The 551,513-nt window shown below is 41.9% G+C and overlaps 3 protein-coding genes, 1 non-coding gene and 1 pseudogene across 16 annotated transcripts; 2 read left to right on the forward strand and 3 right to left on the reverse strand.

The window, feature by feature from the left end:
* Nucleotides 1–11,327: 11,327 nt before the first annotated feature.
* LOC140913948 (U5 spliceosomal RNA) lies at nucleotides 11,328–11,438 on the reverse strand. Its single transcript, XR_012159711.1, has one exon. It is a non-coding gene; the product is annotated as a U5 spliceosomal RNA (small nuclear RNA).
* A 29,347-nt stretch (nucleotides 11,439–40,785) lies between these two features.
* RRAS2 (RAS related 2) lies at nucleotides 40,786–119,110 on the forward strand. The gene is made up of 6 exons (XM_073347461.1): nucleotides 40,786–41,101; nucleotides 92,327–92,414; nucleotides 93,300–93,402; nucleotides 95,183–95,291; nucleotides 114,373–114,491; nucleotides 117,663–119,110. The coding sequence occupies exons 1-6, from the start codon at nucleotides 40,997–40,999 to the stop codon at nucleotides 117,748–117,750; spliced, it is 612 nt and encodes a 203-aa protein (XP_073203562.1). The 5' UTR covers nucleotides 40,786–40,996; the 3' UTR covers nucleotides 117,751–119,110.
* A 4,532-nt stretch (nucleotides 119,111–123,642) lies between these two features.
* Nucleotides 123,643–124,187, reverse strand: LOC140913828 (triosephosphate isomerase pseudogene; annotated as a pseudogene).
* Nucleotides 124,188–169,138: 44,951 nt separating this feature from the next.
* TUB (TUB bipartite transcription factor) lies at nucleotides 169,139–458,843 on the forward strand. 10 transcript variants are annotated; one of them, XR_012159343.1, is made up of 14 exons: nucleotides 169,139–169,352; nucleotides 361,117–361,168; nucleotides 364,780–364,942; nucleotides 375,721–375,858; nucleotides 389,984–390,145; nucleotides 395,358–395,429; nucleotides 396,889–397,007; nucleotides 397,997–398,188; nucleotides 398,710–398,822; nucleotides 401,293–401,407; nucleotides 407,649–407,747; nucleotides 408,155–408,326; nucleotides 409,621–409,861; nucleotides 458,722–458,843. XR_012159343.1 is itself a non-coding variant. In XM_073347462.1 (13 exons), exons 1-13 carry the CDS (start codon nucleotides 169,297–169,299, stop codon nucleotides 409,752–409,754), a joined length of 1,587 nt encoding a protein of 528 aa, XP_073203563.1. In that variant the 5' UTR covers nucleotides 169,139–169,296; the 3' UTR covers nucleotides 409,755–417,612. The 10 variants fall into 10 exon arrangements, 8 of the variants coding, with proteins under 8 accessions (XP_073203563.1, XP_073203564.1, XP_073203565.1 ...); XR_012159344.1 differs by lacking the exon at nucleotides 458,722–458,843 and adding an exon at nucleotides 454,922–454,959; XM_073347462.1 differs by lacking the exon at nucleotides 458,722–458,843 and having other exon boundaries at nucleotides 409,621–417,612.
* RIC3 (RIC3 acetylcholine receptor chaperone) lies at nucleotides 431,055–463,917 on the reverse strand. Of its 4 annotated transcripts, none has more exons than XM_073347471.1 (6): nucleotides 463,572–463,912; nucleotides 447,858–448,066; nucleotides 446,199–446,277; nucleotides 443,026–443,119; nucleotides 434,643–434,788; nucleotides 431,055–433,410 (listed from the first exon to the last, which is right to left on the reverse strand). In XM_073347471.1, the coding sequence occupies exons 1-6, from the start codon at nucleotides 463,819–463,821 to the stop codon at nucleotides 432,917–432,919; spliced, it is 1,272 nt and encodes a 423-aa protein (XP_073203572.1). In that variant the 5' UTR covers nucleotides 463,822–463,912; the 3' UTR covers nucleotides 431,055–432,916. The 4 variants fall into 4 exon arrangements, 3 of the variants coding, with proteins under 3 accessions (XP_073203572.1, XP_073203571.1, XP_073203573.1); XM_073347470.1 differs by having other exon boundaries at nucleotides 434,643–434,791; XM_073347472.1 differs by having other exon boundaries at nucleotides 431,055–433,224; nucleotides 434,643–434,791; nucleotides 463,572–463,910.
* Between the last annotated feature and the right edge of the window lie 87,596 nt (nucleotides 463,918–551,513).

Genomic DNA, 551,513 nt, shown 5'->3' on the forward strand with positions numbered 1-551,513 from the left:
TGTTAGTCTTGCTGAAAAAGAGCTGAAACAGAAGTTTACTCACTTACACTTCAACTGAATTGTTTGCTTATTTATTCATGGTTTTAATGTTGACAGCATCCTAGATTCCTAACAATGGTACATTAGAAAATAAACCTATAAAATCAACTATGGCAGGCCTTGATTCCTCATTATGTCAGAGCTACATTCCGACACTGTGGAAAGGGGGGCTACTGGCAGACAGCTGCATCTCCTTGAATCAGCCCTGGTGCAAGTTAGAGCAAGAGGGTGTCTCCTCTAATTACGTTGCGGGGATAAGGTCCTTACCCCAGTGCGGGATTGAGTCTGGTGGAGCTCAGCTCAGCCATACCCTTGCCACATACATCCCCAGCCTGCCCTGACATATCCTAGGATGGCTGGCATAGGAGCTGGCTAAGCTGCCTCCACCAGCTCCACAGTAGTGAAGATTCTCCTTACACAGAGAGGATTCTTTCCTGCAGCTCTCTGGCTGGTTTAAGGCCATTTTACACTGTACATTAGTGCCAAGTGTCCTTAGAGGGAGGGATAATCTGAGCCATAGATAGCCTAACTGAAAAATGTAAAATATAGTCCTTAACAAAAAAAAGTTTGTCAGAATCCTACATTATAGACACTTCAGTGTGCTAATAGTTACCAACATCCTCACTCTAAACCATTGCACGGTGCTGCAGATAGCAATGCCTTCTTGCCTTAGTGAAATTCCATACCACACTGCCTGGAAAAATTCATCTTGACAACTGTCATTCTATATAAAAAACACAGGAAAGACCCAAACTCTGCTTCTCTGCTGAAGAGAGCATGATGCAAAGCCCATCTATTTAAGTGAGCATTGATGGGAGGCTGAGGCAGTTGAAGGTGGGATTTTGGTTTAGTCTAGAGGGGATGGGGATTTATTCAGTTAAGCACATGCTTAATTTAAAGCATAAGTTTAAAGTAGACTTTAATGTGATGAAGTTGACATAAGCTTAAAATTGACCACAGTGGGTCGTCTTAAGTGGACTCTTCAAAGGGGTCTCTTTTTAGAATACACAGAGAAGCTCCAAATTTTTGGTTGTTTCCATTTTCTTCCAAAGGACAATATTTGGCCCAGAATTATCTTGAATAATCTTACTTGAATAAAATATTTGCCTTATCCTTAAGAAGGCACATATAATTATTTCCCTCATTAGCTAGGATATATTTGTATAGATATTTGGTTATATCCTTTGTGGAGAAGATTAATTAAATTATCTAACAAGGTGGTGGTTTCTCTTTATTCATTGTGGTGTCTTTCTGCACAGGATTGAAATGTATAGTACACTGATACAGATTGCACTGTTTCAACCAAGTACACAAAGTCCTATTTATTTTCACTATTAATTGTGTTTATGTGAAGCACTTGTAATGGTGAATGATATTATTTATTATAGAAATCATAGACAAGCAGACCAGAAAGGGACTGGATAGGTCATCTAGTCCAGTCCAACGCACTGAGACAAGATTAAGTATTATCTAGACCATCCCTGACAGGTGTATGTCGAACCTGTTCTTAAACACTTCCAATGATGGAGATTCCACAACCTCCCTAAGTAATTTGTTCCAGTGCTTAACTGCCCTGACAGGAAGTTTTTCTTAATGTCTAACCTTTATCTCCCTTGTTGCAATTTAAGTCCAATACTACTTGTCCTGTCCACAGTGGTTAGGGAAAACAATTTATCACTCTCCTCTTTATAACAACCTTTTACCTATCATGGCCCCCCTCAGTCTTCTCTCCTTCAGACTAAACAAACCCAGTTTTTTCAATCTTACCTCAGTCATTCTCAATCTTTCTAGACCTTTAATCATTTTTGTTGCTCTCCTCTGGACTTTCTCCAATTTGTCCATAGTTGTCCACCAGAACTGGACACAATATCTAGTTGAGGCCTTATCAGTGCTGAATAGAGCAGAAGAATTACTTCTCATATTTTGCATACAACACTCCTGCTAATGCATCCCGGAATGATGTTTGCTCTTTTGAAACAGGGTCACATCATTGACTTTTATTTAGTTTGTGAGCCACTATAACCCCAGATCTTTTTCTGCAGTACTCCTTCCTAGGCAGTCATTTCCCATTTTGTATTTGTGCAGTTGATTATTCCTTCCTAAGTGGAGTACTTTGCATTTGTCCTTATTGAATTTCATCCTATTTATTTCAGACCATTTCTTCAGTTTGTCAAGATCATTTTGAATTCTAATCCTGTTCTTCAAAACACTTGCAACCCCACCTGCTTGGTATCATCCGCAGACTTTATAAGTGTACTCTTTATGCCATTATCCAAATCATTTTTGAAGATGTTAAATAGAACTGGACACAGGACAGATCCCTGTGGGACCCCACTTGATAGACCCTTCCAGCTTGACTGTTTGCCATCATTGACTCTCATTACTTTGTGATCCACTATAACCCTTGTTTTTTATCCCTTTTATCCTTACTCAGAGACTTTCAACAGGTCTGCCTCCCACTTCTATCTCAACCTGAGTGTAAGTGTATGCATCTTTGATCTACAAGACAACAACACCTCCCTTTTTTCCCTGCCTGTCCTTCCTTATTAAGCTGTATATTTCTATACCAATATTCCAGTTGTGTGAATTATCCCATCAAGTCTGTGTGATGCCAATTATGTTGTCATTGTGATTATTCATTAGTATTTCTAGACCTTCCTGTTTAAGATGTTTAAGGTTATGGCTACACTAGAGCTGTAAGCAAGCTCTCTAATGTAGCTGCTCTAAGCCGACAGGAGAGAGCATGCTGATTTCATTAATCCACCCCCAACAAGTGGTGATATCTATGGGAGAAGTTCTCCCGCTGACATAGTGCTGTCCACACCAGCACTTAGGTCAATGTAACTTATGTCACTCAGAGGGGTGTGAATAAACCACCCCTCTGAGTGACATAAGTTATACTGACATAAGTGGTAGTGTAGACGTAGTCTAAGATGTTGTTTGATTTCCCCTCTATATTATGACATCTTTGCTATTGCTGCAGTATTTAGTCTTTGTCCTGATGGAGTATTTTGCATGTCAATGACTATTTGACTTGATACTTGCTTCACTAACAAGGTGTGACAAAGTCACACTGGACAACTGTAAGAAAGCGGTGGAAGGCAGGTACATCAGCCCGAGAATGGTAACGACCCTTTTTCCCATCAGCAGAAAAGAGGTTACCTCCGGTTAACTAGGGACATGTAAGTCCAATTAAGGTCTGCCTGGGATCTTTAAATACTCTTTTGCAGTAAGGGAGAGGAGAGATGGGAGGTAAGCTGCAGCAGGGAGAAAAGGCTTTTCCTGGGTGGAAGGCTGCTCTCCCCTCTAACATGGTAACAGACTGTTTGGGGAGGGACTGGCCGAGAGGCTAGCACCATGAGGCAACACTCGAGAGAGGGCACAGGCAGGGAGAAGTATTCCCTTTTTGTGTTAACTTTTTTTGTTTGCCTGAAAAGTGCTCCTGGGACCTACCCTGAGGCCCACCTTGTAAATATTGAAGAATAAAAACTCTCCAGAATGGGACCGATTTACTCTAGCTCCTACCGCCAGAGGAAGAAGCACTGAACCCGGTGAGGCAAAGAAGGTGCCTTGCCACAAAGCAGATGGCTATATTTTGTTTGCATCTAATTTTATCACCTTCCTAAGTAGATAAAATGGGCAGAACTGGTTGAAGTATATGTGTGTAGACATGGTTATTTAATTGCATAATTAGCAATAGTTATTAGCATTTTATTTTTAATTGATGCCCCAAATTCAGGAAATTCCTACTCCCTAAGCACATGCTTAAGACCCTTGGAAATCAATTAATCAATCTGCACAGACCTAGTTTGTCTGTTAGGTGAGAAGATTTTGCAAATTTATGTGATCCTTTTTGCACCATGGCATCTTCAGATGAAGAAAGTCCATGGGATGATACTAGGGGAATAATGCAGCTGAAAGCATCAATACTATATCTAGGTCAAACTGCTGGGAGAATTTAGAATGTAATTATTCAAGGTGGAATTTGGCCAGGGTACCGGGAAATTCTATTAATATGAAAGGTTTCAGAGTAACAGCCGTGTTCGTCTGTGTTCGCAAAAAGAAAAGGAGTACTTGTGGCACCTTAGAGACTAACCAATTTATTTGAGCATAAGCTTTTGTGAGCTACAGCTCACTTCATCGGATGCATACTGTGGAAAGTGGTCCTTACCCATAACTATTTTACATTTGGGGACAATGTATACCTTCAAATGAGCGGCACTGCTATGGATACCCGCATGGCCCCACAGTATGCCAACATTTTTATGGCTGACTTAGAACAACGCTTCCTCAGCTCTTGTCCCTTAACGCCCCTACTCTACTTGCGCTATATTGATGACATCTTCATCATCTGGACCCATGGAAAAGAAGCCCTTGAGGAATTCCACCATGATTTCAACAATTTCCATCCCACCATCAACCTCAGCCTGGTCCAGTCCACACAAGAGATCCACTTCCTGGACACTACAGTGCTAATAAGCGATGGTCACATAAACACCACCCTAAACCGGAAACCTACTGACCGCTGTTCCTACCTACATGCCTCCAGCTTTCACCCTGACAACACCACACGATCCATCGTCTACAGCCAAGCTCTGCGATACAACTGCATTTGCTCCAACTCCTCAGACAGAGACAAACACCTACAAGATCTCTATCAAGCATTCTTACAACTACAATCCCCACCTGCGGAAGTGAAGAAACAGACTGACAGAGCCAGAAGAGTTCCCAGAAGTCACCTACTACAGGACAGGCCTAACAAAGAAAATAACAGAACGCCACTAGCCGTCACCTTCAGCCCCCAACTAAAACCCCTCCAACGCATTATTAAGGATCTACAACCTATCCTGAAGGATGACCCAACACTCTCACAAATCTTGGGAGACAGGCCAGTCCTTGCCTACAGACAGCCCCCCAACCTGAAGCAAATACTCACCAGCAGCCACATACCACACAACAGAACCACTAACCCAGGAACCTATCCTTGCAACAAAGCCCATTGCCAACTGTGCCCACATCTCTATTCAGGGGACACCATCACAGGGCCTAATAACATCAGCCACACTATCAGAGGCTCGTTCACCTGCACATCCACCAATGTGATATATGCCGTCATGTGCCAGCAATGCCCCTCTGCCATGTACATTGATCAAACTGGACAGTCTCTACGTAAAAGAATAAATGGACACAAATCAGATGTCAAGAATTATAACATTCATAAACCAGTCGGAGAACACTTCAATCTCTCTGGTCACGCGATTACAGACATGAAAGTTGCTATATTACAACAAAAAAACTTCAAATCCAGACTCCAGCGAGAAACTGTTGAATTGGAATTCATTTGCAAATTGGATACAATTAACTTAGGCTTGAATAGAGACTGGGAGTGACTAAGTCATTATGCAAGGTAACCTATTTCCCCTTGTTTTTTCCTATCCCCCCTCCCCCGTCAGACGTTCTTGTTAAACCCTGGATATGTGCTGGAAATGGCCCACCTTGATTATCATACGCATTGTAAGGAGAGTGGTCACTTTAGATAAGCTATTACCAGCAGGAGAGTGTGTTTGTGTGTGGGGGGAGGGGGTGAGAAAACCTGGATTTGTGCTGGAAATGGCCCAACTTGATTATCATATACATTGTAAGGAGAGTGATCACTTTAGATAAGCTATTACCAGCAGGAGAGTGGGGTGGGGGGAGGTATTTTTTCATGCTTTGTGTGTATAAAAAGATCTTCTACACTTTCCACAGTATGCATCCGATGAAGTGAGCTGTAGCTCACGAAAGCTTATGCTCAGATAAATTGGTTAGTCTCTAAGGTGCCACAAGTACTCCTTTTTTTATTAATATGAAAAGTGCTTTGGAATCTTTAATGAGTACAAATCACTAGGTCTTCGGTTTATTGTCTCATGTAAAGCATAGCAACTTCATCAAAGTGACCCTTTCCAAGCCTCATTCTCAAGTATTCTCTCAGTCCTGACTCAGAGGTAAGAGTCATTGTCATCGACTGCATCATCAACGCCATCCTGCTTTCAGCACGTATTTCTTGGTGGTCTTCCATTCCCAATATTGACCCAGTTGAACCAAAGCATGTGGCAACATTGCTGCAGGCTGTTACAAATCATTACAACTTAAATCAAATCCTTCACTTACCTGCAAAGAGCTGTGGTTAGGATTCTATGTATTCCTCAGCCCAACAGCTGATGCTGTCACTAATTATACCTAAAGGAGTCCAACTCCTTTGATACATGTCAGCTGTTGGAGAGAAACACCCAGCTGGTGTCTATAGTTTATATTCCCTTGGTTTGTGTTACCCTTCTTTCTAACACATTAGAAGTACTTGTGTCTTATATGTTTACCATATGGGGCAGGGCACACTAGAAATTCTTAGACATCTAGATTAAAACCTTTACTGCCTTCGTTAATGAAGCTGCTTGCTCAGCTCAGTGGGTGGAGGCCTGTGTTGAGTCACAGGTCATGATTCTCTGGATGCACTGAATCAGACATTAAGGATGCAAATGGTCTATTAGATCACCTAGACCATCCCTTTGTTAACTGTCTCTTATAAGATGTATGTTTGTTTTTCTTGGTACCACCTAAAAAAAAAAAATTAAGATAAAGGGAAGTAGAATTACAGTCTTTGCAAGCTAGGAGTTATACAGTATTCTAATTCATGTGTATTCCTGGGGAGTTTTTGACTTTCATAGACTCAGTAGATCAGAACATTTTCTTTTAGACTCGTGTGTGTATTGAAAGGTCAAAGTCAAGATAAAAATGGCAGAACAGAAGATCAATTTTAGAATTCCGTTTTGTAAGTGACTTTAAGATTTATGCCACTTGCCTTTTGCTTGTCACTCTAACAAATCCAGTACACTGGACCTTTTCCTTCATTTTTAGTTATCTTTCCATTTCTCCTACACTAGCAAGTACAGTTATTAATTACCAGGATACATGCACAGTGAGAGACTGTCCCCTTCCAGAAGAATTTACAATGTAAGTAGACAAGACAAAGTTACCTTTACAGAAGCACAGAGACTTGAAGTGACTTCATGTAAGGCAGGGGGAAACCCACATCTTTTAAGTCCCATTCTGATACCCTCCTCTCTGGACCACACCATCTCCTCATATAAACCCTCTAGATCCTAATCTAAAGCCTGTTGAGATCAGTGGCTTGAGTCCCATTAGCTTGAATGGGCTTTGGAATCAGCCCAATAATGCAGGATTTTCAGTGTAATAAGTGGTCACATTTCAGTTCATTTTATGCTGACAAAGTAATTAAAAATAGAAAGAATGTTTATCAAAAGCAAACATGGGGTCCTGTTTTAATGGTAGTGGGAGCTCTTGTCCATTCTGTGGGGCTGTAGCCTGCAACTCCCAAAGACCTATGTGAAAGGCTTATTTACATACACTCAGGTTTTACAAGACTGGATGTGTGATGCTGTATGGAATATGGGAGAAACTTTGATATTGTTGATACCAATATTATAAAATTGCAATGAGTCTGACCATATATGCCATATAAGGTGTCTATGCAAATGTTATAATTTGCCAAGTATGATGATCTTGTTTATATGTTTGTATCACCTTTGTATTGTAAGTTATAGATACGTATGGTATAGCTGTATTTCCAAACTTGTGCTATGTTTGACACCCCCAGACAGATTGGCATCAGCACTGCCTAGCCTGCTTGATGGCCCATGAACCCATTGAAAAAGCCAGAGACTACACCTTACGAGTCCACAAGACTTGTAGGGGCATGCCTATGGACAGAACTCTAAATTTTCCATGCCACATGCTGTGAACCTTGTGTTTGGGACACAGGAAGTATAAGCCACATGGCAAGAGGAATATAAAGGGCAGCTGCATCGTCTCCAACTCCATTTTGTCTTCTTTCCTGCTTCTTACCTCTGGAGTAACTTTTCTACAAACGAAGTTCTGAACAAAGGACTGAATGACCCATCCAAGCTATGGATGTGAAACCCAGGGAAGGGAGCGGATATCCCTTGCCTGCTGCCAAGCTCTGCGCCAGAGACCAAGCTCTACAATGCCAAGGACCCAGAGAAGGTGCCGGGACTGCCAACTGACCAATACCCAGAGGAGCTACTGGGACTGCTGCTGGCCGTGTGCCCCAGGGAGACCGAGGAACCTCAGGAGATGGAGGAACACTCAGAAGGGGTAGTAGGAAATAGCCCAGAGACACCAGACATTAGTCAGGTTGTGTTGCCAGAGTCAAGGTCAGCGGGTTTCAGTGACGGATCCCTGCTGATCCAGTGACAGAACCCTCCACCACTGTCAGGTCCCTGGGCTCGGACCTAGTGGAGTAGGGTGGGACAGGGTCCCCCTAGCCCCTGCTGTCAGCCCCAACCCTGGGGTGGCAGCCTACTCACCTTAGGCTGGATGGTCTGCATTTGCCTACTGTCTGCCCCAGCCAGAGAGCTAGGCCATAGACTGCTTATTGCTCTGCCCTGCCCAGAGGGCCAGAGACGTTAGTCTGCCAATTCCCCTGTTGAGCATTACACTTGTAGGTACAATGTAGTGAGGGGATGTGGCCTCCCTCTGAGACTGACAGTGCGGGATGGCCACAGACCACTACACATGGTGGAGAATGCAGGCAGTGTCCCACCCCTGAGAAGAGAGGCTTTGTTGCACTACCAACTTGCCACCAGCCCAATCTGCTAGAATGGAGGTGGTCAAGCTGATGAAGTGGTGGGCAGAAAGCCAGCAGCAGCAGCTGTCCACCCAGCTCCAGCAGCAGCTGGTGCAACAATTAGAAGCCCAGTAGCAGCAGCTGATCCAGGAGGCGGGGCCCAACGTCAAGAACAGCAGTGGCAGTGCTTCCAGCAGCTGGCTGCCCCCCATCCCCCCGGCTCCAATCCTGGAGGAGCAATGACCGGGCAGCTCACAAAGATGGGGCCCGAGGATGACCTGGAAGCTTTCTTGGTGGCTTTCAAATGGGTCGCCTCAATGGCCAGGTAACAGCCAGACCAATGGGCCACCTTCTTGGCCCCATACCTGATGAGGACAGCTCAGGCTGCCTATCGCGAGTTACCAAATGATGAGGCCCGAGACTATGGGCAAGTAAAGGTGTCCATACTCAATGCCTTGGACATTACCCCCGAGGCCTTTCAACTCCAGTTTCTGGTGAAGATGTACCTGTCGGGGGGCCTGATCTCGGGTCATGGCTCAAGAACTTAGATACCTGCTGCTGGTGGCTCCAGCCTGAGCGGCACGCCACGACAGACATGGCTGAGCAAGTCACCCTTGAGCAGTTTGTCCACATGCCTCCGCCCCAAGGAGGGCCTGGGTTCTTCGACATCGACCTGCCATCTTGAGGGTGGCAGTGGGCTTGATGGAATACTTTCTGGCGGTGGAGGCCCTGGGGGCTGAAGCTATGACACCAGCCAGGAACCCCCTAGGCTTGCTGAGGACCCCCCAGCCCTAATGCCGATTCTCGATCCAACCCAAACTGTGATGAGGGTCATACCAGCAGCCATCTTCTGTGGACTGTCCTGGCATCCTGGGTAGTGGCAGGGGAGGGAGGGCTGTGAATCTGAGCCCACCGGATCATCCATGGAACCCTGAAACCTGGCCCAGCCCTTCAGAGGTTGGGCCTGGTTTCACCTGTAGCCACTTCGACCACCTTCAGCGACAATGCCAGGCAATGGACTACACCTTTGGCAAGATCTGCACGGGGGAGTCCCGTGTCTGTCAACATCCTGCTGCCAAGTTGACCATCGCAGTGGGCCTAGGCGAGAAACAGGTCTCCGCCCTGGTGGACTCGGGCTGCTGTCATGTATGCCATGGGCTGTTCCCTCCAACTGACCTTTGGCTGGGCAAGATCCAACTCCTGTGTATCCACAGTGATGTGAAGTCCTACCCCAGTGCTTGGGTCTCAGTGACCATGAACAGAGTGACCAGGGTTAATGATGGTGGGTCTAGCCCCAAAGTTGCCCTACCCAGTCATTCTCAGGCAGGACTGGCCAGGGTTCACTGGAATCCTGCAGGATGCGAGGCTCCAAGGCCTGCATGCCCAGACGGTCCTCAAGGGAGACCCAGGAGGGCCAAGCTGGGGGACCCGCTAGCCCAATCCTGGGGCCTATTTGTGCCAGAGAGAGACGCTACGCACATGCTGCCCATAGAAGAAGCACCCTTAGACAAAGTTGGGACCAAAGAGAGGACCCCACCCTCAGCCAGGCCTGTGAACAGTTGGCCTATGTCAATGGGGAAGTGACTGAACCTCAATGAGCAGCCCGATGGCCACGGTTTGAACTGACCAGGGTCCGCCTCTCTTGGGTTGACCAAGACCACCAAACCCAAATATCCGACTGTGAAACATATGCCAAGAGAGTGAACTACATCATTTTTTCTCTTAACATATCACCTTTTAACTGTATAATATGGAGCTATGCATTTTAACTTGGAGTATGGGACCAGGTGGAAATTTAATTTTTTTTTTAAGCTTACATTGTTTGACCTAGGTTTTCTGTTGCTTGTGGCTTATGTTATTACCCTGTTATATTGTTTCCTCATCTTCCCCTTTTTCAATTAGGCATCTAGGAAACTTTGATGGCAAAAAGTTAGGCTCCCAGAGAGTTTCGGTAACTACAGGACCGGGGCAGCTGAAATTTTGTGAACTGCAGTGGTGCCACAGATGGGTTTAGGCACCTAAATCTCTTCTGGATCCTGTCTTTTGTTCCTAGCAGGGCAGGCTCCAATAGGAGACTGGGAGTTCCCTACAGACAACCAAACTGGGACCATCATTCCCTCTCAAAATCATGAGAACAATATCTACTTGGAGCCCTAATCCCATTAGAGGTCCCAGGAAGTTAGGATCTCCATGCACATTCAGGGTCCACAGTTGTCTAAGGGCAGTGGCATGCCCTTCTCTATAGCCTCTTTATGGTTGGAGATCTCTGTATATTTAGTGATGACTGAAAACATCCTGTAGTTAAAAGCAGTACCTCCATTTTTATTAATAAAGGGAACAAATTATCAAATGATTTATCAGTCTGTTCAGTGGAACTGGTACTTGTCTGGTAAGTGAATGGTAATATTTATACTAATGACCATTCTCTTCTATTCTATGCTAGAGCATCTCAAAGCCTCACAGCACTTATCAGGCAGTAATGGATGCAGAGGGATTACTTAATCCCCTGTAGGGCTGGTTTAGCTGACATGAGCAGGCCAAAGTTAAACAAGACATGCCTGGACAAGTAATTGCTGAAATAACTAACTGTTGTGAATATGTTTGTAATAAATAAGGGAAGCAGAAATTAACTCAACTAACTATTGTGGGTATGTATATAGTAAACAAAAAAATTGGGTAGAAACTCGGAAATGTTCCTCTCCACGGAAATCTTTAGTAAAAGGCGAAAGATTTATATGATTTGAAGGCAGAAACACCCTGAAGAGATAAGCTTGCCTTATCCAATCTGCAAAGCAATTGGTCTTTACTTGCAAAACCACAAAGGTCAGTAGCTAGGAAAGATGTAACTGTGTGGTGTATGACATGAACTGGAATTGTGGTATCACCCCGTACCTAAGCCACGTGTGTCTGGGCCTGGCGAGCATGGGAAAAGAACTGTTACATGCCTAATAAAGTAACCTGAGTGACAAGACTGAGTGTTTTGGGATCTCGGAGAACCGGGTGCAATTTTCTCCCAGAACTGGACAAGGTAATCTGGATAAGTGGACTGGAAAAGTTCTCGGACGGAATCCCACCACTCCCTGCTAAAATGCAGTCACCTTTGAAAGAGAGTGCTGCTGCACTCTTTTAAACCAGTGCTCAGTCACACTACACAGCTATAAAATAGGAATACTGTATCCATTCCCTACTGCAGGTGGGATTTAGGCTGGTAACATATAACTACCTGAGTTGGAATTTAGGCAGGCCATTGGGTTTGTGACCCTTTCTCTTACAAAAATTGTCACAAATTCCTTCTGATTCTCTAAGCACTCCCACATCTCACCTGACCATGACTCAGAGATCAGGCTATAAAATGGAGTCTGTTTTATGAGGTGAGGTTTTCAATATCAACCTTAACAACGTTAGGTATTGTTTATACAGATTCTGACTCATGGGACGAGTTTACTGATTAAAAAAGAGGACAAGCAATCTACCAGAGAATGAGAAAAATTGATTATGAAGCAGTAATGGTTGATACTAATAAAGGAGAGATGATGGATTTATAGGCAAATTGGTTTGGGATCTCATAGGAAGATATTAACTTGAAATAATTGCAAAAAACAGATAGACCTCCTACAGTGATAGCACTGAATACTGCTTTTTTATGATGATTTACGTATTAGACAAGTTTAATATTAAAAGATCAGATGCACTTTTAGCCAGATGTGTAAAATGAAGACTTTCTTCTTCTCAGTGACCTCTTCAAACAAAGACAAGAGGGAAGGGTTCTCCAGTTTTCCAGTTTAGCTACACATCCTTGTATATTAAATGAGGTTCAGAAATCAGAAAGCCTCTTTCACACTCTCAAGTATCATCAACAAAGTCTGGCTGCTGAACGCCTCCCTTGAGTGAGTGTAGACAATGAGTAAGGCTGTGAGTTTGTCATGGAGGCCATGGAAGTCACTGATTCGGTGACTTTCCAGATCCTCTGTGACTTCTGTAGCAGCCGGTACGGCTGGCCCATGGCCACCTGAGAAGCAGCAGGAGTTTGGGGTTGGAGGGGGCTCAGGTCTGCAAGGTGGGGCACGGGAGGGGATGAGGGCTCCGGGCGGCACTTACTTTGGGGGGCTCCCTGGCAGTGGTGGCATGTCTCTCCCTCTCTCAGCTCCTAGCTCCACATGCTGCCTCCACCCACAGGCACCGCCCCCACAGCTCCCATTGGCCGTGGTTCTCAGCCAATGGGAGCTGCGGAGCTGGTGTTTAGAGTGGGGTAAATATGCAGAGCTAGGAGCTGAGGGAGGGACATGTTGCTTCCCAGGAGCTGCAAGGAGCCAGATAGGGAGCCTGCCAGCTTCGCCAATGTCCCATCTCCCGCCCCCAGCACAAGCTGGGGCCCCAGGCCGCATGCCCCCTGCTCCAGCACCTGCAGCGCCTCACCAGGCTTCTCCCTCCCTCCCGCCCCTGGCACCCACGGCACTCCCAGGATTTAGTCGGGTATATAGTACGAGTCACGGACAGGTCATGGGCCGTGAATTTTTGTGTACTGATTCATAGATTCATAGATTCATAGATATTTAGGTCAGAAGGGACCATTATGATCATCTAGTCTGACCTCCTGCACAATGCAGGCCACAGAATTTCACCCACCACTCCTAAAAAAGACCTCACACCTATCTCTGTGCTATTGAAGTCCTCAAATTGTAGTTTGAAGACCTCAAGGAGCAGAGAATCCTCCAGCAAGTGACCCGTGCCCCATGCTACAGAGGAAGGCGAAAAACCTCCAGGGCCTTCCAATCTGCCCTGGAGGAAAATTCCTTCCCAACCCCAAATATGGCGATCAGCTAAACCCTGAGCATATGGGCAAGATTCATCAGCCAGATACTACAGAAAATTCTTTCCCGGGTAACTTGGATCTTACCTCATCTAAAAACCCATCACAGGCCATTGGGCCTATTTACCATGAATATTTAATTACCAAAACCATGTTATCCCATCATACCATCTCCTCCATAAACTTATCGAGTTTAATCTTAAAGCAAGATAGATCTTTTGCCCCCACTACTTCCCTCGGAAGGCTATTCCAAAACTTCACTCCTCTGATGGTTAGAAACCTTCGTCTAATTTCTAATCTAAATTTCCTAGTGGCCAGTTTATATCCATTTGTTCTTGTGTCCACATTGGTACTGAGTTTAAATAATTCCTCTCCCTCTCTGGTATTTATCCCTCTGATATATTTATAGAGAGCAATCATATCTCCCCTCAACCTTCTTTTAGTTAGGCTAAACAAGCCAAGCTCCCTGAGTCTCCTTTCATAAGACAAGTTTTCCATTCCTCGGATCATCCTAGTAGCCCTTCTCTGTACCTGTTCCAGTTTGAATTCATCCTTCTTAAACATGGGAGACCAGAACTGCACACAGTATTCCAGGTGAGGTCTCACCAGTGCCTTATATAACGGTACTAAAACCTCCTTATCCCTGTTATTACTGCCTGTGACCTGTCCATGACTTCTACTAAAAATACGCATGACTAAAACATAGCCTTAACAATGATAAACAAATGCCCCGTGGCATATTGTACAACACGGTCCATTACCATGGCCTGTCACACCCTCATGTTAAAGGCATTGGTTAGGCAAATGATGAGATGTGACTTCTGCTTTCCTTCTAAATTCTGTTTATTTTCTCATCACCTTGTCTTCTCATCCACCCACATCCTAGTTGCCTGTTTTGTCCACCTCTTGCATCCTGTCTGACACCTAGTCTGTGAGCTTTCTGGGGAAGGCAATGACTTCTTTGTGTCTACAGCACTGATCTAGTCTTGATTGGGATTCCTAGGTGCTGCCTTAATTCAAATAATAATCTTAAACAGGGAGAGGAAAGAGAAGTTTTTATTAAGATGGAAGTACATCAGCTGGTGTTAGAAATGCCAAGTGCACAATTGACAAGAGCTTTTAGTTCCAAATATTTTTATAGTGTGAATTTGCCACAAATTATTTTCAAGTGACCCTAAGGTTGTTGGGTTTTTTTATCATCTGTAGCAGTGTGCTTTTCAGGCAGCAGAACTTACATCTCTGTTACATTCTGTGAAGTTATTTGATCCCTCTTCCACTATTACCTTTCTGGATGTAAATTGGTTATCCTTCCCTCTTTACTCATTTGGGTCTAGATTGTGCCTAACTCCTGTGCCAGTGTGCAATGGAGGGGAGGAGAAACAAGGATTCCATCCCTGCCCTGCAGAAGTGGAGCAGAATGAGAGTCCTTGTGGTCAGGTCGTGCAAGGGACTATGCTGGCTAGTGCTGCTGTCAGTGGCTGGCCTTTCCAAGAATGAGTGATGACGGAAATCATCCAATGGGCCAATTTGCTCCAGACCGCAGAGTTCACTGTTAGAGTTAGAGCTGGCTGAAACATTTTTGATGGAACAGGTTTCTGTTGGATAACGCCATTTCATCAATTTTAATTACATTTTCCATGATTTTTCCATGGTAACATTTTGAAACAATTCTAAACCAAAATGCAGTGTTTTGTTTTGACTTTGACTTTCTGGTTTTGTTTTTTCCCCCAACTTTCTTGTTTTGTTTGATTTATATTATATTTTAAAATGAAAGCCCAGCATTATTTAAGGTTGCCTGTCTACATGGTGCTTTACCTTGCACTAAAGGGGGTCTGAATTCTAGTGTACATTAGTGTGTCACACGCTAACTGGCCGGCATGGACCCTGCTGGCATGTACTAAAGGTTCCCTAGTGTGTGTTAATGTGGTCCCATTTCAAACAGCACTACATTTATGCACAGTAGGGAACTTTTAGTATGCACCAACAGGTCCACACTGGCCAATTAGTGCGTGACATGCTACGCTAGAATTCACACCCCCTCTGGTGCGGAATAAAGCACCATGTAGACAAGCCCCCAAAGGAAATATTTTGCCTTTAACATGAGGGTGTGACAGGCCATGATAAGGTTGTTTCATTTGCATATTTGTCCAATGTCGTCATGAGAGCAGTGGTTTCATACTATTCAGTGTTTTGGTTCTATTCATTTATGTTTTAGCTGCTGTAGGGGTTTCGTTATTTGTATTGTTGATGTTTATTAAACATATTTAAAGAAGAGCAAAATCCAAGATCACTGGTAACTAATGCAGACAGGAGCCTCTGGGCAGCTGCTGGCTGTAACTGAAAGATTCCAGAGGGCTTGCCCATAATGAAGTATGGACTCAGTCTGGCTCCATTTGCTGGTCCATGCAACAATTCCTGTATAAATCACAACATCCAGAGGGGACTGCATGACAAAAAAAGAAAGAAACAATAAAGAAAATAAACCGAAATAAATTCTAACTTAATATGGGGGTTTGGACCATTAGAGGGAGGTATCCCATCTGGGATAGTTAGTATCCAATACATCTTTAACACACATGACCCACAATGTTTTCCCTTCCTTTGTTCCTGGTAAGGGAGTTTGGGAATCTACTATTGAAGTTTATACACTTTTCACAAAGTGATCATTCTATATCTGACCTCATCCTCAAAGGAAACCAGTGGTGCAAGTATGGTCTGATACGCCATACCAGTAAGATATTTATAGCCAGTATGGCATAGTGGATAGACACAGGAGGAGCCCGCCCCTAGCCCTGCCATACAGCTGCGTCTCCTGAGTCCTCCTGCCTAGGGTCTGTTCAGCAGCCCTGCCGGAGGACAGGGCCGGGGGAAGGAGTCAGGGCAGTACAGCTGCACTGGAGGAGCTGCACATTCCACTCCTTTCCCTGCTGCAGTTCCAGGGATAGGCCTGTGGTTCAGGGCTCTCCCAAGAATCACAGCAGGGAAAGGAGCAGAACATGGGGCTGCCGGCAGCTCCTCCGGCACAGTTGCTGTATTGCCCCCAGCCCTGTTCTCTGACAAGACTGCTGTACAGACCCCGGCAGGAGGACTCAGGAGACGCAGCTGCGTGGAAGGGCTGGGGCCATCTCCGGTGTCTTTCCAGTATGCCATACCAGCTATAAATATCTTACTGGTACAGTGTACCAGACCGTACCACCGTTCTTGCACCAGTGGTTTCCTTTGAGGACATTATGTGAATACTGTAATTCAAATTGACGTAGCTTAGGACTACTTATTGCAGGGGGCACACTATGTGACCTCAACGGGAGACGCTCCTCCATCAACTCCCCTTGCTCTTCTTGATCAGGTGGAGTACAGGAGTCAATGGGAGAGCAATCGGCGGTCGATTTAGCAGGTCTTCACTAGACCCACTAAATCGACTGCTGATGCATCAATCCTCCAGTAAGTGTAGACAAGCCCTCAGGCAGTAGCTATGTTGGTGGAAGAAGCTCTCCCTACACTGCAGATTAGGTCAGTATAACTATGTTGTTCAAGGGTGTTGATTTTTCACACCCATGAGTGACTGAGTTATACCAATATAGATCTGTAGTGTAGACCAGGCATAAGAAGAAGAATTGTGTGTGTAAACTAGAGCTGGTCAAAAAAAATTCCCTTTTATTGCAATGGAAATTGGAATGAAAAAACATCCATTTTAGTGAGAGAATTTCAGGTTTTCTTTAAAAACACCATAAAAGACCTTTTTCTTTAAAAAAATATAATTTTTTTTGAAAAAAAAAATGCTGTCTGGATTTTTTTTGAAAAAAAAAATGTGACCATTTCTGTAAAAATTTATTAAATTTTTTTTTTAAATAAAATACATTTCCCAACCAGCTCTGGAGTAAATTGTTATTATCTAGAGATTCTAGAGCCATATTTTGGCTGTGAATATGGAGTCAGAGCATGGTATACATGTCTGAAGTCAGGATATGGTCAATGATATTCAAGTTTATGTTAATCACTTGCATTTTGCTTTCTTCTCATGCATCCATATTTACCACTGACTATTTTGCCATTAGAGGGACAAACTCTGTTAATTTGTTGCAAACAACTGCAAAGTATGAATATCATTTCCAAAGATCCACACAGCTTCCATCAAGATCAGGGAAAATCCCATCGTATCTCTAGCAGTGTAGATTTCACACAACACAATATGGTTAAGGGAAGGCTTGCCAGGGAACTCTGAGTGGATTTGAGTGGTCTCGGGGGAGCCTCGTTATTTTGTGCGTGGTCTGTGGTCTTCCCTACCAAAGTAAAATTGAAGGCTACCTTGAGCTAAAGGGCAAATTGGAATTGCATTTGTATGTGTTTTCTGTTTATTAAACAGTTCCTAATGCTACTTTAGTTGCACTGTATTTCAAAAACAGAAAATGTATGTCACATTTCTTCCTCTCTCCTCCTATCACTGGAATTGCAAAAGCCTGTTATTTCTAGCAATGGTTTATTATTACTTATGTTCCTATTGAACTCCTGTTCCTATTGAACTCAGCACTAAAATTCCCTCCTCACCTCCCAGGAGTTGGATGAGTCGCTTATCACCAAATGGGTGCACAACAGCACTTCGAGGATGATTTGTTGAGCATTTTTGCTTCCTCCTTCTGACATTTTCTTCCCCCTTCTTTATTTACCAGGCTCACTGTTGGTGCCCTGAGAGCATATGGGTTGGTTAAACAGTGATTTAGGATCAAATTCTACTCACTTTATGGTCAGCATAGCAGTCCATTGAATGATGTAAATAAACCAACCATTCAGTGAGACTGATGTATTGAAACATACAAACATGCTTTGGTTTTACTCTTATTTCTGTTTCTAATACACAGTTTGTATTTCCATGTATCTGTCTGGGACACTGTAATTTAAATGAGAGAAAACTCATTGGATAGCTTGTTAGATGTCACAAGCTAAAAAGCATGCCTGGTAATTATATTCCTATGCATGCACATGTATTTCTTAATAAATAACTCTGGAGCTCAGATCTATTTTAAGTACCTTTAAATGAGGTAATTGCTAAACTACCCATTCATACCTTGTTGCTAACAAGAAAGCCAAACTGCCACATAAAAGCTGTTTACATGGTGAATGCACTGAAATATTACAGGTACAGATTCTAGAAACATCTTTAAATACTCAGAGCCCGCCATTACAGATGGCTGCTAATCTGGCAGTGTTAAAATGAGAAGTATCCAGTGGCATGTCTGGGGAGATGACAGTGCTGAGTCTGGTGGGGAAACAGTGAATTATGAGGAAAGCATTGTTTGAGATTTTTCTTGTGTAATTTCCATGAAATTATCAATACAGGACATTAAAAAGCTTTTTTATGCGGGCAACCCAGATTTTTCAAGATATAAGATTGTGATAATATCAGAACAGATTAAAAAAATTAATTGGAACAAAACTGGGACATTCTCATGGATGGCATATTGCCTTGGTTAATCATCTGGCCCGATAAAGGGAAGACTCTTAAAATGTCTGAAAAGGTTTGATATGAAGGAAAAGACCATACTGAATCCAAGTGGCATTTCAACTTATTTCTTCTTTTAAATTTGTTTGTCTATTTCTGTGTAAAAGGACCAGTTATTAGAAAGTCACTTCTAGTTGAACACCACTTAGCATTGGCTTAATGTATTGCCAGCAAGCAGTAATTTTGTACAAGAAAACTTCATTAAAATGGAAACCAAACATGTTTGTGAGGTGGGTCACTGTTGTCATCCCCATTTCAGGGCGGCTTAACTCCCAGGACTGTGAAGGGACAGGTGCAGAAATTGTCCCTAAGTTTGACGCTAATGAGAGCTTGAGACTCCCAGGAAACAGAAGCACTTTCTTAAAGCTGCTGATTAAAACACCATGTGAAGAACAGGAATGATTGTCTGCTTGACTCTATTTTCCCAACAGCAGTGTCTCCACGTGCGCCTTTTCCCCATAGGCTTTGCCCCTCAGCGAGCCCCGCTACCCCATGGCTCCAGGTTCCCAGTGTTCTCTTCTTACCTCTAGCCCCACCTCCTTTTCCTTCTTATGTTTAACAAAGATTGAACAAAATGGCATGTCTGATGTGACTGATGATGGCTTAGCTGTCTGGACACTGCAGAGTGTACTGTATTTCCCTGAACATTGTGGGTCTTGTTATGCGTCTGATGAAGATGAGCTCTATAGGTAAATTTCACCAGGGTGCTTAAGGGACTAGAGCTGAAGTCAGACACGTTCCCACAGAAGAAGAGAAATCATCCATTTAAAACAATTAAACTAACAAATGCCACTTATTGCTGTTTCTGCAGTATTATGAATCATGACACACTCTGCCATTTGTGTGGGAGAGATTTAAAATGAAATGCAAGATGAATTATTTTGTGATAGACTTTATTTTTTACTGGAGAGACCTCATTGTGCATTGCTATGAACCATCATAGGCAGCTCCTGTCTACCCATAATAAATCATTGTATTCAGTGTGGTTGTAGCCGTGTTGGTCCCAGGATATTAGAGAGACAAGGTGGGTGAGGTAATATCTTTTATTGGACCAACTTCTCTTGGGGAGGGAGACACGCTTGAACAGAGCTTTTTCTTCAGGTCTGGGAAATGTACTTAGTGTCACAGCTAAATACAAGGTGGAACATTGCTTAGCACAAGTAGCTAACAGGTATTTCAAGGGACCATTCAAGGAGAAGCAGCCTGTTAATATTTCTCTAGTTGTAGTGGGGAATGGAAGGGAGAGAGAGAAAAAAAGGCACTGGGGGGCAGTGTTGGTGTTAGAGGGTTATAGCTTGTTGGACTAAGCCAGAGGTTGGCAACCTTTCAGAAGTGGTGTGCCAAGTCTTTACGTATTCACTCTAATTTAAGGTTTTGCATGCCAGTAATACATTTTAACGTCTTTCTATAAGTCTGTAGTATATAACTAAACTATTGTCGTATGTAAAGTAAATAAGGTTTTTAAAATGTTCAAGAAGCTTCATTTAAAATGAAATTAAAATGCAGAGCCCCCGGACCGGTGGCCAGGACCCAGGCAATGCGAGTGCCACTGAAAATCAGCTCGCGTGCTGCCTTTGGCACGCGTGCCGCAGGTTGCCTACCCCTAGACTAAGCCATAAATCCAGTATCCATGATTTTTAGTGTCAAGCAACGGTATGAATTTAACTCCCAGGCTCATCTTTAGAAAGCGTTGTGCAGATTTCCTTTGAGAATGAGGACTGAGAGGTCAAATATAGAGTGATTGTTTTGTGAAAAATGTTCACCCACAGGTGATATGGTGTTTCTGTCTTTTATCATTTTCCTGTGTGAACTCATTCGAGAGAGTGGTGATTGTCTGGTTTCACCCACATAGTTGTTGTTGGGGCATTTACTGCACTGAATGAGATACACCACATGTTGTGATAGGCATGTATAGGATCTTGAAAGGTGTGTTATGGGGGAGTGTTGATCATTGTAGCAGTGGAGATATGTCTGCAGATTTTGCATCTGTTGTTATGGCAGGGTCTGGTGCTGCTTTGAGTTGGTGTGTCCTGGTCTGTGGGGAGCTTGCTTCTGATGATGAGTTTGGAGAGGCTGGGGGTGAAGGCCAGAAGAGGGAGTTTGGGAAAGATTTATTTCAGGATGTGGTCCCCATCAAGTATGGGTTATTTAATAATACCCCATTTGGGTTCCAGTGTGGGGTCATAGGTGACAACCACGGGTGTGTGGTCGGAAGGCGGTTTATTTTTGTGCTGAAGCAGGTTTTCTTGCGGCATTTGGGTGGCCCATTCCGTGATGCGATCTACTTCTCTGGTGGAGTGTCCTTGTTTGTTGAAGGCGGTTTTAAGTGTGTTATGGTGAGTATCCTGCACTTTCTCTTGGGAGCATAGTAGATAGTTGCTTGGTAGACTGCGGCAGCCATACAACCCTGTTTGGTTTAAATGTGGCTGTGCACAGGTGCTGCAGTCTGCCTGGGCACTATCAGTTGCAAGATCAGAGCCACAGTTTTAATACTAAGAATATTTAAGTAGGGTCAAAAACACAACAGTGATAGGTGCTCATCCTATGCCCTGGTCACCTATCCCATAGGTTAAAACACACCAAATGCTACAGGAGGGTTTCTTCCTCCTCAACAGCTTGACAAAAGATTGGTGTCACAGGATGGCTGGCCCTTTAAGGGGAGGTGGGCCTTAATCCACCTGTGACAAGCTTAACTCACCTCTACAGATGGGGGAAATGAAGGTCATGTGACCAGTAAATCAGGTGACCTTATCAAGTTTCTTATAAGGCAGAAGGACAACAGAAAGCAGAGAATAAAGTAAATGGGATCCTGCTCTGAGAAGGAGGGCTAGGAACTCCCTAGCTAAGTGGGAGAGGAGGAGAGATTGAACTGGGGTTGGATCTTGGATGGGCAAACTCCTGACTGGAGTGGGAGAGATTAAACTGTAACCCTGTTCTAGAAAGGAGGTTTGGGAAGAGGTACACTGAACTGGGATAGAGGCCTAGAGGGCCAGTGTGTATAATTACTAAACAAATTGGAGTGTTTTCATTACCTTTTGGACTGTGATGTGGAGTTCTTGAGGAGTCCAAAAAGGGAAACTGAGGCAGAGTGCTGTAGCATAATCTCTGGCGGGGGGAGGTGTGTGCTTGGGTGGTGTTCTCTCTCTGACAATGGGCTTTACAGTGTGCCTGGAAGGTTAACAAATCCAGACTCTGACAAACCAAAGGGTGGGGTTAGGGGTGATTTCCAATCCCAAATATGGTTATCACAATGCAACCTTAACAATGTAACAAAATGTTAGAGGCCACATTCAATATTAATTTTATTTCTGATAGAATTTTTTCCCCAAAAAAGATGATTAAACACATCATTGCTCCATTATCTAGAAAGGGTGATTTAACAGGAAGAGGGTTGTCAAGGAAGAAAAGGTTGGAAACATGTAGATACAACAATTTTATTTTTATTTTTCCTGATAACTGGGCTAGGAACTGATGTTTATTTTTCCAAGAGACCATATATTATAAAGAAAGTTGATTGAACACATGGCATGAAATTGATAGTGCCCAAACCATGATTTCCAACAAACCAGGCAGTATGTTTAGGAACCACTGAGTGTAAGAAGCCTAGTGTCAATGTTAGCAGGAAAATATAGTCCAAAAAGGCTGTATCATCATCAGATAAGTAAAAACAACAAACCCAATTCCTCAGCTTCACTGTCTAATGGACTCTGGGGATGTGGGTCCAATGCTGTATACCCCTTTATACATAACAGTGGGACACAGTACCACTCAGAGCTCTGCAGAGCAGGGGGAACACCACTGCTGAACTATTTGTGATGAGGGTGCAGTATATACTCCCAGTTCTCTGCTAACCAGCACTTCTGTGCTTAAACTTATTCTTTTAATTCATGGAGAACCAAGAGTTCACTAGGTTGGTTCTCTGGCTTGTAAGTCATTACTGACAAGGTGCAAATCTGATGTGCTAATGTTGGTGCTGAAACCTCTGCTTTCCAACTAGCTGAGCTGCAAGTCACTGATCATGCTTCACTATATTCAAGACTATTATGATGTGCAAAAATTGTTAGAATCCTGTGGGAGACCTGCCCCTACCGGCAAAGATGTGGTGGCTTCAGGGGAGATCTCTTACAAACACTCTTGTTGGAATTTAATTTCACACTTAATATTGTGTCTGCTGGTTTTCTCTTCCACTACTTTACTAGGCCGCAATCCTGGAAACATTTATGCATGTCCACACAAGTAGTTCCCCTGAAGGCAAAGGGGCTATGCTAGGGTTGCCAACTTTCTAATCACATAAAACTGAACACCCTTGACCCGCTCCCTGCCCCACCCCCCCGGCCCGCTCCTTTTAAGGCCCTACTCCCTGCTCACTCCATCTCCCCTCCCTCCCTCCGTGCTCGCTCTCCCACACTCACACTCACTTTCACTGGACTGGGGCAGGGGGTTGGGATGCGGGAGAGGGCTCAGGACTGGGCAGGGGATTTGGGTGCAGGAGGAGGTGTGGTCTCCAGGAGGGAGTTTGGGTGCAGGAGGGGGCTCAGGGCTAATGGTAGGTGGTTTTTATTTGTTTGGCACTTATTTGGTTGCTTAGCAGGAGTCATAGAGTTTAAGGCCAGAAGGGATCACCAGATCATCCAGTCTGACCTCCTGTATCTCAGAGGCCACCAACACCACCCAGCACCTGCTCATTAAACCCAATAACTAAAATTAGACCAAAGTATTACAGCTCATAGGAGACTAAATTATTTTGTGCCACAGGCAGAGAATAGGAGGAACTGAGGTGCACCAGTGCCCAAGGACCCTGCAATGGCAAGGAATAGATTGAGTGAGATATCCCAGCATGTGACCCATACCTGCATGCTGCAGAGGAAGGCAAAACCCCTCCAAGTTCACCGCCAGCCTGAGCTGGGAGAAAATTTCTTTCCAAGCCGACATAGGGCAATCAGTTAGACCCTGAGCATGTAAACAAAAACCATGTAGCCAAGCACCTGAGAGAGAGAATGCTGGTGTCACCTCCGACCACTGGCTCACCTGTACAGTGTCCCATCTCCAGACAGGGCCATCCCTGATGCTTCAGAGGAAGGAGACAAAAAACAAAATCCAACAACCTCAGAACACACTTGGGTTGGGGGGAGAATCCCTTTCTGAGTCCTGCAAGCAGTTGGCTGAAGTATTAGCTTTTAGGGACATAAGACATAACCTGGAAGTGAGCCCCAGGACTGCTGAGCCCTGCCCCTCCGCCCCCAACATCACAAGCAAGCTTGTCATACAATCACACTCATACATTTGTCCAGCTCTCTCTTAAAAAGAATGAAGTTGGTTGGCCACCCTCCGATTGGGAGCCTGTTCCAGACCCTCGCTCGTCTGATAGTTGGGAACCTTCTTCTAATTTCCAGCCTGAATTTGTTTATACCCTTTTGTTCTTGTGACAACATTGTCCTTTAGCTTAAATAGCTCTTTGCCCTCCCTAGTGTTTACTCCACAATGTGTTTATAAAGAGCTATCATATCCCTTCACACTTCTTTTTGCTAAACTAAACAAACCAAGCTCTTCCAGTCTCCTCTCATAAAACAGGCCCTCCATCCCCCTGATCATCCTAGTAGCTCTTCTCTGCACCTGTTCCAGTGTGAATTCACCTTTCTTGAACATGGGTGTCCAGTATTCCAGATGAGGTCTTGCCAGTGACTTGTATAATGGCATTAATATTTGCCTAATACATCCTAAGATGTCATTTGCCTTTTTCACAGCTGCATCACACTGGTGACTGATAGTCATCCTATGATCAACTAACACACCCAGGTGAGCCCTAGCTTGTATCAGAAATTCTTATTATTAGATACTATGTGTGTGACTTTATACTTTGCACTATTTAATGTAATGCCATTTCTTTGATTCCAGTCTTCAAGAGCATCCAGATCTTCCTGTATAATATTCTGATCCTTCTCTACATTGTCAATGCCTCCCAAATTTGTAACATCAGCAAATTTCATTAGCACATTCCTAGTTTTTGTGCTAAGGTCATTAATAAAAATACTGAATAAGATTGGTCCCAAGACTGATGCTTCAGGAACTCCACTAGTTACCTCCTTCCATTCTGATAGTTCACCTTTCAGCATAACCCATGGCCTTCTCCCCTTTAGCTACTTCCTTATCTGCTTTATAATTATTGTACTTATACCCTTCTCTAGTTTAACTAATAATTTTCCATGTGTTACTGTTTCAAATGCTTTACTAAAGTCCAAGTATATTAGGTCTACTGCATTTCCCGTATCTAAAAATTCAGTTATTTTCTCAAAGAAGGAAATTAGGTTAATCTGGCGTCATCTACTTTTGGAAACCCCACGTTGTGTTACATCCCTTTTCCATTTACCTCCATGAATTTAATCACTCTTTCCTTTACAACTTGTTCCAAAATCTCTCATACTACTGAGGTTAGACTAACAGGTCTGTAATTACCCAGGTCAGATTTTTTCCCTTTCTTAAATATAGGTCTGACATTAGCTATTCTACAGTCATATGGAATTACTCCTAAATAGACTGATTGATTAAAAATCTTTGCTACTGCACCAGCACTCTTATGTGCCAGTTCTTTCAGTATTCTGGGATGAGAATTATCTGATTCCCCCTTTCCCCTGATTTGAGCACATCAAATTCTTTGAGCTTTTTTTCCACCTCAGATGTGGTAATTTCCATTTCGTTACACGCATTTCCATCAGCTGTCCTGCCTTTATGCCGATGTTCCATATTAGCATCCTTATTGAAAACTGAAGCAATGGATTAATTTAACTTTTGGGCCATACTTACGTTATCTTAAATCTCCCCCTGCCCCCATCCACACTGCATAGCACCCCAATCTCATCCTTCCTTATTCTTTTTATTTTCCTTAGTCTCTCTTTATTTTTGATTGATTGTTCTGTCTTTTTCCTCTCCCTCCTGCAAACTAAGGATTTGAGACTGAGACACAATTATCTTTTAAAATATAAATTTTTACTTTGCAAATTTTTTTTAATGAGAGACTAAGTTGATAACTACAGAAAATGTTATGTACATGTTTCTTCAATTTCTGTGTAGGAAGTTCCTTAACAGGTTTAACATTTATCTTACACTACACTTACCAGATAAGACAGAATTTTAAAAAAAGTATGTTAAAAACAGTGTTGGATTACATACAAGATGTTCTGCCAGATATTAAGAAGACAGCACCAGAAGGTATTGCATTTAAAGCGACAATGACACGTCACGGAAAAATTTGAAAAGCATTCTTTTTAGAAATATCTCTGCCTGTTTATAAGGAATTGCTACCATGTTTGTTTTTTCTGGTTTCCTCACTTTTCAGTGTCTGAGTACAGCTGCTTTTTTAAAACAGAATCTTTGTTTTTCAGCTGTTGGGGAATGGACAAGTGCAATAAGAGCATAATATTTTGTGCCAATTAATTTCTACTGCAATTATATTGATTTTGGTGGAGTTAAACCAAAAATGACTTTGGTTCCTTGTTTCCATGTAAATATCCCTGCTAAAAAAAAATCAAGGGAAATGCACTTCTACTGTTGCCTCCACTGTGGAGCTGCACTGGTGATGAATTAAGGGCTTGATTTCAACAGTGTAACAAGGCCATAGAGGGCTATGGGAGAAGAAGGTTGGTTTTGTGATTAGATCACTAGACTGGGGCTCAAGACCTGGGTTCCGTTCCCAGCTCTGTTACAGGCTTCTTGTGACATCACTTTCTCAGTTTTCTGCCTGTAAAATGGGGATAATAATATTTCCTTTGTCTTGTTTATTTAGACTGCAAGCTCCATGGGACAGGGACTAGAGCTGTGTGAATAACTAATTTTTGGGTTCACTGGACGTTCTGAAGAAGTCAAAAAATGTTTTGGGTCAAATGAAATATTTTGTTAGGTTCAAAACAAAACATTCTCTTTTGAGCATTTTTTAACTTTTTAATTTAAAAAAAAATAAAGGAAATTTTAAAACCAAAATGTTTGTTTGAATCAAAAAATCAGAACATTTACACGTTTTCAGAATTATTTGTGCTTTTTATAAAGTGACCAATTCAGCACAAATTAGTGAAATGTTTTGATGTCACGGATCTTTATTTTTCACCGCAAAAAGTTTCTGTTGAAAAATTTTGCCCAGCCATAGCAGGGACTGTTTTTTACTATGTGTTTGTGCAGTGCCTAGAGAATGGGTCCGTATCTCAGTTGGCTAAGTTGATAGGCAAACTAATTTGGACAAAAAACATAAGAGCTGCATTAGACCTCAGCTGAAATCTCAACCTGAACCCAAACCTTTTGATAGGTTTGAACAAGCAGCTTCCTTCCCCTCCTCAGTAGGCCTCATTGGCTGAAAGCTATCTTAGAGCCTCAGGATGTCTGACAGTCTCTCCCACTGTTACCTTTAAAACCACATGAGTTCCAAGGATCACTCTGGGCAAGGGGTAAAGGATGGTATATTCTGAGGCATCTCTGACATCTATCCCTTAAGAATGCAAGATTTGAGAAGACCAGTTTTTCAGAGCTTAGCAGAGATGGTGCCACACTTGATAATGGACTGACACAGTGTTTTATGGGCATGGGGGGAGGCTGGTTGGATGTCAGGAGGAAGTGGGGCTTCAGGTGCCTGTTGAAATTGGGGAAGGCATTGTGGGCAGGGCCTCAAGTGCCTTTTGAAGTTCGATGGATGGAACTGAACTTGGGAAGTCCTTATGGATAGGGCCTATATGGGGTCAGATTGTGGAAGCTAGGTCTGTGTACCTGTTGGGAGAATGCTTCTTGGAGGATCAGAAGGAGGCCTGCTGGGGCGGGCTCAATGGACTGGGAAATTACTGGGGAACACAATGGTAGGGGAAAGATACAAAGAACTGGCTGGTAGGAGAAAAGGACACAGGAAATGTCACAAGATATTAGCATCTGAATTTTTGCATCTTTATTCAAACCAAACAAGCGGCTCAGCTTTTCATGTTCATCTTTCACTAATGTTTACACAGTTAAATGAGATTGCTGAAGCAAAACATCACAGGCTGAGAAAACTGAGTTTCAGTGAGCAACAATGAAGGCTAATTCTGGCAGGCTATGGCATTTGGAAACATAAGCTTGACTTTTGGTAGTAACAAACATTCACTGTTATGTTTAGGAAGTAGTCATGGCCTGTGGCTAAAGCAGACCAAAATAGGAGGGAGAGCTCCTCCAGTCAAGGGGGCCATCATCATAGATCTTGATGTTATATAGAGATGTGGCATTACATCCTCTTCTAATGTTACGATGCATAAAGACGACAATGAAGACAAGACAAAACTGTATCTGAAAGGGTCCAGGTCCTCAAGAGGGTCCATAGTCAGCCAAATGAAAAGTACATGTGTATGTGGAGCTGTGTAGAGGTACAATCTTGCTACACTCCAACCCTACTGTTATTATCTGGACTTGACCAGAGTGGAGGATCTCTGCTGCTGTAAAATCAAATAATAATGGGAGGTTCTTCCCCCCCCCCCCCCGAAAATTTGGAAATAAATACTCAGTGAAATTGTCTGCATTTCAAAAGCCTTTAAGACATTTTAGAAGAGAGACTTTGCATAAAATCACATCTATTAGGCATTATTTATCTGTTTCTGTTCCCCCTCAGCCCTTATCACCCCCACCCTTAGGGGAAGACATCTGGAATTTCCTTCTTTGTCTACTCCTTGGAGCTGGCAGGGGAATTGTGGTGGGATATAAACCCCACCCTGGCCCTAAAAGGGGTTCTGGAGTTAGAGAGCTCAATTAAGGCATCTGATGGTTCGTGGAAGATGAGTTAGGCCAAACTGTAGAGAAAGCCCAGCTGGGGGAGCAGATGAGTGGTGAGCATCAAGGGAGGAACCCTAGATGAGAAGGAGGCTATAGAGAGAGGAACTCTGCAGTGCCTCTGGTTGCTAGGGAGTGGAGGAAAGGCCTAGAGTGAGCAGACAGATACACAACCCAGGGAGGGGCTCTGAAAAAGGGTCTGAAGGAAAACCAAGGTTGGAAGAAGTCCAGAGAGGTAGTGAGTGTGAGGAAGCAGACCGTAGCTGTTTGCTACAGGATCCCTGGACTGGAACCCAGAATGGCCTGGATTCTCCTTTCAGCCACTGGAAGAAGGTGGTGTGGAAATACCCTAGTGCAAGGGGGAGAAGGACTATAGGGTCTTGGCCTCCAGGGGCAAAGTGTTGAGAGGTGTTGCTCCACAGAAGAAGAGGAGGACAATCCCCCAGAGCCCAGGATGGGGGTGAAGAGTCTGTGGAGGAGTCTGGATAGGAGTGAAATGCGATATTTGAGTTTATTGGACTCTTTTCCCTTACTCTACAAGGGATGGGACTAAATGTGACCCGGCTGCTTGACTGCATAAGGAGATGAGGCAGGCCTCTTCAGGGACTGGAGTGATAATTGGCAGGAGGGACAAGATGAAGATAGTCTGCTATGCCCAGCTGTGAAGGGGTGTGACTATGGTAAAGTTCTCCTTTCTACAGGGACGGATCTTTCTGCAGAGGAGAGGGCTAAGAACACTCATTTTCCCCTACCCCATCAACTGCTGCTACTACTCCACCTAGTAACAGGAAACATTGGGAGACCCAGAAACTCCTCAGCCAGGCACTAGCTTTCCTCTTGCTCCCACTTCATAGTCCCCTGCCTGATGAGTCATTGGGGAGAGGGAGAGAGTGAGCTCCAGAGGTGGGAGGAAGAATCTGTGCTCTCCTTACTCTAATGCTCCTCATGAGTCATATTTGTTCGGAGAAAAGGCACAGAACCTTTATTAATTGCACAAGTACTCAATTCAGATTGAGACTGCTAAGGTGTGTGGAAACCTCTAGTACAAGAGTTCTCTGCTAAGGAGTCACAGGTGTCAGGGGGCTGTGACTATCATGCTATTCCCATATTGTTAAATAGGAGGGAGATCCTAGCTAGACTGGGGCTAGGGGAATGCAAGTACCCATGTACATGTCCTGATATGATTGAGAACCACTGGTCTAGTTCACACTGGGTATGCTCAGAAATTTAACACAACTCGTGGCATAATCACACCCATGTTACTATCATGAGATCTACCCTTACATGCATAACATAGAAACAAACATCCCACCCCCAAAACTGCAGTACATGAATAACAGCTAAGTGAACAGGAACAAATTAAAATCAGTGGTCTTCTGTTTGGGTATTTTGTTTTGGGTATGTATTTTAGAGCTAGTATCTGATTTTTCAGGGCAAATTTATGGATTTGTTTGTAGTATGTCCTATTTTAGCACTGAATCTTTCAAAGGGCATATGTCTAGCTTTTTGTTTATGTGAATTCTGTTCTGAATCTGTTTTATGTGAATTTTTACTTCTTCAAATCTTCTCTGGTTATTCCAGCCATTTGCTTGTAGGATCTACCAGGAAATCTGAACAAAGTGTATTAGAGTATCAAGCCCAAATACCTTTTAAAACAGTCAATGGTGACAGGTCTGTTGTTATTAGAAACCTGTTTTAAAAGATTCAGGGTGACTTCCAGGGCCCATTGAAGTCAAAGGGAATGTCAAGATTACAATATTACAGCTAAGCGTTCCTAGTGTATTATGTTCCGGCAAGATGGTTTAGTGTGTTCATGTTAACTAGCCTGCTTTCTGTACACAGTCCACACCCACCACTCCCTCCAACTGTTTCTACACCTGCAAAAAGGTCACATGGTACGAAGCACAGCTCACAGGAATGGTGCAAAAATTTCAGTATTTTACGTGTGATATTTGTGTATAACGTATATAATCTGCCTAAATATTCAAATGGATCCAAACATTTTGGATACTTTGGAGGTTCTGGGGGGGGTTCAACCTGAAACACCTACAGCCTGATTATCAGAAGTGCTCAGCACCCGCAACTAAAGGCAGTGAGAGGTGCAGATGTTTAGCATGTTTGAAAATTGGGTCACAGGTGCCAGTGCAACCTTAATTCAGCGTCCTTGTGTACATGTATTATGATAAAGTTTTTAATTACATAGTCATGTGCTGTTTTTCCACAGGGTCCCACCTCATTCTATGCACCAAAGGAACAGTGTTCACCTACTGAGGAGCTATTCAGTATTTTATTTTCTCCTCATTCAGTGGGGGGGCCTTATGCCATATTTCCTGCACACTATTCAAACCCTACTCTGAAGACAGAATTATTAATTTTCTCATGAGAAATATCTTTTATTGGACCAACTTCTGGTTCTGTGGTGCTGTCACGGTAGCATCGGAGTGCTTCATAAAGGTTAACGATTTTATTTTCACAACACACTGTCAGATTAGAGAGTATTATTCCCATTTATCAGATAGGGAATGAGGCACAGAGTGACTAAGGTCAAAAGTAGCCACTCATTTTGGGGGCCCAATTGGAGATGTCTAGGACCTGATTTTTCAGAGTATGTAGCAACAGATCGTATTTTATATGTTCAAAGCACAGCTTCCAAGTTGGGTGGGGTTGCAGGTGTTTTGGAGGATAGGATTAAAATTCAAAATGATCTGGACAAACTGGAGAGATGGTCTGAAATAAATAGGATAAAATTCAATAAGGACAAATGCAAAATACTCCCCTGAGGAAGGAACAATTAGTGGCACACATACAAAATGGGAAATGACTGCCTAGGAAAGAGTACTGTGGAAAGGGATCTGGGGGTCATAGGGGATCACGAGCGAAATATGAGTCAACTCTGTAACACTGTTGCACAAACAGCGACCATCATTCTAGGATGTATTAGCAGGAGTGTTGTAAACAAAACATAAGAAGTAATTATTCCGATCTACTCTGTGTTGATAAGTCTCAGCTGGAGTATTGTCTGCAGTTCTGGCTTCCACATTTCAGGAAAGATGTGGACAAGTTTGAGAAAGTCCAGAGGAGAGCAACAAAAATGGCTAAAGGTCTAGAAAACATGACCTGTGAGGAAAGATTGAAAAAACTGGGTTTGTTTAGTCTGGAGCAGAGAAGCCTGAGAGGGGGACATCACAGTTTTCAAATACATAAAACGTTGTTAAAAGGAGGAGGGAGAAAAATTGTTCTTGTTAACCTTTGAGGCTAGGACAAGAAGCAATGGACTTAAATTGCAGCAAGGGAGGTTTAAGTTGGACATTAGGAAAAACTTCCTGTCAGGGTAGTTAAGCACTGAAACAAATTGCCTAGCTAGGTTGTGCAATCTCCATCGCTGGAAGTTTTTAAGATCAGATTAGACAAACACCTGTCAGGGATGGTTTTCTATGTTTACTTAGTCCTGCTTTGAGTGCAGGGGACTCGACTACATGATCTATTGAGGTCCCTTCCAGTCCTACTCTTCTGTGATACCATTGACTTCAGTTGCAGCTGTGAGTGCTCCGCACTCCTACAAATCAGACCTGATCGTCTCAAGTCAGGCACCCAAAAAATGAGGCATGCACAATTAGTGACCACTTGTGAAAATTTTAGTTTAAGTGACTTGACTAGTGTTACTCAGGACCTCAGTAGCAGAGGCAAGGATAGAATCCATTTTTCCAGGATGGCATTCAACTATCATAATCACAAGACAATCCTACAGTCCCCTATCTCATTCACAGCATACCTTCCAACTTCTGTAACAAACAAAGCAGGGGTCATACAGAAAATACTCCTGGGGAAATTCTGTGCCACTGTGCATGTGCAGAATTTATGTACCCTGCAAATTTCTTTGCTTCCCCACAGAAAAATGACTTTCTGACAGGAAAGCAAAGGGAAGCCACAAGAGCAGTCCTATGACCCTCCTCAGCAGTATGTTTCGGGTGCCCTGGGACTCCAGCAGAGAAGTAAATCACTTGGATGCAGCAGGCGGGACTGGGAAAGACCCGGCTGGTGGCTCCTACCCTGCACCGGACCCAGCTGCTAGTCCCAGCTGGGCTGGGGAGGATATGATGTCCTCTTCCCCTGCATGGTATCTGGGCCGGGTCACATGCCTATCCCCAGCTTTCTCCCCTGGCTGCAGGAAGCTCCGCAAACTACCCTCCCACCACGCTTCCTGCACCCACTGCTCCTCAGCTGCCGGGAGAGGGATCGCTGTACAGGGAGCTGCTCCCCCATCTGCCCAACCCCCGTGCATCCAGACCCCCTCATACCCAGACCCTCCCACTGCGTCTTGCCCCCCATACTCAGAACCCACTCCCCTTGCCTCTAGACCACCCCGACGAGCCATCTGCACCCAGATCCCCACCCCACCGACCCCTAACAAGCTGCACTTGGATCCCCACCCCCTAAGCCCCACTCCCCCAGCATCTGGACTTCCCACACCCAGAGCCCCATGCCGAGCTCTATGCCCCCCACAGCCAGACCCCACCCCTCCACTGAGCCCCAACCACCTGCACCTGGACCCCCTTGCAGAGTCCCATTACTGTTGCACCCAGAATCCCACAACAAGCCCCTCTGCATCCAGATCCCCCCTGCATCCAGATTCCTCCACTGAGCTGCCCGCACCCAGATTGCCCTACACAGAACCCTCTTAACACACACCTGGATCCCCCCCATACTAAGCCCCTCCACACTTGGATCCTGCCTTGCTGAGCATGCCTGCTCACACGTGGTCCACCTGGCATGGAGGGGCAGGGCCCTGGGGTGTTTCTGGGGCAGGCTCGGTCCTTGCGCTGTGTCAGGGTTGGGTGCAGCCTTACTGCTGAGTACATGTCCCGAGGGGAGCTGCACAGTGATCTCCCACCTCTGTGCAGCTAGTGGTCTGTGCTCCCCAATGCTATGCTGGAGCCACCGCATTTATTTGACAAATAAAATTTGCAGAATTTTGTAGAATTTTAAAATATAGTGTGCAGGGTTTTTATTTTTTGGCACAGAATTTTTAATTATTTGGTGCAGAATGCCCTCAGGAATAAGACAAGTGTCCTTCACTACACAATCCTGATTAACTCCGTCTATATAATTTAATTATCTGAGGTTTTTGGTGGCCTTTGGTTTAACTTATTATAAATTAAAAAAAAAAATGTAAGGGTCTTTTTGGACCATGGGTGACCTAGAGATAAACATGGGCATAATGGCCTTGATCCTTTGGGACATCTTTCCCACCCCAGCAGGGTCCTGCACAATCTATCCAGACCAATCTCAGGCTGCTCTAACGAGTGCTTGCTGATAATGGACTCCAATGGAACAGTATTTTTTTTAACCCTTGAAATATTAGGAATTCAAGTCTGGCTTCCTGGAGGATTGCTTGGATGTCTTGGAGCACATGCAAGATCTCTCACCCTAGCTGAATGTGTGAGATGTAAAATTCTGTATCAAGAAGTCTTTTTCTCCAAATGTTCATTAGTTATTGACGTTATGTTGGTGTTAACAAAAAATAAACACCCAAAGAGTTTTAAACAGTCTTGTCTAAAATTTCTTTCCCAGCTTAAGTGCTTGGCTAAGCTTTCACTCTTTTCTTTTGTGATATCATCATTTCTCTAGTTCTGTAGTTGCCATTGAGTCTTTCAGAACAGATACAACCTGAATTTCTCATGTAAACAACTAGTAGAAATTTAAAAACAAAACATAATAGTCAAGCTCCATTTATTTATACATTATAAAGAAAGCAAAAAAGGGTACAAGCTCATTTTTTCCCCCTTGCAGGTCACCTGTACTTTTAAGAAAAAGATATATTTTGTGTGATTTAGAGCAATATTGTTTTTTCCCCCTTAGTAATGTGTATGTATATATTATGGACTACTTTACTTGAACAGGTAGATGGTCACCAAAATACAGAAAAGTGATCGGTATCAAAGTTTATAAATAGCGATACCTGGGAGCATAAGAATAGCTTTGCTGCTTCTATACAAAAGCAAATGTAACTAGGCTATGCTCATCACAGTACTTGAATACAAACTGCTAAGTGCATCTGAGGAGTAATGGCCTGCCTTTCATTTCTAAAGCTTGTGGATTCTTATTATGACTGTAACAAATAATTCAGAATTCTGATGCAGAGCAAAGCCAACTGTCCATTTCATTTTGATTTAGAATTTACTTTCTGATTTCTAAGGAAACTCAAATTGTTATAAAAAATCTTTCTCTTTATTATACAAATTTGAAAGGGTTTGTTTTATAACTCTGAGTTTAGCTTGGCTGCATTCCATCATCTTATGATCAGCAGGAGAAACCTGGATAGGAAGCTCATCGTTTAGAATTCTTTATAAGGTCACAACATTCACTTTTGGGAGTGTTCCACAAGGCCCTGATTCATCAAGATAAAGAAGCATGTGCCTAGCTATAAGCCCGTAAGTAGCCCAAAGTCAATGGGACTACTCATGTACTTCATGTATGATCTGTGAAGGGACTTAAGTGTTGATATGCTGAACATCACGGCCTGTAAAATTTAGGTTTCTAGAAAATCACAGGAACAACATGCCAATCCACAAATCTGGATTTGGTGCCTAGGTTCCCTATACAATGAATGGGGAGAGACAGGCGCCTAAGAATGTGATTCTCAAAGCCAGCACACCAGGTGGGGAGCTGCCTGAGCTAGCTCATGATAGATGTTGATCGAAGGGATATATGCTAAGCCCTGCCCCACTCTCAGAGACAGGTACCTAAGTCTGGGCTGCCTAAGCACTACTCCCATTCCCCCACAACTCAACACCCCCTTACAGGGTGTACCTAACCCACAACACAGTGAATGGGGATGGAGCTTGAAGTACCCTTTCATTGCTTCTGGTGCTTCAATACTAAGGAGATAGGCATGTTGTAAATACCTTAACAGCTGCTCAGTCCCTCTCTGCAGTATATGGTTAAGCTAAAGACAAGGGAGGTTGATCTGCCACTACCCATATTATACCTGCTGTGGGGGTAGAGAGGACCTCAGTCCTTAGATCTGACAAACTAGTACTTTTTATGAGAGCTACATTCGCTTAATGAAATAAAAAATATATCAATGGATTGTGCATGGCTGTGTGTGGCTCCAGTGTGACCTTGCTCATTACTTCCAATATTAGTTATTTCTACTGAAACAGTTGATGCTTTTTATGGTCACTCTACCACTGTCTTGAACTTCTTTGGTCTCAAATAATGACACACAAGCCAGGTGGTTGGTGTCGTGGATTCATCTAGTCCGTGTACAGTGTGATTTCCCCGCCCCCAACTATATTGCTTAAAACTTTTGTTTCCAAGCACCAACACTAATAGGTACCTTTTAACTGCAGCAGATGTAGTCAGATTCCTAGTTTGGTATAAATATCTGCAACAGGGCTTGGATTCAGCCAACATACAGTGGAATGGTGTACGGGACTCTTTCATGCTGCTTTCTTGTTGCCCAGAATCTCAGCTTGCATTCTTTTAACAAAAAATAAGTCTTTAGCTGTTATGATTGCTGAGATACACTTGGGCCACATCTGTGAGGTTAACTGTATTTACAGAATCTGAAACAATAGTCCTGAGAAGTGAAAACTGTTCCATTCATCTCCATAGATGCTAACTCCGAGGCCAATGACTACATTTTAAATGTCAACATTAACTTCTTGCTCCACAAAGAATATAAGAGAGGCTGGATCATATTATGAAGATCTACACAGTTTAATGTGCATGACAACTCATGTTGGAATTTCCAGAGAGTGGGCTTGGGGGAGTACTTCCATCTTCCCCCCCCGCCCCAGCTTTCCCTAGTCAAGAAGGAGCTTTGCCTAAGATGCCTAGCAGAGCTCAGTGGGACAGCTGAGTCCCCTCTATGATGTGCCAAGCTTAAGGCTAGGTCCACACTTAAAACACATCCTAGCAACATAGACATACTGACAAATACCCCAGTGTAGATGCAGCTAGGCTGATGGAAGAGTGCTGCTGTCGGCATAGCTAATGTTGCTCAGGCAAATGGTGTTCCTACACCACCAGAAAAACTCCTACTGGTGTATGTTGTGCCTACACGAGAGGGCTACATGGGGCATATGAGCCTCACAGAGGGGATGCCAGTACCACTATCTTTCCCCGCCCCAGACCTCTGCCCCCAGTCTGTAGTACAAACATGCTCAAGACTTGGGGTACTCTCTTTTAAATAAACACTATCTTTGATCGGCCATATCTTAACCATTTCAACATTTGCCAACAATTATTTCAGATTAGACATTTTGGGTTAAATCCTTGCCCCACTGAGGTCAACGGCAAAACGCTCACTGATTTTGAGGGAACTAGGATTTCACCCATTTTCCAATAGGAAAATAAATGTTGTATTATGATTATCACAGAGCTCCTAAAATTCCAGCATAGCTTAACAACTTTGGAATACCTGAATATTACTTCAGCTGAACAGGAATTTAGTCACTGCTATGTGTTCTGGAGCATGGATCACTGAGAAAAGATCAGGAGTGGCCAACCTGTGGCTACGGAGCCACATGCAGCTCTTCAGAAGCTAATATGCGGCTCCTAGTATAAGCATCGACTCCAGGGCTGGAGCTACAGGGGCCAACTTTCCAAAGGGCCAGGGGATGTTCACAACTCAACCCCTGGCCAGGGCTGTCCCTAGGTATTCTGGGGGCCTGCCTTGGGGGGCTGCTACTGGAGGCAGGAAGTGCAGCAAAATGAGTACAGTGAAGTGAGTACAGGCCCAGCCTTGCTGCAGTCCTAGTAGGAGTGGGGATGGGGCTGGGTGGAGCAGGGTGGGGGCTTTGGGAAAGGGGTGGAGTGGGGGCAGGGGTCATGGGGAAGAGGCGGGGCAGGGGCTGGAGCAGCATGCAGCTGCGCAGGGTGACCCAAATTTCCTGGTGCCCTACGCAGCTGCGAACTTTGCATATGGGTAGGGATGGCCCTGCTCCCGGCTCGGCCACAGGCCCTGCCCCCACTCTACCCCTTCCCACCCCTTCCTCTGAGCCTGCCATGCCCTCACTCTTCCCCCTCTCTCCAGAGCCTCCTGCATACCCCGAAACAGCTGATCAGGAGGTGTGGGGAGGGTGGGGGAGGTGCTGATTGGCGGGGCTTCTGACGTATTACTGTGGCTCTTTGGCAATGTATATTGGTAAATTCTGACTCCTTCTCAGGCTCAGGTTGGCTACCCCTGCTCCAGATATTTAAAGTATATTGTTTCAGCATGTTCTCCAGGGTCCTGGGTCAATGACTGTAAGAGTGACATGGCCTGTATAATGAAATTACTAGCAATCTTCTACCAGCTGGATGAAGAAACATCTAAATGTAGAACTCTGATCTGACTGTTCTCCTAGGGGTATCTTCCAGACAATATACATATTGTGACTGGTCACAATACACATCTCTGTTACTCTTAATTTTGGGATGTGTCTATATTTAAAAGCTCTTTATAGTGGCTTTTATGCTGCTGGAGAATGGACTTATCTATATAGCCCCATAAATTTCAGCCAGTGCTTGGTCTGTCACTTGGTATAATATTTATCTTTTCAGTATGAAAAAGCAAATGTAAACAGGTTTCAGAGTAACAGCCGTGTTAGTCTGTATTCGCAAAAAGAAAAGGAGGACTTGTGGCACCTTAGAGACTAACCAATTTATTAGAGCATAAGCTTTCGTGAGCTACAGCTCACTTCATCAGATGCATATTGTGGAAACTGCAGCAGACTTTATATATACACAGAGAATAAAGAGTTGTCACTTTGGATGGGCTATCACCAGCAGGAGAGTGAATTTGTGGGGGGGGTGGTGGAGGGTGAGAAAACCTGGATTTGTGCTGGAAATGGCCCACCTGATGATCACTTTAGATAAGCTATTACCAGCAGGACAGTGGGGTGGGAGGAGGTATTGGTTCATATTCTCTGTGTATATATAAAGTCTGCTGCAGTTTCCACGATATGCATCTGATGAAGTGAGCTGTAGCTCACGAAAGCTTATGCTCTAATAAATTGGTTAGTCTCTAAGGTGCCACAAGTACTCCTTTTCTTTTTGCAAATGTAAACAGTTTTCTTTTTCAGTGAAAGGACTCATACGAGTGTTCAGATGAAGTAATTTGAAAAAGGGATAATAGAGTCACTGAAGGGTGGTTTGGTGAGATCCTGCCCTATTGTGGAGAGAGCTAGTAGCAATCTCTATACATAGTAAAAAGAAAAGGAGTACTTGTGGCACCTTAGAGACTAACAAATCTATTTGAGCTTAAGCTTTCATGAGCTACAGCTCATTTCATTGGATGCACCATACATAGTGTTTCCATTGTAAGATCCTGGTTTCAGATGCTGATAATTTTGTCAAACTTGGATATGGTGGTGTTGGTGTTTGTACTTTTTGGCATGCCTCCAGTTTTAAGCTTCTGAATAAAACCAGCATGCATGTGTTAAATTTTCTGAAAATTCCATTTGTACTGGGCATGCTCCAGTGAAGGGCTCCAGGGGTTAAATAGAACTTTTTCTGCAATTTCTCCTCCTAGCAGCCAAACAGCCTGGGCTGTATGGTGCCAAGAACAGAAACTGAGAGCAGGGAAACTCTGTCCTGTGTTCCTACTGCTCCAACTGCAGTTAATTGGAAGAATGAGAAAGATAAATGACTGGAATGCAGTGGGGTGGGCAGAGGCAAGCTGTGGCAGTGGGAGGACATGCTGCAGAGACAGACTGTGTGGATACACAGGGCAAAGGGAGTAGAGTCAGGCTGGCAGGATACATGATAGGGGAAGAGAGGACCTGTGGAAGGATAGTGAAAGAAGTGTCTGACACCGTTACCAAACGCTGGAATAGAACCCAGGATTCCTGAGTCTCAATATTCCTCTCCTCACAAATAGCGGTGAAACAGTAACAAAGTGTCCCTTTCCCTCTTGTGGCTGGTCTACCCAGTGGATAATAGCCTGCTACTGCTAGCAATTACTCCATTAGTCCCAACGATAGTGGTTTGTGTCATTAATGGAAAGGTTCCAACCCTGTTGATGCCCCTGTCTTGAACATATAGTGTGGTAAAAATGCTAAGTACTCTGAAACTTGGACTTTAGGTACCTCAAATTGGATTCCTGAAATTGATACACAATGATAATTTTGGCTCTAATCTCTTTGTTCCTCAATTCCCCACCTGTAATATAGACATAAGGAAGCATCACTGTATAAGAGGTTTGTGTGAAGATAAATTCATTCATGTTTGCGAGGCACTCAGCTAGCACAGTGCCCAGTGCTACCAAAAAGCCCACAAGGGAATTAACTCTGTATTCAGCACTTGCGGAACGCCATGCAGTAAACATGGCAGTGGGGGCCACACATGGAACCAGGTGAATAAAATTAAACACTGCAGAGTCAGCAAGTACCTGCCATGCTGGCTAGTGAAGGCGGCAGGAGCCATAGGTGCTGGAACTAGGGATGCTGCCGCACCCCCTGGCTTGAAGTGGTTTGCATTATATACAGGGGTTACAGTTTGGTTCAATGGCTCTCAGCACCCCCACTATATAAATTGTTCCAGTGCCCCTAGCAAGACCCCTGTGGGGAAAAGTCAACGGGATCATGTAAGTGAAGACTAGCATAATTTAGTAGCACCCAGAGGCTGAACTAGGGTGCCACACACAGGCCATCTGAGTGCCTGACTTCGCCCCCCCCCCCCCCCCGGGTTGGCCGGGAACGCAGCTCGCCGGGTGCAACAAGTATCCTGCCTGCAGCCGCGGGGCTGGGCGGCCGGCGTCTTTGCGGCCCGAGGCAGGCAGCTCGCAGTGGGGTCGCCTGTTGCTTTCCGGGACTGGGAGAGGACGGGGTGGCTATCGCAGCCCCCACCCCCGGGCGGACCTTGCACCTGGAGCTGGCGCGGCGCCAAGCCCGCCCGGTGCCACCCCCCACGCCTCGGCACTGTCTTGCCCCCCCCCCCGCCCCCCTCGTGAATATTCGTTGCAATTAGCATAAGGAGGAGGACGGCCCCGCCCCCCGACGGCCATTTGTGTAGCCGCGCGAGGGCCGCTCCTACTCTCACTTGGCCCGTGGCCGCCGCGGTGAGCAGGCGGCTGGGTTGGGGCCAGCAGCGCGGATCTGCTCCGGCTCCGCGGGGCTCCGGGCGCCGCTCCCACCCCACCCCACCCCACCGAGCAGGAGCGCGGCCTGCGGCTTTCAGCCCGGCCGGAGGCAGCGGCGCAGGGAGGGACCCGGCGGCGCGGCGCGGCTCGGCTCGGCGCGGCTCCCCGATGGCTGCGGGCTGCAGGGACGGGCCGGGGCAGGAGAAGTATCGGCTGGTGGTGGTGGGCGGCGGCGGCGTGGGCAAGTCGGCGCTCACCATCCAGTTCATCCAGGTGAGGCGCGCCGCGCGGAGCCTGCGGTCCCGGCTCCGGGCTGGAGCATCCCCAGCGCCCGCCCGGCCGTCCCCGGCAGCCGGGGGGTGGAGGAGAGGCCGCGCTCTGCCTTGTCCCCCGGGGCGCCGTGGCCTGGACACTGTCCTGCCTGCGGTGCCGGGGGCGGGCCCGGCCCTGCCCAGCTCCCCCGGCACTGGGCGGGGGGGGGATCTGGCCTTGCCCAGCTCCCCCGGCACTGGGCGGTGGGGATTTGGCCTTGCCCTGCTCCCCGGGCGGGGGCGGGGGGGGGTCTGGCCTTGCCCTGCTCCCCCGGCACTGGGCGGGGGGGGGGTCTGGCCTTGCCCTGCTCCCCCGGCACTGGGCGGGGGGGGGGTCTGGCCTTGCCCAGCTCCCCCGGCACTGGGCGGGGGGGGGGGGTCTGGCCTTGCCCAGCTCCCCCGGCACTGGGCGGGGGGGGGGTCTGGCCTTGCCCAGCTCCCCCGGCACTGGGCGGGGGGGGGGTCTGGCCTTGCCCAGCTCCCCCGGCACTGGGCGGGGGGGGGGTCTGGCCTTGCCCAGCTCCCCCGGCACTGGGCGGGGGGGGGGTCTGGCCTTGCCCAGCTCCCCCGGCACTGGGCGGGGGGGGGGTCTGGCCTTGCCCAGCTCCCCCGGCACTGGGCGGGGGCGGGGGTCTGGCCTTGCCCTGCTCCCCGGGCGGGGGCGGGGGCGGGGGGGGGTCTGGCCTTGCCCTGCTCCCCGGGCGGGGGCGGGGGCGGGGGGGGGTCTGGCCTTGCCCTGCTCCCCGGGCGGGGGCGGGGGCGGGGGGGGGGTCTGGCCTTGCCCTGCTCCCCGGGCGGGGGCGGGGGCGGGGGGGGGGTCTGGCCTTGCCCTGCTCCCCGGGCGGGGGCGGGGGCGGGGGGGGGGGTCTGGCCTTGCCCTGCTCCCCGGGCGGGGGCGGGGGCGGGGGGGGGGTCTGGCCTTGCCCTGCTCCCCGGGCGGGGGCGGGGGCGGGGGGGGGGTCTGGCCTTGCCCTGCTCCCCGGGTGGGGGCGGGGGCGGGGGGGGGGTCTGGCCTTGCCCTGCTCCCCGGGTGGGGGCGGGGGCGGGGGGGGGTCTGGCCTTGCCCTGCTCCCCGGGCACGGGGGGGGGCGGCGGGGGGGGGAGGGTCTGGCCTTTCTTCAGGGCGGGACCTACCCTATTTTGTGGACACTGGTGCAGGGTGGTGGCTTTGACCGGGATGGGGGCAACTGCCATGTTCCCATGGTCTGAGGTGGGAGGGGCTGGCAGAGCTCAAGGGTGGGGGTGCTGATGTGTGGAACTGGCTGAGGCTGCGAGAACTAGTGCATTGGGGTTTGCAGAAGAACCAGGTTATAGACCAGCGACTTTCAGTATGACCTTGAGCAAGTGCCTTGGCCTCTTGTTGCCTCAGTTGTCCTCATCTGTGCAACAGTGTGAAAGTTGCTTTTCTAAGATACTTTGTAGATGCGTTGTCAACTTTAGATCTAGGTGGAAAGCAAACACCAGGGAAGCTTCTGGAGTGAGTGTGTTGCCCCATGCCATTCCACCTAGTTGGATGTTTTCATAGAGCTCGGTTTGAAACTAGCGTTTCTTTTCCAAGCCCACTGGTTGGACATGCATCGTATTTTGTTATATCTGATGTCCCTTTTTTGGGGGGCAGAAGTGTTCCCATTGATGTTTGCATAGTACCTGAGGGTAGGCTCCCTTCCTACCAATTGCAATATTTTTAATGCTTTCCCATTAGAATTTGCTGCTTGCAGCATTGTCTGTTGTTTCACTGGCTATCTAATGGCTTTCCCCAACTAAAAAGGCTACAATAGCGAACGAATGCTCTCTATACAACTGGGGAGAAATATCAAAGGGTGTCACTTATATGTCAGAAGCTGTTACCTGCTGGACTGTAGTTACTAAAGATAACTGGTTGTGGAAAATGAAGAGACCTGTTAGAACTTGTTAACAGGAAATTATATACTTGGAAATGAGCAATGAGATGACTGGATTTATGAGGGCAATGTAGATTTAAGGAGAGAGGGGTGTGTGTGTGGTGGCTGGGGGGGGCACGCATAGCAAAATGAAGGAGAATGTTGGTATTCTTGCCTCTGTCCAGCTTAATGTTTTTATTAAGATTAGGGACTTATCTAATGATGATGACATAATAAATTGTTCAGCTGCAGTGTTGCCACATTCAGAATGGGGTGGGTTTATGCCTCTCAGTTGTTGTTTCTGTCTATAGATACCCTAAGCATATCAGGATCAAATTTGGAAGGCTTTTTTGTGTGTGTAACAATGTAGGTTAAAAAGAGAGCATTCTGCAAGAACTGATGGACTTGTTGGAGAAGTACTGACCTGCTGTACAGCTGTTGACTGGCTCAAGTCAACCCTGTTTGAGGCTATGTCTTAGCTAGAAATGCTGCAGCTGGGCTGCTATAACCCTTCACTGTCACACGCACTATAGGCATGGGAGAACTCCTCCCATCACTGAAGTCTATCTACCTCTCTGAGAGGCGGTAACTAAGAATGCTTCAGTCAGCCTAGTGCTGTCTACACCAGGGCATAGGTTGTCAGAACTACTCTGCTCAGGCGTGCGTATTTTTCACACCCCTGAGGGATGTAACTGGGTTGAGCTAATTTTTTAGTGTAGACTTGGCCTGAAGCACATCTAAATTGGTTGGTTTTGCTTTGCTGTTGCACCTCAGAGAGATGTGCTGAAACTCCTGATCATTAGAGCCACTATTCTGTTACTTTCTTGCTTCAGGAAAAGCAACAGAACAGGTAATAGGGTTATGTATCTCAGTCCGATTAGAAATGTCCCCTTTTCTGTTTTGTCTTTTTCTTGACCCATATCTCATTTCATTTTTCTCATTCCTCTTCTCTGTTTCATTGCTTTTGACATTTGTAGTACTGATTTGAAGGCATTTAAAAAAACAACTCTGTAGCTGTTCACATCATATTTGGGTCCTTTTAATTTTATTCTTTGTGCTGGTGTGGATGACAGCAGAACATCATCTTGTGGGAGGGGAAGGAGTATGGGATGGATTTTCAGTACCCTTTTTTCCTCTCCTAGATAGGAGTATGACAGCAGTATAGAAAGTGCTACCTTGGAATCCTAATGTGCACATGTATCACCTTTGCACATGCTCATTTAGCCATATTAAATAACGTTCTAATGGGGTAGTAGAATCTGCAGCGTGAGCCAAATGGAGTTTTCTGTACAAGTATTTTCCAAAGCTGGGAAGATGCATTGGGTATATGATTGCCTAGAAAAGGTAGTGTTCTGCAAGGTGTTATAATTGGTCTTTTAAAAGCTACTTATAGTCTTAATAACGATTGATATCCTTGTTGGACAGTTGAATTGTACATTGAGGGCTATTTGGATGAAGCATTTTAAGCCGAATGGAGAAACTGGGAAATAGAAACTGAAAGCAGTCATTAAGTGAGCCATAAGTATCTATTATATGATGTAGCTGCCTTTATTTTATGGACATACCATTTTTGGCTAGCTGCCAAATTTAATTTTTGGCTATTAGTTTGGAGCGCTGCAAATTTTTGTGTGTAAGTGTTGCAGGAGAGTAATCCACTCAGAGGTGGTAAGGTTAGAATAATTGTAAACCGTTGGCTAAATCCTTCCTTGCTTGTAGATGCAGATAATTAGTTTATCCCTGGATGAGTGACGCTAATGTTTAGATTACCAGTCAGATTCAAATTTGGTGCTGTTGCCTTAGATGGTATTGCGTGTGCAGCTTTGCCTGCGCGCGTGCACACACCATGAAGTGGGCAGCGTGTGTCAGCCATGGGTACCGCGGCACTAGTGCTAAACGAGGCTTAACTGCAAGTGTGGCTCTCAGGATATCAGTGTGTGACCCAATGGCCTGGTTTTTGTTCATGCTTTCTTGGACTTGATCCCTGTGCAGTGCCCTTAGTACTACAGGGTACTGCAGGTGCTGCTTGTGACCTGTAGAGGATGAGAGGGGGCTGTCATCTTTATAAGGTTCCTTACAGGAGAGTTTCTCTTAAGGTGTATCTACACTTGGAGCTGGGGGTGTGATTCCAAGCTCCAGGAGACATACTTCCACTAGCTTTCATTAAGCTAGTGTGCTTAAAAAGGTAGCCTCTGTGGGATGAGTTCGCTACCCCAAGTATGTGTCTGGGGTCTCTGATGGCCGGCAAGTACCTTGGGGTGGCTAGCCCAGTGTTTCTCAAATGCAGCCACCAGAGGCTTTTCTCCTGGGTGGTGAATGGGGGAGGGGGCAGTGGGATGCAAAGCAGCGGCCCTTTTTCCCCAGGGCAGCCAGCAGGGGTTGGGCCTTTCACCCTCTGGGGAGACACATATTGGAGGAGCAGGCAGCCAGTGAGTCGTGGAGTCAGGCTTCCACCCTGGGGTGGTGAGTGGCAAGCTCCAGCTGCGTGGCTTCAGGCTCTATCTCTGTCCCCTGGGTTTTGGGCTCTGTCCCGCAGCCATGCAGAGGTGGGCTCCAGCCCTGGGTTCCCTCCCCCACATTGCCCCAGGCCCTGCTGCCTCCCTACCACATCCCCATCTAGGGCTTAATTTGTCCCCCAGCTTGCTGGGGCAGGGTAAGTCTCTTGTGGAAAGTGATATTTGTACGTTAATACAGATTTTCACAGCAGACTTAGTAGCTAGTTGGGAGGCTGTGGAAAGTGATATTAACATATAAGCAAGCATTGCTTTTCACAGCTTACTAGCCAGCAACTTGTTTTATTTAAAAAAAAAAAATAAAGAGAAGCAATAACAAAAGAAAAACCTTATTTGTGTTTCTCTTCCTTTTAGGTCCAGTAAAGAATAGAGACAACTGTACATTATTTTTATTATTCAGTCTGCAAAAAAAAAAAAATCCCATCATAAATAAATTAGACTGATTTGGACATGCAGCAGAGAGTCCTGTGGCACCTTATAGACTAACAGACGTATTGGAGCATAAGCTCCTGTGGGTAAATACCCACTTCGTCGGATGCTTGGACATGTATATGTAGATATTTATTTGTTTTTTCCTAAAATTAATTTTAGGCAAAATTGTCAGTGGCCACCAGTAAGAATTGGAGGCCAACAAAAAAGTTGTTGAGAACCCCTAGCCCTTCCCCCTGCTTGCACTTCAGCAGCTACCTTCTACTTTTAGTATGCTAGCTGGATGAGAGCCAGCAAGAGTATATTTCCTTGAGCTGGAAATGACACCTACTGCTCCAAGTGTAGACATACCCGTAGAATTTAAAGCATTTTTAAAGTTGGTTCTTCAGTACTTGCTGTATGATTCTAGAGACAGCAAAAGATGCTGTTTAATAGGTCCCTCCTGTCACATGACTAGAGATTAGAGGCTAGGAAGGCCTTATGTCTACAGTGTTACAAAGGCAGTTGTCTTGTAGCATAAGGATTCATTCTTTTGCTGCTTTTCTGTAACAAATCAAGTATTTTTTTTAAATGGTTGCTAAATAAATCTCTCCTTTAAGAACTGTATAAAAACTACAGTCATACTGTTTTTTGGGTTTTTTTAAAAACAAGTTGCACAGTTCACTTCAGAACTTCATAGGATTGAGTAAACTCAGTTGAGCATTGCATTACCGAATACCAAATAAAAAGGTTCTGTTCCCACTACACGTGTTAACTGGGCTATAACCAACATTATGTTGCTGGATCTAAACATGGCTTTTGTTTGCACTGCATGGGATTAAACTCTTAGTAACATGGGCAGTATTTCACCCCTGTCAGAGGGCTAATTTGGCACTGTTCCTGTAACCAGTTTTGCAGGCTGTTTTTGCAGTCCAGACAGGACCGCCTAACTATGTTTGTGTAACTGGTCAAGTTGGTGGAGTTTCCTGCCAGCAATATGTGGTAGAACGTCCAAAGTATGTTGCCTCACATGATTCTCTGTGTGTATTGTTCGGACACTGTCCCTGCTGAGGCACTGTGGGCCAGCTGCCCAGACTTTCCCAGAATGCACTAATATATACTTAGGGTGGTAGGTACAAATGGACAGACACTGTTGTGATGACAGGCTACCATGTGGAGACAAACTGCTGTAAACAAGGTGGGATTTTTATCGGTTACGAAATCGTGGTTGAAAGTTGTAATATGGACAAAGCATTAATGTTATCACTTAACTGTGCCATAGCTTGTAAACCGACTGAAGACTTTTTGTCCAGTAAAAAGGCTTTTGGAAGTTGTTGTATTCTAAAATGCATGCGAAGTACACCTTTTAGTTGAGTACTAAATCAATGTCCCTCCTTAAAGACCTGAGTATGCTGTTACCATTACCAAGTAAACTAATCCCAGTCTTTTTTCTCTTGGAGTAAGAATTATGGGGTGGGAGGTCAATGGTAGAGGAAGGAAGCTGAGCTGTTGCTTTATCTCTAGCAAGAAAGAGCACAATCAGTTTCTATTATGAAGCTAGTGTTCAAAATATGATATTCTGTTGGACAAGATGTGGTCTCACCTACTAATTAACAGTGCAGTGATCTGCAGTATAAATGTAATTAATTGGCCCCAAATGTCAGAAGGCCTAGTTCACTTCAGCATTCCAAAGCTGCTTTGACTTCTGACAATAGATCCCAGACACTGATTTTCCTTTGGCCCACCTGTTCTTACTAGTTTTTTGTATTGTGGTAGTGCCGAAATGTCACCATCAGGGTTTGGGGCTGCGTTATCCTAGGCACTGTACGTACAGAACAAAAAGACTGTCCTTGCCAAAAAGACTCTTCCTGCCCCAAAGACCTTACAATCTCATCTCTACCAAAGATCTGTGATAGGTCACTCTCCCCTAAAAGAAATGACAGCTGTTCAGTTAGTTGGAGTGCAGTCATAAGGATCTCATGTCTATTATCAAGTTTAAAAACTAATTATATTTTCATGGTAGCAAAAAATTAAGGAAAAGCATCAAATTATAGTCTAAGCAAGAACAGGTGTCAGAGTAGCAGCCGTGTGCATGCATCCGATGAAGTGAGCTGTAGCTCATGAAAGCTTATGCTCAAATTTGTTAGTCTCTAAGGTGCCACAAGTTCTCCTTTTCTTTAAGCTAGAAGTTTCCCTTTATTTTAACTTCTAAAATAGTTGATTGTCATAAAATTACACAGAATCTGTTTACAGTCTGATTGAATAGGTCTAATAGTGTTATAGGCCTAATAGGAATCTTTTGAGCAGTCAGATGACCAGTGCGCCATCCCTAGAAATTCTTGGGGTGAAATCCTGGTTCCATGGAATTCCATGGGAGCTTTGCTGTTGATGACAAAATGGTGCCAGGATTTTATTTATTACTATTGTTGTAGTGCGTAGAAGCCCTAATCGGTTTCATCCTGGAAGTAATAGCCACTTCATCTATTTCTAGGATTCAGTTGTTTTTTTAACACTGCTCAGCAACATAACAGTTTAGGGCAGGAAGTGAGGAAGAGTAGTATATCCAAATGAAATTATAGAAAGAATGTAGTCAAGTTGGAATTTGTCCAAAACATCATAACTTTAATGTGAATACTTGCAGATCCTGAAATATCGTAGTAAACCATGCTATTAAATGAAATGAAGAGCTTAATTTTTTTATGCTAGTAACTTAGTTTATATTAAAGCCCTATTACCCCCAATCTCATACTTTGCATAAAATTATAAATTTCCTCAGGCAAATGCCTTTAAGTATTTTTTTTTAATTCTCTAGCTCAGGGGTTCTCAACCTTTTCCTTTCTGAGTCTATAAAACTCCAGCCCAAGCAGGGTGGGCTTGGGGCTCTGGTCTTCAGCTGCCAGGTGGGGTGGGGGCCCTCAGACATAGGCGTAGACTGACTTCTAATTTCAGGGGACAGGGCCTGGTGGAGCTTGGGCCAGCTCTGCATGGCGGGGCCCGGGGAGGGAGCACCACCTCCACCCCCCAACTCACCTCAGTAGGCCACCTAGCCTCTCTGGGTTGTGGGGGAGGGGAGCAACCAAAAATTATAACTCAAAGGGGGGGTGGGGGCAGCTGAGTTCAAAAAGTTTAAAAACCAAAGGGGGGTGGGGAGAGGCATAGCTAGAGGTTGTGTATCATGAGGGGTGTAACTTAGGGTGCAGGGAGAAGGGTAGCAAGGGGCTGTGTGCTGGGAGAGCCCCCTCTCAGTTTGCTGCTTCCTGAGGGCTCTGCTGGCTCCAGCCCTGGAGCGGGGTCCACTCGCCCAGGCAGTTCTTACCGCTGCATGAGCAGTCAAAGGGGATGGGGAGCTGAAGAGCAGCTGCAGCCTTGGGTGGCACCAGCAGCAGGAGACGACGACAGGAGAGTGCTGGGGCTGCCCACTCCATGGCACCAGCCAGAGCAGCAGCTGCCTCACTGGCCAGCTCTGTCCTCCTGTCTGTGATCTGACCAGAGGGCGGGCCCTTAGTGGGGGGAGGGGGGGCGGGTGCATGGAACTGCCCTAGGGACTGCCCTGCTCTGTGTAAATCTCTGCAGTTTGGGAGGGCAATGCTCCCCAGAGACACCCTCGAACTCTGTCCTTGGGCTCGGGGCTTCTGCCCCGTGGTGTGCTGGGACTCATGGAACCTCTGAAACATGGACCTCCAGGGGCCTGCGGACAGCGGTTGAGAAGCACTTCCCTAGCTTTTAAGTAATGGTGGTGCACTAAAGTGAAGTTGGAGTACTTGTGGCACCTTAGACTAACCAATTTATTTGAGCATAAGCTTTCGTGAGCTACAGCTCACTTCATCGGATGCATTCGATGAAGTGAGCTGTAGCTCACGAAAGCTTACGCTCAAATAAATTGGTTAGTCTCTAAGGTGCCACAAGTCCTCCTTTTCTTTTTGCGAATACAGACTAACACAGCTGCTACTCTGAAACCTGTAAATTGAAGTTATGATTGTTCTGACTTTTTTCCTCTCAGAAATACAGTAAATGGCTGATCACATTCAGATCCAAAAGTCAGCAGGCAGATTACATTTAAAATAAAGAGGGCAGTTTAACAGGTTGCGGTTTAGTGGACTAAAAATAGCTGGAAATTAGTGACTTTATTTTGTGGGGATAGGGGGGTGCTGTGCAGCACACACAGCTGTTGCCACAATAGCTTTTCTTCAGCTGTCATGCACTGGCCTGTCACAAAATACCCCACATTCCCTTCTTACTCAACCTTCTGTAACATTCCATGTTTCCTTGCTCAAAGAAATGGATCCTAGTGAATACTTAACTATTCTTTCTACTTTTTTTATTTTACAATCTTGTAGTTTTTAATGCCTAAATTGAGCAATCTGTATTATAAACAATGTACTGATGTTGTGTTGATGCCACTAAGGCTTTACTAGGAACACTTCAAGATACTCTACAAAACAATGGGGGTATTTAATCTTAAATATTACAAGTTTAGACAACACGTCTACAATACTAGCAATTGTAACAGAATCCTCAAAGTCATCCACACAATTGTTTCTCTCACAGAATTTCTTCTGTCACAAAAGTAACATAATCTGGCATGTTGAGTATACTGCAGTGATTTACAAGAATTTACTCATTTGTAAATGTCACTTAAACCTTGATATGGCATTGATTGGATGTAACTCAGTACAGGTCAGCTGAGTTTTTAGTTCAACACTATTCAGTTTTAAAACATGTTAATGCAACAATATGCTAAAGGAGGCTGAATGTGTAAGAATACTTCAGAATAAATTTAATTTAGTAAAATCAGTGAGGACAAATGAATGTAAAAATGACTTTGCATCCTGTGTAATTTCATTGTCGTCTTTACCAATTTGGCTCAATTTACAAGTGAGAGATTATTGTAACCACCATAGCTACAAATCAAGCTGTGTTCTTTCCGTTGCTTACATAATCACCAGTAATAGAGATTCTGAAATTGGAACTGAGTTCGCCATTTTGTTGATGCATTATGTCAGTAGAATGATTTGGATGTAGTCATCCACAGCTTTATTGGCTCTGCAGTACTAAAAGTAGTAAACATTTGTCAGTGAAGGAAGAATATGACTTGCATACACGTGGTGAACAGGTGTTAAGGGGTCACTTTTATGCTGCCATTTTTCTGAGAATAAGTGTACCTGAATTTTAATTCTTATTGAGTGGAACCAAACTAAGACTTTTTAAAGTAAGTTATCTAAGAGCTGATTGGATCTCAGCGTTGACTGTTGTACCAAAAAAATAACAAAAACAAAAACTGAATCTGTGGTGAGGTTCTATGCTGAAGCTGAGAAGGGGGGAGGCAGTTGTTAGTTTTCAATCTGAAAATTCTCGTCGACTTTAGAGTACTTACTAAATGTTTTGACAGTCCCCGATGGCTAATGCTTTGTGCAACTTCAGCATGGTATATTCAGTAGTTTTGTAGAGGCTTTTATACAATTTCTGGCCTCTTAGTAAGCTTTGCTACCCACCCAGGAACACATCCTTCAAATAAGTCATCAAAATCCAGATGGATGAGATGCCATAGATTCTTAGGCTATGACTATGTGTGCAGTATGCCAGCTCTGGTATATTCCTTACTTTGATACACAGAATGAAAAATTTTATTCTGTATAATAGCACAGTCCAAAGGGCTTTCACGTCTAATACAAAAGGGGAGACAAGAAGAAAGGACAAAGATTATTAGGACCTGCCAAATTCATGGCCATGAAAAATATGTCACAGACCGTGAAATCTGGTCTTTTGTGCTCTTTCACCCTATACTGTACAGATTTCACAGGGGAGACCAGCATTTCTCAAATTGAGGGGCATGACCCAAAAGGGAGTTTCAGGGGGAGGGGGTCACAAGGTTATTTTAGGGGGGAGGTCACAGTATTGCCACCCGTCTGCGCTGCCTTCAGATCTGGGCAGCTGGAGAGCAGTGGCAGTTAACCAGGCACCCAGATTTGATAGTGGCACCCTGCAAGCTGCAGCACAGAAGTAAGGGTGGCAGTACCATACCATGCCATCCTCACTTCTGCATCCTCAGACTTCTAAACTGCTGACATACACAAACACAAGCAGCGTCTACAGTTCACTCTCAATATTCTCAACAAAAAACTTTAGGAACCTTTCAGAAGCATTCCTAGACAAAGCAACATGTTCTTACTGTATAATCTTGAGGGCCCTATCAAATTCGCGGTCCATTTTGATCAATTTCAGGGTGGTAAGATTGAAATTGTAAATGTCACGGTGTTGTAATTTTAGGGGTCCTATCCAAAAAGGAATTGAAGGGGGGTTGCAAGGTTACTGTAAGGGGGGGAGGGGGGGCTTGCAGTACTGCTACCTTTATTTCTGCACTTCTGCTGGTGACGCGCTGCCTTCAGAATTGGGCTCCTGGCCAGCAGCCGCAGCTGTCCAGCTGCCCAGCTCTGAAGACAGCGCCACTGCTGGCAGCTCAGAAGTAAAGGTAGCAGTACTGCAACCTCCCTCCCCCCCTTACAGTAACCTTGCAGCGCCCCCACAACTCCTCTTTGGATCAGGATCCCTAAAATTACAACACCGTGACATTTACAATTTCAATCTTACCACCCTGAAATTGATCAAAATGGACCGTGAATTTGATAGATTATAATACGCCCTCAAGATTATATAGTAAGAACATGTGGTTGCTTTGTCTAGGAATGCTTCTGAAAGGTTCCTAAAGCTTTTTGTTGAGAATATTGAGAGTGAGCTGTAGAGGCTGCTTGTGTTTATGTATGTCAGCAGTTCAAAAGTCTGAGGATGTGAAACTAATTGACCTTGAAAGCTGAAGTCATACCTGTTCTGCTTGTGGGCTACTTTTTATTTCTATTAAATGTAGCAATGTGCCCTGGTGTCCTTCAACAAAATCTCTTTGCCCCAACCACCCTGGTGTACTCTCAGTAGTCTGCCCATATTCTTCCTGCCACCTCTATGGTTGCAGTTTAGTGTTGGTGCAGGAATAGTTGTAAAATGCTGTGAGATGGCAAATCTCATAAATGTGGGAGCATTTCTTTGTCCTTTCTATTGTTTAAGAACTCTTAGTAGAGAGCAAATATAGAGATATTTACTTAAGCTGGACTGGTTCTCTTGACTTTCTCTGCTCTCTACACTTCATGTCATTCTTGTGTATTTAGACTAGTCACGTAATCACATGCAGAAATAAAATGTCTTTATGCACTTCAGAAAGGGTCTTTGCAAACTTGGACAGCTAAGTATGGTCTATGTTACTGTTTTTAATACCTTACTGAAAGCTTCTTCTAAAAAACATTATACTTCAGTGTTTACTAGTTCACTTTTTAAGTGACTAATATAATTCATGTTTAATGCTTCAGGCTACACAGACTGCCTAGAAGAACTACATTCAGACTCTAAACATGTTTAAACATTTTGTATAATGTAAATATTGGAAATCTTCAGAGGAGGAGCCAAGTGGTAGTGTAGCAGCATGTTGTGCTATCTATCCCTCACGAAGTAGCTGTGATGAGTATTTAGCCTATGGCGTACTCAGCCTGGGGTCATAGCCTCCTCTTGCTTCAGTGGAAGAGCCAAAATGGAAATGCCCTTGTACCACTCTCAAGGCAGCTCAGTGAGGCATGGGAGCAGAGTGGAGATGAGTAAAAGAGGTGAGGTGAAGAAGAAATAGATTTTAATGCCCTTCATCTTCCTTCCCTAGCCATGTGCAAGGAGAACAAACTGTAGACCTCAGCATTGATGAAAAGGATTAATATATCACAAAATCACCACATATACTAGTTTTGTATTACTGTAGTGCCCAGGAACTGTAGTTTTGGACCAGGACACCACTGTTCTATATGTACTGTACAGACAGAAATAGATTGTAAGCTCTTTAGAGCAGGAATCATAAGTATAAGATGAGACAACAGTTTCGCACAGACTGGAGTACAAGAAAACAGAGACAAAGTTGATTAGCATGATAGGCCACTGGTGTGCCAAGACCGTTGCCTTACCATAGTTGTGGAAAGAAAAAAAAATTTTTTTTGTAGGCATCACAGCAAAGGAGAGCTCCTTCAGAGAGGTTTTAAAGAAGGATAATGCTGTAGCTTTGTAGGTGTTTATAGAGAGCTCTTTCCAAGCATGAAGGGCATCCTGGGAGAAAGCATGGGAGGTGCTTGTTTGAGAACTTAAGAGGTAAATAATGGAGGCTGGTATTATGGGCCAATCAGAGGCAAAAGTTGACATCTCAATAATGGATGAGTGATGATGGGTGGGGATAGGCTATGAAAGGCCTTGAAAGTGAAGACAAATAGTTTGTTTCCTGTGATAGAGAAGAGGGAGACAGTTGAGGGTTGCAGAGTAACAGCCGTTTTAGTCTGTATTCGCAAAAAGAAAAGGAGTACTTGTGGCATCTTAGAGACTAACCAATTTATTTGAGCATAAGCTTTCGTGAGCTACAGCATCTGATGAAGTGAGCTGTAGCTCACGAAAGCTTATGTTCAAATAAATTGGTTAGTCTCTAAGGTGCCACAAGTACTCCGTTTCTAGTTGAGGGTTGGAAAGTGTGCGGTGATATGCTCAAAGCCATGCGCTGGGACAGTGATCTTCGTAGCAGCCTTCTGAATGGATATGAGTAGGGCAAGTTTGCATTTAAGATCCAAAAATAATATTGCAGTAATTGAGATGCGAGTCTGGAAAAGATTTTCAGCTTTATAGATGGATAGGAAAAGCTGTCTATTAGAAATGTCACATAGAAAGACTTTACAATCTCTTTATAAAAGTCTCAGTCATGTAATAAGTACTAAAGGCTAACTGGATGCCGGAGGCAGACCAGTGGCGGCATCCTCTTTTGACATAGCAATTGGGAAGGACTCTACTATAAGCTGAATGTATGAACACTGTAGTTTTGTGAAAAGCCATATGCAGGAGACAGCTGTGAGACCGTTTCAGTTATTGAGAATCAAAGCTCAGGTATTAATGACTCTATTTAATATGGTCACATGATCTCTGGGGTTCACATTTGTTACTGAAAGCACTATAATCACAGCTGGTAAAATGATACTTCATTCAGGAGCTTCCTTTAGATGTGTAAGAAAATCCTTGCATTATTGCATGGTGTATTACGAAAAACTTGTTATCTTGCAATTGCAATACAGTAACTCAAAATACTGAAATCTAAGGTTAACTTCAGGTTTTTCTAGTAAACTTCTCTCTCTTTGGTATGAACTGAGCATTACATATTTTGTAGATAATCAAAATTAAACCTGGCGGCTGTATTTGCTTTATTTCATCCATCAGAATAAAAGGTGAAAAAGTAGACCCGTGGTAACTATAGGAAATCCTACATATGCAGATCAAGGCAGTAGTGGTTATTAAATATCTTTTGGCAAAATTGTTTTCACAATATAAGGAAAATAAGGATTGCAACAAGATCTATGGTTGGAAGTGGTTATTCCTGTTACACTTTTTTTTTTTTTTAGGAGAGCCCCTTCACTTGTTTTGTGAACATGAAATGCCTTTTATGGTAGGCTTATGTATGTGCTACCACCTAAAGTGCTGCAGATGATAGAATCTTTGTTGGGATTAGTCAATTAAGATGTAGAAGGGCTTTCATTCAGTAGTTCACACCTGCACTTGTTTGGGCCCCATAAGGAGACAGCAAGAACTGATCTATCCTTTTTTTGGTATAAAGTGACATGTGACTTAAAGGTGAACTGGTGAATGCAGGATAATACTAGCAGCACAGTTGTTTACTGGAACACTGGCAATAGGAGTGCATTTGCTCTTTAGTACAGAGGTCTAGACCAGTTGTTCTCAGCTGGGGGTCCGTGGACCCCTAGGGTCCACGAGCCCTTTCAGGGGGTCTGTGGGTCCCAGCACTGAAACCCATTGGCCACCTCATCTTGCCCCTGTGGGGCTGAAACCTTGAGCCCATGGGCAGTGTTGAAGAGGCACAAGGGTGTTGCCCTCCCAAACTGAAATGCTTTACTGAGTGTGGGGCATTCCTGAGGACAGCTTCATCTCCCACCTCCTCCTTTCCTTCAGCCCCCCCTTAAGTGCTGCCCTCTGGCCAGGTCCTAGGTGGGAAGTGGGAGCCAGGTAGTATGGGGCAGCTGCTCCTTTGGCTGGTAGTACCATGGAGTGGGCAGCCGTGGCGTTCCCTGTCTATTGCTGGTGCCTGGGGTTGCAGCTGCTCCTCAACTCTCGGCCTCCTTTTACTGCTTTACTGTAGAGTCCCTGGGGAGCAGGCACCAGCATACAGCCCCAGACAGGTGGGTGGCTTGCTGAGGTGAGTCGGTGGTAGAGGTGCCCCCCCCCCCGACCCTGCTGTGCAGAGTTGGCCTGAGCCATGCTGGCTCTTGCCTCCCCCCCCCCCCCCCAAATAGAAGTCCAAACTACACCTATACCCAAGGATCCCACCCCTGTCCCAGAGCCACAAGTCTCCTCCCTTCTCCCCCCCCCCCCAACCACGCTGGGCCCTGGAGTTTTTTTTTCTAGCATGTTGAGGGGGACCTCAGAAAGAAAGAGGCTGACAAACCCTGGTCTAGACTAGTTTCTTACATAGAGTAGCCTTCTGAATGGCCAAGTCTTCCCTTGATTCCACCATGGATGGAAATCCTTACTGGTTTCTTATATTGATCACGCACTTTCCAGCTATTATTAGTAATGACTAGTGGTGACCCCTATTTAATGTGTGCCTCCCTCAAAGCATGCTGTTATAGGTCAGTTTAGCCAATGGATTAACACTGGGTATTTTGTCCCAGTGATGCAGCCATCCTATGGAAACCTTAATCTGTAAATAGGATCCTTGAAAGGTCAATTCTGTGCTATTTGTCAGGTACACACAATGTCCAAATAACTGAAGTGTTGAACGGTCTCAGTTTTGTTTCCTTAGACACTAACTAATTAGGCCTATGTGTGAGCAAAAGATCTATTCCAGTATTGGTTGTTACCACGCATTCCTCTACTATTGTTTAGTAGGATTATCACTTGAGCACAATGACCAGGCTTATGCAGTTTGTCAGTGATGATAGCAGCTGTTGGGTTAGTCAGAAAACACTAGGTTTTTGCAAAGTAGCTACTATAATTGTAGTTATTACATATTTAATTTTTGTATTTGTAGAATAGATACCTAATCGCTTTTTTAAATCTGAAGAAATAAGCTAAAATGCATAGTACAAAATAAAAAATAACTGCATATAACACCTTTTTAGCGTTCCCTGAAATTTAGCAGTCTGAGCTGTGGATTGCTCAGCTTCACACATGGAAAGCAATATGTGGATTGTCCAGGGAGAAAACAAAGCCAGACACCTGAAGAATGAGGTGAGAGACACTCTTCTAGTCTTGGAACATTGGGGTCTGTCAATCAAGGCAACGTATATCCAAGGCAAAAACAACAAACAACGTGTTTAGTGGAGGCAAGGGAGTGAGAATTAAATCAAATGATCTTAAAATTTAAGTTAAGAGAGTTATGATAACTCTCTTCCTCCTCCCCCTCCTTTCAGGGTAGACCTCTCCTCTGTTTGCATGTTGGATCAGGTCCTGAAGAGATGGAACTTATTTTATTGGTCACCCAGGCAGGGAGAGTAGATGCACTATTTTAGGTTTTTTGGCTTACTTTTTCTCTTACTGGATTAGCCTACAAGATAAATTGGGGCCCAGTAACAATATTTATTATCCCATAGGGGTCCAGATGCCTGTGGTTCCATAGGGTTCTTCAAATGATTGTTCATCACCTTGGACCCTCTCTGTCTCTCAAGATCTATTTTTCCCCTCTTGTGAATTTTTTTTTAAAATCTCAAACTTAATATTGCACTGACAATACTTAATACAGGCTAACAGTGGCACATATTCCAAGGCCTGTTTTCTTAGAGTTCTTATTTTTTATATACTAACCATCCACATCATTATTTCAGGTTGTGTGACATACATACACTATTAAACTGCCAAAGGCTTTGGTCACAGTGAAGTTATGGATGTGTCAGCCTGTGTCTGTGTCAATGGTGAGCTTTAAATAAAGCTGTTCTGTGGCTGCATCAGTGCAGTTGACCATTGCATTCTTCTGCAATTAAACATAACTAGAAAGGATTTCAAAATTTCACATGCTTAAAAAGCTATCGAGTTTGTCTTACTGTTCGATGTATTTCGCAGCTGCCCTCTCTAGATCAGTGCAATACCACATCTCTTCCCAATATTGTTGATAAACCTTTTAATTATATTACATGTTTGAAGGAGAGTAGTATCTCATCTGGAGAGCCCACTGTAGCAGAAGATGGCATCAATATGGAGCAGTTTAAAAGCAGCCTCACCATTATCTGACCTATTTGAGGCCCATGGCAGCTTTAGTACAAGTGCTGATGAGTTTTCTAAACAGTCTAATTTTGATGCGCAGGGAATTTACTACAAAACTCCCTTTCAGTTTTCATTAGCATTAAATACATAAATGCCTCCCTTTCTATTCTCTTCTACCTGCCATCTTTTGTTGTGACAAGATAATCTAAGCTTTGCCTGTTGGGTATGAATAACAGGACTGCCTGAGACAGAACTTGTATGATCTTAATCAGGGCCTGTAAAACTTACTCAACTTCTTCTAGCCTCTGGATTAAGTCTAGGAGTCATACTACAAAAATACTTCTAATTTTAAATAGATAAAACAGCTGTGTATTACTTACTGTGTGCTGTATCTAATTAAGTTGGTTGATACCTTTCCCCCCCAAAATGTGCCTTGCCATATTACTTGCCTTTGTTTATAATTGTTCTCTTACTGGCTTCACTGTTTTCTGCAGTTCATCTTTCCTGTCTTACACTGTTGTAGCGCTCCTCCCTTATATCTTTTTTGTCTCTTGGCTTTCCCCACTGCTCCTCCACACACTCCTCTGAATTACCACATCAATCTCTCTCCTCATACACTGGTCTTAGAAATATAGCTAGAAACTGAACATAACTACCCTAGTATTGATACAGAAAGTGGAGGGAATCCATACGTGAGAAGCTGGAATTCCTCCAAGAGAACGGACCCTGGACCTTGCACAGGGGAAGGGTTTCCATCTTTTGTATTGACTCTGGCAATTAGTTGTCTGATAAATTTTAAACCCACTACTCCAACCTTCTTTGGCTTCAGGAAAGAAAAAAGTATTCTTTTCCATGACACAGACTTCACAGTGCTGTAGGCCTTGTGTAACCAGTTTCATGGTCATGGAACCATTTTTGAGCAAAATATGACAGCTAAGGGTATGCACAATTCTCTGGATCCTAATGTTCCATAGACTCAGGGTAGTGGTAGCTTCAGCTTTTCTGTGACTTTGGGGAGCTCTCACTTTCTATCCTGACAGCTGACATAATACAGAACACAGAAGTGGGCTGCCTTATCTGCCACCTTCCCAACAGGTTGCATTCCATACATTTCCTAACAGCTGTCCCATATCCCCTGCTGCTTTGACTTGTGGTGGGGGAGTGTTTGAAGACTGATATTTTGACGTTGAATAGTTATCGGTTTCCCTTCCTGATAAATAAATGTGATAGCAAATGTTCGTTTGTCTTTGTATGACTGTATAATAAATACCCTTCTTGTGTGCAAGTTATTGGCAGTAGCTGGGGAGGTAAATATGGTAGGGAGGTGAACATGTTGAGCAATCTAAACCTGCAAGAGTAGGGCAAGGTATTAATTTAATCTAACCTTGATCTGAAAAACACCCGTAATGAAAGCAATGAATCTCAGTAGTGTTTCCGGACTTCATAAAACCTTTCTCTTTTTTTAAAAAAAGATTTAGCTGAAGAGCATTTGTACACCAACAACTAGTCTTACGGTTAATGTTTTCCTAACCGGGAGAGGGTAAGTAAGGGTTAGTATGGGGTCTGCCTAGTTAAGTCGAGGCCCCACTGTTTGATCTCTAGCTAATAGAGGGTTTGTATGTATTATGATGGATTTTTGATTTTTTTGTCTGAGCCTTAACAGGGTTGTGAGGCTTTTATTAAGATTTCCTTTTCTACTAGATGAAAAATTCCTAACATTTTGTCCTACTTAATTCTAAATTTCTCTACCATGTATAATGTTGAGATGGACAAGCCTCCTATCGTTCAAAAGAAATTATAGTCTTCTACCAACAGAGATCCTGGCTCCCCATACCTGCTGAGAGACTTGGAGACTTCAGAAAAATAGCCCTATAACATGCTACCCTATCTCCCATGCCATTGGGTGTGTTTGAGTATGGGGAGGAGGCAGCTGCCTATAAATTAGAAGGGGAAATGCAATTGCTTGCCTTCTCGCACCTCTCCAGCCCCTTTGCCACCTGGGTTTCTGTTTGTCTCCTTGTCCTCTTTTTGGAGGAGAAGGGGCTGCAGCTGCTCCAAGGCCTGAAAGGTGGTGGTAGGTTGAGTGAGGCTGCTTTCTCGTCTCATCTGTCTGCTCTGGCAGAGGTGAGAAGCTGTCACACTCAGCAGGAGGGGCAGCGAAAACTAGAGCCAGAAAACTGCCACAAATCTTGTTTTTGCTTTTCTCCCCCCTCCAAATTGTTCGTGTCAGGCATATCGAATTGTCCAGGTCCAGCACTGGCACACAACAGAAAATTTGGGACTATCCCAAGCAAATGGGGACTGTTCAGAGTGGTAGGACTGTCTCATTAAGCCAGTGTCAGAAAATATGTACCTGCAGTTTTGAAACCTGAGTTACTAAGTCTGTGGCACTGGAGAAAACAATAAATGGGCGCTCGCCATATATATATATATATAGAGAGAGAGAGAGAGAGAGAGAGAGAGAGAGAGAGAGAGAGATGAATATTAGCCTTGTTAGCACTAGCTATGCAGATGTTACAAATGGAAAGAAGGGATGATATTGACGCTTCGAGGGTCACTCGTCACATGAATTTATTTCCTGCAGCCAGAAGAGTTTAAGAAACTGTAGTCCAATATAAACGTCTTTGCAGGATGGACAAATAAGGTATAAAGGACTCATAAAATGAGTTTACTTTTGTTGACTTGAATGTCCTTCTCATGTATGATCTTGTATCTCAAATGAATACCTGCCACCTGTTGCCAGCCTGTGTAAGGAGTAGACTCAGCTGATGGAAGATACAAATGTATTCGTTGTTCTCATTGCAGTTGTGCTTGTGTCAGTGGAGGCACATGGTAAGTACATAAATTGATCTGCTGCAAAGGAGAGAACACAACTGTAGGAAAAACATCTTTGGTCATGGCAGAATAGACACTTATTGTAAGAAAGTATTGGGCTTGTCCACGTAAAAGGGTTAAATCTTTTTCTACACATGTAGGGACTTACTGTTTGTTCTGAGCTCTGTGTGTGTGTAATAGATGGGGCTGGTACCCCAGCTTTAAGGTTGTCTGACAGCATACCTTAGGCTCAGTTTTCAGTTGCATCTAACTTTGAAAATTTCAGCCCAAATGGTTAAAGCTTAGTAATGTTGGGGGTGTGCCTCAGGCTGCTGCTGCTTTTTTTTTTTTTTTTTTTTTTGTGGGAAGCTTCAGCCAAAACGGTTCAGCCATTTTCCAGAGCAAGGTTAGGGGAAAACGTTGATCTTGCAATTTAAAAAAACAAAAACACCCAGAACCTCTTGGCATCTTTCCCATTGGAAAAAAATCTAGTTCCTCTGTGCTTTGGAGTTATGATCTGGGATGTGCCTTTTGTTGCTCCTGTAAAATTCTGCTCAAATTTGGAAAAGATATGAGCCTTTGGGGGGAAAAAATCTGTTTGCAAATGCTCATTAGAGACTTAGTTTGGCAACTAAAATATTCAAAGATTGAATCCGCATTTGAGCATGTTCCATCCCCCAGAGCAGCTGAGCATGCTCAATACTAACTTTTCCTGTAGTTGTGGCTTTTGGTTGCTGGGTTGGGTACTGAGCAGGGAGACTCTTGTGCTCTGTTACCATGCTGCTGGTGCCCAGGCAGTGTGGAGAAGGAAACCACCTGAACTGAATATAATGAGAGTAAAAGCTGGACTGAGGAGGGGAGGGAAGTTAGAGTGGGACAAGGAGCCTGGTGAGATTGGGCTTTGAGGTGGTGGTGGGGAGGGGAAGAGAGACTGACTGGACATTGGGAATAATGGGGAAATGGACTGAGGTTGGTTGGGAAAGAAGAATGGGACTGAGAGCTAGGGGAAGGGGAGGCTGAGACTGGCTGTGCAACAAGACCTCAAACCTGTGAGGGTTGTGTAGTGAAGGAGGGTAGTGTTTCTAGGAGTCCTGCCTCATTTTTTTTTGGCACAGGTTTTAAAATGCATAGTGAATGAGGCAGAAGGTTGCAGGAAGAGAAGGGATGGTCTCATGATTAAAACAGTTGAATGCTATCTTGAAGAATTGGATTCTGTCCCTCAGACTGTAGTAGTTACGAATTTCCTAGTTTACAATCTCTAGAATCACTGTGAATGTTACGAGTCATTTGGGGTTGTTCTTTTATACACTAGTATTTTATCACAAGATACTTTAGATGTCGACATGGAAATAATAATACATATCTTTCTGGTCATCTTAGTTGTTTTGCATTTATGGTTATTTTGTTAATGAGTTATGCATCTAGTTTGAGGTAAGTTGGTCATATGAACCACTACTGGTAACTTACTACTTAAACGCTTGTATTCAATTTCATTAAATATCTTTTAATAAAACTAACTTACTATTCTGTTGGTATAGTTTCCGTGTGCTTACACAGCAAAGGTACAAGTTACGCTTTTTTAATAACTGCTGAGTTTACTCCGTGTCTAGATTGTTTTGCTCTCAGTATGGATCTTTAAGGCAGTATGTACTGATGACAGCCTGAATATTTTGAATAATAGAATAGCCTGTCTAATGTGTAGAATGGCACTGAGTATTAGAGAAGGAAATGTGGTGTCCATATAAAGCATAAGCAGTATAATCCTTAAGAACTTTCGTATGTTCTAACAGGGTTATTAAACCTTAGCATTACTGTCCAAGCAAAATTTAACTTCTAATTTGGTGTTCAATTTGCTAGGTATATGCAATATGTAACTGCAGAGTTTTTAAAAAACAAAACAAAAACAAAACAACTTTACCTGACACTTATTAGTTTGAGGATTAAGCCTACCAGTCAGGGTTAAAATACCTAAGGTGCAATTTAAAGGAATAAAACATTTTAATTTTTAAAGCAACTTTATACTATGCTGGTCAAACAGCAAAAAATATCTGAACATAATTGCATGATTTCACCAGCATTAAACCACACAAACATAGCTGACATAGTATTTGGTCAGCTAAAGAGTTAGCTGAGCACCTCAGTGTATGTCAATTTTATTTTACTAATACAGTGAAAATTATTTAATACAATTGCTGAATACCTGTCAGCCAGTGATATTTACTACATCATCTCTTGCTTTTGTTGTACCTTGTTTCCTTTCTTGTCTTCACATCACTTTTTCCTGTCTACACGTCACCATGGCATATCCTTTTTACTACTAGTCGACCCACCACTTGCGGCCCGCCGCTTCCCATAGCTCCCATTGGCCAGGAATGGTAAACCGTAGCCACTGGGAGCTGCGGGGGACCATGCCTGCTGATGGTCAACATCAGCAAAATGTTTCACGGCCCGCAATCAGATTATCTTGATGGGTCACATGCGGGCTGCAGGTTGCCCACCACTGAGTTAGAGCCATCTGTCTGAAGAGGTAGGAAACTACTACAGGGTTTCATTTTTGGAGGATGTTTTATTCAGTGATAAGGACTAGAAATTCATTTTTCTTTTACATGTAAATTTATATTCTGCACAAATTACTGAAGAATGTTCCTTGTCCTAGAGAATAAAATTTTTCAAGCCCTGTGTAACTGTATTTAACATGACAAAATCCAGACTTTCAAAAGTGCTCCCCATCTCAGAGCTCCTGTTTTCAATTAGAGCTGCTTGGTGCAAAGCACTTTTGAAAATCTGACCATATAATTTGAGTGAATAAACACATTTTATTTGGAGTCCATGGGATAGATTTTCAAAAGTACAAGTGGCAGTTAAGGGCCTAAAACATTGAAAATCTACCCCCATAGCATAAATAAGCTTCTGTCCTTAACAGTCAGCTGGGTCATCAGTCAGTTCTGGTCATCTTTTTGAGAAATTTTGTGCAATGACAACACCACATATGCTGCAGTTCTGTAGTGGTAGCACTGGGGTGTGTGGGGCTGTCACGGGGCAGACATTTATACCACTCTCTTCCAGACTCACTCTGGAAGTACTTGACCTGTGCTTGCTGGTAATCAGCATAATACTGAATAGATGGCCATTCTAGGCATGCTGTAGTTGAACGTGTTGCTAATCTCTAAAAATATGAGAATTTAACTTGCTCTACTGTGGTTTTAAGCACCCAAGTCTGGTTGCTCGTATATTCCACACTCTGTCTTCTGTTCACTGAACGCCTTCACCACAGATCACTACTTCACAGGCATATGTGAACGGAAATAGCAATAGGCAAAAAACCTCAAATGTATATTTAAACAGCTCATTCTACAGAAGGTAAACAAACTGAAGAAAAGTTTTGTACTTTGCAGACTTATAAATTTCACACATTTAGGGGGCAAGTTCACATGCTGAATGTGTTTTGCTTCTTGTTCATGCCTTTGAATAGAATATGTATGGTTTTATCCTCTGCTGGAGGAACTGGTTAAATAATACTTACTATATTTAAACAAAGTATTAGTTTACTTCATAATGGGTTAGTTACACATGTTGGGGGGACACTATACGTAACATACTCTTTTAGAAATGGAATTTGGGTAGCTCCTTTCAGTTCTTAATAACTTAACATTAATGGAAACTGAAATGCAAACCTCCCCTGTCCTCCCCCTATCCACATTAAGCTATTCCTTTCTATTTCGCTTCTTTTTAAAATTCTCTTCACCCTACTTCCTCCACACACCTTGTTTCTATGTATCTGTTCCCTCCCTTGTTACTGCATTTCTCCCTTCAATCTTTTTCAGTGTCGTCTTTTCCATGTTTTCCCTTCCTTTTTCTCTTCTGCCCCTCTTTAATTACTTCATGTCATGGAAATCATTCCTTGGGATGAGCAAAACCCCATGCTGCACATTGGAGCCAATAAATGCTTCTGCGCCATCAGTTCCTTGAGGGTTCCTTCTCCTTGCTGGGTGGGGATTGCATACTCTAGTATTCTGCTTCCATTTCTTTCCAAGACTGATCACCGTATGCAATAGCATCTGGTCATGCCTGTAATCTTGCCTGCGTTTGATACCCAGTGTTGCCATTAGGTGAGAGCATTACTTAGTAGACTGACCTATTCTTGTTGTATCACTGTGCTTCAGTCTGGTACTACTTGGGTAATAGGTGGTCCAGGGTAAACATGAGATTACTGCTATCCCATGTAGAACTTAAAAATTCAAGAAGATTGTTTTTTAAGGCTAACTGGGTTTTCATATGGAAAGAAATCTGAGAAATACAGCAATCTGGGTACTGTCTTACTGATGGACACATGCTAATTTCCCTCTCCTTGTCCTGATTGCTGTCTGGTTTGGGTTAGAGACTAATCAGTACAAGATAGAAAAGTAGCTCTGAGAGATCTTGAAATATAACTTTTCATAAATGTCTTATGAGCAGAAAACCAACTAAATTCCTACTCTTACAGTAGTTGTCCACAAAATCTAATTTTATAAATGAGGTAGATTTTTAATTACTGTCTGGTTAACAAAGCTAATGTGAAGCTTCAAGAAACTGAGGAAGTAACCTGTAACTCAGGGGCAGGCAACCTGCGGCAAGCACCCCAAAGGCGGCACGCGAGCTGATTTTCAGTGGCACTCGTACTGCTCAGGTTCTGGCCACCAGTCCGGGGGCTCTGCATTTTAATTTAATTTTAAATGAAGCTTCTTAAACATTTTAAAAACTTGTACTTTACATACAACAGTAGTTTAGTTATATACTATAGACTTATAGAAAGAGACCTTCTAAAAATGTTAAAATGTATTACTGGCATGCAAAACCTTAAATTACAGTGAATAAATGAAGACTCAGCACACCACTTCTGAAAGGTGGTTGACTCCTGCTGTAACCCCTTGTGGCCAGTCAGGGCATAACTTATCATGGCTGGTTCCTGATGGTCAGGTGGTGTTGGCTGTCTTAGCCCTTCGGCTAAAAAGCTCTGGAGTCCTACCCCTTCCAGGGTTTTAAACGCCAAAACAAAGAGAAACAGTGAATGTAAATCAGGGTAGCTTGAGGATTTGTTGGCAGGACCCTGCCTATCTGTTCTGGGCTTGTTTCCATATGGCTAGTCCTTTCTTGTCTGTCTTTGTGGGCTTAATTATTCCACGCACAAATGGCAAGTAGCAAGTTGCCTTAGGCTGTTGTCAAGGAAGTAGTAGTTTTGCTCTGCTTTCTGGATGGCCTTCAGCTGGGCTAGATCTGTTCAGTTTAACTCCCCTCCATTGGCCTACCATTGGCCACAGGTATAGCAGAGCAGAGTCAACTGTGTCCATAGGTTCTCCTTAGATCCTACGCTGGCAGTGTGACAAGATTATTAGTCACAGGAACAATAGAAGTCTTATAACTCCAGGTCTACTGATGGCTACAAAGTTTTCTTGATCATGCTAGCCATGCACTTTTCACATTAGATTTAAAAAAAAAACAAAAACAAAAACAAAAAAAGGTTTCAGAGTAACAGCCATGTTAGTCTGTATTTGCAAAAAGAAAAGGAGTACTTGTGGCACCTTAGAGACTAACCAATTTATTTGAGCATAAGCTTTCATGAGCTACAGCATCCGATGAAGTGAGCTGTAGCTCACGAAAGCTTATGCTCGAATAAATTGGTTAGTCTCTAAGGTGCCACAAGTACTCCTTTTCTTAAAACAAAAAAAAACCCCTGCATATTTTTCAATAAAATACTTAAACTCTTGTCCATCTTCACTCTATCATGAATGCTTGGTACATTTTTATGGCATAGCTAATTTGTATATTGAGGTTTAGTAAGTGGGTAGTTTAAGTATTTCAGAATTGCTTATCACAGTATGCTTGGCCCAGTGTGTTTCCCAGATATTTATGCTTCTCCCTTCAATTGACTTTCTGCTAAAAGGAATTTTACAAGAAGAGGTCCTAATCTCATGGCCTCAAATGCACATTCAGTAAGAGTTTCTGTTGTAAGCCAGTGCTATGCAGGCTGATCACTGCTTGCAAGTTTAGAAAACAGGTTTATTTCAGAATTTACTCTATGTAAATTATGATACGAAATGAGAACAGATTAGGAACAGAAATGAACAAGGGGGAAAGCACCTTACTGGAAACCCCCTGCATTAGTTGTCTGAAGATACTTGTAGCACTACTGTACTGAAAAGTGTGATTTTAGAGTTTTTAGCTAGATTCCAGAGTTTTATAGCTTGCACAGAGCCTGGAATGGGTTTTAAACAAATGTTTGGAAGGAGAAAAACTATTCAGCTGATTTCTAGTCTAGTAGCACAAAATGTTTCCTGGATTTTTCATTGCTTGGTGGGTTGGGTTTTTTAACTTCTAGCTGTATTTTTTTTATCTTTGCAAATGTTTGAAAGCAGTTGGTTTGCCATGTGGACAATGCACACCTGGAATCTTTTACTGAAGTCTGAAAATGCTTTTACTGCAGTTAGTGCAGATAATTTCTCCTAACTAACAGAAGATAAGACTATCAGTGGTAAGCTTATCTTGAGGATCTGTCAGTGCTTCAAAGCACCAGGTCCAGATATGAGTCGTTATACTGTGCTTAGGCATGCCTCCAAAGTTCCTCTGTTTTGTTAGTGTTTATCTCCATTGAAGACTGAGGTAAACAGCATATAAATCATGAGTAACTTGTGGACATAATTTGGGATTAGAGGGATTTGCCAAGAGCAGAAATACATAGGGGTCCAGGGAGGTTAGTTGTCATGAGCAGGACTTAACAAAGGGCTTGTCTACACTGACAATTAACAGCGCTGCAACTTTCTCACTCGGGGTGTGGAAAATCACATCCCTGAGCGCAGCAAGTTACCCTGGCGCTTTACAGCGCTGAAAATAGTGCCCCAGAACTGGGAACTATGCCCCTCGTTGAGGTGCAACCACACAAGGCACGTTAAAGCGCTGCCAGTGTAGACTAGCTCAAAGTAATATTCAGCTGATTAGTGTGCCTTTATCCAAGGGGTGTGTGTGTGTGTGTTGAAACAGCAATACAAAAAAGGCAGGGTGAGAGGAGACGCTTAGAAAGTGCTAATGCTGAAAGACTGAGCTGATATTCTCTGTATCTCTCATGATATCTGTACCATGCTTTGAAGATTTAACTCCACTAGTGAGAGAGGATCCCCAAGTTAGAGGTGTACAAATCAGGGGGTAGGTTAGGTGAGTATAACTGGATGTAAAGAGAAGTATGGATAATCTTTCCTAATTCTTAAGACAAATTTTGCTGCTGAGGTGTACTGGATTATAGAATGCCTCTTAATGGAACTGGTGGGGGCATTATCACTGAGATTTAAAATTAGACTTAATGATGCTCTAGAAAATATACTGGAGAGAACAATCCTTCGTTGGCAGGAGGATGAATTAGACATAAAAACAAGTTAAAGATGGAGAAACCTCTTTGAAATATCTGCAGAGGTCAATGGCACAGACAGCTGCCTGGGAATGCCTTTTTAAAAGGCTCTTTATCGTTAAAGTAGTAGTTTAAAAAAATTCTCATCAAGCTCACGTAACAAGAAAGAAGAAATGTAAAAGTTGAGGCTAAAACTATAGACATAGTCTTATTTGTGTATCCCAAGGACCTCCTAACAGTGGGTTCTATACAATCAATTATACTGCAACACTTTAACCAACTAGGGGAATTAAGGAGATGGCTTTTTGCCAACACTAACATTTTTTTCAGGTGTATTTTAGAACTTGAGACTATGTGATCAGAAAGTATTGTAATTCTAGCTCAGAATGAATGTTGCAGTATGAGGGAATTTGGGTGTGGTATTTTAAGGCAAATTTGTTTTTTCAGTTATTACTTGAAATTAGCTGCTCTTGTTTAAAAGAAATATTGCTAAAACTAAAACTGTAGCAATTTTACTTCTGACATCTTTACTTCTACCATAAATGGCAATACTGTAAAAGCATTGGTTAAGAGCTTCTGGTGTGTGACTATATAGAGCCTTAGCTGGATGTTTACTTGCAGTTTCTTCATGTGGTTCACTATAGATGTGGCTTTCTGTAGTAGAAAAGTAGGCATTTTCACATAAAGCAACAGTGTAATTTTTGGTGTAGTATGGTGTGAAGAGGATATTAAACACCAAGAATACAGGTGCTATCTGACTCTGTGTAACATAATAGCATAGGTTTTTCTTGTCAATCGGATGCAAGGGGTAGGGCCTTTGATAGAATACAAACTGTCTCAAATTCATACCCTTCAAGTTATTTTTCTGGCTCAATGGTAGTAGTATCAGGACATCCAGATAATTACAGTAAACTAATGCATGAGATCAGAATTAGGTTTGTTGGTTAGGGGAAAGGAGTCGAACAGCTGAAGGTGACAAGACAGCATTGCTAGCTAACTGCTTAGGTCCACTAATGGAAAAGAATTTAGAGGCAACACTGATTTAAAATGGGCAGATTTTGTTAAAACTGTTGCTACATTAACTGACTTAATGGCATTAATATTGATACCCCTGACAGACACCCCCAAATAACCCCAGACAAAACCCCCTCAAAACTCTCAACCCTTGCTTTAATAACTAAACAGAAAACGAAAACCTTTCTTTTGTGCTCCCCCATCCCCCTTTTTTCCCCTTTCTTCTTCACCCAGTTTCCCATAGAATATCAGGGTTGTAAAGGACCTCAGGAGATCATCTAGTCCAACCCCCTGCTCAAAGCAGGACCAATCAGTCCTTCCTTGTAGTCTGCAGTGATGGTGACTAAGAGCAGTGCTAAGCTACCTGCAGGTGCAGAAATGAAGGGGAAGAAGTATTGTGGGTTGATTTTAGTATAAACAAATATTTGCTGTTAAGGCTGCCTTTTTTTTCCAAAGGTGGAAAGTGGAGCTTATTTAAGTGTATAGATCAGTTGAAACCCAAGACCACAATTAGTTTATTACTCAGGGGCGGACACCATTTAGAAAGTGGCCAAAAGGTTTCAGCTTTATTGAACTGAATTCCTAAACAAAACTTCTGTGGCTAAGGGTTATGGGTGGTAGTTGCAAGGGAGATGAGGTCACAGTAGACCTTAGCCATCTTTGTTTCTCCTTCCTATATTGCAGGAAGAGCCTGAAGAGACCATCTGCTTTTTATGAGCAGTGCCATGCTGCCCATCAAAAAACCCTGCTATGAATGGTACTGGTATTGATCATTTGCATCGATTACTACAAGGTGCATATGCAGTTGGCTCCTGGAGCCATAGTTTCGAGTAGGGAGAGTTGTTCTCCTTCCCCTTTCCAGCAACCTGAGGTAGGGTGTTCTGGCCAGTGACATGTCAGTCATTAGCATGAGATTGCACCTACATTTTAAAAGTAGTTCATGGACAGAGGGCTCTGTTCAATTTGACAGTTTCCCAGTTAGATAAATGTAGGGAGGTGAAAAGGAGAATGCATTGGTTAAAAGGGGTATTTAGGTACTTCATAATGGTTTGAAATACTGATTCTAACCTCCTGCTTTGCATTTTTTTTTTTTATTTTGAAAAAGTTTTCACGTCTATGCAATACTAGCTTATCTAAAAGGTCACAAAAATACTATGTGGTTAAAATTCATTCCAGGCAGAGGTCCCACAAACAACTTTGTGCTGCTTTAAACACTGGGGCTTAAGTATATGCCCTCTGGTGTGAATAAGTGTTTTGTTTTTTTTAACCCTGGGGTTTTCCTAAAATCTCCTACCAATGTTGCCACTGATGATGGCAATGGAGAGCTCCCTAGTACAAGGTTGGTTGTGGCTTTTGGTAGCTGAAGTCTCCGGGACTAGTGTAGGGGATTTCTAGCGAAGGCCCCTTATCTTTGCAATGTGCTCCTCTGGCTGCCAGAGCCTAAGACCAGATGTCCCGTTTTTAAAGGGACAGTCGTGTTTTTAAGCCCTCCTACAGGTGTCCTGACATTTTCTTTAAAACAGGCAAATTGTCCCATATTCTGTGTCCGTCTTTCTCTTCTCCCCCCCCTCCCCCCCCCCCGTACTGGTGGGTCCTACTGCTAGCCAGATCCCTGCTCGCTAGCTGCCTGCCCATGAGCAGGGAATGGACAGGTCCAGTGGCTGATGATGGGGGTGGGTGTGCAAGGCTGGTGGCAGAACAAAGCTGCAGCTCAGGGAGCCAGCCACTCCCCTGCCTGTCCACAGTCCTTGCTGTGTGCTGGCTCTCAGCAAGCAGGGCCCCATCCTGTTTCTGGCCGGTACTGGCTGCGTGCTGTGAGCTGCAGTGGCTAATGAGTATGGACAGGCGCCAGGTGGCGGCCGGTTACATGTCACCTCAGCTGCTCATCGGTCCCTTTACGTGCTCCTTCTCTTGCTGTCCTCTCCCTGCTTTGCCCCTTCTCTCTCTCCCCCACTCTTCTCCTCCTTCTCCCCCGCCCCAAGCAGAGCACGTTCTGCTCCCAGCGCTGTATGGAGAACCAGCCCCTGGTCGGAGCGCTCAGCTCAGCAACAGCCTGGCTGGCAGGCTCCTTCCTTCCCCCACTGCCTCTGGCTGGGCCGGCGCTCTGGGGTGCTGGCCAGGTGATGCCGAGCCCTGCCCAGCACCGGCACAAGGAAGCCTCTCCATCCATCAGCTAAGCTCTGGAGTGGCAGTGGAGGGGGGAATGATTTCCAGCATGTTCACACCCTGAACCTTCAGGCTCTATAGCAGCCCCATGGGTAGGGGCTTAGCACTCACTTCCCTCCTCTTCCTCCCTCTCCAACCTCCCCAACTTCTGGGTCCTGCCACCAGGGAGCACAGGGCTGCTCCGTCCCCTAGGCACCCTCCCTTGCCACAGGCGGAGAGTTCTATGGGTCTGTGGTGCCTGGGCACCAGGAATATTCTTGTCCCAGGGGCCCAGCTCCAGCAAAGTTTTCCCCCCCCCTCAGCCCCCCTGCTTCCCCCAGCCCCACCTGCTGCCCCTCGGAGATTTAAAACAGCCCAGGGGCTCCTGTTCCCAGCAGGTCCTTGCAGCCTGTATGAGGGGGTTGTGCTGCTGTGTGCTGCCCCTGCCCCAAACACCCCTGTGGCCAATGGGAAGCTGCAGGGGCGGTGCCTGGAGACAGCAATGTGAGGAGACTTCCCCACCCCCCCAGGCCTGCCCCGCCTAGGAGCTGCTGCCAGAGGGGGTGCCCCAGGTAAACATCAAACCCCCATCTGCTTCCAGAGCCTGCACCCACCCCCGAACTCCCTCTTGCACTCCCACCCCTCCCCTGCACCTACCTTTTTTGTCCTCAAACTGCCTCCCAGAGCCTGCACTCCAGACCCCCCTCCCCCACCCAAATTCCCTCCCAGAGCCTGACCTCTCACCCCTTCTGCACCCACATTCCCTTCCAAAGCCTGCACCCTGTACCCCTCCTGCACTCCAATCCCCTGCCCCAGCCCAGATTCTGCAGCCCAGACCCTGACCCTCAAACCCCCTGCACCCAAACTCCCAGAGCCTGACCTTTCACCTCTTCTTCACCCAAACTCCCTCTCAGAACCTGCATCCCCACCCCAATCGCCTGAAGCCCAGACCCCCCACTCCCTCCGAGAGCCTTAGGAAGAGGTGTGTGTGGAGTTTGTGTGTGTGTGTTCTGGGGGCCACCAAAATTTCTACAAACCTGCTGCCCATGTCCCTTGCTGAGCATCTCTCTGGCCTGGTTTTTTGAAGCCCCTGCAGCCAGGTTCCCTGGGCCCTGGTGCACAGTGCATCCTTAGGGCTTAACCCCTTCCTGCCCATACTGTAGCTGGGAGACAGGAGCTGGCTGGGTTATGTCGGTCAGCAGTCTGGAGGTGTTAGCTGCCTTTCAACACTGTGCGGGCAGGAAGGGACAAGCTGCTTCCAGCCATGGCGGGGCGGGGTGTTTGAACTATAGTTTCAGAAGCATAGGTAGTGGGTTTTTTTTTAAACATCTATATTGGCTTTTACGAATATGTTCCTTGGTTATGTTTTGTATGTCTACAGTGCTAGAGTAATGGGACCAGTTATGTTTTTCTTTTTAAAATTTATTTTAAAATGTAAACATTTTATCCTGAGTGTCCTATTCCCCCCCCACTATAAGAAAGATATGTTTAGAGATCTGGTACCTTTCAATTTTAGGGGTTACTTGCTTGACAGACTGCAAAGGTATAGAAGGTATTATTGTAACTGGTAGCTTTCTGTGTGGTTTTTTTAGAAGACTCCTAGATTTCACAAACAGGCTTAATTCCTTTCCTAAAGATGCTGCCTAGAATATATCACTTGATACACACTTCAGCCCAAACCCAAATTAAAGGTCCAGGGATGTTACCCGCACAAAATTCTCTATTACTTACACGCTCTAGAGGTTCCCACCCTTACTTGTTCCTAGGGCTCAAGGTGTAACTGTCTTAATTTAGGCACCCAACCATACCCCCATTCCTAAGGCTCAGATGTAACCTTCAACTCTAGGCACCCCTATTACCCTGTTCCTAGGGCTCAGCAGAACCCTATTAATTTAGAGACTAACAAATTTATTTGAGCATAAGCTTTCGTGAGCTACAGCTCAGTTGTAGCTCACGAAAGCTTATGCTCAAATAAATTTGTTAGTCTCTAAGGTGCCACAAGTACTCCTTTTCTTTTTGTGAATACAGAAACATGGCTGCTACTCTGAAACCTATTAATTTAGGTACCCACCCTTACTCTTGGGCCTCAGACATAACCTTACACTCTAAAGCACCCTGTTCCTAAGGCTCAGGAGTAACCCTGTTAATTTAGGCACCCACCCTCACCATTATGTAGGCTCAGGGTGTAATCGTACACTCTGCGGGTTTGCGGGGTTTTTTGCTAGTGAAAGAGCCTTACACGGTAATATCCTACTTAACCTCTATTTATTAACAATTACCCAAACAGAATGCACACACTAAACATACAATGTTCACCACTCCCAATAAGGCAGATGAACTTTCCCTGCTGGCCAGTCAGGATCAGGTCATCTGGGGGACTCCAGCTTCTGCACGATGTGATTGGCAGGGTGTTGAGGTCTGGCAGCTCTGATCTTGGGGCTGTGTCCCAAGAACTTCCTTTTGGACCCCAGTTTATATAGTGAAACTTGAGTCGTGCTCAGTTATACCATAACACATCATTTTGCTAAAATGTTACTAACTAATCCAAACATTGTAACAAAATTCTCTAAACAATCATATCCCACCACCTTAATTAATTTACACCTAGCAAAATTAATTATGTAACAGACAGAAACAATCAAAGAACCAGACAGAGATCATACAGGCAAACAATAGAGAAGTGGGGATCATAAAGACAAGCTTCTATAAACATCTGTACTTAACTGGACACTAAAAGTTGCTTTTAAAATAGTACAGTAAGAACAGGACCTAAACCATTAGTATGGTTGGTGGATTTGATAAATGGGGAGAAACTTTATTGTCTAGTAGCTAAATTACTATGCATATTAACTCTTAATGCTACTAAAATTGATGCTTTTTTTTATACCTTGCATGTAGAATCAATAACTTTGGCTTTTATTAAAAACAAGCGAAACCCCATATTTGTCTGATGTGTAGTCCCACTTGAGATGTTACAGTAACAGGTGGGTTGGGAATTTCCACGGCTAGTGCCAACACAAAATGTATTAACAATATTGCTCTTAAAAAAAATAAATTAAAAAAAAATCCAGTGCTCAAGCATAGCAAGGACCATAATTTTATAACCGTACAGGGAAACTGACACAAATTTGATCATTAGTAGTGCTTCTCATAACTTTCTCCAGTTTAGATGACTCTGACATGCTGCTCTAAAACTAAAAAAACCTGGCTTATTGTTTGTGTAACGTTCTTGTGATGGGTTGGGTCACAGAGGCCCCCTAGGGACTGTCACCTGATGTGCTGAGACTACCTCCGAGCCCATTTTCTCTACCAGTTTGGGCCTCCAGAACCCTGCCTTGTTGAGCCAGAAACACCAGTCTGCTCCACCACAGACCCAGGGTCTGAACCACATACACCAAAGCTGCAGACTTAATTGAAAACAGCTTAAGAAGTGTTCCTGTCTCTAGCACCCAGACACCCAGCTCCCAATGGGATCCAAACCCCAAATAAATGCGTTTTACTCTGTATAAAGCTTATACAGGGTAAACTCATAAACTGTCCGCTCTCTAACACTGATAGAGATATGCACAGCTGTTTGCTCCCTCAGGTGTTGGTGACTAACTGAGTTCAATAATAAGCAAATATGATTTTATTAAATATAAAAAGTAGGATTTAAGTGGTTCCAAGTAATAAGACAGAACAAAGTAAGTTACTAAGCAAAATAAAACACACACACACACACAAGTCTAAGCCTAATACATTAAGAAACTGATTACAGGTAAATCTCACCCTCAGAGATGTTCCAATAAGATTTTCAGACTAGAGTCCTTTCTAGTCTGGGCCCAATCCTTTCCCTGATACAGTCCTTGTTCCAGTTCAGTGGTAGCTAGGGGATTTCTCATGACTGCAGTCCCCTTCGTTCTGTTCCACCCCATTTATATAGTTTTGGCACAAGGCGGGAATCTTTAGTCTCTCTGGGTCCCTGGCCCTCTTTCTAAATGGAAAAGCACCAGGTTTAAGATGGATTCCAGTACCAGGTGACATGGTCACATGTCCTGTGAGACCCCCCAAGCCTTTTTTCTTCTTGGCCTGACTCACAAGAAGGCTTGCAAGTAAACAGAGCCATTTACAACCAATTGCCATAGCTGATGGGAGCCATCAAGATTCCAAACCACCATTAATGGCCCACACTTTGCATAATTACAATAGGACCTCAGTTATATTTCATATTTCTAGTTTCAGATACAAGAATGATGTTTATACAAATAGTAGATTATAAACTTTGTAATGATACCTTACAAGAGACCTTTTGCATGAAGCATATTCCAGTTACATTATATTCAGTCATATGGAGTGCAATGTCACAATTATAGTCATAGTCATTGGGGGGGGTAATGTCACAATTCTTTCTTTGAAAAATTATACTGGTGAGAAGTGCTGAAATGACTACCTTGAAAACTGAAGTCCCATAACTGTCTCCAGAGCAGATAATTACGACTGCCATTTGTCTTCCAAAGTTTTAGTCCACTTCTGCAATTTCTTTAATAGTAAATATTCCTTCAACCCTATTTACTCCTTGGCACCTCTGCAGAGGCAGCCAATGAGTGCTGAAAGAAGTGGTTTTGTAAGTGGACACTTGCACACTAAGAACTGGACTGTGACTGCCAAGTAGCTTCCAAAAGCTATCGCTATCTGATGGCTATCAACTTAAATCAGACTGGAACTGAAGGACTAGGGTGATAGGCTTTGTCCTGTTGTTAGTTGTTAGTCATTTAGTTCAGTAACTAGGTATTCATCAACTGAATTTAACATGGAATTAGCACCTTTGTTTAAGATGAACATTTAAAATTCTTAGCTGGTGCTGTATCTCCTGCATGAGAGCATCCAGAGTCTCATGTCACAGTGAAACAAAAAGTAGAACAGATGACTTGCTTTTAAAGTCCAGTGTGTCTGGTTCTCATTTCCCTCTCTCTACGCTCATTTAACTTTTTCTTGCTTAGAGTGAATTTTCTTGGGTTTTCTTAATGCCATTTCTATCCTATGCAGTTGTCTTTTTTCTCAGATGAAAAGTGATTATTTTGCTGGTTGAAGTTTTAATAGCCATCTTCATCTAACCAATAAGATTCAAATAGCTGCCACTTGAGTTGTGAAAGGAAAATAGCATCTCAAGTGTTTGACCATCTCATGTTGTAAACAGAATACATGATCCTGATACAATAACACTCTGGTAATTTACCATTCACATGCACTTGATCTTCGTTCAGGAAATATCTCTGAATAATTGTGCTGAACCTACTATGTCAAACGTGAAGAAGTCATTATCTTGATCTGTAAATCTGTTGCCATAGCAATAAAAATAAAACACACTAAGAAGGCATTTTGTGAGGGAGGGAAGGGTTTCATGTCATTGCAACCATTGTACGCTGAAGAACAAGGCATTTCTTTTTGTTATGGCAACTGAGCTGAAATTTGATGGGTGTCCCCCTCCCTCCCCCTCTCAGGGAATTGCCAAAGGGTTCAGTTAAGATTTATGGGCCTTTATTATGCATTTCTGTGCTGTTTGAGTTTCTGGGTTCCTTTAATTCTGAATTTCTTGTATTTCTAATGTTTGTGTTTTGATGAATACCATACTACCTAAATTCTACTATTGTATACAACTGGGGCTTTAGCTTGAAATGCTGATTGTGACATCGGGTGTCCTCCTTAGGTGGCACTCTGAAAATCAGTTCTCTACCAATCCTCTACCAGTTTCATACGTTTTGTCACTGTTACAGAGCTAGCTGTATTTCTGATCCCCTTCTGGCCTCTCTGTATGCTGCCCCTCAGATCTTGTGTTTACACTTACCCTGGGGTGGAATTCTCCAGTTCTCCCAAAGCTATCCTATCCTGTATTTTAGCTGCTCTTACTCATTAGGTCCAACTGAAATCAGGCACCTGCAGTGATTTGCTTCAGGAGTCTGTGACCAGTGGTATACAATGATCAGACAGCCTTCTTAAAACAAAAGTAGTATTTGTTTTAGCAGTGGGAACAAAGCTTTTAGAGGTAAAAGGGTTAAACTGATCTGCACATGTCTTACCTAAAGGATTACTGTCCTATCGAACACCCCAGTGGAGTGTTCTCTCATTTTCATGTCTCCCAAACTGTGACCTTTTCCTCTCTTCAGTGTTCCTTTTTAAACCTGCCAGAGTTGTTTTCATCCCCTGTATTAACTGACCTTTTCCCTCTCCTGGTTCAAAGTAGTTTTGTAGGTTAGCCATCGAGAGGAGGCACAACTGTCAAAGCTAATGATCCTGGCATTGTCCTTAACTCTCAAGTGCTTGTGCAGAGATCGTTTATCTAGAGCCATTCTTTGTCAGGAAGGAAAACAGTCTCCTCCTGTATTAAACCAATAATAGTCCTACAGAAAACACTCTGATAACCAGGCCCAGATACAGTGTTTATAAATTATTACAGAGCAGCTCCACATCAGTCACATCTTTATTCCCAGTCTCCTCCCACCTTTACCTTTTTGTGAACCTTCTAACATTCCCAGGGCCTGTTGCAGTCTCTAGGATGTCAAGAAAAAACATGGGCCTATTGTTGACACTGCCAAGGTCTATAATAACTTTCTTTGTTCTCTTAAAGTCAAAGGCAAACTGGAAATTGGGAGTAGAAATTAGGTATAGAACCTGGGAAAGTGTAAGGGATAGAGGACTTGGGGCACCTAGATTGGAAGCCAGAGCATTTTAGAATCTGATGGGGGGTGGGGGGGAGACCAGGGGAAGTCAGTGGAAGGAACATGCACATGTGTTCACTGCCAAAAAAGTGGGGGGTTTTTCAATGTAAAATCCTAGTGGAGACAAGGTGCCTGTAGTTTTTGACCTCTAGACAGCTAGTCAAGATGAACCCTGGGTTGAGGATACGCTGTTGATCTCAAATAGCTACACTGAGGCAAAAACTTACTGCCATGTTTCCACTACAGCTGTACATTGAGATAGCTATCTTGATGTAAAAAAGCCACACTTTTTTTTTGTTTTGTTGACAGTGTGAAGGCATCATGTTAGTAGCATAACAGGACTGCAGGAGATATTTGGTGTAAGGCAGGCTGCATTGGGCTCATGGCTTTGCCCCTCATTATTCACTCCCTGCACGTGGGAGCATGCTAAATGCCCTGATCTTAACTTTTTGTAATTGTTTTCACAGACACAACCGATTATACAACACCGTTTTTAATGAGCTTTGTAAACTTCAGTCTTTTACATTTTGCTTGGTCAGGTCAGAGAGAGATGCTATTACCATGGGCCAGATGCAGTCAAATGTCTGTTCTGTGGCTATGTGCTGATTCTCCCACCATCTTTCCTCTGAACATGTGGGAACATACAAAGATTCCAGTGCCATTAGTCTGCACCATGCAGGATACTGAAGATGGTACACTACATGCCTTTTGTTTTGTAGGTGGTTTTTTAAGTTACTGCTATTTCAGTGGCAGAATCTGTGCCCTGCTGCCTATGAAGGGACTTACACTGAGATGAAAACTTCTGCTAAGATAATAAGGCCTTGTACTGCAAGGCCCAACGGACATGGAGGTGGGGAATACTTTTCCTCTCTGCTCCGTTTCCAGTGGTGGTGAGTCATTTCCTGAAGCTGTCTTAGCACTAGCAATCCTTCAGGAAACATCCTGTCTTCTCTCTCCGCACCCTCCATTTTTATCACTCCCCTTAGTGCTGCAGACAACTCAGCTTCCAAGAGAGAAGGGTACTGACAGATTTCCCTGGTTGTATTGTTCGCATAGTTGGTATCGGGCAACAGAACACCTGATGATGGTGTCTAGAAATGATTATAAGAAATCTCCCTAGCATCATTATTCTGTCAACTACCTTTGCAAGGGAAAAGGGCAAGAATGAGCTCTAAAAAAGAGTTTGCATCGCCAATGCTTATTTGGCACTCTTCTGAAGTCAGCGGACTAGTCTGATGAATGACTGAATAACAGTGACTGATGTCCCAAGTAAGCCTTCTTAATTCTCATAGTTGGTCCTGTGGACTAGACTTGTAAAATCTTTCAGTTAAGTATCACTTGACATTTTCTAAGGCAGATTTTTTTGTTTTTGTTTTTGAGACCAGATATAGCAAATGATTCAGAACTTTCAAAACCTGTAACTTTTGAAATCTGTCTTTCCAAAACAGCTAGTATAAACCCTCAGATTTGAGAGAGAATTCATTACCTAGCCCCAAACCTCTGGCATGTTTGTGGAAATGACTTTCTGTGGATTTGGTGATTAGGGAGACAAAAATAGGTTTAGTACAGAAAGCATGTTTTGGCTTACACTGGGGAATGGTTACAACCTCTCAATCTATTTTAGTATAAAAATACAAAATGAACTTAGTGCTGGAGAAAGATCTGGAATGACTGCTTTAGCAATTGAAGTAATGTGTCCAGAGAACAAGTGTAGCATGAGACTCTCATACACTTTTAATTATAGATGAACTATAAATTTAATGCAGACTAGCTGGTTCATGAAACTTACATGCTGTGGTGATGCTTAATTAGCCATGTCAGATTTTTTCCCCTCAGAAGTGAAGGAAATCTTGGAAATTAAAAGCAATATTGTATTAGCAAAAGACTTTAAGGTGGCATAGTTACATTGCTGCGGTGCAGCCTTAACTCTTGCTTTTAACTCAGCACATAGGTGCAACACAATTCAGCTGTTTGTTGTTTTTTCTTAACTGTGTAATTTGCAATTGCAATAAGAAGTATACTACTTGTTATAGACACTTGTACCATTACAAGATGTGCAGTGGTGCTCATAGAATCTGAACTCCTGCATTTCCTGAATTTGCTTTTGTCTTTGCAGTTCGAGCCCTTTTATGTGTTTAACTGTATAAAACAGACTTCTGTAAGTGTTTTGATGTAATCAGGAATGCTACTCAGTTGTTTGCTACTCAGTTTTTATGGCAGCCTGCCCTTTTAAAGACCTTTGCTACTTCAGGTAAGCAACTACAGCAGTTGCATCCTCTTCCCCTTCAAAACAAATAGAAAATGTCACATTGCATTGAAGTTAAATCAGCTGATTTATCTGGAAGGCTAGTGGGCAAAAATGTTGTTTAACCCATTGTGTCTTGAAGACTGTTTCCTCGGCTACAGAACTCCCATATGCTAGATGGATTTCTCAGGGACACGTACTTCTGTACTCTCCAGTCATTTTACCTTTGCTGAAAATTCAGACAATATTATGCCTTGCTCAGATTCTTTATCCCAGTTAGTGTCTTGCCTGTACCTTTAAAAACTAAGGTGTCAGGATAAAGGTCTGGGTTACATGTCAAGAGTTCGCCATGTTTACAGCCACTTGAGGTCAGTTCAGATGCTGGAGCACAAAGGTGGCCAGAAGCTATGAACTTCCAGCCCTAGCCACCCAGAGGGCACATTAGTCATATGCATACTGATATATTGCAACAAGGTATGCAGTTTAATTTTATTCTCTGGAACAAACTATGGTATGCATCAAAGTTTAAAATTTGAATGACTTAGCCAGATACATTCCTCCAGCACCTCAAACCCACTTCCAGGCCTCCTCTGCTTGTCATAAGGAGACCTGAAACAGCTTGGGAGAGGATGTCTGAGACAAGCATGAAACCTGAAACCAGCCTTGAAAATTTGCCTGTGCTATTCCCCCATGCCTACCACATTTTATTGAGCAGCAGGCATGGAGCAAGGACTGGCTTGCTCTGGGTCGACCCTGAGGTTCCAGCACAGTCAACATATGTAGTTGAGGTCCAAGTCTCACTGGCAGGTGCTGACATCATGGAACCCTCAATTCAATGCCCAGAATCCCAAGTCTCTCCAGGTTGATAGAATTTGGTATGATCCCAATGTACTGGAGGTTGACCTTGTTCGTTGCTGAGTTTTTAACACTGATAGCATTTTGTGGAAGCCTAGTGGATTTTTGTTAAAGCTGGAGGTTTTTAACCAAATATTCAGGACCATGAATTCTGCCAGGCTGCGTGGGTTGTGATTCAGTTTCTACCCTCACAGCCTTGGGAGCAACAGTCCCCATTCACCTTGCAATACCATAGTTTTGGAAAGGATTGCTCCATGTGCCAGTAGCGTTACTTCAGGCAACTGCTTTGCTGGATTTCTTCATGGAATCTGGATTTGATTATGTTGCAGGTCCAGAGAGTTGACATACTCATTTATCTGCCCAGAGGTATTTCATAGAGTTCATATATCATTAAAAAAAATTTTTTTTTTTAAATTTGGTTTGGAGTCTTTTTCCCAAGGCTCTTGACCTCTTGGAGTCTGCTTGTGGTGATCACCTGTACCATACACCTGAGAAGAGGACATTTCCCATAGCAGTAACTACAGCCCATGGAGTTGGTGAGCTACAGATCAGATGTCCAGTCCTCTCTAAACTATAGTTCATATGGGAAATGTGATTGGGTCAGTCATTGCCCTCAGATACTCATTTTCAGTTTCAAGTAATCTGTTTCCATTTCCTGTTTCCATTTCAAAGAGCCCTGTAACCTGCTTGTATTTTCCCCAGTCTCTTGTATACCCTTCAGATTTGCCAGATGTTCATTTGCCTGGATATTAAAAGTATTCAGCTAATTTGAAGACTACATCCATTGGTGGCTATTTATCTTTTTCATGGAACCTGCAAAGTTGTTGCTTGAAGCTTTATATGTATTTTGCAATGAGATGTGGGAGGATATTATGGTTGCTTCCAATATACTCTTGACCTGCAGTCTATAGTCGATACTTGTTTTGGGTGGTTTTGCAGTCCTTGTTCACTAGAAGACATACCATTTTCCTGTGGTATGCTAATCTTTTACAAGTGTGAATATGCAGAGGCCACTCAGAAGCTTTACCAATAGCTATTGTTCTTAGCAAGTTAAATCTACATAGTCACACTCCCTGCCTACTTTCTCCTTTGCAGTCTTGGGTAAAGAATTCCAAAATTAGGAGTGGCCCCCCTCAGGTCCATCCCCCTTTCTATAACTCCCAAATCCACTGTGGGCAGGGAAAGTGGCCCCATGGGACACTCCTCACTAGAAAAATTCCACTACTTGATGCCGGGGTCTTATGTTCCACAAGTGTGAATATTCAGAGGCAATGCTATAGAGGAACTAACATGTTAAGCAACCTCTTTTCTCCCTCAGCAACCTCTTTTCTCCCTCTGAATAGGGAACAGCCAGGTTCACAGGATCATGAGGCAGCATTGATTGTCTTTTATATACAGTAACTCCTCGCTTAATGTTGCAGTTACATTCCTGAAAAACGTGACTTTAAGCGAAACGATGTTAAGCAAATCCAGTTTCCCCATAAGAATTAATGTAAATAGTGGGGTTAGGTTCCAGGGAAATTTTTTTCACCAGACAAAAGACTTTATACATATCTATCTTTATAATCATGTGTACAGTCACACACAGTATAAGTTTTAAACAAACAATTTAATACTGGTACACAGCGATGATGATTGTGAAGCCTGGTTGAGGTGGTGAAGTCAGAGGGTGGGATATTTCCCAGGGAATGCCTTACTGCTAAATGATGAACTAGCAATCAGCTGAGCCCTCAAGGGTTAACCCATTGTTGTTAATACAGCCTCACACTCTACAAAGCAGTAGGCAGGGCTATCCCTCCCCATACGCAAAGTACGCAGCTGTGCAGGGCACCAGGAAATTTGGGGCACCACATTTCTTGGTACCCTGCCCAGTTGCCAACTTTGCGTATGGGGAAGGACAGCCCTGCATCTTCCCTATGGCCCCTGCCCCTGCTGTGCCCCAGCCCCGTCCCCACTCTACCCCTTCCCAAAAGCCCCCTACCCTGCTCTGCCCCACTCCCCTGAGGACTGCAGCAGGGCCGGGCCTGCACTCACTGGTGGCAGGAAGTGCAGCAACCTGGTCCCAGCAGTGCTACTGGTGAGTGCTGGGGGGTGGTTACCTGCCTGCCCGCAGAGGCCTAGCTAGCTCCAACAGGTTGCTCTCCAGCAAACAGTGGACAAAGGAGGCAGCTGCCAAATGACACAAGGGAGCATTGCGCAACTTTAAACGAGCATGTTCCCTAATCGATCAGCAACATAACCAAACAACGTTAACTGGGACAACTTTAAGTGAGGAGTTACTGTAGTGAAATTGTTCTTTCTGGTTCATGAAAACTTTGCATTACTAGTGTGTGTTACTCAGTTTGGAAAAATTTTGTTTCAGAAGAACTGTTTTGCGGGAACCTTCCCGGACCTTGGCTTCCCCCTCTGTTTTATAAAAAAACACTTCCATAGTTGCCCTGTCAGCAGTCCTGGCACCCACAGCACTTTAAGAAGTCCCGAGATTTTCATGGTAGTCCTTGAAGGCTGAGAGAGTAGCCCAAATATCTGAGATTTCAGGCCAAAAGGCTGAAGGTAAGCAGGTGTGCTCCCCATCCCAAAAGAAAGCAATAGGAATAGTAGCTAGGATTCAACCTTTTCTCTGACATGATTGTTAGTCACATTGCTATGTAAGATTTTTTTTAGAAGTACTGTTTCACAGCTTTCAAACATTTAGTTTCTAAGGTTCAGGCATTAAATTTTGGCAAATGGCAGAAAGTATAAAAATATATTCTAGAATATGCAGAGGAAACCTACTTAATCCAACGCTTTCACATTGGGTTGCGTCCAAACTGGTGTTTAAAAATTCCACAGGGATTAACTACTATACTCCCAATAAAAATTACTGGACAAGAGCTAGTATATTGTGACTTATGACTACAAGGCCATGAGATCATTATGTAGATAAGGTGTCTTGCTGACTGTAATTGGGTAATCTTAGCTTTTAATTCCATAGCTGTGAGCAGTCCTGTCACTGAAATGGGATTGGATTTTTTGTACTTAATTTTAAACAAATGGATAGGTATAGAAACTAATTGAAAAATCTTATGCCTTTGGTTCACCTTTTGTGTAGCTTAGAGAGAGAGTACAAAATCTAAATACATGCTGTTCTTTAAAAAGCCTCTTGACAACCAGGGTGAAATCCTGGCCACCATTGAAGTCAGTTGGAGTTTTGCTGTTGAGTTCAATAGGGTCAGAACTTCACCCTTGATGTATTATGCTGGAAAAAAAATTCTTACATTTTTGACTTAATTGGTGTCTGCAAAAGATTGAGTCCTAAAATGTTCAAGCACTGTATTTTAGATAGCTTGTCTCTTTGGGTGCCTGAGTCTGCCCTTGTAGGGTGATAAATAGTTGAAAATCTTGATTTGACTTGTTTGCAACCAGTTGCTAATTACTTAAAATGGCTGGTGACCACTCAAAATAATACTGTAAAGGGGAACTTATGATCTGCTATACATCCGTAGGTTTCCAAGATCAGGGTTCTTTCTATCATCCAGCACTTGACTTGCACCTTTCTGAAGTGTGGTGAGATTAACCATTCTCTCAGCCACTGACCTCCCTCAAGTTGAGGTGCAGCACTTCTGAGTAGTGCAGCTGGAAAGAGCCATTCTGGCCAATGCCTGTTCACATGGGGTGCAGTGGTGGTGGGAGGGAAGATCTAAGGGCTTGTCCATGCTGTTTTGTACCAATTAATGTGTGTTCAGAAACCAACATCTGTTTAAATCTTTGCAGCCCCTAGTATGACTGGTTATCCCAAACTGGTTAAGTTCTTATAGTGGTATTGCTTATTTTGGTAAGTTTACTCCTTCTTGATAGTATGCTTAGAGGGAGAGGATTTTAGTGGCTGTTGCCTTTCAGGGAAGGGGAGTGGGAGCTGGCATTGTGGTGCTTCCCGGAGATACCCAGCATTGTGAGGTGCCTTGCTACCACTTGCTCTTAGTGTGAGGACTTGTCCGTACCTGCCACAGGCCAGTTCCCTGACTCCATTGGTCATGAGCAACATAAGCACTTCTTTCTAGGCCTGGGCAGGTCCTGTGCGTTTGCTGTCGTTAGCAGTGGGCAGAGTCCAACCACCCAGAATCTCCCTGGGGTATCTAGCCCCTATTCCACCGGACATTTGCAGTATTCACAGATTCGCTGCTTCCAAAGAAGCAGTATACCACAGCTGACCAGTTTCATCTCAGACCACTTTTGACACACCGTACTTAACTATGTTTACAGTGAAAACAAGAGAAAGTTTAACAGAGATTCAAGTGACTGCATGTAGAAATATTGCAAACAAATGGTCAGTAATAAAATAAAATAGTAAGATACATTCTAGAACCAAGATTTGTCACTAGATACTTTCTTGTCTACAGAGCAGTGCTTACCCAAAGTCCTTCTGTCGTTTTACAGTCAGGCTTGACTGTGACCCCTCTGTTCATGACCAGTCACGATGTCAGCTTGCCTCTTCAGTAAATGATCCCAGGTGTCTGTTTTCACCCCCAGATATATCAGGACAATTCTTTTTCTTTATTCATAAACAAAATGTCCCCTGCTGGTGGTTTTTTCCTGTATATTCCTTTTTGTAGATTTCACAATCTCTTTAATCAGTATCTGGCTCAGTATACAAATAGACATACATTGTGTGAGACAGACAAGCATCTGTTATCTCCTGCCTGAAACAAACCTGTCCAAGACATGTCATCACCTCGTTATCTGCCTAAAGAACATAATTTTCAGTACAGATACAACTCCTTAATATTATCTGAACATGCATTTTGCAGTGATTATGACGACTCGTGGACTATTGACTCTCGGTAGATACTTCACGTCTCCCTTCAGTGAAGTATTATGCATTTATCGGATCCACCGGATCCCTATAAAACCCGGTACACCCCCCGTGCCCACTGCCAGTAGGCACAAGGGCACCCTGGGTCACAGGCTCTTGTGCTCTTCTCCATCAACCTTTTTCGCAAATAAAAGGCACTTCATAAAGTGTTTGTTCATTAGGGGTCATCTTGATACCGTTAAACCAGAGGATGCTGTTCAAATCCTCTCCCCAAAACATCTTGTGAGAATGAGTTTGTGGCAGTTCCTAGATGCTGAAAAGGCACTCAAGATCTCTCTAAATAGGAGGATAAAGACTTTTTTTGTTAGAGAAAGCAAAAAGAGCAGAAGCAAGCAAACTTAGATCTGGTTGGTGACTTTTTGTTCTGTGTTGCATCCCTGAAATGAATGAGCTCACAATTCTTTAGAGTTTCCTCCAGTATGGTTCACAGATGTATCTTGAATAAAGAGCTGAGGGAATATTGTCCCCTTACATGGGGCCTTGGAGCTGTCTACTATTACCTTTTACTTTTTGTATCTGTAATTGCCAGATACTCAGTTCTTAGTTTCTAAGACCAGAGGGGACCACTGTGATCTAGTTTTGTGCATAAAACAGGCCATAAAACTTCCCTGAAATAATTCCGGTTTCAACTAAAATTCGGTAGTCCCTGAATGCCACCTTTTTATTTAAGAGAACTTACGACTTGTGAGATTCCTTATAGGTTGTGGGGCCTCAGGGTGCAGAAAAAACCTATTGTGTAGTATCCCTGCTTCTCTGGTTCATAAATTCAGAATCTCATACATTTTTGTTCCTATTCCCACATGTTGGAGAGGGTTTTAAATAATGTCAACTGTATTTATGGAGGCGAAATTTGTGGTTCCTTCAGTGGCTTGTATTCCTTCATATTTCTTTACAAGCTTCAAGTGAAAAATGGAGGGGTAGGTGGTGTTCATGAGCTGTAAAATTGTTTCTGTTGCATCAATAAAAGCTTGAATAGCACACTGGTAGTCCTGAATTAATTTTAATTGTGGAAATAGTTAAGAACAGAAGAGCTATTAGGTAATTACTAATTTTCTGTAATTATTGTAAACCATACTCTTGGCCTTTAGTTATATTTTGAACTTACCTAGAGTTCTTGATTTTAATTTCTAATGGTTAACTAGAATGAAGCTATCTATTTATGGCTACCTCCTTTTCTTCCTGATTGAAATCTAAAATTGCCTTTTGTGAAGGTAGCGGTGGGTATGCTTTTTTAGCAACTGAATTGCAGTATAGGCTGTCATGATTTTGTGCAAAACAGTCACAGATTCAACTGCTTTGTCTGTAACACTAATACATCAGTGTCAGTTCCTTTCACTTTTCTAACACTAAAATATATGAGCCTTTACTGTATAGTCCATTATAGGCATCTGTACCGAAGAATCTTAAAGAAAAATCGATTTAGAGAATCTCCTACTGAGACTTGAAACAGTTTTTCCACAAAAAACAATTTGTTCTTACCTCTATCTTTGTCGAATATAGTATTAATAAGAGCTTTCTTCTAAACTCACCTTTCTCATTCTGCTTGATTTTTACAATGAAGTTATCCAATAGCTTGTTGCCTTGGAACATATTTATCATAAATACATCACTGTACTTAACTGTAAGATAAAGAGATGAGGGGTTGCAATGAAAGAAACTCTTAACCTGAATAATGACAGGTTTCAGAGTAGCAGCTCTCCTTACAGTGTGTATAACACCCATTTTTTCATGTTCTGTGTGTATATAAATCCCCTCACTGTATTTTCCACTGAATGCATCCAGTGAAGTGAGCTGTAGCTCATGAAAGCTTATGCTCAAATATATGTTGATAGCGCTGTGATGCATCTTTTCAGGGAATTAGCAGCTCCTATTTTAAATTTTACTGCTAAAAAGAGTGCCTCTTAAGGGAAAGCAAGGCCTTGCCTAGATTAGGGAAATGTACACTATTAAACTACTGTATATTGATATAGCTATACATGTGCAAACTTCCATAGTCTAGACAAAATATAGTTTGGAGACATCCCAATTTACAGGTAAGCTAACCTAGTATTTGCATGTGCTTTTACTACTTTGAGCTCAGTACTGAACAATATGGTATTTAAGATGCTGACTTGAATTGCAAACTCTTGTGAGCTTCTATTCAAATGTCAAGCTTCTGTTTCAGAATTTGACAGGCATCTAATGGTATAATAACTACAAACTCTGATCTTTTTTGAGCTGTGTATGGGGAGGGGGGAGACTTGCCTCCTGAAAGAGGGAAGAAAATACTTATTAATATTTAGAGGATTTGGTATTATCTTTTCTGTCTTTAGAAACTCTGTTGGAAGCTCTTTTCAGATTTGACTCTGATTTGAATAGTTTTTTTCTATTTAACTCTTTAGAATATTTCTTTTGCCCTGCTTTATGGATATAAATTGTAATACTTGCTTTAAATTACACTATGATATGTTGGAGGTGTTCATTTTTATATTGTATTTGACTAAATGATAAGCCAGTAATTTGATTTATTTACATAGTAAAGTTGCATCTAAAAATGTGTATTTAAAAAAAATAAAAATCTTTCCCTTTTTCTTTTCTCTTAAAATTTATTTCCCAGTATGTAGTCCAGCTAGACTTTTCTCACTGTCATAGTCCTAAAATTGAATATCCACTTCTTTAAACTTGCCTGGCTTTTGCAAAGTACAAAGCTGAGACAGCTTTGGTACTATCTTATTTTTGTGGCCTTACATGAATTTGTGGTATGGAAACTATAGATGTGGCAGACTTGATTATATAGGTGATGTTTCTGTCGAATGCTCTAAATATCTTGACATCCATGACAGTGCTCAAAACCAGGAACATTTTAATGTATGCAAAGTAAAAATACCAAATCCTTCAATTCTTGCAGATTTCTGATATAATTATGTTGTGACTTTATTTTGAAACGACCCATGAATCTGTTACTTTGTTTGAAATGTGTTTATTTCATTTGTTCAGGAAGGATATAACATACTTTTTGCTTAATTTGACAGCTTAGATTTGAGAGATTGCATAGTTTTTTTTGCAAGAGCTCTGGTTGTTTTTGTGTGTTTAGTGTTGTGTTAATGACCACTAATATTCATGACTTTACGAAGTAGTTTAGCAGGTGCAGAATGTATTTAACTTTATAATGATCCACTAGTTTCAAAGGAATTCGAAGTGCATATAATCAGACACACATCAAATAACACTAAACAAGTGGCTTGATACAAACATATTGCGCAAGATGCTTTTGCCAGGCTGCTGGTTTTAAAGGAAACTAGTACTTGTTCAGCATATCATCCAACACTTATCTCAACTGAGTCAGTTGACTTTGGGGGTAGAAACTACTCCAAATATACACGAGAGATTGTATAGTGGTGAATACAGTTGGTGACATGCTACAATGCTGTAATTATAGGTGGAACTGAAGGTGGTGCCTACAGTTAAGGTTGACTAATGGCCATGTTATAAGACCCAGTTTTCAATTGGCTCGTAGTTATGTCAAACTTTAACAATTATGGCTGAAATTTTCCTTGCTGGGCGTCTGCCTGAGACTTGACTTATTTTAAAATTTCAGTCAAAACTGAGGTTATGGGGAAATGAGTATCAGTTTGCTTGTGTTAAAAATTCTTACCACCATTTTGCCAACAAGCTCTAATAACTCCAGGATTCTGGTCAGGGGCTCAAAATTTGGGAAGGGGCTGTGTTTATGTCAGATGTACCTTTTGCTGTCTCCTTAGAAGTACCAAAATTTGACAGTTATGGCTCTCCAAAAGTTTTGTTTGCATGTACTGACAGCCTGTTTCAAAGTTTATAAACCTCTGAAAATGACCCACTCAAATGAAAAAGCTTGGGCAACCACAACCCTAAGTGGAGCATATAGGAAGGCTGATAAATACTTCTGCTAAGTACTGTATTATAAAACGGAGTTAGTGGTAGCTGGTAAATATGTTAACGGTCTTTTTTATGGGTGTATGTAAATCTTGCATTGGTCACTCATGGTTACCGCTGGAGCGAAGTCCAAAATGGACATACCATTACACAACGTGATGTAGTTGTAGCTTCTGAGGGACATAGCCAAGTACAGGGTAACAATCTGATCTGAAGTCTTTTGGCAGATCAACAAGGAAACTAGCACAGTAAACTCTTCATGCATTTTGAATCTGGCAGTCTGTTTCCATATCTCTTTGTATGCATGTGCACCCGCCCCTCTCTAGTTAACCTCCTTAAATGAATATCCTTTTTGTACACTGTTAATAACTCATAAGATATTGAATATTTGGATATGCCAGTCTGATTTTTCTGTATGCTCATGAGGCACTAGTAGTGACATGGCTTGATACTTTGTCCCCGGGGGTGGGAGAAGAGGGGGAAATTGCTAATATTCAGTACAGAGGGATGAGAGGAGATGGAGCTAGAAACTTGAGTGGTTGTGGGAGATGTGTATTGCAATGTTTTGGAAATGTATGTAAGTTGCTCAACCGACAACTTAAACATAATTTGTAATTCCAAGTTTAGTAAATTGTTTTCCCTGCCCTGAAGAGATTGCATTATTTTATGTTGTGAAATCTAGACACAGCCCAATAATTTGGAATGGAAGGGTAATGAGATTTGTTGGAGGAGGAAGAAAGAAGGGATGATTTATTGTTGGATGAATGGAAAATTTTATTCCAAACCCCAAGTGCCTTAAGTTCCATTGACTTTCGATAGACATGGTTTCCGAAGTGATGTAAGTGCTTTTGACTGTTTCTCCATAAGGAGGAGAGAACAAAGGTGCTTATTGGAGATGGCTTGAATTGTATAGAGCAGCATGACAAAAGGAACAAAGTGAAAATGGGAGAGAAACTAAAGTAGTAATGTGAAAGGATTGGGAAGAAATGAGAAGATGATGGGGAGGCAAAACTACATGAGACCTTAAAGCAGAGCAGAATGAATTTGATAACTTCCTTAAATTTAAGGGATTAAAAAAGGGATATATGCATGTGGAAGGGAGTTCAATAGTTTTATTGTACTCGTTAGGAGGCAGTTCCACTTGGAATTACTTTATTGCCCTTGTTCAGAATGTGGAGGGAACAGAACTGTGGTGGATGTATTTCAATGGATAGTTGATATCTACAGCAAAAAGTGATTAAATTACAATGCATACACTGATCTCTGGGCAGTTAAAACCATTTTCTTGTATGTTTCTGATTTCCTTACTTTTACGATAAAGCATCAGACAATTGTAGCAGGGGTTGCAAATTAAATATATCTGACTTTCTCTAGGGTCCATGATAAGATTGCTTTTATACATTAGAACAGCGGGAAGTACTATAAACTGAGGAAGTGGCTGTGATTGCATAGCAACACTGAGTCTGCCTTGAATTAGAGCTTCAGAAGAATGGAAAGAATGGCTTTACTGTTACTACTGCAAAGGAAAATTATATTCTTTAGGGATTTATGTGAATGTGGGATGACAATTGGACTACAGTATACAACACTCAAAACAAGAAATTCTGGTTTCTAACTGCAATTTAAATGTTATAATTGGCTGGTAAGATGCCAAGTCAAAACAATTTTAATGGCTTTCTTTCAGTAGCTGTCCTTCCATGGTACAATCCTTTGTTTTTGCAGATTCTGTGATCTTTGTTAGCGACTGATGCTTGTAATTCTAGTGCTTAAGATGTCTTCTCTTCTCATCTCCTCCTTTTCGTATTCCCTATAACCACATGGGATGTCTGGGCTTACTTCTCTTGGCAACACCCACAGCACTTACTTCAAACCCTTCCCCCTAAGCAGGTTTCCGAGCCTAGGTTCAAGCCTGAGTGGGAACATTTACACTGCTTTGGTTTAGCCCCATAGAGCTAATTGACACAGGCTTGCACTACCGTTTTTTTTTTCTTTTTTTGCGCAATATAGATGTACATACCCATAATGAAATTAGGCAAGAAATGTGTTTCAGAATTTTGGTGTGTGCAGATTCTGTGATGTGGAGTCTGATTTGGATGACATACTTCTGAGTTTTTTTTCGTTTGTTGAGTGCAGAAAACAGTTTGATAGACTGCAAAATATTTAACTGACTGCATTAAACAGTGTATTGTATGTATGTGTCTCGTGCACATGCATAAATTCTGTTTTTCTATAGTCCTACTTTGTCACGGATTATGATCCGACAATTGAGGACTCCTACACCAAACAGTGTGTGATAGACGAGAAAGCAGCACGGTTGGACAGTAAGTTTGTTTTGTTTTTAAAAAGCATAATTAAATATTGATGGTCTGTAACTGTTATTTATTTGAACTTGAATTTTAAGAGGGTGGTACTGGATCAAATTGTATTGTGCTAAGTATTTTGATGATGCTTTCATGATTACCTGATTAAAAACTTCTACTCTAGTCTTAATTGCATATTCATTGACTATCAAAGAGCTAATCAAACTTAAAGCTTCCTTTAAATTGACACTAAGCCTAAATGCCTAATGTTAATGTGTCTGCAACTAAATAAATAGCTTCTCCGTTTTTGAGCACCTGCAGCTTCTATTCTCTAAAGATACCCTCTGCATTAGGAGCCTTATTCTTGGGCCTTACTTTCTTAGTACAAGACTACCAGAACTTCCTTAACTCTTATGAGCAGTGGTTCTGGGATACAATGTACTGGCTGCCATGTTTGCCACCCATGCAGAGTATAAATGCTGCCCTCCAAATATTCGAGTGAGATCCCTCTTGTTAACATTGATTTAAGACTCCCATCTAGGTATGCTCAACAGCTATTTTTACCTGGCGAACTGGTCAAAGGGAGACGAGTGTTTTTGTTTCTTCAGGTCTGGTTCATGCCAGACTTAATGCTTATGATTGGGCCACTGCCCTGAAGAGTCAAAAAACCTTGAGTTAGGAATCCCACCAGCATCTTGCTAAGTTCCAGGAGTAAGATTCTTGCAATATGTCTTCACTGGAAGAAAAACTACAGAAGTAATTTTCCATATGCCGGGGAAGGTCATAGTTTATAAAATAACATCCCTTTTAAAAATGAAGCTGTTGTGCTCCAACTGTTTAAGGAGGAAAAGTTTCACAAACTAGGAGCATAAAGTATAGTAATTAGTTTTTCCTACTTCTGTTCAGTTCTGGATACAGCAGGACAAGAAGAATTTGGAGCTATGCGAGAACAGTATATGAGGACTGGGGAGGGCTTTCTTCTGGTCTTCTCAGTCACTGATAGAGGAAGGTAAGCCTGAAATCAACTATGAAAGCATGGGCTAGTACTCCATCTGATAAGTTTCTGTTTGCTGTGTCAGTTTCTACTAGAATAACCACCTGTGGTACTTGTTGCAAGCACAAACTTTTGCCATTGCTTCTTGGGTTTAAGTGGCTAATTAATATTCTCTCAAATTGTAGTAAAGAGGGAGTGGGGGTAATATGGCTAGACAAAATTAAACTGTTAATTGTCTACATCAGTGGTTCTCAACCTTTCCAGACTACTGTATCCCTTTCAGGAGGCTGATTTGTCTTGTGTACCCCAAACTTCACCTAACTTAAAAACTACTTGCTTACGAAAACAGACCTAAAAATACAAAAGTGTCACAGCTAATGCTGTTACTGAAAAATTGCTTGCTTTCTCAGTTTTACCATATGATTTTAAAATAAATCACGACCCCTAAGTTGAGAAACATTTGACATAGAGCAGTATAAACAAGTCACTGTAAGAAATTTAAGTGTTTGTACTGACTTTTAGTGCTTTTCATGTAGCCTCTAGTAAAGTTAGGCAAATATGTAGATTTGGTGTGCCCCCTGGAAGACCTCTGTGTACCCTCAAAGGTACACGTACCCTTGGTTAAGAACCACTGATCTACACTGTATTTCAGTTTCATTAAAGCACCTACCCTATGCTATAAGTGACTTTAAACTATAAATAGGAAAACAAGAGCGGGGGTTGGGGGGAAGGGAACCAAATGCTGCATCAAGACCAAAATACCTCCCCCAAATATTAACTGGAACTTCTAAAGCTGGCTTAGCATGTCATGCCAGGCTTATTGAGCAGTTCTTGGTAAGGGCATGTGACATCCATGCTTGGTGTCCTTCACTGATTGCACTGGTAGCTTTTTGTTTTGGTCTGCTCTTTCTCCTTTCCTTTTCCCTGAAGCAGCTCTGTTCTCTTTGCTTTGCTCCTCAGCCCCTCTGGGCACACTTCACCCTGCCAGCTCAGTGTTGCTGTGCCTGGTGGTACTATGCTTGCTGCTCTTTCCTAGCAGACAGCAAACCCAACAATTAATTTACTTGGATAGCACTTCCACTTTTCTTCTATTTCTGGGCAATAGGATTATCCCCAATTTGATGGGTTTTTATAATTTAAATGTAAAGGTTTAAAATGTTAAAAATAGCTGTAGAGGCTTTGTTGGGAAGACCAGTTGGCTTTCTTGGATGCTATCTGAAAGTTTGGCCTCAATAGTCATGTATGGAATGGATACAGTGTATTTTTGGCTAGCAATTTCAAACTTCGGTGCCTAGAATTAAGAGCCTAAATCATATTTGAAATTTATTTAAAAAATATTGTCCTACATGCTTTGAGTGCGAGAATAAAATCTGTATCCTTCCTAGCTATCTGGAAACTAGCAAAAGGTTCTTGCTGCCTAAACACAACCTTCTTCTGTCTTAAGTGGGAGTGCCTTTTCCAATTTATGTATACGCATAGCTGATATTAATATTGAGTTGCTGTTCAGTGAAGAAAATAGACACCTGTAAAGTTGCATCAACCCTACCCTTAGGCTAAGCAGGGCATGCTCCATTACAACTCTCTAAAAGATCAGAATAGGTCCTATAGATTACACAGTCCTGACCTGTGTTACGAATCCTTGTAAGTGTATGAACTAGCTCAGTGGTTCCCTAATCATAGAGCCATGGTGACCCAGGATGAAACAGTATTTTATTTTAGGACAATTTTTCATGATACCATAGATGAAGAACCCATGAACTAGTACATGCAAATCTTCCTTACTTTTCTTTTTCAGTTTTGAAGAAATCTACAAATTTCAAAGGCAGATACTTAGAGTGAAAGACCGTGATGAGTTTCCTATGATTCTAGTTGGGAACAAAGCAGATCTGGATCATCAAAGACAGGTAAAATCTTGGCATTATTGTATATCAAGAATCCTAATTCTTTGTTTATAGTTTTTATAGAAATTGTTGTCCAGAAGGTTAACTTCAAATTAATAATTGGAGCAAATGACTTTTTCACGAAATATTTGTTATTAATCATAATGGAAGAGAAATACAGGAAATTTGACAATAGCTATAGTTGAGGTTTTTAATGTTTCTCTTTAGGGAGAACTGTTTCTGGATCAAAATAAACTTTTTTTTGATACAGCAGCTTCTCTTATTGACTCTTGGAAGTGAGGCTGAGGCTAAATTTATTGAGAGATCTTAGGCATAAGTATGTCTAATTCTCCTGCTCTTAAAATTTTCCGTAATATTATTCATCAAATTGGCTTGTACCAAGCAGAAAATTCTGTCACTAAAAGGTATGGTGGTTACTCTAAAAGTTTTACTCGGAGTGCATTCCTTATTGTCAAAGCAACAGTCATTTTGTGTATAACTGAATTATATACATATGAAGCAGATTATGCAGCCAATGGTATGTTTTAAAGTCTGGAGGTACGCAACAGAATTAGTGTAGCCCATATTAAATGGATTGAAAACTGTCTAACTGCTAAATTGTGAAAAAGTAATTGGGAGCAGTTATCAGATACTTTCTAGTGGGGTCATGGAGGTATCTATTCTTGGCCCAGTGCTATTCAATATCTTACTATTGGTGTGGAAGAATATATAAAATCATTGCTGGTAAAATTTGCAGATGACGCTAAAAATTAATGGAAGGGTAAATAACAGGGACAGGTTAACTGTATGCAGACCAAACTGGATCACTTGCTAAGAGGTTTATGCATTGGGACAGCATGCGTTTTAATACAGCCAAATGCAAGGTCATACATTTAGGACCTTAGAATGAACATAATACAATATGGGGGACAATATCTTGGAATGTAGTGACACTGAAAAGGACTTAAGGTAATGGTAGATAATCAGTTGAACATGCACTCGCTATGCAATTCTTTAAGTGAGAGAGTGAATGCAATCCTTGGATATATAAGCAGAGAAATATCAAGTAGGAGTCAGGGGAGGAGGTGGTATTTTTGTGTATATGTTGGCGAGACCATTACTAGAATACTATGTCCAGTTCTGGTGTTGATGTTTTAAAAAAGATGTAGAAAAATCTGGAAAGGGCTCAAGAATGTCTTTGGGTTTGGAAAACATGCCTTAAAATGAGACTAAAGAAGCTCAATCTACTTAGTTTATCAAAGAGAAGTTTAGGAGGTGACTTGATCAGTGTCTATGAGCACCTATGTGGGGAAGGGATTTCTGATAGACCGCTCTTCAATCTAGCAGAAAAATGTACCAGAAATTTTCCACGGTTTGGACTGAAGCAAGACAAATTCAGGCTAGAAATGAGGTGCAACTTATAGCAAAAAAGCTAAAGCTAGATCATAAAGCTAGATCATAGTCCCTTCTAGCTGCAAAAATCTATGAAACTATAAACTTTTCTATCACTGTGAGTGCTTTAGAGGTTTGAAAGTACTTCTATAAACCTTCAAAATGTCACTTCTAACTTGGTTTTGGTGGCAGAGAATTCCTAATCTCATGTCTGTAAGCACTTTATGCTATTTTATATTTGGCGCTTTAGCTACAGCTGAACACTTTGTGGTTCACATAAAATGTGTAACAATGTTGATATTTAAGAGTAACACCATTGGTATCTGAGGTAGTATCTATTCAGGTGAAAGGGCACTTCATGCATCACAGACATACTATTTCGTGTTCTCTGCGCTCAGGCAGACATCAGCGCCTCAGCTGTTCTGTTTACATTTCCAAAGTAGTCTTTGCCATCATAACTTTCTGGTTCACATAAAATAGTTTGATTATGTTAATTGATTGTAGATAGTAGTGTGGACCCTTGCCACTTCCAGCATTGTGTATTTGATAATATCCTTATTCATTTTAGCCTCAGTATCTTTGGCTTTTGGCTTACACAATCAGGCTTTCCTGTTCTACTCAGCTTTGCTTTGGTACTATCAATACTTCAAGGTCTTAAAATAAACTCATTAGCTTTGATTGTGCTTATTTTTCCTGCATCTTCATACAGTGGGTACTATTGAAATGCTATGCAGAGACAGTTTTGAGAATCTAATGACAGTTCTGTAAGAGAACACAAAATTTAACTTTTTAGGTGCTGTTCCATAATCCGTTGGTGAAATCAAGACCACAGTGTGTGTGTGTGTTTAATTGATGGAGAGGGTATGAGGGTACGTTACCAAGCCCTGTAACATATTGACTTCCTGGGCAGTGCAATGGAGTTAAACACTGTGGGCACTTGCCACAGGTCTGTAGTGTGGTGTGATTTACAAATATAATGTCCACATTGGCTGCATGTTGAAGGAAAAAAATACTATGAGTTACAAAGGGATATACAAACATAAACCACAAAATGCCCCGTGAGGTAAGTAATGAGATTTCAGGAGTATTACTGGATCCTTCTATAGTTTTGGGGGTTCCAAGGCAGCCTTATATATGCTTAATTATATTCCTGGCCCTCTTGTCATTATTTCTAGGCATTTGGATTTAAGAGGATGTTTTGCAGCCTATACTAAACACCAAGTCCTCAGACTGCTACTACAGCCAGTCACAGCGTGGTAAAAAGGACCTTCAGTTTGGCACACAAGACTTGGTGAACACTGTATCCTCAGCCGCTTGCTTTTTATAAAGGCATTCTGTATAGTAGTTTCTCATAAAGCATTGTTGCAGTGTAACTTAAATAACATTGATTCCCTTTAAAAAGGAGGAGAGCTGAACAAGGCACTTGATGTTTCAGCAGCTTTTTCCAGTAACATGATAAAGGCAGCCTTATCAGCTAATCACAAACTAAATGGGGTCAGGCCTTCATTGGCCCCTGGATGGAAGGCTTTCAAGGAAGATCTGAGGTGCTGCAGGGAAGTGGTTTGTGGTTTAGTAGGTGATAGTTTTCCTCTGAGTCAGTACTTAACTAATGCACTAGCACAGCACTGTTGCCAGAAGTGTTATCTTTGGAGTGAGACTTAAAACCGAGGTCCTTGTGATTCAATTTAGGTAACACAATTCTGCCTGTCTAAATTCCCACTCCAGTTTAACAATGGTATTGGTTACTTTTTCTTGTAAACTTTTTTGTGTACTACTCTCGTTTGTTAAACAGCGTAGCTCATGGAAGCTTATGCTCAAATTTGTTAGTCTCTCTAAGGTGTCACAAGTACTCCTTTTCTTATTCCACCAAAAGGTAGCTGTAGTTTATTAGGGGACAAAGTGATTGCAATTATGGAAGAACATGCACTTATGTGCGAGTTTTGACTTCTGTGGATTAAGTAGCTTGCAATACAATCCTTTTAGATTTGTTTTTAGCCTACTTTGGAAAATGGACCTCCAGTCAATAGCAGAACTCCATTCTTTTCATATAAATTTTTTAAAAGCTTATGTAGCATTAGATATATTGGGAATTCTGTATGAACTCTAGTCCTGATGCTTCCTTGTAAGGAAGGGAAGATTATTCCGGTTTTGTTTTGTATTTTTAAGATGAAGAAACTTAAGCAGATCACATGACTTGTCCAAGAGCACACAGTCAATGGAGGACTAAAATTTGGGTTGTGTACAAAGCTGAGAAGCAGATACTCCCATCAGGCCATACAGTAATGTTTGAATACTGTAGGACCACACTAGGTTTGAGTGCTTACCTCAGCACAGCATAACAAGCATTTGTCATCTTCTGTTTGAGTATTGAGCTCTGAAAGAGAACATATGCCAGATAGAATAATTTATTATTGTAAGATTTTTTCCTGTAATGGGCTAATCCAGAGCTAATGAAAAGATTGGCTAAAGCTCCAGGGCAAGGTCTGCAGATGACGGCTCTGCTCCTCAGGCATGCTGGAGCTGGCCACAGCAAGGGTAAAACTCTTTTGCGCTGGAGATTGAGCTTTCTTGTTGCTGGTCTAAGACCGTGAATGAATTCCCACAGGAGTTCAGTGCCCCAGACCACCTCATCTGCTGCTCCAAATAAGATGAACTACTCTGGCCTTGCTTTTGTTAAATACTTACTACAGTGTATGTAGAACTTACTAAACTATTTGAACTAAACTACCAAAAAGAGCCACCCCCAAAGTAAGTTGTGTTGGGGACGAGAGAAAAAAATCTACAAGTGGCAGACTAGACAATCCGAATGGCTCCTGCTGCCCCTCTGAAAATACTGGCACTTAATGCATGACTTAGATGATCACATATTCTTCTTTGAGTGATTGCTCATGTGTATTCCACAATAGGTGTGCGTGCTCGCCATGTGCACCAGTGCTGGAAGTTTTCCCCCTAGCAGTACCTGTAGGGGGGAGCGCCCCCCCGGCACGGTATAAGGAGGGCTGCGCTCCCCCCACCCTCAGTTCCTTCTTGCTGCCAGAGAAGGTGCATTGGAACTGCTCAGCTCCAGCTTTGCTGCAGCTCGCCTCCAGAACTCTTCGTTTGTTCAGTAGTACCTGTAGTTAATTAGCTAATTCAGTTTAGTCATTGAGCCCGGGCCGGGGCATGCCCCGTGCCCCAGGCTTTACGTGGAGCCGCTCTTGTAGGCACTCTGTGCCAAGGAGCAACCTGCATGCGGATTGTCTGCACTGCTTGGGAGAAACCCATATCAGCAAAAGATGCAAGTTCTGCAAGTCTTTCAAGCCCTAAACTAAAAAAGAAAGGGACATTAGGCTCCCGACCATCCTGATGGAGTCAGCGCTGGCCCCGACCGTGGCATGCTGCTCCAAATTGGTACCTGGCACCGCGGTGTTGGTACATGGAGCCCCGCCAGTAACATCATGCGGTCGGCACCGTTCCCCGTCCACGGGGCATGCCAAGAGAACCGGAAAGACTCCCTCTTCGCAGTGGCACCGAGGGAAGTCTGGGACAGAGACTATGCCTATGTCGGGTAGTCCTCGATCCCCATCGGGCCCTAGGCCTCCGACTTACGTTGAGTGGAGTAGCCCGGCCCCTTCGGAGCAGGCCTCTCCAGATGTCTGGATGCCGTCTACACCCGAAGCCCTCCAGGCAGCCAGGGGTGTCATGTCCATGCCGGTGCCTGGAGCTCCGCTGATGTCCGCTCCATGCTCCAGAGGCCAGTTGCCACTGGCCCAGTACCGGTCCCAGTCGAGGGAACGTTTCCGACCTGCTTACTGCCTAACGACCGTTCAGGGCTCAGTCCAGGTGGATCACCCTCGACACTAGCCGGACTGTCTGGATGAGTGCCATCCGACTGGGGCTGCTGGCACTGCTTGTCTTCATCTCCATGTCTAGTTGGCAGCCAGTATCAAGAGGAGTGCCCCAAGGGTTGGTCCTGGGGCCGGTTTTGTTCAATATCTTCATTAATGATCTGGAGGATGGTGTGGATTGCACCCTCAGCAAGTTTGCAGATGACACTAAACTGGAAGGAGTGGTAGATACGCTGGAGGGCAGGGATAGGATACAGAGGGACTAGACAAACTGGAGGATTGGGCCAAAAGAAATCTGATGAGGTTCAACAAGGACAAGCGCAGAGTCCTGCACTTAGGATGGAAGAATCCAATGCACCACTACAGACTCAGGACCGAATGGCTAGGCAGCAGTTCTGCAGAAGAGGACCTAGGGGTTACAGTGGACGAGAAGCTGTATATGAGTCAACAGTGTGGCGTTGTTGCCAAGAAGGCCAATGGCATTTTGGGATGTATAAGTAGGGGCATTGCCGGCAGATCGAGGGACGTGATCGCTCCCCTCGACATTGGTGAGGCCTCATCTGGAGTACTGTGTCCAGTTTTGGGCCCCACGCTACAAGAAGGATATGGAAAAATTGGAGAGAGTCCAGCGGAGGGCAACAAAAATGATTAGGGGACTGGAACACATGACTTATGAGGAGAGGCTGAGGGAACTGGGATTGTTTAGTCTGCGGAAGAGAAGAATGAGGGGGGGATTTGATAGCTGCTTTCAACTACCTGAAAGGTGGTTCCAAAGAGGATGGATCTAGACTATTCTCAGTGGTAACGGATGACAGAACAAGGAGTAATGGTCTCAAGTTGCAGTGGGGAAGATTTAGGTTGGATATTAGAAAAAACTTTTTCACTAGGAGGGTGGTGAAACACTCGAATGTGTTACCTAGGGAGGTGGTAGGATCTCCTTCCTTAGAAGTTTTTAAGGTCAGGCTTGACAAAGCGCTGGCTGGGATGATTTAATTGGGGAGCGGTCCTGCTTTGAGCTGGGGGTTGGACTAGATGACCACCTGAGGTCCCTTCCAATCCTGATATTCTATGATTCTAGGACCATGGCAGACGTCGCCAATGGTCCTCATCTCACAGGAGATACCGCAGTCGGTCACGGCATGATCGTAGACGCCGTTCCCACTCAGACTCCTGTTCCAGGTCTCTGCCAAGGTATCATAGCCCCAGGCATCGATTGCCGGTGTCTCACTGACATGGGTCCGCCCATTGGCCATTCACGGATCAGCTACTACTGTCAGTGCCGCTCCTCCGCATCGAGATCGTGGTCCTGTGGCCGACGTAGGTCCCAGCACCGCTGATACTCCCGGTCCAGAGGCAACAGCGGATCATATTCCAGCCCGGCCTCCCCTCACAGCTGCTCGTCTACAGGCCAAGCTAACTAGCCTGAACAGCTGGCTCCACCGGTGCCATAGCAAGAGCAGTGGCACCAAGCGTCATGGCTGGCCCAGTGGTACCAGTGGGCACTGTGGCCTCCGGCACAGCCCCCTGTGGGGGCTCACTCGGTGGCTGGAGCCTCGGAAGCACCGTCGGTATCCATCTGTAGACGGCTAGAAAAAAGGTCGGTGGGACCTGTGTCCTCTGTACCGTGCCCGGAGTCCGACCAGGTGGCGGATCCTCCGGTGCCAGACGACACGCAAAGCACCGCACCAGCTTTGCCCCATCCAGAGGAGCTGATTTGCGGGGGGCCCCCCCGTCCCGGAGGAAGACTACCGGGCTCCCCAAGACCTCCTAAAAAGGGTGGCAGTGAGCCTCCACCTCCAGGCTGAGGAGAGGGAAGGGCCCTCAGACTCCCTGTTTACTATGCTGTTCCCTTCAGCACAGGGCAGGGTGGCCTTGCTGCTCCATGAAGGGGTGGCAAGAATTTCAAATGCCCTGTGGCAAACACCAGCCTCGTTGGCTCCCATCTCTATAAAAAGGCAGAGCGCAAGTACTTTGTACCCATGAAGGGACATGAGTCTCTGTATACCCACCCGGCACCCAACTCGGTGGTGGTCGAGTCGGTCAACCACAGGGAACAGCAGGGGCAACCAGCCTCGACCCCCAAGAACAAAGACGCTCAGAGGCTGGATACTTTCAGGAGGAAAGTTTATTCGTCATCAAGCTTTCAGTAAACCATCAAACCCTCTTGGGTTGCTATGAGTTTAATCTCTGGCAATCCCTCCCCAAGTTTGAGGACTCCCTCTGGGAGTGCAATAAGAAGGAGTTTAAGGTGCTTGTGGAGGAAGGGACGGTGGCTGCAAGGGCATCCCTGCAGGCTGTTTCAGATGCAGCGGACACGGCTGTATGGTCCATGGCCTCAGCGGTGTACATGAGATGGGCATCATGGCTTCCACTCTCTGGGCTCTCCAGTGAAGCGCAGTCGTCAATGCAGGATCTCCCTTTCGATGGGAAGGCTGTTTGCTGAGGAAACAGACACAAGGCTGCCTGGCATGAAAGACTCCCGCACGACCCTCCAGACTTTGGGCCTCTATGTCCCTCCTCCAGCAAAACCCAAGTCCAAGCTGCAGCAGGCTCCTGCCCAGGCTGCCCTCCTGAAGTACGAGGCTGCCTACAAAAAGCAGTGGGACTATAGAAAGCGCCCACAACTGCAATCCCGGCTTGCCCCTAGCCTAGGTCTTCTAAGGGCAAGCAGGCAGGCAAAAGGCATTTTTGAAGGGACGCTCAGAGGTACCCTGCCAGTTCTCAGCAGGGACCTACCCCCAATAAAGCTCCTTTTTCTCCAGTCGGTTGTGTGCTTTCCTCCCAGAATAGTCACGACTCACCTTGGACCGATGGGTCCACAACACCATCTCCTGAGGTTTCACCCTTCAGTTTACCTCCTCCCCATCCAACCGCCCTCCACTCCCATCCCTTCTGGGGAACCCCTCTCATGAGGCCCTGCTTGAGCAGGAGGTGGGGTGGCTCCTGGACCTAGGAGTGTTAGAGACGGTGCCCAAGGAGTTCCTGGGCAGGGGGTATTACTCCCAATATTTCCTTATCCTGAAGGCCAAAGGGGGCTCAGGCTCATCATGGACCTGTGAGGTCTGAACCACTACATGGTGAAACTCAAGTTCCACATGGTTTCCCTGGCCTCCATCATCCCCTCCCTGGATCCCGGGGACTGGTATGCTGCCCTCGATCTACAGGATGCGTACTTCCACATCCACACATTGGAGGGGCACAGATGCTTCCTCCATTTCGTGGTGGGACAGAGTCACTATCAATTCAAGGTCCTACCGTTTGGTCTGTCCACTGCCTCCAGGGTCTTTACAAAGTGTATGGCAGTGGTAGCGGCCTACCTCAGACGCCAGGGGTCCAAATATTCCCATATCTGGACGACTGGCTAGTCAAAGGCACCTCCCGGTCGCAGGTGAGGGATCATGTGGTGCTCCTCCTGTCCGCATGTACTGCCCTTGGCCTGCTGATAAACAACGCCAAGTCCACGTTAGTCCCAGTCCAACACATAGAGCTTATCAGGGCGCTATTGGACGCAACGTAGGCCACCAGACAGGTTCAAGACCCTGAAAGGGCTCATCGACTCGATCACAAGTTTCCCAGTGACGACAAGCAGGGTTTGACTGCAACTGCTGGGTCACGTGTCTGCGTGCACATATATGGTCCGTCACGCCAGACTCAGAATGAGGCCCCTCCAGCTCTGGCTGGCCTCGCAGTTCTCCCAGGCCACGGACAGAATGGACAAAGTCCTCACCATGCCGAACTCGGTGATCACCTCCCTGCGGTGGTGTTCTGTCCCAAACATGCTCCAAGGGGTCCTGTTCAGGGACAGGGCCCCGTCGTTGGAGCTGGTGTCCGACACATCGGACCTGGGTTGGGGGGGCCCATGTGGGGAACTTTCAGACCCAAGGCCTGTGGTCTCTACAAGACCTACCCATTCATATTAAGGTCAAGGAACTCAGGGCGGTGCAACTGGCATGTATGGCCTTCCGCTCGGACCTGGAGGGTAAGGTAGTCAGGGTCCTCCCGGACAACGCGGCCTTGATGTTCTAAATCAACAGGCAAGGCGGGGCCCGATCCTCTGCCACAAAGCCCTCAGTCTGTGGGACTTCTGTACAGCCCATGACATCTACCTGAAAGCCTTCCACCTGCCAGGTGCCTGGAATGTGAGGGCGGATTGCCTGAGCAGGGATTTTTCCTCTCAGCACACCCAGAAGTGGCTCACCAGCTCTTCCAAAGGTGGGGTACTCCCCAGGTGGACCTATTTGCGACCTGGCAGAACCGACGATGCTCCGGTTCTGCTCCGGGGGGGGGTCTCAGGAGGGGTGCTATCTCCGATGCCTTACCCTGTCCTGGTCAGGCCAGCTCCTCTACGCCTTTCCCCGGTTCCCTCTGATAGCAGGGCCCTGGAGAAAATAAAGATGGACAAGGCCAGGGTTCTCCTCTTTGCCCTGGCATGGCCAAGGCAGCACTGGTATGGGAACCTCTTGGGGCTCGCGGCAGCTCCGCCATGGCAGTTGCCATTCCGCCCGGACCTGCTCTCTCAGGACCAGGGCTACCTCCTCCATCCCAACCTAGCAACGCTTCACCTCATGGTGTGGCTACTCAGTGGCTAGGTGGCGAGGAAAGGACATGCTTGGAACAGGTTCAGCACATCCTCCTTGAAAGTAGACGGCCTTCCACTCAACACTCCTGTGTGGCGCAATAGTCTCAGTTTTCGAGGTGGGCAGCAGGCCAGGGTGTTTCCCTGGAGGCTGCCATGATCCAGCTTATCCTTGATTACTTCCTCCACCTGAGGGCCCAGGGACTGGTGCCCTCATCAGTCAGGGTACACTTGGCAGCCTGTATTAGTATTTTCCTTTCTGGAGGTTATATTGGATTTTATCTGAAAGAAATTAACTCTCATACTGTTCAGCAGTATGTAACAATGGCATCTAAATACTGAACAAGGAATTTCTTTAGAAAAAAGAAAACAGTAGCGTCCCAGATGTTACTCATTTTTGTGTACTCTAAAACTTTAGTAAAAGGAGGCGAGAAACAGATCTCTCATCCTTCTTGTATACAGCTGCAGCTTCTGTTAGAAGAAATTTAACACTTCTGGCAAACCTGTAAATGTTTGTGGTTGAGAGTAGATTTTCCTGTAAACAAAGGTCTTAAGTTACCTAGAGTCTGCTGAAATGTTTTGAAAAAGATCAGTTTTGTCTGTTGCAAGTACAAAAATTAACTATTTAAAGAAAAAAAATCTAATTCACCTTTCACTACTGACATCCTGCTGACGTGTCGGACACCAGCTCCAACGACGGGGCACTGTCCCTGAACGGGACCCCTTGGAGCATGTTGTTTGGGATGGACCACCACCGCAGAGAGGTGATCAGAGTTCGGCACAGTGAGGACTTTGTATTTTACTCAATTTGGACAAAGAAAATAAATTGGTCAGTTTCATATTTCTGGTGGTCCTACATTAGCACATTTTTTTCAGCATTTATAAACTCTGCAGGGAAGGTATAAACCCAAAGAAGTTTTACTTTATTTCTTGTGAATTTTTAATATTGAAGCGACTTGACAGTGCTCTTTTTTAAAATTGGTCTAGAAGCAAAGCACTACAAGGATTATTTGGGGATTAAGCAATTACTGTACATTCATCTGCTGTTGCAAAATATATGAAGTACAATAAATACTCTAGTATTGCTTTATCAGACTTAAACATGCAATTTTTATAGGTTTAAAAAAGTAAAAGCAGGTTATTGTGGAAGCATAATTTTAGATCTATACTTTTTTTGGTGATGCGTTCATACTACTGATTGTGTGTCTTATCCTTGTACGATCTCACTGAGGTACAAGATGTTTAAGTGTTTTGTGCAAATTTTAGCCTTTTAATTAAATTTAATTAAATATGCAGGATATTTTTAATGTCATCTTATTATATCCCCTAGAGCAAACTTAGTCACCATCTTCTTGGTATACTTTTCCTTTTTCATTAAGATTTTACATTTCTTAATTTTCTACAGGCTTTTCTGCCCTGTCTTTCATAATTATTTCAGGTACTTTCACCCCATCAATTCACTCGTTGTATTGCAGATTTAAATTTTAACATCTTCCCAGGATTGTTAGCAATTTGAGTTACAATGGAGGAAAATAGAGTATTGTAGGTATATCTGCAAAAGCTCAGGATGAGAGCCTCACGCTGTTTCATCCTTTTTATATCCAAGGGGAATAGAGGGCAGAGGAGTGTTTATAAAAGGCATACATTGAGGCATACATTGGAAGTGGTTTTTGCTATTAAATATATTTTTATGAATTGTTCGGAAGAAAATATAAAGTCACTGCTGATTAAAAAAGAAAAAATGTGAAGAAGACCGAAACTGGTAGAATGGTAAAAGACTGCTCAGAGTGGTCAAGATTGCTTGGTAAACTGCGCTGCTTTAAACATTTTTTTTTTTTTTAAACCATGCCTTGGCTGTATTTATATTTAGTAACAAAGAATGTAGGTTACATTTACAGGATGGAGTGACTCTGGAAAGGACTTGGAGGTCATGGTGTATAACCCACTAAACATGCGCTCCCAATGTGATAAAGTGACAAAGAGAACTTACATGAGCCTTGGGTGTAGAAATGGGCCGGTTGACTAAAGTAGGGAGGTTGTGCCATAAACAGAGATAATAGCAAGACTTGCTGAGATAGCGTTCAGTCCTATTGTCAATACTTCAAAAAAGGATGTGGAAAAACTGGAAATGAGCTACAAGAATAGTTGATGATACCCTCTGTAAGACAGTTTTTCTGTATGTCTACACTACGAAATTAGGTCGAATTTATAGAATTTGGTTTTTTAGAAATCGGTTTTATATATTCAAGTGTGTGTCCCCACAGAAAATGCTCAAGTGCATTAACTTGGCGGAGTGCTTCCACAGTACCGAGGCTAGAGTCGACTTCCAGACCCATTGCGCTGTGGGTTGCTATCCCACAGTTCCCGCAGTCTCCGCTGCCCATTGGAATTCTGGGTTGAGATCCCAATGCCTGATGGGGCTAAAACATTGTCGCAGGTGGTTCTGGGTACATATAGTCAGGCCCCCGTTCCCTCCCTCCCTCTGTGAAAGCAAGGGCAGACAATCGTGTCGTGCCTTTTTTCCTGAGTTACCTGTGTAGACGCCATACCACGGCAAGCATGGAGCCCGCTCAGCTCACTGTTACTGTATGTCTCCTGGGTGCTGGCAGACGCAGTACTGCATTGCTACACAGCAGCAGTAACCCATTGCCTTGTGGCAGCAGACGGTGCAATAGGACTGGTAGCCGTCATCGTCATGTCTGAGGATCTAGCCCATGTATCAATCAGAGGCTAGACCAACCTGCTTGTTCCAATAAGAACAATTACTTAGGTGCACCATTTCTTATTGGAACCCTCTGTGAAGTCCTGCCTGAAATACTCATTGATGTAAAGCCATCCCCTTTGTTGATTTTAATTCCCTGTAAGCCAGCCCTGTAAGCCATGTTGTCAGTCACCATTCCCTCCGTCAGAGCAATGGCAGACAATCGTTCCGTGCCTTTTTTCTGTATGGACGCCATACCAAGGCAAGCATGGAAGCCACTCAGCTCACTTTGGCAATTAGGAGCATATTAAACACCACACGCATTATCCAGCAGTATATGCAGCACCAGAACCTGGCAAAGCGATACCGGGCGAGGAGGCGACATCAGCGCGGTCACGTGAGTGATCAGGACATGGACACAGATTTCTCTGAAAGCATGGGCCCTGCCAATGCATGTATCATGGTGCTAATGGGGCAGGTTCGTGCTGTGGAACGCCGATTCTGGGCTCGGGAAACAAGCACAGACTGGTGGGACCGCATAGTGTTGCAGGTCTGGGACAATTCCCAGTGGCTGCGAAACTTTCGCATGCGTAAGGGCACATTCATGGAACTTTGTGACTTGCTTTCCCCTGCCCTGAAGTGCATGAATACCAAGATGAGAGCAGCCCTCACAGTTGAGAAGCGAGTGGCGATAGCCCTGTGGAAGCTTGCAACGCCAGACAGCTACCGATCAGTTGGGAATCAATTTGGAGTAGGCAAATCTACTGTGGGGGCTGCTGTGATGCAAGTAGCCCACGCAATCAAAGATCTGCTGATATCAAGGGTAGTGACCCTGGGAAATGTGCAGGTCATAGTGGATGGCTTTGCTGCAATGGGATTCCCTAACTGGTGGGGCCATAGACGGAACCCATATCCCTATCTTGGCACCGGAGCACCAAGCCACCGAGTACATAAACCGCAAGGGGTACTTTTCAATAGTGCTGCAAGCTCTGGTGGATCACAAGGGACGTTTCACCAACATCAACGTGGGATGGCCGGGAAAGGTACATGACGCTCGCATCTTCAGGAACTCTGGTCTGTTTCAAAAGCTGCAGGAAGGGACTTTATTCCCAGACCAGAAAATAACTGTTGGGGGTGTTGAAATGCCTATCGTTATCCTTGGGGACCCAGCCTACCCCTTAATGCCATGGCTCATGAAGCCATACACAGGCAGCCTGGACAGTAGCTCAGCCTGTAGTTGAACAGCTCCTGACAAGTGCAGAATGGTGGTAGAATGTGCATTTGGACGTTCAAAGGCACGCTGGCACAGTTTACTGACTCTCTTAGACCTCAGCGAAACCAATATTCCCACTGTTATTACTGCTTGCTGTGCACTCCACAATATCTGTGAGAGTAAGGGGGAGACGTTTATGGCGGGTGGGAGGTTGATGCAAATCGCCTGGCTGCTGGTTATGCGCAGCCAGACACCAGGGCGGTTAGAAGAGCACAGGAGGGCGCGGTACGTATCAGAGAAGCTTTGAAAACCAGTTTCATGACTGGCCAGGCTACGGTGTGAAAGTTCTTTGTTTCTCCTTGACGAAACCCCCCGCCCCTTGGTTCACTCTACTTCCCTGTAAGCTAACCACCCTCCCCTTCTCCCTTCGATCACCACTTGCAGAGGCAATAGTCATCGTTGCTTCACAGTCATGCATTCTTTATTCATTCATCACACAAATAGGGGGATGACTACCAAGGTAGCCCAGGAGGGGTGGTGGAGGAGGGAAGGAAAATGCTACACAGCACTTAAAAAGTTTACAACTTTAAAATTTATTGAATGCCTTCTTTTTTTGGGCAATCCTCTGTGGTGGAGTGGCTGGTTGGCCGGTGGCCCCCCCCACCACATTCTTGGGTGTCTGGGTGTGGAGGCTATGGAACTTGGGGAGGAGGGCGGTTGGTTACACAGGGGCTGTAGTGGCAGTTTGTGCTCCAGCTGCCTTTGCTGCAGCTCAACCATACACTGGAGCATACTGGTTTGGTCCTCCAGCAGCCTCCGCATTGAATCTTGCCTCCTCTCATCACGCTGCCACCACATTTGAACTTCAGCCCTGTCTTCAGCCCGCCACCTCTCCTCCCAGTCATTCTGTGCTTTCCTGCACTCAGACATTATTTGCCTCCACGCATTCGTTTGTGCTCTGTCAGTGTGGGAGGACAGCATGAGCTCAGAGAACATTTCATCACGAGTGCGTTTTTTTTCTTCGCTAGCCTCTGGGAAGAAGATCCTGTGATCATTGAAACACATGCAGCTGGTGGAGGAAAAAAGGGACAGCGGTATTTAAAAAGACACATTTTATAAAACAGTGGCTACAGTCTTTCAGGGTAAACCTTGCTGTTAACATTACATACATACCTTGTAACGAAAGCACGTGCTCACATTTTGCCTCCCCCCACCGCGTGGCTACCCCCTCAACCCTCCCCTGTCCCCGTGGCTAACAGCGGGGAACATTTCTGTTCAGCCGCAGGCAAACAGCCCAGCAGGAACGGGCTCCTCTGAGTGTCCCCTGAAGAAAAGCACCCTATTTCAACCAGGTGACCATGAATGATATCTCACTCTCCTGAGGATAACACAGAGATAAAGAACGGATGTTGTTTGAATGCCAGCAAACATACACTGCAATGCTTTGTTGTACAATGATTCCCGAGTACGTGTTATTGGCCTGAAGTGGTAAAGTGTCCTACCATGAAGGACGCAATAAGGCTGCCCTCCCCAGAAACCTTTTGCAAAGGCTGTGAGAGTACATCCAGGAGAGCCGCAAATGCCAGGGCAAAGTAATCCTTTTACATGCTTGCTTTTAAACCATGTATAGTATTTTAAAAGGTACACTCACCTGAGGTCCCTTCTCCGCCTGCCGGGTCCAGGAGGCAGCCTTGGGTGGGTTCGGGGGGTACTGGCTCCAGGTCCAGGGTGAGAAACAGTTCCTGGCTGTCGGGAAAACCGGTTTCTCCGCTTGCTTGTTGTGAGCTATCTACAACCTCATCATCATCTTCTTCGTCCCCAAAACCTGTTTCCGTGTTGTCTCCATCTCCATTGAAGGAGTCAAACAAACACGGCTGGGGTTGTGGTGGCTGAACCCCCTAAAATGGCATGCAGCTCATCATAGAAGCGGCATGTTTGGGGCTCTGACACGGAGCGGCCGTTAGCCTCTCTGGTTTTCTGGTAGGCTTGCCTCAGCTCCTTAAGTTTCACGCGGCACTGCTTCGGGTCCCTGTTATGGCCTCTGTCCTTCATGCCCTGGGAGATTTTGACAAAGGTTTTGGCATTTCAAAAACTGGAACAGAGTTCTGATAGCATGGATTCCTCTCCCCATACAGCGATCAGATCCCATACCTCCCGTCCGGTCCATGCTGGAGCTCTTTTGCGTTTCTGGGACTCCATCATGGTCACCTCTGCTGATGAGCTCTGCATGGTCACCTGCAGCTTGCCATGCTGGCCAAACAGTAAATGAGATTCAAAAGTTCGCAGTTCTTTTCCTGTCTACCTGGCCAGTGCATCTGAGTTGAGAGCGCTGTCCAGAGCGGTCACAATGGAGCACTCTGGGATAGCTCCCGGAGGCCAATACCGTCGAACTGCGTCTACAGTACCCCAAATTCGACCCGGCAAGGCCGATTTAAGCGCTAATCCACTTGTCAGGGGTGGAGTAAGGAAATCTATTTTAAGAGCCCTTTAAGTCGAAATAAAGGGCTTCATCGTGTGGACGGGTGCAGGTTTACATCGATTTAACGCTGCTAAATTCGACCTAAAGTCCTAGTGCAGACCAGGGCAGAGAGAGACTTGAGAATTGCAATCTATTTAACGTATCCAAATGAAGGATAAGGGTTGACTTGGTTGTCTATAAATGCCTACATAAGGAAAAGGATCTGCTAATAAGGATCTGTTTACTTTAGCAGACAAAGGCATAACAAGATCCAATGGCTGGAAGCTGAAGCTAGACATATTAACTCTCTAGAAATAAGGTGCACATTTTTAACACTGATGGTAATTAACCAAGGGATGTGGTAGATTCTCCATCACTTGAAATCTATAAATCCAGATTAGGTCTTTCTAAAAGATACACTGAGCTACAGTGTATCTTTTAGAAAGAATCTTTTAGAATCTGTCTTTTAGAGCTACAATCAGAAGTATAGGTTCAGTGCAGGAATTACTGGTAGGAACTCTGCCTGTTATACAGCAGGTCAGAAAGGCCTTAAAATCTATAAAAAGCATCTCCCCTTTCCTATTCCAGCCTCTGAACTCCTTGGTACCTCTCTTCACATTAACTGATATAACTTACGTAAGAAGTATTTTTATTCTTAATTTGTGTCATACTATCTGCTGACCACCCACAAGTCTACCTCTTTATCCCTGCCCTTCCCCTCCTCTGTCTAGTGTCTTATCTCTGTCTGCCTCTTTGAGATTGCAGCTGGACATCCAATAAAATCTCTCCTAAACTACACTTATCTTTTCCCTCGACCTCTGTCCTCTTGCACCTCTCTTGTCATTGACACCGGTTATTCTTCCAGTCAGACCAAGGTGTAATCTTTGACTCTTCCTTTGTAGCCAGTGTTTTGCCAAGATCTGTTTCTTCTTTGTCTTTACCACTAAAAATCTGCTCTTTTCTCCCTATGTGGCCATCCAGCATCTTGGCAGATGAAAGGAGATGTGACAAAGTCAGTCCATCAAAGGGGCTTAGCAATGGTATGGGAAAAGAGCCTGATGCAAGTGGCAAACCTTCCCACAGTGGCCACAAGTCCCCTCACCAGATAGAATTTGAAGCATACTCTACTTCCTGACTTGCCTGCTGAGCTCTCTGATGGCTCTTTTTAACCCAGCTTCTCCAAACGGAATGATTTTGGGCAGGATTTTCCTAGTTGTCAGTGGAAATGCTGAATATCTTGAGGCCTTGGTTCATTCACCTTGTTGCTGTATTAGACCTTTGGCCTTCCTTTGTGTTGTGGGCAGTTCTTAGGTTGGCCATAAACCACAGCCTGCAGCACATTACCTTGAGGCATGCGTTCCTCGTGTCCCAAGCAGCGAAGCCCGCAAATATCCAGCGTAGTCTGCATGGAGTGTAGGCTGGTTCTCTCAATGATATCATTATTGGTGATCCGTTGGTCCAAGTAACTCCAAGGATTTTTCTAAGACAGCAGAGGTGGAAACTGTTCAATCTCCACTCCTGCTTGGGTTATGTAACCCAGCTTTCACAACTGTATAGGAGGGTACTAAGGACACAAGCCTGAATAAACAGACACCTTTGGCAAACTTACCTCACATATTTGCTAACCCTGAACACAAAGGTAACAGAAGCTTTGCTGATTCTAGCATCAAGTTCCCTATCAAGATTAAGTGAGCTAGTAAGAATTGAGCTGAGATAGAAGTGATCTGTGTTGTCCAGAGCCTTTGACAGTTAGCAGGAATGGCATCTGTAAGATCCTGTTGAAAACTGACTGTCCACAAAAAGTGCTCTTCCTATTCAAGGAGTTCCATGAGGGAATGAAGGCAGCCATCCAGTATTGAAATGAGGTCATCTGAGTTTTAGTATTGATACTGGTATGAAGGAAGGCTGCGTCTTGGCACCCACTGGCTTTGTCATCTTCTCTGTTATGTATTCCTTTAAAAATTATCAATATGGTGTATTAATTGAATCAGTGATGGATGGCAGCTTGTTTAGCATCAAATGATTCCAGCGCAGAAGGCATGTCAGCCAGCTTACTATTCAGGGTCTGCTTGTCACAGATGAGCACTTCAGGCTGCGTTGTGTATTGCTGTTAGAATATTTTTTCACTGGAACTTGTACCATCGTATCGGGGCAAAGCTACTCAATGGTCTTATAGGTATTTCTGTAGCACTGTGTACCCACCTCTCATTGTCTCCTAGAGTTCAAGCTATATTTCTAAGCAGCCGTGCCGTAATATCTTGCACACTTGGTTCTTATCTAGCAGCAGCTATTTGACTTTTGAGTCTTCGTAGTTTTGGTTCGTAGCAAACTTCATTATTTATTTTGCTTTACTACCGCAAAACCTAAGTGATGCTAATGTACTGTTCAGGTTTGGCTGGGCTGGGGAAAAGAATGGGTTTTACCAGAATTGACAGCATGGTGGATACTACTGGGTTATCCAGAAGATTGTAATTGTTCGTCTGAGCAGGGATCATTGTACTCAGGCTTTCCTATTTAAGGAGGAAAACCTGGTCATATGAGCAGTTACACAGAATTTGAAAAGCATTTAATATAATGGGAAATGGTTTGAAGACGGCATATGGACAGAGCTTTCTGACTCTTTTGAATGCTCTTCTCTACATTTAAAAAAAATGTTAACTTGCATTTTAAATTCTTACAATTTTGTATTTTTGGTGGGTAGCTTTATTTTTTTAAATACCATGCTAGAGAAGTTATACTCAACACATGTTTGACTTTATCCCTGAGGGATTCAGTAGTTGAATATATCTAGCAGTTAAAGTGATTCATATGCAATATTTAGGGAAACAGCTATGTATTTTTTCATAGACACAGTGCTCACTGTGTAGTGTGTACACAAATCAGGCTATGTCCAGTGGAATGCTTGGAGCTTATTCTTAATGATTGCTTTTGATTTCAGGTAACACAAGAGGAAGGCCAGCAATTAGCACGACAGCTTAAAGTAACGTATATGGAAGCCTCAGCAAAAATACGATTGAATGTAGACCAAGCCTTTCATGAACTCGTCAGAGTCATAAGGTAGGTCAACAGTGTTCTGAGGAAACTTAAAGAACTCGTGAGCTTTAACAGATAACAAACTGCTGTCTGGGAGAGAAAATACAATAAGGGATAATCGGGGCAAATTCTGCTTGCACAACTGCATTGCAAATGTTGACTGACTCTCTGCTGACCATGTGGGAAATCTGCATGTTAGGAAAGCAGAATATTTGAATGGGTATCAGCCACATGGGTTTGAGAGGAGAACTTTTTCCCTTAATCCCTCAAGATTTCTGGTGCTAGGTATTGAACATACAGTCAATGAAATCTGCTCATGCTTAAACAGTGTAGCCGGTATTCAGCAACTAAATATTGGCTTTGTGTAAAAAGCATACAACAAAACAAACCAACAGACTAAGGATTATGTAGTTATTCCTCCTTCACCTAGAGAACTGCCTTGTAAAACTCCCTTATTTGCTGCTCCTGTCTGGCAGGTGAATCCTATAGTGTTAGCACCTCTTTAACACAGCAAGAAGTCCAAAAAGAAAGTGCATACCTAGAAACTGGGTATGTACTTATCCAACAAGTTCTAATCTCATGTATAAAAAATAGCTTAATCAATGGTAAAACTAAATGCCTCTTGGAAGTTGTTGAACTTCCTTGGTAAAATATCTCCCTTTTTCTCCCATTCAAAAGACTGAGTGGATAGTCAAATTACATAATCCTTGAACAGAGCCTGTTAGACCAATATGAGGGGTTTTACTGAACACTTTTCCTTCCACTTTGTAGGTTTTTCAGATATAGAGACTGATGGCAAAAACGATCTTGCTGGCTTCTGTTAGTGTCACCACGGTGGGGGGGGGGGGCGCGAGTTGGATGTACCAGGAGGGAGAATTTTCTGTGTATGGAGAAAGGCAAATTGGGGAAGAGGCAGGGTAGTTGGAAAAGACTGGCCCTAAGCAAACTTCAGAGCGTGTATGCACATGCTTTTCATAAATGTTGCTTCATTACCGCACACATGCAGCTTCCTTTCCTTCCCCTGTTGACCACATGAGAGCTTTTGCTTTGAGTCAGATATTCACTTTCTACCTTTCCTCCCGGTCTCATCAGGCTTTCTCGCTCTCCTGTCATCCCCTTCACTCTCCCTACTGTAGCCTCCAACCTTTAACTCCCGGTGATTGCTGGTGCCCTTCAGCATAGCAGTGAGGAATACATTACAGGGGAGGAGGAGGAATCACTGCTGATTCCAGTACCACAGGAGATGGCTAACACCAATAGGACTTCGGAAGAGGAGACTGAGAGTGGTTTGGTCTAAAGAAAGAATTGAGGAAGAAGCAGCTGCAGGGTGTCATGTTTTAGGGAAAGGAGGGGAGGGGAAGCTGTGCATTTTAAACTCCATTAGGGCAGGCAAAGTTGCGGGTGTTTGTGGGGCAGGAGCATTCTCTTTTTCCTTCCCTGCGGTTGTGCCTATGGGCCTAAATAAAAAACAGTACCTGGAATAACAACCAGAAGTGACTAGGAAGGCAGTGAAACCCTGGACCACATACCTGTTTCCTATGGCCAAAGCTGGTAAGCAAGCAAAAAGTCCCCACCTTAGCTTTCTGAAGCTTTAGAGTATCAAAGAAAGCTCCATGTAGAGTGCAATGCAGTGATTCCAATAGGACGTCACAAAAGCATGGATAACTATGGTGAGTGTTATGTAATGTCCTCCTATAAGTACATGGAAAAAGATGGCTCAGGTTCGTAGTGTCTTCTGTCAGCATAGAGAGGAGTTCTGGAAAAGGGTTTAAAATTTCAATTGAAGGAAATTGCTTCCTTTGATGGCATCCTGCCTTCCAGAATCTGTCAATAACTGACCCAATTCTTCCCTAGTAGATTTTTTTAGTAGCTATCACTGACATGGGTCTCAGTAGTAAATTGAAGCTCCCATTGCACTTGCACTTACCCTCTGGGTGAAACTGGAAAAATAAATGTTATATTCACGATAGAAATACTGCTTTGGCACTTCAGGAAGTGCCTACCTGTTCTACCGAAAATCCCATAGCCTAGCCAAAGGGTGCTAACTTTTTTCCCAGCGGACATATTCTTCTTGTCTTATTAGTCATGAGGGTGATACAGTTTTGGTTTTGAGGCAAAGCCCCATCAGAGTAGGATCTTGCTGTAGTTATTCAGGTAGCATAAACACCATTTTTAAAAATCTGGTTTATAGGGTGGTCATAGGCCAGAGACAAGTTATATATTTTCAAGAGCTATCACAGATTATCCTTTCCTTTTTGGCAGAAAAGAGTAAAATTATAGAGCCTTCATTCATCCTCTACCATCAGGATTTTCCTCTTTATTCCTTAAATTATAATTCAAATTTGATTTCAATTTTAAATAGACATCTTTGTTTTCAAGTACCATTTCACTGCTCCAAAGAGGGTGAGTTATGTCATCACTTGGATGTTGAATAACTTCAGAACTAAACTTGTTGCTATATCAGTCAAGCTGGCTGTAAGTAACCCATTTTGAACCATTTAAATTGCATCACAGCAACTTACTCTGTTTCATGGAATTTCCCTTTTGGTTAAAGGAAAGCCCATGTTATTAGAAGCATTGTAAGAAGAGCTAACTAAGAAGTTTGATTTTTAATACTTGTTGATGTAGCTTCTAGAACCAGGCATGAATTATGATTATGTTGATCAGCTATTATGAAAAATATTATTGCTTATGCCCCTGGAAAGAACAGGGTTTGGGGGAATGTCTGTAAGATATGGTTTGCAGAGTGACAACATCTTAAAGCTTTATCCACAATAAATGGTTATTTAAGCTGTTAACATTGAGGTACAAATATAGGCCCATTGTAGTTGGTTACGGGCACAACACCCATTTTTACCTCTGAGCATGCCCAGAAGGGTAGCAGTATAACCTTACCTGAAAACCTTGCTGGGTCTGACATGAACTGATATAGTAAGTATGCCTAATAGTATTTACCAGCCGTATTTGTAATATCTCTGGACAGGGATTCTTATTTTATGTTTGTACAGTACCTAGCACACAGTCTCTAGGTGCTGCGGCAGTACAAATAATCTGAAAATCCTGGAACTTGTCTAGTCAACATAGGTAATGGTGGTTAAGACTAATTTTGCCAGAGGAAAAGCATCATAAATAAACATGCTAAAATATAGCGGATTTGAGTTAGAAATATATGAACTGAACTTTCATTTTTTTTAGAAAATTTCAAGAACAAGAGTGCCCTCCTTCACCAGAACCAACACGGAAAGAGAAAGACAAGAAAGGCTGTCATTGTGTCATTTTCTAAGAATCCCATGAATCAAGCTATCAACTGCCAGATTAATTTTTCTTTCCACCATTTTGCATCACTTTGGGTATGTCTAGCCTTTTGTGCCATGTCCTATAAATGGCCACCAAAATAGCCTTAGTCCTAGAGGCTGGCTGAATACAGTCCTAGAAGACGACTCAGTCATCTCAGGGCAGACTTCAAAGCAAAACACTAAGGCTGCTTCTTTAAGATCAGTTTCTATTTTTTCCTCCCTTTAAGAGTGTGCACCTTGAGGTGATGAAACAAAACCTTAGAGGACAAGGTGTTCAAGTGAAGCATAAAAGTTGTCTTATGTTAATTAATTTATTTTTCACTTCTGACATTTCATTAGCTACTATTAAGGAGACCTGCAATCAAAGTGTAAAGTGTATTTAATAAAAACGTGTATTGGCTTTTTGCCCTTCAGTTAAATTAGAGTTCAGCTAGCCTTAAGAAATCAACACTGAATTTCTTTGTCAGCAAAAATGTTTCAGCTCTTGTTTATGCTTCAGCTTTTTTTTCCAGTGGCCAAAAAGTCTACTTACTGTATTTATTTCACGGATCCAGAGTAGCTACAGGATTATTACTACTATTATAATGTGGTCAAATACCTGGGCTCATTCTGGACTAGCCATTTCAGTTTATTAGAAAAATTTCACATCATTGTTGGGGGGAAAAATTCATGTCTTCCTTTGATGTATTTCTGGGTAAGGGATTCAAGAAAACTAAAATTGTAGCTGTTTTTGTTTCATGTAATATAAAAAGATGGATTTGATCTTTCCAATGTCAGATGATTAAATGTTTTTGCTATATACTTTTATACATTATTTTCTTATCAAACTAGTTAACAAGTATTTTTATATGTTTGTAAGCAAATATGCTTTCACAGCATAACTTGTGTATATGTAAAGATGAATATTTAATTCTCACGGTTCACGTTTAACTGTCAAAATAATGCGAGATATGCTGAACTGTGGTAGAACTTCTCCTTACTGTTCTGTTTGTACCCAGCAATGGCCAATCATGTGCCTGCCCGACTTTCCTATAAAAAGTAAAGTTTGGCATGCTTTCAAGTAATGTTTAGTATCCCTTATAAAAGACTGACCATTATGTGAACTATATTAAACTGTAAGACTTTTAAATGACTGTTTAGTTTAACTGTGGATGGTTTTTGAATTTTGAGTTCTGTGGATTGTGTTTAAACAATTCAAGAGTATATTCCCTGATTCTGAAATACTGAGTGGTATTGCACAGTTGTCACCTTATTGAATGTGTCCAACAGTTCTATGAAGTTTGGTTATTAAGCATACCTTTGTATAACTTGAGGTGCTAGAATTAAAGATGATCTAACCATTATCAAGAGGTAAGCACATTGCACCTTTGTTTCTTTTAAAAACTGAATCTCTCCTTCGGTTGAAGGGTTAACAATAGCTGGAAGGGGGATAGGACAATACAGGCAAACTTTTAAATATTTTCAGCCTGAAATTTGGCCTATAATGTGAATGGACTTCAAGGATCTAAGTGGAAATGGCTTCCTGATTCAACTGACGCTGTGACCAGAGGCTGACACCAGAGGACTACAGAATGATAGTTCATAAAATAGATCACTCAAAATAAACTTCTTGTACTTGGCTATGTTTTGGCATATGCTAATTGTTGATTGCTCTGCCAATAAAAAAAATTCTATAATTCTGCTCTGGTAATAGAATCTTGAAGACAACTAGGTTTTGTGTAACAAGCCAGGTTAATACTAGGAGTGATGCTAGGAAACGTTTATAGTAGAGGAAATTAAGTTGCAGTAGGAAGCTTAAGTTGGCTCACTGACTCTGCATGCACACCATGGTTATTTTTCTGAGAAATGACTTAACATATTTTACATGATGTCTGTAAAACGTTATCAGTGGGCACTCAGTCATTATTTGAGTAACATATAGAAAATTTGAAATAAAAACTCTGTGGAATGTTTGGCAGATGTATTACATTCTCCAAGTCTAAGAAATGATGGCCTTTAGCAAAGACTGTGGGTTTTTATTTCTCAGATGTGTAAAGCACTTGGGATTAGGGGAAGGCCTTAAATGTAAGGTATTGCATTATGTTCATAAGCAGGCCTGCTGACAGAAATTCCGGGCCCCAGGGCCAGGGCTGTCCGTAGGGGGGGCAGGGCCCAGGGCAGAAGTGAAAAATTAGTCACAGGACCGCGGGGGCCCCCCAAAGCATGGGGCCCAGAGTGGTCTTGTGCACCTAGTTGCCCTGCGGCTTGCCTGGGCAATTTAAAAGAGACTGGGGCTCCCTGGCCACTGCTGCTACCATGGCCGTGGTGGCAGCCAGGGTCCCCTGGGCCCTTTTAAATCACCTGGGCCCCTGGGCAATTGTGCCGCCCCCCTCCCCAATGGCAGTCCTGTTTATAAGCTTCAAATTAAGTTCTCTGGAAACTTTCAACTTAGTGTGACTAAGTAGCCAGACTTGTGCACAATTTTTAAAAAGTTAAAGCTGCATGATTCTTCTTTTTTAATCACTTTTTTGAGATGTGAGGTCTTCACTATTTGGTAAATTAACCTCTAAAGTAAAGAGAAGATGCTCTTTCAGATCGGGCTGTTTTTAGCATGCCTGTCAGAGAGAGAGAGAGCATAAGAACTCTATGCTATTTCTTTCACACACACAGAGCCTTCTTTTTTTGCCACCGTTGAATGGAGCCTGGTAACCTGTTGAGTCTGTTACAGCATAGTAGTTATGTTTCAACTCAGCTGTAATAAGGTGAACACTGCTGGGGCTCCCAGAATCTTCTATGGCGGCACACTCTGTACCACAGTACCTAGACCAACATTCAAGCTTCAGAATGTAAGCCATCCACTACCTACAGGGAGGAGGATGGGGAAGTGAAATCTTCCTATATGCATGTTACTGCATAATTTAGTATTGAGAAGGGTTCACATATTCCACTGAAGGAGCCAGGATGTAGGACTTCTGTACTTCATCTAACAGTTTAATTCATAATGGCAGTTTCTGTCCACTTGTTCGCAAGCACAGTGCCCAACGAGCCTTTATCTGTTCATACAAGTAATGCGGTGGCAGAGAAATGGAGCAGCTTTTGTGCTGCTGTTCAGCAAGAAAAGCAAGTTGGTTACCTGGGGCCAAAGAGGTGTGGAATCGCTGCTCGTGTTGTGTAGACTTACCATAGGGCAGAAGGGACTGTGCCTTAAATACACCAGTGACTGGTTCATCATCTTGCACTATCTATTTCATAATCCCCGGTGTGATACCAAGAGTTCAAATGTAAATGATTTTCAAATAGAAAGTAATTGTCTAATAAAGTGATGCATAAAGTATATAAAAAGTCGACTGGCAGTGACCAAATTATCCAGGGATAAGTGGCCACCTCCTGGGTTTCTCTCTAGAATTCAATGTAGTTGATAATGGAATAATGCTACACTTCCCAACCTAGGGGATGGTGAGCTCAAGGAAAGGCTTTCTAAAATGGTTTGAACCCTTCCTTGTGGTTGACTTCACGAATTCAAATGTCATTAATATACAGGTATGTTGTTCACAGCTGATAACCACTGTTGCCCACTTTTTCTAGCATTTGGCTGAGATCAGGACATAAATGAGGTAGAGCATCCTGAAATTAAACTCCAGCAAGGCAGAAGTGGACAGAGGGAAACACTTCAAAAAGTTTGCTTTTTCTATCTCGGTCCCCTCTATTCCAGGAGACATACTCACAGATTATCAAGCCAGTCCATGATTTGGGAGTTTTGCTGGGCCATCTGAATAATTTTATTCTTTCTCCATCCTTGTTAAACTCAAGGTCTGGTTTCTTCTTTTCAAAGCACTGAATGGCCTGTCCTTAGGATACTGCCTCTCCCTTTAGGAGCTCAACCTCTGTGAAGTCATTGCTTTTCTAGAACACTGGAATGCTGGAGCAATGGGAAGCATTGTGGAATTTTTACCACAAGGGCAAAGCTTGTCTGCATAGGGAGTGGTGCTTTCTCTGAGGCGTGCCTGAAACTGTGGAGCGTTGCTCTCCCACAGGAACTCATACATACCCCAAACCTCAGTATGCTGTGGTCCGAATGTGAAATGCACTTTTTACCTTGCCTTGCTTAAGAACTACAGACACCAGTTTTTGTGCTAATAATAATCTACAGGTGTGGTGTTTTTTCTCCTCGGGTAGGGGGTGCATGGTGAAGAAACCCTGTCTGAGAAATGTTGGCCACCTTCTTTAACTCGATTCTGCAAGGTGCTCATATTATAGTATGGGGCATGATATGAAAAGTTAAGTAGAACCAACTGTTATGGATTTCTGTGAACTTGCCCACACAGGAGGGAGTTGCTGTGGTGGTTTGTATTTTTTAGATCTTCCTTAAGGACTATATCCCCCACAGTGTGTTGGCAGCTGGCTGTGCTCTGGATCCTAGCTCTGCAGCAAGCTAACCTTTCTGCTCTAAAAATAACACACTGTGATGAGGCGTTGCAGAGCTGTGCAAAGGAATGGAATGGATGTTCTTTCCTCTGCCTTTTCAATCTATCACTCTTGCCCCCTAAGAACAGAGCTGTACTAAGACCCTGCATGGAGCCTTGGTGGACTAGCTGTAGCCTAGATTAAGGTGTCAATTTAAAGGATAGGCCAAAAATAAATCTGTGACTGAGGAATTTTGTCAGGCTACTCCTTTCCTTGATTGCCATTTTAACTGGGGTGGTTCCTTTTGGACTAATGGTTCTTGCTTCTGCCTTCCTATGCTTCAGAATACTGGTTCTGCTATTCAAGGAGATTCAGTCCTTGCAGCTTGACCTTTGCTTAAGTTTCCCCTGGTTTCATTGCCAGTCTCCCAAGACAATGAGAGGGGCACCCTAAGCAACTACATAAGTGCACCCCGCTGACTATCCTCTTGAGATTAGTTGCCATAAAATGCCTGTCAGCAGCATTAAATGGCGGATATGCTGCAGGAAGGAGTATGCACCTATGAACTGCTGCATAGCTTCCCTGGGTTAGATGGACTGATTTAGTCTGGATTGGATCTAAAACATACCCACTTTAATGATTAGTCTTCTGCCATCATTTTTCCACGTGGCTGCATTCGAAGATTTATAAAGCTTTAGTCACAATTTACTATAACAAGATTCCTTCTCCCTTATGTGGAGCAATTAAAGCTTTTTAGAAATCCTGGTTTGTTTCCATGTTGAAATAAGCACATGAGGTAAACTACTGTCCGTAAAAGAGCTCTACTGCAGCAGTTGTCTGCATTTCTTACTGCTCTTTAGCAGGAATGTTGGTTGAAAAGATTCAGAAACCTGCCTTATATTCAACCTAACCTTTACCTTAACAGGGGGAAGGTTGTCCCCCCCCGCCCCCCCGTGCCACGTTTATTTCTATTCACTGTTGGTTAAGGGACACGGAAAAGCTACAATGTCTCACAGGGATGTCTGCTGCCAGGCACTCCCTCCCAGCTGGTCAAACCAGAGGCTGCCTGGTGCAAGAGGCAGCCTTTCCTCCTCTCTTCTCCCCAGCCCAAGTGACCGCCTTATTGCAGCACTGCAGAGGAAGATGGGTGGGAGGGAGGGAGAGACATGCTGTGGACTCTGATTGGTCTACCAGGCACATGGGCACAGCCAGCCAGACCCACCCACAAGCCTACCCTGAGTTTTGCCCACTTAAGAGAGAGGGAGGGCAGGCAAGAGGTGGAGACTAATAAAACCCTGTTTCTGGGAAAAGGTGCTCTGCCGATCAGAATCCAGCAGGGTGACAGCAGTTAGCAAGACTAACAGTTATGGTGAATGGGGGGAGAGGAGTCATGGGTGAGGGGGCAAGGGGTGAGCTTCCTTATAGTTTCTTCTCCTTCTTTCACCTCCATGATGGTTTTCCCTTTTGGGCTCTATGGATCGGTTCAGTGTTTTGCGTTGATGTCCAGGAATTCAGGCTTGAGGGAGGCGCTGCCAACGAGGAAGCAGTCTGTTACGCTGGGAGGCCAGTTCCTTGCAGGTGCCACCAGTGACTGAACCTCCATAGATGAACCGAGTGACAGTTTCAGACACATGCCTTTGTAGCCATCCCCTCAGCTTCTCATGACCCTCTGGAGCCTGCTGGGGAGTTGCAGTTTTACCAGTTCCAATAGCCCAAACTGGCTCATAGGCAAGAACCATCTTGCTCCAGTCCTTCATGTTATCGGCAATCACTTTGGTCTGTTCAAAAACCACCTTCTCTGTGATGCCAGCTTCTCTCTCATCCAGTTTCTCTCCAATGCAGGTGATGACACCAAGATCTTCAGCCAGGGCATGGGCCACCTTCTGCCCAATCAGCTCATCAGACTCCCCAAAAACATGTCTTCGCTCTGAGTGGCCCAGGATCACCCAGGTGGCTCTTATGTCCTTTATCATTGCTGGGCTGATCTCTCGTGTGAAAGCTCCCTTTGGCACCTTATAACAGTTTTGTGCTGCAACCGCAATCTTTGCATCAAGCTTCTGAAGGGTCTAAGAGGCAATTTGATCAGTCTAAGTACCTAGATGGAGAAAATTTCTCATAGTAAAAGGCTCTTTACTTTAGCAGACAAAAGCATAACCAGATCCAATAGCTGGAAGCTGAAGTTAGACAAATTCAGACTAGAAACTGGGTTCTATCTTAGTTCTATGATTTGTGCTAGGTTGGAACAGGGATCATAATTGTCCCTTCTGGTGTTAAAATCATGAGCAAGCTTTAGTATGACCTTTCATTAGGGCTCCTGCAGTGAGAATAACTAGCCAGTAGATCCTCCTGCCCCCCCCTCTGAATATTTTCAGATCAGCCGATTTTTGAAATGATAGACTCCAAGCAGGAACATGCTTGGGGAGCGGGTAGGTGTGAAGTGAATTCAGAAAAGGGAAGAGTTCGCAGTAAGTGGGGGGAAAACTGGAAGAGATAATAAAGGGAAAAAGTGAGAGGAAGGAGCAGCAGGATGGAGGAGAAATCAGGACCCATTCCTATTCCCAATATGAGTGACAGTGAGGCCTAGTCAGATTGGGGAAATGGAGGAGGGCATGGCTGTTTTAGACGGAGAAAGGGAGAAACTAAACTAAAACTGAACGGGTAGCCATGGAATAGGAGCCGTGGAGTAAATTAAGGAAAGAGGAAGAACATAAAGTTTGGGAGGAACAGTAAGCAAACACAACATTTCTATTGCACAGAAAGTCTGGTGCCAGAACGTTATGATAAAATACTTTAGTGTTTGATTCAGATCTCATGGATGCAGTTGTTTGCTACTCCACAGACAGGCCTGCCCAATATGTGCAGAAGTCTCGAGGTCTTGCATATAGAGGAGAGGATGCAGCTATTCCCTTCAACAATATTCCATGTCAGAGAGTTCACTGCAGAACTAAATGAATCTCTCCCTTTGTTAGGGGAAGGGAGCGTGTTACCAGCCAGATACCTCAAAGGTGAGGGGCTAATTCCAAGCCTTAGATCATCTGGGAAGTAGGTATCTAGTAATTTTATAACCATTGATAATTGTACTAAGTACTTTCCCTCAAAGCACTTTACAAACAACTTACCTAATTCTCAAAACACCTCCGGAGAAGATGATTTCAGATGAAGAAATTTAAAGCAGAGATCTTAATTTACCCAACACTTCAAAGTAAGTCAGTGGCAGAGCCACGATAGAATGGGAATTTGTCTCCTAATCTTTTTGCATAGCTCTCTACGGGAACAAGAGAAGAAGCTTTTATCTTGCTAAAATGCAGTTACGGTCTATAAATAGAAAAATGGTCTGGTACAAAAACACCAACTTTGAATACATACACTACACGGAAGTGCTCAAAATAGATTTACTTGTTTCAATGCTGTTAAATTTTCTTGTAATACTTTTAGCAGGACGATTCCTTTATCAGACCGACTTAGTCTTGTGATTTTCACTTAGACAATGCATGAGAACTGATTTAATTCATGTCCTAATAGTAGGTATTGTATTGCAATATCCTGAAATACTGAATATGCTTGTGACTGTTATATTGACAACCACTGGATGTCACTATTGCTAGGCATACAAAGATGTTTAAAGCATCTCTGAAGTCATTTGTGTTTACTTTCTTTACCCTTTATCTTGAGACCCTTTTACAAAACTAAATATTTTCCTTCGGTTTCTTCCCCTTGTTTAGGCAAATATATGGAAAATTCACAAAGCAATCTAGCTGCTAATTATAGCCCTCGTCAAAGGGCAACTGTGTCAATAGCATTCTAAGCCATTTTGGGCTGTGATCCTGTCAGATGTCATAAACTAAGTAATAAGGCCCGGATGGGAAACCACCAGGGAAAATCCGACCTCTGTAAGAAGTCATGGTGGTAGTTTCAGCACGTGATATGCCTCTCTGCTTCTTAGAGTGTGATATTTGAGGGCATTTTGTTGCTAGACAAACTGAGAACTTAAAGGATTTTACTATTTGGGGGGGAGGAAGGGTCAGATTATCCATTTCACTTTTTTTTCCAAAAGAGCAGATGAGTTAACTTCGGTGTCCCGAACAAATTTGACCTGGGATACTAGGTTTCAGCCCACCTAAGTGTACCCTGTAGTTTTAACTGGGCGAGTATTCTTCACTTCCAGTCTGAAACTGCCGTATGGAGGGTTTGGGTGCGCGCGCACTGTTAAACAGCTGCTGTGCTGTGCCACGGGTGGGTGAAGTGATTTCTGTCTGTAGGGGCTGACCAATGGCCTTTTGTCAACTTCCATGGAAGTCTGTGGGGCTACTTTTGAGTTAAGTTTCAGAGTAGCGGCCGTGTTAGTCTGTATTCGCAAAAAGAAAAGGAGGACTTGTGGCACCTTAGAGACTAACCAATTTATCTGAGCATGAGCTTTCGTGAGCTACGGCTCACTTCATCGGATGCATGCAGTGAGTGCATCCAATGAAGTGAGCTGTAGCTCACGAAAGCTTACGCTCAAATTTGTTAGTCTCTAAGGTGGCACTAGTACTCCTTTTCTTTTTTTGAGTTAAGGTTTCTCGTTTGGACACGAAGGCCCCATTCCTCCAAACCCTTAGGCACTGGTGTAACTTCAACCATTTAGGTTGTCCTGTTGACTTCAACAGAACTACTCAAATGCTTAAAGTTACACACCTGCTTTAATGTTTTCAAGATCAAGTTAGTTTCTAAATCTAATTAAGTGATTTTTTTTTTTTTGGATCCTGCATAAAAGGTGCTACGTAAATATAAGTTTTATCACTGATGTAAGAACAGCTGGAAATAGTGTTTGATAAACTGCTGCAGAAGCAGAACAACCTTTTTTATAAACAAGAACAGTTAGATGGGAATTGGAAAGTACTGAACGTTGGAAATCAAAAGCAAAAAGGATTACCCCAGGGCTTAAAAATGATGTGCCTTAAAACAATAGGTCATGGAGAGAACAATTTAACCCTCATATTGATGACTTCTGAATTCAGATGTGATCTTGAAGTTCCAAGTAAAGATTTATAATTCCAGTTAGCACCTTATGGATATGAGATGTTTGAAATAAGTGCATTAGGAAAGAAGCTCCCAGGTTTGGATAGCTCTTTCACTAGCAAATTTGAATAACACTAACATTTGGAGTGATTAGCAAATGAAGTAGTGACAGTATAATACTGAGAAATTGAGACACTATAGCCAAATCTTTCAAAGGTTGCTGGTGAGAGATGTCTCAAGTTATGGGTGTTCAGCTTGGGGCTCAAAGAGCCTAATGTTTAGAGGTGCTAAGCTTGTATGACTCCAGTTAGTCTTGGGAATTGTGCATGCTCCACTCATATGAAAATCAGCAGCTTGATGTTTTAAGTTGGTCAAAAAATAAGGCACCCAATTGACAACTGTTTCTGAAAAAACATCTGAACTGTATTTCCAACAAGGGTTGTCATAAATGCCTCTGTCTAGCTATTTCAATGCAAACGTAAATCAGAGATTAACTGCATTATTTAACTGAAAACTAACTAGTTTTCTATTGAATAATGTCTTTACAAGCTTATGTTTCTTCCTTGAATAGCTAGGCTGATCAATAGGTGCTGTGATTTTAAGATTGCTCGACAAATTCTGAAGTTAGTCTTGGTGTGCATCTGTATTATCGGAGAAATCATTGAGATGGCAACATGGCATCCTTTTGTTCTCAAATGGTTCCATTTTCGCTTAAAGAATATAGCCTCTAACAATGACTTTTTCTGCCAAATGATTTATCTGACAGACTAATAGGTCTATTAAAAAAAAAATCCATGTGAACAGCAGTCATCTATGTACCCCAGGATGCTCAATGGAAGCTTACAATCTACAATAAAAACTGCAAATTAAGATATGTTCTAAAAAGGTAAGTGCTTTTCTTTCTTTTTTTTTAAAGTGAAATACTTTCCCAGTTGCTTTTCAGGTTGCTAAATGTTTAGGAGGTTTCCCTGCACTTTGCCAGAAGGCTTGTGGCATCCAAAGTGAATACTTTTATGGTGGTACATAACAACTACTAGTAGTTTTATAAACACTAAAGACAGTCCCTATCCCAATGAATGTATAACCTAGCTCCGGTGCAATAGAAATGCCGATACAGTAGATGCCCATGTAAATCATCATTGAGAGATTAGCTAAGTTTTATTGAGGGGATTTGCATTCTTTTCACTTGATGTGATCATATTTGCCTCAGGGTCACAGATAATATTGTCCTAGTGGGGGGGGGGGGAGGGGAAAGATCTCTGTTTTGTGTTTACCACTGTTTGATGAAAGGATCCTATTTATTTTGAACAAGGAATAAAATTCAGTTCTCAACCAGTTTCTTAGAGTTTCTGCTCCTTAATGTAACTCTTGCTGCTACGTTTAAAACAAAAGTGAATGGCATGTGCTGCTAGTATGTCATAAGATCTTTTCAATGTTTTAAATTTTAAATTTAAAGAATTGCTCCTTTTTAAAATGCCAAACATGGTGTATCCTTAGCGCTTTCCTCCATTCCGATCTGCTTGCTTGCTCGCTCACTCAGAACTGTACTATTCCCTTGCTCCTGAGGTTCACTTTTGCTACCTTTATACAAAGCTTTCAAATATCTTGGACTTGACAGCTCATCCCACTCTGAGAGAATGACCTACCAAAAGGAAATAATAGTGAAATAAAACCTTTCCAACCCTCAAACTACTCCATCCCCAAATCCAAGGGCAGGAGGAATTGCGGAGGGGAAATGAGTTTTGCAACACAGAGAATCTGAAGGACCAAGTCAGGAGTGACTTCCAAAGCTGGGGACTCTATGAGAACGATGTGCCAGTAGCTTTCTTGCCTTTTAAATGAAGGGGAGCTCCAGTGTGAGCACCTCCGATAATCTCATCTGCTCCAGTGTTGCCTACGGATAGAGTAGGTCACTTCAAGTACCCAGTCTCAAACTGTTTAGAGCTTCATAGGTTAAAACCAGCACCTTGAATTCTGCATGTCCTGGCTGCCAATGTGAATACCAGAGTGATGGTATAATGTGATCCTGGTGTGAAACTGCTTAATAGATGAGCATCTGTATGCTGCGTTTAGTTTCTAAATGATTGCAATGAGGGTATCCCCATGTCAAGTGCATTCCTGTAATCAAATGTTGAGGTGACGAGACAGGCATGAAGAATTGTGGCACTCAAAGTAACACTTCTTCCCAGATTTTTTTTCCAATTCTCCTAGTCATCCAGAAGGAACCCAGGAACTGATGCACCTCAGTTGTGCACTTGTTTCACAAATAAGTCATGTTCATTCCATTGGAGTGCCGGAATAACTTTTACCAACTCTTTTGACTGTTTTCCCTCAGTCCATCAACCTTGTCTGTTTTATCTAGGTTAAGTCACAGCCAGGTTGAATATCATCCAAGCCCACAACTCATATAGACCATGTGACATTTGGGTAAACTTTCCTCTCTGCAGAATGAAAATGCACTGCTGTTAATATTCCAGCTGCTATAATGAGAAACCAACCAATGGCAAAGCCAGGTCACTGGGTTGTTACAACTGTGGACATGTTTCATTAACTGTCCCCTTCATCTTGCTGCTGTGATCATGTTACTGACACATACTATGGCCTCAGACAACTTGTCTGCTTTCAAGAACTCAGCAAAAGGAAAGGATGTGAGAGTTTTGGCTCTCCTGACCTCCCAGGAGGAATTACTGAAGTATAGGGGGGAGGGCGGTGGCTTGCCTACCTGGAACTCTTAGATTTTAATAGTCTGATGCCCTTGTCGGGAGCTGAAAAACTCTCTTCTCTAGTGGGGCTGCCATTAAATTCTCTGAAGTTTTTCTTAATCTTTTTGTTTGCAAACCTTAGCATTATCTCTCCCTACGTTGTGCAAGTCTTTGCTCTGGTCGGTTCCTTGGATGATGACAGTGATGCCCTGGTAAAGCATAAGAATACTGAGCTGATCAGAGCATGCAGTGGAAATGTCTCACTGTACCATCGTATTAAAAATCCAAGAATAACATCTAGACTGTTGTGAGAAGAGTCTCTGATCAAGCAATAGACTGTGTTATGGTACAGTTCCCTATAGTACACTTGCATTCAGATTTTAATACTGCAGTCCCAGAAAGACTTGAGTAGATGGGGACTCATAGGCATAAACTGGATTCTTGGACAGGGTCAGGGGGATGGAATATTCAGTTTCTGAAGGTTTTGGAAGAAGAAAATACTCAGAAATAAAATACCATCCCCGGCTTTCTCTTCTCCAATAATTTTAAGCACTTAGAGATCTATGCTGTAATCAGTGTTAACTACAGTCACATGCCCTCCATTATCATAAACACACGTTTTATTTGGTTGTGGTGGGAGCAGACATGATGTGGGGATTCCTCTTTTGCCCTGGATAGACTCCCTTTGCCTCTTAAAGTACAATAAAATGATGGATGATGTCACAGGGCAGGGCTTCTTCCAAGCATACAGTGCCAGGCCTAGTCTCCTTTAGGAAGGTTTATTATCCAAACAGCAGTGAATAAAACACACAGTGCCTTAGCTCACCCTTTGTCCTAGGGTTTCACAGCCTCCCCTCCTAGGGGTGTCTGGTGATCCTGCTTCTTGCAGCTTCTCCATTTCAGTCAGCACTGCTCCCTTTCTGGAACACCAGCCCCAGGACTGCTTTCCTAGGTACCTTGCTCCAGGCACTCACTCCAGGAATTATCTCTACTCCCCAGGCAAGGCCTGTCCTAGTAACTCCTCCTCCTTCTTGCCTTATGACAGACCTTTATAGCCCCATATGCAACCCTGCCTCTTTTAATTAGCACCACTGGACCCACCTGCTCTGACAGAAGGGAACTGGGTCTGGTCTACCCACCGGGACTAGCTATCCTGTGACAGATATGATTTTAGGATCACTGGTGTTGCAGACAAAAGTCTAACATTAGATCACTGAGTTATTCCCTTGCCCTGCCATGATGGTATTCAGATGAAGGCTACATCATATCAGTGTGGTGGTATCTGTGATCTTAACCAAAGGGCAAGGAGCGAAGTTTACAAATCTGTATTATGCAAACTTCCTCTCCATTCTTTTTCTGTCCTGTTTGCCCCCTTGTTTCATTGTCTGTCTTTCTTTCCCACATTACATGCTCTTCTCCCTTGTTTACCTTTGGACTTCGTTGCTTCTTCCTTGAGCGTCCTACTTCTTTCTTTGGCTTTTTCTCACTTTGCCTCCTCTCCGTCCACTTCTCCAATATGGCTGCTGCTGAGGACGTTGAGATATCCCTTCTGCATCTATATACCAGCACTTTCAACCTGAGGGCAAGCCTACACTACAAAATTAAGTCAACCTAAGTTACATCGACGTTCCGACACTGCAGAAATTAAATCACTTTTACATGGCTACACTACGCTCCTTGTGTTGGAGCACTTGCACTGATTTAACTATCAGTGTGGGGCATTGTGGGATGGCTTCTGAAAGGCAGCAACAGTCAATGGAAGCAATGCAGTGTCCACATTGACACTGCGTCGCCCTAACTACATTGACCTAAGTGCTATGCCTCTCATGGAGGTGGAGTTAATAGATCGGTGTAGCAGGAGACTTACATCAGTGGGAGCAACATTGTAGTGTAGATGCTTACAGAGTTAGGTTGATGTAAGATGCCTTACATTGACCTAACTGTAGTGTAGACCAGGCCTGAGTAAGCCGCTCTATGGAGTGTTTCCCCTCACTTGGTGCCCTTAGGCTACATTGGCAGCTCCGAGGATTCGTCTGTACAACTTCAGGCAGCTGGTGGTTGTGAGGAGAACCTGAAATGACAGGAGCACAACTGCTAAAGGATTTGATCGCCACTCCAAGGACGGGGCCAGGGGTCTATTCCTGAATCACCTCAGGAACTCACCAGGACAGACGTCCAACCATAGTGATTATTTCCACAGTGAAAAGGACTGGGAACTTCTTAAAAATGAAAAGCTAATATTGCAGGGGTCCCAGATATCAGGAAGTATGTAACTATGCTACTGACCTTGTGGACCTCAAAGGCTGGTGCTGCTACTTGCTAACTACTCATGTCACAGACTTCAATGAGAATGGGGCTAGCATACGAGAACATTGCATGTGCACTGGAAATGGTGCCCACATCCTAAAGCCTAGACATTCATGGAAAATTTGTTCTGTAAGCCACTTACTTAGTTTTACTAAGTCTTTGAGCTGACTGCCAGCATCCCTGGTGAAAGAACTGAGTGTACAAGTGGCTTAATGAACTTCATTAAAACCACACTGTGAAACAGATGGATTATCCAAAATTTGTCATATCTCAGGATTATTTCTAAGTATTGGGCCAGACAGCAATCTGTTCACCTTTTGATGTAAATCAGTTGTGAAAAGAACCAGGAAAACAAACCAGATGAATGTTGATGCAAGGTTAAAAAGCAGTGCTGGTAACATTTGCCTGCCCATTGTGGGGCAAATTGGGTCAGATAAGCTTTTTCTTTTTGGAAGAGGGAAACTGCTGCCATTTCCTGCACCCCTGCTAAAACCACTGTCTGGCTTCCTTTCCTGACAAACCAATCTGTGTGGGGAACTGGATCCAGTGCTAGGGTCTGAGGTTTAAGACCCACAGCATCGGTCAGGAGCAGCCATGTTTTTAAAGAGGCCCAAGGCCCATGTGCAAACATGCATATGCTTTTGTACTCTATTTTTGCATGCAAATAGATAGTTAAGTATCTACTTTCATATGCAAATGGCGGTGCACAGGCGTTATGCATTCTGGAATATTAATCACAGCTCTCCCTTTAAACATGCAACATTAACATCTCCTCCTCCATCCTCATCCACCATTCCACTGAAAACTATCCCTTCCTCACGAGGTACAACTCATGCAGATCCACCTGCAGGAATGCCCATACTCCCTTCCCTGCATCAATCTTGCAATATCTTGGCATACTCAGTGTGATCCTTTCAAAGGGGGGCAACTCTTCAAACCAGCTGAGATCTACAATATTAAGTTGGCAGAGACCTCTTCCTCCTGCCAGAGCTGCGGCTGCAGTGAAGCTTAAAACTCCTGCTGGTCTATGCATCTCAAATCATACCTGAATCTGCTCCATGGGCCCAATCCGTCTTCAGTGGGGTTGGCTCTAGCTTCATGTTGGGCCACAGCATGCCCACCAGTCTGTTCCCTAGTGGCTGTTCCCTAAATATGTGGCTGCTAACTTTCTTAAACTAAACATTATCAAGATTGAAACATTAACTTTGTGACTCTGCTTTGCATTAACCTGTCTTCTATCCTCTTACACTCATCTGAAATGAAAGTGAAGCTTTATAAATGCAGAGATGTTTGTCCTTAGGTAACACCTTTCCAAACATGAATTAAGTCTTAACACTCATGTGTAATTATCCACTTTGTAGATGGGGAAACTGAGGTGCACAGGTGAAGTGACTGTTCAGAGTCTCAAAGTAAGCCGGTACCAGCACTGAATATATGATTAAGGAGTCCCAGTTCATTGCTTCCACTCTAATCACTTTTGCACACTCCTGCTATGTGACTGAACAAAGTTATTCAGCAAAAATGCCATATAAAATGAAACAGTCCTATTTAAACATCAGCCTACTGTTATGTTTCCTTAACTACTGTATTTCTTAAAATAATTTGATAGTAACCAATTTAAGAAGTTTGGCATGTCATTTAGTTTAATGTAAGGTGTTTAGGCTGCTGATCCTTTGACCCTTTTAATTTTGATTTTTTTTTAGGGGGTTTCAACAATCTGCTTCAGATACAAAACATCTAGCAATATGTAGCTATGCTTGGCTTGCAGACAGCAATCTTGGTTTGCTAGAGCCCATCTCTGATTTTGAGCCACAATACTGCTAAATTATAAATGTTTCAGGAATTAATGTAAGTTAGTCTAAACTGAGACAGAACCAGAGTGTGTGTGATAGTATTTAATAGCTTTTGAACTCAGTGGATAAAAATCATGGTGTTTTGAAGCAGGCATGCCTTTAGTGAGTGCACAGTAGCTTCTTGGACTTGGGAGCAAAGTAAGGGAAAAACCCCACAAGAATGATTTCATTACCCAAGAGGCACGACAGTGAAAATAATAAAGGTATGTGTCAGGTACCATGAATGTACACACCCGAACATTGGCTCTTCTGCAATTCGAAGTATTTAGCTGTGCTCTTGAGCACCACTGTAGTTAAGTCAGTTATGTTCAGAGGCTTAGATTGTGCGCCTTTTAGGTTAAATTGGTCTGCTGGCTGGGAAGAGGGGCTTTTGAATTAGAGTATAGTAATTGTTAACCTACCACAGGCTCTGTTTTTAAAAATCCTCACTGATCTATTGGTAAATTTGAAGAATGTGGACATCTCAATAAAGCTAAGGAGTTAACGAATGGATGGTTTCACTTTCTTGACATTTGTATGAAACAATTAGGATGCCAGGTTTGAGTAGCAGCCGTGTTAGTCTGTATCCGCAAAAAAGAACAGAAGTACTTGTGGCACCTTAGAGACAAACAACTTTTACTAGAGCATAAGCTTTTGTGAGCTACAGCCCACTTCATCGGATGCATAGAATGGAACATATAGTAAGATACACACATACAGCTAATTTGGAAGTTACCATACAAACTATGAGAGGCTAATTAGTTAAGATGAGCTATTGTCAGCAGGAGAAAAACTTTTGTAGTGATAATCAAGATGGCCCATTTAGACAGTTGACAAGAAGGTGCTGAGGATACTTAGCTTAAGAAAATATATTCAATATGTGTAATGACCCAGCCACTCCCAGTCTCTGTTCAAACCCAAGTTTAGTGCTTTCTAGTTTGCATATTAATTCAAGTTCAGCAGTTTCTTGTTGGGATCTGTTTTTGAAGCTTTTCTGTTGCAAAATTGCCACCCTTAAATCTTTTACTGAGTGGCCAGAGAGGTTGAAGTGTTCTCCTACCAGTTTTTCAATGTTATGATTCCTGATGTCAGATTTGTGTCCATTTATTCTTTTGCATAGAGACTGTCCAGTTTGGCCAATGTACAGGTCAGAGGGACATTGCTGGCAACTGTCTAAATGGGCCATCTTGATTATCACTACAAAAGTTTTTTTTCTCCTGCTGATAATAGCTCATCTTAACTAATTAGCCTCTCACAGTTTGTATGGTAACGTCCAACTTATCTCTCTCTCTGTGTGTGTGTGTGTGTGTGTGTATATATATATATTACTATATTTTCCATTCTATGCATCCGATGAAGTGAGCTGTAGCTCACGAAAGCTTATGCTCTAATAAATTTGTTAGTCTCTAAGGTGCCACAAGTACTCCTTTTCTTTTTACAATTAGGATGCTAGTTGATAGAGTGTAATATGACAACCAGCCAGCAGATGGACTCTGGTAATAAACTTAAGAGGACATGGCACTGGTATAAGGACCATCTGACTGACCCACTCACGTTGCTTTGCTGCCTTTCTCAAACAGGTGGAGGCGGTTCTGGCTAAGTCCTAGTTTTTAATTGTTTTGGTTCCTGCATCAGTGGTATATACCTCTTTTATAGTTTTGTATTTCTGGCTGCTATAACTACTTATATTTTCCTGCATCCCAATTCTCCTTTCAAAATATTTTTTTAAAAAAGGAAAATATAAACCATCCTGTTTTTTTACCAGGAGCAAACAAGAGGTCCTGAGAGCTCCCATGTGCCCTGGCATGTAACAGGCTAGCCCAGCACAGCAGCACTTACAGGCTGGGGGAGCTGCAATCTGTACATGTTCCTGGCCTGTGAGGGCATGGGGGAAAAAAAAGTGGGAATAGCTGGCAATTGCTTAAGAACATTTTACTAATGTCCAAAAATCACAATCAAGGTTTAACAAAATGGCCTGGTTTAGAGGGAAAGTGAATGCAGCTATAATATACAACACAAATGGAAGAAAGGGAAAGTTAACAGTAATAAATATAAATCAGAAGCTAGGAATGATAGAAAATTGATAAGGAAAGTGAAAGGACACAAGGAGAAATCTATGGCAAGCAGACTTAAGGACACCAAGGAATTTTTTAAGTATATTGGGGACAAAAAAGTGTCCTAACAATAGTATTGGTCCATTACCAGGTGGAATAGGTAGAATTACCAATAATAATGCAGAAAAGGCAGAAGTGGTCAGTATATTTTTTACTTGGGGGAAAAATGTTTTCATAGCCTATGATTATTAAATACTTTCTACTACAGCAGTAGCTAAAGATCATGTTAAACAGCAGCTACTAAAGTTAGACACTTATAAATTAGCAGGTTCAGATAACCTGCACCCAAGAGTTTTAAAAGAGCTGGCAGAGGAGCTTGCTGGACCATTGTTAATTTTCAGTAAGTCTTGGAAGTTCCAGAAGACTGGAAGAAAGCTAGTGTGACAATGTTTAAGAAGGGCAAATGAGATCTGGATAATTATAGGACTGTCAGTCTGACACTGATCTTAGGAAAGATAATGGAGTGGCTGATATGGGACTTAGGAGGAATAAGATAATATAGGGTAATATAACTAATGCCAATTAACATGGGTTCATGGATCCTGTCAAACGAACTTTATTTTTTGATATTACAAGTTTGGTTGATAAATGTAACAGTGCTGATGTAATATACTTACTTCTGAGAGATATTTGACTTAGTACCACACAGCATTTTGATTTTAAAAAAACAAAACTAGAACAATAGAAACATGACACATTACATGGATTAAAACCTGGCTAACTGATAAGTCTCAATTTAATTGTAAGTGGGGAATCATCAAGCAGGTAGGTTTCTAGTGGAGTCTCACAGAGATCAGCTTATGGCCTTGTATTTGACATTTTTATCAATGACCTGGAAGAAAGTATGAAATCACTGATAGTTTTCAGATGACACACAACTTGGAGTGATAAATAATGAAGAGGACAGATCACTGAGAGAGCAATCTGGATTGCTTGGTAAGCGGTGCTCAAGCAAACTATATGCATTTTAATACATTAAATGTATGTATCTAGGAACAAAGAATGCAGGCCATGGTTACAGGATTAGCAATGCTATCCTGGAAAGCAGTGACTCTGAAAAAGATTTGGGGATTGTGGTGAATAATCAGTTGAACATGAGCACCTAGTGTGATGCTATGGTCAAAAGGGCTAATGCCATCCTTGGATGCATAAAAAGGGAAATCTTGAGTAGAACTAAAGAGGTTATTTTTACCACTGTTTGGCATTGGGGCAACAGCTGCTGGAGTACTGTCTAATTCTGGTGTCCACAATTCAATAAGGATGTTGATAAATTGAGAGAGGGTCCAGAGAAGAGACATGCAAATGCTTAAAGTTTTAGAAAACCTGCCATAGGGTAATACTCAAGGAGCTCAATTTATTTAATTTTAACAAAGAAAAGGTTGTGATTTTATCAGTTTATAAGCACCTACATGGGGAGGAAATATTTGATATAGGTTCTTCAATCTAGCAGAGAAAAGGATAATTAAGGTGACCAGATGCCCTGTGTTTAAGGGGACAGTCCTGTATTTAAGCCCTCCTGCAGTCGTCCTGACTTTATTAAAAATGGGCAAATTGTCCCGTATTTCCTGTGTCCGTCCCCAAACCCCCCCGTGCCACCTGTACTGTCAGATTCTGCTGCTGGCCGGATCCCTGCCCACCAGCAGTGAGGAGGGGTCCAGTGGCTGACAAGGGGGGTGGCTGTGCAAGGCTGGTGGCGAGGCAAAGCTGCAGCACATGGTGCACTGGGAAAGCCCACGACCCTCCGGCCCAGGGCACAGCGCTGGCATAGGGAAGCCTCTCCGCTCCTCAGCTAAGCTCTGGAGTGGGGAGAGGGGAAGCGATTTCCAGCCTGTTCATGCCCTGACCCTGAAGGCTCCACAGGAACCCCATGGGTAGGGGCTTAGCCCCTCTTCACCCGCACTCTTCCCCCCGCCCCCATCCCACTCTGGGTTCTTCCCCCAAGGAGCATGGGGCTGCTCTGTCCCCTACACACCCTCCCCTGGGCCCTGGTACACAGTGCATCCGTAGGGCTTAACCCCTTCCTGCCCGCGCTGTAGCCAGGGAACAGGCGACGGCTGGGTTATGTCAGTGGCCAGCCGCAACCTGGAGGGGTTAGCTGCCTTTCAACACTGTACAGGAGGGAAAGGACAGGAGCTGCTTCAAGCCACAGGAGAGCAGGGGTGGGAAAAGAGATGAACTCTATAAAGACAAAAAGAAAAGGAGGACTTGTGGCACCTTAGAGACTAACAAATTTACTTGGGCGTAAGCTTCCATGAGCTACAGCTCATTTCATCAGATGCATTCAGTGGAAAATACAGTGGGGAGATTTTATATACACAGAACATGAAACAATGGGTGTTACCATACACACTGTAACGAGAGTGATCAGGTAAGATGAGCTATTACCAGCAGGAGAGAGAAAAATCCAGGATCTACAACCTATCCTGAAGGATGACCCATCACTCTCACAGATCTTGGGAGACAGGCCAGTCCTTGCCTACAGACAGCCCCACAACCTGAAGCAAATACTCATCAGCAACTACACAACAGAACCACTAACCCAGGAACCTATCCTTGCAACAAAGCCCATTGCCAGCTGTGTCCCACATATTCAGGGGACACCATCATAGGGCCTAATCAGATCAGCCACACCATCAGAGGCTCGTTCACCTGCGCATCTACCAATGTGATATATGCCATCATGTGCCAGCAATGCCCCCTGCCATGTACATTGGCCAAACTGGACAGTCTCTACGTAAAAGAATAAATGGACACAAATCAGACGTCAAGAATTAGAACATTCAAAAACCAGTTGGAGAACACTTCAATCTCTCTGGTCACTCGATTACAGACCTAAGTGTCAATTCTTCAACAAAAAAACTTCAAAACCAGTCTCCAATGAGAGATTGCTGAATTGGAATTAATTTGCACACTGGACACCATTAAATTAGGCTTGAATAAAGACTGGGAGTGGATGTGTCATTACACAAAGTAAAACTATTTCCCAATGTTTATTTCCCCCTACCCCCACCCACTGTTCCTCACATGTACTTGTCTCCTTCTGGAAATGGCTCACCTTACCTGATCACTCTTGTTACAGTGTGTATGGTAACACCCATTGTTTCATGTTCTCTGTGTATATAAAATCTCCCCACTGTATTTTCCACTGAATGCATCTGATGAATTGAGCTGTAGCTCATGGAACCTTATGCTCAAATTTGTTAGTCTCTCTAAGGTGCCACAAGTACTCCTTTTTCTTTTTGCGGATACAGACTAACTATGGCTGCTCCTCTGAAATCTATAAAGACACAGGCCGGGTCATCCCTTCTCTCTCCCCTGCCCCCCACCGCCCTCCCCTGCAGCTGGAAGCAGCTCCTGTCCCTTCTCTCCTGCACAGTGCTGAAAGGCTGCTGCTGGCCGCATTCTGGTGTGAACCCTGGCAGAAATCTGGGGAGGGGGGACGTGTTGCTTTGGGAAGATGCAGCACCAGTACCAGGAGAGGCGGGTCTGTCCCAGGGCCCAGCTAGGCATAGAGGGGTCGGTCGGTCCCACACGTCCCCTCCCACTGTGTGAGAGGTTTATGGGAGTGTGTATGTCACCTCTCCCCATGTGAGCCCTAAAGCCTTAAAGATAAGAACATAAATAAAAAGAATCCAACTACACAGATTTTCTTTTTAACAGGCTCAGTCGTCATCATCATGTTCCCATTACGCCTCTGGCATTTAGGGCAGTGACGAAGTTCCTCCACTCCTGTTGGTTTCTGTCAAGTTTTTCAATGGTTCCCCAGCTGTGCCCCAGGTTTTTCAGCTCGGCTTCCTCAGCTCTTCGCCATGTTGTTTTCCGATGGCCTTGTTTTCGCTTGCCTTCAGGTGTCCATCTTATTGCTACCCTGGTGATGGAATCAGTTTCCATCTGAAGCACATGACTGATCCATCTCTAATGCCTCCTGGCAATGATGGTGCTCAGATCCTCTTGGCTGCACTGTGTCAATAGATCTTGGTTTGAGATTGTTTGGGGCCAAAAGATACGGACAATTTCTGAGGCAGGTTGTATGGAATGACGTCCTACTTGCTCATTCCGCAACATTCTGCACTATAAAGTAGTGTTGAAAGTACGCAGCTCTGATTAAATCTTGTGTGGTTTTGCTGTTGTATTTTGATGATTTCCAGACTGTATTTAAGCTCCTGAAGATATTCCTGGCTTTATTGATTTTGTTCAGGATGTCCTGGCTTATTTCACTGTCCTGCCTGATGGTGCTGCCCAAGTATGTGAATGTTTCTACATTGGTGAGAACATAATCCTCTATTTGTACTGGTGATGGTGAGGCAATATTAAAGGTCATGAGATGGGTCTTATTGTGGTTGATTTTCAGTCAAATTTGCTGGCTGAATGCATTGAGTTGAGGGGCTCAGTCAACTTGATGTTAATTTGAATGTTTGTACTGCATAGTTCTGACTGCCATTGAACTCACTTGAATACAAGTAATTTTACCAGATGTCCCATATTCAACAGAGGGAAAATGGTCACCCTAAGGATAATACAATCCAATGGCTGGAAGTTGAAGCTAAACAATTGTACATTTTGAACAGTGAGAGTAATTAACCACTGAACAATTTACCAAGAGTTGTGGTGGATTCTCCATCAGTGGCAATTTTTAAATAAAGGTGGGATTTTTTTTCTAAAAGATGTGCCTTAGGAATTATTGTAGGAAGTTCTATGGCCTGTGTTGTACAGGAGGTTAGACCAGATGATCACAATGGTCCCTACTTGGCCTTTGAATCTATGAATCTATAAACAATGGCCCTGCATTCCATGCAGAGAAGTTCATTGGTAGCCCTGTCCAATTTCGAATGTAATTGTTTGCAGAAGCATTAATTAAATTGCATGTTGTTTATTTGCTGCTTATAGCAAATCAGTACTTTGTGCAGATCACTGTAATGCACCATCAACAGAGTCTGGTATTTGAGGTACTAGATATCCTGAAAACTTAGGAAACTGGTAATCAGTACTGACGTTTAGTATAGTTTGAAAGCAGTTAATCAGCTACTGAGAGATCAATGTAATAATTAGGATGTTACACATGAAAAAAAATCACTGTTTCTCTCCTGAATGTGCTCTGTGGGAAATGCACAGTCTTATAGGAAAACATATCAGATAAACATCTATATTGCTCTGAATTGTCTCTGTGGATTTGGTAATTGTAGTAACTTCTACCAATTTAAAATAAATAAATAAATTACCTGAGAGTGCTGAGCCAGTCAGATTGCCTAGCAATAACGTCTCTGTTAGCGGATCCAAACTGTATAGTTGCTAAGCAGAGGTTAAATTCGTTTGTGGGGAGAATATACTGGCAGCTAGCAAATCAAAGTAACCCACACTTGAAGTTTGCCAGCTCCTAGATCTCTGGATGGAGCCTCTAGGGGATCCTATCCTATGGACTACAATAATCATGGTCACTAGAGCCCTCTAAAACCATTTCCTGGGGTTGCGGACAGAAGGGACTAGAAAATTCCACTGAGGCAATAGGGGTGCATGGGGTGATGTGGACAAGCAATTTTCTGGGAGGGGGAACAGCCTGACTCAGAGACTAGTTTTTAGTTTCAGTTGAAGGCTTTGAATTTGGGTTGGGAGCTGAGAGAAGCAGAATAGCTCAGGGAGCCTCTGATTAACTCCTACTCCCCACAAAGGGAATCTTTGAACTGCTACGGGATCTAGTGCATGGGTTGGACAGTTCCAGCTCTGCAGAGATCAGGGTCTGCAGTGGCAGAGATGTAACCTGGTGCTGGCTCCTGACAGCCTGTTGAGATCTCCACAGCACTCCAGCCAAGGGAGCCAGGAGAGGACCCTGCCCAACTCAGGAGCAAAGATACTGTGTTTAAGTTGACCAACATTCAATAAAGCTGCAGCTCTTGCCTCTGGACTCCTCCTCAGCCTACCTTCCACTTGGGAGGGAGCTGGGGGTTGGACAGAGTTTTGAGTGTTGGGAAGTGAGGAATTGGTTTGTTAATGGTTAGTACCTATTAGGCTCTGGAGAAAGAAAGGATCAGGGTTAACTGTTTTCCTGGTCCCAGTAAAGTTCCCCTTCGCTATATTTTTGTTTTTGGAGTCATCTATATATTTTTGCTGGGGTTCATGATACCTCACTTTTTTGTGTGCATTGTGTTATATACTCATTGCCAGCAGTAGTAGCTGTCAAGGTTCCTTTCCCCACTCTGAACTCTAGGGCACAGATGTGGAGACCTGCATGAAAACCCCCTAAGCTTATTTTTACCAGCTTAGGCTAAAACTTCCCCAAGGTACAAACTTTTACCTTTTGCCCTTGGACTTTATTGCTGCCACCACCAAGCGTCTAACAAATCTATAACAGGGAAAGAGCCCGCTTGGAAATGTCTTTCCTCCCCAAGCCCTACACCCCCTTTCCTGGGGAAGGCTTGATAAAAATCCTCACCAATTTGCATAGGTGAACACGGATCCAAACCCTTGGATCTTAAGAACAATGAAAAAGCAATCAGGTTCTTGAAAAAAGAATTTTAATTGAAGAAAAAAAGTAAGACTCACCTCTGTAAAATCAGGATGATAAATACCTACAGGGTAATCAGATTCAAAACATAGAGAATCCCTCTAGGCAAAACCTTAAGTTACAAAAAGACACAAAAACAGAAATATACATTCCATTCAGCACAACTTATTTTATCAGCCGTTTAAACAAAACAGAATCTAACGCATATCTAGCTAGATTACTTACTAAGTTCTAAGACTCCATTCCTTTTCTGTTCCTGGCAAAAACCTCACACAGACAGAGAGAACCTTTGTTTCCCTCCCCCCCGCCAGCTTTGAAAGTATCTTGTCTCCTCATTGGTCATTTTGGTCAGGTGCCAGAGAGGTTATCCTAGCTTCTTAACCCTTTACAGGTGAAAGGATTTTTTCCTCTGGCCAGGAAGGATTTCAAGGTGTTTACCCTTCCCTTTATTTTTATGACAGGAGCATTAATCGTTTTCCCAAAGGACAGCACCCCTTGTGTCCCAGGCACACTGAAGAGTCGCCCTGGGAGGTGACAGGCATCACACAAAAAAGAATCTAGAACCCAACCCATGTGAGGAGAGGGGAGAAACCACTCCAAGCAGCAGGCACCAGGGAAGAGGCTTGAATAGGGTGGCCAGGTGTCCAGTTTTCGACCAGACCACCTGGTCGAAAAGGGATCCTGGCAGCTCCGGTCAGCAGCACTGACTGGGCCATCGACTGACCGGTTGGTGGCACAGCGCAGTGGGGCTGGCAGGCTCCCTGCTAGCCTCCACACCATGCAGCTCCCAGGAAACAGCCGGCATGTTCCTCCTCCAGCTTGTATGTGTGGGGGCATCCAAGGGGCTCTGCATGCTGCCCCTGCCCCAAGCACCGCCCCACAGCTCCCATTGGCTGGGAACCGCTGCCAACGGGAGCTATGGGTTTGGTGCCTGCAGATGGGGCAGAGTGCGGAGCTGCCTAGCTGTGCCTCTGTGTAGGAGCTGGAGTGGGGGACATGCTGCTGCTGCTGCTGCTGCTGCCAGGAGCTGTTTGAGGTAAGCAGCGCCTGGAGCCTGCACTCCTGACCCCCTTCTGTGCCCCAGCCCAGAGCCCCCTCCTGCACCCTGAACCCCTCGATCCCAGCTGCACCCCCCAGCCAGAGCCCTCACCCCCTCTTGCATCCCAACCCCATCAGTCTGGAGCCCCCTCTCGCACTCTGAACTCATTTCTGGCCGCAACCCTAGCCCCTGAGCCAGCCCGGTGAAAATGAGCGAGTGTGTGAGGGTGGGGAGAGCGAGCGATGGAGTGAGCGGGGCCAGGGCCTCAGTGAAGGGGCGGGGCATGGGCGGAGTTTAAGAGGGGTGCGGGGTAGAGGGCAGGGCAAGGGTGTTCGGTTTTGTGCGAGTAGGAAGTTGGCAACCCGAGGCTTGAGCTTCACCTTGCGGGTAGGGCTACACAAAGGTTTGTGGCACTCAGTAGTAGTGTTCCAGGGGACGGGATGGCTCCTAAGGTTGTGTTATAAATCATTTCACCTCTAGGTCACAGATTTGAATCTGGCCAAGGTGCAAAAGTTACTATCTAATCTGATACTGTTCCTGGCCTACGTGGAAAGAGTAAATTTCACTTCACTTCTCCTCAATGGACTTGTCTACATCACACAAGATACCACATTTTGCACGAGGCTGTGTTAGACTTATTGGTAGTCTTACCTGCGAGAACAAGGACTGAACAGGCATTGAGACTAACCTCTTGCCAGGTGAGAAAAGGTTCCCTTGGAGATGTTAGGAACCTTGCATTCATGCTGTCCTGTCCCTGATCTTTGGTTATCCACAGGACTTTAGTCTGCCTGACATCCAATTGGGAATCTCTTCTGAGCACTAGAAAAAGTGTAACGTTTTTCTGGTGCACAGTATCTAACTAACTCCCAAAGCATAGCCTGCATTATGTTTGTAGCTAACTCTCCTATTCTGTATTCTAAATCCGTACCAACTTCTGCAGGATAAGTGTCCAATATTTTGTATTCCCATCATTGCACTTCTGTCTATGTAACTTAAAGTACCTATTACTGTGAGAACTGAAGTTAGTGCTTTGATATTAGCATGCAGTGTAATTTACTGGGTACAAATCACTATAGGAATAAACAATACTTTATTCAACCCCCTATCTGAGTCATTGTCTCTGTGGCCCAGCCATCCCCCATGCAAAGTTCAATCCAAATCTCAAACACAGTCAGAAAAAACCCCAAACATTGACTCTACCCATGAAGTTGTGGTAGGAGATCTGGCTTTTTCACAAGAATTAATTGAGCCTACATTCCAAATGTCTGGGCCTTGTAGGTAGTTTGTCAAAGATGGTGTGACGTAACCCCTGCCCAAAGACACAAACGTCCCCTTCACCGCACAAACAAAAAAGCACACAATTATCCCATTTCCCATTCCTGCAACTAGAAGGGGGTTCAAGCAAACACTGGCTGCGCTACCTGCAGCTCAGAGGCAACGTTCTTAAACGTGGCCGTTAACAAAGGCCCATGACCCATGCCTCCTGCTGATACTAAGACCGATGTAGGCTAAAAGGAGGCAGTGTGGCCTAGTGGGGAAAGCATTGGACTAGGACTCCAGAGGCCCAGGTCTATTCCTGGTCCACTGGATGAGTTTGGGCCAAGTTATTTCCCCTTCCTGAGCCTGAATTTCCTATTTTGTATTAAGTGGCGAATGAGGCTGACCTCCTTTTTGGAATAAACCTTTAGAGCTATGGATGAAATCTATTAGTCATGGATTTTATAACCGCAGCGTACAAAATTCTCGTGAACCTGATTTGCAGGAACTTTGTAGGCACTACCACCCTTTGGAATTATTTAAACACAGAAATCGGACAAATACAGTGGTTGACAACTATTAAAACCTATACCTTATTGGCAAAAATACTGTACATAAAGTGCAAAGCTTTATGATCCACATAAGCTTCATTTTTCCAGGATCGTATGTAATAGGATGCTTGCTTTTTGTAGATACTTTCTCTTTTCCCCCCATCATATTGCATTTGATTATTCAAGAATTTTTTTAAGAGGCTTGGTTTGTTCTGTTAATAGCTAGCGTGGATCCCAGGTTGCATGGAATCTGTCTTTATCTAATTTTTATGCAATGTGAGATTGCTTTTAAATATGGCTAGACACACTTCAGTAGCATGGACCTTCGTGTGCTACCCATTTTTAGCTGGATGGGTTTTAGTACATGATGTGCCCTGCAGCTTGTCTGTCTCTAATGTCTCACTTTTTGCGAGATTAAATGTGCTTAGCATCGTTTCAGTCTTCCTCAGATGCTTTTAATGTATAAAAAGCAGCCTTTGGGATGAGGAGGTTTATTATCTTTAAAAAACAAGTATCACGTGGCACATCATGGTGTAATCACGTTATTGCAATACTGCAGGAACAGTACATTATGCACAAAGGAGCTTGCTTCTACCAGGCAGAGCTGGCAACTCCTAAACTTGCTGGACTTTAAATTAGAGTACTGGCAAAAGGTACTAGTAAGTCTAGGACTGCACTGATTTGCATTATGCCCCCAATACAGCAAGATGCTTAAAAGCCTGCCTACCCTTCAGCGTGTGAGTAGTCTCACTGCGTCGGTGGGACCACTCATGTTTACACTTAGATACGGGTTTAAGTACTGAATCTCAGCCTAGAGTCCTGAGTCTGCCACTGGAAACATATTGGTGCATTTGCCGGGGTGATATAAGACTGGTAATGAGGAAAAGTGCGGCTCAGGGAGAAGATTTCAGTTTGGCTTGTTTATATATTTTTACGCAACACATCAAAATGTAGTGCCTGAACAAGATTTGGTGTCATTCGATTATCGTGAATGATTATTTCTTAGACATAGGAGTAGACACTTATTTTCCCTAGGGATACTGCTTAAATGGAGTTGTTTTGATGCAATAACCTCATGCTGTTATCTCATAAGGTTTACTTTGTGATATTATCTCAAACCATCATGGAGTGATGCAATGTGATCAGTCAAAACAAGTCAACCCTTCCATAGGGTGGTGATTACCAGGCCTGCAATACTTGCATCCGATGAAGTGAGCTGTAGCTCACGAAAGCTCATGCTCAAATAAATTTGTTAGTCTCTAAGGTGCCACAAGTCCTCCTTTTCTTTTTGCAAATACAGACTAACACGGCTGTTACTCTGAAACTTGATCCTGCATGTTCCTTTTAAAGGTGCTTTTTTTTATTACTGTTTTCCCTTTTTCGTCCTTAGCATGCTATTTTCTCCTTTGCATACAATACATTACTCCTATTTCATGGACTATTTTACATTTTTTCCTTTGGAACTTTTCTCTGAAACACAAAAGATCTCCCAGTGAATAAGGACTTGTCTACACGGTCTGTTAGTGTGCAGCAAGTTTGGAGTGCAAACCCACAGCGCTCTAGCCTGCAGCACCCTCACTGGCCATGTGGACCCGCTACCGCATACTAAATGTTCTACAGTGTGCTGGGACATGAGGTCCACACGGCGACTTAGTGGATGGCAGGCTAGAGTGATGTAGATTCATACCCTGACTTGTTGCATACTAACGGACTGGGTAGACGTGCCCTAAGCCAAGTAATTAGCCTGTTGATAGTATTTTACACTTGTGTTTATACAATGGAAGCTATTCAAAATCTCTTTACCACTGATTCCAGGTCCAGTCCTGTGAAGCACTCAGTGCTCTCGAATGTCCATTGACATCAGTGAGAGCTGAGGGTGCTCAGTGCATTCCGGGACTAGGGCCAAAGTTTTTCATGCCTGTTAGAATTGCCCATTCCCTCCTCGTTGTCCTTCCGTCCAGAATGTAAGTATTCCCCCTTTATGGGTTTGACTTTCCCCCCTGCTTTCTCATTTCCATGCCACTTTCCTGTAATTGATTACCTTTCAGTGGCAGATCAAACAATGAAGAAGCTGACAGTTTTTGTAAGAATTATGGTACCCGGTTCATTTTCTGCTGCTTACAGCCCTGCTTATATAGTCTTTGGCAGCTGTGACATTAATTTGCATTATGGCCACCCCATCTAATTTAGGTGCATAAAAAGTGAATCCAGTATCTGTAGGAACTAGGGCTGTTGCATTTTTTAAAAAAAGTAATTCTGTGATTAAACAATAATAGAATAGCATTTATTTAAATATTTTTGGATGTTTTCTACATTTTCAAATATATTGATTTCAATTACACCACAATACAAAGTGTACACTGCTCACTTTATATTTATTTTTGATTACAAGTATTTGCACTGTAAAAAAACACCCCCCCCAAAGAAATAGTATTTTTCAATTCATCTAATACAAGTACTTCAGTGCAATCTCTTCATCATGAAAGTTGACCTTACAAATGTAGAATTATGTAAAAAAAAAAAAAAAAGAAAAGAAAAAGAAAAGAAAAACTGCATTCAAAAATAAAACAATCTAAAATTTTAGAGTCTGCAAGTCTACTCAGTCTTCCTACTTGTTCAGCCAATCACGAAGACAAACAAGTTTGTTACATTTGCAGGAGATAATGCTGCCTGCTTCTTGTTTACAGTGTCATGTGAAAGTGAGAACAGGCATTCTCATGGCATTGTTGTAGCCAGCGTTGCAAGATATTTACGTGCCGGATGTGCTAAACATTCATTCTGTCCCTTCATGTTTCAACCACCATTAGGGAATATGTGCCCATGCTGATGAGTTCTGCTCGATAACAATTCAAAGTGGTGAGGACCGACATGTTCATTTTCATTATCGAAGTCAGATGCCACTAGCAGAAGGTTAATTTTCTTTTTTGATGGTTCAGGTTCTGTAGTTTCCTCCTCAGAGTGTTGCTCTTTTAAGACTTCTGAAAGCACACTCCACACCTTGTCCATCTCGGATTTTGGAAGGCACTTCAGATTCTTAAACCTTGGGTTGAGTGCTCTAGCTATCTTTAGAAATCTCACACTGGTGCCTTCTTTGCGTTTTGTCAAATCTGCAGTGAAAGTGTTCTTTATCTGAGACTATTATAACATGAAATATACGGCAGAAGGCAGGTAAAACAGAGCAGGGCACAAACAATTCTCCCCCAAGGAGTTCAGTCACAAATTTAATTAATGCATTATTTTTTTAACGAGCATCATCCGCATGGAAGCATGTCCTCTGGAATGGTGGCTGAAGCATGAAGGGGCATATGAATATTTATTTAGCATATCTGGCATGTAAATATCTTGCAAGTCTGGCTACAAAAGTGCCTGGTAAATGCCTGTTCTCACTTTCTGGTGACATTGTAAATAAAAAGAGGGCAGCATTATCTCCTGTAAATGTAAACAAACTTGTTTGCCTTAGCAATTGGCTGAACAAGAGTGGACTTGTAGGCTCTGACATTTTACATTGTTTTGTTTTTGAGTGCATTTATGTAACCAAAAAATCTAGGTTTGCAAGTTACACTTTCACAACAGAGATCACACTGCAGTACTTGAATTAGGTGAATTGAAAAATACTATTTTTATCATTTTTACAGTACAAATATTTGCAATAAAAATATACACTTTGATTTCAATTACAACACAATACAATATATATGAAAATGCAGAAGAACATTCAAAATATTTCATAAATTTCACTTGGTATTCTATTGTTTAACAGTGAGATTAAAACTGCAATGAATCGCAATTATTTTTTTCGTTAATTGCGTGAGTTTACTGCAATTAATCGACAGCCTTAGTAGGAACCCAATATTTCACTGTCTTGTACAGCTCTGTATTTTCAGTGAAGGCTCATATCTATTCCACAACAGGCAATTAGGATACAAGCAAAATACAGTGTGTTCATGCCTCTCAGAGTGAATATTCTGCTGGGATTAAAGCAGGCTTTAAAAATATGTCAAAATACAAGTTAGCTGTGTATCGAATACTGAATGTATAATACAATTAGCTCTTAGTAGGTGTTCCAAATGGTTACTGTTGAGCATTTCTGCAGAGTATCTCATCGTTGGGGCACCCCTGGCTTGGCCTCACCTCTCTAGTCCCTGGAAATGTTACTATGTTTATCTACCATGAATGAGGTTTTCTGACCTTTTTCTTTATTAAGCTTGTTTTGTTGATTATCTGAGAACTCATGAGCACTAATGAACTTGAGCATAGTAACTCTGATGTGAGAAAAAATCCATAGTCTGTGTATCTATTCAATACCTTGATTTGGGCTCTACTACTGCATCTGATAAGCCATTACTCTGTTTTTAGAGGGAATTTTTTAAAAAGTTGGTTATGCTATGTGTGGATAGTGATGGAGAGTCACAGGTTCTTAGGTCTAAGGCACATATTATGAGAGGACTATTTCCCAGCTGCAGAGCTTGAGTTACATGAGATGGACAACCTGGGCAAGGTCGAGTCTCATTGTGCCCATCAGAAGTAACGTAATGATCAATCCCACTCCCTCCTCCCCCATCCTTTTATCAGTCTGAGACCGTGAACTCCACCTCTTTTCATCTGCAACCCACCATCTTACATTATCCTTTCTGGTGCCAAAGGATTGTGGGATTTGAGGTATTTTTCTGCCATTTTTGGAGTGCAGGGATATGGCTCGATGGGGTGGGGGAACTGATGCTACTGGATGGGAACTAATGGTGGAGGTACATCCTGCATCCCTTCCCTCCTCTGTTGTCCAACCCAAGGGGCTGAGACGCTTGCTCTAGAGCCTTTTGAAGTGCCACTTCCCTTACTGTGAAGCTGATGGGAGGAATTGAGCAATGTGCGTGTGAGGACCAAAACAGCAGGTGATGGTGGAAGAGAAGGAAACATGAGCTGCATGTTCCCTTCTCTTGTCTGGCGTCCTGCTAGGTCCTAAAAAGGAAAGGAGGACTTGTGGCACCTTAGAGGCTAACAAATTTATTTGAGCATCAGCTTTCGTGAGCTACAGCTCACTTCATCGGGTGCGCTCACGAAAGCTTATGCTCAAATAAATTTGTTAGCCTCTAAGGTGCCACAAGTCCTCCTTTCCTTGTTGCGGATACAGACTAACACGGCTGCTACTCTGAAACCTGCTAGGTCCTAATGACTCATGAATTTTATTTTCTCTCTCAGCTGATAGGTTGTGACCTAATGGATGTTTCTTTTTTGCCCCATTGCCAGTGAATCAGCTTTAATATAAAAAACTGTCACACCAAACTCATGACCATTTCCTCAATGCTTTATGGTAATAGTGCAGAAAACACTGACCACCTGTGAATATGCTGGATAAAATTACGCCCAGCTTTATTTCGATTAGAGCCTCATGAATGTATTTCTTTAATATTTAAAAGTTATAATTCAATAGGACACTCCTTAAGTGGGTGTAGGGGTGTGTGTGCATATTAAAAGCTCCAGCCTGCCCCAAAACCAAGCCTGGTCTGCTTTTCAGGCACTAATATGTATTTGTAAATGAGTGATCAGAACTCAGATGGAGTAGAGCTGCCAGAGACACGAGGTTCCATGTAAGCTACTATATTATACACCCACATCATGTACTTACATAACCGTTCTCTTCCAGGAGATTTAACACATGGATATTTACTGGTACCCTGACAGCTAAAGCCATTAAACTGGAAATGTCAGGGGTAACATCAACCACTCTAAATATAATCAAGCCTATATTCGGTGACATAACAGGGCAAATATGTAGCATACGTGCCCTTTTTAGTTGCATTTGTTCTGTAGAGAGGAATGGTTGGTTTTTTTTTGTTTAGAAATATCAGAAATGCTCTTCTCTGGTAATGCTGGAGGATATACATGAGGTGCTTGGCTGTATCTGGGCTTTATTTGAAGAGGGGGCGATGTGTCTCCCAAGTATTTCTATGGCATTTGAATTAAGCGTTTTTTCTAACCAAGAAACAAATGGTTTAAACAGTCTAAATAAAAATGACTTTCCCTTGCATGCGCTCAGGGTTCACTTGGGTGGTCTCTGTTACACTGCCAGCTCTCAAGTAATCTATAGTCGCCTTAGGGAAACATGGCAGGCAAAGCTGAAATTTCTAGTGTAAATAAAGGAGATGGGAGTAGTCGCCTGCCTCTCCTGTCTCCCCCTTCCAGGTTTTCTGTATTATGTAGAGGGCACAACTTCCTTGTATCTTGTCAGTTTTAACAGATTGTACCACAGTGCCTGAGCCTATGATCCATTGTGTGTAGGGGTCATTTCTTAAACAAAAGAGAGAAGGAATGTGAGCCACCTCCATTGTGAGCCATCTCCATTCCCGACTTTCTTCTTCCTAAAGGCAGGGCTGAAGTGGCAGCAGCGATGCTATCTGAATGAGGGTCAGGTGGGGTAGTAGCTGTAATGTATCCTTGTGGCAGAGGAGAGAGAAGGTGGGTTGTAGTGAACAAAGGGAACTTACTCAGGATGCTGAACCCACACATGCCCCTCGTTTCTCGTCTGCAGCCTGAGGAACACAACCTCTACCACACAATGTTACTGTAAGTACTGGCCTGGACGAAGCACCCCAGGAATGACTGTTGCCCATCCTACAGTAACTGCATGACGGTGAACATGCTGGCATATCGTCTGAGCATGGTGACCTGACACATTGAAGGGTACAAAAGCATGCAAGGGAAGTGGTGAACTTGAGAAAACAATCGATATCTGGAAAATTAAACTGGGTTAAACAGATCTTTAACTGGATAGGTGTCCACATAAAAAAACAGCAAGCACAATAATCAGCTTGGCCTGGCACCCTGGTTAGCCTTTTCCATACAATAGGCATAGGGACACAACTATCCTTTCTCTAGTTTGTCCCACCAATTCAGGATTGCGCTACAGTGATCGGCAGCAGGCCTATGTTGCTGCCGACTGAGGTGCATCTAGTCTGCAGATAAGTAGAAGACTTCATTCTCCGAGGATGGCGTTCCGTTCATCTGAACTAACTTAGTGGGTGTGTGGGGGAGAGAGATTTAAACTCATGCCACTGCATGAATACATGCAACCCAAGAACTGACTTGTCTTTCCCCTTCCCCTCTTTACTGCTATCAAGCATCGAACAGATGGTTCAGGTGCATTATCCACACTCCACTGACTCTGAATCATTTTTCTATGTGTGTGCTGTACAGTATACACTGCTGTGGAAATGCAGAGAAATTGTTCACTGCTTCATCTTGTCTGCCAGTTTAATTATCTCCAGGACTTAGATAAGTCAAGCTAATTTTCAGGGAAGAGAGACAGACTAAATTTCAAAATGATGGATAACTCTGACCTGTTTCAGTATTCAGTACAGTGCTTGCCCCACAGCTGAAGATGACTGGTGTAGGGCACTATACAAACTTTATAATGTAGAAAGGGAATCAGGATTTTCCAGTGCTGAAATGCAACAAGGCTTTTGACCAAAAAATGCAACCCCTCTCTGCTTCCCCAAAATTTTACCTAGCCATTTGGAGAACTCTGACACAGAGAATATCACTGTTTATACAATGCCTAACATTAAGGAACCCCAGTATAATTAATCAAGGTCTCCCAATACTATCAAAGCAAATAAGTTCTAAATGAATTGAGGATGATCAATGTAATTATAAGTAATTTAAGTTCTCACACCTGAAGGAAAATAAATCCAGTAACATTTTCCCCTAGTAACGTCCAACAGTGACTAGAATTTCTGCACCAGAAAAAACTCCAGGTCTGAAATGCATGTGTTTGTCAGTTTAAACTCTCTTGATATCAGCACTTGAGAGCTATCTCACTATTTGAACAGAATGGCCCAAATTTTCAAAAATTATCTTTCAAAAGTCCACTGGAAATATGAAGGTAGCACTTGCAGGGGCTACCTGATTGGTGTCTGCAAATGTTGTATGTATGCAAATTCCTATTTCAAGATCAGCAAGATATTTAGTTTGGAAAATCTGGCTGTAGTAGCATATTTGCTGCTCCTGCTCCTTGGTTGAGCCTAAATTAAGAGCCTGATTCTGAACACACAAAATGCCAAAAAGTGCACAGAGGGAATTTTGTGTGAGTGAGTTGAGCAGGGTTTGGCCCAAAATGCATTTAAAAAATATCTTTGTTCATGCCAAGCTGTGATGAAGATTTCTAAGCTGTGGTGGTTTGCATTGTTCTCAGTGAAAAGAGAAATGTTTTAAGTTTTTCTGCACCCAAAGTGGGATTCCCAGTATATTTTCTCTTATTACAACATGTGGTGAGGTACGTAATTGAGCTGAGGTGTGTATTATCCGTTTACTAAATGGATGGTATTTAAGGCAACTTTAGGATATAAGAAAAAGCCATGTGCAAAAGAAGAAAATATTTTTCTTCTTGTATTCCTTCAAACATGTATTTTCCTTGCTGTCTCAACAAGTTCAATTAATTCACAATGGAAAGTCAAAAACTTGAGCCTTTCCTTCCATTTGACTTTAAGAAATTAAGATAACCTAGTTTAACCTTCTCCCCAAGGTTCGCTGCTGCTAGGGTTATCTACCTCAGGACCTAGGTCTTCTCTTCCCTGAGAGCCATTACCACCTCCCTTAAATGTGAATGGGGTAATGAGTCACATGCCCCAGTGAGTCAGAAGAACCCATTTAATGATTTTCCAGCAGGGTCAACATCTGCTAACCGTGGAATTACAGGCAAATGATGCCAGCCTATTTACAATCCCTTAAAAATATTTGTTTGCTGGATCTACATCATCTTTGCGGTCATCCTGTCAGATCTTAGAACCCAGACGCGATGGGGCCTCTTGAATATGGTTGGAATTATTAACCTTCATATGCTTGGCCCAGATCCACAGCAGGACTTTGAGCATCACTGTGCCCAGGCCGCAGCGCCTGACTTTTAAGCACCTACCACATCACAGGAGCATCCCTGCAATCCACAACGTCTGTGCGCAGTGCCTTTGCTCTCAGCACAACGAATGAGCAGAGACAGGCGCCATGCAATGGCTTCAGAAAAGGCAGGATATGAGGCGGCTTCTGGGCTGAGCTAGCCAATGAGAGGTGCTGACAAGAGGTGGGTGTGGTAAGGTTCCTATCTCTGCTGGCGATCCAAACGGGAGCCCACCGCCTGGAATCAAGCACCGGAGGCTTTTCTTGTGACCGTGTGTTAGGCTCCTGTCGTGCTCCACACACAATGGCTGGGGGAGAAGAAAGTGGTGGTGCTGATGGCTGCAGCCCAGGGCTTACAGCGTGCACATGGGTTGTGGGAGACTCAGGTCCAGTTGCCCCCCTCTGCCTGAGGAGGAGAGAGGAGTTGAACAGAGTTCTACCACTGAGCTATGGGATATTTTGTGCGACTCCCTCAGTCTCTCCTGTTCAAGCTGTTACACTCTAGATAAATATTTAAATGCTCATATTCTCTTTTGTCCAATGACTGAGACTCCGTAGTCTGGTGGTTTGGACACCTGTTTGTCAGACCCAGGATTTAGTCCCCCTTCTCCAATCACTTGTCATTATTTATCACCGGTGGAACAGCTTCACCAGGAAAGGCTGAGGGAGCCCTGCATTGGAATATCTCAGGGGTTAGGGCATGCTTCAGAGAGGTAGGAGACCCCTGTTCAGATTCTTTCTTCCCCTCTGCCAAAAAGGGAAAATTGACCCACAAGGTCGCCACAACCCAGGTGAGTGCTATTACCACTGGGCTAAAAGTTGTAAGGTGGGCAGTGGCATCACTGCCTCTGGACAGATTTTGAATGGGACACTATCTGGTAGGCGTGCTCAAAAGCTACCTACCAGATTGACTCCCACATGTGATTTAGGCAGCCAAATGCTTATCTTCCCCTGGTTTGTGGATTGCTCTGGGATTAAGGTGGGAGATTGATGTAGGGCTGTATAGAGTGAGGCAGCAGTGCTCATGCTCAGAGGCAGAAATGTAGGTGCCAAATGAGTTCTGGCACCTACAGGGTTTGGCAGGAACTGTATGGATTGTGGTTGAGCCAAAACTGGGACTTAGATGCTTAAACCCAAGACTGAGGTGCCTAAATGTGGGGTTTAGGCATCTAACTACATTTGTGGATCTGGGCCCTGCCTCATTCTACCTCTCTGAGCTTCCACAAATTGTACCAGAAATTCTTTCCCTTAGCCACTTGATTTGTACTGTTACTTAACAGAGGTGCGTCTTGTAACTGCAGTCAGTTGGGAACATCCTTAACGTTCAGCTTTCCTCCTGGCTGAGTACAATGCGACTCAGCTCTGTGAGGTGGACCACATACCTGGTACAGTACAGACTTACTAAAGGTTTATTTTAATCTGTGGTTTATCTAATTTGTAACTTAATTTAAGAATTTTTTTTAAAGAGGAACATTTATAAAACCCATATTGCCACATTTTGCAACTTTCTTTGTTAAATCTGGAAATCTTCCAGATTACAGCCAAAATAGCGTGTGAAGAAACATGACGGTGGTAAGGGCTCTTAGAGCTAGACAAATAATGGAAAAAGTTTCTGTGAACATTTCTTTGAGTTCAACAGTGAATTTCATTTTGATGGAGTTCACTTTCTGCACCAGTTCAAGTACTCAGGCTCCACCAGCGAGGATCCTTGGAAATTTCAAATGATATATCCAATTGTGAAACTTGGACTTCTTACTCTGAGTTATGCTAGTCATCCAGTCAGGGAGCAGAAACAATGCCATACAATTTACATAACAAACCAGCATGCACTGCAAATATTCATGGAGTATTTGCCAATGATTATTCATTTAAAAACATTCAGACATTTATTTTGGATAACTAATACATGTGAGAATTTTACAATTTATCAGGGTCAATTTGTAAACTGAAACAGCTCGTATAAATTATTTGTTGCAAATGGTTCACTTGCCTGTTGTGGCTAGACTGTAATGCAGTCATCCCAAGATGTAATTGTGCCTCCTGTTTCAGTTGTTTTACCGATCTTTAAGCAAACGGCATCTTTTTAATAAAATAAGAGATCATAAGAATGGCCAGACTGGGTCAGACCAAAGGTCCATCTAACTCAGTATCCTGTCTTCCAACAGTGGCCAATGCCAGGTGCCAGAGAGAATGAGCAGAACAGGTGTAATCATCAAGTGATCCATCCCCTGTCGCCCATTCCCAGCAAACAGAGGCTAGGGACACCATCCCTGCCCATCCTGGGTAATAGCCATTGGTGGCTTTATCCTTCATGAATTTATCTAGTTCTTTTTAGAACCCTGTTACAGTATTGGCCTTCACAACATCCTCTGGCAAGGAGTTCCACAGGTTGACTGTGCGTTATGTGAAAAAATACTTCCTTTTGTTTGTTTTAAACCTGCTGCCTATTAATTTCATTTGGTGGCCCCTAGTTCTTGTGTTATGATGAGGAGTGAATAACACCAAGTTGAAAAGTCCCAATTTTCTTAATCCCTCCTCATATTGAAGCTGTTCCACAACCCTAATAATTTTTGTTGCCCTTTTCTGTACCTTTTCCAATTCCAAAATATCTTTTTTGAGATGGAGTGACCAGATCTGCATTCAGTATTCAAGATGTGGGTGTACCATAGATTTATATAGAGACAATATGATATTTTCTGTCTTATTATTTAGCCCTTTCTTAATGATTCCCAACATTCTGTTAGCTTTTTTGACTGCCGCTGCACATTGAGTGGAACTGTTTTCAGAGAACTATCTACAATGACGCCAAGATCTTTCTTGAGTGGTAACAGCTAATTTAGACCCCCATCATTTTATATTTATAGATGGGATTATGTTTTCCAGTGTGCATTACTTTGCATTTATTAACGTTGAATTTCATGTGCCATTTTGTTGCAGTTTTGAGAGATCCCTTTGTAACTCTTTGCAGTCTGCTTTGAATATAACTGTCTTGAGCAGTTTTGTATCATCGGCAAATTTTGCCACCTCATTGTTTACCCCTTTTTCCAGATCATTTATGAATATGTTGAATATTACTTCTATGAGGACAGATCCCTGGGGGACACCACTATTTACCTCTCTCCATTCTGAAAAATGACTATTTATTCCTACCGTTTGTTCCCTATCTTTAAACCAGTTATGGATCAATGAGAGGACCTTCCCTCTTTTCCAATGACAGCTTACTTTGCTTAAGAGCCTTTGGTGAGGGACTTTGTCAAATGGTTTCTGAATATCTAAATAAACTATATCCCCTAGATCACTCTTGTCCACATGCTTGTTGACCCCCTCAAAGAATTCTAGTAGATTGGTGAGGCATGATTTCCCTTTACAAAAACCATGTTGACTATTCCCCAACAAATTATATTCATCTATGTGTCTGACAATCTGTGTCTGAACTTTGTTCTTGACTATAGTTTCAACCAGTTTGCCCGGTACTGAAGTCAGGCTTACCGGCCTGTAATTGCTGGGGTCTCCTCTGGAGCCCTTTTTATAAATTTGGCATCACATTAGCTATCCTCCAGTCATTTGGTACAGAAGCTGATTTAAATGATAGGTTCAGTCTTTGACCCTTAGTTCTTTGTTTAGACTGCTAATAAGGGTTATCAGTTAATAGAGTTTATATAACAATCTCTGTAATAGGAATTGGAGCATGAGCCCCAAACTCATTTTACACAGGTCACCAAATAGCCATTATGTGATATTAATTTTATATGAATGTTCATTCACACATAGGCCATTATCACCTTGTAACATGTTCTGACCAGTGAACTAGGTGTGGAAGATTCCATAGCTCATTACTAATACTGTGAGCCATACAGCCTGTTGGTTAAATACAATGTCAACTAATTCCATTTTAGGAATCCTAGAAGGCTGTGTTAGACATCACATTTATGAAGGAAAAAAACACCCCACCCATCACTGGCTCAAATAACTATATCCAGGATAGGTAGAAGAAGAGGGAGCTGCATAAAATGAGTGGGATTAAAAATGAGTTTTGATGGTGATTTTTTAAGTAAATTACATTTTTAAAATTGTGTGATTTTTCTAATATTCTGAATTAAAAATCTGAGTGTATTTTTAATAGCTGGCTGAGAAACATTACTTTTAAAAACTGGCCTAACTTGATTTATGAGTTTTACATTAAAGCAGAATTCGAGTTGTATTCTGAACTGTCAGAAAAAATCCTTACATCATCCTATACGCTCCTTTATGGTTCTAAGCATACCAAGAATGTTCTGGTGAATTGGATTAGTTGACCCAACACAGCATTTCGATCTCTAATTTCTATACTAATTCACATCCATCTTTGCAACACAGCTGGAAGTTTTAAAATAGTAACTTTTCTGAAGTGCAGGAATGAGGAAATTGGACTGATCCTTTATGTTATAAAAAGAAATGTGTGGCTAAATGTATGTCTTTGTCTTTATTGAAGGTGTTCTAAAATCAACATAGTAAATAAAGAAATTTGTTCATATGCTAATTGGAGTATAAATTCAAATCATCTATGGGAACAGAGAGGTAGCTAAAATAAAGCAAAACTCAGTCATTTGAAAAGTCTTTAATTTGCAGTCAAAAAAAGTAGTCATTCCATAAATCCATAATCTCTAGATCCAAAGAGTACTCTGGCATTATGATACTAGGCAAAGCCAACCTTTTCCTCAAAGTAAAATACTGCTTTCTTAATTCTCTTGCCTCTCCATGACACAGTGGTCACCGTCCCACATCAACTCCTGCCAGTGATCTACACATGCTTTGCTTCTTTAACTACATGAATTGGAGAAGGGAACGGGAGCAACGGGAAAACTGGCTGCATCTCACGGAGGTCCCTTTCAGGATCTCTTCCCTGTATAGCTGGGTATGCACTGCAGGGATTTCCCTAGATCCCCCTCCCCCGGGGGGGGGGAACCCCCTTGAATTTTCCCAAACCCCTCCCCCCCCACACCCCCAGTTTCATGCAGTGTTGCCAATTTAGTTGTTGGTTGGAAATTTGAATTGAAATTCAAACATTAATACACACTTTAAAAGCATACACAGCATATGAGAAAATACTTGTACCTGAGAAAGTATAATGGGTTTGAAAAGTGTGAACAAAGACTAACTTCGTCATACAGCTGTTATTTATGACAACGTTGGCACATTTGTTTTGGCAATGTTGGCCTACTTATAATTTTAAATTATGATTTGTAAGCAAGGTCTGAATGAGCTCTCCCCTGACAGTTAGTGATGAGCAAGGAGAGAGGAGAGGCTTCAAGACCAGACTGATTTTACATGAACACACCTACCTTGCCTAGGTATCCAGCAGACAGAGCTGTGCTGCCCAAGTGATCAATTTTGGCTGGTGTTGGGTTACAAATCACTGAAGTATTAAATGTGGGAGTTATGAAATGTTATCCTTATTGTATGAGGAAAGGGCAGCAGAATTGTCCTTAGCCTGAATGAGGGGGTCTCCTCCAGTGCTTAATTTGTGCTAGGGTTTGCCAGGGCTGAGCCATGGCACCTCTAAGGCTTGGCAGTTCATAGCCCTGGGACCTCTGGGCCTGACAGTTCAGAGCCCCGCCACCTCTGGGCTTACCACATCAGTTATGAAAGTAACAAACTTGCTTGAGCTCCAGCACCTCTTTCATTACAAATTAAGCACTGGTCACCCTCAACTGAACTGCACTCCCTAAGAAGGAGGTTTGGATGCCAGATCCTGGTGGAGAGAGAGGGTGGGGCACAGGTGTTTTGCTTGGTGGCATGGGCTCTGCCTAAGAGTCACAGGCACTATTTGACCTGTCTCTCTTTGCTGTTTAGAGAGAGAGCTGATTAGGCTTAAGTGACCACAAAAGCTGAAATAACTGATAATCAGGACTAAGTGCTTAGATCTGTTGCAGGACAGTGTTTCTGTGGAAGAGACAGCCCAGTCTGCACCTGCTGTGAGGTTCCCCCACTGAGAGTTGAAATCCTTGAGAGCTGGGTGGAACCTTGAGAGACTGACTTGCAGAGGTGGCAGCAGAAGGTGATCGTGCAGGGACATTGGGGTGGAGCAATAGAGTGAACAGTGACAGGACAAACAACGGCGGCTAGAGCATTGGACGATGTTTTAGTGACTTCGCTCCAGAATGCTAGATTTGTGACTGGGAAACTTTATAAATATACATTTCCTAGTAGGCCAAGATTTTAAAAATGCATTATTTGCCAAGGTCATTATCTCACATAGTCGCTATCTCAAGAGGTCATTATCTTGGGGAGTTTCTGTACTAAACACTTTGATTATTATAATTTTTCATGTAAGAATGGCATATTGGGTCAGACCCATGGTCCATCTATCCCAGTATCCTGTCTTCATACAGTGACTATTCCAGGTGCTTCAGAGGGAGTGAACAGAATAGGGAATCATCGAGGGATCCATCCCCTGTCATCCACTCCCAGCTTCTGGCGAACAGAGGCTAGGGACGCTCAGAGCATGGTGTTGCATCCCTGCCCATCCTGGCTAATAGCCATTGATGGACCTAACCTCCATGAACTTCTCTAGTTCTTTTTTGAACCCTGTTATAATGTTGGCCTTCACAACATCCCTGGCAAAAAGTTCCATGGGTGACTGTGCATTATGTGAAGAAATACTTTTCCTTTTGTTTGTGTTAAACTTGCTGCCTATTAATTTCATTGGGTGACCCCTAGTTCTTGTGTTTAAGTGAAGCGGTAAATAACACTTCCTTATTTTCTCCACACCAGTCAGATTTTATAAGCTTCTATCATATCCCCTCTTAATCGTCTTTTTTCAAAGCTGAAAAGACTTTTTAATCTCTCCTCGTACGGAATCTGTTCCATAGCCCTCATCACTTTTGTTGCCCTTCTCTGAACCTTTTCCAATTCCAATATATCTTTTTTGAGCTGGGGTGACCAGAACTGCATGCAGTATTCAAGATGTGGGCATATCATAGATTTATATAGTAAAAGTGGAGGAGCTTGGTTTGCCAGACTGATCAGCTAAGCCAATACTGACCACCTATATGAAAAGGCTGCAAAACACCATGCATTTGGACTGCGTCAACATACAGAAAGCCTTATAAGACATTCACTGTCAAAGCCAAATTTAGAAGAACTTAATGAGGTTGTTAAGAATGCTGGAGACACAACTAAATTTATGTGAACCAATATGGCTGTTGCACCATACTTGCTATTTAAGCAAGAGATACCACACACTACAAACTGGAGGCCAATGTTAAGTGCATTGTCACTTGTTAATTCTGAAGTTGGACACTGGTTTCGAACAAGACTGGCCAATACTCGCTATCTTTCTGAAAAAACTCGGCTATCTCTCTAGAAGCATGCGGTGCACTCAGCAGTTGAAAAAGTGAAGAACTCTCACCATATTCAAATTATGTGCATACATGGCTGACGAATGCACCAATGCAAATAGGCATCAGGTATTAAGTCATTGCATATGTTATCCTGATGTCTGTTGTAGACCAGGAGATGCATTCTAGATGTTCAGGTTATAGAAGACACATCAGCTGCACCTGTGACATCTTAGAAGAGTTAAATGCTTGTAAATTGAACCCCAAACAAATGGCTGCTTGTGCATTTGATGGAACTACAAACTTCTCTGGAAGACATAGCGGAGTTAAAGCTTTGCTCAGAGAAAAGAGTAACACTAATCTCTCCTATACACACTCTGCAGAGGCCATCTACTCCAGCTAACACTAGTACAAGCTGCAGAATCTTCAAAAGACATTAAAAAGCCACAAATGTAATGGTTTTTTTATACTCTTTTTTTTCCCAGCAAGAGTCCAAAAGGACTGAACGTCTTGGAAACAAATAGAAGATACACGGGGATTGAAGTTCAAATTAGTCCAACCTGGGAAAACCTGTTGGCTTTCTCATGAGCGATTCTTGGCTGTTGTCTTAAAATTACTGCAGATGTTATTACTGGCTTTGGAAAGTATCCCCCAAGATAGGACAGATCTAAGTAGTGAGGCTGGTGGACTACTTTTATTACTAAGTTGAGAGAAGACTATTGCCATTCTCTCTCTTGTAAGTCTACTGTTGAAACCACTTAGGTCATTAATCAATGTCATCCAGGCATCTGCTACAACAGTAGTAGATCTTTATCCAGCAATAGAAGCTACACTTGGATCTATCTGACATATCCATTGAAAATGTACTGGAAGAAGCAAAGGCTTCAGTCTAGAAGTTGACTAATGAAGATCCTTAAGTGATGAGGACAAGAAGTGTTTAAGCCAGTTGAAAAAGTACACAGACTTGATTCTTACAAATCTACAATAGCAATTTCTGGATTCTACTCAACCTCCATGTAGCTTTTACAGATGCCTGTCTTATAAAACACGTATAAGTGAGGCACTACCAGCAATAGGGCTGTTATGTGATCAGGACAGAATAGAAAATTTTGAACACAGAGTGGAATAGCATATGATAAATTAATGAAGATTTAACTTCAACTTCTTTATCATCACTAGTGTTTTGACCTAATCTTTTTTCCCGGGTTGAAAGAAGTAGGAATTCATCTCTTGCTACTCCCAGTCACAACAGCTACAGTTGAGCGTTCTTTTTCCTCATTGAACAGAATTTTGTGTTCTGAAAGAAGTTATCTTCTTCTGCCTGATCATGAAGTACTGGAAGTACCGGACGCACAAGGAGACACCAAAGTGCAAAATTACAACAAGAAACCAAGAAGGATGTAGTTATAGTGCTTCATAGTAGGCTTAAGTAGCCAACTTTTAATTTGTGTGATTTTAAAATATGAGTTAAATCTAATAAAATGGACATGAAACATTTTTCAGTTTTTACTCTGGTGCCATACAGCCCAGCTTCACCCTCAGTCTCCACCCTCGTCAGCCCTCACACACCCACCCCGAATATTCCAACATCCCTTTCTTGCCCCCCAATTTCAATTCCTGGGGGAAACACTGGCTTGCACTCATCTCAGTAGAGCTAGTTGGAAATTTTCTGTCTGAATTATGCAAGAGAAAAGGCACTTTTTGCAAATCAAAATTTCCAAAACTTTTCTATTTTTTATTCTGATTTTTGAGTAATGTCCCCAAAGTGAACTGAAACATTTCAATTTCAGGAATATCAAAACGTTTTGATTGGAAAATGTGTCAAAATAAAACCTTTAGATGTCTTTGAGTTACCTTTTGGAATTTCTGTTCCACTGAAAAATTTTAAAATTTTGTCTTTTCATCCTGATGTGGGATGAGAACAAATTTTGAAAGTCAAAATTTTCCACAGAATGGTAATTGTTTTCCAGCCAGCTCTAATTCTCAGTATCCTAAGGGAAGATGAAAAGAAAAAGAGAAGCAACCCACTAGTTAAACAGGAGAAAACATTGTGGAACACTGCAACAAATGATAAATTCATAGGAGTGGAGAGAGAGAGGAACAGGAAATAATAATGCCAGCTTCAACCTCCTCAGGCCCTACTACTCAAAGGCACCAATACTCCTATCAACTCTCTCAGGCCCGGAATCCATTTAGCAGTGGTTTGCATTACATGACATCTGTTATGCGAGGGACAGACCATAAGGTGACCTTAATGGTATGGATCTGCTTGCAGGACAGAATCATTTGCAGCATCCATTGAAATCAAGTAGGTACAAAATAGTGGACTTGATTTTCATGTACACTAAGGCCCCTTTTGTAACCTTCCGGCATGGTAAGAGGTCCTTAAAGTGGGGTAAATTTTAGGGAACAGACCTACCCTGAGACCCCTTTGCAGTGCTAGAGCAATGTAAGCCTTAGTCTTAAAAAGACTAAGACCTGGCTTATGGGCTGATGCTGTGGGGCTAAAAATAGCAGGGTAGATGTTCAGGCTCAGACTGGATCCTGGACTCTGGGATTCTCCCCACTAGATGGGTTTCAGAGCCCCAGCTCCAGCCCAAGTGGGAACCATCTATAGGGCTATTTTTACCCCTGCAGTGTGAGCCCCACCAGCCTGAGTGAGTTGGCCTGGGCTTTCAGACCTGTGTCTGGGGTGCTTTTTGCAACTTTTTTAGACACTATGTGTTTGCTCCTGGAAAGATCCATGAGCTCTGATAAATTAAACAATCTACAGGCCTAGCAATGGAGGTGAGAAATGCTGTGTGTGGATATGATGCAGGGTGACTGGCTTGGATTCACTGTTGCAATCTGCAATAGTGTGATGGAACCAGTACAAAATACAGCAGTGCTCCTAACTAAAGTAGATGAGGCTGTATTATAACTTTCTATCTAGAGGAGTTCTTGGTTACCATATCTTCCTTCGCCCTGTGTTTCTTTTCACCCCTTCATGTCCTCATTGTATGTGTTCTATCCTCTACTAAATGCCATCATTTGCTATCTCATTACTCCATGTCTGAACATTCCTTGTTTACTGTAGCATAAACAATTTAAAGGGCATCATGGACCATTCACCACAAGCATGAGGATCAGTGATCCAATAGTCAATGCTATGTCTATCCCAGCAAAGTGAGCAGCTTTGCATCTCAGCACTGAAATCCATGGCATTCTTGAGGGAGAGAGGAGATGCACAGACTATTAAAGGGTTTTCAAGACTTGTAACAAGAAATTACTGTATGGTTGGCCAACAGTTCTGGGTATGGCCTATTGATAGCTTAGTTTTAAAACTCCGCAGTGAAATGTGGTGTGCAAGTTCTGTTCTTTCTCCTGAAGGAAATCCATGTCGGAAGCAAATTTGCAATTGCTATGGTTTTTTTTTTGAGGAGGTCAAAAAATATTTAGGCTGCATTTACTTTTCTTTTCTTTCCCTCCACTCATAACCAAAATAATCAAAGTGTTGCAGTCTCTAGCTCATAATAAGGACTGGACTATAAAGATTATATTACCAAATAAAAATCAATGGTAAATATTTTTAACTCCTATTAGTGCAGTAGAGCTAACACTTCACTGGGAGAGTTAATTGGCTTCTGTGCTGGCCTGGGGATCAAAAATGTTCACTAAGTTCCAACTACAGGATGGCATTGCACATGTGACTGAGAAGAATGTTTGACTTGCAGAATCTTTATTATCGGTGGTGATGGATGGGCCAGGAAGGACCCAGTTTGACTTTCAGATTCAAAGATAATCTTCAGAGTTGGCATTCAGAAAACAATTGTGCTTGTAAACTAACAGATTTGATGTGGAAGCCATGACAAGCATTAAGCATAGGAACCCCATAGTACCGTTTTTATAGTCAGTTTTCAAAGTAGACCTGCAAAGTAATTTATTTTGCTCTTTCCTCTACCTACAGAAGAACAAAATCGCATACTCCTCTTCACCATCATGAAATCACTATGCGTAGCGCTGGCCTGAGAATTCTGGCAGAGGTTAGTCAGGTGATCCTTTGGGAACTACCAAAAGGGTGAGTTGGAGTGGAAGCAGGGGTAAGAAGAAATCTTCAGGTTCCAGCCAGCCCCATTGCAGCAGAAGCTACGTACAGCTGTTTGTGCTGTGATCAGTGCATGCCTGCCCATGTTCCGTTTCTGGCAAGGATCAATTGGCCTAACAATTAGGATCTGGGAGCTGTTAGGCCTCCAGCCATTGGGCACATGTGACTGCATTCTGGTGAAAAATTATTATGGGCCTAGAGCCCTGCAAATCTGTGGATAGCCACTTTATATGCACAGACCATTTTTGCGTACCATGGATGGATGTGGATCCAAATTTTATATCTAGAGCCCTGCGAATCTACGGATATTCACTTTATACCTGTGGACCGTTTTTGTGGATCACAGTTTGGATCAGGATATAAATTTTGTATCTGTGCAGGGCTCTGCATAGACCCTAATATCCTAATTTTACAGATGGGGAAACAAAGGAAGAAAGGCTGGGTGATGTGACTGGGCCCTGGGAACTCCTCACTGTAAACTGGCAGGGGGTACATCATACTGTGTGTCAGGCCTGATGTGAGTTACTTATTGCCCCAACACACTGTTAGCATGATATTCATTTACAAGATGACTTTTAATATAGCATCTGAAAACTATTAACATGCTGGTCATTAATATCACTGAAACATATAACAGTGGGTGTGAAATTATGGGTACTTGCTGATATTATGTTTTGTAGTCTGTAAACAAACAGAAGGAAACCAGGCTTTTCAACATAAGAACGGCCATACTGGGTCAGACCAAAGGTCCATCTAGCCCAGTGTCCTGTCTTCAGACAGTGGTCAGTGCCAGGTGCTTCAGAGGGAATGAACAGAAAAGGTAATCCTCAAGTGATTCATTCTCTGTCGCCCATTCCTATGTGTATTTACTTGTCTGACCCAGTTTGAGAGCAGAGGACAATGAAAAATAAATGTACATACAAGGTAAACAAAGCCATCAAGCTAGCAAGTGGGGGGAGGGAGAATGACTGCTTTAAAATCATGATGAGGGGTGCAATATGCAGCCCAGGAAGCCTTCCTGGCTCTTGAAACAGAGACTATGAACATTGGTGCAATATAAGGGGGGAAAAGAGACATTCAAGTCAAGGGAACAAAGAAACCAGCACTTTGATTCTGTGAGGGCTGGATCCTGGCTGCAACAACCAGTCATGCCGGAGATTGCTAACAACTTGATGTGCCTAAGAAACTGTTAGACAAAGCTATAACTTGCTAGAATTAAATTTTACACTAGAAAACATGTTTTTTTGTTTTGTTTGTAGCCCTTCCATATCCCTTTCATTCTAAATCACTTAAATCTATGTTTTGTTAATAAAAATTATTTATAATATTATTGTTTTACTACGAATCCTCACAGTGCTGCGTATTAAGATGGAGGGTAAAACCCCAGCTGAGCTAACAAGCTGTTGTGTGTACTGGCTCTTTGGAGGCAGCAAACTTGGTGCTACCTCTGTGAGTATCCAGTAAGAGGGACTGGACACTGCGAGAGAGACTGTTTTGAGGAGACTCAGGACCAGACAGGCTGTTGCAATCACCCAGCAAGGAAAACCTGGGCTGGTGGAAGACCGGGTGAGGCCATTTGTGCTGGGAGCAGGCTGCTGGTGTCAGGGATCTGAGCCAAAGCTGCACAGCCCAGAGGCAACCAGGGTGACAGGGCAGGCAGTGACACAACTCCTTACTGGTCTGGGTGAACCCCCAAAGTGTCACATTTCCAGAGGAAGTCAGAACTGGAATGCAAGAAGTCTTTCTTCCAGCCCATGCTTAGTCCACAGACAATGTTGGCCCCTCCTAAATCGTGGCTACAAACCATGCTAACTGCTTAGCAGAGGAGCCGGCTTAGTGGGGAGGAAACTTGCAGTGGCCTAGCCCCACTTGCCCTTCAGTTATCATTGGTGATCTGGGTGGCACTGCTACCCACAGCTGTGAAACAGCCTGCGGTTCTTCTAAAATCAAGAGACTTTTGGCCATACATTTCATGGGTCCCACAGGCCAGCTCTGGACACTGTGAATATCCCACGATCTTCAGAAAGATTCACAGACGAACTTTCCTAGCAATAAGTTTGTTTCTGAGGCTTTCCCCGTAGGAAACGACTACAGACTGTCTGCTGTTGGTATGGAAACTTGGAACATCCCTGCCATTTCCAGGGCCCTAAAACCTTGGGGTGGAGGAAGTTGATTTCATCGGTTTTGCAGGCCTCATAGGCTGCCTCTACTCAGAGCTGAATGACATTTTAAGACGTTCGTTGCAAATTCATTTCTGTCACTGAAATCCAGCTTTATGAATAGCGTCATTAATGTTGGCACTACAAACTATACTGAAGGGGTGGGAAGAAATGCTCTTTCTGCTTGGAAAAGCCATCCAGAGGGTTCATTTTTAAACAGTTACTCCTGATGTGTGAGCTACGCCAGCCCGATCTCAGCCCCTTGCAATGACTTAGTGTTAGTCAGCAAGCCGGTGGGGGGAGTGAGACACCCCTAAATAACAGAGCTCACTTTCAGAAGTGACGCCTTCCTGAAGCAAATGACTGCTTTCTGAGACTGGGGACTTCAGCTCCCACATTGTAATTTTATACGTTTGTAAAGTGGAATCTCATGGTGGCATGGAATCTTTTCCTGTCCTGAGGCAGTCGTGGCAGACTGCTACAAATGTGCTGACTGTCCTGTAGGAAACATGGGAAGATCTGCCTTCTCCCTAGTATGCTTACACTGTATGAAACCAGTGATGGAAGTGTAACATGCCACACATTTTGAAGAATTTCCACTATAATCCCAGAATGAGGAGAGCTGATGCATGCTGAGCAAGGGCCTGATCCCTTTGACCTCAATGGACTTTGGATCAGGACCCTATAAACTGGCTCTTTTCCTCTGAAACAGATCAGACGGTCGTGCTTAGGTATGTTTTTAAGTGGGATCTTCCTGCGAGGGAGGAGTGGTCATCTTAGCAAAGCTGTCACAGGGAATGATGACTGAGGTTTGAGGTCTGTAGTTCTGTACATAGAGGATTTGATTATTGCCTGTTTGAAGGATAATGTTTGAAAGACCCAGGGATTAGGCTATTGGACAGGGGAAGGGTGATGTCAGAAAGATGGAGCTGTATCTGTGGAAACAAGAATAAATAAAAAAGAAATTTTGCTGTAGCAGGAGGTACATGAACCACTTCTATTCATCCCCGTTTACAGAATATCTTTAAAGCAGCTGAGCACTATTACATTGCTTTCACCTGAACACAGCTGTGCCGAACAACCTGCTGAAAGCATCCTCCTGGTGTTTGCACAGAACATAAACTAAAGCCTGAGAGCAATCCTCACCTCCTGAAAAGACAATGGTACATTCCTTAGATTGCGAGTCCCAACTGAATCAGTGGCTGTGCATTTAATTCTGGTCCCACCTTGCATGGCTGTAGGTATCATTCAGCATCCTTGCCGTCGGTTGGTTTTCAGAGGCAGGTGTCTTCTTTTTAAAACAACCTTCTTGTCCATCCCTCTCATTAATTCTCACAGACAATCAGTGGCTGTGTGCAGGAAAAGCAAGAGATAACAGAAGTGCAGCAGCTGACACCCAGAGAATGGATGGTGTCAGTAGCAACAGGACAATGTCATACAGTAGATGGAGTTATGACAGGTATTGTATGTCTTAATTTTTTACCTTGCTTCTTTTTGCTATTGATAACCAAGGCAAAGCAAGTAGAAACTGAATCTGAGATCCCCTATTTTTGCCTTTAAAATCTGAATGATACTTTTGGAATATAGGTCTTCTAATTATATAGGCATGGCTTTTTCTGTTAGACTGGATGTTGCTTTGAAAATTAGAATGTTTGTTTCATCTATCTATTGTCGCAGAAAGTGGATTTATTTTCACCCGGGTAGCACAAGATAATTATTTTATTATTTGATGTGGGGAGAATCATTAGCTATTTGCATACAGATATTTCCTGGACTTTTTCAGCAAACACTTTGATCATTAGTTTGAAATACAATGACGAATGAGACAATTGTTCATACAGACCTATGAAAAGAGGCATTTGCTTGTCGATTCCATTCAGAGTTGATACCTGGGAATTAAATAATTTTAAATGCTGGAGCCTGAGATGTGCAGGTTTTCAGGACTTCAGGTGTTTGTGGTTGTGGTGGAATAGTGATACTTTCAGACAAGAAATCTGAAAAATTCTATATAACAAATGTGCAACATAGAGCTGGAAAATGCTGGTTTAGGTGTCCCAATGAGGCAGTTATAAATTAGACTGTATTTTGTGTCAAGATGCAACTATTTACATGCTTTTATTCCTCCACCACAGAATGTGTAATGGTAAAATTTTGTCCCATTAATTTTCTTTTCATGTGGCTACAAGGTAACTTGCACAAGTAGAATTGAGCACGATTCATGATTATGACTGGATAGGTCTTTTAATAAAATACCCCCACACTTATAAAAACAATCTTTAAATCTGTAAATTGTACACTTGGGACTGGATTTATGTGCTAATAGGGCTGTCACTACAGTGAGTCAGTGTGACAAAAACAATCATCAGAAATAATCCTTGAAAGGTTTATGAACTGAAAAAACAATGCATTGAATGGCACCCACATTGCCTGTGTGTGTAAGGTCACATGGTTTATACACACATACACGGTGTGTGCTCATTAACTTTGTGACTGAAAATCCTATATACATCAATAGAAGATATATGAATATCATTTTGTGTGTCACAAAATGTATTCCAGATCATGTGGAGGAGAGTGGAAATGTGTGTATATGTATGTGTGTATATATAGGTATATTTATGCAAACACACATACGAAAGGATGAGTTATACAACATGTTGTGTTTGTATGCATATATTCCTGTCCCCTCCCCATAGAAAGCAGACACTTTCTTGTCTCTTATGCCATGTCCTAAGTAAAAGCATCACAGCACCATGATATACTTGATTCTATTCCATGTATGCCAAGTTTTGCAGCTGTTATACCTTAATCCTATAGTGTATGTAACAGAAATTTCAAGAGAATTAGTCTTAGATGTGTTTTCTTTGTGTCAGTGTGTTTGCTTTAACCACATTTACAGCTTGAGTCAGTTATCCAGTTCACTGTCACAGAAATGAAAACTGAAAAGTCTCTCTTGCTATTTATTAGCATTGCATTCAGTATGTGTGCTTTGCTCATTTCTGCCTCGTTTCTTTGCTCTCTGAATTATATTTTGGGGAAGAAATGCAATAATTCCATGTCTCAATTGCACAGCTTCCAGATAGTTATGAAAAATTTCAGAAACACAAGGTATATGAGCCAATGCCTGTGTAATTTTATTCTCTCCCAGTTGCTAATGCTGGAAGGTTGAGGAATGAATTGCTGCTTTTTCAACCATATCTCCTTGCTGAAAAATGGTGCACAGTTGTTTTTGTACATTGAAACTGTCTTCCTACATTTATCTACAAGAAGATGCCCAGTACAATTATAAAAAAGATTACTCCTCTCTAATATAAGAAACCTCATTGTGCTGTTTGTATTTGAGGCACTGTACATGATCCATTTTTGTTGATCTCATTGAATGCAAAAAAAAAAGCTGTCGGGAGGAGATTACTTATTTCTGTTAGCATAAAAACATCTCAAGGAATAAGCAGGTTCTAGTCATGCTAATATAGTGTCCTTTGTTCCTGTGGCTATTTTGGGTTGCTTGTTACATTTATACAAATGACCAACCAGGCTGGAAGTTAATGAGGAATTGCTCAACATAGGTCTGTGCTGTTTCTCCTCTTGTGAGAAATGCACCAAACATAAGTATACAGTGTGTTCCAAATGTACTCTTTTTATAGACTTTCCCCAACTCCCCCATTTTTACATCTATCTTACATTTTCCTTCAGTTGTGCATCTTGGAATTTCTACCCCAAGCATTCAAAAATCATGAGTCAGGTCCCCCCAAAAGCAAGAGACTGTCGTAAAGATCATTACACTTAAAAACCACGGGAAGTATTTTTTTAATTTGCCTTTTGAATACTTAGGGTGCAGTCAGGTCATATTGTCAAGCTTTTCTCTGCAACCAAGAGGGCGAGAAAATTACTTTAAAAAAACTCCAAAAGCTGTGATTCTCCTTTAATCACTTGCCAACAGGAACTGGGGCTTTGAGAAACAAACTAAATATGTGAGACTCATGATGAAATCATGAGAGTTGGACACCTGGTGTAGGGGGAAGTTAAAGTTCTTCTAGTCCTGATAACTAACGTATAACTTATTTCTACTCTGGGGAGGCAGCGTGACCTTGGGCAAGTCACCTCACCACTCTCTGCCTTGGTTTCCCCATCTGTAAAATGGAGATACTGATTTAATTTGTAAAGCACTTTGAAATCTGCCGATGAATAGCACTATACAACCCTTAGGTATTATTATTGCTCCTTCCAAAACTATCAAAAAGTAAAATAAACTCCACAATATATTTCAGAGAGGAGAGGAAAGAGAAGAGATCTGTTACTAAACTACTGCCAATTATCATGAAACATTATGACTGGCTATCCTGGTAACTTCTTGTTCCCAAGATAAGTGGACCACCGTACCTCAAAAATATAAAGGCTCTTTTAAAAAACAAACATATGCAACAAACCTTATGCGATTGACTCTAGGTCTTTGCTATTCTGTAAGAAACATTTTATGGTAAATAATGTGTATGAAAAGTCAGTCTAGTGATCTGAGCAGAGTCAAGCCAGGAACTCCTGAGTTCCAATCTCAGTTTGGACACTGTCTCCTGTGACCTTGTGATCCTGGGTCAGGGTATGCCTGAACTGCAATCACAGAACATAATTGCAGCACATGTAGACATACCTGAGCTAGCTTTAATTTAGCTAGCTTGGGTACTGAAGTAGTGAAGCCACAGCTGCATAGGCTAGCGGCCTGCGTAATTACCCAGGGTTCTGGGGAGAATTGTATAGCCCACATGAAAGCCTGGGCTGCTGCAGCTTCACTGTTCCAGTACCTGAGCGAAGTACATTAAAGCTAGCTTGGGTATGTCTACACGAACTGTCAGCACACTCGGACTTCAGTGTAAACATTCTTTCTGTTTCCCCATCTGTAAAATGGGATAACAATACTTATCTCCCTCCTAAGGAGGTTAGGAAGATTAGTTAATGTTTGAGGAGCTCTGTAGGTGATAGTTATTGTGACATTTCTCATTCTTTTTACTCTGGATTTTGCTATGCTCTGTGCTCTTTTATATTTTATTTTAAGTTAGCAAGCTTAAAGAGTGATTTCAGAGAGAGAATAAGAAGGGTCTTCAGAGGTAGTACTAGAGCAATAATCAACCTTAATAGGTTTCCTTCCCACGTCTACTTAATCATAGGGGTTTTCCCTGCTGTGAATTTTGGTTAGGTCTCATGGCGCATGCAATAGCTTTGCAGATAGGGGACTCCTTTTGAAGTTAGCTGTGATGTGATTTCAGAGAGCTTTTAGGAGATATTAAAATTATATAGGTTCCAGCTAGAATGTCTGAGATGGGAGATTCCCAGTAGCAGTGGGGTTGGCAGCAGTAAGGCAGGGATAGGCATATCGATCTCCCCAAATCACATGATTTGGGATTAGAATGCAAGATCCAGCTCTGCCATTGACTCACTGAGGGACCTCACACAAGGCACTTCTTCTTTAAGTCTCAGTTTCCCTATATGTAAAACAAGGCTTTTCATACTTACTCTCCTCACAGGGGTGTTGTTGGGATGAGTTAATATTTGCACAGTACTCTGAACAATCAGTGCTGAGTATTGCTATTATCACATTTAAATATCATCATTTGTTTTCTGTTGGGGATAAACAGTAAGTATTTTGATCATCAAAAGCTGCTGTACATACTTTAATGATGGGACAACTTAATTCTTATTGTGGGTATTCATCTGCAAATTTTTAGTCAGAGTTTTCAAATTTAGTCATTGGAATTACAATTTACAAACTCCTTACCCACTACTTTGAAGAATTACTCCATAGAAACAGTACTGCTAATTCCTGTGTGTGCCCTATGGACTAGCTCCCAACTGTTCCTCCTTTAGGAAAGATGTCATTTTAGTGGCAAACCTATCTCTGTTCCACATCCATCTTGTGGTAACCTCACATTACTGTAAATTAACTTTGTAATACCAAGATATAGACCAGGGTGGACAAAAATTGATGATTGAAAAAAAAAAAAAGATGTAAAAAAAATTTTGTATTTTTTAAATTTAAACGCATTTTTCATTTAAAAAAATAAGCCTGTTTAAAATTCAAATTCAAATAAACAATTTGTGTTTAAGGGCTAAAATCATTTAAATTAATGAATTAAATAAAAAAATAATATTAAGCGGGGCATGTTTGCTGATGAAGTTTTAAAGGAAGTCAAACCACTGTACTAATCCAAGCCACAGGCTAAGCACCTGAATCCACAATTTGTTGAAGTGCTAAACCAGCTTCCGACAGCAATAGCAGGTATTTTCTTCTTTTCAGTTTATTCAACAAGTTCAGTTCAATTACTAGTTCATTCAAAGATAAGGAACTAATTGGAAATTGGGGAAAAAAGGAAAGCTTGTTTCTAGTCACCATGTCCTTCAAGATTTTAGAACTAGTAGACCCCATCCTCTCAAACCTCATTTTTATTCATAGAATGGGAGAGGAAAACAATCAGTTCATTAACTACAGATGATGATAGTTGTTTTTATTATTTATTTTGTATTATTGTAGCACCTAAGAACCTAATCATGGCCAGGATATACTACTTCCTTTTTTTAATAATCAATTTTAAATGCAAAACATGGTTTAATAATTTTTTTCTTAAGTATACAGAACATTTAAGGTAGCTTCATTTAACTAATAACAATTTTAAAAAGTGGGTTCGGTGCATTTTTAATTGAATTTCAATTTTCATTTAAAGGGAGCTTGATACAAACCCCAAGCAAAAAATTAATAATCTAGTAACTAAAAAATGCATAATTCAACACTTTTTGTGGCATTAAAAATTTAAATATTAAGAATCTGAATAAATGTATGTTAAACTATAGAATAGCTTAAATAAATGTGTATAGATAAATGTATCCTCCTCATCAGCGAAAAGAAGTTACATGTTTAGTGTAATGGCTATATTTAGTTGCAAGTCAACGTGTTAATAGTTACCAACCAGTGAGAATCAACCTTTATTTTGGAAAATAACTAGAGTGTACAAATGCAAAACAACATTAAAATGGATACTTTAAATCAAGGTTTCCTGCTTATTCATTTAAATCATGGTTAAAATCGGTGATTTAAATTGCTGTAATTTAAATTAATCCACCCTGTTATAGACCATGGTTTTTGCTAAAAGAAATTAATCCCAGATTGTCTAAAATTTCTTGTACCAATCATTTAATGTCCTTCAGTTCAGATGTTGTCCCAAATCATTGTACTAGATGACGTGTGTGCGTGTGTGAGAGAGAGAGAGATTCAATTAAGGACTTGATTCAGGAAGGAAAGTTGTGTGTAGTATCACAAGCATACAACATCAAAGACGTTTTTCTCCATGGATCTTTCTTTAATTACAGATTGTAAAGAGCCTGATGCTGCAGTATTTGGAAATCTAAAACACGAATGGAGGTCTGGGTCCAAAATATGCAGTTCCCATAGGGTCTGGAGCAATTAATTTAAAGAGGCACTCCAAGTATTTACATATTAGCTATCAATTTTTGAGCACATTAAAAAGAGGAGGGGAGGAACCATAACACCAAGCTAGCAGTCATCTGCACTGGTTACTGAAAATGTACAGGTTTATACCCATTCACTGCCATCTGCAATTAAATAAAAACTTGCTATAAAAGAATCAGAGCGGCTGCTCAGAGAAATAAAGCACAACTCCATTTGTCATGTGGTACACAAACTATTTTAAATAAAATACAAGTGTCCATGTTTCCAGGAACTTGGAGGAGAGTTTGGCATTTCTGAAGTGGGCTGATTACTTGTTAGGAGAGAAGAAGTACAGTCTTACCCACAGGACACTCATTCTTAGAATGACTTACTCACAATATGCACTGAGTTCTGATTCTACCTGAACTAGGCTGTCAGCCTGTTTCCCAAGCTTTCACATTTCTGTTGCATATAAAAACCCTGGTCCCAGGTCAAAGCTAAACCTATTCTACCATCAGCTCTCCTTCAGTTCTCCATGCTGAGCATGCTTTTGGCCAAGACTATCTTTGGTTCTAAACAATTTTGCTTCCCTCTCCTTGCCAATCTGTCTAGGATTGTCTTTCTAATAGAAGATCAGATTTTGCCCGCATCACTGACACGATGTGGTTCTTTTCTCTGCAAGAAGTTGCCGCTGAAACCAGTGGGACTAGTTACACAGTAAGGCCTTAAAATGTACACTGGTTTAAATAAATCAGTATTAAAATCTAGTTAAACTGGGGCAAGCCTCTGTTGTAGACTCCAATTGGTTTTACCTTTGATTATATCAAATCAATTTAAATCTGTAAATTAATTTACCAGTGCAAGCTAAATCAATATCAGCAAGGGCTAAACTGCTTCATGTATGTATATATTTGGGGATTGCACTCTTAACTAGATAGAATTTGAAATTGATTTAGTTAAACTGATGCATTTTTCCATTAGACAAGGCCCAAGTTACCACTAATTGTGGTTTAAAAAAAAAAAAAAAGTGGTGAAAGGAGCCATTTCATTAGATTACGGTTTGAAAGAGTCTTCTCCTTTTTGCCACAAAAGGTGCGCCAGTGTTGAGCTATTAATTTGGTTAACTCCAACACGGTCAGGACACACCGAACTTCTCCCAGTGACCTTTGTTTAACCCTTTCATGGCACATTTATTATTCATGCAATACTGCATTTCTTTAACCCCCATCTGCCACATGAATATTTTATTTATGCATTTACATTTAAAACAATAAAAAATATGCCTGTCCAAGGCCCTAGGTGCCCGCACACAACTTTAACAATGTAATAAATACAGTGAATTCCCAGCAGCATTAAACTAATCCACTCAATAGCAACTCAGCCAGCCAGACACATACCCTGTATGTCTGCACAGCAATTTTTAGCCACTCAGCCCAAACCCTGCAAGCCTGAGTCAACTGATCCAGGCTCTGAGACTATGTGCTGTGGAATGTTTGTTGCAATGTATATGTGCCCATTGAAACTCCTTTCCACTCCTTCATTGCTGTGGGAAGCACATCCTCAGCCCTCTCAAAAAACCTGATTGAACAGGAGTCTTTTGCAGCTTGCTCAGAAAGTCACCAGATTCGGGCTCTTTTTGTTGGAGTAGGGAGTTCCTGAAGCCCTTGCAGAGATTGTCCTGAAAGCAGCCCTCTCTTTATAGTGAGGGGGATCCAGCTCAGACACCCCTGCTGATGGCAGCTATGTCGGTATGGCATGGGGAACGAGGCAGTTCCTCAAGTAGGGCTTTATAGGTCATAACTAACCATCAAATTCAAAGACAACCAATATTGCTGTATCGGAAAACAAACATTTTTCCAGGTTTTACTTTATAATATTTTCTTGCTGTAATTTGAGAAAAAGAATATAGTTATATATGTCAGTTTGTTTTTAAAAATTAGCAGAGTCAAGAAATTGTTACAGAAATATTTTTGAAGTGGAGCTTCACGGTTCCACCAATTAATCTGAGGAAGGTGGCAGTTTAGCAGTTTCCCCCTCCCTCTGCATTTAAAAACCAGGTTTCTAGGTAAACCTTTTTCCCTTCGGTCTGTGGATTTCTGCCATGCTGGGTCAGCTATTCGAATCATAGCATTTTGGAATGAGTTAATTGGTTTAGGAGAGTTGTCTCTTCTACCAACTGGCGATTGTGATTTGTGCTGCAACTAAGAAACGGGTCATTAGCCCTTTGTATCTCTCTCATACAGCATCGATTATTTTTTGGAAAATTAAACACTGATGGATTATCTGAACTCCCTGACCTCTTTCCAAAATGTCCTAATTTTTGGACAAGTCCTCCATATGTAACACAATCTGCACGTTTCATTACAATTTGGGATTTAAACGTAATGCTTTTAGGGTACGCTTTAGAAACTGCAGGTTCACTTGATCACAAGCCTTTTCCATATCTAATAGAAATAGATTAGTTAGGTTGATGAAACTGGTTGAATCATTTCCCCCCCCCCCCCCCCAAAAAAAAAAAAAGAAAACAATCAGGTCCAGAACTCTGTGAACGTAGTCTGGTAACTGCCTATTTAACACACAACCTATTTTATCTCTGAAAATCTATCTAGGCAGTATTTTTCAGTCTATTTGAGAAGACTGAAGTGTGATGCTTAGTGTGTTGATTTAACAAAGAGATCACAGTTGGATAGGTCTCTTCCAAGTTGCGATAGTGCTACTATTTGGCCCCTCTCAGGTACTGAGGATCGCGTACTCTTTTCACTTCTCATTAAAGATCTCTGACAGTTGTGCTCTGAACTCTGGGGGAAACCATCCAGGCTTGTAGATTTACTGTATTAAGTGATTTAATGATCATTGTCAGGTATAAATGCTCCTGGTCTATCTGATCTATCTTATGGAGCTTTGCATTAATTCTATAATCTTTTATTTGTTTGGGATGTGCTGGCATAAAGCCTGCTGTAGAAATTTGTAAATGCCTCACGTATATCCTTTGGCCTTGAAAATGATGGTGGTTAATGATTTGGTTTCTTCCAGACTGGAGGTCTGGTTTTTATTAGCTTGTATATTTTTTTAGTCCATTAGCAAGTAGCCTATCACTTTTGTTGCTTTTTTCATAATACTGTTGTTGTTTTGTAAATCTGATAGCCTTTTCAGTTTATAGCAGGTTTAATTTACCTCTAGCTTCAATTAGGCTCTGGTACAAGCTCTGGGATTGATTTGTCTGATGTATTATTAAGTCTTTCTGCTTTCAAGAGGTTCTGGTGTCTTCTTTTCTAACCTTAATATTTTAGGATTAATCGCTTAATAAGTTACTTCTGAGTTCCAGAGAGGATTCTTTTTAACCAGGCTCACGTTCTTTTTTTCTGAAGTGTAATTTCTTCTCTAATGTTATGGATTCTCTCCTGAGCACATAAGAAAGAAATGTTTAATCTCCATATGTTTTAGGTGTGCCCTCAGTTTCTAATGAGAAGCCAGTTGACACATGATCAGACCAGCACATACACTCTAGTTTAGCCACAATAGTGTTATTAAACATTGATTTGGAAATTAATAGCATATCAATTCATGTTTGTATTTGCTGTGGAATTGAATAAAAGGAATAGCCTTTTTCATTTGCAGTGAGGCATCTTCAGGAGTCACACCAATCATGTGTACCTACTAGTAGGTTTAGCTCCTTGCCTGACTGTTTCTCTTGCTGTTTTGGTGTCTGATCTGTCTACCTTTAGGATCCGGGCACAGCTATGACCCCACCCACTGTCACAATATCCCCTTCTCCAAATTCTTCCAAGAGTTGGGAGAATTTTTTTTTGAAAAAGAGCAATTGACCTCTGCTGCAAGGGATAGATGCTTCCTAAAGTTAGTATTTTGATTCCAATTGCACCTTTAATCAACAAGCATTTACCATCTTAGCCTATGGTTATTATTATGAATAATAGTGTTTACTGTTGTGGTGCCTAAGGGCCAGCCAAGAACGGGTCTCTACTCTGCTAGGTGCTGTACAAGTACAGACTTGGTCTACACTTAAGTTAGGTCAACATAGCTATGATGATTGGGGTGTGGGGAAACACCCCCCCCCCACACACACACTGTTGCAGGAACGCCTCAAATCAAGTTAGCTACAAAGTTCAAAGCCCCCTTCCGTCAATACAGCTGCTTAGGGGGTTATGTTGGTGGAGTTATATTGGTCAAAGGTGTGGGGGTTTTTTCAGATCCCTGACCAACATAACTCCTAGAGCAGATACAGCTGTGTTGATGGAAGAGGGTTTCAGCTGTCCTCTACCTGTGCCCAGCTCCTACTCCCCACAGAGGGCTCTGCTGTCCAGGTGGCACTGCTACCTGGGTCCCGATGTTGCCTGGCTCCAGGTCTGGCCTGGGCTCCGAGAGGCTCCAGCCCCGGCACTCCACTGAGTGATCCTGGCTGCAGAGTCCTCAGAGTCCTCAAGTGCTGACCCAATGCCAAGCGCTTTCCTCCTGGGACCAGCACTAACACCTGCCAGCTCAGAGGACACTTTGCAGCCAGGGAGGGAAAGGAGTTGCCTGGCCTGGGACTGGCAGAAGTACCAGAAATGTGGAAGAAGCATCTTTATGTTAGGGCAGATGTCTTCAGCAAACTGCAACCTAGCAGCTGAACTGTTATGGTGCTGCCAAGAACAAGCCTGTGTTCAGGCTCATTCACTTTGACAGCTGGTCTTGTGCTCATTTAGAATTGCAGTGTTGATGAACAAGTGCAGGCGGGCTTCATTTGAAGGTTTGTCTGGACTGAGACTAAGTGATGGAAGAAGATATGACAGGATAGTGGCAATACGAAAAGACATTCACCAAGGAGTAGTTCCCATCTGAGATTAAGAAAGGGGACTGCCATCAATAACAGATTATTACTAGCATTAGCCTTATTTATTATTTATATCAAGGTAGCAGCTAGGAGCTCCAGTGAGGGATTGGGGCCCCATGGTGCTAGTCACTGTGCAAACATATATGAAAGACAGTCCTTGTCCAAAGAGCTTACAATCTAACTGTAAGACAGGAGACAACAATTGGATACAGATAAATGGACAAAAGAGCACAAGGAAATCATGTAACAATGCTGGTCAGCATGCAAGGCAATGGTCTCAGCTCACCAGCAGCCTAGCCATTGTCAAGTGTTTTGTAGGCATCACGACAGAGGAGAGATTTACAAGGGACTTGACAGAGGACAATGAGGAGGTTTTGCAGATATTTATGAGAAGCTCCTCCCATGCGTAAGGGGAAATGTTGAAGAAAACATGAAGATGTTTGTAACAAGGGGGTGCTGGTGATGTCTGGTGTTAATGGCAGGGCAGATGCAGGAGCCAACGTCTTGGTTGCGTAAGAGAGAGATTGGGCTGGATGGGATAGGTGAAAGTGCAAACAAGTAGTTTGTGTTTGTGATGGAGGACAGGGAGGAAGGATAGAGTGTACTAGTTACAAGATTTGTCCAGAAAGAGGTAATTAGAGATTTTGGCAAGAATGGTTTCAGTGGAGTGTGAGAAGCGGAAGCTGTATTGGAGCTGGGCCTAGGTAGGATGGAATTGGAGAAGCGGAACTCCAGACAACAATTGTAGAAAGAGTGTTCAATGAAATTAAAAATGAGAGGGAGAAGGCAGATGAGGCCTTAGTGGAAGAGGCAAGTGGGGTCAGTGTGGGGTGGTTAAGATGAGAGGCTGAGGAGATGAGAGGGGACGTGAGGGAGATGGGATGGGGTTATTGGGTAAAGTGGCGGGATTAGAAGAGGAGAGCAGATGGAAAAACTTCTGCATCTATGGCAGGGAAGAAGGAGGAAGAAGTTGGAGGAGGAGAAGAGAAGATGGGTAGGGTGGCAGTGGTCACATAAGTTTGTAATTTTTTTCCTTTGAAGAAATCAGTCCAACTTTTGCAGAGGGAAGTGGAGGGGTGTGTGTGTGTGAGTGAGAGAGAGAGAAAGGTTTGAGGAAGGAGTAAAATCTGGCCTGAAGGCAGTTGGTATTATGAATATGAGATTCAGTTAGGTGAAGAAGTAGAATTGCTTGTTAGGAAGACAGTAGAACTGAAAAAGAGAACAAATTTGTAATGGAGGAAGTCAGCCTGATCATGAGATTTCCCCCGGCGATGCTGCACAGTGTGAGAGCAGGAGCAGAGGAAGCAGATGTTGGGAGTGAGTTGGGTTGGCAGGGTGAAGACATTGCAATGCGAGAGAAGGGTAAAGGAGTCAAGGGGGAGGAGAGTTCAGAGCATAGAGAATCAACTACCTATTAAGGGAAGAGAGGGCAGAGAGCTGAAGAGGACCGAAGAGAAATGTTGCTATAGCTCTCTAAATATATTTTCCATTATATTTGTCTTTATCACAAATATTCTTATCAGGATGGGAGAATGTATTAGTAATTAAATCTTGTGCTTAATAACGTAGGTGGTAACAATTCTGCATCCTGCTTATAACATTTTTACTCAAAACCTTGTTAAAAATAAATCTATAGTGGTAGAAGATCCATCCTCAGTCATTATTGACACTCCTGTTTGAAACAGTCTCAGTACTTTAAAACATCTCCCTGTATTCTTGCAAGTAAATTCCACTGGATAAGACAGAATTCCTGTAAAAATACTGCCTTTCTTCCAGGCAGGAGGAATTTTAAAGGCCCAGCAGTGAATATAAAATGTTTTTTTGTTTTTTTTAAAAGCAAGTGTATTACCCTTACAATAAATTGAAACAAGCTATAAGACCATATAGCAAAGTCCATTAAAGTGAGTGAAAAGATTCCCATTGTCCTTTATCAATTTTGGATGAGTCCCTTAGCCTGAAAGTTGTGGGTTGAAATCTATTTTTCCGGATTCTTATGAATTTAGAGTTTTTCATCCGGACAAAGATACTGTGGAGCATAGACACTCTAGATTTTAATGCTGGGTTTGTAGTAGGAAATATAGTTTGTTTGGTTACAATCTAAAACAGAAGTAGTAGCATTCCATTTAAAAGTTAGCTTATACTATTTAAATATTTACTGAGCCAAAAGCAGAAAAGTTAACAGATTAATTCTAACCCCTGAGAAACTTTACATTTGACAATATGTTGGTTGAGTAGGCAATTTGGGGATTGTGCAAGAAGAGTTAAGGAATTCTATGCCAAGATAGAGCTGAGAGACTTGTATAGCTAGCTTCCCTCATATTCTTGGAGAATCTGCTACAGTGATTTTCTTTATGGTTCATAGCAAAAATCTGTTGGAGGTCTCAAAGTCCTTCTTTCAAATGAATTTTAACACAAGTATTTGCATGAGTTAGATGGGGCAATAGGTAGTGCACCAGCTTGTTATCTCAGCAGAAAACCTGGATTTAAACTAAATGAACCCAAAAAGTTCTCATTGAAATGGAAAATATTTGACACACTTTTTTGGCATTAATCTTTTTGAAAACTCTGCCAAATGTCAAACTTCCACCCTCGCAACTGGAAAACTGACTTATTGTTTAACAAAGAAGCCTCAATTTTCATCCAAAGGTGGCACAGTGGTCACCATTATAAAAGCAACATTTACCAGCTGCTACCAGGCTACAGCATCCAAGATCCCAAAGCTATTTCCTAGTCTAAGCATAGAGAAATACCACCATATCTTAGACAAGGAGGACTTGTGGCACCTTAGAGACTAACAAATTTATTTGAGCATAAGCTTTCGTGAGCTACAGCTCACTTCATCGGATGCATTTAGGGGAAATTTCAACTGAATACATCCAATGAAGTGAGCTGTAGCTCACGAAAGCTTATGCTCAAATAAATTTGTTAGTCTTTAAGGTGCCACAAGTTCACCTTTTCTTTTTGCGAATACAGACTGCTACTCTGAAACCTGTCACCATATCTTAGTGGCTAGTATGGTAACTGTTGAATTTCCAGCAGTGACCACTGTAACTATTTAGCTGAATTTTGCAACTCAGCAAAATGTCAAGGAGTTAAAATTACCTAGCATGAAAGGGGAAAAATATTTGTTTAAATTTCATGGGAAAATGCAACTATTTTTGATCATTTTCATGGACGTTCACATCTGGAAGGAAAATGATTCAAGGTTTTAGTTGGAAAACAAGCAGAATGTTAGGGTAGTTACAGATTCTCATGAAATGTACAGCATGAATAGTTTTGTGCTGGATTATATATGTTTTGTGCTGGATTCTCATGAAATGTACAGCATGAATAGTTTTGTCTGGATTATATTTACTTTCTGCATTTCTCTCTGAATTCCTGTTCACCATAAATACCACTCTAGTACCCCTGTTACTGAGCAGGGTAACTGCAAGCTGGCACCAATCCCCAAAGATCTAACTATTAATACTAGTTCTTTTTTATCCGTTCCATTGGCATATATAACAGTTAAGGGTGATCTGTTTTTATGCCTGATATATAATACATGGGTAATGCCTAATTTGTGTCACTTAATATTAAGTTGACAATTATTTTTCCTTGGGCTGAATATGATTCAACATCATGATTCAACATCACTGAATATGATTCAACATTGATTGCAACCTTCAGACTTCAGATGTTTGGCCATTATTACGCTTCTACTCACTCATCAAGGGCTTCTCAGTTTTTGCCTACCCCAATACTGCTAGATTCCAAGGGCTTACACAGTTGGTTTCATGCTATATGGCCCTCAGCCTCTCAGTGGGACCTCAGTTTGGTTCTCAGTGCCCTGAGAAAACCCAACGGCTACCTGTTCTCTCCTTCACCTTTCCCTCAAGACTTTGTTTCTTATGGCCATCACTTCAGTTAGATCAATGGGACAGCTCAGTACTCTTCTGGCTGACCTACCATTTACTGTATTCAGTAGAGATAAGGTTATATTGTGTTTTCCATCCTTGCTTCTCCCTAAGGTCTCTATGGAATACCATATTAATCAAGAGATCCGCCTACCAGTGTTTTACCCAAAGCCTCCAGAGAGACCAGCCTACATACACTTGATGTCAGAAGGGCTCTTACCTTCTACTATAACAGGACTAAAACCTTTCAGGCCTCTCCTAGTTTATTTGTACCATTTACAGAGAGGATGAAGGGACACCCTATTTTCACTCAAACTGTCAAAGTAGGTTTTGGGCTGCATTTTAACCTGTTATGACTCTGCTGGGATGCATCTCCCTGACAGAGTGACCGCACGCTCACAAGAGGTCATACCACATGTAGAGTTCTACTGAAAGACCTTCCCATAACAGAAATCTGTAGGACTGCAGCTAGGTCTTCCCTCCATGCCTTTGCCAAATCCTATGCCATTTTACTAGATGATACTATCTCTGAACTGTCTTGGACTTGCCTTCACAGCGCCCTCCTCGTCGTTGATTTATTGCTTGGGAGTCTCCTGCGGTGGAGCATCCATAAGGGTGTGTACTCAAAGAAAAAGGAGAGGTTACTTAACTTACAGTAACTTGAGTTCTTCAAAATTTTGTCCCTGTGGGTGCTCCACCTCCTTCCCTTCTGCTTTTCAGTCAAGAAAGAACTAAGGGGCAGCGGGCCTGCACCTCCTTATATGCACTTGTTTAGAGGCACAGGGTGCTTCTCTGTGCAGGCCCATGGATGGTGCTCTTGCTCTGCATTCTACAGTTGAGAGCCCACCATGCACACATCCTATGGTGAAGCACCCACTGGGACAAAACATCTCAAACTCAAGTTATTGTAAGACAAGTAACCTCTCCTTCCCCCGAGGGCTGTACCAAGTGAGGTGAGTTTGGGGCTCTATAGAAACTCTGTTAACTGAAGTGATAAGCTGAACGTGTGTCACCTTTGTGCCCTGGCCCCATACAACCGCTGATGAAGGCCTTTCACGTTCGAGGCAGTATTGTTTGGCTGCAGAATGCTTAATTTATTTTTTAACCTTAATATTATATTAAGACTAGGGTTTTTATATTTATTTTGCAAGAAATATGACTGAAATACAGCTGCAGAGACCTTTCCAGGGTGCAGCGTTTTTTAAAGCTGCCTTGAGACAGTTCATGTACCAAACTGTGGTGCAGAATAAATGAGGCACATTATTTTCAAATGACTTGGCTTCTTGATGTTGTTTCAATTTGGTTAGAGCTGGGATTCAATAAGATGTAGGATTTGTAATTGGGTCCAGTTTCTGAAAATGATTTCAGAAGAGAGTCATCCAGTACCTGTAACACTGTGTCAGATCTAGGCGAGTTTACTGGAAAGGTGCAGTCAGAGTGAGTTCAAAGAGAAACGAATGTGAACCAGGGCCTGGAGGGACTGATTAATAGAGAAATATGAAAGCACTAGCTAGGTATAGCTCAGCTAAGCAACGCCTTTGGGGAGAGCATAAATCTGCAAATAGTTGTGGGGTAAAATAAAGAGGGAGATGAGTTATTTAGGATGACAGAGAACTACAATTAATGGAATGAAAATCTGAAAAGGAATAGGCTAAAATCAGGAAAAACGTCTTGATAGTGAAATGTGTGATAGAAAAACCTTGCTGGGAAGTTTGTGGAAGTCACATCCCTGGATACATTGAAAATGGTATTGGACAAAATACATCCATCCTGAATGACCCAATAGGTCTCAATTTCTAATTTCTGTGATGCTATGAAGATTTTTAAAAACTCTCAAATTAATTGACTGATAATTTAATAGTCAGACATGTGAGTTGGAGCAGGAGGGAGGAATATTTAGAAATTAGTTTACTTCCAAAGAAACATCAGCTGACAAAGTTGTGTAACTGCCAATAAATAGGGTAACAACCTTCTGTTTAAAAAAAAAAAAAAGGTCATCATGTGGCTTCACGGTGAACAGAGGGCCCAAAGCAGACAGGGCTGAGCAATTTTACTGACTGAAAGTTGCTGTAATACAGAATTATAGAAATACCTTAATTGACCTTTCCAGCCTCATCTAACACAAGAGGAGAGATTCTCCAGTGTTTTATTGAGTCCAGAGTTTACTCAAGTGATGAGGCTTCCACCACTTCCTTTGAGAGGCTGTTCCAGAATCCCAAAGTCCTTAGTGTTCCACAATGCATTGCGGTCTCTCAATGCTTAGTTTACATTTCTTCAGACAATTTGTAATCATAGTATGCTTCACTTCCCATCTTAAATTATTCAGTGGTGAGGCTGCCATTCCCTGTTACACAGATGCTGTATTCCACCCTAGAAGTGGCTGAAATTCCAAGGTGGGTGAACTGGTTTATATGTATGCAAATTGCTTCCCCCTTGCCTGGAAGTTATTCAGTTGGTTAATGGGCTTGATTTGGTTTTCAGTTATCTCCAAATATGTCTCAAAAGGAAGGTGTCCTGTATGATTCGGAGTTCCAAACAAAATGAAACCTATCATGAATAAATAAGTGACAGCCCTTTTCTTTTAGTTAGTGGAAAACTACTGGCGGTATATAGATTAGGACTGAAGTAAGAATTTATCACTGGGTGTAATCAGGCCAGACCTGTTGCAATTTAGGGTTTCTTGCAGTTAAGAATGTAAGAATGGCTAAACTGTGTCAGACAAATGGACCATCTAGCCCAGTATCCTGTCTTCCACCAGTGGCTGATGCCAGATGCTTCAGAGGGAATGAATAGAACAGGGCAAATTATCAAGTGATCTATCCCCTGTCATCCAGTCCCAGCTTCTGGCCATCAGAGGGTTAGGGACACCTGGAGCATGGGGTTGTGTCCTTGACTATCTTGGCAAATAGCCATTGATGGACGTGTCCTCCATGAACGATTTTAATTCTTTTTTGAAACCCGTTATACTTTTGGCCTTCACAACATCTCCTGGCAACAAGTTCCATAGGTTAACTGTGCATTGTGTGAAGAAGTACTTCATTTTGTTTGTTTTAAATCTGCTTCCTATTAATTTCATCGGGTGACCCCTAGTTCTTGTGTTATGTGAAGGGGTAAATAACAATTTTCTATTCACTTTGTCCACACCATTCATAATTTTATGGTAATTTTATAGCCTTCTCCACTTAGTCATCTCTTTTCTAAGCTGACAGTCCGTCTTTTTAATCTCTCCTCACATGTTCCATACCCGTAATAATTTTTGTTGCCTTTCTCTGTAGAATCATAGAATATCAGGGTTGGAAGGGACCCCAGAAGGTCATCTAGTCCAACCCCCTGCTCGAAGCAGGACCAATTCCCAGTTAAATCATCCCAGCCAGGGCTTTGTCAAGCCTGACATTAAAAACCTCTAAGGAAGGAGATTCTACCACCTCCCTAGGTAACGCATTCCAGTGTTTCACCACCCTCTTAGTGAAAAAGTTTTTCCTAATATCCAATCTAAACCTCCCCCACTGCAACTTGAGACCATTACTCCTCGTTCTGTCATCTGCTACCATTGAGAACAGTCTAGAGCCATCCTCTTTAGAACCCCCTTTCAGGTAGTTGAAAGCAGCTATCAAATCCCCCCTCATTCTTCTCTTCTGCAGGCTAAACAATCCCAGCTCCCTCAGCCTCTCCTCATAAGTCATGTGTTCCAGTCCCCTAATCATTTTTGTTGCCCTTCGCTGGACTCTCTCCAATTTATCCACATCCTTCTTGAAGTGTGGGGCCCAAAACTGGACACAGTACTCCAGATGAGGCCTCACCAATGTCGAATAGAGGGGAACGATCACGTCCCTCGATCTGCTCGCTATGCCCCTACTTATACATCCCAAAATGCCATTGGCCTTCTTGGCAACAAGGGCACGCTGCTGACTCATATCCAGCTTCTCGTCCACTGTCACCCCTAGGTCCTTTTCTGCAGAACTGCTGCCTAGCCATTCGGTCCCTAGTCTGTAGCTGTGCATTGGGTTCTTCCGTCCTAAGTGCAGGACCCTGCACTTATCCTTGTTGAACCTCATCAGATTTCTTTTGGCCCAATCCTCCAATTTGTCTAGGTCCTTCTGTATCCTATCCCTCCCCTCCAGCGTATCTACCACTCCTCGCAGTTTAGTATCATCCGCAAATTTGCTGAGAGTGCAATCCACACCATCCTCCAGATCATTTATGAAGATATTGAACAAAACCGGCCCCAGGACCGACCCCTGGGGCACTCCACTTGACACTGGCTGCCAACTAGACATGGAGCCATTGATCACTACCCGTTGAGCCCGACAATCTAGCCAGCTTTCTACCCACCTTATAGTGCATTCATCCAGCCCATACTTCCTTAACTTGCTGACAAGAATACTGTGGGAGACCGTGTCAAAAGCTTTGCTAAAGTCAAGAAACAATACATCCACTGCTTTCCCTTCATCCACAGAACCAGTAATCTCATCATAAAAGGCGATTAGATTAGTCAGACATGACCTTCCCTTGGTGAATCCATGCTGGCTGTTCCTGATCACTTTCCTCTCATGCAAGTGCTTCAGGATTGATTCTTTGAGGACCTGCTCCATGATTTTTCCAGGGACTGAGGTGAGGCTGACTGGCCTGTAGTTCCCAGGATCCTCCTTCTTCCCTTTTTTAAAGATTGGCACTACATTAGCCTTTTTCCAGTCATCCGGGACTTCCCCGGTTCGCCACGAGTTTTCAAAGATAATGGCCAATGGCTCTGCAATCACAGCCGCCAATTCCTTCAGCACTCTCGGATGCAACTCGTCCGGCCCCATGGACTTGTGCACGTCCAGCTTTTCTAAATAGTCCCTAACCACCTCTATCTCCACAGAGGGCTGGCCATCTCTTCCCCATTTTGTGATGCCCAGCGCAGCAGTCTGGGAGCTGACCTTGTTAGTGAAAACAGAGGCAAAAAAAGCATTGAGTACATTAGCTTTTTCCACATCCTCTGTCACTAGGTTGCCTCCCTCATTCAGTAAGGGGCTCACACATTCCTTGGCTTTCTTCTTGTTGCCAACATACCTGAAGAAACCCTTCTTGTTACTCTTGACATCTCTGGCTAGCTGCAGCTCCAGGTGCGATTTGGCCCTCCTGATATCATTCCTACATGCCCGAGCAATATTTTTATACTCTTCCCTGGTCATATGTCCAACCTTCCACTTCTTGTAAGCTTCTTTTTTATGTTTAAGATCCGCTAGGATTTCACCATTAAGCCAAGCTGTACCTTTTTCATTTTTAATATATCTTTTTTGAGATGGGATGACCAGAACTGCACTCGGTTTTCAACGTGTGGGTGTGTAATGATGCTGGTTCTGGTGGGAACCAACTGAGAGTATCAATTTAGGACAAATTGCTTAAAGCAGGGCAGTTACAGCCCAAGTCTGAGGTTTCTATGCACACCAAGGCAAACCAAACCGCCAGACAGAGAGGACTTCTGTTTTACCTCACTGGCTAACCGCAAGTCACAAAAGCAATTTCCTTAGACACTCCAGTTTCCCAGTATCACCACCAGTGCCACTCGTTATGGGGACAAATGGTTATGAAAACGAATACCCCAGTAAAAGAAAAAAGATTCTCTCAATCCCAAAGGATGAAGCCCCAGACGCAGGTCAATATACGAATCAGATCTTACCCACAAATCACGCTGTTGCCAATCCTTTAGAATCTAAAGGTTTATTCATAAAAGGAAAAAGATATAGATGAGAGCTAGAATTGGTTAAATGGAATCAATTACATAGAGTAATGACAAAGTTCTTGGTTCAGGCTTGTAGTAGTGAGGGAATAAACTGCAGGTTCAAATCAAGTCTCTGGAGTACATCCACAGCTGGGATGGGTCATCAGTCCTTTGTGTAGAGCTTCAATTTGTAGCAAAGTCCCTCCAGAAATATGAATCAGGATTGAAGACAAGATGGAGATGAGGCATTAGCCTTTTATAATCTTTTCCAGGTGTAAGAACATCTTTGTTCTTACTGTAGAAAATTACAGCAAAATGGAGTTTGGAGTCACATGGGCAAGTCCCTGCATACTTTGCTAAGTCACAAGGCGTATCTGCCGTCTCTCAATGGGTCAATTGTATAGCTGATGGTCCTTAATGGGCCATCAAGCAGGCTAGGCAGAGCTGACACCAACTTGTCTGGGGTGTCACCCAGAAGCATAGCATAAGTTTGAAATACAGACAGTATAGAGCCAATATTTATAACTTCAACTACAAAAATGATACACACATACAGACAGCATAATCATAACCAGCAAACCATCACCTCTCCATAGACCCCTTACACGACAACCTTTATACGATATTTCCTGCAAATAAATAAGTGGTTGCAACAGTGATCTATACAGTTACAGATTATGTCAATAATGTCACAGGGTGTACCATGAATTTATACCAAGTATTTTGTCTTACTATGTATACCTTTCCTAATGGTTCCTACTGTTCTGTTAGCTTTTTTGCCTGCCACTGCACTTTGAGTGAATGTTGTCAGAGAACTATCCACAATGACTCCAAGATCTCTTTGTGTGGGAACAGCTCATTTAGACCCATCATTTTCTAAGTATAGTAGGGATTATGTTTGCCAATGTACATAACTTTGCACTTATCAACATTGATTTGCATCTGCCATTTTGTTGCCAAGTCACCCAGTCCTGAAAGATCCCTTTGTACCTCTATGCAGTCAGCTTTGGACTTAACTATCTTGAGTAATTTGGTACCATCTACAAATTTTGCTACCTCACTGTTTGCCCTCTTTTCTAGATAATTTATGAATATGTTGAAAAGCACTCGTTCCAGAATAGATCCTTGGGGCACCGCATTAGTTACTTCTCTCCATTCTGAAAACTGAGCATTTATTCCTACCTTTGTTTTCTGTCACTGAACCAATTACTGATCCATAAGAAGACCTTTCCTGCTTAGTTTGCTTTGGTGAGGGACCTTGTCAAAGGCTTTCTGAAGGCTACTGTGAAATTAGATTGGTATTGGTTGTGATGCTGATAAACTGACCCTAGTGTCAGCTTGAAGATGAATTAGGATCTAAATGTAACCTACATTTGTGAAATGACACTACTCTAGGACTTAGTGACCATGTGTATGATAGAGTGGATTAAAGACATGTACAACCCTATTATATAAACAAAATGCATCCTTTGGGAAAATTTGTCTTCCTAATTCAAAATATGGATTTTCACTTGCATATTCTCCCCTCATTCTGGGTGCCGTAATGCCAGTGGGAGCTCCACAAGTGCAGAATATGCACTAGAGATACATAATGAAAATCCCAGAGGAGATTTCTGCCTTTGATTGGAATTCATGCAGCCTTCTCTGACGCAATGAGATTTTGGGTGAATTAGCTCACTGATTGCCATCCCTAGTTCTGCCTGGAGCCTCCCTTCTCTCTTCCATCCCCAACCCCAGTCCATCAAACTGCATGATCTTCTCCATGGTTTTTAAAATACAGAAATCTGTTGGTCTTCAGAATGCTTTTGGAACACTGGAAAGAGCATGTGCCATGGTGGTGTTTGTGAAACCCTTTTTTTCAATGGTTTCAGTGAATTTTGAAGCCTAAACCTTAGAACTGTAAGAAAATTTTTTTTCTTGCAAATTGTCCCTTTTCCCTTTGTCAGTCTGTCACTAACACTGACGTCAATTGTCAGGCATAGTGAGATATATATTAAATTTGACAGCATCAAATAGTTTGTCTGTAAAACTTTAACAGGGGCATGGATACCTCTAGGTGCATTTGCAGACCTAGTGCCTCTTTATCAGATATTTCGTTTACCAAATCATTCAAGTTTACCTTCACATTTGCTGTCCGTTCGCATCTCAAACTTGATACTACTGAATATAATTTTTGAACATATCTATGGCATAAGAAGAGTAATGTTGCAGTATATTTTAGTGTTATATTTAGAGTATATGACACAGATTTTTTGAATGGGAAATGGGAGTTTATAATCTTTAAAGAAGGTGTTATGCTGAACTTTGTGGGGGTGGTTATAAAATTAGGGTAGCATGGCTGCTGTGAATCCAGCAAGGAGTGATGGTAGTCGTTAAGGGTTATTTGACTATGTGGAACAGGCTGGACTCCTTAACTGTTCATTTGCAGTGCTTTTTGTGTTTGGGTTTATTTGAATATGAAACTGAAAGGGCCTATTCAGTAGCCCAGACCTATAAGCCCATAGAAGTCCATACAGCTGGAAGGGACCTCGAGAAGTCATCAGGTCCAACCTTCTGCGCTGTGGCAGGACCAAGTAAACCTAGTCCATCCCTGACAGGTGTTTGGCCAACATGTTTTTAAAAACCTCCAATGATGGGGATTCTACAACATCCCTTGGAAGCCTATTCCAGAGCTTAGATAGAAAGTTTTTCCTAATATCTAACCTAAATCTCCCTTGCGGCAGATTAAGTACATTACTTCTTGTCCTACCTTCAGTGGATGTGGAGAACAATTGCTCACTGTGCTCTTTGTAGCAGCCCTTAACATATTTGAAGACTGTTATCAGGTCCACACTCAGTTTTCTTCAGTTAAACATGCCCAGTGTTTTAACCTTTCCTCATAGGTCAAGTTTTCTAAACCTTTTATCATCTTTGTTTCTCTCCACTGGACTCTCTCCAATTTGTCCACATCTTTCCTTAAGTGTGGCACTCAGAATGGACATAGTACTCCCGCTAAAGCCTCACTAGTGCTGAGTGGAGTGGGACAATTACCTCCCATGTCTTGCATACATCACTCCTATTAATATACCCAGAATAATAGCCCTTTTTGCAGCTGCCTCACATGACTGACTCATATTCAATTTATGATCCACTATAACCCTCAAGTACTTTTCAATAGTACTACCAACAACTAGTTTTTCCCCATTTTGTAGTTATACATACAATTTTTTTTTTACTTCCTGTGTGAAGTACTTTGCACTTACCTTTATTGAATTTCATCATTGATTTCAGAACAATTCTCCAATTTGTCAGGGACATTTTGGATTCTATTCCTGTCCTCCAAAGAGTTTACAACCCGTCCAAGCTTCGTGACATCCACAGTTGTATAAGCATACTCTCTCATCCATTATCCAAATCATTAATGAAAATTTTGAATAGTACCAGAACTGGGACTGTCCCCACTAGATACATCCTCTTAGTTTGACAGTGAACCATTGATAACTACTCTTTGAGCCTGGTCTGTCAACCAGTTGAGCAGTCACTTCATAATTCAATCTAGACCACATTTCCCTAGTTTGCTTATGAGAATGTCATATGGAATTGTGTCAAAACCTTAGTAAAATCAGGTGTATCACATTTGCTGCTCCCCCCCATAGCCACTGGGCCAGTAACCCTGTTAAGAAGGAAGTTGGTCTGGCACAGATTGTTCTTGACAAATCCATGTTGGCATTCCTTATAACCATATTACCCTCCAGGTGCTTACAAACTGATTGTTTAATAATTTGTTCCAGTATCTTTACAAGTATCAAAGTTAGTTTGGTCTATAATTCTCCTGTTCCTCTTTGTTCCCCTTTTTAAAGATAGGTATTATATTTGCCCTTCTCCAGTCATCTGGCACTTCACCCATCCTCTAAGCATTCGCAAAGATAAATGCCAACATTTCCAAGATAGCTTCAGGTAGGTCCTTAAGCACCCTAGTATGAATTTCATCAGGCTTGACTGCATCTAACTTATCTAAATATTCTTTAACTTGATCTTTCCCTGTTTTGGCTTGCATTCCATTTCCTCTTGTTGTTAATATTAATTGTGTTGAGTATCTGGTCACCATTCCCTTTTTTAGTGATGACTGAAGCAAAATAGGTATTAAACACCTCAGCTTTCTTGATGTCATCAGTTATTAGCTCTCCTTCCCCAGTAAGCAAAGAACCTATACTTCCTTCATCTTACTTTTGCTCCTAATGTATTTAAGAACCTCTTATTGTCTTTTATGACATTTGCTAGGCGTAACTCAATTTGTGCTTTAGCCTTTCTGATTTTGTCCCTATATGCTTATGCTATTCTTTGTACTCATACTTAGAAATTTGTCCGTGTTTCCACTTTTTGCAGGATTTCTTTTTGATTTTCCAGTTATTAAAGAGCTCCTGATGGAGCCATATTAGCCTCATACATTCTTCCTAACTTTCCTTTACATCAGGATAATTTGTAGTTGTGCTTTTAATATTGTCTCCTTGAGATACTGCCAACTCTCCTGAACTCCATTATCCCTTGGATTTTCTTCCCATGGGACTTTCACTACCAGTTCTCAGAGTTATTTAATATCTGATTTTTAAGTTCATTATCCTTATTCTGCAGCTAACTGTTTCCTTTTGTTAGAATAATGAAATCATCATTTCATGATGACTTTCACCCAAATTTCCTTCCTCTTTCAGATTTGTTACCTGTTCCTCCCTATTTGTCAAAATCAAGCTTAAAATGGCCATCCCTCTTGGTTACTTCATCCAATTTCTGGAACAAAAAGTTGTCCCCAATACATTCCAAGCTCTAATTGGAAATTTTGTGTTTTGCCATATTGCTTTTCCAACAAATGTCTGGGTTGTTAAAGTCCCCCATTACTATAGGTCCTGTTTTGGATATTTATTTGTTTTAGAAATGCCACATCCACTTCCTCTTCCTGATTTGGTGGTCTATAGTAAACTCCTACTATGATATCACCCCTATTTTTTTTTTTTTTTTACTGCTTTTCTCTTTACCCAGAGACTCCCAACTGCTCTAATCGCCTTCTGGACCGCTGAACAAGTGTATATGTTCTTAATGTATAATGCTACTGCTTCACCCTTTTTACCCTGTCTTTCCTGAACAAGCCATACCCCTCTATATCAATAATCCAGTCATGAGACTTATCCCACCAAGCCTCTTTGATGCCTATTAAGTCATAATTCAGCTTATGTGCAAATACTTCCAGCTCTTCCTGGTTATCCCCCATACTCCTTGCATTTATGTATAGATATCTAAGAGGTTGAGCAGACTCCTGCACTGATTTCTCTCTTGTTGCTCGTATGACCCTACTGTAATTTTCCATGTCCCTCAACCCCAACATCTAACCCTCTGTTCAGGTCATTCTTTTTATATTTACCTGTGGGCTTTTGTCTTCTCCCTTTGAATCCAGTTTAAAGCCCTCCTCACAAGGTTGGCAAGTCGGTGCATGAAGATGCTCTTCCCCTTCTTGGTTAGGTGGACTCCATCTCTTACCAGCAGACCATCTTCATGGAACAGCATCCCATGGTTGAAGATTCCAAAGCCCAGCCATGCATTCATCTCCTGGATGCACATATCCCCGCTAGTCCTGATCCTCAACAGAGAGGATGGACAACAACTTAAATGCTTGTTTGACCAGAGGCCAAAATTTGGATCAAGGTTTGGGTTCAGATTTCAACCACTCCATAAAGTCAATGTGAGTTCAGATTTGGGGTTCCAGTATGGTCCATTAACGGCCTTACATGCAAAATTTGGATGAGGGTTTGCGGGTGAATTTTGAAAACAGCCTCCCCGCCCCCAAGTTTAGATTAGAAATTCTGTCTCCAGTATTAACTATATGGTTATCCCAGTGGGTGTACTGCAACTGAAAGAGAAGGGGAGTCCTCCTTACTTTGGGTGAGAAATTTCTGGCAATACTGGTATCCTTAGTGACTTTTTCTGCAGTAAAAGCTGACAGTTATATTCATATTTTATATTTGTGTGCAAGAGAGCGGCTAGTAAAAAAGATACCCAAGGGGAAAATAATCTTACTGTAGCTGAACTGATTTTTTTCTTAAAATTGGTTAAAAAAAATTCAGAGACGAACCCAACTCCATTCTTGTGCCTTCACATGTCAAATGTGCTCGAGTGTTCACAGCTAGCTTATGCAGAGCAAAAGCCCTGTTTATGAAAGCATTTAGTATGTGCCTAAGACCATCCCTAAGCATTTTCTTAGGTGCTGGTTTGAATAGAGAGACTTTCTTGAGCCGGGTCCAGAAAGAGGCGTTTTCAATGGATCACTGACATAACCATTAGGGAAGAGATTTACAGAAAATTATAACTTTTCCACAGGTTTTTGAGCCCTCCTAACGAATGTAAAAGAAATGTGTATCCCAACCAAAGAGTTTCTATAGGATGGTTTAAAATGATTTTGGAAAGAATTGGATAGGGAATTGTATCCTTTTGGTCGTCTACAAAGCTGTAATAGTAGTTTAGTCTGTGTTAAAGATTCTATAGCAGTTTCCCATGTGGGAGCGTTAAGGGTATGCACCATTTTTTTAAAAAAGCACAATGGGGAAGAATGGGAATGGGGGCTGACCTCAAATTAAACTGTTATATTGAGATGTTGTGTGTGCTTACTGTATTTGATCCGTGAGCAGTTAATATACAATGTATAGTTTTAGCAGACTTTAAGAAGCCATCTCTCCCTTAAGATAAAATAAAGGATTGATAGGGAAGTCCTTTTAAGGCAAGCATTGTTATGCAGCATGCATTTTAGGTGATCTGCTTTGTTAAAGCATCTTTCTGTGTTGATAGATCTAGTCTTTGCACTAGAAGCACAGACTAAAGAGATGCTATGTTGTGTTTGAAGGCCTTAGTTTAGTACTCACTAACTGCTTATGTTCATCCACAATATTAAAATCTTTGACTTTTTGTTGCAGTATTGTTAATTGTTTCTGAACCAAACCCCATGTCTTAATGACACAAGAACAGGTTCTTCTGTGTCCCTTTGGTATGAAGTGCTGCTGTCACAATTACAATGATTCAGGTCCATGCTTGGGGAAATGGCTTCCTTCTGAGCTTTCCAATGCCATTCGTTAACAGACTGGTACATAAATGACTGTTAATTATCTCCATTCTTATCAGGATAAGAGAGACTTTATCCAACACTAGAATTCACAGCATGTTACCACAGATACACTGTTTACACAAAAAACAAGATCATCTCAAACTCATTATTACCTTCTGGTTTCCTTATCACCTGAGAGAGCAATTCGATATGAAAGATTCACCTTCATATTACCAGCGCTCCTGTACCTAAGATGATTAGAACCCCAAAACAATCAGCTAATAGTCAGTCATGCAATCTCCTGCAACTGCACAGGGTAACTAGAAAGATATGCTACAGCAACACATGGTGGAAAAACACCACAACTAGTACAGTTTGAGTCATATGCAGACACCTAGCACAGCACAGGGAGACGTTCTTCCCCAGAGAGGCTGTGAAAGTGCACAGAAGAGTAAATAAAAGTAATGGAACCTCTTTAAGATGAAACTGGAAGCTGGGGTAAACAATAAATAGATTAGGTGTTTACCACTTAGCAGTTCCCTGGTATTGCAATATGTGATGGGAAGGAAATGCCAAACAGTCCAGGTGAGATAATTACAGTGGGATAAAAATGGCTACAGGATGAGCAGGAAAGTTGCACAGTGATGACCATTTTAATCACTTGAAAGTAAATAGATTAGTATCCACTGACATTAGTAGTAGCCATTTCTGTCAGTATGGGCTGTTGAAATTGGATTGCCATCCTCTGTTAGAGAACATCTTGAAATACAAATTAAGTAGGATTAGGTCCCATCTTCTGCTTCTCACAGAGAAAAGAGAAGTTTGACAACAGTCTAATTAGCTCTGCAGACTATAGAAGTGGCATTTTTCATCAGAAGTTGAAAGATAGAGAGTCTGAAGAATTTGAAGTTTAAAATGAACTGAGCTGCTTAATAACGTATTTTAATTACAAATAGTGGTAAAAAGTTCACCCTTCTCTAGAAAACCTTTTTAGGGGATGGAGGGAGGGGAAGAATTTGTCATTTTAAAAAGAACAGAATTCTAATGTGTGTGGTGTTTCACAGGAAGGAAACAGCTACCCTTGGTTTCCAAGGATTCAACCTCCTTATGCCATCCTGTGTGGCCTGTGACCTGAAGTTTTTAAGAGTCCCTGATATAGTCCTGCCATCCTGTTGGTTTTACTGGAGGGTTTTAGGGCAGTATGTAGATCATCTTAAACCAACAGAGATCTTCAGGTCTGAGTCTGGGAGGGGGTGTGTGTGTGGAAGGTACCATTAAAGAAGGCACTACAACTGTTAAAATCATGGGTCAAGCTTGCACAGTACTGAGGTAAGAGGTAAACACTGAGACTGCAGATTTCTGTGGTGGGGAACTTACTGTTGTCATTTTTATGCTTTTTGGTTCTCTTATCAGCTCTGAATTTCTTGTACTTACCTTTCTCCAGGTTTACCCTAGGCCTCTTACCTCTCGCCTTTCTCTTTCATGCTCATCCCTTCTGATTCAATGGCTGTTTACCCTCTACAAGAGACTAGGCTGCTGGCATCAAACATCAATAATAATTCTGTGGCAGCTTCCCCAGTGGAAGGGTCTGGGCCATTCAGTGGTGGTGATCACAGAACAGTTCATTTTGTTCAGATGTACCCAGATCTTGGATTAGTTGTCATGTGGAAGGTTGAATCATCCTCTGAGTTAAACCTGTGCCATTCTCCTAGCATATTAACTGGTAGTTGGATGAAGCAACATAAACTTTAGACATTAGTCATCTTCTGAAACAATGTCACCTTGTGGCAATGTACAGATGTAGTCATCTGCAAGCTTTGCGGTGGCCAGTCTTTCAATTGCTTGGCCATTGCTGACTAGTTTATATTTATCCTTGATGGATTAAAAATATCAGAGGACTTTTCCCCAGTAATTCGAATCCCATTTTAATAATTATACATCTTTGCTTGGTTTATTCCAGTAGCAATGAAATGCTGGAACATAAAACTGCCCAGCTTCTTTTTGTGGAATCTGCTTAATAAAAAAGACAACAGTGCATGAAAATAACATTTTTGGTTTGCCATTTACTAAGTGTTTGGTCAAAAGCAAAGGGTACAGTGGCTGGGTTTATATGGTGCCATTAAATTATGATGGGCAGTAAAACATTTTATCAGCGTTATGAGCTGTACATTTCATTCTGAATGGTAAGTCAGGCTGATGTAAACAGATGTCAGTTCAGCTTGTAAACAGAATTTATAGTAGTAGGAGTATGATCAAGCATCAATGCAGTATGAGTACTGGATGTCATCACTTTAATTTTTCCAGCTGGAGGAAAAGATTCCTTATCTAATTGGACAAGATTCAAAATCTTTAATGTCATACTTCAAACATAACAAAGCACAATTCATAGGAATACCAGTCAGCAAATGGAGATGTATTTAATAAGACTATAAACCTAGTCTAGCTATCTGTATAGGTAGGTAAAGAATAAAATAGATGGATTTTCATTAGCTGTTAATCCAATAGAACTTTTAGAATTGAATCTTGCTTTGCCAGACTCATTAAGGGTTTTATCCTGAGAGGTATTGAGCACCTGCAGTGGGAGTCAACTTGCTAACTGCTAGATCAGGGGTGTGCAAACCACAGCCCAGGCTGCATCCAGCCCTTCAGACATTTTAATCCGGCCCTCAAGCTCCTGCCAGGGAGCGGGGTCGGGGGCTTGCTCCGCGTGGCTCCCAGAAGCAGTGACATGTCCCTCCTCTGGCTCCTATATGTAGGGGAAGCCAGGTGGCTCCTCACGTTGCCACCAGCAAACAGGGCCAATGGGAGCTGCAGGGGTGGGACCTGCAGGCAGGGCAGCGCTCAGAGCTGCCTGGCCCCGCCTCCGCGTAGGAGCCAGAGGGGGGACATGCTGCTGCTTCTGGGAGCTGCTTGAGGTAAGCGTCGCCTGATGCCTGCACCCTGACCCCCTCCTGAGCCCCACCCCCTGCCCTGATCCCCCTACCACCCTCTGAACCCCTCAGTCCCACCCTCCTGAACCCCAGAGCCCTCACCCCCACCACCCACACCCCAACTCCCTACACCAGCCTGGAGCCCCCTCCCGCACCGTGAACTCCTCATTTCTGAGGAACCCGCAGCTGGAGCCCTCCCCCCTCCCCCACCCAACCCCCAATTTCGTGAGCATTCATGGCCCATCATACAATTTCCATACCCAGAGGTGGCCCTCGGGCCAAAAAGTTTGCCCACCCCGAGGTAGATGATAGGGGGAAAATATAATGGTCTAAACAAAAATTGCATTATTGGCACTGGATAGGGTGGGAATGGGGGAAGTTTATTAGGTGTATATCAGACATAATGGCTTCCAAGTAGAGCTGGGTGAATAATTTGTAAGTTTGTTGGCTGTTCTGAAAAATAATAAAACAAGATTTCATTTAACCAACCTGAACATTTTCAGATTTTTTGGTGAATTGAAAAAGTTGACAAATTTGCCAGTAAAGACGTGCCCTTAAATAACAGCAACACAAATGAGCTGCCCTTGTGTGGGGGTAGAGCCAATGTTGATTTTTTTAAAGCACCTTTTGTGTGAAAAAAGCATGAATTATTTGTTTGCATTAGAGTAGCACTGAGAAGCCCCACCCATGGTCAAGGCCTCATTATGTTAGGCACTGTACAAACACAGCGCCTTGAAGTTTACAGTATACTTAGATAAGATACACAAAGGATAGAGTAGGGGACTGAGGCAGGGATTAAATGACTTACTCAAGGTCACATAGAAGGTCTGTGGTGGACCTCGGAAATGAATCTCCTGAGTGTTAGTTTAGTGAATTGCCCACAAGACCATACTCCCCTCCTCAGCCCCCATCCAAGGGGGGAAAAAAGGCTTTGTGAGGCTGAAATGCCTCTTTCCATCTGGGTTCATTTTTTATTTTGGTTTTATTAACCTGGCCACGTGCTGCTTTATGTTAAAGCCAGTGACAGTGGAGTTGATGGATGTTGCATCATCGCATGGTATACTAGTAATACGAGGAGGTACTTTTTAAAATAATGCTTTCATACATAAAAGACTACACAGTGTTGACTTGTTTCCTATGGACTGGGTAGATGGGAGCTGTACCTAAACATGTCCATTGCCTAAGTTAATTAAATAAGATTTGAGTTATCTATCCTCATTGTTGGTAGAATTCAAGTACAAGTATAATAAGTACAGGGAACTACAAGGGAATAGGGCAGATAAATAGGTGAATGAATAATTCTTAGTTGGCTTGGTAGATCTCTGGTAATCACATCCTACAGTGATTTCTTCATAGCTGGTTTGCCTCATAATTCCCCAGCGTGCAATTATCACAAAACATGATTCTTCTCGTCAGGCACATAGCGCATTTTAAGATAACAAAGAACCAAGCAGCAGTAGTAAAGGCTCTATGGTTTCATTCAATCTGAATAAGGTTGGGCAACAACTCAAATATATTATCTGAGGAACCACCTTGTGACTTGTAAAAAGCAGATACCTGAAGATAAGCACTAGAGACCTGGCTTGATGGTGTATATAGAACACTTGTTCTCATTGTCAAAGGTACTCTTTTGCTACCTTAAATTTCTACATAAATAACTGAAACGCCTTTGACTATATCAGTGTTTTCCGTGTCCTCCTCCTCCTCTAACTGCAATGGCTCCTGTTAGTAGCCTGTCCATTTTTTTTATAAACATGAATTCCCAAAAGTTTGCTTAAAAATTCTGTTTCTTAAACAATGGACCAATGAGAAACTAGCCTGGTTGCTTGAATGTCCCTGACAAACCGAATTACTTCACTTGGGAAGCATGTTTGCATTTCCCAACCTGATCCTTTCAAATGAGCTGGAGTTAAAGTCCAGGTGAGTCAAATGAAACTGTAATGATAGACCCTTCTTATGTGAACTAATCTAATCCCTTCCACATACCCGTCTGGTAAACAAGCCCTTGAAAGCTTCCCAAATGCTAGCATCCAGGCTTATTGAAGTAGAGCTGGAGTGAACCTAGGTTTTTTGCAGAGACACCCTTAAAAAAGAGATGGGCATAACAAAAATCCAAGCATTTACAAGCGGTATTTTGGACATGTATGGAAATAGTCTCAGTGGGGTTGAAACTCCTAAGTCTCTATTGGATATTTGTGCTAGTCGTCATCATTCCTGTATCGTTACAGATCTTTTAGATGAAGAGACCCCCTATGTCAGACATTTTTCAGAGTATTAGTGGGAGGGGAAACCTGGCAGTAGAAGAGAATAACCACAGCACATCAATAGATTTGGAGTGGGAATTCCTAAATCAACTAAGGAATTTAGGAGCACTCATTCCCTTGGAAGGTATGGATTCTGTGCTCCTAAATTACTTAGGAGCTTTCAAAAATTCCATCCTTTGTACATCTAGCTGGATTTTACCTACCTTAAAGTGATTAGGCCCAAATCTCTGATATATTGGAGTAGCTTTGCAGCCCTCTGTCAGTACAAAGCTATCCAAAAGTTGTTTTAACTACTGAAAGATTTCCCACAGTATATAGGGGGAATCTTTGTGTAGTGTACAGCTGGCATAGTAGCTGCTCAGCCACTTAGAATAATAGAATATCAGGGTTGGAAGGGACCTCAGGAGGTCATCTAGTCCAACCCCCTGCTCAAAGCAGGACCAATCCCCAATTTTTGCCCCATATCCCTAAATGGCCCCCTCAAGGACTGAACTCACAACCCTGTGTTTAGCAGGCCAAAGCTCAAACCACTGAGCTATTCCTCCCCCCTTCTTCCAGTGGAGCGGGTATGGGCAGAGTAAAGGGGCCATTGGACAGAATCCCTTATCCCCAGCTGACCCTGGCAGTTGGAACAGCCTTTTGGGGCTGCTGGAAGCCGGCATATAGAAGAGCAGCCTCCATGCTGCTCTAATTTATAGCTGGGGACAGGATGGGGACCAAGACAGCCTGGGATTTGTGGGACACAAAAGAAGCTTAATGTCATTTTTGCATACCCCTTCCTAAACTTCACAAAGAACTCCTTGGCCATAGGCCAGGATATGGGCCATTATATACCAGTAAGCAACATTTATCTGAGTTTTGAATATTTAAAGATATTTAATGGACATGATTTTTAACATAAATATAAATTCCCCAATAGATAATTATACAATTGTCCATGGATCTCCAAGTACTTCACAAACATTAATGAATCAAGCTACACAACATGTGGAGGTAATATCCACAAGGTTCTCTTCACAGAGTAACTCCTAAATTATTCCTGCAGATGCCTGGGGTTTGATACCATATGGAAGAGCCACGGGGCTCATTCACAAATCTCACAGCTCAACAGAGGGCCTGAGCTGTTGTGAGGAGGCCATGTGCCTACATGCTATATCTGTATCCCCAGTTCCCTACCCGCATTGCTCCCTCTAGATATACACACATATATAACACTATTTGGTATTTTATAGAGCAATGTGTATATATACATATTTATTAAACGCATTTATATACTGATTACATGATAGTGTTGTATAATAATGAATTATATAGATCAAATATAGAACTATACAATTCATTATTAGCAAAGCCATGATGAAGTTATGCAGCTTGTCCCTGAAGAGTGTCGATAAAACCTTTACTTCATACCACATTGTCATGCATTCTGCAGATGCCACATACTTTGCAGAACCACTGAGACTCCTATAGTCTCAGTGGACTGTAATCACTGACCTAATTGCTGTCTCTCCTCTCTAGGTGAGGGCATCTGAGTCAGGGAGGATTCCCTCAGCTCCCTTTGTTAGTGAACCAAGTCACATGCGCAGACCACAGTTTGGATACTTGTTGAAAAAGCCTATTAATACAGATACTTATTGTCACGTTTCATCACAGCTCTATACTCCACTTTTATTTCCATTTACAACATTGCTATGGTGATCATTTTCCTGGCTTGTTATGTCAACCACATGACCACCCTCTTTAGTATCTTCCTCTGGCTCTTCCTCTCCCACTGCTTCCCACCCAAATGACATGTCTTCACTTTCATGGCCTTCCATGACCTATCTCTGGCCTACGTATAATTTCTTATACATTATTGTATCAACATCCTACCCCTGCTCTGCCAGTGATGTCATTCTTGATTGCCCATTTTTCAAATTTTCCAGCCAACACGTTTGTACCTCCTTCCGTGTTGAAGAGCAGCTCCTAATAATAACCCACAAAGCCACCACATTGTCTTCCTTCAAACACCTCCTTAAAACTCTCCTCTTACCATGATGCCCACGAAAAACCCTCTGCTATAGCTGGGCAGCTGATATGCTGTGACCACTAATTATCATCCTCTTCATAATCATTTCATCGTTACCTTATGCTCCCACCAGCTGTTTGTTGTATTGACCTGTTGTCTCTTGTCTTACACAAGGATTGTTAGCTCTCGAAGACAGGGACATCTTTTTGTTCTGCTTGTGCAATCCCAAGCATGATAGGGTCCTGCCTTGGAGGCCCCAGTCACCACTGCAATACAAGTAATTAAATAATAGGAACAAATGCGGTACTGACTGGACAGCTTGGAATCTCCTCTTTACAACAGTTTTTGGCACCCACCTCAAGATATGGGACCATAAATCTGTCCTAAGTCAAGGACTCTTTACCAGTCTGTATTTCAGACCAGTGTCACTTTGGAGAATCCATCCAGTATTTTGAGGAAAAGGAGGCCTTCTAGGTGGTAATTATTTTAAAAATCCCAGCTGTTTGAAGCTGCTCAGAGTGCAGGTGAGGAAGGCAAAGGTGCCTAATAAAAGCAATATAATTTCAGAGCCATGTCAGAATCATCATTTCTGTGATGTGATTTTTGTGTGTGAATGAGAGAAAGTTAATTGAATAAAATTACTGAATAATCTAGTCAATGACTTATAACATTTTCAATACATTGGGGAAATAAATTAGTTATTGGCACAGCACCTAGTGCTGGTTGAATAATTTACAAAATTATCAAATGTTTTTAAAAGGTCTGAAAAATAGTTTAAATAATAGTATTCATTAATATGTTATGTTATTTTTCCCTCTCATGTGCCTGTCTATGTATACATGTACATATCTGTCCTAAAACAGCAAATACTTTTCAAGTGAATGTACAAGAAACATTTAAAGTTGGCAACCAAACTGATGCATTATTACAATTTCTGTTCTTAAAAAAAAAAGAGAGAGAGAGAGCCTCATGGCATTTCTCATGGATATAGCAGAGTTTTAAAAATATATAACCCCCACTGCTTATTAGTTTACAGCATACACAATTTGAAAAATTGTTGGCATATTCAAGGACTCCGGCGGTGTTTGACAAATGACCTTTCTAACATCATCTTCATTATTTTCTTTCATCTTACCCTTTACAAGATTTTCTTTCCTCCTGTAGTGCTAAGAGAGCTGAGTTCAATAACATACTGTTGTATAGAATCATAGAAATGTAGGACTGGAAGGGAACTCGATACGTCATTGCATCCAGTCCCCTGCACTGAGGCAGGACTAAGTATTATCTAGACCAGTGGTTCCCAAACTTGTTCCGCCAGTTTGTTTACCTGCCACATCCACAGGTCCAATTACGGCTCCCAGTGGCTGCGGGAACTGCTGGAAGCGGCGGCCAGTATGTCCCTCAGCCCATACCACCTCCAGCAGCTCCCATTGGCCTGGAGCAGCGAACCGTGGTCACTGGGAGCTGTAATCGGCCGAACCTGCGGATGCGGCAGGTAAACAAACCGGCCCGGACCGCCAGGGGCTTTCTCTGCACAAGAGGTGGAACAAGTTTGGGAACCACTGATCTAGACCATCCCTGACAAGTGTTTCTCTATCCTGTTCTTCATATCCTCCAATGATGGAGATTCCACAACCTGCCTCGGTAATTTGTTTTAGTGCTTAACTACCCTGACAGTTAGGAAGCCTTTCCTCAATTCTAACCTAATTATCCCTTGCAGCAATTTAAGCCCATAAATTGTTCTCCTTGTCCACTGAGGACAGGACAAGAAGTAATCACCCTCCTCTTTATAACAACTTGTTACATACTTGAAGACTATTAACATGTTCCCACTTAGTCTTCCAGACTAAACAAACCCATTTTTTTCAATCTTTCCTTGTAGATCATATTTTCTACACCTTTCATCATTTTTGTTGCTCTCCTCTGGGCTTTGTCCAGTTTGCCTACATCTTTCCCAAAGTGTGGTGCCCAGAACTGGACATAGTACTTATCAATTGAGGCTGAGTAGAGTGGAAGAATTACTTCACATATCTTACTTACAACATTCCTGCTAATCCATCCCAGAATGTTGTTCGATTTTTTTGCAACAGTGTTACATTGTTAACTCATATTAAGTTTGTGATCCACTATAACCGCAAAATTCTTTTCTCCAGTACTCCTTCCTAGGCCATCATTTCCCATTTTTTATTTGAGCAATTGATTATTCCTTTCTAAGTGCAGTACTTTGCATTTGTCATTATTGAATTTCATCCTCTAATTTCACACCATTTTCTCCAGTTTGTCAAGATCATTTTGAATTCTAATCCTGTCCTCTGAAACACTTTGCAATCCCTCCCAACTTTGTATCTTTCTCAAACTTTATAAGTGTATTCTCTATGCAATTATCCAAATCATATATGAAGATATTGAATAGAACCAGATCCAGGACAGATCCCTGCAAGACCCCACTTGATATGCCCTTCCAGTTTGACTTTGGACCATTGATAACTATGATTTTCCAACCGGTTGTGCACCTACTTTATAGTAGGTTCATCTAGGCTATATTTCCCTAGTTTGCTTATGAGAAGGTCATGTGAGATAGCATGAAAAGCCTTACTAAAGTTGAGCTATATCACATCTACCACTTCCCCACTATCCACAAGGCTTGTTACCCTGTCAAAAAAGAATATTGGGTTGGTTTGACATGATTTGTTCTTGACAAATCCATGTTGATTGTTACTTATCATCTTATTATCTTTTAGGTGCTTACAAATTGATTGTTTGATTATTTGCTCCATTATCTTTCTAGTTACCAAAATTAGCTGAGTGGACTATAATTTCCTGGGTTGTCCTTATTCCCCTTTTAATAGATGGGTACTATATTTGCCCTTTTCCAGTCCTTTGGGATCTCTCCAGTCCTCCATGAGTTCTGAAAGATAATCACTTATGTCTTTACCTTCTCAGTATGCAACAGGCAAAAAGAACCTTGAGAATAGGAGCTAACTTAATTACTTCAATGCGGTTTAAGCATGTGTGTAAGTGTTTTACTGAATCAGGACCTCTACTTTTTCAGCTGTGAGCTCTTCTCTCTTTTCCCCTAGCCCTGGGACTAACCCTAGGACTATGTCTACAATGCAGCTGGGACTGGGCAGACAGACTCTGCTACTGCGGCTTGAGCTAGCACACTGGAAATAGCAGTGTGGACATTACAGCTTGGGCTCTCAAGCTTCCCCCCTCCCCCCCAGACTTGAGAGCCAGGGCTGCTGCAAGGTCCACACTGCTATTTGTAGCATGCTAGCACGAGTCTGTCTTCCTAGGCTGCAAGGTTCACTCCCAGCTGCCGTGTAGACATTACCCAATAGTCCCAGCTTCCTTCCACGGTGGAGTTTCAGGTGGAACTCAAGAGAAAATGTCTTCTTACTAGCGGTTGATATCATTGTACAAATGGGACCTGCTGAAGTCTCTTCTTCTTGTCTGCTCCCTGAATGATGCTCTGTTCTCTCTTTCCACCATGACAGCACTGCCCACCAGCCTGTGTCTCAACAAGGACCTGAAAATTGCAAACCTTGATCTCTAAACTAGAAATGGCTCAGGTATATTGTTCAGATCTGGACCTAAACTTCCTCAAAATTCAGGAGTGTCTAGAATGTGGGATTTTGTTTTGGACTCTCTCTAAATTTGACTATTCATGACTTTTGTTGTAGGGGTTGTGTACTTTTGGGGTTTTTTTTAAAACAGGATCTAAAGTTTGGTTTTTGCATTAGGGACACCACAAACTGTGCTATATATAAAATATGATGAGGTTTCATCCATGCTATATTTAACTGTGGGATGTATTCATGTTCTGCTTGTTTAGCTTGGGTCTTAAATGCTGAATTTTCTCAAGATGTTACAATGTTAAATCACATTTCAGAATGTCCTTTTCAAATTTGTTTTCAATATACACTGAGCAATCTTATTTCCCAGGAGAATGACTCCTTTAAAAAAAACAAACAATAATAATGTCTACATGAGACAGGATGGTGTCTTGCTTTGTAACATGATGCATCAATGGTGTCTTGCAAAATGGCACTTTCCTACGTAGACAGGGGACTCCTATACATTTCAAGGCGAGGTACATAAAAGTAATGTTACATAACTAGGCACAACAGACTAGGAAATGGCTATCATTTTGGTGTTCGTAATATATTTCTTTCTTAACATGTATTAGCCTTGCTCATTTTTCAGCCAGGCAGATGGTGGAGTTTGTGTCTTTAGCTTAGCTGACAAGGAACCAAATAGTGTCTGCTTAGCGTTTTCCCTGCCTAGTCCAAAGGCTTCAATCTTTCCTAATTTGGTATTTTTTTGGGTCTCCTACAAGGCCTGAAGGCTGCGTCTCCTACAGGAAAGTGCCTTTTGACAGTATATGTGACAAATCCCAGGTGTGGCAAAAGACTGTTGCCCTGACGATTAGCTGTTGATGAATCAGACTTGTTGTCAAGGCAACAGTCTTCAGCTCTGACTGGAAAATGCTGAGCTGAGGCCAGAGTCTTCAGGTAAAGAGCGGCTTCCCAAAGCTCCCCTATTGCACTTGTCTCTTTCAAACCTTAATATCTCTTGGCCTGCACTACAGAACCAACAGAACCCAGAACTAAGGGGAAATAGGACAGCAAAGGGAAATGTCAGACTGTACACTGCAAGCAAGAGCTAGAAGCGTCTGTGTGTGCTCAGTGCAGTAATGTGCGGTTTATATGATTGCACAAATGGGACTGGCTGTGTCTGCAAGTGTGGATGCAGGAGGAGAACGGGTACACTGAGTGCCATCTGGTGCCCTGCAAGAGAACTGCAACATCTTATTATCAAATCAGAGAAAATTTATTGTCAGAGAAATAACACCATCCTCTACCATTAAAATTGCACTAAGAATCACTTGAGATGCAGCACAGACAAAGACTGTACAGTAACTTCAGAAAAAGAGAGTTATTTAAGAACAGTCATGACTGATCCCCATGGGAGCTTCTCTAGCCTCTGCAGGGCTGTTGGCATCTTGTAAAAAAAAATGTGCTCTATTGTTGGGTGTTCATATTTATTTACACAGCATCAGAGTTATGCATAGTGCTTTACAGGCAATCAGAAAATGACTGGTCTCTGCCCCGAAGGGCTTACAGTCTTGGGGCTAAATTTTGGACCCCAGCCTCCGTGCTGAGGGTGAAAACTTGTGTGTATAACACGTGCCTGTGTTTTCCACATACAAACATGCACATGCCATTTAACTAGTCTAGCACCTGCATATGCACAAGTGGTAGAATTTGCATTTGCAAAACCCACTGTGGCCAAAGGGCTTTGTAGCTGAGAATTCTAACACATGTGTGAGCACAGATGTTCAGCTACTTGAAGTGTCTGAACAAACAGGTGTCTGTACTGTGTGTGTACACACATGTAAGTGGGGTCTGGTAAATTCTGGAGTACTTCCGTATATGGCCCATAATGTACTGATCTGACTTGATAAAGTCAAATAAACTTAACACGGTTGCCATAATTTATATTCAAGGAAAACTTACCTACCATTACCCTACAACCCACAGCTATGGTAGGTATGGCTCTTCTATTCCAATGCTTACCTATGTCATGCGGGTGATGCTACTTGCTGTTTTCCAAAGTGGAGTTCCAGTTTTGTAACCATTCTGGTGTTCTAGATCACTTCTGATCTGCTGACTCATTTTGACCAATCCTTACCTCCACACGGGAAAATTTGGGGCTACAAGGAGGGTTAGAGGAGATGGTGATGAAATGCTTCACCTTTCTCAGATAATAAAGTACCTCTTCTTTTTCTATTTGAGGAGTTAACGCTTTTGAATAAAAACAATGACTTTTAGTTAGAGATAGGTTGTTGAAAGTGGTGCGTAAGACTACAATAGCTTAGAAAATAACCAGTTGTGAGCATACCTGAGTTCAAAAGAGATGTTTTAATAATCACACACCAGTTACTGAACATAAGACAATGACACACTGCCTTGCTAGAGTTCCCATGTCACATCACCAGCAGACTATAAAACAGTGCTGTTTAATGTAGTCGTCTTCTTCCTCTTCTATACAACAAGGGACAGGGCTCAGCTGCCTCTTCCTTGCCCACCTAAGAAGGTATGCTGTGAGTTTAGGGTCTGGGGAGGAATGGAGAGTGGGCACAACAGAAAAATGGGCAGGTGGGCTAGGACAAGGGGCATACACCCTCCAGGGAATCCTGGGTGTAGCACCAGTTATGGGGAATCACTGGTAGCGCAGGTGCAATGGCGTCATTCTGCAAAGAAGCTTAGGGGAACCAGAGAGGGCCAGATCTCATACTTAGGCAATCTAGCAGATTTGGCAGCAGGTCCCGTGGCCTTTTCCACAGGGGACAATCTCCCCTGTACCATTGGAATTAAAGTAGAAGGAATTCCATGAGGGATTTGTAGATTTTTTTTTTTCCCCTGAGTTCCTTTTGTTGCTTTTAACATGAGAGGGGAGGATCTGGGCCATAAAAAATTACTAATACTTGTAAATTGTATTAAATGAGCTAACCAAATGCTGTGACAGTGAATTCATCTGAAAACTGTGTGGTTTATTTCACATCCAAATGGCTCATTGAGTAAGAGAGGAAATGCACTGAAGGGGACTTGGAAATTCTGATGATAGTTCAGTTCTTTCAAATGCCCTGAACGTGGAGTATTTGACTTGAATTTATGAAAGCTGCCAAATGTGCCTTCACCTTTTGTGCCTCTGCTGAGAATCTGTGCAACCAATGTAGCATTAGGGCTATATTGCTTTGAATCTGTAACCCATTGACCGAAAAAGCTGCTGTAGTTCTGAGGAATCCAGTCCAATCCAAAGTAAAACGAGAGAGCAAATCTCTCTAATAAATTTTACTGGAAGTTGTATGACCTGCGCACGCATCCAGTAGTGTCTGGTCACATAACCCCAAGAGTGGAGTTATGTCTCCAGAATCTTCACATTCAGTACAACTGCACATTCTTTTCAATCTATAAAGCTCAGTTTATCCCTTGCTGTAGGTACACTAATAATTTATATTTACAGTATGTACAGATGAAGTGCATTTTGTATGATACTTAGATCACGACCCCACTCAAAGAGTGAAAATGCTTGTGTTAGAGCTTTCAGAAAATGCCCTGTTCCCACTCCCTTTATTTCCCTGTGCTAGGTGTCACGTGAAAGCTTTCAGAACAGTGCCTTCCATTACACAGTCTACTATTCAGTTTGGGCTTCCTCCTGCTTAGTACTGGGTATCTTCCTTTCCCAGTGAAGATGGGGGCAGTGGAGGACATTCAGCACCGTGCCGCATTGGCTCTTTGAGTCTTCCCATAGAATTTTTCGTTAAGCGGATATCCTGAAGCCAGAATAAAACGTAAGTGGCACCAAGCACTCTTGTGCTATTTGGAGGATTTTCTTGGGCACTATTTGTTCAGTTTTCATTTAGAGCCTCATCAAAAGCCCATTGAAAGGCTCCCATTGACTTCCCTGAGCTTTAGATCAGGCCCTTCATGTTTATTATTTTATGCTCCTGGAGGACAACCTCAAGAAAACCTTGTCAATAAAGCGTATAGTAAGAGATGGGATTTTGATATTACTGCAGCATTCAATGGTAACAATAAAGAGAGAGATTTATTCAACAGTTTAAAATCTGTTTGCTGCTCTCAAACTCCTTTGATAGTGTGTTTGCAGCTAAAAATAACCAGATCTATTTTTGTGGAATATGAAGCTCATACAGCACTTTAAGATTTCCCATATATATTCTAATGGTAGTTTAAGAAGACTTAGTCTTAATAAGGCAGGTTGAGATAGACATAGAAGTAGTCATAATTTACATAGAGTAATGTTTGTTTTCCAAATTCCATTTCAGTCATCCAGCTTTATTTAATTATTTCTCTTTCCATGTGGCTTTCTGTAGTGCTCATTACCTCTGCATTTGAATTTGGTTGAATATTGCTCTAGCAGGAAATCTTGTATGCAAAGAAAAATAAATCTGTTGATGCCTGGAATAACATGAACTGTGCAAGGCGGTAAGGTGTTGTGTACTGTAATGGAATAAGCTACTTATAGATAGGTGGAAAGAAAAAAAAAATCCAGATTACACTTTAATGAGGCAATTGCCATGTGTGTACATTTTGGTTTTTCTGAAAATCCACACTGCAAAAATAGTAAGCACTAGTCATAGTGAGGAATGTAATTTGCATTCACTGCAAAATTAGGATGCTAATTAGTCTGTTGCCATGAAAGAATATGTGATGCTTCTTTTCTGTTACTGTTAAAAGCATTCAACTGTAAGAGTAGAGGAACTTAGTGTTCAAATTAACAACTCTTATTAATTACTCTTATAATTAACAACCACATTTTGAAGTTTTTGATTTTTTTTAAACCTAACCAAAATATTTCCTACCTATTTTAGTTGAGACAAAATATCGTGCAGAAAAATGTATTTGTTTATTTCAGGTGTTTGGTACCTGTTCCAAACCAAACCAGAAGCTGTCATGTATTTAATTAATGTTGCCAGTAAGCAGGCAACTACACATGCTATACTGCCAAAAGCTAGATCCACTTGCCGTCTTTCAAAACTCACCCAACCCTAAACCCACAGTTAAGGGGGAAAAGTGGGAAAGGTGTTGGAGATTCAGTAAATGGCACACTTCCCTTTGAGACTGTAGGGAATGGAAGCCCCAGCATGCTGTTAGTGGCATATGTGCTGTTGTGGGTGTTGACTTTCAACTGAGATATAGAATGGTTCTGATCACATAGCCATTATAGATGTCATAATGCTCTTTTTAAGACTGTGGTTGTTAACATAGGTGTCCTGGCCAGTTATAGCTCAAGTAATTGCATTGTTCTTAACTAAATTCTTTCTGTGATTTCAGCTGAGTATATAATAATACTTTACGCATATATATAAATATGTAACTTTCCCTCAAGGATATTGAAGAATATTACAAATTTTGCTAAGTACTGTTATACCTATTTTACAGATGCAGAAACTGAGGCTCAAAGAGGTTGTGACTTGGTTGTGATCACTTGGGCCCTGGTTCTGCAGTCCACCCATATTCAGTAAAGCATTTCAGCACATGCTTAAGTCCCATTGTTCTTCACTTCATGTACTCAACTGTTACATAGTGTTTCCATGATCTACATGGCCGCAGTATGTCACCCTAGAGGTGGTTGCATTTCAGCAGTGGATGAAATGAGCACTGTATATAGATTGTTAAACTGTTAGGAATGAAAGGTGCTATCTAAATTAAGGTAAGATATATCTAACGTTGTGCATTTGATGATGTGAAACAATTCAGAAGACAAAAACAATAGTAGTTTTAAGAATCTACTGCCTTTTTTGCTCCTATCTACAACTTAAGATAAAGAGCCCTCTTCTCTAGTCTGTAGGTAACAGGATGGTTTGCCCCTCATTGTATGTCTACACTGCAATTAAAAATCTGCAGCTGGCCCATGTCAGCTGACTCAGGCTCTTGGGGCTTGGGTTAAGGGACTGTTTAATTGCAGTGTAGACATTCAGGCTCAGGCTGGAGCCAGGCTCTAGGGCCCTGCAAGGTGGAAGGGTCACAGAGCTCAGGCTGCAGCCTGATCCTGAATATCTACACTGCAATTAAACAGCCCCTTAGCCTGAGCCCCATGAGCCTGAGTCAGCTGGCATGGTCCAGCCCTGGGTGTCTAACTGCAATGTAGACCTACCCTTAAGAACTGGGGTGAGCCAATCCTGATTATAGAATGAGGCACACCTGGGTTGAATCAGGTAATTCCCTATAAAGGGCAGCAGTTTGCTGTAGTGAAAGGAGAAGCTCAAGAAGTTGTGTTAGTCTGCAGGGACTGATGAAAGGGAAGCCCCTGAGACCAGGGAACTTGTTCCAGACAGAGAGGCCTGGGAGGAGGAAGCAAAACCTTTTGCTATGTGGATTTAGGAATGAACTTTGTTTGGGATTTTGAGTATTACTTGAAGTTTATTTATATTAATAAACCTAGGACCAAGGAAAGGCTGGAAGGGAAGTTTTATTTGAACAGTTCAAGAAGCTTCCTATAGCGTTTCTCTAGGTCATAAAGGGATGCATAGGAGATGGTCAGCCAGGTTAGGGTTACCATATGTCTGGGTTTTCCTGGACATGACCACTTTTTTTTTTTTTTTTGGTCTTCCAATCTTCATGCAGGCAGACTTGTGAAATATGAACAAATGTCTGTGATTTTTCCTTGTTCGTCCTTTTTCCAACATCAATTCTGGTAGAACTGCAATTCCTGGCGTGCCATAATAGTGACCTGCGTGTTTACTGGTTTGCCATCCTTACTTGTGTGATGCTTCTGGGTGTTGAGTTGCTGAAAGGGATCCTGCTTGTACAGTACAACTTCAGGCACATATCTTGGAAAGACTTTCATGGCTACTTGATGAGCAATCAACCACTGCTGAGAAAGATACGCTCTACAGAGAAATATGCATGGGCACAACAGGAAAGGACTCACTGCATGTAAAAAGGTACATTTAAATTTGATTTACATTTTATTTTTAAGGCCATTACACTTACTTATAAATGTTAGTCAAAGTAGAAAGAAATTGTACAGTAGAAACTGTACCCCTCCCTCTGCTCCCTTTTCCAGCTCCCCCTCCTCCTGGCAGTGTCCTCTATTTGGGAATTTGAAATGTGGTAACCCTAGGCTGGTTACATGATACTCTTACAAAACTCCAACTAATGTTAACACTGAAAGCAATGGGAGTTTCCTCTGAAAAAGGACTAGAGGTTCACTTGCTCTTCATACCCTAACAAAGCATCTGTGCCCTGGACAGAAATAACCTATGGAGAAGCTTGAGATAGCAAGGGAAAGAGCAGCCAAGCTCTTATACAGCTGTATTCTGCATCATTCTGTAAAATAACCCTCCCATCCTCCTCCACTTCCCTTAGAAAACAAAAAACTCCACCCTAAGACATAACCTCAAATTTCTTTTTCAGTCTCGCAGGGTCTGATTATGCCAAGCTAGGACAACAGATGGGGCTGTTTAATTGTGGTGTAGACATTCAGAGAAAAGGCAACTCTTGCACAACCCATATCATCCCCTGGAAATCCATGAGGGCCACTGCCTCCACTCCTGGAAGGATTGCCTGGGCAGACTTGTTTAGTTAAGGTAGCATTGCAGAGTACAGGTGTTTTAATATCTTCATCTTGGCTTTTCTTTCCCGGGCGTGCTCAAGCTCCTCTGCACTAGTGAGTTTTATATGTCCGGCCCTGCAGAGACTCTGGAGAAGAGAGTCCGGGGCAGGCTGTATTATCTCTTCTGCAGAGCCTCTACCCCACTAGCATGGTTCTAAGGAAGCTATGGCGCCAGGTACTAAAGCGGAGTCTCAGAACTTGTATGGGGATGGCCCTGGCCTCCCACAGATCACGGAGACACACCCCACCTGGCTGGAGAGCCACAAAGGAACAATCCAACATGATGGGGTGGGGGGGGGGGGGGGGGAAAGGGTGTGTTTTTGTGAGATTCCCTGAGTCACTTCCTGCTATGGCAATGACCTTTGCTGGCTCACTGAGGAATAGCATTGACAGCTTTGCAGAAAGTGTCTTATCGTGCTGCCATTGCAGGTAACTATGGGCAAGTCTAAGCTACAGCTGCAGTACATCTGGTGAAGACATGCTATGCTGACGGGAGAGTGTCTCCTGTCAACATAGCGCTGGTGTGGACAGCGTGAAACTTGCATTGCCTGGAGGGGGGCTTTTTCACGCCCCTGAGCGATGTAAAGTAAAATCGATTTAAGCGGTAGCGTAGACCTGCCCTATTATTAAGTCTTCTAATGGGAGCAATAAGGACACCCTTGCTATAGAACTAGTGTTGTGCAATGTCAGGCCATTGTGCACCTTAAAAAATGGGAGAAAAATAGAAGAATTTGCCACCCTAACAAAAAGCGAGTGAAATTAAAGAACTCCCTGGTCATTGGCTAAAATCTCATCTTTACACCACTGAACGATTATTTTTCTATCTCAATGTGGGCAGTGATGAGCTGCCAAAACCTTAACAACTGGTTCCCTACAAAAAGTTCTGATTTAAGGGATGTGCCCCAGTATGTATTTTTTGTACCTTTCTCCGTAAGAAGTGGCAATGCATTGAGTCATTGGGAGTGCTACTTAACCATAAAAAAAAAACAACATTTTTACATGTTTATTACAATAGAAACAAAGTATTGTTTTATTAAATGCATATCAACATAATGAATGAGGCAAGTGCGACCCCTGTTAATAAAATAATCTAGACCAGGGGTGGGCAAACTGTTTTTGGCCCGAGGGCCATATCGGGGTTGCAAAATTGTATCGGGGGCTGGGTAGGGAAGGCTGTGCCTCCCAAAACAGCCTGTCCCTGCTCCTTGTCCCCTGACCACCCTCTCCTGAGACCCACCCCTAACTGCCCCCCAGGACCCTACCCAACTTGCCCCACTCCCTGTCCCCTGACCGCCCCGACCCCATCCACCACCACCCCGACAGACCCCCAGAACTCCCATGTCTACCTAACCCCCCCCATTCCCATTGGGGATTAACATTTTTGTAGTTAAGCCACAAGTAATCATGTTATAGGAAAAAGATCAAAGATAAGGAATGAGACTTTTAAAAACTGGCTTCTGCTATGGAAAAGGGGCACCTTTTCAGCAGTTCTGTGCCTTGTGTCTATTGAGTTATTACCTGTTTAAGTGGAAATAGCAAGGGAGAGATTCTTCCTCACACCAGGTGTCCCTTTACACTGCTGCAGCAGCATACAAGGGCAATAAAGCCATGACCAGGAGACCATTTTTCTTCATCTTGTTCCAAAGCTTATTATAGTCTTGGGAGGCTGCTGTACATTGGAGCAACCCTAGGGGCTGCTCTAATTTAGGCACTGCCCCCCAGCTGGCCCAGAATTTGAGTGGGGCAAAAATGAGGCTTAAAGTCACTTTTGTTCCCTTCTAGCTGGGTGATGCCTCACCTACTGCACATCCAAGAAGCAAAGGGCAGAACTGAATCCTAACCTTTTAGTACTTCCACTGCTGTCTGCCCTACAGAACTCTGAGTGTGAAACGCATCCTCATTTCACACGTCATTGCTATAATTCTTTACTAAAGTCCAATTACAGGGCCACCTGTGGAACTGGAATGTCTTCAAATAATGCTATAAATTACACCTGTGAAACCCCCTTGAAGACATGATTGAACAGGGTATATTTGAGGGTGCCATAGCTGACAGAATACTTATTATAATACACAAGCTAGAAACAACACAGCTTGGCTTTCAGATCCGCGTGTGAGTTTGCAGGGGAGGTAGGGCTTCTGACAGTAGCTCTAAACTCAGTCAGACTAGTTCTGCAGGGCTTTATCCCCCACATCTGAGGTTCTGTTTTCCATTCAGATTAATTTGTTGTGTCTCAAAATTCTCCTCTCTTGGAAATATCTTTTGATACGCTGCAAGCACCTTATACAGTACAGAGCAATGATGTCTTCGTTATCCTTAGTCTGACTTTGGTTTCTAACTTCCATATGTGAACACGGACACATCTGTGGACTAGTAGAGAAAACTGGGGAGCTATAATGCCGCTACCTCAGGTGGGTGTTTCACAGTCATCTTGTCACCTCTAACCTCAATTATTACTCCGACAATGAGTTCTGATTTGAATTCAATCCAATCCACTGATCCTGCCCTAAATTTGGTCGCAGTTTTTGAAGTCTCATTATTAGCAACATTTTATCAACACGCACGCTTTCCTGTCAAAGCGTCAGCAGACTTGTTTCTGCATAAGCTCCTTGCCCAGGGAAAAAGCATGTGTGCAAAGCAGTCCCTGCTGCTGGAAATCACACAGATTGCAGCTGAACGAAATGTAAAAGGAGTCATTTCATTTTTTACCCATTGGCTGCTGGGGAGGTTCAAACCCTGCTTTTCCTTAAAATTAGAACGTAGGCTTTAATTCACATCAGGTGCAGTCTCAGTGGCATAGCAGCAATTACTGTCTCTATTAGGCAGCTGTTAATAGGATCTTCAATCAGCCTTTGCCCTTCTCCAGTACCTTCCATTTGAGAAACTTAGAACACCCTTTATCAAAGAGGAAACTGAGGCACAATGAGGTTGTGTTTAGGTCGGTGGCATGCAGTGAGGCTATAGCAGAGGTAGGACTGGAATGCAGGAATCTGTGCTTAAATGACTAGATTGGTGTGTCCCAGGTAAGAGTGAGGAGGGAGTGAAAGGGGAGCCATGCTGGTTGGGAGGGAAAACACAGCAGAGGAGAAGAGCTGATGGGAAAAACTGCACAATCCTGCATCCACTCTGACTCCTATCTGTAAATGTGGGAAAAGAGATGGGCAGCTCCTTGAAACTCACCCCTGCCTAATACATCTGACCACAGCAGAAACTCAGTAAGCAGGACACTAGCCTGAGCTATGAGCCTATGCTCTTGCAACACTCCGTTTAGCTGTGAACACGTGCCCTAGCCCCAGAGAGCCAGCAATAGACACTTGACTTCCTTAACATAGCAGGTGCTGGAACGAGGGGTGCTGGGTGTGCTCTGGCTTGAAGTGGTTTCCATCATCTACAGGGTTTACAGTTTTGTCCAATGGCTTTCAGCACCCTCGCTATAAGAATTGTTCCTGTACCTATGTGTGTGACCTAGCCCCAGAGAGCCAGCAACGGACATTCGCCTTCGTTGATGTAGCCTTCTGCTGAGTAGGGAAATGAAGGAACGGAAGTATCCCAGGGAGGGAGACAAAAATAAAAAGAAAAGCGGGGAGTGGGGCGGGGGAAAAACAAGCTGAAGTTGAGCTTCTCGGATGGACAGCGAAAAAGTAGTACTGACAGAAGAGACTGGAAAGGGAAAAGGTAAACACCTGGCAACTATACTGGGGCATGATGGGATTGAGGGTGAGAAGGTATCTATCACAAGGGAGATCCAACAAAAAGCCCTAGGCATCACTGTATTAATTGCTCCCTCTCCTTATTAATTTCCTAGATTAACATTTCCACATTCATCTTGCTGGGGAGTGGAGGTATCAGGGTAGCGTGTGACAACACATACAACAAAGATGGATCCCTGTGAGGCCTATTTGGAGCCACTGACAGCAAACAAAATTTAGAGCTGCTCTAAATTACCCTGAGGAATCAACCTGACCCAGAGCAGGCCCAGGTTCAGGAGCACATAAAGATGCCTTATAAATATCTTTTCACCTGTCCCCTTGAGTGACAGTGGTCATCACTCAGCTGCAGCCAGTGATCGAGGCTGTCATTTCTAATATTACATGATTTATTTTATTTATTTGTATGATACATAAAGGCAACTCTGTAGTGTAAATTAAAATTGCTACAGAAAAATTATATTGTACTAACAAATATTGGACAAGAATCTCAATATAACACTACATTTAAAAGAAGTGGGTTCCTTCATTTACACACCCTCTCCCTCTCACCTCCCATGCCTGTGATTGTCTAATATATCACGTATCTTGGAGACTGTGCTGTGGTGAATTCCATTTGCATCTGCATTTCCACTGCATTTCCATTGCAGCCGAGATCTTTATTATGTACTGTATTTGACAATGCCCAAATGTGTGCTTTTATGAATCCATTGCCAAGAAGCCTCAATCATGGATCAGGACCCTGTTGAGCTAGGCACTATACACATACTCATAACAAAAACTCCAAAAGCTTACACAGTGCATAACAGACAAGGTCCCCATCCTGAAGAGTTTAGTCTGATTTTTAGGGATCACACAACAAGTAACAATAAACCACAACAAGGGAGGAAAGGATGAGGAAAGAGAAGGTTCATGATATTAGATTGCTTGGTTTCAGATTTATCATGTGCATAGCCTGATGGTCATTTTTGTCTGTTTGTAAGAGATATGTACATGAGTAAGATCCTCCGATGGTGTAAAATGGCATAGCCAGTGACAAATGGAGGATCTGCTGAAGCTCTGGCTTTTATCTATCATCAAGGATGCTGTGTGTTGTCCAATTATAATGGACTATTGTGTAGCTGTCATTATTCCTTTGGTTACTGTAGTTTGACAGATCCTTGCAAACATATCTTGACTGGATGACAGTTGTTACTACTGTAATTATTTTTTGCAGTTAAGAAACAGGTTATTCCATTACAGGTACATTGAATCTTTTCCAACTCCAAGCTCAGACACCAGTGCGAGGAGTAAAGTGAAGGTACGAACCCCAAGGCTAACAGGCTTGTGGGAACAAAAGCACTTTGTTTCCCTCTACAGGTGACATGGTCAAACTGGAGCTGTGTTCCTACCGGCTGCCACATTAATTTGCGCACCGTCGTCATCTCCTTTTTCTAATGCCAAGGTTTGGTAGGACCAAGTTCTGTCAATTTCTTGGTTTAGGTAGGTACCTAGACTGCCATCCACTTCAAGTCTAGGCCCATTTTACAGATGGGGAACTGAGGCACAGAGAGGCTAAGTGACTCACTTAGCAAGTCTATAGTGGAACTAGGACTTGAAACTAGATCACCTATTGCCTAGGCTAGCACCCTAGCCACTAGACCATCCTTTCTCTCTTAGTTGCAGTTGCACAAGGTTAGTTTCTATCCTGACCACTAAGTCAGTAATGCAATTTACTGACCCTTGTTTCTCCATCCTGCAGGTTTATTTGCAGGAGGGGATATTCTAGTCCATTGTTTGCTATTTACTGTGAGGAAATAAAACTTAACGTGCACCAAACATTAAAATCATTCCCTTAATAAATGCGGTAGCATTTCTTCATCAAAGTCACTGTATGTTAGCAATAAAAGTAATTTCTTCCACCACTCAGAGATTCAGCGTGGGATTTAATGTGGAACAGGGCTTGAATTGGTCTGGCTTGCCCATGCCTTCTTTGAGGTGACTCTTGTGCTCCAAAACGTAAGTTTTCTTTTCCAGGAAGCATAAGCCCCTAGCTCTTCAGATTGTAAAGAAAACCTTCTGAACTTTAATGCATGGACTTTCACTTCTAAGAAAATATGATGTCTTAGTTTGAATCTCCTTGTTGGATTGTAAAATATTTTACAATCCAAATCAATATCTAGCCTGGGAGGGCATTATAGTTCAGCATGAACAGTTCAGAAAAGAAACTTCAGTCCTATATTTCACGTATGAAGTGGATCAAATAGTTGTTTGGGGGTTTTTTTTATGCTGCTGTTTACCCTTAAAGCCATAGTGTCTGATTCAAACTCCATTAATGGAATTTGTCTATGCCAGGAGTGCAAATTTTTGAAAAATTAGCACAGTCCAGTCAAATTAACTTGACACAGAATTAAATCTCCTTTTGTTGGCAGGTATGCTAGTTAATAATAAACTATATGCTAGCAGCACCAACGAGCATTATCATCAGAAAGGAACTGTCAGTATTTCCGCTTGTGCATCACAGGTTTAATGGATGTATATCATTTTGAAGGCAAGAAGGCATTATGGCCTACTTTCAGCAAGGTACTAAAGCACACCCCTAACTTGAAGCATATGAGTGAGCTCTTTGTATTGACGAGAAATATCAACTTCAGAGGTCAGTGGGACTACTCTCATGATTTTAGTTAGGCATAGGTATCTTCTGGAACTGGGGCCTGAGTGATTACATTTTCAGGATCAGTGGCTTTCGTTCAGAAGCACGATTTGCTTTTTTTAAAATCAGTTAAACTATCTTTAATTTCTAGGAATGTGTAAAATTTTTTTTTTAAGGAAAATTATGCAGTAGATCCTCAAGGGCATTTAGGTGCTTAATGTCCATTGATTTTAAATGGGAGTTAAATGCCTAAGTACCCTTTAGGATCTGGGCCATACTGTTTTTACCTCTTAAATCTGCTTCCCCCCCCCCCCAAATACATTTTGCAGACCACTAGTACATAATTTTAAAAAATCTTTTGATGAACGGGATGGAGGAGAATTGCTAAATCAAACCAACTTTAAGCTGTGGTGGTAATATTTCCCTTCTGCTTCTAAAATATTCTCTCTTTTTACTATATATCATGGGATGGGTTATACAATTTCATAATATATATATATATAGCTGAAAAAATTATCCTGCCAGTTGTATCTGAAATAAAATATCATGCTGAACTTGAGCTTTATCCTGCCAGTTGTATCTGAAATAAAATATCATGCTGAACTTGAGCTTTGTGCAAAGCACCTTCATAATCTGGGTGGTTATAATGATCTTATTACTATAATGTCTTTTATTCCCAAATGCTTTAGAAATGGAAATATCCACTGTACAGACGTACAAAGTTCCATAAGATCTTTCACAACCACTAGTGGGCAAGAGTGTTGTCTTAAATCCTATGTGAAAGAGCGGATCTCCAGTACTACAGTGCCCCCTACCGACATGCATAGGCATTGTATAGCTTTGATAGAAGAGTGCTGTCTGAATGCCAGCCCTACTTCCTGCAGTACCTTGGCATTCCATTCTCATGCAAATACAGGTTTAACTTTGCATAACTACTGAGATCATCAAAGCAAAAGGTGCAGTTGCCTTTTACACCAGAGTTTCAAAAGTTGAAACAAATGTGTTCGGAGTCAGATCAATATTCTGCTTTGGTTTGCTAATGATGAAACCTGCTTTTTAATTTCTTAATTTATCAATGTACTGGCAGCTGTACTAGTGAAAATAAACCCACCCATTCCACTTGGGAACCTATCCACATTACTTCATAATCCATAACAACCATTACCAACAGTGACTGAACAAAATATTTATTAGTAAAAAGAACAGCTTCCTAATGATAAGGTTCAGAAAACCTGAGCTACAAAACCCATCTGCTTTCAGTTGATAAGTCTTAGAATTTCACTCAGAATCAGCAATATATTTATCATCTTGCTGCATTCTTTGCTATAAAATATTTTATATGCTAAATTATTGCTGTTGAAGAGAAGGAGGTGAAGGTTATGTATTGTCATGCTCAATGCAAGGCACAGTTTGGTTGTTATGGCAATTATTTCTGAAATGTATCTCACTGTGATGCCAGTCATGTGACTGGAGTCGGTTCTGATGTGCCAGAGCAAATAAAGATAAAGGCCCCACTTCAGCGAAGTAGTTAAGCTTATGACTTCAATGGGACTTAAGCACATGCTTAACTGCTTTACTGAATCAGGGCCAAAATGCATAAAAGACAAACCCTGATGAATAAAAAGGAAAATAAACACAAAGTTTTCTGGCAGACCCAGACTTCGACCTATCAGAGTTCACTAGACTCAAGGCATGTATTGTTTTGCATTTGTTTTCCCACAAATTCAGTTGTTGCCTGGGGTTTGTGGTTCCTCGCCCCCAGTTGAGGGGGCAAGTCTTCTAGTTTTGGGCAGGCCATGGCTCATCTGTTCCGGTACTTACAATCCATAGACTCAGGGCAGATCTACAACTGCTGTAAATGGTAACGTACACCTGCTAGGGATCTGTCCCTCATACTACTGAAGTAATCTAGGCTTTTCCTGCAGAGGTTTTATATGGTAGAATACTCAAACTGTCTCACCTCTTTCTAAATGCCGATTGCTGCACCAGACTCCTTACATTAGCCACAGCTGGGCTGGCTGTAGTCAAATATCAACTAATTGTCAAGAAGTAGCTGACAAATTAGTCTCTTTTTAGCTCAAGATGAAGAAATAACTTCATTTTTACTCCCTTCAGGTAACAGTTTCTGTCTTTGAGGCGAAAAACTAAGGCAGGTGAAGGCTTTAATGGGGGAGAAAAGTCTCTCAAGTGTAGTGAGGCACAACCACGCTTCATCACTCATGTGGCTAGTTGACCCAGTAAGCAGTGGAAGGGGAAACATTCAAGAGAGAAAATCTTCCTTTGTTGGGCTTTTATTAAAGAAAAGGAAAATAGATAAAAGTTCTCTGTACATCCACCAGAAAGAGGGGTTTGCTGTACAGAGACAAAAAGAAAAGGAGTACGTGTGGCACCTTAGAGACTAACCAATTTATTTGAGCATAAGCTTTCGTGAGCTACAGCTCACTTCATCGGATGCGTACTGTGGAAAATACAGAAGATGTTTTTATACACACAGACCATGAAAAAATGGGTGTTTATCACTACAAAAGGTTTTCTCTCCCCACCACCCCACTCTCCTGCTGGTAATAGTTTATCTGAAGTGATCACTCTCTCCTTACAATAAGAAAAGGAGTACTTGTGGCACCTTAGAGACTATGTGTATGATAATCAAGGAGGGCCAATTCCAGCACAAATCCAGGTTTTCTCCCCACCCCCAAAACCCATTCTCCTGTTGGTAATTGGACATAAATGGGAATGTCGCCCAGGTCTGTCTTTAGAAACTCTGCTTTAGGGATCCCTTAACAAAAACAAATACAAGGGAGAACAAGAAATCCCATGTCCTACCATGAAATTGCTTGGAATTCTTCTCTCCCAGATCTCCAGAAAAGACTATTTTTTCCACCTAAACAGTTTCTTAGACCACTCTTTCATATTCTGACCAATTTAACAATCCTGTTTATATCTACCATCCAATCTACTCCAGTTATAGATCCATTGGTGTTAAAACTAGTAAAGTTACATGGGGGGGGGAGGGGAAGGGAGTACCTGATTTGCCAAATCCAAATTCTTTAGGGACTTAGAAGTTTTCAGTATGTAACTCAGAGTGTATGGTATTGGCAGACTTGATAAAGGATGGTTTGAGTTCTTGTAAGCCCTTGTATTCTTGATCAGTCTTCCAATGTGTTTCTCAGAATATCTCTTGATGATGCTATAAAGGAAATAGAGTGGAATCGAGGTGGTGATCATTGTGGTGTTTGCATTTACAAATTACCACTATATCTTTTTCATGCACAAAATCATGTGATCTGAACACTGCCATGTATATAGCACACGGTGGAATGTGTACATAAATGCTTCTATAACTATTGGCGGTGTTTTGATGTAGTTATAAAAGCTTAATAGTGCTACTTGTACACTGTTTTGAGATCTGGAGTTGGATTCATCATATTGGTTTCTCACTCTTCAGGCTTGCAGGGGCTGGAAGCAGCATTGTCCACTCATGGCGGGCGGGGGGGGAGGGGGGAGAAAGAATAGCGCTTGCTTTATTCAAGTCCTTGCTATGACCTGAAATGACTGGCAAAAATTTCATTGGCTGGATGCACAGTGGTACCAATCTGCAGTCTTGGGCCAAGAGAGAAGTTTGTTTAAAGGGGAATGGCTGCTTGCTTAAGGCATCATTAGACGTTAACTTGTTTTTTGGTATCTGTATGTAACCCTTCTGCCTGTCAGAGTTGACAGCAACAAGGGCCAGGTTCAATATCTAGGGGTTCCATTCCAATAACACAATGCAAACCGGCTCGAGCCCCCACCCAGTGACCTGGGACAAATATATACCACCCCCGCTGGGCGCCTCCAAGAGGCAATACTTCCCCTCTCGCAAGCACATAGTCTGAGTGTAGCAAAAGCCTTTTAATAACAGAGAGAAACAATGTGGCATTATGTTGGGGAAACGCCACCAACAGGATTCATACCACAACCCATGAGCAAAAAACCCACCCCAAGCAAATTGGGGCATGCCCCTTTCCCTTTGGTTCTTGAGTCCAGCAACCCCAAATCACCCAATGCCCCAAAAGTCTCTGTCCCTGGTCAGGGCAGCCCCAGAGTTCGAAAGTTTATCTGCGGAGCTTTACCTCCCAACCTGGGTGGAGATGGGAGGGGAGGTAAGAGGCACCTTACATGATCTGAAGCTGACCGCCCCATAGCTCCATAGCGGCGCTCCGCTCCGCCAGCCGCCCCACAAACTCCTTCGCTCAGCTTCGCTCCGCGGCCCACAAGCAGCTCCCGCCGTCCCACGAACTGCTCCACGAGCTGGTCCACGAACTGCTCCGTGTCCCACCAACAGCTCCCGCTGTCCTATAAACTGCTCCACCAGCCTGTCCACAAGGCACTCCAGCCGTCCCGCAAACTGCTCCACCATATATCTTCAGGCTCCCCCACTACTTAACACAACACTCAGTGATTTCAGCTCTTAGGTGAATTCAGCTTGTAGTAGGGGAGCCCCAGTGCTGGTGCACTGTCAGCCCAAAGTGAGCTCAGCAGCCTGTAACTAGACTTCTAATGAAATCAAAATGAGCTCTGATATTCCACAGTGGAGAGAGGAGGAAGTGCAATTAGCATGGAAGGCCCTCACCAAGGGGCCCATGCCACCAAGTATTAATACTTGTCCCCAGCCTCTCTCCATTCACAGAGTTTTGGAACCCATGACCCTTGCCTAGCGAGTGCTACTTAGTTGATGGTGAGTGCCTCCATCATAACAAAAGGCCCAGTACAGTTCCAAGCACAGTTCCCATAATCAGGGTAATAACAATTTATTCTTCCTGCCCCAATAACAGAGACACTGGGGATCCCACAGCAGCCAAAGTGACCATTTGGGCAGCTGTGGCCTCATTCTAGGCGGGGTGAGTGTGCCTATGCAAATGAGATCGGCCCCTGAAGTTCTTTTCCACAACTTGCCACACCTCACCACCAGGTGTCGGTGGAGCTCATCCTGACACTGCTTACATGTAAAATATGGCAGCTTAGAACAGTCTCAAATCTGAGCCTGCAAAACACTTCCTATATGGTTTCCTAATTGCTCTTCAGTGGAACTTCTGTTTTCTATAACTGAAAAATGTGGATGGTACAGGAGCCGTTATTCTGCCACTTAGATTTGACAAGGTCTTTCAGCAACTCTGGGAATTCATGTGGTGGCCCTGATAGGAACTGACGTATGGGATCAGACCAATGGTCCATCTTCTACTTATTTATGATAGTAAAGACTAGGTATTGCCTCCGGTTAACATAATGGGGACCCAGATATTAGATAAACACAGTGTAGTAGACAGGTCCTGCCCCAGAGAACTTGCAATCTAACCTGACAAGACAGACACGGAGTAGGGGAAAGTGGTATAACGTACAAGCCAAGTAAAGAGTGATCGTGGCAAATGTCATGTTAGTGCCCCTAGAGACACAAGATGGGTGAGGTAATATCTTTTATTTGACCAGCTTCTGCTGGTGAAAAGACAAGCTTTCAAACTTATACAGCGCTCTTCTTCAGGTCTGGAAAAAGTTAGTGCCAGGATTTTTATTTTATTTTTGGGTGGAGGTTGGTCATGAGGGAATTAGCTAAATGGAAAGACAAGGAAGGGAGAGGGACATCATGGGGATGAGGAGTAGGGATAAAAGGGGAAGAGGAAGAGGTGAAGTAAGTATGAGACAGGTATGTGTGTGGGGGGTTGGGGTGGAGCAACCAACCAATCACATAGGGCAGGGAATGTTCAGTCAAAACTATAGAAAATAATCTCACCTTGTCAACCTCTGGAGGTCCCTGCTTACACTGTTCCTGTAGCAAATTCAGTCTGGCTGCTTCCTCTCTGCAGGTTTTCTCAAATGATTGGAGGGAGTGGAGGATACCACATGGATCCTAGTGCCCTCACAGGTGGTGGTGGGGGAGATGGGTTCTCCCCGGGACATTTCTTGGTATGGAAGGTCCTACTTTACCCCAGTGCAGGGTTCCCTACTTAAACCGCTTCTGTTATCTGCTCTACTGGCTTTAGTCTCTGGTTCCCGTATAATCAATGAGATTTAGGTTCCCAAGTGCTTGTCACTTTTGAAAATGGGACTTAGATTCCTCAGTCACTTAAGTGCTTTTGAAATCTTTATCTTAAAGGTCTCACACCATTAGTGACTTTAACATTCTTGCAGGGATGGGGAAATACCAAAGAAACCCACCACAATAGCATTTAACTTCAAAAAGGAAACTAGTTAAATGGAAATCAAAAGGAACTGTCACAAGAGTGAAATGCCTGAAAGCTGCATGGAAACTTAAAAAAAATAAAATAAAAACCTACCATAATAGGCTCAAACTAAATGTATTCCCTCTCCCTCCCAGAAAAGTCAGGTGACCAAAAAATGCCACCATGGCTCAACAACAGAGTAGAAGAGGTGGTTGGAGACACAAAGACTTCCTTTAAAAATGGGAAGTCAAATTCTACTGAGGAAAATAGAAAGCACCAACTCCGGCAAGTCAAAGTATAAAAGTGTAATTAGACAGGCCAAAAAAGAATTTGAAGAGCAACTAGCTAAAGACACAAAAACTGACAGAATTTTTTAAGTACATCAGAAGCAGGAAGCCTACCAAACAATCAGTGGAGCCACTCAACAACTGAGGTGCTAAAGGAGCAGTCAAGGAGGACAAGGCTGTTGGGGAGAAGCTAAATGAATTCTTTGTGTTGGTCTTCACTGCAGAGGATATGATGGAGATTCCCACACCTGAGCCATTCTTTTTAGGTGAGAAATCTGAGGAACTGTCCCGGATTGAGGTATTGGTGGCGAGGTTTTGGAATAAATTGATAAATTAAACAGTAAGTCACTAGGACCCAATGGTATTTACCCAAGTGTTCTGAGGAAACTCAATAACGAAATTGCAGATCTACTAACTGTGGTATCTAACCTATTGATTAAATCAGCCTCTGTACCAGATGATTGGAGAATAGCTAATGTAATAGGTATTTTTTTAAAAAGCTCCAGAGGCAGTCTTGGCAGTTGTAGGATAGTAAGCCTAATTTCAGTACCAGGCAAATTGGTTGAAACTATGGTAAAGAACGGAACTGTCAGAGACAGATGAACTCAATATGTTGGCAAAGAGTCAACACTGCTTTTGTAAATATAAACATGCCTGACCAACAATCTATTATAATTCTCTGAGGGTGTGAAAAAAGCATGTGGACAAGGGTAATCCAGTGGATATAATCAGTGATGAGCTGCCAAAATCTTAACAGCGGGTTCCCTCCTCACCCCAAGAGGGGGTTGTTGCCCACCTCTGCCCTCCTGGGACTCCTGCCCTCCCACCCCCATCCCCTGACTGCCCCCAGAACTGGGCAGGAGGGTCTCGTGGGCCGCAGGAGGGTCTTGTGGGCCACAGTAGTGGGTGCCCACCGCACCCCTAAGAGCCAGAGGGACCTGCCAGGGGGTGAGGTGGGAAGTCCTGAAGGTGCTTACCTGGGCAGCTCCTAGGAAGCATCCAGCAGGTCCCTCTAGCTCCTAGGGGTGGGGGAGCAGGGGGAGCTGCTGCTCCCCCACTGATCACATCAAAAGTAGTGCCTTAAGTGTTGACTCCCTGGGTGCTCTGGGGCTGGAGCACCCATGGGGAAAATTTGCACCCACCAGAAGCTCCCAGCCCCAGCTCACCTCGGCTCCGCCTCCTCTGGCTTCCCGCTTAGGCCGAGGGTGGCGGAGGTGAGCTGGGGCAAGGAGCAGTTCCTCTGCACCCTCCCCCCCCACCCCGGGTTACCTGCTGCGGTGCAAGCAGCCCTCCTCATGCCCCTCCGCCCCAGCTCACCTCCGCCTCCCTGGGCCTGAGCGGGAAGCCGTGGCCTGCTTCTCAGCCTGCCCCAGCTTCCTGTGCGAACAGCTGATTCGTGGAAAGCCTTGGGGGGGGGGGCGACACTTTCGGGGAGGAGGCGGAGCGGAGGTGAGCTGGGGTCGAGAGTGGGGCGGGGAGCTGCCTGTGGGGTGGGGAACTCCACTCACCAAATTTTCCCCTTGGGTGCTCCAGGGCTGGAGCACCCATGGAGTCAGCGCCACTTTTGGCCAGTTAAATTTAGAAGCCTTTTTAGAACCAGTTGTCCCTCGCTGAACAACTGGTTCTAAAAGGGCTTCTAAATTTAACAACTGGTTCTAGCGAACCAGCTCCAGCTCGCCACTGGATATAATGTACCTTGAACTTTCAATGTCATTTGCCAAAGGCTCTTAAGCAAAGTACCAGTTATGGGATAAGAGGGAGGGTCCTCTCACAGATCTGGCTCAAAGACAGAAAACAAATAGTAGTAATAAATAGTTTTCACAGTTGAGAGAGGTAAATAGACAACTTCCCCAAGAATCTGTACTTGGACCAGTGCTGTTGAGTATATTCATAAATGATCTGGGAAAGGGTAAACGGTGAGAGAACTATCTCGAGTAATTTTGTATTGTCAGCAAATTTTGCTAAGTCCAAAGACTGAAGAGTTAAAAGGGCTCTCATAAAACCAGGTGACTGGGCAACAAAATGGCAGACAGAATTCAATGTTGATAAATGCAAAGAAATGCACATTGGAAACATAATCCCAACTATACGTACAAAATGATGGGGACTAAATTAACCGTTACCTCTCAAGAAAGAGGTGGTCATTGTGGATGGTTCCCTGAAAATATCTGCTCAATGTGCAGCAGCAGTCAAAAAAGCTAACAGAATGTTAGGAACCATTAGGAAAGGGATAGATAATAAGACAGAAAATATCATGCCACTATAAAAATCCATGGTATGCTCACACCTTGAATACTGAGTGCAATTCTGGTCACCCCATCTCAAAAAAAGATATATTAGAACTGGAAAAGGTGCAGAGAAGGGCAACAAGTGATTAGGGGTGTGGAACAGTTTCCATATGAGGAGAGATTAAAAGGGCTGGGACTGTTCATCTTAGGAAAGAGACAACTAAGGGGGGATGTGATAGCAGTCTATAAAATAATGAATGGTGTGGAGAAATTGAATAGGGAAGTGTTGTTTACCCCTTTTCATTACACAAGAACCAGGGGTCATCCAATAAAATTAAAAAGCAGCAGGTTTAAAACAACCATAAGGAAGTACTACTTCATACAGTGCAGATTCAGCTTGTGGAACTCATTGGGATATTTTGAAGGCCAAAATAATAACTCGGTTCAAAAAAGAATTAAGAAAGTTAATGGAGGAAGGTCCATCAATGGCTGTTTGCCAAATTGGTCAGGGACGCAATTCCATGCTCTGGATATTGCTAAGCCTCTGACTGCCAAAAGCTGGGACTGGACAATGGGATGGATCACTCGATAATTGCCCTGTTCTGTTCATTCACTCTGAAACATCTGGCATCTGCCACTGTCATAAGACAGGATACTGAGCTAGATGGACCATTGGTTTGACCAAGTATGGCCGTTCTTGTGTTCAAAGTAACCTGCAGCCAGAGCTTCTTGAAATGGCAGAACTTGCCTTCCAGCTTTGTACATCTTATTTATTTTGACTTTGTACTCCAGATACAACAAAACAGACATTATCCAGATTCTGGTTGTTCTTGGCAGAAATTACACTTAAATAAACAGACTCTAAAAACATGATATTTCTTTGTTGGATTTTTCTATTTATTCTCTGCCAGCAAAACTCCAAAGTCACTAATTGCTTCCCAGAACATCGGTGCCAAATCTTAGCGTGGGAGATTGACACCAGGGATGAATCAGCTCAATACTGTTAGCTTCAAGATGAAAAGATAGATGCTTTTTCTTTGCTATATAATATAGGATGACTGGTGTAAATCTTCTCTCTATTTATATAAACTGGAAGGATTTACAAAGTATTGACTTCAATGAACTCTGATTAAGCTACAAGATTGTGCCTGTCTCCAATAAAAGGGTGAAGGATCAAACCAATTTTAATTTGAAATGTTCCATTTAGGTTAGCTTTCAGTGCTAACCGTGATATTTACATGATCTATACACATCAGTAAGAACTGGCTTTAATAGAGCTATCACTGAAACAATACGGGGAAAGAGTTTCAGGATTATAGCCTTCTTCTGTCTAGCCCTTTTACTTCTATCAGACAGGGCTGGTTAAAATGTGCTTCCTTCCCCCCCCCCCCAAACACAATGGTTGCTCTGTTGATTTTTGCCATGAAGTGGGTGGGCATATGCTAATTCAGTTAGTGCATAAAGACTGTCATTAGCATTCTTTACATTTTCAAGAAACCAAGCCAATGTCCTCCTTGGTTGTCTTTGGTTCCTCCTGTGGGACTGACCCTCAGATATAGGTATGGCATAAGACCTTGGTGTGGGTGGTATAGCTGTTTCTTCTAAAGCTTATCAGCTGCTTTCTAACTTCCCCATTTACAATAGGGGTAACTGTACAACATTGCCAAAGGATTTCTTCTGTTCTAGTTTGCTGGCATATGGTTCTTTGATAAGGCATATTAATTAACCCTGATGTAGTTCAGAGGTTTGTTATATTTTTGGCACTAAGGTTTTTGTCCTTCTGCCCAGGTGATCACTCCAGTGCTATGAGGTGTTCAATGATATCATAACAATACTAGTTATAAGAAAAGGAGGACTTGTAGCACCTTAGAGACTAACACATTTATCTGAGCATAAGCTTTCGTGAGCTACAGGAGTATAGCAGCCCGGTGATAGTCACAGAAAAATAAAAAACAGACTTCCTCTGAAATAGAGGAATAATAGAGACTAGATATGTACAATACAAAAGGTTTCTATGATAGTGGTTTTAAAGACAGATGAAAGCAATACCCCTTTAATAAGGTTAATTTAATTGAATGGTCTGTAGTTTTTTTTAAAAAAAGGCTATCATCTCAGTTCACTGTCCTTAGAGGTTACAATGATTCAGTGTCAGTCTGATAGAGAGTTTAAATTTCTCTTTCCAAGTTACTAGTATCAATATGCTAGATGTTGTCAGGAGAGGCAGGCAACTGAACTACTCCACTAGGTCACTTGGTTTGAGGCAGATATACTCTTTGAAAGAATTACTGAAATATTACAGTGCTCATCTTTTTACTGAGATGGAGAATATAAGCGTACATTCCTTTGATGTAAGAAATCTAAAAAGCTGTATCTAAGTGGGTGTTTGCTCAAGGATCCTCAAACAGAAAGTGGTGGTTCATTGCCTAAAAAAGAACTTTGTATTGGGAACATCATACAGCTCCTTGGTTCTTTTCCTTGCTCTGCCACTGACTGGATGTGTGACCATGAGCAAGGCTATTTTCTGTGCCTTGGTTATCCATCTTGAAAACAGGTATAATACACAAAGGGGCACGCACACACTTGAAAACGAGTCAATTCCAGAAGATGAATGTAAAACAGTTCTTTGGTCTTTACAATAAATTGACAGGAAGACGTAATGGTAAGGGAAGGTTTTTTGCAAACTCTGGCCCTGATTCTTCATTGCTTGATACCTTAGGTTGTCAGTCACACCTATGCAGCTAAGTGTGAAATGTTAGTGTTGGATTTGGTACTTTCACAAAGATTCTGTACTGGTGTCAGTGATTGTACAAGGTAAAGCACAGTAGAAAGCAGAGTCCCTATTTTCCTATGTTTCAAAATTATTTTTTCCCTCTACAGTTGCTCTGTGAAGTAGCCAGGCAACAGGAGACACTGTTTGACTATACAGAGGAAACAGATAAACTACTATGTACAAAGTGTTGTCAAATGCACAAAGTAAACCAACATTCAAAACAAGAAAAATATTTCTTCCAACCTTTGGTGGGACTCTTGTAACACAAGTAAATGGAATATTTTTATGTGCAAGTGGGCACTTTTAAGGTAGCTGCGTTCTTTTAACCACCTCACAGGTGTGTTGTGAGCTTTAATGTTTGCATAGTGCTTTGAGGATGAAAGGTGCTACATAAGCACAAAATATTAATGATAAACAGGGAAGCAGGTGGCCCCTCTCCCTTAGTGATTTATAATTAGTCCATTTAGGACTGGAAAAAGTGGAATGTTTTTTACAAGGAAAATTTTAAACCATGGTGAGCTCTTTGTCTCAGTTTTCAGCTCTAGTGAACAAACCTTCTAAACTCTCAAGCTGTAGATTTTTACCCACTGGATTTAAGCCTGACAGAGTGACTGACTGACTGCTGCAGACTAGCAATCTGGACTGTTTCCATGCTTAATTAGTCAATGAAATCAGCATAAAAGGGCAGCAATTGCTCTGAAAGAAGCACCAGAATGGGTTACTACTTCTTCCTCCCTTCCTTATGATCTATGTCAGTTCAGTGCCCTGAAGATAGAAGTCAGCTGGCATTTGCTGCTCAGAGGTAAGACTAGAGATCATTTTTCCAGGGAATGAGAAGAAGGTCCTCATGGAGGAGGAAAGACTCGAATCTGGTTACTATATAAACTCTGTTGATAATAAGAGTCTACGTTCAGAGCAATGTGAGATGATTAAATCAAACTTTGGCCCTGATTTACAGGCAGCCCAGTATAACACTCTTTCTTTAGAATGCTGGGAGATGTTAGATGGTACCACAGATTCGGAAAAAATTGGTGCCTATTTTAGTCATGAAGTATGGGCCCATAAAACGGTTGACATCGATAGGAGAAATGGTTTACAATTAGATTATAAGGTCATCATGGCAGGGATTCTCTTTCTTTATCAGCATCCAACAGCCCCAATCTCAGATGGGCTCCTAGGTGCTACAAAATGTAAAGAAAGGCATAATTTCAACAGAGTCAATAATTTTGTTTCACATGGGGTATGATGGGGTGGCTGCTCCTCACTGGCAGAATAGGGGGATTAAAAGCAGCCCTAGGGAGGCTGCGCTGGAGGCAGCCAATCATGGCCTAGCAGGCCCATATCAGAAGGGCTACTGGCAGAACAGAGCTCAGTAGCTGACGGAAGCTTGAGGGGAGAAGACCAGGCTCCTAGCAGGGGGAAGAAGCCCCCGCACCTGGGACAATTCAGTGCTGTAACCAGGGACTGGGGAGCTAGAGAGAGCTCCTGGTAGATTGATAGGGCCTGCAGGCTGAGGCCCTGAGGTAAGGGCAGAAGAGGGTGCTGGAGCCACATGGATAGCAGCCCTGGGACAATGGACGGCAGTTGCCATTGAAGGAAGTGGCTGGGTGGAGATTGCAGGTCTCCCGGAAGGGGAGAACATGGAGTATGGCACAGCTGGAGGGGAAGTGTCATGAAGAAGATGCCTCAGTCCTGGGAGTGACATGAGACCAGGAGCAGAGGTGACGGTGGGTGACCAGAAGAGGGTGCAGAGCTAATTCCCAAAACAGCCAGTAGGAGGCGCCGCAGTGGTGAGTTGCACCCCATCACATGGGGTGGGGGGGGGGAAGTATACAAATGGCATGGTGTTCAGACTGTACCAATACAGATCATAGAAAATAGAAAAAGGAGGTGATGTTCTAAGCAGAGCAAGTCAAAACTTTCAGAATTTTGAAGTTTTCAGTTTTTTATTGCAAATTTGATTTCTGGCCTCCCCGCCCTCGCTGAAAAAAGCTTTTCAATCAACTACACAGCTGATTGAAATTTCTTAACTGTCAGCATTTTTCATTTTATCAACCTTTGGAAAATTCCTGTGAAAGTTTTGTTGTTTTTCAGTCAGCTGTAGTCCGGAGTAGTGAAGTTTGCCATAGATTTATTACTTAGGATTTTGCAGCCTTTTAAAGGAAGGAGTGTGAGAGAGGAAGCGGCAATTGTGTCACAGGTGATGTCAGAGCAGGAGGCATTCCAAGAAAATACTCCTGAAAAATATAAGGATCTGACTTGCCAAGCTCACAAGCCTGGTCAGATTAATAAGTGTGTGTGATGGGGAGACTGGATAGCCTTGGAACAGGAGATGAGAGTGCCACTGCCCCCAACCCCCCCAAAAAAACCCTCCTAACCTCCCTTCCCTTTTTCTTCTAATCCTCCTCGTTAGATAACACACAGGCCGGATCTTGAAAAAGAATGTTACTTGTGCTAGAAAGTCACAATGGTCTATTTACCATGATTCAAAATACCCCCAAAATTTACAAAATGAAACATTCCTCCCTTCTTATCTTTGACACTGGTTAAGCCATGAACTAAGAATAACCTTCAACCCTCCCTTCCTGCTGGGAGCCAGTCTAGAGGAATATGAGTATCAGTGCTGAGTAGAGTAGAATTGCTATTTTAGAATGCCATCTGCTTAGCTGACTGACAAAAAATAAGTTTTCACAACTCTGATGGGCTGAGTCACCCTCAGCAAATTGGATATGATGGAAATAAATTGCAAACACTGTGTGATATATTTCAGAGTAAAAGCCATGTTAGTCTGTATTCGCAAAAAGAAAAGGAGGACTTGTGGCACCTTAGAGACTAACCAATTTATTAGAGCATAAGCTTTTGTGAGCTACAGCTCACTTCATTGGATGCTGTAGCTCACGAAAGCTTATGCTCAAATAAATTGGTTAGTCTCTAAGGTGCCACAAGTCCTCCTTTTCTTTTTGTGTGATACATATTTGTAGATAACGTTTGGTTAAATAGCAGTGTCTTCACAGAGGAATGTCCCTGTACCTCAATGTTGGGACTGGTCCCGAAGGCACCACTGAAAAGTTGCTAAGCTAATGGCTAAAGTTGCCAGTTTAAAGGAAGGACTGTACAAAGAGGGTTTGTGGGGAGACATGGATTATAGGTCCTTCATAAAATAGGTTTGGTAGAAGTATCCAGCTCTGTCCAGAGGCTAATTTGATATTGGACTTGGAAACTAGCCATTTTTGACCACTTCCAGCTTCAACCTCTGAGGGACAAAGATGGATATTTGGTGGTAGAGGGGGGTAAAAGGTACCTGGCCCTGAGAAACCAACCAAAGACTTTATAGGCAAGAGGTGCTATAAGAGGTCAATGTGCATGGAGAAAGGCTAAAGACACAGGAGTGGTGGATGCAGTGAAATGCCCACTACTATGATCACAGGAGAACCATACTAGCCAAGGAAGAATGAGCCATTTGCTGTTCCACTGCACAGATCAACTAAGGCTGCCCACTCATTCCAGACTCCAGAGTTTGCACTGCTTGACTTAAAAAGAACACATCTTGATTCTCAGATCTCAGAGTGATATCTTACTTCTAGTGGCTACAAAACCCTTGTCTTGATGTGTGTTTGAGCCATATATATGCTCCATTCTAGGGCACGTCGGAAAATAGGTTTAGGTTACTCAGAAAGCTTTGGTCATCTTTACCTCAGGCACTATTTGGGGCCTACAAAGCCTGAGGTTTAATAGGAAGTAGTACCTGTAATTGTATTACACACCTAGCTTTCAGTGCTAGGGTCTTGGTGGTGTCACTTGCATCTTCCTCCTCAGCCTTCATGACAGCTTTGCTGGAGATGTTGTAACAGAGAGAGTTCCCATGTCACTCTTGCTTGTGTTAGCAGAGTTCAATGCTAGTTCACTGTGAAACTTTAAATATCTAAGGTGCTGTAGCCTTGAGTCAATGTGTGTGAGACACTATCTGATGTGGGGGGGAGGGAGTGTTGGCAGGAGTAATCAGGATGGAGCAGGTACTTTTTTTTTCCCCCCACAGGCAAAATGCCAGTGGTTGGGGTAGAGGGTGGCAAGAGTACTATTGAGTGTGGAAGGGTGCAACACAGGAAGAACACTAGGGTGACCAGAGGTCCCAATTTTATAGGGACAGTCCCGATATTTGGGGCTTTTTCTTATATAGGCTCCTATTACCCTCCATCCCTGTCCCAATTTTTCACACTTGCTAGCGGGTCAGCCTAAAGAACACTAACTGAGTAGCAAGGACTGTGAGCATAGGGAGTCATCCCTGGGTGAAGGGGTGCCAGTTGTATGGGACAGCAAGGTGTTCCCAAATTGTGGAATGCGAGACATCTCTGGGGGGTACGCGGGAGAAATTGTTTTACAGTGGATTTTATTATTTTATTTATTGCATTTTTCGTAATAGGCTACTCAGATGAAACTTTAAAATTCTGTGGGAATTTGTTATATAAAATATGGTGGTTAATTTACTTCAAGATGTACCAATAAGAACACAGATACAGAGACACTGATGTACAGTGCCCTCACCTCCAATCACCATAAAGCACGGGTTCAATTGCTAAGCAACTGTCCAGTCTAACTGAGCTCAGAGCTTAGGTTTCTTCCCCCCAGGTTGTATATGTTGCACTATTACTATATGTGTACGTAACAGTGAAATATGGACAGAGGCTAAAGATAGGTAGCATGGAGAAAAACACACAAAGTATCAGTGATAAGAAAGGTGGTGGTATGTGGGCAGCTGGTAGATTTGGAAGGGGGAACACAATAAGAAAAGTTTGGGAACCTCTGATATAGACAATTCTACTTGGGTTTATTTTGCTTGCGGGGATGCTCTGGTTGTTCTCAACTTCCACTGCCGGTAAGTGTCTATAGCCAATGGTCTCTTCAGATCACTTTTTTTTAAAATAAGTCTTGATATTGTAAAATAGGCTACAGGCTTAGCCTCTAACGTATCTAAAGAGCAAGCTAAAGAGGAAAATCACATTTCTCTGCTCTTGGGGAGTAGACTCAGTAATGGTAAAACAGTGCAGCTATGCCTAGGACTTCCTGGAAATGGAGAGTGGCTATTTTGTGCTACCCTTTTATTGTGATTGACAAAATAAAGTTGGTAGAAGAAAAGCTCCACCACTAACAGAGTAGAAGTCACGTGACAGGGAACAGTTATGGCAGACCAGGTGGAAGGCTGAGGCACCAGCTAGTGAGCTGCGGGAGATGAAAAGCCATCACTGGCATTATCTGGAGAGTCCTAGTGGTCTGTTTGTGCCTTTTTCAGTACTGTGAGCTCAGGAATAACCTCAGTACCAATATAATAAACGCTTTGTGTTCATTTTCAATGCTGCGTTTGTGTGTTCATTACTGTTTCTACCTGTTTCACCAATAAATCACTCTGCAGTTAAGAACTGTGCCTGATGGTTTCATTTTCCTCTGGTTTGGAATATTGCCTCTGCCACCTCCACAGATACAGCAAGATGCCACTTTTACCTATTTACTTTTGACCATATCTAGCAACAGACATGTACTGATGACAAAGCATTGGCAATATGGGAAGAGTATTGCTTCCATTGACTGCGCCTTCTGGGAGCTTTTAAAATGGCCTCTTTTGCAGCATTTGCAGTATGGAATATATTTTCAGTGTAGCTGTGAATGTTGTGACTAAAATGGATGAGTCTGAATACAGAGACTTGAAAATTAATGAAATGCATAATAAACTTGAAAACTTTTCACCCAGAAGAATACACTTCCACTGCTGCAGGCATAAATCGTGATGGGAGTTGAACTAGACCAGTTAAAGAGGCTACCACTTAGTAAAAGGGATTTCTTTAAAGCTAACACTATGATTCTATAATGGCACTGATTAATCTCACCCTTCCTGCAAAGATGATGACTGACTGAAGGGTTGGGTGTTTTGCCAGTTCATGTCAGAGTTTAAGGCCAGAAAGGACCACGAGATCATCTATGTATTACAAACGTGATATTCCCTTCCTTCTCCTTACGCTGAGTACAGCTAAGGTGTCTACTGTAGAAGCACAAGGAAGGCTGATTGCTTTTGATATTTTGCCAATAAAATTAAAAACAAAATGCCCAAACTCAGATATGCTCACAATCTGTTTCCTCAGCTGAGGGGGCTGGTGAACTGCCCCAACTCTAATCTAAATTGCTCCCAGATGCCATGTTTCCTACTTTGGATTTATCCTATATGTTAAATGAGTGATAACTGGAATAAATAATCTATGGCACTAGATGCATCATGATCTAATAAGCTGACCAGAGGTCTCAGATCCATAAGAACATAACATGGCCATACTGGGTCAGACGATTTCTGGGTTTGACCTCCAACAGTCATCTTGGTCAACTCTGAACTGAATTCGAACTAACCAGGATAGATGCGGCCATCTAATGCACAAATGGAAAATCAGGGACTCCCCAGCGTGCAAGAGTGGTTCCCCACGACAGACCATCAAACGTATCCCTACCTACCTACTGCCCAATTTATAAATATGAAGGAGGCATTACTGCAATAAATTCTGCTACTCCTGATGTAGTCATTTGGCTCGATCAACTTCAGGTGAAATTGTAGATGCTGCTCTACACCAGACGTACAAAAGAAGAACTGGGTCAGACCAAATGGACCATCTAGCCCAGTATCCTGTCTTCTGACAGTGGCTGGTGCCAAATGGTTCAGAGGAAATTAACAGAACAAGGCAATTTCAAGTGATCCATCCCCTGTCATCCAGTCCCAGCTTCTGGCAGTCAGAGTCTTAGGGACACCCAGAGCATGGGGTTGTATCCCTGACCACCTAATCTAATTCTTTTTTTTTTTTAACCCATTTATACTTCTGGTCTTCACAACATCCCCTGGCAATGAGTTATGTGAAGAAGTACTTCTATTTGCTTGTTTTAATCCTGCTGCCTATTAACTTCATTGGGTGACCCCTGGTTCTTGTGTTATGTGAAGGGGTAAATAACAATTTCTTATTCACTTTTGCCACTCCATTCATGATTTTATAAACCTCTATCATATCCTTCCTTAGTCTGCTCTTGTCTAAACTGAACAGTCCTAGTCTTTTTAATCTCTCCTCATATGGAAGCTGTTCCATACCCCTAATAATTTTTGTTGCCCTTCTCTGTACCTTTTCCAATTCTAAGATATCTTTTTTGAGATGGTGACCAGAACTGCATGCAGTTTTCTAAGGTGTGGGTGAACCATTGATTTATATAGTGGAATTTGTGATATTTTCTATCTATCCTTTTTGTAATGGTTTCTAATGTTCTGTTAGCTTTGTTGACTGCCGCTGCACATTCAGTGGATGTTCTCAGAGAAACATCCAGGATGACCCCAACAGCTTTGGACTTAACTATCTTGAGTAATTTTGTATCATCTGCAAATCTTGCCACCTCACTGTTTCCCCCTCCTCTTTCCAGATCCCTTATGAATTTATTCAACAGCATTCATCCTCAGGAACCCTGCTATTCAATCTCTCGATTGTGAAAAGTGGCCATTTATCCTACCCTTTGTTTCCCATCTTTTAAGCAGTTAATGATCCATGAGGAGAACTTCCGTTTTATCCCATGGCTGCTTACTTTGCTTAAGATCCTTTGGTGTAGGCCCTTGTCAAAGGTTTTCTGAAAGTCCAGGTACACGATATCAACTGGATCACTCTTGTCCACAATGCATGTTTTAAGGACTTGATCCTGCAAACAATTTAAGATGCATAAATATTGTCATTGATTTTTTTAATGAAATTACTCATCAGGTTAAAGTTAATCATGTCATAGGTGTTCAAAGCCTTAGGGACTAAAACTATTTTTATTAAAAACTTTTTAGTGGTATAAAATCTTTGAAGCAGTTTTTTGTTTTGATGTGACCATGCTAACAATGAAAAATTATTTAGACCTTTAATACGCTGACAAAGTTATTCTGAACATTTTTACATACAGGCCAAAATTTTCAAAAATAACCTAACTTTAGGCTCCCAAGTCCATATTTACACATCCAAATAACTTAGCAACACAAATCCTATTGACTTCAAACTGCAAACACTGAGGCAGTATGGCCTGGTCATAGCACTTGGGACTTCTTTACTTGGAGAAAAGTTCAGTGTTTTGGGAAATGGTTCTGGTTACACATATAGCATTTGCTATGGGCTTACCAATTTTGTGTTGTGTTTTCTCAGTAAGGATGTTAATGAGGCCCTGGATTTGTCTTTCTCTGAACAGATGCTCATTTTAAGTAGGAAAAACCATGTAAAATCTGAAAGTCTACTAACAACTAGCAAAGTAAAGAAACCAATCCAAAGCCTTCATTTTAGGAATTTAAGACTATAAAATGGGAAGCAAGTAAAGTCAATTACATCTAATTTAAATTTAAAAAATAGATTTAAATGAATGTGATTTAAATAAGAAAAAATAGATTATTCTAATGTTTGGGGTTTTTTTTGTTTTTTGTTTTTTTTTAAAATAAATAAAAACAGGAAGTGCAAGAACAAGCTCTCATGAGCTTTATGACAAGATTTTTCAGCTCAATCTTACAGACCCAAAGGAATCTCACTAGTCTGGATAATGTCCAGAGCCTCTGAATTTTAGATGTTTTATCTGAATAGAACTGCTAAGCCTTTGGAGATTTGCCTGTCAGTCGGCAAGTTGTACAACACTATGCTACTGAGCATGCATATTGTGATGTTTTCTGCTACTGAAGATCTTTGTCGTTTTCACAATGGACCTGTACTGAGGATGCTCATCATCTCAGCTACTATTGACCTCAACAGGAGTTGGGGGAACTTAGCAGCTTGTAGTACTGACTTCCTCAGAAAGCAAAATATCCTCCGACATTATAACTACAGTTATCAAATTGTAATAAATGTTATAGCAATCAAGGGAGGAGTCATGTTGCAATTACTCTTGGGTATGCTTTTATAAGTAAGATTTAGAACACAAGGTCTCTTAAACTTGAGGTTTCTGAACCAATTCCAGAAAGTTGGTATGTCAGCAGAGCAGGTTCTAGGCAGCCAAGCTTAGTGGTCGGAGCAGGAGTCTTGCCTAGTGGTTGGAGTCCAAATGCCAAAGCCAGGGGTCGAGACAGGGCCAGAACCAAGAAGCAGGGCTGAAGGTCAGAACCAGAATCAGAGTCCAAATGCCAGAGCCAAGAGTCGAACAGAACTGGGGTCAGAACTGGCTTATCAGGAGGCAGGGAAGGCAGGAGCACGGCTGGGACAGGACAGAAATGGGGCTTGGTGCAAGGCAGGATCTGGGATGGACTGTGGAGGAGCAAAGAGGAGTAGGGCTTGGCGAGAGACGTACGCAGGGAGGCAGAGTGTCCGTGGGCATGTGCGTTGAGCAGCCAATGAGCTGTTGCTGCTGAACTTCAGAACTGGCCTTCTCGCTTCCTCCAGCAGCCTGCTAGCTTCCAGAGGCACAGTCCATCAGGCAGCCTAGCTGATTTGTTAGGGTGTCAGGAGAACTGAGCTGGCGCAGCTCCAGGGCCTTACTTCTTACACAGTATTCCTCACGCTATATAGTTGAATGTATTTTGCAAAACTTTTGGCCTAAATTTGCAGAAGTATCTAGTGATCTGAGGTGCTTTAGTTTCAGTGCCTGACTTCCACAGAGCAGCCACTTACTGTAAATCAGACCCAGTTAAGCAGTGTCACTTTGGGGGTGTCAAGTTGGGCACCCCCAAAATGAGGAACCCTAAGTCACTAGTCAATTCTGAAAATGTAAGCAATTACCTAGCAATGCCTGGTGTCAGACTGAACAGGAAAAGCTGGTGAACATGAGAGGGGACAAGAATGTGGGGTTAGGGGTCAAAGGTTGTACTTTGTTTGAAAGAGTTATAAGCCAACTGTTGCAACAAACCTCTGTTCTGCACAAAAGGGCTCATAGTCTTTAAAGCCACAGGGGGCCATCATGATCATCTAGGCTGACCTCCTGCATATCTCAGACCACAGAACCTCACCCACCCACTCCTGTAACAGACCCATAACCTCTGGCTGAGTTACTGAAATCCTCAATTCATGATTTAAAGATTTCAAGTTACAGAGAATTCACCATATACTCTAGTTCAAACCAGCAACTGACTCATGCCCCATGTTGCAGAGGAAGATGAAAAACCCCCAAGATCTCCGCCAATCTGACCTGGGGTAAAATTCCATGCCGACCGCAAATATGGTGATCAGTTAGACCCTCAGCAGGTGGGTGACACTCACACCAGCCAGACAATTGGGAAAGAATTCTCTGTAGTAATTCAGGGTATGTCTACATGGGGATAAAAAACCTGCAGCTGTTCCAGGTCTGCTGACTCAGGCTCGCAGGGCTCAGACTCTGGGGTTTAAAAATTGTGTAGATGTTTGGTCTGTGTAGATGTTTGGACTTGGGCTGGAGCCCCAGCTCTGGGACCCTGCAAGGTTATACTAGTAAGTCCCATATCCTCCCTCTGAGTCAGCAACTAGTGGTGGGTGAGTGGAGGAAGGAGAATCACACACTCATGTGCACAAAGCCAGCGCCTTACCAGCTTGGCCCAGCATTCTGAACATTCACATGGTTAGAGAAGCATTTCTTACCGGGCCTGGGATGAACTGTACATTACTGTTTCAGAGTCTATTTTAAGAGACCCTTCCGCACTTTGGCTGGCTGCGAGCAGCTTGCTGGACTATCATTGGTAGGCCTGGTCCTGTAGGATCCAGTGCTAGAGTCTGTAACCGTGTTTCTATCCTGTCTTTCTTTTCAGTAGAAAATTGTGAAGGATTTTCTAGTGGCTGAAGTACAATAGTCACGATCCTGTACTCGGAGTGGCTGGGAAGGAGTGCAGGAATGAGCTCTCCCTGCTTTCTCTAAATATTAAACAATGACATTTGCTTGCTTGGTAAGTCTACATGGAAGCTGGTTTACTCACTCTGCCATTAGATACCAATTCCAGCTGAGCGCATGGGTAAGGTCACTATCTAGCAAGTTGACCCTTCTCAGTACAAACACTAGGGAGTCCAATGTTGAATTAAAAATCTGCTGTGTAAAGATATTTTCCCCTGAACTCCTCAGGCCTAGCTCATTCATACCTTGATGCCTTAACTTGAGTCTACCCTGTCCTCCCGAGCTGCAACCCTCCCCAGCTGCATCACATGAAATGCTAGAAAATCATCATCAAGACCTCTCCCTACCTAGATCTTCAGCAAATACACCAGTTGCAGGTCTGAGTGCCTGTCTTCGTAATGTAACAAAACCAATTTCAATAACTAGGTGGCTAACAAATATGCCAGTTCAATAGTTCAAACCGTTCTGTCTAAAACCATTCTAGAAGTTGACGTTCTACCTACAGTACAAAGGGCCAAAGATAATAGAACAAACTTCTTTTGATGCTGCATATATGTCATTTACCTGTTACCTATTGTTAAGCTATTGTAGTCTTAGAAACTGTAAAGAGCTACTAGCTTCGCAGCAGACCAGGTTAAAAATAGGCAGTTGGATAGAACCGAACTCCAATGCTAGAAAATACAATCCAACAAGATGCTTAGAAAACAGACACATTTGGATTGAGGGAAATACTGGCAAGAATAAATTTGCTCATTAATGCTTGTTGCTGCTGCTGGTCTCAGAAGCTCCAGTGTACGTGGCACCAGCAGACCTCAATGTTATCATAAAGAAAGACCACAGGCTTGGTTCAGTGGCTGAGGTGCTTGGCCAGGTTTATTGTCAAAAAAACGCGGTCCTAGTGCCCCAGATCAATGGTTACAGGCAGTGGTGAGCTGGAGCCGGTTCGCACCGGTTCGCTAGAACCGGTTGTAAGTTTAGAAGCCCTTTTAGACCTGGTTGTTTCGTGAGGGACAACCGGTTCTAAAAGGGCTTCTAAATTTAACAGGCCCAAAGTGGTGCCTTAGGCACCAATTCCGTGGGTGCTCCAGCCCTGGAGCACCCAAGGGGAAAATTTGGTGGGTGCACAGCACCCACCAGCAGCTCCCCGCCCCGGCCCCAGCTCACCTCCGCTCCGCCTCCTCCCCTGAACGCGCTGCCCCGCTCTGCTTCTCCGCCCCTCCCAGGCTTCCCGCGAATCAGCTGTTTGCGCGGGCAGCCAGGGTGGGCTGAGAAGCAGGCAGCAGCTACGCACTCAGGCCCAGGGAGGCGGAGGTGAGCTGGGGCAGGGGGGAGGGGGCGCGAGTGGTTCCCCGCTCCTGAACCACTCCCCACCCCAGCTCACCTCTGCAGCCCTTGGCCTGAGTGGGAAGCCGCCGCCTGCTTCTCAGCCCTCCCAGGCTTCCCGCCGAACAGCTGATTCACAAGAAGCCGGGGGGGTGGGGCAGAGCAGAGGTGAGCTGGGGTTGGGCGCAGGGCAGGGAGCTGCCAGTGGGTGCTCTGTACCCACCAAATTTTCCCTGTGGGTGCTCCAGCCCCAGAGCACCCACAGAGTCAGCACTTAGGGCGCCACTTTTGATGTGATCAGTGGGGGGAGCGGCCACTCCCCCACCCCTAGGAGCCAGAGGGACCTGCTGGATGCTTCCTGGGAGCTGCCCCAGGTAAGCACCGATGGGACTCCCCACCTCGCCCTCCAGCAGGTCCCTCTGTCTCTTAGGGGTGGGGTAGGCACCCACTACGGTGGCCCACGAGACCCTCCTGCCCAGTTCTGGGGGCAGTCAGGGGACAGGGGAGGGGGATGGATGGGGCAGGGGTCCTGGGGGGGGCATCAAGGAACGCGGCTGGGTTGGATGGGGCAGGAGTCCCGGGGGATGGGGGTGGGCAACGACCCCCTCGTGGGGTGAGGAGGGAACCAATTGTTAAGATTTTGGCAGCTCATCACTGGTTACAGATACGCTAACATGTGTATGCCCGTGACTGGGTGCCAGCTCAATCAATGGAACACAACGCTGTCCCTTAAGCCAGTACAAAGAGGCCCCTCCTATGATGTCCCCTTTGATACAGTGATACAAATAAGTTACATATTACACTGTAGATGTTAATTACCACCTTGTACCTGCTAGGCTGAACAAAACTTCCTCATCCATTATCCTGTCATTTCCTCCTTATCTTACTAGGAATGTGTCCCTGTATCATCTTCTAGGAATGTGATTAGGTAGTTACTTGAGACTGCTGGCTGTTTCTGTATCATCCTCTCAGGTCAGGAATGTGCTTACTTGGTTGGCTAATAGCCAGCGTGTTGCTATTCTGCCAAGGGCAGGCCTACTCTAGTTCACAGCCTTTGGTTCATACTGTTAAGTATATCTAGGGCTCAAGCAATGCACACAATATGTAGTATATATGTTGTCAATAGTTCAGAATAGTGTTTATTTAAATGCAGAACTGAAATACATTTTGGCAATGATCAGGTTCCTGATATTAGCCCTAGACTGTCAGGGGTGTTTTTGTGTTAAATCAAATAGAACTTTATTAACAGCTGTATTTTTTCAAGATTTCCTCCACTTCTGCTGCTTATTTTCTCCTCGCATATTAAATACAACCTGTTTTCAGTGAATGATTTTAAATACAGATAAAGATCTATTACTTGAATGCACCCACTTGACAATAGATTTGAATCTGGATTTCTAAGGAGGGAGGGGAAGCAGCAGACTGTTCAGGAACTATTACTAATGATGGGAAATATCCCCTTTCTTTTTCACAATATCTTTATATTTGGCTTTCACTACGGTCTTCCAAGATTTATTACTGTCCAATGGCAGTTATGTATGCCTATCAGAGGGAGACAGGAGCATTTTTAGCGGCCCAGTTACACCTTCATCTGTGTCTAATAATTCACTTTGGTGCCTTCAGGTATCTTGGCTATCACAGCTTTCATGCTAGTTGCTGCCTTCTGGGAGGGAGAACTATTGCCATCTTGAGGCTACCGTGTGATTACCAGGAGTAAGATAAAAATGCAGTGGGAAAATTATTCCTTTTACATATAATTAGTGCAACTGAAATTCTCTTTGGGTTCTGCTTTAAAGGATGGTACCTGGCAGAATACACAAGTGTAGGCTGAAGTACTGGAACAACTTTATTCTTGTTAAATGCTCACATGCCTCCTAAAGAAAATGTGTGAGCAACACTTGTTGGATGGCGGTAATCTAGTTAAAACTAACTGTGTCCTATCTTTAGTGCAACACAAGAAAAAATAAACCAAATAGCATTTAGTTTTACAATGTTGTCTTAAGTTAAGGCAACCTTATTACTATGTATGCATTATATATAGAGAGATGCAAATAATTAATTTTGATTCACTGACAGTTCTGAAAAAGATAAATTGTTTGGTTTAGGGTTTAACCAAAACTTTTCAGAAATTTTGGTGAATCAGAAAACTTTTATTGCCGATCTCTTTAACAAACCCAAAGGAAATGAAGGGGTAGATGCACACAACGGAGGAGGAAAAGGTGGTAGTGATGCTGGTCCCTATACCAAACAGTCCAGTGGTTAGGGCACTCACCCAGGAGGCCCAGGGTCAAGTCTGCTCTGCAATGGGCAGAATGGGGACTGAGCCTCCATCTCCCACATCCTGGGTTAGTGCCCTAGGATATAGGAAGGCATGGCACTACTTCCTCCTTCTCCTCCAGTTTTGTGAATGGTACCTAAATCCCCTTATGAATCTAGGTCCCAAATTATTTTTGGCCAAAACTATTCAAATACTTTTGGTCAACCCAAAACTTGCCCTTACTCCAAAAAATAAAAATAAAAAATTGCCCAGCTGAAACAGCAATCCACGATGCAAAATTTCAATATCTGTTCCTTTTTTTGGCCTATATATATTTGATATATTCATTACCTATCATTCCTGAACATATTATTTCACATGTTTCTTGCTGGGATCGTATATTGTTTTACTTCCAGGAAACTGAAAGTCATAATCTGCACAGCTCCACTGATGAGATCGGATAAGCAGAATGGCTGAAATGCTGAACTAGGGATTACTTGTTTTTGAACAGTGCAAATAGTGGATTTTTCAGGGGCTGATTTAGGATGTGTGAAGGCCAGAGTCTCCCTGCTCTCAGGTGCCATAAGATTCCCTCTTTTGTAAGCATTCTGTTTCAAATTAAGGCTGGGAGAACTTGTAAAATTTTGCCTTTGGACAGCTAAACAAAAAGGTTGCCTACATTTTGTGAGATCAAGGAGACCTTAATTAGTTTCAATAAATAATTATCTTAAAAAAACAAAAACAACACCGGCGTTAGAGACTTTTGTGTTTTATAATATGCACCTATCCAACAAGCTTCAACTGCATGTACAAAAAACTTCCAGCTAATTAATATTGGTGTTATAATGCGTACCAGGATGCTACAACAGATATCCTTAAACCATGTTTTTCTGCAACAATAGTCCTCCATCATTCTAACTTAAAACCCCTCATTGCATGTGTGTGAAAGGTTCTGAGTGAGATTATTTATTTCTTTGGTATTCTGCATATGCTAATCATAAAACAAAGATTCTTGCTTGAAAAAGTTTGTAGTCTAAGGCCTGAAGAGGCATGGTGTGGATAAGAGGGCACAAATACATTCATATGATTGGTGGAGGAGATGGTCTTTCACAAGGTAGCTGCAGGAGGACAGGAAAGGGGGGTTGCTTGGCATTGGGTCTCGGAATTCCCCCCCCCCCCAGGAAATACAAACCAGAGATCTCTATTGCTTGCATGGAGGGGATACAAAGAACACAAATACTGGTCACATCTGATACGAAAGGAAGGGTGAGAGAGGATCCAATAATGATGATAGAAGCCAATCCGTGTGGGAGGGATAAAAAGGATTCCCATGCTCGAATTCACGAGTTCACAGCAAACATTTTGAAAGTTACAAAGCAAAACTTACATATTTTGTTATAGCATGGAATGCAGACATTGCAAGTGAAATTAATGTATGCAGCAACTTACAAGCATTTCATATAGTTTAAACATTAAACACATTCTTGTAAGACTATTACCTATTTGGAGCAAAACTAACATAGAGAAACTGGTTTGGTCTCCAGTTATAAGTTTGTTAGTTCTTAACTTTTGCCTGTAGTCTGCGCAAGACTTGGCTTCTGGCCTGCCAGCATTACAGATGTATTTACTGAAAATACTACAACAAAGGTGGGGAAAGTCAGGGAGAGGAAAAAAACATTTCCTATGGACAATGCTGAAGCTGATGACTTCTGTAGCTCCTAAAAATAAAGTTCCATCCACCAAACTTTAATATCGTCTTAGCAACATACAATTAGACAACTTGCAAGTAAATCACCAGGTATGACGAACAATTATTTCATCATGAATAAAAATAAACATACAGAGCAGACATCTCTAGTATGACATGCTATTTTTAGGTGTTTAAAAGCTTTAAAGAAAATTAATTGCATTTTAAAGTGCTGTCAACTATAAGAGCGGAACAAAGCTTTCTGTATTGACAGCAGAATTCTAAATCCAGCATAAGCCCCTTTAAGCAGTGTAAAAACAACCTCTTAGTTAAAAATGTAGGGATAAAACCTTTAATAAAGTTACTTTGGTTTGATGAACACTCCCCATCTCTATCTGCTCTCCCTGTAGCTCTGAATGGCGGACTACTCAAAACCTTCTTACAAAAGGCTCCATGTTGCAGCAACTTTCCTTTGACAAAGAGGGTTGGGTAGATGGAATTCCTTCTATTTGTTTCGTAACTTGACATAAGCAGTTGCTGCAGAATGATGCTCCCTCCTCCTGGGGTTGAGTTCGCCCATCAGTCAACATGTCCACCAACACAGATTTGTTAAGTAACATGGGTTGAGTCTGTGTACAGTGTTGTTAATCAGGTGACCTGTGTTTCAGAGGTGCTAAACACCTGCAGGTCCCACTAACTTAAATGAGAGTTGCAGGTGCTTAGCACCTTTGAAAATCAGATTGCTTATTTAAATGTTCTAATACATGTGTTTAAATGCCTAAAAGGTACCCAAATTCAAAAGTTTTGGTCATCGTGTGGTATGGTCTGGATGAAAGCTGGAGGCATGTAGGTAAGTATAGTGGTCAGTAGGTTTCCAGTATGGGGTGGTGTTTATGTGACCATCGCTTATTAGCATTGTAGTATCCAGGAAGTGGATCTCTTGTGTGGACTGGTCCCGGCTGAAGTTGATGGTGGGATGGAAATTGTTGAAATCATGGTGGAATTCCTCAAGGGCTTCTTTTCCATGGGTCCAGATGGTGAAGATGTCATCAATGTACCGCAAGTTGAGTAGGGAAGTTAGGGGACGAGAGCTAAGAAAGCGTTGTTCTAAGTCAGCCATAAAAACGTTGGCATGCTGTGGGGCCATGCGGGTACCCATAGCAGTGCTGCTGATTTGAAGGTAGACATTGTCCCCAAATGTGAAATAGTTATGCGTGAGGACAAAGTTCAACCACCAGGTTTGCCGTGACATTATCGGGGATACTGTTGCTGATGGCTTGTAGTCCATCTTTGTGTGCAATGTTGGTGTAGAGGGCTTCTACATCCATAGTGGCTAGGATGGTGTTTTCAGGAAGATCACCGATGGAGACAACCTATCCTGAAGAATGACCCATCACTCTCACAAATCTTGGGAGAGAGGCCAGTCCTTGCTTACAGACAGCCCCCCCAGCCTGAAGCAAATACTCACCAGCAACCACACACCACACAACAAAAAACAATAACTCAGGAACCTATCCTTGCAACAAAGCCCGTTGCCAACTCTGTCCATATATCTGTTCAGGGGACCAGGGACACCGTCATAGGGCCTAATCACATCAGCCACACTATCAGAGGCTCGTTCACCTGCACATCTACCAATGTGATATATGCCGTCATGTGCCAGCAATGCCCCTCTGCCATGTACAATGGCCAAACCGGACAGTCTCTACGTAAAAGAATAAATGGACACAAATCAGACGTCAAGAATTATAACATTCAAAAACCGGTTGGAGAACACTTCAATCTCTTTGGTCACTCGATTATAGACCTAAAAGTTGCAATTCTTCAACAAAAAAACTTCAAAACCAGACTCCAACGAGAGATTGCTGAATTGGAATTAATTTGCAAACTGGACACCATTAAACTTGGCTTGAATAAAGACTGGGAGTAGATGTGTCATTACACAAAGTAAAACTATTTCCCCATGTTTATTCTCTCCCCCCCCCCCCCCCCACAATGTTCTTCACATGTTGTTGTCAACTGCTGGAAATGGCCCATCTTGATTATCACTACAAAAGGTTTTTTTCCCTCTCCTGCTGGTAATAGCTCACCCTTACCTGATCACTCTCGTTACAGTGTGTATGGTAACACCCATTGCTTCATATTCTCTGTGTATGTAAAATCTCCCTACTGTATTTTCCACGGCATGCATCCGATGAAGTGAGCTGTAGCTCATGAAAGCTTATGCTCAAATAAATTGGTTAGTCTCTAAGGTGCCACAAGTACTCCTTTTCTTTTTGCGGATACAGACTAACACGACTGCTCCTCTGAAACAAGTTAGCAAAAAGCTCTCTAATAATTTCTGCTTAATTGTGTTTATACCTAGTTGCAGCAAAAAATCTAATTATCGGTTGCATTAGAGCTAATTGCAGAACATTTTTTAATGTTGCTACGTAAAATACCTTTAATTGTAAGAAGCAGGACAACCTATTCTGGTGTGAAATGGTCAGGTCAGCATATTGGAGTTTATCAAAGAGCAAGATTGAATGCCTTTCTAAAAGAGATGTTCAACCACAAGCTATTAGTTGTGGTGCAGGAATTGCCAGTTGAGGTTGTGTTATGCAGGAGGTCAAACCAGATGTTTATGACTATCCCTTCTGGCTTCAAATCTATGAATATGTGGGAGAGTTTAGACATTTAAAATAGGCCAGCCTTTCATCTGCATTACAACTGTAGAGCTGGGCAAATAATCGAAAAGTCTTTCTGTGAATAATTCATTTCTTTTAAATTTGTCTGTTTTTAGAGGACCTGAATTTGCCACCTTCTGTTGTGTAGAACTGTACTCCCTTAGTGATTTCAGTGGGACTGTTTGTGGAGAAAGATACTCTACAGTATGACTAAAGGTAGCAAAATCTGGCCCATAATGTGAAATAGTTGATGGTGCAGGGTATCAGCATGATTTTGGGATGGTTGCAGTAGTCACTAGAAGTAAATTGAAGTGAGTTATGCAGGTCACCTCAAACACATGCCTATTAAACCTTTATATTACACCACCATTTATTTTTATGTCATATTTTACTGCAATTATGTTTGAGAGATTTAAATTATTTTATTGGTGGGGTGTTTTGCATTTCTTCCCACAAAGTCCAGGTGTCTACGTTACCCAGCCAACTTTACAGTCCCCGGAGGAAGAGAAATGAAAAATACATTTTACAAGTTACTAAAATTGCCTAGTATAGCTCTTCTTTATAGAAGGTTGTGATTTTCAAATATGATATGACATCCACAGAAGGCTAGAAGCAAGTTCACTATATACTACTGGAAGAATGGGAATCTTTTTTTTTTTTAAAATAAATAGTGTATATTGCCCATTTGTTCCTCAGATGGATTGTGAGATAATGGAGCAGAAGTTTATTATTTGTCCTAGACTGAAAATTCTCTTGTGCACTTTGGACAAGTGAAATTTTGGTGAGAAACTTAGTTGTTTGCTGGGAAGATAGTTAGTGGCTTATTTATTTACGATGGCTGTCCGAGACTGCTCAGAGACTCTTAAAATAATACTCGTAGAGACAGATTGGTGGTCACAGTACAGGTGAGGCAGTGAAAGCTGTGCAACAAATGGAATCGATAACAGCCCTTATGGAAAATGTTTATAGAATTTAACAGGGATAGAGCCATTAAGTTTCTCTCCACAAATGAAACTTAATTCTATAGAAATTATTTTTAAACTTATAGAAGTTAATAGAAAAACTAAAACTTTTCTACAGAACTTTTAAACTTTGCTAGGGTACTTAATGGCAAATGATATAAGGGATACCTTATATAGAACTGTTCCATAAGGAGTAACTCTCCAGTTTATCCACACGGTTAGGTAACTGGAGTCTCCTGAATAACATGCTAGCATATATAAGAACTTCTGCAATCTTATGGGTGTTTATATGACATATGCATAAAATATCGTATATATAGTGTTCTTTTAGAATCATCATCAACTTACTGCATGGATTTGTTCTATGTAGCTTATTAGCTGTGCATTGTTTGGTGTCTTTATAAAAAAAAAAGATGTCTACAAAATGACAGTAGGTGTGACTCCTATTCATGAACAAATGCTAGTCTTGTAAAACTAGGGCATTGTCTTTCTGTACATATATCCCTTAATTTGTTACCATGGAAACATCCCAGCTGAAATCATGCCTTTAACATTTCCATGGAAACTAGAATCATGGTGCCACCCAGTGGATCAGCTATGCATCTGCAAGACTGGCAAAGGCTGTGATTGTCAACTTGAATGTGGTTTATATATCAGCAGAACTGATAATTCAATCAGCATTTAGGAAAACTCCTTCTGTCTCTTCTCTTCAGTTTTAAAAATCAAGAACTTTCCTGGAAATAAATATAGCTACAGACATCAGGAAAATCTGATGATTACTTTGAATCTTTGTTTTATATGAACAAAGCTGACCACTGTATTTTTATTGAATGTTTAGTTTAAAAGAGATGAGGGGGAAATCTCCTCTTAAAGCTATTCTAACTTTCTCCTCAAAAGATTTCCATTGTCACTCAGGACACTTAAAGTATTTGCAAGGCAACTCATTAAAGTGATACTATAAAGATAAAAATCCTTTATAATTAATTTCCCTACTGGTGTTTCTAATAACACTAGAGATTATTAAAATAACTGGAATGTACTTAAAATCTGATTTCACTTTTGCACTTTTCCATTTACAGCAAGATAAGCCTAGGGTGTATTATGTGCAAGGTACAGATGCCTCTCCTGCTCACCCAAAACTGTAACTAAACAGCATTTTTGACTGGAAAGATCACTACAGCTACAGACCAGGAGTAACTGCCTCTCTAGATAGTTACTCCCTAAGGGGCGGTTGCAATAATGGGGCTGCTTGTATTTTTATATGTGCAGTGATGATGGTGGGGTTCTCAGACTTTATCATAGTCCACCACATCTTAGTGGCAAGATGATCTTGTGGGTATTTCCTCTCCCATTCGTGACTGACCATGCCCACCCCTTCCCAACCTCCTTGGCAATTGCTTAACATCCCCCTGGCAACTACAGCAATTGATTATGTGGAAGAGTAGTACTGGTAAAATTTTTACTGAGTTATTAGCCTCTTTCTGTATCGCTCAGCAAGTGGGAACAAAGAGAGAGCAAGCACCATGTCGCCAGCCTGCTTTGTTGGCACACTAGCTGGTGTTCTGCAGACCATTGTCTAGGCCCATCTGGTCACATCCCCAGTGCTAACATGCTCAGTTTCAGATCAATATTTATTAACATGTAGCTGAGAATGCCACCATAGCTTATGAATATATGAAGAAGGAAAACATGGGTCACTATGATAAAGTTTGCGCAACTTGGAGTGGTCCCCTGTTACTGCCATTCAGTAGGGATTTTGATATTGACTTCAACTGTGTAGTATAAAGAATGGAACTGGAAAAAGACACTCAAGTTTCCAGAGGAATGTAGTTTGGTGTGTCAGCAAGGGGTGCAGTAATACAAGCAGTGCCCAAGGTGCTGTCTCCATTATTTTATCTATTATAATCCATACCACTCAACATGTCCTCTATTGGTGACTGGACCAAGTGTGCTACACCCTTGGCTTAGAGGTTGATGAGCCTGCTTGCAGTTGACTCAGGCAGTAGAGGCCTATACTTCAAGGTCCAGAAGTCCCAGATTTGGTCCCTGCTGGTCCATCCAGGGTATAGCTTTTTCATTATTATTGTTTGCACTCTGTTGGCCACTAGGCAGTACCATAAAGCTCCATTGTGCCAGGTAGAGAGTAATAAGAGTGTCCCTGATATGCTTACAGTCTAAATAGATCAGACAAAAGGTAAAGGGAAGAGACATAACATGCAAGCAGAATTCATGACTAGGACTGAACTCAGGCGCTGGAGGTATGCTCATATGGAGGCAGTAAGGTAGCAGGGTGGACCTCTACCGCATCCCCCTGGCTTCCGGGCAAATCTCCAGGGATTGGGGGGAAAGACAATAACAGAAAATGTGGAAATGGCGGAGGTGCTTAATGACTAATTTGTTTTGGTTTTCACAAAGAAGGTTGGTGACGACTGGACATTTAACACAGTGAATGCCAGTGAAAATGAGCTAGGATCAGAGTCTAAAATAGGGAAAGAACAAGTCAAAAATTACTTAGACAAGTTAGATGTCTTCAAATCACCAGGGCCTGATGAAATGCATCCTAGAATACTCAAGGAACTGACTGAGGAGATATCTGAGCCATTAGCAATTATCTTTGAAAAGTCATGGAAGACAAGAGACATTCCAGAAGACTGGAAAAGGGCAAATATAGTGCCCCTCTATAAAAAGGGAAATAAGGACAACCGGGGGAATTACAGACCAGTCAGCTTAACTTCTGTATCCGGAAAATAATGGAGCAAATAATTAAGAAATCAATTTGCAAACACCTGGAAGATAATGAGGTCAAGGACAAATCATGTCAAACCAACCCAATAGCTTTCTTTGACAGGGTAACAAGCCTTTTGGATTGGGGGGGGGAGTGGTAGGTGTTGTATATCTTGACTGTAGTAAGGTTTTTGATAAGGTCTCGCATGACCTTCTCATAAACAAAATTAGGGGAATACAACCTAGATGGAGCTACTATAAGGTGGGTGCATAACTGGTTGGAAAATTGTTCCCAGAGAGTAGTTCTCAGTGGTTCACAGTCATGCTGGAAGGGCATAATGAGTGGGGTCCTGCAGGGATCAGTTCTGGGTTTGGTTCTGTTCAATATCTTCATCAATGATTTAGATAATGGCATAGAGAGTACACTTATAAAGTTTGCTGATGATACCAAACTGGGAGGGGTTGCAAGTGCTTTGGAGGGTAAGATGAAAATTCTAAATGATCTGGACAAACTAGAGAAATGGTCTGAAGTAAATAGGATGAAATTAAATAAGGACAAATCCAAAGTATTCCACTTAAAAAGAAACAAACAGTTGCACACATACAAAATGGGAAATTTTGCCTAGGAAGGAGTACCGTGGAAAGGGATCTGGGGGTCATGGTAGATCACAAGCTAAATATTAGTCGACAGTGAAACACTATTGCAAAAAAAAGCAAACCTCATTCTGGGATGTATTAGCAGGGGTATTGTAAGCAAGACACGAGAAGTAATTCTTCCGCTCTACTCCGTGTTGATTAGGTCTCAACTGGAGTGTCCAGTTCTGGGCGCCACATTTCAGGAAAGACATGGACAAATTGGAGAGAGACCAGAAGAGCAACAAAAATTATTAAAGGTCTAGAAAACATGACCTATGAGGGAAGATTGAAAAAACTGGGTTTGTTTAGTCTGGAGAAGAGAAGACTGAGAGGGGATATAACAGTTTTCAAGTACATAAAAGGTTGTTACAAGGTGGAGGGAGAAAAATTGTTCCTCTTAACCTCTGAGGATAGGACAAGAAGCAATGGGCTTAAATTGCAGCAAGGGCGGTTTAGGCTGGACATTAGGAAAAACTTCCTAACTGTCAGAGTGGTTAAACATTGGAATAAATTGCCTAGGGAGGTTGTGGAATCTCCATCATTGTGGATTTTTAAGAGCAGGTTTGAAAAACACCTGTCGGGGATGGTCTAAATCAGTGGTTCTCAAAGCCGGTTTGCCACTTGTTCAGGGGAAGCCCCTGGCGTGCCAGACCAGTTTGTTTACCTGCTGCATCCGCAGGTTCGGCCGAACGCGGCTCCCACTGGCCGTGGTTTGCTGCTCCAGGCCAATGGGGGCTGCAGGAAGTGGCGCGGGCCAAGGGACATGCTGGCCACTCTTCCCGCAGTCCCCATTGGCCTGGAGCGGCGAATCGCAGCGAGTGGGAGCTGCGATCGGCCAAACCTGCAGACGCAGCAGGTAAACAAACCAGTCTGGTGTGCCAGGGGCTTTCGCTGAACAAGCGGCAGACTGGCTTTGAGTACCACTGGTCTAGATAATACTTAGTCCTGCCTTGAGTGCAGGGGACTGGACTAGATGACTTCTCGAGGTCCCTTCCAGTTCTATGATTCTATGATCTCTTTGGACATATCTAAAGTTCACCTTGACAGAACAGGAAGGAAAAGGTTTAGAGTACCCTGACCTCTGGCTTTTCAGAAGTTTTCCTACCTCTGCCATGGCAAGTTTTAAAGTCTTCAAGTATTTTGCAGAATTAAGCTGCTGCTCTCTGACAAATTGTGTCCAGTTGGCAGCAGTTGTCATACAAATTGGCCCTGACCTCACCGGTCATGCATTTTGCAGGATCTGTTTGTATTTTGCCGGTCCCCTCAGTCTGGATGCCATTCATTCTGGAGAACATTCAGGCAGTAGCTATGCTTGTCTCAGGGATGCCAACCCAAATTCAAGGAGAAGAGTGACATTTTGAGAAGGATGTCATTTATTTTAGACCATGGGAATGTTCATCCATCTGTCACAAATGGATGTCGTCTTTCTCTGCACTCTGGCATCTCCATATCAGTCACACACAATACAGCTCAGCACAAGGGAATGTATCAAATTACTATTATCAATCATAAATCCATTCACATTCAATTCAACACTTACAAATGCAATAAACCTCTTCTTTTCACCCTGATCATCAAACTTTGCTTTTTTCAAAAGCTCTTTTTAAAGCAAAGTGATGGCAAAACGCTGGCAAAGGTATATAACTGAAAAGCCTCAGAGACTGAACACACAGAGATGTGTTTGCCCTGTAAGGAACCATGGATTTGTCTCAAAGCCTTAATTTTAAAGACACACAGAGAGCTTTCTGCTCCCCAAATACATCTTTTGGTCTGAAATGCCAGCCTACCTTTCAGCTTTTTCTGTATCAGAAGAATTCAGCTTTCCTATCCCCATTAACTGCTTGACTAGTTCTCAGGAAAGTGGCAAAACATTTTTTCTCTTTGTGCCATTTCACCTGCAAAAGAATTGTGTGTTCAGCCACAAGTCCCCAAAAAATGTTAGTTGGAAATTTTTCTTAAAATGTAAGGTCTGATCTATGGCTGCTAGCTTCAATACTGTTAAAAATATAAGCGGTTTCATTTGCCAGACACTCCCTATCTCCGTTAGTGTGATGGAAATGCAGTCACATAGTTACTTGCAGCATGCCACAAATTTGACACTTTTAAGAAATATCATCACTAGTGCAAATACACTCTCAAAAATATGCTCTGGGTATAGATTGACTTGAAATTGGCTCAATAGATTCAGTCAATTTCAATGAACAATTCATAAAAGAGCTCTAGATTGTTTTATAGCATAACAAGAAGAAAACATCATTGACTAGTAGCTTCAGTACCTACAGCTCTTTTAACCTACATCCTCATTTATAAAGACATTTTTGACTCAGCTGTGCACAGGAGCTGCTTACCATTTGTATTTTTTTAGTGTGCACATACTCACTAATGTGCCACTGATCCTTTGATACCTAGAGAAGGGTAGACTGAGTCATGCTATTGACTCAAACCAAGTTAAGAAATGAGCATTAGGTTATTACATACACAAGACCCCAGAATGCAAGAAAATCAAGACAAAAGCCAACCTAGTGAAACCAGGCATATTGCACTTTTTAAATATCCAAAATATTATATATTATGTAAATGATTTGTGTATAATATTTAAAATATTTTGGATACAATTGGGTATATTGAGAATTAATTAATGGATGCTATTTCAATCATCAGTTTATACTATTCAAGAAAAATTCTCTACTTAGTGGAAAATAATTATGAAACACTGTAAATTACACACTTTTTCTGTAAATGATTAATGTAAGACAATGTGCTGTTTAAAGTTGGTGAGTAATTCACTTTTCTCTGCTATCCATGTCAGTCTTGTCTATCTCGTTATTTCCCATTTTTAGAAATCGCATTCCTGGGCCATTAATTGTATTTTTGTTTATCTGGGGTTCAGCTGCCCATGTACTTGCCTTGGGTATCTGTGTGTCACCACTGACTGATTTAAGAACCAACCTCAGCAAACACAAGGAGAATTCGTGCTTTCAGTCAGACACTTTGGATGCTGACTTCTAGAAATTTGTCATTTTGAAGTTCTGTATGCCTTTTTTGATAAGATGAAAACAGACTGGTAAAGTACATACTTGGCTTATCAGACAGTTCAGTAGATGCATTTTAATTTAGTTTAGGTTTAGAGGAATATCAGAGATGGGACCAAACCAGAAACTCAGGTTTTAACATAGTTTTATGGAAAATAGAACCTGTCAAACTAACTGGATATATATTTTTAACAAGATTATAGATATGTTTAATAGTGTTGACCTCTCTAAGATGTTTGATTTGGTACCGCATGCCATTTTGATTAAAAACTAGAACAATATAAAATCAATATGGCACACATTAAATGGATTAAAACTAATAGATCTGAAAGTGTAATTGTAAACACATAATTGCCATTGACTGGGTATGTGTCTACTAGGGGCCAGCAGGGATCAGTTCTTGGCCCTCTGTTATTTAACATCTTTATCAATGACCTGGAAGAAAACACAAAAGCTGGCAGATGACACAAGTTAGGAGAATGGTAAGTAATGAAGATGACAAGTCACTGATCCAGAGCAATCTTGATCGCTTGGTAAACTCAGTGCAAGAAAAAAATATTCATTTGAACATAACTAAATGTATACATCTAGAAACAAAGTAGGTAGGCCAGATTTAAAGGATGAGGGACTCTATCCTGGGAAGCAGTGTCTCTGAAAAAGATTTGGTGGTTGTGGTAGATAATCACCTGAACCTGAGTTCTCAGTGTGACACTGTGGCCAGAAGAGCTAATGCAATCCTGGCATGGATAAACAGGGGAATCTCGAGTAAGAGGAAAGAGGTTACTTTACCTCTATATTTGGCACTGGTGCTACTGCTGCTGGAATACTGTGTCCAGTTCTGGTGTCCAAAATGCAAGAAAGATGCTGATGGATTGGAGAGGATTCAGAGAAGAGCCCTGAGAATGATAAATGATGAGAAAATTTGCCTTATAGTGATAGAAGCAAAGCGCTCAATCTATTTAACCTAAAAGAGAAGATTAAGGGGCTTAATTGACTTGAGAGCAGTCTATAAGTATCTCCATGAGGAACAGATATTTAATAGTGGGCTCTTCAATCAAGCAGAGAAAGGTAGAACACTGTCCAATGGTTGGAAACTGAAGCCAGACAAATTCATACTGGAACAATTTGCCAAGGGTCATGGTGGATTCTCCATCACTAGCAATTTCTAAATCAAGGTTGAATGTTTTTCTAAAAGATATGTGCTCTAGGAATTATTGCAGGGAAGTTCTATGGCCTGTGTTTATAACTAGATGATCACAGTCGTCCCTTCTGGCCTTGGAATCTATCAACCTCCACAAATTTGGAGGTGGGAGGGAAAAGTGTTTTTTGAAATCTGAACCCAGATGAGAGGATGGATTTTGCAAATGGACCTTTTCATATGCTTGCTTGTCTAAAATCCAGACCTGAATTTTGTGGTTTATATCCTACCTGTGTGGAAGGCTAAACAAGACATCATTGCCTATAGAAAACTGCTATATGTTCTAAACACTCTTTAGTCACTAGTGTTAAGCATCTTAAATCCTAATACATTGTAAGAAGTTATTAAATATAGTTTACTGAAGAACCATCTTTACTGTAGGCTGACATGAGCTCCTAAGAGCTGCTTACTGGTGTGTGGCATGGTGGAAGACTGCAGAAATTCCACAGAACAAGGGGAATGGTAAGCTAGGTGGTATGTTCCTGCTTTCCATGTAGCTGCCAGGAATGGGGATATTTGGTCTCACCGCTGAGGAGGAAGAATTGAGCACCATAACTCCATATCATGCTCTTTCAGTAGCAAACAATAAAGTTCAGCATAAGCCACAGTTGTCCTAGGCATCCGTAACTCCTCCTCCATGTCTCCCAGATTGTCCAAAACCACAAGCACAGGGCAGGTACGGCAACAGCTGATAGACGCATAGGAAAATGGCCTGCTCTTGCGTTCTGAAGGTGGTGGGTCTGGGAGAAGTGTGGATGACCCAGGTCAGGGCAGATGGGTGGCTTGTTCCTATGGTTCCTCTTCCTCTGTGCATGCGGAAGGCCCCAGCCCTTCCTAATTCTGAATCTCCAGTGGCTTTGCTTCCATGACAGGAGTATTCAGGAGTTACATCCTCACAGATGCTTCCAGGAATATCCTCCCCTTTCCCATAGTGAGACTGGGACCATAAAACCCTTAGTTTGTGACAAAGTGCTGCCCAGCCAATGAATGAAATAAAGAGACTGGTTTTAAGGGAACTCTGTTAATTTCGACAAATAATCTGTTTTCTTGTTAGACTGGTATAGCAAATGCTACCAGGAAAACTTTTAAGACAGATATTTGCCCCATCTACCTCCACAAACCGGGTTTTAGGATTATAATGTGGCATGGGTTCTGTGATTTTCATTCTCTTTCCATTCATAAGCTCCATCCCCTGTGACTCTCTATCCTAGAAACATCTGTTCTAGGGGTTGGGGGGGAGCAGGGGAAACCCAGATGTAAATATAAAGTAGTTTTTTTAATTTGTATTGTTCACTGAGTCATGTGGAGAAAGTATTGAAGCAGAATGTTTATTGTAAAGTATGCTTGATAAATCCTTAACAAAAATGTCCTGACTCTGTAAGCCTCAGGGGCACTACAGAGGGACTCTTTCCTCAGCCTCATTCAAACCTCCTATGCACTCCCTTCTATGCCAGACCCTCTAATGGAAGGGCTGTTGAGGTAATACACTCAGCACTGCCCCTTTGATCTGAGGGGACGTTTCCTAGCTTGCTTGTGTCTTACAACATAAGGACAAAGGGGAAGATTCTCAAAGACATAAATGGGAGTTAGGCACTGAACTCCCCTTAGAAAAGGGTGACAAACTATTTTGAGCCTTTGAATATCTCCTTCAAGCAGACCAACCATAGTGCTGAGATAGGTCAGGCTACTCAGATTCAAGTGACTAGGAGATTCACAGCTAGAGGCTGTTCCACTGGATCGAAGAGGTGGCCAGGCTAGGTCAGCGCATGACCAACAACAGTGTGGCTGGTGCTCCACACCACACATCCAGGCTATGCTATTTCCCAGGGAGAAGCCTGCACTGAATGTAAGACCATATGGACGTGGTGCGGAGAGTTAAATTAAGCTCTAAACTATTCTTTTTCTATACCATGGGCACTATTTTCCCTTGGTGATATCTGCAGATTTGAAAATACTTATTAAATTATATTACTAGGCCAAGTGTGGCCACAGGGCAGTCATCACCTGTCCATCATTCAAAGCCTGGTTACCCTCTAATTCGGTGTCTTGCAATAAAATTCACTGATCATTTACCTGAAATATTGTAGTCCACATAACTGAGTTAGACCGAATATGAAATTGCAATAGACATCTGTGTTCTTTCCTTCCTTCCAGTAGGATGTCTGCAAAATATCAGTCAAATGCTATTGGTATCAAAAATGGTAAACATGATGGCAGCTTTTCTGTAATGGTAGCTCCATTATTCGGTATTTGAATATGCCAGTTAAACAATACAGCATCCTGCAAATGCCGTGATACTGCATGGTTTTCTTGCTCTATCTGCTTCAAAAATGGATTTCTTTTGACTAAATTGTTACATAAAAATTTCTTAATGGCTCTTGCTGCAGTTTATTTACTATGAACAAGTAAAATTGAGAACACGTGCATTTGGTTTCAACATAGAAAAATTGAACAAGGCATGTGTGCTGCATAAAAGTATCTTCAAAAATAATAGAAATGATTTGCATCTAATTATTGAATGCATCCATTTTAATGTACTGTCACAAGAAAGGCAGGACAGCAAAATGCAGTAGGATATTTACTATGGAGGTTAATGGTTTCCACTAAATATGAACCACTTAGAATAGATTCAGCTGATGATTTTCTTTAGTTAAGTCTAAAATCTTTTGAAAAGTATTTGAGCAGAATTAACTAGAAAAGGTGAATGCTATTTGCAGGTAGTATGCAACAAATGCATTTTCAAACTAAGGATTCAATCTTGCAGAAGGTGCTGAGCAAAATCCAGCCTGGCTCTTAGGCTTGTGCCCAACTTTAAGCATGTGAGCAGTCCATTGCTTAGCAGCTATGCAGAATCAAGCCCTGTGGCACTGATTCCACACATCATCTATGCACATAAGTAACTACACCCAGAGTAGTTCCATTGAGACTGGTCACATGAATAATGTTACTCACATGCATAAGTGTTTGTATGATCAGGACATAAGTGCCCAATGTTGTAAGAAGTTCTATAAGTGTGAGCCCTCACTCCTGTAGGGGCCCCACTGATTTTGGTGGGACTCCAGACAGTAGTAAGGTCCAGTCCTGTAAACTGATCTACAGGAATGGACCCTTAGTATAAAACATAAGTGTCTCAGGATAAAGTATTAACTTTAGTGGTGGGCAAACCTCAACATTTTTGCAAGACCTGTTTGGTTTAGATAAACCACAAGTCTGAAACTCTCTGATTCAGAGGTTGCTTGAAGCCTTGTACAGGTTTTCTCACATAGCTTCTGATATTTTCTCCTTCCAATTGGCATGGAAATGCAGGTGTGGGTGGTGAGGAAACCTTTCAAACTTAGTGCATTTCTGCACTGCACTATCCAATGCTGTCAAGAACTCAAAAGTACAGAGGTATTTAAAAGTGTGGGGGGGGCGGGGGGGAAACCTTGAAAACATAAACAACATGAGTTTGGGTTTTGCGGGAGGGCCAGATGAAATCAGAACGAATACACACAACCACAGAATCTGGTGGCGGGGGGAGGCGGGGGTGCAAGATGGCAGTGATGTTTTTATGAAGGAGAGCGGTAGAGGAGTGGAGGCGAGGAGCAGAGTAGCATGCACATGACATCATGGAAGTCAAAGGCATGGATGGAGAGTGGCTAGGTCTGTATGTGAAAGAAACAAGCGCCATCGTTGTGTCAGTGCAGTGCACAAGGCAACTTTATTTTAGTAGCATCTTTCTTACAAATTGTATCAAAACATGCTTGAGTTACAGACTTAAATAAAAAAACAATAGCTGCAGCAGAGAGGTATAGTTAAGGGCTAAAAGGTTTCATATGAAGTTTGAAATGAGATGGCATCAAGGCGGCAGAATGAAGCAGGAAGACTGTTCCAGAAGGAAGGAGCTGCCCCAACAGCGACAAGACAGTGTAGAAAGGGCCGCAGCCAGGGCTAGACAAGGAAAAGGTCTGGGATGGGAATGGAAGGCTCTAAAATTAAAAGGGAAATTAGGAACAGAGTCTTATTGTGACTAGAAATCCAGTGCAGTTGCTTAGGAGGGTGGGGCAAGAGTGGTGTTGACTTGTTCATGTTTTGTACACGTCAGAAGGAAGGCAAAAACTACAAAGCTACTGGAGTATGGAGAACTGTGAGTTGGGAGGCTCCAGGGACGTGAGTTCCAAAGCTCAAGGTGAGAGGTAATAAAGGCAAGTGATGGTGATTTCAGCAGAAGTTGAGTTGATGCTGTGGCATTCGTGTGCAGGCAGACTAGCAGACAGGCCGTGTGGGACAGTGGGAGAATGCCACCCGGCAACCTTGATGGGGCCAGTGGCAATTGGGACAGCAGTTGAATGGGGAGAACACAGGTTGAGGGGACGCAGGGCTGACCCTCCCCTTTGGAGTCTCTAACTATTGGCTAGCTTGGGGAGGAAGGGACCTTCCCTTTCATTAATTTAGACCCTAGCCTGCACCATGTGAAGCTTCTCTTTGCTCCATTCTGTAGCACCACCCACCCCACCCTATATTAGAAGCCCTGGAGCTGTGTTTTGAAAATGCTGCAAGTCTGACCGATCACATGTTTTGGGGTGAGGAAAGTTTGGGGTTTTTTTTTGCTTCCCATAGTGGCCATATTGGCAGAGGCTTGGAGAATTTTCACCCTTCCCACAGCATCATGGAGGTACAGTTAAGTTAAATAGGAATAGGATTTAATAATTAGTGATAGTACTTGGTAAGGATGTTAGTTCATTGCAACTTGCAGCCAGTTTCCAGTGCAGTTAAAAGGAACAGATCCCAGAAATAAAAGACCTGGGATTTTACTGATGGGCCTTGCATTCATGAGCAAGCCCATAAAGGCCACAAGGTCTTCCCCTGAGGCCCCTCTTCTTCTGAGTCCTAGGGGGTAGGCTGAGGAACATCTACCTCAAGTTATATGGTAGAAGCCCCATAACTGGAACTAATTAAAATACCTGGTAGGTGAGAGTATGAGTGAGAGGGCAGGTAGCACCCTCCCCTATATTAAATTATGGACTTATTTAATAAAGTTGCAGACTGCTGTTTAAAATCCATTCCCATGTTTGTCCTCATTCACTGCCACATACACATCAATCCAGAATCAAGGAAGAATCCAGTGTTAAGAATGCTAACGGGAGGCCCGAGATGAGAAAGGTGGGACACATTTGCCAAGTTCATTTGGTCATTGGCGACAGAGTGGTTATTACCTGTGTCAGAACAGATGTGTATTTGGGTATTATGAGATTAAATGGGATGGTTAAAGTTAATGGCAGGGATGAAGTGTCTAACAGAGAAGGTAGAGTGAAGATTGAGAATAGAACTTGTGAAGTGTGCGTTAAAATAGCTGGTTAAAATCACTTATTCTCCTCTGAGCCCCTTTCTATATCTCATGCTGTGCCATCTCCCCACCAGTCATTCCTGTTCCTTGTAAATGCCTTCTTGTATGAAACAGAAAGAGGTCCAGTGACTGAGGCACCTGCCTGAGACTTGGGACACCTAGTTTCAATTCCCAGCTCCACCACAGACTTCCAGTGTGGGAAAGTCACTAAGTTTCTTTGTGTAAAATGAATACTCTGGGGGAAAAAAATAATTAAAGATTGCAAGGTGATCACATCCTATGAATACCTTAGTTCTCATTAAGAAAAGGAGTACTTGTGGCACTTTAGAGCCTAACCAATTTATCTGAACATAAGCTTTTGTGAGCTGCAGTTCACTTCATCGGATGCATCCGCTGAAGTGAGCTGTAGCTCACGAAAGCTTATGCTCAAATATATTGGTTAGTCTCTAAGGTGCCACAAGTCCTCCTTTTCTTTTTGCGAATACAGACTAACACGGCTGCTACTCTGAAACCTGTCATTAGTTCTCATTCCTTCCTTTACTTGATTTCATTTTTAGATCAGATGTTCCAAAAAGTATGTAAGAAAAATCTATACTCATTCGGGATCACTTTTAAAATGTAAATGAATGGCCCTCAAAAGATACCAAGGTTCCTTTTGGGTAAGCCAGATGTGTGGCTATTCTTCTGAATGTTCCTCCACCTTTCAGTTCTGATCTTTCTTCCATTCTGAATCCAGAGATTTCCTTCCCCAGTTATGAAACTCTCTTCCTCACCTATGCTTGTAGCTAAAATTGGTAGGTGCAGAGGCAGGATTGGGAAGCCTGGGGAAGGAGAGGGAGATCTAGAGCAGGACAGGAGGCTGTCACCCCTCCCCCGCAAAAGGCACTAAAACATCATGACTTAAGGGCAGTGATGAGCTGTTCCTTCACCTGCTCCGGGTCTTTGGCAGCACTGAAGGACCCGCCGCCGAAATGCAGCCAAAGACCCGGAGTGAGTGAAGGACCCGCCGCCGAAATGCAGCCAAAGACCCGGAGCGAGTGAAGGACCCACCGCCGAAGGCTTGGAGTGCCGCCGGGTCAGTAAAAATTCACATGGGAGCCTCCCCAGCTGAGAGCTCAGGCAGGACGGACAGGATGGTCCCACGGGCCACATCCTATCCGTCCCACCTGAGCTTCCCCACCCCTTTAACAACCGGTTCTAAACCAGCTTCAAAATTTAACAACTGGTTCGCGTGAACCGGCTCCAGCTCACCACTGGTTAAGGGGGAACATCAGCATCCAGGCCTCAGGACCTGGTTCTCTGAAAGAGCCTCCCCCCCACCCTCATTTCCCCTGCTCTCATGTTTAGTGAGAAATGTAGATCAGCAGATGTAGCAGTTGTCATTGGAATAATTTGGTAGATGTTGACCCATATCCAGTGACCGGGGTCAGGAAATAGAGTGATCACTTACCAGCACCATGCATGTCAGACCTTTCTGTACATGGTGTTGGAAGAGTACCAAGTCCCTGGCAAAAGTGGAGTTACTGAATCCTGCAGCTGGAAGGGAACCTGGCAGAGAGCTGGAAAAGGTAGCTGCAGCGCTTCCAAAGTTTTCTGGAAGCAAGTGGTGTAGAAGAGAAGTTCAAGAGGGTGAAATCCTCCACACCGCTATAGGTGGCAGGCCCAGAGGTATCATAGAGATATAATACAATAGTATGGTAGTATGAAAGGAACTGCAATCTCTTAAGCAAAATCTTTTAGAAATTTCAAGATTGCTTAGGTCTATGCAAATTTGTCTTTTTGGGAAAGCATCTTGAGTCAAATCCTGGTCCCGCTGACTTCAGTGGGATGACTTCTGCTCTTGACTTCAGTGGGGCCAGGATTTTACCCTTTTTCTTTACCCAAAACCTGCTGCCAGGTCAGACCTTTGGGTATTATTATAGCAGGTGTCACTAGGTGGTGCCATTAGACATAGTCTTGCAAATTTTTTCTTTAGGTGCAAGCAAGTTTTGACTCTTGGAAAGAGACTGGGCTGATGGATTATCTCTCATTTCAGTACTGGGGTATACATGTAAATAAAGCTAGTTATGCTTAGAGAACACTCAGTCTCTATATTACTAATTTCTTCTCCACTGGGAAGCTGAACTGCAAAGCCCTGGACATGTGCTGCCATGCCACCCAGAGGCAACGTTTCTGTCAGAAGAAAAGACAAGAGTATTTTGTTATACAACACAGCTATTATACAGGTTTGTATTTGAATTGGAAAGCACATCAAACTACTTATTACAGGGCGGCCCTCTGGAGCAACTTCCTATGGCAGGCTGTGGCATGACAATTTCCCCTTGGTCCAGCCATAAAAAGAACAGTGTCTCCCAGTGTCCACTCAAAATTCCACCTTGGGGCATAATTTATTCAGTTACAAATGACCATAGAACCCTCACTGAAAACAATTTTTGCAGTGTTCACAGTGAAACACAGAAATATACAGCGACTTTCCAGGCTCCCTAGCTGTGAGTCCACCAGCACTCAGTTCCTTTCTTCTGCACCAACGCAGTCCAACAACTCAGCACTTTTCAGCCTCCTCACACTGGCTGTTTGGCTCAGGAAGGGCTTCTGGCTAGACTCTCCACAAGCATCCTAGCCAGTTCCTCCCTCTCCCCAGGGAGGGCCTGCAGAATTTTCTGCTCTCTGCAAACTGTTTCTGTCCTGGGCAGTTCTTGATTGCCCCTTTCATTTGCTCCATGTGATGGCTCTGTGCTGTCAGGTCTACCCTGATTCACCAGGTCTCTCTCTTTTGCTGGGATGCTCTCCCCTCAGATTTTCCCTGATTCTTTATAGCCCTTTCAATCAGCCAAGGAGGGAGCATGTGTTCTGACACATGACAGCTGAACTTACTTCATTTACAGGATCCAGCTGCCCTGTGCTACTGTTTTTGTTCTCCTGTGAAAACAACCAGTGGGGTGTGGGCTTTTCTGCTCCCTGCCTCTACTCTGCCCCCCATCTCTGGGTCAGAGAAACATAATTGTCATCTTGCCCTCTGCCACCACAGATTTTGTGGCTGTGTGCATTAGCTCTGGTTGTAGATGGTGTACACTAACGTGCACCACTAAGAGGAAATCTCAGGTCTGACTGTCTGCTTGGAGGGTGGTTTTGGCCAGTTTTTCTATTCAAAATCTGGTGTGCTGCATGTCCCAAAGTGACGCAGAACACACGGCTTCTGCTGACCTCAGGAAAACACTAAAATTTGAGATTTCAAGTCAGCATCTTGGCCAGCAGAGATTTTTAGCTCAGGATCTTGTATTTTTCTTTCCCTTGGGATATGTCTATGCTGCAGTAAGACCCGCAACACAGCAGCAGCTGGCTTGAATCAGTTGACTCAGGTTTGGGTTGCCAGGCTATAAAATTGCAATGTAGACATTTGAGTTCAGGCTCTGAGACCTCGGGAGGAGGAAGGGTCATAGACCCCGTGCTCCAGTTCAAGCCCAAACATCTAAATTGCAATTTTTAACTCCACTGCCTGAGTCCTGCAAACCAAGTCAGCTAACCAGGGCTCTGTGCCACAGGTTTTTTATAGCAGTGTAGACATAACCTTAAGGTACATTATGACTAGAGCTAGTAGTTCTGTTGTAATTTGAGTTAGCTAATTGCCAGTTAACTTGCTTTAACTAACAATTGCAAATGCTATGTCTAGACACTCCATAAACAATTGTTCCAGGATGCAAATGTTTGTGATTTTCCGCCAGGGCTCAATTAACTAGAGTTCAAATAGGATAATAAACTCTAGTCTAGACATACAACTATCTCAGAAGTTATATATCTAAGGGTAATAGAATAATCACAATTTAAAAACACTTAAATGCTGCTGTAAATTCATCCCTAGCACAACTCAAGTGAACATGAGAGTAGTTTATATCAGGAATGAATTTGGCAGCTTTCTAAGGATGTACAAGTTCAGAAGGATTTCAGCACAGTGGTTCAGCAGTAAAATGTGATTCAAAGAACATTTCTAATGATTAGTGTTTGATTTATACAGTTTTGCCATATGTTATATAAAATGTTGGTAAACAACTTTCTAAATAAGAAATTTTGAAAAACATTTTATACAAGGTAGTTCTATTTATAATTTCTTATTTTAAAGTTTTATTGCATATGGTTCTGCATTGCAGATTAAACAGTACCTGTCATTTTTTCACTGCAGTTATGACCTTTAAGAGATGTCTCAAAACTTAGCCCCTGGGTATACGTAAAAGGATGAAAACAAATTTCATGGTAAAAGACATTTGACTTGGACTCCTTTAGCTGATTGGCTTTTGAAACTATGAAGTTTACAGAAAAGAGAAATATAAAATATGAAGTAATTGGCTGACCACAGTGCTTATTTTTCTTTTCCATTCTTGCATGTAGTTCTCTAAACAGGTAAATTATATTCTTGTTACTAAAAAGAAAAGGAGTACTTGTGGCACCTTAGAGACTTACAAATTTATTTGAGCATAAGCTTTCGTGAGCTACAGCTGTAGCTCACGAAAGCTTATGCTCAAATAAATTTGTAAGTCTCTAAAGTGCCACAAGTACTCCTTTTCTTTTTGTGAATACAGACTAACACGGCTGCTACTCTGAAACCTGATTCTTGCTACTGAAATTTGTAACTGTGAAGAGAATTACTGCAGCTCATCTGTATTAAGGAATATCCAAAAGCAGAGATGTGTCATTTTAAATGATAACCAAAGGATGTAAGTGATTATAAATTGGAAAAATCAGCATATTTTAAAAAAATTAAATGACAGAATATACAGGGAAATCTAAAAAGAAGGCAAATTACCAACCCCTTTCTCTCCATCCCCACTATGAAAAGACTCTGGATGAGACTCATCTGAGAATATAGTGAGCAGAACAGTAACAGCAAGTAGTGCCAAGATCTGGGTGGGAATGAGAAAAACACTCACGAAAATGTGTATCTAGGTTTTTGGCTCTCTAATGCTGAATTGAGTCTTACAACCTTAGTTTTTATTTTACTTTCTGCTTGGCAACCCTCATATCTTTCACCACTTCTTAAGCACTTGAAGGCATATCCTTTGCACAATTCATTTAACACCTCCAGGAGCACTGGATTCAATCAAAGGAGAGAAGAAAATCATATTTGGCTTCACATCATTTACAACAACTGAATTAGAAAAATGTACATCTAATGGAAGAAGACAGTCCTCCTTAAAATCAAGTTACAATAGTAGACCCTGTGTTTGTCAGGGCATAATCAACAGAAACTCTAATAAAGACCCAGAATGCTGGGTGCAATACTGCATCTGCATTCTTATTACAAGTGAAAGTGTTTGTGTCCACAATTGCACCCATTCAGAAGTCTAACACCTGATTACAGCAAATCAAGTAAACAGGCTTCCAAGTGGGTACAATTGCCAGTGCAAACAATTCTGCTCACAATGTTGTAGAGTACATTACAACATGGAAGTCAAAGGCTGAGAATATAAAGGTGATCAGAATCTATAAATACTATACCCTTAAATGGTGAATACTTTTGATTGGAGCATGGACAAAACTATCAACAATGCAGGTACCTTCAATGTCAAACTCCTGAGACACTGACTTCTGGGTGAAACATCACCTTTCTCTTACTTGAATTGGAGCTTCAGCTCACCTCATCCAAGTATTTCTCTCAGCCCAGCACCAGGAAATTAGAGACATTTCGCTGTCTGTGTCCAGTGGAAAAAGGAGTGTAGAGCTGCATGCCGTCAGCATACCGATGGCACTGCAATCTAAACTGCTGCTCTCTCTCCCAGGTGGTTTCCCATGCACACTGAACAGGAGGGATACTGCTAAATGTAGGCTGAAGTCACAAAGCAAGTGTATTTTCCAGAGTAGGTATTTCTTATATTTTATTTCCCCAGTTCCCACTGCCACAGTAGTACACAGATTTCTAAATGAAAAATTAGAAGTTATCATAGGCAAATGAGTTTCTCACAAGTCTCTTGAAGAGGTCTGATTTGGTCATAAGAGGGGAGTGGGCTACTGCTGGTCACTCAGCATACGCCTTCAACATGCGGGAGGAAAGAAGGATCACCAATCATTTCTCATAATGAAGACCATCAGCACCAGGGAGGGAAGCAGCCTATCCACAATTGCTTCATTGGTGCCTCTGGTTACCTGTGGCCTAGCTAGTTGTGAAATCCCACTGGAATTTAATTATCTCCTGACAAAACAAAAACAATGGCATGGAGTAGATTCTAAGGGACACACTGTGTAGCCATTTCCCTACTGACTTCAATATGCTGCATCATGCCCCTGAGAGAAAAATCAGGAAGAGCTTAAAAAAAAATTACTTAAACTGCATTGGCAGAAGGCATCTCCTGAGGATTAAGTGACTATCTTTGGAGAATCAGCTTCTCCTAGATGGTCATTTAATCCCCAGGACCTGCACCGTGACTGTTGTTGCTTAGTTAAAGCAGTGCTTTTAGAAATGTTCAGCTTTTTCAAAGAACTCTGCTATGATATGCCCAGGAAAATGTTGATGTCCATGGTAAGGGAGCCTCACAGAAAGATTCTTTACAGAGCTTGGATGAAAATATTTGCCACTTAAAATGGAAGGAAAGCGAATGAGACCCAGGCTGGATAAATTGGAGTGGGTTCAGAGAAGAGCCAAGAGAATGATTAAAAGATTAGAAAACTTGCCTTATAGCGACAGACTCAAGGAACTCCATCTATTTAGCTTAGCCAAAAGGAGGTTTTAGTGATGATTTGAATATTATCTATAAATACCTACATGAAGAATAAATATTTAATAATGAGCTCTTCAGTCTAGCAGAGAAAGGTAAATCACAGTCCAATGGCTAGATGCTGAAGCCAGGTAAATTCAGACTGGCAATAAGGCATACTTTTTAACAGTGAGAATACCTTACCATAGAAACAATTTACCAAGGATCGTGGCGGATTCTCCATCACTGTTTAAATTGAATGTTTTTTCCTAAATGATCTGCTCTAGGAATTATTTTGGGGAAGTTCTATGGCCTATGTTATACAGGAAGTCAAACTAGATCGGGGGTCTCAAACACGTACCCCTCGGGCCAATGTAGTAGTCCTCATGTGGCTCTCGTGGCCATTTGAGTTTGAGACCCCTGGACTAGATGATCACAATGGTCCCTTCTGGCCTTAGAATCTATGGAAAAGTGAATCTTGACTTGTGATGTACTTCAGCATTTCACTGGAGTTTAAATTTAGGGTGCACGTGTTTGCAATATAAAGACTAAACTTAAGAACATCAAACTAAATGCAGTGGAAAGACCCCCATTCACTTCAGTGGGCACTGGATAAATCCTATGGATTTTTTTAATAACACTGCTCCAGCATAAAGTGTGGTTTTATCATCATGCCAGTCCTCTTTCTAGCTGAAAGGAGCAATATAATACAGCAATGCATGAAGGCAGAAACAAATTGCTGTATTCTTTTCACAGCGGGGGCTAGCCTGTGCATTAAGAGGGCCCATGGACAGTATATCTGATACCATATAATCTGGATTTTCTGTGTGTTTTTGGCAAGTGGAGAGTACTACAACTCATTTTTGTGTCTGAAGTAGTATCCTTGGTGCAACTAATGGCCCTGCTTCCAAAATGATAATTACAAAGACTGCAAAGGAGGATATTAAAACAAAATAGAGACCAGCTGGGAAGTTACATTATCAAAGAAGACAAGCTTCATTTTTTGTTAAAGCACCTACAGCTGTTCCAAACTCTTCTTTGTTCGCATAACCGAGTGGTGATGAGCCCAATGTGAGGGAGAGACTGCATCTCCCCCACTTTCAGAAATAAACTAACATCTGAAGTGTAATGTTGATTTCACTGAAAAGCCAGAACACACTTCAGAAGTTTGTTTGCCTGGATTCTCATCATGATTCTTTGTGCCACCTGAAAATGTTTAGCAGTCAGGATGTGAGGGAGGTGCAAGTAAGGTGAATTGGAGAAATGTTCATTCACTTGGTTTAAAAACAAGACACCGGGGTTTTTGTTTTGTGTTGTTTTTAAATCAGTCAATGGAAAGTGCTCCATTGGGGTGGGGGAGGAGGAAGGTATCTGGGCAGGGCAAAGTCCAGGTTTCTCTGCTTTGCTACTCTGAAGAAAGGGATATTGTCATTTTATGGTCATCCAAAGTGTTCTGTATTCTAAATAACGAAATTAGTTAAATGAATTGTATTGCTTGACTGCTTTAAAAATTGTATAATTGAACAAAATCTTCTGGGTGTTCCTTATTTAGAACTAATTAGACTACCTTGACCTGCACTGAAATTAAACTGAGCATGTGTGGTGGGAATTGTGTATTTTTATTACATCTTTTGTCCCAAGGGACAGTCTTCGGATGGCATCCTTCTATAACTTTAATTTTACTGCATATATTGCTTCACGATCCAAGTGTCTCATTTATCTGCTAATCAGATTACTACTTGAAGGTAATCTGGACACAATTATTCACTTTTCTAGTAACGGGAGGAAAAACCCACACAGAGAATCCTCAGCCATTCCTAGGAGTAATGTGCTTCTACTTTCACTCATCATTCCTCTTTGCAGTTTGACATTGTAAAGCTAGGAGCATAAAAATTAAAGATGATGTGAGTGATGCAGTATAAAATGAAATTAAATATAAAATGAAAAAGATAACCACTGTTACTAAGTTGCAATACATCTTGTACAAAGTATGTCATGCAAGGTATCATGGAAAAATTGACTGCTAAGCATTATTTAAACTGTTTAAATCCATGTATCATCTTTGTATATGAAGTTATGAACATTTGTTATGTTTGTATCTTAAACATGTTGTTTTCTTGGGTGACACCCCAAGACGGATTTGCATCTAGACTAGCCAGCCTGTTCGATGGCTCATTAAGGACAATCCACTCACCTTGGAGATGTTTCAGAGAACACTGAGGCAGTGGCTGCCCCATGATTCAGCAAGGCATGTAAGGGCAAGTGATAAGGACATGTGATCTAAGATTCCATATACCACCAGTAACTTTCCATGCACTTGGGCTGAAAGTATAAAAGGAGACTGTGACATCACTTCTTTGTTTTCATTCCTCCTCCATATTTCTGGACATGATTTCTAACAAAGAAGAGCTTTGAACAATGGACTGATGACCCCCAATCTAATGAGTGAACCGGAGAGACTTATTACAAGCTAGCAGATTTAACATCACAGCTATTATCCTGACTTGCAAACTCTGAAATTAATTGTATATGATTCCTTTAACCAATTAATAACTCTCTTGCCTATAAGTGTGGTATTTGGTAAGATCTAAAGTATATATATTGAGGGAGTGGCTGATCTTTTGGAATCAGAAGAACCTTATGTCTGATGAATCTGGTTTTCAGTAACCTCTCATCATAAAGACCATATGTGTGGGCAGTGATAGGGGCTGGACTGCCTAAGGGGACTGTGTTTTGGCTTCTTATTAATCAGTGTGGTGAAACAGGAGCTCACTTTTTTTTTTACTGGCTTGGTGAACTCAAATGTTAGAATAACCACCAGTTCTGGAGTTTGACTGTCCTGGTTTTTATCAGTCTGTCCCGAATTTGGCACTCTCAGCTGTGACCCACACCAAGCACTGTCACAGTGTGGTTGGGATTTTTTCCTGTTATCCTCTCAAACATCCCAGGTAATGCTGATGTGACAAAGGTGTAAAAACTTAAAAAAAATAGGATTAAAACAAATTAGGACTATTACCTGGGCTGATGACAAACATTAGGGGATGTGCCAGGGATAAACCATCTTCTCTAATTCACCTATAAAGGTTACAGAATTAAAAGGTTAATACTTTATTTATGGTGAGTCTTTTCAAACATATCACATGTACATATCCTCAGAGATTAATCCTATAACAAGTTGGCCCAAGTTTTAGTTGAAAAACAAGTTCCCCTTTTTTAAAAAAGAAAAACTGAAAGCATTGTTTGTTCTTAAAAAAGGGTCACTTTTGTCTTGTTTTGAACACATGTAATAGTCTGAGGACACTAATTCAGCCCAAATGAATGTACGTTCACAGTTGCACACGAAAAGTTGCAAGTGTAGATAAAGACTTAGTGAGCCATACTGCAAGTTTTGAAAAAACTAGACTTCCGGGAACTGGAACTACAAGTTAGGATCCTATCATGCTCAACTTGGCCATTTACCTTTCTGTGGTGGATAAAACTGAGGTCCCATCTTCTCTTCATAGAAGTTGGACTCCACAGTGACGTATGAGAGTGTAGGAGGACTTGAATTATGTGCACCTCCCTACACTGTGCTGCAGCATGCTGTTCATTGCATATCTACTTCGATGCTGCTCTCGACCTAAGAGATGGCTGCATTTCAGGGATGAAGTGGGTTCTTTATGTATAGGGAGTGAAATGATTGCCCCTTTGAAGTCAATAGGAGATTTACCCGCAGTCCTTAGAGTGCTTTGAGATCTGACAGAATGAAGGAGTAAGTTGTTGTTATGGCGAAGTGACTAGTGGAAAAATGATCTCCAAACTATTTTTGTTTGGAATTTACTAGCACAAATACTCATAAAACCCTCACTTTTAGCTTAAATATTTATCCGAAGTGAATTTACACTGTGTCTGGGATTTATGAGTACACTGGGGTGGCTTTCTTGGTTTTGTGGAGATTGGTGCATTTTATTTATTTGTTTGTTTTTAGTATGTTTTGTATTTGTAATATATGGTACATATGTCTAAAGCTTTGGACAGGCACTTCTTAATGTTTTGTATTAATCTAAATTAAATACAGCAATCTGTAGAATTTGCATTCCCTGTAGTGGTTAGTTACATAAAACTTCCAATCAATGAACAGAAACAGTACCACCTGGTTTATCTAACTCGACACAAATTGCAAATATTTGTAATGAACATTTCACAAATGATTTGCCAGACCAAGAGTGAAACCCTGTGCCTACTGAAGTCAATGGCAAAACTCCCACTGACTCCTAGGATTTCCCTCTCAAAATTCTCAAGTGACTAAAGAAATTTTAAATACTGAATACATTTTAGAATTTTGAGAGCTGTACAGTACAACTCATGAACAAAGTAAAGGCAAAATTCTTTGAAGAAATTAATTTTGAATTTTTCCTCTTATTTTTATGAGTTTGTGAATAATACGTCAAAAAAGAACAAAGATAAGTGTGTTTTGATGAATAGTTTGTAGTTGTCTAACAAAGATCCACACCTTGTCACTACCTTTCACTTTTCAAGATGAATACACAGAAGGATAATAATTTAGTTTTGCAAGACTAAGTCAACTTAACTGCAAATTACTGGATAATTATTTAGGACAGCTCTTTGCATACTGTTAATTTACATGTTCTACTGCTTATGGATTTGCTCTTTGTAAAAAGCAGACTCATTAAAACAGTAACTGAAGATTTTGTGTGATTCCTTGCAACATGATTTTGTACGAGCAGTTTGATGCATCCAATGAAGTGAGCTGTAGCTCACGAAAGCTTATGCTCAAATAAATCGGTTAGTCTCTAAGGTGCCACAAGTACTCCTTTTCTTTTTGCAAATACAGACTAACACAGCTGCTTCTCTGAAACTTGAATATCAGAGTAATTATAGCTATTAAAAGCCACAAGACAATTTGAAGTAGTTTTACTTTGAATTATATGAAAGCTCTTGCTCGTTTGTCATTCACATGACCTTTGCTAATAAAATTTTCTAAGCGTATAAATATTAAATGTCACTGGCACAAAATCAAGACAATGACATTCAAGAAAATAAACTTACATGATAAATTTTTGGAGCAAACAACTCATGATGCAAAACCTAGACATTTTAAGGAAAGTACCGCATGGCAGATCCGAATAAAAGTGTGTTCTGGGCAAATTGTATTTCCTAGATAATAGACTATGACCTTTGAAAACAAAATGTGCACCTTGATATTATCATATTGATGGTTGCACTATACATATGTAGGTGGGTAGATACATTAAGCTGCATGCCTTTTTTCAAGCATGGCTCAGTTTAACAATACACACACAGAAAAACTCAAATACCTGCATCAGTTAAACAATCACAGTAACTTCTAGGAAAAAATCTTTTTTTCCCCAATGCCTTTTGATTCTGCATTTGCATCAGCTTATTACAAAAGGCTTTTTGTCCATCACAATCATTTTAGGGAAAGAAAACTTCCAAACCTCTGGGTAACTTGGTGTTAAGTCATTTTAAATGTAATATGTTAAACAGTTCTAGTGTTTATCAAGAGTTAATTTTAAATGTTAAAATGATGCCCACGGTACTCTCAGATCTGCTTCTAGCAACCCAGCTAATATTTGAATACACAGGTTTCAGAGTAACAGCCGTGTTAGTCTGTATTTGCAAAAAGAAAAGGAGTACTTGTGGCACCTTAGAGACCAATTTATTTGAGCATAAGCTTTCGTGAGCTACATCTCACTTCATTGAATGCATACTGTGGTATTTGTGCTGGAAATGGCACACCTTGATTATTATACACATTGTAAGGAGAGTGATCACTTTAGGTAAGCTATTACCAGCAGGAGAGTGGGGTGGGGGGAGAGAAAACCTTTTGTAGTGGTAAACACCCTTTTTTTCATGGTTTGTGTGTATAAAAAGATCTTCTGTACTTTCCACAGTATGCATCCGATGAAGTGAGCTGTAACTCATGAAAGCTTATGCTCAAATAAATTGGTTAGTCTCTAAGGTGCCACAAGTACTCCTTTTCTATTTGAATATAGTAAACTCTGTCTGGCTGTTGCTGAAAGCACATAGTAGCTCTTTTGCCTTCAGTGGGTCTATCTGAGATTTACACCTATATAACTGCAGAAAGTCATGCCCACCTTCTCATACAAATTTCCAATGTTTGTGCCTAGAGCACCATTAAGTGTGTGCTAATGCAATGTTGTCAATCAAAATCTGGCATCAATTAATGCATAACTAATCTGATACTAAAAGCCCCTTTACCATTTGAGTTCATGGAGTGATTTCACTGCCATGATTCTCTCTGTGGCCAGCTAGTGGCTGACAATGAACTCACACTAAGATATTTGTATTATTCATGTCTGATGTGTTTTTATAATACATGATAGAATCATAGGACTGGAGGGCACCTTGAGAGGTCATAGAATCATAGAATATCAGGGTTGAAAGGGACCTCAGGAGGTCATCTAGTCCAACCCCCTGCTCAAAAGCAGGACCCATCCCCAATTAAATCATCCCAGCCAGGGCTTTGTCAAGCCTGACCTTAAAAACTTCTAAGGAAGGCGATTCCACCACCTCCCTAGGCAACGCATTCCAATGTTTCACCACCCTCCTAGTGAAAAAGTTTTTCCTAATATCCAACCTAAACCTCCCGCACTGCAACTTGAGACCATTACTCCTTGTCCTGTCCTCTTCCACCACTGAGAATAGTCTAGAACCATCCTCTCTGCAACTACCTCTCAGGTAGTTGAAAGCAGCTATCAAATCCCCCCTCATTCTTCTCTTCCGCAGACTAAACAATCCCAGTTCCCTCAGCCTCTCCTCATAAGTCATGTGTTCTGACCCCTAATCATTTTTGTTGCCCTTCGCTGGACTCTTTCCAATTTATCCACATCCTTCTTGAGTGTGGGGCCCAAAACTGGACACAGTACTCCAGATGAGGCCTCACCAATGTCGAATAGAGGGGGATGATCGTGTCCCTCGATCTGCTCGCTATGCCCCTACTTATACATCCCAAAATGCCATTGGCCTTCTTGGCAACAAGGGCACACTGCTGACTCATATCCAGCTTCTTGTCCACTGTCACCCCTAGGTCCTTTTCTGCAGAACTGCTGCCTAGCCATTCAGTCCCTAGTCTGTAGCTGTGCATTGGGTTCTTCCGTCCTAAGTGCAGGACCCTGCACTTATCCTTATTGAACCTCATCAGATTTCTTTTGGCCCAATTCTCCAATTTGTCTAGGTCCCTCTGTATCCTATCCCTGCCCTCCAGCGTATCTACCACTCCTCCCAGTTTAGTATCATCCGCAAATTTGCTGAGAGTGCAATCCACACCATCCTCCAGATCATTTATGAAGGTATTGAACAAAACCGGCCCCAGGACAGACCCCTGGGGCACTCCACTTGACGCTGGCTGCCAACTAGACATGGAGCCATTGATCACTACCCGTTGAGCCCGACAATCTAGCCAACTTTCTACCCACCGAATAGTGCATTCATCCAGCCCATACTTCCTTAACTTGCTGACAAGAATACTGTGGGAGACCGTGTCAAAAGCTTTGCTAAAGTCAAGATACAATACATCCACTGCTTTCCCTTCATCCACAGAACCAGTAATCTCATCATAGAAGGCGATTAGATTAGTCAGGCATGACCTTCCCTTGGTGAATCCATGCTGACTGTTCCTGATCACTTTCCTCTCATGTAAGTGCTTCAGGATTGATTCTTTGAGGACCTGCTCCATGATTTTTCCGGGGACTGAAGTGAGGCTGACTGGCCTGTAGTTCCCAGGATCCTCCTCCTTCCCTTAGGTCATCTAGTCCAGTCCCCTGCACTCATGGCAGGATTAAGTATTATCTAGACCATCCCTGACAGGTGTTTGTCTAACTCGCTCTTTAAAATCTCCAGTGACGGAGATTCCACAATCTCCATAGGCAATTTGTTCCATTGCTAACTACCCTGACAGTTAAGAAGTTTTTCCTAATGTCCAACCTAAACTGCCCTTGCTGCAATTTAGGCCCACTGCTTTTTGTCCTAGCAGAGGTTAAGGAGAGCAGTTTTTCTCCCTCCTCCTAACAGCCTTTTATGTATTTAAACTGCTATTAGCTGGTCTGAGTTGGAAGCAGTGTATTTTTTTCTTTTCATTGGTTGTATCTTGTGGAAAGGCTTTGAGGAGTGAGCTCCTGCCTTGAGCAACCAGCACTGGGAGATGGGCCTTGCTGAGGATCCGGTTCAATTCCTCATACAATGGACATTCAAGGCAAGTTGTAGTGGCCCTTTGTTTTGGGGCATATTAGTTTCAAATCTTAGCTTTTGAGATCATTCAGCTCATAGCTTCTGAGACAAATTTTGCATAAACCAGTGAGCTCTTGAGGCATCTTCTAGGATGATATAGGGAATCTGTCTATATACAGCTTATGAATTCTGTTTGATATTAGGGCTGTTCATGTGCATCAGTGACAGACTGCATACTCCATTTTGAATGTGGGGTTTGTTTGCGTTCTCCACTGTCCTCTTACCTCCATGATGAGCTGGAATTCTAAGGAGTACCAGCACAAGGCAACGGTCAGTAACTTCAGTGGTCTCTCATTGAAATGGAACTACCCTAAACAATAGGCTGGCTCCTACCCAGAAGATCCAGTCATCCCAGGTTGGCTGGTAACTAACCCAACAGATCTCCTGGTAAGGGCTTTTGATCGCCGGCTGCTGCTGCTTGGCAAGTCACCTGACAAAGAGTTCTGGTGATTATCAGAGTGTCTCTCAGCAGCTATTTGAAAGAGAGATTCAGATTCTGATTCCATGCTGTGGATGAGAAGCCACGTCTGCAGGAGGGCTGGATGGAGAGGAAATATCTAGGACTCCTTAGATGACTCTTGCCTAGACTCAAAGAATCCTCCAGAATGGTGAGGAAACTAAGGCATATAAGTGTGTTTTATTATTTTGCCTAGATCTGTGTATCTGTTGTGTTAAACAAATGGTAAATTGTGTTTAACTACTATGCAAAGTTTGTCTGTCACTATTGCATACCCCTGAAGAGGTAAACTGTAAACCAGAAGGTGTGCACCTTTGGTGAGAGTCTGGGGAACATGCAACAGCTGCTAGGGAAGCTTGGAAGACAGCACTAGTTCAGAGTCTAGGTAATTGGACTGGGGGATGTCAGACACAAGTCTGCACCTGGAGTGTATCCCTAGAGGCCCAACGCTAGGAACAGTGACTAAAATCTGTCCAGCCCCAGCAAGTTAAGGGCACATGGGATTGAGCATTTGTATCCCCTCACAGCAGCCTTAGTGTTCTGTAGGAGGAACTTGACTAGATCTATGAAACCTTTCCAATTTGTATTGTCCATGGTCTTTACCTCACAGAGAGAGGAAGGTACGTAGTTCCAGGACAGAGGAGTAGCATGCCAAGGCACTAAAATCAATAGGGCTTGAAACAGCTTTGTTGCCAGAAGAAACTCCTTGCTCTGAAAGCTAGGGCTAGGGAGAGGGGCATTGTTGGCACATGATGGCATATATCACATTGGTAGATGTGCAGGTGAACAAACCTCTTTTGGTGTGGCTGATGTGATTAGGTCCTATGATGGTGCCCCTTGAATAGATATGTGGACAGAGTTGGCAATGGGCTTTGTTGCAAAGATAGGTTCCTCGGTTAGTGGTTTTGTGTAGTTGCTAGTGAGTATTTGTTTCAGGTTAGGGGGCTGTCTGTAAGCGATGACTGGCCTCTCTCCCAAGATTTGTGAGTGTGAGGGATCATCCTTCAGGATAGGTTGTAAATCCTTGATGATGTGCTGGAGAGGTTTAAGTTTGGGGCTGAAGGTGACAGCTAGTGGCATTCTGTTACTTTCTTTGTTGGGCCTGTCCTGGAGTAGGGGACGACTGGGTATTCTTCTGGCTCTGTCAATCTGTTTCTTCACTTCAGAAGTCACCTTGGACAGGCCCAACAAAGAAAGTAACAGAATGCCACTAGCCCTCACCTTCAGCCCCAAACTTAAACCTCTCCTTTGTACATTGGCCAAACTGGACAGTCTCTATGCAAAAGAATAAATGGACACAAGTTAGATATCAAGAATTATAGCATTCAGAAACCAGTTGGAGAACACTTCAACCTCCCTGGTCACTCAATTTCAGACCTAAAAAAAGTCTCAATTCTCCAACAAACAAACTTCAAAAACAGACTAACGAGACACTGCAGAATTGGAATTAATTTGCAAACTGGACACCATTAAATTAGGCTTGAATAAAGACTGGGAGTGGATGGGTCATTACACAAAGTAAAAACTATTTCTCTATGGTAATTTTTTCCTCCCCTTCCTACACTGTACTACTCATACCTCCTTGTCAACTGTTTGAAATGGGCCATCCTATTATCACTACAAAAGGGTTTTTTCCTCCTGATAATAGCCCACCTTAATTAATTGGTCTTATTACAGTTGGTATGGCAACACCCATTTTTTCATGTTCTCTGTGTGTGTATATATATATATCTTCCTACTGTATTTTCCACTGCATGCATCCAATAAAGTGGGTTTTAGCCCACGAAAGCTTATGCTCAAATAAATTTGTTAGTCTCTAAGGTGCCACAAGTACTCCTTGTTTATTTATACTTAACAGACTTTCCTGTGAACCTTCTAACTAGTGTAGGAGTAATGGCCTCTGCTATGACTAAGCAAAGCAGGCATGGACATGTGACTTGCCTATATGGCTCCAAAGTCCATCTTGTTACCTGTATTTTCTACAAACTGGACTGAGGGCTTTGTTTGAAACAATGGGTTTCCCTTCCTATGGCAGAAGCTATAAAAGGCCCTGGAAACATCTCCATGTTGTCTCTTTCCTGCTCTAACCTCTGGATGATGGAAGCATTCTAACCACAGGACTGAGGACCTTGCAATGATTTGGAAGCAACCAGAGACTTGACTTAAGACAGCAATTTATTCCACCACTGCTACAAGCTTGATCCAAGAACCTTGAAATTATTGTATGTATTTGGATTCTTTTAACTAATTTTAGCTCACCTCTTTTTTTTTTTTTATAAATAAACCTTTAGATATTAGAGACTAAAAGATTGGCAACAGCATGACTATTAGGTAAGATCTGAGTTATATATTGACCTGGGTATGTGGCTGGTCATTTGGGATCAGAAGAACCTTTGGTTGACAAAATTGGTTTTAAATAACCACTCATCATTTATCTAGTGTCTGGGTGTTGACTCCAGGACTGGAATACTTAAGGAGGCTGTATTTCTGACTTCTTGTTAGCCAGTGTGGTGAGACAGAAGTTTACTTTTGTTGCTGGCTTGGTATATCTTATCGAAGAATAACCACCAGTTTTGAGGTGTGTCTGCCCTGTTTTTCAGCAGCTTGGTCTGAATTTGGTATTCTCAGTTATGGCACAAAATAAGTTATTCAAGTGTGAGTTCACTCTTATAAGAAACACTTTGTTTTACTCACTTTTTTTCATTTTTGTGGGAATGACAGAACTGAGGTGGAGGAAAAGATCTGAAAGCTACAGGACTGAAAGAAAAAGTAAATCATGAAAAAAAAAACCTGACTTGCACAGAATGTCTCTGGAGTGTATGGGCTGGGGTGTCATTCAGGGTGCAGCATGCTCCTCCTCCACACACCCAAGGCATCCTGGCTTTGCTCTGCTGTGTGGTGCAGGGAGGAGGGATGCATACCCCCCACTAACCCTGCTGTCACCTAGTGATGCAATCACCGATGCAGCAGTTGCATTCACGAGGCCTGAATTTGCGCTTATGAAATTAGTTTCAGAGTAGCAGCCGTGTTAGTCTGTATTCGCAAAAAGAAAAAAAGGAGTACTAATTGTGGCACCTTAGAGACTAACAGATTTATCTGAGCATAAGCTTTCGTGAGCTACAGCTCACTTCATTGGATGCATTCAGTGGAAAATACAGTGGGGAGATTTATATACATCGAGAACATGAAACAATGCGTGTTAGCATACACACTAACGAGAGAGTGATCACTTAAGGTGAGCTATTACTAACAGGAGAGTGGGGGGGGGGGTGGGGGGGAACCTTTTGTAGTGATAATCAAGGTGGGCCATTTCCAGCAGTTGACGAGAACGTCTGAGGAACAGTGGGGGGTTGAGGGGGGGGAATAAACATGGGGAAATAGCTTTACTTTGTGTAATGACCCATCCACTCCCAGTCTCTATTCAAGCCTAAGTTAATTGTATCCAGTTTGCAAATTAATTCCAATTCAGCAGTCTCTCCTTGGAGTCTTTTTGAAGTTTTTTTGTTGAAGAATTGCAACTTTTAGGTCTGTAATCAAGTGACCAAAGAGATTGAAGTGTTCTCCAACTGGTTTTTGAATGTTATAATTCTAGACTTCTGATTTGTGTCCATTTATCCTTCTATGTAGAGACTGTCCAGTTTGACCAATGTACATGGCAGAGGGGCATTGCTGGTACATGATGGCATATATCACATTGGTAGATGTGCAGGTGAACTAGCCTCTGATAGTGTGGCTGATGTGATTCGGCCCTATGATGGTGTCCCCTGAATATGTGGGCACAGTTGGCAACAGGCTTTGTTGCAAGGATAGGTTCCTGGGTTAGTGGTTCTATTGTGTGGTTCCTGGTGAGTACTTGCTTCAGGTTGGGCGGCTGTCTGTAAGCAAGGACTGGCCTGTCTCCCAAGATCTGTGAGAGTGATGGGTCGTCCTTCAGGATAGGTTGTAGATCCTTGATGATGCGTTGGAGAGGTTTTAGTTGGGGGCTGAAGGTGATGGCTAGTGGCGTTCTGTTATTTTCTTTGTTGGGCCTGTCCTGTAGTAGGTGATTTCTGGGTAGTCTTCTGGCTCTGTCAATCTGTTTCTTCACTTCAGCAGGTGGGTATTGTAGTTGTAAGAATGTTTGATAGAGATCTTGTAGGTGTTTGTCTCTGTCTGAGGGGTTGGAGCAAATGCGGTTGTATCGTAGAGCTTGGCTGTAGACAATGGATTGTGTGGTGTGGTCTGGATGAAAGATGGAGGCATGTAGGTAGGAATAGCGGTCAGAGGTTTCCAGTATAGGGTGGTGTTTATGTGACCATCGCTTATTAGCACTGTAATGTCCAGGAAGTAGATCTCTTGTGTACTGGTCCAGGCTGAGGTTGATGGTGGGATGGAAATTGTTGAAATCATGGTGGAATTCCTCAAGGGCTTCTTTTCCATGGGTCCAGATGATGAAGATGTCATCAATGTAGCACGAGTAGGGGCATTAGGGGACGAGAGCTGAGGAAGCGTTGTTCTAAGTCAGCCATAAAAATGTTGGCATACTGTGGGGCCATGTGGGTACCCATAGCAGTGCTGCTGATTTGAAGGTATACATTGTGCCCAGATGTGAAATAGTTTTGGGTGAGGACAAAGTCACAAAGTTCAGCCACCAGATTTGCCGTGACATTATCGGGGATACTGTTCCTGATGGCTTGTAGTCCATCTTTGTGTGGAATGTTGGTGTAGAGGGCTTCTACATCCACAGTGGCCAGGATGGTGTTTTCAGGAAGATCACCGATGGATTGTAGTTTCCAACGAGAGACTGCTGAATTGGAATTAATTTGCAAACTGGATACAATTAACTTAGGCTTGAATAGAGACTGGGAGTGGGTGGGTCAATACACAATGTAAAACTATTTCCCCATGTTTATTCCCCCCCTCTCCCCGTCACTGTTCCTCAGACGTTCTTATCAACTGCTGGAAATGGCCCACCTTGATTATCACTACAAAAGGTTCCCCCCCCCTCCTGGTAATAGCTCACCTTAAGTGATCACTCTCTTGTTACAGAGTGTACGGTAACACCCATTGTTTCATGCTCTCTATGTACGTAAATCTCCCCACTGTATTTTCCACTGAATGTATCCGATGAAGTGAGTTGTAGCTCACGAAAGCTTATGCTCAAATAAATTTGTTAGTCTCTAAAGTGCCACAAGTCCTCCTTTCCTTTATGAAATTAGTGCTCATTTTTGCCAGGGATTTTAGTAGGAGTACAGTTGAGCCAAAAAATGGGCTGGTCCTTACACTAGGTGTAGGGTAGGAAAGCTCTTTGCCCACATCCTCCCCAATCTGCATGGCACAGCTGTGCAGTACCAGCCGCAACTTAGCCCTCTGTGTTTTAAAAAACTAGGCTTGTTATGCGACCATCCCAAATAAAAACAGGGAATCCTTTTTCAGGTACTGTAAGTAGCTGTCCTTAAGTCTGGACAAATTCAGTACTGTGGCCTAAACTTTCAAAGGAGCTGCTGGTGCTCAGCTCTCACCTTTGGGGCCAGACTTTCAGAAGTGCTCAGCTCCTATTGACAGTGGTGGCCAAACTTTCAAATGAATTCTGCAATCTTTTGAAAATCTGTCCACTTTATTTAACTGCCTAAATAGGAGCTGAGCAATCCAGAAATTCTGCCGCCAGCTTCGGCTGGGGAAATTCTGGGCATTGGAGATAGATATGTAGTATTTAATGTGAATGAGTGGTGGCAACAAGCATGTTTCAATTTACTTACATACATTTTGGATGACATTATTTATCTTCAGATCTTACCAATATTCTTATTTGTGGTCAATGGTCTTCACAAAGTGGTACTCCTTCCACCCCCCCTGTTATTTAACAAAAATGACACTTTTAAGTTTGTTCAGAAATTAGGGTTCAGGTTGCAGGGTTTGTGTGACCTTGTTTTTCAGTTTTGCTCAGCGTGGGTTTGCAATATCTTAATTTCTTTTTGAGTTTTGGATTGAAACTAATGCAAAAACCAAAAGTGGAGGAAAAACTGCCATGTTTCCCCTGATCTTGATGAAATACCAGAGAATGATCCAGGTTTGCAAACCCAGGTGAGCTTTTTCAGTGATCTAAAGCGGTCTTTGTAGTTTAGAATTAATCTTGTAGAGATTCAGATTCACTTGAGAACATTTTGCAGCACTTTAATTACAAGTATTATGAAACTCATCTCTTTAAACTGGATTTTAACCCAATTTTATAACTCCCTTTTGAAAGGCTAATACATGCTTTGGAGCCTCCTCAGACTTTTAGCTTACTGGGACCTACCTGCTTACGTGTGTGTTTGTCTTTCAGTAGCTATCCTCACAAAGCACAGATCTAGTCAGAAAAATCACTTTTGAAAACCACATTGCCTTTACATTTGCAAATTTCTTTATCTCCAGAGCTAGCATGTCATAAAACCCAGACTTTATAAATACTGTGTAATACATATTCCTTACATAAGGACATGCACAACCCCTCAATGGCCAGCTCCAGTATGGTGTTGTAACTAACATCCTTGGTATGGGGTGTCACGAGGGCATGGAACTGAGAACAGAGTTTCAGTAAATGTGGTGAATGCCTCTTAAGTTGTCAACTGAGACATTCAGCACATAGCAGTGAAGTTAATAATAATGATGCTCTCCCTTTGCATCCCTCTTAAGTTTCCTCTTATCACATGCTCACGCTTCAGACTACAATGGGTTAAAGACAAAAAGTGAGATACTTAGACACAGGAAACCATTTGGTTGTGCCTGTAGTGAAGCAAAGTGCAGCACCTCCTGCTGGTTATCTTGGGAATTAGCCCTTTTCCCAGCATACGGAGCACCCTCTGCAGGCCGGTGTCTCACCTGCCACTGGCCCTGTGTCCCTCCTGGACCCAGGTGCCCTTTACCTCAGGGTTCTGCCCCTGCAGTACCCCCTCACTCTGGGTCTCCCCTCCCAGGGAAACCCACAACCCTCTAAACCCACCTTGCCTCAGTGGCTACTGCCAGTCATCATCTAGCCCCACTCTCTGGGGCAAACTACAGTCTGTCATGGCCACTTATCATTGGCAAGGAGGTTGGACCAGCTACCTCTGCAACCCCAGTACCTGTTTTGGGCTTGTAACAAGGCTTGTAGCCTGGAGAGTTGCCAGGCTGGAGCTCCCCAGTCCCTCTTGCCTTTCCCCAGCCCTGCTCCACTTCAGGTATCCTTTTCTCCCAGGCAGCTACATCCTTCTCCCTCCAAAGCTGGAGAGAGACTAACCCAGTTCCTCCTTTAGCCCTTATAACAGGGCCAGTTGTGGCCTGATGGAGGCGTGGCCCCAGCTGCGGCTGCTTCCCCAATCAGTGGAGCCTTTTTTCTAGAAGCGAGGGGGGGGGAGGGGTGTAACTGCCCCACTACAGTGCCCTCTTTAAGAAAGTTCTACCCTGTAGCTGGAAATCCTCATGTTATGTATTTTTATTACTTGTAGTAATTCTTCCTTCCCCAGCCTGTAGAAAACCGTGCTCCATCAAAGAAAATACTTCTGAAAGCATTATTAGAACCCAAGCATACCTAGGTAAAGACCCCGACAGAAGCAGAAATAGCATGGTTCTGCTGCACAAGAAATGACAAAGTGCTGAGAGGCTACACAGGGCCCTTTTGCACCTTGTGTGTACACCACAGAGCACTGTCTCCATTTTGGGGCTGGTTTCAGGCAAGGCAGGGATTTGGCTGGTGGTAGCCCGGTTAAATACCCTGCTTTGTAGAAGAGGGGCACAGCAGGTCTGGCTGTCACTGGACCCCTTGGATTGCAGTAGCAGCCTATGGGAGAGGAATGGATTCTATCTTCCCTAATCTTGCATGGGCACTCAGCGTAAAGCCCCAACTGAAACTGGGACCCCATTGTGCTAGGCACTACACAGACAGAGGAAGAGGCAGTCCTGCCTCAAATAAATTGAAATCTAAATAGACAAGATGGAAGAAGGATCATACAAGAGAGGTGAAGTGATTTGACCAGGGTCACTCATTAGGCCAGTCGCTGAACTAGGACTAGACTCCAGGTCTTCTGATCCTCAGTCAAGTGCTCTTTGCGCTGGCTTATGAGGTCTCTCTTATAAGTTTAGCCAAAGATTTTCCAAATGCTTTATGTCAATGTTAAAGAAAATGCAGTACCTACAGTAGGAACACAGACATACAAGGGGAATAGTAGTGCATGTAACGGGATGAATAAAGAGTAACATGTTCTGACTAGATCTTGTCTTTTTCAGCATCAAGTCTAGAGGAAAGGCTCTTGCATAACAAATTCAATAAAGCAATTATGTATACAACAAATACAAGCCTGCTCCTGAATACTTCTATTATACTCTTCAAGTAATATACATAAGTCTTCTAGCTGGTTCCTTTATATAATCCCACATAAAGGGCATTGTATTATTACTTCCTATCATTCTTTGATTCCCAACGAGTTGCAATTAAATTAGTTTATCCAGTATAATTTAGTACACAGCAAACATTTTGCTGGTTTTTTTTCTCCTTAGGAAGATGAGGCCCCTCAGAATATACCTTATGGCTGCACAGATTTACCATCTAGTCCTATACCATACTAGTATATCGAGGTACCACTGTGTAGTCAAAACATTCCAGGAATTATTAAAGAATGACTTGTCTTTGTTTTAGATTAATAAGTAACTCCAGAGCCCTAATAACTGATGTACTAGAAAGCATTGTCTGAACTGCCATGTTGCCATTGACTTAGTATCTAATCAACTGCCTTATTTTCTGATTTCTTCACCTCTCCTATTTCTCCATTACTCTTTCTGCTCTTCTTCCCTCCCACCTCTTCCTTTTTATCTTGTGCCCTTGTGAGAAGACACCTCCTTTGCCTCGTGGGCCTCAGCGTTTCTCCCTCTGGTGCCAGGGGCCTGGAGTAAATCAGTCCCACTCTAAAGGTTTTCAATGCCTCACGCTGGTTTATTTTTCAATATTTTACAAAGGGGGTCCCAGGGTAGGCCCAAGTTGTACTCTTAAGCCAAACAAAAGAAATAAACTCATAACACAAAAAGGAAATGCTTTGCCGGGACCTGCCCCTCTCTGGGGTGTTGCATTATTATGCTGGCTTTGGGTTAACTGGATTGTTTCCCTTATAGGGAAGAGAGCAACCTTCCACCCAAGAGAAGTGTTTTCTCCCTGCTGCCACTAACCTTACTGCAGTTTGTTTCTCATCCCTCCCCCCTCTCTCCCTTACCAGAAGAGGGGCTTTTTAAAGGTCACTGGCAGCCCTTAATTGGACTTGGGTGTCTCTCGTTAGCCTGAGGTAACCTCTTTTCAGTTCATAGAGTAAAGGGCCTTCACCATTCTGGGGCTGATATATCTGTCTTCCACCGCTCTCTTACAGCTATCAGATCGGACTTTGTCACACTACTGAAACATAATCAGACAGACCACCCTCTCTCCTGATGCTTCAGGCTTGGTACTCTGGGTGGGGAGAAATGCACCTCATGTCTGATATGAATTTCAGAACTGCTGCTGTGTTAGTAGAGATTAGCTCTAAACATGGGATGGAGCAGTATGAGTACACTGCTGATATGCAACTGTGTATGATATTCTTTGGTCTATGGAACCTGCAAATTCAACTGCCCTCGGGATGAATGCTTGGATATTACCAGTTGGATTCTCTCAGAGGTGCTTCATCCTCAACCCTAGGCAGATGCAGCTGTTATGGCATTGGGTAGAAATCACCAAATGGATGCTTTTGCTTCCTTTGTTTCCCTTTTCATGGATGGGGACCTGTTTGAAATAAGCAAGCCAGGCCAAGGAACTTGGGGACAGATCCTCAGCTTGCGTAAATTGCCATAGCTCTGTTATCAACGTTGCGGTAAGAATTTACACCCATCGAAGATCTGCCCAGTTGTCTCACTCACCAGGTCTTTTCCACTGACAGACATGTCAGGACATTTGGTATGAGGTTTTTACAGATTTGCAAACTAGACAAGACAAGCCATGTCTATGACACCTGCAACTGCAGTGCTTGACCACAGGACCTATTTATTGTAATTCATAAGAACATAAGAATGGCCATACTGCATCAGACTAATGGTCCATCTAGCCCAGTATTCTGTTGTCTGACAATAGCCAGCCCCAGATGCTTCAGAAGGCAATTTAGGAATTACCGAGTGATCCATACCCTGTTGTCCACTTCCAGCATCTGGCAGTCAGAAGCTTAGGGAAACCCAGAGCATGGGGTTGCATCCCTGACCATCTTGGCCAATAGTCACTGATGGACCTATTCTCCATGAGCTTATCTAGTTCATTTTTGAATCCAGTTATACTTTTGGCCTTCACAACATCCCTGGCAACAAGTTCCACAGGTTAACTGTGCATTGTGTAAAGAAATACTTCCTTTTGTTTGTTTTAAACCTGCTCCCTATTAATTTCATTGAGGGACCCCTGGTTCTTGTGTTCTTGTGTGAAGGGGTAAATAACACTGTTTCTCCACACCATTCATGACGGTTTTATAGACATCTATTGTATGCCCCCTTAGTCATCTCTTTTCCAAGGTGAGCAGTGCCAGTCATTTTAATCTCTCATCATTTGAAAGTTGTTCCATACCCTTAATCATTTTTGTTGTCCGTCTCTGTACCTTTTCTAATTCTAATTCATCTTTTTGAAGATGGGGTGACTAGAACTGCACACATTATTCCAGGTGTAGCATACCATGGATTTATTTAGTGGCATTATGATATTTGCTGTCTTATGATCTATCCCTTTCCAAATGTATCCCAACATTCTGTTAGCTTTTTTGGCTGCCACTGCACATCGAGCAGATGTTTGCAGAGAACTATCCACAATGATTCCCAGATCTCTTTTTTGAATGGTAACAGCTAATTTAGACTTCATCATTTTATATGTTTAGTTGGGATTATGTTTTCCAATGTGCATTACTTTGCATTTATCAACATTGAATTCTCTCTTAGCACAGCTGTTGCCAGTGCTTCTCCACTGCTTCTAGTATGTTCAGAAGATAGTTGTTTGCTCATTCATTTCAGCAGTTGTGCTCATCTTGCCTTTTTAAACTGACAGCTTGTCTTTAAGTTGTCCCGGTTGGTTTTTAAAGTCCTTAACAGTGCTGGTTATATTTAAGATTTTTTTTCTTGAGCCTTATGCTGAAAGATATTTGTACACAGAGAGCACCCAAATTAGAGATACCCCTTCACTACATTTTAGGATGATCAAATCTTTGCTCTGGTAGCCTTTTAGGATGTGGAATTCCCTTCCCTATCTCAGGACATTTCTTTCTACCCTCCACCTCCTTTGGACACGTGTCTAACCTTTTCCCCCAAAAGATGTTTTCACCATAACTTCTTGGTCCTATCTTCATATTTTTCTTTTCCCCTCTTTTTGTGTGAATTCTCCATTTTGGAGTTAAGGGTGGCTGTCTGATGAGGCCTGGTCTACATTATAAATTTAGGTCGATGTAAGCCACCTTAAGTCATAAGAACATAAGAATGGCCATACTGGGTTAGAGCAAAGGTCCATCGAGCCTAGTATCCTGTCTTCCAACAGTGGCCAATGCCAGGTGCCCCAAAGGGAATGAACAGAACAGGTAATCTTCAAGTGATCCATCCCCTGTCGCCCATTCCCAGCTTCTGGCAAACAGAGGCTAAGGACCCCACCCCCTGGCTAATAACCACTGATGGACCTATCCTCCATGAATTTATCTAGTTCTTTTTTGAGCTTGAAGTCAAGTTAATATATGCATCTACACTATCAGCTCCCTTCCACCGACCTACATTGCCTGTCACATTAGAATCATAGAACTGTAGGGTTAGAAGTGACATCAAGAGATCATCAAGTTCAGCCCCCTGCACTGAGATAGGACCTTGTAAACCTAGACCATTGCTGAGAGGTGTTTGTCTAACCTGTTCTTAAAAACCTCCAATGACAGGGATTCCACAACCTCCCTTGGAAGTCTAACTATTCTTATAGTTAGAATTTTTTCCCTAATATCCAACTTAAATCTCCCTTGCTGCAGATTAAGCCTGTTGCTCCTTATCCTATTGTCAGTGGACTTGGAGAATAATTGATCATTGTCTTCTTTATAACAGCCCTTAATGTGTTTGAAGATGTCCTCTTCAGTCTCCTTTTCTCAAGACTAACCATGGCCAGTTTTTTTAACCTTTCCTCATACGTCAGCTTTTCTAAATCTTTTATCATTTGTGTTCTCCTCTAGACATCTTTCCTAATGTGTGGCATCCAGAATTGGACACAGTACTCCCGCTGAGGCTTCTCCAGTGCCAAGCAGAGTGGGACAATTGCTTCCCTTGTCTTACACAGACACTTCTGTTAATACACCCGAGAATTATATTAGCCTTTCTTGCAGCTGCATCACATTGTTGACTTATATTCAATTTGTTTATCACTAGAACCCCCAGATCCTTTTCAACAGTACTACTGCCTAGCTGGTATTCCCCACTGTGTAGCTTCACTTTCTTTGCTTTGCATTTGTGTTTATTGAATTTCACCTTGTTCTCTAATTTGTCAAGGTCATTTAGAATTCTATTCCTGTCCTCCAGAGTGCTGGCATCCCCTCCTAACTTGTCATCTGCAAATTTTATAAGCATACTCTTCACTCCCTTATCTAAGTCATTAATGAAAATATTGACTAATGCTGGACCCAAGACTGGCAGCTGCAGGACCCCACTAGGTATCCCTCCCAGTTTGACAGAAAACCATTCATAACTACTCTTTGAGTACCATCTTTCAGCCATTTGTGCACCCATCTTATAGTAATTTTATCTAGACAACATTTCCCTATGTGTAGTTATAAAGTACCTTGGTGGGGGTGGGGATTTAAACAGTTATATTTTGTCCTGTGGTGGCTCCCTACCACAGGGCCTTGGCTCGGGGACCTCTACACTTTGAGCTAGGGACGTAATTCCTAGCTCAAGGAGACATACCCTCACTAGCTCTGAGTGATCTAGCACACTAAAAATAGTGTAGTTACTGTGACATGAGCAGCAGGATGGGCTAGTCACTTCAATATGTACCTGTCCGAGACACTAGATACATAGTCAGGGCAGCTAGCCCATTCCACTGCCCGCGCTGCCAACTACACTCTATGTTTAAATGAGAACTAGCACCAGGGTGACCATATAGAAAGTGTGTAAAATCTGGACATTGTTGGGGTTTTGTGTGTGTGGAGGGAGGGTAGGGGGGTACAGTTGCCTATATAAGACAAAGCCTCTAATATCGGGTTGGTACTGATAATATCTGGAGGTCTGGTCACCCTAGCTAGCACAGGTATGTCTCCTCCAGTTGGGAATTACAACGCCAGCTCCAAGTGTAGACATACCCTGAATAACCCTAGGGGGGCAAGAGCAAAAGGCAGCCCATGTTATATTTGAGAATGTGCGGATGGGATAGTTAACTCATTGTAGCTTCAGAGATGCTGAGTCCTGAATGCAGTGATATATATATGGGCTTTAGTCTAGGGACGTTATAAATTCTGGGAGTGCTGTATTCTGAAATTGTTTAAAGGTGATTTTAGAGAACACAGATCCCAAAAAGAAACAAAATGTAAAGTGTTTCTGTTTTCTTCTTAATTGTTAATTGATGATGGCCTAAAGCCTGGTTTAAAGGGACATCTGAAATCTTGGACAGAACAGGAAAAATTTCCTGATTTAAGAAAAATTATCTTTCAATGTTGAGCAAATTGATTGGTGATGCAAATGATCTTCCTGGGTGTTGTAAGTTTGCACACCATGTTTGGTGGATCTGTGAATACCAGGAGTCAATGCAGCTAAAAGCACGTGTCACTCTTGATACCTACCTTTGATATCCACAAAGAGAGTGGATTTTGTGTGTGAAATTGCACGCTAATCTTGAACAATGCATTTATTACAACTCCTATACTCAATTATTACAAGTTGGTAGATACTCTGTCTTCCTAATATCTAAACTATTCAGCATGCTTGCACTAAAAGACTTATCTGACCAATAAGGAGTTAGAATAGGCTTAAATCCCAAGTTTAGAAGAGGTTGTTTTAATAATAAATTTGGTTTGTAGCGGGTAATCCTAGCAGTTTTTCCTCTCTGGAACCACATTTAGTGCACTGGGCTGTCTTACCATACCATTCCAATGATCACTAGTTTCTAGTTCATGAGAACAGGAGCCCAAGTTCACTCCTAATTAGCAATCTGGTTTCAGCTGCAGCTTTGCAGTTGGGATGGGACATGGCAGTTTCCCCATCCTATGCTGTTCTTCTCTCTCCCTACCTCCTTCCCGCTATTCCTACTTCACACCCAGTCTCATGGGGTCTGTTCAGAGACTGGGCATGCAAAAGGGAACACCTTTGGAGCTCATGTGCTCATTTTATTTGTTAATTGTCTCAAGGTAAGTGGTGCTGTTATTGCTTATTTCATTATTTGATTCTGGCAGCACCCACAATGTGCTAGGTGCTGTACAAACCCAAGAGGGCATAGTTCTGTCCTGAAGAGCTTCTATTCAAAAAAACTCCAAACCACAACCACAAAACAAATAGAGACTAGGGGATAGGGAACAGCACACAAATAAGATGGGGAGGAGGTAATAAGCCATCAGCAGCCATATGCAGCTGGAACCATTATGCGGCTTTGGAGTGATCTTGAGCCTGGCCTTCACTCCCACAGGTGATTAACCCTTGATTTTGGAGATTCAAGAGGGAAGAACACTTCCCTGTGCACACAATTCTACCCCTGAGGTGAGGCTATGAGAAGGAACCACATGTGACAGATGTTCGTCATATCGCTCAAGGCAGTAGTGAAGGTGCTCTGGCACTACGGTGATGCGGGCAGTATAAGACCCTAAAAAGAATAGAATAGACTAAGATGCTGCCATTATTAAGTTGACTTTGAACATCTTGCACAGATCTCTGTTTGACAGGCTCCATTTATTTAATAGCAGATTCCAGAGTTGTTACAGCAAACAATCGATTCTCTGGTGTTAAAATTCTAAGAATGGAACAGTGAGCGACGACCATTACCATATTTCTGAAACACCTAACTCCTGATATAAAGAACATAAAAGCTAAGCATATGTTCAGCTGCTGGTACCAGCTGTTACATTCATTACAGTAATTACTATTATTAGTTCTATTAATATTTCTCATGCAAACTTTCAAGACAAACCAAATGAAAACACTAAATCTGCTCCAGCTGCAAATGTTTGGGCTCATACAAGTCAGAGCATGAGGTGTCATTGATATGTGTGGGAGTTCTGAGTACAGAGGACTTTACAGGATTGGTGCCTTAAAAATAGTTAATTCTTAGTATTTTAACCAGTAAGTAATTTGATATCATGATCTCATAAGAGTAACTTTTCTCATCTGAAGGATGTGTAGATCTTCAAATTTACATGAGTGTGCAGGCAACAGGTTTAGGATCCGATCACCTACTGTCACAAAGACCCAAAGCCAGCCAAATAATACCCACACCTATAGAAGCAGGAAACTTCCTGAACTGATTCACTCCCCCACCCCTGCGTAACTTACAGCAGCCTCAGGGCTACTGTAAATTGCATCTGGGTGCAATGGCTCCCAAAACTCAACTAGCACAGCAGCACTCTGGCCATTCCCCCTAATCCCAGTTTCCTGCAACACACCCACTATATTAAGTCCAGGATGGGGGTGATATAGTGCTGGCTAGGTCAGTGCTCCATCACTCAACATTTTCTTATACCAAAGCAACCTTATTCTGGGCCAGGATCTGACTTCTTGCTCTGGTTTCCTCATTTGTTTGGGGTCTGTTAATTGTCTTCTATTTCAGTACTGTTGAATCAAGGCATTTCAGCTCAGAAATACCAAACGCTATTCACACCAAGTGGTTGGGAAAAAATGTTTTAATTTCATTTTTTTCTTTTATACAGAACCATTAGTGTGGGAGATGCTGTTAATTTAAAACACTCTTATTCATCAGTATGATGTATACCTTAGTTAAGCAGGGACCACTTAATTCTTGTGGTTCATCCCAGGAGAAATATTTGAAGTACTGGAGAATGTTGCTATAAGTGTACTTTGTGGCCTGATCCATTTTCACTGGCTATGAAAAAAAATTATTCAAGACAAATTATATTGGTGGTGCAAGTAAATTAGTAACCAGGAAATGACCCAATATCATGTAACGGCTGTTGTTTCCAATGCAGGTGCCATGTTACCACTACATAGTTACTGTGAAATAACATGTTTCAGAGTAACAGCCGTGTTAGTCTGTATTCGCAAAAAGAAAAGGAGTACTTGTGGCACCTTAGAGACTAACCAATTTATTAGAGCATATATTATGTCATAGTAACTAAAGCCTTGATACCATATTAAGCATGCTGCATATGCTTAACTTCAGGCCTGTGAACAGTCTCTATGAAGGCAGCTGGACTATTTATGTGCTCATGTGAGCTCCATGGTTGATCACGCTCATGATTTTATTGCGAGTCTCATGATATTTGGTGTTTGTCTTAAAGCCTCAGCAGTCATGGGATTATGAGAACTGAATCTTTCATTTTCCAGAAAAATGTTGAGCACATCTGAAAAATTCGAAACTATTAATCCTAAAGACCAACAAAAAGATCCTTAAAAAGAAAAGGGACTTGTGGCATCTTAGAGACTAATACATTTATTTAGCCTCTAAGGTGCCACAAGTCCTCCTTTTCTTTTTGCAGATACAGACTAACGGGGCTGCTACTCTGAAAAAAGAGCCTTAAATTTATTATTTTAAAAACTCTCATGATTTTTAAATGTTTTTTTTTGTGTGTGGGAGGGGGGGCTGACTCATGATTTTTGAACTTGGTGACAGGGCGGGTGTGTGAATACTTGCTCCATATTAGCAGAATTGCCTTGGGCTCCCATGAAGGAGAAGTTTCATCTAATCCTTTTCCTTGTAGTGAGCCGCAAAAATGTAACCCAGTGTCAACTGATTGCTAAGGCTCATAGGAACAAGCAGCTGGGTGCCACTTCTGCAGCATGAGGCTGCCGGGGCAGCTAAAGATTCTCTCTTGCCTCCCCCACACACATTCTTTTCCTGTAAATTTATATAAAATTCAGGGTGTGTCCCAAATAATTATCTCATGAGCATTCCTCAGAATCCTTAGGCTGGCTCTGTGGGTAGCAGCGGGATAATGGAGAAAAATCAGTTCTCTTTGAGATGAGGCATGGCAAAAGAAAAAAGTATGCTACAGATTCACTCAAATATGCTCAGTGTAGTTCTGCTTATTAACATTTTTAGGCTCGGTGAGGCTGGAACTGAGCGGGCTGCTGCCTACTCAAGTAGCTGCCACCCTGTAAGTGCAGCTGCTACCAGGAGAACTCCCTTTCTGTGCCTGCCTCCAGGGCCTCTCCAAGGTGCACTACAAAGTCTGCTGCGAAGCGATAGGCAGGGGGTAAGCTGCTGCTACGCTGAACGGGAGTCTTGCACCCACTTGTCTACTTTCTGGCTGGCTACAAACAGTTTGGAGTATATAAAGAACTCGTACAAGGGGATTGCCGGGACTCCACTTTCCCCTCACCAGCTAGAGGTAAAATGTCACCCCCCACCCAAGGCCTCTCATATCAGCTAGAGGAAACTTACACACACCCCAGCCACCCACCCACCACTAGCTATCAGGGATGTCTAGCTGAAGAGGGTTCCCAGCCCATGACCAGAGGGGTCCTGTTTTTCAGCTGACCAGCCACCTGCTGCCCCACCAGATAAAGTGAGACGCTATCACTAATGCCAGCAGAGGCCTTAAGAAAGTTCTGTTGTATCAGGAATAGCTGTTGGAGGAGACACCATTAAGGGCTGGGGAGGGAGGAGAGTGGATTGAGAGGTAGGGTGCCCTGGGTAGCATATATGGATTTGGATGAGGAGGAAGATAGGGGAAGTTATGGGTTTTTCAGAGATGTCGACAGATTTGGACTGATGGATTTTGTGAGAAATAGAAGGAAAAATATAAAACTAATGGATTTTGAGGGGGAGAGTTTCACTCGGGAAACGTCACAAGAGATGCTGACTGAGGCAGATGAGTTTGAGGGAGCCCTTTTTTTTAATTTTAGCAGCCCACCATTGCTATCACACCCATCATGTTCTATCATCATTTACATTGTACCTCAGAAAGAATAGGCCAGACCTTCAGCTGATGTCAATCTGCATCATTCCCTTGAAACCAGTGAAATTATGCCCATACACACTTACGAAGGATTCAGGCCCCTGAACTTGTAATGTGTTTGATTCACTGCTTTTGTTATTACATACGATAATATTACTCCTGCTCCCACAGATTTTCAATATACATTATAAGCGATATAGAAGATGTGGATAAATTTTTTTTTTCAAATACTAAAATGAGCTTGGTCCCCTAGAAAAACAATTGTACAACATCACATTGCTAATGCAATCAGTAATACTGAGGAAGTCTTGTTGTCATGGTATTAGCTCCTAATATTACAACTCCATCAGCAAAAACATAATGTGAAGTTTATAGTACAATAACAAATTTGGTCTTATTTCCAAATTGCTTATCTTATATGTGAGAATATCCATAACTATGTATTTATCGGGGGGTACTATCAGTTCTCAGTTAAACTCTGTGCAATATGACCTGCAGGATACTAAATTAATTTATTTGTCTGCAAAATGATATGCAAGGAACATGTGAACTGCCTTTGTTTTACTTTTATTGTTACATTTTCATCTAATTTCTTCCTGCAGCTTTTTGTCTGAATTAGGAATGTAGGGCTTACTCCTGAGATCTGCTCCACTTCCACAATGCAAAGCAGCCAGAGCACCTCTGCTAGGGATTTTCCCTGGTGTAGGCCCAACTTGGCAGAGAGGCAGAAGCACAGGGGCCATTCTCAGAGAATTCCTGAGGGAAGAAGGGTGGTAGCTGGTTTGCTGTTATGCTCTGCCAATCCCTGGTTGGTGAATGGCCCTTGCTGCCAGAGCCAACAGGGTATAATTTAAAGTAGCCTGGATGGACCAGTCCCCTAGCTATTCCAGATCAGGCAAATACAAATAACTGAAAGTCTTAAAATTATGGGTAAATTTTGTGGGTACACAAATTAGATGCACACACAAAAAAGCATTGACATAAGCAGATCAGACTGCTACATACAGTAGAGGAGGGCTGTCTAACTGCTCATCCAAATGCAGCATGCAGCTCACAAATCCACATCTTTGTATGCCCAAAATCTCAGACACAGAATTTTGTACCTGCAGTGTTAAAGGTGACTTTTGAAAAATTTGCCTTTTAAATATAAATTGGAATTCTACAAGAGGGGAATTAAATTATAATTCTCTTCCCCTCCTCCCCCCCTTAATTTTGAGTGTTTTTTAAACAGGTACAATAAGCTTGACTTTAGCTAGCAGTTGCCCTGGCTGATTTTTAGAAAAATTCAGTCCATGAAATGATTGCTTCAAGACTGATACAATTGCTGTTTCTTAAGATACTGCTGAACCATCTTTAACTTATAAATGTCCCTATAAAATAAGCATGGACTTTATCCAGGAAATAAGCTCTGGCTCCATCTTTCCATGAAAATCTTTAAGCAGCTTTAGTGAGCGAGAGGGGTGGTTCTACCAGACCTAGCTTTCAATGCTTTAGCTTTGAGCTTTTGTTCTCTTATTAGATGCTTTGCGGCCATAGGGTAGTTCTACTCCTTTTTTGACTTGATATTGAAAAGGCTTTGGCCTCTCCATTCATCTCTACACTTCATAATCTGTCAGCCTCCTGCTCTTAAATGAATCAATAAATAAAACAGACTTGGCATGGAACATCTCCTCCTCATGTGCAGCAAGCAAGGAGGAGTTAAGCCTCTATTGCGCTGTCTCACCCAGGCACACTGTGCAAGCCCCTTTTGCAGAAGGGGCACAGTGGGTTTTAGATGTGGAATGGGAAGGGGTGAAGGAGCAGGACCAAACACTATGGCGCCATCCCTGAAAGCTAGATTTCCCAGGGGAATTACTGTTGGATGTTTTAATTGCCTTCCTTTCCTTCTCTTTCCCCAACCCCCCATCTCCAGCTGTTACTTTGTAGACGTGCAGGAGGACTCAGAGAATGACAGGCATGTTGCCATAGGGGGGCAGTTGTCAGAAACAGAGAGAGAGACAACATCCACACAAAATAGCTCATGCCACTGCAGTTCTGGTAGGTCCCTTTCTTTGGGTGCCCTAGGACCCATGGGGTTAGGCCTGGCTGAGTTTTCCTCCCTTCTCATGGGCTTCTTTAAAGGAAATTATTTGCCCCCTCACCATGTTTCGTACCACTCAGAATATCTTTCATCCATTACAAAGGTAGGCCACTGACCTTTCTTTGAAAGAAGCCAGACCTCAAAGATTGGGGAACAATATTGCTTCTAAAAGCCTTTTATATGGCATAATGGGGGTGTGAGTGTGTGTTACTCTTTCTACAAGCTGTATTGGTTAGCAGTAAAATAGATTTTCAACTAATGTAAAAATTAAATTCTCTATCCTCACATTGTCTTTATTATTTGAAGTATATTCTATAATTTATAAGCACTGCTCTGGCTAATGCATGTAGCCAGTCTTCCCCAGAGGAATGTACAGCATGTATGTCACCATAAACAAAGGCAGGATGGATGCCCGTTACTCAAATACAATTTATGCACTAACTTGTCTTCAGCTCAAAATGCTCAGCAGGTATTAATTGAATCCAGCTAGGCTTCTTAAAGCAGAGGCTGGCTCTGACATTTTTCACAAAGAACTTGTCACATCCAGGATAACTGAATAACTGCAGATTTACTGGTAAATTGGCTGAGGCACAACCATCCTTTTGAGGATATCCTTGCAACCATCAGCTTATTTCTGCCTCCTTAGGCTACATCTATGCTGCGAGCGAGGGGTGTGATTCCCAGCTTGCCTACGCATGCTTGCTCCGACTCTCCTTTAAGTTGTTATGCTAAAAATAGTAGTGTAGCGGTGGTGGTATGGGCCGTGGTAGCAGTGGCCACCAGGGTCCAAGCGGACGTGTACCCAGGGCAGCCAACACATGCCACTGCTGCTTGTGCAGCCACAGCTACGTTACTGTTTTTATTGCATTAGCTCAGATGAGAGCTGGCGTGATTGCGTCTAAGCGACCTGAGAATCATGCCCCTAGCTTGTCGTTTAGACGTACTATAGCTAAATAACAGAGTACGTTGTTTTCCCATTCTCCCTTCTCAAGGCCTGATGCAAAGCCCATTTGAACTTACAATCTAAATACACAAAACAGACAAATATTGGGAGGGGAAACAGAGGCACAAAGCCAGTGTGGCGACTTGCCAACCAGCTCCCAGCAGGCCAGTGACAATAGTAGAATTCAGCTCTCCTGAGTTCCAGAACAGTGGTCTACACACTAGCCCATGCTGTCTCCCTGTCTGCCTCCTTATTCGGCATTGTGCTTAGATATTTCCAACGATTTTGGTTCCTAGGGGTTTCCCCCCCCCCGTGTTTGTAATCTTATTTTTTTAAGAAATATTTTATTTTTAAAAATGAGGGGGCTGGATGACGATAGGGTCAGAAAATGTGACAAAACATTTTGGGAACCTTTTCAGCGGGGGGAAAAAATCTCTGGCTTTCATTGTAGAATGTTAAAACTTGAAGATTTTCAACAAGCTCTATTCATGGGCTTGGCAATAGGATACAGAGTCATCTCCCTTTGTGTCTGCTTGGAATTCAGTGTAGCAACAGCGGGAGGAGGTAGGGAGAGAGAAGAACAGCATAGGATGGGGAAACTGCCATTTCCCATCCCAACTGCAAAGCTGCAGTTGAAACCAGATTGCTAATTAGGAGTGAACTTGGGCTCCTGTTCTCATGAACTGGAAACTAGTGATCATTAAGCAAACATGTATCCGTATCACAGAAGCTGTCATTACTATTGGCATACTTTTCAATTTTGACACTTGCAGTGTAGAGGCAACAAACTATTGAGCATAAAGAGAAGACTAAACTTTCCCTCCAAAGGGTGGTCAAATAGGGCTGTGATGGACTGCACAGTGGAAAGGTGATTACAGAGATTTCTGCATGGCTGCTGACTTATTTCTTCTGTGGACAGTGAACTTCACTCACTAAGGATGTCAATCTGGCATCTAGAACAGAATGTTTTTGAAAATATATTTTTTTCATGAAAGGGAACCTTTTTTCCTAATTAATGGTTCAATCACAGGGATCATTATCAAACACTGAGTAAAAAGAGATGTCATATGCTGGCCCTTCAGAAAGTTTGAGAATTCATCAGCAAATTCCTTAAAGCAGACAGAATTAGCATATTTCCTGAATCTGATTTTTTTTTAATTAAATCTTAACAAGAAAATTTGGTACGTGTGCCATGTTCTCCTAGTTTGAATAAATGGGACATGAGACTTTCTAGCATGATCACATTTTTCTTTCTCAGATACTTTCATGTTAGGTTAGCTGCAGGCTAAATGTGCATTAATCTTTTGACTTGTTCTCAGGACTTGTTTTAGAAATGTTTGTTTCTCCCTAGGGTTTACTTCCATAGTGTAGTTTATACCTGAGCCACAGATTGCCCTGAGTTCACTGATCCCAAAATGTAATACATTTAGATATGACTAGGATGCTGTATACAAACTGGTTCATTTAAAAATGAAAAAAAAATCAAATTATTCACCTAACATTTAATAGTTAAAATCCGTGGCTCAATACTACAAGCTCTCCAAGAACAGAACTCCCAGTGGTTGGAGTGCTTTCGGGAGCTAGCTCTCGGTGAAATGATAACTTAGCACTACATTTCTTTTTCTGTAAACACAGACTGACTTGAAAGCAAATTTTCCATTTCAGAAAAATAGGCAGTATTTGTTTTCTTACAGTTTTCATTAATTTGCCTTATAGTAGGTGTGTTGTGTAATATGAGATCCAGCAAAATTCAGTGCCATTAGGGAGTGAGAAGCTGGCAAACACAGAAACATGTATCTTCATTTTCTCATATTATTTCACGTATGATTTATCTTTGGGTACTTCATCGATGACTTCCTACTAATTATAATAAAACAAATCAGTGCCTTGTATAGCCCATTGTCCCCTTGAAATATACTTTATTTTCAATGCTTTCTGAGTCTTTATCTTTATTGTGGCTTTTTTTCAGCTTGCTGATATAAATGGTTTTATGGGTAGTTCCTTTCATTGTCTTTAGATTAAAACAACGAGGAGTCCTTGTGGCACCTTAGAGACTAACAAATTTATTTGGGCATAAGCTTTTGTGGGCTAAAACCCACTTCATCAGATGCATGGACTGGAAAATACAGTAGGCAGGTATATATACACAGTACATGAAAAGATGGGAGTTGCCTTACCAAGTGTGTGTGGGGGGCATCAGTGCAAATGAGATAATTCAATTAAACTGGAAGTGGGCTATTCTCAACAGTAGAATACCAAGGGAGGAAAAATCACTTTTGTAGTGGTTATGAGGCCAATGTAATCAGAGTGGCCCATTTCAAACAGTTGACAAGAAGGTGTGAGTGACAGTAGGGGGGAATTAGTATGGGGAAATTAGTTTTTGTAGTGACCCATCCACTCCCAGTCTTTATTCAGGCCTAATTTGGTGGTGTACTGTTTGCAAACTGTAATTCCAGTTCTGCAGTTTCTTGTTGGAGTTTTTTGTTGAAGAATTGCCACTTTAAAGTCTGTTATTGAGTGTCCAGGGAGACTGAAGTGTTCTCCGACTGGTTTTTGAATATTATAATTCTTGATGTCTGATTTGGGTCCATTTATTCTTTTATGTAGACACTGTCCAGTTTGGCCAATGTACATGGCAGAGGGGCATTGCTGGCACATGATGGCATATATATCACATTGGTAGATGTGCAGGTGAACGAGCTCCTGATGGTGTGGTTGATGCGGTTAGGTCCTACGATGGTGTCCCTTGAATAGATATGTGAACAGAGTTGGCAACGGGGTTTGTTGCAGGGATAGGTTCCTGGGTTAGTGTTTTTGTTGTGTGGTGTGTAGTTGCTGGTGAGTATTTGCTTCAGGTTGTGGGGCTGTCTGTAAGCAAGGACTGGCCTGTCTCCCAAGATCTGAGAGAGTGATGGGTCGTCCTTCAGGATAGGTTGTAGATCCTTCATGATGCACTGGAGAGGTTTTAGTTGGAGACTGAAGGTGATGGCTAGTGACATTCTGTTACTTTCTTTGGTGGGCCTGTCCTGTAGTAGGTGACTTCTGGGTACCCTTCTGGCTCTGTCAGTCTGTTTCTTCAATTCAGCAGGTGTGTATTGTAGTTTTAAGAACGCTTGATAGAGATCCTGTAGGTGTTTGTCTCTGTCTGAGGGATTGGAGCAAATGCGGTTGTATCTTAGAGCTTGGCTATAGACAATGGATCGTTTGATGTGGTCTGGATGAAAGCTGGAAGCATGTAGGTAAGTATAGTGATCAGTAGGTTTCTGGTATAGGGTGGTGTTTATGTGACCATCGCTTATTTGCACTGTAGTGTCCAGGAAGTGGATCTCTTATGTGGACTGGTCTAGGCTGAGGTTGATGGTGGGGTGGAAATTGTTGAAATCATGGTGGAATTCCTCAAGGGCCTCCTTCCCATGGGTCCAGATGATGATGATGTCATCACTGCATCGCAAGTAGAGTAGGGCTTTAGGGGACGAGAGCTGAGGAAGCGTTGTTCTACGTCAGCCATAAAAATGTTGGCATACTGTGGGGCCATGTGGGTACCCATAGCAGTGCCGCTGACATTTGGTAACAGGTTGCTCAAACCACGACTGTATCTTACAGAGCACAGCAGTTAAAACAATGGAAAAGTTTGTCTCCACCTTTTTATTGTTATAAGGAGAGGACAGACAAAGGCTGATAAGTAAAGCACTGGAATGGGGTACAAGTCAGCAGTTCCTGTAGAGGAGGCAGGATTTGAAAAAAACAAACGATTCTCAGTGGTTGAGTAAAACAGAATGAGGAATTGGTGAGATGCAGCAGACTAGGCCATTTCCAGGTACAGCAACAAAGTACTGGCGCGTGGCAGATTTCCACTGTGAACGCTTAAATTCACTTTTTGTTTTATTATTATGCTCACTGTCTATATGGTCTAAACACATCAATACTTCTTGGGAACAGGCCTGATCCCAAGCCCATTGAAATCACCAGCAGTCTTTCCATTAACTTCAGCAGGCTTTTAGTAAATGTCACTGTCAAGGTTCCTCCCCCACTCTGAACTCTAGGGTACAGATGTGGGGACCTGCATGAAAACCCTCCTAAGCTTATCTTTATCAGCTTAGGTCAAAAACTTCCCCAAGGTACAAAATATTACACCCGTTATCCTTGGACTGGCCGCTACCACCACCAAACTAATACTGGTTACTGGGGAAGAGCTGTTTGGACGCGTCCTTCCCCCCAAAATACTTCCCAAAACCCTGCACCCCACTTCCTGGACAAGGTTTGGTAAAAAGCCTCACCAATTTGCCTAGGTGACTACAGACCCAGACCCTTGGATCTTAAGAACAATGAACAATCCTCCCAACACTTGCACACCCCCTTTCCTGGGAAATGTTGGATAAAAAGCCTCACCAATTTGCATAGGTGACCACAGACCCAAACCCATGGATCTGAGAACAATGAAAAAGCATTCAGTTTTTTACAAGAAGACTTTTAATAAAAAATAGAAGTAAATAGAAATAAAGAAATCCCCCCTGTAAAATCAGGATGGTAGATATCTTACAGGGTAATTAGATTCAAAAACATAGAGAACCCCTCTAGGCAAAACCTTAAGTTACAAAAAAGATACACAGACAGAAATAGTTATTCTATTCAGCACAATTCTTTTCTCAGCCATTTAAAGAAATCATAATCTAACACATACCTAGCTAGATTACTTACTAAAAGTTCTAAGGCTCCATTCCTGGTCTATCCCTGGCAGAAACCAGCATACAGACAGACACAGACCCTTTGTTTCTCTCCCTCCTCCCAGCTATTGAAAGTATCTTGTCTCCTTATTGGTCATTTTGGTCAGGTGCCAGCGAGGTTACCTTTAGCTTCTTAACCCTTTACAGGTGAGAGGAGCTTTCCCCTGGCCAGGAGGGATTTCAAAGGGGTTTACCCTTCCCTTTATATTTATGACAGTCACTAAATCTGATATTTTTTCCTCTAACCCCTGCTCACAACCCAAAGCAAGATTCCTTTTCTCCTGTCCCATTTTCCTCCCCACCACAACTTTTCTCCCCAATCTCAAGATTCTTCCTGGTTTATCTTATCAGCCAAAGAGGACTGCAGATGGCTGCTTCCAGAGCTCATCTGTGCCATCCCTGGGGAAGGTTGGAGTGCTACAGAGATACCTGCCCCAGAGTTGAAGCATGAATATTTTTCAGTGGCATTAGCATAATATGTGTAATTCAACATGAAGCACTTTGAGATCATTGTATGAAAATAGCAGTTTTATAAGGAACTTTTCTAATGTGTACAGAGACATTGGTTATGCCTCAGTTGTGCTAATATTATCAGAATCTGACTTTACACTGTCACTCCAGAAGCATAAATCTTATATGCAGGTCCATTGGGACAAGGATGTTTTAAATACATCTGGTTTTGATTTTGCAGCAACAATTCATTTTGAGTGAATGTGGAGGTTTCCCCATGTCTGAAGCTCAGCTAATCACAGCTTGGTGCTAAATGGTCAAACAGTAGCTGACCCTGCACAAGAGTTGGAGACAGTGCAAGAAGCCTACATGTACAGCTTTGTAGTTTGATCAGTAAGTGTCAGACATGTACTTATAACATTAACATGTACTTAGTACATAACTGGCTGTACAACTCTAGAGAAGACAGTGGAGTGGGGCAAATTCTGCTTGCCTTACTCACAGGCACCAAACTGTGGTTACTCGTGTGAGTAGGGTGAGAAAGATTTGGCCTAGAAAGAGGGGGGCTTGTAGCTGAGAAGGAGTTTTGGAAATTTCTGAGAGTCAAAGAAGAGGTGCTGAATCAGACCAGGAAAGAGAAGGACTCCCAGAGAAAACCCTGCAGTACTCTAGGAGAAGCTTGATGAGGCCTGAAGAGGAGGTGAGTTGCCAAAAGAGGAGATCAGATTCACTTAAGACAGCTTTCTGCGTGAAAATTGATACAGGCACAGATTCGGAGCAGTCCTTTTATCTGCATAATTATTTTATTAAATGTACAGTATATAATATATAGAAACTCAGAACATTTTATTTCTTTTTCTTCATTGTTATCTTTTTCTATCCTAAAGCTGCATGAGAAATGTTGCTTTACCTTATCTCCTGTTATGCAAAAAGTGAAAATCTTCTGTTTGAAAAACTCAACTTTTGAAAGTGGAAGTCTCATTTTAATGCATCCGTTGTGGCTTTTCCAGTGCTGTTTGGGTCTGAATACATGCTTGGCTTAGTAATTAATTGTTGTTTAAGTACTTGCAATTTTATGTCTAACGGGGAAATTTTAAAAGCTTAGCTTCCTATGTTGTGCCAAGAAAGATATTTTGCCAACAATATTCTAGCTAACCTTTTATAGAAGAGTAAACAAGACTGCTTTGATTTTTTTTTCTTACAGAAAACGTCTAGTTGAAACATTGAAAAACTTGATGGGAAAACTTGCTTATTACCATATTAATAGCTGAATTTTTGGCAATTTGGTAGGGATGCTCTCACCTCTCTATTAGTTTTGATCTAAGTGCCTGTGTGCAGTGCTAAGGATTGCTGTGCAGAAGGCAATGGGCTGGGAACACACTCCCCTTTGAATCAGTACTGACCTCACTATCCCAGTGCAGTGCTAGAGGGAGTCAACCTTTTACAGTCTGATAGTCAAAAAAACCAACTCCTACCTGTGATTTAGTTTTTGAATGAATGAAGACTGAAGTGAACTGCAAAGAAAAAAAAAAGCCCCTTACTAGTCTTCTGTGATAGAGAACAACAAGCTTAATGTTTTCCATTAGAACTGTGATAACTCCCTCTGGTTCTCCTCCAAGGTCTCTGAGCAGCTGCAGAAAAATCCAGCCAATAGCTGGGGTGGAGTACTGGACACATGTTCTTGGGAGTGGGTAGCCAGCCACGTGAAAAGCGCCTTATGCTGTGGACTTAGGGTACCCCAGTGATCTACAGGTATGGGACACTTCTTAAATCCATGCCTCCCAGAACCCCTTCCCCTTGAAGAGGACTATCCAAAGGAAACTCCACAAAGCCAACCTTGTGGAATTTTCCAGCTTCCCTGGAGCCCTCCTTTGGAAGCTGGGGTGGTCTGAATCAGTCACTGTTAACTCTGTTGTGGCCAAATCAGTTGTAATTAGAAGTGGATGAAAAAAACATTCCCAACCACTGCAAATCTTTAAGATTTCAAATATTTTCTTATTCTGCATCAGGACAAAACCAGAGAGAGACACCCACTGCAGAAGAGCCAATAGCCTGGTGGTTTGGGCACTCACCTGGGATGTGGGAGTCCCAGGATTAAATCCCTATTGTTTCTGATTTAGAACAAGGACTTGAACCTGTCTCTACCACATCCCAGGTGCATGTCCTAAGCACCAGGCTACTGACTATTCTGCGGCGGGTCTCTCTCTCTCTCTGTCCGTGAGCAGAAACCCTGTCCTGGACCTGAGAAATCTTTCCTGATGAAAGCTTAGTCAAAACTTCATACATTCCTGCAAAATGTTTCTGTTTAGACAGATCAGCATTTTCTAATTAATAATATTTTGTCAAAAAATTCCCGACCGGCTCTAGTTATAACCTGGTAAACCATGGGTCAAACCATCTTATAACAATTTTTTTTTTTAAAAAAAGGACTTTTAACAGTCTGGACCGAAAACTCTAGTGCCTGGCACTGACAGCATTTGTGTTAACTCTCTTGCCTTGTCTACAAAGCCAAAACCTTAGTCATATTGAGACAGTGACTCTACAGAACTATGTAATTTTTACCAGTAAAATGAAACCAATAGAACTAATAACTTTTGCAACAACACATAATCAGCTAGCTGTTAAAGTTTAATTTATTCTGTCTCTATATTTGAAATAATCAATTACATTAGGCTACAACTTGGAGAAATACAGACTAAGCAATATGCTCTGTTTGACCTCTTTTACTGGCAAAGGTAAAAGCCTAAGGCAGTGTTTTCCATGCTGAACTCCCCATGCTTTTGCACCCACAATAGGCAGATATGTATTAGTTCAATAATTTTTAAAGCATAATTTACAGGTGTATATATTTCATATAGTAAATGAGCAGATTTGGTATTCCATTTAATAGTATGCATAAGTGATTAACCAACCCACTAGTGAGATTAGCAATAGAATGATGTACATTTCCCTTGGGGTTTAAGCAAAAGGTTAGTCAAGATGGCAGAAATGATGGTCTATGAGTTTAGTGGATAGGGCACTGGACTGGGACTCAGGAGACCAGGGTTTAATTCCCAGTTTAACCACAGACTTCCTGTGTGACTATGGACAAATCACTTCATCTACGCTGTGTCTCACTTCCTCATCTGTAAAATGGAGATGGTACTTTCCTACATCACAGAGGTGATGTGAGGATAAAATACATTCGTGGTTGTAAGGCACTCAGATAGCATGGTGATGAGGGCTGTGTAGAAGGCTCTGTATTGTGAGGAGAGTATCAAAGCAATAATTTAAGCGCTCTTTCACTATGCAGTTTCTTAATTCAGACATTTCCAACCAAAATAGCAAACAAAAGGAATAGCAAAAATGACGAGCTATTTCTCAATCTTAACTGTCATCTGAAGACACTGAAGATTGAGCGTTAATGTACTATATATCCCTGGTTATAAAAAGCTCAACTCATTCTAAATCCACTCCCCCGATTTTCTAGTTACTTGTGTCTCCAGTGTGAGCGCAGCTGAACTGATGTAATTTCTTTTCTTATACATGGAACTCAATCTCATTTTTAACAGAATTGCAACTATATGTTGAAGGGTTCCAGGATAAGTACTACTTGCAACATCTTCAGTTTATTTGTTTCTAAGGAAGCAGACCTCTTTCGCTAATCATGTTCACTGGGAGAAGAAATATAAAGGGCATAAAATTAGGTCATTATATTGATGTTCCAAGCTAACATTTATAGCAACACATTTTCAGTTCCACCTATTAGTTCTGCAGGGAGCACTTCTATTTTGAGGTTCATTTTTATGTGAAGCTAACAGCTTTTAAAAGCAGAAAAATCTGTGGATTTGAAACCTCTTTGGAAGAAATAAAGCTGTACAGAATTATCTTCTGGTTTCAAGAGCTTGTCTATTTTTTTAAATTTATTTTTGGAAGGTACAATTTTGTTTTGAATAAATGTATTTGATTTTTAAAACAAATGTATAACTGTGTCTCAAGCAGGATGGCCAATTGCAAGCAAACACATAGATGTTGGGCACACAACAGTCACTGAAGAAAATTCAGTAAGTAAGCACCAGGAGAAGTTGAGGGGTGCAAGAAGTCAAAACTGTCAATGTAAAAACCCACCTTGTCCCTCTAATATCCTGGGACCAACATGGCTACCACAGCCTTGCATACAATAATGTAAAACTTGGTTAATTTAGAAAGTTCAATGGCCAGAAGAAACCTTTTTAAAATAGAAGCTATGCAAAACTTTAGGAAGAATAGTATATGATTGGTTCAATTTTGTTTTAAAGTATTGTATTCGTGGAGAATTCACCTATGTGAACCATTAATCAAACAATTAATTAAATGAAGGTTGAAGGCAAATCCATCCGATGATCCTGCTAGTTCACTATTTGGGACCTCAATGGCTTTGTTATGGGCTGTGCAGATCAGTCTTATTCTTTGTAAGAGGTTGTGATGGGCTTACTATTGTCGGACATTATTTCCTATGGCAAATCACATTAACGTGTGATTATGTCCATCAAAATATCTTGTGGCAAGAGTTAAGTTTTGTTACATAGTTCACCACTATACTGAACTAAAATTAAATAACAAGCATCAAGTGACAATTAAAAAACACTGACCAATAGTGGTAAATCTATGGGCTACTATGACTCAGTGGAGTACAAGATTGGGTGTATAGTGCTGGTGGCATTAGCTGAATCCCTCAAAAAATTAATTTTGGCAATACTTATTTATATAGTTTATATAAGCGTTCAGGTTCATTCAAATCACATCGACTTGATTTTATATTCCAAAACACTGGTATTAGATAGACAGGACCTCAGTGAAGCTAAGCAATTAGAACTGAAGCAGTTACAATGAAAATGACTCTTTCCAACTGGCTAGAAAATCATGTTCTAAGGCTACAGAATAAAGATATTATTCCAGCATATTACTGATGGATATCTGAGCTTTCCAGCATCACAATAAAGAAATAGAAATGTACTCATTGGAATGATGATAGATGAAATAAAGGCAAAGAAAAGTGACCCTCTGCATCTGTCCAGAAAAGCTCAGCCAAGTAAAAAGTGCAATAAATCTTTTACAGATTTATGTCCCTTCCCAGAGTTTCATCTCCAAGTTATTCACATTCACTACACACTTCTTGTATCATAATAGAAAAATGAGATGTCACAAATGCTGGATTTTCATATTACTAGCAAAAGAGGCAGAAAGTTGTAAACTTGGACTTTCTCCTTCCACCTGTCTTTGAGCAGAAAGAGGGAATTTGGCCTAAATGTTTTGAGGACTCATCCAAAGCCCACTGCAGTCAGTGGAAGTCTTTCCATCCAGTCTTTGGTCCAGACTGAAGTTTTTTGGTGAAATTACCACTCAGTGCTTTGATTTTTGCAGGATCTATCTGAAAATCTTCTTTGTTGTTGATCCACTAAACTTCACCTTGTCATATGAAATCACATATACTTTGCATGAGTTCATTATAAAAAAGAAACGGTCTCAAGTGCATTCAAAACCAGTTCCAGCTTACTTCAAAAAGTTTGTGAGCCTTGTGAGGAAATTGTTCTGAGTTTGTAACCCTGAAATCAGGTGAGTTTTACTTAGTTTAGGGTGTGTCTGTGAATATTTGGCATAGCTCTACTTCATCTGAAAACTTGGTTTTCAGGGATTTCACAATGGAAAATCTTACACAACATTAATTGCATTTATACCAGTGCAAATCGACCCTATTTCTCTGCATTTAGGATTTTAAACGGGAAAGCACACAAAGCTGTTCTAATACCACTGGCCTCTAATTCTATCTTCACTCAGCTTTATTAAAGAAAAGAGTTGCACATACACAAAAATTTTTAAATGTTCATTTCTGCTACACTGTGATTTTAATAATGAGTAAAAATGTTTTTCATGGTATGTTCCGATGAAGCCAACAAAGACAAACGATCAGTTCCTGTCGTTTTTAAAAAGAGCATAAAAGGAAAGACCAGATTAGGGTCTTGCTGCCTTTGAATCAATTAGGTGATGTGCCACAGAACTTAATGGAAGCAGGATTGGGTCCTAAAGTAAGGAAATCTCTTTGCTTTTGTTTTTCATGATCATCAATCAAATTAAGAAACTGGAGGCTATCTTTGGGACAAATCAGACTGAAATTTTAATTCAATGCAGGGACTGCCCCCTATTTCTTAGGACAGTTAACAGGTACTGAAAATGCTCAAAGATATGCTGATTTGAGGATCTCTATGTTCTTAGCAGACTGTCTCTAAACAATGCCATTCTGTCAGCCTAGAAACAAGAAAGAAGCAGGTGGTTCTACTAAGAAGGAAGAAGAATAAACAAGAGTTTGAATGGAATAATAAATCTCCAAAAAATCCCCACTTATATCCTGCACACTGATTTCCAAATTGGTACGGATATTTCATATCTGTTTCAAGGATTAAGACAGCAGACTGAGGTTTCATGCTTCAGTGTTGGATGCTCCTTACTTTGATTGCCAGAAGGGTTTTTGCATTGAATTCAGATGTTTTCAACGGTTAGGTAAAGCTGTGTTGTATTATTCATCATCTCAATCACTAAATGTATTTGCAGGACAGCTACCTCACATGGAGGACAAACTCGGAATAATTGCTCAAGTAACAAATCTATATGTAAAGAGACAGTTCTCAGTGAACAAGTTTTGCAATGCACATGAGTTTGCAACACTGGCTTCCAACAGCATTATGATAATACAGTGTTGTGTATATACATCACTTAATCTTTTAAAAATTCTCTTCTTCATCTAATGGAAGTAAGTCTTGCCTATCAGCTTGGTGACTAAAACTAATTAAGCATGAAAACTAAATAGCTTTTGATGGATGCAGTTCTCTTTACAGTTAGCTTTAGCAGCCAGCTATCATGTTGGCTTACAGATATTCCTGCCTTATTACATAGAAGTTATGTACAAGTGTTTTGTCCTGTTTTGTATAGTAACTGTCAGGAAACTGACCACTTCAAAGATCCAAGTCCAGGCTGAGCTGCTAAAAATTGGCAGCAGGTTAAATGAGCACTTATGCACTTCCAGGGCCATCCTGAGGTCTCTTGTACAATAAAGGTACCACCTTGACCCTCCATGAGCTTCCGAGTGAGGACTGCCCTTTTCACCCTCAGTCAGATCCTTGTGAAGTCTGAGTCTAGACACAACTCTAAGTGCACAGATAGCTCAGCTGCGCTGCCTCCATTGCAGACAACTATTGACCCAGAATGAAGACTGGGATCCACACTTCTGCTCACCTCACCTGTCTGAGGTGAGTACCAGATTGTGGTAGGATATTGAGGGTGGGAAAGAACAGAAAGGTTGGAAGCCAAAGACAGCAAAGTGTGGCACAAAGAGTGGGAGGAGAAGCTAAGTGGGTGACAGCTAGGGAAGAAAGAGGAGGAGAAGGGAGCAAAGGGAAAAAAAAGGTAAAAGAAAAAAAACCCCTAAAGCACAGAAAATGCAAGAGAAAGGAATGAGAATTATTTTCCTTCCCTTCTATTTACTTTATGCACATCTTTCTGACCCCACACTGAAACCATACCCTACAACTCCCCCTCTCCCAAGGCAAATGTCCCTGTTTTTCACCTTGAAAATCTGATTACCTTTTACACTTTTTATTTTTAAACATAAACACTCTCTCACGCTATTACTCTATGGTAAACGCTTTCACCAATTCAAACAGCTCAAATATTCAGCGGGTCCTTTTTGATGTTTGCGTATGAATTCATCTAGCAGACATTTGTACTTGGGGCTTTTTGACAGTACATGTTCTATTGATATCACAAATCCTGACAACATTCTCTGAAGAACTCAAGAACTTCTTGATCCGTGGTGTTTTTTGCTATATTCTGCAATGGGCACAGTTAAAAAAACCAACCCAAACCATTTACTACCACACAAGCCCACAGATATTTCTTCAGCCTATTCTTTTCAATTAAATTAAGATTTTTCTAGCGGTGATGAAAGTGTGGTTTGTTACTCATAGGAACTGCCATACAGGATTGGACCTGAGAGTGTTCTGTCTCCAACAGTGTTCAGCACCAGGAGCTTCGGAGGAAGGTGTAAAAACCCTGCAGGAGACAGATGTGGGATAATTTGTCCCCCCATTAGGTCCTGATCTCTAATAGAGATTAATTAAAGCCCTGAATCATCAGATTTAATATTCCTTCAAAAATCTGTCACAATTCATTGTGATAATCCTCGCTATTGTTATCTGTATAAACATCCACTGCCATTTTGAATTTGCTAAATTCTTGGCTTCAACAGCATTCCATGGCACTAAGTTCCACAGTCCAGTTATGTCTTGTGTGAAAAAGTATTACTTTATCAGTTTTCCATTTGCCATCTTTTAATTTCATTGAATGTCTCCTTGTTCTTGTATTTCTAAAAAAAGAGAACGGAACAGAACAGAAGCTTCTACCATCTCTATACCAGTTTATATAATATTACAAGGTAGAAGCTTCTGTTTTCTTTTTAAAAATATATATATACACACACACTTTTGATCATGTCCCCTCTTATTCATCTTCTTTTTTAAGATAAACAATCCTAATCTTTTCATTCTCTCTTCATATGAGAGCTTTTCCAGGCCCTTAATGATTCTTATTGCCTTCTCTGAATGAACCACCTCTAATTTTACATCATCTTTTCTGAGATGGTGACCATGCCTCCCAACTGCAAAGGATTTATGATCAGCATGATCATACCATAATGCACAGAGACTGCTTGAAGACTTTTTTTGGGGTTGGGGGAATGGTCGTTGACAAGCTGGCTCTTCATAACTGTGCTCCTCTTGTCTCTTTATCATTTTATCCTTTCCTCCTGACCAATGCTGCCAGCCTTGACTCCTTGTTGCTCTTATCTTTGTGCTTTCTTCCACAATGTCTGTCTGCAGGGAACCTCCTCCCTGAATGATCCATAAGGATTCTTTTCCATCTTCCAAGTCCACCTCCAGATACACTGCTACCTTGGTGCCTACAAGAAAATATGAAATTAATAGTTCTAGGTAAATGATATTTAAAGAAAATAAATCGACTGACTATTTTTATCCCTCTCCTCCATCCTTCATTAGATTCCTCTCTCCTCTGATTGTGAATTCTTATTAGTCTTCTTATGTGTTTAGACAGAGCCTAGCTGATTGTCAGGGCTTCCACACCACAGTCAATGCATAATTCTTCTAATAATTAATTTAAGATGTGTATGCTCCCGGTCTCTTACTGCCAAAGAAGTAACGCCCAGCTTTTTGTGCTGGGGTCAGTACATACTTGTCTGTATTTAGAAGAGCTTTCCAAAGGACAATTGCCCAAATAAACTGAGGTTCTGGGATGGCTGCTACATCCCCAGCCACTGGAGAATTGTTGGCATTCTGTTGAGATTTAAGGCTTGTATAATACCTTACAAACTAACTATTGTTGTTACTCCTCTGGAAAGAAGGTGGTGGCATCAGATGTGGAAACTGCGGCACAGAGAGGTGAAAGCCAAATTTGCACACTTGTGTGTATAAAGTTAGGCACCTAAATCCATATATAGGCATCCAACTATAAGAGGCTTGATTTTATTTTTAAGTGACGCTGAGCACCTGCAACTCCTCTTGAAGTAAACTAGAGTCATGGGTCCTTTGCATCTCTGGACTTACGTGTGCAAAGTTTGGAAATCTTGCTCTGGGGGACTTGATATAGACTGAAAAAGGAGTCTGTGTCAGCCTAGGGTTCCACTTCTTTTACAGCAAGATGTTAGCGCATATGGAACCTAAAGATCACCTGCTCCCACCATTCACCTGAAATGAATTATCAATAATATTGTTGCTTGTGTTCCATTAGCACCCACAGGATATATCTCCAGTGCAAGTGAAGGTGTGATTGTAGCTAGCACAGGAAACAATGGCAGTGCAGACATGGAGGCAGAGGCTTCAGCAAGGGCTAACAACCACAATCAAGCCCTCAATGAGCCTGGATCCATACTCTGGTTACTAGTCTATGACACCCTGTCTACACTGCTATTATTGTGTAATAAATGGAAACAGAACAGGTTACATATATAAAATGCTATCCTAGGTCTACACTTATCAATGTTTAATAAAGTAGATTTTCTCCCAAGGATTCAGTCTTTGATGGAGATGCTGGTTTTTGGTCAACATCAGGATCAAAGAGTCATGAATATCTCACACCATTCAAGGGGTTTCCTCAGTGAAGGGATGTTCTTTTTTGCCTTCTACTTCTGTCTCCAGAGTTCATTGTCTTTACCCCCATCCAGGATCAGTGTTTGGTATTTTCCTACCCCCTGTTTACTGCATATGCAGATTTGGCTTACAATGAGTAATTTACATCTGCCTTAACACAGACTTTTTAGGAACATACTTCCAGTACACGTACATTACTCTTTACATGGTAGCAATAAATACATTTTGCAAGGATTAGGAGAATCTGTATGACATAGGCTTTTATTAGATACCTTGCATGATATTCTTTATAGATACATCCTAGGAAAGCAATGTGTTAGCTGTAGTGAGCTTGTCAGGCTGACCTAGAACAGTGAACCTTTTGCCAGCTGCATCAATGGGTCTCTGTGTCACAGCACTCCCTTACCTGTGTAACTTGTCAAGAGTCAAGGGGCACCTAGATTCCCAGGCTCACAAAGAAGTGGCTGTGAAAGGACTTGTGATCCGTAGGAAAAATCAGTGACAAGCTTTGAGTCCTAGCGACTGGTTTGCACTGGCTACCTTTTCGGTGAGATCTCTGCAAAGAAAAGGGCTAGATGCATTTAAAAAGGTGCGATTCTCCTTGGCCTTTCTCTTTTTCTCCAACTTCAGGGAAGCCATGGCTATGGGTTTTTGCAGGCCCCCAAAGGCCGCCGGAGAGAGCAAGAGGTAAAGCCTGGCAACATCAAAGCCGTGGCTACTGCTAATGCGGCAGCTATCAGAGCAAGATTAGACGGCACCTGTCGGCCAGCTTCAGTCCCTGCACGCAACCCTCTGGCCGCAAATCCCGTGGGGGGGGGGGGTACATGGCACCCCTCTCCGAAAACACCCAGCCCCCTCCGCTCTGTCAGTCTCCCCGGCTAAGCTCTTTCGAGCCCCCCGCGCGGTACCTCCATTCCCTCTGCTCCCCAACTTTCCTCCATCGTCCCCGGGCCTCGGCCCCCCGCCCCGCTTGCCCCTGTGCAGCAGCCTCTGCTGGGCGTGTATCGGCTCGGGCCGCGGGGATTGGGCGGCGGCGGCGGCGGCCGAGCTGGGCTGCTCGTGCACTGACCCAGCGCGCGGCTCCTCCTCCTCCCCCTCCGTGCAGCGGCAGCGCTGAGTCCGGGGCTGCGGCGGCGGGCAGAGGGGAGCGGGCGGGGTTACAGCGAGGGCAGGCGGGCTCGCTCCGCGGCGCTGCCCCCCTCCCCCACGCCGGGCTGAGGCGGCGAGGGCTCCCGCTCCTGTTCCAGCCGCCTGCGGCCGCCGCTGCCAGCCGGGGACAGGCGAGAGAAGAGCGGGGCAGAGCCGCCGGTTGCTGGCTCTATGCTGCCCGCCCCGGCGCCAGGAGCCCGGCCCGGGGGGATGCTGGTGCTGGGATTGCGGCTGGGATAACCCCCGCCGCCTGCTGCCGCTGCCCGGTCCGGACGGAGGATGCTGCCCGGGTCGCGGGGGACTCTGACCAGGGGACCAGCCGCGGCGTCCTCTCCTCCGGCTCCGAGCGCTCGTGCTGCCCCTGGGGCAGCCGCCTCCGCCGGGGCGCGATGACTTCAAAGCACCAGGCGGACTGGATCCCGTACAGGTAGGGAAGGCGCCTCCCTCCCCCCAGCCTGGTCCTGGTGCCCGGCAGGGAGCAAGGGCAGCCCGGGCACGACGGAGCGTGGGGTGGGCGGCTCGCTCTCCGCGCCTGCAAAGTTTTTCGGGGGGAGGGGGGCTCCCCTTGCTGGGCGGGGAGAGTGGCTCATCCCCCAGTTGTTTTGGTTTTGCTCCAGTTTCGGGGCTGAGCGCGCCCCTCTGCGCGGGGAAGGGCTTCCAGGGCGGAGCGGGTGGTAGTCCTGAGCAGTGTTGTTTCTCGGGAGGCCAGGGAGCCCGTTTTTGGTCTGTTGGGGGAGTCCAATGGGCACCTCGCCTTTGATATCCTGGTTTTAATGACTGGACCCTGAAGTCGGCGGGATCTCTACTTTTTTTTTTTTTTTTTTTTGAACACGCCAGAGAAATGTGGGGCACCTCCGGTTTTCTGTAGGAAGCCTGGATACTTTCGTGCTTTTGTCTCCCAGGTAAAAGTGGGGGCGCCATCACCAAGTTATTGCTTTTTTTTCTCCCTGCCCCCCAGAGTCCTCTCAGATACAAATGGGCTCTAGGATATCACTAGTGTGAAAGTGAGCTGCGATGGGCCACCTGAGCAAGAGTCCAAATTTGGGGCCCAATCCTGCTCCCACTAAAGTTAATGGTAGCTTTACCTCTGACTTCTATAGGAGCATGTTTAGGCCTATTGCCTGTGATCAATGAACCGCTCTGGCTGCTATAGTATATTCTTCGCAGTTGTGAAACCTACTTTTACTTTGTAGCTGAAAAGCTTTGTAACCGTTACACACGTGCAGTGTTCAGAAGCACTAAGGCTGTTTAGCAGCAGCAAAAGCAGCGGATAAGCTTTTGGGGGTATTTTGATGTTAATTCAAAAGCAGTTCCAAGGATCACTCCTGTTCTATTTTGTAGAATGAATTGCACCACGAGTCCGGTGCTGCACTTGGGACTTATGTCTATTTGTAGTTTCTTGCTGGATGAGGTGACTCTATTGAATAAAGGGGACAGTTACTGGGGAAAGGAAAGGAGTTTGGAGGGTGTTGCTCAGACAGATTAGGTACCTGGCTGAGCATCTGTAGACTGAATCCGCAGCTGGTTTGGTATGTATTGTAGGCATTGGTGGGTAACTTCTTTGTGGAAGAACAAAGTAACCTTTTGTATGTGATGCCTCAAATACTTCCTTTCCTCTTGCCCACTCTCCCACTCTGACACAGTGTAGACACATTATGGGCCATATAGAAGCCTGGCAGTCAGTATTAGCTGCCCTCCCTGCTGCAGCTGCCATGGAGAAGAGCTGTGATTGCCATGGCAGCGCCAGCTATTGCTCTCTGTCATTGGTTCCTTGGTTGCCATAAGCTACCAAAGTCTCTGTCTGCTGGCTCTCCTTCTTGAGAGGTGTGTGCGTCAAAAGTGTGGTGGGCAGCACCTGTCACTCTAGAATGGATCCCCTTATCCCTGTTTGGGTGGGGAGGAGGAAGGGCTATAAAACAGTATGCAGATTGCAATCAGGGTTTGTTGGACAGCTGCACGTTAGGGGCTCTGATCCTTGTTTGTGTCTAGACTGGCACTGTGGCTGAAGTTATTAAGAGTTTGGGTGCACAGGTAATACAGTATAAAGGTTTCAGAGGATTGGTGTAGACAAGTGTGAGCTTAGGGGGGCTTCAGTCCCCCTTCCCCCATGGTAATTGCATTAATAAATAAAGGAAACTGTGGGAGAGAAGTTAATTTATCTCACTTTATTAAAAGTGGTTATGTTATGGTACAGAACTACTAATGCAAGTGCTATTTAGCTGCTTTATTATTTTTAGCTTTACTCACTTAAAAAAAAATTGCTTCTGCCCTGGCAGTGCCTGTATTACAGATAGCTGATGTTGCATCTACAGGTTTATATAATTTCCCTTATGTATCTACCATGTTTGGCTTTTGAATATTTTATTTGGTTTTATATTATCTGTTTCATGAGGTTTCCAGTTGCTTGTGCAGTGCTCTGAACACCTTCTATTACTTATTTTTAAGAATTCGCATATCAGATTTCATTTTAAAATGTTCTGTGTTTTAAATTGAAGGATTGCAAAGAGAAAGTGTCTGAGTTTTATTTAATGGCTTCATTTGATAAAATCACATTTCAGGGGTTTAGCTGCTGTACAAGGAGTAGTTATTAGGGTTATAGATGGAGACATTTTAGTTTGAATAGGTATATTCAGAACATTAGTAGCACAACAAAACTGTCTTATCCATGTTCCACCAGATTCTGTGTAAATCAAACAATTTTTTATATGCAAATAAAGTACTCAACAATTTTAGGAGGAAATCATAATTTTTTAAGAAGTTCGTTACGGAACACATTTTAAAAACTAGTACAACTGTTTGAAAAGTATTGTAGGGAAACTGTGCTTTGCCCCAATATATATTAACCTTTTTATATGAATTACAGCTATCCTAGTGGCTAGATACCATAGTGACAGATGCACTATAAATACAGAAAATGAGTAAATCAGTCCTTAGCATGGAGTAAAAATAAGGTGGTTAATGATGCAAATGAAAACAGTAATGTTTTTCTTTTGGGAGATTCATGTAGATTATAGTCCTAATGAACACAAGTATTTCAGAGATTCAAGAGTTTAAAAATTATTACAAAGAATGTAAGAATGCTGTCATTGACTCCTGGACTGTGCCTTCAGGGTGTGTATCAGAGCAGAGACAGAGCACAAAAGAAAATGGAATACTGCTCCAGAAGGCACGAGCTAAGCCTATTATGTCATTTGGAGCCATGTAGTAAAGAACAGTGTTCAACCAAATCAGTTGTTCCATGACTCTTCCCTGTTGCAGCCTTGCTGTTCCCCTTTTCTCACACAGTAGACGGGCCATGCTAAAACTTTGCAGAGGAGCTGATGGTGTCTATAGAGAGGGAAACAAAGAATGACGTGTTGCTACATTTTCCTTCCACACTGCTCTTTTGGTCTCCTCTGTACTGTACAATTCATAGAAACATACTACCCTTGGCAGTGGTTCTTCATATTTGCCTCTTGTGGATATTTATCGCAATCTGTCTAGTTTTATTTTCAATACATGTTTTCTTTACTATTACAACTAGCAACTGCTAAAAAAAAAATCAAATTCCTTCTGCTGTGAAGTAAGTGTTTTTGTTTAGATTTATGGTAATGCTATTAATTCTGCCCTATGGAACTTGAGCTCTTTATTTTTCATTTGAGAAAGGGCTGTACTCTGAGTGGTGGTAAGCACTGATAAATCCTATTAAACTCTGTTGTGTTCAGCATCCCAGAAGATCCAGCCCAAAATATGTTTATCCAGAAAACTTGAATCTCTAAAGTGTGTTTTATTTCAGTAGCTGAATTACATATGAAAAGGTGTTAGTAAATTAGGGCAAAACTTGCTCTTTTCAGAGATTTGCACATGCACAATAAGAGAAAACCCTAAAACTTGTGCACATCTTAGACTATGTTCAGTTCTGTCTGAGGGAAAGACTTACACTGGCTGTTCTGACTTCTTACCTCCTATTTTCTCTTGTATGATCTGATTTCAGTGGTGGTTAGCTTTTAAAGCTGAAAGATCTGTTGCATACCTACAGTTGGTTGTCATATCACACCCCTTCAATACAATGAGGAAAGAGCTTGGGGGAAAAGCACAGGACTGTTGGCATGCTGCAGTCCATAAAGACTTGTGTAACATCTCCTGAACTTCATTGACCTACATGCAGCATGGTCCAAAAGCTGTAAGACCACTGCAGAATGAGAAAATAAATTGTAACTTTATTGTAGGCTCTAAACAATTATATAAATCGTTCGCTTATATTGCTCATCCTTGCAATTTGACTATGTCAGTATGTAGATGCATATCTGAATTTATTCAAGCTTAAGAGTCACTTCTTTATAAAATGTCAGACTGCTCATCTGAGTATAATGGATACACTTTTCCTTTAAAATGGAAGGAGCCAGGAAGACTACTAAGCAATCCATGAGTGTCCGAAGCTCATAATAGATTTTAGTACAATTGAGATATTGAAATTTTTTTGAGCAGATTAACTAAAAATATGAGAGAATCCCTCCAGGATCAATGCTAGTTTTTGCTCCCCCGTAATGGATGTAAATGTGCATTATTTGTTGGGTGTGTAAGCAGAGTCAGGATGAGCTCCACCCTGACATCTGGTGGTGAGTCATGGTGGGTTATGGAAAAGAACGTCAGGGGCTGATCTCATTTGCATAGGCACACCCACCCCACCTAGATGGTCACTTTGGCTGCTGTAGGAGCCCCAGTTTCTCTGTTATTGGGGCAGGAAGAATAAACTGTTATTATCCTGATTATGTGAATCAAGGACAGTGGAACTGTACTGGGTCTTTTGTTATGATGGAGGGACTCACCATCAACTAAGCAGCACTCGCTAGGCAAGGGTCATGGGTTCCAAAACCCAGTGAATTGAGAGAGGTTGGGGACAGGTATTAATACCTAGTGGTATGAGCCCCCTGATGAGGGCCTTACATACCAATGGCACCTTCTTTTCTCTCCATGGTGGAATATTAGAGCTAGTTTTGATTCCACTACAAGTCTAGTTACAGGCTACTGAGCTGAATTCACTTTGGGCCAATGGTGTACCAGCACTGAGGCTCCCCTACTACAAGGTGAAATCACTAAAGAGCTAAAATTACTAAGAGCTGAAATCACTGAATGTTATGTTAAGTAGTGGGGGGGGCTGAAGATATACTGTGGAGAAGTTTGTGGGACAGCTGGTGGAGCGGAGCAGCTGGCAGAGCAGAGCAATTCGTGGGGTGGATGGTGGAGTGGAGCAGAGCCCCCTGGAGAGGTTGGGCAATTGGCTTCAGAACACACAAGGTGCCCCTTAACCCCTGCATTTCCACCCAGGTAGGGAGGTAAAACTCTGCAGATAAACTTTCAAACTCTGGGACTGCACTGACCAGGGACAGAGACTTTTGGGTTATTGGACTTTTGGGACTTTGGGTGACTTTTGGGTTGCTGGACTCAAGAACCAAAGGGAAAGGACACGGCCCAATTTGCTTGGGGTGGGTTTTGCCTCATGGGTTGTGTTATGAATCCTGTTGGTGGTGGTTCCCCAACATAATACCACATTGTTTCTCTCTGTTATTAAAAGGCTTTTGCTACACTCAGACTCTGTGCTTGCGAGAGGGGAAGTATTGCCTCTTTGAGACGCTCAACGGGGGTGGTGTATATTTGTCCCAGGTCACTGGGTGGGGGCTCGAGCCCGATTTGCATTGTGTGTTATTGGAATGGAACCCCTAGATGCTGAACCCGGCCCTTGTTGCTGCCAACTCTGACGGGCAGAAGGGTTAGAGGTATAATTTATAGTATTTAACATTTTGCCCCAAATGCTTTTTCTATTCTATTCTATTCTATTCTATTCTATTCTATTCTCTCTTTTGTAGCATTAACACTGATAGGCCGTGGCACTGGAGACCTGTGTGTCACCTGCTCTCTCTAGTCTAATGCAATCTAATGTAGATTAGAGCTGCAAAAGTTAAGTTAACATAAAGTTAAGCATGTGAGTGAGTCTTTATAGGATTGAGGCCATAGGTGAGGCCATAGATAGTTGTTAAAAAAAACATGGTTCTGGCCCTCATTATAAGGAAGCAAAAAGAGTTGTAGAGTCCCATTTAAAAAAAAAAATTGTAGATCACCTGCAGAAATTGATTCGTTCCTATTTTCAGGAAGCTACATCTTCCTTAGCAAATGTTTTTGCTTCTCTATGTTAAATATCTTGCTATAGTGTCCGTTGGCAGTTTTCACTGAAAAGTATTGACCAAGAATCACATTAACGTTGTGTAAGTAATGATAACATATGTCTAAATATTTTGATATCCAAAATGTCTGTTGGAGAATCTTGACAAACATATAGGATACCTTAATTCATAAATGTAAGCAGAGGCATTCAAAAACCTAGATCCAAATTTTGCATTGAGCCCATTGCTAAATTGTAGGATCTATGGAGTTTACATATTAGTTTTGTTTAATACTAGGACATTAAAGATACTTTGGATGAAGAGGTACAGTTTCTTCACTAAGACTGTGTGAAACTCCCATTATTACAAAATAGACAAGTGTAGTAAAGGGATAACTCCCTCTGTGGAGTTGTAATGTCTCAGTAGCATGTAGTTTTTGTGACTATTTGAGTAGGTATAAAAATATTTGGCTGATTTTTGATAAGTTTCAACTAAAGAACATTTAAGGCAATGTTTATAAAGTGCAATTTTTACACCAGAAAAATATAGTACTGTCAAATGAAAAGTGTTGTGAGCATGGGGAAATTTGTGTCCCTAGTTCTTGGAAGCGCTCAGCAAAGCATCTGTGTAGTTCTATTGGAAACCTGCAGAGTTCTTCAGATAGTCCCACAAAACCCAGCAGGATTCTGTGAACTGTAAAGCATGGGATTGAGCAACTTTAGCAGATGGCACTATATAAAATAACGTACTTATGCAATACAAGAAATATACATACAGTAGCAATATATATCCTTGGAAAAAACATTTGGATTGTGCATGCATTTTCTGTTGCTTAAATACATTTGCCATGGAATATCTAAGTTGTACTTAGAAATCTGAACCTTTTCAATGGTCAATCTATAGTGACATGATTGATTTTGTAAGATAAAAGATTATGATTTGATAAAAATTGTGTGGGAGAGGTGCCATATCCTAGATTCACAAATACTGGTAATTGGAGTGGTTGGAAATTTTTTTTAGAAATGACACGCAAATAAGCTCTGTAAGAAGGATGTGGCCAATACTTGTTCCTGCTCTGTTAAGATTAGAAAGACATGTATTTGATGTATATTGTCAGTCTGTTAGCCCCTGCACACCAAGGATTGCAATGTAGCTAAAAAGCTCAGCTTCTCAGATGGGTTTGTTTGTGATTGGGAATGTTTGGCACAATATGCACTTGTCACTCAGCCTGTCTGCTTGGAGGGGTTAGGGTTGGATGTTTGTAAAAGGGCTGCTCTTAAGGAGGAGCATCCTTAGACCGAATGTCTGCTGACCACCAGATCAGGCTGATGGGTCTACTCTGAGGATTTCTGTGGTGGGTAAAATTTAACATGGTCTCATCCTTTAGGCAGAGTTATAAGTGAAATGTTTTAATACGGAGACTGTCCTCCTTATAGAAGATGTTATAGAGAATCCAACTGATATCAAAGCCCTGTTGGGCTGGGTCTTGTACGAACACATTATAAGAGACCATCCCTGTCCAGAAAATTCTAATCAAATAGACAAGCTAGACAAAAGGTGAAAGAAAAGGAGTGTTACTGTTCCAATTTTACTTTTCGGGAACCAAGCCACAGAGAGTCTGATCCTTTGAAGTCAATGGGAGTGGGACAAGGAAGGATTGTGACTTGCTAAGGACACTCAGGGAGTCAGTGGTAGAACTGGGAATGGAATCCAGATTTCTCCTGTCCGGTGCTTGAACCTCAAGACCATCCTTACTACACTAATAATTAGACTGAGACCAACATCCCATTTAAGATAAAGCCAGTTATCTATAGGATAGTAATGACATTCAGTAACTACTGAGCTGGGCCAGAGTTGAATCCGAGACTTTGAATGGAAATGAAAGATTGTGTGTCCTATTACAAATATCTGAACCAGTGAGGTTCCTCTCTTAGGTGTGGGAATTTGGTCTCCCCCTTGATGCTTCTGCCACTTGCTGATGCATGAACTGGCTTTGTGAAAGGCAGCATTTCCTCTCTGTGGCTGGCTAAAAATGCTGCTTCTGGAGGGATGGATTTTCTCCACATTTCTTTGTCTGTTTCCTTTCCCTCGTTTTGATGACTATTCCTGTTTTTATTTTCTGTTTATGTTCCTCCGATACACTGTTTCCTTTTAACTTGTCCATATTTATCTCTAATCTTTGCTTCCCAAGCCCTTGTTGTTTTTTCCCTCCTATTTCCTTTCCTTCTCAGTTTTCCATGTTGTTCTCCTGCACAATTTATTTTGCCCCTTGACATTGCTTCAGATATTTCCTATAATTTTCAGTGCAAAGGGATAAATTGCTATGCTTTCAGGCCCTTCAGAAGTCTCCCTTCTTCTAGCAGTCCCTGGACTGAATGCAACCCCACAAAAATAGGTATGTTCTGTTGTGTTACTATAGAACCAGGAGGCACTGAAGAGAGCTGTGTGTGTGAAGGAGGAATGCATGTGGGCCCGGAAGCATGGTGCTTAATTTTTGTAGGCAAAAGAAGCAGAGAAAACCTCCTTAAAAAAAGAAGGTGGGAGACTTTGGAAACTGAAGACTCAACAGTGATGTTGCAGTTTGAAAATTACTGTAAGGAAAAAAAGCAACTTAGTATTCTGTTTTATAAAAGTCATAAAAAGTGGTCTTTCTATGGAAAACATGAAAGTAGGACCCTAGGAAATTCAAGATCCATTTTGGTCAATTTCACAGCCAGGGTTTTTAAAATTAGTCAGTTTCAAGTTTTCAGATGTTTACATCTGAAATTTCATGGTGGTGTAACTGGGGGGGTCCCGACTCAAAGGCAGTCAGGCTGGAGGTGGGTGCAGGAGTTCGCAAGGCTATTGTAGGGGATCATGGGATTGCCAGCCTTACTTCTGCCCCGCTGCCTTCAGAGCTGGGCAGCCAAAGAGGAAGGCTGCTGGCCGGGTGCCAAGCTCTAAAGCCAGTGCCACCACCATCAGCAGAGCAGAAATGAGGGTCACAGGGTATGGAGTGGTGGGTTACTCTTTTGTCCAGATTTCCCAGCAGTCTCCCACCCCAATGGTAATGGGCAGGGTGTGGTTGACAGCTGGAGCCATGGAGCTTCCTGCAGCCAGGGAAGGGTCCCGGAGATGGATCTGACCTGTACCAAGAGCAGCCCCTGCAAGGGAAGAGGAAATCTCGTTCCTCCCATCCCCAGCCGGGATTAACAGCTGGATCACTGCTTGGACCAGATTTCACGGGGGAGATCAGATTTTACAATCCCTGATGTGTTTTTCACATTTGTGAATTTGGTAGGGCTCTATATATGAGTAAATCAAATCATGAACCGCACCTCAAGTTGGCATATACTACTGTGTTTCATTTGCATTTTTATATATATTATAAGCCTGTTTATGAAAATAGTATGGTGATTTGTTTAAACTCAGCATGTCTATATAGTAAATATGTTCTTCTAACAGGTTTATTACCTTTAATTGGGATTTTATTATGTATAACTCTTAAATAATAGTATCCCAATTTATTATTTTAATAGTTCAATAGTTAATACCCTTTAAAATTAACTGAAATTATTCATTCCACATATTATCAAGTATTGGTAGAAAATTGTTCAATTCGATTGTTACTTCAGGTTACTCAAAGATAAACTTACACAAGTATATTTTTGTAACAGTAGTTTGTTTTTTAACCTTTTCACTGCTTTCTATTGCTCTGGTATTGTAGAATGTAGGTGCCAGTTGTAAGGATTAGTAGATGCATCCTTGCTGTCTAGCTAGGAAGATTGTGGAAATGAATGAGAATTGTGGATTGCGTCAGGGAAGATTTGTGGAAATGAATGAGAGTGGGGAACAAAAGAAATATCTCCTTGGGATTTTGCAGCCTTCTTTACTGTGGGAAGTCCTGTGCAAAGAGGCAAGTCTAGTGTTGTGCTCTGTACATGGAACGATAAGGCCAGGGAATTCTGCAGCTGAGGGCGCTCAGATGAGTGTGAGGAGTTTCACCCTGAGCTCTGTTGTTGTTTATGTTACAGTAATACTGCACAGATATACAGAGACTGGCCTCCCTGAAGAGCTTACAAACAGGGGAGGGAAAGGGATACAACATGCCAGAAAAGTTATCAGGGTGATTATTGCCGTACATCTTGTTACTTACATTCATTTTTTGTTATGGATATATGATCATCAGCTGTCCCTCTAGTTGGCCAATATTGACTGGCTGATTTCTTGTATGTGTTGCTCTAGAGCTGGGTCATATGGAAGGCAGGGGAGGAGAGAGTGGTGGTCTTAAAGTTGTGATCAGGAAAGGAGTTTGTAAATGTGTGGCTTCAGGACAACCCTACAAGAGGTCCCTTGCCTCAGTTTCCCTCTTGATTCCTCAGATAAACTCCATTTAGTCTTTAGAGTACACAAATAGCCCTTCTTGTGGGGTTAATTTATTACTGGAAGTCCCTTGCCTCTACTAAAACCAGAATCCCTCTCCTCCTCCCCCGCAACAGTCCAAACAGTGTCTCACTGGTCCCAACAGTCCAACACCAAGTATGGCTCCGGCATGTCTCACCGCGCCTCACCCTAGCATTGGGGTGTTTCTCTGCCTGGTTTCCTTCCCAGGTAGGGTTCCGTGGGCTGATCCCTCTATCATTCCCCAGCCTTCAAGCGTGTCTGGCACTCCAGCTTCAAATCTCTGGCTCAGAGAGCCAGCAGCCATCTCCCTCTGCTGCTCTCAGCCTTCAGCCCTCTCTAGCCTGGGGAAGTTTGTAGGTGACACCTCCCTCTCTCCTTCCCTCCCCCCTCTCCCCCCGACTGCTTTTCACTTTCAGCAGCCTGATTGGGCTTCACTGTTCAGTCAGGGGACTCTCCTACTGTTGCCTCCTTCAGGGGCATCCCCTTGTTGAAGAGATGCTAGTGGAAGGAGTGAAGAGGTGGTCAGATTGACAAGCAAGGATGGTAATCTTAATGGCTGCCATCTGTATGGACTGAAGGGGGCATCTTTGGGATTGAGCTGAGCTCAGGGCTGTCTGCAAGATCACGTAATAGCTGAGGGAATGATGGAAATAGTCCACAATAATCTGAATTTGAAAGAGAATTTATTTTGATTGTATTTGTGACATTCTTGTGTTCACTGTCCAAGCAGTTGAGTGCTCCAGCTTTCTTCCATGAAGCTGAATTTTAGCTTTAGCTCTCAAACGTTCCCCCACATGCTGAGTTCTGAATTGTAAGTTTGATTGTAAAACTTGCAGTTCCTGCTGAGATGCATGTTAACACAAATCTGTGACTATTATAATTCATAATTAGTGATGTAAATCATCTAACAAAGGTAATGAAGTCACAGCATGAGTTTTGAATGGTATATTTGATTGTAATCACAATTTTAGCTACTTGCAAATGAGGAATATGTTGAGGAAATTCCTTGATTGATTTCAAATAATAAGTTTGTGAATATGAGTGAAGTTTATCCATGGGTGGATTAGATGCATAAGTACTTGGTCCCAGGTTCGGGGTGGGATCAAAACAGTTCTCTATGATAATGGTATCACTTTGAAAGGCAGAATGGTACAAAGCTAAGTACTTTCCTCAAATAGTGACTGTGCCAGAGTAAAAGTAAAAGGAAGAACAGCTGCACTTCTTTCAGTGTGAGATTGCAGCTGGTCAGATCCGATGCAGTCACACTTTTGTTGGTTTGTAAAGGCAGGAAGACACTACCTCCCTGTACACGACACTTCTAATAAAACAATACAATGTGAAAATTAATGCTGGATGCTGGCTTAAACTATCCACTTGGTTTCCTAGTTGCCACTTATAGTGACCTAAAGAGGCTTGCTATATATTAGAAACCATTCTCCACCCGCCCTCCCCCCCCACAACACACACTTTTTTTTTTCTTGGCAGATCTAAAACCAAAACCCAGGGTAGGAGGAATCTCCTTTCCATTAAACAAGGTTTTGAAGATGTTTGGGTAGCATGTACTTGTATATGCCTAGCTAAACTGCAGGGTAGGCATATGGGGAGATCTTCATCTTTTGGGACACAGCATATACAGAGAAACTGGTAAATAAGGTTTAAGTTGCTTCTGCACACCAGTGAGAGAGACTCTGATAATTGATCTTGCAAGTTAGTGAATTTTATATCACTTCATCTGCTGCTGTTGCAGATTTTAAAAGGAAGTAATGTACAAATTGCTAGCATTGTTTTTTTACATTTCTGTAAATTAGGCCCAAGAACTTTTTCTTGGCATGTAACTAAATATATCCTATAAAATAAAAATGGTGAGTCTTATTCCTTTGTTTGCGGTGGAAATGGTTAAGTATCTTTTATGCTATTTGATCTCTCAGTCTGAAATTGATTATATAGGTTCCTGTGAGCATTAACCCCAGGCTGTTCAAAGATAATTTACCTCAGCATGAGCCATCTACCCTTAACCTCTTTCCTATTACAATTTTCTTCTTGAACCAGGATTGTAATTTCCAGGTATGTAAGAAATAAATGATCACAAACATTCACGTTTATTCTGGGACATCCAGAATAGCAATCCAGAAAACTAGGCAACAAATTTCAGTTATTTTTGTAGAGTGTAATTTTAATTTGGAATTTCCAGGCTTTGTATTCTTTTTAACAGCAAAATTCCCTTGAGGGTTTTCATCCTCTCTAAATAATTGAGAAATATATTTTCAATTGTAACTCTGGGTTAACAGAGTAGTTCTTGTGTGTGGGAATATACAGTCAGACCACTTCATTTAAAGTATGGGGCATCTGGAAAAGTATTTAACGTCTGTGTCCTGTGTCCAGTACAACATTATCACTTAGGTTGAAATCCTAGCCTTTTTGAAGTCAATGGCAAAATTCCCGTTGACTAACATGGGACCAGGAGTTCACCCATAGTCTTAAAGATACAGCAACTCCAACATCAAAGAAACTTAAAATTAAAATGGTAGCAACTTTATTTTCCATATGAAAGTTATAACCCTGAGGCAGCCATCAGTTTATTTGTCTAATAGTGACTATGTGCTTGGGACTGTATAAGATTGAAAACAGTCCTGACTCCAAAGACTTTACAATCTTAAAAGTATAAATTAGGATTACAGGTAAATAGTAGCATTTGAATTTTAGGCTAATGTATACCTACAAGAAATAGAATGTTATGGGGGATTAAACATATTAGAGATTATGGGTGGGATTTTTAAAAGCACTCTGAGTTGTTCTAATTTTGCTTCCATTGTTGGCGCAATACTGAGTCCTTTTGAAAATCTGATGGTATAACTACTACTGACAATGCTGATCATTTGGGGGATGGGAGAGGAAGGAAAATTTGTTCTGCCTATTCAAAATGGCACGCAGCACGTATCTCTGAGACATAGACTGTTTCTGTGTATTCCTTAGTAAGAACAATTCATTCTCAACACAAAATGATTATTATCAAGAGAAAAAAAACACCCTAGGCACAAAAATACTATGTTTTTATGGTGTGATGAGTTATACATACATCCAATCAACAATACTGGGAGTTCTCAAATTAATTCCTTGTGCATCGTGATGTAAATTCAGTCAGAAGGGTCTTAGTCAGTTTATAACTAGCTTTGTAATTTCCATTTTTCTGTGAACAAATGTTTGGATTAAGGATGCTATTCATGACCTGCATATGCAATAAGCAGTAACTAGTGTGTGGCTTTGCTCTTTACTTGAGCTGCATTTGCCTAGTACCATTTTGTTGATCATTCCTTAGCAAAACTTTTCTTTTCTTTCTTTTGTTTGTTTCTTTCGCTACAGTCTTAATAGTCCTGAAATTGTTTATCTTGTGAATTGGAAATAATTTTTTCATTTTCCTTCTGGCTGACAAAACATTTTCCTGTGTATTGTAATAATCGTGTCACTTCTTCGTGAACTCTACTGAATTTTACCTTAGTGACTACTTTCTTTTTTATATGGTCTGGAAAATTGCTATCCTTCTGGTTATGAAATGTCTTTTGGCTCTTTTTGGAGGGGTAGGGATACTGGCCAAATTCCAACTAGGGTAATTGGATTCTGCAATTCCCCCTTTCAGTTTTTTGCTTAACCATATACATCTACTGCTGTAGGATTTCTAGACATGGCATGGATTAAATGTAAAACTTGTCATTAAGTCAGTAGTAACAAGGCATTCAGTATAAACATCTCTCCTCCTTGTAGTACTCCAAATATTCATAAGTAACTAACTAATAGTCCTAAAACAACCAAATGCTTGAGCAAGAAGATGTCATACAGCCGAGGATACTCTGTTGACGATTTCCTGCCTCTGCTCCCAGGTGGGTGCATTTGGGAACTTTCAATGAAAGTAGTCCTAAAATAGCTAGATTCCAAATCTATGTAAGGCTTTATAAATTAGAAACAATACATTGACTTGTATCTGGAAGCAGATGAGAAACAGACACATTCCACACTAAATTGCTCACAACACTCCATTAAGCAAGCTGGTTGTCACATTGCAATAATCCAGTGTGGAGGTGACCAAGGTATTGGTGGGTTCTGAAAGCATGCTCCACACCTCGTCCCTCTCAAATTTTGGTTGGAACTTCAGAATCTTAAACCTTGGGTCGAGTGCTGTAGCTATTTTTAGAAATCTCACATTGGTACCTTCTTTGTGTTTTGCCAAATCTGCAGTGAAAGTGTTCTTAAAATGAACATGTGCTGGGTCATCATCCGAGACTGCTATAACATGAAATATATGGCAGAATGCAGGTAAAACAGAACAGGAGACATACAATTCTCCCCCAAGGAGTTCAGTCACAAATTTATTTAACACATTTTTTTTAACAAGCATCATCAGCATGCAAGCATGTCATCTGGAATGGTGGCTGAAGCATGAAGGGGCATATGAATGTTTAGCATATCTGGCACTTAAATACTTTGCAACACCAGGTACAAAAGTGCCATGTGAACACCTTTTTCTCACTTTCAGGTGACATTGTAAATAAAAAGCAGGCAGCATTATCTCCCATAAATTTAAACAAACTTGTTTGGCTTAGTGATTGGCTGAACAAGAAGTAGGACAGAATGGACTTGTAGGCTCTAAAGTTTTACATTGTTTGTTTGTTTTTTGAGTGCAATTATGTAACAAAAACTACATTTGTAAGTTACACTTTCAGGATAAAGAGATTGCACTACAGTACTTGTATGAGGTGAATTGAAAAATACTATTTTTAATAATTTTACGGTGAAAATATTTGTAATAAAAATAATATAAACTGAGCAGTGTACACGTATTCTGTGTTGTAACAGAAATCAATATGTTTAAAAAGGTAGAAAAAATCCAAAATATTTAATAAGTTTCAGTTGGTATTCTATTGTTTAACAGTGTAATTAATCGTGATTCATTTTTTTTAACTGTGTGAGTTAACTGCGATTAATCGACAGCCCTAAAAAGCAGATGTAGAGCTGGTTCACATAGTGATGATTCTGCAGCCCAAATTGCCTCACCATGAAACCTCAAATCCCATGTTAAATAGGAAATATGAAAGGAGTTTTGAGGTGGAGAAGTAGCTAACCAGTACCATCCTCTAAGATTTCAAGAAAAGGAAGGAATGAAACCTTTGGGAAATTCTCATTCCCTTCTGCTGGGACCTGCAGATATACAGCAGCATGTCATCCTCAATGTCATCAGGCTGCTGATATTAAAAAAAAAACAACCCTGTAATAATTTACGTGGATATAATGTTCTCCACTTCATGTCTTATACTGCTATTGTAAGGGGTTGTCCCCTTACTAACATTCAGTGTGGGTGTTTTGGTTGACTAGCTCCCAGTACCAAAAGGGGAGAGGCCAATGCTCCAGGTCAGACTGATTGACAGGGAGGACAGGCTAATCAGGGAGTCAGGAGGCCATGGGGGTCCCATCCTCCATGTGAGCTGGAGTTGCCTGGGTCGGACAGAGTGGGGCCGAGCTAAGGAGAAAGCAGGGTCCCAAGCTGAGCTGGGGAGCAGAGCCGTGCCAGATCCAGAGGGGCCAGAAAAGCAGCCCAGGAAGCAGGTCAGAGTTGGGAGCAGAGTTACAGAAGCAGCCCAAGGAGAGCAGATCCTGTGCTGGGAGCAGAGCTGCAGTCACAGAACCAGAGACACAGCCCAGGGAGATTTCAGAGTAGCAGCCATGTTAGTCTGTATCCGCAAAAAGAAAAGGAGTACTTGTGGCACCTTAGAGACTAACCAATTTATTTGAGCATAAGCTTTCATGAGCTACAGCTCACTTCATCGGATGCATGCCAGGGAGAGCAGATCCTGTGCTGGGAGCAGAGCTGCAGCCACGGAGCCAGGTGTGATGAGCAACTGGGCTCAGCCAAGGGGGAACCCTGGGCAAAGGGCCCAGCGCAGAAAGACACCCCCCCCCAGCCAAGGGTCCTTGCAGGCCAGACTGGGAGGGGGATCTTAACCCGACGGGGGGCTGATGCTGGGAAGAAGGGTCCCACCACCCAAAGCCCGGAGGTGTGTGGCCACCACCATTGCAAGTGTCCAACCTGCAGCATCCCTTCAGCACAGCAAGGGCCTGCGAAGAAGGCCTGGAACCTATGAGAAACAGACTGTGAACTGCCCTGACGTTCCCGAGACACTATTTGTGATGTTCCCTGCCACAGAGTGGGGTGATGTGTTTTCCTTTAACCGTTCCCATTTTTCCTTGTTCTTTTTAAAATTAATTGTTAATTAAACAACTTGTATTTGCTTTAAATTGTATGAAATGATCAGTGGGTCAGGGAAGTGCCCAATGCAGAGAGAGAGTACCCTGGAGTGGGGACACCCTAGCTCCTGTCCTAGGTGACCATAGCAGGGTTGGGGGTCGAGCCCCCCCAGGAATCCTGGGCCCAGGCTTGTCGGGGTTAGGAGGACTCTGCCAGACAGGGGAGTGGAAGAGGAGTCCTCAAGGGCAGGGAGGCCACTGGGTAAAGGAAGCGGGAGCGAGGACTCAGATCCTTTCGCTAGCCCACCTCACCGGGGTAGTGCAGAAGCCAGAAAAGTTCCCCACAATAGCAGGACCATTCCCCCGTGAACAAAGAGTGGTGTTTTATCCCACAAACTGAAACACAATACTGGTAGTCAAAGTGATTGTATGCAGCCTGTACATTCAGTTAGTACAGTGCTTTGGGATCAGTTTGGATGAAAGGCACTATATTAAATGTAAGGATTATCATAAAGTCCTAATTTGTCTGAGGCCTGGTCTACAATAGAAAATTAGGTTGGTTTAATTATGTTAGTCGGGGTGTGAAAAAATCTGACTTAACTCCCCATGTAGACAGCACTAGGTTGACAGAAATATTCTTCTGCTGACCTAGCCTCCATTTCAGGGAGGTGGATTAACTACGCCAACCGGCAAATCTCTCCCATCGGTGTAAGTAGTGTCTATGCTGAAGTGCTATGGCTGTGCTGAGTGTTGCTTGGAAAAATCGTTTTCCTGTCTGACTGATCTGGATGCCAAGTATAGTTTTTTTTGTTGAGTTCCTGCCATGTCTATGAGTCTAGCATGAGTATTCCAAAATGAGTGCAGAAAAGATTAAAAGGAACAGCAAGGAGAAATATGCAAATACTTTAACAGGCTGGGCACTGAAATTGAGAGTTGAGACTTAGGGCATGGCTACACTCGAAACATCAAAGCGCTGCCGCGGGAGTGCTCCCATGGCAGTGCTTTGAAGTGCGAGTGTGGTCATGCACCAGCGCTGGGAGAGAGCTCTCCCAGCACTCCTGGTACTCCACCTCCACGGGGGGATTACCTCCGAGCACGGGGAGTGCGGCTCCCAGCCCTGGGGCACTGTTTACGCTGGTTCTTTACAGCACTGTAACTTGCTGCTCTCGGAGGGTGTTTTTTCACACCCCTGAGCGAGAAAGTTGCAGCGTTGTAAAGTGCCAGTGTAGCCATAGCCTTAATGTGCAAATAACCACATGATATATTGATTACATCCTGTCATTAGATGGGCCTTTGGTTAGTTCATCAAGAAACCTGGAAATATGCCGTCATGTATAATTATCTGGGAAGCCTGGCCAAACATATGCTGCCATATGGATTTCAATTATGAGTAGAAGGAAACTGTATTTTGACTATATAAACAATTCAATTTTGGAAAGTACACATAGTCCCTTATTCATCAGTATTTAGAAATAACTTCCCACAGTGCCAGAAACAGCTTAATTATATCTGGTACACTTGTACAGGACCTCCAGGATAATCTAATCCAGTCTTCTGCATCTAGCAGCAAAGATAGTTATTTTAACAATTGTACCCCACTTTTTCTGGAACATCCATACTGACTTTTGGCACGAGTGAGTCATGGAATAATTGCTTTAGTGGTCTTTATGTGCAGATGCCACTTCTGGTTTTAACTGTATTTCCCTGGTAACGTTGTTAGCTCAATAGACACTATAATACTTTGCCCTATGTGATGATTTGGGGAATCTTGTGAATTCTGTGTGAGGTTATGAACTTGCTGTATGTATCTTTACCAAGCAGCAAACCCCATTTTGAATGTGCAGCCCTGTGAATTCTGTTGTCCTTCTACCTTCCTGTTGGACTCAGTTTCAAGGGGAAGTGATACATGGCTGACCATACAGAGTTGTTAAATCAGGATGGTTTTCTATTCAAATACAAACATCTTAGATAATACTCTGGCTCCCACCACAGAAAAAGTGGTTTGTCAGAGGAGGGATAGCCTGGCAACAAAGTCACCTAGTAGGGGTCTGGGATCACCTGAGGAGGCTGATCTGGTAGTCGCTTGACAGAGGGACTGAAAGGCTATGAAAGGGCAAGAACTGTTTTCTTTGGGGATTTTGGTCATTTTCTCCATCTTAAGCAGATGGAAGCTGCTGCAGGAACCTGGTGAGGCAGGGGGACCCCTGCCTACCTCAACTCAGACAGTCCCCCAGGATTCCCTAGGGAAGAATGAGCTAGAATGTGATGTATTGCATACAGGACATTTGTTGTTTTTCGAAATGATCTGTACTCTCTCATACTATTGAGTAAAAAGCAATGGTGCTTTAGAATACTGTACAAAGTTTCTTTGTGTTGTGTGTTATACCTATTGCATGTCCTGGAAGAGTTAACCAGTGACCCCAGAGCACCCACATGGCTGGAGTTCTTGGCAGTGGGTGTGTTTAAGCTCTGAATTTGAGGGAGTCAGTACTAGTCCCAGGGGCTGGGGTAGTTTGACTGCAGGGTCTACGCTCTCTGGAGAGGGTTCTAAATAGAGGATCAGCACTGTGAGATTGTGCCTAGGGACCCCAAGTTAAGGGCAGTGCGTGGCCACTGTTCAGAATCTGGAGGTTTAAAGCAGACAGGATCCAGTGTTTGGATCCCTTACAGCAGTGAAGTAATGACAGGTTTCAGAGTAACAGCCGTGTTAGTCTGTATTCGCAAAAAGAAAAGGAGTACTTGTGGCACCTTAGAGACTAACCAATTTATTTGAGCATGAGCTTTCGTGAGCTACAGCTCACTTCATTGGATGCATACCGTGGAAACTGCAGCAGACTTTATATATACACAGAGAATATGAAACAATACCTCCTCCCACCCCACTGTCCTGCTGGTAATAGCTTATCTAAAGTGAAGTAAGTGTCCAGAAGGGAGTATTTGACTAGATCTGTGACACCCTGATATGACTATTTTCATCTGAGGATTATGGATTAGGTTGAAAAGGAGGAGAAATATTATTATCCTGATGCTGCATAAGGGGACACTTGAGATGGAATGAGATTGTGACTTTCAGTCACATAGTGAGTCAATGACAGGATCAGGAATAGACCACAAATCTCCCACCTCCCTCCCAACACATTCCCATCCCTTTAACTACTATTAACCATGCTACCTTTTGGGAGTTTTTCACTTGAAGCATATACAACTCCAAAAAAAAAAAAAAAGAAAGAAAGAAAAAAAAAAGGTAAGTATGCACATGTGTCCAAAATCCAATAAACTCCAAAAGTTACTTTATGGTACTGTATGCATCCGATGAAGTGAGCTGTAGCTCACGAAAGCTTATGCTCAAATAAATTGGTTAGTCTCTAAGGTGCCACAAGTCCTCCTTTTCTTTTTGCGAATACAGACTAACACGGCTGTTACTCTGAAACCTGTCTTTATGGTACTAGAGGCTTAAAAAGAAACTTCTGTTGGGTTTTTTTTAACAATAGTAAATAGATGTTGAATAACCAGTGCAGGAATGACAAGGATAAACAAGGAATACTTTCTATTCATATAAGTCTAATCAGACACTTAAAGACATACATCTCCACTGCTCTCTGCTGTTTGATACATTGTGCATTTAGCACCAAAATATATATTCTAATTGCTAGAACTAAACTATTATTTTTATGAGAAGTGTACTAAATAATGTTAGTTTTCCATTATTTTTTCATGATAGTTTTTCCCTTCTATAAAATCAGTAGTAGACATATTCCAGTATTATGCATTTGTATAATTTTTTCCATATTTTAATTTTTCCATATGAGTGAATTAGCAGGTTCAGAAGTGTGTTCACTGATGGAACCACATGTAAGTCTTTAGTCCTCAGTGGAGAATTGCTCTTACTGTAATTGTTGCCTCTGTTGCTGACAGACGTTATGGCAAATGAACTGGAATGATGAAAATGGCAGCTGCAGTCATACATTAATAAAATATGAAAGTGATGGTACAAAAGCCCTTTTTTGTTGTGGTACGATGCTGTCATTACAGCATCTATTCGCTGTTGCTACCTGATTTTGTAAGACAGGAACTGTATACATCTTGCTTTTCTACAGTGTCTTATCAGCAATGTAAATGAAAGCATAGCAGAGCATATCAACAGTTAAGTTTCCAAGTGTCATCTGTGTTAATTTTGTATGTCTTCTGGGATCCACAGGGGAAAAGTGTTGATGAACTGATTGTGAACATCAGTCTTTCCTTGTTCACTAGGGACTAGGTTCAGGTCAATCTTACTCATCTTCAGTTATGACCTTAATTAGAAGTGAATCCAGACTTTTCCAGAAGTAAAGACTAGTAAATTAACCCCTCTCTCTGCTCCTCATTCTCTTGGTGAAGAGAAACAAAAATTGCAGGTCCTATATTACCTTAAGACACACTTCTGTGCCATGTTTAGCTCCAATCTCCTACTCACATTCCTGGCTCATGTCAGTGACATTCTTTTTAAATTATGATGCTATGAGATGGAGAATTTGGGCTTCTGAAGTTAGACTTGTATGCGTAATTTTGGAGGTAATTTTATACAGACAAAAAAATACATACTTCAGAGTGGCCAAACTTGCAGATTTGTATATAGCTTTTGAATATGTAAAAGATGTTACATTTCAAAAATTTCTTGTTCATGACACGCTTCCTGTCTTGAAGCTCTCATGGTTAGAATGCAAACACTTGGGAAACCACTTTTCATGTGCAAACTGAATATGAATTTAAGATTAATCACAGCCCTACTGCCTGGGATCATAGGCTCAAATTGAGACAGGGTCATGTCTTCATCTTTCCTATTAGGAAAAATTAGTTCCATGCAGCTAACTGTATGCTTGAAGTGTTCTTTTATATTAAATCTTAAAAATTGATGTCTTGCCTACCCTGATGTCTTGGGTGGATGGAGTACTTCCAGTGTTACTTCTGGGAGGAACACAGACCTGCTCTGGTAGTCCTGGCCAAAATGTCTCCTCCCCTTCCTTCCACAGTGTGCTGTGTCACAGTTTCAGGGCAACTGCCCGTGTATTCCCCCTTCATGGTCCCTTGAGGCACCCATTTAAGATTTCTGGCTTTGCTCTTGGGTGGAGATCCATGTCTCTCTCCCTCCTGACCAGTAGTTTTAAGGCTGCAGAAATTATAAATTATCATACAGCTCTTTCTGAGTAAGCACATTTATTCTTAAGGTAAAAGTATTACAGAAAACCAGTAAACAGATGTAAACACACACTAAACATACCAGAAGTCACCCGTCCGCCTTATTGGGCCCTAGTAGGCCAAAATCTTTCCAACCCTTTTTCAAGGGTAAGGTCGCCCCTTTGCCAGAAGTTCCTATCCATTAGTTGGATCATAAAGAAGGCCCTGAGTCAATTTCAACCCAGACTTTTTATATTAAAAGCTTTTTCTTTGTCTGTTGGTCTCTGAAAAACACATTTTGAACCAGCATATGCAAGCCTCCCTAACAGAGGTAACTCTTGGAGGTGTTTACAACCTAAGTTTTTCACCTGATTCGACTCACCCCACCACCACCACTACTGTTTTTGGTTCCTATAGGAGCTGTGATAACCCTCCCCACTGGAGTTGCATACAATCCCAGCCCACAGTGATACACCAACTTAATATAATAGAGTCCCCAAACATATTGCATGTGGTTGCAATATCTGTCACACTGTGCACTTACAAAGAAAAAAGGGAATAGTAAGGAAAACAGACTTTGTCTAATTAGTAAATGAATTGCAGTGTTTTCAGCATGAAGAGTGAAAACACTCATTACAATTGCAGATTTTGCTTTCCATTTTGTTTCAAAGCATTGACAAACATACAATTTGCTATCCTATATAATTAAAATCTTGCCAGCATTCTAAAGAATTACTGTTCTTACCAATATCTAGAATATAACATTCTGGCATATATTTTCTATGTACTGTGTCAAGGCTTAGCAGCACAACTTTAATGAGAATTGTATTACTAATTCCACTGTTATTGTGCTGGTAATAGATTATTCTTTGCTTATTTTGAGACTCAAAACTATTTGCTATAAGTAAACGTTGTTTTATGGCTAGTGAAGAGTACGTAAGCAATTTCTCAGATGGCTATCGCTTAGTTTATAAAGCATGCCAAGCCATTTCCAAATAACAGCCAAAGAGAAGATTAAGGGCTAAATCAATCAAGAATGACTTAAATGATGTTAAATCCCAAATTCTTTCATTATTCTAATAAATTTGGATTTTATATTGCCGTTTAGGGATTGAGAGTTATTTTGATATTTAAAAACATTTCCATACCTGGAGTTCGATAATTTCCCCTTCCCCCCTTCGTTCCCCTATACACAGCTTAACGTTTTCCCTCTTAAAATATTTAGGCTATATTATTTGTATGTTAAAATATTGTTATAGTGGTCCATCAGAATAAGCATCTTGTTCTTTTGCTTCCTTTGTATATTACTGCATGGAAATGTTGATTGTCTGACATTAGTTTTAAAAAGACATAGGCAACACGTAAATGCTGATTGACAGGTTAATCAGCCCTCTCTCGACAGCCCCAATTTCATAACTACAGTGTTGTTGAAGCTTCATAGACTTCAGTCCTGCAAACACTTACTTAAATATTCCCATTGAGGCCAATGGGATTACTCATGTATAAAAATAAGACACATTCAGAAGCCTGTGCAGGATTGGGACCATAATTTTAATTGACAGGGCACTTAATACCAGCCCCTAATTTCAAGTACCTATAATTTATTCTTTTTTAAATCCACTGGCCTGCAAACTTCCATATTTGTTGTCAGCTGAAGTGTGACTTTTGGGAAGTTTGGTACAATTCTGTTCTGACCGTTTCTGGAAAATATTTTTCAGACCTTAAATGATTTTTTGGAGAGGAGCATAGTAATTAGAGACACCAGTTGGGTCATCTCATCCAGCTTCCCGATATTGATAGCAAGATTACTGAAATATTTTGTTCAACAACAACAATAAACTATGCTTTCAAACTCTTAAAACAACTGACCAAAACTCATAAAAATGATTCTCGCAGACCTTGAAAATTCTTAATTTTATATCACATAATTATTAACCATTCGCTGGAGGGAAGAACACATTTTGGTGCAGGAACTGTTTTAAACATCTTACAGTGATTGGGAATTGCACATATTAAAATGAGTGATTTCAAAATGGAAGAATAAGAAGGAAGGAAAAAAATATTCAAAAGATCCATCTTATGGATTTGCTGACAGATATCCCTGCACAGGGGACAGTGGTTGGAACTCTGATTCTCAGGGAAACTTGTTCCCAGCACCATAGAATTGAGAGCTTATTCATTTTGTGGTTTCCCTTCCACACCGCTTCCCAGAATCCCCTTCCTTACTGGCAGCTTGTGTGGGCAGGATATGAGTATGTACACGTGATTAGAGCAAAGTTTTAATCTTAATTTGAAAGCTTGGTATATCAGGTAATAGCCAAAAACACTGAAAAACATTTAAAACAGTTGAGTCATGCAGGTAGGTAGTAATTGATTTCTAAATTTCATTTAAATAAAGAAAATGGAAGATTTCTAGACTTGTCATTCTGTCTACAGTATCCCTTTTTAAAAGCAGTGAGAAAATTGGAGCTGCTTCTATGTAGTAACTCTAAGTGACGTCTTTCCTAATTATCTGCAGAAAGTATCTATTAGCCAAGCAGAACAATCTATAACGCTTACATCAAGTCACTGGGCTACCACTATTTCATATGGCTCTCTGATTCCTCCATACAACATTTGAAAAAGTGCTGTAAGAATAATCCAGAGTAATTGTTAGAATAAATTGTAATTTCTCATGTGATTTGTGGGAGGCAGTTTGAGAGAACCAAATGGAGACAACTCAGCAACTGGTTAGATATACCATGACATATGCCGTTTCTACGTTTGTTATTGTTTTACTTAGAAAGAAAGTAATTCATATTCAATAGCTTGCAGAACACTTGGTAAAATCACTGGGGAAAAAACTGTCTTTATTAAATGAAACGTTTACAAGGCTTACATATTGTAAATTCTCCTAATCAGTGGTGTTGGAACAATTTTTATAGTGAGGGTGCTGAAAGCCATTGAACAAAACTGTAAACCCTGTATATAATGGAAACCACAGCTAGCCAGGGAGTGCTCCCAGTACCTTTAGTTCCAGCACCCCTGCAGACTACAGTATTTGAGAGATGAATGAATAGCTCACACCTGTAAAAATGAAAAATGAGTTACTTTGTCACTGCTTCTTATTGACTCTACTCCCTTATTCCATGATTTTCATTATGATTTTATTATGCTTTTTAAATTTTATTTGTAGCTCCTAGAAGACTGTATACATGCATCATGAAAATTCCTTCCCTGTCTCAGAGTTTACAGTCCAAGGCTCCAGTCCTGTGAAGGACTTATGCACATGCTTAATTTTGTTCCCTGTGAGAAGTCCTGTTTGAAGTCATTGGAATACTCACAGACAATAAAAGTAAAACATGTGCGAGGTTGGGGCCCAGGTATGGAATATGTATGGTATTAGATATATTTAATACTTTTAGAGTTCCAGGTGAAATAACAAATAGCTTTTATATGTACAAAATGTAGGCCCAATAAAATTTGTTGTATAGAATCTTGGAGGCTTTCTAAAGTAAATGCCAGTGTGAAATAAACAGTTTTGTTCTCAGGGCAGAGAAGCAAGTAAACTCGATGTTGTCCACAAAAAACTGTCAAAAATTTCCATTTGCGAGTAAGATAAATATAGAGAATGAAGTCAAAGCAGCATGAAAAATTTGCTTGTTTTATTCTCAGCCAATATGATGATGATGATGGCATTAGTATGAAACAGGTGTTCGATAATGAAATTGACATTATAGTTTGATACAAACCAGAAACACCATATCTTGCCATGGTGACTGTATTCTAAAATAAAACTGCAATCCTCCTTTTAAAAAATTAAATAGGAGCTAGTGATTTATCACTTTACAAATATAGCATAGTGGAGCTCTAATTCTTACTGTATTTCTGTTCAGCTTTGATTACTTAAGCACCTCAGGAGTTCTAGCTGGCATATTCTCTCTCCTTCGTCATTTTTATGAATAAACAATTGCACTTTTCACATAATTCAAATAAAACAGAAACAACATTTTTCACATTCTGTCCTAAATCATACAGCAGTGCTCCATTGTGTGTTAAGTGGTTGTACTCCTCCCCAGATATGGTTGCTTTTCAGAGGCGGGAGATGTGATCAAGGCTATGTCTACAATACCTCTTACGTTGGATAATTTATGGCACTCATGAGGTGTGATAGGCCATCCCCATATATGTAAGTTACACTGACCTAAATGCTGGTGCAGACAGCACTATGTCAGCCGGAGAGCTTCGCCGACATAGCTGCTGCCGCTTATTGGGGGTAGATTAATTAAATTGATGGGAGAGCTCTCTCTGGTCGGCTTAGAGGAGCTGTACTAGAGAGTTTACAGTGGTGCAGCTTCGCTGCTGTAAGCTCTCTAGTGTAGCCATAGCCTTAGATATTTGAGCCTGTGCCTGCAAACTCACTGCGTGCAGTATTCCGACAGAAAGCAGCAGGAGTGTGGAAGTTCCACCCTTAAGGGATCATCACCATAGTTTATAATGTGTATTTTTATTTGTAAAGCACCATGGGAAACTTTGAGATAAAAATAAAGCTATATAAATATATGCTATTAATTTAAAGGTCAACTTTCGCTGCTTCCTGTTTCATTTTTGTGTGTGCCTCTTTAATTGTAATTGTAGGTAAAGGTATTCATTAAAAATAATAGTACTTAGAGCTTTTCATTCTTGCAGTTCAAAGGTGCTTACAAATGAGGGTAAGCCACATTAGCCATCATTTTGCAGACACAGTGGGAGGCTGTACTGCAGATCAGCTGAAAAACAGGGTATAGAACCCAGCTTTCATCACTGTTAGTCAGGTGACCTAGTCCCAGGACCATACCCCATTCTCTCATACAGCTCCACATGAGTAAGTAAAGAGAGAATAGCAGTTCTGTTTACCAAGTATCCTCTTTACAGCAGTGGTTCCCAGCCTTTTCCATGCCAGGATTATCCAAGCCAATTCTAGTCAGCTGGGATCCCCTTCCCATTTAGCAATATTGGAAACCCTAACCTCCAGATTGAGTCCCCTGTTCTACATTATTCACTGTGTCTGATCAATAATGTTTTTCATTTTCCCATATTTTTTTTCCCCCTCGGATCACTTAATTTACTGTTATAGTGTGTTTTTTTAGATTTCTGGATTTATATGCTATCCTGGAGCAATGGTGCAAGTAGGATTCATTTCCTACCAGTACATGGCACCAGCTAAATGGGGATGTGTGGGGGGAAGCACGTGACCTCTCCACTTGACCCCAGCCCGGGGCCCCAGGCTCTCCCCCTCCTCTCCCCATGATCCACCCCACATTACCTAGCCGGGGGGAGCACTCCCGATGGGTGGACACAGCACAACTGCTAAGAGAAGAGGAGGGCATGCTCTCTGGAACAAATAGCCAGTTTATAGTCACACCTGCTTTGGGAATTGCCAGCAGAAGAGCTTTAAACCAGCTCCCTCTGACAGCAGAGAATATTTTTTTCAGACACGTTGGCAATCTCCTCCAGTGTGGCTGTACTGCCCCCAGCCCTGTCCTCTGGCGGCGCTGCTGTACAGACCCTGGATAGCAGACACAGGCACACAGCTGCGTGGAAAGGCTGGGGGTGGTACAGCTGCACCAGAGGAGCTGCCAGCGCGGGGCTGTCGGGTGGCCCCACATTCTGCTCTTCCTGTGTTTTTCCGGTACACCATATTGGCTATAAATAGCTTACTGGTATGGCATACCGTACCGTCCTACTTGCACCACTGTCCTGGAGGCTCCTTTTTAACACATTTTGTTTTACCAATGGTTGGGTAGGGTACTGAAATATTAGCCTGTCCAGCTGAATTGTTGAACGATTGGACCTCTCTATGAGTAAGCAAATTAGTGTTGCTGATGCTGTAATGTTACTCATAAGTGTTTTCAGTAATTGCACTTCCTGGAAGTAATGTCATTCATTGTGACACTACATACATTTAGATCACAGATAAAATACTCATCCTATGTTAGAGATGTATGGTACTCCTAGTTCAGATTTTTTTTTAATTTGTTCCAATTCTCCTTTATATACCTTTTCACTGATCTATTTAAACTTCATTCTACCTAATCTTGCATACCCAAAGTTTGTTCTGTATTGGAGCTCCATCACTCACGTTCGTTATATACACCTCTCCCTCTTTTGGAGCACAATCTTCATCTTCCTAATATTGCATTCTGTGAGAGAAAAAATAGCCTAGTCATTTCTTCTGAGGCTTCATTTCCATTACCTGTAATTTACTGTTATGTGCTTTCTCAGTCACCTGTCTGCACAGAATGAACCTGTACAAATATTAGTTTAATAGATCTTTCTAGATAAATGGGTCTCATAAAGCACTTGGGCATAGTGTAGGAGACAAGTCTGTCACCTATCATCGTCTGATTTTTTTGCCTTACTAATTGAAAGTCAGCAATCCAAATATTGCATAAAGACTAAACCAAAAACCAAAAACAAGCCTATTTTCTTTGTGATTCTAACTGGGAACCCAGTCCTGCTGAGCGCCTTCTTTTCTCATTAACTTCATTTGGTATTTGAGCACACTTGGCATCTTTTGCAGGATTGGGCTCTTATTGCCGGAATATTAAACCACATCTGAATGATACATAGCACATAAATTATCTATCTACAGTTCTTACTTTATATTTTAATATAGAGATTGCATAGGATTGTTTTGCCTTTCTGATCAACTGTTAATGCTACTTGACTGTCCCATAATATCCCATAATACTCCTGGAGCTTAGTCTTAATTGACTTTTCTCTCTCTCTCTCTTTCTAAAAATCTGTTTTGTATAATTTTTACAAAAAATCTCATTTCTACGTTGCCAACCACTTTCGTGTGCCCTTCCAGGCATACCCGTGGAGATGTATCTTGATGAATAATGTGAATTAAATTTAAACAAAATTATGAGTTGTACAGGTTACTGTGGGTATTTCATGCATCCCTGGAGACTTCATTGGAGTTTAGTTTAATAATTAGGTACTTGGAATTGAGAAAATAATTGCAAACATATTCTTGTTGCGATATCATAGAATCATAGAATATCAGGGTTGGAAGGGACCTCAGGAGGTCATCTAGTCCAACCTCCTGCTTAAAGCAGGACCAATCCCCAACTAAATCATCCCATCCAGGGCTTTGTCAAGCCTGACCTTAAAAACTTCTAAGGAAGGAGATTCTACCATCTCCCTAGGTAATGCATTCCAGTGCTTCACCACCCTCCTAGTGAAAAAGTTTTTCCTAATAGCCAACCTAAACCTCCCCCACTGCAACTTGAGACCATTACTCGTTCTGTCATCTGCTACCACTGAGAACAGTCTAGATCCATCCTCTTTGGAACCCCCTTTCAGGTAGTTGAAAGCAGCTATCAAATCCCCCCTCATTCTTCGCAGACTAAATAATCCCAGTTCCCTCAGCCTCTCCTCATAAGTCATGGGTTCCAGTCCCCTAATAATTTTTGTTGCCCTCCGCTGGACGTTTTCCAATTTTTCCACATCCTTCTTGTAGCGTGGGGCCCAAAATGGACATACTACTCCAGATGAGGCCTCACCAATGTCAAATAGAGGGGAACGATCACATCCCTCGATCTGCCGGCAATGCCCCTACTTATACATCCCAAAATGCCATTGGCCTTCTTGGCAACAAGGGCACACTGTTAACTCATATACAGCTTCTCATCCACTGTAAGACCTAGGTCCTTTTCTGCAGAACTGCTGCCTAGCCATTCGGTCGCTAGTCTGTAGCAGTGCATTGGATTCTTCCATTCTAATTGCAGGGCTCTGCACTTGTCCTTGTTGAACCTCATCAGATTTCTTTTGACCCAATCCTCTAATTTGTCTAGGGCTCTCCGTATCCTATTCCTACCCTCCAGCATGTCTACCTCTCCACCCAGTTTAGTGTCATGTGCAAACTTGCTGAGGGTGCAATCCACGCCATCCTCCAGATAGTTAATGAAGATATTGAACAAAACCGGCCTGAGGACCAACCCTTGGGGCACTCCACTTGATACGGGCTGCCAACTAGATATGGAGCCATTGATCGTTACCCGTTGAGCCCGACAATCTAGTCAGCTTACTGTCCACCTTATAGTCCATTCATCCAGCCCATACTTCTTTAACTTGCTGGCAAGAATACTGTGGGAGACTTACCTTTTCTTTAGTTAAATCCATTGGCTGTGTGATATGCAGGGAAGGGTAGCTGAGTCAAGATGTTGACATTTCAGCTGTGTGATTTCCAGAAGGAGGTGTTGCTAAAGGCCAGTATTATCGCTTGTACAGATGTAACTACCAAGTGTGTGGTGGTGGAGGAAGGAAAATACTATCACCAAACCCTTCCTCTCCCTCCCCTCCCCCCCCCCCCCAAAAAAAAAACCCCAACAACAACCCCTACTGTGTATTGACTGATTTAAAGTATAAAATTCCAAAAGTAATCCTAATCCACAAGTACTGGAATGTTGGAGTTAAATTATGACTCTGATATTTATACAATGGACCATGAATATTCAGATATACCACGTTGGGGCCAGCACTTCAAACAGTAAATTAATGAGACCTAGGAATGGCAGTGATTTTTAAATTATTGTGGCCACCAGGATTTTTTTTTTTTTTAAGAAGAGAACTTGGTTCTGTAATTATCAGTACAACTGCAAATCCAGTCTCTGGTACTAGCCATCTACCCTGCAGAAATTACTTTTATGGTTACTTAGAACATTAATACATTGTTTGCTTTTCTTCATTTACTTGTATTTACCCACTGAATCACTGCTGATAATTCTAACACAAATATTATGTATGCAAAATGGATATCAGTATATTTCTGCCCCTCTCTTTTGTCCTCCTCCTGCTTCATCTCATGGGGTCTTTTTAGAGGTTCATCAAACAGCTGCACTAGAAATAAATAATGCTGCACTCCTTCACAGGAGTGCTTTTACCTGTGGTATGAACCTACAGAGTGGAAAGGACAATGAAATCCTAAAAAGAAAAGGAGTACTTGTGGCACCTTAGAGACTAACCAATGTATTTGAGCATGAGCTTTCGTGAGCTACAGCTCACTTCATCGATGCATCCGATGAAGTGAGCTGTAGCTCACGAAAGCTCATGCTCAAATACATTGGTTAGTCTCTAAGGTGCCACAAGTACTCCTTTTCTTTTTGCGAATACAGACTAACCCGGCTGTTACAATGAAATCCTAGTTAGTCTACCCTGCATTTGGTCCTGTGGGTTAAAAACCATTCCTATACAGGAGTGCAGCCCTTCATTTCATTACAGTTCCTGGCACCAGTAGTCTACTGAATGGTTAAGGTGAGTTTCAGAGACTGGATTTCTGCTTTCTCTTTGGTACTTGTAGGTCTCAGGAGAGAAAGTGCCCATCCTACTATCAAAGATGTGTGACGAAGCGGGACTGTTCTTAATGGTTCCTCTGAATATTGTGGGGGTGCCTCAGTTTCCACTATAAAGTTCTTAAGTATCTAGGTGGTGGGATAAGGGTGTATGATCGTTGCAGAGCCCTAGAGGGCAGGTATGTGCAGGGATCTGGACACAGAGAATGGCCAGCGCCCTGTTTCCTGGCAGCTGATGGCCTCGCCCTTCCCCCCTGCAAGATGAGAGCTAAAGGGTTGGAGAACAAAGGAATCAGGTGACCTCCTGGCCTGGGAAAGGGACAAAGACCAGAGGAGGAGGGGCTGGAGAGAGTTTTCAGTTTGGGTCTGGCTGGGGACGAGGAGTGAAGTGCAGATGGGGTTGACTGGCTCACTGCCCCCCAAAATGGACCCAGCTGAGGGGTCCTGTTCTCTGCACCTACAAGCTCTGTTTTAGACCATGTTCCTGTCCTCTAATAAACCTTCTGTTTTACTGGCTGGCTGAGAGTCACGCCTGACTGTGAAGTTGGGGTGCAGGACCCTCTGGCTTCCCCAGGAGCCCCGCCTGGGTGGACTCGCTATGGGAAGCACACGGAGGGGCAGAGGATGCTGAATGCTCCGAGGTCAGACCCAGGAAGGTAGAATTTGTGTGAGGTGTGTCCTGAACACAGTCTGCTCACAGAAAGGAGACTTCCCCAAAGTCCTGACGGATTTCGTACGGAGCAGTTCCAGAGCATCGCCTGGGGATTCCGTGACAAGATGGTTATCGGAGATTCTTCCTTAGATCAAGTATTTTTGGGTTTGAAGGTCCTGGTGAATAGCCCAGCATGAGTTAGCCTTACATACATTTAAAGAAATTTATCCAACTAAAAGGATTCTCTAATTACAGAATTTGTGCAATATATTAATGAGAACTGCTAATGTTCTGCCAAGTGACTTCTAGGGAGCTACAGCATACGGGCTGCATGGGAGCACAGTAGGTACATATGTGGGGACTTTTAGAGGCAGTTTATTAGCTGGCTTGGGAACTTATTTAATTAAACTTGCTTTCAAGGAGCTAATTATGTGGCATTCCCTGTGGAGCTCACATACAGGTGGGAGTTCCTTGAGCCTATTGCCGGACTTTTGCAGAGGAAGTAAAAGCAGGTCAGTGGTACTGCTAGAAAGCTTTCTGCTAAGCACTTTACAACAGTGGGTTTAAAACTGTGAGTCATGACCCAGTACTGGGTCGTGGAATGTACGGCACTGGGTCGCGGCGGCTCTGATCAGCACCACCGACCGGTCCGTTAAAAGTCCCGTTGGTGGTGCTTCCTGGCTAAGGCAGGCTAGTCCCTTCCTGTTTTGACACTGCTGAGCCCCGGAAGCAGCTAGCAGCAGGTCCAGCTCCTTGGTGGCGGGGGGACCACGGGGCTCTGGACGCTGCCCCAACCTGAGCACCGGCTCCGCACTCTGCACAGGGCTGGCGGGGAGGTGCCTGTGGCCAAGAGCTGCGCGGAACCGCTTGTGCGCCTCCGCCTAGGAACCAGACCTGCTGCTGGCTGCTTCTGGGGCATAGTACAGTCCGTGGTGCCAGGACAGGCAGGAAGCCTGCCTTAGCACCTGCCACTGCACTGCTGACTGAGAGCTGCCTGAGGTAAGCCTGTGCCCCAATCCCCTGCACCAGCCCTGAGCCGCCCCCGAAACCTGGAGCCCCTTCCTTCACCCCAAACCCCTCATCCCAAGCCCCACCCAAGAGCCTGCACCCACAGCCCAGAGCCGCCCCAACCCAGAGCCCCCTCCTGCATCCCAAACCCCTCATCTCCAGTCCCACCCCGCAGCCCTCACCCCCACATCCCAACCCTCTGCCCCAGCCCTAAGTCCCTCCTATACCCCAAACCCTTCATTCCCAGCTCCGTTGGGTCGCGGGCATCAACAATTTTCTTCAGAAAAATAGGTTTCAGAGTAACAGCCGTGTTAGCCTGTATTCGCAAAAAGAAAAGGAATACTTGTGGCACCTTAGAGACTAACCAATTTATTTGAGCATAAGCTTTCGTGAGCTACAGCTCACTTCATCGGATGCATACTGTGGAAAGTGTAGAAGATCTTTTTATATACACACACAGCATGAAAAAATACCTTCTCCCACCCCACTCTCCTGCTGGTAATAGCTTATCTAAAGTGATCACTCTCCTTACAATGTGTATGATAATCAAGTTGGGCCATTTCCAGCACAAATCCAGGTTTTCTCACCCTCCCCCCCCCCCCCCCCCCCGCACACAAACTCGCTCTCCTGCTGGTAATAGCCCATCCAAAGTGACCACTCTCTTTACAATGTGTATGAAAATCAAGGTGGGCCATTTCCAGCACAAAAGTATGGGGGCGGGGTTGCTCCTTGTTCTGTCATCTGGTTTGAAATCCACTGCTTTACGGTAATGTTTGTCTAGATTTTATCACTATCTATTTAGTGAAGTGATTGTCAGCAAACTGTTAAAATGTAAATGGGCAAATGTCATGGAAACAAGTGTCCAGCAAGCCAAATGCTACCATTTTATAGGTTGTATTTATTTAATTTATGAGAAGAAACATAAGTCATTGATATGTCAGATAAGACTCTGAAAGTTTTAAATAGTTGTTTAAATTCCCAACAACTCATGTCCTTAAAGTCAGCCTTGATGTAAAAGATTAAAAGGCCTTCTACTTCTGTTGTGCGTATTTGTGTATGCTTTTTTCCAAAATAAAAATAAAGTCCAAATGAAAAGATGTGAGAACTCTTCATGCTGGCTCTTTTTCTCTCCAGTTTGATCCTGAATGTTATTTCAAATGGTATTTGTAATACTAAATCCTTTTTTATTTTACTCTGAAAAAAGGTGAAAATGTGCATCACTTAATTTATTTTTGCTTCTGCTCCCATCTGGAAAATGGTGGTAATATGGACTTTTTCACACCCTTGTCTGTTAAGAGCTGATTAGGGCAGAGACTGCCTCTTATGATGTGCATGTACTGAGCCTAGAACAACGGGGCTCTGATTTTGTCGGCACATCTAGGTAGTACTGCAATGCAAATAATTAATCGTAATAATGGAAAAAGGAAAATCCAAGGTAGACACTTTGAATCAGTGTGTGAAGGATCAAATGTTTAGTGTATTTGCTTGTCTGGAGCATTTGTCATTGCAATTTGTATGTTTCTTGACAGCTGGGCTGCACAGACAAGTTATATGTCTAGTGCCTGTAAACCTGTTTCATTGAAAATATTCCCTTTAGTGAGTGGTGCAGAAGCAAAGCCAGAAAGGAGAAAAAAGCGCCAACACATTTTCAATACTTGCTTCCTTTTTTCAAAGATACCTTCACTTTAAAAATAATTAGTGAATATGTTCATTTTGCACTTTCTAATAGAATAAATATTTCATTTTTTGTTTTTTCTTACAGGGACTTACTGGAATGTGAACAATTTGCACTTTTAAAGAGACATTTTGTGAGCAGAAGTTGAGAATTAACTACTGTGAAATGCGTTACTTGAATCAAGACATTCCAATTTTATATTAAATTTAAATCCATCTGTGTAAAATTAAATAAATGTAATGAGGTTTATTTACTGAACCTCCTGCCTGTATGCTCCCAAGTTGGGGAACTTTTTTGTAGTCTATCTTAACGCTTCCATTGTGTATTAGCTAAAATCTGGCTCTCACTGGCTTCTCACCTATCTCATTTGGGGCATTTTTCAGATGTTGAAATATTGCCTATAAACAAGACTCTAAAATATTAAAATTATTATCACTGATTTTTTTAGTTTACCTTCATTATCATACGGAACTTAAAAAATGTGATAAATTTTATCTATGTTGCACTGAGGCATTTCTATCATGCATGTTTCGTGCATTGCTGAAGAAGTGATACCAGACATAGTAGTCTGGCCAAAAGACTGTAGTGAAACATATTAAATCAACCACGGTGAATGAGGAGGACAATATTAAAATGAAATTACTCATTTAAAAGAGGAGGTCATCCATTTTAAATTTAGGACTTGATACAGTGCCCAATTAAATCAATTAATAGACTCTCATTGGCTTCAGTGGGCTTTGGATCAGGTCTTTAGTGTAAATCTCTAAAGTATAGACTTATTGGCCTGATCTTGACTCCTATACAAGGCATATACCTGCTGATCTGAAAGGGGAGTTTACCTGAGCTAGGAGTACAGGATGGCTCCTGTATGGAAAATTATCAAATAGTTGACCTACATAAATTCTAAATCTTTAACTTTATTTAAATTAGAAGTGTATTGCAGCAAAACTGCAATAAATCTTTCAATACTTTACACAACATATCATTGCCTTTAGGGTTTGGCAAAAACAGCTACCAATATATGGTGTTTAATCAACACTAAAAGAGTTGATTGTCATAATTTGCCTTAAAATTCTCAGCTGTTTAATATATGTAATTATTGTAATAATTTGTACCTAATTAAGACTTACTAAATCTGACTACCTTTGTGTTGATGAGGATTTTCTGATTTGCATGTCAAAGGTACAGCCAGATTTAATCTAGTAACCTCACTCTGTACGCAGCTGAAAGCAGCCCCTCCACAATACGCCCATCAGTTTTGCCATTGTACTGTGCTTTAGTCACAGACCCTCTCCATCACTGTGACCACTGATCAGTGAAACTGTGTCCACTTGTTCATTCACAACTACGTTTAGCAACAGTCTTAGGTCTGGTCTACACTACAAAGTTAGGTCAATGTAAGGCAGTTTACGTTGACCTAACTTTATTTTGTAGCATAGACTTGCCCTAAGTCACTGGGTCCTCTGCATGCAAAGCAGGGAGGGAGACTATGAACCGGTTGTATTTCCTCTGTCTGCAGAGGGAACTGGGAAACGCAGAGGATGCTGCTACTGGACTGTGGTTCTCCCATAGGTTGGGAAGGAAGAAAATGCCACTGCTGCTTCTGAACTTTCTTGTCCCCCATAAAATGGTATTGAAAAGAATCCTCTGTAGTTTGATACTAAGGACCGGGACAGCTGTTTGCCAGGGATGCTAAGTGTTGTCTGCTAACTCTTTATACTGGGTTTTCATCTACGTCTGTCAAAGGGTCACTTCAGTGCTGGTAACAGGCCACATCCCAGGATTTTCATGCAGGCATTTTAGGGCAGCACAGGGAGGTGCCACCTGAGTCATCCAGGCACCAGAAACCTATTTTTAAGATGCCAAATGTCCTTTCAATGACATATCTGGTGGGTCATTGAGCCTCATTATAATTTCTCCTGTGGGGAGTTTGGGAATGTGAAATAGCGGTCATTAGCCATTTGCTCCAGGGGTAAATGCTGTCCCTTAGAAAATAATAATGGAACACTATATTTCCAGCTGAGGGTGACCTACTAATATAACAGTAAAACACTGAAGGCTAAATTCTACCCTCATTTTCGTCATTGACTTCATTGGGAGATACACAGACATTAAGTGAGGGCAGAATGCACCCACAGGCACTGTTGTTGGTATTCTGTACTTACTCAAGAATAAAACCCCTGTGTCTAGACTAGGAAGGATTTGAAGGTGTGATATAGAATGTGTTGGCTAACAATGTTCTAACACATCTGAACAGTCTAGTGCAGATAAGGTACGCTGCCTTTCATACACGCTAAACTGGTTGAGATAAAATATAGGCATTAATTTGACCATCTTAGCACATTTTAACATATTCACTGCCTTGTTTGAAAAGTCTAGTGTCCCCTTGTTAATTAGAACTTGTTGGCTAATGCATTCTAACATCACACTTTTAAATCCTAGCCCAGGCAAGGTCTAAGTCAGGGGTGAGCAAATTACTGCCCGGGGGCCGCATCTGGCCCTTCAGACATTTTAATTTGGCCCTTGAGCTCCCGTCAGGAAGCAGGGTCCGGAGCTTGCCCTGCTCCAGTGCTCCAGCCAGGGAGTGGGGTCAGGGCCTTGCCCCGCTCTGTGTGTACCATGGCTCCGCGCAGCTCCCGGAAGCAGCGACATGTTCCTCCCTCCATCTCTTACGCATAGGGACAGCCAAGGGGCTCCACGTTCTGCCCCTGCCCCCAAGTGCTGCTCCAGCAGCTCCCATTGGCTGGGAACCACGGCCAATGGGAGCTGCAGGGGGCGGCGCCTCTGGAGGGGGAGCATGCAGAGCATCCTCCTCTGCGTAGGAGCCAGAAGGGGGACATGCCGCTGCTTCTGGGAGCTGCTTGAGATAAGCACCACCCAGATACTGCACCCCTGACCCCCTCCCATGCCCTCTGAACCCCTCGGTTCCAGCCCAGAGCACTTTCCTGCATCTCAAATCCTCATCCCCAGCCCCACCCCAGAGCCCTCACCCCCCCTTGCACCCCAACCCCCATTTTCATGATCCTTCATGGCCCGCCGTACAATTTCCATGCCCAGATGTGGCCTTCAGGCAAAAAAGTTTGCCCACCCCGGCCTAAGTGATGTCCTGTAGTATAGAGGATTGTTTGAAAATGAGCTGTAGGAATTCTTGGGACGCTAATGATAATATTTTTCTAATGCCTGCATATTTTTGGAGCTCCAAAATGCTTTGTAAACATTAAGCCTCACATTGCCCCTTTGAAGGAGGATGGGAAGGACGTATTCCAGTCCACAGAGAGTGAACTAAGGGGCCAAGAGGAGGCTGGCATGTTCACATTCCAACAGGACTCGATTTCACAGAAGACAACTAGTTTAAATCAGACAGTTTGAAGCTTAAACAACCCGAGGGACAAGGCTTGTAGTTTACACTTATTTATACAAGAAATGTGGAAAACAGCCCAGAGATTTATAAAATAGCCATCAGGCCACAGAGAAGGGCCTATGGAAGAAGCAAAAGAGCTTTGTAAGTTGTTGGCAAGCAGCTCTCAGTCCCAGTTGTGGCTGCATATACTTAGAGATTCTAAAAATAATGTCATTCAACAGGAAGAAGATATGGATAGGTGTCTTAAAAAGCACAATAGTCTCAATACCTGGCTGGAGATTCATTACTTTGGGCCCCATTTAGCACGTAAGGCAGTCACTTTGAATCCATTGCACACTAAATCAGTGAAAATTACATCCATTTTCTGACCAGTCCCTACATACTGTGTAATTAAATCACCATTTATAACACTGTAGGTTTTGGCCCAGACTTCTGTAGGAGTTGCTCTTGTTTACACAAAGCCTGGAGTTAGCCTGTTTAGTCCAATGAATCATAGCTAAAGATGAAAATGGAATTGAGGAGGTCAGCCATCTACTCCTCTGTTTTGACCACTAGGCCCTGTTTCGATATTATGATGAAGTGCACTATAGAAAATCTGAAGTTAGATCCTGGGTGTTCAGCAACTGTATCTATGGTGCAATACTTAGCATCACAGACAAACCAGGATATTACTGGAATATAATGGCTTGCAATAATTAATCTGTTTATATGGGAATGTATATGATGAAGTCTATAGCTCATTTGCTGTATAATCTGAGAGAGGCAGAATGGTCTAATGTATAATATAGGTGATGACATGAAAACAGAGTTCTGTTTCCAAATCTGCAAATGACTTGACTTTGAAAGCCACTTACCCTCTCTGGGCCTCTCCAGGTGCATTTTTGCCTGTGCAGTTCTAAAACTCTGGATTGTTATCTAAGTTTTTAAGCACTCAGTTTAAATCTCAAGAGGGGATTTTTAGTTAATGCACTAGGATTGATTGATACTCACGTTTCACTAAAATCATTTGGCCAAAAATATATTTTGGAGACACGTTACATGTATTATAGGAAAAATAAATATTCAGGAGAATGCAGACAATTTATATAACATGAGGATACTATTTATATACCTTTCATAATGTGCTTTGAGTTTCTCAAAAGAAAGATGCTAAGTACAAATTATTATTTGTTGTAGGTACTTTGTTGAAAAACTCGAGCAAACTTTGCTGTTGGTGCACTGTGTCTTTTGGAAAATAAATACATTGCTTGGTTCTTTTGAGAACAGCATCAAGACCATAAGCTCCCTGGGACAGGGATATGGGTGAGATTTTCACCCCTGCTATGGCCACTGTACAGTCCTGTGCAATGTACAGGGGCTGTAAAAGCCCTGTGGCCAGCCAGGGGCGAATTCTACCCAACAAATGAGTTGTATGGGACAGCTGTAGGCTCTCAAGTGCAAGCCCTGGAAGAGGCTGAGGGTGCATGGTAGGGGCATACCAGAAGACTAGGAGGGTGTTGTGCTATAGTACTTTGTGGTGTTGGGATTCTGGGCAGTTACCATGAATTGGGAGGTCATATGTGGCTTAATGCCACCTTTCCCTTTTCACCCCCAGGGCACTGCACAGTATCTCACTCAAAGTTGTCTTCTGTATCTTGTCCCACGCTGGTTGTGCTGTCAGTGTTTAATGAAGAATAAGAAACTGATATAAATAGTAGGCATAGCTAAGTAACTAATAACTGTAGGGTGTTTGGTGATTAGGAAGAGTCCTCTTGCCAGGGATCCTAAGGCTATTTTAGAATTTGACAAACAGATGGCACATAACTATGACGTGTTTGACATGCCCACCTCTTTTAGCCTCTCTCATGCCAGCAGTGTAATTTATCAAACTGGTATGTCTGAAACACTTGTTCAGTCTCACAGATTCACAAAATGATTTATCTGTATGGTGCCATGTTTTCTCAGAGTTAGACACGTTTCCTTATGGGTCTAGTACAATTTTCACTAAAGTGACAAAAACAAATTTCTTTTTACTTGCACCCACGACTCTCACTGTCCCTCAGGATGTTGTCTTTTGTGGAATGAGGCAGTAAAAGCACAGGTGCCAGCTGCCTCTGGGCCCCAGGTTGCTCAAGCCCCCCACTCCGCCGCAGGCCCTGCCCCCACACAACCCCTTCCCCCAACCGCCTGTCCAACTCCGTCCCTTCTTCTAAGCCCCCTTCCTCATCCCATCCCTGCCCCCCCTTCCCACCCAGTTCTGCCTCCTCCCTCCAGCACCTCCTGCATGCCACAGAACAACTGATCACAGCGGGTGGGAGGCACGGAGAGGGAGGAATTGGTGAGTGGGGCCACTGACGGATGGGAGGCACTGAGGGGGAGAGAGGGAAGCTTGGCTGCCAGTGGGTGCTAAGCACCCACTAATTTTTTTCCATGGGTGCTCTAGCCCTTGAGTACCCTCAGAGTCAGTGCCTATGAGTAAAAGTTTCAAACAGGATTGTTTTAACAGCAGTCGTGACTGAATCTGCCCAGATATATCTCAGATCAGCTGGCCCCAGCTGACGCCCACTCAAAATTTGCAAGTGTAAAGTTCACTTAGATGTCTCAGGGCCAGACCAGTGCCCCTGTCTTGCCTTTGACTTTTTAGATGTAGATACTCAGAGGAAATCTTACCTGTAGCACAGCTGGATGCATAGATGAGTAGAGACTTTTCAGAGGCCATTTTTTATGCCTCTAATGTGGGTACAAGCTTTGAAATTCTAACTGTTTGTCTCTTCATTGCCTGGAATGCTGCATGGGTTGTTGGCAGGTGGTATCCTAAATATAACACAGCTAGCATTATCTCCCTAAAAGACCACAAACTTTTATATCTGTAATTCTTCTAAGGCACAATTCCAGTACTCGATATGAAACTCGCCTCACTGTGCATCTTGTAACATCAGCCTTTTATAAGATATATGTAACGATGCCTGCTGCAGATCTTATAAAAGGCTGATGTTACGCTGCATGCTTCATCACACGTCTTTTATTTCTTTGTTCTCTGGAGGATGAGAGCCCAGAGGTTGTTCCTCTATTCAAGTCTGCCACTCAACTCTATACCATGCTGCCTGCAACCTAGTTAAGAAATGCAGAGTGCGCTGAACTAATATTATGTCACTTTCCAATTTTAAAATACGCAAAGGGCAGTTTTGACTCACTTGTAATTAATCGTCAAGGGTGCCTACAGTATGGGATGCACACTTTTGTGGTGTTATAAGTGGAAATCAAATTAATATAGTCCATTTTAAAGCATGTTATAGTTGTATCTTTTGGTAGTCTATATTCCTCTGTTTAATTAAATCTATAAATTTATTTATCTACTTTAAATTTTTAGTCATAATATTGTTATAGCATGTAGAACTTGTTCCCCCCAGAATAAGGTGGATTTAATAGTTTTATCAAATGTAATGCAAAGAAGGTTTGTCCTTTATTTCCATCCAACATCTAATTTAATGAAAATGACTGAATCTGGCATGACCAATCCCTCAACCAGCAACAATGAACAATCACCTAGAAGCAAAGAGAAAATTATGGTAATTGGTAGTACACAATACTGTTTGGATTGCAGATCTCTGACTTTTTGAGTGCAGACAGTAGATCAGAATCCCTTGTAAGTATAATTCTTCAGATTTTCAGGAAAGAAACCATTCTGGTTCTCAACCTAAAGAACCATTCATTTTCTCAAGCCAATTTAAAATACTGATGATTTGCTAAACTGCTCCTAAAACTCGTTACCATTTTATGTGCTTTATATAGAAATTTACGCTCTTGTCCCACGGCTGTACATGCTAGTATCTTTATTATAAGGTAATGGAGAACAAAGCGTTTCACAGAATATCAGGGTTGGAAGGGAACTCAGGAGGTCATCTAGTCCAATCCCCTGCTCAAAGCAGGACCAATCCCCAATTAAATCATCCCAGCTAGGGCTTTGTCAAGCCTGACCTTAAAAACCTCTCCACCACCTCTCTATATAACCCATTCCAGTGCTTCACCACCCTCCTAGTGAAAAGGTTTTTCCTAATATCCAACCTAAAGCTCCCCCACCGCAACTTGAGACCATTACTCCTCGTTCTGTCATCTGGTACCACTGAGAACAGTTTAGATTCATCCTCTTTGGAACCCCCTTTCAGGTACTTGAAAGCAGCTATCAAATCCCCCTCATTCTTCTCTTCCGCAGACTAAATAATCCTAGTTCCCTCAGCCTCTCCTCATAAGTCATGTGCTCCAGCCCCCTAATCATTTCTGTTGCCCTCTGCTGGACTCTTTCCAATTTTTGTTTGTACTGCAGGCATAAGGCTCCTGTGAAACACTCTGGATTTATGTTCCTTTATGATCTGGCTGAATCTAAACTTTGTAGCATGTAGACATTATACACAGAACTTTATTTATATTTCCCGGGTTGCTTTTAATTCTCTTGACAGCTTGTGCAGGTTTAGTTAGGCAAAACTTCCATGGACTGATCTGGGAGTTTTGCCTGAAGAAGTCCTGCAAAATATGGCTCCAGTAATTGCAACTTGGTGTTCTGTTTGACTGACAAATACTTTCTAATGAATTCTCTTTGTCTTTGCAGTGTTTTAGATGATGAAGGCAGCAATCTGCGTCAACAGAAGCTTGACAGACAGGTGAGATCTTGGAGTCTGCTTTCGGCCTATTTCCTTTTGACAGGTTAGGGCTTGCTTAACTGGATTACTGTGGAATATGGAGACCTCCTTGCATTGATACACATAGCTGATCGAGGTATCCTACCAGAAAATTACATCTTGAAATATTAGTTCCCCGGCCTTTGGAGTGTGCTATACATGCTTAAGTGATGGAAAGGAAAGGACTGTGAAGATTACTATTAGTGTTCTCTTTTTCTTATTATTGTGATTTGAGTGGTTTTCATTTTTGTTGACTTAGAGTTGCATTATGATGACCTAGAATGCATTATTCCTTTCACAGACCATGAAAAAACAAAAAAGAAAAGCACAAGGATACTAGTAAGAGTGTTAACCAGCTGAGAATTAACACACAGTTCTCAGAATTGTTCTTCCTTATTCCCAACCAGATAGAATTTAATACTCTCAGTCACTAAGTCATGTGCTGTGTTGTCTGTCTTTCTACCACATTCTTAAATGGCCTACATGAACATTCATTCTGAAGACCTTGAGTGAAATCTTGTCCCCACTGGGTATGTTTACACTGCAATTAGACACCTGCGACTGGCCTGTGCCAGTTGACTCAGACTCATGGGGCTCAGGCTGCAGGGCTTTTTATTTGCAGTGTAGACATTCAGGCTCAGGCTGCAACTCGAGCTCTTGGACCCTCCCACCTTGCAGGGTCCTAAAGCCCGGGTTCCAGCCCAAGCCCAAACGTCTACACTACAATTAAACAGCTCCTGAGCCCTGGGAGCCCGAGGCTCAGGCCAGCTGTGGGGTTTTAATTGCAGTGTAGCCGTAACCATTAAGGTCAAAGGGAATTTTACCATTGACTTTAGTGGAGTTAGGGTTTCACCCCTTGTCTTTAATTTCTGCTTGGCCTCCTTTTGAAGAACCTCTGGCTCTCTTTCAACATGCTTTTATGTATCAAACTTGATCTTCTGTTACCTTTGCTTCCATTGTAATGTCCATTCCACACCCATCAGGTTAGGGTTAGGGTCTTGCAGTCTGTGCCCCATTTTCAATATCAAATACTTTATATCTATGCCATCTTGCCTCTGATTGCAGTGTTGTTATAGCCATGCTGTTCCCAGGATATTAGAGAGACAAGACGGGTGAGGTAATATCTTTTATTGGACCAACATCTGTTGGAGAAAGAGACAAGCTTTCGAGCTACACAGAGCTTTTCTTCAGGCTTGGGAAAGGTACTCAGTGTCACAGCTAAATATAAGCAAAAAGAAAAGGAGTACTTGTGGCACCTTAGAGACTAACCAATTTATTTGAGCATGAGCTTTCGTGAGCTACAGCTCACTTCATCAGATGTTTAGGTGGATCAGATTGTTTAGCATAAGTAGTTAACACATATTCTAAGGGATGATTGAAGGTGAAGTGGCCTGTTAACACCTCTGGGAACTTAAATTCATATCTTTGCTAGGCACTAAAAATCCTGGTCTTAATAAAGACACTGGATTTATGGTTTATTACAATAGTCAGTAACCCACTAACCCCACTCTTTTTCCTATAACTCCAGAGGTGTTAATAGGCCACTTCACCTCGAATAGTTCTTCAGAATATGTGTTAACTGCTTATGCTAAACAATCCGTTCTACCTTGTATTTAGCTGTGATACTCTGAGTACGTTTCCCAGACTGGAAGAAGAGCTCTGTGTAGCTTGAAAGCTTGTCTCTTTCTCCAACAGAAGTTGGTCCAATAAAAGATATTACCTCACCCACCTTGTCTCTCATGTTGCGTCTGAATCAGATTCTGACTTCTAATTCATATTGAGTAGCAGCACATCATTCATGGAGTAAAGTAGTACTCAACATGAGGGAAGGCTGGCAGAAACTGATCCTCTCTGGATATTCCTCTACTTTAATCCAGCCCTTTTGCTATTTATAACAGCATTGTATTTTCTTTTTCTCTCTACATGGAGAGAAGTCAAAAGACAACCCATGTAAAAACAGCATAGTACAGAGAAAGGGGACAAATAAGACACTGGGTTATTAAAATTAAACCACCTTAACCCCTCTAGTTTCTTGTGGATGTTCAAAGTGGCTGTGATAGAATGACATCTCATAAATATACATTGGCTTCTGTCAGGGTATACCCCGCCAAATCTGAACTCTGGGTACAGATATGGGGACCCGCATGAAAGACCCCCTAAGCTTATCTTCTGCCAGCTTAGGTTAAAACTCTTCCAAGGCACAGTCTTCTGTGTTGGACAGATATTGCTGCCACCAACAAGTGATTTTTCACAAATATTCAGGGAAGGGTCACTTGGAATCCCTGTCCCCCCAAAATATCTCTTCAAGCCTCTTCACCCCCTTTCCTGGGGAGGCTTGAGAATAAAATACCAACCAGTTGCCTTAGCAATGTGAGCACAGACCAACCCCTTGTCTAAGGACTTTGGAATCAAAGGGTTCTTTAAAAAAGGGTAAATTTTATTAAAAAAAAAAAGAAACACATCTGAAAACTCAGGCTTTAGGGATTAAACACAAACAATAACTTTCTTGGGGTTCAGCTTAAAGGTTACAAGCAAAACAAAAGCACCTGGGTTTAGCACAGAGGACTCCACAAACCAAAAAGGTTCCTAATCGCATCTGTCTTAACTTTTCCTGTGCTACTTACATATCTTGGCTTCCAAATGAGGAGTTTCTAGGTATGATGCTGATGATTTCCCATACCTGGCTTAAAGCTTACAGCTCGTTGCTGCCTTCTCCTCTCTCCAGCCCAAGAGACAAAGAAAAAAAACCCACACCCAGCAATTTTTCCCATTTGAAAAGGTACAGCCTCCCTATTGGTTCCCTGGTCAGGTGCCAACTCAGGTTAAGCGTCTCTTAACCCTTTACAGTTAAGGCAATTAGGGTACAGCTGCTATAGCTACTGACTGGGTGTCTGCAAAAGGGAGCTTCCTCCTCCCTCCCCCCGCCCCGATTTATCATAGCTTCCATCACATTCTAAACTTAGAAACATCTGGAGGGAGAAACTTATGCAATCGTAAAGACAATCCTCTGCCTTCTAGCAGTTAATACTTGCTTTTCACCTGGTGTAAATGAGAATTGAAATTGAAAATAGGGTGTGTAATTAAAATTCAGCATGTATCATTGTTACACTGGGCTTCTGCCCAGTCTTGTCACTTGATTGTAGTTTACAGATTCTTTTCTTGATTTACATAAACATAAATCAGTGTTTTCATGCCTCGTGCTCTTGGTTATCATATTAATTCACAGTGCTCTCACGTTGTTGGCTTCCCAAAAGATTTTTTTTATCTAGCTCTGACACCAGTAGACTGCTCAGAAACATCTATTTGACCTGTTTGGTACTTTCAATAGAGTTTTTAGAAGGGTTTTCTGTGGCTTGGCATCCCAACGTCCTATTAGACTCCACTCTTGCCACTTGAAAATAGCATACAAGGTGGCCTGCCATTGCAGGAGTTGTAAGGATATCTGTTGTGATTTACTGGGAGTTCTACAGTATGAAGTCAAATAACATTCAGTTAAGCAGCATTTGCAGAACAGAAGCTATGTGCACACAGACTCCCCTAGAAAAGTGACATTTATTCTAACAGTAAAGTACTTTTCTTTGTATTTCCCCCAGCGAGCATTGCTAGAACAGAAGCAGAAAAAAAAACGCCAGGAGCCACTGATGGTTCAGTCCAATGTAGACAGCCGCACAAGAACGCGCAGAATGAAACATTCAGAGGAACAAGCGCCATTGGTTGAATCGTATCTTAACAGCAACAGCAGCACCATTTTTCATGGTATATTGACGTGATCTATAGCGTGCATGTTTACTGCTAGAAGTCCTGTTATTTTGTTGAAAAATGAAGTCAGCGTGGGAACAAGAATGTAATCTTTTAAATGAATGCCCTGAAAGCTTAGCTCAGCTGTGTTTGGGGATGAGAATGATAATAACTATGCAGAATTCCAGAATAACCACCCCCATAACTTTAAAATGAACTTTTTCGACAGTGGAAACTTTCAGTAAGATGTCATCCTGGCTTGGGTTCCTGCTCTCCATACTTTACATTCTCCCTTTAAATCTGATTTCAATATGTGAAAGGATGTTGTTGAATGTTTTGTACAAAGATAAAATATGGTAATGTACCATAATACTGGGAGGGGCTACGTGAAATCCAGATTTGAGTCTCCACATTACTCACAAATTGTGAGTGAATTTTTTTTTCTTTTCTGTGGAATTTATTCATAGAAGTTCCAGAATGCATCAACTATGAATAAGGGTTTTTGAATAATAAACCTCTTTTAACCATGCTTCTGAAAGCTGTTTAAGTAACAGATCTGATTTCAGGTGAAGGGGAAAAAACACATTATTTTCTCTCATAATCAGAGAAAAACATATAAAAAGACTATTTTTTTCCCATGCTGTCTAGGAAGTTGATTTTGTACAGAATTTTATGAAAATGTTTTCTTTGGTAGCTAGCTACAGGAGATAGAAAATTTCCTTTTACTTCTTTCTCATTGTAACAGCTAAACACAGGTGTAAAACCCTGTCCTATTAAATGTTATTTTATGATACACAGCAGCAATTGCCTTCTAAGCCACCCTTTAATGTAAACTTAAATAACAAGGATTTCAAGTCTGCTACAGACCGGAGAAACCAGACATCTCACAAACAGTAGTGAAATCCTTATTTATACTACGCTGAATCCTGCAAGTGCTTGCACCCTGGGCAACCATTCTGACATCAGTAGAGGTTGCCTGGGGTGTGTGTTAAGGCAGAATTTGGCCCTTCATATCACATCACATCAATCTTTTTCCACTCAGGTCGTTCCCTGGAACAGTTACGTCTAGGCCTCAAATTACTTTATTTTAAATTCTCTCTCCAACCCTGCCACCAAAGGATGTCAGTGGACAGCACAGACTTTCAAACCCTGATAAAGAAACAAGACACTCTATTTTACAATGTCATGTAAACCATTAAATTAGGTTCTTTTTACATCTGACATAGTACAAGTAAATAAGATGGGCAGAATAGCCTAGTACTGAAAATGCATTAGTAATATGTAGCTATATTTTCTCACATTCAGCCTGTGGTTTGTAAACTTCTGGGGATAGCTCTCCAGGTAATCAACTGTTGGCGCATTTATCAGAAGCCTCAATTTAACAGCATTTCATTACCCAATAAAGTGGTTTGTTGCATTGTAAAATCCTCTCTCAGGAGCATTATTCTTGAAAACATTGTGAGAACTACAGAAGTGTCCTTTTTTGTTGTATTTTTCTTCAGGAGTATGGTTGGTAGTGTCAAGATTCATCTGCTGTGTGGGGCATATTTGGGTTTCAGTGGCCATTTTCAATGACAGTATTCATCTCCAATGAAAACGTTGGTATCTGGGAGTGTTGGATGCATGAGACAGCTGGGCTGTATCTAAAGAACTGTTCTGCTCTTTCCCATTCACTTGTTTCTGTTATGGGTGTGCTTTAAAATGACTCTTTGTGGGAACTGGTGTCCTACTGCATAAACTGTACTGCATATATGAGCGAGTCCGTGAGATTCATTCCTATGTAGCAGGCACTGCACATGTACCACCCCACATATTTTTTTTCCTTGTAAAATTCCTGTCTGTAAACTTCAATAGGAAGGTGTAACACAGGAATGCTTGTTTAATTTGATGAGTAAAATTAAGCCTGCCTCTGGTGGGAGGTTGGATGATTAGATTATGGGGTGTATGTATAATGAGAGGTCAGGAACAGGGTAACATGATTCCTTGTTCCCATCATATTGGAGCTTGTCTACACTGGGAAATTGACAGCATAGCTATAGTGGAATAATCTAGTCAGCTATGGATATTCCAGAATAGCTCCCCATGTCAACACTTTATTCAGGAATAAACAAATCTTTATCCCACAGTAAAGTTACTTTTATTCCAGAATAGCGTTCATACAAGGAGCTATTCAGGAATAGCAATAGTAGACTATCTTCTCCTGCTCTAGCTGTGCTATCATCAGTTTCCTTTTTTAGACAATCCTTAGCTGGTGTTGGAATTCTGCAGGGAGCTGCAGAATGATTACTGCTAATCCAAGCTTAATCTATAATCTTAAACTAAAATAGGGAAAGAATACATTAAGAATTACTTAGACAAGTTAGATGTCTTCAATTTGGCAGGGCCTGTCAAAATACTTCCTGGTATACTTACGGATCTGGTTGAAGAGATCTCTGAGCCATTAGTGATTATCTTTGAGAGCTTGTGGAGGACGGGAGATCCCAGAGAACTGGAAAAGGGCAAATATAGTACACATCTATAAAAAGGGGAATAGGGACAACCCAGGGAATTATAGACCAGTCATCTTAACAGAAAGATAATGAACCAAATAATCCAAAGAGTCGGTTTGTAAACACCTAGATGATAATAAGGTGATCAGGAACTGTCAACATGGATTTGTCAAGAACAAATCATGTCACACCAGCCTAATGTCTTTCTATGACAGGGTAACAAGCTTTGTGGGTAAGCAGAAGCAGTAGATGTGATCTATCTCGACATTAGTAAGGTTTTTGATTCAGTCCCACATGATCTTCTCATAAGCAAAGTTGGGAAATATAGCCTAGACAAACCTACTATAAGATGGGTGCACAACCAATTATAGTTAGCAGCCAAGTAGACTTCCCTAGATATTAACAAAATGATATGGTTAAACTCTGAATATGGAGGTGAGAGGCCAGTTTGTTATGCCCATTCATTTCTTGGTGTGTGTTAAAATTGCCAGTGAGAGTCCCCATTAGCACCCTTAGTGACATGGGTGATGACACTTCTCCATTCAGGAAATGGACTGAAACCATAACTCATTTTGCATATGTCACCAATCACTCAGTAGCTGGTAATTATTTTTCAGTCTCCAATGACCTTTGGCCTAGGACTGAAAGGTGTTGTGTCCCTGAGCCCATCTGTAATCCCATATAGAATTACATGTTTTTCATCTTTCATTCAATTACCATATTAGCATTGGTAGCAATTAATACTATAGGATAACTTCAGAAAGCAACAATATTTGTCAGGAAAAGGCAAGCTTCAGGTAAAGTGTGGGCTTCTAACATCAGTGTGCCAGTCCATAAAGTGACTGAATGGAGCTAAACAATTAGTAAGGAACAATGACAGCACTGATAGAATCTTTTCCCCGTGAGTATTAGTTGAGCTTCTACTTCTAACAGTCTAACAACTGTATTATTTCCATATTAGATAGCCATTGTGGATGGACCATTTCAGATCCATCTGGCCCTACTGAAAATACTTAAAACTATTACTGAAATATAAAGCTTATATTAAACAGCAGTATTTGTAGACAGATGATCTACAAATGGGGCCCTTGTATGAAAGAGGAGTTTTGTTTTGTACTGCTGTTTGGAAGAAATTACAAAATTTCCCTGTAGAGCAACAGCTGTGTTTTAAAACATCTTTATTTGTTCCCAGATTTGTGTTAAACTAGTAACCAGACCTATGCTGATGTAGAATAATGCTTTCACAGATTTATAAAGAACTGACCTTTTCCACTGCTCCCTTAAATTTTCTGCAGAAATGAAAGGCAATTTTCATAGGTAAGAAGGTATCATTTTTTTTCCTGTGAAAATGGTGAGTTTCCACTTGGGACAAATTCCTTTTTTTGCAATTTTGAGAGAGGCTAGAATCTGAACAAGGCAAAGTCTGCTTTTATTAATGTTACTTTTTTTACAGACATGGCTTTTGTATGTTTGGAATTAAAATGTTTTAAATTAAAAACAGAAAAAAACCCTCCTTCAAGTAACTTTGCAACAACTTTTGATTTAGAAGTTTAGATTAACCATGTAAAAGATAGCAACATTACTTTCTCTTTCGTAGCATCTGTGTCAGTCCCAGGATATTAGAAAGACAATGTGGGTGAACGGTTTCAGAGGAACAGCCGTGTTAGTCTGTATTCGCAAAAAGAAAAGGAGTACTTGTGGCACCTTAGAGACTAACCAATTTATTTGAGCATGAGCTTTCGTGAGCTACAGCTCACTTCATCAGATGTTTACCGTGGGTGAAGTAATATTTCTGTTGGTGAGAGAGACAAGCTTTTGAGCTTACACGGTGCTCTTCAGGTCTAGGAAAGGTATTGAGAGTGTCACAGTTAAATACAAGGTCGAACAGATTGTTTAGCATAAGTAGTTAGCACATATCCCTCCAGTAATGGGGAGAAAGGAAGGGGTGGGGGAGAAAGATGGGTGGGATGGGGCTTTCCACTAAAAGATATTATCTCACCAACCTTATCTCACTAATATCCTGGGACCATCACGGCTACAGCAACACTGAATACTTTCTCTTTGACATTTGGCAACAGGGCTAAATTAGATGTCTGTATTTTGTGCCAAACAGATTTCTGATCACAAGTCATAACTCTGGATTGTTAAATTTGGCATGTCATTCTGTTCTGACACCATAAATGATATGAGAGAGAGAGATTTCCATTGAATGGCAAACTGTCAGATTTTAAGGTGACATCATTTAATCATTCATTTTAAAAACATTTGTGCATGTTCAGCAAAATCTAGTGGTTTGGATCGTGTTTTCTGTTGACTTCAGTTCGAGAAGGTGTTTGTTCTTTTTTGGGAGAAAGCAGGGAATATGTTATCTGCATTAGATCATACTCTGGATACTTGGAGTGCTGCCTTACTTCTTAATGAGGTGTGGGAGAATTTTGTGTTAGAAGATTATAATAATTTTTAGAAACTCCATGGGTCTCTTATAAATGGCAGCATGAGACCTCTAGCATATGTCCCCAAGATTGAAATCCCCCATGTTAATGTAGTTTAAAAAAGATAGATGTTTGAAGAGTTGCTCATTCTGTTCTCTTGTCTGACTTGATATGTAACAGAAACCCCCCCCGGTGCCTCATTTTGTGATTTACTAGTTAGTACATTGATCCTTGTACTATATTGGGGCATTTCTACAAGGAGTTACACAGTTTATGAGGAGCCATGCTATTTTGAATCACTAAAGAGAGACTCCTACAGCAACTTAAATACTAGTTTTTTCCCCACATGAAGCCCTGTTGAATTCGGTGGCGTTCTGTGCAGGCACAGCAATCTGCCTGCTCGCTGCCAGTTGCAGGCGCCTTAGACTGTAATCTTTTGGGGGAAGAGACTGTCTTGCCAAGTGTTTGAACAGCACCTAGACACTGGAAACCTGATCCTAACTGGGACCTTTGGGCATCACTTCACACATTCAGTTTTACAGGCCTTCTACAAAACTGATGAAAATTGCTGATTTTTTTCAATGAAATTTAACATTTTTACCCATCTTTACTTCACTAGAGAGTTCATGTAACTCTAGGAACATCTCATGCCTTGTAAACTACTTAAAAAGTTATAGTTTAAGCTACGTTGGAACAGTTTTAAAATAGATCAGATAAAATTATAGTGGATCACTGTCCGAATAAACAGTAACATTCTCAAGAGCCAAGAAATTACAAAGAAAGGTGCCAAGCCATTTTTATGGAGATACGTGAGAGCACATCCAAAGAGTAGGCAAAAGCCAGTGCATTTATTAAACTGTTGCTTAATTTTCTTTCCTCGATGCTCCTTCTATTTTCACTTGTCATGAAATGAGAAGTGTGAGAACTTTGATAAATGGACTGAATCGTTGCCTAGTAAAGCTGAGTGAATAATTTGCAATGAATAATTTATCCAGCTGTTTAGCCTCTTTTTCCGCTTGTGCTGTGTTTTTTTAAGCAGATTGCAAATTCTTCAAATATATTCATTATTCAAATAATCTTTGATCCAGAAGAGTTCTCAGTGGGTATTTAATATTCACTACATTGTGCGTGTGTTGGTTAGTTGCAATTGAGATAGTAAATGTACATGGTATTGTTTCAATTATCCAGTTGTTGCTACTGGGTATTGGTGTGCCTTTAAATCTCATTTTATTATTTCCATCACTTGCACTTGATTGTCCCATCTTTATCAGGTCCAGTCTGATGATGTGTATTCAAGATGGCAGCTAAACTGAGTGTCTCCATGGCCTTGAGCATAAAATGGTGGAAATCTTTCAAATTCTTCCTTGAGGAGGTCTCACCTCGGTGTTAATATTCAGGCATCTACTGATGAAATTTGTGACAGCTTTTCAAAATTAATTAATGCAGCTGGAACCCACACTAATAATTATTTAACTTCAGGTTAGTTAGGTCAAAGGATAGCTGACATGATGGAAAGTAGTTGGTCCTAAAAAGTTCTTGTGTTTTTAGTTTTTCAGTTAGTAATATCAGAACATTCCATCCCATTTTGATTAAGCCACATTTTAGACTCCTTCAATCGTGTTTGACCTGGATGGATGGGCATATTAAACAAAATATTAGAATGGCTTTAAATACCGGGCTGGTCATTTAATAACTTGTCAGGAAAATACTGAATTCTACAAACTAGATCATCATCATCATGAAAGACACAAAACCAGAGAAAAACCTCCCTAATTTAAAAAAGGAGAGACAGCTGCAAATATAGAACAGAATTACTGGGCACGGAAATTCAACTGTTTTAAAGTTTATTCACAGCAGAGGCTCTTTGCTGCCCTGGTTAGTCAGAGGCCTTTATGACTGGTGAAACGGAGCCTAACGTGCTGCCTTTCATATTAATCTTGCCATCCTCCCTGAGGGATTGAGTGGTCACTGCCTCTGTTCTGTCTCATGCATTATCCACAGTGTTTGGTAATGCTTTGCAAAGGGATTGCAGCCAATGAGCTAGTGACTAGTATCAGTCATTTGCTAAAGACTGTAAGTGGAATGAGGAGTTAGGGTGAAACAGCCCCATTGGCCCATCTGATCATCATCTAACTTCTGCAGATTTCATGGGTCTATTATGTACAAGTGCGCTAACAAAGGTCTCTCTCGTAAAAGAAAGAAAGTGATTAACTCACAGCGTGTTGTAAATTTAAGATGATTTTTAGACTCGTGTGTTGCAGGAGTGGAGCTGTGAGTTTGAAAATTATTTTTATACAGGTTGGGTGCTTTTCTTGCCTTACTCATGTGACGATTCTCACTTAAGTCAGTAGTATTACTCATATGTAATTCAGGAGACACCATCACAGGGCCTAATAACATCAGCCACACTATCAGAGGCTTGTTCACCTGCACATCCACCAATGTGATATATGCCATCATGTGCCAGCAATGCCCCTCTGCCATGTACATTGGTCAAACTGGACAGTCTCTACGTAAAAGAATAAATGGACACAAATCAAATGTCAAGAATTATAACATTCATAAACCAGTCGGAGAACACTTCAATCTCTCTGGTCACGCGATTACAGACCTAAAAGTTGCAATTCTTCAACAAAAAAGCTTCAAATCCAGACTCCAGCGAGAAACTGTTGAATTGGAATTCATTTGCAAATTGGATACAATTAACTTAGGCTTGAATAGAGACTGGGAGTGGCTAAGTCATTATGCAAGGTAACCTATTTCCCCTTGTTTTTTCCTAAACCGCCCTCCCCCCCGACGTTCTTGTTAAACCCTGGATTTGTGCTGGAAATGGCCCACCTTGATTATCATACACATTGTAAGGAGAAAAGGAGTACTTGTGGCACCTTAGAGACTAACCAATTTATTTGAGCATGAGCTTTCGTGAGCTACAGCTCACTTCATCGGATGCATACCGTGGAAACTGCAGAAGACATTATATACACACAGAGACCATGAAACAATACCTCCTCCCACCCCACTGTCCTGCTGGTAAGGAGAGTGGTCACTTTAGATAAGCTATTACCAGCAGGAGAGTGGGTTTGTGTGTGGCGGGGTGGGGGTGAGAAAACCTGGATTTGGGCTGGAAATGGCCCAACTTGATTATCATTCACATTGTAAGGAGAGTGATCACTTTAGATAAGCTATTGCCAGCAGGAGAGTGGGGTGGGAGGAGGTATTTTTTCATGCTTTGTGTGTATAAAAGATCTTCTACACTTTCCACAGTATGCATCCGATGAAGTGAGCTGTAGCTCACGAAAGCTTATGCTCAAATAAATTGGTTAGTCTCTAAGGTGCCACAAGTCCTCCTTTTCTTTTTGTGAATACAGACTAACACGGCTGTTACTCTGAAACAACTCATATGTATTAGGAATCCAGGATTTGGTCCATAGTGGACTTGTCCCTTAACTTGTGAATTTGGGGAGTGTTTCAGTGGTTCTCAACCTATTTACCATTGTGGACTACATATGCAGCTCTTTGTGTGTTATGTGGGCTGCAGCCACACAATATATATACTAGCTGTATGGCTCTGAGGATGCCACATGGGCCGCAGCTATGTGCTGATTGACCGCAAGCAGCCCGCAGGTTGAGAACCACTGGTTTATATCTTCTATGATAGAGACTACTGGGCCACATGTATCATTGGGCCTTATCTGTTTACTGAGCTTCTGGGGTTTGCCAATGATATTTAAATGATCTTGTGAGCAAGCCAATTCTTTCCTCTAGATTCCTTGCCATATGTAGCTTTTTCTTCCTGAAAGAATTTTTTTATTTTTGTTTCTGGTGCAGGTGAGTGCATAATAATGGCAAATCTAAGCCTTAAAAAAATAGTGGTATGGTATGGGATCCACGTCCTGCAGGGTGGATTCTGTGCAGCTCTAGGGCTAGATCCTCTGCAGATGTAAAGTGCCTCTGAAGTGTTCCTAGCCTCTGTTTGACAGAAGTTGAGAATGGGCAATAGGGAATGGGTCACTTGACGAATAGCTGTTCTTGGTGTTGCCAACTTTCTGATCACACAAAACCGAACACCCTTGCTCCGCCCACTCTCTGAGGCCCCGCCCCTTCTCCAAGACACATGCCCTCCATTGCTCCCTCTCCCCTACCCTCACTCATTTTCACCGGGCTGGGGCAGGGGGTTGGGGTGCAGGTTCCGGGGTGAGACCAGAAATGAGTGGCTTGGGGTTCAGGAGGGGTCTCTGGGCTGGGGCTGAGGGGTTCGGAGTGTGGGAGGGAGCTCAGGGCTGGGGCAGCAGGTTGAGGTGCACGAGGGGGTGTGTACACGGCTGGGGGTGTGGGATCTGGGGGTGGGGCCAGGGAATGAGGGGTTTGGGGTGCAGGAGGGATCTGAGTGCTGGGTCAGGGGGTTAGGAGGTGCAGGAGGGGGTAAGGAGTGTGGGCTCCAGGCACCAGCCTCGCGGCTCCTTTTGGCCACATTTCTGGGCGAAGGAGAGCTGCGGAGATGGCACTCAGGATGGGGGCAGTGCACGGAACCTCCCTGGCCGCCCCTATGCCTAGAGGCCGCAAGCACATATCGGCCACTTCTGGGAGCCGCACGGAGCCAGGGCAGGCAGGGAGCCTGCCTTAGCCCCGCAGCACCGCGACCGGACTTTTAGCAGCTCGGTCAGCGGTGTTGACTGGACCCGCCAGGGTCCCTTGGTGACTGGGCGTTCCAGTCGAAAACAGGATGCCCGCCAACCCTACCTGTTCTGTTCGTTCCCTCTGAAGCACCTGGCATTGGCCACTGTTGCAAGACATGATACTGGGCTAGATGGACCATTGGCCTAACCTATGGCCATTTTATGTTCTTATGTCGTAACTCCGCTGATGACAGTTTACAAAAGTTGAAGATCTAGCCCCTAAAGTTCTTATTGTACTGCTCAGTGTTGGTATATTTGGGGGCTGAAGGGCTTGACCATTTCTTTGTATGTAGTTCATGAAATAATTGCTTTAAATGAGTGTGCAAAACTGAAAAGTATCACAAAGCCACTTCGACAAAAAAAGTCACTTTATTTCACTTAAGGGCTCTTAACTAGAAGAATAAACTGGTGTGTGTGTATGTATATGTTTTAACAAATTTAAATACAGTCCTCTGGCAGTACTGTATAATAAATTGTAAATCTTTATTACTTTGAAAGTCACTGCAATCATGATTATTCTGGCTTTCACAATGAATGCTGTGTTCCATTGAGATTTCTACAGAATGAACTAATATGCAGCCCTTATAAAGTCAGAGCAACTTTTTTTTTAACTTTAAATGGATATATTAAGTCTCTATAAATTAAAGGTCCTTTCTTGCCAAAGTTGATTGTGCTGTGAATTTTACCATAAGAAGTGAGTTTTTGAAGTTAAACTCCAGATTATGCTTTTGCAGGAGTTAGCTGTATACTTAAGGCACTGAAAACTATGGGGGAAAAAACCCAACTAGCATTATCCTATATTATTGAGCTGGCTCATGGGGCTTGATCAGTGATCAGCATTGACAGAGCTTCACTACAGGGAAACTTACAGCAGCTCAGCAGCATAGTAACATTTATGGTGGTATTTTGGGCCTAATGCATAGCAACCAATATATTGTAGGAGGGGGAAGAATGGGAGAAGATGAAATAAGGTAAAATAAACCCTAGCCTTAACAAATCTGCCAATTTAAATTCCATTGTAGCTCTGCAATTGCTTGTTTGGTTTAATTTCCTCTCCGCACAAACTGAGATGTCAGCCAAACCTTAAACTCTGCTGCACTTGCATTCTTTTCTGTGGCTTCAGAGAGTTCTCATTTCATTCTCTCTCTCTTGTTTTCCTCTCTCTTTTTCTTTTTGGTGGGTGCCCTGAATCTCTCAAGCAGTTCAGGAGGCCGAGCAGGAAGATATAAAGGTGGTAGCAGATGCTCAAGCTCCAAAATCGACTAAAAAAACCAAGGCAGCAGCTGCAAGCTGTCAAACTGGCAGCACGAGAAAGGAGAAAAAGGGGAAACACAAAGGTTAGCTGCATGCTGCTGAATATCAAACATTGGGTTGAGTGGCAAGATGCTTCTGTATTTTTTAAGATTCTTTGAATGTGTGTGATGGTTGTGATAGCTGACAACTGTTTAAAACAAATATTATACAAATGCATACACCAGATGGGAAAATTTGCATTGCTTGGTCCTAATTTAGCACATACATATTGAAGTAAGGGATGGTCAAGATTTGTTGTCCTAATCGTTTTGCAAAGCCATGTATTAATGTAGCCTGTACTAAAAGAACAAAGGAACAAAATATTAATATAATGGGCACTTAAATTCTATAGAGGTTTTAGGAAATTGTCTGCTTAGAGCCATATTACACCAAATCATTTTTCAGATCAATCTGCACTTGCAGGAATCAGACATAAATTGCAGAAAATTCTGTCCAAAACTGAGTTTTAAAAGCTGTACAAATTTAGGGTCATTGCCCCTTTGGAGTCATTGGGAGTTTTGCCATTGATTTCAATGGGGTCAGGGATTCACCCTTACTATGGATTTGAAGTTATTTCAGAGCTATTACCCTCTGTCAGGTCAACATACATTTAAGGGTATAAATAAACATCTTTATGAAATAGTTCTGGACGCTAGCTCATAGACACACATAGTATCTATCCTAAAAATGTAATATCTAAGGCTGTTTAGCAAAAACAAATATCCACCATAGACAATGACAAAAGAGTGAACAGAAATGGAATTACTGGCAGTATAAGTTTTAGCAGCCGAATCATTTGAAAATAAATGGAGCAAGTGGGATGAACTGATTAAAAGCTGTATCAATGATTTATATATATATACACACACACTTTTAACTGGAGACTAGATCCAAAGCCCATTAAAAATCAGTAACCTTTCCACTGACTTCAGTAGGTTTCACATCAGGCCATTATAACCTATATTGTCTGCACTCAGCTGTTTTCCCTTTTCATATATATCTGACATTCTCGCTTTAACTTCATAGGTAAGAAAATAATTTGTATGGTTAACAATCCTGTTAACAATTAATTAAAGAAAGCTAGTTGCTAATGCAGGAAGGCCCCTATTTCTGCTTGTGAACCATAACTGGAAACCCCTCTCCTGGAGTTGAGCAGCTTTGGTGCCTAAGATGTTTCTGGTGAGAAGGAGGTAGGGGCCTGCCTTGCGCCATACAAAATGGCCAGAGGAGGAGGCAGCACTCATCTTATAACCCAATGGTTAGAGAAGTCATCTGATATGTGGAAGACCGAGGTTCGTTTTCCCTCTCCCCCACCAGAGGGAAGAAAGAATTTGAATAGGGGTGTCCCACCTCTGAGGAGAATGCTCTAACCACAGAGCTAGGGATGTGGTCGCTCTCTCAGTCTCTCCTGTTGAAGCTGTTCCACTGTGGATAAATACTTAGTCATTAGAACCAGGGGGTTTGGATCCTAGGTCTCCCACCTCCCAGGTGGATGCTTTAACCACCAGGCGATAGAAATATATTCTCTCTCTCTGTCTCTTTCTGTCTGTCAGTGACTCCTAAGTATTTATCCAAAGTGGAACAACTTCAGCAGGAGAGATAGAAGGTGCCCCTCCTCCTCCTGTATCAGATTATTCCATAGCTCAGTGGTTAGAGCACCCTCCTGATACATGGAGGACCGAGGGGGGAATTAAACCTTTGTCTCCTACATCCCAGGTGACTGCTCTAATCACTGGGCTAATAATATGAGGTGGGCAGCACCACCACCACCTCCTCCTCTAGCCAGATTTTGAATGGGACTCAATCCGGTAGGTATGCTCAGAGGCCGCTTTCTAGATCAGGCCAGAAAGGTGAGATGGCACTCCTCTGGCTATTTTCCTCTGGTTCATGGATCACACTTGGGCTTAGGCAGGAGATAGCCATCCCGACACATAGTGAGGTAGCAGTGTGCAGAATGCTAGGCACTTAGGAAACTTTTACCCTGAAAACTTAGGTGCCAAGTGAGTTGAGGCTACTGTAGTGTTAGGTAGCAGCTGGGCAGGAGTTCTGTGGATCTCAGTGATGTGTCTAAAACTGAGATTTAGGCACGTAAGTACCATCATGGTCCTGAGGTAAAATTATATTGTACAAACCTCCTTGTCTCTTTGATACCCTGGGACCAGCATGGCTCCAACAACACTGTGTATTACATTTAAAATCACAGTTTTATATGTATTTGTTTTTTTAAAAATCGGCTTCTGAACTGAATTAAAAATTGCTGTTGGAATTTAAAAAATGGAAAGCCAATATTTCTGGACTTCAGGTAAAAATAATTTACACCAAGGCAGAAATTTGAGCACCAAGTTTTGCTCGTGAGTTAAATCCTCTTAAAATTTTAAAACCTGGAAACTTTCTAATGGAAGTGCTGACTCAGCCTGTAGCTGAGCATTGTGCATAGTAGTACATAAATAATTTTTACTGTATAATCACATAAACTCTGGGCTCTAGTAATACCCAGATTTTGACTGCCATATTTTGACTCTGGTAATAGTCCATTTTCCTTATATGGGATTTCTATACACATACTATATAATGTACAGAAGATAAAATATTACTTCAGTCAGTTAAAATAGATGAGATTTTGACAAATTTATATAATTAAGATTTGCATAATACTAAATTGCATATAACCGACTGCATTATACCTTTTTCTGTGCTGATTTTCAGACCATTTTCTAATCTCTTGGTCTAAGCTCACATGGTGAAACTGACAGGAACTTTGCCATTGACTTTAGTGGGGCCAGGATTTCACCCCATGTTTTCCTAGGTGCTTGTTTGGGTGCTATGGGAGTCTAATCCTGGTTGGGACCTTTGAGCACTACTGCAATAAAAACAATAATAATTACAGGAGCGTGTTGTTTAAAAATGCCTGATATGTCCTATGGGACAATGTCTGATGGAGAATGTTCTATAACCATTGGGATTGTTTTTGCTGGATAGTTGACTCAGTGAGAAAAGATTTGCTGTGTGTAGTTTAGTTTTATCATGATCAGTATGTGCTGACCAAGTTTCTTATCTCAGCACTGCCAATAAATTAACACTAAAATTTTTGACCCCCAAAACATTGCTGCTTTGTTTTCAGGAAAGACTTTTTAAAAGGAAAATTCCCAAGCAGAAAAATGTTGACATATTTTAGCAGACATAGGTCATTGCAATTGTAGTAATTGCATATATTTTAGTACATACAACATGAATGAATTTGGTAACTTTTGCAAAGCGTATTCACCGTTTTCCTTGGAGCTTTTGGTAGTTTTCACTTACCTGAGGGATTCATTTTAAAAGGACACTGTCAGATAGTTGAGAACTAAAATTTGTTTGTTTTTTAAATTATATGAACTAATAGCAGCAGAAAATATTTATCTGAATTAAAAGATAATCCCTAATATAACTTTTAACCCAAACGTTGTAACACTGTACTAGTGTAATGAGCGTGAAACTGGCTAGTCTAATGTGACTATCCAAGCTAAGTGAAATGTGAATAGGGCTTCATCATGTAAGCAGATGAACAGCTTCTGGAATTGTTCAAATTCTATTGAAGTCTGTGGGAGCTGGAAGAACACAGCTGTTCCCAGAGTTGTTCATCTTCTTGCAGGATCAGGCCCATAATAAACAAGGTGAAATTCACATAGTTGCATGAAATCCCCTCCACGCTACTAAAGCCCCCCTGAATGTGGTTGTATGCATGCAGTGTGCACATGAAAGAACAGATGGGGCACAGGCAGAGCAATTGTACTGGGGGACCTCTGTACCTCCTGGATGCCTTGGAGAAGGAGTCTCCATGCTGGCGCTGACTAGGCCAATCTTGAAGGCAAGCTAGAGTCGGGCTTCTATAAGGAACCACTGGATCTTCAACTGCATGGATTCTAGTGGCCAGGAACAGCTAAGTAAGGGATGTAGACGCTCTGGTTTCAGAGAAGCCCTGCCTGCAGAAGAGGGAGGTGAATAATGGATTTTATCCCTGCAGTGATTTTCCTGTGTGAAGCCTTCTTACTTTTGCTTTGTGCAAGGAGAAGTGATTTCACCAAACGACCATAAAAGGTGGAGGTTAATTACATCTTTAAAATTTCTTTTACAATCAGGTACCATCACCTATCTTGTTCATTTAATGTGAATTAATTTACCCCAGGATTTGTATCCTCACTATGTCCCTTTAAGCAGCAGGATGTACGCTGGAAAAGGTGTGAATTCACATTGTATTCTAAAATGACATGTTTTAAAGATTTCTCTGATGTTTAACAGTCGTGCAGATTACATTTCTGAGCGTGGCTCATCCCGTTGTGCTAAAGAGACCAGATTTTATGAATAATCAGCTAATTCAAACCCAATACATTTGAATTATATATGAGCAGTATTTGAATCTCTGTTGAAATGATTGTACTCTGGGTCTTAGATGTGTAATGCTTTTCTGAGTGGCTCCAAGAATGATGAAACTGCTATCAGAACAAAGTGATAAAGATGAGTATGAGGGAAATATTAGGCTTAATGAGGCTGCACTGAGAGACAGCAGGAGAAGCAGCCATAGGCTGAGACTAATTGGTTATGTAGAGCAGCTGGTTGCTCCAGAGATCTGGGTTAATATATTCTGTGGTTTTGCTCTATGTAGTACAATGCTTAGCAGCTTCGCCAAGAACAGTAACTGTTAGGGTTTTTCATACCTCACTATGATAGTTAATAGGTATTGAGCCTGTTTTTTTTTTTTTTTTTTTTTTTTTAAACAAGCCTCCACTTAGGGAGCAGAACTGCAAGTGCAATTAATTGTAAGCACAAACACTAGCACTTAATAGTATCTTAGCTACTTGATTAAAATGACGAATCTGGTAGTTAGGCATCTGAATACAAACATTTGGACCTGCAATTAATTGTTGGGTGCAAACTGATTTGGGCGGCAGCAGAGAGATGAGGAGGCGAGAAAAGAGGCCAAGTTACGGTCACTTTAAAACTAACCATAAAGTATGTTTCCAATTAAACACAGTAGGACAAATTCTGTCTTGACTTATCGCCCCATGCAATTATGGCAATGGGGTGCAAATTGGGAAGAATTTGTCTTGCTATATGTACCTGATTTGCAGTGTTGCCTGGAGAGGCACAAATAAATTAGAAAAATAATTGAAATCAACAAGTAGAAAGTTATGAAAAATGCATATTGTACAGTATTATCACACTTGTAAACACAGTTATTAACCACAGGACTAAAGCAGACCCATATCATATGGAACACTTATACATCAAACACACACACTTTTTTTTTTATCTGAAATTTCTGGAAGTATTATACACACATCAGTGTGTCTGTTTTCCACTAAAGATTACCAAGAGTAGAGATTAATAACTGTTTGGTAAAAATGTTTTTCCTCTGTCCAGTGGACTAAATGCAAACAAACAGGAGACAGATAAATAACTTTTTTAAAAATACTCAAACCTATGATTTAACTCTAAAGCAAAAATATAGTAAGGATATTCAGGAGTAAGTAAATCGCACATACATGGCATATAAATAATTTAGGGGTTGCAGCATTGGTGCACTAAGTGCCATGGGAAACACTGTTCACTTTATAGGGATTTTGAAACCTAAATCTGCAATCTGGAGGTATTTCATTGCCCAAATAAAGAACATCCTTCCATCTCTCTCATACATTTTTTCTTTTTGTCTCTTATGTTCAGTTTATTTAATTTAGTCAGATCAGTTTTTCTGGATGTCGTCCTGTCTGTCTGTGTGTCTGCCACACCATGTTCTCTTTGTCAGGATGGCTATTCTGGGGGGTTTTTCCCCCATGGTTTATTTCATCCTTGTTTCTTCCATTTGTTTGCTATGAATAGCCCCTTCTGTCCTATCTCTGTGTAATATAGGGAGCTGCGTTAAAGCTGGCCAGATAGGAAGGCATTGCCACTTGTAATGGAAGAGGCTCCATTACTCCATATTTCCTCATTTAATGGGAGGAGCTTAGCTCATTTAGACCTGTTTAAGCATGGCTCCACTGGGCATAAAAGCAATGGGACAGCACACAGCAGGAAGAACAAATGGGCTTCAGCTGGGAAAATCCTGTTACCTCTGGGCATGAGAACACTCTCCAGGCTGTCCTTTGGCCTGAACTTGACTGTAAGGAAATCATTATGGTCTCTGGTGCCAAGCCAGGCACTCCTTAGCACAGGGGCAGGCAAACATTTTGGCCTGAGGGCCACATCGGGTTTCCAAAATTGTATGAAGGGCTGGTTAGGGGAGTGCCTCTGCAAACAGCCAGGCGTGATCTGGCCCCCACCCCCTATCCGACCCCCCTGCTTCTCACCCCCGATGGCTCCCTCGGGACTCCTGCCCCATCTGCCACTCCCTGTCCCCTGACCACCCCTGACTGTCCCCTCATCCAACCCCCCACCCTCTCATTCCTGACTACCCGCCCTGGGACTCCTGCCCCATCCAACCCCCCTGTTCCCCGCCTTCTGATTGTCCCAACCCCTATCATAGAATATCCGGGTTGGAAGGGACCTCTGGAGGTCATCTAGTCCAACCCCCTGCTCAAAGCAGGACCAATCCCCAATTTTTGCCCCAGATTCCTAAATAGCCCCCTCAAGGATTGAACTCACAACCCTGGGTTTAGCAAGCCAATGCTCAAACCACTGAGCTATCCCTCCCCCCGCGCCCCTGAACTCCCCTGCCGCTATCCAACCCCTCTGCCCCCTTACCAGGCTGCCTGGAGCACCGGCGGCTGGCAGTGCTAGAGCCACGCCACCCAGAGCATGGGGTCAGGCTGCCGCTCTGCAACTGCGCTGCTCAGCCGCCCAGAGCATTGTGCAGGCGGCATGGTGCAGCGCACTGAGACTGTGCGGGAGGGGGAATAACCTCCCGGGCCTGAGCTCAGGGGCTGGGCAGGAGGGTCCCATGGGCTGGATGTGGCCCATGGGCTGTAGTTTGCCCACCTCTGCCTTAGACAACGGAAGAGTATATATAGACAATAATATAGAATATAGACAACGGAAGAGTAGTCATTCCTGGAGTCGTCTTCATCGTGGCAAGACCTACTTAGAAGAATGATTAACAAATATTGTAAACAATAGAATGGAACCTTCCCAAACTTAAGTGTAGTGTTTTGTTTTGTTTTTTCTAAATCAAATGTCTTAGTTCCAAAAAACACCTAGGAAAATACACACTTGTTGAACAAATGGCTCTCAAAATTCTGGCAACTAGAATGTATGTTAAGAATTGTGCTGGTCCTCAAAATGGCCCAATAGAGGTTTTGTTTTACACTTTCTTTATTTTAAAAATGTTTCACTTCTTGGCAGAATTCTTCAAAAGCTAAGTTTCAACCCACAGTGATTTTTTTTTTAAGAACTTGCAAATGAGCCATATTAAAGGGTATTTTCAAAAGAAAGACCTTGAGCCATACCTGTATTACTGTAACTTATTGAACAATGGCTGAGACAGTACTTTTAAAAATAATACTGAATTATGTACTGATAGGTGCAAGACTAGCATTGGCGGTGGAATCGTCAGTAGTACTTTATCTCATCATAGTTCCAAAAGTAAGCCTTATATTCAACTGTTGTTTGGCCTGTTTAGTTTAAAACTGTGAATCAGTTGAGAAAAATGTAAACTCAAGGTTTGTACTGAATGAAATCCTTTAAAGGTTGAAAATTCTTTTTGTTCTGATGGGAGCTTAATAAAAACAGCCTTTCTGAGGATTCACTTTGTTGATAAACTCAGAATCTCTCAGTCTTTGATTTCAAAGCAGGCCAGCATTCCTCTGAAGTATTCTACTGCCACCCTCAAGTCAAACAGGGAGCGGCTTTGCAATGCTTCAGAATAGTAATTTGCAAATGTGTCCCCACAGTACACAGCAATGTCTTGAATGTAATAGATATCCGTGAGAATACCAGATCAGACTATTGGCTCGTTTAACCTGGTATCTCATCTCTGAAGCCTCGTCTAAAGAAATTCCCACCATTACTAAACACCAGTTCAACTCCATTGCTGTCAGCAACTTTATAGAGGAAGGATGGTCTTGTGGTTATATGCACTAGACTGAAACTTGGTGAATTTAAAGTTCAGTTCTTTGCTCTGCCACAGATGTCCTGTCTGACCTTGGACAAGTCCCCAGAGCTGATTCAGCAAAGTGCTTAAGCATGTGCTTAAAGTTCAGTATGTGAGTAATCCTGTTGCATTTAATGGAACAACTCAACATGCTGAACTTCAAGCACATGCTTAAGTGCTTGTCTGTGCCTCAGCACCCCATCCGTAAAGTAGGGATAATCATATTTTATTTCTCCCCCAAGTGCATCAGCTTGACCTTGTCTGCACTGAATTTCACCAGCCATTGTGCTACCTGTTCAATTAGCTTTGTTAGGTCCATCAGAAGTGCCTTTTAGACTTGTTTCCTAAGTAAATTCATGAATGTCCTATGAAGAAAGAATTACTTTAGTAAATAAAAACAATTCTTTTAAATTGATTTTAAAAATAAATTAGCTAAAATAAAGTGTTTGGGGAGCTTGGGGGGTTTCATGCTAATTGAATACAATAAAACTTCTCTTATAGTAAAATAATTTGGTCATCATTCTTTCCCATAGTACTGTAGCATTTTTAGATCTACATGCATGATCATGTAAAAGAAACAAGAAAAGGGGACGTTTGCTTGAGATCTTTTCACAGCAAAATATTTGAGTCTGGTTTGCACATTGTGAATAAATATATGATTTGATTTTCTTCTGGTTAGATCCAGTTATGAGGGATTCATATCATACATAGCTAATGTTTTGGAGAACTGACTCACTGTGCTTATGCCCATAATGTGTTTCTGCCTCCAGTCATTTTCAGACTGTAGTACTTTAATACCTTTTAAAATGTCTGGTTGCTACTATCACATTTAGAACCTGTGACTAATTTATTCAGGTTTAATGGAGAATAATATAAGAGACAGTTTTCCTGTTTACTATTGTTAGATAAATACACAGGATAATATCTGTCTCCATATTATGTCTAGTGCTTAGGTTTTATTTACTGGCTCTTCTGAAACCACTGTACATAAACATCATGTGGTTGTGCATTTAATATGTATTCTTTTTTCTTTCTTTCTAAAATACTTTTTCCTGATTATCTCTTGAACAATTAAAGTTTTAAAGTGATCATTTTAACCTGTAAGTCTTTAAATTACCATTCTTCCATAACATGATTTCAATTTTCAGTGATGAAAACTATCAGAAGTATTTCTAGAGAGACCATCTGGATAATATCTAAGTTCTGTCAAAATTGGTAGATCCCAAATTTGAACTTCTGTACATTTGTTTTCTCACATCTGATCTCAAAGCTCACTGAATTTTTTCTGTGTATTCCCCAAACAAATGCTTTTATTATAATAATTATTTAACACATTATTTAATATTCATTTTAATTATAGCCAAATTGTTGGAAACTCTCCCATAACAAACCAGTCAGCTCATGGAATATGTATGTGGAATAAATACAGCCACCCTACTGTTCTTTCCCAATGACAGCTTCCACGAGCTTCAGGATTGCAACTGTAGAAACAGATCTCAATTTCAAGTTTCCAAAAATGCATTATCATTACTAAATCAAGGGAGGCTGAAGAGATTTAAAAATTAAGAAAAATATGTTGATCAGACCTTTTGTAAGTAAAGTTAGACAAGTCTAGTGCAACATCACAAAGTCCATGAAAGCTTAGACTGGGAAAACTGATTTGCCTCCTGTGCATCATGAACATTTAGCAAAATTTCTTCTTATAGCTCCCTTTCCAGTGGTTACAGTAACAGGTCTTCTGTTTCCTATTGTAATAGTTTGTTTCCTTCCACTGCAGGAGCAAAGCTGTAATTGTTTCAGTCTCTGGTTGTAGTCATGTTCTGTTTAGAAGTCTGAGCTTCTGTCAAAAAATAAAATAAAATAAAAGAGTGGCAACCAGTCTATAAAAATGCTGTGGTGAATGGCATTCTAAAATAATAATAATAGACTTTATAGATTATGAGCTCTTCAGAGAAGGAACTGTTTCTTGTGTGTTTGAACAGTGCCTAGAACGTTGCATGTGCTACTAAAATATATGTAATGACAATTTCTCATAGGCTGGAAATCCCAGAAGAACATCCTTTCTGGGCTTCAGCTTCTGGTCTCAGATGAAACCAAGAAGTGCAAAGACCTGAATATGTCAATTTTGACCAAAGCGTGTGCTCTCTTGCTCGCTCTCTCAAAGTATTTAGGTCAGATCATATTATTTTCTGCCCTGGTTCACCCTCTCTTGATGAATAATATGAAGAATCCTGGTTTCAGCATCATTTTAACAGGAACGCAGAGACTTCTGCATCAAGGATGCTGCATTCTGTGCTTAGGAGACACAGTGGAAAATTCTGACCTCTGGCTCTGAAGACTTTACTTTCTTCTTTTTCACAGCCCACTGTCTGCCTTTGCCACCTTAAATCCATGTTCTCCAACCACTGAAGTTACAGGAGACTGTTAACTATAAATATGATTTGTCCCCCCACCATCCCCCGCACAATAAGCCACTTTTTTGGTATGTGGGTAGAAGGAGCAGGAGCCCACAAAGCCGAGAAAGTGAGGAATGTAGAGGGAGGGATCCATTCTAAAACTGTAATGAAAGATGAATCAGGGCTGCATGGCTTTTGAAATGCTTCAAGAAATCAGATGGGTGACGGTAAAGCTGCCTATTTACATTGTGTGTGAGTGTGTGTGTATTACACATACACACTCTCTCATTCTCACTTAAATAGGGATAATCCTAATGTGAAGGTGAGCTCTTCCTGAACGCTTCCTTTGCTGCCTTAGCCTTTCAACATCAGGCATCTTCAACTATTTTTGTACAGTATTCCCCATTATTAACATTCTTGAGGATGTTGTTTCATATTTATCTTTTCTTTTTTTCTGGTTACATCTTCCATCCCCAGTATGGTATGGAGTCAGCTCCTGGGACAGGTTTTATGTGTAATAACACTCTCTGCTAGTAACACATTCCTCTGAATGCTGAAATTGATTTTCCTTCTCTTAATGCATGACTAGCCAGTGTAACGTTTGTCCCAATGCCTAATATGTGATGGACCTGACAGCATGGGATGGGAACAGCAACCAGCATGATTAGACTGGACTATATAACGTCATTGGAGGCATTTAATTTGCCACAAATCAAAGTCTGTTTGGGAGGAAAGTGACCAATATTTTTAAAAATTGGATGTCTAAAATTAAGTACAAATATAGGTGGGTAAATAAATGGCTAGATACGCAAAAGTGATGAGCATCCCACTGCCCCATTAATTTAAATGGAACTGGTGGGTACTCAGCACTTTTTTGAAAGTCAGGTGTCTGGTTTAGAAGCCTAACTTTTGGCACCAATTTTTTAAAATGTTGGTCAGTGTGCATGTGTATATGTGTAGGGTCATAGGAATTGCCATAGTGGATTAGACCAGTGGTCAATCTATTCCGATATCCTGTTGTGACATTAAGAACCACGCAAGGGCCACAGGTACCCAGATATCTGGTAATGAATTGCAGCTGGCTTAACCAATTCACATGTACTCCAATTCTTTAATGTAATGAAATATATCTGAGAAGTATCATACAAGGTGTCAATGAAAATCTCATGACTCACTAGTTATTAATAAAAAGAAAAGGAGTACTTGTGGCACCTTAGAGACTAACCAATTTATTTGAGCATAAGCTTTCGTGAGCTACAGCTCACTCAAATTGGTTAGTCTGTAAGGTGCCACAAATACTCCTTTTCTTTTTGCAAATACAGACTAACACGGCTGTTACTCTGAAACTAGTTATTAATATTATTACATAATGTAGGTGCAAGCAAATGATGCAAAGTTATGGACGTAAACTGAAATTATAGTTCTTAAAATGTGTTTGCCAGCCAAGACAAAAGAACAGTTGAAGAGGAAAAATTAGTAGCACTCACTCAGCTCCATTTGACCATGCTTGACCAGTTTTTTTCAGCCAAAGTTATTAAGAGCCAACGTTCATCCCACAAACACCAGCCATTAGTAATGGTTACCAGTTCTTCTCTCTGTTGCTTATTAAAGAACCTTGTGGAGCAGCAAGCTTATATAGGCTTTTATTATTTACTATATCTATAAATGATATTATTACAGCTTTTATTAATGAAAAGTACATTTTTATGTGACTGACATTGTGGTACACAACGGCACTAAATCTTAGCTAGGAGTTACAATCTAGTTTACAATCTAATGTTGATAACTTGCTATCTTGGCAAAAATGAAATTGGCTTTCTATAGATGAGAACTAGGCCTAATCAGTGATTTATTTATAGTTGAGGGGAGAAAGCCAGGTAAATAGTCCCACTCTGAACACACTCTTCTGAGCCAGGGAACGTATTGTTCTTTTCCTCTCCGTATTTTATTCAACTGGGATTTTTTCAGGTTTTGGCCACATCTAGACATTGCTTGACCATGACAATACCTCCAAGAGTTAGAGGATACAGCATGGTCTAATGAACAGGAAGTACTGGACTAAGCATCTGCTGACTTAAGTTCTATTTCCAAACTTGAGCTTGGGCGACTTATTTCACCTCTCTGTTTTTGTTTCCCTTCCTACCATTTGTCCATTTTGACTGTAATCTCTTTTGGGAATGGACTTTCTTATTATATGTATGTACAGTGCCTAGCATAATGATCTCAGTTGGGGTCTCTAGGTGCTGCTGTAATACAAACAGTAAATGCATAAACTTATGCCAGAAGGGACCATCATGGTCTTCCTGTCTGACCACCTGCACGTGGCAGACCACAGAACCTCATCCACCCTCTCCTGTACTAGACCCATAACCTCTGGCTGAGTTACTGAGGTCCTCAGATTATGATTTAAAGTCTTCAAGTTACAGAGAATCCATCATTTACTTTAGTTCAAACCATCAAATGCCCCGTACTCTACGCTGCAGAGGAAGGGGATTAAACCCCCAGGGTCTCTGCCAATCTGACCCTGGGGGAAAATTCCTTCCTGACCCCAAATATGGGGATCAGTTGGACCCTGAGCATGTGGGCAAGACCCATTAGCCAGATGCCTGGGAAAGAATTTACTGTAGTAACTTAGAGCCCTCCCCATCTAGTGGCCCATCTCTGGCTGTTTCCTACATGCCACTGTAGGCAATCTTATCATGCCATCCCCTCCATAAACTAACCAAGGTTAGTCTTGAAACCGGTTAGGTTTTTTAATAATATAATAATACAATAGGGTTTTAAATATTATAATACTGCTCTGTTTATACACATCAACACACAAAGTCGAGCAAAAAAATCTTTATGTGGCTAAATAACCATTTTAGGCACCTACTGACTGATTTAGGAGCCTAAATATGGCACCCAATACCTTAAATAGACAGGGTCTCTCTTCAGAGGAGTGATTCAGTATAGTACCCATTTGGGTCCCTGCTGACACGAACAGTTTGGTGAGGTCCAGCCTTGAAGAAGCAAGGCTCACAATAGTTTAAGTGAAAAAATCCACAAGTGTGAACATTTTTTGAAACATGTCTGTTGGAAGTTTTTTAACACACATGCTTGAAATTGTTTTAGTATGTGAAATTCAACTTGTCACTCATATTTAGCATTATGTGCTAAAAATCTCAGCAATGTCTATGTTCTATCCCCAGAATACACTTGAAAATTAGGTGCTTAGATCTCATGGAAATGTATATGCTATAATCAAAGATCTGAAAGCTAGAAGTGGAGAAATCACCAAACCATTCTCTCTTGCAGTGCTTTCACACAGAGAGACATATACTTTCCATTTGTTTCAACAGTTCAGAAAACCTTTTAGCTTTTACACGGAGGGCCCCAATAAACTCTACACCAGCTTCAAAAAGAGTATTTGTTGAGGCAATGTCAGCTATGGACAGTCTGAAGCCGAGTGTTTTTGCTCGATGAACTCCCATGCATACCAATACTCAGAACACTCTCTTCCAGGTCACAGAGCTAGTCTGATCTCTGGGAACAAATCAAAAGGCTTGGAAGTTCAAATGAGTTTGGCTTGAAGACTATTTTAGTCATGAAAATGTAATTGCAGACAGACTGCTGAGCTTTTTTTCTTAGGATGTCATCTAAGTATTTCTGAGTTGATATTGGTTAGCTTTTCAGTCATTCTTTGACTAGACTTTTGCTGTTGTCTGACAGGAATTGATGGCCCTGCTGCATTTCAAGATGACATTCAGGAGGTAGGAAGCCAAATTCAGATTCTTACAGTTGGGCAGTCTAGCCACAATGAAGATGATGGAGAGACAATGGCTAGTAGCCAACAAAGCAGGCAGGACCTTAGAGTAACAATGCAGAAAAAGGGTAAGTAGCCAAAGCTACCTACTTATGCTCCTTGTTGTTTGCTCTGTTTTTAGGCTGGCAACTCCTTCTTCTACTCCCAATGGTAGCCTGGTCCTAAACTAAGGCATAGACATGTTTTTTTCACCATTTCACTTGAGGTCCTTCCTTCAGTGAATCATCATCATCCTTCCCTTATTGCTCTGTTGTTTTACCTCCATAATTGTAATGGAGTTCCGCATTGGCCCAAGCAGCAAGAGACCTATGTGTACTCTGGGACATGGCTTTCCCATACTTCAGTGCAATGTTGCTGTCAAGGTGGCAGGTGTTAAAGCCCTCATCCATAAATTTTACAATCTGAATTGCAGGATGATAGAAATCACGTACTTAAGCTTTAAAAAAAAAAGGGTTTGTAATGGCCACATTTTAATTAGAAGGCAGAACATTAAGTGTGGTTGTACTATCAATTCACAAATTCACATCTTACGTTCATCCTCCTAAAGGTGAAAATGACAGAACTGTATTCTGCGGCACTTCTTGGCAGCATATTTCTCAAATGTTCTGGGTTTTTTTCAAGGACAGCCCTGGCTGGGGATGGATGGATTGATTGATTGTGTGTATCTGTCTCTCCCTTTCTGCACCAGAGTTATCTCCCATCAGACAGCAGCTTAGGAGGAAATAAATCCTAAAATCTTCACAATGCTTTTCTGAAGCCTTAATGGCTCTGCTTCTTCAGCATGCAACCTTTGAAGTTAAGATGGCTTTGACCAAAGCTGCTCTACAGAAAGAAACTGGTGCTTCAAAAATATACATAGTCCACAAAGAGCAAAATTTAAGTGAGAACTTGACTTGTATAGAATAGACTGTTCTAAATGTCAGCTTCATTTTGTAGAGCAGCTCTCACTGAGATTCATTATCTCAAATGCTTCACACTGTGGATGTGAGTGACTCAGCCTGAAATGAACACATTTCCTCCACGTGTGAAGTTTCCTGGGTATTTGGATATGAGAGAGACTGATTTGAATAACAAGTTCCCTGTGTATTGGTTGCCCCTTAAATGCATGGCTCAAAATGTTTATAAGCCAGTCACCTTGCTCACAAAAGTTGGTTGATTTAGAAATTATAAATACAGCTGGGTGAGAACAACATTTTCTGTTTCCTGGAAAGTTCTGTGAGTTAGAAAAAAAAAATCTGTTCCAAAATGGAAGGAAAACAAAAAATTTTGAAATTTGCTATGAAACCAAATTCCAAACAAAATATTTCATTTTGAAAAAAATCAAAACTTTTTTCAGATTTTGACATTTATTTTGTTTACATTTATAATATAAAATAAAATAAATTTCAAATAAAAATAATTTTGAAATGAAAAATAGAAATGGTTCATTCTGAAAATGTCAGAATAGAATGTTTAAATTTTTTCATATTTTCCTTGAAAGGAGATTTTGTCAAAATAGCAATTTTTCTGCAAAACTTTTTGCTTTTGATAAATCAACATTTCCTGAGGGAAAATGTTGTCTTAGGAAATTTCTGACCAGCTCTAATTATAAACCGATTTTTAAGTTAGATCAAACCACTGGGGTTTATTATTTTGGGGTGGTCTCTTTTTTTATATTAAAAACTGTTAAAACAAGCATGCTTGATGGACAGTAAAGGTATGTCTACCCTGCACACTTCTTATGGAGCCATGCAGCGTACATACCCACGTAGCGCCCCCAAGCATGGGTATAAATAGCAGTGTGGCTGATGAGGCCTGGCTTAGGTGAGTAGTTTAAAGGCATGCCAGTAGGGTGTGGGCATATAGGCAAGTACATACCCTACATGTTTTCTACTCACCCAAGTCATGTCCCTCCATCTATTTTTAGCAGTGTAGTGTCCTGTGTTGCTGGAGCCTTTCTCCTCCTCAGGAAGTTTCCCCCCAGTGGGGGAAGGCTCTGGCAGAAGGGAAGCAGCAGGGAAAGAGTTCAGCATCTCCCCACTGTGGAATCTTTCCCCGTTGCTGGGAAAGACTGGCAGCAGGAAAAGGCTGTCCTCTCCCTGCAGCTGGAGACTTTCCCATCTCTCTCCCCTCTGGCAGGCTGTTTGTAAGTACACAAACCCTACACACTGCCACCAGTGGTTTGTACAGTACACGTAGTCTAACTGTTTATGTGGGGGACGTTTTAAATGAAAGCACTGGTATTTAGCTTCATGACTCTTGTTAAGGTTAGTGGAGCACGCCATGCCCTTTGTGGGTACAAAGCACCAATAAGCTGGTTTTAACTAGTAGAGGTTCCATGGGATATTCCTGTTGGATGATGGGGTTTGCCATCCCATGGAGTGAGAAGGGGGCTTGTCAGCTAGCTTTTCTCACCCTTGGGTGTCCCAAGAACCATGGGGACATTTGTTTAGGAGCTGAGGCTTTCAGGTGCAGGCCCAATGCTTCTTCCCTGGTCCCTGGACCATCTCACTGCCATGTCACCATGAATCTAAAGAACCATGCTCCTGTGGGAACCTTGAGAGTAGCTGCCCATAAGCCACCTTCAATTTGTTTATGGGTGAGGAAGGGGAAAGCCACGTAAAGGCAATGCTGATGGTAGGAAAGGTCATGCTGATTGTCATTAGAATTGCTTAGTCCTGATTTGAATCCATTCTGCTGTTTGACAGGAACTTTGTGGTGAGTGTCCAATATTAACAGATGCCTGTCTCCACAGGGAGCGTCCAACATGTCTGTTTCAGTTAGGAGAAGATAGGTTATAGAATACATTAGTGCACAAGCAATATTCTCCTTGCAAGGAAATGCCAAATGTTTTATTTGATTTCCCCATCTGCTGGAAATTGCCACAACTAGAATAATTCTCTTCCTGTGGGAAATATTCCGGCCTTTTGATTTCAGTATTTTTAACATTGAGCCTTCCTTGTCAGTGAATGAATCACAAGGACAGACACACACTTCCTCAGGTTTTAGCAAAAATCAGATGAAAATCTAACATTTAGTTACACGTTTATCAGTTTCATTAATGTCATTGTGACCGTAGCAGTCTAGATAGTTGTAATTTTTCATTGCCAGCTGGAGGTAAAATTGCTGTTGCTTTGAGATTTAGAGAAGGAATAGATCTGTGTAATACTTCAAGCAGCAAACAAAATTGCTTTCTGGGAACAAAGCTGAAACAGGAGCTTCTTTAAAGCATTCTTAGGGTGTTTCCAAAAGATGCTTAGAACCAGTTTGTTAAACATTGGCAAACATTTGCTGGTGATTACACCAGCAAAATCTGACTCATGCACGATGGGTGTAAATGCATACCTAAATAAAATAACTGTTAAAGCTACTGCATATTAGTGTGCTCAACTCCCTGCTTTTTTATGCACCAGTGCCCATTTGGGACATGGAATGCTGAGGTTGCCCTCACAAATGCTGGATATAATTTGCATGCCAGTATCTGAAAAATTATTTTTCCCCCCTATCCCAGAGCATCTTTGCAGACACTGAGAACACAGTACAGCATTGTCTTTCATCCTGTTCTTCACTTATTCCTTCACTAAACCCAGTCTGATCATGTCCCTGAGTATGTCCTTCTGTCTAATTGGTTGTGTTTGCATTATTTTCATTAGCATCCTATCATTTGTTCGTCACCTGCAGCATCCCCATCATTGTAATCTTTTCAGTTGTAGCCAATCCTGTACTCTGATTTGACATCTTACTCTCTTCCTAACCTCTTCAATCGTCTTTAAATCATTTTATACCTGCTGTCTTTCATCTTTGCTGCCACCAGCCTTCTGATCTCTGTTTCATTTAATGCAACTGCTTCCAGGCCATAGAATAATACTGGTAGTACACTGATTTGATAAATTTTCCCTTTGATACCGGTTGTTATGTTTTTAACAGTCCATAATTCCATCAATTTCTGTGCAGCACTTGTGGCTAAGGCACATCTCCTTTTATCTTCACCCTTGATGGCGCAATTGGCACTGATCAAGCTTCCTAGGTACACATAAGATTCTACTTGTTCTATGACTTTGCTGAGTCTGCATTTCAGTACATTCTCTTTTGTCCCTTTCCAAGATTCACCCACTTCATCTTTTGGCATTTATTATAACTCCAAGTTGACTACACCAATTTTCCAAGGTAGCAAAGGATGTTATTATTCATGCAAATGTGTCTGCCTGTTGTCATCCACATAAGCTTGGGAGCTTAACTTCAGATCATTCAATGGTATGCCCTCCAAATCGTCTAATGTTCTTAATATCCAGTTGTAGAAAAGTGTCTGTAATTCCATGGCCCCAGTTTGAAAAATTGGCTCTTGTTAAATAGCTTTTAAGGCTCTCAACGGGAGTCAAAGAATGAAGAGAGGGGCACATAATCACATTCTCTTCAGGTAGTTCCTATTCATGTGTGATGATGGTGGGTGAGTACAAGTCTTCGAACTCTAACAGGTATGGCCAAAATGACTAGTTAGTCTAAGAGCTCTGACTTCCCTTATACACAGGATGTATATTTCCTGGATGTTGGAGACTCTTTTGACGCCATTTTTGTATTGTTTATTTCCATAATAGGGAGACCTAAAGCAGTGGATGATGGGACCATGCCTGTTGAATCTCTAAGGGATACTTAACAATGTATATGCATGTACTTGACCCCTATGTATTTGTGGGAGGATGAGCATTTGAAGTGATTGGAAATAGCAATAAAATAAAGAAAAAAATAAAAGCTACAGAACACAATTTCGATCAGTGTCAATATTCAAACCTAAGAATATTGCCACAAGCATTTCAGCTAGTATATGAGTCTGTGCACTATTTGGTTCAGTCTTTGCTTGCTGCAAAATAAATATTTTTTTATGTTATTGAATAAATTTTCCTGTATAATCTGTGTGTACCCCTGAATTATATTGGTATGTCAAAGATCAAAAAGTAGACCAAAGACTCTCAATGAAGAACTCACCTACAATGTGCTGGAAGATTAACAGTGCAACCATTTAGTATGAATAATACATTCTGTAACCTCAGTTCTAAATTCAGGCCATTCTCATTTAATTCAAAATACTGAAAGGGAGGTGACACCAGGTTTCAATGGGCGTAAGGTAAATTTCAATCTTCAACAAGGGTTGGCTTTTATAAAGGAGAATATCTGAGAGTTATGGCAGCAGAAATGTGGCTGTACCCAGCAAGCCCTTGGTCATGTGTGGGGTCCTCTCATTAAGGATTGTTCATGTGATTAAGGGTTTGCAAAACCAAGCCCATGGATTTTTTCCTTTCCCAGATCCCCACGCAAATACATCCTGGTCCACTTCCACCTCCCAATCCAGTCTTGTGGCCCTGGATCATGTTCCAGGTAAGTACAGAAGGAAGAAGTTAACCCTGCCCCTACTGTTTATTTGGCTCCAAAGATCTTTGTTTAGTACTTGTCCTATTTTCCCTTCTATATTTGAATTAATGATCATGGAAATTCTTGACCAAAATTACGGAAAACAATATTATTTTTGGAACATATTATGTAATCAATCTGTAATTTCAGATTTGGACCAAAAGTGAAAAGTGGCTTCATTTACGTAAAACTCCCTAGGAAAACCAGGCCTGCTAGACTTCCTAGACCCCACCCACCTAGACCTTTTGCTGCCAAGTCCAACCTGGTCTTCAAAGTTACATTTCCTTAGACTCCTCAAAGTTTGTGTGGTTGGGGCACTTACGGGACTGACACATAAGTATTAAAGTGAAATGGATCAGTGATCTAAGGATTCCCTCTGTTCTGGTCTAATTTTTACATACAAAAACGTACGTAAAAACAGTTTGATTTTATAATTTTTTTACCTCACACTAAGATCTGCCCCCATGAGATCAGATAGGAATAGCCAAAGGCCCTACTTCAATTGCAGGATGATTGTCAAATAATTGTGGCAGAGTGTGGACAAGATACAGAAAAATCACAGAAAAGTAATAATGGACGTTTATTAATTGCAGTAATTTGGAAAAGCCAAAGAAGACCGATTTGTTTAAGAAAAATTTGCCAGAACAATACAAACACTCAAGTGTTATGTTATGCCTGCTAATTTTTTTTTTTTGATAACTGGACATTTTGGTGCAACTATATTACACTCATCAATGCGTGAAGCTGACAATGGGAGCCCCACCTTGCGCAGGTGCTGACAGCCCAAGCCCCAGCCGCTATCAGCTTGGATAAATGGGGCTCTACTGTACTAATGGTGAAAAAAGTATGTGTTGCAAACTTCAAAATGTATGCAAAATTGTGGACTGTTCAAAGTAAGCTAATTAAAATCAAAATTGTGGTGGAAGCCTAATCCACAATTTCTGCAATCTCACAAATTAAGTAGGGCTTTAGGAATAACTAAATATGAAATCTTACCATAGTGAGGTACATCTTGCAATTTTTTAGGCCCCCATGCATCTGCAAAGGGCTGCCTTGCAGGATTGGGGCTTTTATGATCTTGTATTTAAAGCACTCAGCTAGGAGATCTGGATTTAGTTCCTGGCTCTGCCACACACTTCTTGTGTGTTCTTGGGTAAATCACTCAATCTCTGTAAAATGGGGATGATTACACTTCCTTTCCTCCCACCCTTTGTATGTCTTGTCTGTTTAGATTGTAAAACTCTTCCAGGCAGGAGCTTTCTCTTGCTATGTGTTTGTACAGCACCTAGCACACTGGAACCCCAATCTCACCTGGAGCTTCTAGGTGCAACAGTAGGAGAAATACTAATCGTTTGTATCCTGTATGCATACATGTGCAGCTTTAGTGTTTTCACATTTCAAATAAACTTGTTTGCTTGCTCCTCAGGCATTTCAAGCAGCATGAATTTTGATGAAGAGGATGAGGATGATGAAGACAGCTCAAGTTCTTCCCAGTTAAACAGTAACACCCGACCTGGCTCTGCAACCAGCAAGAAATCAAACAAGGTTAAAAGGCAGAAGTGTTGCCTGTAGATTAATATGAACTTTGTCATTTCCAGGCCAGAAAGCCAGCGTTTTTTAACAGGGACGTTTTTTAATATAGCATCTTGAGGGAGGTTTGCTGTGGTACATCACAGACTTCAGAGAAGTAAGTAATGGAAAGGTTGAACAGGAGAGCATCTTCTGAAAACCAAAAACTAGAGATGGGTGAAATGACCTGAAATTTCACTGAAAAGTCAAACCAAACATTCCCAGAAGTAAACACATAGCTAATATTACCTGAACTTGAATGAAGAGAAAAAAAAATAGGTAAACTAAATATCAAATTGTTAAAATAAAATCTTTGATCAGAGTTGGTGATGGGGAGAGAGGTTTTGGCTTTACTGTTATCTCCATCTGTAGTCTCTCACTCTGCTCCTGCCACTGGTACCCAAATTGCTCTCAACTCTCAAGTAGAGGCATTCTTAACCCTGCTACCTCAACTGTAATCCATCCCCAAACAACCCACTTTTCCCTTTCATGATCTCCCAATTGTCTACGTTTTCCAGCTATGAACTTTCTCAGAATTGGGTGTATTCAGATCTAGGGTTTTGGGAAGGACTCATCCATAAATATTGAGCCAGATTCTGCCTTGCATTGGTTATGAGTCTGACTTTCAAGGTGCAACTAACTCCACTCCTTTTTTCCAGTATGTCCCCTGTGCGGGGGTGCAGTTGGCATAGGAAACTTTTCCACTGGCTTTACACCAGCTGAGAGGGGGGATTCTCATCTGAGCAGCTGCATCCAAATCCCACCTCTTTGCAGCGCCTGAGAGGCATAAGGGGGCCAGAACAGGGGGAATGCAATGTGCTATGTTGTTGCCATTATTTTTTTTTTAAAAAAGAAAAGCTGTTTCTGCAGTGCAGCTGCTGACATGTTTCTTTAAAATCTTGTGTTTTCAGTCTTTCCTTTGTAATAATAAAGTAAACATGAGGTAACCTTTCTTACTCTTCTAGGAGGCAGCCTCAGCTCCCAGCCCTTCCACAAATGAGCCTGTCATAGATGTTGATGACCTGGAGGAGTTTGCTGTGAGACCTGCTCCTCAGGGCGTCACCGTCAAATGCCGAATCACAAGAGACAAGAAGGGAATGGACCGAGGAATGTACCCTACCTATTACCTCCACTTGGAAAGGGAGGATAGTAAAAAGGTCATAAAATATACCTGAATGACATACCAGTTGCACCTGAACTTAAACCCATTAAAAGTGTCTTCAGAATTTTTATGTAGCCAGTAGAATTATATATTTCCTTTGACTAAGGGTTTGGTACTATGCAGTGTATCACCACATTATATTTACTTTCCCATTCTTTATCATATTATTTGGTCTTAGAAGAGTCCATGCCTGGCAGCTGAAAATCGTTAGCAATTGAGGCTCCTTGCCCTTTGAGACTGAAAGGCTTCTATTTTCACTTTCCTTGGAGGAGCCAGTACAAGCTAGAATTAAACATTTAACAAAGCATATCAGGTTTAATTATTTAAACCATAAATAATGGATTGAAGGAAGAAGCAGTCACTGCGCCTTGCTGGCTTTTACCCATTTTTGCTAAGTCTCAGGTGACTGTGTCTGCTGATGATGATAAACCTCGGGAACATTGCCCATTTATTGGGAGGATGGGGTATTAAACATTCTTTAACATTCTACAATGTGACATTTTCTGCATTCCTTAGGTATTTCTATTAGCTGGAAGGAAGCGAAAGAAGAGCAAAACCTCTAATTACCTCATCTCTATAGACCCAACTGACCTGTCTCGAGGCGGAGAGAGTTTCATTGGAAAACTAAGGTAAACATTGAAGCATCCAAGACAGAGAGGAGGGAATATATGTTTTCTTGACAGAATATTCAGTTTCTTTGCAATTATGAAACCTGTAAAAAAGGAAGGCTTACTCTTAGTTACAGTCTTGGTTATATCATGTGACTCTAGGCCTTGGGTAAAATTTTCAAAAGTACCTAAGTCCCATTTTCCATTTTTAAAAGTGATTTAGGTATGTAGGATCCTAAATCTTATTGAAAGTTAATGGGACAGATTTCTGAATCTATTTAGGTGTCTATCAGTGTGGATATGCGCCTAGGGGGATTTTCAAAAGCATCCAAGAAGATTAGGTGCCTAACTCCCATTGATTTAAATACCATTAAAAATCTACCCTTAGGCCTTTTTGAAAATTTTACCCCTGTCTCAGGCCCTTTAATAAAAGCCTTAAACTGCATTGTGATAAATGAGAGGGGGATAGCTCCCTTTTGTGGACATCCAGCCAGCCAGTTAGCTATAAAATTTCTCTTAGTAACTGTTCTCTACTTGCTTTACCTGTAAAGGGTTAACAAGCCCACAGGTAAAAGGAAAGGAGTGGGAACCTGACCAAAAGAGCCAATGGAAGGGCTTCAACTTTTTAAAATTGGGAAAAAAAACTTCCCCCTTTTCTGTGTGTTGTGGTTCTCTGGAGAGCAGAAACACAGAGTAGCAATGCTGTGAGCAGCTTTACTACCAGGTATGAAAAAGCATTAATTCATACCTCTAACCTACTTATCTGAAACCCCAGGTAGGTAAGTAAATCAGGGAATGTCTAAAAAGACGTGATTAGGTTTATTTCTTACTGGCTTGTGGACGCCTCTGTGCTAACCCCAGCTGCTTTTGTTTTGCTTGTAACCTTGAAGCTGAACCTCAAGAGAGCTATCTTGATGCTTAATTTTTGTAACTGGGTTTTTTAAATCTAGCAAAAGCCTAAGTTCCAGATGTTTTCTTTCTTTTTTGTTTTTAATAAAATTTACCTTTTTTAAGAACAGGATTGGATTTTTGCTGTCCTAAGAGATTTGTGCATATGTTGTTTAATTAGCTGGGAACAACAGCTAATTCCCTTTGTTTTCTTTCTCAGCTCTTCCCTGGAGTGGCGGGGGGTGAATGGGCTTGAGGATACCCCACAGGAAGGAATTCCCAAGTGCACCTTCCTGGGTTCCAAAGGGTTTGCATTTGGGTGGTGGCAGTATTTACCAAGCCAAGGTCAGAGAGAAACTGTAACCTTGGGAGTTTAATACAAGCCTGGAGGGGCCGGTATTAATTTTTAAAATCCTTGCGGGCCCCCACCTTCTGCACTCGAAGTGTCAGACTGGGGAATCAGCCTTGACATGCATTTATTTACAAGTGGAGGAATTCTTATAGAACCATGAGCTTCTTCCCCCTCCTTGTCCTTCTCCCTGCAAGTCTGTTGTTAATATACACTTGTTGTGCTTCATTATTTTTATGACTTTCATTTAAAGAAAGGAAGAAAGTCTGATGTTGTTAAAAACTTGTATATATACACACAGGGAAAAGTCATTATCTGTTGTCTGTTTGGACTAGTGGCTAAAAATTTGGATGCAATATTAGAATTGGTAAAAATTAAAAAACTAGTGTAAGAGAAGTTGAGTCACTGGAAAGTTTGCTCTTCAAAGCAGGAGCAGCATTAGCAGCAGGCAACTAGGGTGGTCACCCAGAGTGCCAACTTCCAGAGTTGGGGTAGAGGGAGCACCACCTTCCTCTGACAGTTTTTTGTTTGTTTTGTTTGGGCTGGTCGGTTAGTTGGTGGTTTTTTGCTTGGCCACTCAGAGGATGCTGAAACATTTTCAGCCCTGGATGGCAAAACATTTATTTCCAGACCTGTGTCAAACCAGGTATGGATAGTTAAATGGCTCAGGGTGGAGTAAATATGTTTCACTGCACAGCTTTCTCATGAATGTTTTATGTTATTGCACACACATATTTTAGTTATTTATTTCTTTAGATTTCTTTAAAAAATATACAGAAAAGTACCTATCTATTGATCTAGGCGCCTTTTGGTAGAACTTAAGAAAACCATCCAACTAAAACAGCAACTAACTGAACAGAAACTCCCAACGAAACTCAGCCTCATGAGTGTCTTAAGCACCATACATGATACTCAAATTATTTAACCCTTTTTTTACAGATGCTCTGCATTGAAAATGGCACTGTAGATTAACTAGAACTGCACCGCTTCTTTTATATCTGATTTATTGTCTCTTGGTAGATTACAGAATTCTCCCAGCACAGTGCAATAATAGGGACAGTCACTGTAACATGCATCTTGTAATATCCTGCCTCCCAGAGGTGCATGTATATTTAGGATTTCAGATGACCATTTTATTTACAGTTAATAGAATATTATGGGTTTTTTACCACTTGAGGCTCTGATATGATAAGGGACTAGGTAATTCAGGCTGTTTTGTCAACAAAAGTAATTTGTCCTCCTGTTTTTTGATAGATCAAATCTTATGGGGACTAAGTTTACAGTATATGACAACGGAGTAAATCCAATGAAAACAACATCAAGCCTAGAAGCAAGTAACCTGCGTCAGGAGCTAGCTGCTATTTGCTATGTAAGTACTGCTCGCAGGCAAAACCTGTAAGGAGTGGAAGTTAATTTTCAAAACATTGGACCTGGTTCTCTTCTCACTTACACTGGTATAAGTCAGCATTCGCTCCCTGAACAACTGAGCTTCCCAGTTCCAGATTGTCTCTCAGCAAGACCAGGAAACTTTAACAGGAAGTAAAGGTAAGAAATACTTACCCACATGTACTCCTTGTCACCAGACAGATTGCCATGTGACAGGCCCCTCATCTCCAGTCAAAAGACCTCAGAGCTCTGGTACTATGGGGATAGAATGCTTTACACTCCTGTACGTATCTTATGGGCAAGGCCTTTCTCAGTGGGAACTGTAACTGTGAGGACAAAATTACCACCAGTAAAACATGATGAGCAGCAATGGCACCCTGGAGATGGCACCTTTGTTTCAGTAGAGTTCACAGGGAGCTGGGCAGGTAGGTCTGAAATGGTCCCTCAGAGAGAAGGAGAGAGTGCATGTCTCCCCTTGAAGGACCCAGGAGCATCTGGCCGCTTCCTGGCTCCAGTATGATGTGGACTAGCTAGTCACACCGTCCCCTCTCCCCAGCTTGAGAGGGTGAGTCTCAGGCTGTAAGAAACAATCTGTCTGGAGTGATGGGTGGTGCGCTGAATGACCTGGAGGATTGTCAGCACATGAAAACCAAAATGAGGGGCCCTCCACTTCCATGGCCATGACTCCAGGCAGTAGGGTCAGTGGTATTACCAACATTAACATGGTTTTTTGGTTGGGGTATGGGGTTGGTTCTGTCTTCGTGCAGATGACACAACATATTTCCCCCACCCATTAACCCACCCCTTCACTCTGGTGTCTGGGCGCCTCACACCTGCCCCTTCAGATTTTCAGCAAACAATACCTTTAAAATCATAAACTCAAGCATTTGACTTCACTTTATATTTAGACTTCACTTTCACTATGATATAAAGGCACTTACATGTCTAGTGAATTATTTTTACTGACTTTTGTAGTGTGGCATTCCCTGTAGCAGAGCAACTGATCTGCTGCTGCTATCAGAAAGTAGGAATAAAAAAATAAAAACAACTTTTTATATGTATTAAAAAAAGAGAAATATGCAAATGGTGATATATAGATATAGCAAGAGCTATAGTTATAAAATATGCAAATTGAGGCACTGCATCATTTGCATGGAATCACCAGATATTTGGACATTGCAGGTGAAAACCCCACCGTAGTCAATGGAGTTAGCATCTACATGCATGAAACTAATGTAAGTGAGATCAGAATCATACCCACTGTTTGGTGAGTTTGGCTAAAACAGATTAATGAGTTTGCATAGATGCCTATTACTAGATCGGTGTGTTTAAAACTTACAAGTATATATTAAAAAATTACATGGTTAAGCCTATTACTTGTTCCACTGATCTTTTAATATTTCAGAAGAAAATTATTAGATTTTCAAATGCGCTATGATTCTGACCACAGCACAAAAGGAGAGCTGGATTTGATTTGATTAATGATACTGCCTGTTAAAGTATCTTAAACCACTGTTGTTTGTACTGACTGCAGCACAAATGCAGTGTAGTAAAGTACCATACAGAAGGTATTCAAAACAACTTTATCCTAAGGTGACCTTTTTAATATGTCATAAATATAAAGGGAAGGGTAAACCCCTTTGAAATCCCTCCTGGCCAGGGGAAAGCTCCTCTCACCTGTAAAGGGTTAAGAAGCTAAAGGTAACCTTGCTGGCACATGACCACAATGACCAATGAGGAGACAAGATACTTTCAAAAGCTGGGAGGAGGGAGAGAAACAAAGGGTCTGTGTGTCTGTCTATAGTCTGTCTTTGCCGGGGATAGACCAGGAATGGAGTCTTAGAACTTTTAGTAAGTAATCTAACTAGGTACGTGTTAGATTATGATTTCTTTAAATGGCTGAGAAAAGAACTGTGCTGAATAGAATAACTATTTCTGTCTGTGTATCTTTTTTGTAACTTAAGGTTTTGCCTAGAGGGGTTCTCTATGTTTGAATCTAATTACCCTGTAAGGTATCTACCATCCTGATTTTACAGGGGGGATTTCTTTATTTCTATTTACTTCTATTTTTATTAAAAGTCTTCTTGTAAGAAAACTGAATGTTTTTTCATTGTTCTCAGATCCAAGGGTTTGGGTCTGTGGTCACCTATGCAAATTGGTGAGGCTTTTTATCCAACATTTCCCAGGAAAGGGGGGGTGCAAGTGTTGGGAGGATTGTTCATTGTTCTTAAGATCCAAGGGTCTGGGTCTGTAGTCACCCAGGCAAATTGGTGAGGCTTTTTACCAAACCTTGTCCAGGAAGTGGGGTGCAAGGTTTTGGGAAGTATTTTGGGGGGAAAGACGTTTCCAAACAGCTCTTCCCCAGTAACCAGTATCTGTTTGGTGGTGGTAGCGGCCTGTCCAAGGACAACAGGTGGAATATTTTGTACCTTGGGGAAGTTTTGACCTAAGCTGGTAAAGATAAGCTTAGGAGGTTTTTCATGCAGGTCCCCACATCTGTACCCTAGAGTTCAGAGTGGGGGAGGAACCTTGACAGTACTGATTGCAGCACAAATGCAGTGTAGTAAAGTGCCATACAGAAGGTATTCAAAACAACTTTATCCTAAGGTGACCTTTTTAATTCCAGCCTTAGGTTTCCCTTGAGCAAAAACTACCCACTGTAACAAACATCTGATGTCAGATGTGAAATCCAGCTCCCTCTTATTTCATATTGATCAAGTCCCCCTTTGGAGAAAGCTGTGCCAGCATCAACCAGCATACTGAATCTGACCAGCATGCCTCATTTATCCAAGCAAAATGAAAGACTGGCAATAACTTCATTGTTAATTGTGAGATAAATGCACTGAAATCCCTAATTGTGACGCTCCCCTCTGGGTTATGCTCCAAGCACTATGGCTGAAGTAAGTGCAAGTGCTAAGAAATTGTTTGTACTCTCACCACAGAGAATCTTATCATGATGGCAGAATAGTTGATTAATAAATCTTCAGCAGCACCTAAAGGCCAATTTCAGAATAGCTGTGCTTTTGTAAACATATCTGAAGTACGATTTTAGTGAGATGCAGAGGTCTGGCTGTATGCTTAGCAGCAAGGCTGTTTGCCATGCTCAACACTTACCCCTTTAAGTTCTGAATAGCGCACAATTCAGTTTTCTCCAGACTTAGTAAGTTGGGCGATCAGATAATAAAAAAATTTCTGATCCAGTTTCCACTGTAGTCAATGAAAAAACTCCCACTGACTTCAGTGGATGTTGCTCAAGCTCCAAATCACTTGCACAGTGAGGTAGATAGTATATCTTAGTGTGTTTTGATGTAGTGAGAGTTTTGGTCTTGTGTGTGATTCAACAGTAAATAAGTTCTACAAAAAGGCACTGGTGTGTGCATAGTTCAGATAGGAAGGGAATGAAACCAAGGAAAGACCGTGGGTATCATTGATCCAGTTTTTGTATTCCCTACAGAACTATTTGCAGGCAAGCAGTTAGGGTGTATAGTACGTGTGGCACCTTAGAGACTAACCAATTTATTTGAGCATGAGCTTTCGTGAGCGACAGCTCACTTCATCGGATGCATCGTGAGCTGTAGCTCACAAAAGCTTATGCTCAAATAAATTGGTTAGTCTCTAAGGTGCCACAAGTACTCCTTTTCTTTTTGCGAATACAGACTAACACAGCTGTTACTCTGAAACCGGTGTAGAGTACGTGGATTTTATAACTGTTATTGTAATAAAACACATAATAGCCTAAATTTACACTGTGTTTTAAAAGCCAGAGTATGCAAAAGTTCTGCAGTCCAGTGATTAAACACATGAATCACCATTATACTATTCCCAGGAACACCACACTGGTCAGGTAAATGGCAATGATCCATCACCTAAACACACAGGAGCAGCTCTTCAACTGATTTAACTCACTATAGCTCCAATAAAGTCAATTGAGCTATTGCCATTTACAGGAGCAGAGGATCTGGTCCACAGATCCTATTTTTGAGCTCCTTTGCACAAGTGTAAATCAAAACTGTATTACAGTAAATGGAGTTACAGTGGGGTCAGATCAGATTTTGGTCCATTTTCCCCAAATAGCACTAGTCACAGCCCTGGAATAAAAATGTATTTATAACAACATTGTTGGGTGGAAGGGAATAATGGAGGAGATCTGGGAAATTGACTTTATTTGGATGATGATATGTTGGGAAGTTCTGAGCTTAATTTAAACTCCTTTTCCTTCCCTACTTGCTTTATTTATGTATTCCATGTTTATGCAGAACTGAATTTTAATGTTACAGCTTGATGTTGGCAAAATGATTACATCCATTGATATACACTTTCATAAAGCCTTTTAGTGATTTACTCATCAATGGTATAATTTACAGTGTGAAATCAGTACTTTCCTCCCTTCAGTTCCCTTTTCATATAGCGAAAGCATTAATTTTAGTTTTTATTCGAAAGTCTGATGAATATCTTACTGAAGTTTCAGGGGGATAATGTATTCTTGTTGCAAGTAATGTTATGCGGCATTAGTGTTTAACTCCAGCTTTCACGGTCTCCAGCCACATTGGTGTCTCAGTGGATTGCATATAACACAACTGCAGCTTGAAAAGAAATGCTCAGGACACTAAATAGAAAACCAGTATTGTCAATAATTAGTGGAAGATAAGCCTAGGCACGAGTCTCTTCACAGAAATTGGCTCTTGCTATGTTATCTAAGCTCTCTCTAGCTTGAGAATGCTGTTGGCAAATGTATTAGTTTGGGTCTCACTATTATACAGGCATCAAATAGGAATTCCCAGCTGAAATGATGACCTTTGTTTACTCTGTCAAAGACCTTGACAGAAGCATTTTGTAAAATAGGCAGAAAGCTTTCAATTACTGTCCTGGTGACATAGAAATCCATTTGTCTCTTCTGTACCCAATGGGATTTATCCAGCATGGTTGAAAATCTTTTGTAGGACTGGTAGAATGGTAAGGAATGTTTGTTGAAATAACTGGGGTGATTTCAGAAATTTGGAGTATGACAAAGGCTTCATCTACATGCAGAAATTTTAGGCCTACATTTTCAAAAGTGCCTACAGATGTGGGGTGCCTTAATTTTTCGGTGCCCCACTTGAGACATCATAAAGGGCTCTGGTTTGCGAAAAGGGGGGGGGGTCACAAAAATCAGGCCCTTTCTAGGCGTTTCCAGTTGAGTACCCAAAAATGAGGCATCCAAATTCACAAGTCACTTTTGAAAATTCCCCACGGATTGAGCTGCACTTGCCCTAGTTTAGATGAGGCTCTTGACAGGTTCTGGTGTCTCCCTGGGGTAGCTAAACTGATGGTAAAGCTCGTCACTGACTTCAGTAGGTACAGGGATAGGCCACCATGGAGTGATTTGAGAATCCTACCTTTGCAGTTTATTGCCCCTTGAAGATAGAAGAGGGAGGGGGAGGATAATAGCTCTGACTACCTGAGGACAAATAAGGACTGAAAAGAGAAATCAGACTAAGGGTCTATTTTGATTTTGGCACTTACCTTTTGAGAGACTCTCAGTTACCATGGCGGTGGGCACGGTTAAAACCTGAGTAGATAGAGAGCAAAGTTACATTTACTACGAAACACAATGTTTTGCATGGACATACCTTGGCACCAGTGTTTTTTTTCTCTACCGTCTCTGCCTCCGTAACTAAGAAAACCTGCCTTTGTGATACCATGTTTGTTTGTTTTTGTCATTCTCATCTCCAAGTCCACCATATTTGAAGCCTTTACAAATCAAACCAATACTAACAGATGCTAACACTGGCAGCTCTTCATCTTTTGCTTTTGTGCTGGCTGTGGAATGAAAGGAAGCTAGGTTTCTTCCCCTCCCCCCCATTAAAATGTGTGTGTGCATTTAGTGGTTATGAAATTATAACTGCAATTTATTGTGATAACTAGTGGTACCCAGGCATTCTGGTTATTTCATATCTGTTTTCAGCAATGAATGATTTTTTACCTGCATTAATGTAGCTGGCAGCCTGTCCTAGAAGCTTTGTCACAGAGGGCTTTATGGCAGACTGTTATATTTCCATTTTTCTTTTTGTCAGAACTGTTAAGACAGAGAGGTTGACAGTGCTGATGAATGCAGGCAATTCAGATGGTTTTTGAGTGGACTAATAATGGGGTGATGACACTGCTTTATCCTCTGTGCTAAAGAACTTAACTTCCAAGATTAAAAATAAGAAGCATTACAAATACTTTTTCTAAAAAATTTTTAGGAAACAAATGTCTTGGGATTTAAAGGACCTCGCAAAATGAGTGTAGTCATACCAGGAATGAATATGGACCATGAAAGAGTTTCTATCCGACCACGTAATGTAAGTCACAATGTGTCTCAACAATTAAAATTACTAAAGGATGTCCTCTTTCACCCAGATTGGTTATGTTTCTACTTCTGAAGGGTTGGATGTTAGAGATTTGTTCTGTTTGTACAGCACCTAGCACAGTTGGCTCCTGGTCTGTGGCTGGGGCTCCTAGGCACTACCATGTTACAAATAAATAATAATACATTTCAGAGATCAGCTATGGACTAGGATTTTCAAAGATGTCTATGGAATTTGGATGTCCAATTCCTATTAAAATACTTAACATTCCTTTGTTTTGTTTTATTTGTACTGTGATACTGGAAGTTAAGGGTGACAATTAAGGAGTACGGTGGAAGTTGTTAACTCCCTTTCCCCTCAGAGAGTGCTAACTTGAAGTTTGTGTGTGTGTGATGTTTCAGGAACATGAAACGCTTCTTGCAAGATGGCAAAACAAAAATACAGAGAGCATCATTGAGCTGCATAACAAAACTCCGGTCTGGAATGATGACACCCAGTCCTATGTTCTAAATTTCCATGGTCGAGTCACACAGGCCTCCGTGAAAAACTTCCAAATTATTCACGATAATGATCGTAAGTGCAGATCACTGAGCTAAACTGATTAGAAACAACATTTATTTTGTACACACTCTGACACTGATTCTATCCTGACAATTCAGATCAGATTGTTTTTTATACCTACTGGGACAGATTTTGTGCTGTGCTCCCTGAAAGGTGCAGCACGGAAGATGCAGTGTAAGGGTAAAAGTTGCTTTATGCCACCTTTCTATCCTCTGGATTCCAGGCTGCTGCAGAGGCCGGTTAGGCCCCCCAGTGTAAATTGAGCAGCTCTGCAGGCTATGCTAATTTACAGCAGCCTCCTCCTCCTGGCTACTTATGGACTGGGCAGCAGCCCAGGATTCCCTGTCAGAGCAGTCAGCACTGTGCTATTCCCTGGGCTGCCCCAGCACACTCCTTTACATAAGGGCCTGTATTAGTCCTTTGCTGGGGAAATCCTATCCCAGCCATTTGTGGTTCTTTTCTGGTCCCTCTATGCCCTCAGTGTGCACTTGGCGAGTGGGGGCAGAATCTGCCCCACTATGCACTCGCATAACTCACAGGTGTAGATGACACAAGGAAGATGCAGATGTATCGGACCAGAGTCTTGTCTAGGACAGTGAGGGTGTTGAAGGCTTGGTAAGATCAACATTGTGAAGACCATGCATGGGAATTGGCAGTGCCAGCCTCTGAGAGCTATATGGTGTTTTAAACATTTGCCAAGGCTTCTAAGTGATGCTGAAATTCACACTGCACAATTACCTTTGAAGTGTTTCTGTGTCAAGTGTGTACATTCACAGTAGCAGAAAGGCAGCACAGTTACACCCATACTCACCCCCTCTCACACTCTTTCTCCCAATTCTCTTTGCCTGCCTGTCTGCCTGCCTCACCTTGCTTCTGTTAAATTCAATGGGAGCAGAATTAGATCCTGTCTGGTATGAGTGAAATTCTCCCCTGTACAGAGGATCAACACAAGTTCTGTGCATAGTTCTTGTGCTGGCCTTCTTCACAGAGGTGAATTTCATGCTTATGAATGCTAGGGAATAGCGGCCTTGTTTGGTTTTTTTTTTTTTAAACCCATTTTTACCTGGGTAAAATTTTAAAAGAAAACACACACAAGGCCTTTATTCCTGCAATTTGTCCTCATTCAAATTGTCCTCTTATGAATAATCCCATTGAAGTCATGACTACTTGTCTGAGTATATGTTATAGCATTCAATCCATCTATCATGGTGGGTTTTGGGCAGTGGGTTGGTATTGAACACGCATTTATTTAATAGGGGCTGCAGTCAAAACTAACACTTTGTCACTTTTATGACTTTTATTACAGCTGACTATATAGTGATGCAGTTTGGCCGTGTGGCTGAGGATGTATTCACCATGGACTACAACTACCCAATGTGTGCACTACAGGCCTTTGCTATTGCCCTCTCCAGTTTTGACAGCAAATTGGCTTGTGAGTAAACAGGAATGGTGGAGTCTCCACACAGCTGAGCAGTATGCCACAAGGGAAAACAACATGATTCCAGATACTCACTGGTATCATTTATGGTTCATACAAACCAGGCCAGGTAAAATTCATTTTTGGAAGGCCCACCATATTGCTGGGGAGAAAATAATTGGAATCTTTTAAACATTCAGGACATTCAGGAAATATTGTTTTATCTGTTATATATTTTTCTGAAAGTGGCATCAAGTTTCTGTAAATAAAAGTCCAGTCTGATAGTCTTAGCTATGTTATGGAGAGATGCCATGATGTACTGTACCATGGCTCAAATAACACCATTCCTAGTGGTGTCTCTTTTCTAAATCCATGAAACCTATCTTAAAAAAAAAAAAGTCTGTTTTTATGTTAAGAAGTATTCAGAGGCTGTACTCAGACCTCAAGATTGTGTTGAATACTTTGAACGTCACATCACCCAACACAGAAGAAACGATCACCAAAAAAGATGCACTTTTTGAATGGACGAGGATCTCGTGTAATATAAAACCAAGTCTGAGGGTGAAAGGCCTATCTATATTGGACTGAACTTGATTTGTTGCTATTATTTATGTGGAGGATCAGAGTGAGTTTTAATTATAGTAGGAGAAAAAGGAGAAGTAGACAGCACAAAATAATGTTGCACAAGTCACTTGAATTCTAAGGTGTCTTTTTTTTATGTTTTAACATCTATTTGCTTTTAAGTTCTGTTTCAAATGAAAACCTATTGGAATTCTAGAAAGGGAAAAAATCTGAATGCCAGCATTTTGGTATGCTGGGTCTTGGGAATTGTATCCTTATATATCCCTATATCAATTCAGATACATATTTTGTGTCAAGTGATATAAATATTTGGATAAAGATCTCTTCACAGAGCTGCATCATTATTTTAAGCCAGTTGTGTGAATGATGAAGGAAAGTAGTAGAAATAATATATTAAATTAGTCTGGCCTTTTGTGATTTAAATTTTGGATATTGAGTTTTGTCAAATCTGCAGTAACAATTTTCATATTAATTTCTCATTATAAAAGTGCTTGAAATCTATTGAAATCTATTTTACATTATAATGTAAAAGTGCCAGCTACTGAGCTAAATTCTTCTCGGCAAATATAGTGTACATTACAGACAAATTAGATTCATTCAGGACATACAAATAGCTTAAAATAGGATTTTCTTTTGTTTCATCTTTTCTGATAGGATATATAAATAAATATCATTTCAAAATACAAGCTGTCCACTCAGCTTTCTTGCATTGTAAACATCTCAAAAGTCATCAAGGAAAGACTTTAACTATGAGAAATGCATAAAACCCCTTTTAAAAATAATAGAGATCCTGAGTCTTACTTCTATTTTCCCTTACAATAATATTCCCAAACTAACACAACAGTTTATCAGAAGAGCTTTAAATATTGGAGTAACATTTTATACTGTGCTTATAAAAAACTCCTTTTTTATCCTTAAGAGCATATCTAGTTTATATAATGAGAAAATGAGATCAGATCTGCTTGTCTCATAGCTTCCAGTCCCTGTGTGACCGTAGGGGACAGGCCATTAGGACAGGTGGTGCCATTTGGACTGTATGATTTCAACTAATAAGAGAAATATGTTTTATTCTGTGCCTCTGCCTCCAGGTCTCATTACAGATATAGGGACAAAGAAATTTCAGTGGACAGATGTGCTTGCAGTTGGATTGTTGTTGCTTAATTTACAGCTTTATATGAAAGTCTGTTTTAAATAGAATAAACCCATTTTAAATCCCATTGAAGTCAATGAAGAGAAGCCTCCCGGCTTTGATAGGGGTTTGTTCACCCCTGGCCCAACCTATCGAATGTGTTCTAAACAATAGCAGAGACTGCCCTTCATCTTCAGTCTTTTCACAAAAGAAATATTTTCTTCCTGTAGTATAAAATAAGAAAGATATCTCCTGATCTGAGATAAAGGAGCAGTGAGTTCCTTCAATGAATGATAAAAATGGTAATCAACCAGGATTTGCAGTTTTCATTACTCAGCACTTTGCTAGTATGAGACCCCAGCAAATGGGTGTGTTCTCCTCTCTCTGTCGACTGTTGTGTTCTTGCACCACATCTGAGGCACTCTCTCAGCCCCTGTCCACTATCTGATTTTAAATTTTAACAAACAAATAAATGGCATTCATGTTATTGTTTGACAACTTCTAAGCTTACTCAGTGCTTCTAGGACTAGCTAGAGTTTTGGTTCAGCCCACTGCAAAGATAGATACAATTTGTTGAACTTGGATCTGGTCTCAATTCCAAGGTGTAGAAGGTGTTGGAATCTGGGGGTTTGATTCTGGCCATCTCCAATGATAATTATATGCCTAGAAAATGGCATGTGGCATCGCCACATACTTCTATCTACTTGCAAAATCCACTCAAATGAACGGAATGTCTTAGTCCATTTTCTTTTAATTGGGTGGGAAGATAGCCTGTAAGTTACACTGGAAAGAATATTAACTACAGTCTTCCTAATGTTACTTCACAGTACCGTAAAACAGTACTAGCTAAGTAACTGTAAAGGGAAATTATCTTTACAGTAGTCACTAGAAAATGAATACCTTTGTATAAAGAAGGATCTTTGTCACCCAGAGCACCCTACACCAATAAAGAGAATAGAAGACGTAACAAAAATTCTGAGACAACTGACTCAGCAAGAAACACCAGCTATGAGTATCATCACCCCAACCTTTGTGATTAGGATTTTCAAAGGCATCTACAGGAATGAGATGCCCAAATCTCACTTAAAATCCCATGGCATTTTTGCAAGAGTTCACTATGGTGTCCTTACCCTTGCCTGATGATTGTAAAGCAAGATGCTGTGTTCTGTTCAAGCACCTGGCTACTATCTTTTGCCCCAGATGTGGCCACATTTCAGTGGTGACATATCTATTTTGTGAAATGTGTGGGACATTTCCAGATGAAAGACATTACTACATATGAATATTTTTAGGTTCTAATTCCTCTCTCCCCCAATCTTTCATTCTTGCCATCCTGTTAAGCATATAGATTCTTCCTAAACAAAGCACAATATATGGAATTACATAGGCCCCAAGAAAATAGATTGTGCCTTGCACAATAAAAATGCATTTTGTAAATATTTTCAAAGATATCTGCTTTCCCAAATAACCTGTTCGACAGGTCTCCCAATTAGACTTGCTGGTAAAAGAGTGTTAGCACCAATATCTTCTGGAACTCCTTCATATCAACATTTAACAGCACATAAACCTTGTCCTTTCAGTATCACAAATAAGAATAATAAGAACAATATCAGGTCGTATAGTTCCCCTACAATGTCCCAGTGAGAATTTGGTTAGAATTGACTTCATAATGTTTTAGCTGTAAGTACTCATGATTTAATCTTGCTTACGTTATTAATTTTGACAGGGAGTCATAAAGAAACTGTGTCTGAATTGCTTATAGGCTAATATCCTTCTCTTTTATGTGACTTCTTAATTTAACTTGTCACTTAACAACTAGATTGTTGACAGCAAATCATTTCTTCCTGGACTCTATCTAATTTTCTTTATCTCTGAAGCTCTTCTACTGCTGGTCCGCCTCCTCTCTCCAAGCCCATTATCTTTTATTCTAAGATGTATAAGCCAAATGTGGTTGTTCTGGCAATATCATTCAGTGAATCAGCTGAATAGCGCTATCAGGTGCACATCCAATAGTGCCCCCACAATGAGGAGCTTTATTGGGGCTGAATTTGGCCCTTTGGCTTTACAGTGAAGTAAATTAACACATTGAGAGGCAAGCGGATACAAAGAGCTTGTCAGAAATATAATCAGCATTTCAATGATTTTAGGAAACCTAGTAATAGCAGTTTCCAAGCCAGTGGCAAATCAGTGGGCAACACTGTCCGGAAGCCTGGAGTTTCTGTTATGAAAATTCTCTTTGTAGGGTTTTCTTATTTGTCCTTTTGGTAAGGGTGAAAGTGATTCTAAAAAATGCAACATGTCAGTGCTGCTAAACAGAGTCCACATCTGAGAAGCTAACCATCTTCCCACTCCGAGGGAAGGAATGTCACTTAGAAAAAAAGAGGTTGGGTAAAGCTTCATCGCACGGTAGTAATAACTAGGCCTTTATTATGAATCCTGAAACCATGGAAATCCACTTAAGTGTCTGTCCAGTTTATTTCTGCGTTTATTTTTCACGTTATCTTACAATAGTATTGATATCTCCAGACCATTGTGATTGCATAGCACCATAAAGGAGCACTGTTCTCACTCTAGAAATACATTTCTACATACGCTCTAGAAGGGGGCCCAGAATAAAATCCTGTATCTCAACACCCCAAACTGTAAGAGGGCCTGGAATCTTATCAGGGCTCTGGAGCCAAATTAATGCTGACCATTGTTTGTATAGTGCTGAACCAAAGCCCTGGATGCAAAGCTTCTGGCCCATCTCTAGCTTTTGATGAAGGAATTTTCAGAGAACTGTAACCAGCCATAGACATTATTAGGGTGACCAGGTAGCAACTGTGAAAAAACAAGACAGGGAGTGGGGGGTAATAGGCACCTATATAAGAAAAAGTCCTCAAAAAACAGGACTGTCCCTATAAAAACAGGACATCTGGTCACCCTACATTATGAGTGAGATTTTCAAAAGCTCTCAGCATTGTACCCCAATGAAAAATCCCACTCTGTATGTTCACTGCCAGCTGAAGAGAATGTGATCAGTTCAGCCCAGGGGTACAGTGAACTTTACTTCAATAGGTCTTGCATCTTAGCAACTTTTCATAGCTTTAATTTGTTTGTTTTGCAGTAGTGACCCACTGAATAGAGACAGTGTAGGAGACAATCCTTGCCCTGCAGATTGGTACCAGTAGATTTAGTCTTTGATGATAGAACAGGATAGGATAGGTTTCAGAGTAGCAGCCATGTTAGTCTGTATCCACAAAAAGAAAAGGAGTACTTGTGGCACCTTAGAGACTGACCAGTGGGCTGTAGCTCACGAAAGCTTATGCTCAAATAAATTGGTTAGTCTCTAAGGTGCCACAAGTACTCCTTTTCTTTTTTCAGGATAGAATAGTCTTTCTTCCTGATCCTGCAGAGAGCTGATGGACTCTTACACCTAAGCAGTGCCACTTGTATTTAGTGGGTACTCAGAGATACAGAGTTTTGGTTTGAAGTCAATGGATCTCTGCACAGCATAAGAGTTGCCTCTACTAACCTTTTGCAGAACAGGAACCTGAAGCTGTCAATTTCTAAACTGGCTGAAAACACATGATTTTTGACTCAGTAAGAAAACACATGTACAATTTGTACTGAAGTAGGCTCTTGCCTGTAAAATACCTCTTCAGATAAATCTGGTTACCACATTTAGTAGAATGGCACACGGTGGCTGCCCTTATTAGAAGTATGGGTTGATTCTCAAATTTCTTGTCAAATCTCCATAAAGGACATGTTTGTGGTTATTGGAAAAACATTGCTCTCCATTCTCATATAAACCTCAGTTTGGCCTTAGATCTTTCTGCAGATGAAGACTATACATGTCACTACACACCACTGATTTTCCCCTAGCTAATCACACGTGACCTCAGACTCCTCCAATGCATACTGCTCTGTGAAAATACAGTCCTTCTGTTTGCTTCTGCCCCTACTAAACTCCCTTTTACATTTTCTAATCAGTAGCCACCTAAAATTGTTTTGTTGCTTTTTTAGTGTTTGCTTTGATATTACAGCTGGCTGATGAGGAGAAAAAGATTTGTGAAAATACTTTCCATTTTGTTTTTGTTTTTCAGAAATATTTTCAAAATATTTTGCTCTGAGTACGCTGAACTCAAGCTCAGTAGCTGACACTCAGAAATACATTTGGGTTGGAAGAAATTGCATTAATACTTTTTTAAATGTATTTTATTTAACTGCCAAGAGGGTATAAATAATTCTTTTTAGATAGGTGCATGTTTGTCAGAACCCTTACTAAGAAGACTTGAACTACACGAGCTTTCTTGAAAGCCTGTTTATTAGGTACAGTGTACTGGTTTTGTCAGATTGCTTTATGTACATGATGCACTTAAGAAAAGTTTAGTTAAATTGTTGAGGAAAACTTTCTACGTGCTTTATAATTTGGTTGGCCAGTAACTGTTCTAACAATTGCCACACAATGAGTATGTTTTATGTAAAACTACAGTAGTACTTTAAAAAAAAACAAAAAACACTTACAAAACCTTGCCTATACATAAATAGGAATTTTTTTAAAGCCCTGCTTGAAAGTCTGACCCCAGAGATCCTCAGAATAACAACAGGCTATGTTGCATATGTTTGTTGATGCACACCATTTGGAAAAAGTACCCCTAAAAGACACAATCTGTATTAAAATTGGCCTAAAGTTGAAGCATTATCTAGTAGTTAGAGCACATGACTGGAAAGGAGGAGTGTTGTACCAATAAAATAAAAACCAGCAGGATCTTATTAAAGGGAAAAAGGCAAAATACCACATTTATTGTGAATACAGAAAGAATCATAGTAAGCAGTTAGTTATAGTTATAACATTCCATTCAATCTCAAATTTATTCTCACATTCATTCATACAAACATACACACACACACACACACACAGGTTCTGCAAGGTTGTTATCATAGTTACCAGCCTTAGAGTTGCTCATGCCAAGCCACTGGCCAGGTGGCCTGGACATGAGGAGGGAGCAGGGCCTTGTCAGACGCTCATCTGATGCTCCTGGAAGTTGGTTTGCAGAATCAGACCCCAAAGTTCTCACTTTTTAGAGTCTATTTTTATAGGAATTTCTTCCTATGCCAGTCTATGGGAATTGCTTCATCATGCTGTTGCTGAATCAATCAGCAGATAGCACATTCCTGACGGCTCCAAGATGTTATCTTGTTCTTTGCTTCTCCCATTCTTGAGGCTGTTGGGTGGATTCCAGTCTGCCCTCCGGGGGGTCCTCTGGTTATTTCCACTTGACGCCTTCTTCAGCCGATGGACACTGGATTCTTAGGCTGGCACCTCCCTGATCATTCAGTTATTATCCACACCAAGCATCCATCCACATACATCCTCTATCTCTATTTTAATCACAATTGTTAATACAACAAAAGGGCGGGGAGTCTCTGGGTGCTGTTTCTGTTGTTAGAGTATTGCTTTGAGTCTCTCTCTCTGTGAATTGCTTTGAGAACAGACTGTCTTAGAATGTACTAACACAATTAGCAGCTTGCAAGTTTCACACATAGAGGGAGAGAAACAGTACCAAAAACCAAGAGACCTCTTAATTAGTAATACCCTGGAATTTAAACTCTGGGGAATCAAACTCATTTGTGATTTTAATACAGAACTTCTTTAATATGATCCAACAGGAGGACCTGGGTTTTAGTCCCATGCTGACTCACTGTGTGTCTTCGGGCAAGTCACATAACCACTTTGTGCCTCAGCTTCCCCATGTGTCAAATGGTGATCATTATCATCAGACCATCTTCCCAGTTCTATTTTGAGGCTTACTCAGTTGAATGCTTTGAGACCCTTGGATAGCAGATACTATTTATGTGTTAAGTCTTACATTTCAGTTGATATTGCTGGAAACATAAAAGTGTGAATTATTATTTGTTACCTGGGCAATTTAGCGAAACTTACTAGCTAATGAAATTGTTGGGTAAAATCCTTGCCCCTTTAGAATCAATGGGAGTTTTGTCACTGATTTCAGCAAGGCCCAGGCTTTCACCCTCAATGTACCCCTGATTATCAAATGAGCAGAAAAACACTGTGTCAGAGATATTGGGCAAACAATGTGATACTGTTTTCCTTTTTCCAAAGTGATGTATAGCTGTATTTTAGTGTACATTTATAAGTCGTCATAAAAACAGCATTCCTGAACGTATTCCATTGACTCTTTTAATCCTGTTGCCTGGTTGTCCTTCCTTCATGTTGAAAATCAGGCACTTACAATTTGGGCGGCACAGTGTCTTTTGCATAATTTTTCTATGAATCAGCCGTTAATAACTGGCATGGTGCATGTCTGCTTTAAAACCAGTGGGCCTGATATGAACTATGACTGACCTCTTCCAACACAACTTGCTTCTGACATAGGAACCTGTAAATGCTGCTTCTCCCTTTTAGTGATCCTTACCCAGGACTGTGCAACTCATTTAGGAATGTCACAAGTAACACTAAATTGTAAAACAAACTTTCCCAGAAAAACAGAATGAGAATGGTAAATCATATTTACTTTTTAGTGTTAAGACCTGGTTGATCATGAATATTTGTGCATATGATGAAATCCTAAGGGAATTACTTGTTCAGAATTTCTGTTTAGAAGCTTCTCTTGAGGTTTGGATCTCATTTAAGTTATTCAGAAAAACATTAAGGCCCTGATCCTACAACTGGCCCTGTATCAGTAGGCCCCTGTACCCAGACATAACCCCATTAACTTTGGCCACAGCAGTGTGCCGGTGTGAAGGCAGTTGCAGGATCAGGAACAAAAACTTAAAGACTGGGAGTTTCATAATGGCCTAAGGGAGTCAGGAGCCAAAGTTCCAATAGGATTTGGGCTCCTAACTTCCTTAGGCACTTTTGAACTTTTCCCTCCAAACCACTTACTAAAATCACTGTATTAACTGCTAACAAATGTACAACTGCATGATCTTCTTAGTCCCATTTGATTCTTCAGGCTATTCTGCACTGTCTCAGATACTGATACTGTTGCTTTATACTACGTTTGGCCTTGAGCCATGGGAAAATCCCTTCATTTGACCAACCATTTTTGTAATGCAGAATACCCCAAAACGTAAGAAATGTGAATGGATTTTTGTTAATAGTTCTGCTTTAGGGACTATCTACCGTAGAAAAGTAACAGTTGAAACATGTTTGTCAGACATGGCTATGGCCAACCCACCTTACAAGAGGATTGTTTCTTCCCAGTATGGAGTGGATAAAAGACATCCTAAGGCTTGACATTGGCCAAAAGCCTGTTCCCTAATATACAAAGGATTTCCTGTCCACCCTAGAAAGAAGAAATCCTATTATAATATAGTTTAGCCTCAGATGTCTCTAAACATGGTTATTTTTCTAGCACAGAGGATGGCCTTACTTGAAGCGTTCCCAAAGAAAAAGATAGGGCCCAGATAAAGCTGTGATTTCTGTATAGCTATAGTTACACTACCTTGGTCCTACTGAGAGAGAGCTGCCTTTGCCAGCAGCTTTCTTTGCCAATCTGTGGAGATGCATTTTGGATGGTAGTCAGTAGCTGTCTTAGGGTTATCCTAGTGGAGTTACTATGACAAACCTCTGATTTTTCTCCACCATATAGGCTCAATATTTTGATGCGCTGTCACTTCCTTGGTTCTGGACATCAGTATTGTCCAATGCCAGCTGCAGAGGGGTTAGTAGTAGATCAGAAAAATGCAACATTTTCATGAAGAAAAGAATGGAATTTCCACTACATTTCTTCTGGACCTCCGTCCACCCGCACATTTTTGACCGGCTCTAGTTTGGAGTCTGAGTGGTTGGCATTAGGAAAAAAATGTCTCATTTAAACCAAAACAGGGATTTATAGACTTTATCACAAGGGCTTTCCACCTGCCTGACTGATAACTCCTACTTGCCGGCAGTCCCTTTGCTAGCAGTGGGATGCACTCCAAGAAATGTGAACCCTGATATCCAGGAATCACTTTGGCAAATCTTTGGAAACTCATCTGATCATACTCTTCTTTCACTGAAAATTTCCTTTTGTTATGTTTCTTGCAATAGTGTTCCATATATTTTAGGGTCAGTTTATGTTGTTAGGCCAATAAATATCAAAGCTCCTAAACAAACATCTATAAAATAACACTATGTAGCAGTTCATAAGGACTGTACAAGTTAGCTAGTAAAACATCCCCATGAGTGGTGGGATAATATTATTGTCCTCTTATTGTTTTTAGGCTATCTGAGATGCTGACAGGTTAAATGACTCACGCTAGGGCAAACAGCAAGTCATTAACGGAAACTGGAACTAGAACTCCAGAGATCTTGGTCCCAGATCTGTGCTCTAATGATTGAAGTACAGGTGATTCATTTCTGGGTGGAGGTACTCAGTTTTCAGCTCACATTGATAACACTAACCTCTTTCACTTTTACACTGAATATTAGGAAATCACAACTCCATCAGTTCTAAGATTTCTCACCAGGAAATTGAAAATCGTACCAAAAATCCAGCTTCAAATAATTTAATCCCATAAACCCTGCTTCTGCCGTGGCAGGAGTTTTTATTGGTCTGGCCATTAAAATAAATAGAGTAAGAGGGACATGCTGTATGTGGAATGGTCAGTACCAGAAGAATTAGGAATCTTCAACAGTCCAGAGGCCATATTTCATGGCAGGGGTTTTGCAGAAAAGTTTCCGTATTGTGTTGTGGTCTCTCCAATATAATGTAGGTCCTAGTTTGTCTCACCTTGCCTCCCCACCCCACCTAATTAATGGTAGCTGAATGGCTTATATTTCTCCATGGTATGTGTGAGGAACTAGAAAATAATAATGCAATTTACCTATTAGGTAAATTCTTCCAATTCCTTCACCAAAATCTTCCATGTTGGCACAATTATTTTAAATCGTGTTTTGTTTTGTTTTAAATTGGGGGCCATATTATTCCCATGCAGAAGCCTTTAAGGCTGTCTTTGTGTAAGTGTCTGAAAATGAAAGGCTGCTCAGCAAATAAATTAAATCAGGCCAGCCAACTTCTGCTTAATAAGATAACCCTGGAAATGATATTCAGTTCCTAACCTTTCCAGTTCTTTCCAAGGTTTAATGTACTTACATTGCAAGTATAAACACATCATTTACTATAATTCTCAACTTCAAGTCTGGGTTCAGGTAGGGACATGGCACCAGGATACCCCTTTTAAAGATTTATAACAACGTTTTGCTACTAAGATGAGTCTGGGGGCAGATCCTCAGCTGTTGTAAATTGTTACTGCTCCATTGAACAGTGCTAGGACAATTGACATCAGCTGAGGCTCTGCCCCCAACACTGTGCTATATTTGTATTCAGCACCACTGACCCTGGTGACCCTATTTTGGAATAGTTAGGGCAGATAGTGAGGCTGTGTTTCTACTTGGTCTAACTTCAAATAATCTTTTACAGCCTTAGTTACACATGCTAGTCGGATCAATAAATTTCTGGCTTGGAATCCCTGCTTTTCATTCTTCATCCAGTTGTCTCCTGCTTCAAGGTGCTATGAGTTAAGCTTATCTAGACAGAACAATACTGTGATTTGTGTCCATTCAAAATGATCCAACAGGACTTGAATTTCCTATTTCAGTGAATGAATGGCTTGGGAACAATCTATGGCCAAGAATTGTCTGTAGAAATTGATTAGTGCATAGTTTTGATTAGTGAATACATTTGTGAAAACTGTAAACTGCCCCTGGAGAATTCATCAATAGAATTAAAGAGGCTAAATGAATAAACTGCGATAGGGTAAGCTCTCAGCTCTTCACCTCTTTCCATATTTTGGCTCGTCATAATGGAGGGGATGGTGGAATTGTCTAACTCCGCCTCCCTGATACTCTCAAGGGTGAATATTGTGTGACTACTTCCAGGAGGGTGTTGAGCCTTTTAAGGCATTTGATGCCCTTATCATTGGTGTTAGTTAATTTGCCAGATTGTGCCTTGCACTGGTGCAATCTAAGGTAGTTGAACTTTAAAGCCTGGATCATCTCTGACCAAGATACTCAAGCGCATTTGTAAAATGGATTCACTTTTCCCTTATGCTCAGTTGTGGCAATTAAGATCTGCTAGGCTGCTCTAAATATTGGCTCCCTAAAGTGTATTGTCCAGACACAGCAACAGGTCGCTGGGGACCCTCACCTCTGGCATCTGCTTCTTCTGGTGGCATGAGAGAGCCAGAATGTGACCATGCTCAGAGCAAGGCGTAGAGCACACCAGTATACTTGGGCTTTGCAGTGGCTCCATTATGACAGAAACATCTGTTTGTTTTTAACTGTTCATTGGAAAGACCAATATTTCCTTTTCTCTGCCCCTCCTTCCCCCCACCAGGGATTTTGATGACCCTGATGTCATTCATAGCAATGGTCACAGTGTAAGAAAACCACTCAGCATTTCACAGCTGATGGTTAGTTATCATTAAGAAATGCAACTATTGAATTCTCAGCCATCATTCTGCTACATCCTGTGCATGATTCCTTTTGCATGCTTGCTTCCCACTCTATGTACAGTAGCTCATTTTGTGTGCCGGTGAGGCTGCTGCAAAGATGTGCATGGAACCTTAACAAAAATGAATGATATTGCATTAGAGATATACGTTCTCTAATGGTCAGGAACAGCTTCTCATGAGCGGGAACCAGTTTTGACTGGTGGCTCTTTAAGCATGCTAGCATTTTCAGTCAGAGTTCTGTATTGATGTGCTGAACACCACTGCATATAAGAACACAGAAATTTTAATCACAGCTTCTCCAAATGGATTTCTTTGTTCTTTCTAATTCCAATGGTTTCAGCCTTCTGGCCATCTTTTCCTGGAAGAACGAAGACACAAACTGAGGAGGGTAGTTACAAAGAACCTAGGAAGTAAGAAGGAAGTCCATGTACAAAGGCTGTACGGTTTCATTTTGTACCCAGAGTGGTGTACAGGCAATAGAATGAAAGCCACTCAGTGAGTGAATAATTGACAATCAGTGTGATTTCTGTGTGAAAGCGTTGGCATATGATTTATTGGAAACCTTTTCTCGCTAATAAAAGACATCCTCATCTATTGGATGGTACTAACAAGGAATAATGGAATTGGATATTACTTGATGTTATATAATGATCAATGGTGGGATGATATGTTAATGAGAGCGCTTGGGAGCAGTTCTCCTTGTACAAATTGTTTCTTTATCCAGTTAGTGGAAAAGCGTCGTCTCTTGTTCAGATTTTGTACGTACTTGTTCGTATCCCCCCCAAAGCCCATTGGAGTAAATGAGATTTTCCACTGACTTGGATGGACTTTGGCTCTATCCCCTGCACCCACATACTTGTGTGCCTCCATGAAGATATCCATGTGGCTTTTTTCTTTGTTTCTAAGTTGGGCTGACCTTGTCTTAGAGAAATCAAGCACTACAGGTACTTGCATAAATATTCTTTAAAATAAATTGGCCATCAGAGACCAAATTTAGCTTTGATGTACATCCCATGAAACCCGATTAAAGTCAAAGGAGTTACACCAAGAATATGTCAGTGCAGAATTGGTCCTGTTCTATGGAATGTGCCTTAAAATCATGAGACCCTATATTGCAACCAATGTGATGTATAATAAAATGTATATTGTAAGTAGTTGTGCATGCTGGAGAAACTAGACCTGTCACACAGCCATACTTTGCAGAATAATATCTAATAATCTAACTTGCAGAGCAATTGCAAAATCACCTAGGAAGGCTCCCTGAGTGATAAGGGATATCAATAACAAACTAACAAGCCTTTTAGCTCCATATTCTAAAACTTGTAAGAGAAAAAAATAAATGTTTGGCCTTTAAGTTTATTTTGTTGGCACTTTAAAGTATAAGTATAAATGTGTACATGACATTTAAACAAAGGACTTCTTTCAAAAGAGACTGATGAGATGTTTTATAGTCACGTTATGAAAAGAGAACACATACGTGCCCTACGTAACTTTTCATTCGTTTTTCCAACATTGCCCAATATGTTTGATATGAATTCACAAGAAATTTCAGCAGGTGTTAATTAATCACACTTAACTTCTACTGTTTGCAAAGATTAACCCTAAAACAAGTTAACACCACTGTTTATGCTAACAGTGCAAAGTATCTATAAAGGGACACCGTCAACTGAAGATGACTTTTTCCGTCCAATAATCTTGCACTGATGATCGCTGCAAGAAACATGAGAGATAACTATCACTTAAAGAAAGTTATAAAAATTTTTTTTTTCAATTTGTTTAGCTTGTGCATATGATAGAAATGATGTGTCCAGTCAATCAGTAAGGCCCCAGTCTTGCATTGATCCTGCACTGACTTTGTGAGGGGGCTCTGTACAGGTGCAGTGGTTCATCTATGCGCCTCTCATTTCTCCCTTGTTGAATAGATTCTTATAAACATGAATAGGGGAATGAAAATTATAATTTTATTAAAGGATTTTTTTTTAATCCAAGACATGCTTATGAAAGCTGGATCTCAGAAAGTGGATGTTTTTGCAATTACTCATTTTCCAAAAGTCCAAGTTTATGTTGACCCCTTAAGATAATTCTTCAAAGCACTATTGTGATCCAGCTAATGACAAAGTGAAGACTCTGGTGTAGGATATTAGGTGGTAACTAACCTTTTTAGGATTTGTTGGGGGTCATTTGGCTCTGTTAAGGAAGATTAATCTTTGTTTCTGATTTCTGTTTACTTAAACTTCCAGAAAGTAGAAATTGTAGATGCTACATGTTAGTTTTGTTTTTGTTGTTCCTATAAAGGGAACATACAAAGTTTACTGAAAGATTCTTTTCCCACAGTAAACATTTTTTTAGTTCATCACTGTGCCTTTCCTAAAACAAACCAATGATTATACAGTAAAATTTGACTATGACTACTGTCTGGATTTCCTTTAAATATGAGGATCAAAAAAGGGGAAATGTTCCGAATTGGAAAAGTTTGTGTGTTAATCTTAAGAACAAGTATTTAACCAGTCATACTTTTTTCAGAATGCCTAGAATGTGATATGGCTCTTTGCATAAGACTGTCTTATCCAGTTTTGAGTGGTCAGGCATCTTACTTTTGTTTCCAACTATCTGGAGTTTTAGATAAATCTGCAAAAATGTGCTTTTCTGAAGTAAATTTCTAAAGAAACTCTTTGGTATTCTGGAGCAAATGTATTTATCAGTATATGTAAGAATTAATTTGGTATTTTCACAATTGCATTGTGTATGTTGTAGACTTTTCAGTGTTTGTCGATACAAAACATCTGCGGAAAAATTAAACTTGAATTGTTTCAAACAAATAATGACCGTTTTTAAAAAGGCTTGGGACTCTCTTCTGAAACTACCTGCGCAGTAGTAGCTAGAGAACTAGTTAGGCATACACAGAATGGGCTCCCCACCATGTTTTTCAGTGAATGTTCATGTTTAAAACAAATACAACCCTTGTGAATTGTAATGGGCCCAGTTCAGCTCGGATCTAAGCTCACTGACTTCAGTGGAGCTATAGCCATTTGCAGCACTACATGTTTGTACTGAGCTATGTCTTACACCCTGTGAACACAAGGACTTGAAACTCTTGCAGAAGGTGCAAAAGCTCCTTCCTCCTCTCCCCAGGTGAAGGGGAAATGACCTCTAGAGGTCCTAACTGGCCATGGGGAAGTTTTCCGGCCTGAAAGAGGCCTGATTCGCTGTTGCCCTTTCTATTACATGTCTGATTGGGACCACCTTGTCTGCTATCCAGAGGGGTTAGACTGACTGCTTTCTCCTGTCTGCTGCCCATCAGCCCAAGGAGCATGCTGATCTGTTTCTCCTGACCAGGGGACGCACACTTTCAGCCCTCTGCAGAGAGCAGACTGGTGCAGGCAGGAGAGAGACGGGGTCAGGGCTGCCCATGCAGCCTGTGATGAAAACTTCAGGGTCAGGCTTGGGGTGAGTGGGAGTGCTTGGTGCCTGCTGACCCTATATTTGTTGAACCTTTTGTATAAAATGAAATGAAAAATCAAAGAAACCATCCATTAAATAAAACTAAAATAAATAAAACAGAAAAATTATACTATAAAATTCAACAAAATCTCAAATAAAGCACTACGAACAATATATTACATTAACTACATGTGTGGCAGTATGAACTGCCATATGGGGTGGGGGGGGAGAGAAAAAAACCCAAGCAGCTGACTCCAAGTAACCACTCATCTCAAGAGGATGCTGAGAGCAGGAGGTGTCGGGAGTCAAAATCAGCCAGGGAGGAGGCGGTAACACGCACAAAGCCTGGGAGGCAGGCTGAAGGAATGCCAAGGAGGAAAAACAGAAAGGGGTAGGAGGAAAGGCAGTTGCCTTGGGAAAAAGTTACTGAGTCTGGGGAGGGTTGGGCATAGGTGGGCCTGCCTCCCTAGAAACTTTGAACTCACTAGAGAGGTCAGTGAACTTATGGGGAAATGGGACTAAAGACTCTGGGTGTACAAGATAAACTAAATACTGATACACCCCGTTATAAGTATTACTATGGGGTCACACACACACACACACACACACACACCACTAAGCATGCTGCAGTGGAACAATTGCTAAAGCTTTCAGAGAGTTAGCCGTGTTAGTCTGTATCAGCAAAAACAACGAGTTGTCCTTTTGGCACCTTAAAAACTAACAAATTTATTTGGGCATAAGCTTTCGTGGGCTAAAACCTACTTCATCAGATGCATGGAGTGGAAAATACAGTAGGGAGGTATAATACACAGATTATGAAAAGATGGGAGTTGCCTTACCAAGTGGGGGGTCAGTGCTAATGAGCCACTTAAGGTGGAAGTGGGCTATTCTCAACAGTAGACATGAAGGGGTGGACATCACTTTTGTAGTGCTAATGAGGCCAATGTAAATAAGGTGCTCATTTCAAACAGTTGACAAGAAGGGGTGAGTATCAGCAGGGAGAAATTAGTTTTTGTAGTGACCCATCCACTCCCAGTCTTTATTCTGGCCTAATTTGATCGTGTCCAGTTTGCAAATTAATTCCAGTTTCTGCAGTTTCTCGTTGGAATCTGGTTTTGAAGAAGTTTTTTTGTTGAACTCCCATCTTTTCGTATGCTGTGTATTTATACCTCCCTACTGTATTTTCCATTCCATGCATCTGATGAAGTGGGTTTTAGCCTACGAAAGTTTATACCCAAATAAATTTGTTAGTCTCTAAGGTGCCACAAGGACTCCCCATTGTAATTGCTAAAGCGAGGTTTAGCCGATTGCCAATACTCATCTTCCCCAGTTCTAATTTCTTAAGCATTAAATAAAAGATTTGGTCGTTGCTGATATCACAGCTATGGTATTTCTGTGATTTGCTGCTGTGTATATGCAACTTAAAATGTGTCAGTGCTGAAATAACAGACATAGAAATGAACCATTTAAAAAATCTTATTTGGTGTCTTGCTTGCTGTCGCACTGAGAGCGATGAGGGCAGTTGAAAAGGATTGATTGTCTTGTTTGGGTAAAGTAGTTCTTATCAGAGAATCATATTGTGCTGGGTCCTAGAGCCTAAGCTTATGTTGTACTTTTTACAAAATGCCATTAAATTGATAAAGAAAAACCCTAACAAATGGGACTTAATTGGTGTCAATGAGTGATGCAGATGGAAGATTACTTGAGTGTTTAACTGCTACCCAAACATCACCTCATTAGTTCCATTTTTAGTATTCTGTGTATCCAGCACTGATCTGGTAGTCCAGACGCCATTTTGTAGTCTGCTTGTTACGCTGGTAATTGTCAGCAGTGGTAAACAAAGTACCAGAAATGATTAAGTGTGTGTGTGTGTGGGGGGTAGATATAATTTTATTGGGACAAAAGATTTCATGTAAGCAAGACGCTGGCTACTCAGTTTAGTTTTAACAAGATGTGTATTGCTTTAAGTGGCTGGCCGCTTGTGTACCAGCACAGTACAGTGATGCACGCTGTCAGTGAGCCCCACAGCACTGGGGAATGTAGCACAGGTTTACCACGATCCCAAGTCTGAGGGGATCTGGATCTGGGATTTCAACTTGGCCAATTATAGAGGTCGGCCCTCCATCTAGGATGTTCTGATCTGGATCCAGATAAGCATGTCTCCAAAATGTAGAGCTGTCTCTACTAGGAATTAGAGGCAGTACTGGTAGCGATGCCAATAATTAAGGCTGCCCAATGCTTTCCATTATAAGACCCTATTTCTAGATGCTTACATAAATATATGCTTATCTTGAAGAGGAAACAAGGTAAATTAATGTAAACAAAAATAAGTTAGCTGGGGTAGAAGCATATTATTCAGTTCAAGACCTGCCTGTAGAAGGAAGGCTATCGAACTAATTCAGAGGAGAGAGATTCCATATTTAACTACAGTCTGGGGCTGGACTATCAGTTCAGGACTGTATACTCCCTACCGTCCACAACAGACTTTCCATTGATGTCAAAGGGAGGTTTGCACAAAGAGCAAGGAGTGAATGCAGCCTTTATGTAGTTATTAAACTTCATGTACTGTTGATGTGGTACCTTACTATGTCACACTCAGTCTGAAAATATGGTGCCCTTTAGGCAGTTCGTTATCTGTCCACGCTCAAATACTATCCAAGCCATAATACTTGTGTTATTTCCCATTAGGAGGAATAGGTCACTTCCATCAGTTCTTTATGTGCTGACTTTTCCAGCTTCTCTCTGGCATAATCTTTAACTCTACCTGTTTGATACCTAAAATGGACTTCACTTTCCAAGACAGTCAACCTGGCACCTATACAGAAAACTGCATCCCCTTAAATACATTTAATTTAAATACAGTCAATATGTACAAGTACAGTATAATTCCAGTTATCCAAATTACCTTTATCTGAAAATTAACTGTCCCCCATGTAGCCCTATGTTGGTTACTCACCTGCTAATAACTTCTCAATTAGCCTCTTAGCATCTGTTAGCCTTAATCACTGACTTTGTATTTGTATAGCAGTTCTGAGCAGTTACCTAATCTTGTTTCAGCAACAACAGCTTGGCAGGGCAATGTCGAAAAGAAATCTGGATCTAAAGCAGAACCCACAGATTCTCAAGAATTCTCTATTAAGCAACATCAGCATTACTCCCTTCATTCCCTGTATTTCTATACCCCTGAAACTGCAGCTCAAAATAGATCAAACCTTATAATAAATTGCATTTATCAGGGCTAGTCATCCGTCTCTGCTAGGGCTACTACTAATGCTTTAAGCATTTTCAACCATCTGTCAACTCTATGAAGAAAATAAATTAAACAATCTGACGGTTGTTTTTCTTCTATCCCTCGACATTTGGTATTTCCTCTCACATCTACATTCATCTGTGATGATCAGTCCTGGACCAAGGCAAGTTTAAAGTCTAGTATCTCATGAGCTGTTAGGGCTAGGAATATTTAGAAAGTGAGAAACCTCTCCCCTTTCCACAAGTAGCTTTTGTTTTCAGCCATGGTAGAGCCCAAGTTATCAGACCTCAACTGTGTCACTGGCCAGGGATTCACTATTGCCTTGGTTGGGCATTGGGCCAACTCAATTAAGTTCTGAAATATTGTTTTAAAGAGATTTCTATATTTCATCAGTTATTTCATTTCCTTTGAGGTCTGCTGTTAGGCCAGGCTTTATAGAGAACTGGATATGAAAATAGTACCAATGTGTCTTAAATGAAAAGAAAAACAAAAACCCTCTGATAATTTTGCTGTACAAATACCCAAGTACACCTACATCACATAGTAGCATGGTACAAAGATTTTATTGGCACATGTTTGAGATGCTAATGAATTATTAAGGGTGTCTTTATCAGTCCTCAGTAAAGTGGGCATCAAAATTGTTCATTCTTTAGTACTTTCTTTCAGATTATGCCTTTGGTTATTGCATGGATCTGAACTGACTTTGCTATTGCAAAGAACGTCCTGCAGTTTAGTATCAAATGTTATTAAAGAGAGTTAACTCTAAAGATGCATGTGGCACTTTTACTCAATTTACATTTGTTTTGAGATGTATAGCAAACAGCAACCAAAAATCAAATAAAAACAAAACCCTTTTTAATTTCACAGACATGTATTTATAAACAGTAGGACACTGAATGCTAGAAGCACACCTTCTCAGACATCAGAATTTCCTAAATCCTAGTTTCCATGACCTGCTATAAAATCTTATTCACATTCAGGAACCCAGATGCTCTCTTTGTTTGTCATGATACCATTTGGGCTCCTGCAGCAGATTAAAATGCACCATGTGCTATATCAAGTCTACAAAACAGTGACTGTGGATGATAATCCTGTTTAGTCAAATCCATTACTCCTGGGGGAATTCTGTGCCAAAAAATTAAAAATTCTGCACCCAATAGTTTAAAATTGTGTGTATTTTATTTGTCAAAAATAACAATATAATCACACCAGTTTTCATTATTTTGGTCATTTAAATACCCATCAGCAACTGTGTCTGTGCTAATACAGACAACAAAAAAGATTCAGGAAATGTTTTTTAGACAAATTGATTCCTTACAAGACATATTGATACAGAACTCTGAGTAATAATTAATTTAAACTACACTACAGAACTGTTGCCTGTACCCCTCAGAAACAGTGCAAAGGCTGAGGGAGGTCAGAGAGGACCTGAAGGAGGGGGAAGTAATTGCCAGGAAGGAGCCTGGCTGTGAACTTGGAGGGTTGTTGGTGTGGGTAGGAAAAATATGAAATAGGTTTTTTTTAGGGGGTAGGGAGTGATTTGTTAGGGAGCTTCACCCATGCAGCTCCTGGCTGACCCTTAGCCTTTCCCATTCAGTCAGGCCATCCGTCTCTGTCCCCATATGTCCCTCCAACCCCACTCAGACACCCAATCCCCATGTGTCCCTGCACCCCTTCTCCATGTGTCTCTGCACCCCCTCCCCACATGTGTGTCTGTGCCCCCACTCAGCCACCCCCTTTTCCCATGTGGCCCTGCACACCTTCAGCCCAGTCCCATGTGTCCCTCCACCCTCCTGCACTCCAAACCCCTCAGCCCCAGCCCTAGTCCCCCTCTTGCAGGCTGGCCCAACCTAGAACCCTCACCCCACTGCACCCCAACCTCCTGCCCCAGCCTGGAGCCCCCTCCCACACCCAAACTCACTCCTGGAGCCTGCACCCCCATCCTTGAGCCCCCTCCCACACCCAAATGCCTTCCTGAACCCCACTGCCCTCTGAACCCCTCATTTCTGGCCCTACCCTGGAGTCTGTACCCCTTCCCACACCCCAACCTCTGGCCTCAGCTCAGAACCCCTCCCACACACTGAACCACTTGGCCCCCAACCTGGAGCCCCCTCCTGTACCCTGAACCCCTCATTTGTCTGTATCCCTTCCTACTGCCGCACCTCAGAGCCCCTTCCCACACTCCAAACCCCTCAGCCCCAACCCAGAGCCTGCCCACCCCAGCCAGTGTCCTCACCCCATTCTGTGCCTCAGCCCAGTGAAAATGAGCGAGTGAGAGTCGGGGAGAGCGAGTGTCAGTGGGAGGGGGCTTGAGTGAGCGGGGGGGCAGGGCCTCGGTGCAGAGGCGGTTTTGTGTGACTAGAAAGTTTGCAACCCTACTCCACCCCACTGTGGCCCTCAGCCTCCACCCTCATTCAGCCCCAAACACAAGCTGTCCTCCCACACTAGCCCTTATGAACCCATCTGTGACCCCCCCCCCCCCCCAGCAACCCCATGCTGTCTGATTCCCTGTTTCCTGACTGGCACTGGGAAGAAGGCAGGTTCATTCTCTTGCCTATGGTAGCTGGGGCTGGCTGGGAGTGGCTGCTCAGTTCTAGTGCCACAGTGCCCCCTGGTGGGCAAAAGTTATTTTTGGTGGGTAGAAAAAAAAGCACGCAGTGGTGCAGAAGTCCCCCAGGAGTAATATATGAAGATGTATGTTAACAGCCAGAAGTGTCTACAGTCCCCCGACTGCCTTTCCCTCCCCTGGAGTATTTGCTTTTCACACAACTGTTAGTACAGCTAATAAAGTATTTTACAAGCACTGATGCTGGAGCTACATGGAGAAAGAAATGCCGCTTGTAAAGGGCGGGAGCATATTCCCTAAATGAAGTGGCATAATGTCTTGCCACTGAAAACAGTGCCCTTTTCAGCAGCTGGGCATCGAGGCAAACAAGAGACCAAGCAGCTCATTAGAGCATTTGTTTGCAAGCACATGCCAATATTAGCAGGCAGGGCGCATGAAACAACTTCTGGTCTGGTACCTGACAGCACCTGCCATTACTGCTCCAGCTTAACGCTTCATTAAGTAGAGGTGAGAAAAAAAAAACAAAAAACCTTCAGCAGCAGCACAAAGCTGCTCCACGGGAACCCTGTTGTGAAGGGGCATCCACATGTTCCAAGTAACTGGCTCTATGTGAACCACTCCTGACGTAGGGGAGGTGCTTGGGGCTGTGCAGGGGCCAGGCGTGGGCATGTCTGGCGTGCCTTGTGTGCATCCCCACCCAGATGAACGGGGCCTAGCGGGATCTCTAGCACCGCAGTAAGTTAAGCAACCTTTGCCCCCAGCAGAACTTGGCTAAGAGCCACCTTCCCTTCAGCCTCTCCGTTGCGTGAGGCCTGTGCTAACTGTTGTTGAGACACATACTCAGAACGTAATCAAACTATTCAAGACATAGCTGGAGCAAGACGGAGTCCTAAAGAGACCACAACTCTTTACAATGGATGCACTTAAAAATAAAGTAAAAATAAATATATTCTAAATGGAAGAAGAAAAGAGTTTACAGTGTTTTCACTATGATTTTTCCCTTCTATGGACTATTTTCACAGTAGGCTGCTATCATAAATAAAGTACAATGTAAACCTTAGTGGACGCTTTGTGAGAGGTTTAAATTAAGGAGCCACATGATAAAGGCATGTGAGCACGTGCAGCCCTGAGACACTGTTTCACTTCTGAAAGTGCATGCAGGTACTTGGCTCAGAGTGCCCCAATGGTCAAGGAATGCATATCCTGTTGTGTCGTATATATTAATTAATTACTGTGACAGCAATGTGGTTGAAAAAGGAATTGGTCATTCGTGTTGTCCCTGCAGATTGCCTTGCCGATTAGGTGAAAAGATACTTACCATCTGCTTCAGCGCAAAAGAGAAGCTACGAAACTTAACACGTTCCTCTCCATCTTCCTAAATAATCTGATGAAATGGTCTTGTTTTCATAACTGATAGCTGTCAAAGGCAGCAGGTAGGCTCAAGGCAGGAAGTCCATTCCTAATACTGGCAAGGCAGGACACTACAGTGCAGCTAACATTTCAGAGGAAGAGGTGGTTATTCAGAGGCAGTAATCACACAGGATTAAGTAAAGACAGAGTGTGGATATTGGAACAAAATAATCTTCTGTTCCCATTCATAGCAGTCTCTAGCAAGCATGTGCTGGAGGTAATAATGGAGTAATTTAAAGAAGGCCATTAGCTTCCAGTTCAGGTGGTGGTGCTGGAAATGGAGAAGATAAATGTGGGTCAAGAACAAAGAACACAGGTGTGAGAGTTTGAGGACTCTTGCTATAGCCACACATGGTGGTCCCTATTACTCAAGTCCCTTTGTGTTTCGCTTTCTCAGCATGCCTACTGCATCCATATCATTGGCTTTTTGGCTTTTCAGTCCTGCATTTTCGTTGTCAGAATCCATGGAGAGATCATCTTTGGCTGTGTCTTCAGCCTCACTGCAGCTGTCAGCATGGAACCCAGCATTCTCTGCGATGACAGCAGGATCATCCTCTTCATAGTGGCAACAGTAGCACTTCTCAAAGTTATGGCTGTGATGGAGGACACCACCTTGGTCACTGAAGCTGATCTGCTGGTCCTTTTTCTGTCCTATATCATGGCTTTCACACTCTGTAGTGAGAGCAGACAGTAAAGTTTCACTACACAAATAATCCTCATCTTCCATAACCTCCATTCTTTCAGCTATCTCTTCAGCAGAGGGCTCGTTCAGATCAGGGTAATCCACAAGGATTGTGTCCTGTCTACTCTTGATGCATTCAGAATTATCATAGACAGGATAGGTCTCTTCTGGATAACCTTAGGAACAAAAGTGACATGAACCTTAAAATATTAAATCCAGTTTTAAAATAGACCATTCTGATACAACAACCACGCTGACAAATCTGTTCAAGGAATTTAGAGCTTATCATAAGAATGTTAAAGTCTTATGAGAGCAACAGTTCGCTTTTACTCTGCTGAGGCTCCCTAAAGTACAGCTAATTCAAATTAATACCATCCCAAACTTGTAGGGAATGGGGTGAAATCTTGGCTCCTTTGAAGCCAATGGCAAAATTCCCATTGACTACCATGGGGGTCAGGATTTCCAACAGATTTTCAAAAGCACTCCACACCCACCACTGGGGCTAGATTGAGAGCTATGGGAACTGCTAGGTGACAATATTTTGAAGATCTTGCCACTGATCTTTAAGTAAATACATTTCTGAATACCTCAGTGCCTCTCTAAGACATGTTTTGAAGACCTCGGATCTAGAATTAAACAACGTCCTTTACAATGTTGGATAACTAGATAAAACCGAATGCTTTTGTTTATTTCATTTTTTTAAAAAGCATCAAGAACTGGACTAAGAAAGCAGAGCTTGAGGCTACCATTTTTGTTCTGGACGATTCTGAAAGCTTCCTAAAGGGCAAAAAATTAAGTCTACAATAAAAAAAAAAAAAGCCTTTAGAATTCAACAACACCGTCAGGATGTTTTTAAAACACCATCACACAACACAACAATGAGAAATCAAAAAGAGTTTAAAAAGCAGAATTTTAGAAAGACAGAACTCCTGGAGTTAAGTTCTCCAATTATCTTTACAATATTAGAGCAAGCAAAGAAACAAAACCAAAATTAAGTAAATAAGGCAAAATATATTGGTTCTTATTTCTGTGGTATAACGCTGAAGAAAATAAAACCTGGCCAAATGAAGAAAAGCACAGAAATAAATCTATGTCAGCCAAGACAAAGTATCAACTGGCGTGTACTCAAGCTCATCTGCCAATTCTGGCAGCAGATACTGTGTTATCCAGGCAATGTGAAATGCTGGATAGTTCAAAATCCATTTGCTCATTAATATAATTGGAAAACGAATCCTTCTTGTGAAGTCTTGGAGGCCACCTTTCTTAAAAGAAATGAGGCAACTGTACAGGAGTCTGTTTGCATTGGGGGATCGGGGGGGGGAGGGGGGGGAGGGGGAGAGATTCTCCAGTTCTGGCAAAACGATTTTGTTCAGATGACAGTAAAGAAGAAATAAAAAACCGCATTTACCTTCCCAATCCTCCATATAAGGAGCTTCTTCAGCTTCCTTCTCTGGGGAGATGCCATCTATGAGTTTACCTTCCTTCATGACCCTAGTGATCTCTCGGAGCTGCTGGAGTAATCTCTTTTCCTGGTCTGTTGTAACATTTTGGGCCCTGCTAGAAAACATCAAACACCACTCCTGAAGGAGTCTGGATGGCAATATTATCAGTATTTAATATTTGAGTACAATAGGATGGTCACAACAAGCAAGAGGGACAGGAGAATGCCATATGCAAACTAAAGTTATGAAGTTGGTGGAGAATGCAGCATGGTAACTCTAAAGGCTATTTTTTTAAAGATGGCTAAGACTTGGTAGATCCTTGGTTGAGAAACTACAGGAAAATGCATGTCCTGTCATGTTGCTTCATTCAGGACCTACACTGAATTTTAAATGACACATGACACAGTGTGTGTAGCACTCCATGATGACTCCTCACTGACAGTGTGGGCAGCTGCTCAAGCAGCTCCTTAATTGTTGCTTTGACAGTACTGGGTTCTCATTGGCCAGTTAAAGTATTTTATTTGCAGACTGACAGCCATCATTAAGCCAGTTGGCCAGCAACATAATGTCATCATCAAACGGCACAGGCAGGATAGCTCCATTGGGCAGGAGGGAGAGATGAAAAATTAGGGTGTTTTTGTGTTTAACCTTAACGGTGGCATCTGGATTTGGGGTGAGAGAAATGAGGTTATGTCAAGGTTCCTCCCCCACTCTGAACTCTAGGGTACAGATGTGGGGACCTGCATGAAAAACCTCCTACGCTTATCTTGACCAGCTTAGGTCAAAACTTCCCCAAGGTACAAAATATTCCACCCGTTGTCCTTGGACTGGCCGCTACCACCACCAAACTAATACTGGTTACTGGGGAAGAGCTGTTTGGACGCGTCTTTCCCCCCAAAATACTTCCCAAAACCTTGCACCCCACTTCCTGGACAAGGTTTGGTAAAAAGCCTCACCAATTTGCCTAGGTGACTACAGACCCAGACCCTTGGATCTTAAGAACAATGAACAATCCTCCCAATACTTGCACCCCCCCTTTCCTGGGAAATGTTGGATAAAAAGCCTCACCAATTTGCATAGGTGACCACAGACTCAAACCCTTGGATCTGAGAACAATGAAAAAGCATTCCGTTTTCTTACAAGAAGACTTTTAATAAAAATAGAAGTAAATAGAAATAAAGAAATCCCCCCTGTAAAATCAGGATGGTAGATATCTTACAGGGTAATTAGATTCAAAAACATAGAGAACCCCTCTAGGCAAAACCTTAAGTTACAAAAAAGATACACAGACAGAAATAGTTATTCTATTCAGCACAATTCTTTTCTCAGCCATTTAAAGAAATCATAATCTAACACATACCTAGCTAGATTACTTACTAAAAGTTCTAAGACTCCATTCCTGGTCTATCCCCTGCAGAAAACCAGCATATAGACAGACACACAGACCCTTTGTTTCTCTCCCTCCTCCCAGCTTTTGAAAGTATCTTGTCTCATCATTGGTCATTTTGGTCAGGTGCCAGCGAGGTTACCTTTAGTTTCTTAACCCTTTACAGGTGAGAGGAGCTTTCCCTTGGCCAGGAGGGATTTCAAAGGGGTTTACCCTTCCCTTTATATTTATGACAGGTTATTTTTGGATTAAGTCAAAAGTATAGTCTCTACTGGCATATCATTTCATATCATTTATTGATATATTTTATTATCCAGTGAATACAAGGTCTTTGCTATAACTGCTCATTGTACAGTAATCTCAGTCTGCTCAGGGGAAAAAAATATTCAGGCAGCAGGCTTTTCATATGCCCACCCGTTGCTTGAAACCAAGTGATTCATTGTTTCTGTCGTCAGGTTCTCCCATGCTGATTAAATGCCATGAACAGAGAAGCAGTTGGTCTGAGCAAACTATTTTTGTTACTGTCTTTCGAAAAACAGATAAACATACAGCACAGCTGTGATTTAAAAAAATTTGGTGTGATTATTATATAATTTATACTGGTGTCAGGCAGGAATCACTCCACTGAAGTCAATGGCAGTGTGAAATTGGAATTGGGCCTCTGGTAAAACTGTCGGAGTGGTCAGGGATCGCGGGTCAGATGCTGTTCTCAGTTATGTAGGTGTAAAGCCACTGATTTCATTTGAAGTACTCTGGATTTAAACTGTATTACTGTGACTCAGGAACCTCTTTGTCCCAGCTAGGGTGCATAAGGGTACAGGGATCTCTGGGTCTGGGCTCTACATTCTAGTTCGCCAAAGATATGTTATCTAGGTCTGAGAGTTAAGGAAAGTCACCCAAAGGGGAACCTCACACTCCTGTTAGGCAGCGAGGAAGAGATGCTTATGCAAATTGAGTACTGTATGGTTCACAATGGATGCCCATGTACAGTCTGAGTAAAATGTTAATAGATTTGTGGGGAAAAAACAGGGTTTATCCTGTGTTGGAGCAAAGACAATGAACTTTTGGAAGTACATCTGAGGTGCAAATAAACACCTGCTTGTCCTTCATCATGCCACAGGACTTGGCTTCATGAAAGAAGGCTCTCGGCTATCCTAGCTGAAAAACGCTGTGAGAAAGAGTTTGGGGATAAGCAGTACCTTATTCGCTAAGAGAGCATTGTGTGAGTTGAGTGTAGGCTGTAGAATGTGTGTTATGATTTTATTTGCTGTACCTCAGTTACCAACACCAGAGTTAGGAACTGACCAGTCAACCACACACCTCATTTGGAACCAGAAGTTTGCAATCAGGCAGCAGCGAGACGCTCAAAAAAAAAAAAAAAAAAAGGCCAATACAGTACAGTGATGTGTTAAATGTAAACTACTAAAAAATAAAGGGAAAGTTTAAAAAAAAATTTGACAAGGTAAGGAACTGTTTCTGTGCTTGTTTCATTTAAATTAAGATGGTTAAAAGCAGCCTTTTTCTTCTGCATAGTAAAGTTTCAAAGCTGTGTTAAGTCAATATTTAGTAGTAAACTTATGAAAGAACAACCACAACATTTTTGTTCAGAGTTTTGAACATTTCAGAGTTACGAACAACCTCCATTCCTGAGGTGTTCATGACTCTGAGGTTCTACTGTATTACCCTTTCCCCCCCAGTATTTCTGTTTGCTATCATATGACTCTCTATTCATTGTTAAATAAACTTACATTTGTTATTTCTATAAACAACTCTAAATGCTGTGTGTTAAGCTATGGTATACTGTTCCTCTGGGAACAGCAGGCCTGGTAACTCAGAGTGTCCAGTGGAACAGGGGCTGGACACTGCAGCAGGAGACTGGACTCAGTGGTTGGAGTGGGCACTCTATATGCCAGCCTGCATATGGGACAGCAAGCCTGCATGGGCTGAGAGGGGAGTGCTTGTCTTGCCTGTGACTGGGAGAGTTAGGGAGTTGACCCTAGCTAGCAGGCATAGACAGGGCTCCCTCTCGCGATGGGACAGGTAGTAGCAAGGTGCCCCACAACTGTGGGTACCTCTGGGTAGTATCGCAGTGACGGAGATCAAAATTTGGCCATGTGAGTAACAGAAGATATTGTTTTTAAGTATTCCTGTAAGATGAATGTCAAACCTAACAGGGGCGCAGTGCCTGAAACCAGCACACAGTTGGGGATGCAGGGCTCTCTCCGTGGCTTCCTTGCTCTGCACACAACTTTCACTCTGGTATATCTGCTCTGGGAAATATGAGAGCTGCAAGCATCAGTTGAGAGCTTCCAAATATGGGCCAAATGGATGCTTGACAACATGCTGTATTTTTTCTTCACTGTCACCGCACATCCCCCACCTCGTGTACACACTCTTACTGGCAGAAGACACCTGTACGCCACTCAAATTCCTACGATAGTTGAAATTCTCCACACAGTCGGACACTAGAAAACGGGCTGTTTACAGAGCTGATGGATTTTATGATCGTGCTACTTTCTCATTTTTACTTGGATTTTAGCAATGGAACTGGAACTTTATTAGCTCCAGTTATGTTAACCAACAATGGGCAGCCGTTCTGACAGACAGTAGAAAACTTCCAAAGGGCAAGTCTTTATGGACTTGACAAGTCTTGTTTGATAAAATTACCCCATCATGCTATAAATCAGATAGGGCAAAATTCCACCTCTGGGTTTCATTGAACTCTGATGGCAGAATTCGCTCCATAAAATTGATCTGGGTCTGAAATCACAAGTGATAAATATCTGAAGTGTGCAGTTGTGAAATTTGAAGACATGTATTTGAGATTACTGTTACGTATCATACCATATGAAATGGGTTTTGTCAGTTGTCTACCCTGGGCTGTGGATGAAATAGAACTGCCAGCCCAATCCCCCTTTTCCAGAGACAAAAAATATGTAAACTGAATAAATATCACCTTGAGACAGCAGCCAGCCACCGACAGCCTACGTGAATCTGTGCTGAGGCAGGGTCCTAGCACGAGGAAAAGTCTATTAAGAGGTGTTCAGCACTCTATGCTAATTGTATTTGAAACTCTTGAATAAGGCTCTATAGTGTGGCTTTAAATGTCTTGCTCAGACAGTGAAATTCACCACTATGCAGAGGTGCAGCACAAGTCCTATGCACTATTTCCATCCCACCAAAGTCCTCAAGCTAGAACTTAAATGAAACTTAAATGCTGCATACGCTATGTGATGGTCTTCGGTCCAATGAGACTTTCACCCAGGATACACTGAATGCCTGGACACTGCATAAGAGGAGGAGGAGGCAGACTGTTCGCACTGGCATTTCAGATCATTTCAGAGAATGGCAGTTGTTCATTTTTGCTGTGCATGCTTTTAGCGCCAAAAGAGCGATTACAATTTATCATGTCAATGAAGCACATGCTGCATTGTGGAATCCCAAAATACTCATTGGCAGGTAGAGCAATGTTTTTATATACTTACACTGAGATCATAACAGTTCCTAAGGAGCTATCATGATTGCTATGAAAATCCGTAATCGGAGCTTTTGGTCTACATCCTCTTAAAATAGCACCATTAAAGCACAGCTATAGGCTGAAAAGAGACTGTAAAAATGGCTCCATGGAGTTCTATATTTATTCCCTCTCAATTTCCACAGCACATTTGTTCAGTTTATGGTAAAAAGATGTTTTTTTCTAATTGCCATCTCTGTCAACGAGACTTTGTACCTCAGAATGAAGTTGGGTCATTTCTACCTCCTACCTAATAATCAGAAATAAAGATTTTGCAGCTGAACATTAGCTGACAATTTCATTGATGCACAAGCCAGAATAAAATCCAGCTCTTTAGTTGCATTGACTCGGCACTGTTGAGAGAAAATTAGATGGTTGTTATCAATAAACAGATAAGCTCTCCAGCTCTCTGAGTCCTAAGTTTGAAACCTGGGTTCTGAAATGAGAGCCCAAATGTAAGCGTTAGGGAAATTCAAGACATCACTTAGCATACGGGTGTAGCAAATAGATATTTGGGCATCTTAGGGCCCACCTGAGTGGAGCCACTAGTTGTTAGAGTCAGACATCCAAGTCTGAAAAGCGAGCCCATTGGCGCAGATATGCTGAAGGACAACATACCATTTTTTACATTCTCTTTGCTAACTATAATTAAACAAAAGAAGAAACAAAACTACCTAAGACTGAAACAAATTTAAACTGAGAAACTATGTCAAATGAAAAGTAACTTGCAAATACAGTTTCTTATCCTGCACAGCTGCTCCCTGTGTCAGTCAGACCTGTTTCCTTCAGTGCAAAAGGAAGATTTTATTATTTGCTATACTCATTCCCGCACAGCTACACTGCTTTAGGAAAGACAGATGGATTCTTTGCTGGTTTGTGCATCAACAGAATTTTTAACTAAGTTCCAACTGTAGGGCCACCAGCTCAATGTATGCAAATTATCCCTAGTTACACTTGTACAACCCCACTGAAACCAACAGGTTTGAGGGATATAACATGAGGCCAGTGGGGTTGCACAGGTGTGACTGGGGGCAGCATTTGACCTATAAAAGCTTTCCTACTGGTTATGATGTGGTAGCCTGAAAGACCTTAACTTGACCTTCAGATCCCAGGCTGAGTTTGTAGGATGAAAATCTTCTTTAATTGTAACCTGAGCAAATTTGAAAATCACTTTTCAGAGTGAAACTTCACTTTAAGTTCTTGCACAATATACTGCATGTGGTGAGGCACAAGAGGGTGAGTAAATGAGTGTTTTACACTGTCCTTTTTGAGAATTAAAGACAGATTCAAGGATACTTGTGTAGTATTTTTGTGGATTAACATGTGCTGGTCATTTAGACACCAAATAACAGTCATATGAATAAAACATCTCTTGAATAGAAATTTAGCAAAAAAAAAAATATTTCAAGGTATACTGTACATTGAACAGAATGATGAAAACAGGAATATGGTATATGGCTTAGATATTTGGAGGAAATGCGTATGGAATGATTTTGCACATATTGCAGCCTTGTCCCCATGTTAAAACATTCTAGTAAGAGCCTGGAAGAACAACAGAGATAGCCCTACACACCCAGAAATCTTTATTCTCCACCAGCAGAATCTCAGCAAATGTCTGAGAAATCTAGATGAGTAGTTCCTGCAGGGAGTTTTTGCAGTGGCCAGGAGGTCTATGCTAAGAAATGGAAACCAGCAAATAAGCTGAATGTTAAGAAAACCCGGATCCTAACTGGACGCTATAATAAATAATAGCAACATGACTGAATTCACAAACTGGGAAAGGATTTGTTCAAGAGAAAAGACTGAGAATTTTGACATTGTTTCAAAGCTTTATGATTCATGATGCCCTTAATCAGATGTGTCTACTGACAAGTCTATATTATGTAACAAATGTCATCGGTTTCTTGGTTTAGACTTTGTTATATTGCCATGTACCTGTACCTTTTTCTTCCCAAATCTTTCTTCACCTCCCTCTCTGTTAATACTTATAAAAATATCCTTTTACTCCTTTAAAAGTCTTCTGTTTCTGTGAGTGAACAATCCCTGTACAGCCTGCACTATCCATGATTTACTTTAATCTTTACCTTATTTTTATGCTCCCGACTTCTATTGTCCATTGTTATTTTGTTTGTAGTAAATTGTTTTCTGGGTGTTCCCCCTCTTTTCTTAGCTAACTCAAACATTCTGTCTTCTAGTTTACTGACCCTTTACTTAGCACAAAACTTTCATTTTCAGCCTGATAACCTAGTTACTTCCCGAATCCTGTCTTCCAAGAAATCAGGCCTCTCCCATGTTTAATTACTCACATCAAGCCAGACCTACAAGAAGTGCTGCACTTTACTGATCAACCCAGAGATTTGTGCAGATGGGACCAAAGGGAGATCAAAATTTGAAACAAATTTTATAAATCAACCCTATTTTTGCAAAGGCCCAAACAAAAATTCCAGTTTAGGAGGTTTTCAAAATCTCAATCTGGTCTCCCACCGACTTCACTGGGTATTGGATCAAGCCCTTAAAAATAACATATAAACAACTGGAAACAACATTAGAGCAGTGCTAAGATTTTTCATTCTGAATGTAAAGAGTATACATTTAAATTCAAAAGGAAATGGGAACAGATTAGAAATGGCCCATACCATTTATTTGTAATTTTGTAAAATTTGTAACAAAATCTCACTGTATTCAACTTTCATATTACAACCAAATACATATCACATTTCTTGGAGTGTTTTTTAATAATTCAGCTTTTTATGGAAGAATATGCAATCATTATTTCAAAATAATTTTAAACAGTGTGTGTGTTAAAAAGTTTTACACCAAATATTAGTGAGCAAATTATCCGAGAAGAAACAAATGTAAAAACACTAATTTAGCAAATTTTCTTTTTTCATATTTACTAACCAAGTGGGTTTGCAAGTTAAACTGGTGGAAATTGCTTACTGGAGCAGATTAATATGCAGCCTTGCCTCTAAGGAAACATTTTACAGAGATTCAAAAAGGCATCTATATAAAGTATAACCGCATTATTGTTTTATAAAAAGATCCAGAACACTAGAAGCTAACAGAAAATGAAGTAGTCATCTTGGGTAATATTCAGAAAATACACTATTTTTCTTTGGTTTTGGGCCTCAGACATTTTCATGTTCAATATAGACACACCTGTCTTTATCTTCCAGATTACATAGTATGTACAATGGGGTGTTGGTGTTCCCCTTAAGGAAACTGACGTTGCAAAAAATAATGTAATATAGAACTTGAAAAGAAAAATGTGAAAAATAGAGCAAAAATATTGTGTCAACATTATGAAGTAGAAACATAATTACTATTTTAACATATACAAGAGATTTACATTTTGATAAAAAGAAGATTTTCTTCCAAGAGAAAGTTTAATTTATCTATTCTAAACAGAAAGGAATTCTTCTTTAAATTCCTGTAATATAAAACATACCTGTCACAATTAGGTCCTACTCTATTGATTAATTTTTCCATCGCCTCCTCAGTATCTCTCAGCTTTTCTTGTAGTTGCGTGAGCTCATAGTCAGCTGAAAAACAAACACAACCACTAGCAGCTCTGAAAACTTATTCCTCTGGTAGTATTACAGACTGGTTGTCTCAGCAAATACTGTATTAAGACAAAACTGGTTCTGAGGGATCTAAGAAGAGCAGATGAAAGCTCAGTCTCCATAGAATTATTGGAAACATTCTCTCTCTTTCACTTCTCCAGGCATAACAAAGGGAGTGCAGAGAGATTCCCAAAGGCACAGAGATGCACAGAAAGCACTTCTCAGAATGGCAAACAAGCAACCACTTGATATGCAGATTGAAATGATCTGACAGAAAAAAGCCACCCAATCTTATGTTCTAAAGGAAATTTAGTGATATGTTACCCTATTGTAAAGTCAACAGTTCTCATGGAATTTACCTCTTAAATTCCTGTGAATAAAGATTCAAAGCCACGAAAGTTAATACATTTTCTGCTGTCAGATACTGTCTGGCTCTTCATGGTATTCAAGGATATAGGGAGACAGCTCAAGGAGTTTACACCTGTGCACGTGAGGCAGCCACAATCTGGGTGGGGGATACAGCCATGGCTCCAGCCTCCTGGCTAGCAGTAACCTGTCAAAGGTGTAGGCTGGACCACTTCGAAGGATGGTGGAGCTGCTAGTACAGCGTACACTTCCCTAGTGCCCATAAGAGAATGGAGTGAGGGAGGGGAGGAAACATGCAGATGCCAGATACAGAAATTAATCAAGCCTGTACGGCACAGCCCTGCATGGGAAGCCACTTGCTGACTCTGAACTTTCTCTTCTTTCCCCCCTAACAACCCCAGTGCACTAGCAACTAGCTCTGTTGATTGGCACGTGTGCAGGAGGAAGATAAATGCACCATAAGCTCTCAGGCAGCAAGAAGGGAGCAGTCTATCCATTTATTATATGTATTATGGTAACACCTAGAGGCCCCAACCAAGACTGGGTCCCCTGTACCATATATTGCACAAACATGTAATGAGAAACTGTCCCTTCTTCAAAGAGTTTAAAGTCAGGACCCGAATTCTGCCAAGACCCTGATTCTGCAAAGCATCTGTTTAATTTTATGCACAGAGAGTTCTCAATCTTTTGCATGATAGAGGCCTAAATAGACACGTAGATACCGGGTGGGAAGGTGAACAAAGGCAGAGAGAGGTAAAGTGAGATCCCAAGGTCATGGAGCAGGTTAATGGTAGGTAGACCAAGGATTCAGGTCTCTTGAATCCCAGTCCAATGATCTATCCACTATGCTGCCTCCCCTCTGACTGTGATAGATTCTTTAATAGGGTGGCCAGGTGCCTGGTTTTCAACCAGAAAATGTGGATGAAAAGGGGACCGGACAACCAAAAGTCTGGTTACTGAGGGCGGGGGAGATGCCGGGTCATCACTTGCACCAGTCCCTACTCAGCTGGGGTCGCCTCCTACCTGTGTTGCGTGGCTGCAGCTCCCAGCCCCGGCTCCACAGGCAAGTCCCTCCCAAGCCGGGGTGGGGGGGCCTCAGGGGAAGAGGTGGGGCCGGAATAAAGATGGTAGAAAACACAGTCAACAGATATTAATTATTCTATCACTAATTTCTATGATTCTATAAAACATCATGATGTACATTTATGTCATGATTATTACAACAATATTACCTGAACCCTGTGGTAACATTATCTTTTTAATACCCTATAAGGTATTTGTGTTTTCTATGAGACTCTAGCCAACTCAGTAAAATATATTTAAATGTTATTACAAATAACTGCTAATCTGAGTTTTAAAGTTAATGTATTAAATTATCCAACAAATGTGTATATTTAGAAATAGGCAGATTTGTTATTTCATTGGTATTGTGACCATCCAACTTGGAGGAAAAGAAACAAACAGCTGGGGCGGCTGGGGGAGAAGGAGGGAAAGCTGGCCGCTTCCTTTACCTACAGGTATAAAACCTTTCAGCAATTTAAACAGTGTGACAATGGGAAGAGAATGTAACAGACAGCCTGGTAACTCCCCAGAACATACACATTAAGAAAAGGCATTTAGCTGTGAGAACTTTGCTTCTCAGCTGTTAGTATTATCCTAGATAGAAAGCTCTTTTTGAAGCTAGGTTCATTTTTTCTTTTTTTAATATTTGGCCTTTCAGCACTTTGGTCTGGTCTAAAACTCAATGAAGTCAGTGGAAACTCTCTTTGCTTTCAGTGATCTTTGGATCAGGCCCATACTCAGTAGTTAATGTTTGTTTAATGCTTTGAAGGTGTAAAGTGCTAGAAAATACCAGCGCTAACTATTATTATTACTAAACAGGCAAGGAAAAATATTTTATTTACTGGAACTCTAAATCATGAAGCTTACTTCTTTATATGTTTGATTGACAGGTTTCATAAGTGATCATTTTAGGGACTTGGCAAATTCCTTCCATGCTTAAGGAGAGACAGAAACTCCCCTTTCCATTGTTAGCCCCCCAGTCATGCAATTTGCTGAGTCTGTGTGGTGGGCCCCAATTGACTTTACTTTGCCCACATGTAATGACTTGCAGGATTAGGGCATTATGTTGCATAGTGCCACTTCAGAGCCACTTCAGGTGGACTGAGGATTTTGTACTTTGCAATGTGTATTTCACCTTTTTTCCCTTTGTAGATGGAGTGTCCTTATACTACTAATGAGCACTGGTAAAAAAAAAGTTTTTAAAGCACCACGATATTAAGTTAAAACCAGCACTAAATTGTTTATTCAAGAAGAACAAAGAAAAGAGAACAGACACTCTTGTACTATGTTGTGTTGCTCCCACTCTTTGCACATTTCATCTTTTATTGTAAACATGTCAATCCTTTAAAGGGTTTGATTTTAAACATTCACTTAGAAAGTGATGGAGCAGTAATTTGCTTTCAACATCTCCTCTCTCCCACAGCGACATAGAAGATAATGCTTGCTTCTGTATTTTCCTATTTGGCATTGGAGGTTCCAGAACAAATTCTGCGAAACAAATGGTTAAAAACTACTATCTAACATCAACTTTACACAGAACAGCAGATTTACAATGTATCCTGACGACAAAGACACTGTCCACTGTATGGTTACGTGGGTAATTTTTAACCACCTGGGAAATAATACTTACTGATTTTCCTATTCATGTTTCCAGGTATAGGAGAAGGAGATTTCTGCTCCACTGTAGTGGTTTTTCCTTTGGAAGAGAGCTGTAAGTGGAAAAAAATTACTATTGTAGGAATTTACAGCAACAGCGGTGCAGAAGCCCCAAAGGCATCACACCGAGAAAAGGAGAGAAAGCTAAAATTATGCTAGAAACTAACCACAGAAAATACCACCAGAGTCAAAAAACAGACAGTGATCATGAAAGAAACTATGGAAACCTAGCTAACCAGAAACTGCTATGATGTATTTATAATGAATGATTTTTTTAACCAAAAATAAGGATTAACTGAAAAAATCACATTTACATTTAAAAAATGTGTACATTATTCTAAAGGGCCCAATCCTATAATCCGTCTGTACACAGAGACCCACTACTAAAAGGGGTTTTGTTTGGGCAAAGACTGGCCCTTGAAAATACTGGGGGGAAATTAATTCCAACCTATTTGCCTCTCTTTCTTTGGCAAAAGTTCTCTGGCATTTATGTATGTTTCTGGCTTTGCACTAACACTGTGACAGCAACACAGATGTCATCAGAATCTACCAAAAAGTGATACGCCCTTTAGTCACTCCCTTTCATCAGTATAAAGCTTGGATGCTGCTATCCAATATGCCCAGTCAGTATGCCTCTTTCCTGGCCTGCAGGAGCACTTCTGCCCTTCTTATCCTGGGACTCTCCTGAGCAGACACTACCAATTGTTCCGAGTCACTGGTCAGTGCCTGGTTCACCCCTTGTTCTACAGGGAGAAGCAATCTGCCCAAGCCCCTTACGCAGCAGAGATCAGTTTCTCCCCTGTGCAGGCTGACACATTGGGTGACTGGAATCAAGGCAATGTCCATTTCAGCTCATCTGGTCCCTGGCAATCTGGGCAGGAAAGGGTATAACAGAGGCTGCTCTTCCTCCCCCTTGCTGTAATCTGTGATGCAGGTAGCCCATACAGGGCACACTTTACACCCCCAGCTGGAAGATGTAGCATAAGCCTCCATTTTCCATGAGAGCAAATATTAGGCATTTCTGAGTAACAAGTATCCATAAAAAGTTCAAGCTATCTGAGAAGTGTTTAATCTGTGATTTTTTTAAAAACTTATCTTTGGGCCAGATCCTCAGCTAGGAGAACTCTAGTGAAGTTAATGAAGCTCCAATGATTTACACCAGCTAATGATGTTTTCCTTAAATAGTTAAAATAGAGTTAACTATTTCTCTCAGACTTTGTGGAGAAAAAAAGAATTGTAATCTAACCTAAAAATAGTGGGACCTAAATGATAGGAAGACCTTTGCTGCAATCTAAGGGTACATCTACACTGTAATAGCTAGGGCCGCATTGTCGAGTCCTCCTGCTATATTTAGCAAGCTAGCGTGGGTACATCTACACAAGCTGGATATTACACCCACAGCTGTAATGCAGGTACATCCTTAAATACCATGTTTGCTATTGTGAAAGCTATCATATATGCCCATTTGTCACTGTCCCACAAATTGCCGACTCACTAATTTGTGTCCTTTTCTGAGCTGGGTGGAATGAAAAATATTTTTGTCTAAATGATTTTTTAAAACAAGCCCAAAGTTAGACTTTTTAGGAGATTTCACAGGTGCATCAGCGGCTTAAAAATAAATGTTTATTCTTACCTTAAACAGAATGTACAGTATGTATAACAGGATTCCAAATCCATAAATGGGTATGATCTGCCCCACCAGACCTCTCCCACTGCCGCCTCCTCCTCCACCACCCTTGGCCTTGGCAACTGCCAGGTGAGACCTTGGAAAATGGGCACCAGAAGACCGGCCATTGGGGGACATCTGGTGACGCATCATTGGTGGAAAACGACTTGTCTTCCCTGAAAAACAAGTTGAAGATTTTTCTTCCATTAATTTTATTTTTCTGTGTGGAAGTGAAATAGTAGTTTGCAGATTTGGCTTCACTTCTGTGTTCTTGTTTTAAAGCACCACATTTGCATCGATGAAAGGGTAGTGTGCTGAAGATAAAATGGTGGACAATCTTTCCAATAATTCACTATGTGCAGTATCGCCAAACATGTAATCATAATTTCTGTCCTCATGTTACAGATGGGGAAATAGAGGTGTGGATGTACAAAAAAGACTGAGATAAATAGATTGATAACTTGCCCAACACCTTCGAGCAAGTCAAGGATTAGAACTAAGAAACTCTTACTCTTGGTTCTGTGCACTATAGGTCACTAAATATACATCTCTTTCCTGGGACAGGCCTAATTCTGTAGTAGAATCTGTTAGCACAGACACAGTGCCCATGTACTTAAAGGAACTCTGCAGGAATCCACGCTAGCAGATCCTGTTGCAGGATTGTGATGTTATTTAGCACAGTAAACTGTACTTGATTCTTTCCAGCTCATGTAATAAATTAGTATTTATGATCTTATTTTAATTACTAACTTTTAATTCAAGAAAGGTGTTGGTTACACAAAGTATTTACTTACAAAAATATTAATGGAGAGATTGATTAGATACAAAGAGCAAGACAATGTAAGAGGGAAGTATTTTTGCAGGGGGTGGGTGTGGAATGAAGGGTATTTCACGGAATAAATTAATATTGCCACTGAATTAAGGGATGCTTGCCCCAGCATTCCACGGGGCCACACAGCACCTGGGGCCCTGAGTATAGGTTATGCATTACAGTGAGTAAAATGATTGCTTTAGAGGAAGTTACAGAAATAATTTTTTTAAACAAATTAAGCCCTTATTTTAAAAGTTGCTGACTGAGTAGCAGCTTTTCTTAGAGAGCTGGGGGGGAGGTGCATGCCACTAACCAAAGAATTCTCAATCTAACACAGCTCAAACAGCTCTTCCAGAGTTACTATAGTCCATTTTACTGAATTATTAAAAGTGTACCTTGTAAGACATAATATCTTATTTACAAGAGTCTTGTAGATACAGCAGGAAGGTCTTGTAACAGGTTGCTATGGAAACAATTACGATGTCATACACAAAACACTATCACTTCAGGTGGGGAGTAAGCAGCAGGAGTGGGAAAACTCTTAGGAAACAGATCTCATATTCACTAAAATGCCCTTTGTAAAGGAGATCAGTTGCGGGTAGAGGGGACAGAAATATGTGACAGAACTGTTTTAAACTGATTATTTTTCTACATTTTCCATGAAGCATTTAAAAACTTTAAAACCCTTTAAAAACTTAAATTTACATAAAGAAATAAACTTAGAGGTAAAGAGACATGATCAACTTGAAATCTAGTTATTTACACAAAAGGAGTTGAAGTAGTTTCTGATATTACACCTGCCCCTGAGTTTCACTGCCAATTTTTGTAATTGCCAATATTTTCTTATTTCGTGAGGGAAAAAAACCCACACAAACAACAGAGGAAATTGACTACACAGGGGAAAGTGAAATGGTTCAAAGTGCTGTCAAATCCACAGTAAATAAAGGGAAATAGCGAAAGATTTTTGTCCGCCAACCTCTTTCAGCTCTAGTAAACTTTGGTGCCAAAAGTAGGAAAAACTGACAGAAGTGCAGTGATTTCCAAGGTCACCACATCTCTTTAAAAGCTGAAATTTCATTCAGCTCCCACCTACCTCAATGATTTAATCAAACAGCAAAAAGCACTAACAGCAACATGACTATAACGATGCATAATCTGTCTATGCAATAATATACAATCATTTTCACTATGTAAAGTCTTATTGAAATCAGTGCACAAGTATTCCATGTGTTGCAAAAGGAAGTCATAGAGCTTTGACTAAAAGTAATGAAAAGTAGTTTTAAAAAGCAATTTTCACAAATATGTAATATAAAACATTATTTCATATTTGGTATTAGTTGCTTATAAAAGACTGTGTTTCCATATTAAGCACTTGGTGGCATGACAGAGGGACAAATACAAACACATAAGTACGCAGTTGCCCATCTCAATGGGGAAAACAGATTTAAAATATCTTGATTTGAAAAAAAAATAAATGTGCATAGAGCCAATATTTCAGCCCAATGCCACGTGAAACAGTTCCCTAAAAAACCAGCTGATTGTGAAAATTACAACAAACCCCCTAAACGGGGGCTAGTATCAGTTTTCAGTGCTGTGTGTATGTGTGTCATGTGAATTTAGTGCTTGTAAAAGATGGCTGCTTGATAGTCCTAGAAAATGAAATCCTCTATCCACAGAACAGCTACAACGTACGCTCTTCCAGTGTGCATTTCCTCACACAGCTCTGCCATTGGATGTAGTTCAGTTTCCATACTCAGTCACTCCTTGACCTCGCTGTGGAAGCTATCAACAAGGTTACTAATTAATACCATTGTACTGGGTTTTATGATATGGACAGTAATCCATGGACAACTGGACTGAGACCACCAGATTTCACAGAGGCTGCTGAGCATCCATCAGACAGTAAAAACTTAAATTCACTACTGTCCTGGGCTGGCTGCAAATTGACAATTGGCGAAGGGTTCCAGATTTCATTATCTGAAATGGGTCCTTCTGATTACACTAGTCACATGTTATTATTCACTATTTACATGTGACTTTAATTTCTCCTTTATGCCACCCAAGAGGCTGAATATTTATTATTAGTTGTGTTGCCCCAACAGTTTGCTGGATGATTTACAAAAAATAACATACAAAAGATTGCTGCCCTGAGAGCTTGCAAATCCAAATAGATGGTGTGTGAAGATGAATATAAAGCAGCTCTGTGGATTGATAAGCATACATCTTTTTAGTGCCACAACTTTGTCTGGATTAATTTTTAGCTTCTTTTACTCATTCAATACTACCCCTTATTTTGTACACTTTGTCAGGGTTCCTTTCTAAACTATCATCTTAAAGCTCTCTTCAGATGGAAGTTCTTTATATCGCTAATATTTTTTGTTGTCTGTCATTGAACCCCTCCACTAGTTTTGCAACACCTGTTCTGAGAAAGGTGGTCTTTAGCCTGTGTAATGGTGCATCACTGGTTTATATAATGGGGTACTGTGGATGCAATTAGATGGTATTGGCCTCCGGGAGCTATCCCAGAGTGCTCGATTGTGACCGCTCTGGACAGCACTCTCAACTCAGATGCACTGGCCAGTTAGACAGGAAAAAGCTCGCGAACTTTTGAATTTCAATTTCCTGTTTGGCCAGCGTGGCAAGCTGCAGGTGAGTGCAGAGCTCATCAGCAGAGGTGACCATGATGAAGTCCCAGAATCGCAAAAGAGCTCCAGCATGGACCGGACGGGAGGTATGGGATCTGATCGCTGTATGGGGAGAGGAATCCGTACTATCAGAACTCCGTTCCAGTTTTCGACATGCCAAAACATTTGGCAAAATCTCCCAGGGCATGAACGACAGAGGCCATAACAGGGACCGAAAGCAGTGCCCCGTGAAACTTAAGGAGCTGAGGCAAGCCTACCAGAAAACCAGAGGGGCAAACGGCCGCTCCGGGTCAGAGCCCCAAACAGGCCGCTTCTATGATGAGCTGCATGCCATTTTAGGGGGTTCAGCCACCACTACCCCAGCCATGTTGTTTGACTCCTTCAACGGAGATGGAGGCAACACGGAAGCAGGTTTTGGGGACGAGGAAGATGATGATGATGAAGTTGTAGATAGCTCACAGCAAGCAAGCAGAGAAACCGGTTTTCCCGGCAGCCAGGAACTGCTTCTCACCCTGGACTTGGAGCCAGTACCCCCCAAACCCACCCAAGGCTGCCTCCCAGACCCACCAGGTGGAGAAGGGACCTCTGGTGAGTGTACCTTTTAAAATACTATACATGGTTTAAAAGTAAGCATGTTTAATTTGCCCTGGCATTCGTGGCTCTCCTGGATGTACTCCCAAAGCCTTTGCAAAAGGTTTCTGGGGAGAGCAGCCTTATTCCACCCACCATGGTAGGAAACTTTACCACACCAGTAGCACGTACTCAGAAATCAATATAGAACAAAGCATTGCAGTGTATGTCTGCTGGCATTCAAACAACATCCGTTCTTTATCTCCCTGTGTTATCCTCAGGAGAGTGATATCATTCATGGTCACCTGGTTGAAATAGGGTGCTTTTCTTAAGGGAACATTCAGAGGTGCCCATTCCTGCTGGGCTGTTTGCCTGTGGCTCAACAGAAATGTTCCCCGCTGTTAGCCACGGGGAGGGGGAAGGTGCTAGCCACACGCCGGGGGGAGGCAAATTGCGACCTTGGAACGAAAGCACATGTGCTGAGTATGTAATGTTAATAGCAAGGTTTACTGGGAAAGAGTGTATCCATTGTTCTACAAAATGTGTCTTTTTAAATACCACTATCCCTTTTTTTTCTCCACCAGCTGCATGTGTTTCAAGGATCTCCTTCCCAGAGGCTAGCGAAGATTAGAAGGCCAAAAAAACCAACTCACGATGAAATGTTCTCTGAGCTCATGCTGTCCTCCCACACTGACAGAGCACAGACGAATGCGTGGAGACAGACAATGTCAGAGTGCAGGAAATCACAAAATGACCAGGAGGAGAGATGGAGAGTAAGTGGCGGGCTGAAGAGAGGGCTGAAGCTGAAAGGTGGCGGCAGTGTGATGAGAGGAGGCAGGATTCAATGCTGAGGCTGCTGGAGGATCAAACTAATACGCTCCAGCATATGGTTGAGCTGCAGGAAAGGCAGCTGGAGCACAGACCGCCGCTACAGCCCCTGTGTAACCAAATGCCCTCCTCCCCAAGTTCCATAGTCTCCTCACCCAGATGCCCAAGAATGCGGTGGGGGGGCCTCTGGCCACCCAGCCACTCCACCCCAGAAGATTGCCCAAAAAACAGAAGGCTGGCATTCAATAAGTTTTAAAGTTTCAAACTTTTAAAGTGCTGTGTGGCCTTGTCCTTCCCTCCTCCACCACCACCCCTCCTCGTGCTTCTCTCCTCCATCACCCCTCCTGGGCTACCTTGGTAGGTAGTTATCCCCCATTTGTGTGATGAATTAATAAAGAATGCATGAATGTGAAGCAACAATGATTTTATTGCCTCTGCAAGCGGTGATTGAAGGGAGGAGGGGCGGGTGGTTAGCTTACAGGGAAGTAGAGTGAACCAAGGGGCGGGGGGTTTCATCAAGGAGAAACAAACAGAACTTTCACACGTAGCCTGGCCAGTCATGAAACTGGTTTTCAGAGCTTCTCTGATGCGCACCGCACCATCCTGTGCTCTTCTAACCATCCTGGTGTCTGGCTGCGCGTAAACAGCGGCCAGGCGATTTGCCTCAACCTCCCACCCTGCCATAAATGTCTCCCCCTTACTCTCACAGATATTGTGGAGTGCACAGCAAGCAGTAATAACAGTGGAAATGTTGGTTTCGCTGAGGTCTAACTGAATCAGTAAACTGCGCCAGCGCGCCTTTAAACGTCCAAATGCACATTCTACCACCATTCTGCACTTGCTCAGCCTGTAGTTGAACAGCTCCTGACCACTGTCCAGGCTGCCTGTGTACGGCTTCATGAGCCATGGCATTAAGGGATAGGCTGGTCCCCAAAGATACATATAGGCATTTCAACATCCCCAATGGTTATTTTCTGATCTGGGAAGAACGTCCCTTCCTGCAGCTTTTGAAACAGACCAGAGTTCCTGAAGATGCGAGCGTCATGCACCTTTCCCGGCCATCCCACGTTGATATTGGTGAAACGTCCCCTGTGATCCATTGCAGCACGATTGAAAAGTACCCCTTGCGGTTTATGTACTAGCCGGCTTGGTGCTCCGGTGCCAAGATAGGGATATGGGTTCTATCTATCGCCCCACCACAATTAGGGAATCCCATTGCAGCAAAGCCATCCACTATGACCTGCACATTTCCCAGGGTCACTACCCTTGATATCAACAGATCTTTGATTGCATTGGCTTCTTGCATCACAGCAGCCCCCACAGTAGATTTGCCCACTCCAAATTGATTCCTGACTGACCGGTAGGTGTCTGGTGTTGCAAGCTTCCACAGGGCTATTGCCACTCGCTTCTCATCTGTGAGGGCTGCTCTCATCTTGGTATTCTTGCACTTCAGGGCAGGGGAAAGCAAGTCACAAAGTTCCATGAAAGTGCCCTTACGCATGCGAAAGTTTCGCAGCCACTGGGAATCGTCCCAGACCTGCAACACTATGCGGTCCCACCAGTCTGTGCTTGTTTCCCGAGCCCAGAATCAGTGTTCCACGGCATGAACCTGCCCCATTAGCACCATGATGCCCGCATTGCCAGGGCCTGTGCTTTGAGAGAAGTCTGCGTCCACGTCCTCATCACTCTCGTCATCCTGCTGCCATCGCCTACTCGCCCGGTTTCGCTTTGCCAGGTTCTGGTGCTGCATTTACTGCTGGATAATGCGCGTGGTGTTTAATGTGCTCCTTATTGCCAAAGTGATCTGAGCAGGCTCCATGCTTGCCATGGTATGGCATCTGCACAGAAAAAAGGCATGGAACGATTGGACAGAGGGAGGAGCGACTGACGACATGGCTTACAGGGTTGGCTTGCAGGGAATTAAAATCAACAAAGGGGGTGGCTTTACATCAAGGGGAAACAAAAACAAATGTCACACAGAATGGCCCCCTCAAAGATTGAACTCAAAACCCTGGGTTTAGCAGGCCAATGCTCAACCCACTAAGCTATTCCTCCCTCTGGTATTTCAGGCAGGACTTCATGGAGGGAGGGGGGAAGCAAATGAATACAAAACAAATCTGGTCTATTTCTTGTTTTGATCCACTCCATCTATCTTTTACATCTTTGGCTGGCTGCAGATGGTGCAGAAGGACTGCAAGCCATCCTCATCTCCTGCCTGCTCACCATAAGATGGGATAATATGACTGCCTGCAGGACTAAAGAGAATGACCTGGTCGAGTCACTCCTGATTTAGTCCCTGCACCCATATCTGCCCAGGCGCTCCTGACCGACCTTACCGAGGCAGCCAGGAGCACTTCGGACACGATGAGGTTGGTTTTCAGGCCTATTGTACCGTCTGCTGCCACAAGGCAATGGGTTACTGCTGCTGTGTAGCAATGCAGTACCACGTCTGCCAGCACACAGGAGACATACAGTGACAGTGAGCTGAGCAGGCTCCATGCTTGCCGTGGTATGGTGTCTGCAGAGGTAACTCAGGAAAAAAGGCGCGAAACGATTGTCTGCCGTTGCTTTCACAGAGGGAGGGAGGGAGGGAGGGAGGGCCTGATGACGTGTACCCAGAACCACCCATGACAATGTTTTCTGCCCCATCAGGCATTGGGATCTCAACCCAGAATTCCAATGGGCAGCGGAGACTGCGGGAACTGTGGGATAGCTACCCACAGTGCAACACTCCGGAAGTCGACGCTAGCCTCGGTACTGTGGAAGCACTCCACCGAGTTAATGCACTTAATGCACTTAGAGCATTTTGTGTGGGGACACACACAATCGACTATATAAAAATGATTTCTAAAAAACCGACTTCTATAAATTCTACCTAATTTCATAGTGTAGACATACACCGAGACAGACTCACTTAGTTCCGCTAGATATACTTCCACCTGTTTTGTGCTGAGAGTCTGTATCCCCACATCACTGTGTGGCGGGATTAAATCCCCTATTCCAAAAAAGGTTCATATCTTTCCAGATTAGCACCCAGCCAAGAGGATGCCAGAATTGTCCTTAATAGCTATTCTTACTTTGCAGGTACCAGGGAATAAAGGACTTCTGCCCTGCAGGACCAAAACATTCCTAGAATAGTGTGACTTACACTCCATATTCTTTATGGAAATATGCTTATGATATGGATATGGTATAACATATTTTATGCAAGATAGGTCATGTAAGGTATCATCGGAAAGGTTGTAATTTACTGAATGTGATTATCCAATTTGTATGCATGTATCATTTCTGTATCTAAAGTTAGGAATATGGACTATGTAACAATTACAACTGGGTGTGTATTTAGGATACACTCACCAGACAACAGGCCATCAGTCTTGATGGGCCATTAGGAAGAAACAATAAGACTTTGAAGATACTAATCTCTCTCCTTCCTGAGAGGCATCCTGGAACATAGTTCTGACACTACTAGAGCTGGTGGTCCTGTCACCTGGTTCTAAAAACTATCTTGGACTTCTAGTAATTTTCCACTAAAAGGAAAGGGCGGTCAAGACTGGGAAACAAAAGATTCCTGCCTTATGCAAATCTTATTTAAGGCTGGGAAATAAGGAAATAAGACTCTTCTCCATTGCCTTCCTGCCCAAGAAGAAAGACTGCTGTACGTACCTGAAGAGACAAAGGAACTGAGCGGTGGGAAAGTCCAGACTAAGACAGGCGTCTAGTCTGTAAAGAGAAATAACTGGAACTCTAAGCTACAGAAACTCCGCAACTTGCCTAAAACAACATTTAGGGTGAGAAATTACTTCTTGAAACCAGTCTCTTTAAGATCTTAAGCTTAGTATGCATGTTTTGTTTTATTGGCTTGGTAATCTGCTTTGTTCTGTTTGCTATCCCTTATAATCACTTAAAATCTGCCTTTTATAGTAAATAAACTTGTTTTGTTTAGTATTAAAGCCAGTTTGTGCAATTTCTAACTGGGGGGGATAAGAAGTTGTGCATATCTTCCTCCACCTTGAGGGAGGGGGCGAATTTATGACCTTACATTGTATAGCTTTCTCTACAGCGCAAGACAATATTATTAGGGTGTACTTTTCAGAGGGGAGTTGTACTTGAGTGTTGGGTGATTTCCTAGCTGAGCCTTTTCATAAAGAGGTGTTTGCAGATTCTGTGTGGTTCTGCAGCTGGTGCGTTTCTACCTGTGTGTGCATGTGCTGCCAGAGGCCAGAGAGTCTAATTCAGCAAAACAGGGAGATGGAGCCCAGGCTAGTGAAGCAGGCAGGACCAGTGAAATCCCAGTGCATCAGGTGGCATCCCAGAAAGGGGGAGTGGGCTCCAACCCATCACAAACAGTCTATTACAATTTATTTTTATCCAGAAGTTATTAAACTGTCTTCCTTCTCTTTCAACTTGAGTTCGTTAAATATTCTGCATCAGTAAGATGATGTGACACCTCCCTCTTCCCTCCTGCCCCTAACCAAAATACAAATCCTGATAGATCCACATTCCTGTTCTGTCCCTTTTGCTATCTGAGTAACACTGCATGATCTAGTCCCCAATACCGGTAGCAAGTACTTCTTCTATAGGTCCCTTTAATGCTTTGGGAAGGGGAAAGTACTATCTCATGGCAGGCTTTATGCAGCCTTTTGTTAAGCTAAAAAATATCATGTCATGGCCCTTTTAAATGGTTTTCTAACTCATTCCTGACTAAGACTATTACAATCCTGCAGAGCTAGATACCAGATGTAGAAGCCTCATATACCATTCCTTGAATGTCTTTGCAGTTTAGCTAACCTAAATCAGAATTTTGTAATACATCACATCACCATTCATATTCGCTAAAATTAGATAGTAAGGGCAAGCTCCCATTAACTTTAGTGGGTCTACAGATTCAAATACAAGAAGTAAGTGTCAAACTGACATTTGCACTGTATTTATGTGTGTTAAGAGGTTGAGTTTTCTCTAGAGTGAAGGTGAAATCCTATTTAGAAATTGTACAGCATGTCATAATCACAGAGTTTATTCATCCTGCAACTGATTAAAAGAAGTTTTAAACAATCTATTCTGATTTAAATATGATTAAGGAAAAGGATACAATAATCCACTTCAACCTCCAAGTGATAATATTCAGAGACCAGTAACAGCTACTTCAGTAAGGATACTGCATGTGGTGCAGCTAGCGAGAATCTTTTATTGAGTGTTACTGCACCCAGCTTGACTATTTATCAATATCTACACATTTTATTTCTCATTAAGATTAAACTGTTTAAATCATAAAACTGGATTTAAGGTGTAATACAGGATTTGGCCGTAGCTAGCTAGCTGCAAAGTGCTGACTTTTGATATCAATGGGACATCCAGGAAGTATATATAACCCACCGTCACGTTTAAATTTGTAATCCACCTATACAGACCTCTATAGTATTTATATGGCTTCATTGCTGTAATATCTGAGTGCTCACAATCTTTAACTTATTTATCCTCAAACGCCTGTGAGGGAGGAAAGTACTATTACCCTCCTTTTACAAATCAGAAACTGAGACACATAGAGGCTAAGTGACTTGCCCACGATGACAGAGGAAGTCTGTGGCAGAGCACAGAAATGAACCTAGGCTAATGTCCTAACCACTCCACAAACTGAGCAATCAAACACTAGTTAAACGGACACACAATGCAGCACCTGGGGTAAGAAGCCTAGAGTCAGAAGACATAGGGTCTGGTCACAGCTCTGTGACTGGCTTACTGTGTGGCACTAGTCAGGTCATTTCACGTCTGTGTTTCAGTTTTCTAATATAAACTTTGCTACTTTTGTAAAGTGCTTTGAGTTCTAAGGATGGAAAGCATTATATAAGTGCTAGTTGTTAACTAAATGAGATTTTTATGTCTAACTATTACATTCTGAAACAAAATAATAAAATAAAAACTCTTCTATATCAATCAAAATACACAAGGTAAAGTTTGTTTTTATATAACTTTCCAGCTATCTGAGAAGTGGCTTCACGATGAACTTCAAGTCCCATGCAAAGCACAGAAGAGCCAGAACAAACCATGAAGGAAGCACCTACTCCCTCAGACATTCTGCTACTACCCTAAATTGCAAGAATAACAGTAAAAAGAAAAGGAGTAGTTCTGGAACCTTAGAAATTAATAAATTTATTTTGTCAAATAAATTTGTTAGTCTCTAAGGTGCAACAAGTCCTCCTTTTCTTTTTGCGGATACAGACTAACACGGCTACAACTCTGAAACCTGTCATTAAGAATAGCAGTGAGATACAAAAACATCCTTGACTTTAGGAATGCAAATTCTATTATCATGAGAAATCTACCTTCAAATTATACTTATGACTCTTTATAATTAAGGGTTGCATCAGTTTACGCTTTTCATTATAGGGAGTAAAGAATGAACGGTTTTTCTGACACTCATTGATATTAGGAATTAAAAAAAAAATCTGATTACTCAGTACATCTCCCTCCCATTTCCTACAATATATTTTCTCATGTTTTGTCCAGTTTTATACGTTATAAGCCAGGGTGCTTCTATCACTTGCTTTTGAGAGACCATTCTACAAACTAATGCACCTCACTAAAAACTAATGCAGTTTTTCCTGATATTTAATCTGAAGTTTTCCTCCAGCCACCAAATCATTTTTATTGCTTTTCTCTAAACAATCTCTAGTTTGCCCATATCTTCCTACTGGGAACTGAATGCATTATTCCAGGCACAGTCAAACCAAACAAAGATCATACCTCTACCTATAGGAGGCCTAAATTATGTTAACCTTTTTCAAGCCACATTACATTACAAGCAGATGTTTAAATCACTGATCATTAACAGGTCTCTGTCTATTTTCTAGGTTTTCAACTCCCACCAGATCTGTGTTTTAGTTATTTTTCTTCACGTGTGTTAGTTTATATTTTCCCCCAATAGGACTTGTTTTATTTTCTTGACACAACTTATGTCACTTGAGCTATTGCTAATTATTAAGGCAATGGTGAAGAAAAGTATATATGCTTTTGGTATAGGCAACTGGTGTAATTTCTCCTCAGGATGTACTGGACACAGAATATATTTCTTATATAAACCCAGTTTAGAACTGCTTTTCAGAAAAGGGTTCTTGCTGTGTTCTTAAAAGTTTAAAGTTGGAAGAAAACATTATAATTATGTCACCAAATGATTATGCACACATTTTATAAGATTAAACAAAAATTAAACACTGCAAGGAGAGGGAGCAGGGAGGAGAGAAGGTGTAAAGGACAAGATAGTTACCCTAAAAAGAAAAGTTCTCGCTACCTGGAGCCTCCCTGACCAAAGGAAATTCAAATGCTAATTGTGTCAAGATCCAGTTGCTCAAAACTGATCTAAAGTAGAATCTGTTGTAAGATCAAAATACTGGTGAATGATTTTGATTTTATGATTCAGAATTTTTAAGAAAGAACTAATTGCAAATTAACTGCAAATCCATTGTCCAGGACTAGTTTTTGCAATGCAGATGCAAAGTGGTTTTGTGGTTTGTTTAAAAAAACAAAAACAAAAAAAATAAATAGTGAATAAAATACACAGGATGCACTGCTGAGGACTATATTTTAAAGTACTTCTTTTAGGTGTCTGTATAGGCTTTATTCCTCTAACCAATAACGTATTTCAAACTCTTAAAAATATTTGAAGATTTTACATAATGTAAACAGGCATTGCCGATTTAAGTAGATACAAGAGTTTTGCAAAATAAAATTAAAGTAGCCTTCTACATGACGGCATAGTAGACATTACAAAGATACATCACCCATGCTGCTAAAGACCTACATTAGTGTGGTTTACTGCTTTCTTAAATGAAAAAAATACTGCTTTACTGAGACAGTAGTTGACATAGCCACTAAGTTATAGACTTTATGATAAATCTCTTTTAGACAATGTCTGATTCTAACAAATAGCAGAAAACTATAAGCATGTTTTATTCAAACTAAAGTTGAGGCATTTGCGTTAGGTTTAAAAATGACATCATCTGATTGAATTTCTAGGGCATTTAAACAGTAACTACAATATCAGTTTGTTCAAGAGGACAACTAGTGACAAGAAAATGAATCAAAGCTATTTAATTAAAAGAAAAGGAGTACTTGTGGCACCTTAGAGACTAACCAATTTATTAGAGCATAAGCTTTCGTGAGCTACAGCTCACTTCCTCAGATGCATATCGTGGAAACTGCAGCAGGCTTTATATATACACAGAGAATATGAAACAATACCTATTCGGTCAGTTTGGATGAGCTATTACCAGCAGGAGAGTGAGTTTGTGTGTGTATGGGGGTGGGGGGGGGGATGTGAGAAAACCTGGATTTGTGCAGGAAATAGCCCAACTTGATTGTCATGCACATTGTGTAAAGAGTTGTCACTTTGGATGGGCTATCACCAGCAGGAGAGTGAATTTGTGGGGGGGGGTGGAGGGTGAGAAAACCTGGATTTGTGCTGGAAATGGCCCACCTGATGATCACTTTAGATAAGCTATTACCAGCAGGACAGTGGGGTGGGAATAGGTATTGTTTCATATTCTCTGTGTATATATAAAGCCTGCTGCAGTTTCCACGATATGCATCTGAGGAAGTGAGCTGTAGCTCACGAAAGCTTATGCTCTAATAAATTGGTTAGTCTCTAAGGTGCCACAAGTCCTCCTTTTCTTTTTGCGAATACAGACTAACACGGCTGTTACTCTGAAACCAGCTATTTAATTGAGATTTACTTATTTTTTTTTTTTATGGAAAAATAAAGTTTAGTCTGTGTAACAACTGTAATGAAACCACTGACATCAAACTGAAAAGTAGACTATAAACTTAAACTGAAGTTGTGCAGCTGACAGGGTTACATCCTCATCAGAGTAAGTCATCTGTGGTCAGTCCCAGAGGCTGCTGAGCACTGTCCCTGATCCACCAACACACAAACTCAAGCTTAAATTTAAGCATGAGAGTAGCTCTACTGAAGTCAAGAGCTTAGTGTTCTGATGGATTGGGGACAGAGAGCTCAGCACCTTGCTAGCTCAAGTCCTTAACAAAAAACTAATACCAGACATAAGCATTTTCTTTCTGCCTTCCATGTTGAAAGTGAGATGACAAAACTACATACAAAAAAAGCTTGTAAAGCTGTACTGAAGTCATTTGCAAATATGAACATTTGCAACAAGTTTTGATTTGTGTACCTCTACTAGATACCTCAGGGTGCAAAATAGTGTCTAGCAAGTTTGCCTTTATAAGAACATCTTTCAGTTGCTTACAAAGGTTATCCCAGGAAAAGTAGAATTAGTAAGATTATTTAACTATATGATCATATCAATGTCACAGAACTAGAAGAAAACGGAATTGATCAGAGGTGGTGTACAACGAAGTCACCTTATTAAATCCCCATTCCCGCAATTAGATCTACTAGCGTGGATCCCTGCCCCCATGCAGAGCCCCACTGATGAAGACAGGACTCTGCACAAGGGGTCTCTCTAGTGGATTATGATTGCAGAGTAAGGGACAAAGAGGTAAATGTAGCTCAATTAGTGCAATATTTAAAAAAATAATTGTACTGTACATAAATATAATCCTAACTATATGTCATGTAAAATGGTCATTATAAAAACCTGATAGATCGGTAACAAAATCAGAAATAATATTGGAATAGGAAACTAAACAATGTAGGTGATTTAAATGAATTTTTATTTCATGACACTTCAAAAGCAAAATGTAAAAACATAAGAAAATGACTTTCAAATAAATGACAACACAACAAATGAAGGATATTGTAATTTGCTCTCCCTTTACATAACTCAGACAAAATTTACTACACACATTAAGAAATAAAACTCAAATGAAACTTGAGAGTTTTGATTAAAAGGTTTTTGGGAAAGAAGAAATGTAAATCATGTCAGAGATGGGAACACTGAGCTACTACTCCGCCTTTGAAATTCCACGGTATACAAAAGATCTCTGAAATGAGAACAAGAACAGGTGAGATGGAAAAACATTTGGGTGAATTATATAATACTTTTCATTCCAAAAAGCCACCAACGCATTTTATACAAGCATTGCACAAACACCATGATAGAAATGAAAGCTGTAACCTTGCGGGAGCAGAGCTGCAGCCAAACAGACACTATGCAATACTAGGGGCGAATTTTTGGCCAGACAAACATATGCTTACAAAACAGTGCAATGAAATGATCATTTCAACTTGCAAATCTGCAGATCCCATAGTACTTTACACCCATAAGTGAGAAATGCAAAGTATTAATATGACTCTATACCTACCTACAGTAGTATTTTAAACTTGGTACCTAAGCTTTTTATTGCTACCAGTTAATGCTAAATGTAACTCATTATGAGACTCTTGGAATTATAAACATCATCCATAAACACACAAAGCGCCTTGTGACCCGCTTTTTGCCATGTTTTGTGCTGCACCTAGCACAACAGGGCCTTGGTCCAAGACTAGGGCTCCTGAGCGGTAGGTAACACAAATAATAAAACGCTGCCAGTTGTGGGTGGTGCCGAGACCAGGCTAGTCCCAGTCTAGGTGGGTTTCCCTACGGTCGGATGAAAGCGGGGGGCGGAGGGGCAGAAGCTTCTTTTGCCGGGGAAGCTGCCCGGTGGGATCAGACACAGCAAGCAGCAGACACCTCCCCCGTCCCCTCTGCACACAGGGGCCCAGAGCTAGAGCGGGCCACCCACCCAGGGGCCTCCGCGAGGAAGGGGGTGCATAAGACGGGGGAGGGGCGGGAGACCAGCCCCAGGCGTAGGGGTGGCCGCTCAGCAGCCGAAGCCCCTGAGGGCGCGGGGCCAGACCCCAGGGAGGCCTCTTACCCTCGGGCGGGGTAGGCGGCGCGCTGCCGGGCTCCTGCCTCCCGCCCCGGGACAGGAAGGTCCGAGGCAGGAGCAGCGAGACGCACAGCACCAGGCACGAGACCATCGCCACCTTCCGGACGGTCGGATACGACATGGCCGCCCCCGACGGCCGCACGCGCCAGAGACAGACGAGCCAACCGCCCCCCCCGCAACCGATCGGAAACCACGGAGCGCCACGGGAACCGGCAACCGGCCCCAAGAGTAACATCCGGGCTGCGGCCCGTGACGTATTTCCGGCGCGTGCTGCCTGGGCCCTGGGGAAGGTGCAGGCTCAGACTCCGCCTTCCTCGCAATTGGCTGATTATCAAGCGTGTCCGAGCGGCGGGAGCATGCGCACTAGCGACTGCCGGGCTGGTGCCGCCCGCTGCCCTGAGTGGCTCGGGTCAGCCTCTGCTGCTCCCCGTCCCCGAGCCGCGCCGAGCCGAGCCGAGCCGAGCCGAGCCGAGCCCGGGGGGGAGGGGCGGAGCCACGCATCTCCACTGCGCCGACGGCGCGAGTCGGAGCCCGCCGAGCTGGGAGTCAGGGGGCTCAACTCCTCCGAGGCGGAGTTTCCAGTTTCTTCGGTAGGGTCTTCTCCCCTCAGTGAGCATCGTGAGCGCGACAGCCGCACCCTGGAGACCGGGCCCCCGTGTGCTCCCCGCTTCTGGGCTTCCCGTGTGTACGCACCGCCTCACCGCCGCTTACACGCTGGTGGGCTGGGGCCGTAGATAAGGGGGGGACATGGAGGGTGGGTGAGTCCCTGGAATAAAATTCGTCACCTTGCTGCTACTTCCCCTTCTGGGGCAACTGCAAGGGGAACCTTGTGGAGTTTTCCTTTTCCTACAGGCTTTACCCCAGGAATGAGCGATCCAGCTCACTCCGTGTAACTGACATGTAAGGTTAATGCGTTATCGTAGGCCAATAAGCATCCTTTGTATGCTGAATAGCCTATCTCGCTATGTAATTTTTTCTCACTGTACACTTTTCCTCACTCCCACCCAGAGGTTTGGTTCTGTGTCCTATGCTAAGAAAGGCAACAAGATGGTGTATGTGCAAGGCTAATGGAGTGCATACAGGTCTTAGCAACACATTAAGAACAAAAACAAAATGCAAATGAGAAATGGTGGTTTTTGACAGCTGATAACTTGGCCTAACCTAAATTATTCTTTATCAGGATAGAAAATGTCACCTCCCTGCCCCAGGACTATCCCCCTCCTAAATTTCAAAGAGCTGCTGCAGATACTGGAAGTATTAGACTTAAAAAAAAATAATGGAAGATGATAGGCAATCTAACTATGGGGTCACTGCTGCACCCCCTATAATATATGTAATGATGGTGGTGTCTGGCATGAAGATTTTATTGGCAGTTGTGGTTTACAACTTGTTAGTCACCTCACCTTCCCAGTGCAGGGGAGAGTGGTGCAAACAGTAAAGGACACTGAGAGAGTTTAAAAACCATTAAAGTACTTTTTTGTATCCTTCCACTTGTAATGCCAAGTTTCCTCAATATCATGAATCCAAATGTACAGACTTCAAGGAGAGGGATATCCATGTTCCAAACGCCAGTGTCATTTGTACCTCTGCCAATACACCTACAGCCCAAAGAGATAGTGATAGCTCAGTGGTTTGAGCATTGGCCTGTTAAACCCAGGGTTATGAGTTCAATCCTTGAGGGGGCCACTTAGGGATCTGGGGCAAAGTTTGGGGATTGGTCCTGCTTTGAGCAGGGGGTTGGACTAGATGACCTCCTGAGGTCCTTTCCAACCCTGATATTCTGTGAGATGTGAGAAGTTACCTTACAAACAGATTGCCTGTCAATTAAGTGGGTTAAGAGATTTATTGAAAACAGAGGAAGGGATAGTAAAACAGAAGTGGTTTGCATATCACATTTAGCTTCACACATCTCATAAGCTGGAAATGCCCAAGGTACAGCAAAAGAATCATTTCTTAAATATATATACTTCTGACCATTTGCTCCTCAACTTAATGCAGCCTTATCTTGGCTGTCCCAGAGAGCTTTCCAGACCTGTTTATCAAGTTCCTTAATCCAGGACAGCTCCCTGGTGATTGAGTTTCTCATCAGGTTGAGAGAATAAACATTTCCACAATTAGTGGCTGAAATCAGGGGTGCCATTCAGAAAAAATGCAAAGAAATACAATGACCAGTCCCTTCATTCTGATAACATCACCTATCTTCCTGGCTCCTAGTTAAGTATTTCAAAGATCACTTCACAGTTCTTTACTTTAGCCATGTTCATTAGTCAAAGGTGGTTGGATTCTAAGGTAAGTATCCATTGTCCTTGGCAATAGATATTACATCATGCCTTCTGTCTAGCTGTATCCAGATAAATTTGTTAGTCTCTAAGGTGCCACAAGTACTCCTTTTTGCAGATACAGACTAACATGGCTGCTACTCTGAAACCAGTCTGTATAGTGGTGTCTCCAAGTGGCAAGAATAGATTTTTCTTGCTATAAATCCCTCAGACTCCACTTACTGTGAAACAGTGTTGACAAACCCCAGACCCTCTGTCAGTGTGATACAATAGTATAGTGTTCAGGTCCAATATTTTGTGAGCAAGGCTAGCAAGTACTCTATCCCACTGGAAAGAAAAAAATCTCACTTTTTCAACAGGCACTATAAAACTCCTGTTTCTAGTCCTCTGATGTTGTCATAAATATAAAGGGAAGGGTAAACCCCTTTGAAATCCCTCCTGGCCAGGGGAAAGCTCCTCTCACCTGTAAAGGGTTAAGAAGCTAAAGGTAACCTCGCTGGCACCTGACCAAAATGACCAATGAGGAGACAAGATACTTTCAATAGCTGGGAGGAGGGAGAGAAACAAAGGGTCTGTGTGTCTGTCTATAGTTGGTCTTTGTCGGGGATAGACCAGGAATGGAGTCTTAGAACTTTTAGTAAGTAATCTAGCTAGGTATGTGTTAGATTATGATTTCTTTAAATGGCTGAGAAAAGAACTGTGCTGAATAGAATAACTATTTCTGTCTGTGTATCTTTTTTTGTAACTTAAGGTTTTGCCTAGAGGGGTTCTCTATGTTTTTGAATCTAATTACCCTGTAAGATATCTACTATCCTGATTTTACAGGGGGATTTCTTTATTTCTATTTACTTCTATTTTTATTAAAAGTCTTCTTGTAAGAAAACTGAATGCTTTTTCATTGTTCTCAGATCCAAGGGTTTGGGTCTGTGGTCACCTATGCAAATTGGTGAGGCTTTTTATCCAACATTTCCCAGGAAAGGGGGGGTGCAAGTGTTGGGAGGATTGTTCATTGTTCTTAAGATCCAAGGGTCTGGGTCTGTGGTCACCTAGGCAAATTGGTGAGGCTTTTTACCAAACCTTGTCCAGGAAGTGGGGTGCAAGGTTTTGGGAAGTATTTTGGGGGGAAAGACGTGTCCAAACAGCTCTTCCCCAGTAACCAGTATTAGTTTGGTGGTGGTAGCGGCCAGTCCAAGGACAACGGGTGGAATATTTTGTACCTTGGGGAAGTTTTGACCTAAGCTGGTCAAGATAAGCTTAGGAGGTTTTTCATGCAGGTCCCCACATCTGTACCCTAGAGTTCAGAGTGGGGGAGGAACCTTGACAGATGTGTTGCAGGGGATCAGTACTTAAATCTGGATCTCAGCAAGTTAGAGGGAGAATTATGCATGTCCCTTGCCCACCTGCTCTCCATCTGCTGATCCCCATCTCTAAGTCTGGGGGAAGAACAATGCAACAGAGGTGGCACTCTTTCCTTTAACATCCCCAAGCTAGGATGTAACCAGGTTCCTGCCCTGGTGATTCTGGACACAACTCACCCAGCTGCAGATCACCACTAGTATGTGTCTGTCCCAACAAGGTCCAGTAGAGTGGTGCTTTGGCTGGAGCATTTCAGAAAAAAAAAATAAGCACAACTCAAACCCAGGATCATCCCACAAACCTTCAGTGAGGCCCCACCCCTCTATTCAAGGTTTGTCTCCCAGTCTTTGCTTCTGCCAACTCCCATCCAAAAATCTAGTCATCCCTTCCAGGAGAGCCAATCCAGCTGGCAAGCAAGCACCATCTCAGGCATACAACCAAACTTCTCTCCCACCAAGAGAACTAGAGCTCTGTTCTCCTTCCTGATCAGCCCTGAATTAGGATAGGCCTTCTTCTCTTATCTTCCTAGTCCACACCTCACACTGGGTGCAGGTGTAGTGGGGTAGGGCCAGCTGGGTCCACAGGCATTCCCTAACCCTTTCATTACCAGTGAAGAGCCTGTCTGCCTCTTCAACCCCTTCATTGCCTCTGTGGGGCCTCTCTGGCTCATCACACAAAGATCTGTGGATTGTTCATTCCCTCATCCATAATATGCAGGGGAGATTGTTTGGGTTCTGTAGGATGTAAAGCATTTCTTGTGAGCTGCTGGGTGTCCTCTGCTCTTCTTTCACTTCAGTAGGATTTTAGGGGGCACTCAACAGTACTCAGGTGGCTTTGAGCACTTTTCAGGATTGGGCCTTGAGTTCTCTTTTTGAGGAAAATAACAGAAGCATTCGTTTTGAACACACACATAATGTTTGTGGACTATATGAGGAAAAACCTAACATTTGGGTATATCAGGTTGGATAAAAATGCTCTTAATTATTTCAGAATCCAGTAGGCTATCTTGAGATTTTTAAAGGGTTTTGCAGCAAGTCTTTATTTAAAATTGACTAAGTGGTCAAGACTTAATAAGGTTATTTCCACTTACGCATATTCCATTTTTTGGTGACTAAACATCCAACAAAGTTCTCAGCAGAATGTCAGTTCAAACTTGCAAAAAACTATGGATCATACTTTTCTGAAGGAAAGATGTAAGAAGAAAGAGTGCGAGAAGATTACAGCAAGGAGTAATTTTGGATCCACTATTTACAATACAGGTTTCAGAGTAACAGCCGTGTTAGTCTGTATTCGCAAAAAGAAAAGGAGTACTTGTGGCACCTTAGAGACTAACCAATTTATTTGAGCATGAGCTTTCCTGTAGCTCACGAAAGCTCATGCTCAAATAAATTGCTTAGTCTCTAAGGTGCCACAAGTACTCCTTTTCTATTTACAATACAGAGTATTGTTTGTATATTTATGTATTCAATGCACTTTGGTACACTTCTTTAAAATGTTTTTTCCTAACTACACCAAGAAACACTCATTGAAAGGGGTCTACATTAGCTATTTCCCCTTAAAATTTCCCATTGCTGTCTAACCCCATTCAGAACAAATCTTGATGACTTAGCAATTAAAATTCCAGCAGCTGCCTGGGATTTGTCTGCTTACGAATTGTTACTAGCACAGCTGGAGCTGCTACAGTGGAAAAAAATAGCAGGGGGAAAAAAGGCAAATTTTGACAATGCCTTGATTACTGTGTCCATCTGTACTGCGTATTTACTGAATCCTTCCGTGAGTGCATTTATTTAAATATAAAGGAAAGAACTAAAAATCTGTCCCAACTACTAAAACTGCCAAAAACATCCTGGAATATATTTGGAGTGATTTTTTTCAGGAGGCAGTGTGAAATCTGAAGATTGCAAATAATTTGTAAGCGTGGGCTGCTGTTGTGTAAGCCGTCTCTCACACTACGTTTCTAATAAACTCTACTCTGCTCTCACTATTGCTAGGATGAGAGAGGTTCTGTGTTTATACTGGTTCATTCTCACAATCATAGGCAGAAATTGCATCACATCAAATTAAATGTCATGGTTTTGTATTTCCATTATATTTATATTACTGTAGTTGAATTAGACTATTTTCCAGAGGGTCTGGGTTGCAACTGCTGTTTTTAACTCATTTTCCACAAGGAATTGAACTTGAACCGAGGACTGACCTGCTTTCCACTAAGGCACAGCAGATCACTACGAAGGCACAACACTGAAAGGTCTCAAGTTACTATAAAAGTAAAATCACAGTGTAAGGACTTCTGAACACTTGGAAACCATTCTAATGGTTCTAGTAATTGTTCTTCTACAATGCTTCACCTCTGGGGAGAGGGCAGCCTTTAGCTGATTTCCCATTAATGAGAGCCCCTGTGGACTGTCTCCTTCGACAGCCCAGTAGGTCTTTTACCAATTCTCAGTGGTCTTGTCACAGTCTTAGTGGGACTTATTGACCACTCTCTGTAGACTTCTTCCTCCCCGTGGGACTCTTCTTCACCACTTCCTGTGCCCTCAGCAGGTACTGATAAAGGTCTGAAAACCAAAAATGATATGGAGTACTCAATGTCTAGTCACGCTGCTCACCTTAGTGAGGTCACAACAAGCTGCATTCCAAATTTTTAAAAATCCTAAGAAAAAATATGACAGAAGGTATCGCTCACCACTGTTTTTTGTCTATTTTGGAACAATGAGGAATTTAACTTTGGACTGCAGACTCTCTTGATAATAGCAGGGCAGATTCCTTCAGAGGCAAGTGACTGAGGTTAGTATCCTAGCTTACTCCTCAAAGAGTCTTATGCTTCCAAACAGCATCATCTCTGTCTTCTCTGCATTTAGCTTGAACCAGCTGCTTCACCAATGTGCTTTTCTCTTCCAGGCACTATGAAGTCCATATATGAATATTTGTCCTATTTGCTGAGAAAAAAATGTGGAGCTGGTTTTTGTCTTATGATCTCTTGTTGTGGTGGGCACTCACCCATGGAGCACCCCCTTGTGGCCCAGTGCGGAACCGCATGGTAAATCTCTGCCTCACTTTCCCCAGTGAGCTTTCAATGAGTTCAATTAAGTGTTTACAAACTGAATGGTGCCCTTTGTGGGGTCTGATTTATTTAATCAAAGACCAAACAAAAACACACGGAAGTCTTCACTTGAGTGTCCTAGCTGTGTGGAGGGTCTGGGGGTTAATCTTAGTCGGTTTGCCCCATTTGAGTCCATCCATCTCCTCCATATAGGCTCTTTACTACTAAGGCCCTCTGAACCCAGCCACCACCTGCCACAGCAAAGGTTTCCTTCTCTTGACTCAGGGCCCCTTTAGAGGTCAAATCACTGCAGCTCTTCTTTGAAGCAGTGTGTAATTAATCTGGGATCTGGACCATCAACTGCTGTCTGGTAAGGTCATTCTACTGAGACCAGGCCTCCTATGGGCTTGGCACTTGTAATTCTCCCCTTTTCAGAACCTCTTCACTCTAGGAGTATGTTTCCTGAATTCTCTTTCCTGCTGAGCTCCCTAGCCAGCTCCCTAAGAAGTCCCTTTCCTGAGGAGCTGTCTGTCTTCTGGCACCCCTTGACAGAGGGCCGGCTACCCTGAGACATCTCTCCAAGACATTTCATGTATGTGACAGAATCAATCCCTGCAGAACCCACAAATGAGAATTTTTGGGGAGGATAAGGAAAGTCCATCATGACTGACACATGTTTGCTGCTACCTTCACAAAGATTTTATTGAGGATGAATTGGAGACAGGCCAGTAGTTGGTGTTCCACTACTCACTTAGGGCCAGATTCTGCCACCCTCAATGTTAGGTGGCAGAGTGTGGCCCTCCCTTCGTTTGAGTTGATAAATGTCTTCTAGTGATGTAGAATTTAAATTACTTTATAGCTACATAGCACAGTCTATGGATCAATTACTGTTATTTATTTTCTTTATCTCTGAAGATTAAAAGGTAATGTTCACTCAACAAAATACCGTTTAAGCTTAATTAAAAGTGCAATATATAGAGATGATCCGTAGAATGAGTTTTTGTGATTACAAGTAAAAAATATGGTATTTTCCTGGGTAAGTATTATCCATTGGAAATTAGGTAAACTTTGTGCTGAGTGCAACATATGGTGTAGTTAATTACATTTGCTGTTTTAATACATATGGCAAGAAATCTTTGAAATAGCTTGAAACTTTTGATTTTCAAAACTGTTGGACTTCAGTTTACATTTAGATTTGAAATTATCTTTCTATAGTCATTCAAACATCAAACTGGATTACAGCTTCATGTGTTGAGCCAGAACAAATATCTGCCTAACACTATCAGGCTGGCTGTGAGATCTTGCACCAGCTTAGAACAGTGATTCTCAAACTTTTTTACTGGTGACTCCTTTTACATAGCCTCTGAGTGCTCCCCCGCACCATCAATTAAAAATGCTTTTTTTATATATTTACCACCATTATACATGCTGGAGACAAAGCAGGGTTTGGGGTGGAGGCTAACAGCTCGTGACCCCCCATGTATGAACCTTGCGACCCCCTGAGGGGTCCTGACCCCCAGTTTGAGAACCCCTGGTTTAGAAGAATCAGCTTACATGAGGTTGAAGTTTCACAGGACAAAGCCTTTGCCATTCCAGAAGCAGTATCAGTCAACTCAAACAGGAAATCAGTAGCAAAGCAGGGCACTCTGTATGTCAACACTATTTCCATTTTAACTTTATCTTTGGACATGCACTCAAGATAGTTAGACTGCTTGTAATAGGTCAGAGGCAACTAACAGATCTCTAGCACCTCCCTGAGCATCCCTATGCTCAGGCTGCAATGAATAACTCTCAGGAGACAATTGCACTATTAGCAGTCCTAAGAGTGACATTGAATCAGTGATGGTTAATATATGGATTTCCATGAGGAAATCATTTAACAGCATGGAACAGAGGATAGTATCACTATCTGCTAGCAGACTCTTCTTGACATAATACAAGTGGAAGGAATAGAAAATTCCTGTCAAGGACTGCTTGTTTTCTAACTTCCCCTTCCTTACTTTTCACAACAGAGAGGAATGGAAATACCCACTATGCTCAAACTCATTTTCCACACACTGGATAATCAAATCCCCAGTCAGACTATGGAAGCACTGTACAGTGACCACTCAGGAAGCATATGATAGTTGTTGAGCTCACAGTGTAAGGAAGATGAATAAGTTGAGTGCATAAGAACATAAAACATTTTTTTTTCTGAAATAAATGTTCTAGTTTGTTTGTTTAGTTGGTGCAAGACAGTTGCAGCAATTATTATTTATATTTTTATTTAACAACTTATAATATAGTCAGCAAATAAAGATCCAGCAACTAGTAAAGTGGAAGAACAGTCAACCATAACAAAGAAAATAAGATATACTGGTAGGAAGATCAGGACCCAGTATAAATTCTTCTGTCCCAAAAATTATTGTTAAAAGAATAATTTTCCTCCTTCACCCAAATCTTCATCTCCTTCAGTAAAAAATTTAAATGCATAAGGTATGTAGAATCAAACTCCATGAGTATTAGGGACCCAATCCTACATCCACTGAACAAACTTCCATTAACTAAACCAAAAACAGCATCTGGTCCTTATCATGTACAAATATAGGTATGGAAATAGGATAATAAACAAACAGAATAAGCAAAAAGATGAAAGCCTTGTAAATATGTGTTATGTACTTTGCCTTGTGGGTATAAATATAATCCAATACAGAGTTTCACGAATATGAATACACTGGTTATTCCCACAACACTTTGATAAAGGGTCAGCCTCATGAAGTGTGGGGTTTTTTTTACGGTTATTGTACATTGGATGTTGCTTGCCATCACATAGAAGGAGGTATTTTAAGAAGTGATGTCTGCACAACGGTTGATATTTATTCATGAATCTGCTGTATTGTACTGTGTTCCCTATACAGTCCTTATGGTATTAAAAATAGCAGGATTTATGTGGCAAAACAACTTCCAGCTACTGTAATGTGTGTATGTATTGCATATAATGGATATTAATATCAATACTTCCAACCATTAAGCCAAAATGGTTTATCTTGAACTTCTGAAATTAGACTTTAATTCTATTTATTCCTTATTCATTCTTCCTGACATTGATCCTATCCATTCCTTCCCCCTGCTGATCCTTGCTTTCCAACCATCCCAACTTATCCCTAGCACAGGGTGAATACTGAAAATGCATTCCAGAACATTTGTTCCATTAAGATGCATGAATTTGCTTTGTTGCTCCATGCTTTTATTCATTTGCCGAGAATATTCGTTTGATATTTTTGTTTGCAAAAAAGGTTCATAGAAACAGAAAATGTGCTAATCTGTATGCATCACAAATATTTACACTGCATATTTGAATACTCATGCAAATATGTGTTTGCGCAAATGTTTGCACCACAAATTACTTATTCAAGCCTTTTTCCTCTTTACAAAAGTTTCACTCATCCAGAGAGCAGAAACATTTCCATTTGATTTTGGTAACCAATCACGCAGCACAGCTTGAAGTAAAGAATAACAGCAATAGCACCTGAACAATATATAGGCTGATATCTGTTCACGTAACACATTAATTGAACATTCCTGAATAACAGAAATCCGTAAAAATCAAAGTTCAATTGTTGATAGTTTTGTGAACAGAAATATGGTGTGAAATTAGTTGAATGAATCATCTTGGGTCTGCTTGTTTCATTTAATCATATCCGAGAGGGGACTTAAAAATCTGGGTCTAATTTTGCTGTGATTTATACCAGTGTAAATTAGGAACAATTCCCTTGAATTCAACAGTAGTACACTGATGTAAAAGTGCCACGAATGAAAAAAGAACCAGGCCCAGTGTCTCTCAATGGTTTGAGTTTCTTGGAGCGCTGATTTGACTCTGCAGTCCAGCACTAAAACTTATGCAGATTTGAAAAAGACAAGATGAGTAGCAGTGTAGAAGAGAAAATTCTAAAAGTAAAAAGCCAAATTCTGCAGTTCTTTCTAAGGCCAAACTCCTTTGGAAATCAGTGGGAGCCTTTCCTGAGTAAGAATGTAAGGCCAAAACATCGAGCACCTAAATACCTCTGATAGGCTCCAGAGCTCTTAAAAGCTGTGAAACTGACAGCATCAGTCCATATGCTCCACCAGCATTGATTGCTGAGATTCTCCAGGGCAGATCTCTGCAGCTCCTCTGCCAAGAGAATATTGTGAGTAGGGAAGATGTATAGCCAATGGATTAGTGAACTATTTGGTTCCACTGAGATTCCTAAGTAGGGATAGCTGTGGGCTATATTACAGTAACTCCTCACTTAACATTGAAGTTGCATTCTTGAAAAATGCGACTTTAAGTGAAACGATGTTAAGCAAATCCAATTTCCCCATAAGAATTAATGTTAATTGGGGCTGGGGGAGGGGTTAGGTTTCAGGGAAATTTTTTTCACCAGACAAAAGACATTATATCCATATACAGTATAACCTTTAAATAATTTTAAACAAACAATTTAATACTGGTTTCAGAGTAACAGCCGTGTTAGTCTGTATTCGCAGAAAGAAAAGGAGTACTTATGGCACCTTAGAGACTAACCAATTTATTTGAGCATGAGCTTTCGTGAGCTACAGCTCACTTCATCGGATGCATACTGTGGAAACTGCAGCAGACTTTATATATACACAGAGAATATGAAACAATACCTCCTTCCACCCCACTGTCCTGCTGGTAATAGCTTATCTAAAGTGATCATCAGGTTGGGCCATTTCCAGCACAAATCCAGGTTTTCTCACCCTCCACCCCCCCACACAAATTCACTCTCCTGCTGGTGATAGCCCATCCAAAGTGACAACTCTTTACACAATGTGCATGATAATCAAATTGGGCCATTTCCTGCACAAATCCAGGTTCTCTCACCCCCTCACCCCCCTCCCAAAAACCACACACACAAACTCACTATCCTGCTGGTAATAGCTCACCCAAAGTGACCATTCTCCCTACAATGTGCATGATAATTAAGGTGGGCCATTTCCAGCACAAATCCAGGTTTTCTCACATCCCCCACCCCCATACACACACAAACTCACTCTCCTGCTGGTAATAGCTCATCCAAACTGACCACTCTCCAAGTTTAAATCCAAGTTAAACCAGAACATCTGGGGGGGGGGTAGGAAAAAACAAGAGGAAATAGGCTACCTTGCATAATGACTTAGCCACTCCCAGTCTCTATTTAAGCCTAAATTAATAGTATCCAATTTGCAAATGAATTCCAATTCAGCAGTTTCTCGCTGGAGTCTGGATTTGAAGTTTTTTTGTTTTAAGATAGCGACCTTCATGTCTGTGATTGCGTGACCAGAGAGATTGAAGTGTTCTCCGACTGGTTTATGAATGTTATAATTCTTGACATCTGATTAATACTGTACTCACCAATGATGATTGTGACGCTTAGTTGAGGTAGTGGAGTCAGAGGGTGGATCGTCCGGCTGCTCCTCTTGCTGTTATTGCTGAACTTTCCCAACTCGAAAAAACACATCTAGAGATTGTTGTTTTGCTTTCCTTTTTTTTTTCTTGGTAAATTTCTTTACAGCAATTCATTACCTCACCAACTTCCCTAATCAATTTGGAGCGACGTTCCCTGTTAGAATCGTCATCACTGCTAGGCACTGCACGATCACTTGCTGGGCATTTTTGACTCATGATGCTGGGTGATACAATCACATGTTAGAAATGTTCAGGGAACACTTGTACTGAGACAGCGTAAACAACAATGGCTGCCACACTGAAGTGGGAGCGTCGCTCGGCTTACATCACAAAGTAGTTACCTACTAGCAGGCGGCGGCCAAACAACATTATAACTGAACATTGCACGACTTTAAACAAGTATGTTTTCTAATAGATCGGTGACGTAATAATGAAACAACGTTAACCGGGACAATGTTAAGTGAGGAGTTACTGTATCTATGTCTTCCCATGTGCCATATTAGTGCTGTACAGGGAGCCTGGACTGAGGATTATGTCCCTAAACCCCTTCCACTCAGTTGGTTCTTCCCCATATTAGGAATTTAAAGATTTGACCCCAAATAAGTAGAGATGCGGCTGCAAATTCCATAGAGACTGCCTGCTTTCCAGCTATCTGGTGAGCCCGGGATCAGAAAAAGGAGAATCATGGTATTCTACAGAGTAAAATATGACCCAGAGTGAAGGCCTTGTGTGAAAATGGCTGGCTTAGTCTATGTTCTGGCAAGTGGTGAGGTAAAGACTTTTCCTTGCATCTTCTTTGCCGATTACCTTTGCTGTAGTTAGTGGGCACTTGGATTCCTTGGGCTCTTCTGTCAGAAATAAGGAAAATAGTTTTCTGCTCCAATTAATTAAACAAATAGATATAAATTCCCTACTTAAATCATACTTTGCATATCCATAATCTCTGCACTACATTTTATGTATACGTTACCCTTGGGTAAAAATTTGTGAGCATAAAAGTGCTTTCTCATATAATCTTGCTAAAGCACACTTTTGCCTATAAATATTCATACCACTGCCAAAACATTTGCAGGCTTTCCCCAAAGGTGAAATATGTGTAATGTACTTTGCCTTCTGGGTATAAATATTATCCAATACATTTTGTTTAATATGAATACACTAATTATTCTTGTAACCCTTTTAAAAAGGGTCATTCTCATGATGTGAATTTTTTAAAAATGTAATTACAGTAATTGGATACTTAATCTAATTAAAATTGGCTTTATCTTTAATGGAATTTTTCTAAAGAGGCAGAATGACAATTGACTTTTTGATAATCACTGTTTTCTTTCAGCTGGAGGATGCATTTAGTACAGTAGAACCCAGAGAACATGGTCTCTATACCATCTGCCCCCCATGTCAAACTAAAGTTTTATCCATTATAGGCAAAACTTTCATTTTAAATTATAAAAAAAGTATCTTTAACTTTTATGATAATATTGATTTTCATTGTGGCTGAGGTACAGTTAATCAAAAGCATCCATGTAGCGCTAACTATAACATAAAGCCTTTCTTAAAGTATATGGCTTAGCTTATGGACAGTAAGATAAAGCAGCTACATACAGAGGCCTCTCTCCTGTGATTGGGTTGATGCAGGCATACCCTGCACTGTGTGGTGCCCCACTGACTTCAGGGGACTCTGCCCGGGCAAACTCCTGCATGAAGTGAAGTCCCACTGAAGCCAACAGGTCTCTGTGTGGGCGCAGAGGTTCTCCTATATGGATTTAATTGTAGAACTGGGGCCATTGTTTGTACTGTGCTTTCTACAGGAATCTTCTCTGTAGGATGTGACTTACCTATATTAGCACGGTAGGTGTATGTGAGTCAGTTGGCTGTATAGGGACAGCTGATTTAGCACTGTTATCCTTTCAAAATGTGAATGTTATTTTGTACCTGTGTTGCATGGGGGAACCTGTCCAGACATAGCTCTCTAAGGATGTTGACTGTGTGGCCAAAGAGTTTATTTCATGCTAATTGCTATATATGAACAGGAGTGAAAAGAGATCACGTCAATAAGTGATGGGCGAAACTCATTAATCCTGTTGGGAGGTGGAAATAAAAAATGAGTCTTCAAACTGCTTTGTCCTTGTGGGGTAAAGAAATTGTTCTAGGAGGGAGTTGGAGGCTGCTGAGCACACACTCTTAGAGGGTAGCTGGACATGCCTGTAAACTAAGAGGAGAGAATGCTCTGAGATGGGGACTCATACCTACATGTGGAGGGAATCAAAGATTTACTGTATGTAGCAATTTGAGGTAACGGGTAATATTTTGCGACAGAGACAGATCCTCTGGTGCTTTGCAGCCCCTTTGTGCTACTAAAATCCGGCAGCAACTCCCTTGTAGGTGCAAAGCTGCCATAGCCCCAAGTGTCGTATGTCAGGGTGGAGAGGGGCAGGAGGAATCATAGAATCATAGAATATCAGGGTTGGAAGGGACCCCAGAAGGTCATCTAGTCCAACCCCCTGCTCAAAGCAGGACCAATCCCCAACTAAATCATCCCAGCCAGCGCTTTGTCAAGCCTGACCTTAAAAACCTCTAAGGAAGGAGATTCTACCACCTCCCTAGGTAACGCATTCCAGTGTTTCACCACCCTCTTAGTGAAAAAGTTTTTCCTAATATCCAATCTAAACCTCCCCCACTGCAACTTGAGACCATTACTCCTCGTTCTGTCATCTGCTACCATTGAGAACAATCTAGAGCCATCCTCTTTGGAACCCCCTTTCAGGTAGTTGAAAGCAGCTATCAAATCCCCCCTCATTCTTCTCTTCTGCAGGCTAAACAATCCCAGCTCCCTCAGCCTCTCCTCATAAGTCATGTGTTCCAGTCCCCTAATCATTTTTGTTGCCCTTCGCTGGACTCTCTCCAATTTATCCACATCCTTCTTGAAGTGTGGGGCCCAAAACTGGACACAGTACTCCAGATGAGGCCTCACCAATGTCGAATAGAGGGGAACGATCACGTCCCTCGATCTGCTCGCTATGCCCCTACTTATACATCCCAAAATGCCATTGGCCTTCTTGGCAACAAGGGCACACTGTTGACTCATATTGAGCTTCTCGTCCACTGTCACCCCTAGGTCCTTTTCCGCAGAACTGCTGCCTAGCCATTCGGTCCCTAGTCTGTAGCTGTGCATTGGGTTCTTCCATCCTAAGTGCAGGACCCTGCACTTATCCTTATTGAACCTCATCAGATTTCTTTTGGCCCAATCCTCCAATTTGTCTAGGTCCTTCTGTATCCTATCCCTCCCCTCCAGCGTATCTACCACTCCTCCGAGTTTAGTATCATCCGCAAATTTGCTGAGAGTGCAATCCACACCATCCTCCAGATCATTTATGAAGATATTGAACAAAACCGGCCCCAGGACCGACCCTTGGGGTAATCCACTTGATACCGGCTGCCAACTAGACATGGAGCCATTGATCACTACCCATTGAGCCCGACAATCTAGCCAGCTTTCTACCCACCTTATAGTGCATTCATCCAGCCCATACTTCCTTAACTTGCTGACAAGAATACAGTGGGAGACCGTGTCAAAAGCTTTGCTAAAGTCAAGAAACAATACATCCACTGCTTTCCCTTCATCCACAGAACCAGTAATCTCATCATAAAAGGCGATTAGATTAGTCAGGCATGACCTTCCCTTGGTGAATCCATGCTGGCTGTTCCTGATCACTTTCCTCTCATGCAAGTGCTTCAGGATTGATTCTTTGAGGACCTGCTCCATGATTTTTCCAGGGACTGAGGTGAGGCTGACTGGCCTGTAGTTCCCAGGATCCTCCTTCTTCCCTTTTTTAAAGATTGGCACTACATTAGCCTTTTTCCAGTCATCCGGGACTTCCCCGGTTCGCCACGAGTTTTCAAAGATAATGGCCAATGGCTCTGCAATCACAGCCGCCAATTCCTTCAGCACTCTCGGATGCAACTCGTCCGGCCCCATGGACTTGTGCACGTCCAGCTTTTCTAAATAGTCCCTAACCACCTCTATCTCCACAGAGGGCTGGCCATCTCTTCCCCATTTTGTGATGCCCAGCGCAGTGCCCAGGAGTGCCAGAGCACACTGAACTCTGGCTGCCCCCAGCTGGTGAGCAGTGCCATGGGAAACATTACCAGCTGGAGGAGTTGGGATGCTTAAAAACTTAAAACTTCTTGATGCTTAAAACTAGCCTGAGAATCAGGGAGCCCCTCCTCCTGTTTGCTGCACCCAGTGGAATCTGACCCCTAATTATCTCATCCATCTAAGTGTATTTTAGCAGGAGACTGAGATGTGGTTACATTCACTTCACCTTATTTTATGATATGAGATTCTCTGCATTGCACTTAAATAAAACTGCTTTTACTGAAGACAGAGTGACCTGGATTCTGGTGATAAAGCTCAGGGGTAATCACTGCTGGATGTTCCTGAGTGACAAGAACTGACTTCCGGCCATAAGTTTGGAGGGAACGGTTTGAGCCCTCGCCAGAAGATGGTTTGGGTGGGATCCATGCCAAAAGGGGAGAGCAGCAAGACACTTGCAATAGTCAGAGCAAAGACCACCGCAAGTGCAGACTTAGTGACAGCAGGACTCTAAGAATTGTTTCCTAAAATAAGATCAGAGTATTCAGAGGTGGGAAAGACCCATTAAATCGTTAAGTTATTCTCCCTTGGAAGGACATGATGTCATGGGTGGCCCCTGACAGCCATGACATAAGTGCACCAGTTTCCCCACAGTCCAGCCATAAAAAGAACACAGTCTTTCTCACTATCTGATAAAAAGGCATAATTTATTTATGTACACGTACAATAGTCCATAGAACCGTCATGGCAGAACCACTCTCCCAAGTCCCACAGTAAACAATACAAAAGTACCACCATTTTCATTTCCCCTCTCCAAGGACATCACTTCCAGGTCATCCACCAGTTAGTCCACCAGCATGCAGTTCCCTGGTCCTTTCTGCCCTTGTTCCATGGCCCCACTCTTCCGGCCATCCATCTGAGAGTTATTAGTCTCATGACTCTTCTGTCCAAGACATAGTCCAATGACTCAGCCTCCCAGCATTCAGCTCAAGAAGATCAGGAAGCTAGACCCTCCACTGTACTCTCAAGCAGCTCACCTCTCCTTGATTGTTCTTTATATGGCCCACGCACCGTCTCTGAATCCAAATTGGGAGACAGCCAACAAATCACAGGTGCATTAGATCCCACTTAAAGGGCCAGTCACCTGGTGACAGTCTCCCAATAGACAATGTATTAGATATTAAACTACTATAGCATCTAGGGTCCAATTTTTTTTTTGAGCACTCACATTTTTTATTGACTTCAGTGTGAGTTTTGGATGTAAATGAAATGAAGCTCATAGCCAAAAGGCCAGAAAGAAGTGGTAAACAGCCATCTCATTTTGTTTTATAATTTCCTGAATATGATGGGTCCGATTATCAGCTCATGTAAACTGACATGGTTGATGTCAACAGAGCTACACCAATTTATACCAGTTGAGGATATGGCCCAGTGTTTCCAAAAGTGGAATCTTGCCACATACTTGCATATAATTCTTATTTTTCTCTTTGTCCATTTCTGGAATCTCGTTGTTGTTCTTGACTTCCCACTTTCAGCCTATGCTGTACATCATCATGCTCTCTCACAGTAGAAGGAAGCTGTGATAAACTGGGAGCTAGAGCTGGTAAATAGTCCACAATGAATAATGTATCCAATGAATCACTCGTCTTTTTCTGTGCATGAGTTGACTGTGAGCAGCTCACCGTTTTCTCACACAACCCATATTCAGCTACGGGGGAGTTACACTCAAATTTACTTGTTATTTGAAATTATTTCCCAGATAATTTCTGGAAATAATATTTGGTTTCCAGGTGCCTTGCAAGCAGTTTGTTGTAAGTATTCACAATTTGCACTGTGCTGGTTAGTTTTGATTGGACACGTGTCATGTGGCAGGTTTCCCTTCCCTGTAGATGAGTGTCTCGCTTCCAAAGAGGTTTCCTTTTTGAATGCTCATGTTTGTAAATTCTGAACTTGCTCTTTGCACATTTTCCCAGCTCCCCTCGGAACTTTTTAGCAACTGCCAAGTCAGCATCAGGCCTCTTACTCATATTGGGCTAGATTGTGCCATTTAGGCACAGCCAGGTACTGGGGACAGTGTGGGGCATCATCTCCCCAGAGGGAGAGCTGAAGGCATTCTGTTAGGGGGCTCCCTGGTGCACACTCCACACTTAAACACTCCTCTAAAGGGTACAGCATACTTCCTCTCTAGGCAAATGGCCAACAGAACTAGCTGGCTGGTGAATGGTACGTCAGATCCATGCATCTGTGTACTCTCTGATCCCTTCCTGACCCCTTCAGGGTGGCGTTGGAATAATTAAAGAGCAATTCTGGGCAACTGCATTGCTTTCTGCTGCTTATGCAGACTGTTATGTTCATGACATACACACAGAGAAGTTTGAAAAATACTCTTCCTGGGAGGTTGCCAGTGCTTAATTTGTAATGAAAGACATGCCAGGGCTCAAGCAATTAGGTGCTGGGGCTCAAACAATTTTTTTACATTCATAACTTATGCAGCAAGCCCAGTGGTGCCAGGGCTCAGCCCTGGCACAAATTAAGCACTGGAGGTTGCAACATAACAATATTTCTTAGAATGCCGAACGACAATGCAGAAGGACTCAAAAACAGAGAGAGAGAGAGAGAGACAAATGAGGCTGCTCCCTAAGGCAGAGAGGCACAACTCATCCCACCTTGCTGTAAGCTGTCTGTTTCCAAACTGACTATGCTCACAAGCTTTGCTACAGGACTCCTTAGCCTGCAAGTAGGCCTTGAACCCACCCCGCCCCCAGCTCTTAGAGTGTCAGCTAGCAATTCCAACAAAGCAATTCTCAACACGCCACACATCAATGCAAGCATAGGGGAGGATTGTTACTTTGTCCCTGTCACTGTGAACCCACATAAGAACTGGCCAAAACCTAGACCAGCATGGGTCTGTTTTTTGTGAGAACACATACCATAGTCTCCTCATTTCTGTAGTGTGTCTGAGTGGGAGAAGAGGCTCTATTTTATCATTAATATTACTTACAAGAACACATTCAGTTTTGCTTTCTTTAATGATGCACGCAATAGGCAGCCATTATATTTTGTATCAACATATATTTCAGGAGCTATTTTACTGTCCTGGCTATTAAAAATTAACCATTCCTCCCGCCCGCCACAAAGTGTCTTGTTCACAGAAAGCTTGGTTCCCAGAAAGCTAGAAGATTTGCAATGCTGCAAGTTCCCCAAAAGATGGCAGTGACAGTACAGTAAACAACCAAGAAGCAGAGCATTGGAAGGAGATTGGTTTGTAACTTGTCAGCTCAGAACTGATTTATAACAGGTTTTAAATATTTTTTAAAAAGAGGCGGATGATCAGATAATTATACTTCAATGAATGTCCAAAGCAATAATGATAGTAGTCATTACAACTTTGGAGCGTGTCTGGTTTCTCAAGGGTTCACGACAAACGTTAATCCATCTGAATGGAAACAGGAGACATAATTTAGCAGCAGCTCACTTCTATTACCTCGATTGTATACGATAATTAATTTTAGCTACACATACATTGTATGTTGAATCTTTTCCTTCACCCACACCCAATTAGTATTGTAAGTACAGGTGTTACAAAAACTACAAATACTTACAGTGGCTATTAAGTAAAATTGAACATTGAATCCAATTTCAGGGGATGAAGTAACACTTCTTGCAGTGCTTATGAGACCTCAGACCCCCCCCCTCAAAAAAAAAAAAGGGCTGAAAATGAGTAAGGAACACAGCACGGCACCAGATGCAGTAATATGCTAACTACACTGCTAACCAGATTACAGTACAATAACTACATTGTCTAAAATATCTTGAGTCTGCTTTCATGTATTCTGCAAGTTGATATAGGTAATTTACAGGTTGAGGTTCATTTCTGGTTATTTTTTGTCACGTAGTGTTAGTGCTATGATGACATATGATTTACTAAAAATAAGTGATCAATAAAAAGAACAGATTTCTTTTTCCATTCATTTATTATATTTGTATATGTCTTTTATTACCAAAAGGCTCTTTTCACAATAAAAAAGCTAGACACCATTTCCATGGGCAGAAGGCCAGTGAAGAGATATTCCGTACTTAAAAACATATTCACAAAAAATTCATCCCATTTTATTAAGACCTTTTGTTGAGAATCAAAAATTAGCAAAGTTGGTATTAGAATTCCTCTCTCTTGACCTGAAAATCATTCAGCTGGATTCAAGTAGGCCAGAAAACTGAATTTTTTTTCAAAAAAGGTGTTGAAAGTTTATACAACTGATCCTGCCCTCAGTACCCAACAACTTAGCCTCTTGTAAGAGCTCACATGAGTCCATTTGTCTCAAGAAGTTGGCAGTCAGTTGAAGGGGAAAACAACATTGTTTGGTCACTGGAAGGCTGTGCATGTTCCTTCTGCATGGGGCAAAAGATACATATGGTTCATTGGGTCTTCAAAAGACCCCTGATTTTGTGGGACAATAGTCAATATGTAAGTGCACTGAGGATAAATAACCTGAGACCTGATCCAAAAACACTCATTGAAGTCAAGGGAAAGATGACTTCAGCGGAGTTCACATCAGGTTTGTTAGCCAGAGGTAATGCTAGGATATTGGTAGATCAACAGAAGTTGTAACCATTACGATGTAGAATCTTGAAATGCCTGCTCAGTGCAGGCAAGCACCAAGGAAACTCTGGTATTCTTGGCTATGGGAATTTTGTCGTTGTACTTTAGGAAAACAGCTATGTTTGTCAGCATTCTGAGGAAAATCACTGGGTTAAATTCTGCTTTCAGTCATACCCATGCAACCCCATTGATTTCAACATGATTACAAAGGTTTAACAAAGAGCAGAACTCAGTCCAAGGAAATTGGTCTTAAATCACTACTGTGGAGTCAGACCATTCATTTGACATTAATAACTATACAGGGAGAATTTCGCAGATTCATAGATATTAAGGTCAGAAGGGACCATTATTATCATCTAATCTGACCTCCTGCACAATGCAGGCCACAGAATCTCACCCACCCACTCCTGCGATAAACCTCTCACCTATGTCTGAGCTATTGAAGTCCTCAAATCATGGTTTAAAGACTTCAAGGAGCAGAGATTCCTCCAGCAAGTGACCCGTGCCCCATGCTACAGAGGAAGGCGAAAAACCTCCAGGGCCTCTTCCAATCTGCCCTGGAGGAAAATTCCTTCCCGACCCCAAATATGGCGATCAGCTGAACCCTGAGCATATGGGCAAGATTCACCAGCCGGATACCCAGGAAAGAATTCTCTGTAGTAACTCAGATCCCACTCCATCTAACATGCAGCAGCAACTGTGGCAACTCTGGCAGATAGTCCCAAATTGGACTCCATGCAATAAGCAGCCTCACAAGCCATAATATTTCATATTAAAAGGCATTAATTCTGGCTTCATGCTAGTCAAGGAAGTATTGCAAAAGCTGTGAGTTTGAACTCATTGGTAGTAGTGTCAAGGAATTTTTAGCTGCTATATCAGGAATTACTACAATGGAATTCAAATATTATGTCCCACGGCATTTGCCAATTTTGGTTCTCATGATAATAATGCTCTTTCATAGAAAATAGGAATAGCCAGTTAATCAATCAATCTCTTGCACTTAAACATCCCAGAAACTTTACAATCAACTGAAAACAATTAAAATTCAAGGTCAAGTAACTGAGTCTTAAAAAAATAAAATAGAAGGAAATTCCATAAACAAGGATTATATCATCATGTCCTCTCTCTAATGAAGGAAAGCTGATCTGGCCCAAAAGGTATTATATGTAGTATGGTATGAACAGAATCAGTAGAGGTGATACATGTATTTGTACAATAAAATCTTAAACCTCATTTATTTTTTTCTTCACAATGTTGGTGGAGATCCCACAATGGCAAAGTTGATGGAAATGCTGGTTCTCTGGTCTGCATTACAAGTCTGAGAGAAGTAGCAGGGAATCCAAAAGTCACCGTAGAGAATTTCCATGTCCAACAGGTGTTTCAGTATCTTCTGTGGCATTCATATATGACAACATATATTGCTGCACAGAAAGGCTTTTCAAATGCTGACTCTACGATCGGATATAGATTTCAGCACAATGTTCCATATCAAAGTAACTTCAAAGTTGTGTGTCCTAAGAGCAGGATAAATAATGCAGCCATCACAGGGAACTAATCAAGAAGGAAATCAGATATCCACACTAATGCTACCCATTGTGTGACAAGTCTGCATTGAGTCTTGTCTGCATTCAGGCTGAGATAGTTAAAGGACATTCAACCCACAATTTTGCACTCATAGCCATTTGGCTCAGAGAAAACCAACACTGAGTTGGCAGAGATCAAAACAATGGGCCAACTTCTCAGCTGGTGGGAAACTGCATAGTTGAAGTCAATGGAGTTACTCCGATTTTCATCAGCTGAGGATTTGAGCCTGCATATTTATGTGATGCTGTCATACTATACAAGTAACACTGAAACCTGCAGTCATGTCATGACCCATATTGTTCAAAAAAGCAAATGAAATAGGATCTGAACTAGATCTCTTTGGGACCCTTCAAACAATTTGAACAATGCTACAAGTGTAAGGTCCCACAGTGATAAACCAGTGTAAGATTTAGATAAGACCAGTGCTGTGCCAGATGTGAATCATACAAAGGGAATGGGAAGTTAGAGAAAGAACAAAAAATTAGTGAAATTTTCTCCCGGAAAACCCAGCCTTCTCATGGATGGAGGGCAATATTGATGTTTCCAAATAAGATCTGGACTCTCCTGGAAAAAGGAGAGGTTAACAACACTGGTGATAGCAGAGTATCAGGATCCAAATAGTTCTAACACAGATATCAGAGAGCTGGTGGTTGCTCAGTGCACATAACTTCACCAAGATTATATAAAGAAAACTCAATGTACCTGGAAACTTACTACATGAGTGAAACCAGAAGGGGGCAGTAACACACATATTCTTGGTCCCCCTTTATCTACAAAATAATTTCTAGGAGTTTCAGATCTGTGCCTTTGAAGATTTAGGAGAACATCAGTGATTCTAACTAAGATGGCAGAACAGTTTAAGATCCAAGTGGTAGCCCAAAAAAGGTGGGAAGTCCACCAGAAGAGTATATGTGTGTGTTTGTAGGTGAGTTGGGAGGACAGCAGAGGTGTGAGGCAGTGCAAAGAAAAGCTAGTAAAGTCTCTCTCCGCTTGTGGCTGAACAACTGGAAGTCCAGGTCCCAAAGACGGCAGTGTTATCCCGCAAAGGGACATGACCAATGTGGATGTGGGAGGCACCATTTGGATGAATCTGACCCACTACCAGAGGAAAACTGGCTATTTAGACTAAAGTAGGACAGGATGAAACACCCTTTGCTACCAAGATCTAATTAACCACCCAGCCAAATAGCCAGCATTTGTTGGTCTCAAGGGCAGTTGTGGTTTTTCACTGGAAAGCAGTGGCTCTCACTGATAATTTGTAACCCCAGATGGCTGGGAATTTCACACACATGTAGAACAGCAGCTCTGGTGACTGGCAGCTGCTAAGGACAGCCACCAGTAAGAACTACTCTCAAATCCAGGAGCAAATAGCCTCACTTCCACCAGCACCAGTTCCCCCTTATTTACAGTCAACCACAGCATTCAGAAAATTATCACAGGCCTAATTATTGCTATTTCTTCTATTTCTGTCCATGGTGCAGAAACAAATTCGTGGCTCTGGGGTGGGGGCTGTTAAGAGCTGGAAGTATCTGCACTGCTGTAATGTCTCCCCTTACAAGAGTTCCACAGAAGTCCCTCTCAGATACACTATGGGGTTGGCAATCCATGGGCTGGGAAGGGTGGAAGTGGGGCAGCAGGTCACACTCTCTACAGACTTGTTCCCCCCACCCCCCAGAGCGTTAAAATATTGCTAAGTAAAATATTACTTAGGGACAGAAAAATTGCATTGGCACTAACATACGCAAATGTCCATGCACATGCAGACCAAGTGAGCCATAATGGTTGGTAATAGGAATCAGACTCATCAATTGCCATGTTGCGTATTAATTGTTTGTAAGTTGCTATTGTAAACTGAAACCCAGCATCAGTTCAACAATATCTGATTTGATACTGAAAAAGAATTGGAAACAGTGGATCTGAACCCTCATAGCCTTCCCCCAGTTTTATGCTGGAATAACTCCATTTGCCAAAAGAAAAGGAGTACTTGTGGCACCTTAGAGACTAACAAATTTATGTGAGCATAAGCTTTTGTGAGCTACAGTTCACTTCATCGGATGCATGCAGCGTTTCCAGCTGAAGCTTGTTTAAGCTAGTATGTTTAAAAGTGGCTAACAGGTATTTTCAATTGTTAATCTGCATTGTAGAATATCATGTTAATAATCATTTATTAAAAGAATAAGGCTGTAATTTTGGTGTGTCTCAGCAATAAATAACATCTGTACAGAAATACTGTCCTAAAACAGCATATGGAAAAAGAGCCTGCTTAAATCATACCTCATGTCGATGTAATGAGGTCTCCCCAGTGCAATTATTTCTGACACAAATTAGACAAGATTCATATCTGTCCTAGTAAACAGCAGATTGTTTATTTGGATAAATGTTTGTTTCCATTTACATGCACTATTATCCTTTAAATATTTCTGTTTTATTACTCACAGTCTCATCTTTATTCAATAATATGTCCCCTGGAGTATTAGGGGGGAGTTCACATGCTACTCCGCACGTGGCCTTCGTCACTCAACTAAGAGATTGTGGCTAGGACTTTCAGAGGAGCACCAGGGAGTTACATGCTCAACTCCCACTTGGTTTCAGTGGTAGCTGAGGGCCTAATTCCTTAGAAAATCAGCCTCAACAGATTGGCAGTGGCAACTTTCTAAGAGCAACATCTATAGCTCCTGTTTCTGCTAAATGTAGCTATAAAATATTTTAATAGTGATGAGGTGTGGCTTATTGATGAAATTCAATTTGGCAGTACATGATCTTCTTTTTTCCTTTATCCTCCCACACCCTCAGGGCAGTTTCCACCACTTATTTCAGTCTTATGCTGGTCTGGTCTGGTCAGGCTTCTAAATGTCATGTTGATGGATTTGGCTTCTTTCTCTGTTGTTCTGTGTAATGTTTCTCCATGTTGTGCTCTTCTTCTCTTTCCAGGTGGTTTCAATATTATCACTTGCCATAGACATTGTGTTGGTGGCATTCTTAAAGCAAGTCCTAAATATGTCCACCATCGTCTTCTTACCATATTTGATAATTTAGATTGGCTTGTTCAAATTAGTATTTCTGAAGTTGCAAGAAACTCTTTCCAATAGACTGAGGCATTTACTTTGGAATGAGTTGACTTTCTTATCAGTTTCTTTTGTAGATTTCCATGACTCTGCTCCATAAAGGAAGACAGATGTTATGTTAGTGTTAAAAATTCGTATTTTTGTGTCATTGCCAATCATGCTACTTTTTCACATTTGTGAATTACACCATCGTAGGGCTAAGTAGTGCAACACTTACACGAGTGAGTGCTTAGTCACACAAGTAGTCCCAATGACTTCAGTGGAATTACTCACATGTGTAACTGCTTGACAAAGTCAAAGGGTTGCATAGTCTGGCTCTTATGATTTTAAATAAATATATATCAGTGAGCTAGAATAATTGGGGCATATTCTCACCCCAATTGGCAAATTCTTTGCTACCATAGTCAGACATCCTATTTAGGCACTGTGGAAAATCCCACCCAAAATGTCTTTTAATAACCAGTAGGGGTATAGAATCATAGAAGATTAAGGTTGGAAGAGATCTCAGGGGGTCATCTAGTTCAACCCCCTGCTCAAAGCAGGACCAACCCCAACTAAATCATCCCAGCCAGGGCTTTGTCAAGCTGGGCCTTAAAAACCTCGAAGGCTGGAGATTCCACCACCTCCCACCACCTCTAGGTAACCCATTCCAGTGGTTCACCACCCTCCTAGTGAAATAGTTTTTCCTAATATCCAACCTAGACTTCCCCCACTGCAACTTGAGACCATTGCTCCTTGTTCTGTCATCTTGCACCACTGAGAACAACCTAGATCCATCCTCTTTGGAACCCCCACTTCAGGTAGCTGAAGGCTTAAATCCCCCTCACTCTTCTCTTCTGCAGACTAAATAAGACCAGTCTCCATAGGCTCTTAATCATTTTCATTGCCCTCCTCTGGACTCTCTCCAATTTGCCCACATCCTTTTTGTAGTGGGGAGCCCAAAACTGGACGCAGTACTCCAGATGTGGCCTCACCAGTGCCAAATAGAAGGGAATCATCACTTCCCTCGACTGCTGGCCATGTTCCTACTAATGCCGTTAGCCTTCTTGGCAACAAGGGCACACTGTTGACTCATATCTAGCTTCTCATCCACTGTAATCCCCAGGTCCTTTTCTGCAGAACTGCTGCTTAGTCAATCGATCCCCAGTTTGTAGCAGTGCATGGGATTATTCCATCCTAAATGCAGGATTCTGCACTTGTCCTTGTTGAACCTCCTCAGATTTCTTTTGGCCCAATCCTCCAATTTGTCTAGGTCACTCCGGACCCTATCCCTACCTTCCAACTCTCCCCGCAGCTTAGTGTCACCTGCGAACTTGCTGAGGGTGCAATCCATCTCATTATCCAGATCATTAATGAAGATGTTGAACAAAACTGGCCCCAGGATTGACCCCTGGGGCACTCCGCTTGATACCAGCTGTCAACCAGACATCGAGCTGTTGATCACTGCCCATTAAGCCCGACAATCTAGCCAGAGATTCTAAAATGTTTAAATATCGTATTTATAACTGCCAACTTTATATTGAATAATGTAATGGTCTGCTATGCCACCATTAACATGTTCTAAATAAATTATATGGATAGCTAATGAAAATGATGAAAAGTTGCAATATCAGCATATACTAATTAATAACTTTTTTGAAAAACCACTTAATGCAGAATTGAGAGCAACAATTATTGTAGCAACATCAATTTTTGTCACTGGAAATTATAAAGTATATGGTCTATGTACAGTAATTCTTTTTAATTGATGTGTAATTTTATGGTCCTGTGTTTGGCATAACATTGGTAAATGCTCTGTGTAAATTATAAATCTGCACAATTTGTCATAAAATGACCTTTTTAGGGTGTGGAATTTCAAGGAGCATGTCAGAGACTTGAATAACATGTTGCATTTTTCCCTTCTCCACCAGGCCATCTTCCATATTCCTGATGGCACACTAAGGGTCTGCCTACCTTTGAGGACCGCATCCTTTCTACATTTTTCTGAATGTGGTAACTAAGGCTCTGATGGGGCTCTATGCAGGCATAAGGTTCTGCTCTTGCTTCTCTGAATGCAGGAATGGCTAATTTGATATGCGCATGCAATTTTGAAAACATAGTAATTTGTATGAGCAAAACTGTATGCGTATGTGATGGCTGCCATCTTGGTCGAAACCAGGAATTGAACGGGCCCCTTCAGAGCTAAAAGTATGAGTTTCAACAGCTTCAGCTAAAGAACCAGTCTTGCCAAAAGGGGACTATAATACACTCACATCCTTTGGGAATTGGGCACCAGTGGAGGACACACACAGTACATAACAAATAGTGGGTTACACATAAAGTTAGAGATCATGTTGAGGTGCCTTTGAAAACAAGGCCTTAACTGGCTAAGGGAAGAGGTTGCCATTGAGTGAGGCACTGTTTCCCAGCTTTGCCAGCATGGAGAGCTGATCTCCTATATTGCAGTACAGAGCAAACGGATTTGAATGGAAATTTAAAATTCATTCATAATACTTTTTCCTTGTACCTTTACACTATCATTATGACTGGCTTACTAACTCTAACCCTATGAAAAAGCTATTACATACTGGAAATAGTTCACACCTCTCAGAGCTATTGTTTCTGGCTGTCAGCAGATTCAGGAAGATATGTCTGCATTGCTCAGTTATGTTTGATTCATGTTTTTAAGCTTTTTTCCCCCCACTACAAAAAAGGCTAGAAATTGACTTAAAAAAAAAGAAAGCTGAGATTCTGATGTAATCACAGGACTCCAGGAACTGGAGCCCTAAGCACAGGACTGTGCTGCCTATGCATTAATCTGTCCCTTTGCACAGATGCATAGTTCAAATTACACTCTAGCCTCTCAGGGAGTGCATCTATCCACAGCCATCATAAATAAAGGACAGTTTATAGATTGAAGCACAGAGTTAGTAATTTAAATTATAATACTTAATTGGACATAAGGATTCCTAACACCCTCTTACTTTCCTAATTACTAAAATACTTAAGACTTATTTTATCCATAGTCCATGATATAAAAATTACTTGCCATCAGCTCATTAGTTAATTAATTACAGGGAAAATATTGAAGCTAAGAGTAAAATCAGGGTCTACACTTCAGCTTGAATAAAAAGAAAGACTCTGCTTATGGTTGAAGTTACAAAGAGGGGATCTGATTCCCACTGCCCTGTACCTTGAAAAATGGGTAAAGGCACAGATCCTCAGTCCTGCTACAGCTTCTTTGTACTACTCTAATGATCTCTGCCAGTCCCTGCTGTATGGGGCACGTCCAGGGGAAAAGGGCATGGTCGAGACATTCCTATCTTTCTTAGGGCCATTGCAGATGGGTGTAGTATATGCCTATACCCTGATCTTCTTCACAGTAGGGAATGATCCAGCCTTTGGCTGGCTACTTAAAGCAACTTTTCTTTAGCCTCCCATTCCTGCACTAAGTAAGGATCAGACTGTAGGATCCACAGACAACATGGATGATTTAGCTAACCAGTCACACACAGCAAGGCTACATAGGAAGTAGCAGGAGCCAAGTCCTGCACACCCTTACTCACTCAGATCCTTACTTATGAACGTCTTTCCATGGAAGCCGATGGGACTACTCAGAGGAGTACAGTTGTGGAAAATTAGTCCTTTGTCCAAGTAGGAGGCCCACAGAAAATGACAGGGAAGATTGCATTCCAATCTACTGTTTATTTTCCTCCCACAGTGTTTTAGCAGGTAAATAAAACTCTGATCCCTTCTTTTACTGTACCCTAAGCCACAATTTAAATCCCTTCTCTGCTAACATCATCTACGGACCAGAATGACCCTGCCCTCTTCCAGATACTGAAATACTGATGATTTCATTTTTTCACCTGCAATCTTTATAAGTTGAGCATGACTTTTGTTGGGATGGCGTCCTCTCCTTTCTTATCTGTCGTCCGACTGCCTTCATCTTTCTGGTTATAAGATGAAACAGTGTCTTTACTACTGGAGAATATTTAAGCTGGTCCACTGGAAGCGAACAATGTATATTTCAGCTTATCAGCCTTTCAATTTATTATCTGCGGAGACACCCAAACTCCAGTTTTTGCTTCATGCTAATTATCCTACTGAAAAAATGCCTCTCTTTTTCCCTATTCTTTGTTCTTTTTCTGTCTGCATAGATAAGCTAGAAGTAACTTTAAATTACTATTTCACCTCCTTTTAAAGACAAAAGTTGATATTTTCTGGAGCCAGAAACGCAGTTGCAAGTGGTATTTGTTTGTACCATCTTTTTCCTCAGCGCCCTCCCACCCACCCACCTCTCAGGGTTTTCATGACATGATTTATTGTTAAACAGAGTATTTTCTACCACAGAAAAAAAACGGGAGTGGGGGGAGGGGAAGAGAATAAACCAAACTCCAGTGACTATTCAAAAATGTAATGCTTCTTATCACAAATAATTTTTAAAATGCAAGAACCCCAAATTGCAGCTCGGAGGCCCACTTGAGGGATGAGTTAAAATTTACTCCTTTATACACATGCCAACTCTGACTTCAAAAAGACTTTATTCCCAAGGATAAACAACCCAATATTTGTGTAATATAATTAAGTGAAGGCATCTTTAAATGTCATACCAGCTTGTGCCATGCTTTAAATTGTTATGCATCAACAGAATTTAACGAGATGGCCAAGGATCCTGCTTCCTGCGTGAATGCGATAAGCCACAAATACTGTATAGCTCTTTAATAGATTGCCAAAATAAAGCATTTTGTATGCAAATTATTCATGGAGTGGCAAAGCTAATATAGTGCCAAAATTACGCCCACTGGTCCTCTGCAATTAGTAGTTAAGTTGAAGTATCTTCAAACTGCAGAATTTCTTTCAGTGTCTCTCAATACTTGAAACATCTTTTCATTTCTGAACATATGAAATAGTAGCTTTCCATTTCTTATAAGGTTTCAGATACTTGTGCTTTTATAGCAGAGAGGTAGCAACTGTGATCTAATCTGAACACTTGCACATCGGCGACTCAGGAATTAAATACAACATTCTGGTGACTTGCAAGAAAGTCGAAAAAGATGGATGAAAAAAATTCTGAATCCTACTAAATCAGGCTAAAAATAAATAAACAAATAAATAAGAAAGAAACAAGAAAGAACAAAGAGAATAAATGTAAACAGCTGGATGTCAGTTTCTGGAATGCTCATGTTGCCTCACACAATCCCCATTTTAGTCTCTCTCATATTTCTCCTTGTCCAAGAAGTACCTATGTGATGGTAATTAATTCAGAAGAAAACCTCCTTTTGCATAAGTCACGCAGGAAGGCAGACACTACAAAACACCAGCACACTGAAATCATTTAATCCTTAGATTAACCCTGAAAGGAAGCTCTCCAAAGTTATTCTGTCTTAGTAGACTTGGTTACAAAACATCAATATTTAGGAGTTTCTAATTTAAAGTTAACTATACAAAAAGCCAACAAGTACAAAGCATGTTATTTATGAAAGGCCTGTAAAATTCTTACAATTTTCTTTTAAAATATTCATCTTCTCCCTTGAGCAGTGGCAGCAAAGAACTTTCACAGAAGAAAAAAACACTGTCTGACTGAACTTTTGGTGAGACATTTTCTTCATACTTTTCAGCTCTCTGAGATCATTTATCAAACAAACTTCTGGGGGGAAAATAAATAAAAAAGAGGAATTGTTCCTGCATGGAGAAACATATTTTGGGGGGGGGGGGGAACATAAAAGATTAGAGTAGGAAATTGCTAAGTGTTCTAGGCGACTTTCAGATTGTTTGGTGTCACTTATAATACTGAACTAAAATTAGGCCTTGTAGAGAGCTAGATAGGCAAGTAGGTAGTACTGTCTATCATGTTCATTTTCGGTAGTGTTAATGCTGACTGTATTTTTCATTTACAATCTAATCATCAAAAGAGTATATTACATGTCAAGGGTCTGTGACAGTGATTTAAAGAGTCTGTATCAAACTGCTTGGGCCTAAATGGCCTTTATAAACTAAGCTGGAAGACTTACCGCAAACTAAACAAAAAATCTAATTCTGATCACAACTATTTTATCAAGTTTTGCGGAATGCTATAAACAACTGTGTTCACTCCAGTGAGCTCCAAAAGTTGTAATAATGGTCCAAACATCCCCACTTTGATCGTCAGGGAGGAAGGAGATAATTGGCCTCACTGTGGAAGGCTGTAATCACTTGGATAATTATAAAAGCCATAAGAAGACTGATGTTGCATTTTGCCCTATGAAAGCGACTGTGGTTTAACATGAGAATAGTAGAAGCAACTGTTACCCCAGATCATGTGCCAGACAATATCCGACATATATATTAAAGATTCATTGGCCCCAGCATCTCCATACATACACATATGGGGCCTCCAAATTCAGAGCTGAATAGCAAATAAACCCTATGCTGTCATGACTATTTAATAGATTCTATTGGTCGGGGTGTTGCATTGACAAGTTGTCATTGACTTAGTAGAAAAAATGGCAGCCAATGAAAATTAATCTTCTGATGCTCCAGTGCCTTAAATACCAGTAGAGCAAACAAACAGCCCTAAACAATACAGCAGAAACCATATATCAATTACGCTAAATGCTCAAGCATTTTTACTTCACAGCCTGCAACATACAAATGTAGGATTCTTACCCACTGCAATGGGATGATAATGGCACTGCATTGTTCTAAGACATCTGGCAGCTAGATAAGGACTGCCTGCACTTAGATGATAATGAAAGTGGGCAGACTTAACACTGTGATTTGAAAATTTCTTGGGTCTCCGAAAAAGGTTCTATTAAGCCCACTGACCCCAATTGAATATTAATTAGCTAATTAACAGATTTATTGTTCCACGCAATTTCTGGAGAGGCAATTTTTTTTTCAAGTGCCATTATTTTTTTAAATTATTTTTTGCATTGTGTATAATTGAATCTTTGCAGCTGCCAGCATCTTCTGCATGATTTGGCCAAAAAAGGAAAGAAAAGCACTTATATATATATTTTTAAACAAATGTTTCCAATCCCTTCAGTTAATGTTTGGGGGTAGAGGGGAAGGAGATGGCTGATTTATGATGCACTCTACAGATTTATTTATTTTTAAAAAGCTTAACTTAAAAATGTCTACAATCTTTTTCTTTTCCTATGATGAGTCACTGGTCTATTTTTTAGCCTGGGGTTACTACTGAGTGCATTCATTATTCCCAGGAAAGTAACAGAAATCTGTTTCCCTTCTTTCTTTATACATCCCTTTTAATATTTTATATACAATTCTCCCCTTCTTCTGACCTACCATTTGTTCACTTTTCTTTTTCCAACACTTCCTGCATCCTTACTGAAAGCCGCCCACTATGTGGGCAAGTTGGCCTTTGTCTATTCAGCAAAGGGATGTCCTTGCATGGGGTAACTTTCTTTTTCGTCAGTCACGTTCAGCCCCATTCCACTCTTAAAATTTGAAGCGACCTAGCTACATCTCTCAAGGGTGTGAAAAATTCACTCCCCTCATTGCTGTAGTTAAGCTGACCTAACCCTCAATGTAGATGTGGCTAGGTAGGCAGAAGAATTCTTCCATTGACCTTGTTACCACTACTAGGAGATGTGGATTACCTACATCAGTGGAAAAACCCCTTCCATTCATGCCGAAAGTATCTGCACGATGGTGCTATAGCAACACGGCTGCAGCGCCAGAGCGGCACCACTGTAGCACCTATAGTGTCTCCATGCCCTCAGTCTCCATTGGTTCAGAAAGCCCCAATATTTCTCTAAACCCTTAGATACTGGTAAGGAGAGTTAAGCTCCCATGCCACCTTCTGGGCCATTTCTGATTATTTTAATTAATTTTCTCTTGCAGAGACTTGAGAGCATCACTTTTAACTCAACAACCAGTTGTAGAGGATCATCCATGGGGTGTGAGTAGTGTGCAAAAAGGCATGCATGAAATAAGCATTATTGCAAACCTTTCCATTACCTTTCACTGAATTAAAATTTATTTCTAAATAGCCAGTTTGTGTGACTTAAATAAACCATCTTTACCAAAATCACCAATCAAGATTTACTAAAGAGGGTATAAAGTTCAGTGGATCATTATAAGGAAGAGTGATATTACCTCATTGAAGCATATGAAAGAAAGTTAGACATGACTTTGTAGTGAGGAATAGAAAAATATAAGGCTCAATTGCCAAACCTGTGTGATTAGACAGAGCATCCAAGTTCCCTTAAAACTAATATACCTAAGTGCTGATCTGGCCACCAAAATGTGGAATTTGCATGCTCTGTATAGGTGCTGCTGGTTGACAATTGCGTCCTGCATATCCCAGGAAGGGATTGTTTGGGCGGTCCAGGGGCGGTGATGGTGCATTTTTTGACGTTAAACCACCAAGGTAAGTTTAGAAATGTGCAACACAGACATACACATAGATACACCTCTAAATTGTTTTAAAGCCTCATTTGTTACTTTTTAAATATTAAAAAAAAAACCTTTCTTCCACTGGCTCAAGCAGAAAGGATGGATTCCAGTGTTGCACATCTCTCATGATTATATGGAATCTCATGAGATTTGAGTATTTTCCTAAAGCCCCAGCTCCTAGAGTTATATCCAGGGGTGTGGAAAAAAGCTTAAACACAATCAAGTGTAACCTAAAGGCTCAAAAGCCAGATGGCAAATACAAAGCCCAAAATGTATTATTATTTTAAGTAGGGCTGTCAAGCAATTAAAAAAATTAATCGCGATTAATCACGCTGTTAAACAATAATAGAATACTATTTATATAAATATTTTTGGATGTTTTCCACATTTTAAAATATATTAATTTCAGTTACAACACAGAATACAAAGTGTACCGTGCTCACTTTATATTTATTTTTGTTATGAATATTTGCACTGTAAAAATAAAAAAGTATTTTTCAATTCACTTAATACAAGTACTGTAGTGCAACCTCTTTATCATGAAAGTTGAACTTACAAATGTAGAATTATGTACAAAAAGTAACTGCATTCAAAAATATAACAACATAAAACTTTAGAGCCTACAAATCCACTCAGTCCTACTTCTTGTTCAGCTGATTGCTCAGACAAACAAGGTTGGTTACAATTGCAAGAGATAATGCTGCCCACTTCTTGTTTACAGTATCACCTGAAAGTGGCAACAGGAGTTCGCATGGCACTGTTGTAGCCCGTGTTGCAAGATATTTACGTGCCAGATGCACTAAAGATTCATATGTCCCTTCATGCTTCAACCACCATTCCAGAGGACATGCATCCATACTGATGATGGGTTCTATTCGATAATGATCCAAAACAGTGCAGACCGATGCATGTTCATTTTCATCATCTGAGTCAGATGCCATCAGCAGAAGGTTGATTTTCTTTTTTGGTGGTTTGGGTTCTGTAGTTTCTGCATTGGAGTGTTGCTCATTTAAGACTTCTGAAAGCATGCTCCACACCTCATCCCTCTCAGATTTTGGAAGGCACTTCAGATTCTTAAACCTTGGGTCGAGTGCTGTAGCTATCTTTAGAAATCTCACATTGGTACCTTCTTTGCATTTTGTCAAATCTGCAGTGAAAATGTTCTTAAAATGAACAACATGCTGGGTCATCATCCGAGACTGCTATAACATGAAATATATGGCAGAATGTGGGTAAAATACAGAGCAGGAGACATACAAGTCTCCCTCAAGGAGTTCAGTCACAAATTTAATTAACACATTTTTTATCATGAACACACTTTGGCAATTAGGAGCACATTAAACACCAGACGCATTATTCAGCAGTATATGCAGTACCAGAACCTGACAAAGCGAAACCGGACGAGTAGGCGACGTCAGCACGGTGACAAGAGTGATGAAGACATGGATACAGACTTCTCTCAAAGCACGGGCCCTGGCAATGTGGGCATCATGGTGCTAATGGGGCAGGTTCGTGCAGTGGAACACCGATTGTGGGCTTGGGAAACAAGCACATACTGGTGGGACCGCATAGTGTTGCAGTCTGGGACGATTCCCAGTGGCGGCAAAACTTTTGCATGCATAAGGGCACATTCATTGAACTTTGTGACTTGCTTTCCCCTGCCCTGAGTTGCAATAATACCAAGATGAGAGCAGCCCTCACAGCTGAGAAGCGAGTGGCAATAGCCCTGTGGAAACTTGCAACGCCAGACAGCTACCGGTCAGTCGGGAATCAATTTGGAGTGGGCAAATCTACTGTGGGGGCTGCTGTGATGCAAGTAGCCCACGCAATCAAAGGTCTGCTGATATCAAGGGTAGTGACCCTGGGAAATGTGCAGGTCATAGTGGATGGCTTTGCTGCAGTGGGATTTCCTAACTGTGGTGGGGCCATAGACGGAACCCATATCCCTATCTTGGCACCGGAGCACCAAGATGGCAAGTACATAAACCGCAAGGGGTACTTTTCAATAGTGCTGCAAGCACTGGTGGATCACAAGGGACTTTTCACCAACACCAACGTGGGATGGCCGGGAAAGGTACATGACGCTCGCATCTCCAGGAACTCTGGTCTGTTTCAAAAGCTGCAGGAAGGGACTTTCTTCCCAGATCAGAAAATAACCGTTGGGGATGTTGAAATGCCTATATGTATCCTTGGGGACCCAGCCTTCCTCTTAATGCCATGGCTCATGAAGCCGTACACAGGCAGCCTGGACAGTAGTCAGGAGCTGTTCAACTACAGGCTGAGCAAGTGCAGAATGGTGGTAGAATGTGCATTTGGACGTTTAAAAGTGCACTGGCGCAGTTTACTGACTCGGTTAGACCTCAGCGAAACCAATATTTCCACTGTTATTACTGCTTGCTGTGCACTCCACAATATCTGTGAGAGTAAGGGGGAGACGTTTATGGCAGGGTGGGAGGTTGAGGCAAATCGTCTGGTGGCCGATTTTGAGCAGCCAGACCCCAGGGCAGTTAGAAGAGCACAGGAGGGCACTGTGCGCATCAGAGAAGCTTTGAAAACCAGTTTCATGACTGGACAGGCTACGGTGTGAAAGTTCTGTTTGTTTCTCCTCGATGAAACCCCCCGCCCTTTGGTTCACTCTACTTCCCTGTAAGCTAACCACCCTCCCCTTCTCCCTTTGATCACCGCTTGCAGAGGCAATAAAGTCATTGTTGCTTCACATTCATGCATTCTCTATTCATTCATCACACAAATAGGGGGATAACTATCAAGGTAGCCCAGGAGGGGTGGTGGAGGAGAGAAGCACAGGGAGGGGTGGTGGAGGAGGGAAGGACAAGGCCACATAGCACTTTAAAAGTTTAAAACTTTAAAACTTATTGAATGCCAGCCTTCTGTAAGGCCACATAGCACTTTAAAAGTTTAAAACTTTAAAATTTATTGAATGCCAGCCTTCTGTTGCTTGGGCAATCCTCTGGAGTGGAGTGGCCGGAGGCCCCCCCACTGAGTTCTTGGGCATCTGGGTGAGGAAGCTATGGAACTGGGGGAGGAGGGCGGTTGGTTACACAGAGGCTGTAGCGGCGGTCTGTGCTCCAGCTGCCTTTCCTGCAGCTCAACCATACGCTGGATCATATTAGTTTGATCCTCCAGCAGCCTCAGCATTGAGTCCTGCCTCCTCTCATCATGCTGCCACCCCCTTTCAGCTTCAGCCCTCTCTTCAGCCCACCACTTACTCTCTTCAGCCCACCACCTCTCCTCCCGGTCATTTTGTGCTTTCCTGCACTCTGACATTGTCTGCCTCCACACATTCGTCTGTGCTCTGTCAGCCACAGGCAAACAGCCCAGCAGGAACGGGCACCTCTGAATGTTCCCTTAAGAAAAGTACCCTATTTCAACCAGGTGACCATGAATGATATCACTCTCCTGAGGATAACACAGAGAGATAAAGAACGGATGTTGTTTGAATGCCAGCAAACATACACTGCAATGCTTTGTTCTACAATGATTCCCGAGTACGTGCTACTGGCCTGGCGTGGTAAAGTGTCCTACTATGGTGGGTGGAATAAGGCTGCCCTCCCCAGAAACCTTTTGCAAAGGCTTTGGGAGTACATCCAGGAGAGCCGTGAATGCCAGGGCAAATTAATCATTAAACATACTTGCTTTTAAACCATGTACAGTATTTTAAATGGTACACTCACCAGAGGTCCCTTCTCCACCTGGCGGGTCTGGGAGGCAGCCTTGGGTGGGTTTGGGGGGTACTGTCTCCAGGTCCAGAGTGAGAAACAGTTCCTGGCTGTCGGGGAAACCGGTTTCTCCGCTTGCTTGCTGTGAGCTATCTACAACCTCATCATCATCTTCCTAGTCCCCAAAACCTGCTTCCGTGTTGACTCCATCTCCATTGAAGGAGTCAAACAACACAGCTGGGGTAGTGGTGGCTGAACCCCCTAAAATGGCATGCAGCTCATCATAGAAGCGGCATGTTTTGGGCTCTGACCCGGAGTGGCCGTTCACCTCTCTGGTTTTCTGGTATGCTTGCCTCAGCTCAAGTTTCACACAGCACTGCTTCGGGTCCCTGTTATGGCCTCTGTCCTTCATGCCCTAGGAGATTTTGACAAATGTTTTGGCATTTCGAAAACTGGAACGGAGTTCTGATAGCACGGATTCCTCTCCCCATACAGCGATCAGATCCCGTACCGCCCGTTCAGTCCATGCTGGAGCTCTTTTGCGATTCTGGGACTCCATCATGGTCACCTCTGCTGATGAGCTCTGCATGGTCACCTGCAGCTTGCCACACTGGCCAAACAGGAAATTGAAATTCAAAAGTTCGCGGGCCTTTTCCTGTCTACCTGGCCAGTGCATCTGAGTTGAGAGTGCTGTCCAGAGCGGTCACAATCGAGCACTCTGGGATAGCTCACGGAGGCCAATACAGTCTAATTGTGTCCACAGTACCCCAAATTCGACTCAGCAAGGCCGATTTCAGCTCTAATTCCCTTGCTGGGGGTGGAGTAAGGAAATCGATTTTAAGAGCCCTTTAAGTAAAAAAAAAAAGGGCTTCGTCGTGTGGATGGGTGCAGGGTTAAATTGATTTAACGCTGCTAAATTCAACCTCAACTCCTAGTGCAGACCAGGGCTTAGTGATTGGCTGAACAAGAAATAGGACTGAATGGATTTGTAGGTGCTAAAGTTTTACATTGTTTTGTTTATCAGTGGAGTTATGTAACAAAAAAAAATCTACATTTGTAAGTAGCACTTTCACGATAAAGAGATTGTACTACAGTACTTGTATGAGATTAATTGAAAAATACTATTTATTTTGTCATTTTTGCAGTCCAAATATTTGTAATAAAAATAATATAAAGTGAGCACTGTACACTTTGTATTCTGTGTTGTAATGGAAAGCAAAATATTTGAAAAATGTAGAAAAACATCCAAAATATTTAATAAATTTCAATTGGTATTTTATTGTTTAACAGTGTGATTCAAACTGCGATTAATTTTTTTAATCGCAATTTATGTTTTTGAGTTAATGGTGTGAGTTAACTGTGATTAATCGACAGCTCTAATTTTAATCCAGTCTCATGATTTATTTGAGGCCTGACTATTTTTTGAATGCTTAGGGATGGCAATACTAAGATTCTCACTGAATTTCTTCAGATAACATTATTATTGTTGTGTTATTGTAGTCCCTACAGAATCAGCCAGGGATTAGGCCTCTTGGTGGTAGACATTATGGCTGGGGATTTCAAAACAGCCCTAAGGTAGTTAGGGGCACAACTCCCACAGGTGGATAAACAGGCTAATGGAGTGGGGGACCAGGAACACTTAAGCTAGGTGTGTTGCATAGCTGAGTGTCCATGGTCCTCAGTAGTTACTGGTGGCTGCCAGCCTAACCAGTGCTTACAAGGGTTCTTTGATTATTTGTTTAGTGGGTGGTTCTTGGGTTTTTTATTTGATTTGATGAGATTAAATTGCAGTGTTGTGGAGCAAGTACGCCCCGTCCCCCCTTGGGGCAGGGCAAGGGCGTCATGGCCCCACGGTTAAGTCCACCAGTCTGGCCTTAGCCCTCAGAGCAGTATGGCCCAAAGGCCAGAGTCAATATGGTCACCCTTGTCGTCAGGGCTGTATGGCCTAATAACCAGAGTCTAGGCACCCATGATGTCAGAGCGGTATGGCTCAATGGCCAGAGTCAATATGGTCACCCTTGCAGTCAGGTCAGTACAGTCTGATGGCTGAAGTCAATGGAATCGCTCTCTCACTTGGGCTGTATGGCCTAGTGGCCACAGTCAGTATGGCTGACCACCTCAACATGGTTGTGTGGCCAGGGAGCCAGAGTCAATACAATTGCCCTCTTACTAGGGCTGTGTGGCCTAATGGTCAGAGTAGGGGAAGTGGGCTGCTCCCTGGGCAGGGAGGGTGGCAGCTGGTATAGGGGGACCCAGGCCCTCGCTCTCCACTGGGTCCCAGCCCAGGGCCCTGGTGGTGTGGCGCTGGTGGTGTGTGATGGCACCTGAAAACTTGGGGAATGACTTATTTATATCTCAGGGCATATATTCTGTACCCACTTGACTCAGACAGATAACACTTCCTGGCTTAAATTACAGTTTGTTTATCCTCTTTCTTGTTCTATGTCCCTGTGAATTAACACTAGATTAAGGCTACTTTCAGGCTCTCATATGGGGCAACCAGGATGTTCTGGTGAAAATGTCATCACCTCACTGAATCAGGTAAAAGAATAAATTGGAGCTGATAACATAGTACAAGATACCCACATGTTGTTTGACTATTTTTCTTATTTCTGGAAAGGAGCATGGAGGCGAGGTTAGAGGTGCTCAAATATTATGCTGGTAAGTATTAATTTATAGCTGATAGACAACTAGACAGATGATGGAGAAGAGCGGGGGACTTGATTCTACTCATTTGTGTGCTCTGCCTTGCCTTTGCTCTGTGGCTTTGCACAAATCACTCAGGCCACAGTATTCTAAGCACTGACTGATTTTGGGTGCCCTCACTTTTGGGTGCTCAACTCAGACCCTTGAAAAATGGATGCACCTAAATCAGGAGCCACTTTTGAAAACTACAGTCTTAAATAAATGGAGACTGAGAGAGGTTATTTCTAAAACTGCTATAAGACAAACCTACCCCACAAAGGTGGTGGAAAGATTGATGATCACATCTGTTAAGCCAGAGCCAGATGTCAAAGAGCTCTAGTCTGCACCAACAGGTGTCCTCAGAAGCTCTCTAGCTAACTCAGCTGGAATTCCTCCAGGAATGGGAGAGCCCAGGCCAGAGTGCAGAATATGCTCCCCCTGCACATGGCTTATGCCCACTGTTTGCTGTGAGAGGAAGGCTGCACCTTTCCTGGCCCAAATGGGGAGGCTAGTAATCTCAGCAGTACTATTGTACTCAGAGTAGGGTATGAATTAGATTGTGCCTGGCCCCTCTGCTGGAGCAGGAGATTGCTCATGCAATTCCCCTTATCATTTACATACCTGAGTAGGCCTGGGAATAAACCAGCCTTAACCTGTGGACCTCATTTGGAAAATATCAAAGATCTCAATGCTTTCTTATGATATTATTATTAATTCTTATTATAATTTTTTGTATTGTGATAGCTCCCATAGGCACCAATCAGGTTCAGGGTCCCACTTGGCTAGACAATTTACAAAGACATACAGGTAGATGTACTCCTTACAGTCTAAGGCCGCCGTTCTGTGGACTTACACACATGCTTAACTTCATGCTCTGTGAGTAGTCTCACTGAAGTCAATTAGGCTACTCACAATGCGTAAAGTTGCATATATGTATAAATCTATAATATCGGTGCCTAAAAATTTGTGTCTTGTAGAATTTATCATAAAGGTTCAGCCCCGAAGTATCTGAAACTGTTATGCCACATTTCCAGAAGTATATTTATCCATTTCTAAAGTACACAGCCTTGAAAAATACAGCACAGGGTAATAGCCACTAGAGACAGGCCCAAACCATCCTCATTTAAATTTGGATCCAAATGTCAGTCTTCCCCATCCTTGAACTTTGGAAGTGTTTGGATCTGGGTCTTTAGTTTTGTCCACTACAGAGGAAAAAACAGCTGCAAAATTCAGATCTAGATTTAGATACTAGTAATCCTCACAATGCTTTGGGTTGTCTGGCTTTGGACTTTTGGTTTAGGCCCATCTCTAATAATAACCTAGGCCTTGATCCTGCAAAGAGAACTGCACAGACAGACCCCTATGCCCTCATCAAACCCCACTGAAGTCAGGCACAAAGTGATATCTACATGGTTCTCCTGGCAGGCCCAAGCGATGCAAGCCAGCTCAGTAGGGCATTCATATTATGAAGGCTCTAGCTGGTTTCTGATTTTGATGTTTTCTTTCATGGCTATGGTCTGGGAAACCCAGATATGTCTGATAGCCAATTAGTTTATTTAAAATACTAGGTGAAAAATTACAGGGAAATTGAACTAATAAGAAAATAAAAAATACTAAGAAATATGATTTCTGTTTTTGAAAATATAAAGAATAGGAAGAGGGGAAAAAACAAGTACGTGACTGGGATTATTGAGATATGCAAGACTGTGTCAGTAAAGATCCCGTGCTAGACTTATCAAAGGGTTGGTGGATAGTATTTCATATTGACTTTGACCTTCTACTCTAATGTAATTACTAGGATCATTTTATAAAGAAACAATTTGAATAACTTTTTTTTTTTCAGGAAAAAAAAAGCAAGCCTTTTCCATTGCTGGAAACTGGAAAACAAAATGTTTGATTGAGGTCATCTTGACATCCATTAGTGTGATAAATGAAGTGGAATTCAAGGCTGTTCCATTATCAAGGTTCATTTTTGTTGTTCAGAGCTGGGGTTTTCTCTCTCTCTTTCTCTCTCTCTTTTTTTTTTTTTTTAACAACATGGCCTCAGACTCAAGGCTGATTACAATAATTACATTTTCTACCCACAATAGTACAAATGATTCAAAGAGTTATTCAGAATGTTTCAATGTCAGCACTTAGATAAATGCTCATTCTTTCATAGGGATTTCATTTTTTTTATGCAGAAGGTTAGTTAGTAGCTGCAATAACGGTATAGCTGTCAGAAAGCAGTGAATTTACGTGCCCAGTAACTACAGTCACAATTGTTTGGAACTCTGCGTGGCAACAAAACCGAATGGGATACTAGATAATTTATAACTATTCCCCAGTACAAGGAGAACAATTATACTGTGTGCAGTATAAAATGGTCATTATTTAGCTCAATTTTAAAAAATTATTTGAACAAAATGCCTCTCCTTTCCAGGGCTATTTTCGTCGTAGTTCTAATTAGATACCCTAGGAATACAGGATGTGTAAATTTTGGCCAGCAAATATATTTATGGAATTTTAATTTGCTTCTTGTATGTATATTTTCTGCTCTGCCATAAACCTTGTAAGCTTCGTCTCGAAGGTTTTTAATCTTGAAGGCAAAAAAATAGGAAAGCGATAGTTGTACACAAGGTAGCTGCCATTTTTTCTGGGGAGCAGCAAGACTCTCACTGTATTCCACTCCTCTGATACCATGAAATTATTGCTGTGTGGGTTATGAGAGCAAGTTTTGCTTGTACAGAATTGACAAATTGAATCCTCCCATGGATAGTTTTTCTTAAAAAAAAAAGTAGAACCGCAATCAATTGTTTGGGCAGGCTTGGGTCAACAGGTCCTGCGAAGCTCTAGACAAAAGGCCCAGTCCAATTCACACTGAGGTCTCTGGGAGTCTTGACTTTAATGGGATATGGATCAGGCCCTAAAACAGAGAGATAGGCACCAGAAAAGCCTCCAGACCTGCTGTATAACCTTTATGCACTTTTGGGAATTTTTTGATTCAGAAAGGATCGAAGTGCCGAGTCCAACTCCCATCGAAGACAATGGAAATGCTCTATTGACTGATCAAGCCTCAAGAGAGGAAAAAACAGAAGACATCCAGAACAGCTTTTACAGTGCTTAAAAATGTTCACAATTAGGAATCTCACAATGCTCAAAAAATAAAAGAAAGTAAGTGTGTACACTCAGGCAGAACGGTCAAGAATGAGCAAAATTAACTCCTCTATAATCCATGCTCTGCTTCCTGAGGTGAGGGGGGAGAGGGAACAGTGGAGGACTAGGGAGGAGAGAGTCTGTAAATCTGAACGAACAGGATCACTTAGCAGATACCTAGTGCTTTTAGGTCCCAAGCCCATTAAAGTCAGTGGGAGTCTTTTGAATAATCTTGGGCCAAAAATCTTCTCGCTTTTCAACTACCAACTCGTTTATCTTTGCAACACATCCTGAACTCTAATGCCAGACCCAAGTAAACACCGGACTCTGGAAAAATGTGGCTCAAATCCATCTCTACTTCCAATACCCCTATGAGCAAATATTCTTATCCCTACTTTACTGACAGGGAAACAGTAAGAAAAGTTAAGTGACTTGCCCAAAGCCACTAAGGGATTAAGTATCAGAACCAGGATTAGACCACTGAAATGCCTGGTGCTCAGACCGCTACACCTTTTTCTAAATTTTAAGTGCCTTAAGAAAATCGTTAAAGCAATTTTTACTCGTGTGGTTCACATTATCAGAGAGAGGAAGAACATTATCAGTGCAGATGCAAATCTGAAATACTCACCTATCACCGGACAATTCCTTCTTCCTCTGCTGAAAGATCACACGTATGGTGTCAAAAGGCCCAAGAGTGAACTTCTGCTCCCAGAGCTCTTTCTATCTTGATTTCACTGTGTTTTGCCTGAGTAAGCAAAATTTGGCCTGCCAGCAGCCTTTATAACAAAGAGTATAACTGGGGTGGGGTTTACCGTGTCCAAGTGAGCCTTGCCAGCCTCCTTTCCCACTCCCAACATACAGTCTCAGTGTCTCTATGACCCAAACTCCCCTTATGCCTTCTGACTGACACACTGTTTTTGACTCCAACTGCTATAGTAACCAGAGTTAGGGGAAACTTGGTAGCTTTGGTTCAGAGTGCAAAACGGTTCTTTGGTTCCAGTTCCTGAAGGATTCACAACTCCCTCTCACTCTCTTAAACACAAACCATTTCAGGCTTGAATGAAGCCCAGAAGCATCAAGTTTCATCTGGTTTTGCATGAAAGTGACGTGAAAATTGAAGTTCAATGAAAAACAACATTAACCGCCTCCAGTTTGCTTGTAACTGGGTGCAGGTTTGTAACAAGCCTGAAACTAGACAAGTGGGTTTTTTCCTGTTTTGTTTTTTATGACACCTTAAAATTTCACATATCTTAATCTAATCTGCCTAGGAATTTGCACTGCACTCATCAACATTACATTAGTCCTTCTCTTGAAAAGGAGGAAGTTAAGTAGAATGCAGGACTCAAATGATTTAGCAGAATAATAATTGTGACCTGTAAAACTAAAAGAAGGCATTATAGCAGTATTCAGAGTAGCAGCCGTGTTAGTCTGTAGTTGCAAAAAGAAAAGGAGTACTTGTGGCACCTTAGAGACTAACCAATTTATTTGAGCATAAACTTTCGTGAGCTACAGCTCATGTCATCAGAATGCATCCGATGAAGTGAGCTGTAGCTCACGAAAGCTTATGCTCAAATAAATTGGTTAGTCTTTAAGGTGCCACTAGTCCTCCCTTTCGTTATAGCAGTAGTTATCCTACAGAGAGATCACAGCCAGAATAGGAGAGTGAGGAAGAAGCAGCCACACTGGAAAAGGAGCATGCTACTTTTCTCCTAAAATGGAGGGTGTGGGAATAAAGCTAAATAACTAAAACGCCCCGAGAGCATGTAAAGGAGAAGTTTGCTCCATGTGCTGTTTCAGATGAAGAACAGCAGCGCTTGGTGCTGGGAAAAGCTCAAAAAATTCAGCATCTGATATCTGGTGCCCAGGCACGACCGGGATAGGCCCACTAGAAAGGCGAAGCGATATTAGGCAGAACTTTGCTGCACTGCAGGGATCAAGCTTTGCTGCTGAGCCAATCAGACCAAGTTCTTGCACGTGGTAATCGTTACATTTGTGCCCACCTCGTTAAAGTAAAACCAGCCCCGTCTCCCAAGCCTCTGTGGTGCAAAAGGTCAGAGTGACTCAGGGGCAGAACGTGAGAGTGGCAGTTGCAGTGCTGTCCTGCTAATATTTTAGCCCTGGCCCCCCCCAGAATTTCTCGCCGGACTTTTGCCCATGAAACCCCTCGGGTGTACACACGACAAGACTTGGGAGGAGAGACTGCAGGGAATCAGTTCATTAATTTTTCCATTTCACCCAGCCGTAATGGGGGAGGGAGGCAGAACCACTGGGCTAACAAACTTAATACTACTAAGGGGACGCCACTGGAAATGTTTATACTTTGTCCCTGAGAACTGTTTATGCTGTGGTGAAGTATTTAATGTATCCGTTTGAAAAAGCGTGGCTTTCTTTTTCTGGGAACTTTTGGTAAAGACCTTTCACTTTTTGCAGTCTGGTCCATTCTAAAGGCAAGGACAAGTCAGCTTTGGCAGGAATAGTTCGGCGGCATCCAAAGCACTGATGTGCCTGCTGGAAGGAGCTCTTGGCTAAAAGGATGTGGGGAGATTGCCTTGCCTCTGACGGAACTCGTACCTCTCTGGATTCTAAGTCACCCCAGCCAGAGCTGACTTATCCCTGGGGCTCAGAAAATCCAGATGGGCACTGCCAATATTTTGCCGTTGGAATGGACCGGACTGTACCAACCAGCAGTTTTTCTACAAGCTTTCCTGAAGCAAACTCCCTTTTAGATCGCTGCCCCCCCATGCCTGGTCAGCATCTTCAGCTGCATACTGAGGTATTCTCGCAATATAGCAGTAAGGCTTTTAGGAACAAACTATTCACATTTACAGCATATGCATTTCACAGACATTTTCTTGCCAAGTGATGTTGCCTCCCTCCTTGATTATTTTTATGACAAATCATGTATTTTACCTGGGAAACAAATACATACCTTATTTCACTTGCTCACCTCTTCTCACCTTTTTGACTGTGAGCTTTCCCACAGGGACAGATTTTGTGGAATCCCCTTGGCGGCAACACCGCCATGATCCAGAGAGGTTTGATGCAGCTTATGTACTAATTTGAGTCCAGGGGCAATTCAAAATTATGCAAAACAGCATCATAGATTCATAGATTTTCAGGCCAGAGGCCATTGTGATCTTCACAGCCATCTGCATAACACAGGCCATAGAATTTCACCCAGTAATTTTTGCATCAAGCCCTTCTCTCCTACTGAACAAACAGTGTCACCATCTTTTGGCTCCTGGTCTTAGCCAGTTGCTAGAGGACAAGTGTCCCCATCACAAGAGCCTTTGGCATTGAGAGCCTCAGTAGGCACTCCGACTCTTGTTGTCCAACTATAGCAAGGGCTTACTGGGCATCGAGACTGAACTACCCTCTAGAGATGGCCCCTGTAGACAGGATCAGGGATTGGGGAATCATGCTGTTGCTGCCCATGTTCTGCGGAAAAATGGTAGCCCTGGAGACTGAAGAACTTCTAATCTGCTGCCTGCTACCAGCATCAAATTTCACAAAATGCAACTTAAAAATGAGTTCAGGACAAAGATTATGTCTCCATATATGCCTCCACTGTGCTGAGCACAGCTTGGGGGCTACTGTCATATAAATTATAATAAAAACAAATTGCTGATCCAGCTGCAGAATCTGATAGATGGCAGGTGGTTGGGGAAGGGAACCAAATAGGGAGTGTGAACTCCAAGGGACAAAACCTGTCCCTTCCTCCAAAAGGCAAGGAGGGCTTTCTAGCTGCAGAATCTGAGCATTTCTGCTATGCAAAATGCAAAAAGGTTTTGCAGAGGGATGTGCTTCCTGTGAGTCATGGGATTCAGTTCCTCAGGGGCTCCCTGTGTTGGTACATCTAGGGGAGGCTGGAGGTAGACACGCAGGAGGTGGAAGTGACAGTTCTACTGCTATGCAGATCCTCTGCTTTTTCTTCCCCTGGGGGAGGAGGAAGGTGAAGGCACTAGGGCCAGGTAAGCTAGGCCAGCATTTAGGCTTGTTCTAAGCCCCTTCAATGTCTAGCACAGTTACTAGGGCTGGATGTTGGGAAGCAAATTCTTACCCAATGTTGTTAGCTAGATGTAAGTCTGCATATTCCAAGAGATCCACATGAATGAAATAAACACAATTGTTTTTCCTTTTCTAAACCAAGTCACACTGCATTTATTTCAGTGTGATGTATAAAAAATCCTCAGGTGTGGAGCTAAAAGATATTGGCACTATATTTCAAGTGTTGCCCACTGTGTAAAATGATATGCCCCTTAATACCAGCTTGCATAAGATCTATATATGCCAGTTTACTTATATTGTGAAACTCAAGGGGAACTCTATATATACATGCCCCAATTTGCTGATAACTCATAATCTTTAAAGGAAACATTAAATGCCTTGCTCAGATAATCTGCCCTTGGCTTTGATTTAAGATGACTGTTGTTCTGCTAGGATATTCAGAGTATCCAGAGTACAAGGTGATGGAGTGGTACAGAATACACAATTCTCTCCAGATAACGTTCTAATTAAAAATTATGTTCTGCATATATTTCCTTAGTTACTTTGTTTAAGGAAACTTAAAACCAAGATCAGCCTGTTTTCCTATACAACTATCCAGGTGACAATGAACATAAAAAATTAGATAAATCATTGAAAAATTGCGGCCCAGTTACCAAAAGCTGTTTCTGTTGCTGGAAGAAAATGTTAATACATAATAAAAATAAAATAATAAAGGGCTCTGGGAACAAGGGTGAAGGAGCCAGGTTGTGTTCTTGTCCATCCTCTTGGTTGAGGGGAAGGGGCCAAGCAGGGCCCTGTGCACTTGGAGATGAACGCATGCCTGCACAGATGGTGTCGATGGGAGGTCTTTGGCTTCCATGACCATTGGATGCTGTTCTGAGATGAAGGGCTGCTGGGGAGACAAGGGAGCTACCTGACCAAGACGAGAAAGAGCATCTTTGGACACCAATTTGCCAACCTACTGAGGAGAGCTTTAAACTAGGTCCAAAAGGACTGGATGACAAAAGCCCACGGGGAAGCATAAAAAAAGGGCTAGACATTGAGGGGCACATGGAAAAGTACAATAGGATCATAGACGTAACAAGAGGGAAATTAGTTGGGGAATCTGTTCAGCATCTTAGATGGTTATATACAAATGCAAAGAGTATGGGGAATAAACAGGAAGAAGTAGAAAATGTAGTACATAATTTAAATTATGACAATTGGCATCAGAAAGACTTGGGATAAATCTCAGGACTGGAATATTGGTTTAGAGGGGTATAGCTTGTTCAGGAAGGACAGGCAGGGAAAAAAGGAAGGTGGTGTCACTTTATACATTAAAAATATTTGTTCTGAGCTCCAGAAGGAGGTGAGAGGCAGACCAGTTCAGAGTCTCTGGGTAAAGATAAAACGGGGGGAAATAGGGTGATGTCATGGTACAGGTCCATCAAATCAGGAAGAGGAGGTGGCTGAGGTATGTTCTAGAACAAATAAAAGAAATATCCAAAACACCAGACCTACTAATAATGGGAGACTTTAACTACTTCAGACGTCTCTTGGAAAAGCAATAAAGCAAAACACAAAAAGTTCAATAAGTTTTTGGAATGTATTGGGGACAACGTTTTGTTTCAGGAAGTGAAGGAAGTAACTAAGGGCACAGCCAATTTAGACTTGATTCTGACCAAAAGTGAGGAATTGGCTGTGAATCTAAAGGTGGAAGGCAATTTGGGTGAAAGTGACACTGAATCATAGATTTAATGATTCTAAGAAAAGGAAGGAGTGAAAGCAGCAGAATAAGGACAATGGACTTCAAAAAAGCAGACTTTAACAAACTCAGAGAACTGGTAGGTAAGGTCCCATGGGATGAAAAATGTAAGGGATAAAGGAGTTCATGAGAGCTGTCAGTTTCTCAAAGGGACAATAATGAAACACACAACTGTCGAATATCTCAGTGAGAAGGAAAGATAGGAAAAATAGTAAGAAGCCACTATGGCTCCATCAGGAACACTTAAATGACCTGAGAATCAAAAAGAAATCCTACACAAAATAGAAATATGGACAAATCGCTAAGGAGGAGTTCAAAAGAATAGCACAAGCATGTAGGCAAAAAAAAAAAAATCAGAAAGGATAAGGCACAAAATGAATTACACCTAGCCAGGGACAGAAAAGTCAATAAGAAGAGGGTTTTTTGAAATACAATGAAAGCAAGAGAAAGACGAAGAAAAGTGTAGGGAAGAAGAGCTAATAACTGATGACAAGAAGGCTCAGCTGTTTAATGCTTCTTTTGCATCACTCTTCACTAAAAAGGTTAATGGTGGCTAGATACTCAACACAATTAATAATAACAAGGACGAAGGAACACAAGCAGAATAGAGAAAGTGCACATTAAAGAATATTTAGATAAGTTAGAGATTTTCAAGTTGGCAGGGCCTGACGATATACAGCCTAGTACTTAAAGAACTAGCTGAAGCAATCTTGGAACTGTTGGCAATTATCTCTGAGAACTCATGGAGAATGGAGGTCCCAGGGGTCCCAGGAGAACGGCAAACAATATCTTTAAAAAGGGGAACAAAGACGACCCAGGGAATTATAGCTCAGTCAGCCTAAATTCAATACCTGGAAAGATATTGGAACAAATTAAAGAACAATCAACTTGTAAGTACCTAAGGGATAATGGATTTATAAAGAATAGTCAGCATAGATTTGTCAAGAATGAATCACGCCAAAGTAACCTAATTTCCTTCTTTGATGGGGTTATTGACCTAGTGGACAAGAGGGAAGCAATAGATATGATATGTCTTGCTTTTAGTGACGCATTTGACATAGTCTTGCATGACAGTCTCAGAAGTATACTAGGGAAAAGTCTTTCAAATTAAATTACTACCAGGTGGGTGCACAATTGGTTGAAAGACAGCACTCAAAGAGTAGTTTTCAATGGTTTGCTGGTAGGGCGTATGTAATGGGATGCCGTAGGGGTCAGTCCTGGGTCTAGTACTATTCAGTATTTTCATTAATGAATTGGCTAATGGAGTGGAGAGTATGCTTATAAAATTTGTGGATGACACCAAGCTAGGAGGGATTGCAAGCACTTTGGAGGACAGGATTAGAATTCAAAATGATTTTGACAAACTGGAGAATTGGTCTGAAACCAACAAGATGAAATTCAATACAGACAAATACAAAGTAGTTCACGTAGGAAGGAAAAATCAAATGCACAACTATAGAATGAGGAATAACTGGGAAGGTGGTAAGACTGCTGGAAAGGATGTGGGGGTTATAGTGGATCACAAATATGTGTCAACAATTTGATGCAGTTGTGAAAAAGGCTATCGTCATTCTGGTGTGTATTAATAGGAGTGTTGTATGTATGACACAGAAAGTAATTATCCTGCTCTACTGGTGAGGCCTCAGCCAGTGTACTGGGTCCAATTTTAGGTGCCACACTTTAGGAATGATGTGGACAAATTGGAGAGGGGCCAGAGAAGAGCAACAAAAATGATAAAAGGTTTAGAAACCTGATTTCTGAGGAAAGGTTACAAAACTGGGCCTGTGTAACCTTGAGGAAAGAAGACGGAAGGGGGAATCTGATAACAGTTCTTCAAATACGTTAGGAGCTTTTATGAAGAGGACAGTGATCAGTTGTCTCTGTAGCCACTGAAGGTAAGACAAAAAGCAATGGGTTTAAACTGCAATAAGTTAGATATTAGGAAAAAACTTTCTAATTATAAGGATAGTTAAGTTCTGGAATAGGCTTCCCAGGGAGGTTGTGGAATCCCCATCATTGGAGGTTTTTAAGAACAGGCTAGACAAACACCTGTCATGAATGCTCTAGGTTTACTTGGTCCTGCCTCAGCATAGAGGGTTGGACTTAATGACCTTTCACAGTCCCTTCCAGCCCTACATTTCTATAATACAAATAATAATAGTTTAACATTTATTTTGTATTATTAAACCCTGCAGCTCTCAGACTTTGAGTAACCACATCTAAAACTCAAATGCATATTATGTACCACCCTCGCTCCGGCTGCCCCCTTTGCTGATGTCCCCCCAAACTCTACTGTCTCCCATGCTCCAATGCCACCCTTGTCTCACCAGCATCCTCCCTCCCATCCAAAGCTTCTTCTCCAAGGCCCACTCCATACACTTTCCTTGTCCCCACCTCTTTCCCAAGGTCACCATCCAAAACCCCACTGTCACCCAATCTTTTCCTTTCTTAACTTGGGAAGGAGGAGAGGTTGAAGCTGGTGCTGAGGAGCAGTAGGAGGAAGCCAGCCACAGCCCCTCCCAACCCCAGCAGCTCCAAGCAGACACTAGTTAGGCTAGGGGTCCAGGCAGGGAAGGAAACTGGAGCTGGGTGGGAACTGGATTTTCCATTTTGTGGGAAATTCTGCAGATTAATTTTTTTTTCTGTTCTAAACCAGAGTGAAAAGAAAAAAACCCACACCTTTGAAATACCCTGCAAAATCACATTCAAGGGCAAGTTTGGGGTCAGTCAGTATGTTTGTCTGATTTTGACATTTAAATGTATAATATATGAAATGTTAAAAAATGGAAAGAAAGATTCATTTTTGGAGAGGAAAAACCAAACTGTTCTATTGTGAAAAGCCTGAAAGGGTACAATACTAGCTGTTTCCACAGAACATTTCAGTTTCAGAAAAACAGCATTTCCCAAAAGCAGAAACGTTCCCCCGGAAAATGCTTGACCAGCTCTAGAGGAAATGAAAATAGTTCCAGGGAATAGACTCAAAGGGAGCATCCGGGCTGCACTGCAGAATGACAGACTGGCCCCTAGAGGCAGCAGCAGTGCAGCCTCCTGCCCATCCTCTCAGCTAACCGACCAGTGGCAGGAGATGAGAAGGAAGGCTGAGTTTTTTGAGGGCCGCTGCTGCCCTGTGCAGCCTCAAGTTGCTCTGTGCTCCTCCTTCCTCTCCAGTTGTGGGAGGAAGAGGTGGCAGTCTTTTTCATTTTTTTAAAAACCAGTCCAAGTAGCATCCTTCTGCACATATTGTCTGTATATTGTTGTATGACCTAACAGTCTACTTACTGCTGAGCTGTCCTATGCAGGAATCCCTGGTGTAATGACACAGTGATTAGACTGGAAGAGGGTACAGAAGTATCGCCTCTCCTGTTGCTGATATTGGTGGTAGCTGATGCTGTGTTGCCAACTGAGTTGAACATGAGTCTCAGGCTACTCGGGATTTTACTGAAGGCTCTGGCACCTGGAGTCATGTGTTTATGTGAGAATCTCAGATTTGTTAAAAAAAACCCACTAAATTTCTAGCTCTTATGGTGGTGGAACAAAAGCTTGAAAATGTGAAGCTGAACGCCCCTAACACCCGAAGATAAACAGAAAACCCGCCCAGGTTTGTTTTTTTGTTTTTGTTTTTAAACCTCACGGTTTTGAAACCAATCTCATGATTTTTGGAGACCTAACTCATGATTTGTGTTTGACAATACTGCTAAGATTTTTCTCTCCCCCCCACCCCAGAAAGAACAACAGACATGCCCATGAACTTCTTCTCAGCCCTGGTTGCTGAGCAGGGGTCCTGCTCTCTGGGAGGAGCCATGCCCTTTGTGGGCGGTCTCTGCCAAGGATACTGCCAGAGGGCTGCTTCGTTCAGTGCCTCAGTTCTAACTGGCTGAGCATAGCACCAAGAGCTTCACAGTGCCCTGCTCAGACCCTCTTTCTGAGGAGCTTCGCCTTAAAAGGCACAGTCCCCAGTACCACAGATACTAAGGAGCACTCACTGTTCCAGCCAGGGAGGTAACTCTGTTGCAATAGGAAGTGCTGTATCTTTGTCTTCTCATATGTGAGATCCACTGTTCCTCATACACAGAAAGACAAGTCAGCTTGTATTCAGTGGAGTTATGGGTTTTACTTTTTAATTTCTAATCTGCCTCATTCTATCAGTCCTTCATTGTACACTTCTGGACTATGCCTTTCTTTGCTAAGGAAGTTTGGGGTGGGGTTGGGGTGAGGCTATAAGGTTTTAGCCACTCAAAACCTTTCTGCTGCCACTGTGCAGGGCCTAATAGCATAAGGAAAACTTGTCCTCCTCTCCCTAGCTTGGTAAAGCCATGATAACTTCCCTCCCACCACACACCTTCTTGGCTCATATGGCTTTCCTGCCTGTTTCAGGAGCAAGGTATACAAAAGAACACTATGGCAGTGTCCTCGCTTTCTCAGAGCACCTTAAAATATTAAAATTACTTTCAGTTTTGTTGAGCATGGCTGCACTCAATGGGCAGCAGCCAGCCCTGACTAAAAAGCCCAAAGCTCTGCTCTAGCTAATACACCAGGCCCAGTGCCTCTTGCCTCTTCTGGTCGGTCACTTCTTCGGCTGTTTTCAAATCCTGGTGAAAATTCTAGTGTGGATCCTCCCGGGAAATTTCAACCAGACATTAAAAATGAGCAATGAAAGGCAACAGGCCACAAGTTGATCAAGCATGATTTAGGTGTTAAAGTAATACAAATAACAATAGCCATGCATCTAATTATTACCCCTACAGTAACGTCTGAACAAAGCCACAAAGTCTCTGCTTGTCTTTTCCTGGGTAATGGGTAGGAGCAGTAAATGGAAAAGCAATATGGAAAAATAAGAGCTTGCTCCCCGTTTTGACATGCTGACCTGTTTATAACACAGTAAGGGGAAGAATTTTTGTAGGAACTCCTTGTTAAATTATTGGTCGCACATCCCTTGCTCTTAGTGTAGGAGATTGGTACAGTTGCCAAAACAGCCTGAGAATCACTGATCTGATGTATCCCTTTAAATGAAAAGTAATGGCTGGAAAAAAAGGAGAGTGCTCAATATTACATGGGAAACTAAACAATTAGTGTGTCAATTTTTCTCCCCATCTTTCATTTGATATTCCTAGATAAAGGATCTTTGCCAAACGAGCACACCTCAACCTAATATTTATATAGAGAACTATATTCAGGTTTCCTGTAATTTCAATATCAACATTTTTCTTTCTTATTTTCAAATATAGGTATCATTATTCAAACAAGACCTTTCCTTTTACCATCTACCTCCTCTCTTCACCATTTCATGCAGTAGAGTCATTATTCTGTGCCTGTAATATTACAGTAATTACCACGGCATCAGATTGCAATGATACAAACATTGAGTGGATAGGTAGAAGGGGGATGAGGAACAAAGCTCCTGCTCAAACATGAATTGTCTGGTAATTAGCATTAATGAGAAGGGAACTGCAGCACATTTCATTGAGGGAAAATGAATAGTTTAAACCATTTTTAAGGGTTGCGTCAGATTTGAAATAGCTCATTGAAGTACTTTGGAGAGGTTAAATAATTAGCTCTGTCTTTTCTAATGAAAGCAAAAGGGACAGGAAAAGGGATTCATTTAATAAAATACAGGGAAATACTGCTGACATCAGTTGCAAACAACATGTAGGATAACAATGAGTATCCACAGTAACTTGAATGTCGGTTGCCTGAATGGCGTAAACAGGATTGTCCTTACAAGTCATATAGCTGGGCTGTATACTGTAGAGATCTAACTTTAGGGGCCAGTTCCTGAACTGATGTAAATTAGTGTAGCTCCAATAGTGCTGTGTTGATTTACATTAAGTGGTTTATATTTTGTTCTGATTTGAGGTATTTATTTTAGGCAACTTGTGGTTCATTTTCACAAGTAAAAACTCTTCATTAGGGTTCAAAATGTATTTGTCATGAATTGTATAATTATACTGACAGGACTTGGTCCAACTGTTGCCTCATGCTTCTGGGAATGGGATCTCTTGAGCCTGGCAGAAATTTACGGTCCACTGGCCTCCTCTGCAAATTATTTTCAGTCCCATCAAATGATGAACTATGGATGTCTTGTGAAGCCTATTAAATATCTGATGGGGTTTTATCTGCTTTAATCCATTTAAACCTGAAACTAGAAGCCATGGAAAGGCTGCATAATTTAGCAGCAAGCCCATTGATTGCAAGTCAGGATACTTGGGTTCTGTTCCTCCCTGCCGCTGATCTGATGGGTGACCTTGGGCATGTCACCTCTCACTTCTCCTTCTATCACGTGTCTATTTAGAGTATAAGCTATTTAAGACAGGGATTATTTCTTACTTTGTGTATGTATGCAACCTAGCATAAAGAAGCCCTGAATGCAGCTGGGACCTCTAGCTTCTACTATTATACAAATAAATAATAACAACTATACATTGTGCATTTTGTTTTATCTAACATAACCTCATCAAGCTCTTTCTTTTATATCACCCATTAGTACAGCATCACCTGCACCACATGCATAAATTAAAAGCAAAATTTCTATTTGAAAGGGCCTTAACATTAATCTTTTCATTGCTTTCACTGTTCCCCTTGGCATTTCTGTTGTGTCTCCAGGAGGGATGTTGCTGGCTGTTCTGCATTTTTCATGACTAAAGTAAGGCTTAAGCAAAAAGCAGTGTCATGAATTGTACTCTGAAGATCATTAAGACTTGGACTCATGAAGATCTCTGGCAGTAGGACCTTCCACAGTTAATACAGAACACCCAGCACATGAGAGTTTCATACTAGACTCCATCAGCCATAGCACCCCACTGCTGCTGTCATGGGAGAGATAGGCCCTCACCCACTGAAGGCTTTAACCAGGGCACCAGGACCTTGAAAAGGATGTATATCTAGATGGGGAGATTGTGCTATGATCTGTTCTGCTCATCCATCTGTTGCCTAGCACATAGATTGCTGTACTTTGGCCCACTTGGAACTTCCTCATAACTTTCCTTGGCAAACCCAGGTAGAGTAGCTCAGTCTGGAGTCCATACAGGCAAGTGCCACTGTGGCACCTGAAGAGAAGTGATCTATTCCCTTGGCTAGTTGGAAATAGAAAGCTGCATTTCCACCTACCCCTGCTACTTGAATAACCAGGAGCAGGAATAAGTTCAGTAGAAGGCACATGATAGTCTAGTCAACTGTGAGTCCCGTTTACTTTATTCTCATTTCCATTGTTGGATTTAGTGTGCTGGGTGGTGCTGATAGCCTGTAATATACAGGAGATCAGACTAGATGACCAGTGGTCCCTTCTAGATTTAAACTCAAACACCCTGAAGATGAAACTGTGAACTGCGTTGACAGGCAAATGGCAGACACCCTCGGCAGAAAGTGAGGTCAAAGCTGCAAAGAGTTTCTCAGAATACTTCCCCATCTGACCACCATCCCTTTTCTTTCCCCTTAGGTTGAACTTGAAGCAACTAATTTCCATTCTCATCTTTCTCTATCTCAGGCACTGGGACATTTTGGTAACAGAGCTGTCCATATTTCATAAGAGTGAGATATAGAGCTGGGTGGCACTGAAGCCAGTAGTATGTATCCCCAGCTCCCCTAGTGCTCTGATGGAAAGGAGGTGGAGAGAGGATGGATCCCAGAGCACAAATGACTATTTTGTGGAGGAGATTCAGCTGCCCACCCTGAACCTTTGGGATCTAGCCAAGAGCAATGAACAAAAACAAAAAGAGATTAATGCAATTCCTTCTTCTCTTCCTTGACCTTGTAGGTGAGTCAGCAGCATCTTCTCATCAGTTGTGTCAATAGATAAATTGTAGGAGCAAAGATGTATCATTTAGAGAAATATGTATCTCTATATACCCCCTCCACCAAGCAAGAGATATACATCTTTTATAAATGTCTCCTGCTCAAGAATTTGGAAACTGTACACTCATTCACTTTATGTAGAGCTAATATTTATAAGGCAAGATGGGAAAAATGCTAGCGAAAGCAACTGGATACTGTTATATTTGTATTCTATTTGGGATTATAATGAGATGGTTAATACAGAGATACAAGACAGTAATAAACCACTGACTTTTACAGATCGCTATGAATCTGAATTATTATTTGGAAACCAGGAGATCAGTGATATACAATAGCACATGCAGCTTTCTCCCTCTCTCACCTCTGCCAGGTAAAGCAGCAATCTCAGAATTTCTCTCTGTCTCACAAGAGATTGTGCAGGCAATAAAGGCAGTAAATCCACTCTGGACTCCAAGGGAATGCTTTTATTGGACAACGTTTTATCAATGGAGTATGGATCAACTAATATCAATTAAAATATTCCTTTTAAAGAGGAATCCTTTCTCCTCCGCACAAATGGTGCTAATTTTTAAATCACTTAATCGTGTGGAAAATTCCACCTTGTAGCTCAAGATAGATTAACTTTCAACATCAATGAAAGGATTGGAAATAATATTTTTGCTCGTGGGCGAGAGAGTTAATTAGTAGCAAATGATCTGCTTTTAAGTAACATACAATTAAGTAAACTAACTTTAAATTTTAATATCTTTGAAAGTAACAGACTCATGGAACAATTGAGACATTCTGTTTATGTGGGGCAGTGCATGTGCTCAGTATACAAGAGTTAAAAAGGAATGAAATTGTGCCTTGTGTGTGTGATTTTCATAAGCCAATAGTGATTTTGGGTGCCCATCTTGACAAACTTTGAAGATGCCTGATTTCAGGTGGTGGGAGCTCAGCACTTTCTGAAAAGCAGGCCCCTTTGAAGTTGCTTCAAGCGGGCACCCACAAGTCACTTTTGAAAAATCTTTTCTCTCCTCCCTTAATAAATTACCAGTACTTGTGAATTCAGATGATATTTCATTGAGGTACCCAAAGTCCTCCACTGATCCTTCCCATTCATATTCCCTTTACAGCTGGTAGTCATGAAGTAAACTGTACAAAACCAGGATACCTTCTGCCTTTACACTGCAAATTTCCTGGATTCTATGGAGACTGAAATGCATGACGATTTATATGAAGGAAGAAAAAAAAAAAGATAAAATGTTAGAGGAAATGATCCAGAAATGCTGAAATAGAAATGAAGGACTGAAATAATCTATCAATACTTTATGCAGCAATATAGACAAAAGATAAAATACTGTTGTTTTTTATTGAGAATTCTTTTTCTTCACAAAGAAATTGTTTATGCAGAATCTCCTGAGAAGCTTCATTCTTTATTTATATATCCATATATATGAGTGGTGGTAATTTGAAGTCCTCCAAACAATCACCTGTAAATTATAATCTTTTCAAGCAGCAATATATATTCACAAATCAGTCCCAGGACACCGAAATTATACGTGAAACGGTCTATTTATATCGCTGCAGACACGGAAGGAAAATTGCCATTTTATAAGAAAGAAAATTTCTTATTAACATATATAGTTAATTGGATAATAAAAAGAGAAAAGCCCTTTAAAATTCCTAGGATGACGGGAGAGTCAATCTATTTAACTCCCGAGCAGAATGATTTACCAGGATATAGATACTTCCGCCTCTTCATACTGTGCAAGGTGAAGATTTATCAACTGTACAAGACTGCACAAAATTCCCAAATCTTTCTCCCCCTGACTGACACACACAGAGCTGAGCTATCTGCGCACAAACAACACATGACAAGAACAAGGAAGTGTTCCTCTTCTTCCCAATTATCTCGCTTAATGTATTTTTTTGGCATATGTTTAATAGCTGAGCCACTCATGCTGTAGAAGTTAGGTCACGTTAGCCACCTCTGTTAGGTGGTTCGTTTTAGGGGTTTCTAGGGAAGTTTAAAATGTGCTCTGGGCTGAAACTTATTTAGAAAACAAAAATCTACGTAGCTGTGTTTTTAACTTACAGGAGACGTTCTAAAGCATGGAAAGAAGTTTGCTTCTCAGATGGCCGCCATGCCTTTGGATTGCTGGGACATCCAGTCACAAGGTCCAGGCTGAAGTAATTTGCCTGCAAGTTGAGTGAATGAAAGATTCAGGGCTTGGGTTATTACTTTAGCAAAAGCCAAACAATAAGAAACTAAGTCATGAGATCTTCCCACCCTTGATCTCCAGAGAGAGTGCTGCAGGGGCCCTCTTTAATCACTGCCCGCACCTCCCAGTAGACACAGTTATGGAAAGTAACAGGTGCTTGCCTCTTTCTCACTTGGTGATCTGAACTTTTTGAAAATCAAATCTCATAACCTGATAGCTTCAGGCTGTGTCACTGGTGCAAATACCAAGAGTGAAATCCTGGCCCACTGAATGGCAACATTCCTATTGACCTCAGTGGGGTCAGGATTTCATGCTCCCGTTAGTCAGTTGAGGGCAAATATATCTCTGTTAAGGATCTATAGGAGCCTTCCCTAAATGTGCTCAGTGGAGTTCCCCGATGTGATGCTGTGGCTCTTCAAGCTAGCAGAGAAAGGCATAACATGATCCAGTGGCTGGAAGCTGAAGCTAGACAAAGTCACACTGGAAATAAGTCAAATTTTTAACAGTGAGGGTAATTAACTATTGGAACAAGTTGCCAAGGGTCGTGGTGGATTCTCCCTCAGGGCTATTTTTTATTCATCAAGATCAATGCACGAACTAGGAGACAGATTTGGTTTTTTATATATAGATATAGATATACACACACATATCTATAGTTTGCTTTTCTTTGGCATTGTCAGTATATTACATTAACAGGATTCCCTCTAGTGTAGAATTGAATATATATTAAAAGATTAAATTTATTCTCAACTAAAGTCCCTGGGCCATATCCTCAACTGGTGTAACTCAGTGTGGCTTCATTGATTTCACTGGAGTAAGTGTTCGCTTAAATTGTGAATGTACTTTATTGAGAACAAGATGTCTTTTTGCAGCTTTTCTTTTAGTAAATCACTTTCTTGACTCCCCATTAACCATTGATAGAAATGCAAATGAAAACATGACCATCTCTGTAAAATCTGATAGATCTAACATATTATTAGCTGAATCATTCACCCTGATTATTGGGTAAATACCTCCAAGTATTCATTTAAGAAAGTTGCTGTAGCCCCGCTTACACCTACTTTGTGTTCACCTTCCATGAACATTTGAGCAATCAAATTTTACTTGCACAAATGCTTGTGGAACATGAATTTTAAGCTTGCACACACGAGTATTTTCACTTGCTGTATTTTCAGTGGAATATGACATTTTGTGACACCTTTGTCAGAGTCTTGGCACAGAGACAATTAAATGAGTCAGACTCCAATGTGACAGCATGCTTTGCAAATAGGATTAAGCATGCCTACACAATCACTTTGTGTCAAAGATTGCAGTGATGACAGAACATTAGAGACCTGTAAATGCACTAGAGTAGGTATATTTTACATGGCACAGGATGCCATTTGGGACAGTGTTGCCAGGGTCCTTACACAGGGACAATTAATGTGATCTAGACAGTAGATTGTAACTTTCACAACTTGGGCCTTTCACACACACATGCAATTATTTTGTGTAAAGGTGACATGATAAATTTAAATTTCACCGTGGGCTAATTTCCCTTGGAATAATGCCGTGGGAAAGCCTGTGTGACTCTGGAATGAAAAATATGGCATTTTCTAAACCACCCTAATCCTGCTCATCTGGTACCTCTGCCTGAGTGGCTCCCGTAAGTCCTCTCCCTAATTGAATGAATGTAATTCTTATAATCAGTGGTAGAAACAGTATCATATAACTTACGTGGCCAAACACAAGTAACCAACACAGCTCAAATTGCAAATACTCACTGTGAGCTGTCCAAGATGCATCCACAGAAGAAAAAAATTGTCCAGTAAATTTGAATACTGAACAAATTCAAGGAAATCGTGATCTTTTTGTGGACATTGTGCTAGGAGAAAAAAAGGTTATATTTGTCAAGGAAATTATTCACTGTGAATTATTTGCTCTGCTAATAAGCTGCTTCCCTGAGATACCAAGACAGATAACGTGATTATGCATCCTGGGCCTGTCTCTCCTCTCACTTTCAAGGGCATAAATCAGGACTCACTCCACTGAAGTTAATGGAGTCACTGCAATTTTACACCATTGTAAGTGAGAGGAGAAATCAGCTCCCTTGTTTTAGGATTGGAAAAGTATGATGACAAGAGACTATTACACGGTAATATCCAATCATTTTGTCTATTTTGCACGTTGTTTATGTAAAAGGTTCTTGCAAATAAATACTCTCAGAAGCAGCTTAGATTTGCAAGGTTGAGATGAACTATTTTTTAAAAAGTGCCTTGCAACATGCAATTGTTCGCTAAGTGCCAGATACTCGTGGAGACTCTGGCCCTATTCGTTCATTTCCCAGGACCTACTGAATTTTACAAAGCCTTTCAGAGAGAGTTCAAGTTGGAAATCACCTTGACTGTGCAAGACCAAATAAAGGCTAAGAAGGGACCAGAAAAGATTTGATCGTGACCAGGGACCCAGTGTCCTTCAGATGGTTACTTTGAAGATCTCACACATTATTAAAGAAGCAGCATGCAATCAGGCTCGTGTGAGCTGTAAATCAAATGGCCTCAAAGAGTAAAATGTGAACCACCTGGTGCGTGATCTGTAGCTCAGACATGACAGTACCTTTGATAGTTTAAAACCAAAAAAAGAACATATGTGGGCTGTAGCTATAGACTAAGCGAGAATATTGTTATTGCTTTGGAAAGTTCTGCCAAGAAAGGGTGGTTGAATTTCTTAACATGTAAATAAAGATAAAGCTAACTTTAAAGCCCGTGATCTTTATTCAGGGGTTTCAAAGTCTGGAAATCTGACTCTGAGTCGCACTCATTGTGAACGAATTAATTGTTGTGACTCCTATGGTGGTGAGACAAGTTAATTATGTGATTCTTGCAAAATGACATGTTATTTCATGGAATACGATATGGTAACTCCATTGGAAATAATAGAAACTCACATAGAAACTCACAGAATAAAATCACATAGAAACTCATGTTACCTTATGAGAACTATATAATTAAAATGTGCTTGAACTTTGGACCAGATCTTGATGTATGGTGTAGTTGCCATTGCTGGCCAAATCTAGGCAAAGAGCCAGTGTAGCCAGCCATGGAAGGATCACCCCAGTTTAGGGGGATACTCTGGTGACATAAAGCCAGAGATGTGGGTACTGCACCATTCTACTTCCTGTAGTTGTATAGGGCCACAGCCAAGGAAATCAGACATAGCCAGGGGAAAAGCCATGTGGCTGGCATGGCTGATTGCCCTAGAGATTCTTGGCTGCTGTATTGGCCCCCTGGGGTTGCTGGCACACAATGTAACTTAGAGCAGCCATCAGCATTTCCAGAGAGGTTAAGTAACAGTGTTATTAATAGTTGCTGTAGAGCTTTAATGTTCATTCTGCCTTCATAGTAGAGCCAACACTGAACCCACCAAAGCCATTTTGGCAGTCTTGGCAATTGGTAAGAGTTTAATTATTAATTGGTCCTTTGCTCAGTGTTCTCCAGTTCCTTCCTGTGCTCCAGTTCCAGACACTGATGCATTTTAAGTTAAAAAGGCCAACTGAATTTACTGTTTTCCATTTGTCTTTTACAATAGAAGTTATTTTTAGACAGCATCTTTCAAACAAATGATGACAAAATGATTCACAACCAATTACAGTCTCTACATATAAATGCAATAGTGTGTATTCAGTAGATAACACAGAGCTGTGCTGTCCCCCTTTGTTAAGATGCAGTGGGGTGAATTTATTATTATTTAAATTATATATTTATAAAGTTCCTTAATAGAGATTTAAAGTAATAAAAACATGGCCCCTGCCCCAAAGAGTTTACAAACAAAATGAGGCAAACATGGATCTAGCGGGGCTCACTTGGGCCCAGCAGGTCTAGTGGGCAGGCCATGGTTCAACAGCCTCGCAGAGTCTAGAGTTGGCTTTGCCATGCAATCTGAAGGCCTAGCAGCTGATTTACAGTGTACTGTCCCTGGGTGCTCCCCAGGTTCCTCCAGTTGGGCACAGAAGGGAGGAAAAAGGGGAGGGAGACCTAGACCCTCCCTCTCCACCAGATCCTGGCCCGCGGAGGGGGTGGGCAGAGTGAGGAACATCTCAGTCCCCTCTAGCTGGTACAACAGACCAGCCTCCCCCAGGCCACTTCCCATCTCCCCCTGTTCTCTCTTCAGTTTGGGGCAAGGTCATGGTGCTCAGCTTCCCTCTCAGTGGAGGATTGATCCCACAATCTCAATAGTTCAGAGTTCCCAACTCACTTTCCAGTATCCACTTTCTCCCCCTTGTCAGTGAGAAGGAGGGGCAAAGCAAAAGGAGCTCAGACCCTTGGCCTCTGGGTTAGGTCTTACCCACAGTCCAGACTCTTCCCCTGCAGAGCCTGCTGTCCCAGAAGTTGCAGCCAATCTCTCCTTCACTCTCCCCCCTGCTTGCCTGTCAGCGTCTCCTTTTAGGCAGGCCCGCCGTTTGGTCTGCTGCTGCTGAGGGGTAGGGCCTTTATGGCCTATTATTGCTCCATTTCTCCTTTAGTCCTCCCGCCACACTGGGAAATGATAACAGAGAAAGGCCGAGGCCTGGGTTACAACAAATAAAAGGAATGGGCATCAAATTCTGTTGTGAGTGAAGAGTGAGAGCTTTGTTTTGGCAGGAAGGAAGAAACGTAAAGAACAGCTTAGAGAGAATAATGGAGGATGTGGAAGTTGGAAGGCATAGGGGGCACAGGCCATATCCTCAGCTGGTGTAAATCAGTGTTGAAATCAATGTAGCTATGTTGATTTACATCAGCTGAGAAACCAGTCCTACAACTTGATTTATTAGAGAAGGTCAGGAATTGTAGATCCAGGGGAAGAGATGGTTCTTGATATGGGATTTGAAGGGAACTAGGCAGTTAGATCAAGTGGGGCTAATCAAGATGATGAGGAAAATGTGGAACAAGTTTCTACTGCCTGCTATGAAGAGAATGGGGTGACAGAGAGAAATGTGGCATCTGGGATGTGTCAGGAATGCACTGGAGAAGAGGAAGAAAGGACATCAGAAGGCGAGGAGAATTTTCTACTGAAGCCTGGAGTTAACAGGGAGCCAGTCAAGCATTTGGAGGCCGAGAATAATGCAATGACTTCAATAGAGCTATGATGATTTACACCAGCTTAGGATGTGTCCCAATATGTTTTTTCCAGAATGAACTGTAAACAATTCCAGCAAAAGGACTTAATACAAGTTTGTTTGCCAAGTGGTGCTGTCTCTCCCCTGGGCTGTGGTTATGAGAAAGTATTTCTGTTGAAATAGGAAAGCAGATGAATACATTCCTCAGTCTCTCTGCAGCGAACACACCCATGGGATACAGATGAATGGGGGAACTTTTGTGGGAACCCCTTGTTAAAATATTGGCATCATGTCACTGCCTCACTCTCCTTTCCTGTGCAGTTGTTCCCCCCACTCCTACCCCCACGATGCCACAGTGGAAAAAATGTAGTGGTAGAAGAATGTCCCTTGTTAGTCACAAAAATAAAGAAGCAGCTTGACAGGTCAGACCCAACTAGGATTGCAACAGTGCCCAATACTCCAGTGAACTCTGCCAGGGATCGTGGTCAGGAGGAGTGATGAAAGTGATGAGCCATCTTCTGACTCAGGACAGCAGAAATATAATAATGAAAAGACTTGCCCCAGACCCAGGAGGACTCACTGCTGTTCAGCTCTTTCTTTTTTTATGAACTGTACATCCCTCAGAATTCTAGTTTCGTAAGAGATTTTTCAGTCTTGCTCAGTGTGCATGTGTGTGTGTGATAATCCCACCTTCTGATTGCTCAGTCACCCGTGGGGGGTCCCTAGAAGCCTTTTTAAATCACACCTAGAGCCATGGTGGGTGTATTTGGGAACACAAGTGCTTTTTGTACAGACTGCCACTTTCTTCAAACCAAATGAAAACACAGTGGGGCTAATTAGAGAGCTGACCTGCTTTGTCCAATCTTTTCTGTTAGCTGCTGCACCCACTTCTGTCTCCTCGGCATGTGAGTCACCCCTACTTCACAATTCACAGTGAATGCCAAGTCACTGAAAGTTGCACATACTGTTGCCATTTATGGGGCTTGATTTTCCACGGTTCTTCACCTGTGTAGTCATTTAATACAGCTGTGCAAAGTAGCTGGCATACGCTGCGAAATCAAAATGGCCACACTTTCACCTGCTTGGCACTCAACTTTGCCCAGGTGTAAAATCTACATAAGGTGGAGGGCCATGGGGACTCAGACTTTAAGCCTCTACCTGACCAAGGGCCAAAAATCCACCCTCTATGGAGCTTCACCTGCTTGTAACTCAGTAGAGTAGAAAGGGCAGTTTTTAGTTCTTATGTTTCATTGAATCAGAGTGCGATTTTGAACACCTGACATGCTAATTTGCTTACCTGTACAACACCACTATTTACAATTCTTTAAACTGTGTAGCGTCAAAGTGGCATTAGTGGGAGCACACTGCAACCACTCAGCATGCGCGGGATGCAAAGTGAAAATACTGGAGAGGAAACTAAGTTGCTGCAAAATATGTAAAGGAAAAATTATAAATACGTTGACAAATAGGAAAATTGTCTGGCTAGATCCCACGACAGGCACCTTCAAAATACTTGAGATAGTTCATTATCTTATTATTGCAAACTTAAATCCTTATGCGAGACACCAAGTTAAAAACATGGCCATAATTAGTAAGATAATATAAAAAAGAAATGCATAACAGGAACCAAACTCTCCCACACTGTACCTGAATAAGACAAGGAAATAAAACCTACTTGTGTAAAGTTACTTTTTTTTCCCTTGAATGACTGAACAACTTCTTTTTCCCTGGCACCTTGAAGGTCTTTCCTAATAAAGTATGTGACCTTACCAAGGATTGGAACTTAGCTGTTAGTGTGCCCTTCAGATTCTTTTTTTTTATTGGTGCCATATTATTAGACAAAACATCAGCTGCTTCAATTTAATTTCCCTTGACTGTCTGCCCCTCCACAAATAAATAAATAAATAAATTTCAAGGATCATCAGGGTCAAGTTTACTGCTGATAACTTTCATTTTTATAAAACCTAGTCAACAAGAACCATAAGGGATCAACAGTATGTGGAAAATCAAGTCAATGAAGTCAGTCGACTATTTGAAATGAAAAGAGAGGAAATGACTGTCAGTTGGCTATTTGCAGTGAAAGACTAAACAAGTCTCCCAATAGGCAAGCTTCATTTCTTGCAGCAGACTTTTCTAAACTATTAACCTTCGCGCTAGAGAAAGGCCAAGTGCTTTCTGGCCAAATTCACTCACCTGCATTTATTGGCTTCCCCGCCCTGCTTATTACCTGGCAACACATGAAAATGTCAACATTGTATATATATAAGAGAGGAAGAGATTGCAATTACAGTAGCATGGTACCTAGCCTGGACCCATATTTAACAGCCTACTGTATGGGGCATAGTAGCTTCCATTTAAACCAGACTCATTGATTTCAGTCATACAGTTAGAGATTTGATTAAGGGCAAAACCATGTCCTGGTTCTATGCAGTCATGAAGGGTAATAAGAGGGAGTAAAGTTCTCCTTCAGTATTCAACTGCTGTACGGCTCTGCTCTAGGGGCAATATGAGAGCACACTCCGTGTGGCTTCCCCATAGCAAGTGAGTGGGAAGGAGCCGGAGAGGGACAAAAGGGGGCAGAGCCTTGCCCTTCTTTCCAATGCAGCGGCCATTTGGGACCAGCTTATGGGAGTGCAACAGCTGATAAGGAGCCAGAGCAAATACATTTCCCCATCAGAAGCAAGGAGTGGGCAGGAGAGGAATCACAGCGTTACTCTTCCTTCGCAGGGCCCCTGCTGGGCTGGCTCAGCCAGCTGCAGCATCTGACACACGCCTGGACCGAAAGGCACAATCAAACAGAACTTAATCTAGTCATTTGCATGGTATGAGGTTTTGACCCTCCGCCTAAGCTTAGCACTGGCACTGCAGGTAAGTGCTGCAGTACAAAACCCAGTGATACTATGGGATTATAGTTGTGCTACGTTTTGTACAACTAACTGGTAAGTTTCTCAGAGCAGGCACACAGCATCTTCTACATTTTGTTCAGCATTCGAGGTAGAATAATACTCACTGGCAAACTGCGGACAAGATTTTTCCTTTTTCCAAAGTTGTTCGTTCATTCCAAATATTTTCCACCAAATACTTGCTTTTTTTTTTAGCATTAGCAATTATGACTATGGAGTTTCAGCTGCTTATTGATTATTTTGAGTGTAATTCTGGTTGCAAGATGGACAATGCTACCGTAGGAAAACCAACTATTAGCAAGCTCATTCTCTATTCAAAAGCTAGAATAAAGTGCTTTTAGGGGGAATTAAAATTCTGGAAGTCAAGACTCCTGAGAGGCTGAAGTATGGGCTTAAAAAGTGTGTGGGCCAAAAACCACTCCTTACCTTCTCAGAGTTAAAGTCACCAAAGCAGAGCTTCTGAAAAGCAAAAGCAGCATAACAAGCAAGTTACACTGCCCTTGAGCTGCATAAAACATCTGGGGAAAAGTCACTCTTACGTAACCAAATATTACAGCTTACAAAGACCCAAACTGGCAAAAGAATACAAAACAAAAGAGACTATATTATTGAGGTGAATGAAATAATATTAACGTTATGTAATGTAGCAAGCAATAATAAATGAATTATTATAATTTATTTGTATTATGGTAGCATTTAGAAGCCCCATCCAAAACCGGGGTCCCATGTGCAAGGCACTGTTTCGCCACAGTAAAGTCAGTCTCTGTGCTGAAGAGTCTGCAACAGGTTAACGGCAGGGTTGGGAATATCAGGTCTCCTGATTTCCTAGCCACTGGAACATGTTTTGTAATGAGGAGAGAGAAAACAATGCGGGATGCTTTTCATTAATGTATATAAATCTTCCTATAACATCAGTTTCAAGGTTTCACATTTCCAGTGTCAACAATTTACTGTCATTGGAACACAATCCTCATTGTCCCTGAACTGAATGGGAGCTTTGCCTGAGCAGGGCCTAAAGACTTCAGGGCTGAGCCCATTATCAGTTAGATAACAGCACATTTGTGTGGGACTGAGGTCGAGCTAGTTACGAGGCATTAGTAAATGGATCCAGAAAGGAGCAGAACACGGGCAGGCCTACATTTTCAAAAGTGACTGGTGAATTTGGCTTCCTGACTGGAGACACAGAAAAGGGGCCTGATTTTCCAAGGGTGGGTGCTCAGCACTTTCAGAAAATCAGGCCCCTTTATGAGGGCTCAAGTTGAGTACCTGAAACATATAGCGCTCTAAATCATTAATAATTTGAAAATTTAGACCATGGTTTTAAAATGTTTTGTATTGTTAAAAGAAATAAACAGATATGATTTTGCTCAGTGGACTAGATATTTTTATTCCTGGTTTCCAGTGGTCTGTTGACCATATATAAAGAAGAAAAGCCTCTTGTAAAAGGTGTCAGAATTGTCTTGTCGGGGGTTAACATGTGTAAGAACAATTTTTAAAATTAAAAATATAGTTCTTCAGCAAAGCACGAGCAATCGAAGAAGGTTAGCCTAGTGGGAGACTTGTTTTGTAATGCAGTATGAATAACCAGCTGACAACCCAGTTTTCTGTTTTCTTTTTGTATGGCCAATGGCCAAGCGCCAGCCAACTTTATTGTCCTTGAAATGTCATGATTTTGAGTATGCACAGAATTCTTAACTGCCCAAATTACTGCATAACATTCCCTTTTATTATATGGCAACAATGTGATGCTGGGCTCAAAGACTTACTAGTTAAGAAGATTATGTGTTTTTCTGTTTTGTTAAAGTGCCAAGTCTTGCATTTTTGGCATCTTCTAAAGAATAAAATGTCTTCTGAAATATTCTCTCGGAGCACAGAAGTTACCTCAGAGGAGCTCAGAAATATAGGGCTTTTCAATAGTTTCTCATTTTCTCAGAAGTTCAGATGCAATTTTTTTCCTCAAAAGCTTCCAAATTTTGCTGCTTTGTCTGTTTTGACAGCAAAAAATTGTCCTTCATAAGTTTAATGTTCCTTTAATTTGGTGCCATTAATTTATTTCTCTTTTCTTTAATTTGGTGAATGCTGATGAGACTGGTCGAGTATCTAGAGTCAGGCATAGAGCAGGCAGGTGGTAAACAAGCTTTTCCACATAGCTCTGCCAATGCAACTAAACCGTAATCTGTAGCATCCATATTAATCATAGTACTAAGCCGATCCTGTAGAGAAAGTGCTTACCATGCCAGATTATGGCATAGTTTTGCGGTGGGGGTAAGGGTTAAATTCACTTCACTGATGTCACAATACTCCCCTCCAGCAAACAAAAGGGGGGGAGGAACACCACACAATGGGGAAATGCCAATGGAAAACTCTGCAAAGTCAGCCTCTAGGAGTTTCTGCTGAACAAGTTCCTATAGCTTGAGTGCTTTGTAGCCTTGTTGATAGGATGGGGACAAGGCCTTTAAAGAACATGAGGATTGGTAGGTCCCCTTCATGAGTGCTATCTGGCCTGCCTCTGTGTGCTATAAGAACTACTGCTTAAAGGAGCCATGCGTCTGTGGGGCTTCTCACCCATTTATGGACAGAACACTCTGAAGGGTTGTGCAGATAGAATGGAAGCTGATACTGATTGAGTCACATTCACTTGTCAAGTATTTCCAGTGGAAAATCTGTGGAGCCTTGAGGGGAGCATGCCATGGAGAATGTTCGTGCCATGCTTCAGCTGTAGGAAACTGAGCATGCACAGAGGCCAGTTACATGCCTAGCCCAGCTTAACTCTTGAGCAACTGGCAGCGCACTGAACTAGGTCCCAGAAGGGACCTCTCCCTCTTTCTCCAGTTTCACTCATCATACTATAGCTCCATCCCTGAACTCCTTTAGAGCCTCATTGTGTGGAGCAAGGCGTTTAGGCAGTCTCCAGTGGCAAAAGGAAATGTACTGCACAACCAGCTCTCTCCATCTTCAGCAGTGCCTGTCTCCTCCACCGCAAATTACTCCTGTACTTTCTCCTGTGTGCCTGGCAGCAAAGAGGAGCACCTAGACCTGAGTTCCCAAAGCAAATTTGAACCGAAGCCTCCATCACACATTGCTCGAAGCAGGTCCCTCACAAATTTTTGTTTGAAGGTTAATCAATATAAATGCAAAAGACAAACTCAAAGTTAGCCCTGATATAAATGGGAGAAACATCGAGGGGCTTCAGTGGGAGATGCGCTTGCTAGTACCTGAGCCAAATTAGTCCACCAATGGTAACCTACAGTTAGGACAGTAAAACGTAGCATTATGTTACAATATATCTTTTTTCACTAATTCCAAGAAACAGTTTTATTTTTCAAAATCACATTTGCAGCCTATCTTTTCAGATGGCTTGTTCTTCTGACAGACAGAAGCCTTCTAAATATGTTTTTAACCAGCTGACATTTAAGTATGAATAAACAACTATTATGAATGCACTAAATATTCATGTTTTACAACATTGCCATTGCACTGAAGAATTATTTATGAAGCTTAGTGTTCCATGTCAGGATAAAATTACATAGTTGTGTATGACCAGAAACAGCCCATAAGCTCTTCAGAGCTGAAGCAGTTCAGTGGTAACTGCTGTCTCCTAAATGGGTGGGATTTTTTCCAAAGCCCCCTACATGTTTTTGGAGTAGAGCTCTGTGAATAACAGCTTTTATACCACAAAATGAGGAAAAACAATCGTTTTGGTTCAAATCCAAACTGATTTAAAAAAAAAATTCTGTGACTCAGAAGAAATCATTTGAGGTTGAACAAAACCTTTTGTTTGACCAAACTAAAACATTTTGTTTAGATTTTTGACTATTTTTAAACAACATTGCTTTTTAATAAACTGGAAATTTTGAAACAAGAAGTAGTTTTGAATGAAAACATTTTGTTTCAAAAATGTCAGAACAAAATGAAATGCTCTGATTTTTTTTTCAGCTGAAACGCTTCAGCAAAACAAACACGAACTTGTGAAACTTTTCTCTGTCATCAAATCTAGCTTTTTCTCCAAAAAACAGTTTCGGCCAAAAAAACATTTCCCGTCTCTATTTACGAGTGCACAGCCTGTTGAAAGTCATCACTGAGGAGCTGCTGGATCCTGAGCTTTTTGGAAGATCTAACCTGGGATCTCAGGTCGATTGCAATCTGGTCCAAAACCTTTCAATAAAATTTATTTATGTCAAAGGCAGGGAAACCACACACAAAATGTAACAGTAACCAAGAAAATTTGTTAAAGTAAGAACAGAACTCTAATCCAGTTACAGTATTTTAAAATTATGAATTCCCACTGTGATTTTATGATGGAATTGGATAATAAAATATATTATGGTGTAAAATTACCAGTGGCACTAATGTGTGTTCCCGCTACATTATGGTATGTGTTACAGAGGCAAATCGTTTCAACACGTCCAGAGTGTTGCCAAAGACCAAACCACTTTATAACAAATGAAGCTACACTGCTGTTGAACACCATCAACAAAGAAATTAAATACAAATCCTCCTCCAACACCAGTTCAATGATGATGGCTTAAAGTCAGATGTGGATGTTAATTTGAAGGGATTCTTTATGTTAATTAATAGATGTTGAAAAGAAATGTTAAAAACCGGTATAATATTCTCCTCATACAATACTTGTACCCATGGACAATAGTAATCTATGGACAAGCTCTGTTAATGGGCAGACTTTTTCCAGAAAGGATTACTGTCCCAAAACAGGCACTAGGGGAACACAAAGGAACAAGCAGGAAACAACCAGAGAGACACCCAGTTATGTACTAACATATGTGGCTTTTTTTTTTTTTTGGGCTATCATTTTTCTGTTCTTTAAATAAAACAAAATGGAAAGAATTGTGGTGCTCATGTGAGCGAGGGGCTAATACCTTGATAGGGGAAAGGCATTGTGTAGGCATGTGCTGTGCAGTTCAGAGTGGATGGTGAAAGAATAGACACGGTATCTTTAGTAGCACTGTCCTTGTGAATGGGCAGGATGCTAGTAGGTCCTGATCCAAACGCCACTGAAGTCAATAAGAGTTTTTCTATTGACTTCAATAGGCAGTGGAACAGATTCTAAAATCTTAAAGGGCTTGACTCTCCAAGGTGCCGAGCATTCTGGCTCCCATTCAGCAAAGCAGTTAAGCACATGAACAGTCTCAGTGTACTAAAGGGATCTATTCACATACTTAAAGTTAAGACCATACTTAAGCATTTTGCTGGATTGGACCAGCGTAGCAAGCCCTTTACAGGAACAAGATGCTATAGAACAAGCATGGGCAACCGTGACATTGCTTTATGGACCCATGAAACCTGGTTGTTGGACCAGAGCACAGAAGACAAACTGGTAAAGGAAAACAGGTGAAGGCCAGATACCTTCAAAGGACCTCAGTATTGGAAAGGGATTCACATTCATGACACTTACCCCACAGCCGTTATGATCAGTGAGACTCCTGGCGGCTGCAAGGATCTATCTGTATTGCTCCTGTTGCCAAATCAGGACTTGCTACTTTAAGGCAGTAGTTCTGGAAACTAGGGCAGCAGTTAATTCCCCAACAGGTTGTGAGATGTCTCCCAAAAATGAATTCATTGGGTTGGTTCCTTAGACATGGCAAAATATATGTGTAGCTTATAATTTTTATGCTGATCCCACAACATTTCCCCAACATTTATGGTGACTAGCCTACAGGACAGGTCTACTCCTGACTATCCAGCTGCTTATATGTGCCTATCACCATAGGAACTGAGCACCTGCCAAGTCAATAAAAATAACACTCTTTTTTCTTGTTTCCTTTCTGGCATGTAGGGAAAATAGCTGGATTAATGTATTTTTTCTACGTTTGTTTGGCATGTGAGTTGTACATCTGGGTCTGTATGTGTACAGAGGCAAAGCTAAAAAAGAGATTAGGTTTGCATTTACTTCTGAAAGTGAATATGATCCTCTCACCTCCTGCAACAGAGTTCCGTAGACAGAACTTTCACAAGGGCTGGCCCTATCTGCTGCTAGTTGGCAGCTTTGTTTTATCTCAGAGGAATATAACTGCTGTTAGTGGTCATGGAGGGAGAGGCAAACTCTTGGGTAGCCAGAGCCAGTCCCATTCAGGGCTTTGAATTTTAGGCCAAAGATTTTGAACTGTCGGGGAGCCGACAGGTAGTACAAGGGTGACATGTTCGCAGTAGTGTGCTGAGCTTATGGCCTGCTGTGTTTTGTACCAGCTGGAGCTTTGTCAGGGTATGTAGCTTTATTCCTACATAGAATGAGTTGAAATAATCGAGCCTGGAGGTCACAAATTCATGTATCACCATGGCTGGGTTGGTACCTGACAAAATGGGGTGTAATTTCCTGGCAAGGTGCAAAGGGAAGGTGTTTTTAGATGCCATTGATATTTGGACTCTACTTCCTGCTGGGATGAGAAAACTACGTTCCTTTATTTGCTGAGTGCTTCCTCCTAGTGCAGGAAGTATTATATACATACACGCACACTTTCATTTTTAAAGAAGTGCTTTATTTGTGATAGCTTCATCTTTCCTTTTGTGCTGTTGCTGCTGGAAGGAAGAAAAGGGAAAATGACATTTCCGTATAACCAGTCCTGCTTGGGACAAGCAGAGTTTGAAGCTGGGGCCTTCAGTGCTAAAAGTGTGAACAGCTATTGCTTGAGCTAAAGGCCTAAGCCCATTAGCTGAAAAGAGTAGCAGATTCATAACCATCTGATGTGAACCAGCTGCTAGAGGGCAACAAAGACCCACAATGCTTAGTGTTGGTTACCCCTGCTCAGAGTTTCAGGCTCTGCTCAGGATAGGGTTACTGCTTTCTCTGGTTCTCTATTTGGGGAGAGGGTTCTTTCAACTGCTGTCTGAAGAAAAGAGAGAGAATTAGGCCCCCGTGACAAAATATTCATAGAAAAAAAGAAGGAGGTGATCTAACAGGAGCATGCCGCATGGAATACATTCTTTAACTGCTTCAGATTTCGCTGAATTTTTTGATCAAGGACTCAAGCAATGGACTGGCATGTTACACATTGCATAGGATAAACTGCAGAATGAAATTCAGTCTCTAAATGCCTAGGTGTTAATTTAACAAAAGTCTTGTACTTTTTACATGATTTCTACTGAGATAAATGGACACCTGACTAAAAACACAACAAGAAATGCTATCTAAAGGAATTAAAATGTTCAGAGAGCATACCTGCTTGGTAAAAATTACTCACTTACAAGGGCTGGAGTTGCATTATCAAGGTTTATTTGCAGGTGAGTTAAAAGATTTTTAAAAAAGCATCAACCTACCTACGTCTGCACATACAGAATCTGACACATGGTTATTGTATTACATAGGTAAGCAGCCAACAGACAGATTTTTTTCAGAGGGGTAGTGAAGAGGGGTGAGGCATTCCCACTTGTTTCAGGGGAAATGTTTGGTAGTAGCTTCTCCCCACAACTATGTCTAGATGTAACAGTCCTCTTGACCAGCCCCATCCTCTTTTGTGTATGGGAGGCACAGATGTATAATTTAGGATCTTTTCCAGATTCATTTCTCAAAATGAGGCACTCAACTCTGGTGCCACTAAACAGGGTCCTTCTGTTTGTAACAATGCCACCAGCCATAGTGAAAAATATGCTCTGAATATATACTGGATGGTTGGCAACTCAAGTGTAGTTGGACTTACCTATTCAAAGCCCATGTCAGTGCTTAATATGCCAAAGGGGCCTCTCTGGCATCTGTAGGCCTTTCATCATAGAGCTGTTCTGTCTCTGATAGACGAGATGAATGAATTTGCATGGGTAGTCAGCTTTCATCTACAGTGATGATGACAAAAGGCCCAAATTACGTATATTTTCCAGCACTGAAAATTAGAAGAGGAAAAGCAACAACTTTTTGTTCTTGTCAAAATGAATTTATTTCAATTAGTGTAATTTTCATTCCCTGATGTTCCAGGAAGGTATTCTGTGTCAGGTGGCCTGTGAGCTAGAGAACTGGATGATGTTGGCTGGTGATTTATGCATTTCAATCTCGTGCATAAAGTCTCATGATTTATTGGTGAAATTATCTATGCTGCAGTCTATAAGTATGTTATTATACTGTATAAATGAGCTGGAAGTACGACTTCAGTTTTGGTCTTTGGGACATAGATCAGTCCATGTGACCAGAATATATTCTCCTCTTTCCAGCAGATCACTGATTCTGGAGCCCAAAGGCAGATCAGAAGCTAGGGCCAAAGTGCCCAGTGTATTCCCTTGTTTTGTGCCTCTCCATTTTTGGATGACCAACTGAAAGACACTTTGTGCCTGATTTGCTGGGTCCAGAGCACCCACAACTCAGTGCTCTTCAGCATCTTTGATAAGCAAGCGTAAGGGACCAGATTCTCAGCTGATGTAAATCAGCATAGCTCTATTGATTTCAGTGGAACTACACTGACTTACCCAAACTGAGGAGTAGGCCCCAAATGTCTCCACCTGAGTAAATAATTCAAAATTAGGCTGCAAGTTTTCTGCTAGTGTAAATGTAATATTGTTTCACATTCAGTTTTGGTAAAAACACTACACAAGAATAATGACATAGCTAAGGCTCATAACCACTGCTGATCTCCCATGTAGCCAGCTCAAATGGGAGAAGACGCGAAGACGCCAACTAGCTGTCTAAGCTAAAGGCATCCAAATTCCCATCAGTGGTGGTGAGGATAACATCGGTCTTATGCCTGCCAGTACAAGCATAGACCTTTTTTTGTTCTTCCAGAACCCTCTTAAACATAATGTTCCTATGATTTGTCTCACTGTTGCTGATGCAGGAAGGGGCTCTCTTGCTAGCGAGGGCTCAAGATTTTTCTAGCTTCTGTGGAGTATGCCTAAAGCTGTAGAAACTGCATGTCTGTCTAATTGTACACACTAGACCTATGTTTTCTGTACCATAATTTTCACACAGATTATATGCAGTAGACTATTCTTTGATGTACACTCTGTGTGGGTTTCTGTAAGCAGGTGAAGTTCCCACCCTACTCTAAACAAATCAATATTGTATATTGTTTAAACTTATTTCCTTTATAGGGCTTTGAATTTAATGGAAACTTAAAAGACACCACCACAAAATTTAGCCTAAGCTTTATCCCTGATATTGGCCCAGCTTGGGTTTTCTCTGTAGGACCTCCTCTGTCACACTTCTCATTACCCTCTGCCACAGCTAGGTGCTCCAGCCTCTATTTTAGCTTGGCTAGATCTAGCAAGATCCATCCACCAGTCTGAAGAAATTATTATATGCCTTGATACAGGTTTCTAGCACATGAGCTTAGTGTGACTCAGTAGAAGAACTAACCATTATGCCAAGTCCTAGAACCTGCAATCCTGTTTGGTATAATGAATACAGTATGTGCATGAGCCCAACTTCAGGTTTGTGCTGCATCTCCTGGTGCCTGGTGCTGTCTATGGTCTTCGCCAAAATACTTCTTTGTAACGTGACTGCCTTTGAATGGGGAGGGGGTCTGGGCAAACACATTACAGCAAAACATTCCCCATTGTGCTTACGTAACTCAAACAGGAGACCACTGGGCTACATCCTCATGATGAGATGGACCTCGTCCTCGTCTCAGCTCATTTTTACTGATGCATTGGACTCTGTGCACAGCAACGTAAGTCTGTGGAACATCCTTTTTTAAAAGAAGAACATCCAAGAAGGAACATGCTAACAGAGTCAGCTGCAGCCATCAGTTTTTTGAATGGTTTGCTGAACAACATATCAAATGGCAACATCAGTCCACAGATTTCCTCTTTAATGTTCTTGCTGCAAATGTACAGATGGTTCATTCACTGTGGGCTTCATTTCCATGGCCAAAATTTCATGCTGTTTTGTTTGCCTTGGACTAAGCTTGCCCAGTCACATTAGGGCTTCAAAATTTCTTATGTTGCTCATGTAATGAAACAAAATGCACCTTCTAGGGGGAATTTCCCCAGTACACCACTGTACTGACTGTCGATTACCATAATGCAGAGGTGAAAGGGGACCCAAGGATTGCACCCTATTGGCTATCTATAGAGAAACAAGCAGCTTCACTGTACAGTCTTGATGCACCTATATCCCTATAGGGGTCTCTTCATGGAGTCATGGCACAAGCTTACAGATAGCTGGCTTTGATACTGCAGTCACATAACCCTCACACAAGTGTCAGACATAAGAGTTTGGCAAGGAAAGAATAACTGTGCAAAGGTGCATTGCACTGTGTATATGTGATGAGCTCAAATGGGCACACACATGCTCATGGAAATTTGTAAGCTAATTTCAGTATTCTCAGCCTTTAATATTCCACAAACCGGCAAATTAGAACCTGTGGTGTTGCAAGCCTTGTCTATACTGGAAAATGCAGCATGTGAGAAAGCAGCTTAATTAGCACATTTTAACTTAGTCCAATGTGAAACATGGTTTTTCCCTGAGTGTGGACAAGGGCAGGTGTGTTTAAAAACATGTTAGCTGGTTCCTGAGACGGGATCCTATCACATCCCTTGTTTCTTACTTTAAATCTGTACCTTGGCAAAACTCCAAACTTAAAGAGTCACTGCTCCCACTTCACCTTGCTCCCTCTCCGGTGCCTTAGTTGATGTATGGAAAGAAAGGAATGATTGTCACTGCAATGCCAGAATAGGATCAGCTATGTCAGGTTTTCTTTCTGATAACCATCCTCAGTCTCCTTTGCAGTCCCTTTCATTTCATGAGCTTTAACCATGGTGGCTGGTGATTTCTCTCTAAGTGATGTTTCAGCACAGCAAATGCTAAGGGCCAGATTTGTAAAGGGATTTAGGTGCCTAAAGATGCAGGTAGGTGCCTACTGGGATTGTCAGAAGCACCTAGGCTCCTAACTACCTTTAAAAATATTGCCCCTAGTTTCTACATTCCCTTTCCCATTACTCACACTTGTGGTGCTGATGGCACATCATAGATTTATTCTAGATACATTAAAAGACTGAACAATATTGCCCTGGTATTTGGGCCCCTTTTCTTTTTGTAGCCTGTGATATGTTGAACAGGACTTGGAGATTAAGCTTCATTGATTCTGGATATTAACACCACCTGAAATTATTGATGAACGTATCCAAAAAGGCATAGTTTGGATGTTTGTTTGTTGGGAGTTGTCCACACTTGAGACTAGTCCAGATTCATAAATTCTAAGGCCAGAAGAGACCATTGTGATCATCCAATCTGACTTCCTGTATAACACAGGCCATATAACTTCCCAAAATAATAACTATTTTAAAAAGCATCCAATCTTGATTTTAAACTAGTCAGTGCTGGAGAAATCACTATGACCTTTGGTAAATTGTTCCATTAGTTAATTATTCTCACCTTTAAAAACTTACACCTTATGTCCAGCCTGAAAGTTTCAACTTCCAGCCATTGGATTGTGTTATATATTTTTCTCTGCTAGATGTTCCCCATGTTGGAACTTATAGACAGTAATCAAGTCACAGCCTTTAACCTTCTCTTTGTTAAACTAAACAGATTGAGCTCTTTGAGTCTGTCACTCTAAGGCATGTCTTTTAATCCTTTAATCATTCTCATGGCTCTTCTCCGAACACACTCCAATTTATCAACATCCTTCTTGAATTGTGGGCACCAGAACTGGACACAGTATTTCGGCAGTGGTCACACCAGTGTCAAATACAGATGTAAGATAACCTCTCTACTCCTACTTGAGATTCCCATTTATGAATCCCAGGACTACATTAGCTCCTTTTGGCCACAGCATCACACTGGGAGCTCATGTGCAGTTGATTATCCATTATGATCCCCAAATCTTTTTCTGAGTCACTGCTTCCCAGGATAGAATCCCCAGTCCTCTAAGTATGGCCTACATTCTTTGTTCTTAGTTGGATTTGTTTACACCTAACCATATTAAAACACATATTGTTTGCTTGTGTCCAGTTTTCCAAATGATCTAGATCTCTCTGAATCCGTGACCTGTCCTCTTCATTATTTACCAGTTCCCCAATTTTTCTGTCATCTGCAAACTTTATCAGTGATTATTTTATGTTTTCTTCCAGGTCACTGATAAAAATGGTAAACAGCAAAGGCCCATGGGATCCCTCTGAAAACACACCTGTTCAATGACAATTCCCCATATGCAATTACATTACATCAGTTAGCCAGTTTGTAATTCATTTAATGTGCGTCATGTTAATTTTACATTGTTTTAGATTTTTTTTGTAACCTAAAATGTTGTGAGGTACTAATTCAAACACCTTACAGAAGTCTAAGTATTCAGCAGCCAGCAACCAGGAAGCTGGTGCTGACCCTGGATGTAAATAAGGACAAGACAGAGTTTGCATCCATTAGTTAACAAAGATAATTCCTGATTAACTCAACTGGCAATTGAGAGAGAAGCGCTGGTTCAAACCTTTGCATGTCTCTGTGTCTACACTTACAGGGCAGCTGTGGTAAAGCTATACCCTGGCCCTTTTTTCCTAGTGTAGACTAAACCTTGGGTCCAGTAACCCTTGGCAGACTCTACTCTATCTCAGTAATTCTCCCTCCTTCACTGAGCTTCTTGTTTGGCTTACCTGAGTCACTAGCAGCTTCTTTAACCTTCTTCACATCCTTTTCAAATCTCATTTTGGCTGGAAGTACAAGGGAATGGATGTTATAATGCACAGTGACTAGTACAGTATAGCACATGGAAATTCTTTAGCACTAGCTGCCTTCACAGCAGGACCTACTCATTTCACAGTATACTTATGGTGAAGAAAAAAGCACCCTCCATCATTTGTGCTAGTTATGTGCAGATTTTGTGGATTGACTATAGCTAGTTAGTTGTAAATGACAGGTGGATACTAAAAAACAATGAAAAGTATCCTGCCCAGGCTATGCAACTGCTGCTGTATACTGAACACAGATAGCTTCATAATAAGCAAAAGAAGCTTATTAGGCATATGATAAGCACCACACACACACACCAACACCTACAAAGTTATTTCAAAAATTTGGCCGTCTTCCTGGTTAATTTTTTGTATTCTACATATTTTTGTATGTTTCCTCCCTCAGGCATCCACCTAGAGTGAGAGAGAGCCCTCTCTTCTGTACAGAACTTCCTCCCTCAAGGAAAAACAAATTCAGCAGTTTTTACATTTAATTAAAATGTATATGCTTTTAGCATCTTTTTAATACGTTGCCTGCATCTATCTGGATTGCTTACTGGTAGCGTGAAGAAGTCAGAAGAATTGGGCAAGTAAGTTTAGAGCCAATGGGAAATGTCTGTGGGTTTGTTTTGTGTTAAGCACCTACAGTGCTATATTCAGCCAAGCGAACCAAGCTATCCAACTCTGTGATTCAAGGTTAGCGGTAAAGAAAGTTAAATAGCTAGGTTTCAGATTAGAAGCTGTGTTAGTCTTTATCAGCAAAAAGGAGTATGGGTAGGTGGGTGTTATCTTCAGAGTCATGCAAATATTTACAGATTGGTAGTGGCTCATGTTTACTTACAATTTACAGAGACAATCTGGAAGTATGCTGGACAACTTTGGAACTTGTCCTCTTTGTACAGTAACTTTGCTTTACCATGCATCTTATTTCCCTTGTTAGGCTATTGTGTGTGGTCTGAATTATTTGCAAAGGCCTTAGCTCACTCCCAGACCTGAGTCTCCTGCATAATAGCACAATACGCTATCGCTAAACACCCTGTTGGGTATTTGTCATTTGTTACTGCTGGAATGAGAAATCCTACTAACAGTTATTACTGCACATATTTTAAGATAAAAAATAAAATCTATTTGCAGAGAAAAATTGTTAGATTAATAGCATCCTCATGCAGCAATCATTTTATCAAGCAAAAAAAACCCAGCAAACCAACTAATCAGTGGAAGGTCCTGTAATGTCCGTATTCCAGCACTGTGCATAAACGTTTAACATTGCTGAACAGCTGCATGTAAACCAGCTCCGTTTGTTTTAGCCACTCAGTGCAATTTGCTCGGTAATATTCTGCTGCCTGTTGAAGTGGGTCATTACCTATTTAACCATTATTTTTACCCCTGAGATAACCACCACTAACATGACTCAATTGCTAAAAAATGTTTTTATGGTATTTGCCTTGTAAACATCTAGCTCTGTTTTATGAGGGCCATTCTTCTTTGAGATTTAAAGCTGGGATTTTCAAAAAGATGCCTAAATTGATTGGGGCTCAACTTTAATCAAATTCCAGTGGAAGCTGGGTGCCTCTCTCCTTTAGGCAGTTTTGAAAATCCCACTCTAAAGCTTATCATTGTAAATTCCGTGCACCTCCCACCCCAATCTTTTGCTATTATACCAGATTTACTGCAATCCTTCAACTTTTTAGGCAGAACACATTTCCTCTATCAGAAAAAATAACACTTACCAAATTTAGCAAAGAAATTACAAGAAAGCGTTCAAATGAGACATTTTCAAGAGACTGATAATGGGATGTTGAGCCTTTCACCTGTTAATTGCCAGTTGAAGCCCAGCCCAGAGCTGTGGTTGATGACAGTGTGTGTATGCTATTTGGCAATTTGTGTGAAATAAATTGTAGGTGTCTTTACAAATCCAAGTCAATAGGTCTGCATACCATAGAAACTCATACGTAAGAAAAGTTAAACATATAAAGTACAGTAGAACCTCAGAATTACCAGCACCAGAGTTACAAACTGACCAGTCAACCACATACTTTATTTAGAAGTGGAAGTACACAATCAGGCAGCAGCAGAGACCAAAAAAAAAAAAAATCAAATGCAACACAATATTGTCTTAAATGTAAACTACTTAAAAAAATAAAGGGAAAGCAGTATTTTTCTTCTGCATAGTAGAGTTTCAAAGCTGTATTAAATCAATGTTCAGTTGTAAACTTTTGAAACACAATATTTTGTTCAGAGTTGCAAACAACCTCTATTCCCGATGTGTTCATAACTCTGAGGTTCTACTGTATTGACTATAACTTGATTTTTTTTAACCTGTCAGCAGGTGTCAAGCCTTTGTGACAGGGTCGGGCCAGATGGCTACAGGAGAGTAACAGAAGGCAGATATATTAGCCCCAGGTTAAGCAGGTCCCTTTTCCCTGGGTAAGGTAACACAGAAGTTCCAGAACAATCAGGAACCTTCTGGAGACAATTAAGACAGGCTGATTAGAACACCTGCAGCCAATCAAGAAGCTGCTAGAATCAATTAAGGCAGGCTAATCAGGGCACCTGGGTTTTAAAAAGGAGCTCACTTCAGTTTGTGGTGTAAGTGTGAGGAGCTGGGAGCAAGAGGTGCTAGGAGCTGAGAGTGAGAATGTGTACTGTTGGAAGACTGAGGTATACAAGCATTATCAGACACCAGGAGGAAGGTCCTATGATGAGGATAAAGAAAGTGCTGGGAGGGGGCCATGGGGAAGTAGTCCAGTCCAGGGAGTTGTAGCTGTCGCACAGCTGTTCCAGGAGGCACTCTAGACAGCTGCATTCCACAGGGCCCTGGGCTGGAACCCAGAGTAGAGGGCGGTCCCAGGTTCCCCCCAAATCCTCCCAACTCCTGGTCAGACACAGGAGTCGTCGATCTGGACTGTGGGTTCAGAAAAATGGCCAAGCTGAGGGCTGCCATGAAGCTCCAAGGTGAGCAAATCCACCAATAAGCGCAAGACCCACAAGGTAGAGGAGGAACTTTGTCACACCTTCTATGAATGACTGAAGTCAGCTGTTCAATGCCTGATTTCTTCATAATTGCAATTAATTGGTGTTATTGTCCTTTCACATCTGGCACTACAAGTTAATCAACACAGAACAGAGCAACAATAAGATAAAAATATAGCAGTTTAGAATGTGTGTGACGGCTGTGGGGTGTGGATGTGATCTTTTTAAGAAAGCCTGATAGTCTGACCAGAGTGCTTCATGGCATATAAGACCTCTGCTGGGGATGTCACTGATACATAAGTATTGCTGTTTCTAGTAGTAAAGAACAGGATAGAAATTATAGCTGAATTGGGAGGAGCGATAAGCTGAGATCACAGAGATACTTTCCAGAAATAATATGGTGTTGGACAAATTAATTAAATGTAAATAGGCACACAATCAAAAATAGAAGCTATAAATCTCGTAGACAATTGTGGGAAATTTAAGAGCAAAAGTAGGTAAACTAACATCCCTAGTACTAGAAGAGGATCTTGACATAAAAGGCATTTTCGAAACATGGCGGAATGACAAAGACAGTCAACAGGACACTGCATTATCTGGGTATACACTCTACAGGAAGGACAGAGGCAGTCATAAAGGTGTGAGAGAAGCAGTAGCCCTGAAATGTTCCATAGAAACTAATGGGATAAGATTGCTGAGTGGAGAGGATCATGCATATCTCTATTTGTATCCACACGGATACAAATCTCAAGTCTCTGTGAAACTAAGAGTTATATCACTGGCCTCCATGTAAAGAAAAATATATTGAATGAAATCAAAGAGGCAACTGAATCTAATAAAGAAGTAATAATGGGTGAATTCACCTACCCACATATACACTTGTCATATGTCACATCGGGACAAGTTTTATAGAAGCAATTTCTTGACATCTCAACTTGAAACAACTAGTTCTTGACTACTCAGAGATGCTACGCTCCATTCAGTCCTAAGTAACCCAAAGAAGTTGATCTAAAAAGTGACTATAGTTTAGCCACTAATTTATTGTGATCACTTTGTAATTAAGTTTAACACCTGAGAGAAGCAATCATGCAAAAAACAAAACAAAAAACCCTAAATTAAAAAGAATACTTAAAAAAATTAGGAAGCAGGTAAAAAACGTAAAGTCAAATGTGAGGAAATTAAAATCCTTAGAATCACCATTGAGACTACATAAACAGAAGGCATACTGTCACAGATATTGCAATTTCCTACAATAATCCTTTAAAAACCTTAAACGTTTGTATCTTCTGAGTCCATTGTATTAAATGCAATGGTTTGTTATTTATATTATTGTGGGCCGGGATTGTATGTAACTTTTCTAAGAAGGAGATGTGATGTGAATCTTGGGAAGTGTGATTAACTTCAAAGGACTGTATTGAACAATGTGCCAGACGAGAATGGACTTTTGGGACAAACAAAATGTCAAGTGGTTTGTCTGAGGAATTGGGGGAGGTGAATGCAAATTCTCACTTGTGGATATGCAAAAACGCAGCTTTAGAAACTATGCCCTGAGGAGGGGACCACTGTCTGCTGATTACCTGTTCCCAGAATCTCAAGAATAAAGGCCCAAGCTGACTGATCTATTGAAGAAAAGCCCAAGCTGACTGATCTATTCATGGGTGGGCTAGTTCAGAGCTAAGGCTGTTCTGAACTTGTAACCACACTAAAAACCCCTTTGTGGGGCTGAAGGACTGAGCCCACCCAGAGCCTTTGTTGGAGTTGTGGGGTGATCTCTGCTAAATTTATCAGCATATGTGTATGTTCTTTTTAATACATTTTCTCTGTAATGCTTTTATTTTAAGAATAAATGTGCTTCCTATAAAGAGCTGTGTGTTAAGTAGTAACTGCTTGCAATTACAGCTGTTCATAGTTTTCGGAGAGAAAGCAAAGCACAGATGCTGGCCTGTTTAGGCAGACTTGCTTGCTGGAGATATCACAGTGTAGGCAGTAAACTGTGCAGCCTGAAAAAACTCTGGTCAGGAGGGAGAGAGATGCAGATCTGTGTCCAAAAAGGTCACAGCTGAAGAGTGAGAGTCTAGAGGGGGTGTCCCTAGTGGCGAACTAGAGGTGCAGTTGCTCTAATCTATGTGACAACTACATATCCCAAACCAAAAACAAACAAAAAAGGAAGCAGGAATGCAAGAAAAACACAACATGGTTTATGGCCAGGCACAAAAGGTAATGTGAGCTAAAGAACTGTCCTTCAGAAATGGAAATCCTCCCCAATTTATGCCAATAAAAGGAAACATAGAAACTGAAGGTAAAAATCCAAGATCAAAATCCTACCTTATTTCCAAGAGCCAAGATGTGAGAATGAAAATGAAATTATTTAGAAAAAAGCAGAAACTGGAAGCCTGCAAGAGAATCAGTAGATCTGCTGGAGCAGCGGGGATTAGAATAGAAGCTAAGTAATTTCTTTGCCACAAAGGATAGGTACCAGTGACATGGGGAAGGGTAGGAGAGAGGTCCTGGAGACCAAATTTAGGCTGCTATGTAAGAGATTGAAGTCCAGGACCTCCATGGTAGCATTCTCTGAAATGCTTCCAGTTCCACGCGCAGGGCCAGTTACACAGGCAAAACTGCAGGGTATCAATGCATGGATGAGACGATGGTGAAGGGAGGAGGGGTTTAGATTTATTGGGAAGCTTTTGGGAGAGGGGGAGCCTATACAGGAAGGATGGGCTCCACCTAAACCAAAACAGAACCAGATTGCTGGCGCTTAAAATTAAAAAGGTTGGAGAACAGTTTTTAAACTAAGGGCTGGGGGAAAGCGACAGGTGCGGAAGAGTACGTGGTTCAGACAGAGACATCCCTTAGGGGAGGATCTATAAATGGAGATTCCCTATGTCCTAATAAGGAGAAGAGGATGGAAAATGATAAAATACAGGGAGGAGCTGATGAGAAACAGTCAAATGAAAAAAAAATCCCATTTAATTACATCATGCAATAGAGGACAGCCAAAAAATGACAAGTTTTTAAAATGCTTATATACCAGTGCTAGAAGTCTTAATAATAAGATGGGTGAACTAGAGTACCTCGTATTAAAAGAGGATATTAATATAACAGGCATCACAGAAACCTGGTGGAATGAGGATAATCAATGCAATACAGTAATACCAAGGTACAAAATATATCGGAAGGACAGAACAGGTTGTGCTGGTGCGGGAGTGGTACTATATAGGAAAGAAAGCGTAGAATCAAATGAAGTAAAAATCCTAAATGAACTAAGTTGTACTATAGAATCTCTATGGATAGTAATTCCATGCTTGAAAAATAAGAATATAGCAGCAGGGCTATATTACAGACCACCTGACCAGGATGGTGGTAGTGACTCTGAAATGCTCGGGGAGATTAGAGAGGCTATTAAAATAAAAAACGCAATAATAATAATAATGGGAGATTTCAACTATCCCCATATTGACTGGGTACATATCACCTCAGGAAGGGATGCTGAGATAAAGTTTCTTGGCACCTTAAATGACTGCTTCTTGGAGCAGCTAGTTCTGGAACCTACAAAAGGAGAAGCAATTCTTGATTTAGTCCTAAGTGGAGCACAGGATCAGGTCCAAGAGGTGAATATAGCTGGACCGCTTGGTAATAGTGACCATAATATAATTAAATTTTACATCCCTGTGGTGGGGAAAACTCCACAGCGGACCAACACTAGCATTTAGTTTCAGAAAAGGGAACTACACAAAAATGAGGCGGTTAGTGAAACAGAAATTAAAAGGTACAGCACCAAAAGTAACATCCTTGCAAGCTGCGTGGAAACTTTTTAAAGACACTATAATAGAGGCTCAACTTAAATGTATACCCCAATTTAAAAAACATAGTAAGAGAACCACCATGGTTAAACAACAAAGTAAAAGAAGCAGTGAGGCAAAAAGGCATCCTTTAAAAAGTGGAAGATAAATTCTCATGAGGAAAATAGAAAAAAGAGCATAAACTCTGACAAATGAAGCGTAAAAATTTCATTAGAAAGACCAAAAAAGAATTTGAAGAACAGCTAGCCAAAGACTCCAAAAGTAATAGCAAAAATTTTTTTAAAAACATCAGAAGCAGAAAGCCTGCTAAACAACCAGTGGGGCCATTGGACGATCAAGGTGCTAAAGGAGCACTCAAAGATGATAAGGCCATTGCGGAGAAACTAAATGAATTCTTTGCATCGGTCTTCACTGTTGAGGATGTGAGGGAGATTCCACAACCTGAGCCATTCTTTTTGGGTGACAGATCTGAGGAACTGTCCCAAATTGAGGTGTTAAAATTATAATTAAGGCTAGCGTTCTCAAACACTCAGATGTGATAAGGACAAACCAACACAGCTTCTTGTAAAGAAAAATCATGCCTCTCCAATCTACTAGAGGTCCATTATTTTCAACCCACACTCTGTAATCTTGAGTATGTTTCTGGTGGCAATGTTATACTATTCTGTCTAAACATGGGTCAATGTGACTTAAGTAAAAAGACAATGGGCTAAATTTTGGTCCCACATACTGCACACATGCACAACATGCATGGAAGTAAATGGGAAACTGCACAAATATACCTAAGAGCATAATTTGACACAGTGTTTTTCATTGCTACACTGGAATCAGTTTATTCACATGTCATTTTTTAAAATATTTTTGTGATTCTATGTTATATATTAATTAATTAACTTCCTTCCAAAAGGATGTGTTACAAAATCAGTAACCATCTCTTCTCCTATAACTACACATTTTCTCCCCTGATGGTACAGAAATCCATAGTTCTTTAACAGCACACAGCCACACTACCCTGTTGTTCAGGACAAAAAGAAAAATGGTGTCTAGATGGAAAATGAAGGGCCAACATTTAGTTCTGCAGAATGTAATTATGTAATCCAGAATTTGGTCCCAGGCCAATACTCACCTGAGCCGACAGAGTCAGGACATCTTCTGAAAGATGGCAACACAATTCCCCCCAACAATATGCTAGGGCACAGGTTTATTACTAACTCATGGGGATGCTTGCCACATAGTGAATCACATCATCATTTCCTTCAGCACTTTTTTCCCTTGGAGGTCTCCCATCCAAGTACTCCTCAGACCTGACCTGCTTAGTAGGAGATCTCATGAGATCACTGCCCAAGGTGGTACAGCATTAAAGTTTGAGAATAATTTTCACATCTGAGCCTCTTATAATGGTCAGAATCTGGGTCACCGTGAAAATTGCGTTTTAACATGTGGTTTGACTGAGCTCTTCGCTTGCCCTTTTCTCTTACAAGAATTTGCAATGAAAAGACAGACACT

Source organism: Lepidochelys kempii, chromosome 6 (genome assembly GCF_965140265.1).
Source record: "Lepidochelys kempii isolate rLepKem1 chromosome 6, rLepKem1.hap2, whole genome shotgun sequence".
NCBI classification, from domain to species: Eukaryota; Metazoa; Chordata; order Testudines; family Cheloniidae; genus Lepidochelys; species Lepidochelys kempii.

Coding starts and splice junctions, on each gene's coding strand:
- RIC3 (XM_073347470.1), bottom strand. CDS start 463,821: ATGTTACTCTTGGGGCCGGTTGCCGGTTCCCGTGGCGCTCCGTGGTTT. Junction 434,792..443,025: donor GTAGGACCTAATTGTGACAG/GTATGTTTTATA, acceptor GATGTTTTCTAG/CAGGGCCCAAAATGTTACAA. Junction 433,411..434,642: donor TTATATGGAGGATTGGGAAG/GTAAATGCGGTT, acceptor TTTGTTCCTAAG/GTTATCCAGAAGAGACCTAT.
- TUB (XM_073347462.1), top strand. CDS start 169,297: ATGGATGGTGTCAGTAGCAACAGGACAATGTCATACAGTAGATGGAGT. Junction 361,169..364,779: donor AACAGAAGCTTGACAGACAG/GTGAGATCTTGG, acceptor TATTTCCCCCAG/CGAGCATTGCTAGAACAGAA. Junction 375,859..389,983: donor GAAAAAGGGGAAACACAAAG/GTTAGCTGCATG, acceptor GTTGTCTGACAG/GAATTGATGGCCCTGCTGCA.
- RRAS2 (XM_073347461.1), top strand. CDS start 40,997: ATGGCTGCGGGCTGCAGGGACGGGCCGGGGCAGGAGAAGTATCGGCTG. Junction 95,292..114,372: donor ATCTGGATCATCAAAGACAG/GTAAAATCTTGG, acceptor TTTTGATTTCAG/GTAACACAAGAGGAAGGCCA. Junction 114,492..117,662: donor GAACTCGTCAGAGTCATAAG/GTAGGTCAACAG, acceptor CATTTTTTTTAG/AAAATTTCAAGAACAAGAGT.